Below are 576,716 nucleotides of genomic sequence, written 5' to 3' on the forward strand. Positions count from 1 at the left end.
GCTATGCTACATTTAATCTTTCAAAATTCATATCTTTATTTAAGTATGTGGGAATTTTGTTGCTTTGGCCCTGTTTTAGACAGATAAATATTTGATATTTTCCTAAGCTGATGTGGAGTACTTTGTGGTGTCTTCACTGTGTTATTGTAGGTGTACAAATACATTAAACATTGCCTTTAGGATATGCCTAACTGCTTGAGCCAAGCTACCAAGGGGGTTACCTTAGTTGTGTGACTCCCTTACCCTGCCAATCACTGCCAACTAGAGATCCCATTTATAACAATCTGAGAGAGAAAATTCGAAATGGTACTGGGTGAGTGTTTGCAATGAGCTGTGTGTAATAGATTGGTATGCAAATAGGATATATGAAAAATATAAGTGAGCTACAGAACCACCCCACATTCTGTTAAGGAGATGCTGCAATCTTGTTTATGGCATGGAAGAAAAGCTGTAACAACTGGGTGTCTTGCATGGGTGGGGAAATGTGAAACTAGAGTACATCATTGGAGAAAAGTGTCAAGTAAGGTGGAAGCAAATCAAGAATAAAAAAAACATGAATTTAATGAATGTACTTCTGCCTGAGATGGATAAGCAGTTTGTAGGAAGATGGCTGTGTATAAACTCAATCAAAATGAGAAACAGTGTGCACAGAGTCCAGGAATTCCCCAAAGGCTTGACAACCATTTAGTATTTTCACTGAGTAGTCAACAAAATCAACCCAGGTCTGGCTCAAGGTTTTGAGAGCCTCCCTGAACCTAATTCTATACTCCTCAGTAGTGAATCCAAAGCCCTCAATCAGGGTGACCTTCATGAGGTCAGAGGATTCTGTATCTTTACCAGAGACTGTGAGGGGCCTATCCCTACACTTAGCAGTGAACATTTCCCAAAGGAGAGCTCCCCAGTGCGATCTATTTAACTTTCTGGTTGCACAAGCCCTTTCAAAAGCTGTGAACCACTTGGTGATATAATCACCCTCTTCATATTTTGAGACAATCCCTTTGGGGATTTTTAGGATATCAGTATTCTCTCTGACCATATGTATGTTGCTGCCACCATTAGTGGGTGCTAAGCCCATTTCTGCTCTCTCCCTTTCTATAGCTAGGAGTTGTTGCTCCAAAGCTAACTTTTTGGCCATCCGTGCTAAAAGGATGTCCTCTTCATTGAGGCTGACCTCATAGCTCCCAGAGGAACTGGACTCCCTTGTGGTAGATCCAGGTCCAGTGAGTTCTATCCTTGGAACGCAAGGGTATGGGGACCCTGGTCTCCCTAGTTAGGTGTGGAGATCCTCCTCTTCTCTAACATCTTCCCTTTCTGAGTGGAGTTCTTCACCCTCAGCAAAGTGGTCCCTGGTGTACTCTGCCAAGAGCTCCTGGAACTTGACCTTGGTAGGGTTGGAACCAATTCTAATCTTTTTCAGCTTACGGAGGGACCTTTACTCTGCCATCCCTAGGAGAAGTTAAGGAGTGAGGTTAAGTTCCATCACTATTTCCTCTGAGCTGCTCATTATGCTACTAAAGTTGGGATTACTTTTTAGAAACGAAAAACTACTTCTAGTAACTAAATCCTAACTTTACAAAACCTTTTAAACTTAAAAAGAGATGCTAAAAGGGACTTAACCAAGGCCCTGGCAGGACATTAAAAAAATTAGAAAAAATAGTCAAATGCAAAAATCACTTTTCTAAAGGCAATTTTGCAATTTTAGTTGTGTGATCAGGTATTGGCTGAGTAGTCCAGCAAATGCAAAGTCGTAGACCCCACTGCTGATCCACCAATGTAAGAAGCTGATTCTGTATATACTGTATCAAAATTAGATATAGGGGGTCATTATGACCCCGGCGGTCGGAGATAATGTGGCCGTAGTACTGCCAACAGGCTGGTGATACTTACCGCCACATTATGACATTGGTGGGTTGGCTGAAGCCAACCCGCCAATGTACCACTCGACCGCCATGGCGGTAGCAGCTGCCGGGCTTGGAGATAAGAATCTCCAGCCCTGCTGTTGCTATTGTACCGCCGGTGGTATAATGACCCTGCCTACCGCCATGGTTTTCATGGCGTTCGTAATGCCACAAAAACCATGGCGATAGGCCCTATCAGTGAAAGGGAGTCCCTTCCCTGTCACTGAGAGGAGGCCCCCCTCCAACACTCCCCAGACGCCCCCCCCACCTCCTCTTCATCCATGCTCCCCCTCCCTTCCAACCTCCCCCATATTCAAACGCATACACACACACTCATTCACACAGACATACACGCATGCATCCATTCATTCACATACACATCCGTAACACACATTCACACTGACCAGCAGACACGCATTCACATTTCCATGCATCCACGCACTCACACACACATGCATACACGCACGCAAAACAACACTACACATACATTTGCATTTATGCTCACACTCACACACTCATGCACACACCCCCACACACACACACAACGCCCCTCACCCCCGCCTCTATCGGAAATCTGACTTACCTGAATCCAGGGGGTCTTCCGGCAGGGGACGGGACAGGGTGCTGCTACAACCAGCAGCGCCCACCAACAGAGCACTGCCAGGCTGTATTATTTTTCATAATACGGCTGGCGGCGGTGTACTGGCGTGGTGCTGCTGGTGGTAGCAGCGCCACCTTACCACCGTCCGCCAGTATGGCCCCAGCCGGATTACTGCCCTTCTTATGGCAGAAATCCAGCTGTGGTCATAATTTGGCGAACGGATGGTAGCCGCAGCGATGTTCTTTTCGAGGCTGTCGCCGCGGAGGTGAGCAGGTTTTACCACCAAAGACATAACCAGAGCCATAGTGTTCACAGAGTCCAGGGATTCCCCAGAGGCTTCACGGAGGCTGAAATAGATCATACTAATGCTCTACTTGTGGTAGTGTGGTCAAGCAGTTAGGATTATCAGATGATAGTGTTAAGCATTTGTTATACACACACAAGCAATAGAAGAAACACACACTCAATGACTTAACTCCAGACCAATTGGATTTTATATAGAAAAATATGTTTTGTTAATTTATTTCTACAACCACAAGATTCAGTTTACAAGTAAGTACATAAAATGAAAGGTACTTTGCATATATATGATCAGGACTTCGAATAGAATTGACAATGTAAAACTAGACACCGTGCATTTTTCAACAGTTCCTTGGGGAAGAAAATATAGTACAGTTTTACAGGCAAGTATTCAACTTACAGTTCTTATCTCTGGGGTTTAGGTAGACCCTCGTTGGGGGTTCAAGTTAACCCCAAACACCCACCACCAGCAACATGGGGCCGGTCGGGTGCAAAGGTCAAAGAGGAACCAAATTAACATGGGCTCCTATGGAGATAGGGGGTGTACTCTGAATCCGGTCAGCCAGCAGGTAAGTACCCGTGACTCAGAGGGCAGATCAGGGGGGTTCAAGAAAGCACTGGAGAGGCCTCAAGTAGGCACCAAACATTCACCCTCAGTGGCACTAGGGCACCAGGGTGAGGGTGCAAACAGGGCATCAGGTTTTCAATGTAACTCTATGAGGGGACTCTCTGGATCATTCTGAGGCTGCAGATGAGGTCCAGGGGGGCTTCTCGGGCAAGCCACTGGCAGGACAGGGAGGAAGACCGCCTGCTGGTGGATGCTGAACTGGAGGTCAGGTTCTCCAAGGCCTGGGGGCTGTAGGTGTAGTGTGTCCTTTAGGCATCGGATATTCTCATCCAGAGCTTGCGGTCAGGGGGTCCTCAGGATTCCCTCTGCAGGCGTTGTCGTGGAGGCTTGGAGGTTTGGAGGGGTCAGCCCAGAGTGGGCTCATGCTCCCAATCGCCCAATCGCCTGGAGAACCTTTCTTGCTGGGTGGACCACCTGGACACGGGCAATGGGTGCTGGGTGCACAGTGGTCAGGACTCACGCATCTGGAGTGAGGTGGTTGTCCTTAGTTGTAGGTTTCTTTTAGGCAGGGGTGTGGAATTTATTAAAATATCTACTTGTCCAGGGGACAGGTTGCTTCTCAAATCTACTTGTCCTGTAAAAAGATCTACTTGTCCCTTTGGTGCCATGTAGTGTGGCGACAAATTATGGCAGCAATTAATAGCCTCTCTGATTATGCCAGGGCTACTACCATAGTAGGGCTTGAATACTTGCAGTTTCAATCCCTACTGTAGCAATTTCCTTATTTTGCCACCTTTCTGCAGATCTGCATACTGGGGCTGGAGGAAGCAGTAAGCAATAGTTCCAGGGCTGGAATGCCTTTGAGTCTGCAAACCTACTAACCTGCATGTTTTAAAGATTTTTACCAGCTTCTCTCTAATATTTTCCCATAATAAGAAAGGTTGGACATTTACTCCAGACAATGGCAGAATTAGAACTTCTTCCAGAGTTGGGAAGAAAGTGGCTGGAGGGAAAATGAACTTGCAAATGCTCAATAGATTTTCACATGAGCAAATCTTCACATCGTATTTACCCATGCTTAAATACAGTTCACAAATATTTTACAGAGGTACGACATACAGTATACCATGGGTGCACTTTTGTGACTTTCTTTAAAAATTTGGGGCCACATGTAGGTAGGTTCAGATTTGTGACCTGCAAATTGCGAGTCGCAAATCCGAATGTAGGATGGTGTCCTTGACACCATCTGTGATTCACAAGGGCTTCGCAAATGCCCACCTCATGAATAATCATGAGGTGGGTCGCAATTTGCGACCCCCTCGCGAATGGTGGCCTGCTGGAGACAGAGCAGGACCACTGCCTGCTCTGAAAAAATGTTTACAGTGACATTCACAATAGGGAAGGGGTCCCATGGGGATCCCTTCCCTTTTGTGAAAGTGTTAGCACCCATTTGAAATGGGTGCAAACTGCGATTGGTTTGCGCCCGCGTTCGCGGTCACAAAACAATCCTACATTGCACTGCGAGTCGCAATTAGGAAGGGAACACCCCTCACTAATTGCGAGTCGCAAACCCGTTTTGTGATTCGGTAACCAGGTTACTGAATCGCAAAACTGGGTTTGTGCATCGCAATGTGCTTTTTGCACGTCGCAAACAGCGAAAGTCGCTGTTTGCGACATGCAAAAAGCTACCTACATGTGGGTCTTGGTCCCTAATTAGGTCTGGTGTTAACAAAGACATTTTGTTTTTATTAAACTTCTATTTCTCTCTCTTTCGGCTGGCTTTACTGTGAGTGATCGCATTCTGCTCTTCCACAAGGAGCATATTGCCACACAAAGTAGTTTTGTTCAGTGTCAGGAACTACAGTGGCAATCAGTGACGTAACGAAACTGGAGGGTGCCCCTTTGCAAAGAACATGGAGGAGCCCCCTCTCCAGACTCACTCAGGGCAGGTGCTGTGCTGAAGGGACTCCCTGGAGGGCAGCTGCGGGGCCTTTGTTATGCCGCTGGTGGCAACGTGTGCTTTTAGAGTTCAAAAACTTTTTGGGGGGGTTTTGCCAGTGTTTGTTACAATGTTGAGGGCCTGGTAGCTCCCACAACAATAAAGTGTTACAAAAGCCATGTCAAAACAAAACACGCATTGATGAAACTAAAAGACTTATAAAAATATGTCAGATCAGTTGGCTTTGTCAGTGTTTGTTTATTTTCATGCTTCCCATAATCGTGTTGAAAATGGTTACACTGATTTTCCATTAGAAATATTTTTGGGAAATACTAGCATGCATCAACACATTTTACTAAATGACACTTCATTTGCATATAATCAGAGAGCATTCTGGGAGCATTATACTTAGCCTCTTAGCCTAAACTTTTCAAACATGTGTGTACACGTTTTTTTTTTTTGTACTGGAACCAACGTCAGTAGTGAAGTGTGACCTTAAAACATTTATTTACAGCACTCACCCTAATAATGAAGGCTTTCAAATAATGAACCATAAATACAAGTTCGAACAGCATTATCTTTTGGAAACACATTACCTCAACTGCAGAGAGTTCCACTCTCTGTAAACAGGCAGCCAAAGGGTTTGTGCTGCAGGGGGTTGGGCCTAGTTGTCCCAAGGACAAAGTAAACATAAAAACTTGTTGCCTTTGACCCCAAACAAGATGTGTCGAGTGCAGAGGCGCTGTCCTTGGGGATCTTGGTCCTTTTGGGTACAGGGCAGTCCTCTGGAGTTGGCAGAGGTCACTGGGCCAGTTGGACATGCCGCTGATCGTTTTGCAGGATCTCAGATGCAGGAGGCAGGATGGTAGGGCTGGGACCAAAGTCTTCCATCTTCTCTGCTTGGGTTTCAGCTTAGTAGTCCTTCTTCTTGTAGGTCTCCAGGAATCTGGTGAGCTGGGTTCAGGGAGGCCCTTAAATCCTAGATTTAGGGTGGTGTTAGGGGTCAAAGGGCAGTAGCCAATGGCTACTGTCTCTGAGGTTAGCTACACCCTCCTTGTGCCCATTCCCTTTGGGGAGGGAGGCACATTCCTATCCCTATTGGTCCCTATCCTCCAAACCAAGATGGAGGATTCTGCAGGGAGGGGGTCACCCCGGCTCTGGACGCCTTAGGGGTGGTCCTGGCTGGGGTGGTCACTCCTCCCTGTTTTCCCTGATTTTTCCGCCGGACTTGCTGCAAAAAGTGGGGCTTGGTCCAGGGGGCAGGTATCTCCACTAGCTGGAATGCCCTGGGGCACTGTAACCCGAGGCTTTAGCCTTTGAGGCTCACCACCAGGTTACAGTTCCTGCAGGAGGAGGTTAGAAGCACCTCCAGCCAGGACAGGCTTTGTTTCTGACCACAGAGTGCACAAAGGCACTCACCCCATGTGGTCAGAAACTCGTCTGAAAGTGGCAGGCTAGCACAGACCTGTCAGTCCTACTCTAGCAATTGGGTAACATACAGGGGGCATCTCTAAGATGCCCTCTGAGTGCATTTTTCAATAAATCCCACACTGGCATCAGTGGGGGTTTATTGTGCTGAGAAGTTTGATACCAAACTTCCCAGTATTCAGTGAAGCCATTATGGTGCCGTGGAGTTCATAATGACAAACTCCCAGACCATATACTTAATATGGCTACACTGCACTTACAATGCCTAAGAATGGACTTAGACACTGTAGGGCATTTTACTCATGCAGCTATGCCCTCACCTGTGGTATAGTTACACTGCCTTAAGGCTTTAAAGCATGCTTGAGGGGTGACTTACCTATATCACAGACATTGGTTTGAGGGCATGGCACCCTGAGAGGGATGCCATGTCGACTTTGCCTTTTTCTCCCCACCAGCACACACAAGCTGCAAGGCAGTGTGCATGGGCTGGGTGAGGGGTCCCCCAGGGTGGCATAATACATGCTGCAGCCCTTAGAGACCTTCCTTGGCCACAGGGCCCTTGGTAGCATGGGTACCTTTTACAAGGTACTTAACTGTGCGCCAGGGCTGTGCCAATTGTGGAAACAAAGGTACAGTTTTAGGGAAAGAACACTGGTGTTGGGGTCTGGTTAGCAGGTTCCTAGCACACTTTCAATCAAAGTTGGCATCAACACTAGGCAAAAATTGGGGTTAACCATGCCAACAGTGGCCCTTTCCTATACAGTTCATATAAAAGATGTGTTAAATACATCTAAGAAAATCTCACTATGGAGCATTACAGCTCTACAGAAACTCACAGCTGTCATAATGAAGCCAGCTGGCAAAGAGGGAGGAAGTATATTATTACAAGATATACAAGATTACAACAAAGAAATCTATAAGCAGCTGTGAGAAATGCATCTGTTGGTTGAGGGGGTAAAACTTCACTCAAGCAACAGCCACAATTCTTGTCGGGGTGAACCACCATAATTCACAAAATTAACCTGTGCTTAACCCTCTTGTAGCTTGGCACAAAAGCAGCCGGGCTTAACTTGAAGTCAATGTTTAAAGTATTAATGCAGAACATAAACAGTAATAAGTACAAACACAACACAAGCAAAATCCCACCCTCTATAAATTACTTGACACTAAAATGACAAAAATGTAATCAATAGAACTGGAGATAAGGAATTTCAAAGATTTAAGGTAACTAAAACCATAAAGCGCCACTCACAGTTATCTAGTTGTGCAAGAATGGGTGAAAGTCAAATGATCAGGCTGACCACAATGGAACATAAGCTCAACTGATGCCACACCAAGGGTCCATGACCTGAGAGGCACCCTTTGTGGGATCAGCAACTCACCTCAGCAGAAGGCAGCAGGGCTCAGACAAGTCCAGTTGCAGCAGGTCAGCTGGAAGCTGCAGCTGGACCTCTGAAGTTTATTGTGTCCCTGTAGCTCAGAATAGAGGTCAGCCAACTGACCCTTGGAGCTCCGTCAGCCTGGGATGAAGGGAGCAGGTCCAGTCTTCCTTCTCAACAAGCATGGTACGCCTTAAGCAACTGGGCAGCAGGACATTCTTCTGTAGTATCCACAGGTCTAGGATTGTACTGAAGAGTGGGTCTAAGGTCCCTTTTTTAGGCTCGGTGCCCAACTTGAAGGGGGAGAAGCTTCTGGAGTATCCCCCTACAGAGGGGTCCGGAATTTCCTGACTCCCTGCTCTGGTCCCGGTCTGTCTGGGGGCACATTGGGCTAGTGCGAAGTCCTTTGTGTGTGAGCTGGTCCAGTGCCTTTGACTTGCAAGTGTGGGAGGTGACAGTTTTCCCCCATTAAGTCATGATGGCCCATCCTGCCAGTATCCTGACCCTCAATTGTGATGCTGTCTGGGAGAAACATACAAAGGCCAACTGCCAACTACATCCAGTAATGTGACATAGAAAGAGGCTACAGGCACCAAATGGTTAGGAAAAGAAACCGCCAATTTTCTAAAAGTAATATTTTCAGAATTGAGCCTTAAAATCCGACTTTATCATAAAGGAAGGGTTTACATTAGAATTCCTCAGACACCAAACATGACTTTCCTAACTCCTCCCAATCAAAAGGCATTGCGTGTTACATGTAATAAGGTTACCCAATGTTATCATAAGGGAGAGGTAGGCCTTGCAACAGTAAAGAAACTAAACTAGGAGTTTTTCCCTACCAGGACACGTAAAACTTAAAAGTACATGTTCAACCTTTTTGATACAACACACCCTTGTCCTATGGGCTGTGTAGGGCCTACCCCAGGAGTGACCTATATGTATTAACAAGGAAGGTTTAGGTCTAGCAAAAGGCTTATTCTGCCAGGGTCGAAAAGGCAGTTTAAAACTACACTCACAGGCAGCAAAACATGCTGTGAGTCCACTAGTAGGATTCAATGTACAGTATTGGGTAAGTGTAGTTCCAGTTTACAAGAGACTTACAAGTAAATTAAATGTGCCAATTGGGAGTAAGCCAATTTTACTATGTTTGAAGAGAGAGCGTCAGCACTTTAGCATGGATTAGCAGCAGTAAGGGGCACAAAGTCCTAAAGCCAACAAAAAAGGGTTCCAAAAACAGGAGGGGTGACGGCAAAAAGTTTGGGGTGACCCTGAGGAGTGAGCCAAGTCCAACAACAGCTAAACAATAAAGATAATTATCTGAAAATAGCAAGTGATCCCGTTAGTTCCAAAAGAAAATAGAGGCAGAACCAACTAAAAAGGCTTGGATGAATACTTGATGAGTGATAAATAATCTGAACATAAATAAATCTGACTATTTCATTCCTGCATTCTATACCTGTACCAAAGTACACAAAGACAGCAGTCAACCCCCTGGAAGACACAAAGTAGCTGGCCAGTTGATTCTTCGACTATTAGCAGAATATGCGGATTTGTTTTTAAAGAAATCCTGTATTCCACTAACCATATCTTACACATGTGACAGCATGTATTCCATTAATAGTATGGAGGATTTTGAATGTGACATTACCAATGATTTGTAAGCGAATATTGACATTAAAGGCTATGCACTGACATTTCTTAGAAAGAGGCTCTTAAAATCTTGAAGGTAGTGTTGGAGTCCAGGATTTGTACTGTCTTGCTTCATTATCGATTGTGCAGATATAGCCCTGATTAAAAATGATTTCATTTTTGATGGCTCCTTTTATGGCAGCCCAAGGGAGTTGCAGTGGTAGGAATGTTGTTCCTAATACAGCTAATTTATATGGAGCTACTTTTGAAGAGACAGTACTATATGACAGTAATCCATATAAACCTAATATTTTGAAAGGGATTTATTACATTGATGATGAACTAAGTATAATGAGAGGTTGTGCAGTAGAATTGGAAAAAAAATCTACGTTTGGCTTACTTCTAGAAGTACAGATTTACAATTAAAGTTATAATACTGTCATAAGACTATTAATGCTCTTGACCTTTACATTAAGGAAGGTGAGGGCATATTTTACCCTACTTTCTATACAAATGTCACGGCTCATAACACCCTGCTGAAATATTAGATTTAACCATAGTAAAAAAATCAGACTACTTCTGAGAAGCAAATATTCCGATATCTAAATTATAGATGAGAGATTCCATTACAGATTGATAAAACGATCACTCAAGAGAGGGTGGTACAATCATTTTTAACCTTTACCTAAGCATGTTCGCATTCATTACAGAGTCCAACAACAACTAAAAACTACTTCTGAAACACTGACATTTGCTAAACAATGGTGATTTTCAAATAGACGAAACCCTGCTTGCTTTTAAAAGAGGGAAAAGTGCATGGGACAGATTGATGTCTGCATACAAAGAGCCCCCCTAAAAAAAAACACGAACACAGTAATTGGGACTGAATCCTACTAATGATACTACATGCACTATTAAGTCCTTCAAAATCAAAAGACTAGTACCTTATATATTATTTAAACTGCTCCAGTAAGGATGCCACCTAATGCATTAAGTACCTAGGTAGTAGCTGGCTACAACATTGGTAAACCATGCAAAACGTCCACCGTTGTATTTTGCAACACCACTCGAAAATCAGATGTCAAATCCAAAATGCTTCTCTTTTGCAGTATTTCGGTCAAAAGCATCAATCCTGTGAAATGAAATGGTGGGTCATAGCTTAATTGTTTGAGACACAATGATGATAAGTTGGCAATCCATGAAAATAAATTAATTTGGAAAGCAAATACTGTCACAAAGCCTTAAAATATCGGTTAACTGGTTCTGTTAAATGGTATTTAAATAGACTATGGGCCTTCCCTGCATCTGTTTGGACTAAAGATCCTTTGAGTTTAATGTTGGGATAGCTTGGCACCTATGTCACTACATTTATTCCAGGATGTCTAAGTTAGAAGGGACTAGTTCGTCTCTGCAAGACTTGATCTCCTATGCTTTTTTGAGCCAGTATATCAATGCTTAGTATGACTGTTTAGAAACTTTATATAAGACAGCTCGTATTGGGTGCCACTTCCATATTTTATTCATGGGACACCATATTTTATTCAATGTCAATGTTTTTGTAGTGTTTCTCGGGGCATGAGTCAAGGATAGACATGGGTAGAGGGTGTCTACTCACTTTCACTGTCTACAATGCTAAGAGGTTGGGCCCCACAAAAATAGGTTAAACTTGTCCCGGTGTAATTTTTAGACACAGGTACACATTCAGCACCGCCTGCGCATTGTCTGCTTTCCTTACGAGCAGCAATGTTAAGACCGGGAGGCGGCTTATCAGATTTCAGCTGTACCCATAACAAAGGCCGAAGTTAAGGAGCCAATCAGGCATCCTTTTGTTAAAGTATCCTGGCTGGGAGCGATCAAGAGCCTCACATCTAAATGCAACGGAGGGGAAACAAAGGCACACAGCTTTTTACTTCACAAGTTGTTACGAGAGGCATACTTTTGACTTTGTTCGGTCCCTGTATATAAGACATATGGATGCACTTCAAGAATGTCAGATGTATTGGTCTGTCCCAATATTTACGCAAACAACAATTTAAATGCCAGTATTTTTTAGTTATATTTCTTTTATAGCGGTATAATGCTACTCATTCAAATGCAGGGTGTCAGAGCACTTTACATCACAGATGATTTACCGGGCACACAAATATCTCTGCAGCAGGTGTCTTAACCCCATAGGATATTTTAAAATGCAGACTTTGCAACCAATTAAGCAGAAAGATTTGTTGCCATGTGTTTCCTTGTTGCCAATTTTTTTGTGGCAGGGTTCTAAAAAATAAATGTATAAGTTGAGGCCTAGCTTTTGTGTCTGGGTTGCGTCACTTTTTCCACATCCCCGACACAAAATCTAATGTGTTATTGTAATGCGCTCAAATACACTCATGATAGACCTGTCAAACAGATGTATGGGTTCTTAAGATCTGATGTCACTTCTTGTGGTTTCACATCCTGTGATACAATGTGTGATGTTACGTGCCATGATGTCACACATTGACATGTCACATGCCATGATGTCACGTGAATACTGCCTAGCTTGGTAAGTTCCCTCACTTCTTTTTCAGGATTGGTGCACTGCTGTGTCTCGTTTCCTGGCAGATCGTTCAGTTTACTCACTAGTCCTTGCTGACTACATTCATCTCCCTCTATTTTAAAAAATGTTTGTGTGACTCGTTTCTTTACACTTGGCCCCTCCCTACACTATGCAGCTTAGATACCGACAGGGGTTTGTATGGCGAGTCTACATCTCTCTGGTTAATCTGGTGTGTCAATTATAGACCTGACATGTGACGTTATGCACACTAATATATTTTAGGCGGAATCCCATATATATTTATGTGAGTGTCCATCTATTTCACTGTGAGAGATCTTAGCTTATATAATCTGTATTAACATGAAATGTTTATGAACTAATGTATGATAATGCCGCATAGAAAATATATTAGCATGTTTTGCCAAAACGTGCATTTGAAATGTGACCACGGGGAGTGGCTGCCAATATATACGTGGACTAATGAAAATGACTAATGTCTATGAATTATTGCCTTTAAGTAGTTTTATACTAATTATTAATGATTATGTTATTAAAGTTTTGCTAATAAATCTTGTAGGCCTTAAGTTAGCATGAGCCGAAGCCTAGCTGCCTGGCTCTCATATTAAATGTATTTTTCCTAATGTGCAATGTGCTGACTTGCTAAAGGACATGACCTCTTGTTTTCTTCAAACTAGAAGCTGGATGTAACTATAGTAGGTCCGTTCTCTTGAAAATTCATATTGCTTGTAGAAATGTACTAGCTAAATGCAACAGTGTAGACAAATATTGAATACAAGATCGACCAAACCGGTACAGACAATGGAGCTACTGACCAAAGATGCGCAAAGAATTACAAAAGGATGAATCATACCGGACATTCTACCTCTGAAGACGTCAATCATATGGACCAATAAGCTGCCTGTGAACTAATGCGGGGTGAAAGATTTAATGACATAATATGTTTTTTAATTGGTTAAAGATAGTGAGGTGCAACCTTTGTCCAACCAGATTTTAGGGGAATATACAACGAAAAGGGGATAAAAACCCCTGTCACCAGGAAGTGGTTTATAATTAGGGAATAGGAGACTAGGTGAGGGGGAGATGCTGATGCTATATTTTTGATCCAGAAACTTTGTCACTTTTATAAGTGACTGGCTGACTTATCTAGAACCATAGTTGTCCTTAGATTGCCCATTCACACCTTACCTCCTTATGAGGGAAGTGCCCTTTGCCCTTCCTGCCTGAGCTGAATTCCTGACTGATGGCGAATCAACTGATGTCCTGAAGACGGAGACCGAACCTGAGTGCTGACCCAAACTTTGGAGGGTAACTATTGCTTTTACTTTCTAGGTACCAACTGCTTTTCTTTTGACAGAGACCATAGCTAGATGTTTTCCAAATTTGTGTTGCTAAATTGTTTTGCATGAAGCCCAACATGCCAATGCTAATTTGAGGTTAGTTGAGGGGTTCACTAGACTGATGCAAATAGACAAATGACTGAACCAATGCTTTGTTGACGATACTCTGCTAAAGATAGTTTATGTTCACGCCGTGCTATGTTCTGATGTTTGTTATTCTTGCTTTGATAAAGTCTTATCAGAGTTGCCATATCGTGACTATGCTATTGTGCTTATTGGTTTTGAGATTAATAAATCTGCTAGTAGTATTGTAACTAATAGGGAATTAATATTATGAAATTATACTAAACTGGTGTGGTTATTCATGACTGAAAAGTCATGGTGTTGTCTTGAATTAATTAAATGTCATTGACTAAAGTGAAATGCATGGCTGTGATAAATATTGATGACATTATTGACGTATTGATTGACAAGCTGATTAGCTATCTCGTCCTAAGGTGTCTCTAAACTGGGTCAAAAGATTAATTGGTCTAAAACGAGTCCTAATGTGTAATAAGTTATAGAGGGACGCGTTAACAACTGCAAGCCTCATAATACACTGATAGGTAAAAGTAAACCCACAGAACTGGAAAAGTTTTGCTCCAATGACACAGTCATCTTGTCTCACCCTAACTCTCTCCAGGTCTCCATTTCATCTCCCGTGTCAACGTTTCATTTTTGGCACGCTTTTTCTGTTTCGTGTTACCCAAAACGGTGTTTATTTACGATCCACAATTGAACAATACGGTCAACAGTGTCTCTAAAGACAAACACCAAAGTAAAAGGAGTCTAACACATTAACGGGGATTGATGAATTCTGCAGCGAGACGCATGCTATCGAGGCTCCGCCCATGTTGAGCAGTAGCCAATAGTTGCAAGCTTACTCTGAGCCAATCAGAGTCTGTGGCTCCTTGAGGGTGTACCTGATTTGCAAATAAAGCAAGGGTTTGACAGATCACGTGACTGATACATATATGCGGAAGCTCTTTAGCCAGGGAACATGGGATTATGCTTTCTCAACTCTTCTCTGGCCCCGTTTGCTACCGTTATAGTTTTGTCATTCTGTCTGGTTAACCTATGCCGAGGACACGATGTAGAGGTGAGACCTGTTAAAATGTAATTCTTAAAACTACGCTTCTGTCTTTATAATTGCCTCAAGCCTTGTCCATGAATTAAGTCTGCAGCCGGCGGCGGCCATATTACGTGAGTGTAGACGGATCAATGTGCTATGGGAGCGTAGGCATTCTTGGGTGCTGACCTGTCATTGTAGTAAATGTATTGCTACCCCACTATTTTCTCCGTCTTAGAACCGAAAACCTCCTGTGTCAGCAATAATGTCCTATTGCATAGCGTGCCAGTAGCGTACAGCGTCGGCGATCCCCAGGTTTATTTTTGTAATTTTTGAATAGCGCAGACATGGCTCAGAGGCATCACAGCACTTCACAATAAACCCAGAACATATCAATAACAAATGGAAAATATACATTAAAGATGGAGTGAACGCCGGGATAGCCTCTTCTGGAAAGTAGAGTGCGTCACACATAACCATATCACAGACATAGCAATGAAAAGTTGGAGATACTGTACCCCTTGATGATCATTAATAGATCCTGCAGGTTGATGTTGTGCGACTGGAGAGAGCGTGAGGAGGTGGAATCAGTTTTGATCACGAGTCGTTCAAAGAGAAGAGCTTTGATTCCTTTTTTGAACTGAGGTTTGGTGCTTCTGGGGACTGATTGGTTTATGTATCACTTGTGCTTAAAGGTGGGGTGATTTGAGGAAAAGCATTTCTTTAATCTTGATTGGTGTCTCCGATTTTTAGTTTATCGGAGAGGTATGCGGGTAAAGATGAGTTAAGAGCTTTATGAGTGCTACTGCCAGTTAAAAATGGGGCTTTCTCCTCTATGGGAAGCCACTGAAGAGAGGGTAGAATGGGAAGATGTGATCATATTTCTTGTGTCCTGTCATGAAATGGGCTGATGCATGTAGGACTGCTCTGAGTGGACCTAGGTGGAAACTGTGAATGCCAGAAAGGAGTGTAATTTGGTAGTTGGGTCTGGAAGCACATGCTCTTGGACAACATATTTAAGGTATTGTGCTGGGATGAGGTTCCTGATTTCTTAAAGCAGTCGTAGTTGGAATGGGCACTCTTAGCCATGGAGGAGATATGGCTCTGGAGGGCAAGATATGCTAAGGGGTAATCCAAGATATGTGACATTCTGAATGATGGAGGGGTCGCTGCAAATGTCTGTGAAAAAGGTCCATAGAACCTTGGATTGAAGTGTTGGCTTTCTTTGGAGAGCTAAGAATAAATTTTGATTTTACATCCATGGTTTAGATTGAGGTGGTTGTTTGCCACCCAAGCTTGAATTCTATTGAGGCAGTTACATGGGGGGGGGGGGGGGGGCTGTGAAATCTTCTGGGCATGGGACCTTCAGGTAGATTTTGGTATTGTTGGTGTGTAGGTGGAAGAGGACTCCTGAGGATCATGCAAAGAGATTCAAGGTAGAGGTTGAAGAGGGTTGCTGAGATAATTGAACTTTGGGGTGCCCCTTGTTGCAGGCTGACTTGGTCTGTGTGGTCGTTCCCAGTGCTTTAAATGGAAAAATAGAAGTGCAGGTACTCTGTATTAGAGTACCTGCTTGTTTCTGAGAAGTGCCGGTACTCTCCAATTAAAAGTATTACGTTTGTCTTGAGATATGCCGGTACTCTCCCTCTCAAAATAAAAAAGTGCCGGTACTCAGTACCGGAGAGTACCGGCCCATTTAAAGCACTGGTTGTTCCCAATTTGTATCTATTTAGGAGCTGTTTGCTAGATGTGAGGTTAAGGACCACACCATCAATACCCATTCGATGCTTCAGGGTGTCTAAACCAAGCCTGGTAGTTGACTGTGTCAAACCCAGAGGATAGGTATAGGAGCACAAGTAGAAAGTGTGTCGAGGATGCAGAGGGCTTTGTTCACAGTCTGTAGAACTGCAGACTCAGTGATGTGGGTCTGATTGATCCAGAGTCAAGGAGATTGTTGTCATGAATGTGAGTTGACAGTTGGGAGGCTATGCAACTTTCAGTCAACTTGCCTAGGAAAGGCAGGTTGGATACTGGGTGGATGCTGTTGAAGTCGTCAGGGACCAGAGAATTTTTTTTTTTTTAGAAGAGGAGAAATGTAACCTCTTTTTAGACATTCTGGGAACGTGCCCTGATACAGGGCTGAGTTAAACAGGGTTGGCCAAATGGGTAGAAGCAGATCAAGTAGGAATTTGCCTATGAATTCTGGAGTGGTGTAAAGATGGTTAGAGGGTTTCACCTTGGCTAGAGTTAGTAGTAGATCTGCCTCTGTGATTGGTGAGAAAGAGAATAAAGGCTGCAGTGCCTTAAAAGTCAGTTTCTTCTCTAAGCCAAGCAGCTTCCCAGGTACCAGTAATTGTGCACACATCATATCCTGCTCTGTGTCTGTGCATTGTCTCTCAGACAAGAACCATCAACAAAGATAATTTCTTCCAATTGGGTATCTCTAATTTCAGGTCTCGGTTTTGTGCACAAGTCAGTTACTTCAAGACAATCATGCTCAACATCTTCCACTCGTTCAATTTCAACATTATCATTTGGGAGTAAGGTTGCCGGGTTCAGCAGTGTACATCTTTTTAATGACACATTTGGTGACCCAAGAACACTCGTTTAATATCTGGTCAGCCTCGCACCAGTCGAATATTGGGTTTTCGTCCTTGTAAGTAGAGTGAGGGACCATTACAGTCCGGGGATGTCCCATCACAGTGCCTTCACACTGTGTAAGGCTTTGGCCAACTGCTGCAACGGCACGCAAACAACCTGGTAAGGCTGCTGCAACTGGGTCCAAAGTAGCTGAACAATATGCTACTAGGCGATTTACACCTCCATGGACCTGTGTCAAGACAGACAAAGAACATGCATCACGCTCATGACAAAACAATGTGAAAGATTTTGTGTAATCAGGCATACCCAAAGCTGGAGCCTTGCAAAGACTCTCTCTCAATTCAGTGAACGCTTTCATTCCAGCCTGGTCTAACACTACAGGGTCAGTGACTTCCTTATGAGTCAGCTTCTGCAATGGGTTAGAAATGACTGAACAATTTGGAATACAATTGCGACAATAGCCTAAAAACATCTCAAACATCCTGACATCTCTCTGTGTGGTCGGGGGATTTATCTGTAATATGGCTGTAATTCTTTCTCTGGATCTCTTTCTTGAACCCTTCTCAATCTGGTGACCCAAGTATTTCACTACTTTTTGACAGTAGTGCAATTTAAGTTTAAGCGGAGACACTTTGTGACCATTCATTCCCAAATGGTTCAGTAAGGCAATCATTTCATACTTGCACTTGTCCCTTGTTTTAGACACAATCAGCAAGTTATCAATGTACTGCACCAAGGTCGATTGTCAAGGCAATTCCGACGACTCCAAATTATTTTTCAGGATCTGATTGAATATGGAAGGTGACTCTGAAAACTCTTGAGGAATTCTGCCCCAGCAGTAAACTCATCCAGAAATTTGAAACAAAAGAGAAATTGACTATCCTCATGAAGAGGCACAGAAAAGAAGGATTGTGACAAATCAATGACAGTGAACCACTCGGCATCGCATGAAATCTGAAACATTATCACAGCTGGATTTTGCACCATGGGACAACATTTGACAACAATGTCATTTACTTTTCTCAAGTCCTGGACCATTCAAACTTTCTCACAGGGCTTTTGCAAACCCATTATTGGTGAATTATATGGACTGCTCAATACTTAATTCAAAACTCCTTGCTTTACAAAGTCTGCAATTATCTGGGCAACCTTCCTATGGACATCTTGCAGCATGTGGTACTGCGAAAGTTGAGGAAAAACTGCATTCGACTTCACAGTAACTTTAACTAGCTCAACTCCCTTTTATCGGACTTACTTCTGTTCCTGTCAAATCCCACACTTTCTCTTTAACCGTTCCCTGCAAATCCCGATGAAGCTCTTTCACTGTGAACATCAGGGGAAAAATTCAATCAGAGGGTACTCCTCATTTGTAGTTTCACCTTCTGTCTCTGGGGCTTGGTCATCTTCATCATCACTATTCATCTGAATCTCAATTCCATAATTTTAACAAGTAATCAAACATTTCGATTTACACAGCAAGTCTCTTCCCAGTAGGGATACCGGACATGAATCGCAGTCTACACATTTTTGCAATCCCTGACAGTTGCCAATTTTAACCTGAACTGGTTCTGTAATTGGGTTAGTCAAATACTGGTTCACTACCTCTACAATCTGAACTGGTCTACCTGAAAGGGGCAAGTTTGGAACTTCTGCGCTCCTCACTGTTGAACGTGTAGCTCCTGTGTCAACCAAGAATGAAACTCTGTAACCCATAACCTTTCCCTTCACAAAGGGACCTCTTAGATCTGCTTCTAAGGAAGTTGGAAGCACACACGGCTCCTCACCTGAACTGTCCTCATCAATAATCATTTATTCCATTCTGACTTTAGAACGGAAATTGGTGCACTGTGTTATTACTTTGGTTAAGCCTCTGACCTGTGACCTGTTGAGAAAGCATTATCTGTTGCTGTTCCTTTGGGGTATTTGAATTTGCTGTCTAGGTACCATGGGAATCTACTTTTGCATTGGCTGCAACGGTGTCATTTGTACACGTGGCATTTGCACCTGCTGGATGGGTTGAAAATTCTGCACTTGATTCACATTATTCTGAAAATTTGGATTAGGACCTCTCACTCTGGGCCCTCTCATGTTCTGAAATGAATTGATGTCATTACTTTGCTGAATGACACCTTCCTGCAGCATGATTGGACACTCCCATTTCCAATGTTCAACGGCTCCGCAAACGTGAGATGGCAATAATTTCTTCATTCCCTGCACATCATTCTAAACCCCTACAGTACCCAAGTCTGGACGACGATTCACATGACCTCTGGCTCGCATCTGGGGCTGAAACATCATGATTCCCTGCTGCTGCAGTAACTGTTGCGGAAAATGTCCTTTCATTCCTGTTTGAGCTGCCTTAATCTGCATCACCAACGCTTTCTCTTTCAACTTTTTCTGCTTCAACTCAATTTCATCACCACAGTGTTTTGCATACTGCAATACCTCATCAATCAGCTTTGCTTGCCAGCAAATCATATGACTCTTAATCGTCTGGCTGATTTCAGGTCTCGATCCTTCCACAAATCTGAACACAAAATGAATCATGTATTTTGCCTCAATTGTCTCTGGACCACTAATGCTTAAACGCCTGCAACTGTCTCTCATAATATGCATGTTTCGACTCCTTTGCCTCCTGAGCTGTCCTGTCAATCCTCTGCCAATCAATATTCTTGGGTGAAATTGTCGTTTTTCAAAAATTCAATCACCTTATAGTAATATTTCATTACCTCAGGAGATGGTTCACCTGTATTTTTGTCTCACTCTGGTTCGCTTGTTGGCCAATCTACACTCACTCCTCTTACACTCGATCCACAGATCAGCTGGAACCAGTATCTCAAGTAATGTGTTCAAGTCCTCCCACAGGCTCCTAGCAAGTTTCACAAACCTGTCTGTCTGGTGATACCATTCTTCTGGCTTCTCTCTCAATTTTGGATAATCCATTTGTAAACAATAGAATGTCACTTCTGCTCCAAAGGACATGAACAAAGTTCCCTCCTGGAATCTCCCTGATTGGTAAAATTGTGACTGGATCTTTATCCTGCTGCACATTTGTTGTCCGCGCCACAGAATCCCTTTTTCTTTTGTCTCTTTTCTTTACCCATCTGCCTTCCCATTTGTCTAATGCTCCCCAGGTCTTGGCACTTTGAAGCATTTCCTTAAGGTGTGCCTTCATTCCGGCAGATCTCATGTGTTCAAAATCTTTTGCCTCAAAATCTAATCTGTAACTCCTTTTCAAATGCTTTGTTTTCTCTATTTCTATGCCATACTTCTCTGCCAAGTCTGCTAGTTTCTGATGCACATTGCTCACTTCCCTCGTAATCTTCGGGCACAAATACCTTAACTCTGCCTCTGTGTAGGATTCTAACTGTTCACCCCCATAGTTTCCTCAATGAGTTCACCCGCTTCCATGCTTAACCTGGAATAATTCAAATACTCCTCTCCCTTAGGAGCACTCTGCGGGGTATTCAGCTTGTATAAACATTCAGTCAACTGCTGAGTTGTCAATCCTTGCAATGAAATGTTACTTGCTTCGACTGGCGGCACCTGCTGTGCAACTGCATTCGGGGTCTGCTGTGCCAACAACTTCAAACTCTAGCTAACGTTTGATCCTGCCATAGTATCTGGAAGTGCTACAAATGGACTAAGGTCTAACAATGATCGTGATCCATCAAAAGTCTGTCTTACAGGAGAGACTATTCAATCATCTTCATTATGACCTCCCCTCATTATACTCTGGGACATTGCTCCCTGTTCACCTACAGTAGATTGTTTCTATGAAGGTGGACCAACAGTAATAGGTAGTGATATAGCATCTGAGGTTGGTCTGGCACATACGCTTTGTGAGAGATTAATTCCCATATTCTGATTCATCATTGGAGTCATATCTGACTGTGACCCTCTCTGTTACTGGAGTGAATCCTGGCATTACCTGTGGCTGCGCTTGGGGCAGTAAAGGTGGAGCTGGTTCTGTCTGCAAAAAATATCGGTCTCTGGAAAACCTGTTCCGTAGGCACCATTAAGTTCAAAGTTGTTTCCATAATAGGCACATCAGGATAAATTCTCGGAACCTGTAGCGGATGCACCTGATTTTGCACTACAGAGTAGTAGGAACATTAAGATCACTCTGCATCGCATTTTGTGTCAGGGTAGCATTAACCTGCATCAGACTCCTTGTCCCATTAACTTGTGTCGGAGCAGTCTGATCAGCACTGGTACTTCGACCACTCTCATGTGCTGTATATGGTGGTGGGCAATTTCTCAATAGCTGTGTAATGAAATCATCATCATCTGATTCTTCCTCCACTGTACCTTCTATCTAGCCTCCCTACTCTCGGACGGACTTCTGTTAATCTTCCTAGTATCTTTCCTTCCTTCCTTCCTTCTCATTGTCCCGCGTAATTGCCGGAAACAACTTAATTCCGTGCAGTCTCCATCCTCCAGACTCTCTGATCATTGTCCCACCTAGCCTCTGCTAAAGTCTTTTCTGCCTTTCTCATTCTCCTCTAAAATTTCTGTTGCTGTTGCTGTCTGGCAACTAGCTCCCAAATCGCGAATGCCTCAAACTGTGCTGGTCTCGGAAGGGGCTTCGATTCATATAGCGCCATCCGTAAATGCTCCAAAACCCTCAAATTGAATGACCCATTTGTAGGAAATGCTAAGTTCCTACCCTTCTCCGTCAATTTGCACCATTGCTTTAGCCAAAGACATGACACAACACCCTTCTCTTCCATTACAATGTAAGCTGGTGTATTTTCTGGCAGTGTAGCCTCGCCTATACTCATAATATACAAATCTCCCCTTAAAGAACTCCTTTAAAGCTTTGAAAAATGTCATCTTTTCAACACTTTTGTTATTCAAAATCAAATCAAGAAGTGACTTTTAGTCCTAAGATTCCTTTCACCTACTTTCTCAACCATTTGCCTTTTGCGGATGGCTGCCAATCCGTGCACGACCCTTCTCACTAACCACCCTATTCCAGCCCAGCTCCAATTATGTCACACTCTCATATACTGCGGCTGACAAAGTCTTGCGGCTTGTCCTCCCAAACTCCGATTCACACAAACTAATGCAAAAATTGCAAGCACAGATCAAAAACCAAATCTGCTGGTTCACCACAGGAAAGTTAACCCAATCGCTTCAGAAACCTAACGGATTTTTCACTGAGGGCTGTCGCTCTAACAGCTACTCCTTCTTTCTCGGTCTCCCAGATTAGTAAACAAAACTATACCTGCAAATTTTCCTCCCAACTGATCAGTGGGTGGAGAAGTGTGGCACAATGGTTAGAGCGGCAGACCCTGATTCAGAGATCTGGCCCAGGACCAGCGTTCAATTCCCACCTCAGTGGGTCTTGGGCTCCATTCCCTTGGATCAGATAATTCTCACCTCAGTGCCTAATCTAATTAATGGGTCCCACTCTGCAACTCTGGGCAATAGCTTGCTTAATCTCCAAAACGGCCCTCACAGCGCTTGGATGCCTGGCTTCACCCTGGGGCTGTCCAGGAGTGGGCGCCTCACAGGGAAAGGCCAGGAGGGGTTCCACAGTGGTATGCGTACAGCACCTTGAGACCCTAACGGTGAGTAGTGCGCTCTACAAGTGCAAAGTTTACAGTTTTACAGTTTTTTTATCCTGGTGCACATAGGACTCGCCAAATCAGTAGAAATGTTCTTTCACTCACTTTGACTCACACTCTGACTTGTCGACCACACCTGATCAACCTACTAAAACCAAATTACAACATAAAAGCAAGTGTCTCATACACTTTTCAATATACTCCGGAGTCTTAGACGACACAGGGTCTGTACATCAACAACCACATGGACAATGTTTTAGCACAAAGCGCCACACACATATGAAGTTCGACTTCCCTACTCTCACACTGCGGAGTACGCACCCTCCTATAACTTCAGTTGGAGTAAGCAAACTCCCTAAACCCTCGCAAACCTCACAATTCACCTGCGATTTGCATAAGCTGGGCAAGCACTACTTCATTCACACTGTCACTAGAACGCCGAGAACATCCTCAAACAACCATGAGCAGGATCCAGGATTCTGGGAAAGTCATTTCTGGACTTAATGGAACATTTTCTCTCCAATTAGCATCATTGACAAGTAAAATCCAAATCTCAATAATAATGAACCTTTACCTCTGTTAATATCTCTGGACACCTATCATGGGCTCTTAAGGCGACAACCTTCCTCTCTTTACCAGACGTCTATGATAAGCTCTTAAGGAGACTAACCATTACCTCTGCTACCATCTCGCGTCTGACCTTAGTAAGGAAACTTATAAAGGGGACGCGAATAGGTTGATGAACCTTTTGACTCACAATTAAGATGTTCTTACCATAATTCCAGTACATGCAAATCAATAACCAATACACAACATCAATAATCAACAACAATCAATAACAGTAATAATCAAGGGAGTCAGTAATTGTCACGAACCATGACCTTTCAGTCATGAATAGCCACACCTTTTAGTAAAAGTTCGAATATTTTATTTCCCTTTATTAACAATGCTAAGGTTATGTAGATTAATCTCAAAATCAAAGAAACACATACAGAAACAATACTGGCTGTCCAAAACGGCGGTAGAAACGTAATCTAATCAAAGCTTGAACTACAACACATTCTAAGCTTATGGTGGAAATCAATAACAAAATCAACTGCGTTGAAGTGATTACATTCATTTGAGTTCAGCAGAGAAATTCATCAAGTAATTTTCCCTAGTAGCAGACTTCATTAGTGAGGATCCTCAACTAACATCAGATTAGAATCAGCATGTTGTGCTTCATGCAAAACAATTTAATAACAAAAACTTGGAAAAACATCTAACTATATCTCTATCAAAACAGTGCAGTTGGTACCTAGAAAGGAAAAGCAAATATGCATGATAATCAATCTTCTAATTCATAATACCTATCCTCAATATGGATCCGCAAGCAGAGTCAGTCTTCATCCTCAGGACATCAGTCGATCAGCAAGACATCAGGATTCAGCATCAAAGTTCAGAAAACGCAAAGTCTTTAAGCAGTAAAGTTAAGCTTCTCTCTTGTCAAGATGCAAGAATGAGCTATGGCAATGTTTAAGGCGAAAACGCTAAATGCTGCTTTCTTTTCAGTGCAGTGTTGTTAAATCAAAACCAGTTAACTATTTCCCAAATCTCTATTGGTCAATTAATTGCATGTTCACACTTTGTCCAATAAAATGAAAACGCCAATTCTATGAATTCTACCATTACTCCGTTCACATGTCGTTGATTGGTTGTCTTGCAATGTCCTCATCATCCTGGGTTGTCAGGTATCAATATTGTTGCAGCTTCTACTCCAGTCAGTATCTCCATTGTTCTCCTCCTGAGAAAGTCAGTCTCACACGCATTACACACAAAATGTTACATTAACAAGAACAGCATCTTCTAGCAGTCGGTTCTCATAAGAAACTTTCAGTTATGAGCACATTTAAACAATGCAATGGAAAATCACGGTTTAATTCTCTAGGACAGCCATTTATTAAACGCTAAGAAATACAGCTTTGACATGAGGCCTGGCAAGTTGGCCAAGACCTTCGCTAAGTTAAGACCTACAATTAATAAAGCTAGGAGATAATGCATAACCTTTAATATGACATACTACTACTTTAGACAAACATATTCAACTTTTCACAGTAGTAGAATATTAATAAGTACATCTTGTGAACATTGCCGGCCGCTCATCATAATCACATTTTGAAATGCGTGCATTATTTTTCTACGTTAATATTTTCTACACAAACCCATTATTCAGAATGCATGAACACTCATTAATAATTTTTATTAATACACCTGCGCTAGCAACACTGTCTGGTGGAACAATCTTTTACACTTCGTAACTCTGACATCTCAGGATTCAAATCTTCATTGTCACTTGAATCACAATGTTACCCTACCTTGTCAACAGGATAAATGTCTTCATTCATGCCAGAGAGTTCACTCCTGGTATCACTGTTCAAAATTCCATCCAAAACCCTGTCACCCAAAGATGCAGTACGGTTTGTGTTATGGTTTACATCACAGCTTCCACCCCTGCAGTTCTGCCATTGATCGCCTTGCTCTCAGCAATCCTATTAACTTTCTCAACCCTACTATCCTTAATCTGGATCAAAAAACTGCTCTAAGGCTTGGGCATTTTGCTGTTTTTTTTTTTTTTTTTTTAACCTGACCGACTTCCCAACCTGCATTGATAGAGAAACTGCACTATGTTTCAGAACATAGTACTGGTTTTATTTATCATGCAATTCCTTTATTATTTCACTTATAGTATCTACAGGCCAATGCCTGACATTAGCTTCACATAATCTCTCCGGAGTCTGTTTTGTTTTAGTTAATCAACCCCTCTTGATTTAAAAAGGAGGCAATCTAGTAATGTTGCTTTCCATGACTCAATACATCCCCATTGTCTTTGCAACTTGTACCTCCAATCTATGCAGTTTTTCAGTGTTAACTGTATTGCATCTTTCAGTACTTTCAATCATGCCCTCTCCACTAGGGTTGGAAAAATGTGGTTCTGTGTACAGTAGCCATTTTATTAAATAATCTTTCACCTTATTTGACAAAAATTGAACCCCATTGCTGCTCAACAATACAGCAGGTAAACCTTCTTCCAAAAAATAAATCGTCCATAAATGTTAACCACATGTTTGTATCAGCCTAGATAAAAAAAAAAAAAAAAAAAAAAAAATATGCCCTTTGCAGTCAGCTTCACCTGGCCCCTGCCCTGTATATGTGCTTTCAAACCAGACCCAGCTCTTTCAGGTTCAGCTACAGAGCTGTCAAAATGCTCACTGGCTCGATCTCTCTCTCTCTCTCTCGCGACACTTAAGCTTCACTCTCTTGTTCTCCTGTTCCCTCCTGATTTACCACTTTGTCTGCCTCTTTGCCCTTTGACCTCCTTTGCCACTTTATGTTTTTTTGTGTTTCCTTTCTCTTTTATTATCACTGCTTTCTTGCACAGTTCTCGCCCTTTCTATTTTCTGTGCATTTCTCAGTCTTTGCCGATTTGTTTTATTTTTTATTTATTTATTATTATTTCTTTTTCTTGTAGTGTATTTTTCATTATTACACTCTACCACTTTTCTATGCTTTTCTCATTTATTCTTTGCCAATTTTTGAGCATTTATCACTGAATCTTTGTCACTTTTGTGGGCATCATTTCTCGTTCATTCTGTACTGTTCTGGCATGCTTTGCAGTGCTTCTGCTGAACCTTGCTGGCTGTCAAACAAGGCTTCTCCTCCTTCTGCACCCTCCCTCACCATCATGCAACCCTGCTCATGCACTGCACACAACACACACCTCATGCATGACCTTGAGCACCCACCCCCACCTCTTCCCTCCCCACCACTCCCTTTCCTGCTTCCTCGACATCTGTTCCTTCACCAAACATGCCACCCAAATCTGGGACCTACTGCACAACCACAGACCAGATCTACTCTCCCCGTCAGAAACCTGGCTGGCTTCCACACCGGATCCCAACATTGACACAGCTACCTCCACCAACAGGAAGTTCATAAGACAGGGCAGGACTAACAGACCCAGATGATTACTCACCATCAACTTCAAAGAGCAGATCCAGTACTCCACTACCTCGGCTAGCACTAACATCAACATGGAACATCTGACCTACAAACTCCACATTACCGCCAACCACACCCTGAGTGGCAATATTGTCTTCCAACCTCCTCCTTTAACCCAGATCTAGCTTCGGAAGCGCAAACATGGACTTTGTCGCCTCTTGATAGTTGACTTCAGCACCTGCCTCCATCTCGGCAACCTCAACTCCCACCTGCATGACCTCACCAACTCCAACTCAGCCAACCTCCTAGAGGGCTTGACAAACTTTGGAAGGTCCCACTGACACAGCTGGGCACCTACTGGACCTCATCCTTACCAGCTTCAGCAAAATCACAATAGACCATCCCCCCTGGTTCTACCACCCTCTTGTTCATTTCAACATAGCCATCCCTCACCATTGCATAAATGGCAATCCCTTATGATGGGGTTGGAAAGAGATCTCTGAAGAATCCTGGACATCAGAGCTCTTACACCACTGACACCACAACGGCCATGACGCCTCAACCGCCTTCATAGATAAATCTCCACCTTCAACATATGGATCAACTCCTGTGCATACACCATTGCCCCATTCAAGAACACCAAAGGCACCAGAACCAGACCACCAGCACATTGGTACACAGAAGAGCTGAAACTCACCAAGCACCACTGCAAGCAGCTAGAACACAGATAGAGACAAAGCCAGGATGATACTGACGAGCAACTACATATAAGCTCTCAAACAATACTACCAAAAAAATCAGAGCCAACAAATGCTCCTCCTTCATTGAGTGCATCAAAAGCAGCACTAACAGGGCCAAGAAAATCTCCACCATACTGAAAGATTTCACCTCTCCTGAAGAAAGCTCCACCGGTGTCACTTCCTCACAAGACCTGTGCACCCAGTTGTCTTTTTTTCTGCAGCAGCAAGATCTCCATCATCTCTGACAACTTTAAGCTCCAAACAGACCCCTCATAGCTGTCAACCAATCACTTCCAGTGGACCACCCTGCCCACCCGGCCCACCATCACCATTCAAAACCACACTTTCCATGCAATCAAAAGCATCATTGGAACCCTGCTCTTATCAGATTTTCACAAAAGGGCTGGACCTTATCAGCTTAGCTCTTACACTGATCCTAAATGACTCTATAAACACAGCCACCTTCTCTGGTGCCTGTAAACACACCACAGTTCTCCTTCTCCTCATAAAGAAACTCTCATTGAAACCTAAAACACTTGCCAACTACCAGCCCATCTTCCTGCTACCATTCCAGCCAAAAGTCATGGAGAAGATCATAAACACTCATCTAGCTGCCCAATTCAACAACCACAACCTTCTCACACCACTTAATACGACTTCAGACCCAACAGCAGCACTGAAACAGCCCTTATTACTGCCTTGGCCTACATCCAACTGATCATTGACAAAGGAGATGCCACTGCCCTCATTCTTCTAAATCTATCTGCCGTCTTCTATACAGTTTCCAACCCCATTCTCATTTAATGCTTCCATGGTGGTGGCCTTCATAGACCAGCGCTCCGATGCATCTGCTCTTTCCCCAGGTACCCAGTCAGTCAGCCTACCTCCATTCACCTCTGCACATCCAAATTCATCTGAGGAGCACAAAAAGGATCATTGCTCAGTCCCATGCTGTACAATGCCTCAGTTGCCAGCTTCATTTGCACCCACAGACTCAACACTATATCCTACAGATGCGACACCCAGCTCATCCTGTCGCTTTCTGGAAAAATATCGCTTGCACGTCCAAAGTCACCAGATGAATGAAAACTATCTTCCTCAAGCTTAACACATATAAGACAGATGAATGCAGTCTTTGCCACCTGTTTATGCACTCTCAAGATCCTCAAGAAGGTTTTCAAATGGCTTCCCTTCAACACCCGCATAACTTTTTACCTGGGCTCTCATCCTCAGTAAGTTAAACTACTGCAACATACTCTATGTAGGAATCAACACACATCTTGCTAGACCACTCCAGTCATTACAGAACTCAGTTGCCAGACTGACATTCAGACTCCCCGCCCCTGCACCCACATCACCCCAAACCTCAAAGGCCTCTACTGGCTCCCTATCTACAAATGAGCACTCTTTCAACTCCTCATACACATATTCAAAGCCTTACACTTTGGCTCCACCTACCTCAACATTCGCATTGACTTCCTTTTGCCTACCAACACCTCTGCTCAGCCTAACCCCTACTCAAACACATCCCCTGAATACACAGAACCAGATCCGGCAGCCTTGCCTTTTCCTACCTCACCCAAAATCCTGGAAGGACTTACCTGCTCACATCAGAGGTTCTTGAATTTTGCAAGAAACTGAAGACATGGCTCTACTCCTAGCCTCGACCCTGACTTGATTCATGCAGCTACACCTTTTCAGTGCCAGGATACCTTCCGGGGTGAGTTGAGGGATCAACAAATTCACATGACATTACTTGACATCATTATCTTTGCTCTGCAAACACACATCTTTATAAGTAAAATCCTCAATTGTAAGGATAACCTGGCAGTTCTCGCAGAAGTTTTTTACAGTTCACTTAGTTGTTAGAATTTTGGTTAAACGTTTATGGTCTTATTGTAAATGCTTTCCCCAAACAAATGCTCTAACATGTTTGAGGGCCCAAACTCTGGAAAAGATCTCACAGTCTAGAGTATTTTTTTCTGAGAGTGTTACTGAACGTGAAGCATAAACCATGATACTATCCTTTCCATTCTTACAACTAGAGATAACACTGCCCCTAGTCTTATTGGTGTTGCTCACATCTCTTATGATATTCTCTGCTTCAAGATGAAACCTCTTCAGTGCAGTGGCATTTCTAAAAGTGGCAAAATTCCCCTGACACGCTTTAGACCAATTGAACACTGATCTGTTTTAAAAAAAAATGTAATAGTTGCTTTATATTGTAAGTTTTACTCACAAACCCAGGATTGTTCTGAGCATAAAATTCAGCCATTCAAATATTGACCCCACATCATCCTTTGACTCTGGGAAGGTGCCTTTTCAATAGCATCTACATAAGAGGGAGTTAGGTTCACCCTCGTCTTAACTGGTTGTATACCACTATTTTCTGAAAACTTACACTTGACACATCCAACTGTAAGGCCCTTCTTCTCTAACATGTTGAACATCATTTCCACTCTTGATCTTGTTTATCTTTTTTTCTGAACCAAAAACTATGTCATCCTAAAAGAAATGATTACGTTTTCTTTTCCCAAACTCTAACATGAGTCTTTTTAAAGCCGCAGAGGCAAAAGCCAACTTGAAAGACCTCCTTTTCAACTCAAAACACCCACCCAGAGTAATAAAAGCTGTATACTTCTTACTGCAAGAATGGTCTGGAACCATATGGTATGCAGACAACAAGTCAGTTGTTGAAAACCATTTTTCATCCTTCATCACAACATATCTGCAATTTTTGGTAACTGAAAACTATCAATGATAATATTATTGTTGAGATGTCGAAGAACGACGGAGGTCCTGATTACGACCTTGGCGGATGGGATACTGGGTCACAAATGTGACCGATATCCTGTCTGCGTATTACAAGTTCCATTATAGCCTATGGAACTTGTAAAACGGTGGGCAGGATATCCCATCCGCCAAGGTTGTAATCAGGCCCACAGTCTGAAATTTCTATTACTACCTCTGTCAGTAATCAAAGACGAAATCCATTCACACGCTTCAATCAGTTCGATATGGTCTGCCTCAGTCAACTTTTCCAATTCATCAGGCACCTTTTTATTTTTTATTATCTTAGGTACGTGTCTAACTTTGTGTACTTTTGGGTTAACATCTTTTTCAATTTCATTTCATGTTCAAATTTCTTTAACATAGTATTGCCAGTTTTGGCTCCCTCATCCACAATCAAAATTTGCTCCTTGCTGTTGTGGTCTAGAATCATGTGTAGGTTACCTTGATCATTCCAACCTAACACTGATCAACCTTTCTTTGCTACATACACCCATTGTACATCTATTCTTGAATTTTAAAGTCAGTTCTCAATACCCCACAACTTCAGTAGCTTCAACACTGTAACTTTCTGAACTTTGTCAGAAGTTTACAGTTTGCTACTAAATTTATTGACAAATTATTTTATCCCTATTTCTTCATGCACCATAGTATAGGGCGATTCTCTGAATGCAAAGGCTTTCACTTGAACACCCCTAGTATTCGTGGAGCACACAGGTTTGTTTTTCATAGATTCTTTGCAGCTCTCATTTAGCACAAAACTTTCCTTAACTCTATTGGCATCACATCAGAAGTTAAGTCTTTGTCACTCTCCTCACCCACTCTTATTTATACACACATTTAATTTTTCAATTCTTCCTCTTACTTACTGTAGCAAAATGCCCTTAACACCACACAAGCTCCACTTATGCATGCATGCAGGACAGCCCTTGCTATATGCTAAATGATCTTTGCTGTTATGCCTGTAACAACTAGGTTTATACTTAAATCTACCAATATCTTGTTTTATGGTGTATGTAGAACCTCTCCTTCTACTTTCATTCCTGGCATTCTTTGCTATGTTTTCTGACTGTGTCCTCATCGCCTTTCCCTTCCCTTTTCCTTCCCTCCACTTTGTTCTTGTGCATGTGCAACCTCGGACGCTGTTTAAAAAGGTTACATTGTAATGTTGGAGGAAGGGTAGCAGTTAGTCAAGTGCGAGACGTCAAATTGTACACAGCAAAGTCATCATGTTCCTTTTTTGGAAGCTCATGTCATTACAACACTGGTCATCCTGAAATAAACAGCAGAAGGGTAGTGAGTATGTAGCAGCACATATGAAAGCTGTAGAAACCCACGATAATGTAGAAACACAAGATGCAACAGAATGTAAAAGCAGCACAATATTCTGCCTAAGCTAAATACAATTATGAAATGCATGTGCCTTAATAAAGAGAAGAAAAAAATTCTAAGGCGCTGATAAATACATGCAAAAATAAAGCACTACATATTATGGAGTTGTAAGCAGTGCAATTGGACACCCCAGATTCTGGCATGTTTTCATCTATGGTATGTAAAAGGCACATAAAGGGATCGATCTTAACCAGGGATATGCTAACTTGCGCGTTAATAAATGCTCGTTCTTTAGGTAAGCATAAAATGAAAATTGAAGATTTAATTGGGCAGCACAAACTTGATTGCCTTTTTATTACGGAAACCTGGGCAAAAAATGACTCTAATCCTGATTTCATAGAGGCTACAGCTTTGGGATATTCATATTATAGACTGGACAGAACTACTGGTAGATGAGGAGGATTAGCAGTTATTTGTAAGTTACATCTTACATGCCAATTGAATGGAACTATTCCATCTTCTGAGATATGCGAAACAATGTATTTTAAAATATGCCAAAATAATTCCATATTATTGGAATTACGTTTAGTTTATCGGCCACCTGGCGCTTACTCCAACTTTTTGTAGCATTGGCCAAACTTAGTAGAACCTCTAACTTTGTCAACTATAGCCATAATTTTAGGGGATTTTAATCTTCACTCCGTCGACACCTAGAACCCACATATTGTGGAATTTTTAAGTTTTATGGCAGCTTTGGACTGGGCATTGACTGTTACTTCTGCCGCTCAAGTAGCAGGCCATCTGTTAGATGGGATATTTACTTGAGCCGAGGATCAGCTACTGCTGACTAATTCCCAACTTAGCTGGACAGATCATCATGTATTAACCTTTATATTTACTGAGGTGTACCTGTCGAAGCAATCTAGTTTCAAGCGTAAACTCGTCAGACACTGGAATCGTATTAAGAAGCAAGAGTTAGGATCAGCTTTGGAGGCAGGCTAGGTAGCCACTAATAGTCTGTCTCTGTCAGTCACAGACAGTTTAAATCAGGGAATATCTATTGCTATTAATCAACTGGCCCCACTTAAACCCTTTGTGTCACGTGTAACAAAAAAAAAGGCAGACATCCTTTGTTCACTAAGGACCTCAAGCTACTTCAAAGAAAATATCGTCAACAAGAACAGCGGTGGAGGTTAGATCCCAATTTGGTTGAGAAAGAAAAACTAACAGATGTTCTTAAAAATTATAAAGAGGCGACTACTAAAGCTAAAACTGAATATTTTACTGAAAATATTAAGGAGGCATTTAATGACCCCAGAGAACATTTCAAAGTTGTAAGTACCTTGGAAACCCCTATTCCTCCTCCGGAGTTGGAGAACTCACAAGAGTTTTGTAATAAGGTGGCTACCTTTTTTGAAAATAAAATTCTACAAATATACTCTAGCTTTAATCCCGCTGAAGACTTGGATGGTGTATTTGATATTGTCAATAGCACCTCAGATATTAACTATCCTCGGTTGACTAATTTTCAGCCACTACCTCCTGAGAGAATTTATAAAGTTAATGTTAGAAATCAAATCATGTTCTCCCAGAGATCCTTGTCCTCCTCATATTCTTCAACAGGTTCCTGCTCCTGTCTCAATTGCTCTAGTCTTAGTTTTTTGTGAAGTTTTAACCAAGGGAGCCTACCCTCCATCTTGGAGGGATGCAACTGTGGTTCCTCTGAAAAAGTAACCTGATGGAGCAAGATATGATCTGAGCAATCTGCGGCCCATTTCTTTACTTCCCTTTCAGGTGAAGATCTTTGAAAAACACATTAATAAAGAATTAGCCAATTTTCTAATTACCTCAGGAGGATTGGACTCCTCCCAACATGGTTTCAGGCAGGCACATAGCACTGAACCAGCACTAGTCACCACCTCTGATACGATTCTCAGGCTGGTGGATGAGGGACAAGGAGCCATATTAGTCCTATTGGACTTATCTGCAGCATCTCATAATATTTCTCCTCAGATTGATATCCCACCTCCATCAAGCAGGGATTAGGGAAATTGCTCTGAAGATTCTTCGATCTTTCTTGAAAGATCGATTTATCACGGTGAGTTGTGGAGACTTTAGGTCGCCAGCATATTCCGTACCATGTGGTGTTCCCCAGGGTTCCTCCCTCAGCCCCACATTATTCAATTTGTATGTCGCACCTCTAGCCAGACTAATTAGTACATTTGGTTTTACGCCTACTTCCTATGCTGAAGATACTCAATTGATCATTCTGGTCTCTAAGAACTGTGAGGAAGTGGCAGACCGCTTTAGCAACTGCATGTGAGAAGTCATTAGGTGGATGGGCATAAACTGGCTTAAACTAAATGGTGACAAAACCGAAATTCTGTGCTTCGGTTCAGGCAAAGAATTATGGAATTCACGCTGGTGGCCATCCGAGTGTGGAGTCCCTCCTGTGCCTATTGTGGCCACTAGAAATCTGGGTGTCATTTTTGATAATTGTCTCTCTTTTAAGTCGCATGTTAATCATGCTGTTAAAACCTGCTTCTGAACTTTGAGAATGTTGGAAAAGATCTTTCCTTATTTATCAAGGGAGTGGAGAGTCATAGTTATTTTGGCATTGGTAATATCTAAATTGGATTATTATAATGCCTTGATGCTCAATTTGGATAACGCATCACTTAAGAAGCTTCAGCTTATTCAGAACACAGCTGGCCCTTTTAAACTAAACCTCCCTTGCTCGGCTTCTGCCAGTGGCAGCTTGAAACAGTTGCATTGGCTACCAGTAGAAAAGCACATTAGGTTAAAAACTTTATGTCTGACCTATAAGGCTGTGCGTGGAAGGGGATCTGAATATCTATCCTCAAGATTACATTGGTATAGACCCAGCCGGCAACTTAGATCTACGGGAGCCTTCCGGATTCAGGTCCCTCGCACCTATAGGGCTAGATGGGGGGGGGGGCAAGGCTTTCACAGTAGCTGATGCCAAATGCTGGAACTCACTCCCCCTGTCTATAAGGGAGGAACAACATTTCTTGGCCTTTAGGAAGTTTGTCAAAACTTGGATCTTACTGAGTTAATCCAGTCTTCTACCTTTTTGGCTTGCGGTCAGTCACTTACTCCGTTCTTTTGAGCGCTTCGGCCGGAACACACTTTATAAATACTAAATAAATACATACATACATTATTTCCCTGCTTCGTACACAGAACACAAACTGTTGCATTCATGCTGAACCAATCCTGCTTTCATAAGCAAAAGATTATATTCAAACAACTCTCAATCCCTGACTCTCGCTGACAGTCTTTAAACCTGTACATTTTCCAGACATTCAATGTTACCTGCACCCCTTTCACCTACACCAGTAGTAACATGGGTATACATAGCAAAATACCCTCGTACCTCATCAGCACAGCTTTACTACAGGTTTTCCTCCCACTGGTACTATGCTGCCTGTCTGATTCATTTTCTGTGAATACCACAAAGCAACACAATTAGGACTGACTTTGTATTTGTCTGAAAACTTTGACATGACATTGTGTGGCCTACCTTTTGTTTAATTTTCACCCAGTCATTGTCACCTGTCCACTGATCACCTGCTGTGACTCTTCTCTTCTCTTCTCTTTCTCCTTTCCTCCATGCATTTGGGGAGACTTCTCTAACAGTAGAACAAACTATTGCCTGCCTTTCTATCATTAAGGAAAACAGAGGATCACTTGTGACATTATTGCACATTGTAAAAAGTACTTAAGTCAGTTTAACATGGGGCAATTACTTAGAAACAATGTCAGTAGTGCTTGACTACTATCCTCAGGCAGACAGAGAGCCTTAAGAGATTCTGTGAAGACCCAGAGATACTAAACATTAATTTGATGTGGACTGTCAAGAATTAAACTGACCTGTGATATTCGGAGGGAATATGGCCTACAGAAAAGATCCACCAAGTCTCAGCTGTTCATGCATTATTACAATAGAGACATGTGTATCATATAAATATCTTGGCAAATGTATTTGGTATTGTTGGCAAATTCCAGATAATTTCCTTGCAATTTTAAACAATTTCTGTGTGTAATTTGCAATTCTGTTTTTCAACAAATTAACTATGTGACTAAACAATGTCAATTGTTCTCGTAAGGTGAAGCACTTTACAAAACAGAAAAACCTACGTAAGTACGCCATAAATTATTATGGAATCAGCATGAACTGTTATGGCAATAAGAAGTATTGGGTGTCCATAAGGCCCCATTTATGCTCACTTCTAAAACATATTACATAATCCTTTCACTCAGATAGCATACTCAAAATTCATCAAAATTGCATGTGATCTTATTTATTGACACTTAGGCCCTCATTACAACCCTGGTGGTCAAAGACCGCCAGGGTTGAAGAGGCGATCGTACCGCCAACAGGCTGGTGGTACAATTCTCATATTTTGACCGCAGCGGTAGCGCTGCGGTCACACCACTGGGACCGGCGGGTTTCCGCCATGGTTGTCCCGGCGGTTTCAATCCACGAGGGCAGCGCTGCCCTGGGGATTTTGACTCCCCTTCCCGCCAGCCTGTCCATGGCAGTAGACACCGCCTTGGAAATGCTGGCGGGAAGGGGAGTCTGGAGGCCCCTGTACTGCCCATGCACTTAGCAGGGGCCCCCAGGCACAGCCCTGTTGCGATTTTCACTGTCTGCCAGGCAGACAGTGAAAATCGCGACGGGTGCTGCTGCACCCACCGAACCGCCACATTGTCGCCGGCACCATTAGGAGCTGGCTGCAATGTTACGGCCGGCCCAGCGGGGATGTCCAAATGCGGCCAGCGGGTTTCTGGCTGCATTGGCGGCCGTCTGGCGGTACAACCTTGGCGGTCGGCCTCGTGTGACCATCATGGTTGTAATGAGGGCCTTAATCTTTGTACATGTGGCAAAAGATGTTTCTTTTAAGTTCAGCACACATTGCTAAAAATATTTCACACAAATGTGCCACTTGGGAAAATACATTTCACGATTAATGCTATCACTTCTTCATGGCATTCATATTTTTGATGCATGGAAGACTTCTGTGCAGCATTATAGATCATTTCTGTGTATGTAATATGATTGTGACTGTCTTGAGGTTATTTAAGTATCATGACTACTCGGCCTTGAGGGTATAGAAGAATGATGACTAGGAGACCTGTAGTTAATTGAGTCAAAAGAACTATATTATAACCCTCAGGCTACAATGCTGCCCTGTGCTCCCGCGACAGAGCAGTACAGTCAGGGTGACACCAAATCACTTGTCCAAGGCACTTCTGTCCACAAGTGACATTGTCCTACAGATTCAAGACCTGCTCCAAATTTCATTTAGGCCCTGATTACGAATGGACAGTTAAACTCTGATGGGCTTCATAACACATAGTCCTGTAATTTGAATGCTAACTTAGCAATACATGGAAATGGCTTCTCTGAATCAACCTTCTCCTGCATACTCTCCAAAGGTTTGTCATCGGTTCTAACATGGAACGATTAATTGTACAAGAAACTGTTGAACTTTGCCACTGCCTAACACACACCAGAAGTTCTGGGTCTGTTTCAGAATCTTTTGTCTCAGAACCCTTCAGCTTGCGTGATTTAGAGGCTATTTAACCATCCTTCACCTGGTTTGACATGTCTTAAGTTTGTACCCATGCTTAGATGGTTATGTCCTCAGTCACCACAGATCTCAGAGTCTCATCGAATAACTTCAAGGAAGATGCATCCTGCATTTCTTGCAGGCATTTGTCACTGTTTTCTCCCAGTACAAATTCTGCATCCTTTTTGGTCCGTCTCCTCACATGTTCCATCTTTTCTGCATAGCTTTTTATGAACCTTGAGTAGAACTTATATAGTCCAAGAAAAGACACAGGTTTGTCTTTGTTGCGTGGTCTTGGTGACTTTGTGATGACAGACACAAAACTTGACTTGAGAAGGAGGACATCAGCACTGATGACATGTCTCAAATACTACACACTGGTGTATAAGAACCTGCATTTCGTCCTCATGAGTGTTAAACCTCTGTTCTGGAATCTTTGCAGCACCTCACACAACTTGGTAATATGTTCTTCCTTTTGGGTAGTGGAATAAATTACCACATCATCTTGGAAGGCATGCACATGCTCCATGCCTTCAAAGAGCTTGCTTATTATTTTCTGATTCTGGGCAGAGGCTGAATGTAAGCAGAAGGGCATTCAGCAGAATATGAATACCCCCTGGGGTGTGAGGAGCACAATGTGGTCTCTTGAATCAGTTTGCAAAATAACTCCGTGATCTGCAGCAGTGAAGCAGAGAATATAGAAAATCCTTGCATCACTAAGTGTTGGTTACAGTTTCTTGGATGAGGAGCTGAAGCTGGCATTCCACTGCCACTTTGTGGTTCAGCTGGCGAAGGCTAATGCAGTCTTAATTCTTCAGACTCTTTTCCTCTTCTTCTTTTTTTTTTTTTTTTTTTTTCCTTTAGCCACAGCTATGGGACTATTGGAAGTTGGTTTGTTTATGCAATTTGCTCAGTCTTTGTTATATGCAGTGCTGGAATCCCTTGAGTCCTCCCAGTTTGGGTCTAAAACATTGACATAGTCTTCTAGACTACCATCTAGAACTCTCAGCAATACCGGATACCTATGGTGCCTTGCATGGATTGATCATCATAGGTAGAGTTATTTGCTTTGTCCTTCCCTGGATATTTACACCTTGTTTGACCACAAACTCTGATAGTCTTTCTTGCTTCAAATCATAGTTCAGCTTTGAAAACAACTTTGATTTTGATTGTCTCTCCTTTATGCACCTGGCACCATACCACTACAGTGCAGTTCCTCTTTCATTATGGTTGTTGTTCGTTTCCATGGCAATAATGGTGATTCTTGATCCCGTGTCAATAAGGACCCTCTGCATCTGAGCGATTGACCTGTTCAGCACACCTGGATGGACATTCTCATCACTCTTGTCTAGGATTCCTACCAACAAGAAGTCTTCCATGTGCTCCTCGATATCCAGTGCATCTTCATTCTCTTGGTTGATGGTGAAGGCTCCCTTAGGTTGATTTACTACCTTTGCATACCTTGGAAAATGATCCTTCTTACCACATCTGCAACAGGCTTTGCCTGAAGCAGGACAATATCTATTGATTGCCAGTGGTTACTGGCTTTAGAACGGTAGCGTGCGTTTCTATTGAATTCCTCTGCATTAATTTTGTTTGCAGGGAACTTGCCTTAGCTTTGATAACCTTGTTTTTGTTTCTCACAAAGTTGACATCAGTAGCTTGAAAATCCAGCTTTCTCAGCGTTCTTCTTGCCTTGGCCCAGAGTTCCATTCTCTTGATAATGCTGATCATTCTATTCAGGCTTCAGTCTTTGTTACAAAGCATTTTCTCCTGTTCCTTAGTACATGTTGTTCTCATCACTATTAGAACAGGTTTTAGCTCATCTGTGTGCCCGAAAGCACACGTAGATTCCAACATGCACTGGGTTGCCATGTAGGCCTCTGTCAACTCTCCTGGGGCTGGATACCTGTAGTAGAGATTGTGTCTCTCTATAATTATGCTGAGAGAAATTCAGTTTCCTTGATTGCGACCAAGTGCATTTCAGAACTCTCAATCCACTACCCCTAGTGCTCTTTCAGCTCTCTACAGACTTCAAGCAGGGTATTAAGCATCATTACATCACTAATGACCCCAGCCAGGACTGCACAGAATAGTAGTTGAGGAAACTTTTGTGGTAGTAATGTCCCACCAAAAAACCTTATATTTCACTCGCTGCTAGGGTATAATTGGGCCCAGGCACTTTGTCTGAGTAAGCAGCAAAGAGGGCAAATACTGTACAAGTTCATTTGCATGGTTACAGAATTTAAGTTACAGTCGGCCAGATTACTGCCTTAAAATATAAGTAGATTCCCGCCAATGATGATATACAGGGACTGATGTTTGGACCCCACCGTAAAGAAGACTTTATTGAATGTGCAGACAGTAGCTGGTGTGTGCCATTAAAATTAGGGAAGCAAAGTGTTAACTGCAGAATGAGTGGCACTGACAGTTCTCCTGTAGGGGTGCAGTGTAGTGCAGAAACACCTGAAGGCAAAGGCACCAAGATAAGCTACTGCATTCAGAAGAAAAATCCAAGCAAATGTGAAAACCAGTGTGGAGCCATCACCATGTATAAGGACTACGTCTGTGCTACAGCCAGAAAACAAAACATGAAAGAAATAACAAAACACTGGTTCCTAGACTTTTAGACATTAGGACCATATCCACTTGTGTAGGAATAATGTATTAAAGCGAGAGCCAAACTTTCTCGCTTTATCCCAGTTCCAGGCCTAACTGACCAAGGACCTGGTTGCTATTCAGAGAATTCAGAAAGCTGTAGTGATCCATGATGGTATCACTGGTAGCCAGTCTCCCAGAGACCAAGTTAAGTCTGCATTTTGGTGGAGAACTGTTTGACTGCCTTAGCCATGGGAGCATGTCTGCCTCCTGAGAGGGGAGATAGAGCTACTTGTTGCACAGAAGCGGACTTCCTGAGTAGGAGAAACACACCCACCGAGTCCAAAGAGATGAATGGCCCCAGTAGACTGCTGTGGGAGTGTGACCATAATCGACCTGAGCATACCCGATGGTCACTCTGCAACCCTCTGTGCCAGAAATGAGCCAGTGTGAACATGTGACTCACCACTGTGCTCTCTCGCGACCGCCACAGAGTAATTCCGGAGGACATGGGCTGTGTCTGCATTTGCTGTACCCTGTGGACTGTCATCTTGCATCCTGAACTGCAGAAAAATATCCCCTGACCGCAAGTGATGGACCTGCCGGATCAGAGTGTTTTTACTCCTGCGGCTGTAGCCTTAATTGGCCCGAAGCAGACTGAAGTACATGGTATCTCAAAATACAAGCCCCTGCAACCGCGAGCACAATTGGTTGCAGTGCGTGGTTTGGGGGTCTTAAGTGTGCTTTACCTCAGGTGCCAGTATTGCCAGAGCAGGACATTGACTGAGAACTTGGCTAACAGATTTTGGCGGGATGATACAGTTGCAACCCTCTTAAGAGAACGATCTGATCAAAGCATACAGACTGACCTACGGCTCACAGAATACAGGAAAGCTGCTCCATTTCACCACAGTGAGCCTGCACCTATACTTATTTCTAAAGATTCTGTTTCTGTGTCATAAACTGTGTAGCATCCTTAGAATACCTTCTCTGTAGTGCTCATATTCCTTGTGTATAGTTTTGATTTATGGTGTGAATAAAGTATTTCTACTTTTATTAAAAGAAAAACGCTGGGCATTCATTTATTGTGCATATATGGCTGCCTGAGGTTTTGAATGTCTAGCTGGGTCCATTCTCCATTCTCCATTAGCATAACTCTCTTCCTAACATGTATTACCCCGCCCCACCCCCCCCCTCCCTTCATTGGCTTCAGCGGCATCAAGGTGAAGAGTCATTCTCCCAGCATTGGTTCACCAGAATTGACGCCAGCGACATCTCTATGCTATTACTCTACACGAATTCATTTCATGAACGTCCATCTTGCATGAAACGGTTCAACACTAGTGAATACAGGGATGTCAAACTCCTAATTATGTTTTATTCCCATTATATTCAACGGCGTTATGCTTGGGGCTCCCAGTTTAATTGTATTTATCTTTTAACATATTCATCTGTATTTATCCATATTTATTTTTTTACCAGATTTACTGGTATTTACCCATATTTATTTTATCTTTTAAGATGGAGTAGTAAAATGGTATATTTCCACATTTATTTAACTGAAAGACATGCAGTCGTACTTTGATGCCTGTTGTATTTTTGCAAATTAAACAACCAATATAGCACGGCACTACACCCACAGGTAAATAATAAAATTATATACAATTATTTGTTTAAATACGCCTGTATTCAAGGAAAATTAATTCTGTTTTTTTTTTTTTTTTTAACTCCCCATGCTATCTGCTCAGCTGTTGGCCTGAAATTAATGAAGGACAGCATGAAAAGTCACGCACAAGAAGCACAATTTTCTGAATTTTTCCACTTTTAGAAATAAGTACAGACAGGAAACTCGTATTTATCTGTGAAAATCGGTAAAAACGGGAAACTGGGAGCCCTAACTATGCTCTACCAGTCCATCACAGCCCTCCCAGCATTTTTCCAACTTTATTGACTTCTGAGGCATTAAACTTAAGCATCATACTCCCAACAGCGATGCACTTCAATTAACTACAACACCACATAAAAGTGGTATCACCCCAGCACTAGTTCACCTCTGATTTTAATACCATTACCATATAGAAAGCTTTCATCACCTTCGGAACTCTGGTTCACCTCTGCTGATGTTTACGACATTAACTTACAGTGGACGAGCACAGTCTTCCCAGCAATGGTTCACCTCTTTTCTACAATACACTTTCATCAGCAGTTCAGCTCCATTATGACAGTGTACCCATATCCCTGCTTATGCTTTTTCACTCAGTATTGGTGCTAGCAAGAATCCATCCACAGGCTTTTGCTCTGACCATTTGCTTTTAGTTACAGAGCCAGCTTATATCCTTCATGCTGCCACTGAGTAACTGCCTAGGGTGCATATGGCTCCACTGGGTCCCTTGAATTAACAGGTCTCTGAGCAGCTGGTGCTCGCCCACTGCACCTTTGCCACTCTGGATTTCAAAGGGCCAGCATGGATGACTTTTTTCCCATGGCGGTAATGCAGATTGGCATGGATACTAAAAGCAGGCCACTAATGCTCGTTGTGTGGCGCCACTAAAGTTGGTTATTTGTAATGCCTTTATATGGGTTGCTGGTGGTCTGATAAAAGCACCAATATTTCCCCAACCCTGGCGTTGGAGAGACAGGGGCTGCTTATATTGCTGTTGGTGGGAAATCTGTCCCAATATGATTTGGACCCTGATGGTCCAATAAGAAACGAGGAACCCTCAGTTAATGAGTAATTCATTTTACCCAGCAATTCCTTATTTTGCCCCAGACTTTCACCGAAAGAGTTTAGCTACTTTTTGGCAAGTGAAATCTCTAGGCGATACAGCACAGACACATGAGGAGTCAGCTGGTGTCTTAATTCCATCTGAATTAAGAGGTCACTCGTAATGAGAACTTGACTTCTGGCCATTCGTACTTTTTACTGAGTTGTGGTCATTAATGCTAATTGCTGACAGGGGTATTCGTGTACTATGTCACTAGTGCTCTTGTTTCCTGCCTTATACCGAAGACTGTAGAACCCTTCCTGGTGCTCCCGTGATTGGTGAGTGGATGGTTTGGGTCCACTAATGTCCCTGTTCCTGAACTCCTGTTACACAACTGGCGTCACTGGGTCTGCCTCCCTTTGAAAGGAAAACAGAGCCCCCTTCTTAAATCCATGATTACCATGGCTGATGTTGTTCACCTGCGGATTGTCCTCATCTCTACATATGGGAGGTCTTGGATCGCTGACACGAGGTTTGTCCCTGAACCTCAGGCACAGGTGCGATATGTACTCATTTGCTGCTCTAGTAGGAGGTAGGATGCCTTTCCAGATTGCGGATATGTTTGCAGTTTTTGTGTCTGGAGAGATCTTAGATTCAGAAGCCAACTTTTGACCTCCGATTCTCCCAAAAGAGACAACCCTACTAACTGCGCAGTCCACCATGTTATAAGGACTTAATATTTGTTCTTGTGGTAGAGATGCCCCTACATTTGTATTTTTGTTTTATAGTTGTAGTGAGGTGCCCATTAAAAACATCTACAGATGTCACCTGCCCACAGGTAGCATATTGAATGTCTCAAAGCTTGTGTTAATTAAAAGACTCTGCATCAGATTTTGCTTTACCATGCCCGATTTCTCTGTGGTTGCTCCTGGAACAGGTTGAGAGCCCAAGTTAGCAGCGGCCCCTAGCATTGGTGTTAAATCTTTTTGGGCAGTGCACTAATTTTATCCATTGACTCTTGCTATTTCCCCCAAATAAAATCGTGTTAAATTCTGAAAATAAAGTAAGTATACCTAAAAAAACAGATTATTCTTTTTACTGTAACAGCTCAAAAATCAACTCACCTGTATGTTAGTTTTGCTTTCATGCCAGTTTGTCACTTTGAGTAAATATGCTAGTTATGTTCCTACATCTCACTTTGTTGTTTGCATCAAGCATTTAATTGCCTCAAATTCCAGTGAACCACAATATTTTCGAAAAATTCGGCCTCCAGCTCAGTTTCACCTTCGTGTGTTCACACAACATGCCACTAATGCCTTTGTATACCACTTATGATCCGTGTATCCCAGAAGGGACCCCTTTGTGTGGTCACAATGCCAGAAGTATGTGAGAGGGAGCTCCTGTGAGCCAGGTAGGACTATGTTATGTCAAGGCGGCAGCCAGACACCGACTTTGCCAGCGGGGAGCTCCACGTGCAAAGAATGGCCAACCGATATCAAAGAAAAACATTGCGCCCAATGCATTAAAAGCCCTAAATACCCCTGGAATTATTTTTCTGAGGTCCTCTTGGAATGTTGGAGATTTGAGTAAGCAGGACAGGTATATTGAGTAAGTTATTCTCTTTAAGAGATCTTTAAGTTCACTTATTGTAGACTCATATTATGCAACTCACGACACTTGTCGACCATTTCTGAGACAAGCAAGACGTTTTCATCATCTCTGGGCCTTGAACATACTCCTGAGAAATATATCTGTTGTCTTAATCAAATGGGCAACATAGCAAATCTTTTATTATCTGCGCAGTCTCCTCCATGGCATATTATCAGGCTGCTAGACAAAGTACATCCTTCTCTCTGCTTACTTTTTGAAGGGTTTGGGGGGCGGAAGTGATTCTAAAACTCTACATCTTCTGTGGACTCCTTTTTTTTTTTTTGTTCAAGATACTAAAACTGAAAAAAAACATGGAAACAATAAGTCTCTTACGCAAGGCAAATGACAGATAATAAAGAGTACAGCATAGAATGTGAAGGTAGATGTGAGAACACAGAAAACAGGCGAAGGAGTGAATACATCGAAGTACAAAGAACATTTTAAGTTGGAAACAAAAGAAGTTAGCTCACAGCCTCCGTCCTTTTAAATAAGGGGAAATTTGTGAAGGAAATAGTAGATTAAATAGTAAATACATGTTTCCTGGATAGAGTTCACAAAACAATTATTTGCAAATCACTAGCATAGAAATTAGAATTAAAATGAAATTATTCAATATAAGAATACAGAGGATAATATACAATTGGAATAGCGTGAAGAACCAGAACAGACCATTTGGGAGCTTTGTTATGTAGAAGATTAAAAGGTGAATGAGAGTCTTTCCAAGAGGCAGGAAAAGTGCTATTTGAAAGATTAAAGAGAAAGCATTCCCATGCTGAACATGATGTTCCCAAAGATGAGAGGGAAGGAGTCGTATCAGGATGATATGATATGTTGAAATCCGTAGATATATCCTAATAAAGACAAAAACATTTCTGGCGATGGACCTGAAGAATATAGTTGGCAACAGAAAGTAGAGCAGTTTCCATTGAGTGACCAGGATAAAAAACACTATCCAGGATGAAAACCACAGCAAACAGATATGTTTAAAGCATTTGCCCTCAACCAGGAGGACTGCCTCTCAGCTTGCATTTTCCTAAAGTACTACTTCAAGACAAGAAGACGTTTATCGAATTTAAAATAGTAGTGCATTCTGGTTCCAGCCAAAACAGTTTTTTTTTGTGTTAGTGCCCCTTCATCCCTAATGCAAATCGTCACAAAGCCATAGGAAATTACCAAGCTAGCACATATAACGTTTTTCAGTTTTTCAAGTTTTTTGGGGTTGTTGTAGATGGGAAACTTTGGAGGCAGTTCAAGCCGTGAGTTTGGGATAGGCTTAATTAAATGCAGTTACTGCTCACGCCTATAGAAGAGTTTGCATCAACAAATAAGGGTAAGGCTTTCAGGTACTTTTGGGACCTGCAAATAAAGAGATCTGCAGCTCTAACTGGACATCCTTCCTCTTCTGGCTTTGAAATATTGCAGGAGCTAGAAGTCCAGTTATCTCGTTTTTTAGGAAATGGTGCAGTCCCCAAGTTTTGGTGATATGCTATCTCTAACATGAACTCTCCTCTGCCCTTAACAGAAATTTTACAGGCCTTTGTTGGTAAGACCACTGGAGCCTCTGATGATTATTCGACTGTGCTCACAGTTTGTGGTTAAGCAGTGAAATTGCATTTTCCCATTGGTATAGATTTCGAGCCACAAAACGGGCCAGTGGAAACTACCCTACTCTGGGCCTCCATCTCACTATTAAAACAAAAATAGAAGAAGGAAATCTCATCAGTTGCCTTCCTGCCATCAGAATCTCGTGCCTCTTGATGTGCCAGGAAAACATGACCATCGAGAGGCTCATTTTGGTAGATGCTATGTCATTTTTATTTTTTTGGTTGGGACAGCAAATCGATGGAACTTGTTTCAGAGCATAGGCACAGGAACCTACTTATGGGTTGATTCAGGTTCCTAACAAGTCTGTAAGAAACTGCTCCCTTTGCAAAGAAAAGGACCATTCTGTCAAATGTTTTAATTATTCTTGCAATGAGATAACAAAGGTTTAGCCATGTGGGAGAATCCCCAGCAGGCAGTCAGTGGGCCCTAACTATGTTCCCAGATCAGCAAATTAAAAAAGAAAATAATGGGAAGCTAGAGAGCATTTGAAAACAATTTAACTTTATTTATCATGCTGTTAGGAATGCACTATTCTAGTTGGCAATCAAACATGGCACAGCGGTAATGCTGCCAACTGCTATCTAATACAATAGAGTACTTTTTCAGTGTAATGTATCTTTATTGGCATAATCAGTAGAGTCAATCACAACTTTGTTGTATCTGTGCAGAAAAGGTTATTAACACTGAGGTAATTGATGTAACTTTTTGTTCCTTTCAAAATGATATTGTGATGTAGTAGATGCTGTACAAGCAGCCTCTTCACTTCAAAACATGCAGGTTGCAGTTATACTAATGTTATCAGATACGGGAGAGTGCTGTAGGATTCGATAAAAGTGCAAGTGGCCAAGCCCATACGTAGGTCCAAAGCAGAGGGCAGATGTGTTTGTGACACCAACATCCTACAGATACTTTTTAGATGTGTGGAAAAATGCCCAGATTCAACCAGATCCATTCTGCCACGTTACTTTTCAATCTCAAACCTTATCCTTGTAGATGAGAAGAGGGCCTTTTATCTCCTGAGGGGAAAATCTCCTATATGACAGATTATCTGCGTCATTCTATCAGATATTACAGACTGTCTGCTTGACCATATCATAGCTGAACTTGAAAGTTTCATTTTGATTGTTTTATAGTGTAGTAGTATTTGAGTGCTTCGTAACCCTGATGAGGCACCAATGTGCTTTAGCAGTCTGGTAGCATGCTATACCGTGGAGTAGTTCTTGGCTGGAAGAGGAGAGTTAGGCCTATGTGGAAAGTCATTTATGTGTATGATTGACCACAGTGGTACTGCTATTCTGACTTAGTGTGCCCTTATTGAACATGCATGAGAGGTAGAGCCCATGCCCTTAACATTATTGTATTATTGTGATCAGTTGGAATGGTGTGAGTTGTGAGTGACGTAAGTGAGAGGTGTTTTTATCTTGTATTTGAAAATTGGATAGATGCACCTCTGCATCACTGCAATCATCTACAGTAGATACATTTATACGCAGAGTGAAATGAAGCAGGGTGAAAGATAGGCACACATCCGCATTTGCCTTTTATCCCAGAGAGGATAGCATTGCAGTCCTTGGTTTGATTCGAGTGGCAGAGAGACAACCCACAGGAATGTTCTCACTAAAGCAGCGAAGCTAGTTGACCTAGAGAGTCCAGACTGGAGGAGCAATCAACATGAATATGTGGGATTTGAGACAGTTTTGTTAAATGCTCTTTAAAATCTACCCAGAACTGATGGGGAAGTAACTATATGCTCTTTAGAAACTACCCAAATAATGTACTTGCCTGGAGCCAAGAAAGATTACCCTGGGGCACAAAGAATCTGTAGGTAATTTTACTAGAGATAAGACTGCATACACATATTTCCAAATACTGTAGTCTGGGTGGTTCTCAGAACAGCCAAGCGTATGACCATGTGCATGATTTAGTATTTAAATGTGCTTAAGAATTTTTACTAAGAAGTCTTTCTCAACTTGCTCACTTGGAACCTGGTTTGAGCAACATACATACATCCTAGAAGGAGCTTGCTTGGAAGTCCGCTGCAATAGTTTGGAAAATGAGTTAATATGTATGTAAAGCTATGACCCTGCTATTCTTGGCTCATTAGCTTGTTACTGTTACCATGTACTCTGCATATTTCTTTACATCAACATCTGGGAAATCTGCATTTTCTAGTGGTTGTGTATGAGATATCTGGCTTTACCACAAAGAGGGGCATGCCTATGCAATATAAGCTCCCGCTGTACTTTAACTGGAAAATAAAAATACATTTTTGAAGGAGCACAATTCAGTCCCTCTCTGAGAGGCAGCATTTATGATACATTGATAAAATAGCGTTTGTAGAATGGAATAGTGGAGTCCCTTAGGCTAATCTCAGTCAGTCATGGCTCAACTCATTGCAGATTTAAAAAAAAAAAAAAAAAAAAAAATCAACTTTAGGAATCAACTTTTATGGAAAAAATCAACTTTGCTCAACTTATTTGTAGTGAGCAAATAAGCATTACAATCTCTCAGGTGTGTACGCCGGCTTTTATGGCTATTCCTCCTCTCTTAATTGCATGATGGGCCTTGTTGTTGTATATTTTAGAGTTCTCCTGTTAAATTTGCCTTCATTTCAGAAGCCCAAAATAAAATGTTTCAGTACCTTATAGTACTTGAAATGCAAAATTCAGCTCCTCCGATTACCAGTAAAGATGCTGAAATATGTCGGGAGTTTAGTCATTGATATTATCCACAATGACTTTGAGGAATGTGTGGAAATACAAGATAGAAGTCTACATGGACCAGAATAGATTGCGTGTCTCAATGCATGTAAACACACTGCAAACTTTTGAATCTTATGTGGGAGCACAACCAACCGCTAAGTAAATAGGCATTGAACAATCCTAAATTGGCTTTGGAGGAGGTTGGAATTGAGTTTTCATCATGCATCAGTGGGTTTGAGCCACATTTGATTATGAAACCTCATGATGACCTATGCTGAAAAAGGTACATTTTTGTTTCCTCTAATCAGTGATCTGGTGTTCCTGTTTGGACGACCTCCTGAGTAGTTTAGCAGTATTGGTTTTATACAGTTAAACAAGTGCACAGCCTAATATTTGAAATCTTGTTCAAATAATTTTTGTTATAGTGAAAAATTGCTCAGGCTGTGCCACCACTTGCCCCTTGTAAGGCAGTGGTTGAATTGAAAAACCTGTGTTGTGACCTCATTTCAACAAATTTGAAATCAATTTCGGGGATGCATCAAGGCTTTAAAAGCCTTCCTCTGTTTCTGACCTCCAGTTGCATTGTGAGCGTTGTAGGTTCATATTTCATAGATCACCTATTGTATCCGAATTTCAAGTTTCAGTTCCCGCTTACATTGCTTTACGATCTTTGTAGTTATTTGTAGGTTAAATCGTTCCTTCCAATTTTGCTTCACTGTAACTCTTAATACTCGTGGTTCTCTACAATGAGTATAGTTCAATAACTGGTGTTATTAACATTTCTGTTCTGCACCGGCCTTCTTCTTACAGGATTTCTACTTCTTTTCATATGTCTAGGTATATTTGTATTCGTAAGTGCTACGTCGTACTACTTTACCATGAAACACCCTCAGACTATTTTACTCAACTTGGGCTTTGATTTGCTTTTTTTTTTTATTTTTTTTATTTTTTTTAAGTGTTCATATTGTCCTTTTTTTAATTCAAATGCCATGCTATAAATGTGGCGTTTAACCCCTATAATAAAGACATATAAAGGTTATCACTTTCATTTATTTGGATCAGAGTACGTTTTCTTCTGAATAACCATATTTTTTTAGAACAATTACTAACCTATCAGTAATGTAATGATTCATTCTTGTTCCACTTTTTCCGTTTGCAGTATCGAACACAGCAGTTTTTCCGAAGTGGGCATACAAACAACTGGGCAGTTTTAGTAAGTATTCCATAGCACAGAAACTATTATAAAAACATATTTCACCCTGTTTTTCTAGGGAGCTGTTTGCCAGAGTTGCCAGTGGGACTGACTCATTGCATTGAGAAGTATATCTAGAGCACCTGTGACCAGCATGTTGGCGGCAGAGTGCCAGCTTGGCCAGAAGTTCTGTTCCTATTGGATGCACTTCTTCTAAGTTCTTACAATAGAGTGAAAAATAGGATAGCTAGTGGTAAATATTTTTGCTAGCAGTTAATGTCCATACCACACTAAAAGACTGAAAGCAAGTTCAGTGCGAACCTAGAGGGCAACAGACTTTCCATATATAAGTTTGGGGGCATTTCGCCATAGAGCTGCCTGAAGGTCTCATGTAAAGTGGGGGATACAGTGCAAAATGAAGACAGCATTGTGGTGTTCAAGCTTCCAAGGGTCTAGTAACATTGGCACATTGATTTAAGAAGTGGAGTCCACCAAAGTCAGCCTCCATTCATATGAGTTTCCTGATTTTCTACCCCATCCCAGTTTTGGGCTTCGTTTCACTACCTAACCCTCCTTGCTCCCCTACTGCATCCCTATCTCCCTTAGCAGGAATTTCCTTGCTTTACTGGCTGCCATGGTCTGTGATGCACAGTGACAGATATGGCTGGAGCTTGCTGTTGGTCCACTTTCCACGTTAGTGGAGTAGCAAGGGTGCCATGCTGCTTAATACCACTGGTTGTAAGACAATACACCTATTATTGCAGTGGTCCCCTTCAAACCTTCGGCAGTAGTACTCTGCACCTGATGAACTATATTAATAAATACACCCCTGTTCCCAACCCATTGCCTGTATCCCTTTCTATTCCATGTTTCATTCTGTTTCCTGCCTCCCCTACAGTATTTCCTGCCTGGACTTCATGTGTAAAGATTGGGTTATTATAATGCGTAGATGGGATGAATGGGGCTATCAGAAGATCGTTTGATGGAATATTTTGCCCTTTCTACTGAAAAGAGAAATTTCTTTTTTATTTGAAAATGTTTTATGAGAATCTGAAAATTAGTGCCTGCAAACGCAAGATTTGTAGATGAATACTACATACAGGAATCAGTTTAATGTACCAGCTCATTAAGGATGTTGATATGTAAGTAACCAGTAATTTAGAAAATATATCTGCCCAATAAACTTTTAATACAAAATAGTAATTTTGATGTTTAAAGTTCTTGTATGTATTATCCAGTGCTTAATTTGTAAATAAAAAGGTGCCGGTGCTCAAAGCCACCCTGTTAAACACAGGGTTGCTGCAATTAAATCTGCCAACACGGAATACTGAGGCAGCGTAATCCCGATGCCATCTCTGACCGTTTCAATCCATTTACAGCCACTCCCTGCCCCTCCATCTCACTCTTGCAGCTTTCTGCTTTCTCTCATCTGGACGCTTTTTCATTTTTCTCTTCCTCCGTCTTTCCCAAACGTGTCTTTTGCTCGCAGCAAATGCTTGAGGCAGAAGACTAAGCGCCGGCCCTCAAAAATAAGTGCCGGTGCTCAGCACCGGAAACAACAAGCACAAATTGAATACTGGTATTATCACTGTTAGTATCAGAATCTGTCTACCAGAATGCTTGAATTGAAGCAGTAGCTCTTTTTATCTGAGCAAGTGTAATTAACTTGAATCATAGCATACATGGTCTAGTGGCTAAATTGTGTATTTGTGGCTCCTGTATTTGATCAGTAATTGTGTGATTCTGGATAAACTTAGTCCCGCCCCTCCCCCCCCACCACCAGTGCTTCAAAAGGTATATATTTGTGCAATGCAAACATGTAGAAAGGCAAATGTACAGTGCTGCAACTCTCACTTCTCTAGCACATCTGGTTTCTTTTTATGCAATTTTTTTTTGGTTCAACCATATTTAATTAGAAAGTAATCTTTTGCAGCATAAATCGAGATCAGCGTATCAATTTACGTTTAGAAAACAAAAAGATCTTAGTCTAAAGTAAAATAGTAAAACATGACTTTCACAAATAAGAACACCAACATGACACAGCAGAATGGGATATTGTACACAAATATAAATAAAGCAATAGATAACACTGTAAGGGACGAACAGCCTGGTATTATTGTGGGGGTAACAATCACACGTGACCAGGAACTTACCCCACACTTGCTTGGCAATAAAAAGTATTTTCCTGATTCACTACAGTTAAAATATGTAGTGACCCATTGTTGATAGATCCTTTCTCTGTAGATTTTTAATTGTTGAGAAGCATCAATTTGAGTATCATCGGAGCTTTTACTAGCCAAAGTTTTGTAAAATGATTTCATGCTGAAGTTTTGTGCATATTAAAAGCGTTTGCATTAACACGACATTAACGCATAGACACGCTCATGCATTTTGAAGAGAGAAATTAAGTTTACTCACGTCTAGGATGATGTAGCTAATAATATAGGGCTGCCTTTCTAAATGTCTAATGTTGTTTGCCGTCTTGTTTGGCGACACATAAGCATTTTGTTTCTAAGAAAAGTGAAGTTTGAACGTGATGTTCTTTATCTTTCTTACCCATGTGAAGAAATGTTTTAATCGTGATTTTTTTGTAGAATGATCTCATGAATAACGCAGTGTGCAGGCGAGTCCATGTACCTTATCTGGCCACAGATAGTGTGTGTTTGAGGGATGCAGAGAGAAGCGTCTTAGTGATAAAACTCTGAGAACCTATCGAGTGTGTATGTACGGCTGTATCATATCTCTAGCTTGATTGGACAGTTTTCTTGAGAACTGCGTTAATGTACGTTTGCGATTCTCCTGCTCCATTGCAATTATTCTCTGCTAAAGCGCTCCCGTCTCCTTAAAGTGTGATTCACGCTAATTAAAAATAAATCGTCATTGTGCGCCCCACTGCTACGATGTGTTTTTTTTTTTTCTTGCGGCAGCGTGCTTTCTGTTGTTCTCACGACGAGTTCTGTTGACGGTGCGTGGTCCTTGTCTTTTCATATTTGACAATAGTTCACTTGACAACATGCTGTGAACGTGTTGTTTGCAGTTTGTTCTATATTATAAATCCAGGGCTTCCACTTTAAGTTTGCTTTTTTATTGTGTGCTTTCTGTTTGTACTTCACGCTGTTGTAACATATATGAGTAAACTATTTCACATGTAAATCTGTTTGTTCTTGTAGGTTTGCACATCGCGTTTCTGGTTCAATTACCGCCATGTGGCTAATACGCTATCGGTATACAGAAGTGTCAAGAGGCTGGGCATTCCTGATAGGTGAGAAGTCATTACAACACAATGCAGGCAAATGACATGCTTAAGAAAACTAAATCTAGTGTGAGTGCCCCTACAGCAAGGTGTTATTTGCATGTATAAAAAGAAAATGTAAACGTTTATCAGTGTAGATTTTATCGACTACTACGTTCCTGAATTTGACCTGCTTGCCAAGGGTGGCATTCTCATGATAGGTTTTTGTTCGCCAATGTAGGTGCCACTGGGGCAATCATAACTTGGGTGAATCAATCACAAGAGGGCAGCAGAGTGGATGAGCTCGATAAGTGACTTTCATAGTCGCAGAAAACATTGTGTTGGCGCGCCTGGTCCTTAGTAAGTAAACTTACAAGGGGACGCGTATAGGTCGATGAACCTTATGGATCGCATGGGATATCCCAATTATGCGGTAGACTATTGAACCATCGACATCACTATAAACAATATCAAACGTTAATGAAAACCTATCTAATAAGAAGCACCATCACTCTCAAGAGGTCAATCGTTTTTATTCCCTATTAGTTACAATTCTAATAAAAAAACTTTTATTCAACTTTATTGTTAATCAAGATTTATTAATCATCATAAAGCATTATTCAACCAAGAACGCATAATCAAACAACATTGACTAATGATTTCTCAATACATGACAAAGCAATTCAGCAAAGCAATTTCGTGAATTGTCACCGTCAAAGTCACCCTTGTCAGCCTACCTAACCCAGATTAGCATCATCATGTGGGTCTTCGTGCTAAAACACTTTGGAAAAACATTAATTTGGAAAAATCTATCTAAGAGAGTAAATATTTAAAACAGCGCAGTTGGTAGCTAGAATAAAAAGCACATATTAGTCAGTCACATTATTATAGCTACCTATCCAAGATGGGTCAGCAACAAGTCAGTCTCCGTCTCCAGGTCATCCGCAAGAATCAGGCTCAGAGAAGGTAAGCCCACATTATCAGCACTTCGGACAGCGTCTCCTGACGTCATCAGCTTTCTCCTCTCCGCTCGCCCTTTTCTCCCCTTCTCATGACTTTTTATTAGGGTCTCTCAGTCCGTCCCACTAATTGCTAATTGGTCAACCTTATCAGAAGTTGTGACTCTGAGCTATAGTTTTTGTTTACCACATATACACGCCAACTCACAATTCAAGTTCCATTAGTTTGATTGGTTCTTCTGTCGATGAGAACATCATCCGGCTCTTCAGGTAACAAAATTGTTGCACACAGTCTTTTAGTCAGAGCTTCCATTGTTCAAGTCCTGGGAAAGTGCGTTTAGCCTATACTACACATAATTGTAACAAATGGTCTTCATTATCTCCTGTCTACGGGTACATTTGCAGAATGTTCTATCAGAGCCTTCTGAACTCTGCACAGTTCAAGGTCCTTCCAGGGGTGTGGAATTTATTAAAATATCTACTTGTCCACGGGACAGGTTGCTTCTCAAATCTACTTGTCCTGTAAAAAGATCTACTTGTCCCTTTGGTGCCATGTAGTGTGGCGCCAAATTATAGCAGCAATCTCATTATGTAAGAGCTCTGATAATAGCCTCTCTGATTATGCCAAGGCTACTACCATAGTAGGGCTTGAATACTAGCAGTTTCAATCCCTACTGTAGCAATTTCCTTATTTTTCCACCTTTCTGCAGATCTGCATACTGGGGCTGGAGGAAGCAGTAAGCAATAGTTCCAGGGCTGGAATGCCTTTGAGTCTGCAAACCTACTAACCTGCATGTTTTAAAGATTTTCACCAGCTTCTCTCTAATATTTTCCCATAATAAGAAAGGTTGGACATTTACTCCTGACAATGGCAGAATTAGAACTTCTTCCAGGGTTGGGAAGAAAGTGGCTGGAGGGAAAATGAACTTGCAAATGCTCAATAGATTTTCACATGAGAAAATCTACACATGCGTATTTACCCATGCTAAAATACAGTTCACAAATATTTTATAGGTGTACGACATATACCATGGGTGCACTTTTGTGACTTTCTTTAAGAATTTGGGGCCACATGTAGGTAGGTTCAGATTTGTGACCCGCAAATTGCGAGTCGCAAATCCGAATGTAGGATGGTGTCCCTGACACCATCTGTGATTCGCAAGGGCTTCGCAAATGTTCACCTCATGAATAATCATGAGGTGGGTCGCAATTTGCGACCCCCTTGCGAATGGCGGCCTCACAGGGATGGTGGCCTGCTGGAGACAGCAGACCACCATGTCTGTGACTGCTTTTCAATAATGCATTTATTTTTTTATTTTTTGTAATGCAGCCCGTTTTCCTTAAAGGAAAACGAGATGCATTACAAAAACGAAAAATGAAACGTTTTCGTTTCATTTTTTCAGAGCACGCAGTGGTCCGCAGGACCACTGCCTGCTCTGAAATTTTTTTTACAGTGACATTCACAATGGGGAAGGGGTCCCAGAGGGACCCCTTCCCTTTTGTGAAAGTGTTAGCACCCATTTGAAATGGGTGCAAACTGAGATTGGTTTGCGCCCGCATTCGCAAAACAATCCTACATTGCACTGCGAGTCGCAATTAGGAAGGGAACACCCCTTCCTAATTGCGAGTCACAAACCCGTTTTGCGATTCGGTAACCAGGTTACCGAATCGCAAAACTGGGTTTGTGCATCGCAATGTGCTTTTTGCACGTCGCAAACAGCGAAAGTCGCTGTTTGCGACATGCAAAAAGCTACCTACATGTGGGTCTTGGTCCCGAATTAGGTCTGGTGTTAACAAAGACATTTTGTTTTTATTAAACTTCTATTTCTCTCTCTTTCGGCTGGCTTTACTGTGAGTGATCGCATTCTTCTCTTCCACAAGGAGCATATTGGCACACAAAGTAGTTTTGTTCAGTGTCAGGAACTACAGTGGCAATCAGTGACGTAATGAAACTGGAGGGTGCCCCTTTGCAAAGAACATGGAGGAGCCTCCTCTCCAGACTCACTCAGGGCAGGTGCTGTGCTGAAGGGGCCCCCTGGAGGGCGGCTGCGGGGCCTTTGTTATGCCACTGGTGGCAACATGTGCTTTTAGAGTTCAAAAACGTTTTGGGTTTTTTTTGCCAGTGTTTGTTACAATGTTGAGGACCTGGTAGCTCCCACAACAATAAAGTGTTAGAAAAGCCATGTCAAAACAAGACACGCATTGATGAAACTAAAAGACTTATAAAAATATGTCAGATCAGTTGGCTTTGTCAGTGTTTGTTTATTTTCATGCTTCCCATAATCGTGTTGAAAATGGTTACACTGATTTTCCATTAGAAATATTTTTGGGAAATACTAGCATGCATCAAAACATTTTACTAAATGACACTTCATTTGCATATAATCAGAGAGCATTCTGGGAGCATTATACTTAGCCTCATAGCCTAAACTTTTCAAACATGTGTATACACGTTTTTTTTTTTTTGTACTGGAACCAACGTCAGTAGTGAAGTGTGACATTAAAACATCTATTTACAGCACTCACCCTAATAATGAAGGTTTTCAAATAATGAACCATAAATACAAGTTCGAACAGCATTATCTCTTGGAAACACATTACCTCAACTGCAGAGAGTTCCACTCTCTGTAAACAAACAGCTAAAGGGTTTGTGCTGCAGAGGGTTGGGTCTACTTGTCCCAAGGACAAAGTAAACATAAAATCTTGTTGCCCTTGACCCCAAACAAGATGTCCCGGGCGTCGGGCGATAGGAATTCCACATCCCTGTCCTTCTCTCTAGTTCCTGTCCTCGGAATCCTTGTCGTATAAGGCCCAGCGAAAACCAGGCCCTTAGCATGGCTAAGTTAAGAATGCAAATTAACACAAAGCATAGGTTATACATCCAAATTTGACATATTAATAAGTTTTTCATGAATATTTTCCATTACTTAGCATCTTGTTAATACATATGGTGACCACTCCCTGTGGGCACATTTTGCCCACACACGTTATTTTAAAATATTAGTTTCTTTATCAAATTTTCTCATTAGTAAACATACGCAAATCATTAAAAGTTCTCATATTAGCATATCTGCTCCAACAGTTGCACTAAATGACACGTGTTCTAGATGATTAAAAATGTTACTAGAGTTCTAAATCTCATACACATTAACAAACTATTGCTGCTGTGTATTTCTTGATGAAATAACTGAAAAGCATGCTTTCTTGATTAATTGCTGAGTCTGAAAGTTTTACTACTACGTACTTAGTTAATTATATGAAAACAATACTATATAAGGGCACTGTAAGTGATTAGTCTTCATTGACATTATGCAAGGATCTGCATGATTGAAGCACCAACATTTTTCAAAAACCTATGGATACTGAGGCTTGTCCAGCAGGCCTCGCACCACAGCACAATCAAAACCAGTGTATCCACAGCATAAAAACAAACGTCTTTGGGTCATACCATCTGCAGATAGGCTTTTGTTACCCTATTAAATTGCTTTAGATTGGTCCTGCTGCCACAGTTTTTCAGTCTTGTACAAAAGTAAATAATGGGTGTTACTATTCCTCAGTTTAACCCCTTCGCTACCATGCCTCCCCCCCCCCACCCCTCCCCCAGGTGCCAGGCCTTTTTTTTTTGGCTATGTGGAGCAGTTTGCGCTTAGGCCCTCATAACTTTTTAACTTTTTGTCCACATAAGCTACCCGCGCCAAATTTTCATTCTTTTTCCCAACATCCTAGGGATTGTAGAGGTACCCAGATTTTGTGGGTTCCCCTGGAGGAGACCCAAAAATTTGCCAAAATACAGCAACATTTTTTTTTTTTTTTTTTTTTTTTAATGGGGAAAAAAGGGCTGCAGAAGGCGGCTTGTATTTTATTTTTATTTTTTTTCCCTGAAAATGGCATCAACAAAGTGTTAGTGGTGCTAAAATCACCATCTTCCCATCTTTCAGGAACAGGCAGACGTGAATCAGAAAACCAAATTTTTCAACACAATTTTGGTATTTTACTGGGACATTTTTACTATATTTTGTGCTTTTAGCCTCCTTCCAGTTAGTGACAGAAATGGTTGTGAAACCAATGCTGGATCCCGGAAAGCAAACCATTTCTGAAAAGTAGACAATATTCTGAATTCAGCAAGGGGTCACTTGTGTAGATCCTACAAGGTTTTCCTACAGAAAATAACAGCTGAAATAAATAAATATTGAAATTGAGGTGGAAAAAAAACTGCCTTTTTACTCTGTAACTTTTTCCTGCAGTGTCACATTTTTTAAACAATATACCGTTACATCTGTTGTACTCTTCTGGTTGCGGGGATATATTGTGCTTGTAGATTCATCAAGAACCCTAGGTACCCAGAACCAATAAATGAGCTGCACCTTGCAATGGGTTTTCATTCTGTACTGGGTAAACAGCAAGTCATTTGCTGAAATATGAAGAATAGGTATCAAGGAAACCTTTGTAGTTCCAAAATGGGCACAAGATACGGTGTTGAGAACCAGTGGTTATTTGCACATCTCTGAATTCCGGGGTGCCCATACTAGCATGTGAATTACAGGGCATTTCTCAAATAGATCTTTTTTTTACATATTGTCTTATATTTGGAAGGTCAAAATGTAGAGAAAGACAAGAGGCAATAACACTTGTTTTGCTATTCTGTGTTCCCCCAAGACTCCAGATAAAAATGGTACCTCACTTGCATGGGTTGGCCTAATGCCCGCGACAGGAAATGCAACATGGACACATACACATTTTCCTAAAGAAAACTGAGTGTTTTTTGCAAAGTGCCTAGCTGTGTATTTTGGCCTCTAGCTCAGCCGGCACCTAGGGAAACCTACCAAACCTGTGCATTTTTTAAAAGTAGACCCCTAGGGGAATCCAAGATTGGGTGACCTGTGGGGCTCTCACCAGGTTATGTTACCCAGAATCCTTTGCAAACCTCAAAATTTGGCCAATAAAACGCTTTCTCCTCACATTTCGGTGACAGAAAGTTCTGGAATAGGAGAGGAGCCACAAATTTCTTCCACCCAGCGTTCCCCAAAGTTTTCCAATAAAAATGGTAACTAACTTGTGTGGGTAGGCCTAGTGTCCACAACAGGAAATGCCCCAAAACACAATTTTGATGTGTCCAGATAATCAAATACAAAATTACCCTGCGGGGGGAGCACCTGCGTTTTTGGTCCTGGGCTGAGCAGCCATCTAGAGAAACCTACCAAACCCAAACATTTCTGAAAACTAGACACCCGAGGGAGTCCATGGAGGTGTGACTTGCGTGGATCCCCCAGTGTTTTCTCAGCAAAACTTAAATTTAGCACAAAAAAATATTTTCTTTTCTTTTGCCACATTTTGGTGTGGCATCACCGCACTAGGATAAAGTTCCCACCACCCAGGGTTCCCCTCTGTTTACCCGGTAAAAATTATTACCTCACTTGTGTAGGTGGCTCAAGTGCCTGTGACAGGGAAGAGCCAAAAACATGTTGAAATTGAGGGGGAACCAAAGCGGATCCAAAAGGGCAGTTTGAAAAAATATATTTTTAGGCTGACAAGTGGGGCAGAATTTGTATCGGAATAGATGTGACAATGCTGGGTGGTAGGAATTTTGTGGATTCCTGCAGATTCCGGAATGTTCCATCACAAAAATGGGGGAAAAATGTGTGATTTCCAGCAAAATTGAAGGTTTGCAGGGCATTGTGGGTAAGAAAATGGTGTGGGGTGCTTGTGAAGCACACCACCCTGGACTCACCCAGATGTTTAGTTTTCACATGTTTCTAGGTCTTGTGGATTTTTCTACATGGCAGCGTCCCAAAGTCCAAAAAGTGCAGCCCTCACCATTCCAAGTGGGACGATTTTGAGAGTTAGCCAAGCTCTCATTGCCCAAATGTAAAACCAAACCACAAAATAATAAAATGTCATCTTGCTTGCCGTGGGATAACATGTTCTAGTGTGCAGGGGAGAGCTGAAAGACTGTTACCCCCTTCAGTTGGGGTGGGGGTATAACCATGCCCATATTGGTTGGTAGCTACCAGCCCACTATTTTGTTTTTTTTAATTCCCTGGCATCTAGTAGGCTTTCTGCCCCCCCCCGAGGAGTGGTTAGGGTTAATTGCTCCATCTGCCTACCGGATTTGGGGGTGGAGGTATGGCCATACCACCACCCTCTTCTTCTTTTTATTTTTTATTTTTATTTTTTAAATTTTTTTTTTTAAAGAAAATCTTCTCTGATGGGCTTTCTGCCCCCCTTGCGGGGGAGGGGTAGATGAGCCTTACAAAAATAAGCCGATCTGACCCCAAGGGGGGCTGAAATGGCCTAAAAACAATTTGCCCTCCCCCCGCGGGGGAGCAACCCTTGCCTAAGGGGTCAGTCCCCTTATCAATGTAAACACATTTTAAAAAATTCCTGGTGTCTAGTACCTCCTGCCCCCCCTCCCCCCCTCAGGGGGGCAGAAATGGCCTTAAAATATTTTTTTTCCCCTGGGGAGCGGCCCTTGCCCAAGGGGCCGCTCCCCTTATGAGTAAGTAACCAAACTTCCTGGTGTCTAGTGGGCATTTATGAAGCCCAATCACATTGCGATAGGGCTGCAGAAATGCTTACAGAGACATGAAAAGAAAAGCCTTTCCTTTCCATTCATGCCTTTGCCAGCCCCCTCCTCTCGAGGGGAAGAGAAATGCTTAGATGGGAGGTGACTTCTGATGAGGGCAGCAAGCGATCGCGTGCTGATGTCATCAGAAGTCACTGGAGAGGGGTTTGGGGGGTGGAAGTGGAAGTGATTCCTCTTCCATCCCTGACGGGGGTGTGGGTGGGAGGCCCATGGGGGAGCGCTAGTGCTTCCCCCGTGGACTGGGTGCAGGATGATCTGGTCTCGTCCTCGGCACACTAGTGTCGTGGCCAAGAGCGAGACTAGCTCGTCCAAGGTACCCAAGGGGTTAATGGTACTCAGTTAAACAACATTCAGTCCCATCAGGGTTAAGCTGCAAGTGCAAGGTTTGATCTACCTGCAGTGGTTAATTTGAACTGGTGTTGCTTGACACAGGCACTTAATTATCAACACTGTCACTGGCAGACTGCCACATGGTGGCGCAGTTCATCTAATTTAGGAATGAGCATCACAATAGTTGTTTGTTAATGAAATAAAATTCATAATGACTACTCCCTGCCGCCCAAGCCATTGTTATGGCCTTGAGGGCCTGAAATAGTCTGAATTACACACTTGTAGGAGTGTGATGGTTAGTAGGTGTAACTTCAGTGTAGTGTCATTGGCAGTGCTGCCAGGGCAGTGGGTTGTGCAAACTGCAGTCTCTTCCTAACGAGGGCCCTGGAACTTATTTTTATTTATTTTTACAAATTAAGCACTGCACCTGCTAATAATAAGTTCGATCACCAGCAAGCAGAATTATGTCACTATAAAACCAATAATCAGAGCAAAGCTCCCTAATCCGGAGCTTTTCTCAAAGCCCTTAAAACACACTTGTTTTCTTCCCATCTCTACATTGGACCAGTTCCGGTTCCTGAGGTGCAAGCAGCCAACTTTCCCCATCTGCTCTTTTCTTCTAATTTGTTTTTCTGATTACTCTGTGGCCCTGATGTAACTTTGTCAAGTTCTGAAGCTCTTTGTATAGCACACTTTTTTTTCTGGTGGTTAGGTTTGCACTATACATAAATACCAACAACCACAAATACCTAGTGTAACATCTCTAGCACATTTTTCTGCCAAATTTTGCAGCGCATATTAATGTAATTATTGTACGAATACTGACCAATGAAGACTATGTTATTGTCTGCTCTCTAGTCTTGTTAGCTCCTTATAGTTCTTCCTTTTACTGTCTACGAAAAATATAACAATATGTACTGTATTTGTAATCAGACCCATACAATTTAGGACACAGAATTGTTTGTTAGGTGGTGTCTTTTTCAAGGTACTATTAACCCGAAACATTACATAAAACATACTTGCTGGATTGTTTGTTTTGGTGATACGCCTGTGCTATTTCTGTCCTATTCAAATGCATTGTAGCGAATTTCTGATTTCTAGGTTCTCACAAAAGAGCCCATAGAAAGTATGATAATAGTTTTTTGTCAACATATGTCATTTATTTGTGTTGCCATACTAATTTCTGAAATTGCAATAAGTTATAAGATGATTTCACCTTGTCCAGAATGCTAATCCTTCACTTGAATTTCATGAACTATATTTTGAGAGCAAATTGTTTGTTCCTTTGATTTTTCTCATGGGAATTATTGTTAATGCTCCAGAATCTAAGAGGAGGACACATTTTCTGTAAATTCACAAATACTTTCCTCATCAATTTGAGGAAAATATTTTGATTTGCAGAGTGAGATATTGGCTTCCAACAGCAGTATGTGACTTGATTATTGATATAACTAAAATGCTAAATCTCTAAACTCATGACAACTGAGAGGGATTCCTGAATTCCATGCTGATGGAAGAAGGGCTGTTGTATTTAAAGCCTTTGCTTTAGGGCAGGACGAAGTAAATGAGTACTGAGGGCGTATGGGTTTTTAGCAATTTGTGACATAATATATTTTAAAGGGCTAAAATAGTTAATGAGAGAGATGCCTACCTAATCCTGCATCCTCTTTCCATCTCTGTTATCTCAGAGTAGCTCTCCTCTCTGATACTTAATATTTCATTAATTTTAAAATAGGAAAAACTTGGGAGAGTAAAATAGGTTTTAATCTTCTGTTTCATTGCTTGGGAGTATATACTTTTGAGGTGCAGGAACGATTTGCAGGCAGATCTTCTATTTAAAAGGATTTGTGTTCCCATCAGTGGCAAAATTCTTCAGATGAGTTTGAATGTTCCATATTTAGGTCTCGCCTAGATAGCGCATGCACTCACTTCAAGACATTTTGTTTAGTACCAGTGACTTACGGCCCATCTATCACTTACCATTTGTTAACTGTACTGTTACTTGTATCCCTACTTGCATCTGTTAAGCTCGTAACAGCTTTCTCTGCTGACCCCTCCCATGGAGCATGGCCCAAGTACTTGTGTGCTTCCACTGTTTCTCCTGTGGGAGCTACTTTTTTCTTTAACTTTAACCAGTTTTTGCCAATGCACTTCAGCCATCCTGTTCCTCACGCTATACTGCTTTTTTATTCAGGACATGTGTATACTTAATATTTTGTCAATGTTCTTTTCACTAGTTCTTGTATGCATCATGGATATTAAATAAAGGCTGTTCTGCTCGCAAAATGTTTTGTTTAACCTTGGTAACCCTGATAAAGTTGTTCAAAGAAAGTGCCCGTTGACAGTGTCTTGTTCTTTGACTGCCTTGTGGCTGCAGTTATTAAATTACTGTGTTTGCTGTATTTCGTGGAAGCTGCTGCATCAACGTATGTCATGGCTTGTTGCTATACACACAGGGCAGTCACTTCTTTTGCGTGTAGCAGCAGGGTGTGCAGCGCCAAGCACTTCAAAGCTTGCAGGCTTCTCCAGTGCATGTTCATGTTCCTGAAGAAAGTCGTCTTTATTATTGGCAATACACAACTACTGGCAGCAGCAATGGTCACATACTTCCCTTTTACCGTGGAAACTTTGCAGGAGAGTCCCACTTTGATCCCTGGAGGACACATAACTGAGTGAGGAGGCACACATTTCTTTATTCTCAACAGGTGTGACTATGGGATAACTCAAGTGGGTGAATGCATCCGTTGCTGAAATCTGCATTCAGCCTACAGTGCATAGCTTTGAATATGGCAGGCCTAAAAGTATTATCACCCTTGTAGGTCAGTGCTACGAAGACCAGGCTTGCCATTGACAACAAGCTTTGGCAAAGGTCTCGCCTATGTGAGAGCTATTAGCTCTGTCAAAGTTTTTTTTTTTTTTTTAGATGTTAAAGATCCTGCCCAGTTTGTGTCCCGATGAAGTACGGTCCCGCCAAAAGCAGTTGCCAAAACCAACAGGTCCCAAAGGTGAGACCTGTTAGCTTTGTCATTGCTTGTTCTCTTTACGTTTCCTACTTCCTTTTGTCAGTAGGTGCACCCCCTGCATGAACATGTTCTGGTTTCAAGGTAATCCTCTAATGCATTGTGTCTAAGGCAGTATTAAATATAGATTGTATATATATTACCTAGTGGTGGTTGCCACTAGATAGCTATAGTTTGGACTGTATTTTCATAGAAAAGGTGTTTTTTGACTTGCCTATATCTTTGTCACTGTTTGACAAATCTTCATGAAATTTTTGAACGAAAAGTGCCCCTATAATAATTGTTGCTCACAGAAACTTTAGGGGTGGTCCATCAAGCGGGGGCTGAGAAAAAGGGGTGGGGGGGCGAAAAAGGTTGTTTTTCCCATGTTAATTCCCATAGGGCCTCTGAACAAGGCTACAGCCAGACCCACTGGACGGAATTACACCAACTTTGGCAGAAGGCTAGCTTTCGGTACACAGGTTATGCTTTTGCTTATTTGGTGTAAATATGTTCAGTAGTTTTTGAGAAATTTAAGGAAATCCAGATTTGTACATCTCTGTCCTCGAAGCCTTCACGAATAATGACAAACTAGTGCAGGGAAAAGCACAGCTCTGATTGGCTGCCAGCAATTCAACCAGGAAGGATTGGTATTGAAGGCGAGTTTATTTCAGGAATTTGTAGCATCAGAAATCGGAGCCATTTTATGTATATAGTCATCCTTCTGTCCAGGAGTGTGAATGATTCTAAAACTGTCTTTTCAAGCAGCGCATTCTCTGAAATAAGTGAACGATCTGGTTTTATATTAGATCTCTACGATTTTGCAGATATTGGTTAGGGGAATAAGATGCAGTAATATGTGAACTAATAATGCGTCTTGTCTCCTGTACTAGCTATGAATCTCTTGGTAGATATTGACTAGCTAGAGGCCAATAAGTATGCAACATTTTTGATGGTGTACAGCTTTCTGATTTGCAGTAATGGTTTAAACAGCCTCTTGGCTGTTTCACACATTGATGCTCCATTTATTTCATACTGCTCCATGGAAAAGACGTGAAATTCATCTGCTCCTATTCCAGCAAAATGGCGTACAGGAGTGCCTTATTTTGACGTACAGAATGTTAGCACTACAGTTAGAACTATTTGGTAGTAGAACATAGTGAAGTGAAACGACATACTTCCACAAGTTTTGGCAGGGCGTGATTCCCTCAGATTGTCATATTTTTTTCATGATATGGATTTGGAAGAGATTTCAGAATTGTTAGAGCCTCCTTTCTAGGGCCACAGGGCCAGCATTAGCTACTGGGCCCAAATGTGTGGCCCTTTACTCCTCTTTGGCACAGCCTGACCTACAATGCATCCTGACTAACCGGGTAAGCACTTGACTATCAGTAATGGTACAAGGAAAGCAGTTCAAGGCTCTTCAAGGGGGTAGTAGGCGTGATTATTCCCCATTCTGTACTGGATGCGACTTTCAGATGAGGCCTATGCTACTCCACACATGACAGATCAAGTATGGCTTTAAGAATCCATTTCAACAGCACTAATTGCCGGATTTGTGGACGTTCCTAATAGGCCTGGTGACCTCAAACAATTTTACCTGACCCGAAGGGAGTCGGCAAGTGCAGGAGGACTAGGGTGCATCTAAGCCGGCTCTGGTCTCCCAATGCTGAAGGTCTGTGATCTCTCGCTATCATCCAGATGGCCCGCATTGGTGTTGGACTTCCTTCTCTGAGGCTCCCCACCAATTGGTTAGTGTTTTTCACAGCACCCTGGGGAACCATGATCCAGGGCAATGACCCTATCTGCACAGTGGCTCCCTCCAGGCTCACAGGGGTTGCTGACTTGTTCTACGTTAGGGTGACAGCCCTTACTTCATGATGGCTCCCTCGTGGCACATGGGGGTCACTAAGATCTGCTGCACAATTGGGATTGCCCTTACTTCTAGGTGCCCCCCCTGCTGGCACATGGGGGTTAACGTCTTGTGTGCAGAGGTCCCTACCGGACATCCCACAGTTCGATTTCTGGCATCCACTCAGCAGGATCCCTGCTAAGTCTTGCTCCCTCCAGGCGCTTTCTTCCTCCTCCGAGTCTGCAGGTCTTGGCTGGCAAGCAGGCAGCTGGTGCCCCAGGCTCAGGGCAAGTGGTCTGGGTGATAGCCCCACATCCAGCAGGAATACTAGCATACCTTGGTCCCTAGTCCTGGTTCCAGCAACTAGAGGTCTTAGTGATCTTATCCTCTCCTCAGTCATGTTGTTGAGCAAAGCAAAGGACTGCTCCCACCTTTATACTCCAAATCCAGCCACAAATGTAATTTAGTTTCTGATCCCTTGGAAATTTGGGTTGTGGGTGTTGAGTCCCTTGAAGTACCCTCTCATCTACCCTGTCCTTTGTCAAGGGACTTTCTGCTATAGTAGACCCACAACACAGGACAAGGAAGTAATTGGGGTTCACACCTGTCACTCTCCACTGAAATTGGCCTCATTAAGCTTCAAAGGCCTATACCTTCCCCTCTTTCATGATTCCATGGTCCTACATTTTCAACCTTATGAGACTAACCATCTCACTGACAATGAGTGCCGGTCCCACTGACCAGTAAACCTTCCTAGAATTAAAGAGCCTTTTGATGTGCACATCAGATGCTCTTCTCCTTTTTGGGGATTTCAGACCTCCCTTACATTAGCTTTTTAATTCCATGAGCTTCCAAAGTGGGGCCCTCAGGCCTCCATGCTACAGACCAAGCACAGGCCTTCACCATGTAGGCCAATGGCGAGTTAGGGACGCAGCAGCTGAACTTTACATGAGTGGGCCATTAGGCACCACTCCAGTGACGCAAGTAAAAAGGCCAGTTTACGTAACAGCACTACTAAACACAAAATGCATATGCTGCCCCTTGTGTCAGTAAACTCCTTATAGGAGCAGTAGCCTTCTACCACTATGAGGGTTGCGCTTTGTGCGCCCCTCCTGATCTAACGAGACTGCATAAATGTCGGACAGGACTAGGTCATGGCATACACACATGATCCGTGTTAGCCCATGACCAAAACTCTGCACCAGGGAACCAGATATTCATGGAGCTGGACACTCAGAACAGGGGCGCATGTCTGCCATCAAGGACAGACTTTCCATCCCAACAAGAATTTATTTAAAAAAATGTTGCTTATTTAGCTTTCTGGACCATTAACCATAACTCTAGAACAAAACTAACTCCCTCATTTTATTCATTTAAAGCAGTGTCCGCCAAGGAAATGATTTCACTTGTAGAGTTTTTTTTTTTTCTTCAACAACATGGTGTTCAGAAGGGTCTCAGGTAGTCATGAACATAGAATGTTAGATTTTCAGCTGTTTGTTAGAACTCTTTAGTGAAGCACCTCAAAATGTAGGACATTTATCTTACATGGATAAAGAAGATATTTGTGAGATTGTGCTCTCATGTTAGCTTCTGAAGCACCTTCCATAATTTACATGAGAAATTCATGAGAGAATACGATTTGCTCTCAAACATGGGATATAGGGTTTCAGCAGCAGATCAGTATTTTTCACAGGTAAATAAATTCACAATTGATTTCACCACGATTTCTAATATGAGAATAATACCACCAACGCATTATTTATATTGCTACTAAAATTAATTTCTATGTTACCTCTTGTGATTTTAAAGCTAGGCATTCAGTACAGTACTTGTTTATGGGGTAATATTGCGCAGCCTCACCACCACTCATTTCTCGGGATTGGCACTTAATTTTCCTCATCAGTCATTTAGCGAGAGCAAGGGAGGGAAAATACACAAAGGGGAAAGGAGGAAGCGACAGCTTGTCACAGAGAAAGAAGGAACATTCAAGAGTGAGATAAAGATGTAATGAGTGTCCGATAGTGGATTAAATAAGCATGAGGTGGATTCAAGGCTAGACAGCCTTGATATTCGGTGCAGTGACATTCGGTGCACTGACATTTAATAACACCAACCGTGAGCTTCTGAGCAGAGCTTTAGATACCAGCGCTCATTCTTATACAAATAAATCACTGATTATGCTTCTTGTAACTTTTCATCGAATTAGCCCAATGAGAAATCCACCATCTGACAGTTTTGTGAATTTTCCTCCAAATTTTACTTATTCTTTTGGTTCAGACACTGACTCCACCCTGGTCAATGACTACCTTGGAATGCGCTCCCAGTTGGCTAATGTTGCTTAATTATTGGCTTGTGTACATGTTACGCTCCAGTATTCCAGTGCTTGGCTTTCTGTTGTTCCCTGTTTATTTTAAAACATTGTATCCTCAGTGGTTTCCATGTTCTGATAGTTCTGTTATAGTCCTTCTGGCTGACTATAAAGGTTGTAAAATACCTAGGGCCAGATGTAGCAAAGGTTTTTCCCCATTCTGTGTCTATGGGGAAAAAGTGTTTGTACATATGGCCCTTACTCCCTTTTTAGAGGCCCTTGACTGCGTCTCAGTCCTGTAACTTGGCATGAGGGAGTTTAACAACCATCAGCCCTTATCTGCTCACTGCAATGTTGTATTAATGCACGCTTACTTTCAAATGATAAGTGTTAAATTTTAGGGACTTAATGCAGCAAACAAGTCCAATAGCATGAATAAACACACTTAGCCTGCACTTATGAGAGGATTTGTAGAACAGTTAGTTTCCTCAGAAGCTGTGTAAAACATAATTCAATAAAGAAGTTAACAAAACAAAGGACAGCTGAGAAGTATTTGTTGTAGGAACATCTTTTTTAAGGGAACGGTTGGTTACCTTAAAGGAATCGAACTTAACAGACAGTTAGAATCAAAACGTTGACCAGAAGACATGCCAACAGCCAAGGCATACAAAAGATGTTGAAACAGAAGATTACGAGGCCTGATAAGTGAAAATGTTGCGTGGCATAGAAGATGAAGGTAGACTCGGAGCATGTTTTGTGCCTTTTTTCAATTGTGTGTGTTACTGCTTGGAGCCACCTTTCTCTGCAGGGGTCTTCATCATCCACCTCAGCATAAGCATGTGAAGAGATTCGGGTTGTTGCAGTTTGCTTTGTTTTACCCTGAACAGGATTTGTGGTAGCAAGGTTGAATTCTAGCACCACAGTGTTCACAGTTCATTCTGTTTTGAGTGCTTCCACTCTTGGGTCGGGCCCCAAATAAAAAAATGGTTGTTGGCATCTGATGGAGTTGAAGGGTTCAGATTTAATACGGCTTGTTTGGCTGCGTCTTAACTATCATCTTGGGTAAGGCAGACTCCATTTGTTGTGCTTGAACATTAGATTGTGTGATCTTTGCGGTATTCATATCAAATTAAGGGCCATCTTGGGTTGCACCAGGATCAGATGACAAAAAACAGAAGACCCTGCATATTCTAGGCTTGTACCTCTTTAACTGAATTATCGTCCATGCAGGTGCTTGTGAACTTTCACTGTGAAGCATACAAATAGTTAATGTTCTGTCACTCTCTTTGTTGGATGTATAGTTTGGCTCATGTCTCTTTAGCTGAATAATCGTCAATGCAGGTGCTTGTGGACTTTCACAATGAAGCATAAAAATTGTTAATGGACCCTCACTCTCTTTGTTCGGTGTGTCTCAGTTGGAAATGTTCGTAATCTGGGTTGACCCTGGGGTTTAAAATAAGCTTCCAATACAGCTCTGGTGCCCAGCAGAATTGAATTGAATGGTCAATTCCATGGGGAGATTTTGGAACCATTTTAAGACATTTTCACCTGCAGATTGTAGAAGTATGTTAGTATAATGGTATTTTCTCACTCTCTGGTTGCTCTGAAATACTTGTGGAACCCTCACATCCACCAGTGCCATCTTGAGGATGACTGCATCAGGCGCTGGTAAGTCACTAAAAGAAGACAGTGGGATTGCTGCTGTGCCAGAGAGTTGGATTGGGGCTCCCAGGTTCTCTACACTACCCACCTACAGGGCCAGTTGACTGATTTCATTTCCACCCTGGTTGTCCACACCTGTTGTTGCCTGGGTGTCTTAATACCATTGTCTAGCTTCAGACACACAGTTGTGTGGTGAAGGGTGTGTTCTGTTTGTAGTTGTGTGGGGGATATGTGATGAATTACGTGTGAGTTGATGTGGTCTAGAGAATACATCGAAGTGTCTTAACACCCCAAACAGATGTTGTGTGCTTCACTCAGTTCAGTTCTTCTGGAAGCTTGTGTTCTCTCGAGGTTCCCGATCCACTTGTACAGATGAGCGGAAAGACTTGATGCTATAACACAGATCTGTGCCAGTTTTCCTTGCATGACCCCCAGCACACCCCCCCCCCCCCCCCGGATCCGTGCAAGAACTGCTGTATGATCAAGGACACCCATGTGTGTGCGACAGTTGTGCAGTCACCTTTAACCTCTTACGGACACGTATGCTTCTGCTCAGGTGAACAGTAGAGTCGTGCTGCTCTGTTGAAAATGCATATTTAAAAGTAAGAACATTCCTTTATGTAACGTCAGATTAAAGAGAGATGTGGGCAATTTGAGAGTGAAAGCAAATTGCGTAGGCTTGTGTATCTCAGATGTACGCGCATAAAAGGTGTTTAGCATACAGTGATAGTTTGTGAATTAAATATTACTAATTGGGTTACATTTCTAGCACGCGTAACAAAATAGCTTCATTGTATTTAAATATTTCCATTTATGTTTTTAAATTACTGTTCTCGTAAATCTATTGTTTGAGACTCGTAACAGTTGCCCATCGATGCATGATGTTTAGTCGTTTTTAATTAAGTGTTGTATCACAGTCCTGTTCTGCTCGCATTGAGTGAGTGGCTTTTTGTACAGCCCGGCCTGCTGCTGCTTTGCCAGTAATGGTGGGTTTACAGGTTAACGGATCCCAGTATGCATTAAAATGACATCAGTGCCATGCTTTGGAAATGTTTAACAAGCGTCGGCTGTGTGCTCGTTCTCTTGTAGTCACATCGTGCTCATGCTAGCTGATGACATGGCGTGTAACCCTCGCAACCCCAAACCGGCAACAGTCTTCAGCCACAAGAACATGGAGCTCAACGTCTACGGGGATGACGTTGAAGTCGATTACAGAGGCTATGAGGTAATATTGTGGATCCATGAATGAGCATTTTGGCAACGTTAAAAAATATCATTGTAGGATTCCGCAACAGTAATTATCAGTGCTTTCACGTTTCTTTTCAGTCACTTCAACTATTCCAGGCGTTCGTTCACACTCAGTCATGTTTTTAGAGATAATAGAACGTCGAACTTGTACATATCTACTGCAGTACTAATATGTAGGTTTCGTTGCATACTGAGCATTTTTTAACATGACTACAAATTATCTTTTCATTTTTTCCCTCAAATGAAACAACAGTTGCTATTGTTTTGTAATATAAATCACTTAAAACTGCTCCATTGAGACCCTTTTTTAACGAGTGTTTTTTTTCGAGTAATGAGTTAAGTACCGTTAACCTGGTGCAAGGGCATGACCGTGAATGTTGATGATTTGTGCACCGATTACTCAGGTGCAGCGTATTTCCCAGGTGTTTTCACTCAGACAGTTTCTTCACAACCTGGTGAAATGTAGAAGGCAAAACGTGTGTGTGTGTGTGTGTGGGGGGGGGGGGATAATTACTAGGGGGAGTTTTGCCGCATGCAGTAATAATCCAGTGTAGTATTGTGGTGATCGGACTAGAACATAGCAAGGCCTTAATATAATGTAGATGGATTTAAAGAGCGGTTGGAGAACTTGGTGGGACAGGTGCACAGTTACGCCGTGTCTCAGTAAATAAATGTTAGCAATTGGGGTTTCTTGTTGGCAGATGTATGCACCCTGTCTAAGCAGGAACCACAATCCCAGTCAGGGTAAGTACGATACACACCATAAATTAACCTGTGCCCACCCTCTGGTAGCCTAGCACAGAGCAGGCAGACTTAATTTAGGAGGCAATGTGTAAAGTATTTGCGCAACACTTAAAACACCACACAAAAATAATTCACATTAGGTTAGAAACTGAGCGCTTAATCTAATGAACAAAAGAAGAACTAACAACAAAAATTTAATAAGTAGAAGTTGAGCTATGAATTTGTAAACAGTACTTGCCAATATAGTGCTCAAAAGCATAAAGCGCCAACTGGGGTTACCTGGTCGTGCAAAACCAGGTGAAATCTGAAAAGTTGGGCTGACCGCGATTGAGCACGGGTCTGATACAGGGACTAACCTTGTCCAGCTGAAATCAGCACCTTGGTTCGGGGTTTCGTTGAGGAGCATTGCGAGGTGCAGCAGTGTTGATGCAACATCTTTGATCCTGGCAGTGTAGGCGATGCATTGGTTCCAAGTAGCGCACTTGGAGATGCGTCGATGTTGAACCCCTTAGATGCATGTGATGCATTGTCATTGAGCTGCACAGCCTGTGATGTGTTGTCTCCTGTGGCGGGGATGTGCCCGTTCCAACCGGCGCAACAATGGCAATGCATGGATTGTGGCAGGAAACGGCTAGCAAGCCCACCTGCAAAGTCCCAGGACAGAATTGGCACAACTTTGCAGGGCAGGACTCACAGATGACAAAGTCCAGAAGCTGCAGAAGAGTTGTTGGAAGACTTTGATGTCCCTGAGACTTCGGAACAGGAAGCAAGCCCTTGCGACCTCTGACCCTGCATCCTTGCAGGCAGGTCGCTTCCTCCTAACCACTGCTCCGGTAAGTGCTGCCATTGTTTTGGGCTTGTTTGGGCTTCTTGGCTTCTCCTCTCCTGGAAGGCCCTGCTCCCCTCCCTCCTCCTTGGAGCTCTTACCGTTCCTGACTCCTGCTGCCCCCGGCCCCCCGCACTCCCATTGGAGGTTTCCCTCCCTCTTCCCAGCTGCCACTCCCTCCCACCTCCCCTCATATGCCGGCCGCAGCACGGAAGCGCCGCTGGCGCACCTTCGCCTGTCCGCGCCCGTCCATGCGAAGACCGCGCCCAGCGCCAGACCCCTTGGCCAACACGCCTCCTGCGCCACCGAACACCTTTACACTGCCAACGAACTCCACGCCCTTAATCCAGGACGCTCCTCCATCTGCTTCCAGTCCACACCGACACGCACCAAAGGACCCTTCTCCTGCAAAGCCTGCAATTTCACCTGCAACCTAACCTCCAAATCAAAACAGACAACCGCCTAAGATGCATCCTACATAACACCCGCTCCGTCCACAAACATGCAATTGAACTCTGGGACCTCCTGACCACATACTCGCCCGATGTCGCATTCCTCACCGAAACCTGGATGAATTCGGCCTCTGAACCAGATGTAGCCATAGCCATACCAGAAAACTGCAAGATCACCAGAAGAGAGCGAATCAACAGACCAGGAGGAGGAATCGCCATAGTCCACAAAAACACCATAAGAGTCTCCACCAACTCCCACGACACCATCAACTGCGCCGAGCACCTCCACTTAAAAATCCACATCAATGCCAACAACACACTCAGAGGAACACTGGTCTACAGACCCCCCCCCTGGACCCAGACCGCAGTTCTGCGACAACCTCGCCGACGCCATCAGCTGCCAAGCCCTCGCCTCAACAGACTACATCCCCATCGGTGACCTAAACTTCCACCTAGAAAATAACAACGATATCAACATCACCAACCTAATCGACAACCTTGCCAACTTCGGCCTCAAGCAACTCGTCAGTACACCCACCCACTCCGCAGGCCACCCACTCGACCCCATCTTCTCAGCCAGCAACCACGTCTCTTTCAGCCACACCACCAAACTCAGCTGGACAGACCACCGCTGCATCCACTTCTCCTACCAGAAACCAGTCACTCACCACCACCGCACACAACCCCCCCCCTGACGCAACTGGAGCAAAATATCAACGGATCAACTGATCTCCACTCTGGCCCAGGCCCCACCCCCTGGGACCTCAGACCCCAACACAGCCACCACCAACCTGCATCGCTGGATAGAAGATTGCGCCAACACCCTTGTACCGCTCAGAAAACCCCCAAAGACCTCCCACAGAATCCAGGCCAGCTGGTTCACCCCAGAACTACAGGAATCCAAATGGCTATGTCGCAGAATGGAAAAAACCTGGCACCTTGACCCTACCAACTCCAACCACATCGCTTTCAAGGATGCCCTACGGAAACATCACCAACTGATCCGCACCACCAAAAGGACCCACTTCAAAACCGCATCAACGCCAACGCTCACAACAGTAAAGAGCTCTTCGGTATCGTCAATGAGCTCTCCACCCCCAGGACCTGCTCCAATGAACCCCCGCCATCACAGGAGTTCTGCAACTCACTGGCAACCCACTTCCATAGAAAGATAGAAGAAATCCACAATAGCTTCAAACCCCAGACCCACCAGCAGACTACAAACACCCAAGAACCCAACGCTCCAAGCAACTCCCACCTCCTCCACACCTGGACCCCTGTCAACATAGAGGACACCGCCACCACCATGGCCTCCATCCACTCCGGATCACCATCGGACCCCTGCCCACACCATATCTTCAATAAGGCAAACATCATCATCATCGCCCCCCACCTCTGCAAAACCATCAACCTCTCCTTCGAGTCAGCCACCTTCCCAGAAAGATGAAAGCACGCAGAAATCAACACCCTGCTGAAGAAACCAAAGGCAGACCCAGATGACCCCAAGAACTACCGGCCGATCTCCCTCCTCCCCTTCCCAGCCAAGGTCCTCAAAAAAATCGTAAACAGCCAACTATCTCGGTTCCTGGAAGACAGCAAGGTACTCAACACCTCCCAATCCGGATTCCGCAGAAACCACAGCACCGAGACTGCACTCATTGCTGCCACAGACGACATTAGGACCATGCTCAATGAAGGAGAAACAGCAGCACTCATCCTCCTGGACCTCTCCTTAGCTTTCGACACGGTATGTCATCACACTCTCCGCACACGCCTCCACAACGCTGGAATCCGCGACAAGGCACTCAACTGGATCTCGTCATTTCTCTCAGGCAGAACCCAGAGAGTCCGCCTCCCACCGTTCCTGTCAGAAGCCTCCAGAATGATCTGTGGCATTCCCCAAGGATCTTCGCTCAGCCCCACGCTCTTCAACGTTTACATAGCCCCCCTCACCAACATCGCACGAACCCACCACATCAGCATAGTTTCCTACGCAGACGACACTCAGCTCATCCTCTCCCTCACGAAAGACCCTACAACTGCAAAGAACAACCTCCACAACGGACTTCACGCCATCGCCAGCTGGATGGAATCAAGCCACCTCAAGTTAAACACAGACAAGACAGAAATCCTCATCTTTGGAACCAACACCCAAACTTGGAATGACTCCTGGTGGCCCACCTCCCTAGGAACGGCACCCTCACCCACCACCCACGCACGCAACCACCTAGGCTTCATCTTGGACTCAGCAGGTCAATGCCATCTCCTCTTCCTGCTACAACACTCTCCGGATATTCCACTAAATCTTCAAGTGGATTCCCGTCGAAACCAGGAAAACTGTCACCCACGCCCTGGTCAGCAGCCGATTGGACTACAGAAACGCCCTATATGCAGGAATAACAACCAAGCTCCTAACAAAGCTGCAAAGAATCCAGAACGCATCCGCCCACCTCATTCTGGACATCCCACGCCACGATCACATTTCCCCCCACCTCAGACCTTCACTGGCTACCAGTATCAAAGAGGATCACCTTCAAACTCCTCACCCACGCACACAAGGCCCTCCACGACACAGGCCCAGCCTACCTCAACGACAGACTCACCTTCCACACCCCCACCCGCAACCTTCACTCCGCCACCCTCACCCTCGCCTCCATCCCGAGCATCCGCCGCACCACCGCTGGAGGAAGATCCTTCTCTCACCTAGCCGCCAAGACCTGGAACTCCCTACCGCTCCACCTTCGCCAGACCCAAGACCTCTTGACATTCAGGAAACGCCTCAAGATATGGCTCTACAACCAGTAGCTTCCCCCTCCTCCCCCAGCGCCTTGAGACCCTAACGGGTGATTAGTGCGCTCTATAAAACCATGATTGATTGATTGGAATCAATCTGGTTTTGGGGATGTAGAGTTGCAGGTCCAGTACTTCTTACTTCCAGACAAGGAGGGCAGCAGAGCATGCACAGCAAAGCAGGAGTCCAGCAAAGTTCAGCAGAGTGAGCCCTTTCAGGAGCACAGCAGTCCATCTTCCCGGCAGAATGTCCTCAGGTCCAGAAGTGTACTGATTTGGTGATGTATGAGGTCAAGTACTTATGTCCAGCTGTGCCATTGAATCAGTAGAGGCATCAGAGAGAGGCCTTTTAAAGCTCCTCCCTCTCAACCTGCTCAGGATGACCCATGAAGATGTTAATTGCCTATCAGGATGTGGATGGCCCATCAGGCACACCTAAGCTCCCACTTTGTGGCTGTCTAAATGGAATGCACACGGCCGAGTTATCACCCACCCTAGCTGTATATTCAGAGGCAGTCAGGAGGCACTAGGTGATTTAATGTAAGAAAATGCCAACTTTCAAAAAGTGGCATTTTCAGAATTCGAATTCAAAATCCGACTTTTACCATAAGTTATGATTTTGAATTGTGATTCCAGGCTCATCAAATTTGGGGGACCCATCTCTTTTCAATTAGAAATTACACATATAAAATGTAATAAGGCAATCCTAATGTTATCCTATGGGAGAGATAGGCTTTGCAGTAGTGAAAAACACATTTCTAAGTTTTCACTACCTAAGACATATAAAACCTAAGTACATGCCCAACATTTTAAATAAACTGCACCCTATGTTTGGGGCTGTACCCGGCCTACCTTAAGGGTGACTTATATGTATAAAAAAGGAAGGTTTGGGCCTGGCAAGAAGGTTAACTTGCCAGGATCGACATGGCAGTTTAACATTTCACACACAGGATCTGCAATGGCAGGCCTGAGTCATGTTTGAAGGGGTGGCACAATCAGGTTGCAAGCCCACCAGTAGCATTTAATTTACAGGCCCTGGGCACATGTAGTACACTTTTATTAGGGACTTATAAGTAAATTAAATATGCAGGTTGTGGATAAGCCAGTGTTATCATGTTTTTAGGGAAAGAACACGTGTACCTTAGCACTGGTTAGCAGTGATAAAGTGCCCAGAGTCGCAAAGTCAGCAAAACTAGGTCAGCAAAACCGGTCACAGGGCAAAAAGTTGGGGGACAATCATACGAAGGATGCCAGGTCTAACAGTATGGGATTATCACTTTTGCAAGTTAATATCAAGTTATTGCATGCATTTACAATTTGCATTAGTTACTTCCCACCTTGAAATCTTTATGTATGCAAACTTCAGTTTGTACACAAGATGTGATGTACTTCAGGACACTGAATGAAGGCCTTAGCATCCAGGAACTGAAGCCAGGTCTGTGATTTTTATCAATAGCCATGAGCAGTCAGAATATTGATCTAGAAAAGTAATTTTCAGTAATAATGTATAGATGTACAGACTAAAGATATTCAGAGTTAAGAATTTCCCCACTCTTTGTTACTGTTAAACCGCACCCCTTAGTTGCTTTCTTAGTTGCAAGCTGGCATACATTTTTAAAGCTCATACTGTTTAGTTTTAATCTTTGCTATGACATTATCACCATGTGATGTTTTCTATGGAGGCTTGTGGATTTGATGTCTGCAGCAGAACATTAGTAAATGGAATATGGGTGTCTTTCTTTTTTGAAAAGCTATACTATTTTGTCTTTTGGTCCTTAATCTAAGAGTTCCTGTTCCAAGCAGTATACATGTAGACTATCCCTATTTTAATGGCTCTCAGTCACTCACCTGAATTTCCCCATTCAGCAATGTGCGCAGAAGAGCCTCAAACGCTCCCTCCTTGCAGCAGTCAGAAGAAAAAGCAATGCCTTCTCCACTGTATCCAAACCCATAATCATTTAATAAAAAAAAGTGTCTGCATTGCCTCTGACTTCAGAAGAGGAACTGGTGCAAGATGCTAATAAGTCTTGTCGTCTTGAGCAAAGGGAACACTTTATACACGTAAGGTAACATCTCCATTTACCTGTTAATCAGACAAGGTCAAAAACAGCTGCAACTGGAGATTGTGCAACCTGTGTGGATCATCCAGTGACTTCACGCTCACCTTCTTAAAGTTTCTGCCAACTTTGCTCCATGAATTCCTTGATCAAACTTCTTTCACACCATTGTCAAATTTCTAGAGCCTGTTACTGTAAGCTTATGTTTTTTTTTTTCTTTTTCTTTTTTCAGTAGTCACCACATAACCTTGATATATCTATGTTAAGGAAGAAAGCTGTCAAATGTAGCAACAACTTGGACTTTATATCTGATACGATGTCCGCAGAAAATTCCAGAGGAGCAATCTCCATAAAAGATCTGCACGGATGTCAATGTTTTTATCATTGAACTTATTTAAGTCATTATCTCCAAATTAAGCTTTTGAAGGAGGTAAAAACACAAACTCCTTCATAGCCTGGCTTCTCAAGAGCAAACAATACATATCCTTCACTGCCCTCAGCTATTCGGATGACTTCTGTGAAAATTTGGTGTTTGGGTTCAGATTAAGACTCCTAGTTGTTAGAGGTGTGTGCCCTGATGCCGCCAAAGGCAATTTGGGATTGCAAAGCCAAGCTGTACATGCACGGCAGGAAGTCACTTAAGGCCTGCACATGCTTGAAATAGAGAACACAGACCTGTTCCTCTCGCTGCACTGTTCCTGCAACAGGTCATCATTGTGTCTAAGTCTTTGGGTAAGTCCAAATTTAAAAAAGAATCACAAGAACTCCTCCTCACAGCCTCGCCCCTCTGCCTGAGAAGTTGCAAGGATGTCAATGTGCCACTTCATCTCACTTCCGTTCCACTACTGAAAAGTCTTTTCCGCTACTGATCCAGACCCACCCCAAGTTCTCGGGTCCGTTAGCGATGCCAAAACAGATTTGAGGCATTTAAAGAGATCATGGCCTGCTTCATTGGCACCTTCCTGTCTACTTCTGGAGTGCCTTCAGGCTCCATGGATCTGCGGGTGCCTCCAGTTGGGTCACCTATGGTGGGAGTTGGAAATTGGGTCTCTAGGTGGCAAAGGTATACATCCTTGTCCAAGTCGGGACGACAATCTTAGTCAGGGTAAGTCACAACACAATCCAAATGATCCTGTGCTCGCCCTCTGGTAGCTTGGCACAGAGCAGCCAGGCTTAACTTAGAAAGCAATCTGTAAAGTATTTGTGCAATAACTCATACAGTAACACATTGAAAACACCACAAAAATACACCACACAGGTTTAGAAAAGTAGATGTTTATCTGAAGAAAAAAATAAGATAAAAATGACAAAAAATCCAATAGGCACAAGTTGAGATATCACTTTTAAAGGTTTAAATGAGTCTCAATCCTTCAGATTCAGTGGTTGTATCCTTGTAACACACAGCACCTGGGATGCGTAAAAAATAACGATGCACAGGGGCTGCAGAGAAGGAGATGCGTTGAAAAATAAGGCGCTCCCTTGGATTTTTCTGCATGGCACAGACTATGGGCCTCATTACGAGGCTGGCGGTCATCAAACCGCTGGCCTCGCCATGGCAATCTTACTGCTGGGAACCCGGCAGTAAAGACCACCACATCACGAGTTGTGGGGGCTTGGCAGATGCCAAACCTCCACAACGCTGCCTGGCCCGCCGGTGCAGTCGCACCACCATCGTGGCTGGCGGTGAGCACCTCCAACCCGGTGGCAGGCCTCCGCCTGCTGGGCGGATTACGAGTCTGCAGACCGCCAGGCTTTCCGTGGCGGTCACCCCGCCATGAAAACCCTGGCGGAAACGCACCTGGTGACAGGAATCCCCATTCCTGTCGCTGGCACACGCACCCCCACATGTCCATACACATACAAACACCCCCCCAACCCTTCATGCACGCACGCATGCTTTTACATACACACCCCTTGGCATACACATACATCCACACAGACACCCCCACTCACTCTGCAAACATGCAGACATGCACTCCCACTCGCTCGCACATATGCACTGACACCCCCATACACGAACACAAACATTCACATTCAATCGCATACAAGCATGCATTCACCACCCCCCTCCGCATACATGCACTCGCACTACACCCCACTCCGCATGCACACACACAGACACCCTCCCCCCTTCCTTTTGGACAACCAATTGCCTTTTCTGTCGGAGGTCATCTGAGAGGGGATGGATTCTGGCGGTCTTGCACCACCACGCCAGCAGGACTCCCGAAAGCCGTATTATGGCTTGTAATATGGCAGGCGGAGTCTTGCTGGCGTGGCAGTGCTGGCGATGCAACCGCCTCTTGGAAGATTCCTAATATGATGGGCAACGTGTTGCCTGCAGCGGCTTCAGCAGTCTTACAAAAAAGACTGCCAAATTCGTAATGAGCCCCTATGTGTTGTTTCTTTCCACGCTGCAAGGTGATGCGTTGATTTTCAGGACCGCAGCCTTGGTTCCTTGCTGCAATGCGGGGATATTTTGATGCCCAGGTATGATGCATTGAAAATCCTTGACACTCTGGTAGAAGGAGCAGGTGATGCGTCGATCTGGTAGGCGATGTGGCATAATTTCAGCCGCGAGGGAGGTGCTACGTTGATTTCTGCAGGCATTGCAGTGATTTTCTGACTCACTGGGATCTTCTTCTTTGGTGTGAAGTCTTTGTGGCCCTGAGACTTCAGGACAGGAGGCAAGCTCAACCCAAGCCCTTGGAGAGCACTTGTGGGGAAAGCAGAGTCTTTCCTGCAGTGTTAGAGGCCAGCAGGCAGCAGGGCAACAAGAGGGGCAGCAGTCTTTCTCAGCAAAGTAGTCCAGATGAGTCCTTTGGGCAGCCAGGATGTAAAGTAATAAGGTACACTGTTCCAAAGGGATAACCACAGGTCAGATAGGCACTACTTAAAGTAGAAGCTAAGGCCTTCACACACCCAATGGGTGTCATGCTTCATCATAGGGCCTGCTCCTTGTTGGGCTGGCACTGCAATGTCTGACAAGCCCCTCTAGGGGGCTCTTTGCTAGAAATCTTTTTGGTAAGTGCCGTGATCAGATGTAGGAGTAGACTCAGACCTCCGAGGAGAAGTGAAGAACTGGAGAAGGTGTATTAAAATTGGCTCTAGGCCCTACCGTCAATAAATTCATTATCAATAAGGGGTCTAGGTCAAAGTTAAAAACCGAGGGGCTGATGAAGGGAATAATGTTCCTCCACTCTACCAAGAAGAAGAAGAAGAAGAAGAGGAAGTAGAGAACGGAGAATTCATCTTTAGCCCTAATTAGTTGTCGAAATGTTTCACGCCTATATTGTCACTACAGATCAGTCGGCGTTTCTTCAGGACCATAAACTTATCCAAAAGGGGAAAACTCCTTGGCTTCACTTAGGGAACTAGGGTGAGTGTAACGTGCATGAAAAAATTATAATAAATGTAGAACTTACTTAAGAAGATAAGAAAAAAGCCTAAATAAGGTTTGAGCTGGGGAAGGAAAAGAGAAGGAAATAAAAAAAAAAACATAATTACATATATCAAAAACTTCGACATCCAAGTGGTGCCATGACACTCAGTGGTAGCATGCGCACACACACTGTGAGCCACTGCACTATTATGACCATTCACAGTCCTGCAACCTCAGTGTGCAAGTGACAATCCTGAGAGATAAAAACATGTAGGTGTGAATATAAGTGAGCTCAATGTCTTACCCTCCTATATTAAGGAACGGGCCCCTTGGGACAATGCAAGCCGAGGAACTACAATCACACTGGACTAAACAAAAGCTTGGTATTGAAATATGTGGAAGAGATAAAAAATCATGTGGTAACTGGACTTAGGAAGAAAGCAGACTATGAGTTAAAAGTACATGTATTGGAACAGTGTCCGATGGCATCAAAAGTCCATCCAAATATCAAGTGAAATATCTGTTTATTATCGTGAAGTAGGTTCAAGACGAAGGGAATGGAGATGTGACTGAGTCCTGTGTTTATAGCTGTCTGGGTGGAATGCACAAGGGGAACTGTCAACCGGCACAGACCAGATGTGGATTGGAGACTGGCTGTAAGGCACAGATGGCAGTAAGTGCAGAGAAATGCTCATTTTCAAAAAGTGGCATTCTAAAATAGTAAAATAGTATAATAATAGTAAATCCAACTTCACCAGTAAGCAGGATTTTCTATTACCATTCTGGCCATACTAAACATGACAGGGCTGTTCCTTCAAGATTAGAATCTACCACTTAAAAGTTTGAGTGCAGTTCTAATGCTAGTCTATGGGAGGAGCAGGCCTCACAGTAGTGGAAAACGAATTTGTAAGTTTTTCACTGCCAGGACATGTAAAACACATAAGCACATGTCCTGCCTTTTACTTACATAGCACTGTGCCCTCTGGGTTATCTAGGGCCTACCTTAGGGGTGACTTCTATGAAGAAAAAGGGGAGTTTAAGGCTTGGCAAGTACTTTTAAATGCCAAGTCGAAGTGGCAGTGAAACTGCACACACAGGCCTTGCAATGGCAGGCCTGAGACATGGCTAAGGGGCTACCTGTGTGGGTGGCACAACCAGTGCTGCAGGCCTACTTGTAGCATTTAATCTGCAGGCTCTGGGTACATGTAGTGCACTTTACTAGGGACTTATAGGTAAATTAAATATGCCAGTTGGGTAGAAACCAATGTTACCATGTTTAGGGGAGAGAGCACATGCTCTTTAGCAGTGGTAAAGTGCGCAGAGTCACAAAACGAGCAACAACAGTGTCCGAGAAATAGAGGGAGGCAGGCAAACAGTTGGGGGAGGACCACTCTAAGGCTGTCAGGTCTAACAGTGGGTATGCCCTTCCCTACCCTCCACTGCATCTGTGCCTTGTGAACCTGATTTGGGTTCAGCTCTTAATTCAGAGCTGACTCCTTTCCCAGCACATTGATCTATGTTGGTTCCTGCAGCACCTAGTTTTACCCTAGTGCTGGTGACGGATGTCGATCGCATTGTTCTGTCCGACTCTGCAGCAAATCAGTCTCAAGCTCAGGTGAAGAAGCGTTTTGATGTGGCCAGTCCCAGAAGAATTTCACACACACTTGGCACATACTATTCAAGATAGCCAGGATGGAGCCACGTATGTTATACTGTCTGGAATGGACACAACCAACTGTTTAATCGGGGTAGTCAGCATTAGTCTGGTGCTCTGCCAAACTCGGATGAGCTCCTCTGGCTTTTCAGCCAATATTCAAGCTTTGCACATGATTTTCCTTTTGCCTTTTTACGTTTTTCACCTTTTTGGCGAGAAGCTTGTCCCTGCCCTAAAATGCTTCAAAGAGAGTAGAACCACTGCATGCTCTCTTGTTCTCTCCACACATGCAAGGCAGTATCCACAAAAATGTCACCCCTTTCAAGACACTGCTAGGGATTTCGACTACAGGCAGCCCACCTCCCAAATAATAGACACCCTTTTATGGTTAGGGTAGGGGATCCAGCAGACAACATACTGCATCAGAGGGAAAGAAAACCTCCCAGTCTATAGCCCCCGCAGCTGTTTCAAAGCTGCTTTAGATAGCCCTTAGCAGTACATGACCACCCCATGGTAAGCAGGATCATTAATTTTCTCCAGGGTTGCCATCCAGTAGGCGAGTCCTGCAGATAATCCAACGGACTATGCTGTTCCATTCCTTTCCGCCTGCCACATCTTCCACCTGCATCAGAGCAGCTATCAGGGGACCATTTATCTTGTTTGATGCAGGTAATTCTGGCTTTTTGTAGAAAGGAGCCATAGAGAGGACCCCAGTCTCAGAAATCAGAACTGGGTGTTACTGTCCTTATTTCCTAGTGCCAAGAATTAGTGGAGGACTTTGTTCTACTTTTGTTCTTTGTCCTCTCAAATCCTGCCTCATGGTGGCCATAGATCCAGGAGACTTTGGACCTGCACTACTCCTATTTCTATATCAATGTCTTGCAGGCCCACAGGTTCTACCTGCAGTTGAATGTGGGCCACTAGTATTTTCTGTTTGCTGTACTGCCTTTTGCCATTACCAGCACCCCTCGAGTTCTCAGGAAGGTGATGGCAGTGGTCGTAGCGTACCTTTTGAGATTCAGGGTATTAGTCTTTCCCTCGATGATTTGTTGCTGAAAATTGTCTCACTGCGGTCACACGTGGACCACCTCCAGATGACTTTGAAACTCATTACATCTCTAGGGTTCACAATCAATGTACCAAAGTCACACCTAACTACTTTGCAGAGGTTCCCTTTCATAGGAACAATCCTGGATGCAGTTCACTTTTAGGACTTCCCTCTGGATTAGGAGGTTCAGGCTATGATCCCAATATTTCAGTCTCTGTCCTCGGTCTCAGAAAGGATGGCTCTGAAGATTCTTGACCTCCTACATCCTTCTCATCAGCCATGCCAGATGGCACATTCAGTCTCTGCCGTTGGACCTGAAGTTTCAGTGGACCCAGAACCAAGGGATCTTGTCAAATTCCATTTAGGTTTCATAGAAGACTGCAAAAGATCTACAGTGGTAGCTGGTCGAACACAGTTGGATCAGCAGCAGACCCCTCTCTCCACCCGAATGAGCAGACAGTGGTGACAGACGCGTCGCTGCTAAGATTGAGAGGCCATCAATGAGAGGTGGAGTTCAAAGGACTGCAGGAGTTGCAGGCCGTTCGCTTGTCGTTGAAAGTCTTGTTTCGTACCATCGAAGGTAGGCTGGTTCAAGTTCTTGCAGACAACACCACCACCATGTGGTATTGCAACAAGCAGGGTGGGATGGCATCATGGGCACTGAGCCAAAAGGCCCTGTGCTTCTGTACCTGGCTGAATTGTCTGGACAGCTCACTGATTGTACACTACCTGTTAAATTTGTAAACACCAGGGTGGATGAACTCATTCAGTGATGCCTCGCATATCACAAATGATAGCTAGGGTTAGAGGTGGCACATGTGTCTTCGTGCAGCCTTGGCTCAATCTCTACACCACAGTCGAAGGCAGAATCTCCACACTTATGTGCATTGAAGTTCCCTAGAAAGCTCTCTCTCTCTGAGACGCATTTCACCTACAAAGGAGCAGAGGACTACTGAATGCCTTCCTTTCGCTTTCTCTCCTACGCTAAGTTCTGAAGAAGATCAGGAGCAACCAAGTCATCCCAGTGGCTCTAGACCGAGCCAGAAGATTGTTGTACCCAGAACATTTGGGCATGAGCCCTCTGATTGGGGGCTCATCTGTCCTCTGATCAGGTTTTGGCTTTGGGAGCATTTTCTGTGACAGCAGCAAGGCAGGGTTCTACACCACAGCCTTCACAATCTACACCTCCATGTGTGGAGCTTGAGCAGCAATAGTTGACTGGATTTGCTATACCTTCTGAAGTAGTGGATGCCATCTTGGTGACCACACATCCTTGTCGAAAATGGTTTATGCTGGACACTGGGATAGATTTGTAGCTTGGTGTGGCACCCATCACCTGAACTCATTGCAGGCTTGGATGGATTAGTGTTTTTTTTTTTGTTTTGTTTTTTTGGCCTTCGGCCCAGCAAGGGCTTGAAATGGGCATTATGAAATGTTATCTGTTGGCCCTATCAACATTTTTATGTTTCTCGGACCAACTGTCTTTGTTCAAATCATCTGTTGTGATGTGTTTTCTTAAATATTTGGTCCACATGTTTCCTCCTAAACCTTTTGTGGTGCCACAGTAGGATCTTAATTTGGTCCTTATTTTCCTTAAGTGTACCCCTTTGGAGGTGTTCCGTGTGTCTCCTGACCCTGTCGACCGCATTTCTCTTAAAGACCACCTCAGCTTGTTGCATGAGTGAGCTTTTAAGCTTTGTCTGTCGAGCCACCCTACACCACCTTCTTTATGCACAAAATGGTGCTGAGGACTAGGGCAGCCTTCTAATGAAAGGTGTGACTCAGTTCACGTCCAACAATTCATCACTGTTGTGACGTTCTTTGCCCCTAGTCGAGAAAGTCTACTCTTTGTGGCAGTGGAGAGAAACTGTGTGTGACCTAACCTGAATTAATCTGCCAGATCACTGTGAAGGTGTATAATAGATCCCTATTGAGAAAGAGAAAAAGTATTTTTTAAAATAAGGCGTCACTGCTTTGAGTTTCCCATAACAAGTAATCCGTACCTAACCACATGCTGTATTCGCAAAAGAGAATGAGAGACTCCTTCGCCTCGACCCCAAAAGAGCACTCTGACTTTACATTGACCATACCAAAGACTACTAGTTAAAATACAAACTCTTTGTGGGGTTTTCTAGTAGGGGCAAAGAAAGGCAAAGCAGTGCAGAAGTGAACTCTATCCTGATGGATAGTCCTCTGCATCAAGATATGCTACATATTGGCCAAGAAGCAGCCTCCTGAAGGATTAAGAACCCACTCCGCCAAGGCTTGCTATGACTGCATTGACAAATATACAGGACAGGTACTTCACAAGCCAGTCTGCTACATGGTCATCAGTGCACACATTCATGAAGCATTATTGTTTTGGCAGCCAGGTCTGGCGGGGATGGCTATTGGGTCTTTTCACCAGCAGACATTTTGTTCTGAAAAGCAAGCTCTTTCTCATGGATGCTCTATCTAGCAACAGATTCCTCACCACCCTTCCACTTTCTGTGAAATGGACTTTTTTCCATTCAAAAAGGTCAGAAATCTGACACTGACACAAATTATTTGTTTGCCTACATGTGACTCCTGCCATTACTTCCATGGTGGAGCAGAGTTAATGGAGAGCCACATAATGCCACCTACTTGCACAAAGGGGCTATACTGAAAAACCTTTATTATCCAGCCGTGGCAGCTGAAGACATCATACAGATACAGAATCTGTGGTTTTAGTATCCGCTAGAAAAAGTGTTACCAAGGGTAAGTAGCATGTTCACTTGGAACAAAAAGTACCCAAGGGTAGTCTTACAAATTATTTTCTCATCTAAGGAAAGGGATGAGGTTGCTTTACCAAACATCAGGGTGTATTATTTGACTGCTTTTGTTAGTTATTGCAGTAGATGGTCCTTGTCCTATGAGCCTGGGAGTTTGACAATTCTCCATGTAATTTAATGTCAGCTGAAGTAATCCTAGGTTTACCATGCCCCTTAAGACCTTCCAAATGTCCAAAGCGAATTAGATATAACTCTTCATTATTTTATTTTTTTTCACTTTAAATGAAGTTAAAAGATGGGAAAACAAGGTTTGTTCTGATTTCAGATTTTTTTTTTATATTAACTAATGGAAACTAGTAGAATGTTTTTTAGAGCAATAAGTGAGACAAAAAGGCTGGCACTGGAGGGCATTAGCAAAGTTGAAAAGTGTGTTTGATATGGTGGTATTAGACAAACTAGATACAATGGCACATATTCATCAGCTACTATTCAAGCCCAGAAGCAGAGGAATTGGATTTTGGTATACATTGAGAAAATGTAAATTAATTACATTTTTGCATTTTAAGGGGGATTGAATTGTAGGCAGCTGCACTATTTTAGCAAATAGATGCTATATTTAACTCTTCCGCGATAAATTGGAGCCAGCATGTCCCAGATATAAGTACCAATTCAAGGGAGATTGGGTGCATATGATATGAACATGTCCATAATTACAGAAATATTCTGATTTTTTTGTAAAAAGCAGCAAGTCCTGAACCCTGCTGGGCAATTGTGAACTGTCTGCTTCATTTGGCCGAGCTCTCAACGGTACTTTAATTTCAGTGGCTGTGGCGTTGTCAAGATCAATAATAACAGGCATTTGGAAGTCCGTAAGCCACCTTTGTATGCAGAATGGGTAAAGCAGATGTCTAGAGTGGAAAGGTTAGAGTAGATTAATGCTGAGCGTATGGGGGCAATGAAGAAAATTAAGGGAAGCTGGAATTAATTAAGCGTATATAGAATTCCATTTGTTACAAATAATAATGTATTTACACCAAACTGTATGCATTTGTGCAAGAATTGTTTAAAATGATTTTCAACTCATTTATTGAGGTTAAATATATGATAAATATATATTCTTGTGCATATTATCATTATCCATGGAAGAAAAATCAAAAAAAAAAAAAAAAAGAATGCAAGTAGTAAATGTACTTGCATAAAGCCAGTATTAATAAAAGACTGGACAATTTGTGAACAAATGCAAGTCACTGGTTCTGAACATATCCCATGTTAGACATAATACTTCATTATGCTGCCTGAAGTTACAGAGCTTCTTGGTTGTCTGGTACGCAGCATAAGGTGTTAACAGCAAAAAAACTTTTCCTAAGTGTGGACAACCTTATGATTTTATAAAACATGTTCATGAATACTTGACATTTAGTTGAAAACTGACATTAGGAAATATCTGGTACACATTTGCTCAGCAGCTCTCTTTTCATTAAAGACCTCTCACAGCATATTCTACCATATTTCTGTTTATTTCTTCACATCTATTGATCTGATGTGTGCCTCAGATGACGCAGTTACTTAAAAGTTAGCCACTGATTGTAGAAATGCCACCCAAGAAGTGATCAGAAAATATTTTAGTCAAGACAGTCTACTCTTTGTGGCAGTGGAGAGCAACTTTGTGACTTAACTTGAATTTATCTAACCGATCACTGTAGAGGTGTATACCAAATACCTAGAGAGGAAGAGAAGGAAAATCTTTTTTTTAAAATAAGGGGTCGATGGGGAGTATCACACTTGTTTTAGTTTCCCATAATGAGTAATCTGTGTCTAACCGCATGTTGTAATTTAACAGCAATCTTTTAAAATAAATAAAAATAGGAGGTCTCTAGGGAGTGTCACGCTAGTTTTAGTTTCCCATGATAATCTGTATCTAATCGCTTGCTGTATTTTAACAGCAATCTTTGTTGCCTTTAGTTGGACCATCTTGAAATATTTGCCAGTGGAAAATGTATTAAAAAAAACCTTAAAAATAGTAATAGCATAGTGTCAAAAGTAAACTACAGGGGGATACGGCAGACAAGAAGTCCAAAACTAGGAAGTTTGTGATATTATCTTTGCATTTATTATTATAGTCCTCATGTTTAAAATTCTGTATTTAAAAAAAAAAAAAACAGAAACAAAAAAAACCTCATTCTTTGGACAGCATGTTTCACCGTATTTCAATTAAATCTTCTTCAGTGCTTCAAAAATAAATACAAAATTTATGGTATTTATAAATAATTGAGAAAAATCATACTTTTATATCACAGTGCTTCCATTGTAATTCCTTTGGAGTGAGCGACTTGACAAGTTTTTAAATCAGACAGTTGTAAAACAATATAGAGCAATAATAAAAGCAAGAAGATTGAAATTAATGACATATATTTTCTACTGTAAGACTCCCAAACATTTAACAGAATGTTGTCTCATTCCACTATAACCTTGTTATTAAAACAATTGTTATTAATACCTACATAATAGTAAGTGATCCCATCTGGTATTATTTATACAAACCTTAGGCTGCATCTATTTAAGTTTCCTATAGTAACCAAACATTAATGTTGTGGTGCGTCTATGCAGTTTACAGTGTTGTCCTAATCATAGCAATTAAAAATCAGCTAGCACAAGTCACTGGGGAAAATCCCAACGCACCATTATTCAATTTCTTAAAATACAAAATGATTTATCCAAAATTGTTTTACAGTTGGTAAGCAGGTACAGTAAATACTGTTTTGATTACCTGCAAATAGTACTCCGCAATACATATAGGACCTGATACACAAATTGGATTTTATAGTATATAAGGTAGTACTGCAGTATTACTGCTTATAGAAAATGCAGTTCACAAACCTACAGGCGGAAATCTCCAACTCTTCCATCTTTTCTACAGGGAGGTTCTCAAACATGTAACTTTAGTAAATGTGGGAGAGACCAAGTAGAGTGACAAGAAAATGGGGAATACTTACTAGAAAATGAAAGGAGTTTAGGGAGGAGTAAGGAAAAGTTTAGGGAGGGACAGACACCCACCTACAAATGCAATTCACAAACAGGACTACTAAATGTACTTCAGTCAAAAAAAGACACAAGAGCAGTTGTAAATGTACTCCAGTTCAGACCTAGCGTAAGTCTAGCACCACACATGGCCAATCACTGGTACTGCAACAACCTCCCCTAAGTAATAATGAAAGCTGGGACTTAAAATAGGACCTCATAGGAAATGATGGTAAAATACATTGATTTATTTAAACTTTTTAACAATATATGTAAAATGAATTTAATGGTAAATATAAAAACACATTTCTATGGTAAAATATTTTAAAAACCTGTTTTAATTTAAAAAAAAAACGTAATTTCTATAAATGAATCTAAATTAATTGTATGCATACTTTTTTGTAATTTTTACAACAAATGTGAACATTCAACTTTGTATATCTTGAAAAGTAATTTAATATGTTTAAGTTAATTGCATTCCAAATTAAGTATCAAGTTAAACCTAACATTATTTACAATAATAATTAATAATAAATATTGTTAATAATTTTAAAAAAATGTAATATCCTTTTTACATTTTCTGTATACTTTACCATGAGAAGATCTATACCCCTGAGGTGGACAACAGTCTTTACATGAAAAGTTACTAGCAGGTTTACACTCCACTTTACACTCAGTTGTGTATGATAAAGTGTATATTACCAGATGAACACATTGTTGGTAATTTATTAGTTTTTGTCATTTACCATTTCCGGGTGTAAATTTACTACAAAATGAAAGAGTCAATTTACACATGCAGATTTACTTGTGTGTAAATTTACTTGTGTGAATGCGCCCCAATGTTTTCAGCTATTTCATTACTATGTCAAATATACTATTACTCTGTTTTTTAAATAATTTCGCTGTCATATCAAAATTACTAAATCTACACAGTAATATTGTAAAGGTAAGAATACAAATAGAAAAACCAGTAGGAAAAACATGTAACATGGATAAAAATCTGTTTACATTTCTCTAACCTCCACTGAGTCATATAGCACCTGTATTGCTACTAAAGTCATAAAATGGATTGCATTACCGCTTATCCGGTCAGATCCACCTGAAGAAATTGGTATGAAGTACATGTTTTGGTTATTTGTTAATAATGTTAAACTATACACCTGACTACCATAGTGAGTCTCCCATTGTGCTCTGTCTGTTTTTTTACATTATGCAATTAATTCTATTCTTCCATTCCTTTCAGATAATACTGCCTTGGTAAGCCTAAAACAAAGTTTCACAAGAAGTGTGTTAGCCAAATGCCGAACAGATCACAGCCTAATATCTAAATATAACCTAATTGTTATAAATGGGGTTTCTTGTTGGCTAGGGTATGCACCTCAGCCAGTCAGTACTCCCCACTCTAGTCTGGGTTTGTCAGTAACATACCAAAGATAATCTGTGCTCAACCCTGGTAGTTTGGAACAGAGCAGTCAGGCTTATTCCCAGAGATCATGTGTAAAGTGTTTGTGCAACACACTCACACCAGTGACACAACAAATGCACCACAATAGAGTCTCCAAACAGGATTATTTAGAAAGTCTATGCCATATATTGCAAATATATCATTAGGCTACAAAACCTCATAGATCGTAAATATGATGCAGCTGTGCAGTTACGGAAAAGTTCCTAATATCCTTCTCACACATGCCATATCATGAAATGCAGTCAGATATAGTAAAAGAAGACACATAATATCCCCCACGTTACTGGACACCAGTAAACTGTTGCGGCATGATAAACAAGTTACACAAAGTATTGCATGAGGAAGAGTAATGCAACGTGGGTAGGGAAGACAAGCGCGTGCTATAGCTGGGCTCTAATACAACTCTCTATAGTACTTAGCGAATCCTATGTCCAATGTAGGTTTCGAGAGCAGAGAGAGTTGGCAACTGTTAGAAATGGTGTTTCTAGTTGGCAGAGGTATACACCCTTGTCCAAGTAGGGACCACAATCCTAGTCAGGGTAAGTCGCACACAATCCAAATTATCCTGTGCCCAGTGTCTGGTAGCTTAGCATTGAGCAGTCAGGCTTAACTTAGAAGGCAATGTGTAAAGTATTTGTGCAATAAATCATACAGTGAAAACACCACAAAAATACACCACTCAAGTTTAGAAAAATAGATATTTATCTGAATAAAATAAGGTAAAAACAACAAAGATCCAAAACATACAAGTTAAAATATCACTTTTAGAATGTTTAAAAGAGTCTTAATCCTTAGAAATAAACAGTTGTCTCTTTGTTACACACAATACCTGATATGTGTCAAAAATAACCGCCCATAGAGACCGTTGAGGTGGATATGTGTGGAAAAATAAGGTGTGCGTCAGATTTTCCGACGCAGCACAGACTATGTGTCATTTCTTTCCACAGTGCAAGGGGCTTGCGCAATTTTTCGGTGCGCAGTCTTGGTTCGTCATTGTGATGCAGCATTGATTTGATGCCCAGGGATGATGCGTGAGAATCCTTGATGTACTGAACGAAGGCAAGGCAGTTGCATCAATCTGGTATGCGAAGCGCCAGATTTTTCCATCATAAGGCAAGCGCTGTGTCTAATTTCTTCTCAAAGTCGGGCTACATCGTTCTGGTCTGCTGTGCAGTGATTTCTCGGTCACAAGGCAGTCTTTGCGTTGTTTTTGGCAGGCGTTGCGTCATTTTTTGATGCACAAGGCATTTCCTGAAGAGATGAAGTCTTTTTGGCCCTGAGACGTTAGAAAACAGGAAGCAAGTTCAATCCCAGCCCTTGGAGAGCACTTTTCATGAAGGCAGAGTCCTTCTTAGCAAATTCAGAGGCCAGCAGCGCAACAGTCCTTCTCAGGAAAGCAGTCCATATGAGTCCTTTGGGCAGCCAGGCAGTTCCTCTTGACAGGGTGCAGGTGTAGGTCCAGAAGTGTCTGAGTTGATGGGGTCAGAGACCCAGTTTATATCCCCAAAATGCCTTTTGAAATGAGGGAGACTTCAAAGAGTGGTTTTGATGTGTACAAGTTCCCCTTTCAGTTCAATCCCTTCTGCCAGGGTCCCAGTAGGGGGGGTGGGGTTGACAGTCCATTGTGTGAGGGCAGGCCACTATCCTATGAAATGTAAGTGTCAGGCCCTCCACACTTCCAGCCCAGGAAGACCTATTCAGTATGAAGATGAATGCAGATGAGACTGAGGGGGTCATTCTGACCCCCGCGGGCGGCAGGAGCCGCCCGCCTGGAGGGAGCCGCCATATGGCCGCTCTGCGGTCGAAAGACCGCGGAGGCCATTCTGGCTTTCCCGCTGGGCTGGCGGGCGACCGCCAGAAGGCTGCCCGCCAGCCCAGCGGGAAACCCCTCCCCACGAGGAAGCCGGCTCCGAATGGAGCCGGCGGAGTGGGTATGTGCGACGGGTGCAGTGGCACCCGTCGCGTATTTCAGTGTCTGCAAAGCAGACACTGAAATACAAAGTGGGGCCCTCTTACGGGGGCCCCTGCAGTGCCCATGCCATTGGCATGGGCACTGCAGGGGCCCCCAGGGGCCCCACGACACCCCTCACCGCCATCCTGTTCCTGGCGGTCGGAGCCGCCAGGAACAGGATGGCGGTGAGGGGGTCGGAATCCCCCATGGCGGCGCAGCAAGCTGCGCCGCCATGGGGGATTCCCAGGGCAGCGGAAAACCGGCGGGAGACCGCCGGTTTTCCTGGTCTGACCGCGGCCAAACCGCTGCGGTCAGAATGCCCTGCGGGGCACCGCCAGCCTGTTGGCGGTGCTCCCGCATCCCCGGACCGCCGGGGTCGGAATGACCCCCTGAGTGTCCTGTGTTTGTTGTTGGTGAAATGCACAATGGAGCTGTTAACCAGCCCAGCCAAGCTGTTGATTGGAGTCAGGGTGTAAGGCACAGATGCTTTAGAGTGCAGGGAAATGCCCACTTCATAAAAGTGGCATTTCTGAAAGGGTAATATAAAATCTAACCTCACCAGTAAGCAGGATTTTTTTATTACCATTCTGGCCATACTAAATATGACCTGGTTACCCCTTTCAGAGCAGAATCTACCACTGAAAAAGTATGACGGCAGTCCTAATGCACGTCTGTGAAAGGAGCAGGCCTCACAGTAGTGGAAAACAAACTTAGGAGTTTTTCATTGCCAGGACATATAAAACACATTGTAGTAGTTTGACTCTTGCTCTAGGCAAGACTGCTGGTTTAAGGATGACAGTACTTATGTTTGTAGGTGACTAGGCCAGTCCTACAACAAGTCACAACTGTCGTCCCAACCCTCCCGGCTCACAAGCAGCACCTCACCAGAAAACCAAACAGTAAAAGGTGATTTGTGGCAGCCTTTCCATATGGACTCGAGTGCGACATCTCAGGGAGTTTTGCGGTTAAATGGAGATTGCCCTCTTTCTCACAGTAACTTGTCTCAATCAAAAACAGGCAATGAAGAAGATGCAGTAAAGTTTCAGTAAGTTTTATTTAGCAAAACTGCAATCTGCGATAAGTTGCATGGGCTGCAATGATTAGGATAATGAACAGTGCAAGAAACAGAATGGTAAAGACAAGAGTCATTAATAGAAAGACCACCACCATCTTGCAATAGCATGTAATGACATAAAGTATGAGATGTCCTAATGAGACTAACCTCTAACCTAAAAGAGAGCTAGGTATGTTAAACCTAATCTGCCAATGCCATGTCCATGAGAAGAGCCCCCAACCCTTGTTACCTTGGAATGAGGTCTCTAGCTCAGAATCCGTAGGGACACGAAGACTGGATCAGTGTCAAGGTGACGTGCAGCATTGATAGCAGCGATGGCATCTGGCCGGAATCCCTCTGTGGACACCTACAGTTTGTTTATCTTTGTCGCTTGATATTGATGCCTAGCGCTGTGGCACTGATAACGCAAACTAAAACATGGGTCTAACTAAAAACAAGGCAGCCATCTTAAAAGATTTAATTAAATAAATATGCTAAAACAGAGCAAGCTAAGTAGGGTAAAAGTCACTAGATGACAGGGGCACGAGTCTGCAAGCCAAAGGCTAAGCTAACTCCTGTATCCCATTAAAACAAACTAGGATTCACTACAACCTATGTACATGTCCTGCCTTTTACCTACATAGCACCCTGCCCTATGGGTTACCTAGGGCCTACCTTAGGGGTGACTTATATGTAGGAAAAGGGGAGTTTTAGGCTTTGGCAAGTACTTTTAACTGCAAAGTCGAAGTGGCAGTGAAACTGCACACACAGGCCTTGAAGTGGCAGGTCTGAGGCATGGTTAAGGGGCTACTTATGTGTGTGGCACAATCAGTGCTGCAGGCCCACTTGTAGCATTTAATTTATACTCCCTGGGCACATGTAGTGCACTTTACTAGGGACTTACAAGTAAATTAAATATGCCATTTGAGATTAACCAATGTGACCATGTTTAAGGGAGAGAGCATATGCACTTTAGCACTGGTTTGCAGTGGTAAAGTGCGCAGGGTCCTAAAACCAGCAAAAACAGTGTCAGATAAGTGAAGGGAGGCAGGCATAAAGTTGGGGGGTGACCACCCTAAGGCTGTCACGTCTAACAGCAACAAACCTCCTGGCTCCTGATAGATGTTTCTCACGTTATACATCTCCTCAGTTAGTCCTCGTTCCCCTGACAATATTGCAACAGTAACACTGATCTACGTATTCTAGAAGGCATGTTAAGTTTAACAGCTGTCTAAATGAATGCCTAAAATAACCTTTGATACAGAAGTAGATCCGCTGCTATTAGAATTGCCATGGTAACTTCCTTTATCAGAACGGAGACAACATTCAATTTGAAAATGTGTAGGCCGATGCACTGGCCTTGCGGGTCTCACGAGCAGGTCTTACTACCTTTAGGAGGTTGGGACCTCATGGCTGATCTACGACCACACTCCACAGCACTTCACTGGCATTGCAGAAAAGTCTGCAGGCCTCTGCAGCCGGGCCCGTGTCTCTGAGCTCTGGATTTCCGGGGGGGGGTGGGGTGGGGTGGGGCAGAGCGGTGCTGCCATACCTCTGTTACCAGGGCTAGGTGTTTCCTGATGTGGTGCAGCTCAGAGACTCAATGTGCCCAGCCTGGGCAGCGCGGGTCACGGGTGGGGCGTAGGAGATTCCAGGACCACGCTGGTCCCCAAAACACACCTTAATAATACTCCAACACCTTTCCCATTTATACAGACGCTCTGGCAGGAGTCACCTTCCCGCGCTGCAGCATCAAGTTAACAAGTTGGGGCACTGGGTTAATAACCTCCGATCCCCAATCTATGCGCTGTTGGGGATGGAGAGAGAGTCTTCAGTGTAGATACCGGTTGGCCTCTGGGCTGAGCACGCCTTCCTAGTTTTCAGGTGGGTGTGGCTGCAGCAAGATGGTGTCTCCCAGGCACACACTGGCTCAGGGCACACTTTAGTTAAAGTTCCTGCATGCACAGACTGACGTGCCTACCACTGAGTGGAGGGTCAAAGAAGTGGAAAAGAAGCACTTGTACCGCGCTGGAATTATAACACACAAAACACTCCGCATACGCTTGGTGGGAAAAGCTGTTAGTGCAGGAACTGTGAGGGAGCGGGGTCCTCCAGTCAGCCCCTGGAGACCTCTAGGCGCGGGATACAGAGGGAGACTAGCAAGTAGAAGGCCAGCACATAGGGCAAACAGTCCTCTCAGCAAATAGCAGTCCTCTGGCACCCTAGAGTCTGGGAGCAGCTGGCAGCAGGGCACATACAGCAAAGCAATCCAGTGAGTCTTTTACGCCACCCAGTGGGCATTAGGGCAACAACAGAAGAGCAGTCCAGAGGAGTCCCTTGTGCAGTCCACCAGCCCTTCAGACAGACGTTCAGTCCCATTTCAAACAGTGCTTTAAAATCATGGGGTCAGAGCCCATGTACTTCTACTCAAAAACTGTCTCTGTTCAAGGGGTAACTACAAAGGGACCCTGTCAAGTGAAGCACAATGCCCCTTTCAACCCAGCCCTGTCTCCAGACATCTGTAGGTTTAATCACTCCATTGTGTGAGGACAGGGCACAGCCTATTCACATGTAAGGTATGAACAACCCTCACTGTCCCCAGCCCAGGATGACTATCATTATGCAGAATCCTCTCCTGTCACACCCAGCCCTCTGTGTTATGAGTGTCTGGAAACTATGCACCAAGTGGAGCTGTCACGTTGCCCCAGATGTGGATTGGAGTCAGGCTGCAAAGCAATAGAGTTATAAGCACAGAGAAATGCCCATTTTCTAAAAGTGGCATTTCTAAAATAGTAATGTAAAATCCAACTATACCAGTAAGCAGGATTTCTCATTTCCATTCCAAACCTACCAAACATGTACACACTACTCTTCGCAGATCAGAGTTACCACTTAGATATATATAGGGGAATTCCCAATGCAAACCTGTGAGAGGGGCAACCCACACAATAGTGAAAAATGAAATAGGCTGTTTGTAATGACTAGGACATGCAAAAACATAAAGGTACATGCCATACCTTTTATGTACACAGCACCCTGCCGTAGGGATATCTGTAGCCTACCTTAGGGGTGACTTCGGTGTAGTAAAAAGGGAGTTTAGGCTTGGCAAGTAGTTTGACTTGCCAAGTCAATGTGGCAGTAAACTGCGCACGCAGGCACTGCAGTGGCAGGCCTGAGATGGGTTTACAATGCTACTTATGTGGGTGGTGCAATAGGCGCTGCTGGCCCACTACTACCATTCAGTTTACAGGCCCTGGGTATATGGTATATCACTTTACAAGGGACTTATGGGTAACTGAAATAACCCAAACAGGTGTAAGCCAATTGTACCAAGTTCTAGGGGAGAGAGAGCGCATGCACTTTAGCACTGATTAGCAGTGGTAAAGTGTCCAGAGTCCTAAAGCCAACAAAAAGAGGGTCAGAAAAACAGGAGAAAGGCAAAATGTTTGGGGATAACCCTAGAGAAAGGTGCATTTCCTACACTAATTAAGGGTAGTACTAAATATTCTGCCAGAGTTCATATTCCTCTCAACTGCTACATATGAGCCCTGTCTCTTCCAGTCCATACCTCGTAGTAAAATGGTAGATCAATCTAATGTCTCCTGCTTCTGAGACAAATCATGCACTCTGAGCATCATGTCATGTATTCTTACGTTACGATATAGTTTCCCATTGCATAACTGGGGTAATTCTGTCAGCAGTGTATACTTGTCTGTTCCTAAATTTGATTCTAATTGTTGAACTAGATCCTATTCCAGAAAATATAGCAATAATCCCTGTTCTAAATCTACAACAAGCTGATGCCAGTATATATGCATAAAGACACATTCCTTGATGCATGTTAGCTGTACACTTTAATTAGCTTCCCTTCGCTACTCGTAAGGTATAAAGGGCAAAACGTCCACTGTGCCTCAGCCATGGGCCTGAGGTAGTTTGCCTCTGATGTCCTGAGGCCTGTTGTAGTATAGCTTTGCAACTGGGCCAAGTTAACCCCCTGTGCATTTGACTCTTAGTGGTAGTAATGACGAGCAGTCAGAATTTTAACTGAGAATTCTGCAGTCGTGCAGCAGCACAGTAATTGATGGTTTAGTCCAGTAGTTGCATTACTGTACTTTCTTTTTATGGAAAACAGTCAAAACTAAATGCTGCACACTTCAGTATGCTGGTATTGGTATCCACTGGTGCGAGGGGTTGGGGTTAAAGGTCCTCTTCTTCCCACCTTCTCCTAACTAAGGGATAAGATATTGTACCACTTCTGAGGATGACAGTCACATTTCCGAGAGGTCACAAAAAGGGCAAGATCCTCTGATCAAGGAACATCTGAAGAGAGCAGAAAGGCCTTGAAAACTCACCATCACAATAAGGACCCTCTGAAAAGGAGAGAACAGATGACACATCTCCACATAGAAGTCCTCTTCTCAGCCCACTAACCCATCTCTGAAATATGGGGAACCATCAGTGAAAAAAAATCTGAGATTGGACTAAAAACACCATCAACTGCAGTCTCATCGACCATGACGGTCATCACCGTCTCATCTACGAGGCCATCATCGGAAAGAACAATGACCGCCGCCGATGCTCCAATTTCATTGACAAGGATTCAACCACTGTGAACGCTCATGTCAACGTCTACACCATCGATTGCAGCAGCGTCGAAGATGCTACTGTTGACCGCAACACCAAGGATAACACGATAGATGGCAAAACACCACTCATTGATGCTGACAACTCCTGATCCAGTCATTGTGTTGATGATGACTTAGTCAGCGAAACAATCGTCGACAATGATAATAAAAGTTGCTACAAAATTGACTCCCTGCCTTAGCATCTCCAAGTAAGGTTTCACCTTTTTCTCCATCCCATCTCCTGGCTATGGAAGAGTCAGATGAAGATGGACCCTTCAGAACTGCACACAGTCCATCTGCATTATTGGTGAAGTGTCAAGATGATGACGATCTCCACGAAGAAGAGAAGCAATACTATCAACAATACCATGTTACCCACCAAAGAGACATTATGAACACCAGTGTTATCAACCACAACAAAGGCAGGATGAGGTTCAGTTGCCTATCTTATTGGTTCAAGAATTGCAAGCTACGTTGCAGGATTATAAGAAGAGATCTTCTGAACCAAAAGCGGAGCAGCAGATGATACCACATCAACCAGCTGCAAGCCAACTACACCACAAAATATCCCTCTGCCTATAACTCTCTGGATGATGCCCATGCCAAACATAGCACCACCACCAAGGGAATACCCATCTTTATCGGACACTGAACGAGATGAAAGATTCTGTAACACCCTGTTCCACAGAATGAGCGGGATGATTATCTCATTCCCACAATGTTGACTCCACCATTAATCTGCCATATTCTTCCCCAGAGGACATAGGGGGGTTTCAGAACTTGCTGGACAGAGCAGCAGCAAGGTTCCACCTCTCAACTTCCATCAAAAAGGCTGATTGCTTCCTTTATGATTTAAAGTAACTGGCAGAAAAATCAGTCAAGGCAATCCCCATCACTGACTACATCTGGGAGGAGAGAATAAAAATAATTACCAACCATGACTGTAGTGCCACCTCATATAGACAAGAAGTGTAAGGTTCTTGAAGATTCACCTTCTTGCCTTAAAGGTCACCAGAAGCCAGGCTCTGTAATATCACAAGCTGGGGAACATCGCTCCAAGAACTCTTCTGCTCACCATCTCTAAAGCACCAGTCATGGAGGGCAGATGTTTAGATAATGTGGGCAAGAGGGATTCCCTTATGTCTGCCATTGTGGTAAGAGCTGCAAATTATTTGGCCATCCTTGGCCACTACGATAGGCAGATGTGGTCTGATATCGGCGACCTCATAGACCTTGTCACTGACCATAAAACAATGTAAGCAGCAAAGATCCTGCAAGAAGGTGAGCACACCTACTCTGAGGTGATGGAATGCACATTGGACATCGCCTCTATAGGCTTCCATCTACTCGCTGGAGCAGTTTTCGTCGGTTGTAAAGGATGGCTTAAATCAACAGCATTCAGGCCGGAAGTCCAGTCTAAGGTTTTAGATATGACCTACAATGGGGACACCCTTTTTGGAAAGCACATAGATCATGCCCTACTTGCAATAAAGATGGACACTGATACAGATAGGTCCCTGGGCACCCTTCGGTATGAGAAAATTCCTTTTCAGGGAGCTTGTGGAAGGGATTTTTCCACTTACAAAGGGTTATGCCAATGCCATCAGCTGTTCCAGCCCTTTCAGACCCTATACAGACCAGCTTACCACTAGAAGTACCATTAACCACCTTCATCAGCCTATACCAAACCAGGCCCTTGCCAAAAGTAACCCTTCCAAAGTAGAGGCACAGGTCGTAAATGGTGACCTGCACCGGGTGGCGGCTACAGATGCCACATCCCTTCCTGTGGATGCAAAGATCTCCAACCATCAAGCACCAATTGAAAGAAATAACATCGGACACATGGGTTCTAGATCTGGTCACTTATGGCCATACCCTAAAATTTGTACAGAGACCGCCAAACAACCCCGAAGGGGAATGCACCTCTCATCTTCACTTATTGCAAAAAGAAGTCCTCACCATGCTTGCAAAGGGAGCAATTGAGAGAGTTCCATTTTTATCAATGGGCATTGGATTCTACTCCTGATTCTTCCTCATACGAAAGAAAACAGGGGAATGGACACCCATCCTGGACTTAAGAAAACGGAACAAATTATTATGCAAGCAGTCATTTCAGATGGTCATCCTCTCTGATATCCTGCACCTCAGTGGAGATTTTAGGATGACTCTCGACTTGCAGGATGCATATTTCCACATCCCTATACATCCCAAACACAGAAAATATATTTGCTTCACCCTAGCTGGTTCCAATTACCAATTCAAAGTCCTCCTACTCGGACTCAAGTTGGCACTTCACATATTCACCAAGTGCATGTCACCAATAGCAACTACTCTCAGAAACCAGGGCCACAAAGTGTTTCTCTTCTTGGATGATTGCCTATTCAAAGCCCCAACAGCGCATCAATCACTCAGAGCCACAAGCCTGTCTCAAACTGTTTCACAAAGTGGGTCTCTCTATCAATTTTCAAAAATCAGCAGCTATTCCAAAACAGACTATAATGTTCCTCGGATCCGTTCTGGATACAGTACAGAACAAGACATATTTATCTCAGGACAGACAACACAAGCTAAGAACTCTGGCAGTCAAAATATCAAGAAGAAGATCCTCTTGATTTTGCCTGTGCAAGTCTTTGCTAGGCATGGTGTTTTCTGCGCTCAGTCTAGTGCCTCTTGCACAACTGAAAATGAGACCATTGCAAGAAAAACTGCAAAAGCAGTGCATCCAGACTGGAGTATTGTTTAACTACATTGTGACTAACTCCAAGCATGATGGAGACCCTAGCATGGTGGTCCCAGGCTTCTCAATTGTCAAAGAGCCTCACTTTTTTCCATCTCGGATATCAGAGTTCGTCATAACAGATGCCTCTCTGCAAGGCTGGGGTGGTCACCTACAGGACTTGTAGATTCAGGGAAAGTGGTTGACACATGACTCCCCACGAGCACAAGTAGAACTGTCACCCAAGACTTCATCACAAGCAAAATGGACTAAAGGAACACCCAATATGGCAGAATCAGCACACAACTAACCAGGCATCTCCAGATCATACAGAACTCCACTGCCAGGATCACACTCAACCTACCACCCAGCACGCACATCACCCACACCTTCTGGAGCTCCACTGGTTTCTTCTGCTCCAACAAGCTCTAATCCAACTTCTCATACACATCTCTAAAGCCCTACGCAACACAGGCCTATTGTATCTCACCAGCCACATCACATTCTAAAACCCACTCGATACCTCCTCTAAGCCAGACTACTACTTGCACATATCCTACACATAGGCAGAACCAGATCTGGAGACAGGGCTTTCTCCTACATTGCTCCCAAGTCTGGAATTACCTGCCACCACACATCAGAGCCGCCTCTTCAATTCTTGAATTCCTCAAGAAGCAGAAAATATGGCTTAAATAAATAGAATTCTAGTAGCTTGTCCATGCCAGGATTGCTCCTGCTTCAGCTCCAGGATACCCTCCAGGGCAATAGAGTGCTCTACTAATACTCATACCCTAATATAATATGCCTTCACTCCAGTGACACAAGTAAGATTATCTGGACAGAACTACTAATTCAAGAAACACGGTACACTGCTACCACTGCTCCACATGCTTAACCCATGACAGGGATGGTAGTCCACTGTCAAACAAATTAGGACATGTTTTGGGTGCCCCTCCAAGTCGAGGATAGGCCCAGGACCTTACTTCTATCTGAATGGACAAGGACAGACCAAGGTTTTCAGCACATACTAAATTAGCATGAGGCTGGGACCAAAATCAAAAACCAGGATACTAGATACTGACAGTTGGACACTCAAAGCAGGGGAACACAACTGTACAAAATTCATGGAACATTACCATCCCCCAAAAATTCCCCAACTGAGATTTGTGTGCACTGTAAAGTGAACGTACTTTCCCTAGTTGTGTATGTCACATACAGCATGTATTTTCTATGACACAGCCACAGCCGAATCTCCTCCCACCTCGGAGACCTACACTGGCTCCCAGTCAACAAGCGCATCACATACAAACTCCTGGTCCACACCTTCAAGGCATGGCACAACGTAGGACCTGCATACCTCAACCACCGCCTCGCCTTCTACATACCCAACAGACGTCTCCGTTCTTCCCATCTCGCCCTTGCAGCTGTCCGTTCCTCCCAGCTCACCCTTGCAGCAGTCCGTTCCTCCCAGCTCACCCTTGCAGCAGTCCGTTCCTCCCAGCTCACCCTTGCAGCAGTCCGTTCCTCCCAGCTCACCCTTGCAGCTGTCCGTTCCTCCCAGCTCACCCTTGCAGCCGTCCCCAAGATCCGGAAAAGTACAGCAGGAGGAAGATCCTTCTCCTACCTAGCAGCCCGGACATGGAAAACACTTCCCCTCGAGCTCAGGCAGACCGCATCACTGAAGCAGTTCAGGAAGGACCTCAAGACCTGGCTCTTCAACTGAGCAGCACACCTACATTCAGCACCTTGAGACCCTATAGGTGATTAGCTCAGCTTTACAAATCCTTGATTGATTAGCACAAGAAACTGGTCTCAATAAATCTGCGTAAACATGCATATCTTGTGCATACTGCAACACAATGAAAGTGACCCTCGCAGTGCACACAATACTCTGTATCATAACAGATCCATCAGTAATCTCAATGACTCTCTCTAGACACCCTCTTGATATTTGTCCCTTATCTCCTCCCACCTGCCTATAGCCTGCACACCTTATATTATTCATAATTCCAAGTCTTTACATTTGAGAGGGGTATGGTATTATTTTGCATTAATTTAAATTACAGTGATAGGTTACAGCTTGGCTTATGTTAGCCCATTATTGATTATGCAAGTTGATAATCATTGTATTACTGCTAAGGTTTCACATAGTTATTTGTAATGCCAGTTTAATGCACAGTATTTGAATAAAGTTTCTGTTCAGCAAACGCTTTGTAACTCTGCTTTCATAGTTCTACAGCATGACAAACAACAATAGAGAGTAAGATTTCAATGGTATTTTTGAGAATGGTTTTATTTGTCTCTGGTGTTCGTGTTTGTGAAATCTATAAGTAGGAACCCGCTTGCCTCACCTTTTTTCCCAAGCTTTGTGTGCCAAATGTCCTGAAATGTATTTGTCTAGTCATTGAGTTGAAGTAACATCAGGGGGTATATGCCTTCCTTGTCATAATCTTTTTGAGTGATAACTTTTCTACGCAGTAATGTAATTCTACCTAATTCAAGTGACAATCATTATGATTTAAAAATACGTATGCAATTTGCAGGATAATATTATTTGACGATAAATTAAAAAAACATTTTGGTTACCATGGAAACCCTAACACCTAATTAGAGGAGACTGGAGATTAAAGAATGATGGAGCCAACTGTCTACATAATTGCTGTGAATGAAGCATACAAGTGATTCTCGTTGATTGAAACGTTAAATCTCAGCTAGAAGTCTGCAATTATTTTTTAACAGACCTCTACGGTGTTATTACATACTCTTGCTATATATGTTGGGAGTAGAGCGGATTAGAACACACAGGCAGTTCACAAAACTGGGTTCGATTAACTCCACAATAGATTAACAGTTGCTAAAAGCATCAACAATTGTGTCAAGAGAGGTCGCTAATGTAACAGAGTCAAGATCTACCTGTGTGCAATAGAAACTCTTAACGCAAGTTACTTGCCATGGAAAGAGGTACTTGTGGCTGAGGAGTTAAGGAATGTGCTATGTCAATATCCGTCAGTGAAACAGCATCATGTAGGGAGTGAGCATGTATCTGTGCAGGGTTGCTTAAATTCAGACAGCTTGAAGCAGGTTGAATTCTGCTGTGTTTGCTCCAAAGCACTATATGGCTGCACTATATAGTGCAGAAACCCATGCATGATCAAGAAGGGCAGGGAAATTGGGTGAACAGGTTCACTCCGGTATGTGTACAGGTAGGAACATGGGAACCCACGTCAGGGGTGTGGAATTTAATAAAATATCTACTTTTCCTTGGAACAGGTTGCTTTATAAATCAACTTGTCCTGTATAAAATCCACTTGTCCCTGTGGTGCCACATAGTATGTTGACAAATTACGGAAGCAATCTCATTATATAAGAGCTCTGGTAATAACCTCTCTAATTATGCCAGGGCTCACACTATATTCGAATACTAGCAATTCCCTCATTTTGCCACCTTTCTGTAGATCTACATACTGGGGCTGAAAGTAGCAGTAAGCAATAGTTTCAGGGTTAGAATGCCCTTTTGAGTCTGTGCAACCCCACTAACTTGCATTTTTAGGGGTTTTCATCAGCCCTTTGTTTGTCTTATCCCATACTGAGAAAGGTTGGAAATTTAGTCCTGACAAGGGCAGAAGTAAAACTTCTTCCAGGGTTGGGGAAAAAAACTGATGGGAGGGAAAGTGAACTTGTAAATGCTCAACATATTTTTGCATGACCAAATATACACATGCATGCATGTATGTTGATGAAAATGCAGTTAGCAAATATTGTCTAGGAGTACGATTTCCTGACCTTCTATAAATTTGAGTTCACGAAAGCTGTAAATCTGCAGTAATGCAAGGACATATACCATAGGTGCACTTTTGTGCCTTTCTTTAAGAATTGGGTCCCTAATTAGGTCTGGAATTAACCAAGACCTTTCGTTTTTTAAATTAAATTCTGTTTCTCTCTCAGCTGGCTTTACCGTGAGTGATGGCCTTCTGCTGTTTCACAAGGAGCATATCAGCGAACATAGTAGTTTTATTCAGCGCCAGGGCCTACTGTGGCAATGTGTGCTTTTTGAAAGCAAAACATATTTTTGCTTTTGCCAATGTTCATTGTAACGATGAGAGCCCACAAAAACAAAAAATTTTTTTACAAAAACATGTCAAAACAAGATATGCACTGACAAAAACAAAAGGCACCCCACCAATATCAGACCTGTTGGCTTTGCTAATGCTTGTTTATTTTCATGTTTCCCATAATATTGTTAAAACCTTTACTGATTTTTCCATTATCTATATTTTTTTGAAAAAAGCTAGCATCCATTCAACACATCATGTTATAAACTGTTTCTAAAATTTCACAGTAGTTTAGCAAAATGTTTTTTCCTAGTTGCATGTTTTGTGAACATTTTATTTGACAAGGACTCATCAGTCTTGCTTTCAAGCTTCTGCAAATATTTACATCTAATTAGAGAGCATTCTGGGAGCATTATTGGTGGCCTTATATTGATAAACTTTGCAATTGTGTGTACACATTTTTATACTGGAACCACTGTCAGTAGTGCAGTCCTACCTTACAACATTTCCTTGGAGTGGTCACCCTAATAATAAAGGCTTTGCCTTAATGAATCATAAAAACAAGCTTGAACAGCATTAACGTTTGGAGACAATATAATATTACCTTAACTGCAGACAGCGCCTTTAACCGATCCTTAATGTGATACTGTAAACTGGTAGCCAAAGGGGTTGTGCTTCCAGGTTTAGGCTTACTTGTCCCAACAACAAAATAAACAAACTTGTTGTCTTTGACCCCAAACAATATTCCCTGGCCATTGAGCTATAGGAATTACAGACCTGCCGCCTAAAACACAGGGCTGTGAACCCCCAACAAAGCTTTGGGATCCAAGTGAAGATATGTCATGCCACATCTAATCAAAAATGCTGTATGAAAAGCAAATAAAAGAAAAAGAGCATAACTCTCCCAATCTGATGGACACTTCTGACAACCAATCCCTCACCATAGAATACCCCTTAGGGGCCAGATTGGATCCAAAGATTTCTTTGTAGCAGTGCTCCTGCTCGCAGCTCGACGGTGTTGAGCGGCTCTGGGCTAACTTCGTACAGTCCCAGAAGTAATGGAGAGGAGACAAATATATGTGCCACCCATGTGCTCGGCCGTCTTTTCCTTTCTTTACACACCTTCTGATGCAGATCATGAGTTTGCTCCTGAGTACGTTAGTTTTGTGATCACTTTAAACTTTTTCACATTGCACTCGTGAACGGTGTCCTCACTGAAAACGAGCGGATTCAAGCCGTGTCTTGACTGCAGAAAGCAGATGTCACTCACAGACCTGCATGTGCTTTGGTGCCTTGCCACATGACAACTTCGAGTCATGTGATGTGCACTCTCATACACCTAATGGTGATTTGATTTGATACTGGGAGGGGAAGTTGCCTCTCTTCACGACTTGAGGTCATGTGATAAGTGTGCTCTCATGCACCCCAATGCGGAATAAAGTACGGGTTTGCCCTGTGCTCCTTAGAACCTGGGTTAAGTACAGTGTAATGATTCTGTCAGATCAATTTATACACATCATACTCAATTAGGGAATACAAAGACTTAGACCCGTCCGTGTCAAAAGATCCCAATAGTCACATGTACATATAGGTAGGAAATAGAGTAAATACAAACATATTAGCTTGGCAAAATTCATTACATCATAAGAAATATTATTGCTCAACATCCAGTTTCGATGGTACAGAATAACCATAATCGTTGAGGTTTAAACCCCCAAATAGCCTGCTTGTGTCTGAAAACATTCTCAGGAGTCTTCTTCAGGATTAAAGAGATGTATTACCACATGGAGCCAACCTAAGATTCCGAAGAAATCTAATAACTCTTATGTGTATTGGTAAACAAATTATTCCGCTGTCTGCATTAAATCAGTTACCTCAGCATAACAGTGTGTGTTCGAGAGGTTTCAGTGGGTCACCTTAGTGTTCTGCTCTAGTGACTTTACCTCAGATTCAAAAGCAAAGCTTCAACATAAAATAAAAAAAACCAACATTTTAACTCTACAACTTCCCCATATAATGTAGCCTGAATTTCAGGAAAAGGTATATGTGCACTAGTCTTTCTCCGAAATATATGTGGTTCGTATCACATCCACTCAAACGGCAGCTCTTACATAGTCTGAAAAATATAAACATTTGAAAATGCAAAATAAAAATAAACAATCGGACTGCAGTGAAGGCATTACCAAATCTGCATACCGTTATGCAAATCATCATCAATGACCTTGAATGTACCACGAGCGACTGTGCATCAAAAATTTTAAGCAATATTAATCACATCCACCCGAACAATCCTAGTTAATGGAATACCACCTGTCTATTAAATGAAGGACCATTGACGATTATTTAATGTAAAAGACTGCGATGTACAGCTATTGAAAGCCACGCAGGTGAAGAATAAACAGAACACACCTGTACGCTTGCATCTAGCCAGAGAAATATACAGAGGATGCTGTGGGGATGAGTCAGGACATAACGACATCAGCGAGCACGAGGAAAGCGGGCTGCTTCTTTCCCTCCGAATATGGCCGCTTTAAGTGGCATGTTCTTTGTTCAGCTATCCTTGAGATCCGCGATCTCTTGTCTATACATGTAATTACTGGTATGGATTACGACAATAGAGAACAAAGAATGCAGGTATATCACAGGCCACCTGTTATTGTTAAAGAACATCATAGTTATGCTAGGCTGTGTAATACAACCATAAAAACGTCACAAATGCATTATATTCTTTCGGGCTAAGTCTCTTGAATGAATAAACATACAGGCAATGATTGTTTGAGATATGGTCGTGTTTCCAAGAAACTCACAAGGAAACATAGGTACTTAAGAAAAACATAAAAGCCATGCAACAAAACTGGCCTAAAAATGTGGACAGTATTTTATAGAACTGCCAATGGGAATGTGAGACAATTCCAATATTCAATACATATAAGTTCCTAAGTTTACACATGGTAGTGCATTCTAGAGATGGTAATGAAAAATACAGTATGTGGAAACTGTCCAGGGCTATTTTGATCATTTAATGTGGTGTTTCACCACAACGTATATTAAGAAATGTCTTGGTACAACATGTGTTCTTAAGTATTGTATTAACAAATATTTGCAAATAAAAGAATGATGCAATGTGTTCAACAAGCCCTAGGTCATAACAATGCTATTAGCCCTTATTAAACACTATTAAAACGAAGCAACTGAGTTGTGTTGATCTATCCCTCCCCCCCCCCCCCAAGCAATCTTGTGTCGCTAATTTGGTGATTTGCATTTCTGAACTGTTTGACTAGTGGGACTCCCTGAGTTTCGCATTACACTTTACTGCAGTGTTGCAGTATTTTGGCTTTACCTTGCTGTCTGTTGTAGTTTAAACACATCACATGGGCATTTCACCAAGTAGATCACATCTGTCATATGACAGTTTGTAAAACCATTAAGGAGGAAATTCCTGCCTTTATGCGTAAATTCTTTCATATTTTATGTCATGTCCCAGGCTTTGCAACTTCCTGTTTGAAGTGTCCTACAATGAGGGAGGCGAGGGGGGGACAAATTTATCCGAGTACATGTCCGGTAGATCCGGGGATGATATTAGTGCCCTAACAACCTAGGGCCACATGTAGGCGAGGGGCAAATCTGAATGTAGGATGGTGTCCCTGACACCATCTGTGAGACGCAAGGGGGTCACAAAGGCCCACCTCATGAATAATCATGAGGTGGGTCGCAATTTGCGACCCCCTTGTGAATGGCGGCCCTCACAGGGATGGTGGCCTGCTGCGGACAGCAGACCACCATATCTGTGACTGCTTTTCAATAAAGCAGTTTTTTTTTGTTGTTTTTTTTTTTGTAATGCAGCCCGTTTTCCTTAAAGGAAAACGAGATGCATTACAAAAACAAAAACTGAAACGCTTTCGTTTCAGTTTTTCAGAGCAGGCAGGACCACTGCCTGCTCTGAATTTTTTTTTTCAGTGACATTCACAACGAGGAAGGGGTCCCATGGTAACATTGACTCATATCCAATTGGCATATTAAATATACTTGTAAGTCCCTAGTAAAGTGCACTGCATGTGCCCAGGGTTTGTAATTTAAATGCTTCTAGTGGGCCTGCAGCACTGATTGTTCCACCCACTTAAGTGGCCCGTAACCATGTCTCAGGCCTGCCATTGCAAAGCCTGGGTGTGCAGTTTCACTGCCAATTTGACTTGGCGTTTAAAAGTACTTGCCGAGCCTTAAACTCCCATTTTTCTTCATATAAGTCACCCCTAAGGTAGGCCCCAGGTAACCCATAGGGTAGGGTACAATGTAGGTAAAAGGCAGGACCTATACCTGGGTGTTTTATATGTCATGGTAGTGAAAAACTTTAGGTCTACCCTCATACACTGTTTGAGTGGTAGATTCTGATCAGAAAGGGGTAGACAGGTCATATTTAGTATGGCCAGAATGGAAATACAAAATCCTGCTTACTGGTGAGGTTGAATTTTGTATTACTATTTTAGAACTGCCACTTTTAGAAAGTGAGCATTTCTCTGCACTTAAATCCTTCTGTGCTTTACAATCCACGTCTGGGCTGGGCTGGTTGACAGCCCCCTTGTGCATTTCACCCAGACAACCACAAACATGAGATGCTCAGTCACACCTGCACACGTCTGCATACTGAATGGGTCTTCCTGGGATGGAAGGGTGGAGGGCCTGACACTTACATTTCAAAGGACAGTGGCCTGCCCTCACACAATGGACTGCCAAACCCCCTACTGGGACCCTGGCAGACAGAGTTGTACTGAAAGGGGACCTTGTGCACTTCAAAACCACTCTTTGAAGTCTTCCCCACTTCAAAGGCACTTTTGGGTATATAAGTTGGTTCTCTGACCCTACCAATTTAGACACTTCTGGACACTTCATGGTACTCCTTGGGACAGACCCAGGACCTGCAGCCTGCCAAAAGGAACTGCCTGGCTGCCCAAAGGGCTCACCCGGACTGCTTTTCTGCCTTGCTTTTGCCCTGCTGCCTTGCTTGTCTCTGGATCTGCTGTGAAGTGCTCTCCAAGGGCTTGAATTGAGCTTGCCTCCTGTTTCCTGAAGTCTCAGGGCCAAAAAGACTTAGGGGGTGATTCTGACTATGGCGGACGGCAGAGGCCGTCCGCCATAGTACCGCCGCCAAATGACCGCACCGCGGTCAAAAGACCGCGGCGGCCATTCAGACATTTCCTCTGGGCCGGCGGGCGCTCTCCAAAAGAGCGCCCGCCGGCCCAGAGGAAATGCCCCTGCAACGAGGACGCCGGCTCAGAATTGAGCCGGCGTAGTTGCAGGGGTGCGACGGGTGCAGTTGCACCCGTCGCGTATTTCAGTGTCTGCAAGGCAGACACTGAAATACTTTGCGGGCCCTCTTACGGGGGCCCCTGCCGTGCCCATGCCATTGGCATGGGCACGGCAGGGGCCCCCAGGGGCCCCGCGGCACCCCCTACCGCCATCCTGTTCATGGCGGGTTTCCCGCCATGAACAGGATGGCGGTAGGGGCTGTCAGAATCCTCATGGCGGCGGAGCGCGCTCCGCCCCCATGAAGGATTCCCCCGAGCAGCGGTAAGTCGGCGGGAGCCCGCTGACTTGCCGCTTCTGACCGCGGCTGAACCGCCGCGGTCAGAATGCTCGTGGGAGCACCACCAGCCTGTTGGCGGGCCACCGCCCAGAATGACCCCCTTAATCTCTGCAAAGAACTCTTTGTGCGCTGAAACATCGACGCACAGCCTGGCAGAAACGACTCACATCCTGCTTAGCGGGGAAAGAATATCTTCATCCCCGAACCAGAATGGCGCAGCAAGACTCCCCGAGTGGAGATTGACGCATCGCCAGCATTGCAACCGGAACTTCAACGCACAGCCCACTGGGTTGACTCATCACCAAACCAGAATGACGCAGTCCGACTTCCTGCGTGAGGAATCGACACAGCGCCTGCTGTGCAACAGAAACTCCGACGCATCATCAACCGAATCGACGCAGCCCCTGTGACTTCATCCTGGGCGCCCAGGATTTCTCTGTGTCATCACTGGGCATCAAAAGACCACGCATCGCAAAGAGGATTCAAGCCTGCGCCAGAATTAAACGCAAAGCCCTTGCCGCGTGGAAAAGAATCAACGCATTGCATGTCCCGCAAATCTGACGCACACCCTTTGTTTTCCCATGCATCTCCTCTTCTGTGGTCTACGTGCGTATAATTTGGACGCAAACCAGGTACTTTGTGCTTGCAAGAGACAATTGTTGCTTTAAAGAACTTAAGACTATTCTCATTGATATCAAAATTGATATTTTCAATTTGAGATTATCCAATCTTGCTTGTTTTTTACTGTAAATTAATCTGATAAATATCATATATTTTTCTCAATCTGTGTGGTGTCTTTTTCGTGGTGTTTCCACTCTGTTATTGCATGATTTATTGCACAAATACTTTACACATTGCCTTCTAAGTTAAGCTGCCAAGCTACCTGAGGGAGGGCACAGGATAATTTGGATTGTGTGTGACTTACCCTGATTAGAGTGAGGGTCCTTGCTTGGACAGGGGGTAACATGACTGCCAACCAAAGACCCCATTTCTGACATACACAAACTATTTTATAAGTACATCAATGTGTTAGCAAAGGAATTCCAAGCGTGAACCACACTCTGACATGATGAGAAGGCCTGGACGTTTCTGTAAATGTTTGTCTATTTTGGGCAAAGCATAAATAGTCTGTGTGCGTGTGAATTTCGTGTTCTGAAAAGCACATTTATGTTTGCTAAGATATCCTTCAGACAGACCATTGCCTGTTAAGGGTTTAATGATAGTGCTGACTTCAAGCGGAATTGCACCAATCCTAGTGTAATGTTCTTTCACATCCAGTTGGAGCAGAATCTCTTGTCTATAATCCTCAGCATCCTGGATGACAATAGCCCCTCCTTTATCAGCTGGCTTTACAACTATAATAGAATCTAAGGTCAGAGCCTTTTCTCTCTTAATATTGTATCTCACATACTGTTTTACTGAGCTATTCAGTGATATCTCTCAGCACAATCTACTCAAAAGCCAGAACCTTGTTAGACATTTTATGCGAAGGAGGCGTGAATGTAGATTGAGGCCTAAGGCCAGTAGCATCCAGTTTGGCTTCAAATTAATCTTATTGAAACAGAGTCTCATTCTAACCTTCCTAAAGAATTGTTGGGCAGAGTAGTAGGGACAAAGGAGAGGCATTTGCTCAGTACATCACATTAAGAAGAGCTAAGATTGTATTTAGATAAATTAACAATAGGCATATTCATAGCAGTAATGAGTGTTACCAGAGCCAGTCCTGTTGTCTGGCCTGCCTTCTCCATGATTCTCCTGCTGATAGAATCTGCCTCTCTGACTCCTCCCTTTCTGATTCTTAGGTTGTCTTCAAATGGTGTACTTCTCTTGTTGTCCTAAAGAAGACACCTGTTGATGTGTTAAGACACATTTTGGATATTTGGGGTTCACACTTCGATTATGCTTATGTTGTACTATTGAAACTGGCTGTTAGTGGAGGACTGCATTTGTGAGCGTACAGCCACACCCTTAAAAAAAATAATCATGCAATAGATAGTTTATTATGAAATGGTCCAATCAATTGTACATGACTGATTGCTACAGCACAACCACTTTACTTGCACAAGCACTTTACATTAACATTTTACGGAGCACACCTTGTCTTCTCTTTTATATTTTAATGTTTTGATCAGTAATGTTACTAACAGTGCATTGGATTTTGCCAAATTAATATAATTCCATTTACTTAATTTCTGGCCTATTTGTCCATATGATGATTATTGGGATTTTTTGACTCAGAGGGAGGATCTGCTTCTTTAAACTCTCTAATTGAATATGAAGTATATAAATTGATCTGAGAGAACCCTTATCTGGTGTACTCATGCGCCCAAAGGCAATTTGAAATTGGGAGGCCAAGTTGTATGTTGCTGAACACAAGAAGAAATTGTGGACTTCTCCTAGTTCCTGCACCTACTCGTGGGGCCAGTCTTGTTCCCAGTCATGGGGACGCTCCCACAACCATTCCATTTCTTTGTCCAACCGAACCCAAGCATAAAAAAGCAAAGCATGACTGCAACATCGTGCCATCCTCACTTTAAAGAGTAGGTGCAAGTGTGTCAAACTATCAGTTGTACTTCCTCAGGGTACCCGGCCAAAGCCTATCCCTCAATTAATCCCAGCACATCTCAAATTTCCTGGGCTGCTGTTGATCCCGAAGCATATTGAAGGCTTGAAAAGGCAATGGCACACATTTTTAGAGAACTGCTCTCCCCTTATGTCACACTTTTGAGCCCCACAGGACAGCTGGGGCCTTCCGTTGAGTAACTACGGACAGGCTCTGCTACAATGCAGTCTGACCCCTCCATTACTAGGCCCATACTGACTCGGACACAGATGGCTGGTTTGGTCCCAAGATCCAAACCGGTTTCTGCTGCCATGACGCTGGTGCCGGCATCACTTGCACCAGTGCATCACCTGGTATTGATGCCTGTATCAGATCCTGAGCATACATTGGCTCAAGCTCATACGATGTCTTACTACAAGTTTAAAGAAAACACATCTTGTTGTCATACACCCTTACCCCACCCATATACTTATATTGTGTCATAGGTAGCCTCAGACTGGCAACATCGGAGCCCTTGTTTCCATTTATTGATGCCCCTACAGATTATCTGGAGGCTACCTGATCTAAGTCATGGTCTGGCCTGCCTGTGGTAGGTGGCCAAATGTCCTAGACTGCCGCCCAGTGACCCAGTTTTTGTTACCATGTACACCACGACCGGGAGTTTTGGTTTACAGGCCTTAACAAGTAAGAGGAACCCTTACACATTTCTAACCAATCCTTTGAAGTGAGAGAATCCAGAAGGATTGATGCATTTGGCAAGCACATGTTTTGCTCTGCTACCTTGGAATTGCGATCCATAAACTTGGTTTGACACACACATCCTTTGGTACATGCTCAGCAGGATTTTGCCGACAGTCCCAGAGGATCTCAGATCCTGTCTGGCTTGGCTGATAAATGACGCACAAGACAAGGCAAAGTGTGTTGTCCTCGCTGGTTTGGATGCCAATAATTGCTTTGGCATGGCATTTGGTACTGGTGCTGTCCTCTGTAGTAATGCCTGAAGAAGGTCCATTGTTTTATCCAGTGATGCACAGGTTTTGCAAATAGATATGCCTTTGATGGACCTTGACTTTTTGAGGAGAAGGCTTTGGGTTTCTCTTTTGACTCCACTTTGGATTGCTTTAAAGACAGTAGCACTACAATGCATTTCTTGGTAATTTTGACCTCTGCTAAACAATTTCTGCACTGGTTCTGGAAATTTAGGGTCTTCCCCGGCAATGATGGCGCAGACATGCTAGTCGTTTTTCAGTCTTGGACATGGAACCAGTAGACAACGTGCATCACGAGCATCAATCCTTTAATTCGTCTTCACCTGTTACAGCAGCTACCAAGCCACCTTAATTTGCCTAGTGGGATGCAGTATCTGACACTTCCTCCCGAGCTGGTAATCAATTAAATCTGGCAAATGGTAGAGGTGGATTATGTTTTTCTTTTTTCTCTTCTCTCCTCCCAGTTTTCCTCCTTGATTGGTTTAAATCTCAGCAGAACATCTGCATTCCTGCTACAAGAAATGTCTGTTGCAGGACTTGTTACTCATGTATTAATCCTGCTCCCTCGTGAGACTTTTTCATCATGTGGGATGTGCTCAGAAGTTTAATCCACAAGGTTGATGAGAAGTGCGTTCAGCTGTCAAAAATGTCTCACTGGATTTTAATGACAATAATAAAGTATGCAGTCCCAAGGAGGGGGGAAATTCTCACATCACCCAGAATAGAATGTAGCCTTTAGACAACTCCTCTCATTCAATAGTTATGATTATAGGCAACATGGTTGTGGCGCACAGGCCCTCTCCCACCAAGCAGTGGCCTGCTTCATCATCAGGCTGTGCTCCTCCTTGGGCTGGCGCTGTAATACCATATGGGCCCCACAGGAGGGCTCTTTGCCGGAGATCTTCTTCCAAACAGCCAACAGAGGTGAGGTCTATCTAGCCTCAGTATTGTCAAGTAGATTGACCAACAGAAGTGTGAAATGAGCTTCAAATTAACAAACTATACCCTAGGAAAATCCTCTTTGTTCCAGAAATTAAAGTGAAACCTTTATGGATATCGACGTTCCTAAAGATCTGAAATTGGTTTACGGGTTTCTTGCCTCAAGCTGTCCCCAAAAGGGTCAATGGCAATTAATCAGGATCGAGTAAAAATGCCTAATCTACATAAGGGTTCCCTGAATTACAAAATGTAAGGGGAACTAAGTGAGTAGTGTATTATATGTATACATCATACGAGATCACAGTTGGTTGCCACCCCCATTCAGGAGACTGCCATATAAAGCCTATAAGAAAACAGGTATGTAGACAGAAAATGAAAAAAAATAATATACAAAAACTGAACATTCATTATCTGTGACACACCAGTTTTGGTGTTCATCTCTAGTTGTGCTATTCACTTTACGTTTTGTATATATTGATGTAAAGTTTGTTGTTGTGAGACATTGTGCTCATCAAGAAATATGCTTATGAAATACAACAATCCTTCCCCTCCGAGTGACACCCTTTGTTTCTTACAAGAAAGTCTCACCGAGTTGTTTTTGGAAATAGACCCCATGGGAACCCCTGGATTGTTAAACCCTAGTTGCTGTTCGCAGGGGGCACACGTTCGGATAAAGAGTTAGTAATTAAAAATAATGACACCATATCGCAGTTACTGTAGCCAAAATCACACTTAGTTGTAGTGTTGGGAGATTTAGCCTACCCATATTCCGTGGTCCCAGAGGCAATGAGCTCCATGCAACACTCTCTTTTTAAGTAGAGTAATCTGGGGTGGGACACTTGATATCATCGCATCGACGTGCAAGATGTCCTGAAAGCAGGAAAACTAGACTTGAACCCACTTGGTTAAACAGCGCCATATTCCTTATGTACCACTCAAACATTGTTTTAAAACCCTGCTTCATTTTTAACTAATGAATCCCCTCTAGTAATCAGGGAGGAGGAAAAATCTTCACATAGAAATGGATTGAATTTCATGTAGAGCGGTAAATAATTGAAGTAAACATCACTGTCAAACCAGTGCTCCTCCCAGGTCATAATAATCAGTATTACAGAAGTATAAAGGAATTGCCAGACAAAATCTATACTTTTCAATCAGAAAGGGTGCAGGTTCCTCTAGCTGTATGTATGTAATGGAAAATATGGGTTATACAGGATATGGAATTCATCACCTGGTGATACCACTATCAATATGTTAATATGAAAGGAACTGCATAAAAAAGCCATAATAATTAATTGGTTTGCAAAGAGGGCCCGTGGTATCTCATTATTCAGTCTCACAATATTTTTCTGCAGTCGAAAAGCGCACCTCTGTTCCTTTAAAAAAAAATTTGCTCTTTAACGTTGTCATTGCTGTTCAAGGTTTAAAATATCACAAGATATTGTTTCAGGAGTGTTGGAATCCCATAAAAGGTATACATAACTTTGTGGGGGCCCATCTACATCAAATATCGCTTCTATGCTCATTGATCCTTATCTTGACAGGTCTGGTTGTCATTCCCAATTAAGAGTGAGCATAGGCATGTGATTAGGTAGATACAATTTTTTATGTTAAAGTTTTTTTTTTTTTTTAATATACCTGGTTAGATGCCATTTCTCATGTAAACCAATAGTGCCCTCTTTCATTTGTGTTGTAAGGGTGCATGCATTACACTGGCCACAAGGATAATGGCCCTGGATAGGGGACTGTCCGTGACCTCTTTACAGTTCTTTTGTGAACCAAAATGCTGTGCAGGTTGCAAGATCTTTTGAAAGAAAAAGGGGGGGAGGGTTCTGTCTAGATAGCTTCCCAGAATTAAGAACACCCCACCTTTTCCTAATGGTTTTTGTGATCTGGTTGGATTTGGGGTGACGGTTGTGTTGCAAGTTAGTTTTGGTTGTGATTTGCTATGTATATTCTCAAGTAAAGCATCCCTGGTATTATTCTTAGCCATCATTTACACCCTTTGAATAATCTTCTCAGAGTAGTTTTGATTCCGTAATTTGTCAGATTCACTGATTGAGCTTCAAAATCACTCAGATTAGTGCAGTCCTTCCAAAGGTGAATGAACTGACCTTAAGATAAATTCATACATAAGGCCCTTTGGTGATGGCACTCGTATAGTAGAAGGCTATTATGATCTGTCTTTTTCTGAAAAGTTCTTGTTTTTACGATACAATTGTAGCAAGGTGTGAAGGTATTACATGATCTGACTAGGTAGTCTTACAATGGAATACCAAAACAAAACCAGAGTAGTGGACCTCGGATTCACTCTCAGCAAACCCTAGCTCAGTCCTACTAGGGTGGCAAAGAGCAGTGAGTCTACTTAGCGGAACATCTGTAAAGCATTTCACATTACCAACATGGACGATGAGTAAATGACACAACTAGACAAAAATTTGACACCAATCTAGAAAAATAGATTAGATTTTAATCTTAATTTAGACACCAAAAAGAACGTTGTAGCTTTTCTACAACCAAAGTTGTGGATTTTTAAGTCTTTAGAAAATACAGTACTTTGTAGATTTAAAGGGTTTCCATTGAAGTCAATGAGGAAATTAGCAAGGTTCACTCGGGCACTTGTAGGGTGAGTTCTACGGGAACTTAAGGTTCTGCAGGAACCTAGACCAAATTCAACAGTTAGACTTTTGTTACCGTGCCCACAGAGTCAGGTTGCAGAGGTGACTTGGCTGTCCTTGTTGCTGAACGGTCCACAGTGGCTGGTGTGTTTTGTACTGTGTTGCAAAACTAGAGTTGGGGGGTGGACTCACACTCTACCCTTCAGATGTGGAGTTCTTTGGGGGGAGGGGGAGGGTCAGGACCAGGAATAGATGTGTGGATCTTCACCACCTCGTCCGGTGACTCCGGGTGCAGATTTGGCTCCTAGCTGTCAATCACCAGGCTGGTCGTGCCAAAGATGCTTTTGCTGCTTCAGTCAGTCACATCCTTCAGGCTGCAGTCCCAGAGGAGCGGGGTGCTGGCAACGTCGATCTCTATGCTCTCTAGTGATCTTTATTGCACGTTTAAGAGAATTCTCAGCAATCTGAATCTTTACTAATAGAGTATCTAAGAGCTTTTTAACTGTGTGTTTTTTTTAGTATAAGCCACACATGCATTTCCATGCGATCTGTGACCAATCTCTATTGAAAGCCATATCTTCCAGGAAAATTTGAAGTGTGTTAGTTACCAATAAGCCATTAGAAGCTATGTGGACCTGTAAATATTCCTTAATGTTGCCCCTTGCAGGGCAGTTTTGGCAGTTCTTCAGAACTGACAATGATTCCCAATCTTGCTTATGACATTCTGTGGGGTACTTCCATCATCCCCCAGTAGGGATGGAGTTTTTAAAATGGTGATCACCATGTCATCATTGTAACTCAATTCTTGCAGTTTAATCATGCTCTAAATATGGACTATAACAGCGTTCAATCAAAATAAGAATAGAATGTTGATCCATTAAGTGACAGAATTGGCTATCCCTGGTTCTCTTCTTTTCAAATTCTTCAACAGAAATCTCTGCAGGTGATTTTCTGTGCTGATGACATCGAGCCATAGGACCTGTCTTCCCCTCCTATGGATTGATAACACTGGATTATAAATCAGCACCTTACGATAGTCTGCAGCATTACAGGCACAGCTTCCCGAATGAAGACAGACACCCAAAGTACCCAAATTAGGTTTAACATGGGTGTAATTGGATACATAGCAAGTAAAAATGCCCCTCCATCTGTATGCAAACAGCACAAAAAGCTTTATGTACAATCCCTCTAGCACTCCACAACTTCTTATAAGTCTGTCTCAATTTCAAGTTTCAAGGCTATGCAGAGCAAGAACTGCAACCCCGTTAGGAAATACAACACAATTTCAAATGTTACAGGAGTTTATTCCCAGAATTCCATAATTGTTTCTGTTTTGTCGTCCTGTTTTCAAGAAACGTTACTGCCCAGTCATCCAGGAGTATGTGTTCATGCAAAGTCTGTGTTCTTGTCAAATCTATGGCTTCAAGTTGGGGAGGGTAAGTGTATTTACAGACTGCCTAGGTTTCAACCAGGAGCAGCTGACCTGACTAATTTACCTGGTGACCTTCTGCAGTGTCTGGAAAAGGTTTCCAATACCATTCAGGTCTCTGAGGAGAAAACAAAGGATCACTTGTTAGAAAAGGCATTCTGGCTGAAATGGAACAAGGGACTTTTGTAAACTTTCCCACCATTACTTCTTTTGCCCTGCGTTCTGAAAAAGGTCAAGAACAATCCGGTTTAATTCATTCATGTGGCTGAGGATTGAGAGAGGATAGTGTTTCACCCGAAGCTGTTGAGCATGAGCATCTATCCTTCGATCAAGATCCCACTTCGACTGGACTCATATCTCAGCAGAGATCCTCCATCCAAATTTGCACAGTTTACATCTCCGTGCATGGATACTCACTGCCAGGTGCCCCTCCACAAAATCAATTGATGCTGGTTGTTGCAACATTGTAGTTGATCGTCAGGAATGACTCTATACACTCAACACTTCAATATTTTTTAGTATGTTTCCTTTAATGATTGTTAAAATATATTTCTATGTGTAAAAAGATAATCTTTTACTGTAAACAGAGGAACTGTGACCTGCTGGGTGGTTTTATGATGCCAAGACAACCAAGTCAGTTGTGTTAGTAATGTAGTATTGTTGCACATCTGTGCTCATACCTGTTATTCACTACACCTAGTACTTTGAATGGACTTTGCCATTATCCCGTATGAGACTGATAAGGACCCACTAAATTCTTCTTAAGGCAAGAGATCCTGAGCGTTATATTTTGCGAGTTGCTGACACCTCTTTGTAGCCTCTGCTGGTCCACCAAGAGGAGCATGCATGCAGTAAATCTCCATGTTTTGTTGGAAAGCTCAATACCAAGCATTTGATCCAGGGTGCAGTTCCCTTCTGTTACAGGATCCACCCAAGATGGCTGCCAGTTAGACAGCTGTGAGTTGTAGTTCAATCTCACCTTCATTAATATTGAGTCCCAAAATGTTAAAGTGGTGTTGGTAGAAGTCTTGAAACTGCTTTGAAGAACAAAGTTTAACAGCAAGTAATCCTTTGTTGGCACCAATATACTTTCTTTGGATCAACACTCTTTCATAGTTTAAGATGGTTAGGCCACTGGGACAAGTTGTAGGCCGTGTGGTGCCTAAAACACAGGCTTTCTACAAGCAAAGCTTGAGAACATCCTTTTGTTTCATTTGTCTTAAGGCCCAGCAAGGCCTTACAGTGGGTACTTTAAAATGCGATTTGCTATGTGTTGGCCCTTTTAGCCATCCTTGATGTGATGAGGTTTATAAAAGGCTTGACACACGTTACTCCCAAATCGTTTGTAATGCCACACTTATACCTTTAGACTTAACAGTCTTCATGTGTACACCTTTCTAGCTTTACTGTAACTGCTCAAAATGTCTCCTGACCATGACAACTGTTTTCCTCATTGTGATTCCATCAGTTCAACACGATTGAACTGCAGACACTGTCAGTGCAACCCCTCTAAACCCCTTCTTTTCTGGACAAATTAGTACTGAGGACTTGGGAGACCTATTTACCAAAAGTTGTTGTAGGAAAGTACCATCTTGCCTGGCATGTTACCCCCATATTTCACTGTATATATGTTGTTTTAGTTGTATGTGTCACTGGGACCCTGCCAGCCAGGGCCCCAGTGCTCATAAGTGTGCCCTGTATGTGTTACCTGTGTGATGACTAACTGTCTCACTGAGGCTCTGCTAACCAGAACCTCAGTGGTTATGCTCTCTCATTTCTTTCCAAATTGTCACTAACAGGCTAGTGACCAATTTTACCAATTTACATTGGCTTACTGGAACACCCTTATAATTCCCTAGTATATGGTACTTAGGTACCCAGGGTATTGGGGTTCCAGGAGATCCCTATGGGCTGCAGCATTTCTTTTGCCACCCATAGGGAGCTCTGACAATTCTTACACAGGCCTGCCACTGCAGCCTGAGTGAAATAACGTCCACGTTTTTTCACAGCCATTTACCACTGCACTTAAGTAACTTATAAGTCACCTATATGTGTAACCTTTACCTGGTAAAGGTTGGGTGCTAAGTTACTTAGTGTGAGGGCACCCTGGCACTAGCCAAGGTGCCCCATATTGTTCAGGGCCAATTCCCCGGACTTTGTGAGTGCGGGGACACCATTACACGCGTGCACTACATATAGGTCACTACCTATATGTAGCTTCACAATGGTAACTCCGAATATGGCCATGTAACATGTCTATGATCATGGAATTGCCCCCTCTATACCATCCTGGCATAGTTGGCACAATCCCATGATTCCAGTGGTCTGTAGCACAGACCCTGGTACTGCCAAACTGCCCTTCCTGGGGTTTCACTGCAGCTGCTGCTGCTGCCAACCCCTCAGACAGGCATCTGCCCTCCTGGGGTCCAGCCAGGCCTGGCCCAGGATGGCAGAACAAAGGACTTCCTCTGAGAGAGGGTGTTACACCCTCTCCCTTTGGAAAATGGTGTGAAGGCAGGGGAGGAGTAGCCTCCCCCAGCCTCTGGAAATGCTTTCTTGGGCACAGATGTGCCCAATTCTGCATAAGCCAGTCTACACCGGTTCAGGGGACCCCTTAGCCCTGCTCTGGCGCGAAACTGGACAAAGGAAAGGGGAGTGACCACTCCCCTGACCTGCACCTCCCCTGGGAGGTGTCCAGAGCTCCTCCAGTGTGCTCCAGACCTCTGCCATCTTGGAAACAGAGGTGCTGCTGGCACACTGGACTGCTCTGAGTGGCCAGTGCCACCAGGTGACGTCAGAGACTCCTTGTGATAGGCTCCTTCAGGTGTTGCTAGCCTATCCTCTCTCCTAAGTAGCCAAACCCTCTTTTCTGGCTATTTAGGGTCTCTGTCTCTGGGGAAACTTTAGATAACGAATGCAAGAGCTCATCCGAGTTCCTCTGCATCTCTCTCTTCACCTTCTGCCAAGGAATCGACTGCTGACCGCGCTGGAAGCCTGCAAACCTGCAACATAGTAGCAAAGACGACTACTGCAACTCTGTAACGCTGATCCTGCCGCCTTCTCGACTGTTTTCCTGGTGGTGCATGCTGTGGGGGTAGTCTGCCTCCTCTCTGCACTAGAAGCTCTGAAGAAATCTCCCGTGGGTCGACGGAATCTTCCCCCTGCAACCGCAGGCACCAAAAAGCTGCATTACCGGTCCCTTGGGTCTCCTCTCAGCACGACGAGCGAGGTCCCTCGAATCCAGCAACTCTGTCCAAGTGGCCCCCACAGTCCAGTGACTCTTCAGTCCAGGTTTGGTGGAGGTAAGTCCTTGCCTCACCTCGCTAGACTGCATTGCTGGGAACCGTGACTTTTGCAGCTACTCCGGCCTCCGTGCACTTCTGGCGGAAATTCTTTGTGCACAGCCCAACCTGGGTCCACGGCACTCTAACCTGCATTGCACGACCTCCTAAGTTGTTCTCCGGCGACGTGGGACTTCTTTGTGCGACTTCGGGTGAGCACCATTTCACGCATCCTCGTAGTGCCTGTTTCTGGCCCTTCTCCGGGTGCTACCTGCTGCTAAGAGGGCTCCTTGTCTTGCTCGACGTCCCCTCTACCTCCTGGTACAATTTGGAAAGAAATGAGAGAGCATAACCACTGAGGTTCTGATTAGCAGAGCCTCAGTGAGACAGTTAGTCACTACACAGGTAACACATTTAGGCACACTTATGAGCACTGGGGCCCTGGGTTACCAGGGTCCCAGTGACACATACAACTAAAACAACATATATACAGTGAAAAATGGGGGTAACATGCCAGGCAAGATGGTACTTTCCTACACGCCCCCCCCACCCCCCCCAAACGAAGGACAATAAGACTAGCCATGACCTGATGAGTCTTCATTGTCTAAGTGGAAATATCTGGAGAGTCCATCTGCATTGGAGTGGCTACTCCCAGGTCTATGTTCCACTGTATAGTCCATTCCCTGTAGGGTTATGGACCACCTCAACAATTTAGGATTTTCACCTTTCATTTGTTTTAGCCAAAGTAGAGGTTTGTGGTCTGTCTGAACAATGAAGTGAGTGCCAAACAGGTATGGCCTCAACTTCTTCAGAGCCCAGACCACAGCAAAGGCCTCCCTCTCTATGGCAGACCAACACTTTTCTCTAGGGGTCAACCTTCTACTAATAAAAGCAACAGGTTGATCCTGGCCCTCAGAATTAAGTTGTGATAGGACTGCCCCTACTCCTAATTTAGATGCATCAGTTTGGACATAGAATTTTTTAGAGTAACAAGGGCTTTTCAGGACCGGTGCAGAGCACATGGCCTGCTTTAGCTCCTCAAAAGCTTTCTGACAGTTTGCTGTCCATAATACCTTTTTAGGCATTTTCTTGGATGTGAGGTCATTAAGAGGGGCTGCAATGGAGCCATAGTTCTTAATGAACCTCCTGTAATACCCAGTGAGGCCTAGGAAGGCTCTCACCTGAGTCTGAGTGGTAGGGGGAATCCAATCAATAATTGTTTGGATTTTCCCCTGAAGTGGTGCAATCTGTTCCCCACCAACAAGGTGTCCCAGATAAACCACCTTCCCCTGCCCTATATGGCACTTTGAAGCCTTGATAGTGAGGCCTGCCTTTTGCAGGGCCTCCAAAACTTTCCATAGGTGGACCAGGTGATCATCCCAGCTGGAGCTAAAGACAGCTATATCGTCCAAATATGCTGCACTGAAAGCTTCCAGCCCTTGCAGGACTGTGTTCACCAACCTTTGAAAAGTGGCAGGTGCATTTTTCAAACCAAAAGGCATTACAGTAAACTGGTAATGTCCTCCAATGGTTGAAAATGCAGTTTTAGGTTTAGCATCTTCTGACAATTTGATCTGCCAATACCCTGCAGTCAAATCAAAAGTGCTTAGATACTTGGCAGATGCCAGTGTATCTATGAGCTCATCTGCCCTGGGTATAGGGTGAGCATCAGTTTTGGTTACCAAGTTGAGACCTCTATAGTCTACACAAAACCGCATTTCCTTCTTTCCATCTTTGGAATGGGGTTTTGGTACAAGTACCACAGGAGAAGCCCATGGACTTTCAGAGTGCTCAACCACTCCTAGTTCTAACATTTTCTGGACCTCTTGCTTTATGCAGTCCCTGACATGGTCAGGCTGCCTATAGATCTTACTTTTGACAGGTAAACTGTCTCCAGTATCTATAGTGTGCTCACACCAAGAAGTGGTACCTGGCACAGTAGAGAAGAGTTCAGAGAATTGATCTAGGAGATTTATGCAATGGTCTTTCTGCTCAGCAGTAAGACAATCAGCCAAAACTACACCTTCCACAAGAGCATCTTGTTCTGTGGAAGAGAAGAGATCAGGTAGAGGATCACTGTCTTCTTCCTGTCCCTCATCAGTTGCCATGAGCAGGGTGAGATCAGCCCTGTCATAGTAGGGTTTCAGGCGGTTGACATGGAGCACCCTAAGGGGACTCCTGGCAGTGCCTAAGTCAACTAAATAGGTGACTTCTCCCTTCTTTTCAACAATTGTGTGGGGTCCACTCCATTTATCTTGGAGTGCTCTTGGGGCCACAGGCTCCAAGACCCACACTTTCTGCCCTGGTTGGTACTGAACCAAAACAGCCTTCTGATCATGCCATTGCTTCTGGAGCTCTTGGCTGGCCTGAAGGTTTTTGCTGGCCTTTTTCATGTACTCAGCCATCCTTGATCTGAGGCCAAGTACATAATCCACAATATCCTGCTTAGGAGCTTTTAAAGGTTGTTCCCAACCCTCCTTTACAAGTGTGAGTGGACCCCTAACAGGGTGTCCAAAAAGAAGTTCAAAGGGGCTGAAGCCCACTCCTTTCTGGGGTACCTCCCTGTAGGCAAAAAGGAGGCATGGTAGAAGGATATCCCATCTCCTGCGGAGTTTTTCAGGGAGACCCATAATCATGCCTTTGAGAGTTTTATTCAATCTCTCCACCAGTCCATTTGTTTGTGGATGATAGGGTGTTGTGAACTTGTAAGTTACACCACACTCCTTCCACATGGCCTTTAAGTATGCAGACATGAAATTGCTTCCCCTGTCTGATACTACTTGCTTTGGGAAGCCCACCCTAGAAAATATTCCCAGGAGGGCCTTTGCCACTGCAGGTGCTGTAGTGGTCCTTAAATGAATTGCTTCAGGGTATCTTGTGGCATGGTCCACTACCACCAAGATAAACCTATTGCCTGAAGCAGTAGGAGGGTCAAGGGGGCCAACTATGTCAACCCCTACCCTTTCAAAGGGAACCCCAACCAGTGGAATAAGGGGTGCCTTTGGTGTGCCACCTGTTTTGCCACTGGCTTGACAGGTTTCACAGGACTTACAAAAATCTTTTGTGTCCTCAGACATCCTAGGCCAATGAAACAAGGGAACAAGTCTGTCCCAAGTTTTCATTTGTCCCAGATGCCCAGCTAGGGGAATGTCGTGGGCAAGAGTTAGGAGGAACTTTCTGTACTCCTGAGGAATCACTAATCCCCCTGGCAGCTCCAGGTTTAGGATCCCTATGCTCAGTGTACAAGAGGTTGTCCTCCCAGTAAACTCTGTGAGAGTCACTGACATCCCCATTAGCCTGTTTGACAGCTTACTGTCTTAAACCCTCTAATGTGGGACAGGTTTGCTGTGCCACACTCAGCTCCTCCCTGGCAGGCCCCCCTTCACCCAAAAGCTCAGCAGTGTCTGCTTCCAGCTCCTCTGGTGTAGGTTCTGCACAGGGAGGGAATTCTTCTTCCTCAGAAGTTGAATCCACTGTAGAGGGAGGGATAGTAGGAAGTGGTTTGCTTCTACTAGCCCTAGCTTTAGGGAGCACTTGGTTCATTGTTCCAGGATCCAAGCTTCCGTGTCCTTTTTGCTTTTTGGCCTGAGCCCTTGTCAAAGCAAAAATATGCCCTGGGATGCCCAGCATTGCTGCATGGGCCTCCAACTCCACATCTGACCAAGCTGATGTCTCCAAATCATTTCCTAGTAGACAGTCTACAGGTAAATCTGTGGCTACCACAACTTTCTTTGGACCAGTAACCCCCCCCCCAGTTGAGATTAACAACAGCCATGGGGTGGCTAAGTGTGTTGTTGTGAGCATCGGTTACTTGGTAGGTGTTGTTCAGGGTGGACCAGTTTCTCTATGACCATAGTCACACTGGCTCCAGTGTCCCTGTAGGCCTGAACCTCAACACCATTTATTAGGGGTAGCTGCTTGTACTTATCCATATTAAGGGGACAAGCAACTAAGGTGGCTAAATCAATAGCCCCCTCAGAGACTAACACAGCCTCTATGGCCTCCCTAACAAGGCCAACCCCAACTAAGTTACCGATAGTGAGCCCAGCTACTCCCTTGGATTGGCTATTAGTAGGTTTGCTCCCACCACCACTGCTATTAGTAGGGACACTAGGTGTAGCAGTAGGGGTTGTAGTGGTAGGAGGCTTGGTGCTTTTCTTTGGACAACTGAGATCTGTTGTCCAATGGCCTTTTACTTTACATAAATAGCACCATGGTTTCTTTTCTTTGTTTTGATTAAAGGAGGATTTGGACCCACCACCCCCACCAGAGTGTTTTTGTGGGCCTGATGAAGACTCATTTTTAGATTTGTCCCCACCCTTGTCAAAAGACTTACCATCCTTCTTTTTGTTGCCATCTTTGTCACCCCCTGTATGAACTTTTCTGGTTACCCTTGTTCTGACCCATTTGTCTGCCTTCTTTCCCAATTCTTGGGGAGAGGTCAGATCAGAGTCCACCAAGTACTGGTGCAACAAGTCAGATACACAATTATTAAGAATATGCTCTCTCAGGATCAAGTTATACAGGCTTTCAAAGTCAGTCACTTTACTGCCATTTAACCACCCCTCCAAGGCCTTCACTGGATGGTCAATGAAATCAACCCAGTCTTGTGAAGACTCCTTTTTGGTTTCTCTGAACTTTATCCTGTATTGTTCAGTGGTTAAGCCATAACCATCCAGGAGTGCATTCTTAAGAACTGTAAAATTATTGGCATCACTTTCTTTCACAGTAAGGAGCCTATCCCTACCTTTTCCACTAAATGATAGCCATAGGATAGCAGCCCACTGCCTTTGAGGGACATCCTGTACAACACAGGCCCTCTCAAGTGCAGCAAACCACTTGTTAATGTCATCCCCCTCCTTATAAGGGGGAACTATCTTGTGCAGATTCCTGGAATCATGCTCTTTTGCAGGATGACTATGGGGAATACTGCTGCTGCCACCATGGGTTTCTAAACCCAACTTCTGTCTTTCCTTCTCTAATTCTAAAGACTGTCTATCCAAATCCAGCTGTTGCTTTATAAGCTTCAGTCTGGTTTGTTCCACCCTCAACTTATTGAGTTCCCTTTCTAACAATCTGTCATCAGGGTTGGTGGGAGGGACATTTCTAGATACAGAGGTATGATGGGAATGAACAGAAGGAGACCTGTCCCTTACAGAGGGCACCCTAACAGCTTGGCTGACAGTGTAATGTGAGAGCACATCATCTGTATGATGTGACTCCACCTCAGTACCAACTATGCTAGACTGTCTTGTAATGGGAAGGCTAAGAAGTTTCTTTCCTGAACCTTTACCTGGGGGAGTCCCTGGATCAGATTGAGAACCATTAGCTACTTTTTCAACAGATGGGGCACTTTTAGCCTTATCTTGTTCTCTAAGCATGTTAAGTAACAGTTCCAAGGAAGGATTCTTCCCTACACTCAAACCTCTCTCTATGCAGAGACTCCTTGCTCCTTTCCAGCTAAGGTGATCATATGCAATTTTAGACAGGTCAACATTTTGGCCTGTGCCAGACATTTTTAGAGAGAGTTAAAGTGATAGAAAAAGAGAAAAAAGTTTGTCAGAGCTTTTAGAAAGACAGAGAAAAAAAACTTTTAAAACTTTTTAGAACTTTTTAGAAAGTTTAGAAGTACTTTTCAGCACTTTGAAAAGAGTGAAAAGAGGAAATGCAAAACTTTTTGGCTATGTGTATATACACTGACCTTGTTTTGTATATTTTTCTCTTATGAAAAGTACAATGACAAGAGTGGTAAGTAGTCTCAAAGCACTTATCCCACCGCTGCACAACCAATGTAGGAGGCTGGACTGGCTTGTAGTGAGTACCAAGGGGTACTTGCACCTTGCACCAGGCCCAGTTTTCCCTTATTAGTGTATAGGGTGTCTAGCAGCTTAGGCTGATAGATTATGGTAGCTTAGCAGAGCAGCTTAGGCTGAACTAGGAGACGTGTGAAGCTACTACAGTACCACTTAGTGTCATATGCACAATATCATAAGAAAACACAATACACAGTTATACTAAAAATAAAGGTACTTTATTTTTATGACAATATGCCAAAGTATCTTAAAGTGTACCCTCAGTGAGAGGATAGGAAATATACACAAGATATATATACACAATAGCAAAAATATGCAGTATAGTCTTAGAAAACAGTGCAAACAATGTATAGTTACAATAGGATGCAATGGGGAAACATAGGGATAGGGACAACACAAACCATATACTCCAAAAGTGGAATGCGAACCACGAATGGACCCCAAACCTATGTGACCTTGTAGAGGGTCGCTGGGACTATTAGAAAATAGTGAGAGTTAGAAAAATAACCCTCCCCAAGACCCTGAAAAGTGAGTGCAAAGTGCACTAAAGTTCCCCTAAGGACAAAGAAGTCGTGTTAGAGGAATAATGCAGGAAAGACACAAACCAACAATGCAACAACGCTGGATTTCCAATCTGGGGTACCTGTGGAACAAGGGGACCAAGTCCAAAAGTCACAAGCAAGTCGGAGATGGGCAGATGCCCAGGAAATGCCAGCTGCGGGTGCAAAGAAGCTTCTACTGGACAGAAGAAGCTGCGGTTTCTACAGGAACGCAAAGGGCTAGAGACTTCCCCTTTGGAGGACGGATCCCTCTCGCCTTGTAGAGTCGTGCAGAAGTGTTTTCCCGCCAAAAGAACGCCAACAAGCCTTGCTAGCTGCAAATCGTGTGGCTAGCGTTTTTGGATGCTGCTGTGGCCCAGGAGGGACCAGGAGGTCGCAAATTGGACCAGGAGGTAGAGGGGACGTCGAGCAAGACAAGGAGCCCTCTTAGCAGCAGGTAGCACCCGGAGAAGTGCCAGAAACAGGCACTACGAGGATGCGTGAAACGGTGCTCACCCGAAGTCGCACAAAGAAGTCCCACGTCGCCGGAGAACAACTTAGGAGGTCGTGCAATGCAGGTTAGAGTGCCGTGGACCCAGGCTGGACTGTGCACAAAGGATTTCCGCCGGAAGTGCACGGAGGCCGGAGTAGCTGCAAAAGTCGCGGTTCCCAGCAATGCAGTCTAGCGAGGTGAGGCAAGGACTTACCTCCACCAAACTTGGACTGAAGAGTCACTGGACTGTGGGGGCCACTTGGACAGAGTTGCTGGATTCGAGGGACCTCGCTCGTCGTGCTGAGAGGAGACCCAAGGGACCGGTAATGCAGCTTTTTGGTGCCTGCGGTTGCAGGGGGAAGATTCCGTCGACCCACGGGAGATTTCTTCGGAGCTTCTAGTGCAGAGAGGAGGCAGACTACCCCCACAGCATGCACCACCAGGAAAACAGTCGAGAAGGCGGCAGGATCAGCGTTACAGAGTTGCAGTAGTCGTCTTTGCTACTATGTTGCAGGTTTGCAGGCTTCCAGCGCGGTCAGCAGTCGATTCCTTGGCAGAAGGTGAAGAGAGAGATGCAGAGGAACTCGGATGAGCTCTTGCATTCGTTATCTAAAGTTTCCCCAGAGACAGAGACCCTAAATAGCCAGAAAAGAGGGTTTGGCTACTTAGGAGAGAGGATAGGCTAGCAACACCTGAAGGAGCCTATCGCAAGGAGTCTCTGACGTCACCTGGTGGCACTGGCCACTCAGAGCAGTCCAGTGTGCCAGCAGCACCTCTGTTTCCTAGATGGCAGAGGTCTGGAGCACACTGGAGGAGCTCTGGACACCTCCCAGGGGAGGTGCAGGTCAGGGGAGTGGTCACTCCCCTTTCCTTTGTCCAGTTTCGCGCCAGAGCAGGGCTAAGGGGTCCCCTGAACCGGTGTAGACTGGCTTATGCAGAATTGGGCACATCTGTGCCCAAGAAAGCATTTCCAGAGGCTGGGGGAGGCTACTCCTCCCCTGCCTTCACACCATTTTCCAAAGGGAGAGGGTGTAACACCCTCTCTCAGAGGAAGTCCTTTGTTCTGCCATCCTGGGCCAGGCCTGGCTGGACCCCAGGAGGGCATATGCCTGTCTGAGGGGTTGGCAGCAGCAGCAGCTGCAGTGAAACCCCAGGAAGGGCAGTTTGGCAGTTCCAGGGTCTGTGCTACAGACCACTGGGATCATGGGATTGTGCCAACTATGCCAGGATGGTATAGAGGGGGCAATTCCATGATCATAGACATGTTACATGGCCTTATTCGGAGTTACCATTGTGAAGCTACATATAGGTAGTGACCTATATGTAGTGCACGCGTGTAATGGTGTCCCCGCACTCACAAAGTCCGGGGGATTGGCCCTGAACAATGTGGGGGCACCTTGGCTAGTGCCAGGGTGCCCTCACACTAAGTAACTTTGCACCTAACCTTTACCAGGTAAAGGTTAGACATATAGGTGACTTATAAGTTACTTAAGTGCAGTGTAAAAATGGCTGTGAAATAACGTGGACGTTATTTCACTCAGGCTGCAGTGGCAGGCCTGTGTAAGAATTGTCAGAGCTCCCTATGGGTGGCAAAAGAAATGCTGCAGCCCATAGGGATCTCCTGGAACCCCAATACCCTGGGTACCTCAGTACCATATACTAGGGAATTATAAGGGTGTTCCAGTAAGCCAATGTAAATTGGTGAAATTGGTCACTAGCCTGTTAGTGACAATTTGGAAAGAAATGAGAGAGCATAACCACTGAGGTTCTGATTAGCAGAGCCTTAGTGAGACAGTTAGTCACTACACAGGTAACACATTCAGGCACACTTATGAGCACTGGGGCCCTGGGTTACCAGGGTCCCAGTGACACATACAACTAAAACAACATATATACAGTGAAAAATGGGGGTAACATGCCAGGCAAGATGGTACTTTCCTACAGTGGGCACCCTGGCACTAGCCAAGGTACCCCCACATTGTTCAGGGCAAATTCCCCGGACTTTGTGAGTGCGGGGTCACCATTACACACGTGCACTATACATATGTCCCTACATATGTATAGCGTCACTATGGTAACTCCGAACATGGCCATGTAACATGTCTAAGATCATGGAATTGGAGACAATTCCATGATCCCCCGAGTCTCTAGCACAGACCCGGGTACTGCCAAACTACCTTTCCCGGGGTTTCACTGCAGCTGCTGCTGCCGCCAACCCCTCAGACAGGTTTCTGCCCTCCTGGGGTCCAGCCAGGCTTGGCCCAGGAAGGCAGAACAAAGGACTTCCTCAGAGAGAGGGTGTTACACCCTCTCCCTTTGGAAAAAGGTGTCAGGGCTGGGGAGGAGTAGCCTCCCCCAGCCTCTGGAAATGCTTTGATGGGCACAGATGGTGCCCATCTCTGCATAAGCCAGTCTACACCGGTTCAGGGATCCCCCAGCCCTGCTCTGGCGCGAAACTGGACAAAGGAAAGGGGAGTGACCACTCCCCTGACCTGCACCTCCCCTGGGAGGTGCCCCAGAGCTCCTCCAGAGTGTTCCAGACCTCTGCCATCTTGGAAACAGAGGTGCTGCTGGCACACTGGACTGCTCTGAGTGGCCAGGGCCAGCAGGTGACGTCAGAGACTCCTTCTGATAGGCTCTTACCTGTGTTGCTAGCCTATCCTCCTTCCTAAGTAGCCAAACCTCCTTTTCTGGCTATTTAGGGTCTCTGCTTTAGGGAATTCTTTAGATAACGAATGCAAGAGCTCATCAGAGTTCCTCTGCATCTCTCTCTTCACCTTCTGCCAAGGAATCGACCGCTGACTGCTCTGGAAGCCTGCAAAACCGCAACAAAGTAGCAAAGACGACTACTGCAACCTTGTATCGCTGATCCGGCTGCCTTCTTGACTGTTTTCCTGGTGGTGCATGCTGTGGGGGTAGTCTGCCTCCTCTCTGCACTAGAAGCTCCGAAGAAATCTCCTGTGGGTTGACGGAATCTTCCCCCTGCAACCGCAGGCACCAAAAGACTGCATCACCGGTCCTCTGGGTCCCCTCTCAGCACGACGAGCGTGGTCCCTGGAACTCAGCAACTCTGTCCAAGTGACTCCCACAGTCCAGTGACTCTTCAGTCCAAGTTTGGTGGAGGTAAGTCCTTGCCTCCCCACGCTAGACTGCATTGCTGGGTACCACGTGATTTGCAGCTGCTCCGGCTCCTGTGCACTCTTCCAGGATTTCCTTGGTGCACAGCCAAGCCTGGGTCCCCGACACTCTAACCTGCAGTGCACGACCTCCTGAGTTGTCCTCTGGCGTCGTGGGACCTTCTTTTGTGACTTCGGGTGAGCTCCGGTTCACTCTTCTTCGTAGTGCCTGTTCCGGCACATCTGCGGGTGCTGCTTGCTTCTGAGTGGGCTCCTTGTCTTGATGGGTGCCCCCTCTGTCTCCTCACGCAATTGGCGACATCCTGGTCCCTCCTGGGCCACGGCAGCATCCAAAAACCCTAACCGCGACCCTTGCAGCTAGCAAGGCTTGTTTGTGGTCTTTTTGCACGGAAACACCTCTGCAAGCTTCTTCATGACGTGTGACATCCATCCTCCAAAGGGGAAGTTCCTAGTCCTCTTCGTTCTTGCAGAATCCACAGCTTCTACCATCCGATGGCAGCTTCTTTGCACCCTCAGCTGGCATTTCTTGGGCATCTGCCCACTCACGACTTGAGTGTGACTCTTGGACTTGGTCCCCTTGTTCCACAGGTTCTCTCGTCTGGAACTCCATTGTTGTTGCATTGCTGGTGTTGGTCTTCCTTGCAGAATTCCCCTATCGCAACTTCTGTGCTCTCTGGGGAACTTAGGTGCACTTTGCACCCACTTTTCAGGGTCTTGGGGTGGGCTATTTTTCTAACCCTCACTGTTTTCTTACAGTCCCAGCGACCCTCTACAAGGTCACATAGGTTTGGGGTCCATTCGTGATTCGCATTCCACTTTTGGAGTATATGGTTTGTGTTGCCCCTATACCTATAAGCTCTCATTGCAATGTATTGTGACTGTACATTGCTTGCATTGCTTTCTATTGCTATTACTGCATATTTTTGGTATTGTGTACATATATCTTGTGTATATTTGCTATCCTCATACTGAGGGTACTCACTGAGATACTTTTGGCATATTGTCATAAAAATAAAGTACCTTTATTTTTAGTATATCTGTGTATTGTGTTTTCTTATGATATTGTGCATATGACACCAGTGGTATAGTAGGAGCTTTACACGTCTCCTAGTTCAGCCTAAGCTGCTCTGCTAAGCTACCTTTTCTATCAGCCTAAGCTGCTAGACACCTCTTCTACACTAATAAGGGATAACTGGACCTGGTGCAGAGTGTAAGTACCCCTTGGTACCACTACAAACCAGGCCAGCCTCCTACAGTTGTGACTCCTTCCACTTGGAGAGATCCATTATTTTAACAGTGTTCTTTGTTAATTTTTATCCTTCGAAAGAGGAGGAGAGGCTCAATCGGTTGGATCCCAAAAAGGCTTTAAACTTTTCTGTAGATTGTACCAAAGAACATTGAGTGGACAAACAACTTACTGTGGAGTTCTTTGAAGCAAAGAAACAAAAGGCTGTGTGGAAGAGGTCTTTGTCAAGGTGGATAGTCCTCTGTATTAAGATCTGCTACACATTGGTCAAGAAGCAGTCCCTGGTAGGTACATGAGTTTATTCCACTAGGGCCACGGCTGCTGCTACTGCATTGGTATGAGGGGTTCTGTCCTTGACATCTGCTAGGCTGGAATGTGGGGATCGGTCCATACATTCACAGAGCACTACTATATTAACAGTCGCGTCTGACGGAAAGGTCACATTGATTGCTCTATTCTGCACGACTTTTTGGTCTTTCCCCAATCTACAGGCCCTCCACCTTGGAGTGGTACTGCTTTTGAATCTATTTGGATGTGAGGAACCTGTAGTTTGAAGTGTCCATCAGATTAACAAGTTAATTACCTTTGGTAATGCTCTGTCTGATGGACACACTAACCACTGATTTTTCACTGCCATCCTGCCTCCCTGTTCTGTAGAGTGGACTCTTTTTAACAGTTTGTAAAGGTCCCATATTCTCTTTCAGCACACTATAACCAACATTTATTCACACTCTGTTTGCGGGTGCAGGAGGGAAAAGACAAGAAAGTGATAACGTCGTGCAGGCAAGGTATTTAAAAGCGACTCCATCCATCACTTTTGGGGCAGTATGGAGTCCGTGGAGAACCACCCAGCCCCACCCAGCGATACATAGGATCACTGCTACAAACAAATGTTCTTAACCAGTCTTGTTTCCAGTCGAACAAAGGTCAGGAATCTGTCTATTAAGAGTATCCACCCAAAAGAGTAATACAGTAGATAACGATCTTGTTTGTCTGTTTCTTGTAATTAGCCGTTGAAAAGCAGTACCCACCGCAAACTCCTCTGTAGTCTGCAGTCTAGCCTTGATCATGAGGAGGCTGATTGAGTGCTTATTATCTTTCTTTCGAGTGAGCCCACACCCATTCAGCTGGTGAATGTCTTAATCCTCTGTTGTGCTAGAATGTTGAGTGTCCAGTTATCTTTGTTGCAAGTACCCCAGCAACAATTTTCTGTGTTTTAATCAGTGCAAGAAAAAACATTCTTGCGGATGTTACTAGAAAACTCATGAAGGCGATCTGTAGTGAAGATAAAGGTGCAGTATACATGTCATTCCCACCTGCCCCTGACATCTTCCACATGTTCCCACTGCATGCTTTAAACCTTGATTCAGGTTCTTCCTTTTGCTAGTTCTGTCGATTGCATTTAGTTTTTATGGCCGTGTACATAAGCAGGTGAAGTTGTTTCTGGTTAATTTGCAAGCAGTACAAATTCATAACATCCATAACCAGTTAATGGTAGACATACGGAACTTTTAAATATTTAGGAGTCCGGATGTCTGAAGTGCATAGGATGGGTGCCTTCTCTGTTTCATAGCTCAAATCCTTCGGGCTAGTGTTACTGTGTTACTTGGGAGTGTGTCCTGCCACAGTTGGAACAGTCAATAACTTGCTGGTCGGTTCCTGTCTGGGAATAAAATCTCAGGTCAGTGGTGTTGTTTTAATCCTCGATACTGATAAACATTTTAACCCTTGAAAGTGCAAGTCGGTTTTACATTATCTGTATTGCTCGAGACTGACAACTTTTATATGCCTGCTGTTTTCCAGGCCAGCGATAGTAGAGTGCTGTTTATGTACTTTTCCTTTTTGGGGAGCCATTGGGGTGGTGGGGGATGGGGGACACTGTGTGGACCAGTGGAGACCGGGAGCTGGTGGTCCCAGGAATACCTGAGTCTCCATATCAACTGAGATAGCGGGGGCCTTTGCGATTTGTTCTGTCTCCCCGCAAGGCAAGCTGTTGCATCCTGTTACGCATGGACATATCGGCAGTTCGCATATTGGTGGTGGCGGAATACATTACGGGACATTACAATTTAGTGACAGTCTGGAACTCTTGTTTCTTGAGAGATGGCAGTAATTGGAAACTCAATCAGCCAGTGTTTCACAGTCTGGAGAGATGGTGAGGCAAGTGCTTGATAGATTTTTTTTGCGTCAGCTTCCACTATTTTACAGTTGGAGGCTGGATACCCAAGCTGCGGGTCGGATGCTTTCCTTCAAGAATGGACCATAGGTCTCCCCTATGCCTTACTTCCATTTTCCATGATTCAGAGAGTACTCTTTCAGGTGAGGAGATGGAGAGCGGAGATTATTTTTGTGACCCCTGTCTGGAAAGCTCAGTTGTGGTTTCCAGTAGCAATGTCACTGTTGTATGCTCCTCCATTTCCAATTCCCTCCTATCCATCCCTGCTCCTGGATCCGTTGGGTCTTCCTCATCCATTGATAATAGCGGGACACTTGTCACGCATGGCCTGGAGACTTTCTGGCTACGTTGGCAAGTGCTGGGAGTTTCGGAGGACACAACGTTCTTCTTATCCAAATCTTGGGCTACCTCCACACAAATGCTATGAGGCTTACTGGAGGAAATGGGTGGGCTTTTTGTGATGAGCGACATGTTGATCCTTTGGGGGAAAGCATCAGTGTGATTGTCAATTTTCTTTCCTATTTGGCATCCCAAAGTTTGGCATACAGGACCATTAATAATTTCAGGTCCGCTGTTTCTGTGAGTCACCCTCTTCTGGAGGGCAAGCCACATGGGGAACACCCTCTGATTTGTAAACTCCTATGAGGCATCAGAATGGTCAGGCCCCTCAGCCCAAATATTCAGCTTCATAGGATGTGGATGTCGTGTTTTTTTGTTTGTTTTTGTTTTTTGCAAGCCTGGCCATGTAACGAGGAAGTTTCCCTCAAACAATTGTTGACGAAACTCACCCTTCTCCTTTGTCTGATACAATGTCAACGTGTTTCTGATGTACATGTTCTGGATTTAACAGGTAGAGTATTTACGCCTTCTGCAGTTTTTTTCATCATTACTAGATGTACAAAGACTGCGTCTCGTTGCATTTCATATCCAGCCATTCCCCATAATCACAAGTTATGTGTTGTTAAATGTTGAATGGCTTATGAGGATTGTACTCTTGAGATTCGTAGAGATGCCCAGGGACAGTTGCTCATTTCCCTGCAGTGTCTTTGGACTGGTGTCGGCAGCCACCTTGGCTAGGTGGGTCAAGTGGCTGATGGGGGAGGCTGAAATAGATACCACTAGGTTTGGTACACACTGTTCGTTGGACCACGGCGTCTAAAACCTTTTGGGCAGGTTTTTGTTTGGAGGACATCATGACTGCAGCAGATTGGTCTTCAGACTCTACTTTCAAGGTGTTCTATCATAAACCAATTGTTGATGTTGTGTCTACAGTGGTGGCTCACTTTTAAACTACCACAAATCCGAAGCCTCCGGTCCTGACATAGAATAAAACATTTTCTAGCTATCAAGTCAAGAATTTTCAGTTCTATGAAGGACATTGAGGAAAGGATTATTCCACCCATAAAATGATTTATCTTTACATATTTTGATAAAAAATGTTGATATATATATATGTATAATGTGGTTAGGATATGGTTTAATATACCCACCCGTTTGATTTTTTTTGTCAAGACCAATATTATTTGCATGTTTATTAGCTCTTAGGATCGGACAGTAAAGGAACGTGAATGATCCTGAGGTTAAGGGAAGGAGGACATCATGTAGTCGCTTCAGGTTTGACAGGAGGTTGCGGTTCAGAATTCTTCATTTTGGGGCTTCATGGAGATTCCATTTTCGTTGAGATTCAGGTTGTTGTGTTCTAGGTTGTTGCAAAGAAAGAGGAAGGACCATGGTCACTGGGACATATATACAAGGAGCAGACCTATGATTGTACAAAGTACGGACTTCTGAGGATCTTGGGAAAAGTCGTTTTTTGTGGTGAAAAGTTTGATTGGCTGCTGTGTATTTCTCAGTAAGGAAAGAGAAGCATAATCCTCGCATCCGGGTCCTTAATAGAATTGATCATTTTTGACGCGATAGCTAGAATTATTTTTTATATCACTGTGATTTAAGGGCCATGTGTGTGTTGGTTTAGTCTCCTGCATCTGTTCATTTCATTTTATGTTGTTTTTTATTTAAATATTTACATCTGACACGAAGCATAGTATGAAGCATCTGAAAACATTAAATGCTAACCTGTGATCATTGTATCACACAAATGCAACTGGACAGTGTCACTGAATTTCTTTTGAAGCATGTGGCTAGGAATGGCTTCAGTGACTAATTTTCAAATAGCATACAACATTACAATTTATCAGATCATATTTAATTGCAAATATATAATTAATGATGTGGCCGCCTTAATGTGTTGGTGAATAATTTAGTTCTGCTGAGGTAATATGTGCTAAATAGCCAGGGTTTTGGCTTTCTATTGGATACCCTAAATTATGGCGTTTCAAATTTGCATGCATTTTTCCATTGACATTTTGAGAACATTATGTAAAATAATGCATATTGTGGTTTGCTGGTGTCAAGATGAACATTTCACTTAAGATGTAAGAAAAAAAAACTATGCAAGATACTAAAAGGACATTGTTTCGAACACTAAATGCCTCTTGAGCAACATATTTTCTTCACAAACCTAATTCCCTCATGAACAAATTACACAATACCAGCACAAGGCAATAGCTTGTGAATTTATTGTAACACAAAATTCACAAATGTGCCAGTCTTTTTTGTGTTTTGTTTTTATTTTGCCCAGCTCTTCTCCAAAGTCATTTGAACGTCTGCAATCTGCGGATTGTTCATTCCACAGTGGCTCATCTATTAGTGCACAAAAGGCGAAAAGTCCCACATTGCAGAAAGCTCCAGTGTAGGTGTAGGATGCTCAAATTCATACTATACTTTCAAAATATCTTATGAGACTAATTTGTGTATGACAACGCTAAATGGAAATTTATTACACCATAGCTTGCTAAAATTCTGTCATGAATATGAACATTCTAGAGTTGTATTTAACTCATTTGCTCTACAATGACTAGATGGGGCATAGTTGTGACACCATTAATTAATGTTCACGTTTTGGTGGTGCATATCTGAGAAGGCCAATATAGAATGCAAAAAGGAACTCAAACGTCACGCATTATGTTTACCATGCATGCACAATGACTGCAATTATCACGTATTCTTATTCACCACAATGTTCCTTACCATTACATTGCAAACCTTAACAACACATTACAATAGAATGCATTATTATATGATATGTGTACACACATGTAAGCATGTGCACATATACACAAACTTATGCATTTGTATTAAAATAATCAAAACTACTCCTGAACATTACACATACCTGAACCTTAAAATACTACTCCTCAACTTTACCCTTTCCTAAACAGAATAAAGTCTTTACTGCCCTCAGTGCTAGCATCCCTGAGCTCTAAAAATACCGGTTTACCCTGACTCTAACTATCCATGTATACTCCTCATCCCTGATCCATAAAAAACAAAAGCATAGGCTCTACCCACCCCTGAACCCTAAAAACCCTTAGTTCCCCAATACACTGCCAATCCCTGAACCCTAAGAACTACTACAACCCTACTATACTACACAAACCTGTAACCCTAAAAACTCATTACTACGACCCTATACACTAGCCATCCCTAAACCCTGAAAACAACTTGGACTACCTTAAATTTCAACATATCCCTAACCCACTTGCTGCCCCTAAGACCAACCAACCACCTATCCACATACCCATCCTTACACCCTAAAATGCATTGTAACTTACCTTGTTGTAGTGGTGATTTGTGTTATTGTAAATGCATTTTAGTGGTCTCTCATTGAAGTGGATTCTTTGCAATGGTATAAAACCAGTGTGGTGTTATTCATGGCTTCAATTTTTTTTTGTACTGTAAACAAATGAAAGTAGCTATTTATCCTGTGTACAAATTGGTGAAAATCATATTGGTATAGTCCATCATTTGAAATTGATCCTAGTCCAGCCCAAGTTTCAAATCTTAAATGCTCCTTTGTGAAGTAGAAAAAAACAGATGATCCATCTAGTGGGCAACAAAGTGAGAATATAATTGAGTCAACAGTTTCTGACATGAAGTGAAAGTTGGTTACTGGGCCACAGAAAGCAAAAGTATGAAGACACAATGTGTATACACATCATTAAAAAAAAAACATTTATAAGTTACTAGACTGGGCTCTCAAAAACTAATTTTAGTTAAATAATTGAATTGAATGTTTGTAAGAAGTGCACAATATTTTTTTTAAGAAATATTCCTACTGCATTGTTGAATAGAAAGACCATGCACTGAATTCAAACTTACATTTCTCAAGTGTTAATTTGTACCAAGTGGCTTTGCTCTCCCAAATCCGATGTAAGAAGTTAACTCCTTGACTTGCAACATGTCAATCTTTAAACAAACTCTATATACTGTGGGAATAAATCCATACCCCAATATTCAGGACACCCCGAAAATACCCCATATTCTACTGCTGACAGTTTTCTCACTGTAAAAAAAGCATGAAAAGGCACCCTCCCAACATCAGTTTAGCAGAATAGAAAAAACAAGTAACTGGGACCCCTCAATAATGAAGTTCTAGGTCAGAGAAAAGTTAAAGATTATTATTACAAAAATCTCAGAATTAGGTAGTACAGAATAATTGCCATGAAAGCTTCAATGCAGAGTTATACAGAGTGGACAAAACCTTAAAACGTTATACGTCCCAAATGAGCAGCAACATTCTAAAATTATAGTAGAACAGAAACATCTTTAAAAATTTCTGTGCAATTGTGGTTCATCCCCAGAATCAAGTGGTTCTTGCGCACAATTCTTACATAACAAATTAGTAAAACAGAAATATCATCTTGGTACTGTTGTAACAAATCTTTAGCAAGTCAGAAGTTTAAACACAATTACCTTAATACATTAGCACTGTCACATTTTAAGAAAGCATCTTCCGTGCTGCTGGCATCTGGAGATGTTTTGAACAAAAAATGGACCATTTCAACAATATAATTGTTTCAGACTAATGAATAAGGCTGGTCTCCACAGTCCAACAACAACAGAAGAGCCTTGAAGTCGCACTAAGTTTAGGAACACTGGAAAGGTCATTCCGAACTCTGTATTCATAACAATAAACCATCACATCAGCTGTCTTTGCTCTGCGGACCTCGTAATCATAGCAAATGTGCAGGAGGACAGGGTGTGAGGGAGAAGAAAAGGAGTGATTGAATTACATAGATCACGTCAACTTTGGGCAAGATGAAGTTTTCACATAAATGTGGCATAACTAAAATATATTATTAAACACTTGTATACATCATATTAAACTTGTTTCAACTGTAACCACATTTGCTCACCATTTGTGTATTAGATCCAATATAAAAGTTATTATTCATTTTTATTTATTGCATAAAATATAGACTTCACAAAAACACTATCTCATTACCCATTCTTAAATTTGGCTCAAAAACTTCTTTTAAGCACCCTCCTTCTTGGTATGAACATCCAACCTGATTTAGAGTTTGGCGGATGGGATTTCTCCGTCACAGATGTGACAGACGTCTCCTGCGCAGTATTACAATTCCACTTTATCCAATGGAAATTGTAATACGGTGGGCAGGATATCCATTGTGTTTGTGATGCAGTAACCCGTCCACCAAACTCTAAATCAGGCTCATAGTCTCCTGTTAGTACTCAGTGAAATAAACCCAATCTTTATTTTCAGCAGAGTTACAAGCACTGTCAGTAGTGCTAATTTTCAATTCCATTAAGCAGGGGATAAGCTATATTAGTCACCTGTAAATTTGACTATCTGGGTTATTACTTCTTAGTTCTTGGGTTATAATCATAGCACAACTAAATATTAAGGATGAATCCTAATCCTATATATGGCTTGCAATATGCCCCTTTTGATATGCTTAATGAACGATCTACAACATCCTTCTCGGGAGACCTCACACAGTTGACCTTGTGCCAACGCTTCTAAGCCTACCAAAATATCCCTCTTATATGCTCCAAGAAATTGTTCCAATCAGGTTGACCATCAATAGTTCCATCCATATTTTATGTTTGCCAATAGGCAATGACCCTATTGCTTCTTTTCTTGTACTTTTTTCCATATATCTTCTGAAGCTATTTCTCGTTCGATTACACAATCGAAATTAGATGCTAAGACAGCTATTTTCTTCACACTGTTCTTCTTGTCATACCTTACACTGTGGTATAGTAAAGGCCTGTATCAAGCCCTTATTCATAAATTAATACTGATTAATAAAATTCTTAAGCTATTTTTCAACCTATTTTACATAATTAAAACCTAGCAAGGCATGTATTGACATGAAACATTGGGCAACCTTCAGTTTTTATCAAATTTAGTTGGCAAAAACTGACCCTGAGTAGAGATTTGCAGTTATATTTTGTGTGTATAGTGCTTTTCTCGTCTACAGTGAAAATGTAATTTCTCGAGGTTTATGTTTAATAGGATCTTTAAACTATCTACCTCTTTCCCTTTCCACGTTAAAGCATTTTTGCATTAAAGGAAACCAACTAAATGTGCATAATACTATACTTTTAAAAATCGAACATTTTTGTTTTCTTTGATTTTGTTTTGAAATCGTCAAAATAGTAAGCACTAATTGCATCACATGATTCTACTGACCTAAAAGTGTTTATCTATAGACTGTAGCACAGAAAATAAACTTCATTTACAGAATGCTTCGATTGATGAACCTCATTTCTGATAGTAAATGCAAGTAATTCTGGATTCTTTGAATCAGAAATATCAATCTGCCGTTAGACTTTTATTTATACACCTTTCTTTGAGTCTGTTTCTAAAATCGTTTAAGAATCCAGCTCTTATAGGGTTTTGGCGTCGTAAGATGATAGGAAACGTTGAATAAATATTTGCAGTTTAGGAATGCTTCTTGTAGCATGTAGCTCAGAAGATATATTTAAGTGTTTTGTAGTGCTACTACTGTAAAGGAACTAATGTAATAGTTTAGTACTATTTAGAAAAGAGCGGTAATTTTGAGACTGCTGCAAGGAATGTGTATTTTGATTTATTTTTTACTGTCCAGCCCAGTCAATAAAGTCACTTCTATAATATGCTAGCTATTGTCTTTGCACAATGAAAATGTTTTACCTTCTTACGTTTATTTAATTTTCTGTGCAGGTGACTGTGGAGAATTTCTTGAGAGTTTTAACTGGAAGAATCCCACCAAGCACACCTCGATCCAAGCGCCTGCTTTCAGATGACCGCAGCAATATTCTTATTTATATGACAGGTAATTGCTGTTGCTTGTTAGTTATTTTTAGTTTTGTTCTCTGCTGTTAAATAAACAGCAAGCAAATTATAGTTGTCATAATAATATTTAGCATTTTTCCTATTACGTGCTTTGAAAACTATCTAAGTGTTATAATATTGATTTATTCATGAAGAGTTTGCTATTCTTGCATTGTATTCAATATCTTCGAAAGTTAAAATTAGGGTTAAATATATAAAATCGCCATGTAGTGGGCCTGAGGTAACATTGGTTTCCCGAAGCAGGCAATCTAGAACTATTCTCATTGTGTGGTCTGGAATACAGCCACATCTTAATTAATCTGTCTCTGCATGCCTGCAAACATTTACCTACCTGTCCCCTTCTTGAGAATGAGAGGTAAATTGCATCTACTCAAAAGCCTTTTACTGGGCCTCTGATGCAACACTAATTTGTCTGAGTGCTATCTAAGTCATAATTGCCAAATGAAAGTATGTTCAGAAAAATATTGAACCCTTGGAGTAAGTGTGAGCCCTTTTCATCCTCCCTGCCGAGGAAGACTTATCAGTATGCAGAAGAATGCAGATGCAGTTGAGTGTCCTGTGTTGTGACTGTCTGGAGGGAATGCACAAATGTAGATGTCACCCAGTCCAGTCCAGATGTGTATTGGAGACAGTCTGTCAGGCACACTGGGCAGTGAGAACAGAGAAATGGACACTTTCTAAAAGTGGTATTTCTAGAACAGTAAGAATAAATCCAACTTTACCCTTACAGAGGATTGTCATTACCATTTTAGTGATATGAAAAAACATGATGCTATATATATATATATGTGTATATTATGGAATTCCCAATGCTGGCCTATGAGAGGAGTAGGCCTTGCAGTAATTTATAAAAATAAAAAAATCTTTGGGAGTTTTTCCGTACCAGGACATGTAAAACTTAAACGTACATGTCCTGCCTTTAAGTTGCATATCACCCTCCCCTGTGGGCTATCTAGGGCCTACCTTAGGGGTGACCTATATGTAATACAAGGGTAGTTTAAGGCTTGGCAAGAGGTTTCAAATGCCAAGTAGATGTGGCAGTGACACTGCACACACAGGCTCTGCAAAGGCAGGCCTGAGACATGTTTACAGGGCTACTTGAGTGGGTGGCACAATCAGTGCTGCCGGCCTACTAGTAGCATTTAATCTATAGGCCCTGGGTATATGGAATACCACTTTACAAGGGACTTACAAATAAATTAAATATGCCAAATGTGACTACATCAATGTTATCAGATACAGCAAAAACAGGAGGCCAAAGGCAAAATGTCTGCGGTGGGACCACCCTAAGGATGCAAGACCTAACACCCATATTCACGAAAGCAAGAGAAAGCCTGCATTTATTCAAATTAAATCACAACGTATGTAAACTGATGGGGTCATTACTCTGGATCGGGAAGAAGATCAAGGCCAGAAGAAGTTCTCCTCGTCCATTTGGAGATTTGGGAGCCATTAAAATTACCAGTCAGCCTGCAGTTAAGCCACAGTATCTGCATGCGAGTTAATATTTGGTTAGACACCGGTCAAGCCTAGGCCATCCAGACATGCCTCCTTCTCCAGTCACCTGCTCAGGGGCAGGTCCACGTGTCCTGATCTACAGGCTTCTAGAGCCAGAAGGGACTTCTCCCTGACATTTAAGGTACTAACTTATAGCCAATTATGAAAAAAGGGGACTTCACCCTAATTCCTCTGAAACTCTGTGTCAATTGTTGTAGCCATAACCAACTAAACTCGTGATAGTATAAGTAGTCACGTTTATGTTAAATGCTGAAAAGAAATTTGGAAACTTGGGAAAGGAGAAGAATATTTAGTAGAGAGTGCCACAGGAGAAAAGAATGGAATAGTAGAGGAAAAACATTTCAACGAAGTATGGTAAAAGTGGAGTAGCAGGGTCTGCACATTAATCAAAAAGTGCAGTTTTTCAAATCTTTGTAATTTGAATGGAAGTGAGCAATTTCAAACAATTTGAATTCAAAATGTTTGATTTGCAGAAGTTGCTTCTCAACCTAGAATTTTGACCTGTTGATTGATTTATTTCAAGGGCCTAACACAAGGCTATTCAGTCCCTATGGGCTAGGGGGGCCCCAACACACACACGGGCCCCCAAACTTTCAAGAAGGCTATATTAAACCAAAGGTTAATGAATATCTGTGAGATGTGGGAGACTCAGGGAGGCCTCATTGTTTTATGTTACGCTACTGGTTTGTCCTACAGATCTTGTTAAATCATGACGCTATCAATTACCAATTCTCATCATGGCATTTCTTAGTCAGTGCACTGACATGATAAAAAGAGAAAGTGCTTTATTTTCAAGCAACTATTCAAAATGGCACAAAAATATTGTCAAGGGACACAGAGCCCTCTAAAGTGAATTTACAGGCAAGGCAATGTTAAGCTGCTACGTAGGGAAAACTAGAAAGGGATAAAATCAGTGTGAGGAGTGACAAGCTTCTTGTTTCGGGGTCCATTTCTTAGTCTTTAGTGCATGTATCCAGATCTCATGTGCAGGATAATGAGTGCAGCTTCTTTAGGACTGTTAAGTCACTATTTTACCTGCATTGAGACTCCAATCACAATGTCTTTTCCATTAAGTTCAAGTTTTGTATAGCTATTTTAGCCCTGTTTTAGACACATTGGTTTCAAGCTAACTAGGCCTGCTGCAGTGCACTTTAACCCTGTTACATTTTATTCAGCATTGCTTTATTTTTCTAGCAATAACAATATTTGTGGTGCTGTATTTTCTTTATCTCATTGAACTTTTGCCCAGGAAAGCATTATGTTCCTTGTAGGACATTTATTTCACACTGTGCTTTCTCCAAGACTGCAGTCAGATAGGGTTGCCGAAAAATGTGGTATGCTGTGTCCAACATTCACTGAAAACACACACTCATACGTGGGGACCTTTTCTAAGAATGTCAGCTGTTTTATTATAAAAACACCACCTTGTCCCAGACATGGTAGAGCGACATTCCAGCCAGATGACCACAACTGTATGCTGATTGCTGATTGCTTCGCTGCAGCTACTTGCCTAGACGGCCGGGCCCCTGATCCACATGGGGGACGGTGTCTCTCTAGACCACAGGCTTCTTACTCCAGGTATGAGGGGTGGTGTACCCCCATGGGGAAAACCCAAAGGCAGATTAGGCTTATTACGCTGTGCTCTGACATAGTGTAGGTAGGAGAAACATATGCATCACTCCTAGTGACAGTATGGTAGTATTATTCTTGTGTTTTACTATGTTAGTTACCTGTTTGCGTTTATGGTGTTTCATCATCCTAGTTATTGCAATACATGCCGTTTTATCTAAGATGCAGTTACTTCAATACAGTCTTATTGAACTGTATGCTGCCTCTGTTGTTTTTGCCTGCATGAGACTTTTGGTAACTGAGAGAAAGGGATGGGATCTGATTGTCCACGATTCCCCTGAGGAGTCATCTTGTCATGCGCCTAGTTGCCACAATCATCTTGGCTCGAGATGAGGCGCTGGTAGTTAGCCGGAGAACCCGGATTCAGCTGACAGGCATCATGTGATGTGGAATTCTACTTAGTAGCCACAATCTATGTGATTCTGTTTCCCAAATCCAGTAGCCTCATTTGCATAATGAGAACCTACGCGACATGGTGCCACAAACATTTGGTCAGGCACAAATATTCGGTTCTTCCTAAGTATCTCTGTCTTATTTAAGGTTAAAGACACCTCAATACTTTGTACAGAGACTTCCGTGGTATTGAGGATTTCCTCCTCTGCTATATAGGTAGTACCTATGTTGAGCTGTAGGTTGTTCAAGCTTTAACCTTTAAAAGGACCAATCCCCACTAGGTATCCTTATCTCTGAACATACATCTACCATTAAAATGGCAAACCCACAACAGATAGCAATAGCAGTATATATGCGACCACCCCTCACTTGCACATTTATTGGCAAGTGGCCTAACGGCCCAGGGGGGTCCAGTTACATTTGTTGTTGAGGCTCGTCCAGCCTATAGAACAGAAATGTTTTATTCTTGGGCCACCTTTCCAGCAGTAATTGGAAACACAAATACATTTCACCACTATACACCTGCAAACATACCAGCACAATACAGAGCTTATGCATATTTGGAAATACCTTTATCTTATCAAAACCACAACAATTTTACATGTTAGGTTAGGTCAGGTCCTCTGAGCAATGAATGGCCCGACCTGGCCTTTATTGGCCACATATATACCACACCCTGATGCAACGACCTTAGTGGTAGCTGAGGTTTGCCTCTTATACATAGAGCGCACAACAATATACAGATTATTAGTACACTTTGTCATACAAACATTAAATACTAAACCAGCACATGCTGCCCCAGTGCAGCAACATGCAGTCACCCCAGACATTAACCCTGCAACTGTACATTTGATCATGGTTAAGGACCCCACCAACTGGGAGGAAATTCTGTTTTGGTTAGCTCAAAAACATAAATGCACTGGAAGCAGTTTTTCCTCATACAGGACCTCAGGATAAACATTGAATTCTCACTATGTGCTTGCTATTCAGGATGGTTCTCACAGTTGATAACTGCAACACATGGGGCATGGTATTTGCCACGCTCTATACTACCGTACATGGTACACCAACACTTGCCGATCTTCTGGAGGTGTTAAAACAGATTCAAGATGCATACAGGGCTGCCCCAGCCCTGGATTTGGGGATGCAATTAATGGGCAATTTTGCTATGATATCTTAAATTATATTAAGTAATCTGAAAGGGCAAGCAGTTGCACTAGCAGTGCGAATGCAGCTCTGTAGTGTTCCTTGACAGGATCAAGAACGGGAGCTACCAAAGATTATCGCAGAGACCTATTCTAGTATTGGTCAAGATAGTCTGGTTGCCAGACCGATTAAACCACAATTTTAAGGCATATCTAATAAAGATACTACCAAAACGTTGGGATAGGAAACAACACCTAAAAAAGAAAGGGGAGAATCTCTGCATGCGGAGACCCAACAAAATAGGTACAACCTTAGAAATAGGGATAATCTAAAAATGCCTGACAGATATCAATATACTGATACACGCCAATCTTGTTCCTTTCAGGACTCACCGGAAAAACAGTGAGAGGTGGGCGGTCCGAACTGCGAACTGAGTACGAGAAAATGGAGAACGCTCTTCTTTGTATACTGATTGTACAGCCCAACCAACAATGAGAACAAAACATCAATACTCCACTGCTTGTGCAGTCGTGAGTGGTTACATGAAGGGTGCCAAGTTCCATCCACAAAATACTTACATGCAGACAATACGAGATTGCACTGCACAACTTGCAGAGTTCAAGGCTCTTGTGATGGCACTGGAACATACGGATCATGAGCAGATAACGTTGATTGTCTGTGATTCGTACTATTGTGTCCAGTCCTTCAATGAATATCTGCATTACTGGCGCCAAAATGGGTTCAGAGATTCAAAAGGCAACACCGTTAAACACAGACTTCTGGGGGGCAAGTAGCGGATCTGAAGGAAATGCTGCCTAACATCCATGTTGTACATATCTTTAGGACATCAGCGTGTTGGAATACACATTGAAGGCAATACTCTGGCTGATGAAGCAGCCAAATCAGCAGTAGCTATGGCTTCTATTGCTGCAGTAACTCATTCCAAGCTAAAAGTGGATGATGAAACACTGGCAGCCGTAGCCGCTTTGGCTGAGGGCACACCTTTTCCTAAAGCATATTGTGATAAGTATTCCTATCGGATGGCAGGCTTGTTTGATGCACAAGTAAAAACATCAGGTGTGGAAGTTCGGATAATTCCTAATAATGAACTAAGACCTGCGTTAGTAAAAGCAGTGCATGAGGGTGTTGCTTCTGCCCATGCAGGTGTGGCAGCTACAATTTCAATATTACAATCACGATATTGGTGGCCAGGTCTATACAAAGAGACCAAGCAGTATGTCCTTTGTTGTGACATCTGCCAGCAAATAAGAGTCCACTGTGAAACGCCCACCGCAGACACCCCTCCTTATTTCCAACAAACCATTACAATGTGCGTACTTGGACCATTGTGGTCCCCTGACACCAGATAGTGCTTACAAATGCATCCTAGTCACTGATTCATGCTCCAGATTTCTGTGGGTTTGGCCACAACGCTCGGCTGACAGTTAAACTGTTATTAAAGATTTGCAAGCCTTTATCTGTACATATGCTGTTGTGGCTTTCCATTCTGATTAGGGGCCCTGCTTTTGCCTCAAGGGCTTACAGGGAAGCCATGGCTTTGTTAGGGGTCCAGGTGCAATACTCGTCTGCATTTCATCCAGAGAGAAATAGTGTTGTGGAGCGACGAAACCGAGATGTAAAGCAATCCTTAACATCTAGAGTATTAGGCACAGGTCGTAGCTGGCTCACACACCTGTATGGAGTCCAGAGAGCACTTAACAATCTGGCTAGAAGGTCCCTGAGGGGGAATGTACATCATACAAATACCTTTTTGGAACTTGAATGTATGTTCCAGATCTTGATGGTCCTGGTGTGGAGGCAGCTTATACACCCTATGATATAAATGAACGTGTCGCTGTCTTGCAAGACTTACAACAGTTCTGTGATGACAACGCAACTGCTAATGCTGCCTCCCTTGGAATCCGGGACGTACCAGTAACATCCACCGGCTGGTTTACTAAACTTGAGGATCTAATGCGTGAAAAGATTGCGTGAAAAAGGAATTTGGTCCCTCTTACCATGCACCGGTTCCAGTCCTGGGAATACACGGTACCAGAACTGTGATTCTACCCTCGCTGCCTGGCTCTCGAAAAACGCTTTGTCTCCATTGACAATGTCAAATTACACCGTGTGGCCGATCCTGCACAGCAGACCTAGAGGACTCCTGAGTAGTGCCCGAATCCCTCCAACTACAGACCAGGAAGTTCCCCTAGAAGTTTTCATCAGCGACGCTGATTCCTCTCCAAGCTTGGGGAGAGTGGAAAATGAGCTTTCATTGGTTCCACTGACAACCACTTCCACATTGATTTCCGCTAATACGGAGCAATGTTCTACAAATTCTACACAAACGGATGTAGTAACTTACTATACACCACAGAGGGAATCTTCAGCAGCTTCACCTCTTCAAAATACACCTCTATTATTTGTGCAGATGATTACTTCGTCGATGGTGATGTATTTTCTTCAGAATCATCTGCCTCTACTGCAGCAGCACTTCCAAGAGCACTTTTAAGCTGATACATTGGCTTAAAATTAACTATTTAATTTGTCCATGGATTTATCTATGGGTCTTATTGACTGTACTTGCCTTTCTCCTTTGGATTGGGTTTGTTAAAGTTTTCTTTCTTTTGATGCATGGTCATTTTCTTCCTGAACCCCATACAGTTGAACTGGTGGATGAGGTCCTAGAACCACATTTGTCATCACACAAAATTTGCAGAGACTTGTCTCTAGTGAACATTACAGCCATACTAATCCCCAATGGGATTGGTTGTGACAAAGTATTATTATTTGATATATATGGGCCTTCTGAGGTCATTCAAATACCATGTATCCTTAAACAGCATCCAAAGATCAGCTCAATGAATGGGTCCAGAATGGTACATTTAACTCATCATTTTCACGACCTGGAGGATGGTTATGGCCTGTTGACACCAATGTGTGCCATAGTCATTTTGTTAACTCCCCGGGGGGGGGGGGGTTAGAATGAATAGGCTGGACCCACGCTATGTGTCCTCAGAACACTCTGGTACAGTGACAACATATAGTGTAGGGAAACTATGCCAGCAATGGATGAAGGCCTCCTCACTACATGCTGTCAAAGAACATCTAAGTCTCCTGTCCAATAACACAGATTTCCGGTTAGGCCCCAGAAGACAACGCAGAAAAATCTTATTATATGCTGCATATAATGAAATATGGAAGCCTTCCCAACAAGAGGCGGCTGCCCGGTTAAGGCAAATAGATCAGGAAAACTTACAGAACGCATAAACCGTTGTAGATATGGGATTAACACCTTGTCCGACCTAATTTTACACCTTAAATAATATTGTATCATCTGCAACAGATATAGTACAGAGTGATGAATCTTTTTTACAACTTGGACAAAGTCAGCTAAGTTCCATTACACATGTAAACCTGGACACTACAAATATTGAAAGCAGGTCGCGTTCCCTGGCAACACGCGAGTGCAAAGGAGATTTTTACACATTTAATTTAACGCGACAACAACAAATAATGGCTAAGAAGGATGCAATATATGTCATGTTGAATATTGAAAATTTAGAAAAGTTGCCTTTTACTGTGGCTGAAATACCATCTGCTGAATGGCTAATACATGGGGTTATAAATCTGCCAATTTCAACACTTCGATTTACATCCGGTTTGAAACACATTCCAGTGTGCAGATATGAAAGGCTGGGAGATAGTTACCTACACGAAGTGTGGGAGCTTTCTTTCTCGTACAAATGTTTCAATGACATGAATGGTCTTTCTTAGCAGTAGTGAATGCCAGACTTCTGTGGGTCATTCAATGGTTTGTAAACCGCTGTCCTTGCACGGGGCGTGTAATGCGCCCGTGGCAAACTTGGCTTGTTATCTGAAGGGAGTCCCAGTCCCCTTGATTAGACATATGTTCCAGGTGCTCTCCAATGGCAGCTATGTGCTCCTTAATAGTGAGAGCTGTTGTGGGATGCGAGCCGGAATAGCTTAAGTCGTTTCCGTCTCCCAAGTTGTTACGTGCTGCAGGAATGTCCTCCCCCCCACCCCCCCTCCCCCAATATTGTTACTTCTGATGTGAATTTTGACAAATTGAGCAGACTAAAGGCTTTGTTTAAAAAACATGTGGCGCTTACATCTGCACGCGAGACCTATGCGCTTCAGGTTGTGAGGTCATCAGCGGAGATTCAGTCCCTTTTAACCAGAACTTTTCTGTGACACTTTGAACTTGTGGGACAAATCTTTAATGCGTCCAGTACTACTGGAATCGCCCACTTTTTTAAGGTTGTTGGTTCTGGTTTTGTTCACACCTTCTCTTCTGTTTTCGGTATAATACCATCAGCCATACATTCTATATTTTTGAGTATTTTCAGGGGATTTCCGATTACTTTGGCTATAATAGTTGTCATTTTGCTGTTGCTACTTTTTCTGCGCAACGGCTGACCCGTCACAGCAAGGAGTACTGAAAATGCTACCGCCAGCACAACTGTATTGTAAACGCATGATGCAGTATTTCGGAGCCCCACTCCTGGAACAACTGGAGTGTGACTGGTCTTTGACATTCCGACCGGTTTTGGATTGTGTGCAGCTGGTGTTTCCATGCCTCTAGTGCCTGTTTGAATGTGCACTGAATGTCTCTTTTTCTATGCAGCGCTTATTTTCATTGGATGCTGATCTGTTGATGTTGTTGATGAAGGCCCATTATCAGACAAACGCGTTGAGGGTGCATTTTTTTATGGGAAGCCGCTTACGAGTTGCCTTTTATGGACTCTGCGACTCTTAACACTATGGCGGGCACAACACAGAATGCTGCTGCCTCAGCTGGAGCTTAGGCTTTGGAACATGAGTGCTCTGTGGCTCTTCTTGGATATTTTACCGCCTGCTGAAGTAGAATATCTCAGGACTTCAGTTGTCCCGAATGTAATTGCCGATTTCGAAAGTGATACTGACTATTGAATTTGGCTTGTTCGAAATGCCCTTTTTTCTTCCTCTGAGTCTCTTGACTTGTCACTATTGACATATTAGTTTTTTAACGTAAGAGTTCTTACATTTTTTTTTCTTTTTCTTAAGCTTTTAAACCTCCTTTGACCGGCACGGGGAGGGTGTTGAATAACTGTTTTAGCCATGTTTTAGACACATTGGTTTTAAGCTAACTAGGCCTGCCGCTGTGCACTTTAACTCTGTTACATTTTATTCAGGTGGAGAAGTGTGACACAATGGTTAGAGCAGCAGACTCTGATGCAGAGATCTGGCCCGGGACCAGGGTTCATATCCCGCCTCGGCAGGTCTTGGGCTCAATTCCCTTGAACCAGATCATTCTCGCCTCAGTACCTAATCTAATTAATTGGTCCCACTCTGTAACTCTGGGCAATAGCTCGCTTAATCTGCACAACGGCCCGACAGCGCTTGGATGCCTGGCTTCACCCTGAGGGTGCCCAGGAGTGGGCACCTCACAAGGAAAAGTCAGGAGGGGTTCCATAGCGATATGCGTACAGCGCCTTGAGACCCTAACAGGTGAGTAGTGCGCTATACAAGTGGGAAGTTTTCAGCATTGCTTTATTTTTCTAGCAATAGTTGTGGTGCTGTTTTATTTTCTTTATCTCAGTGTACATTCATTTCACTCTGTGCTTTCTCCAAGGCTACAGTCAAGTAGGGTTGCCGACAAACGAGGAATGCTGTGTCTCCAACATTCACAGAAAAGCAACACTCGTATGTGGGGACCTTTTCTTAGAATGTCAGCTGTTTTATTATAAAAGCACTCCCTTGCCCTAGACAAGGTAGAGGGAGATTCCAGCCAGATGACCACGACTGTATGCGGATTGCTTTGCTGCAGCAACTTGCCTACGTGGCCGGACCCCCGATCCACATGGGGGACAGTGTCTCTCTAGACCACAGGCTTCTTACTCCAGGTATGAGGGATGGTCTACGCCCAGGGGGAAAACCCAAAGGGCAGATTAGGCTTATTACGTTTGCCCAGACTTAGTGTAGGTAGGAGAAAAATATGACAGTATTGTAGGATTATTCTTGTGTTTTACTCTGTTAGTTACCTGTTTGCTTTTATGGTGTTTCATCATCCTTGTTACTGCAATACATGCTGTTTTATCTAAGATGCAGTTACTTCAATAAATTCTTATTGAACTATATTCTGCCTCTGTTGTCTTTGCCTGCACAAGCCTTTTGGTAACTGAGAGAAAGGGATGGGATCTGATTGACCACAATTCCCCTGAGAAGTCATCTTGTCATGCGCCTGGTTGCCACAATCATCTCGGCTCGAGATGAGGTGCTGCTAGTTAGCCGGAGAACCTGGATTCGGCCGACAGGTGTCATGTGGTGTGGAATTCTACTTAGTAGCCACAGTCCATGTGATCCTGTTTCCCAAATCCAGCAGCCTCATTAGCATAATGAGAACCTACGCGACACACGTCTGTGTCTAGCCTGCTTTCTTTCATGCACGAGCAGCGGTTACAGAGAAACAGAGGTCTTAGAGAGGAGACTTTGCAGTTCACCATGTGGTTCAGACTCAAAGAAAATCCCTTTTACGAACAAAAGTAGTTCGTAAGGGGGCCGAGAGGTGGCCCCAGGCACCTTAAATATTGGATCCCTTTTGGAACGGACATCCAAGTGCCAGCTCAGTCAGGTTACAGTAACAATTGCTGACATCCGTTTGATTTTTTTGAATTTGTAGAGCACATGTCTACCACAGGGCCTCCCAGCACCAGGTTAGGGGAGGATCAACTGAAGTGTGCCCCTGTCAGACTGAGATAAAAATAGAGGGTTGTGGAAGAGCCATGTTTTTATCATTTTCCTAAATCTTGGCTCCTCACTTGTCGATCTGATCTCTACTGGCAGAGTTCCAGAGTTGAAGGGCTAGATAGGCAAAGGCTCTCCCACCTCATTTACATTTCCTAATTCTTTAACCTTCAGGAAATGCCCCGGAGCTGACCTGAGGGATCTCTACTGTGCCAGTATGCCTCTTAGTTGCTGCGGGCCTCTGTCATGAATTAATTTGTGCTCTAGGCTTACGGTTTTGAACTTGATTCTTGCTTCGATTTGCAGCCAATGCAGTGTTTTCAGTGCCTCCTTTGTTGATTGTGTTTTGGGAATCTTCAGTAATTTTGTACTACCTCCTGCTTTTTTGTGACATTTTTCAGGGAGCCTAAATACAGAGATTTACTGTAGTCTAAACACAAGATTACCAAGGTCTGTACCACTATTCTTCTTGAGTTTTCTGGGAGTAATTTGATCATTTTCCAGATTATCCTTAATACACCAAAACAGCTACGGGCCAATATTGTTGCCTAGGAGTCCACTGTGAGGGCATTATCCAAACACATGCCAAGGTTATGTATGAGGGGTTTAGGAGTGGGAGGGTTACCCAGACAATCTGGCCATCCTCAATCAATATTTGCATGTGGATTATTTCCCAGAAATATCACTTCTGTCTTCTTACATTAAATTTCATACAGCAATTTACCATCCACTTGGCCACATCCTCTTAGCATTTGGCTAGTTGTCAGCTGCCCATGCCTTTCCCGTTTGCAATTGATACCACAAATTGGGTATCATCTGCATAAAATACAATAGATAGCCCATGCTTGATCACAATATTTGCTAAAGATCTTAAATATATATTAAAGGCAAGGCTAAGGGAAGAACCCTGAGGCACTCCACATTTAGAGGCCATAATTTCTGAGGAACATGAGTTTTCCATCACTTGAAAAGTTTGGTCTTCAATAAAGGATTGCATCCATTTCATGGCCTTATCTTTTGCCCCTAACTCTTTTAATCTCTGGATCATAATCTTATGATCCACAGTATCAAATGCTGCACTTATGTCCAGAAAGATAATGGTAGTTGCTCCTCCCTGATCCAAACTCCCTTTAAGTTCCTCTGTGACTGCCAGCAAGGCTGATTCTCTAATATGCTGGGCGCTGAAGCCCATCTGCGAAGAGCGCAGAAGTTGATTATCTTCCAGATGGTTGGATAAAGTCTTATTAACATGTTTCTCCAAAATCTTACCCATGTCTGGAAGAAGTGATATAGGGTGGTAGCTCGTATCTAGAGGACCTAATTAGATTTTTTCAGCAATGGTCTGATGATGGCTTGTTTCCATCCTCTGGGTACTGTCCCCCCTCTAAAGATCTATTTAAAAATTTTATTATGCTTGCGGAGAGACTCCGAGGCCTCATTGTTTTGTGTTATGCCACTGGTTTGTCCAACAGATCTTGTGCATCTATGACACTATCAATTACCAATTACCATCATGATATTTGTTAGTCAATGCACCGATATCATAAAAAGAGAAAGTACTTTATTTCACCAACTACTCAAAACAGCAAAAAAATATGGTCAAGGGACACAAGGCTCTCTGAAGTGATTTTACAGTCAAGGCAATGTTAAGCTGCTAGGTAGGAAAGTAAAAAGGGACAACCTCAGTGTGAGGAGTGAATAGCTTCTTGTTTCGGGGCTGTTTCTCAGTCTTTAGTTTGCTATATTCTTTTTCTGCCACACGCTTCTTGAGCACAATTAATTTCTTGACTGTGATAATGGGACGTAGCCATACTTCTAGGTTAAGTGTGCGCAAGCAGAGGGACATGGCGTGACCAGGTTCAACATTGTGACCCTGTTCAACAATGTTAAAGTCAGCACCTGCAGTGCTCTTCCACTGGTCCAAACCAGCCACCACTCTGCTTGTTCCCAGGAGAGGGGGGGCGGTGAAAAAATATCTTGAGGAGCCTAATGAGGGTGACAAGGGGCACACACTACTGAGTACATCACTGGTCTGGGCTGTACCTTTCAATTGCTTGACGAGAGGTGGCAATTTCTTTATTGGGTCTGTGTGCTCTTCTGGGGTCATTCCTCCATTAGTCAGCTGCTGCTGGACTTCTTCCATTTAACTGACCACAACAGTAGGGGTGCTTCAAGCACCTCTCTTAGCAGGCCAGAAACACTCCTTTACCAAAGCAAACCCATAGCTTCTTCCATTAGATATGTGTAGGCTTCTGTAGGCGATGTCCTTTCAGTTATGGGATGCTAGAACAGATTGTCTTTGGCGAATGGGAGAACAAAATCTAATACCCAGCAACAATTTAGGAACCAACCAGAGTTCAACATTGGGTTTATCTGACATGGGGATATTGCCCGTAGAACTAGCTGAGTGATAGGAGTTCACTGTCATATAAGCCACACCAGCAGCCAGAGATTCTAAAAGAATCCCCACAGAGGGTACATCTGCTGCTGCAGGCTCCAATTCCATAGACTAACTTTAACATCTACACCAGGCTGATCGGTACATTTTTTTTGTAAGTGTAGAATCTGTAATATCTGAAGGGCACAGTAGTGTAAAGAACCTGGGAAGATCGCTTGAATGGAGGAGACTAGCATTAGTGTGGCTGCCTAATGGAGAGTAATCTTGTCGTTCACAAGAACTCTGCAAATCTCTATCTTGATGATGCAAATCTTTTGGAAAGGTGAGGAAAGAGAAGCTGAGATGGAATCTATCGAAAAGAGAAAAAGGACCACTGATTTGAAGGATGAAAGTCTGATTTGTTCTGATTGATTACAAACCCAAGTCTCTGAAGAAGGGCAATTGTTGTACTTAGTTGTTGTTTCAGGATGAGGGGATCCTGGGACATAAGCAGAATAATGTCTAAATGTTTGATTAGACGAATCCTGCAAGCTTGCCATCTCCACAGCCAGCTTCAGTAACTTCATGAAGCGCCAAGGAGCTGAAGAGAATCCATGTGGAAGCACAAAAAACTATTGTTACCTGTCTCCATTGAAAATGAAAGAAGCAGCAATGAGGAGGGTGAATTGGTTCTGCTTGGTAAGCATCCTTGACTTCCACCCATACCATTAAGTTGCCTTTTTTTAAGAGGTCCCCCAGATGATGTATTCCCTCTTTCTTGAAGTGTCTGTGGATTCAAGAGCTGAATTCCTTGAGATTTATCACTAAACAGAAGCTTACCCTTTTTTGTCCATAAGGAAAGTATTGCTGAGGAAACCATTGGGATTAAGATCACTTGGGTTAGAGGCTCTGGTTCTCAATTTAGGAACAAATGTTTTGGTCTATAACATTTTGTTCTATGCTTAAAATAGTATATGTTTGAATGGTTTGGTCTGGATGAGAGTGGAATAAAAGTTGAGCTGAAACCCTAAAACTGTTGAAAAATCGACCCATGCATCTCGCTTTTCTGCCAGCTTTGAAAATAATGGCAAATCTTTCCTTGTAGCTGTAGAGATGAAGATTGTTAGGTTGCCGTGAAAGTAAGAATTAGCTGAACTCCGACTGAGGCCTCTGCATGCATCCTCATCCTCTGAATGGGCAGGAAGGGATGCCCTTTGGTTGTGATTTTAGTAACCACTCTGTAGAAGCTTTCCTCTAAATGCAGCCTTGTAGGATAAATGGCAGGAAGAGCGGCTCCTATGTCTGACAGCCCTGGTGAAAAGTTGTGACTAAACTTTTTTAAGAATTGTTCGGTCCATGTTGAGAAATGTAAGTGTACTAACCAATTTAGCCACCTCTTTCAAAAAAGCGTGCTCAAACGATAATCTCCCAGCAGACATTTGTTGTCAGCTTGCACAGCTTGGGATGGATTCATAGAAGAATGGACCTACAGTATTCTGAAAACAGGGCGTAATGGCATTGCCCAGGAGACAAATGACACTGATGACCCAAGCTGGTGGAACATCTGGGTTAATAGGGGTGTCCTGTTTCATGACTTTCAAGGCCAAATTGAAAAGCTTGGAAAGTGAGCTTGACAAATCAAGAAGTGTCTTCCAGTGCCTTCTAAGACCTATCAATGCCCTTTTTAGAGTCCTTTATAAACTTGCCCAAAATGGTGGTCAGTGCCCAGGATTGGTGTCACTTGCCCTTTAAGGGTAGGTCTTGGGCATTCAGCACTATGGGCCATATGTACGAACGCTTTTTCCCATAGACACAGAATGGGGAAAAACCTTTGCTACATCTGGCCCAAAGTCTTTTGCAGACTTGTTTCTGGATTTTTTTCTGAAGTCTACTTTGGTGAATGTGGCTGTCTTTTGTGCAAGAAGTCTTCTCTGAAGAACAAGATTTGACACTTTCTTCTGGATCAAAAGTATCTTAAGAAGAGAGGGAGTAACCTTGAAGTTGTGGATGTTTCCTCTCCTGCATCAGAATCCTCGTGCCTTCTGTTTTTTTGGCATGGGCCACCAGAATCGATCATTATCCTCGCTGAACGCATGAGAATCTAAATCCTCGTCAAAGTTGTCTGGAGTAGAGAACACACTGCCTGCCGTTTCCTCCTTCTTCTTCTCCCCAGGAGCATTAAGAAACATATCTAAATATGCTGGCTAACGGCCAGATGTACAAAGCATTTTTTTCAAATGTACAAAAGGCAAAATGTGATTTGGTAGCTTGTTACCGAATCACAGTTTGTTTTTGTGATTCCGTATTTTGAAGGGGCGGGTTCGGGGCGTTCCTTCCAAATACCGAATTGGTATGATATGTATTACTGTTTTGCGACTAAATTCTGGTCGCAATTCAGTAATACCTTGCCACCAGTTTCAGACTGGTGATAACCTATTCGCAAAGTGGAAGGATACCCCAACGGACCGCTTTCCCTTTGAGAATGTAAATAATATTTTTAAGAGCAGGCAGTGGTCCCTTGGTCTCTTAAATAACAAAACTGCAAAGTTAAATTGTTTCTATTTTTAAATGCACTCCATTTTCCTTTAGGGAATATAGGCTACATAAAAAAAAAAAAGATTGCTTTATTAAAAAGCAGTCACAGACATGGTGGACTGCTGAGCCCAGCAGGCCACCATCCCTGTGATAGCTGCAATTCCTAATGGGTAGCAGATTGCGACCTACCTCATTAATATGCATGAGGTAGGTCTATTTGCGACCCACTAGGAATTGTTAATGAAACTCAAAGGAGTTTAATACATTAGGAATTCGGTATTTCTAATGTTAGTACATCTGGCCCCAAGTTCTCCAGGGCTTCAATTTTTGACAGGTATTTTTTGGTCATCTGGGGTATGGTCCCTGAAATCCCAGCACGTAATTTGGGAAACAATTCAGGAAGGAAGTATAGCTCAAGGATGCCAAGATGGTCTTCTGATCGTAATGTTGTAAAATCTGGTGCAAAGTGGGTCTCTCAGGAAGAATAAATAAGTCAACAGCATTATCAGCAGTCAAATGATCCAGAATGTTTGAGAGATTATCCTATGGCACATTATTGGTAGTGATTACCTGATCTGGCAGAATCAACTTAAGTCCCCAAATGTGACAATATAATTAACTCACCCTTTTTCATGTACATAGGCAACTCACTACCGCCTCAGACACAGCTGTATAAAGAAGGGGAGCACCTCTGAACGAGACAGATAAATATTGCTTCTACAGCTAAAGCTGTAAAATGAATCTGTGTTTGCAACCCTGGTTTATTTTAAGTAGGGTGACTCCTTGGTGCATAGTGGAGCCTTGTGGAAAGGTTTAATGTGGTTGTTAAAAATGGAGAGAACCACTGAAGGTCTTACACAAGAGGCTGGATTAGCCCCCATAAAGGCGGGCAGAGAAGTCATGACTAAGCCTTTCTGTATAAGTTGGAGAGAAAAAGGACAGAGAGCAGGCAGAGGATCATGTTGAAACGGTTTGTTTGGGGTCGAGGTCTGCTGCTGGCTAATTAGGAGAGCAAAGCAGAACGTATGCAGGAGAAATGGGCTAGCATTTAAACAGAGACACACTGCTGGAGAGGATGGGTACTGTGTGACCATATGTCTGAGGAGAGGTCAAATTGGCGTGGGCACTCAGTGAAGTTAGAGTTCACTTCCACAAGACCTCACCAGTGAGGACAAAATTAGAAAAAGCAAAACGTAGGTCTGCATGCTGCACAATCAGCTTCTAAAATCCGGAAATGAAGAGGTATAAGTAAAGCCTTTTATTAATTAATTAATTAATATTTAAAATAACGTAATGGAAAAATGTATTTAACATGCCTGGCAGAAAAGAAGTAACAGTTCTTATGTGTCAAATGCATTTACAGGTACATATAAGTTCTTGGATCTCATGGGACACAATGTTTTCTTTTTGATTGCCACTGTGCTGTGAAATAGTTTACAGTATCATGACTGCTGAAAATAAAAGTAGAGAAGAGACTACATAATCTGAAGCCTCTGGTCCTATAGTCTAATTTCCAACCTCAGCAGGGCATTAGCTTTTGAATTCCATATGGGATGCTGCTCTGTAAAAGAAAAGGATGAGTTTTATTTTGCAAGCTGCACCTTTTCTAGAATATCATCCATTCCATGGCACTGCCTGTTTACTCCTTTTTAGGCTGCAGACTGGTCTCATTGCAGAAAAGAGTCTCCATGTTCAGATGGTAATTTTAACGAGCCAAACATGGATTCCATTGACCCCACTGTATATCATGATAGTTATTCTTCTATAGCTTGAACTGGTATCACGCTTGCAGCTAAGTGTTGCTAGAGTTGTTTGATGAGTAATGCAAGTGCATTGAGATGTACTGGGATTTTTGCTGTTGCTTGACTCTGGGTAAATGTGCCAGGCAAATTACGAACAAGATAACTTGATACAATATATGAAGTGCTTTCTCACTGTAAATTTGGGTTCAAAGGTACTTGCCTTATGAAAGGAATCCCAGATCTTGCTGATACACAAACCTAGCAGTAGAGGAAGCATCATGGCCACTCTTCATCCCATGATACAGTGTAGAACCCCACACACCTTAAAACCCTTAAAGCTGTCATAGTACAAATTTAAGAGGCTAGAAGATTAGGATCAAGAAAATACATTCAGTCAATCTCTTGGTTTATTCCTTCGCTCATTCTTCCATCTGTCTTTACTTCCAGTTAATTTGCCATGGTGAGTATTTAAAACTTCCAGCCAATTTAAAAAGCTCACCTCAAATGATTTATAGGCCGTGAAAAATCTGAGAGTACAAAAAATAACCACCAACAAGGTACTGTTGCGTAGGTTCTCATTATCCTAATGAGGCTACTGGATTTGGGCAGCAGAATTGCATAGATTGTGGAGTACTAAGTACAACCATGTGATGCCTGTCGGCCTAAACCGGGTTTTCTGGCTAACTAGCAGTGCCTCATCTCTGCCCAAGAACAAAGATGATTGTGGCAACTGGGCACATGACAAGAAAGACTCCTCAGGGGGATCGTGGTCGATCAAATCTTGTTCCTTTCTCTGTTACATTAGTTTCACATAGGCAAAGACAACAGAGGCAGAGTATAGTTCAATAAGGGGTTTATTGAAGAAACTGCATCTTAGATAAAATGGCATATATTGCAATAACTAGGATGATAAAACACACTAAAAGCAAAAGGGGGACAAGGAGTGTGAAACCAAAAAACAGTCCCCCTATACTATCATTAGGAGTGAAATATATTTTTCCTACCTAAGCTATGGTAGAGCACACCAGAATAAGCTCGAATCTGTCCTTCGTGTTTTCACCCTGGGAAGACATCATCCCTCATACCTGAGCAAGGAAGCCTATAGTCGAGAGAGACACCGTCCCCATATAGGCCAGGGATTTGGTAGGCTAAGGAAACAGCTGTAGCAAAGGTAATCAGCAACAGCGTGCAGCTGTGGTCCTCTGGCTGGAATCTCCCTCTAACGTGTATTGGACAATAGAGTGTTCTTATAATAAAACAGTCGACAATCTAGAAAGGATTCCCATGTAGGAACATGTATGTTTCTGTGAATGTAGGAGACACAGCGTACCACTTTTGCTGGCAACCCTAACTGACTGTAGCCTGAGGAAAGCACAAAGTGAAATGCTAAGAACTTGATGCTTTCGTAGGCGGAGGAACAAATAGATAGAGAAAATAAAACACTGCAAAAGTGCCTAATGCTAGAAAAAATAAGCGATGCTGAATAAAATGTGCCTGGGCTACAGTGCACAACGGCAGGCCTAGTTTGCTAAAATAGCATATCTAAAATATGGCTAGTAATAGCTATACAACAGTACAACCTAGATTCAGTATTGTGGAAACCATGTTAACAGGGTTAAATCCTACTACACAGGCCAAGTATGTGTGTCTGAGCTGTATGTAAATGCCAATGAGAAAGAAGTAGCAGAACGAGTGCAGAAAACAAGTACATCTCACAAGATATATATTTAATAAGAAATTGTACACTTATTAATCATTACAGTCAAGGTGAATGTTTTTTTTTTGTAAATATGTTTATTAATTTTCATCCATTATTTTACAGTGAGGTATTCATATCAGCAAATTATTATAATATCAGATCGCCTTGTATCTAGTACATCTCTTCTGTCCACAAGATACATCAACAGGTCTCTTATACAGCATTCTAAAAGAAAAAATTAACGGTGATACGCCATTTGGAAGTAAAATTGTTCATGAATGATCTCAACATGTGTCTGATCGATTGAGGGGGGAGTATCCAGAAGGGGTTGGAACGGAAGGGAAGGCATAGGGGGGGTACAGGGGGAGAAGGGAAGAGGCTGTCAACCGCAGGGAGAGGAAGCAGGGGAAGCAAGAGGTTATACACAGAATGAGGGGGGAGACCGGCTATTCATTATATTGAAATCTTAGGAGTGACAGTGCTTGACATGGGAACATACATGTTGGTAATATATTCACGGTTCAAGGGGGTCTCATGTCATCTTTTTGTTCAAGCTGCTCTATGAGGTAGTCCCATATGTCCGTCCCCTTGATCTTCACTCCACTGTTGTGTACTGTGTGTAGTACCTGTGTTTCTGCCTTAGCCCAGTGTAGCATCTCTGACGTCCATCGGTGTATGTCTGGGGCGCTGGGCGATTTCCACTGTATTGCTATTAAGCGTTTAAGTAAGATAAACAGAGACACAGATGCACTGACCTTGCGTTTGTCTTTTCCTCGTCTTGAGCGCACCCCTAATAAGCAGGACTCTGGGGTAGGGAGCAGGGGTAGTCCCGACCAGGTAGCCGTCTGCGTCGTCACCTCTTGCCATATACGGAACACCGGAGGGCAGCTCCACATCATATGTAGAAAACCAGCCTCCAGCGTCCTGCATCTTGGGCAGTCTGGGGTGGATTGTGGGAACATACATTTTAACCTGACTGGAGTCAGATATGTCTGGTGTAAGTAATTAAATTGTGTGTACCGGAAACGGGCATTGCGTGACACCTCTTGTGTAGTTGCCAGTGCTGTGTTCCACTTCTGTATAGGTAGAGGTGACAGCAAGGCCGCCTCCCACCTGGTTTTTGCCTGTGTCTGAACTTCTTCTGGGTAATCCTGCAGTATCTTGTATATCCAGGAGATATCTGATTGCTCACCGGCCCCCAGCAATAACTCGTGGAGTATCGTCGAGGTGTTAGGCTCGCTATTGTTGTTCCACCAAGTATTGCGCACTACTTGCTGTAGTGCCCTATGCGCTAGAAATGTGCCCCTGCCTAAATCGAACGTGTTGGCTAGTGTCTCATACGACAGTAAATGGCCCTCCTCGAATATATTTCCGATTGTGTGTACGCTTTTAGTGACCCAGGTACCTAATTTGAACTGTCCTTTTATGCTGTTTAATCCCGGAGTTGCTAGTAATGGTATTCTAGGTGAGTACGGCGGTGTACGTCCCTTCGTCATCACATATCGGCGCCATATCCATTCCGCCACTTCCATCAGCGTATTACTGCGTTGCAGTGAATTTTCTCGGCCGATGAGCCAATTTAATACGTTTGATTGTCCTAACAAAGTGCTCACCATTCGCCCCTCTGAGTCATGTGGGTTACGCATCCAGTCCATGATCCAGTGTATTTGTGCTGCTGCATAGTACAGCTCAAACTGAGGCGGGCCCATCCCCCCCCTTCTCTAGTGGCCTATAGGTTTTAGTGATGGCCACTTGACGACGTCCTGTGTTCCGCGTAAGGTCCGTTAGTAGGCTAGTTAGGGACGCTTGATCGGCAAGGCCGAAAAATAATACAAGATTCAGGGTAATATTATCATTTTACCTACTGCCACTCTCCCCATGGGTGAGAGTGGGAGTGAACACACAAAGGGCATCGAGCCTTTTATGGATCTGATCGTTCGGTCTAGATTCCCCTCTCTGAGGTCCAGTTCGTCGTGATATATTTGTACCCCTAAGTATTTGAAGGTAGTATAACACCATTGTAAATTGTGTGTGGATATTGTTTCTCTCTGGGGATGCAGAGTTGATTGCATCGGAAACAGACATGATTTTGCCCTGTTTACTCGCAGGCCTGATATGTCTCCGAATGTATCTAATAGTTGTAATAGGTCCGGTAAGGATTCCGATCGGTTACGCAGGTATATTAGTGCGTCATCCGCATATAGGGAGACGACCTTATGTTCATTCCCATTTGGGATTCCCCAGTTCGGCGCCTCATGTTGTAGTCGCGCTGCGAGTGGTTCAATAGCCAGTGCGAACAAGAGTGGCGATAAGGGGCATCCCTGTCTAGTTCCTCTGCCTATCGTGAACCTTTCAGAAATTGTGCTGCCTGTCTTCACTCTGGCTTTCGGGTCCGCATATAACGTTGTAACCCAGCGTATGAATGTGGTTCTAAAGCCCATGTGTTTTAGGGCTTCCATCAGGTATGGCCGGCCTAGTGTATCACTTGCCTTTTCTACATCTAGGGAAACCGCTGTTCGTGAGTGATCTAATTTCGGGGTTTCAGCTATTAATCTTAACAGGCATCTTATGTTTGTGTGAGTACTGTGGCCGGGTATGAAGCCGGATTGATCCGGGTGGATTAGTGTTGGCATCAATGGGAGAAGACGATTTGCTAGCACTTTTCCTAACAATTTACAGTCGGAATTCAATAAAGACAGGGGTCGGTAGGACCGAACATCCAGTGGGTCACGTCCTTTTTTGTGGAGGACTACTATAATTGCTTCCCGTTGTGATTCTGGGAGGTGGCCACGCTCATATGCTTCTTTCAGCATTTCCAGATATGGTGTTATCGTTTGCGTTGCGAAGACCTGATAATACTCTGCCGGGAGCCCGTCCCCCCCTGAGGATTTATTATGGGACATTTGTTTCAAAGCTTGCTGGATCTCATCCAGCTCTATAGGCTTCTCCAGATCTTGCAATTGTGGCTCCGTCAGCTGGGTTAATTGAATTGTCTGAAAGAACTCCCTCATCTGCTCTTTGGGTGGGTGGGGGTCCCGACCTGTACAAAGTGGCATAATATTTCCTAAAGGCCTCGTTGATCTCCTGTTGTGTATTGACGATGTTTCCTTCATCTAACCAGATAGCGTTTATGGTGTATTGTTGTTGTCCTCCTTTCACCAACTAGGACAACAACCTGCTGGAGCGATCTCCCTCGCATGTTAACGTGCCGTTTAGTGTCGGTAATCAAATTTACGCAAACGCGTATCAGTTTCGACCCATTGTTTTTTCAGTTCACTCATATTCCTCCAGTCCCCTCTGTCCCTCTCCATCACCCTCTCTGCCTCCTGTAGTCTCTTCTTGATATTACTCAGTTCTACATTTAGTGTTCGACGAACTCCGCCAGACGCCGCCATACACATACCTCTTATCACTGCCTTGTGTCCATCCTACTCCACTGCCCTTGATGTTTCCGAATTTGTATTTATTTTAAAATATGAATCTATTCCCTCTGCTATCTCAGTTCGGAAGGGGGGGTCACTCAGCAGGGACGTCTGTAACTGCCAGGCAGGAGTGCGTGTGGGCAACCTGCCCCATTGCACTGTTGCCACCAATGGGCAATGGTCTGATATAGTTTTAGCTGGCTATGATGCCTTGACTAAGAATTGAGTGAGTTTGCTCTAGCACAGTAGCAAATCTATCCGAGTGTGGAGTTGGTGTACTGGGAGAAGAAGGAGTACTCCTTATCTGCGGGTGCAAGATCCTCCAAACATCCTGTTATCTCCTTTCTATCAGCCCAATTTGCAGCGCTTGTGAGTCTCCGACTCTGGGCACCCTCGAGTGGAAGGTGAGATCGATCCATACATACGTCTGGTACGCAATTGAAATCTCCCCCCCATATGTTGGGTATTGATGGATCCCATGATAGAGCTGCATAAGTAGACAGCAGGAAATCTCCCTGTTGGGTGCATATATTCCTGTTATAGACAATTGTTTCCCGTCTAATTCTCCTCTAAAATGGACATACCTCCCGTCCTTATCTCTTTGCTTGTGTTGAACTGTGTATGGAACCCTGGGGGCTATCCATATTAGTACTCCCCTTGCATATGCCGATGTTTCCGTGCCATATATTGTACCCGCCCACTGTCTGCCTATTCTGCCCAGTTCGTCAGTCAGGAGATGGGTTTCTTGAAGTATTGCTATGTCTATTGTATGGCATTTAAGGTGATTATATATTCTGCAACATTTGGAGGTATTAGCCATCCCTCTTACATTCCAGGTTAGAAAGTTATATATAGCCATGACATTGAGTTAATCTCCCACCACGGTCCCCTCCTCCCAGTCGACAGTCCCCGTCGGCACAGTGCCCCCCCCCCCCCCCCCAAGTCACCTCCCCCTTTCGAGCACATATTACATGGCATGTGTTGAGGAAAGCATAATGGCGTAGTAAAATTAACAATAACCAAAACCATAACCAACTGTGCGGCACAACCGGAGCCTTCAATACGTTACTCAGTTTAAGGTCCATTCGGTAACCCATGTGGGTGTGGAGGCGTGGTCGAGGAGATTCTTGGTGTCAGAGTAGTCTTGGCCCCCGTAGAAAAACAAATTTCCCTGACAGTTCGGTCGTCCGGACTCCCGACCTCATCCGGCTTTAGAATTAAGGCTGATCCAATGTGTAGTTCCGTGTCCCTGTCTGCTGTCCTTCCAGCCAGGGGGGGGCGTAGTGTATCTGAGTCACTGAACCTTGGTGTCCTTGTCTGCACTGGAGTTCTGGGTCCTTTTGTGTCTCTTGTCCTTCTTTTATGTCTCTGTGTACATCAGAATTTGGCGTATCTGAGTCCACTTTCTGTGTTTCATATGTCATCAGCCGTGCAAGGTGTTAGATCGGGGCCAAATATTAGTGGTGACAAAGGGGGACTTAGATGGCCACGTGAAGAGTTCGAGTATGTTTCTCTGTTTTCATTTCTGATCAGTGTTTGTGTTGTTGCAAATATATTTGCCTCTTAGAGGGCTTGTGCCTGCGCATCCGCAGCCTGTAGCTTTGAGGGGCGTGTTTTTATCCCGATGTTAGTTTTCTTCTTCCGACGGGGACGCTGTACCAGCCATTCTTCATTGCCATCAGGTTCACCTACGGGATCGACCAGTCCCTTGGCGTGCAGCCAAGTCCACACATCCTCCACCAATGAAAAGAAGAGGGTCCTGTCACAGTCTATCACTCTCATTCGGGCTGGGAACAAGAGAGAGTATGTGATGTTCTTGTCTCGGAGCACCTGCTTCACTTTTAAAAAAATGCCCCGTTTACGCTGGACTTCCATTTTGTAGTCCGGGCATGCTGTAATCTCTGTGTTCTCCATGCGGACAGGGCATTGAGCCCGGAAGCCTTGCAGCGCTTGATCTCGGTCTCAATAGTTTAGGAATCTTGCTATCAGCGGGCGGGGCAGAGCGCCCGACCTTGGCGGTCCGCCCGGGACTCGGTGTGCTCGCTCTTTTACTAGCATCGATGGTGCGGTCTGGTGTAGCACCGTGTCTTTGAGCCATTGCTCCAGGAAATGTTCAGCATTAGGAAGCTCTGAACGTTCCGGGATTCCGAGGAATCTAACATTATTTCTACGTGAGCGGCCCTTAGCATCCTCGGCTCCTCGTTGTAGCAGTGTTATTTCGTTTTCCATTTGTTTAATTTGAGCCTTCATTTCAGTTATTGCTGGTTGGGTCGTTTCAAGTTTCGATTCAGTGATGGTGACTCTGTCTGCTAGTTTCCGATGATCCGTGCAGAGGAGATTAACTTCCAGGACCACTGAGTCTATTTTCCCTTCCAGTGAGGTCTTGGTATCCAGTACTGCCTGCAGCACTTTATCGAATTGCGCTGAGTGGGTGGTCAGGGTTTCGGACATCCTTTGCAAAGCATTTGCTTGATTCCCCGGTTCTCCTTCACAGAGGGGGGTCCCTGCCTCTGCATTAGTGTGTACTCTCTGTGGTTTTGGTTTAGCCATGTTTGCCCGTGGTTACACTTCCTATTAAGCAACTCACCAGCTGCACGGATCTCGTCGTATGTTGTGTCGCTTTAAAGTGCCACGACAAAGTCCAGATACTTTTTGTGTCCTGCCATCCTACTTCGTTCCTGCGTTGTCTGATCGCCACTTATTTCATGTACCAGTAGGGTACCTTGTGTGTTGGTCAGTAGTGTTGTTGACCGTTTAGGGAGGCCGTGGTTGGTTAAACCTGCATCATCGGGTGGCAATTTTCAAGAAGTTTGCCTTGTTTGTCTTGGCTTGGTGTTGGGGCCCTTAAGTCAGCGTGGTGTGAGTGCGTCACCCCTCCTCAAAGATGGGCAGTTCAGGATTAGGCAAACATCCGAGTACCAATGTCTTTGAGTCTTGCAGTGTTTCCTACTGTTATATTAAAGTTTTGGAGGGGGGAGAGAGGTGGAGGGAGACCGGTGTCTCTGTTTGCAGCCTCTGATCCGCCTCTGTATTAATCTCAGTACGAATAGGGGGGAGAAGGTCTCAGTTCCCCTTCTTTAGCAGCAAGAGAGACTTATATAATCCTCCTGGAAGGGGGGGGGGCATCCCCTTCCTCTCTGAGACTGTATTTTTTCAGATTCCCCCAATGTAGTCTGTGCCTCGTAGTCGTTTTATTTATTATTATTATTATTATTTTTTTTTTAATTTTTATTCTGTACTTATTTCCTTTCAGTAATATTGGGGGTAAGTATCAACAGGGCTCCCCTTCAGCGTGGCCGCCCGGCTTCCCCTCCTCTCCTGCGCTCGTTGAGGTGATGCAGCCGCCTGTCGTGTTTGCCCCGCAACACCGATGCGCAAGGGCCGTCCCGGTACCTTGCTATTCCCCCCGGGGGCCTAGACTTTCTTTGGCAGCCGTCCGTCCCGTTATTTATCGCCCAGTGCGGCGTCCTGGGGCCCGGCTCTCTTTATTGTCGTGAGCTTCGTGTCTTCAGGCGTAGGGGGAAGGCCTCCTTCTCCGCATTCGGCTCGCGGTCTCAGCACAGCCATGGTGTTTTCCGATCAGGGCGTCTTGTGCGTCAATTTCTGTGTTGCTGGAAATCGGAGACCTCGGAGGCTCTGCGTCGTCAGTGTGGGAGTCTGGCTACCCTGTGGGACAGGAATATTTGCCAATTAGTGGTTGGCCATGAGCGGAGCTCGTCCTAAGCGTCCGCTCTGGCCGCCATCTTGGCCACGCCCCCAAGGTGAAAGTAAAAAAAAAATATTGACATTTACCGAGAGGCAGATTCATAGTAGATAAAATTGAACAAGCATATTCACCTACAAAAGTTAAAAGTGGACCTTCTCTGCTTGTTACACCTATAAACAGATAGGAATGTGTTCAGATCCACTGGCCCCAGGAAATTCATATAGCTGCATTCTGCACCTTCCAAAGACTGAACTTGTATAAAATCAACTACGAGGTGTAAAAATACAGTACAGTTTCAATCAAGGGGGAAAGAGCCTGCCAAGAAAAGGCTAAAATGTTTTAAAGTGCTATATGTTAAGTCCACTGTAAAAGAGGGTAACATTGCTAATCATGGCACTGCTGCGACGGGAAGAGGTTCGGGCCCACCAATGAGTCTACATTGAAAATGCTGGTTAAAGTGCTTTGAGTCTCAACTCTGTACCAGTGGACTAGTTGAGTGATCAAACAAGGCTTCTGCCTCTGGATGTAGGTGACTTTTAAAACCTGCCTATTCCCCTCCCTGTGTCAAACCTTCTCGAAATAAATCAGGGGCACAGACAATTACAGGGTACCTGATGAGCTTGGTTCCCCTGTTGGAGCCAGAAGGGCTGAGAAGGCAACTTTTAGCTGGGTGGATTTTCTCACTAAGCAGCATTCAGTTGCCTCATTACATGCATGTATAAGTGTTGACCTAAACATTGGACACAGACAAAATTTCTAGGGGGATAATAGCTTTGTACAAATTTAAACCAAATGGATGAGCAATGCAGACTCCATATGACATTTTCTGCACACATTATCCATATCACTGCCCCTCCTGTCGTACCAGTATGCTTTCAGCCCTAATCCTGATCCTAATGATTTGTTTCTTTTGATCCTTAAGGAGAAGCTGAGATAAGTACTTTGACAGTGACCATTGGACAATATCCATGAAACTTCTCCTTCAGCAACTTCCTGTTGAGGCCTGCTAAGGTTATTGTGGCCTGCTTTTATAACAGTTTTGAGATCTGATTAATTGGAAGATTGGCAGACCATATACCATGCGCTTCTAAACAGCCTTCTACTGTATTATTACCAACCACAGAAGGTATTTTAAAGTTAGAGTTGTGGCCCTTTCCAATTTTAATCAAAAAGACAGGAACTTTGCATTAAGTACTAGGTGCTGTGTTGTCAGATTGAACTCTAATCGTATTTGGACTTGTGTGGTGCAGTCTTGAAGAGAAGTGTTTACTGAAGCAGTTGAATTGAACTTTGCCCAGCCTATTTGCTAGCTCATTTTCAAAAGCCAGCTTGCCCTAGGCCACTGATGACATTAACTTACTTACTTTGAACCACCTTCATAAGGGCTCTTAAGTCTGAACACAACAAGGTTCTATCCAGTTTGACGAAAACTCATGTTAAGGAATTATTAAACATCAGTTGAGCCTTGATGTGTGATGTAGTCCAGCTTCTTTCATCCAGCCAGATATTTGTAGGATGATACCTTCTTGATCTTTGTTGTATATGGGCCAAGAATCATTTTGATCAGTTTGTGGCCAAAGATTATAAACTTGGTCTTGGTTAGAATAATGAACAAGGTGCTTAACTCACAATAATAGGCCAGTGCACCCAGCGATCTATGCAGGCCGACATGGGTCTAGTCAACTAACACTGTCCTCCACATATTACAGCGCTTGAATTTTCTGATGGGCTAAATTGGGGAGGGGGACACTCTAGCTTTGTTCAAATGTTAGTTTAGGCCAGCCAGGTACAGGCTAAATGACAATTGGGCAATGATGCACCCTTTAACAATTTATTAGCGGGAATACACATCAAAAGAAGTTCACATCTGTTAGAAAAACCTCTTTATTACTGTTTTGATAGCTGAATGTGACTAAATAGCAGTGCAGAGAGAAAGTGGTACAGGGAAGTTTAGGAAATAATGGAATGCACAAGGATAAAGCAAAAAAATCCAATTTGCAGAGAGCATATATAACAGTAATTGTTCAGAAAAATCCTGTAAAAGAAAAAGGATACAAATTTACCAAGGAAAAAATGTATACAGATAAAAATGCTACGTAAAGAAAGATATCCGGATAAAGAAATGTTTTAATAAAATAAATGTCAACAAACCTTGTGCGATGACTACATTTTTCAAGACAAAAATACCAAAATATTTTGCATATTTGAAGAAATACTAGTATTTGTTTTTTTTTAAAACAAACAGTAGATATAAAGAATACGTATGTAAGTAGTACAAAATAAAACAAGACAAATATACACGGCAAAGTTGGAGGAATGCATAGAGAGAAGCATATGATCATTGCCCTGTTACTAGTGTTCTGCCTATCCCCTCTATTTGGTAGATGTGGTCTTGCCCCTTCCCGATAAGCTCTGCACTATTTGCCCCATAGTAATATACTCTCCATTGCTTTGTGGCTGGGTCGATGTACAGAGATCCCACACGTTCATACAAACAAACATATGCATATTGTATAGAAAGTGTGCAAAGAGAAAAATATGCTTAGGGAAAAAAGGGCCAGAATGGAATTTATGAAAGCTACATTTTGCCCTATTGTGTTGTAATGTGTGTTACAATAACAATTTTAAAAGATTATGCTTTATGACTGTACTTTGAGTAAAAAATTGTGTTTCTTGCTAGTTACAAACCCCTACTATTAAAGCAATTACTATTGTTTGACATTGCCATTTTATTACCCATGCGCAGCACTGAACACAAACTTAAAAATATACACTGTTACAACAAAAAGTACATGAAATTGCTTTACACCGAGTAGTGGCCTGCGCCAGAACTATGACAACCTTATTGGTTTATGCATTCACAAAATATTACCTCTATTTTTTTTTTATAAAATTGCCATTTTAAAAGACACTGCTCAGCTGCTATCTTTTGGGCATTTCTTCCAGGTCATGGTGGAAATGGCTTCTTGAAATTTCAGGACTCGGAAGAAATCACCAATGTGGAACTTGCTGATGCTTTTGAGCAAATGTGGCAGAAAAGAAGGTACTGGGGAAAACTACCAATTTCATTCGGTTATAAAATGTGATCTTTGATTCTGTTCATTTTATTATCTCTAATCAGTAAAAGTAGCTATTTTATATCACTTTCTAGCTGAGGCAATCTCAGTTAACAAATTCTTAAACGTATATAATCTGAAGGCATTTTTGGAATGTATACAGCACATAATGCATATTCATATAACTAAATATATATAGATTATCCAAATGTGATCTAGGTGGTAAGTTTCAGGTGTTTTGATTTCCAACCCAAGTGTTCCAATATTGTATTCTTTATTTGAAAATTAAGTGGATTATGCTCAATGCCCTACCTTTTCACCCAAAAGTGCTTCTTATGAGTGGTTAGATATGTGCATTAGTTTTGTGTTACATACGCCCCACTTATCAATTTTGGGTAAATTACTGGATGCAACGTTAACAGTAGACTGCATTCCCTATTTCCAGCAAACGGGACAGCCACCAAAAAAGTCAACTTTTACCAGGAGTGACTTCACTCAGATCAGTTCTGCTTATAAAGCACTGTACCACCCAGAGGGGTTCAAAGAAAGAAGAGGGGCCTATGGTACTGTGTCCGTAGCCACAGTGTTTTATTTTTGTTTTTGCTTTAAAATCATAACTTGTCCTTCACTGTGTTTTTTTCTCCCAGTGCATTCATAGCCCTTCAATGTCTTACAAAGATAACCATAACATATCTTTACAAAGATTTTTAGACATGAATTTTCAAAGTTGTATGTATGATATGTTGCATAAGCAATTATATTGTGTGAAATGTATGTTACAGAGACCTCAGCCATGAACAGCAGGCTCTGGGCACAGACTGTGGTCTTTGGCTATGTCTTACGTCAAATGCAAAAAAGAACAGATAATGGACAGAATGCTGAACATTGTCAAACATTCACCCCGTCACAGATCTTGGCCTAAATCCATCACTTTTTTGCTTGCCACACCATTCTAGTTTTGACCCAGCCATGTGCAAATTAGCCTTGACCCTGCTCCACATGGGGACAAAGATTCCCCAAAACCGGTCCCAGAATGCTTGTTTCCGGTCCAAGAAGGACATGCCTGGCAGGTCTAGCCGGACTACTCCCATGGGGAGCAGGGTCAAGACTGATTTGCATATGGCTGGGTCCAAACTGGGGTGGCATAGTGAGCAACAAACAATAGATTTATCCCAGATCTGTGACTAGGAGTGAATGTTTGACAATGTTCACGATTTCGTCCATCATCTTTGTGTTGCATGACTTACGTCTGCCATAAAGCCATTAATTCTGCTGTACATGATCTTCAGTGATCGGCTGTGGACGTAGTGTCTGAGAACTGCAGCAACCACTTCTCCACTGGGTTCACTGTTCATTGACTTTGACTGCGCATAGCCAGCTTCGGGCCCTCATCCAATTAGTAGAACCGAAGATATGCTGGTTTAAATTTTCAAATGAAAATAGTGCCAAAAAGCCCCAACTGTGGCTCTCTGGTTGTGCTGGACCAGGACAAAGTCACAAGTTCAGGCCGACTGCAATTGAGCACGGGCCGGCTACAGGGACCCAGATAGGCCCGCTGAACAAGAATACCTTTATCCTGGTTGCAGAGCATTGCAAGGTCCTGTATTGAGGATGTGTCGTGCAGATGAGGCAGTGCATTGGTTCCGAAGAGCTGCAAGACTGATGCAACATTGTTGTAGAGTAAGCCGTTGATGAGGGAGACTAGTGATGCTTACTCTGGTGTTGAGAATGCATAGCACAGCCCAGGCGATGCACTGTTTCTGAGGAACTGACATCAGTCCTTCCTGCCAGAGACCTCCACATATCTAGAAGTGTACTGAAGACTTTGTGTCTGAGGTCTAATACTTATACCTGATGCCTCCTTTGATGTGGGAGAAGCATATAGAGATTTCCCTTTGACTTTCACAAGTTTCCTGCCTCACCTGGCTCTAGACTCACTACAGGGGGTATGCAGGCCTTTGTCTGTAGGCAGGACATAGCCTGTTCAGGTGTAAGTAGGGCTGTGCCTAACTCGGCCCTCCCATCCTGCCAGTGGTGGCCCATCCAAGCACACCTAGGCTCTCAGCTGTGTGTGATTGTCTAGAAGTAATGCACAAAGACCAACTACACACAGACATGTGCCCCAGAGACTGGCTGCAGGCACTAAATGGCCAAGGCAGGAAAATGCCAACTTTCTAAAAGTGGCATTTTTCAAAATTGTAACCAAAAATCCAACTTCAGCATTGTTAAACTTGTCATCCTTGGCGTGGTCTCCCTTAACTTTTTGCCTCTGTTCTCCAGTTTGTTGGTGTGTGCTGGACTCTGATGTTACTGTTTTTGTTACTCTGGGCACTTTAACACTGCTAACCAGTGCTAAAGTGCAAGTGCTCCTTTACAAAATGTGTATGTAATTGGCGAATCCATGATTGGCATATTTGATTCACTAATAAGTCCCTAGTAAAGTGCACTAGAGCTGCCAGGGCCTGTAAATCAAATGCTACTAGTGGACCTGCAGTACTGGCTGTGCCACCCACATAAGTAGCTATGTAATCATGTCTCAGACCTGCCATTGCAGTGTCTGTGTGTGCAGTTGTAAGGGTATACGAAGGGTCCAATTCGAAAAAACTTCCTGTATCAAATGCCTATTCATGCAATTGATGTGGGAACTCAGACCGGAGGAAATGGACCCTTATCCTCCAAACTTAGCATTACCTAACAGATATGTGGTAGGTTCCACTTGTAGCAATATCATTAAAGCAACCAGTAGCCAAGTGTTAAGATTCCTTGAAATATTCAAAACTTTTCTCCAAGAGATATCCAAATTAAAGTTTATTCAAACAAGAGAGAGCAAATCTAAATAATGCTTGATTAATTAGATCATAGAACAGGGTAAACATTCGACCAGCCGACATGTGTTTCGCCCAACGAGGTGCATTCACCTGGGCTTTCTAAAGGCTGTTGAGAATAAAAGAAATTACAGATAAGTCTAGGAAGCTAAGAGACCAAAATATTGGATTCAAAGACCACCAGGATGTGAGAGCCCAAGAGTCATTCGGGAAGCATAGTCCTGCATGCTGATCATATCTATCCATGAACAAGAATAAAAACATGGGTGACATTAGAAATCCATGCAATGGGGTGTCAGGATAAAGAGCAATCCCGATTGGAGGATAAAAAAAGTGATAAGGATGTTAATCAGATAGAAGTGCCTAAAATGAACGTGAAGAGTTAAGACCACAAATTGTGAGACAGGTAGTGAGAGAAAATATAGTATACTGAATAATTAAAATCTGTGACTAGTTAATGGTGCCAGCACCGCAGATTATACCAAGTGATCCATCATCCTAAAGTAGGATAATGTAAGAGGTTTAGCACTAGAGTAACTGACATGAAAGGGTAGCATACCAGAAAAATACATATTAAGTCTCTTAAGAGTGTCGTGAAACAACCAATAGCATAACAATTATTCTGAAAACGAAAGCATAAAGAAAGGAACAAATATCATTTGTAAGGCCAATATCAGAGCCTGACAATTCTAAGCAGACAGCAGTGTAAGTACAAAAATATAATAGTGCAAGAACAGCCTTACTTCAGTTATCGTTAATGCGAACAGAAAAAATGCAAATTTATCATTTTAAAACACTACCACAAATAAAGGAGATAACTCAAAATAGTGACACACATAAAAAGGTAGCATTCCATTATTTGAGTACATTTATGACCACTGTTAACATCAAAAGTTACTTACACTGCAGTTACGCTAACAGTGAAGCCCAGGGGAGAGGACATGTATCTGTGAGTGTGCAGACACCTGTATGCACATTTTTAAACAAAATTTATTATTCTCGATAGTGGTAATTAAAGCAAAGCATATTCGTAATGAAAAATGGGGCTATTAAATATCTTAAAAGTCAACCCAAATGCAGGAGAGTTAATCGCAAAATAGATTGTGGAAAAGAGTCGATGTATCAGGGCAAGAAACCTAATCTACGTGTAACTACAGAAATGTTTCTTACCCATGTGGCTAGTATGGGCCGCAAAATACGTGGAGAAGCAGTCAGACGCGTCCATCGCCATTAGTAGGGACGCGCTGACTGCACAAGTCTATGGCCATCTTGGAGGTAGCGCCTGTCAAGTAGTTAAAGGGAGACATGTAATCCTAGAAAATTGATATAAAAAACGGACTAAATACGGGCCCGCCATCTTAGAGGTAGCGTCCGTCTTCTTTTCATACAATATGATGGCCTGCCGGGAAAAGGAAAAAAGGGGAAAGAATGTACTAGGAATGACACCATTTTTAAAGAAAATAATAATAATTGTAAAGAGATAAAAACAGAGGAGGAAAATAAGAAAAAAAGAAGAACAAAAAAAACGAGAAAAGAAGTGGAAAAGCAAACACCATCCACATAGGGCTTCTGTACCAAGGTGCTGATGCCTGTACACAGACTAAAGATACTGTTCCCATAGGTATCAGATACGATGCAGACATCGGGCCCTAAAAAAGAGCCTAACCAAACATAACAAGGCAATTTGTTATGGGAGCTACAAATATATCTAAAGGAAAAAACTAAATATGGTTTAAAGAGCTTAATCCGCCCAAACTCTGCCATTCTAGCTAGAAAGAAAGTGTACAAGGGATACCATACAATATGGAAACATAAACAGAACATTACATCAGCCAGTAGTGCCATTCTGGGTCCTTATTGAGTCCGTTATCAACTGTATCATAAAGGATAATTAACCGACTTTCTTCCTGACAAAGTCGTAGTGGTAGATTGCCCCCTCTAGGATGCGGCTTGATGCGTCTAAGACCACAAAAGGTGAAGGTGCGATCTTCTGGGTGAGCTTCATTAAAGTGATCCACTAGTGGTGCCCTAAGATCAGGTTTTTGTATATTTTGAAAGTGTTCTTATATTCTTGTTTTGAGTGATCGGATGGTACTTCCTATGTAAACCTGTTGACATGGACACTTGATAAGGTAGACCACATTGGTACTTGCACAGTTTATGAATTCATTTATTTTCTGTTGATGATCATTGATAAGAATTGTTTTGGATTTGGAAAGGCCAAGTTTGCAGATAGAACATTTGCTGCAAGTAAAAAAAACCTGGGGTCTCAGAAACAATCGTGTATACGAGGGTGTGACCTGGAGAAACAATGGGCTCGTCTGAAGCTTAATTGTGGATTTTTTGGTAGGTATTGATTGATAGATAAGTTATTTTGTAGAAGATGCCAGTGTTTCTTGAGGAGTTTACGAATTGAGTGATGACCATTATGAAACTCTGTTATGAAACAAATCGTTGAGTTCTCCTTGGGAAAATGAGGTTTGTTAAGCATTTTACTTTGGTCCATTTCACTTACTTTAACCTTTGTTGTCTTCAGAAGGTGCTGATTGTACCCCCTGGTTGCAAGTCTCTGTCATTTGAGTGGAAGTGATTTCATAATCAGAGATACTAGTACAGTTAAGTCTGGCTCTCCTGAATTCTCCTTACGGAATGTTGCGGATGGTACTCGGGGTGACAGCTTGAGGCATGGAGAATTGAGTTTGCTGCCGTCGTTTTCCTAAAAAATCTGGTCTGTAATTTATCATTTTCAATAAAAATCAGAAGGTCAAGATCTTCCACTGCAGAGTTGGATATTTGGTATGTGATGTCAATACCCCAATGATTAGGTACCAGGGACTGCAAGAACTGATTAAATGAATTTTTCTGACCTTGCCAGATAACCAAAATGTCATCGATATAGCGTCCCCAGAATATTATATGTTGGGAAAGGTGTTCATTTTTCTCATTCCAAAGCCAAAAGTTCGCAATTGCACCCATCAAAATGCATATGGTGGTGCAAATTTGCCCCCCATCGCTGTCCCCTGGGTTTGCAAATAGAATTCTCCATCAAACAAAAAATAATTATTTTCTAGGCAAAATCTTAGCATGTCCAAGATCATTAGGTTACGTTCTGTGTACTTAACTGATTTAGTGGAAAGAAATGTTTTCACAGCTTCTAAGCCATCATTATGCTGGATGGATGTATACAGGCTGACCACATCAATAGTAACAAGAAAATAGTCTGGTGACCAATCAATATTCTGTAACTTTTGTAATACATCTTGGGTATCTCTGACAAACGATGGTAAGTTACTCATAAATGGTTGGAGTTCTTGATCAATCAGGGTACCCAATTTGGAACAAACTGAGTTAATACCCGAAATCATAGGTCTCCCCTTAGGTGGGTGACCTTTTTATGGATTTTGGGAAGTAAGTATAGGGTCGGAATGGTGGGAAAAGGTAGGTAAAGGGCAGTTTTTTCTTTACTAGAGATAGTGTGACGAGAGTGCCAATACTCTAACAGGTCAGACAGTCTGCGTTAAATTTCAATTGTGGGATTAGAAGTCAGTTTTTTATAACATCATGTATCATTAAGTTGTCTGTGTGCTTCTTGTAAATAGTAATTAGTGTTAAGTATAACAATGTTACCGCCCTTATCCGCTTCTTTGATGATCATTTTGTTATTATTTCTCAGTTGTGAAAGGGCGGTTACTTGGTGTCTGTTAATATTAGTTGGTAGATATTTCCGTTTTTTACAATAGCGTCTATATTCTTTGTCAAGGTCCCTGGACATAGCTATTGAAAAAAGATCAATTGAATTTCCAGCCGGAAGATTTTGAGTAAAAGTAGATTTGGACCGTATATCAGACGGATGGTACTGATTAGTCTCTATATCTAGCTCTTGTGCTAAAGAAGCGCAGTCAAGTCAGGTTCATTGGTATTGTAGAGGTTACGTAATAGGCAAATTCCTTCCAAATCTTGGACAGTCAAGTCAAACTAGGAGATGGTAAGGATGGTAAAGTGGGAAATGTAGAGAAGAAAGATTTTCGTTTTAGATGACGAGTAAATTTAAAGAGATCTATTTTGGTTTGGACAATATTCCAGAAGTTGGTAGGGCAGAAAGAAAGGCCTCTGTTAAGAATCTCATTGTCAACTGGGGCAAGGTCATAGTCAGAAAGATTAACAATCAGTTGTTCGTCAAGTTTCAAGGTCTCGTAGTTTTGCTGCGTTCTCTGGTTTGTATACCGGATGTACTTGGTGCTTCTGTTGAGATATCTTGTGGTTTTATACGGGTATCTTTCAAAGTTCCAAGGCGATGTCGCCTTGCTTCCTCAGAAAAATTTACCGTTGATCTGGGTTGTGGGCGTGTTACAGTTTCATCTTCAGATTCTACTTCAGATGACGGTAAAGTATCAGAACAGCTATGAGTTTCCAAAGAAAGATTTGAATCTTTGTTATCATACTGTTTACCAAATGTATACACTCTCCCCTGTTGATAATCATTTAGATCTCGTCTAAACTTGCGATTCTTTCTTTGAATAATATCTTCCTCATATTGATCAATTATATTATTAAGAATGACATAGTTCTTAGTCGTGATATCTCCCCAGTTTGCTTCTTCTATACGTTGAGTAAGATTATCAACTTCCTGTCGATTTTTGTCATACTCTTCCTGGGATATCTCAATGAGTTGTTTAATCATATTTGTGGATGCCATCTGTAAGTTAGCTTCCCATTTCTGTAGGTGCTCCGCCGAGGTGGTGTCCATTGGTGGAAAAATAAGTATTCTAAGTCCCGAGGCATCCGATCATGTTCAAGTTATTTCTTTAGAGAAGCTACTTCCCACCATTTTGAAGTTTCTTTCTTTAGTGATCTTTCCAGTGCTAGGAACGTGCTTTTAGCTGAAAGTAAATTGGTAGTTTGGGAATTTTTGATGCCAGCACCAGTCGTATTAAACACTTGATCCAGTTTAGAATTGCGTTGTTCTCGCCTATTTGCTTGGTAAGACATCATCGAGACTGAAAACATTAAAGGCTTAGACGGGAAGTAAGATTCTGGCAAAGCCACAAGGTAAGGGTATATGAAGTGTCCAATTGAAAAACTTCCCGTATCAAATGCCTATTCATGCAATGGATGTGGGAACTCAGACCGGAGGGAATGGACCGTTATCCTCCAAACTTAGCATTACCTAACAGATATGTGGTAGGTTCCCACTTGTAGCAATATCATTAAAGCAACCAATTGCCAATTGTTCTTAAGATTCCTTGAAATATTCAAAACTTTTCCCCAAGAGAAATCCAAATTAAAGTTTATTCAAACAAGAGAGATCAAATCCAAATAATGCTTGATTAATTTGATCATAGAACAGGGTAAACATTCGACCAGCCGACATGTGTTTCGCCCAACGAGGTGCATTCACCTGGGCTTTCTCAAGGCTATTGAGAATAAAAGAAATTACAGATGAGTCTAGGAAGCTAAGAGACCAAAATATTGGATTCAAAGACCACCAGGATGTGAGAGCCCAAGAGTCACTCAGGAAGCATAGGCCTGCATGCTGAACCTACCACATATCTGTTAGGTTCTGTGTGTGCAGTTGTAACTGTAAATTTGACTTGACAAGTGTACCCACTTGCCAGGTCTGAACGTTCCCTTTCTTACATGTAAGGTACCACTAAGGTACGCCCTAGGTAGCCCCAAGGGCAGGGTGCAGTGTATGGTTAAGGTAGGACATATAGTAATGTGTTTTATATGTCCTGACAGTGAAATATTGCTAAATTTGTTTTTCACTGTTGCAAGGCCTGTCCCTCTCGTAGGTTAACATAGGGGCTACCTTTAAATCTGATTAAAGTGTAGATTCCCCTTGGGAGCGGATGGACATGTGGAGTTTGGGGTCTCTGAGCTCACAATTTAAAAATACATCTTTTAGTAAAGTTGATTTAGAGATTGTGTGTTTGAAAATGCCACTTTTAGAAAGTGAGCATTTTCTTGCATATACCATTTCTGTGACTCTGCTTGTTTGTGGATTCCCTGTCTGGGTCAGTTTGACAGTTGGGCTGGTTGCACCTCACACTAGACAGTGACAGAAAGGGAGCTGGGGTGTAGTCTGCATTTCCTAATGAGCCATCTGTGCTAGGAGGGAGAGGAGCAGTGCTCACTTACACCTGAAAGGGCTGTGCCTGTCCTCACACAATGCAGTCTCCAACACCCTGGTGAGTGTCTGGGACCTGGCCTGGGTAAGTCAGGATTCCACATTCAAGAGGGACTTTGCTTTGAAGTAGGCCTACCTCAAATGAGAAATTGGGTATAAGAAGGGTACCCAAAACCACAGACTTTAGATCACTTCTGGAAACAAGAGGAACCTCTGCCTGGAGAAGAGCTGAGGAAGAAGAGCTGCCATGCCTTTGACTGTGCTTTGTAGAGCTATCATGCAGTTGATGTTTCTGCCAGAGTAAGAGGGCAAAGACTGGACTTTGTGTGCCTTCCATCTTGTGACGATCTCCTAGGGCTTGATTTAGAGCTTGCCTCCTGCTGTTTGATGTCTCAGGGACAACAAAGACTTCTCTCTGCTAGCTCCTGGAGTCTCTGGAGAGACTCCTACTGTGCCCTGTGGTGCCCATCTAGTTCCTGGGACCCTGAAAGGATAACCTGGCAGCCTAAGAGGAGGAAATCCACGCACAGAGCGCCCTGCGGGAAAAAGATTGACGCAACTCCGATCTGCAGCTGAAGAAACTATGCACCACCGGCTCTGCGGCTGAAAATCGACGCTCGCCAGAAACGCGACTGAAGAATCGACACATGGAGCTGGAGAAACGATGTGAAGCATCGCTGACGGAGGCTGGGAGATCGCAACCCGCGCAGCGTGGTTTTCGGATAATCGTGCAGCTGGATTTCCGATGCAAGCACCTCTGAGCATGTAAAAACAATGCAAGGCCTGCCCGGACCGGAGAGTGCTGACCGGATCAATGCATCGCTCTCCTGTGGAGAGAAGGAACAACGCGCCCTGACGCAACGAAAGGAGAAACGACACAAGGTCCCAGTCGTGAGTGGAATTGGCGCATCGCAAGTCCTTTTTGACGCACACTCGCCGGTGCAGGTTTTTTTTTTTGACGCAACCAACGTACATTTTCACGCTAACGGTGTTAGTGTGTGTTTTAAACTACATAAAGACTCTTTTTGCTTTTTAATTGATAATTTGACTTGTGTATTGTGGATTTTAGTTTTTTGGTTTTGTTTAGATAAATATTTCCTATTTTTCTAAACCTGTGTTGAGTCATTTTGTAGTTTTTTCATTAAGTTACTGTGTGTGTTGGTACAAATACTTTACACCTAGCATTCTGAAGTTAAGCCTACTGCTCTATCAAGCTACCAAGGGGGTAAGCAGGGGTTAGTTGAGGGTGATTCTCTTTTACCTGACAAGAGTGAGGGTCCTTGCTTGAACAGGGGGTAACCTGACTGTCAACCAAAGACCCCATTTCTTACAACCATGAAAGAGTATTTCTGATTATCGTTCCAAAGACGCCAAACATGAACTATATACCTGAGAGGTAGGCCTTGCAATAGTGACATTTTAAGGTTGTTCAATATCTGGACATGTAAAACTTAAAAGAATATGTCCAGCTTTTTAAATATGTTGCACCCTGCCATGTGGGCTGTTTATGGCCTACCATAGGGGTGACATATGTATTAAAATGGAAAGTTTGGCCTAGCCAAAGGTTTATTTTGCCAGGTTGAACTGACAGTTAAAACTGCACACACAGGCTGCAATGGCAGGCCTGAGACATGTTTAAAGGGCTACTTAATTGGATGGCACAATATGTGCGGCAGGCCTACTAGCAGCATTTAATTTACTGGCCCTGGGTACATGTAGTATCACTTAACTAAGGACTTACAAGTAAATTAAATATGCGGATTGGGGACAAGCCAGTGTTAACCTGTTTTAAGGAGTGAGCACATACCTTTAACATTGGTTAGCAATGGTAAAGTGTACAGAGTCCTAAGGTCAGCAAAAACGAGATCAACAAAAATGGAGGAGTAAGGGAAACATTTGGGGGAAGGCCACCCTAATGCTGACAGGTCTAACACTTTGGCAATTCCTAGTTTGGCTTTGTGCATAAAGAGTGCATGTAGCTAGGCCTTCACAGCTCCCATGCTACTGAGACAGTTATGCACTGCCTCTTGCCATGAGAAAAAAGTATCTCTGCATCACTGCCATGTCAATCTTCACTTACAACAGGCTCTTTCTCACCAAAGTAGCAGTCTTTACAAGATAGAAGAACAAGAGTCAACTCTCACCCATCTTCATAGATTTCCTTCATATCGTTGTCTGTAGTATGTTTTCTCTCCATTCCGCTGCTTGCAAAGCCACCATCAGTTTATCACCTGATGATTTGTTATTCTTTGGTTTCCTAATGGAGAGCCTATAAGCGTATTCCACCAGCTGTAATTCACATTGTGAGCCTCCGTAGCACCGCCCAACAGTTCTCGTCCTCAGATTGACAAGAAGTTCCGTCCTCGCATCAAGCTTTGAAATGCTCTCAACTGCAGAGACTTTGAAAGTGACCTTTTCTTTCCATCACAATTTAGGTTTCAAATGTTTGGTTTTGAAATGTAGGAAACTTGGATGCAGTCTGATTGTTCCTGCTTCACTCTTTGCACCCTGAAGGATATACCTTCTAACTTCTGTTCCACTGCCTTCATGGCATTTTCAATATTTGCAGTCTTTTTATTAAATCTGCATGTAGCATGTTAATGAAGCATATTAGCGTTTTCTCACTAATTATGAAAACTCTATCTTCTGACGATTCCTCGGATGTGCTGTTCATCTAGGTTTTAAAAAGTGCTTCCTTAAGTTTCCTCCTGATAACGCTGCTTAAACTGAAGTTGAAAGGTATTGTGGTACATGGATAGACATGTTCCAGCAGTGACTTCCAAATTTCAGTGCCACAGACCAGCAGACTTTTGTAGATTCTCAATTCCTTTGGTCAGAACCCTCCAAGGGCAACACAAACAGGGTAGGAGTCCTGATTGATGAAGGTCAAACCTGCATGCAGGGCTGCTACATTGTTACCTTGTTTAGAGGTCAAAAGCTTCTTTGTAACACTGGAGTGGGAGCTTGCAGATCAGGAGAGTAATCCCCAGCCGAATTACATCCATTAGCGCCCTGCAAACTGGTGAATCATTATGCATTCTCTGATGGTCATCCCCGCTTGCCTGGAGCAGATTTGTCGCCATGCCTGACTTAAACTTCATGATTGGCAGGGCGAAGTGGGAGACTGAGTTATGGTCTGCAGGTTTGTAATATTGCTTGTATTGTCTCCTGACTCTACCCTAAGGCCGATGTTGGAGCTGAGCTGCTGCCACCTCCCCTTCCCCGACCCACTACCCCCCAGGTGTGCGCCCAGGTAAGGACTAAATGCAGCTGAAGACGCCAAAAAGAGATCAGGCTGCCACATGAGCCAAAATCTTAAACCTACCACATCCAAGCTTCCTTGTTCAGCTATGCCTTTCTCGCACGCTAAAATCTGCTTCTATCAGTAGGTAACCGGCTGCGGTGGTGAGAGAGGTGGACACCAGGATAGAGTGTGCTCACATCCGCATACTATCTAAAGCCTGCCCTTCTTGAATACTGAATTCTGATAGCGGTCATTCTTCTGATTTTTCTAGCATAAGAATCATGTAGAACTGGCAGCACTTAATGATAGTAGCCTTCCTTTGCTTAATAGCGGTCAGCCTTCTATTTCTTGTGGCACATTCATACACCGATCTGCCACTCTGGATGCAGAAACAGTCTTCCCTGTCAAGACATGGCACTCTGGTTATGCTATTCCTCTCCCTCGTTAAGTTTGGCTTCTCTCCATGGTCCCCAGCCACTCATGACTCTCACAATGGGAGAAGATCTTCCTTTGGGGCCACAACTACCAGCTCCAGTGGTCTCCATGCACATTGTGCTCCACTGCAGTCCAGTAAGAGAAAGTGGATGATTTTCACCAAATTAGAGCCCCAGCTTTTAGACCATCAGGAGTGCACCAGTTTCCCAACTATCAAACCACCCCAGAGAAGACCAGGCAGATACCAGGCATGCCAAAAGGATGAGGAATTGATCTCTGTATAGGTGCTCCAAGAGTTTGCAGCCATCTTGTGCTCTGGTTGTCCCTACCACTTGTTTTTTACCTTTGTAGAATTGAAAAAAAAATCTGCATGTTATGTTCTCTTAAGCAACACACTTCAAATGTCCTACTCAGTGTGATTGAACAATACAATACAATACAAATGGGATGATTAGCACAGGTGCAACGCAGCACTACTGTTTCAGCCTCCCCGTTTTTACCTTTCTGTGTGTTATGGAAACTATTGTACAGCGACATGTGTGAATGTATTGGTGTCAGTTGTGGGTTTAGCAGCTACCTGTACAGAATGCACAATTCTCCCAGAGAAAATGTTCCAAGTATGCAAGGGAGGAATTTTGGAAATGTCACTGGAGATAATGGACTTCTTCATTAAATACTTTTCATTCACAGTCTTCCAGTTTCCGACTCATTCTTTCCTTTGGGGAGCTAAGGTGGCATTTTATAGGCCACCTCTTTGGACATCTTGTGCATATGTATTTTAAAAATAAAGTAGAAGAACTTCGGCCATGTTCCCTGTTAAAAGTTCTATCATCCAGTATTTCTCCTTTCTTAATTCTCTCCTCTCAGTTGTTTTTTAAATAAGTAAGAAAATGAGTCATCAGGAGAAGACAAAGGACAACATCAAGATGCAGAACTGTTGCTTTATTTTGAAGTCTTCGCCCTAATCGGGTGATAGTGCTTAATGAGTGCCTACTTTACCTGCCACCTGGTAATGTTCACTTATCCCAATGCCATTGACGTGTTTCAAATATCTATAGCAGTAAGATGCCGATGGAGCAATATTAGCATAGCAGGAGTCTGCCATGTTCAACTTTACCTTATGACTAGTGGGTTTTAGAGACCTCAGGTAGTGGTTGCTCTTGCATCTTAATGTCAAAACATTGCTTGTTCCAGAGGCCTTGAAACACAACACTACATTGAATGTTACCTTACCACCCTGGGACAAAAAACTGCATTAGGTCATGGCTGCTCCGATGCCATCATCACTTATTGTCAATCTAGCTCCGTTGTAGTCTTTTATTACATTCTGCAAAACCCTCAGATTGATATGTAAGCAATTATTCTGTCTATGTTCAGTAGGAAGATCAAACAGAAATGTGTTTTACTGGTACAAGAGCCCGGGAACATTTGCATTTGTGGATCTTCAGTCCCTAGTATGTCACTGGAATTTATTTTTGCAGTGTCAGAGACACTCTTCTTAGATTATCCTCAACCTTGATTCTTTTGCCTTTATTTGAATGTCATATGGCAAACACGCTTTGGTTGATGACAAACCTTATATTTACAATTAAATAAAATATTACTATCACGTTAAAAATGGTAGTCTAGCATTGCTGAGGTAGTAGTTGCATATGACCTATAGTCACTTAACCCTTTGTCGTGCAAAGAAAACAGAATTTCTCTCCTGCTAACCGTCAGGTATTTAGAGCATTGCAGTGGCCATGGACATGGACTGTAGGAACTCTCTTCTAAGTTGTGTGCCAAGAGCATTATCAAAAAATGTGCACGTCTGGAGATAGCTTTTTAGCCTTTGGTAATCTTAATTTTCACTAAACCTATAAAGTTTAACTTGGCATCTGTTTTGCGTAATTTTATTCGATTGGTTTGGACTTAGTCTTATGAAGACTCTGCTAGTCTTGATATTATATACCGACCCTCTTAATTATTTTAATTAGAGCATCATCAGTGACTTGGAGGACAAGCACGAACTAATCTCGTCCTATCGAGCACAAATAATTTAATACAGTTTCTTGCTTAGCCAATGCCCGAAGAAGATTTCCTTTCACTAATTGGCAATGATAAGAGGTATGCTGTAGAACGTATTTACTTGTTGTGTGATCCAGAGATGTGCTATTTTGTGGAAATAGAAAGTATTAGCTTATAATTTCAGCCCTGAACCAGGATCATAAAGTCAAAGTTCGGAACCTTTCCCTTGATGAGAATGACATTGTCTTTCTAATAACAAAGAAGGTATTTAATTAGCGCAATACAGGGGAAATATCAGCCAATGCAGTTTCATTCTGTAACCTATTTCCTTTGATTTAAGCCCAAAGTATGTAAGAACTGATGTCTGTACGCAGCCTTTTCTGCTTACTATAGCGGTGATTAGTTGCAATTTCTCTTAACATAAATTTGAGTTGCTGGTCATAGACTCCCCAATACAGTATTGTTATTGTATCTTTATGTATTAAAACCAATATTATCAGGGTCATCAGAACTGAAGGTCAATACATTTGGTTATCTGCATGGCAGTGACCTTGCCTTTTATCCATATATTGTGAAAATGTGACTTTGTTCAGACCAGGTGCACATTTATTTGGCTCTTGTTAGGTCACGGTGAGAAGTAAACACTCACTGCCAGTGAAATGTGTACATGTTTTGTTTTTTTCCTCTTTCCCTTTAGACCTCCTGTAATTTACACACTAGAATATGTTCCTAGTGAATACAATGTGAAAGAAGAATGCCTCGGTCAGCAAAACTCCATTGGGAATCACAATATGGTTACAAACCAAAATTTGAACCCATATTATGAATTTGAGAAGAACATCGCAGGGTTTTTCATACCTCGGAATGGGGTAAAATATGTTGTATTATCAGGCTATGCCACAATCTGAGGTGCGGAACACAGAAAGATGTGGTAGTAAAGCACACAGTAAATATTGTCCCTTATATTGCTATTTCCTTGCTGCAATATTACTGTACCAAAAGGCTGTTGAAATGTTTTTTTTAATTTATTTATTTATAGTTTTATGTAAACAAGATAACTAAAATGCCACCTTGGTCCTTACAGTAATAGATCAGTCAGCTACTTTAATCTATCTTCGGATCTCCAAGCTCCCCACATCTCAGTAACTCTTATGAATCAGGCAGAGGGAGACCAAAAAACAGTGCCGCATGTCTGTATAGTAGTATGCCCCTGCCTGAAGGACCTACCTGGTCATCGAGTCCAAGGGCAGGACCAAACAGTTGTGGCAGAACAGAGGAAAAAAAGGAAAGCAAAACTTCAAAAATAAAGGGAGAGAGCAGGCCGGGAGGAGAAAGCACAATTCTCAGCAACCATTCTGTACAACCTTTTCCCATTGTAGAGTGAACAGCACTCATTACCTCAACATACCCATCCGCAGCAGGTTCTTCAGACAGACGCAGATTCAAGATAGGATCAAAGCGGTGCCCAGATGTCTCGTGGCCTGGAGCCAACCGGAGTCAACTCCCAGTAATTTGTTAATTGTTCCTGGCAAAAAGCGGCATCTCGCAGCCAATCCGATATCTGGGGAGACCGGTCCCGGCCCCAGCAGATTGCCACCCTGCGCTTAGCTAACAAGAACATCATGCCAACCAGGCGTCGCACTGTAGTCTGAAACTCATTCACCCCTCCCAGCAGCGCCATCAAGGGAGACGGAGGAATCTCCAGCCCAATCATCTCAGAGAGTACACGAAAGACCCTTCCCCAATAGGCACATACTGACGGACAGGTCCATGCCTAGTGCATAAAATCAGCAGCAGCATCTTAAACAGGTATCATCCGTTCGCAGCCCCATAGCACATAAACTTCTGGGGGTGTAGTACAGACGGTGCAAAAACTTAAAATGTATGAGGCGTAATCTATAGTTTGGTGACAACTCCTTCATATGCGTACAGCACATCCTCCAAACATCTTCTGCGATGTTCTCACCCACATCTTCTGCCCATTTCATCCTTACAGACAGCCCCGTCCCCTCTCCCTGCCCCTGCGTACTGCCATACAGCTTAGTGATTAGCCTCTCAGGCATCCGCACACTCCACAACACCTCCAGTGCGCAGAAAGAAGTTAGGGTCGCGGGCAAGCAGGGGTATCGAGCGCGCAGCATAGCACATATCCTCAACACGTAGAACCGGTGGAGAGCAGTGGCCGGTCTATCCCCCAGGATCTCCTCCAGGGACATCAATCTGTCATCAACAAACCAATCATCGAGGGTTATCAGATCAAAGTCCCGTAGGAAGCTCTGCAGCCGCTAGTCCTGAAACATCACCTTATCTCCGCCGCCATCACATGCATAGACGGTGCAAACGGCACATCTATCCCAGAACGCTTCAGCAAACCCGACCAAGCCCGGACCGTGGAGGCCACCGTATTAATGCCCCGAGGACGAGCCCTGTCCAAATTGCCCAACACTCGCTCGAGCCCATCCGCCACACCGCATCACTTTCAGGAGCCAGGTGTGGCAGATAACGTATCTGGTTGATCCAGTGATAGGCAAACCGAGCCTGCGCGCAGAGATAATAGAGCTCCAGATCAGGGGCCTCAAGACCACCCAGCTCAAATGGCAGCACTAGTGTTTTCCAGGCTATGCGAGGCTGACCACCCGCCCACACCAATCGGATCAGTGCGGAGCAAATGCGTTGCAAAAAACTAGCCGTAAGCACCAGCGGAAGGTTGAGAAACAGATACAAAAACTTGGGCAGCTCAAGCATCTTAGCCACCGCAATCCGTCCAGTCAGGGACAATGGCAAGGATCGCCATGCCGTGACTCTGTCGTCCAGCCAGGCCATGGCCCTACCATGGCCCTACCATAGTTGGCAAGCCAGAGTCAGCATCACAGCTCAACCAGATGCCCAGATATTTAACAGGACTGTCCGCCCACACAATAGGGTAGCGGGACCGACACTCTGCCATTCCAGACGTCAGAGGCAGCACAACCGACTTAGACCAATTTATCGCCACTCCAGATATGTCTCCGAACCTGACGATTTCGTCCAGCAACACATCCAGGTTTCGCACAGGATCCCGTACATACAGTGCCACGTCATCAGCGTACATGGAAATCAGAATCGCTCTCTGGTGGAACGGCAGTCCCCGTTCGTTGTGGTGCTGTCTCATAAAGGCTGCCAGAGGCTCAATCGCAAAAAGCAATGGTGACAGGGGGCAACCCTGCCTAGTTCCACGCGCCACCTTGAAAGGCTCTGACACGCATCCGTTCACCCTCAAGCGAGCCACTGGCTGCGACTATAGCAAACGTATCCAGTTCACAAAGCGACTACTCATCCCCACTCTCTCCAGGAGCGCAAACCGATATTGCCACAGCAATGAGTCGAACGCCTTAGTAGCGTCCAAAAACACCGCCACAGCTCCATCATCGACGGGCACTGAGCCAGCAACAGCAAAGAATGTACGTACGTTTTGTGCCGTGGACCGCCACGGTATGAACCCCGACTGTTCCGGGAGCACCAGTTTCGTCATAAGAGGCCGCAGTCGCGCCACGATCATTTTAGCTAATATCTTATTATCAATGTTAATCATCGACCGGGGCCGGTACGAATCACAGCTAGCTGCAGCCTTCCCAGGCTTTTAGAATCGTGACAATAAGCATCTCGCGCAAAGAGGCCGGGAGCACTCCATTCCGCAATGCCTCGCCATAAAACTCCAGCAGATAGGGCACCAAAATGTCTGCAAACTCTTTATAAAATGCCGAAGTCAATCCATCCAACCCAGGGGCCTTGTCTCCAGGGATGCTCTGAATAGCAGCCTTCACCTCTTCTATAGTAAAAGGAGCATCAAAGTACTCCCTGTGTACCCTGTCAAACCAGAGGAGGCTAATGTCAGAGAAATTTCCCTGAATCACCTCCACAGGCACCGCAGAGGGAGCAGAATAAAGATCCTGGAAAAAGGTGGTAAAGACCCTCAGAACCTCAGACGTACCGCCACTCGCTCCCCACTCGAATCCTCCATTTCAGTCACATAGCCACTAGCCCACAGCCTGCGGAATAGATACGCCAAAGTGCGTCCGGCTCTATCACCCTCTCCGTATCGCCTGGCCCATGCAAATCTCCCCAAAAAATGCACTTCTCACAAAGAAGCCTCTACATACGCGGAGACCGCAGCCCTCAAGGCCGCCAATGTGGCTCCGGACCAGTCCAACACCAGTCGAGCCTCCAGATCCGCAATCCGGCCCTCTAACTCAGCCAGCTCACAACGCAACGCCCACAGCACGCCGTGCTGCTTCGAAATGCATATCCCGTGTACAACCACCTTAAAGGCTTCCCACAGCGTACCAACCGACCTCACCGTGCCCACATTCTGTTCAAAGTAACAATTGATTTATATCGCGACGCAGTTCCTCACAGAACAACTCGTCTCTAAGTGCCTCAGACGGCAACCTCCACATATAGGCCTGAGCAGGTCCGCTGGGTATTTCCAGCTCTACGCGCACCGGGGCGTGGTCAGACAGCGTGCGCGCCATGTGATCAACTGAGCGGGTCCATAAATCCACATGGCGAGAGCCTATCCAACAGTCAAGACGCAACCAGCTATTGTGTACAAAATTAACACAAGTGCCTTCCCGTACCGCAGGGTGTTTCATCCACCACAAATCTACCAATGACGCATCATCCATAACCGCAGATAAAACGCGAGCAGCAGAAGTACGCTGTGTCCGGGCCGAACTTTCTCTTTCCAAAAAGCGATCAAGGATCACATTGAAGTCTCCTCCCCAAAGCACAGTTCCTCCCCCCAGAGACTCGATCAGTCGCCAGACCTCACTAAAGAACTCAGGATCATCCGAATTAGTCCCGTACACCGACGCGAGGCGACATGGCCAATCCATCAGCACTCCGCTAAGCAGAACATACCGCCCCAATGGGTCAACAATCACCCTGCGAGTGCGCCACTGCAATCCCTTGCGTAACAAAATCGCCACGCCTCTAGCATAACTCGAATATACAGACCTGTGCCATTCCCCAATCCATCCCGCCTTTAAATAATGTAAGGTACTCTCCACCAGGTGTGTCTCCTGTAGCATGCATATATCTATATTCTGCCTCTTGACGTATGCCGACATAAGGCGCACCTTCCGTCTATCATTCAAGCCACGCACATTCTATGTTAAGCAGCGAATCAGAGACTCTCATCTGTGTCATCTGTTCTCCTCAGCGAACATACAGTGCAATTCCATCACTCCTCCATCTCGGCCAATCTCCCAAAACCACAGAACATAAAATGAGAAACAAAAAAACACACAATACAACAACCCCAAAGCCCCCCCCCCCCACCCACACAGACCCCCCCCTCAAACGGGTCAAAGGCATATCCCTCCCTCCAAAAACCACAATTACCCAAATATGCAAATAATGGGGACTCATCCAGAGGGAGGAAGCTAACCGCCCAACCCGCCTAGTATCAGGCAGGGAGGGCAGGCGGGGGCCCAGCACAAAAGGAGTGTCTTCAGGACAAGCGGCACAAAAAAGAAGTGCCTCTCACAACTAGTTGCAGCGGCGTCTTCTCTGCTGAAAAACAAAAATAATCAGTGACGATCAGTCAGTATCACTCAGCGACTCTCGTTCCGCGGCACTCCCAGCTTCCGGCATCGCTTCAGGCTTCCGAGGAAGAGACTTGGCATACCTCACCGCCAGCTTCGGGTCCGTAAAGAATTGTAGAGACCTACCATGTTGCACCTTTTAGTTTCGCCGGGTGTATGAGCGAGAACCTAGCAGCAGTTTGGGCCAGTGAGCGCTTCGCCGGTAAGAACGCCCTGCGCGCCGCCTGCACTCCAGGGGTGTAATCTGGAAAAAAGTTCAATTCAGTGTTTTTATATATCACTGGGCGGCGCTCCCTGGCCAGTCGCAGAATCGTTCAGCAGCCGAATAATGATAGGACGCGGGGGAGCTCCAGACGGGGGCCGCGGCCCCAGTGATCTATGCGCCCTCTCCACTACCAGCAAGCGGGACAGCTGGTCGGGGAACAGATCAAGGCTGTTGAAATTCTTATTAGCTATGAGTCACAGCAAACGTTTCCTTGATGATATTTCTGACCCTTGTACATCTATTCACCACTTTTGGATTAAGCCTGGATTGGGTCATTTTCATCTTCTGCGAACCTAAAATTTGATTAGTAGCAGTGCATTTGGAGCAGACTATGGGGGTTATTATAACTTTGGAGGAGGTGTTAATCCGTCCCAAAAGTGACGGTAAAGTGACGGATATACCACCAGCCGTATTACGAGTCCATTATATCCTATGGAACTCGTAATACGGCTGGTGGTATATCCATCACTTTACCGTCACTTTTGGGACGGATTAACACCTCCTCCAAAGTTGTAATAACCCCCTATGTCTCTAATGCTTAATAGCTTTTTGTCTAGTGTATGCTGTGTTTGCCTACTTTTCATAAGGATTTCGACCCTGCAATAGGGGTGTCAGTACAATCATGACTTTGGCTCCATGGGCAGTACCTCTTGAAAACAATTCAGTGGTGAAGGAACTTAAGAGTCGTCTTTCCATTCCTTTGCTCTTATTTGGTTCAATTTATTGAGCTTAGTAAGATAGAGAACCACCGAAGAAGGCCAACACATCCATTACCAATGGATACAGTTGCACAACATGCACGTTTTGCTTTAATTGCTCACGGACCTCCAAAACTCAAGTATTTTGATTACTATTCCAGTCCAAAGTGTTCACTGAGATTGTATGCTCTGCACAGCATATCTGGCTTAACACAGTTGGTGCTATCCTACTGAACATTGTCGAAGGATTTGGAAAGGAGTGTCCCTCAAACTAAAAATGCTGAAACTGGCTAGCGTTTTTGAGCATTCTGCAAGTTTTATTTCTGTCTTTGGGCTTCCCTTGAACACATTATGTTTGACTTAATTTGATTTTAAACGAACATTAATTTGTATCTTGATTCTGATTTAGTTGTTTCTTGGAGCCTGATCAATGCTTTATAAAGCAGGTGTGTTTTTTCATCAAACAAATTAATTTATAAAGACTTGTTTCTATTTTTCAGGTACAATGAATTGTTGTTTATCATTGATACGTGTCAAGGAGCTTCCATGTATGAACGTTTCTACTCTCCTAATCTTATGGCTCTTGCCAGTAGCCAAGTTGGAGAAGATTCTCTTTCGGTAAGCACAATAATTTGTCCCTCTAAATCTTTAGTAGGTCTGACGGCATGGGAATCGGTGAGTTACTTAACCACCAGTGATTCCTAGTTCTCAAGTGCCATTACTGGTTGTATGTGATTTCAGGGGAAAAACTATTTAAATGAACCATTTCTTTGAAATCTTTTCACCCAAATTGTTTAACACCAATTTTCATGATGAAGATTACTTCATAGCAAGCAACTTGTAGCATGGCTTTTATTAATTATTTGCTATCTGTCAGTAATATCTTTTTAGTTTTTTTTTCTATAGATCTGCTTCACCAAGTGGTATTAAAGTAGTATATCGACACAGAAACACAGACACACACACCCCAGTGCTCCATCTCCCTCCTAGCCCAAAATGCTAAGGTCCCCTCTGGGGAACTTTATTGGGTCCTATTAGTATTCCATCTTGGTCCTTCATTACTGGGCTTGCATTGGTCCCTTTCAGGTGCCTTCAAGGATAAATCCTGGAGGACTCCTTTTTGGATAGTCAACCATGACTCTGTCCCTCCATCAAGACTTCATTCCAGGTTTCTTTCCACTGAATGGCTGTTCCACCAACAGATATTGATTACCTCTGGTAGGCAACACATCCAGTGTAACCCCCTAGCGGTCTTGTGCAGCTTGCCTACTCTTCTAGATGGTCATTCATGTGACTTTCTAACCAGACGATGCATTTTCCTGCAGACCTAATTTAAGGGAACATTGGTACCCATTACTTAGTCTCTCAGAGAACCCTTTGTCAGATTAAGGTTTCTTAATGGCAAACCTTTTAGGATGTAGAGTACTAGGATGGCCAATTCCAGGGGCACTGTTGGTTGCATAACTGTAAGCTCTAAGCTCTGTCCCATGTTGAGAACTTGTGGATTTTCCTCTGGCCTCATTTTTGGTAGTACTTAGACCTGCTGAATTCTGTCAGTTGTATGCAATTGTATGCAGACTCCTTCAAAAGGATTCTGTAAAGGGTTCAATATTACTTTTCTTTCAGACAGTTCACTGAACAGTGAAACATAGATTTGTCTGCCCTTATTTTTAATGTTATATTCTCCGATAGAGCCTCCAGGAGTAACTTCGTAGTCCTATCCTTCTACATATTGTCCCTGGTGAGTCTTTTACATTTGATCAGTTTCCCATGTAGAGAGGCTACCTCTATAGGTAGAGAAGTGAAGGATACCCCTTCTCAGGAGAATGATTGCAAAGAGGATTGGGATATCTGGAAGAGTGTTTATGAAGGTCCTATTGGGAATGACCAGGTGGGTTGTGTGTTCACCTACATGAAAAGTCCTTTACCTGGCTCAGGGCTTGTGGATGAGGTATCCTCAATGACTCCTCACATGACAAGGGCCACCACATCTTGAGATTGTTTGGCTATTGAGGAGTAGGACCACATCACCTGTGTGACTCCTTAATTTTTTTTAAACAAAATGAACTTTATTGATTTTAGAAGAAGTGCAGTGCACATCTGTACAACATTGGCATACTAAGAAAAAATTGAGTCACCTTAGTTTAACAGGTTCTGTGCACTTGATAGAACAAACATTCCAGTATAATAAATAAACCTCTATCCTGTCAATAAGACAAGAGCATTACCTAGAATATTTATTAAGATACATTGCTATATGTATCCTAGGTACAACTTTTTGCACTCATACAATAACTGATAGAGTGCAGCTGAATGAGAGAACACCTGAAATAACAATACCAAATCATTACCTTAGTCAGATGCAATAATGTGTCAGGATTCAACTACTCATGTCACTTGCAGTTCATACTGACCTTGCATTCCAGTGGTCCTTCCACCGCCAGGCCAAAATCAGTTATGGTATATGGAAAGCTTTCAACTGATTGCAGTAAAGAAGGACATTGTAGTACCATTGTGGAAGCACGTCATTAGTGCAGAAAATAGGCAAATGCGTGATCTTGGGAGGCAGCTAGCTTACATCTGCAAAGTGAATGCTGCATATATAACAAACTTCACCCACATACACAGCAGTTCGGTTCCCGCCAGACCACATGCGACCCCAAGAACATAGAGATCTGGGAACATGTGACTCATAGCAATATATAGTTCCAGACCATGTCCAGTTTATATGTAGATGAACGTGTCAGGCTTGCTTGACTAATGAGTAATTAAATGCTGTGCACCCCTGCGACGTTTATACGTTACGCCTTGAAAAAGCCCCAGGCTTCCAAGCCAGTATGGGGCGAAACACGTGTTGACTGATCATCACTAGGAGTATTTCACTGATCTGATTTGAGAATTTAACTGTATCCTAATATATGCACCTCAATCTTGCACATCGGAAAGCTGTCATGATTTTCTCAAGAATTGGGATTACCCTGTGAACTGTCAACCATAGAATGCAGTCTTGTCCTAATCATTTTCAAATATACGTGTGTGAATGGATTATTGGTCTCCCATTCTAAAGGATGGACTGACTTATTGACTGTACCACAATACGCTGGTGTGGCCACACCAGGGGTCTTAACCCCCTGATTCCTGATAATAATAAGGGTCCCTGGCCACAAAATATAGCCTGTAGATTCAATCCTTCTCAGCCCTTGGCAAATGTGATCGTATGAGGGGCACCAACAAGAAATACATTTAATCTTCAATGCAATGAGATATGAAACTACTCAGGGTGGAGGAATTCCCAACCAGTTGCCAAACCTGATGAAGTATATATGAGTCCCATATATAAGGAATAAATGCAAGTGGCGTGATAAAATTTACATCAGTTTAATTAAATTTGCCACTTGTTACTCAAACATTGTTTAGATTTCAACTTCTAAGTTTCAATTTTGGTATATGTTTGCTATTGGTTATCATGTCTGAGTCCTACAACCTTATGATTATTCATTTACATGTATCGTAACATATGGCACAGGCCATTTGTTTCAGTACTGAAAAGGAAGAGAACCCGCAATTCAGTCTTCTATAAATGCATCCACAGTTTGGAAGTAACCAGTGGCAGGTGGTCAGACCTCAGACTTTTTAAAGAAGGTGTGGTGTCTTCATCCACTGACTGTGAGTCAAAGCCAACTGCTGGAATGTTGTGTGATGAAGTAAGTATACACACACTGTGGCAACAAGCTCGGTCCTTCTATCTTGTCATTCTGCAGCAAGGTGGTGGCACTCGGCCCAGACCGCCGCCTCACAGGGTGCTTTTGTCCTTCACTCAGGTGATAGCAAATGGAGGGCAGGGCAGAAGAACCAGTCCCCACAACAGAGTATTGTTCAGACTAGTTCTTGGCATCCTAATAAAAACAGCATTTGCAATAATTTTGAGCTTTGCAAGGAACAGTAGGGCATGTCCTAGGCCTAGTTCTCTTACCCCACTGTTGACACTCATCACTGATGCTTGGCAAATCAGCGCCCCCAAAGTTTATATCGGTGTCTACTTTATTTCACACTGTAGTGTCCGGCCTTTGTTGTGACTTTCAATATTTGACCTTTGTCACAGAAATTGAGGACTTTGGCTATTATTGGTCCTGGCTGTTCACCAAAGGAAGGCACTCAGTGGGGAAACAATGTGGCCCTTTTTGCCCCCGTTGTAAACCTTCAACTAATTTTTGACTGTGCTAGTCATGAGCAGCCAATGTTCACGAGGGAGCCGTCATATCCATGAACGCAGGGGACATACATTAGAGGGGGCAACTTGCGTGCATTTAACAGGTAAATAGGGCCCACTCCTATAAGGCCATTAAGGCACTAGGTGAGATACGATGCCACAGCATAGCCATGGCCAGGGGGCACAAAGCATCCCACCAGTGCATCACTTCTGCCTCTATGTAGTTGGAACAGTCATCTAAAATCCGTAAGTTTGACACTGGGACAACCTTTAAGCTACAACTGTATCCCAACTCCGAATCACAGTCAGATGGTAAGGAAAAGGAGCAATCTGGGTGCCCTGTTTAATAAGACTGAAATGGGATATCCTGCCCAGGCATAATTCAGCAATAAATACCTGCTGCCCAGATGAAAGTAAATTGAGCTCTCTAATATACTGAGATGTGGGTTGCCACTATGGACAGATTGAGGGTACTGTTAGGAGCTGTTGGGCCCACTTTCTCCCTTCAGTGATTGTAGAAATCAGTGGAGGCCTGATGTGGGCAAGGATTGAAGGACAGTGCATCAGTCAACCATATCACCCACTGGGTCCAGTGGTGCTGTTCTGGTCACTTCTCTTGTCACCAAGTGTACAGAAGCTCTGTGGCAGGCCCAAGGGAAGAAATCAAATTGGACTAGGTGGCCAGTCAACTGACTCTCCTCCCAGTCTACCCCCGCTACTCCTGGAGCCAGCCATTCCCAAAATGGCACAGACCATGCTCTTTTGTACTGGCACAGTGGGTGATCTGTAACAAGCATCAAGACTGGGCAGGAGGGAGATCCCCTTGTAACACCGCCACTGTGCTACGAACTCCCTGTGTGGCAGCCATGCATCATTTAGTGCTCCATGCGGCCTAGGCCTGGTATCCACTTTGGAATCCCCTCAAACCAGTCAGGCAGCCTCCATGGAGGTGGCAGGGACCAGGAACAGCCAACAGCTTCCTACCACGGTCACAGGATTATGATAGATGAGGCTGTCAAGGTAGAGCATACTACTCTTTCACGTCTGCCATTTTAAGCAGTCCAGCTATTCCCCATTCATCTGGGTGCCTCCTATTGTGTATTTTGATTGAACACAGCGAGCACGAGATTTTTCAAGCTGTGTGTTTCCATTTACTATATCATTTGTGCCCTCGAGGCCTCGTATTTCAGGTTGGTGTGATTCATTTCCATCCTTTTCCTAAGGCTTGCTACTATGGGTATGTTCATAACCATTCCTTTGGAGGATGGAAATGATTTGACCCTCCACTAACCTGGTCATAATGATGTAGGGGTCACAGCTGATGTTCTGAGAATGCCCTTCTTTAGAAATGGGACACAAGAGTCTGGGATGCAAGATGTTCTTTTCTCTGGAAAGCATTTCTTGTGTTTTTCTCTCTCAACGCTAATTGGGCCCATGCAACAAAACAGAAAGGCCCTCGTTATGACCGTGGATGTCCGAAGACCGCCAGGGCCATGGTGGCGGCCTTACCGCCAGCGGTGAAGTCTGCCACATTATGAGTGTGGTGGGTTAGCCTCTGCAAACCCGCCACATCCCCACCTGTAGCGCCAGAGCGGTAGGCCAGCCGGGCCGGAGATTAGCATCTCTGACCCGGCGGTCCAATGAAGACTGCCGGTGGTATCAAGACCCTGGTGGAAAGTGTCTCCGCGGTGGTAGCACCGCCATGAAAACCCTGGCGGAAAAGGCTGCCAGTGACAGGAAATTTCTTTCCTAACACTGGTAGACGACCCCCCCCTTCCAAACCAGAACCCCCCATACCACCACCCTGTTCCCTACCAGATTCCCCTCCTGCCCCCCTTCCATAGGCTCCCCTCCCTGCCCCTTCCATACCCCGCATTCATGCACACACACACACACACTTACCCACATGCACCTCGCATACACTCAACACTGACATACACACATTCACTCACATACATACACACATATGCATCCATATACACATTCACACACATTCCAGCATGCATTCACACAGACATTCCAACACGCATGCATTCACTTCAACAATCATACATGCATTCAAACACCCATACACACATGCATACACGCACATACACACCTACATTCACACACTCAGACAACACCCACTCACATACGCACACATTCCCCACCATCACACCCCCTCCCCTGACGGACAATCAAGTTACCTTGTCCGGCAAGGAGGTCATCCGGCAGGGAACAGGAACAGGCGCTTCTACCGCCTGCAGCGCCTCGCGATCAGGACACCACCAGGCCATATTAAAGGTCGTAATACAGCTGGTAGAGTCCTTTTGGCGGGGCAGGGCTGGTGTGGAACCGCCCATGTGCCTCCGACTGCCAGCACGACTACTGGAGGATTTCCGCTCAAATTGTGGTGGAAATCCTTCAGTACTCGTAATATGGTGGTTGGAAGACCACCAGCAATGGTGCTCTTCTGGCGCCCATGACTTCGGCAGTCTGCTGAAAAGACTGCTGAAGTCATAATGAGGGCCAAAGTCTCTTCCAAAATAGTCTTATCTATTTCTGTGGAAGGCTGTCCCTTTGAGGGGTTTTGTTGTGCTTTATTTTTTTGGGCAGAAGTTCTGGCATTGTGGTTCATTGCAAGACTGTGTGTAGATTGTCCTTCAGCATTCTGTGCCTTTTTTGTGATTTTTGACTGCTGCATGTTCCTTTTGCAGTTACTTTTCGAGTCTTGTTCTCTAAAGCTTTTGGGTTCATCCCACTCTATGGCTCCTCCCATCAGCACTGTGGCGTCTCTTGACTTGTGGGGCATCTTATCTACTTGGTTTTATTATCTTTCTCCCTTTATGGTTATGGGTAGTTTTCTTTTTTGACATTCAGCATTTTTGGACGACGGTCTTTGATTAGACTCTGAATTCCTCCTTTGGCTGGAGTTTTTATTTTGCTAGATTCATCTTTACTTAAAGTGGCTACAAATTGAAGAATGCAGGCATCACATGTCAAATGAATGTTTGATCACAATCTGGGTACAAGGCCTTCCAAGAGCGATAACTCAAGTTGAACATGCTTCAGTGAGATAGTCAATTCTTACAGCTGCACCATGCATTTAGACCCCTGACCCTGGATCTTTAATTTTTTGACTCAAGAGATTTTTGGTTTTCATAAGCCTATGATCAAGTTACTTGCAAGTGAGTAAAACTGATGAAGGAAAGTAAGAGAAATGGGTGAAGTGGGTGAGTTAGGATGCCTTGGCACTTTCAAAGAAGGAGCGGTGTGACTTAGTTCAAGTATTTGAACTGAGTTCATAGAACATGCAGAAGACTATACAAAATGTATAAAACCCATTTTCTTTTGTCTTTTGCTATTAACAAGCAGATGAGAATTTGTCATTTATAAAATAGAGATTTGCTGATATTGAAACATTTTGTAATGCCATATGAACATTGAATTGCTCTCACATGGTACCTCTTCATATTCCTGTTAATTGATTCCTCCTGAATGTTTGATGTTTTTGATTCATGCTTTACAGTCTGATCTTTAGCCACTAAAAATGTTGTTTGCGTTTAGCACCAACCTGATCTTGGAATTGGAGTCCACCTCATGGATAGATACACGTTTTATGTCTTGGAATTTTTAGAAGAAATAAATCCTGCTAGCCAGGCTAATATGAATGACCTGGTAAGATATGCATTTTATCTGTATGCCCTTCGTTTATGCTGTGGATAAAATGTGAACTATATTTTTGATGAGTATGGAAATTTCTAAGGAGTTAGTTAATATTAGTGCTTATTATTATTTATTAGGGATTCATTATTGGACGTTCAAGTCAGACATACATGCATACTTTTAAAACTCTTAATGATTTTTTTCTGACATGCACAAGATAAATAATGCAGGCTTGCATGCGGTTGTTTTCTACATGTGTTATGGATTTTATCTACACAGATCCAATGTTAATTAATGTTTTGGTGAGGGTGTGTATTCTCTAGAATGTCAGCACTGCAAGGCTTAGGAAAAGATCACCTTTACCTCATAGTTTTGATTCAGAGAGTTAAAGTAAGTTGATTATATAATGTGTTAGCAAACCTATGTCATTCTCTTAAATTTCCTTTAAACCTAAGTTTCTTTAAAGGCCCAGATAACTGCCAATTGATCTCTTTGGATTGAAGATTCCATCCCTAACTGAATACTGTCCTTGAGGAAGTGCAAGATGTCTCTCAGTGCCAGTGATAAAGACCTTTTTTCTCCACTAAACTCTTCAGAATACCTAAAGTAAGCTATATGCCATGAGGGCCCCAGAATGTTTAGAGGCCTGAATAGCAATGATGAATTCCCTGAACTAGCACCATCATTGGAAACCAAACCTTTCTTCTTCCAGGTTTATTGTTGGTACACTGAAATGCCTACACAAAGTCGAGAGAGAACCACTGAAGGGGGGAATGCTCTGCTCATTTTCTCCACAGGGTATTATTTCTATTACGATGTAGAGTAGTGAAAGCAGGCTCTCTCCTGCCTCAAAGCAGATCAGCACTACAAGATTACCCTGGACCAAGTACCTCCATGTTTGTTTACATATGACTTTGGGACCATATTATACATCTTAATGGCTGCTGACTGGTTGTAACCTGACAGCACAAATATCATGAAGGCCAAAAGGTTGTCATAGCTTCTCTCTATATTGAAGCCTTTTGGGTTCATCTGCAGATCATTAGTCTTGTGTAGTCTGCACCTAGAGTGACACCCTCCCCCAATCCCAGAGCCATGACATCAGAGGTCACAATCACTGGAGATGCAAGAGCTAGTATGCTGCCTTTAACAAGGTTATCCTCTACCATCAGCCACTACATATCCCTGTGCAACAGCAGAATTGGACACTGCGAAAGAGTAGAATTCAGATCCCAGTTCCTGGTAATGGTACTTCAGATACATACTTAGTCTGTAAAAAGACAAGGGAGACAAAATTGAAATCTTTGCATACCTAGTAACGATTTGGCTATCTCTTGTGTCAAAACTAAGAACCAATACTATGTTCCTTTGTAATGGGATAATCACAGTGGGGATCATAATCCTCAGATGCAAGCTCAATCATGCAGCTTTTGTGCACCCTCATTACTCTTTCATAGATACAAATCTGACTTGACCCAAACCTTTTCACCGTTCCTGATCCAATAAAAACAGTAAGGCTTTGGTGGCTTGGCTGGATATGTTATACTTGTTTTTCCAAAACTTGCCCTATAAATGGGTCCTTGGATTACCACACGTGCCCATGGTAAGATGAATTAGAATCTTTCTGGCAAACACATGAGAAACCTGTAGAGAAGGAAGAAGCATAGCATAGCTTGGAAAGCTAGCCAATATAGTCAAATCTTTAAGACAAAGAAAATATTATCCATGGTCTAGCCGAAGAGCATGGTACTCTTGAGCAGAAGCTCGATGATGTGCTTCAGTACTTCTTCTCCCTTCCATTCGCTGACTCAAACGGGCTAACATGCTACACTAGAGGATCCAGCTGTCAGCATTGTTGAGCTGAGGCCATCAATGTCTATATAAGAGTGTACTAGAAAATGAATTGGCCAATCTGACGGCAGGGCTTCAATCATGAACATATTAAAGTTCAAACCTTTTTATGAAATGTGTTAAAGGGTCCAACCATATTTTTTATATTTTTCTGTGGTATATCTTACTTTATGTTCTGTGCAGCCTGTCTTGTACTGTTCCTTAAAAAGAATAAAAACTGAATTACATTTCTGTACTTTTGACAATTGATGTAACTAATTGAAGAGCCATGTTCTGAATAAACTTTATAACTTAACGTGTATTTGTGAAGCGCATGTTCACATGTGGACATCTTGGCGCAGAATAACAGATGTTTATTTTCACTCAACTCCATGGTACTCATTTTATCGACTTCGGAAGGATGAAAGGCTGGGTGGACCCACCAGGATTTGAACCTGTGACCATGAGGCGAAATGCAGGCCCCTATAGTGGATGCATTAGTCCACTCTGCCACCAGACCCTTTTACCTTATCTACCCTTTGCTTTGACTACATCAGATCGGATAGTAATAATAATTGTTCTCATTCAGTTAAAACAAGTCCATCCAGGGTCTGCTTTCTTGTTGGTATTTAAGGCCATAAGCTGTCCTAGACTTCTACCTCTAGATTATACAAACATACATACCCTTGAGAGGAGACCCCCGCCATATTCTATCTAGCTCTTAATTCCTCCCGTTACTTTTTCAGGGCCTGTCGTCTTTTTTTGTATCCTATCCACTTGCAACTCCATGACCCTCCCAACACAATTCCACACACTTACGAACAGACACTTAACAAAGCTTTACTTGCACCTACCAGCGAGCATCTACCAAAGCATCCCGATCCAAAAAGAAAATGGTGAACACCTGCATAGCCGCATTACAGCCCTCATCTGCAAACACACATGTGTTGTAATGCATGATTTAATTTCCCCTTTGACCACGGCTGGTGAGCGTTGGGTGCAGTGGCTGGCTTTCACCAAGGCCCTACATGTAAAAGCGCTATTTCGAGAGGTTACTAGACACAGACTTCAGTCACACCCACTGTACTCTGAGCACTGATTGCAGGACCTACACTCATTACTCCAGTCCCAGTATCCCGGCATGCTCTCAATGCAGAGTCTGATGTTTGAACAGGTCCTTCATTCAACACCCCTGCCCGATATTGCATTTGACATGGCCTATCGTTGCAGGCCTTGAGCTCAAAATCATTTTAATGGTTACAGTGAAAGTCCAGATTCACTTCTGCATGAACATTCATAAACACTCAATATCACCGTCAATGTGCCTGATCCAGTAACCCTTAACACAAAACTTTTTTTATCTCCAACTAAGGTAAAAAAGGCCTATGTAAATGCAACTTTGTATTTCTATGTTTTTATCTACAGATACATTTAAATAAAAAAGACAGACCGCAGACTTGCTCAGTTACATGAAACAAATAAAAGAAATCGCTTACACGTACATGAATTTGTAACTAAGATTCTCAGTGATAGAGAGAAATTGCTGCCAGTAAGCAGTGGTTAAGGTGTGCGTGTGTTTTGGGAGATCCCTACTATGTTGTCTTTTGGGAAACTCATAGCACTAATGACATACCAAAATCGAACACGTTCACACATGGTGAGCTGTTACTTTGTATAGTGCAATCATTAGGGCTTGCAGATTCTTCCTGTTGCACGTTTGGCACATCGCACCTGCATTTTAGCCCAGTTGAGTCATGATCTGACGTTGAAGTGGTTTGTGTTGTTGAAAGCACTGTTTATTGTCAGCTTAAATTCCACTGAAAACGATATTTTTCAAGTGGAGTATATGTTTAAAGCATTAGATTATATGTTTAACACCTTAGGCTGGGTTTTATTCATATGGTTAAATCATTCATGTGTTATGCATGGATAAGTCTATTTATTTGACTGTTTTTAAGTCCTGCTTACATACCGCTTTTAGCTATTGTTTTTGAAGGTGCTATAATGTACTGCACCAAAAAACTGAACTTTGGGACAGCCCATTACGTACCATTGGTTGGCTCTCAAGTTGGTGTCATTTGCCTGCTTCTTCTTCCATGACTCTTTTTCTCTTCTTTTGTTTTTCCTTCGTTAAAGCGCATCTTCTTTACCATCCTTTTGCTTGGATGACTTGTATCCTTTCAGGGTGCCTCATCGCTGGTCAATAGTTTTTGCTACTTCTCCTCCCATCCTGCCACCTTCTCAGTTGCTCCCCTCACGTGCATATGTTTTTTGCCCATCCTCATCCTACTCAGCTTTTTTGGTTGCTTTTTTACTGAAAGTCTGCTCCAGCTACTCCATAGCTGTCCTCCACCTCCCTGTCCCTTTTGCTTCAGCATTTTCTTGCAATATTGATACCTATTGACTTTGCCAATGTAGAATATATTTGACAAGGATTGGTACTGTAGGATATAGGTTTGGGTTTTTGGCCCATTGACCCTCAGCTGTTAATCTTGAGCATAGGTTTTCAGGTTTGAATTATAGGCACTCGCGCTCTTCAGGTTTGAATTATTTGCACTCCCGCTCTTCAAGGTAGTATGTTACATATGATGTAGTAGAAGGTACTGGCTGATTAGTATGTACAGTTGCTGGGTTTGCCACTGGTTGAGTGAGAGTGGAATGTGCATGTCATACCTCAGGAGTTTAGCTTTCCCATTGTATATATTTTCATTCTTTTAACATCGGTTCGAAGCTCAGTCCATGAAGAGAGCATTTTGCATTGCGCATTTGCTGTGAACGCTGGGTAATCTATGTTCTGTGACTGCTGTCTGACAGTAATATATCTTTGATTCCAAATTAGAGTTCTCTGTTATATCCCTGTTAGACTTCTCAGCTTTAGGGTGATCTTTCCCCAAACTTTTTGCCTTCCTCCAATTTTGCTGATGTTATTTCTGCTGGCCTTAGGACTGTTCACACTTAAAGTGCATGTGCTCACGCCACAAAACATGGTAACATTGGCGTATCCTAATTTGGCAAGTTTAATTAACTTAAAAGTCCCTAGTGAAGTAGTTCTGCATGTGCCAGGGCCTGTAAATTAAATTCTACAAGTGGGCCTGCTACAATTCTTGTGCATCCATTAAAGAGCCCTTTATACATGTCTTGGGCCTGCCATTGCAGCCTGTGTGCAGTTTTAGCTGCCATTTCCCCCGGCAAAATAAACATTTTGCCAGGACCAAGCCTTCCTTTTTAATATATATAAGCCACCCCTAGAGTAGGCCCGGGACAACTCAGAAGGCAGGTGCTGTTATTTAAAAAGTAGGACATATACTTAAAAGTTTTATATGTCCTGGTAGTGAAAAACTTTTAAATTAGTTTTTCCCTACTGCAAGGTCTACCTCTCCCTTAGGATAACATTGGAGTTACTTTATTGTTATTATTATCGTTGTTGTTATTATTTATTATTATTATTATTATTATCAGTGTTTTGTAAAGCGTGCAGTTACCCTCAATGGGTTTCCCGGTGCTAAGCCTTCACTTGGTACTTTCTCAGAGAGTGATAGGATAATTTACTCAAACAGCCAGGTTTTTATTTGTTTTCGAAAAATGGAAAGAGACTGACAGGATCTCAGTCACTGTGGAGTTATGTTCCGTAGTTTGGAACCTAGATAGGAGAACGCATTGCCTCCCTGGCGTGTTCTTCTTACTCTAGGAATTGAGGAAAGATTGGAGTTGCTAGATCATAGAGAGCAATGTGGTTTGGAGGGTGACACCAGGTGAGCCTGTGTTTGATAGTAGTTTCTACTTGTACTATAATGCTTTGAAATTAATTATTTTTTCTACAGGCAGCCAAGTGCAGCTTGTGGAAAAACTTAGGTGTGAAAGTGAATTTTGGCGCTTTAAGAATCAGCCTCATGGCAGCATTTTGGATTAGTTGCAGTCGCTTAGGAGCACCACAAGTAACACCCAGATACTGAATCTTGCCAAAATCTAATCAGGAGAAGATTGACACGTGTATCGCAGTTTTTAATGCTGAGGATGGAAGGCAGCCAAGAACCTTTCTTAGCCATCTAAGCATTCCGAAGCAGAAAGCCGCTTCCTTAGTGATCTAAGTGTTCATTGAAAAATTGCTCCCTAGCCAGATGCCCAAATTAATAACAGCTGGCAGTGGAGCTGTGGCAAGTCTCAAGAGCCTTTGGCCACAAATGGGAGCCCCACAACTGGGGTTGATTTCCTATCACCAAGATTTCGGTCTTGTCACTGTTCAATTCGAGGTGGTTAGTATTTATCCAAGCACTTTTGATAACCAGGTATTTAAGGCACCTGCATTCTGATTTTCTTGGGCTGCCAAAGAGACAACCATCTGGGTGTCATTGGCCTATGAAAAGAGTCAAACCATAGCTCTCTACCACACCTGACAAAGGAATACATAGATATTAAACATAGTTGGGCTGAGGGTCGAGCCCTGTGATACCCCAAGGGGTAGTGAGTAGATCTGTGAACAATGCTGTTTTGTGTGAATTTGAAAACAACAGACTTGCAGAAAAGGACTTGAACCATCACGAGGCAGTGCCACGCACTCTTGTGTCTTCTAATCTTTTCAGCAGAAGGTTATGACTAACCGTGTCAAATGCAGCACTTAGGTATAATAAAATCAGAGCAGTGGTGCTGCTTCTGACCAATTGAGCTGTAAGATATTCGGACTGCCAGTAGGACTGCCTCTGTACCATGTCTGGCTCTAAAGCCTGATTGGCACTGATGGAGAAGATCACTGAAATCAACTTACATTGTAAGCTGCTTATTTATGTTTTTTTCAGAGATCTTTGCCAGTATCCGGAGATGGGAGATAGGTCTGTAGTTTGGTCAGGCTGTTGCTGAAAAAGCCAAACCTAGACATCTTCAACTGGGCAAAGTGTGCTTCCATGCCTTGGGAACATACCCTTCCATTACAGAGGCATTCAGATGCTGTGCTAGAAGTCCCAGCACTTGTAGGTCTAACTTACCCAGATACATGGGAGGGGAATGGGTCTAGAGGGGAGCCTGAATTTATGGCATTTAAGAACTTTGTAAATGTCCAGGGTCCAGAGGTGCAAATTTGTTCAACGCACAGGGGAGGGCAGGACTCGTGGGTTGATCTCCATTATTCAGCATCTGAAGATGTCCTTATAGGTTCTGGGTCGTAATTTCTCATAAACAATCCAGAAAGCTATCTGACATTGAACCCTCTTTCCCCCACCATAAAGTATCTGCTGCCTTTTCCACCTTCCTAGAGCTGTCTGTGGTATCACCTGGAATGAAAGAGGCTTGAATATCAGCCAATTTATTCTTCTTTGTTTTCTTTATAGGCTTTTAACCACCTGGAAAGGGTTTTTGGGGCTGTTTTGAGCTTTATAAACTTTATCTGAGAAAAAGAAGCTCTGGAGGTATGACAGTTTTTGTGATATCCTTTCAGAGCTTGTTTATAAAAAGTATTATCACTTTCAGCATAGGATTTTTGCCAAATTCTTTCTAGGTGTTTGCATTTCCACTTGTCTTCATGCAGCGTCTCACTAAACCCTAGTGATGGAGGAAGTATTCTGTGATGTGTGATTGGGGTCAGAGGTAGTACAACATCAAGTGATGATCGGAGCCACTTATGAATGGTGGTCGATTCCGCCTCCACTGCACGACTCATAGTTGAGCTACTGGACCTTTAGCCTGAAGTTCAAGGCAGACACATCAATTTTGGACCAGTCCCTCACTGTCGAGGATACGTCATGGTTCTAGTTACTGGGTGTGGATGAGGTATTGAAGGAGGAGAATGGCACTTCAAGGTAGCCTGACCACAGCAGCGGAATTGGGAAGTTATGTGAATGCTCTTCAGTTTTGAAAACATTGAGTCGAGCAGATGTTTTGCCCTGTGTGTAGGCACAATATTGATGAGCTTAATGCCTAAGGGTTCAAGATCCTCTGTAATGGTTTTTGGCTATATTACATTCTTTATGATCAATTACAATTAATGAGCTGTAATTCCTAAATGGGAGCAGGTAACTGGTTCATGTTTGGAAGTGTAATAAAAAATCCTCTTTCATGGTAAAGCTAGATTTTAAATTACAATTTTGAAAATGACATTTTTAGAAAATTTGTATTTTCCTGCTTAGTTACTTAGTGCCTGTACCCTGTGTCTGGGCCACATGACTAGATGGATGGGGCATAACTGACAGGATGGGTGGGTGGAGCTGGGCCCAGCAGTACTTACCCTTGAATAGGCTGTTTCCTTCCTCCACACAGAGGCCTGCATATCCCATGTAGTTAGTCTAGAAACAGTCCAGGGAAGGCAAAATCCCTGGGGACATCATAGGGAAAACTCTAGAAGCTTCTCCGCTACTTCAAAGACACAACTGGATATAAATGTTATACCTCAAACACCACCTTCTCAGTGCACTTCTGGATCTGTCGGTACTCTGCCAGGAAGAAAAGCTGCTGTGCTGATGAAAGGAATGCTGCTATACTGGACTTCAGCCCGGAAGGACTACTTCTCTGCTGTTCTGACCTGCTGTCTGCTGCTCTTTCCTTTGTGAGAAGCACTGGACCTGCATCTTTTGAGCCCTGGACCCTAGATCGACTCTGTGACAAAAGGCTCCAACAACCTCAAACCCAGCACTTGGTCTCTTTCATCTGTGAGTATACCCTGCCAACTGGTGCCACCCCATTCCTGGACCCTTGGAAATGGACCTAAGGTGCTCTCACAGACTTAGCATCATAATCCCTTGTCAATGGGATCCTAGACGATGATGAAGTACCTCGCACAACAGCCTCTCTGCATCTGAGAAATAACACATTTCTTCGGCTGTGCATTGCATCTTCGACGGAAGTCCCTGCAACACTTTGTTAACCAGGATTTATTGTACTATGTTTATCGGGCCTAACTGGGTCCCTGTAGCTGGCCCACACTCCCTTGTAGTCGACCTGAACTTGTGACTTTGTCCCGATCCGGTGCCACCAGACATCCACAGTTGGCCCTTGGTGCTTTTGACGCTGTTTTTACTAAAATCTTTAAACCAACATTTCTTTGGTTCTACTGATTTGATTTTTGTCATTTTGGTCCTGTTTCATTTATTAGTAATTACTCTGTGTTTCTAAATTGGTTTGGAATCCTTTTGTGGTGTGTTTTCACTGTTTTATTGTTTGAAGTGTTGCACAAATACTTTAGACATTGCCTCTGAGATAAGCCTGACTGCTTGGTGCCAAACTACCCATGGGTTGAGTACAGGTTAATTTAAGGTTTACTTGTGACTTAGGCCTGAGAAACATTATGGTTGATACTTGAAATGTTTCACCCCCTCGACCAGTAACCCAGTTTCTGTAATCCCTCTCTGAGTTATTGGCCAGCAAGCACATGTAATTATTTGCTGTAACCGACCACAGTAAAAATTTGAAAGAGTGTACTGTTAGCTTTTGGCTCTGTCTTGCAACCAAATGCTAAGGACCAAATAATATCTTTAAAAGCAGAAATATAAAAAGTCAACGTCCTAAAGAAAAAGTATGTGTTATGTAAAATGCTGTAAAGCATGTCTAAAGAAAACAGATGAAAGAAAAGGCTGTATGATGTTGCAACCATGTTATTTTGTATGTGTACATACCTCATGTTTGCGCCCTTACAATTTAACAGGAGGTGTTTTTTTTTTTTTTTTTTTTTTTTTTTTTACAGCGTTGGATCGGTAAATAGAAAATCAAATAAGTAGTGTGAAACTGTTTTTGAAGCATGGGTGCTTGGAAGCATCTCAGAGGAGAAAGTTGGGGGGGGTGGAGAAGCATCATAATGGATGCAGAAATGAGGAAACATGAAGGGCGTGATTGGCAGGAAGCAACACTGAGGGCGGGTGAAGCAAGCAATGTTGAGGACTGGAGAAGCAACATGGAGGTTGTTGGGGACAGAAGCAAAATGGACGCCAGTACTAAGAGGGACAAGCAACGGGCAAGAGAGAGAGCAATGTGGAGTGGGCGAGGGATAAGGAAGCAGGCAAGAAAGAAACCCCAGGTGGTGGAGAAGTACACAAGGGCGAGCACAACATTGAGGTAGCAGAGGAGAAGGATTTTGTGACCTAAAACAGAACGGAGAGCGACTGGGGCAGAGAACTACATGAGTAATGTACTGTTATTGACTAGAACTGATATAATTACATCTATCTGTAGGGAAGATGGAAGATAATCCCAAGTCAATACACACTTTGATAAATACGTTGAAGTACGTCTCAAATTCAATACTTATGGGTGGTGTTTTTAATTTTCTTTAACCCCTTAGCTGCTGGGCCTTTCCCCCCCCCACTGCTGAGCCCTTTTTTGGCTATTTGGGGTAGTTCGCGCTTAGGGCTTCATAACTTTTTGTCCACATAAGCTAACCACGCCAAATTTGCGTCCTTTTTTTCCAACATCCTAGGGATTCTAATGGTACCCAGAGTTTGTGGTTTACCCTGGAGGAGACCAAGAAAATAGCCAAAATACAGTGAAAATTTAGTTTTTTCCAAAAAAATGGGAAAAAAGGGCCGCCGAAGAAGGCTTGTGGTTTTTTCCCTGAAAATGCCATCAACAAAGGGTTTCTGGTGCTGAAATCACTATCTTCCCACCTTTCAGGAACGGGCAGACTTGAATCAGAAAACCACATTTTCCAACACAAATTTGGCATTTTACTGGGACATACCCCATTTTTACTATTTTTGGTGCTTTCAACCTCCTTCCAGTTAGTGACAGGAATGGGTGTGAAACCAATGCTGGATCCCGGAAAGCTAAACATTTCTGAAAACTAGACAAAATTCTGAATTCAGCAAGGGGTCATTTGTGTAGATCCTACAAGGTTTTCCTACAGAAAATAACAGCTGAAATAAAAAAATATTGAAATTGAGCTGAAAACAACAGCCATTTTTCTTTATGTTTTACTCTGTAACTTTTTCCTGCGATGTCAGATTTCTGAAAGCAATATACCGTTTTGTCTGCTGGACTCTTCTGGTTGCGGGGATATAAAGGGCTTATAGGTTCATCAAGAACCCTAGGTACCCAGAGCCAATAAATGAGGTGCACCCTGCAGTTGGTTTTCATTCTATACTGGGTATACAGCAATTCATTTGCTGAAATATGAGGAGTGAAAAAGAGGTATCAAGAAAACCTTTGCATTTCCAAAATGGGATCAAGATAAGGTTTTGAGGAGCAGTGGTTATTTGCACATCTTTGAATTCCGAGGTGCCCATACTAGCATGTGAATTGCAGGGCATTTCTCAAATAGACGTCTTTTTTACACACTCTCTTATATTTGGAAGGAAAAAATGTAGAGAAAGATAAGGGGCAATAACACTTGTTTTGCTATTCTATGTTCCCCCAAGTCTCCCGATAAAAATGATACCTCACTTGTGTGGGTAGGCCTAGCGCCCGCGACAGGAAATGCCCCAAAACACAACGTGGACACATCCCATTTTTTCACAAAATACAGAGCTGTTTTTTTGCAAAGTGCCTACCTGTAGATTATGGCCTCTAGCTCAGCCGGCACCTAGGGAAACCTACCAAACCTGTACATTTTTGAAAACTAGAGACCTAGGGGAATCCAAGATGGGGTGACTCGCGGGGCTCTGACCAGGTTCTGTTACCCAGAATCCTTTGCAAACCTCAAAAAGTGGCTAAAAAAACAAGTTTTCCTCACATTTCGGTGACAGAAAGTTCTGGAATCTGAGAGGAGCCTAGCGCCCCTGACAGGAAATGCCCCAAAACACAACGTGGACATGGACACATCACAGAAAACAGAGCTGTTTTTTGCAAAGTGCCTACCTGTAGATTTTGGCCTCTAGCTCAGCCGGCACCTAGGGAAACCTACCAAACCTGTGCATTTCTGAAAACTAGAGACCTAGGGGAATCCAAGGAGGGGTGACTTGCGGGGCTCGGACCAGGTTCTGTTACCCAGAATCCTTTGCAAGCCTCAAAAAGTGGCTAAAAAAACAAGTTTTCCTCACATTTCGGTGACAGAAAGTTCTGGAATCTGAGAGGAGCCACAAATTTCCTTCCACCCAGCGTTCCCCCAAGCCTCCCGATAAAAATGATACCTCACTTGTGTGGTTAGGCCTGGTGCCTGCGACAGGAATAGATCACACAACGGTCAATGTTGGTCCTTACGTGAGGCAGCTGTTGACCCTGGGCTGATCCATTCCTGACACAGACACTAGGTGTAGGCACTCAAGTGGGGTAGTGTTTTTATCAGGACAGGTGAGGAGTCACTGGGTGGTAGGAATATTGTGGATCCCAGCATATTCCTGTAGTTTGTGTGACAGAAATGCGAGAAAAATTGAGTTTTTTTTCAACATTTCAGCTTTGCAGGGTATTCTGGGTAAGAAAACTTTGGGGAAGCCCCACAAGTCACACCTCTGTGGACTCCCCCGAATGTCTAGTTTCCAGAAATGTTTGGGTTTAGTGTGTTTCTCTATATGGCCGCCGAATCCAGGACCAAAAACACAGGTGCCTGCCTTACAAAACCAGTTTGTTTTGCCATGGATAATTTTGATGTCTCCACAATATGATTTGGGTGGTGGAATTTGGGGCTGAACTAAATTGGGGAGCTCCCAAGAGAGCACTCTCTCTCTGCTTGCCGCCGCATTCACCTGCTCTCTGGGTTGGCCTAACCCACTATTACCCAGTTGCACAAACAGCTTGCGAAGGGACAGCAGGACTGTCCTCATCACCTCCCTCATAATGTACTGGAAGAGGAGTTATCGAATGGGACTCCTCTGACTGAAAAATCACTCCCAGAGTCTGCGCCATTGTCCTATCCCTCAGATGCTGTCTCAGTATCTGATGTCTCAGTCTCTGATCCTATGTCAGAGCGGTCCTCTATAACCCGAGTGCAGGCAGCAGTCATCCATCAAGATGCCATCTCTGCTATTGGCTAAACTGTTGCTCTAAAACACTAGCCTACGTAGACAGTCACAAAATCGATGGTGTGTGAGATACGTGCAACAGTAGAGGCCACCTTACCTGCGCTTCTTCCCTCAATCAGCACGTACTTTCAAGACACTCAAAAAACACCTTGTCACATACCATTCGTCACAGTCTTTAGCACCTCCTGCGCCCAGTCCAACAATCATTATTGGTGCTCCCACTCCCTCCTCCTCGGATTCCCTCATTACCACCCAGCAAAAGTGCCCTTCATCTCTCCATAGACTTTGCTAATGTACTCAGCTATTTACATAAAATACAGATTTGCTCTTTGCAGTAGGCATATAAACCTTCTGCGCTTCTTTATGGCACTAAAACTGCCACTAGACAAGTCGGACCCTTTTCCCCCCAGGGAAACCACACACATATTGACAAAAGTGATATATATATGACAGCCAATCACCTGAAACTCAACTCAAGCAAAACCAAAATAATCCTCTTTGGCCCACACAAAAACACCTTGGACCCCTCATGGTGGCCCACCACGCTAGGCCCTGCACCCACCCCCGCCAACCACGCACGCAACCTCAGCATCATCCTAGACTCCTCCCTCTCGATGACCCAACAAATCAACGCTCTCACCTCCTCATGCTTCAACACACTCCGTATACTGAAAAACATTCAAATGGATCCCCACAGAGACCAGAAAAACTGTCACTCACGCACACATCAGCAGCAGGCTTGATTACGGAAACGCCCTCTACGCCGGCACCACTCTAAAACTCAAGCGCAAACTACATGCATCTAGAACTCAGCAGCACGACTCATCCTCGACCTCCGCCGACACGAACACATCTCTCCACACCTCAAATCCCTCCACTGGCTCCCCATTGACAAAAGGATCACCTTCAAGATCCTCATCCTCGCACACAAATCACTCCACAACACAGGCCCTGCCTACCTCAACGAGAGTCACCTTCCACACCCCCACACGAAACGTCCGCTCAGCTGACCTCTCTCTCGCCTCTGTCCCCCGCATCAAACACACCACCACCGGGGGCAGATCCTTCTCCTACCTTGCACCCAAAACCTGGAACGCCCTCACAACCCACCTTCGCAAGACCCAAAACCTACTTCTTTTCAGGAAGGGCCTCAAAACCTGGCTTTTCGAACAGTGAACCTCCCAGCCCCTTTCCCTCCTCCCGCCCCCCCCCCCCCAAGCGCCTTGAGACCCTCACAGGTGAGTAGCACACTTTATAAATCTCTTTGGTATATATAGATCTACCTCTATATATATATATATATATATATCTATGTACATAGATATATCTATAGATATATCCATGTACATAGATATATCTATCTACATAGATATATAAATATAGATCTATATATAGATCTATTTTTTTTAGTTGTTGTATGGTTTCCTTGGGGGCCAAAATGGCCCCCAGGGAAACCCTACAACATCTAAAAAAAAAATTGCCCCCACAGGGGGTCACCTTCAGGGGGTCACCCTGCCCACGGGCGACCCCTGTCATTTTATTTATTTTTTATTTTTATTTTTTTGGAGAAAAAAAACAATCCCCCGAACGTGGGAAAGGCCGTTTTCCCCATCAAAGCAGGAAGCGGCCGCAAGGCTGCTTCCTGCTTTGATGGGGAAAACACCTTTGCAACGTCAGCGCGCCACGAGGCGCGCTGACGTCACAAAGGGGCGGGTGGGGGGGCGGGGGGAGACACGGAAGCTTCCGTGTCTCCCGGGGGGGGGTTTAAAAAAAAAAACAAATCCTCGGGTGCGACGCACCCGAGGATTTATTGATACCCTTCCTGGTGTCGGCCACTGGTCGTGACCCGCACCAGGGAGGGTGTGTGGGCGTCGGCCAGTGGCCGACGCCCGCAACGAAGAGGTTAATAAACAGGTCTAGATTCTCCAGAGCTGTGATATGAGCTAAGACTTGTTGATCTGCGTAGAGCCAAAGCGCCTCTTGTTCACCTATTTTTCGAGATATTTTCAGTCCTTTTTACTTCCGGGTTATTTTTAATTATGTACTTCACTAAATACAAAGTGATTACATTTCTACCAAACTGTTTTTCAGACCTACAGCTCATGTAATGATTAGACTCCAGGTACCACATAAAATACTTGTTGGATGTAGACTGAGTAAAACTGTTAACAGACCAGTAACTGATATAAAACATAAAAAAATAATTAAATAAAAGTCTGGGTCCACATTAGTGGAAAGATTAGACTCAAGATTATTATATGGATTAAGAAAAGATGAGCCCTCATTATATTGTGCAGCGATTTAAGAAGAGTTGCTCGATACCAAAAGGCTTTTGACCTTATGAGTTGGAATTTCTTTTCAGAATTCTGCAATGTATAGGTTTTTCTCTCCAGCTTATTGAGGCAGTTGACTCTTAACATTAGGAAACTATTGACTCATTTGTATTGAATGGCAGATCAGCTCAGGAAATTGAGGTTAAACGTGGGACTAGTCAGGGCTGTTCTATGTTGCCTATAGTATTTGTAATTTTTATTGAACTTTTATCTATCGCTTTAAGATCAAATTATTCAATTAAATCAGTTGTGCCTAGTGCTTCCCTGCTACAAACTTTATGGTGACTATCTGGTGCTACCTATACAGACAAAAAAGCAAAATAAAGGTAAAGTTTTTCAGTTGATTTCCTCTGTATTTGGGGATTATAAAGTAAAAACTGAGGTATTACTTTTTAATGCCAGGCTACAAGTTTTTCTTAATTCTTTGAATATGGATTATAATAAAAACCCAAACAAAATTTAGAGATTTAAGCCTCAGAAATTTAGAAATATTTAACTTTGTTCCATTATTGAGCAAAATCAGGTCATTACTAGAGAGGGAATTCATTCTGTTCATCACTACTGGAAGAGTTTCACTCTCAAAAATGAATATCCTCCCTCTCCTCATTTTCCTTTTGCCCGTGCCACTCTGTATTTAAAAATTGAGGCTTTAATAAGCGGCTTTATATGGAATGGATGAATCCCAGAATCACTCTGAAAAAATCATCCTTGCCACACAAAACAGGAGGATTGGCTTGGGTATTATTTTTAGCTGCCTATTTATCAATGCACATGAGGCTTGTAAAGCAACACACTTCAAACATTTTTGTTAATTTCACTCTTGCTTTGATATTTGGTGATATATCTATTTCCAAACAATATATATGTATTGTGACCCAAAATGTGTACACTATTGCACATTTAAAACAAATGCCACATAACAATATCAACTATTCCAATCCCTGCATAAACCTTATTTGCATGATGAAACGCAGCTGGGTGTAGCATGCAGAGAACTGGCTCTGTATGTGGTTAACTGTTGGGTGGTGAGGCTTGGTTTGGGTGGAACTGTGGACTGGTTTACTACTGGGCAAATAATAACATAAGATTACATCAGAAACAAAATACATGAACCTGCTGGTTGGTTTCAGTTCTCATTCTTGCAAGTTGACAGTGGTCTACCGAGTTGTGTTTCACAGGATATTTAAAATTCTAGATCATTGGTAGTTAATATTTTATTGCAAGCTCCAGCTAGGTATGGAGTGATCAGTGGGCCAGATATGTGAGATACATGAATAATGTTTCAATTCTTATTATTGATAATATCTTAAGTGAAAAGGACACAGGGCTGTTAATAAACCCTACAATATGGAAGCAAGTGTTTGAATATTGCTTACTCACCCTCCTTTGAGCAGATTGTAGGAGAGTGCAGCTGTTTATTATACTCTGCCCATATTCATACATTTAGATAACAAATAATTTTTCAGTGTCGCATGTCAGTAATTGGATCGTTTGATTTGGCACTACCCTTCTTTATAGATTTTTTTTTGTCAGAAAATCTTCTAGCGTATAGCTAATGCGCTAGAAATAGAGTTTATACAGGATATTATCTCAGGTGTACTGCATGATTCTTGACAGCTAGTGATCCCACCCCACCCAAACAGGCATGCAGATGATGGTTCATAGCAATATTAATTGCTAGATTGTTGATTACCACCTGGTGGAAAGCAAAAGAACCTCCTGAATTCAAATAATGGGAAAACAATTGCAAATTATATTATTGAGAACAAATGTATATGTGAAACAAATTGATGCTGTATGTACATAGGTTTAATGAAACATAGAACTGCTACAATAATTGCACCCAAAATGACTATGTAGGATCCATATCTTGGAATTTAAAAAAAAGTCTTATCTTCTTGTAGGTAAAGGTAGTGAGGGCATAAATGGTACAGATGTAGTGGTTATCTTCAGCAGCATTCAGTAAAATAAGGACTAGACAGATGCAGGAAAAATACCTGCATGTTCAGAGTTCTTTGGGAAATATCCTAGACAGAAATCGGAGGAAGAGGGAAGAAAAGCAGAATTCTGCTTCAGTAGCCATGTTTTTCTCCATCTCAAAACTACATATATTTCCCACTGTTTACAAAGTATTGCAAAGCTTTTTGAAGTTGTGTTAGAAATGGGGTTTTTGGTTGACAGTCAGGTTACCCTCTGTTCAAGCAAGGATCCTCACTCTAGTCAGGGTAAAAGAGAATCACCCTCAGCTATTCCCTGCTTACCCCCTTGGTAGCTTGTCAGAGCAGTAGGCTTAACTTCAGAGCGCTAGGTGTAAAGAATTTGTACCAACACACACAGTAACTTCATGTTAACACTACAAAATGACACAACACCGGTTTAAAAAAATAGGAAATATTTATCTAAACAAGACCGAAACGACAAAAATCCGACATACACAAGTCAAGTTATGAATTTTTAGAGATTAAACTCAGAAATAGCGCTTAGAAACAAAAATGCTTCGATGAGATGTTAACACGGCGTCGTGACGGAGTCATTCCCAACAAGCCGACACCAGCGGCACCGGACACGGAGTCGTTTAGACCCCCAACTACAGTACCTTTGGTGAAAAGTGAAAACAAGCCGATGCGCAAAGTCGGGGATCGCGACGTCTGTGCGAAACGTTGAATCCACGTGCTTCGAGCGGCGTCGTTCACGACGGGGTGCGGCGACTTCCACGGAGCCACGGACTTCAGCGGGCCTGCAGCGGCGTCGGGCCTGCGAAGAGCGTCGCGTTCCAGCGAAGGTCATGGCGTCAGGTGCAGTCGGCATTACCGGATTCAGCAGCGCCGTCGGTCCGGAGTCGTCCGAAGTCGATTTTCTTGGATTTCTACCAGCTTTCCTTTCAAGGGCCCAGGGACTGGATAGGGCACCACTTGTCGGGGCAGGAGTCTCTCCAGAGACTCCAGGTGCTGGCAGAGAGAAGTCTTTGCTGTCCCTGAGACTTCAAACAACAGGAGGCAAGCTCTAAATCAAGCCCTTGGAGATTTCTTCACAAGATGGAAGGCACACAAAGTCCAGTCTTTGCCCTCTTACTCTGGCAGAAGCAGCACTGCAGGAAAGCTCCACAAAGCACAGTCACAGGCAGGGCAGCACTTCTTCCTCAGCTATCAGCTCTTCTCGAGGCAGAGGTTCCTATTGGTTCCAGAAGTGTTTCTAAAGTCTGTAGATTTGGGTGCCCTTCTTATACCCATTTTAGTCTTTGAAGTCACCTTTCTTCAAAGGGGACTCACACCTACTTGTGAAATCCTGCCTTACCCAGGCAAGGCCTCAGACACACACCAAGGGGTTGGAGCCGGCATTGTCAGAGGCAGGCACAGTCCTTTCAGATGAGAGTGACCACTCCACCCCTCCCTCCTAGCAGAGATGGCTAATCAGGAAATACAGGTTACACCCCAGCCCCCTTTGTGTCACTGTCAAGTGCGAGGTGAAAAACAACCCAACTGTCAAACTGACCCAGACAGGGAATCCACAAACAAGGCAGAGTCACAGAATGGTTTAAGCAAGAAAATGCTCACTTTCTAAAAGTGGCATTTTCAAACGCACAATGTTAAAATCAACTTTACTAAAAGATGTATTTTTAAATTGTGAGTTCAGGGACCCCAAACTCCACATGTCCATCTACTCTCTAGGGGAATCTACACTTTAATCATATTTAAAGGTAGCCCCCATATTATCCTATGAGAGAGACAGGCCTTGCAACAGTGAAAAACGAAATTGGCAGTATTTCACTGTCAGGACATATAAACCACATTACTATATGTCCTACCTTATCCATGCACTGCACCCTGCCCTTGGGGCTACCTAGGGCCTACCTTAGGGGTGCCTTACATGTAAGAAAAGGGAAGGTTTAGGCCTGGCAAGTGGGTACACTTGCCAAGTCGAATTTACAGTGTAAAAATACACACACACACACACAGACACTGCAGTGGCAGGTCTGAGACATGATTACAGGGTTACTTGTGTGGGTGGCACAACCAGTGCTGCAGGCCCACTAGTAGCATTTGATTTACAGGCACCTTACTAGGGATTTACTAGTAAATCAAATATGCCAATCATGGAAAAACCAATTACATACAATTTACACGGAGAGCATATGCACTTTAGCACTGGTTAGCAGTGGTAAAGTGCTCCGAGTTGAAAAGCCAACAGCAACAGGTCAGAAAAAAATAGGAGGAAGGAGGCAAAAAGACTGGGGATGACCCTGCATAAGCAAAAGTCCAACAAGTTGTATTTCAGTACGCTGTATATTCATCATACCCCTTGATGCACAGAAGGGGTTCAAAACATATTTGACCCCAAGACTTGTTCAGGAAAAGCTTGAGGGTAATGATTTGCACTTCCTTTAGATCTAACACAGTACTATTTTAGGGCTGATTTGACAGTTTGCTGTCTTCTAGATCTCATATGAGAACAAAATCTAACATACAACAGAGGGGTTTGTTTAAGCCTCCTTCCACTCACTTAATGGAGTGAGTCCTTTCCAGGCATTGGCTTTTCAAATGTCTGTCAGGTTCTGGTATCAGTCTACTGTATTTAGAGGATCTTGACAGTTACTGTTGCTACATTTTACAATGTTGAGAGGGACACCTAATAGTACCCTGCTCTGCAAGGTGAGAGGGGCAAGGCTTGGGATGCAGCAGTTATACCCTATTATATTGTAGCTAACCCAAAGTCCCACATTTTGGTGATGCTTCAGGTGACAAGAGCCACCCAGCAATACTTTCAGCTAGCCAAATACTAAGGGTTACCACTTCTGCATGAGTCACAGGTGATTTCAGCCAAAGCCTGATGTGCTTGAGGCTAGGCTCTGACAGTTCATGTGACATCATCACATGTTGTCTGAAACAACAGGGTGTCAATGCTGCTGGTTGCCAGCCTCTTATTGGAGGCTGACCTGCTCTGCCTGCGTTTGTGGTAACAGACCCTTACTCTCACGCAGCACTGGCTGTGCACCTCCAGCAATGAGTTGAGCTCTGGCAGGTGTGATCTGCAGCCAAGGGTCTGGCTGAGCCTTCTGATTGGGTAGAATGTAACGCTTGGTTATTTTGGCAAATTTGCATCCAAAACCTTTATAATAGTCATATATCCCAGTGCCACCATTAGGGACCCCTGCATCCCAGTAGTACCAGTACACTGTGAGCTCCTTCAACTATGCACTGGCCAATAGTAGGCTAGATAAACCACAATTGCAGACTCATGACCTTTGTGGGTTTTTATATCTTCAAAACTATTTAGTGATGTTTGTTTGAATTGTTTTCCCTGCCACTCTGAATACTTAAGCAGCTTTTGTGCCATGATAAGGTTTTCATACATTGCAGATTTTCAGAGCGGAGAAGTCAAGACATAAGGTATTAATGAAAAACACAAGTTGTCATCAGTACCGCCACCTGAAGTAGCCATCCATGTTCTCTGAATGCACCTCCTGGATATTCATGTGTAGAAGATAAGTCCTAGACTGTTTACTTCAAAGTACATATACGACCTACTGATAGGTACTGGATCTGCTGTTGATTTTTATGAACCAGCGGTTCTGCCATTTTACGTCAATGTGGAGGCTTAAGTGTTGGACTGGATACAGAGGATTTTGATCAGGCATCCCACACACAGACTTTATGTTAATGAATATCGCTGTAATGTCCATACATGTCTAGATCTCACACATGTCCCTTTAATATTTTTTTTCAATGTTCAATTTTAGAAAATAAACATTGATATACATCCCTAGACATTCTTAACAGTGTGCACAGACTTATCTTGGTTAGCCTTTGATGGCCTGCGGAAATTGCTATGAAACCTGTGGACCTGTGTTGGCTCCCCTGCTATAGTCCAAGGACGCAAACTGTTGCCACCAATTTGCATGTGTCTAGTCCCCAGTTTTGAAAAATACTCTTGGGTCTACTAACAAATTTAGATGCTGGTAAACGTTTTTAAAAAGTGATAAATCACTTCAAAAGAATCTTTACTTAGGCGTGGACTGACATTAAAGTGGCTTTTGGGTAGATCATTGTGAACTCAACTTTTTATGCAAAAGCGGTGGACGTAACATGCATAGGAAGGATGACTGGGCTTTCTGTTTAGTTCACAGTTTATTTTACAGGTTCTTATTGACTGAAAGTGTAAATATGCTTCCACCACATGTAAAGTTGTCTTTTCTTTGGCATCAGGAGGCACATCCATTTTGTGAAGGGCAGGAGACCTGAATAGGTGAAACTGTTGCTTACATCTCCATTGTCAACAAATGTGTTTTGCTCTAGTTAGACCTCATCAGATAGGTTTACCTTTGTCAGGACACAAGGGAGCACCCAATAGGTCAAGACAATACCCTTTTCAGCTTAGAGTGCTATATAAATTATGCAAAAAGTAATGCAGGTAACTCTGGGTAGTTCCCAAGTTTAGGTGGAGAGTAGCTTCTTTATATTGAGCAACTACAACACCACCAATTCTCTGAATCTGCTGACCTTAAATGTCTTTCTCTAGCAGAGCTTTTAAGCATAAAATTAGCACAGTGCCATCACTTCTGAGCTAAAATGTGACACAGCCATTTATCATTTATACAGCAAAGGTTTTAAACATAAGGAGGGGCATAGCCTGACACAGATGGAGTGAGCATCATTTTGTGTAAGCTCCCAGGGACTCACCGCCAACCGGCACCATCCTGTAATATAAATTAACCCCCCTCCCCCCACCCACAGACACAACCACTTGCCCCAGCGAAGCTTTTTTCTCCAGACCCCAGACATTGTAAAAATGACTGCTTATCTCCTAGAGTGAGAGCAACTCAAAATGGCTGTCAACACCGGAATATTGCAGCGCTGACCAAGCAGGCTGAGGTGGTTCTGATGGGAGCTCGGGGTGGCCCTGTCGGCTCCTACATCTACCGAACAAACTGCCCCCCCCCAAACAGAAAACAGCCTCTCCGGCTAAAGGCAACCTTGTCGCAATAACAGGGAATTACGGAGCCAAACAGTTAACTGAGGGTGGCTCGGTCCTGGCCAGGCTGCTGTGGGACTTTCAGCAATATACTCCTTCACCTGTGACAAAGGGAAGTGCTGCGGTGGCAAACTAGATGTGATCCTGCTGTCAGAGCAGTGCCCAGGTAGAGGCATTGGGGGGAATTTCTTTGTGGGCTGCTATTGGATCTACGATCGTGCTTGTTTGAAGGGGCGCAGGTGCGTCGGCCTGCCATGCTAGTCCCTGCTGGGCAGCTGCCAGATTGCAAGAGTGAAGGCTCTCCTGCTGTGTTTCATGACCTGCAACCTACATTACCTTGTTCCTGTTTCCGCCAGCCCTGACCTCTGCTGGCGTAGGGAGTGCAGCAGGGAAAAATGAAGGATTGGCAGGGTTGCTGCAGTGCAGGGAGTAAATGTTGTGCATGGACTTTGACACCCTCCTCACCCTCCTCCCACCCTGGAGAACACAATAGAACAGACCTCCCACCCCCAAGCCTATCATACACAAAGACGCTATAGCCCTGCTTACTGGACAAGAGGTCCCCTTGCCTATACGAATAAGGGGAAAGCTATGTAGAGCTGCTGTTGGGGCATCATGGGCAGAAATTCTAATTGAAGGGCACAGAGATGAAAGCCCAGACAACAGTCCACTCACAAAGTGATGTGGAGGAACAGGCAGCTCATACTCTTCCAGATGCCACTGACACCTCAGGGACCACTCTGGACTCCATATTGATGGCTGTCAGGGATACCAGAGAGGCTCTGGTGTAAAAAATGGATAGCCGCATTCTGCACGATGGTCATTTCAAACTGACAGAGAGAATAATAGCGACTGAACAAAATATAGATGAAGTACAAGCAGCAGTGAGAAATCTTAAAGGCCTGGTGACGGAAATAATGGAGGGGATCAAGACCCTGGGATATAGAGTGGAGGTTGCAGAGGGGAGAGCTCATAGAAATAATATCTGCCGACTGCTGAATTATTTTTATTTATTTATATATATATATATATATATATATATATATCATTTGTAGACGAGGTGAATCTGTTTCTTACTGCATCCAAAATAATCACACTGGGTATGATAAAAATAACAAGAAGGCAGGTTGCAAACAACGAAAATTAAATTGACATTTGTTAAAATGTCATCTAAAAGCCTAATGCCCTAAACCTACTTCTAAGCACTACCCAACTGATCATGTCATAGAGCAACCTGTGGACTAGAGTTTCTTGGGAAAAGCGGTACACTGCATACCTTGGTGACAACTTGGACTGTTGTTATTTGAAGAGCCATGGCGGAAGTGTTCCCTGCGAAAGGCAAACAAGTGCTGGGGTACTCATGTACTTGGCTTCTTATCAGCTTCAGGCAGGATGCATCGGCTTCTCTAAATGCCAGCAATTACCAATTATGTCTTCAGACGGTATCTTGCAGGATAATCCGTGATGAAGGACTTCACTACGTAGGGGGACATATGGTGTTCCTTAATGCTAAAACATCATCAGGGATGGAGAACTTTGACATCATTTGAGGAATGTGGTGTAAAGATAATAGGTGCCTGTTAGATTTGCCATCATTAGGGGGGGGTCTTTCTCTAGACTTTTTGTCTTTTCCTCCTGTTTTATTCCTCTATCTTTTTGTTAGCCTTAGGACTCTGAGCTCTTTACCACTGCTACCCACTGCTAAAGTGCATGTGCTTTATCCCTAAACATGGTTGCATTCGTTTATCCACAATGTAAATATTTAATTTACATGCAGTCCCTAGTAAAGTGGTGTTCCATATACCAAGGGCCTGGAAATTAAATGCTACTACTAGGCCTGCAACACTGATTGTGCCACCCACTCAAGTAGCCCTGTAAACAAGTCTCAGGCATTCCACTGCAGAGCCTGTGTGTGCAGTGTGTCACTTCTACCCCGACTGGCCATCTAAACCCTCTTGCCAAGACCTTAACTTCCTTTTTCTTTCGCATACGTCACCCCTAAGGTAGGCCCTAAGTAGCCCATAGGGCAGGGTGCCATGTAAGCAAAACGCAGGACATGCACTCTGATGTTTTTCATGTCCTGTAATGAAAAACTCCCCAAATCGTTTTTCATTACTGCGAGGCCAGCCTTGGGGATTCCTTAAAATACTTTAAAGCTGTAAATCCTGATCTGAGAGGAGTGGCTACATCCTGTTTAGTATCATTGGAATGACCATGATAATTCCTCTTTACTGGTGAAGTTGTATTTATTATTACTATCCTAGAAATGCCTCTTTCAGAAAATGAGCATTTCTCTGCCCTCACTGCCCTGTGTGCCTACAGCCTCTTTAGTACTCGTCTGCCCTAGGCTAGGTGACAGCCACCCTTGTGCATTCCCTCCAGACACCCATAACATAGGATACTCAACTGCATCTGCATTCATCTGCATGCTAATGGGTCTTTTTGGGGCAGAGGCTGGGAAGGGTTCACATTGACATCGAAGGGTAGTGACCAGAGTCCACACAAAGGGTCTGATTACCTCCCACTGAGTCTGAGCCGAGGTGAAAGGGGAGCTGTGCACTTCACAGAAACTGTTTGAACTCCCATCAAAGATACTTTCTAGCATAAGTTCTGGGACTCTGACCCACTCAAATCAGTACACTTCTGGACTCAAGGAACCTCTACAGGAGTAAAGACTGCTGTGTGCCAGGATCACCACTCTGCCAGATCTGACTGTTTCCAGGGACTGCTGCCCTACCCTGTTGTGCTGCCCTGATGCCTGTTGATATCCGCCCTGCTCAAGGACTACAGAACCATCTCAAACTAGAGAGTGGCTCCAAGGGCTTGTTGGCTTGCCCTGTGTTCTTTGAAAGGTCACAGGGACAGCAAAGACCTTGCCCTGTGCACCTCATCAGCTGTGGTCCACAAGCTCATCCTGAACGACAAGCATCTCCTTGTTGGAGCGCGCTAGACTGCAGTGGGCCTTCCTGTAATCAGTGCGGTGTCTGCTTCTGAAGCCTTCCTCCAACCGAGAAGAGGAAAACTTCTCTGCACCAACCGAGATTAGCTCTACGTCTGCCCCACAGTGTATTCAACCAAGGACCACCTCCAGGCCGCTAACTTGGCAGGAGGACAAGGCGCAACGTGCAGTGGACTTGGCGTGAGCAGCTGCCTTCCTGCAGGTACGGAGGGATACGGGGCAGATCATTGTACAAGAGCATACTGCGTTGCTGTCAGTCATCGCTTCACTGCATCCTTCACCGCCTTTTCCCTCCCTGTTGTAGCCAGATCAACACCCAAAGCCCAAAACCCAAAGTTTCACTCATCAAGCTCTGACTGTAGTAACAGCCCCCTACTAGACAGCCTTTCTTTGTGCAGCACCTTTTCTGGATACAAAGGGTCGGCGAGGGTGTTTCATCCCTGCAACCCGAAGTGGCATTTCTCCGCTCCCATTCAAATCATCAACACCCGTCCGCTCTCCGGAGCGATGCACAACTGAGTATTTTACCATATTATTTCTAAAAGATGTGCAAGCTTATCCCAGTCCCTTTGGTATTACTCTAATTCAATAACATACTGCAAAAGAGTGAATACTTCTTTTACCAATTAGATTTGAATCCTTTTAGCTATACTTTTAGCAGATAAAAACAACTTCATTTTCTAAATCCATGTGAAGTCCTTTTGTGATATCATTGCGTTGCTGCATGTGAGTGTTGCACAAATACTTTACACATTGTCTTCTAAGTTAAGCCTGCCTACTCTGTGCCAAGGTACGTGAGGGTGAGCACAGGTGAATTTAGGTTGTGTATCTGACTTACAATGACTAGGATTGTGGTCCCTAACTGGACAGGGTGCATACCTCGGCCAACCAACAGTACCAGAGAAGGGGTCTTAGACATATCTTTAAGGAAAGTGGGAGGTGATGGGGGGTCAATTTGAACTGCACTTCTTTGATGAATTATCTAAGGATGTTTCTTGATGGCTTTGACAAGTAATAAAGAAACACTTGTCCCAGACTAAATGTCTCATGAGATGTTCCATCTGGTTCATTATCAGAATGTCTTAACACTTTCTGACCCTTTCGCAGGTCAATGAATGATAAGGGCTGACCACATTAATGGTAATATTGTTTATAACCAATATGACAGGTTTTGGAAAGAGTGTGATCGGAGATACACTTGGGGGTCTGACCAGAATGGAGTAGGACCTTAAGAACTTTACATCAAAGTTTGCTGTGGAGTCGAGGCTGTATTTACTTTTTTTAGGAGGTGATGAGGTGACAGAAGGTTTATCTAGGAGTACATCACTTGGATCTTTGTTCACTACTGCTTGAGTTTTAATTGTCTTCCTTTCTTTCTTGATTATAAGTGGGGTGCAGTGGAATTATCTCTCCTTGCATATTCTTCTGTATTTCCTTTGTTAAAAGTAGTGGAACTTGTGTCTGTTTTTCATCCTTCATACATTTCTTCAGTTTTTGCTTATTTTCTCTTTAAAGAATGTTTTCCGAAGGGGTGCTTCATTTTGTCAGTGTTTACTCTAGTGTTCCCAGGCTGTTGGGTTAAAATGCAATCTTGGAAAGTCGCTGTGTGCCCTCTGCTGTTGATTAATTCTCCACCCACAGATTATTCTCTTTGTTAGTTTGCAGTTGTTGGACTGTGCTCTTCACTTCCTCTTTTAGATTTTTGGCAGTAGATGGTTTCTTTTTCATGAAGTCATTACAACCAGATAGATTTTCTGTCAGTTGCACTTTGAATTATTTTCCTGTTGTTCTTGTTCAATTCTGCAGCAGTTCTCTGAAGAAAGTTTAGCATCTCTTCTGTAGTTTTCACTGGGGAACTCATAAGTCCAGCAAGAGATATGTGATTCTTATCCTTCTATTGTCCGGCTCCTTCATACTAGTGGCAGGCATGTACTGAGCACCAGGGTTATCACAATGTACAAGGTATTCGTTTTCAAAATTGTGTTTAAGATTCCATTGAACCCTATGCCTACTCAGTCTGAAATGCTTTTGTTACCAAGTTGATGGTCTGTACTGTCTACCTCTGTTCCCTCTTCAAAGGGGTCCACTGAGTTGGTTCCAATATCTATAACAAGAAATACAGCATTATTTACTCCTTGACACCCTGTGTTATGTGCTTAGAATTCTAATGTTCATGTTGATAAAATAAGGTGGGTTTAGCTTGATAGGTCTTAAGAGTTGTGATTTCATCATTTGCGGATACATGATAATTCTTGAACCTTTGTTGCAAAAGCTCCGCTACTCCATTGTTGCTGTTGATGTTGTAAGAGTTTACTGAGGTCAGGGAGGTGGTTGCATGAAGCAGACTGGTAGTTACTGAATTTACACTATTCATGCTCTCTACTTGTGTGTAGACACTTACTCTTAGCCTGCTTGGTTATCAGAGGAGGGAGGACCCTTGCTGACACTTCTCTGATCCCTTGGGGCTGATAGCCCTTTATTTTAAACTACTTAGTTATTAAACAGGTTTATCTTCTTTTTGTAGACTCCTGGAACTCATAGAGTTGACAGTGTAAAGTAAATGTGATGCTCGATTCAATCTTAATCTTTTATTCCATTGTTCCTGTATGAATTTAAGCAATGCTGTGTTAGCCTGTGTGTTCCTAAGCTGTCATTATGCAGATCGAGTTGCTGTTACTACTTGTACCTGAGTGATAGCAAGTGAAATTTTGTCAGTGTTCACAGTGGTTTTTCCTGTGCTTACTGAAGCCTGCTTGTCCTTTGGTTGCTGAAAATAATTACTGGTTGCTGCTAGTAGTTAGCCTATTAGTAGTGAAAAACAAATATGTGAGTTTTTCACTACCAGGACATGTAAAAGTTGAAAGTAAAAGTCCAACTTTTTAATTACAATTTATCCTGCCCTATAAGCTGTCTACGGCCTAGTTTAAGAGTGAGTTATATGTAATGAAAAGGGAGTTTAAGGCTTGGCAGGGGGGGTTATTTTGCCTAGTCGAATTGTCCGTTTAAAACTGTCAACTGGCTGCAATGGCAGGCTTGGGACATATTTAGGGCTACTTACATTAGTGGCATAATAACTGCTGCAGGCCACTAGTAGCATTCAATTTACCAGCCTTGATACATGGTACACCACATTACGAGGGATTTAAAAGCAAATTAAAAATGCCAATCATGTGTCGGCCAATTTTACTATGTGTCTTCGGAGTAAGCACAAGCACTGGTTATCAGTGTAATAGTGCACAGAGTCCTAAGGCCGACAAAAACAAATTCAGGAAAATAGAAGGGTTAAAGGCAATGGATTTGGGGGAAGACCACCCTAAGATTGTCCGGCCTAACAAAGGGTACCCAGGACTTCATGCTATGTTCTCCCTAAAGGACGGAGTTATGAGAAGGAGTGTAGCTGTAGAGTTGCTCCTTGTTATTTAACCTGGAAGAATAGTTCAGCAAGTTGCTCCATCAGATTGAACGATCTTAAGACTTGAATCAACTGGATTTATAGCTCAAATGGAAATTAACCAACAGATTTAGTAATAAACTTAAGACACTCATCCTGGAATTTGGATGTCATGTGCATAAGCTAAATGTATCATCTTGTACTTTTAGCTCCAGATAATGATTAGCCACAATTCATGCCTTTGTAGGTCAACTGTGCCTAACCACGTCACAAAAAGCAGTTATGTGATTGTTGGAAATGGCTCTTTCTGCAGAGTTCTCCCCAAACGTTTTGCCTTTCTCCTCCTATTTTTCTGACCCTCTTTTTGTTGGCTTTAGGACTCTGGGCACTTTACCATTGCTAAAGTGCATGTGATGTCTCCCCTAAAACTTGGCCTGATCGACTTACACAATTTTGGCATAGTTGATTTACCTGTAAGTCCCTTGTAAAGTTGTATACCATAAACCCAGGGCCTGTAAATTAAATGCTACTAGTGGACCTGCAGTGCTGATTGCACCACCCACAGAAGTAGCATTTCAAACTTGTCTCAGGCCTGCCACTGCAGGGCCTGCATGGGGCAGTTTACTACCACATTGACTTGCCAAGTAAAACTACTTGCCAAGGCCTAAACTCCCTTTTTCCTACACCTAAGTCACCCCTAAAGAAGGCCCTATATAGTTCTGTGGGCTGGGTGCTGTGCATGTAAAAAGTAGGATATGTGCTTATGTTTTACATGTCCTAGTAGTGACAAACAGCCTGTTTTGTTTTTCACTACTGTGAGGGCTGTTCCTCTCATAGGTTAGCATTGGGAAGTCTAAGTGGTAATTTTTCATCTGTGAGGAGTAGCGTGTGAATGTTTGTATGTTTGGAATGGTAGTGAGAAATCCTGCTTACTGGTGTAGTTGGAGTTTACATTACTATTTAAGAAATGCCACTTTTAGAAATTGGGCATTTCTCAGTGACTATACCTCTAAGTGCTTTGCAGCCTGACTCCAATCCATGTCTGGAGCACAGTGACAGCTCCACTTTGCGCATACTTTCAAGATACCCTCAACACTGGAGGGGCTGGGTGTGACAGAAGAGATGTCTGCATCAGCTGCATGCTGATAGTCATCCTGGGCTGGGGAGAGGGAGGGTCGTTCACACCTTGCATGTCAATAGGCTGCATACTGCCCTCACACAAAGGGCTGATTTACCCCCTACTGATGTCTGGAGCCAGTGCTGGGTTGAAAGGGGTTGTGTTATACTTGCAAGGGTTCCTTTGAAGTCACCCCTTGCACAAAGACAGGGCTTTTACCCCATGATTTTAGAGCACTTTTGGAACTGGGACTGAACCTCTGTCAGAAGAACTGCTGATCTGCACAAAAGGACTCATCTAAAACTGCTCTTCTGTTATTGCCCTTCTATCTGCTACTGGCTAAGTGGCATAAAGAACTGTTTTTTGCCCTGCTGCCAGCTGCCCCGACTCTCTTCTTCCAAGACACTGGGGTGCTCACAGGTGGAACCGCCAATTGAGCTACTTGTTTTTTTGTGTCTGCTGGCCTACCCGCCTGCGAAGCTGCTGGAGAGACTCCCACCCTGCAAATAAGTCTCTTGTGCTGGCCTGCTTGCTGAATCTTTTGTGCCTAACCTGTTTTTCTCCCAGGCTTTGTGGCCTTACCTGTGCCTTTAAAAACTAGTGCATGGGGAGCGCTGTGTATGGCTCCTTGTCTCTCTAAGCCCATCAAGTGGTGAGCTTGTTATTCCTCCTTAGCACAGGGAAGTGCTTCTGCCCTGGTTACTGTTTAAAGTGTGTTAGGGCTGACTTGGATGATCGCTCCGCATTTTAGGGTAAAGTAGTGCCATCTCAGGTGCACCTCATGCCGTGATGAGTGTCGCAGAGAGGAGGACACTCACACTACCCTTCAGAGCCACGCCCCAGCACAGCTCTCTTGTGACAACACAGGCCCCATACGCAAGGCCCACCGATCTTACGCAGCTCCCGGCACCACCTTACCAGCTGTTCAAGAACTCCCCTCAGTTTGGGTCCCTTCTGTGAGGAAGCTTCTGTGCTGGGAAAGGATCACCCTCGTTGTGACCTCCTGCTTCTGCCACTTCTGTTAGCCCAGATAAAGCGGTTTCCCAGTGAAGCGAGGATCACTCATCATGCCAGGAGTGCCGAGGGTGAGCTGGGCTCAGGAGTGTTTGGCAGCCGACTTTCCATTACTACACAGGTGGCTCTGTTTTGCACTGTTTCTGTTGCTGCTGCAGCAGTCCGAGAAACCTCAGAGGGCTTCCAACACGCTGTATTTGAGAGCACAAGTGTCCCTGCTGACATCGTGGGTCGAGACCTCAACGAAGGCCCACTAAATCTCCTGAATGCTAGGAACTTATTACTGGCTACCAGGTTATTAGCAGGGTGCAGGAGCGCCACAACAAAGGAATTACCGCACCTAACCTAATAGGAGCGTGGATGTGCGATAGCCATGGGCTATCAGAGTTATATGTCAACATCATGTGTTTGTCCCTACACAAATCAGCCTTGTCTATGCCTTTCACAGAAACTGGTGACCCATGTGTTTCCCAAACCACATGACACTTCTCACACTAAGGTTTTGATTTATGTAAGTGACTTTTTTTTATATAATATGATGTAATCCCAGTCTAATGTATTTACTAATATTGGGCTACTCTTTTGTTTTGCATTATCTGAATACTGAGCCCTATCACAAGAGATTACATGTCTTACTTTATATTTATGAGGTATGTTGTTTTGGTCCTATGACAGTAAAGGTTATTTTCATTTAATCCTGTGTGTAGTCTCTTTTGTGGTCTGATCATTGTGTCACTGGTGTGAGTGTGTTGCATATGTGCTTTACACATGTCCTCTAGGAATTAGCCCGACTGCTCTGGTCCAAGCTACCAGGGGGATGAACACAGGTTATCTTTGGTGTGTAACTTACTCACCCTGAGTAGAGTGGTTGGTTCTGCCTGGGCGAGGTACATACCCCCTAGCCCATTTGAAACCCCATTTCTAACAGTGATGCATGGCCTATTTTCCTACTCTGTAGTAAAACACATTTAAGTACGGTTGTTAAATGACATGCAAGTGCTTCTTATGCTTCTGTTGCCAAGGAACAAACCGTTTCAGATAAAAGCTTCCGGTGTTAAGAGCCGTAGCTGTTAACATAAAAGGGAATTGGTAAGCATCGTGCGGTCTTTGAAGCCATTTGCAGTGGAGCTGGCATGCATGCAGAAATCTTTGTTTTCTTTGTCGTTGTGCTGGGCGGTTGCAGGACCAATGTGAAACAGACCGCTTTGAAGAGTTTGGACATGTAGTAGAACTGTTGATTTATACCCTTGCTGTGGTGGCAGGATTCCGATAGATGTTTTTCTATATTATAATATGATGTTAATTTTCTCTCTTACAATTAATGGGCAAACTCCCCTCTCAGCTGCTAGTGAGCAGCTGAATTAAAGGTTATATAATGCCTGCAAGTACTAGTTTATGAAGAAATGCTTTTAGTCTAATGCAGTTTAAAACCCACAAAAATAAATATAAATAGTCAATTGATCTCATTCTGTGCATTGTGATTTGTCACCTAAAAGCAGTAAACACACAATCATTATCACTGTATAGGAAAATCATTCTTTCTAAAATGGAACCTTTCTGCTCTAGAAATGGCACAAGGCCAATGTGTATAACTGGAATAGCTGAAATAAACAAACCACTCTGCCCACTTTTCAAATGGGACACCTTTGGCAATACCCTTCATAATTTGAAAATGCTGTATTTTACGCCTCTTCTAAGCTAAACGTAGCATCGAAATGTGCAAATACTGTTCGCTCAGTAGAAGAAAATCAGAAATGTGATCGCCGTGCAACTAACCTACCCATTGCATTAATAATTATTTTTCAAAAAGACGGAATTCTTTGTAATTTGAGATTCTCAGTTCCTTGTCATTTTATGCATCCATGTGTTCTCTTTAAAGTCTGTTTTTAATCCCAGTTAAATTGTCTAAACTCCCCAAATGAATCGCACAAGGCGTCTAAACCACAATCCTGAGATTAAGGCCCTGATTACAATTTGGTTGGAATAGGTGGGTTATTTTTCACCAGGGGTAAATACCATTCTCCCAAGGTCCGGTAATTGAAGTGAATATCTCCTTTTCTGAGATGTTAACGTGAAAATGAGGAATAACCTGCAGAATCGGTAAACACACCCAATTCCACACGCCTTGCCTTTTTCTGGGTCTTGTCCACAGACCTTCCGGAAATTATCAGGAGAAATACGGGTGGATGTGATAATAATTTAACGACTCGTAATTCTGATCCCTTTGCAAGCTTGTGTTTGCACACGGATCAGGATTTAACTGTGTAATTTCACTAAACAGCTTTAGAAGTGATATTTAATGCTCTATGATCTTCTCTCAACACCAGTTTAAACATACCGCGTAATAATATCAGGTTATGTTAGATCTCTGACGGTAGATTTTAAGCTGCTTTTTTAAGTGTTGGTGTCGTGAATCCTAGTTTGTTTTAATGGGATAACAGGAGTTAGCTTAGCCTTTGGCTTGCAGACTCGTGCTCCGTCACCTGGTGACTTTTAACCTACTTAGCTTGCTCTGTCTTATCCCATTTATTTAATTAATTCTTTTAAGATGGCTACCTTGTTTATAGTTAGGCCATTTGTTTAAGTTTATGTTATCAGTGCCACCGCGCTAAGGCGTTAAATCAAGCGACAAAGACAAACAAACTGTTAGTTCACATTAGGTACTTTCCCTCTTCACGCTTTTGAGGGAATTGTTTATATTAATTACCGCCCCAACCATGCTGTGTTATCTATTGTTTGGGAACAACCTACGTCAGGGGTCCAAGTAGATATGTAGAAATACACCTCACCTTAAACAGATAACCAGAGGGATTCCGACCAGATACCATTGCTGCTATCGATGCTGCACGTCGCCTTGACGCTGACCAGGACTTCGTGTTCCTACGGAGTCTGAGCTAGAGTCCTCATTCCAAGGTAACAAGGGTTGGGGGCCTCTTCTCAAGGACATGGCATTGGCAGATTGGGTTTAACCCAGCTCTCCTTTAGGTAGAAGGTTAGACCTATCAGAATAGGGTAATAGGACATATTATACACTCTGTCTTTCTATGTTACTACAAGATGGTGGGGGTCTTTATAATCATGACTCTTGTTTTTACAATTCTGTCTCTTGCACTGTTCGTTATCCTAATCATAGCAGCTCATGCAATTTACCGCAGATTGCAGATTGTGTTGAATAAAAACTATTGAAACCTTACTGCATCTTCGTTATCGCCTGTGTTTGGTTGAGACATGATGTATCTGTGAGAAAAGGGTAATCTCCGTTTAACCACGACGCTCCCTGAGATGTCATACTCTTGAGTCCATGCGTAAAGGCTGCCACAAATCACCTTTAACTGTTTGGGTTTTGGTGAGGTACTGCTAGTGAGCTGGAAGGGTTGGGCCTACAGTTGCGACTTGTTGTAGGATAGGCATAGTGTTAGAAATTGGTTTTTTGGTTGGCAGTCAGGTTACCCTCTGTCCAAGCAAGAACCCTCACTCTAGTCAGGGCAAGTCACACACAATCCAAATTATCCTGTGCCCACCCTCTGGTAGCTTGGCACGAGCAGTCAGGCTTAACTTAGAAGGCAATGTGTAGTGTTTGTGCAAAAAATCATACAATAACACCATAAAGCACCACAAAAATACACCACACAGTGTTTAGAAAAATATATAATATTTATCTGGGTATTAGCAGGTCAAAACGATCAAAGATGCAATATGAATTTGTAAAGATATCACTAAAAAGTGATATAAGGTGTCTTAAGTCTTTAAAAAGTAAACAAAGTCTCTTTCAAGCACAAAGTACCTGGTTTAAAGTGGAAAATCTCCGCAGAGGGCGGCAGAAGAGGAGATGCGTGGAAAAATGGTGTGTGTGTCGGTTAAGCCCCTTCCCACACGGACTTGCATCGTTATTTTTCACTCGGGGAAGACGTGCGTCGTTTTCCGGCACACGGACCGTCTCCTTCTATGGATCGCGGGATTACCAGATGTCCCAGGGTCTGTGCATGGATTCCTCAGCTTGTTATCCGGCTGCGCGTCGTTCCGGGAGGCTGTGCGTGGAATTTTCTTTCTCATGGCAGGCGTCGCGTCGATTTCCTTTCTGGAAGTCGGGCGGCGTTGTCCATGCGAGGCCGTGCGTCGAAGTTCCGGTCGCACCGCAGGCGTCGCGTCGAGCGCCGTTTTTCCGGATCGCCGTGCGGTGAATTTTTCACCGCGGAGCAAGCGGCGTCCAGTTGAAAAAGATAAGTCTTTTTGGTCCTGAGACTTCAGGGAACAGGAGGCAAGCTCTATCCATGCCCTTGGAGAGCACTTTTGCAGCCAGAGAAGAGTTCAGCAAGGCAGCAGGCCAACAGCAAGGTAGCAGTCCTTTTTAGAAAGCAGCCAGGTGAGTCCTTTGAGCAGCCAGGCAGTTCTTCTTGGCAGGATGCAGGTTCTGGTTCAGGTTTCTTCTCCAGCAAGTGTCTGAGGTGGTAGGGCAGAGGCCCTGTTTTATACTAAAATGTGCCTTTGAAGTGGGGGTGACTTCAAAGAGTGGCTAAGAAGTGCACCAGGTCCCCTTTCAGTTCAATCTTGTCTGCCAGGGTCCCAGTAGGGGGTGTGGCAGTCCTTTGTGTGAGGGCAGGCCCTCCACCCTCCCAGCCCAGTAAGACCCATTCAAAATGCAGATGTATGCAAGTGAGGCTGAGTACCCTGTGTTTGGGGTGTGTCTGAGTGAATGCACAAGGAGCTGTCAACTAAACCTAGCCAGAAGTGGATTGTAAGGCACAGAAAGATTTAAGTGCAAAGAAATGCTCACTTTCTAAAAGTGGCATTTCTAGAATAGTAATATTAAATCCGACTTCACCAGTCAGCAGGATTTTGTATTACCATTCTGGCCATACTAAATATGACCTTCCTGCTCCTTTCAGATCAGCAGCTGCCACTTCAACAATGTATGAGGGCAGCCCCAATGTTAGCCTATGAAGGGAGCAGGCCTCACAGTAGTGTAAAAACGAATTTAGGAGCTTTACACTACCAGGACATATAAACTACACAGGTACATGTCCTGCCTTTTACCCACACAGCACCTTCTCTAGGGGTTACCTAGGGCACACATTAGGGGTGACTTATATGTAGAAAAAGGGGAGTTTTAGGCTTGGCAAGTACTTTTAAATGCCACGTCGAAGTGGCAGTGAAACTGCACACACAGGCCTTGCAATGGCAGGCCTGAGACAAGGTTAGGGGGCTACTGGAGTGGGTGGCACAACCAGTGCTGCAGGCCCACTAGTAGCATTTAATCTACAGGCCCTAGGCACACATAGTGCACTCTACTAGGGTCTTACAAGTAAATCAAATAGCCAATCATGGATAAACCAATCAGCAGTACAATTTATACAGAAAGCATATGCACTTTAGCGCTGGTTAGCAGTGGTAAAGTGCCCAGAGTTCAAAAGCCAACAACAACAGGTCAGAAAAAATAGGAGGAAGGAGGCAAAAGGTTTGGGGATGACCCTGTCAAAAAGTCAGGTCCAACACATAGTCACCTACAAACATAAGTACTGTCATCCTTAAACCAGCAGCCTTGCCTAGAGCAAGAGTCCAACTACGACATGGTGCCACCAACGATGGTGTTTAGGCCTTAATTTACAGGCACCCCGACTATCACTGTCTCACAGACAACAGGTACCCTAAGCACCATTACACGGAGACGTCTGTGGTCTTTGGGAAGATCCTCCTCAGTTGAACAGGGAACACCTAATTAAGCTGTAGGTTGTTTGGGCTCAAACTCATAAAAAGGACTGTACTCCCCATTTGGTGTTCCATCTCTTACCCATCTTTTCAAATATGGCAAACACCATAGAAATTCCTGAGAATGCTAGACAAGCATTAATATTACATTTAGTAGCGCATGGGGTTACAGAACAGGGCTGGGGATGTCACTTTCATAGTAGAAGCTAATGAAGCGTACCAAACTGAAACATTTTACTCTTGGGTCGCCTTTCCGGAGGAAGACCGCAGAACAGTCACATTTCACACATATAAAATTGCTAATGTACCTCAGAGGTACCAAGCATACCAGTATCATGAAATACTGCTCACTTATCAAGAGCATCAGAGCTGGTTTGAAGGCGGCCTACCACATGTAATACAACGTGTGAGATTAGGTCCTTTAGGTAATGATGAACCAAAGTGGCCCATGTTTGCCACATACACACCTCACCCAGGTATACAAATATGCAAGCAGCAGATCTGCAAAATTTATACGATGAGATAGTAACACTCTACAGATGGCTTGTTCTGTTCGTAATGAGGACTTTGAACACAACACCAGTGCGTCCAGCACCACCAGCACCTGCTGGATACCAACTGGCTACTGGGATTAATCCACAAACAGTGCATACTATTATGGGTAAAGTACCCCCAGAACGGGAGAAAATACCATACTGGTTAGCCCAGAAAACAAATCTGCTGGAAGCTGTTTACCTGTACGGGACCACAGGTGAAACATAAAATTCTCACAATGTGCTTGCCCTTCGGGATGGTTCCCTCGGTAGATGACTGCGCCACATGGGGTACAGTCTGTGCTGCAATTTATACCACCACACATAATACCGCTTGCCAATTTACCGGAAGTGTTTAAAAAAAATACAGAATGTGCCTTGGGCAGCACCTGCCTTAGATTTGGGGATGAAATTAATGCGTAACTTTGACGCAGTTTCCTCAGTAATACTCATTAACATTAAAGGGGAAGCGGTAGCACTGGCTATATGCCAGCGTCTCTGAGAAACTCCACTTTTGGAACAGGAGAGACAGCTACCGAAAATTATTTCCTATACCTATACTAGTATAGGACAGGATAGTCTGGGACCTAAGCCGAAAAAGTTAGAATTACAGAGTACCACCCCTAAGGAAGGAACAAAACAGGTGCAGGAGGGTTATAAAAAGCGCTGGGATAAACCAAGACAATTTAAAGATAGACAGAAGCAGAGAGCAGACTTTCCCCATCTGGAGAACTCCAAAAGGAGGTACACTCTCAGAAATAGGAAGAATATAAAAACTCCTGCAGATATACTGATTCACGTCCCTCTCGTTCCTTTCAGGACGCACCTGATAGATATAGCGACAGAGGGGGCCGTTCTGACTAACGTCCTAAATACGTGAAACAAAAGAAAGACTCAATACAGGCTACTGTCCGAAAAGAAGAAACGACTTCACAACAAAAGCCACAGTTTAAAAAGGAAAAGGTGGTAGCACTGTCAGTTAAAAATGCCAATACACTTAAGAACCTTGCTGAAGAACATGACGTGGGCAGTGACGCTGTTAGACAGCGCAGCAGAGGTCATGATATGTCGCCAGAGTCTGAAAGATCATCTGGATGCGACAGCAACTAGCGATTATATTGCAGTTGAAACAGCGGACGGGTGCGTACTCCCACCCGATAAAGTTTATGATTTGAAGATTCAAATTGAGGGAGACTTAGAGCGCATCATCGGTGTGATATTTTGGGATGAACTTAATTGTGATATCCTATTGGCCGAACGAGACTGGTCACCCGAACATATCCGCAAGCTCCCACATGGGGAAGATGTAATTTTGCCTTCTTTCTCTACTCTTGTTCCAGAAGCAGAATAAGAAGCCTACGTTGTTAAATATGCTTTAGCGCAGGCCCCTGCGTTATACCGCAATCATGTAGTTTGGGACAAGAACTCTCCATGTCATGTAATAACCAACAGGTCTACACCCCAACCTCAGACACAGTATCCTGTTAAACATGAAGCAAAAGCTCCGGTGAGGGAGATCCTCACTCAGCTAGAGTATCAGGGAGTAATTGAGCCCTTTGCCTCTGCAATGAGTAACCCGTTATTTCCGGTTGCGAAGCCAGACCATTCCAATAGAATAGTCTTGGATTACAGACATTTAAACAGCCATACGTGTATGTATGCTATACAAAATTCACATACCACGGCACTAATAAACAATATAGCCTGCACAAAATATAAAACAACGTTGGATATATCCAATGGTTTTTTTTATGCCAGAATTTAGTAGAAGAAAGTCTGGACCTAAGAGCATTCTCATTTGGCTCACGAAAACGCTTTTGCCGTCTACCCTAGGGCTGTAAGAATAGCCCAGGGCTGTTTTCAGCCCGAGTAACATCAATATTACATGATATTGATCTATGTTGGATGACATTTATCTCACAGACAGTGGCCTCAACATTCATCTTGTTAGGGTTGATCGAATAATATTGTGGTTTGCAGAGATCGGTTATAAATTAAACTTCAAGAAAAGTAGGATTGCCTTTCTCAGTGTATTGTTCCTGGGATACGAGCTATCGAACGAAGGGAAGAGTCTGGCCCCGCACTTCCTGGAGATGTGTGCACATCTGCACCCACCAAACACTCTAAAAAAAAAACTACAGTCATTACTTGGTTTCTTCAATTTTGGCAGAGCATACGTTCCTGGATATGTACAACGTATCAAGCCACTTTATGACTTAATACGTCCAGATTTTCCTAGCAGACACGTATCCTTAGGGAATTGAAACAGGACATGCTGGAAGCTAAACACTTACACACATGTGACAATAAAACAAATTTGGTCATCAGAATAATTGCTGGTGCCATTGGGTTTACTTATGTCACCTTCAATGAAGATGACACAGTGCCCCTAGCATGGAGTATGGAGGCATAGTCCACTTAATAAAGTGATAGATAAGAGAAAGCCACATGTGTTTTCAGGAGCAACATAGAGCTCCATGCTCTATGGTCATAGTTAGCAGGCATGCTGTGCTCGGTTTCTGGGCGAGATCTGTTGGGACCCAGCCTACAAAAGATCCTGTGACACTGGATTCTTGTGAAGTCTTTTAATTCCTACTCTCAATTCAGTGGCTCAACTTAAAGACATTTTTCATATGAAAAAGGATCTCAGGAGAGATTGAAAGGAAAATAGAATTATTTATTTACTGAGGTCATGCTAAAGATAATGCAGGCTTAGTATCTATAGTTGTCGTTCTCACATTTGAAGCACTTCACAGATCCCCCAACATTCCCTTGGTGAGCACTATATTGCAGCTTGCATAAGCGTCCCTTACTGCCACCTTCAAAGCTCTCTGCAGCCACTGTAATGGCTAACTCATGGCCCAGGTGGCTCTTCCATCCAGCTTCTTTTAAATGCCTCTCGTAGCCCCATCTAAGCAGTTTTCTGCTGTTGCATATGTTTCATATGTCCCAACTCTCCATGATGCCTTCCCAGAGTTCCATATGTATGCATCCTCCAGGTCCCCTTTTCACCTGTAACTGCTATTATTTCTTCACAATTCCCTAAAATGGAAGATATGGCTATAACCCTTCACTTCTAAAAACAAATCATACTGCTACCTCCTCACTATCGAGTTCTCTCATAGCAACGTCCCTGTGAGAAAACAGGGCTGATTGAAGAGGCCCCCTAACTTTTTCCCCCCATTTTCCACTTTTTGCTGGTGTTTTCCTGACTCTGATGGTGCCCTGGGTACTGCTAACCAGTTCCAGGGCCTGTGCTCTGTGTAAAATCAATATGCAAATTAGGCTAATTATAATTGGCTAGGTTAACCTACCTATAAGTCCCTAGTATATGGTAGGGCATGTAGGTTTAGGGACCACAGAATAGGTAGTGCACCCATAGGTGCACTGCTGAGGTGCCCAGTGTAATTTTAAAGGCAGACCTGCCTTGCTGGCTGCTTTTAAATTAAAGTTATATGCAAATTCGACTTTGGAATTAAAAGTAGTTCCAAAGTCTTAAACTACCTTATTTTTAAAGAAGTCAAACGTAAGGTGTGCCCTATGTGCCCCTAGGGCTGGGTGCCATGTAACTATATGCAGGGACATTATAAAAGTAGTTTTATTAGCCCTGGTGAGGTAAAAACAGCCAAATTCGTTTTTCCCTCATTGTAGTGAATGGCCTTCATAGGATAGAATGGGGAGACTTTATTTTAATTTTAAAAGTCCCCTTAAATGACAGATACAAAGAGTTTGGAATCAAATTGTTATAATAAATCCCACAACTTCCAGTTGTGGGATTTAATATAACTTGTTCAGGTAAAAAGTTCTAAACTTTACCTGAAAAGTTGCCAATTTCAGCCCTGCATTGTTTTTGCTGCTGTGGTCTGATTGTCCAGCCTCTGGCATCCTGGCCAGGCTGCCTTGATGAAGTGTGAAGTGGCCTGGCTTCAAACAAAGAGATGTGCCTGTGGGATGGAATCTCCCCTCAGCAGATGGTGAGGCAGGAAGGGGGAGGGCTGCCAAACTGTTCTTCAAAGGCAGCAAAGGACATTTGGAGCAACCCAGCAACACCCCCACATCCTGCAACCCCAGACAACTAGGTGCCCCCTTGATTAGATAAGGAGAGGGCAGGAGAGGGGTGTGTTTATGATTTTTAGCCACACCAGTGGGTGGACTCAGCCAGATGTAACCTCCAAAAATCATTTTCAGCCATGATGGATATTTGAAGAATGTTGCCTCCTGGGACTGATTTTTGCCACACTTCCCAGGAAGTGGTCATCACAGGGGGAAGGACCCTGCACCTGATTGGAGAATCAGGACCCCCCTGTTTTTCACCCAGGAGCAAGGATAAAACTGGCAGACCTGCACCCACACCTCAGTTCCCCACCACATCCCTACCAAGAAGAACTACAGAAGAAGAAGGACTGCCCTTCTGGACCCCTGGCCTGCACCTGGAGCCTGCACTCAGAAGGACTGCACCAGCTGCACACTGGGGCTTCACCACAAGAAGGACTTTGCCTGGCTTCAACTGGTTCAAGGAGGGACTCCCTGTTTGCTACAAGTTAAAAAATGCTAACTAGAGTCCCCTGCACCAACTCCTGAAGAAAATGACCAGCTGACCACTGTCCAGTGGCCAAAAAGGAGTTTGCGCCAGGTGCTTTCGGGGAGTTGTAGTCCGCACCCCCAAGGATCATCTCAGAGCTTCTGGACCCTTGGGGTGAGCTGTGGACCCCAAATTAACCTTAAAAGAACATCTGGGAGAAGCCCCAGAAGTTTGGAGAACTTTTGAAAAAACGCTCCATAAAGGGACAGACCCGCCACAGCAACTCTAGCCGGTTGCCTCAACCGCGACCAGGCCTGATTTGTAGGTTCGTCCCGCTGAAGAAAATCTCCGAAAAAGAGACTAAGTCAGAAGATAAAAAGTTGACCGTGACCTCCCAGCCAGCGTATCCGAGAAGGGCTCCAGGGACGTCGGATCAAGATCCAGGTTTGCCCCGGTCGAAGGATTTTCACCTAAAAAAAAAACGATTAAGTATGAAGGTAAAAATCTCCACCGAGGGCTCCCGCGACACGTATCCGGAGAAGAGTTCCAGGAGGTCGGATTGGACTGGCAGGTTCGTCCCGCTGAAGAAAATTTTCCGAAAAGAGACTAAGTCCGAAGGTAAACTTTTGACCGAGGCCTCCCGCGAGCTGTAGCCGAGCAGGGCTCCATTGTGGTCGGCCTTAAACTTTGACTTTGCCCCGGTCAAGGTGCAACCAGATGACCCGATTGGCGCTTTTTGTTTCTAGGCGCTAAAAAACAATAATTCTTTAAAAATTCATATCTCTGGTTCCCCTTATCCGATTTTATTCGTTTTTGTGTAATTTTAAAGTTAATAATATAATCTATTTTTATAAATTGGTTTTGGATTTTTAAACTGTTTCCTGTGTTTTATTTAATTACTGTTTTGTGATATTTGAATGCTTTACACACTGTCTCCTAAGTTAAGCCTTGTCGCTCGTTGCCAAGCTATCAAGGGTTGTGCTGGGTTTAATTTACTGAGTCCTAACTGGACCTAAGTGTAGGTTAGTGGCCTATTGCTAAGTGTAGGTACCTACCTGCCCTTACCAATATCCCATTTTCCAACAGTCCCTTTTAAGAAAAAGAAATTTGTGACACCTATGTGTCCACAAACAAAAAATATATTGTCAGAATCTGTCTTGGCATGGTCATGAGCATGTTCTAGGCACGTTGGGCTTGTTTAGTAGCTCAAGGATGTGGATATTCTGTGCTATTGTGCAATATTATACCCTCCAACCTCTAGAAAACACAGTTGTCATTTTCACATAGTCCGTTGTCTGCTGCATAGTGTGCATATTTTAAAATGTTTATAGTTCAGTTAGATGAAAGGTTATGAAAACTGCTGCTTATTGGCACTAAATGCGTTTCTGACAATTTGCAAAATGTAATGGTAATCATTTAGAATCTATATTTAGCCATTCAAGTTGGTAGCAGTTCCAAACATATGCTCTGTACATCCCCATATGATCATCTGAGAGAAGAACTGTGTGTGGCCATTCACATGTAAGAAACAAAGTAAGTTTATTTTCCTTCATTTTAATAAATCATGAATATGTTGACAGGGCCCCCAAACCAAAAAAAGCTTTATTACCAATAAAGTTAGGGAATGAGCCGCTGTGCTGATTCGGTCGGTGAAATAGAAAGGAAGGGCTCTCTGGATTTGTCAATACCTCCCAAGGCCCAACCCTGTGCTGGCTTGGTAGGTCTCTTTTCGGCCTGTTGATATCCTAGCCTTCTTCCTCTTTCCATCTCTCTCCTTCTGCAGGATAGGGTATAACTCCGATCTCAGGTGGGTTGTCCAATTCTCAATGGAGGATCCATTGTGGACATTTCAGGTCACTGTCCCTTAACCAGAACCTGTGGAGTGAATCCTGACCCTTCTTTTGTGGTCACTGTTTCCCTATTGTTAGACAGCCCTTGCGTTCCTCTTGTGTAATCTTGCCTCAGGGTAAATGCAATGGGGCTGTAATACGGGGAGATTCAGCCTTGAGGCTCTGTTAACTATTAAAAAGCAGCCCTAGTGTTTCATAGCAGTCCACGCTAACAGTGATAATAGTCTTCGAGCTCTGTGCACAGATAAAGTTTTACGCGCCCCTGCCCAGGACGGTTCAAAAATCCAATTAGATATTGATGAGAAACGTCTGACATACGGTGCCTTGTGTGATCTCTATGGTGCGGTCCTGGGTGGTGCACTTTTGTTGATTGGACCTGACACCTAACCTAAGGGCTTGGACTCCAGGGCTGCCGAGGTATCAGTCCCAGCACATGAGCTTTTGATCTCCTTCTGACCTCCTTTAGCCCACAGTCTACAGAAAGAAAAACAAACCTTAATTACAAGCCATTGAAACAGGCTGGAAAAACACGAAACCTTCTTTGCATTGAAGATGTTTGACTTCTCCATTCAAAGATGCATGCTGACCTCGAAGACACAAATCTCAAAGCACCACGTGTGTCAGGCAGCCACTTAGACTTTAGAAGAATCTGACAGATGGTACTTCTCTTTCTAAGGTCGTGTGTTGTGAATCCTGAAGTTCCTGCTAGTGAGCCACTTGAAGAATAAATATGAATGCTAAGCACTGTTCTGTAGTGTTGTTTCTTATGGGACTGAGGTTTGTTTTCTGTGTATCTACAATTTGAACACATGGCTATCTGTAAACTGAAGACATATTTTGGAACACATGCAGTGAACAAATGAGGCACGACTGTTCTGCAGAAACTGTGTCCATGTAGGCCCGTTTTCTACTGAATGCAGCAATGTACACCTTTAACCAATCTATTTCATATCAGGAAACGGTAAGGGAAGCGTTATTGAGATGCCATTTTCTGCTTCATGCAAGCAAATGATTAATGTTACAAGCAATCAATTTACTAATTGGTGATTTACAGGATCTGCTGAATGTGTAATGTTTTAGTTCTAAATGATGTATTTTTATGGCACTTCGATCCCTTTTGTAACTGTGTGTTGGAATGCCAGAATAGCTACGCCGTGATGCGTCAGAACTGTTTGTCTTAGATATGACACGGTTACACGTGGGCTGTTACATTATTTGCTAAATATTAATATTTACACCAACAGAACACTCAGGATAAGAACAATACCCGACTGCATTTTCACTATCGATTCAAGACACTTAAATAGTTCTTTGAATTTCAATTCGTTAAAAAATTACATTCATGCTATAAACATTGATGTATTTATTTTCAGTTCCAAAATGTCCTTTTTTTGTTGTAGAGTCTATCATATGTTCCTATATTTACTCTGGGGGGTGGTAGGTGGGTGAGGGGGGTTAGCAGTAAACCCTCCCATGCCCCCCTCTCCTTCATTAAAGTAATGTAAACCCCTACTCCTTCGGGGTACTTCGCCCTACACACTACTGTGGATATTCAGCTGTTAAAACTGAAGAGGGTTTTTCACTTTTGCAGTAGATTTAGGATCTGCATGGTTGTCCACTTACCTTGTTAGAAGGCAGCCATTTACTAGCGAATCCAAGGCATGAACTAGTTGCCCAGATTAGTTTTTACCAAAGCTTTGTTTCAATTCATGTGCCTCCACTTCGCCCTGTCATACATCGGGGTCAGGAGCAGACGGCGTCATTCCTGTACCGCTCAGTGGCCCTTCTGGATCTCTTTTCTGAAATCATTTGACCAGAGAATAACGCCCTACAATCTGATTGGGTGTATATGGAACTATGGAACTTAAGTAGCGTTCACAGGCCTCTATCTTAATTTGGACGTGTACATTTGACTAATTCGCTATAATTCATTAATGTATTACATTTCGGTTCTTTTTGCATGGCGTATGCCTAGCTTGGTGTGACTTTTTTTCTCTATGGTTTCCTCGACCGTACAGAGTTTGACTCTGTCGGGATCTCTCGGGCATGAAGTCTGCTGTTACTGTTCTCTGTTTTATTTATTTACTCTAACGTTATCTACAGTTTATTTACTTCTATTTTATTTACTCTTCAGTCCCATTGGGGCATTGAAATCTCACGGAAACTTCTGCAAAAAAAAATGCTGACATTCTATTTAGAGGAATGCTCAGCATAAAACATTATTGATACATGGGCCAGATGCATTCCTTATTCCTATCAAACTGGTTCTTTAGGTCTTTGTAAACAGGGTTGTCCTTACTATACTTCCGAACCTCTCCTCCCTGACTTTAACCCGGTGAAGTAGCTATATACACAGTTGGGATGCAGTGGACTTTATTCACATCCAACCTTTAAGTCCCACCAATCCCCCCCAGACGCTCTGGGGTTCACAGTCAACACACACTTTTCAGTGGAGTTGTAGGCTCCTCCATGATCTTTCCTTGCTCCCCGCACCTCCTCTCAGCTTTAGTTTTCTGAGGATGGCAAAGGTTTCTCCACTCTGAGCTTCTGACATAACTTCAGTGCATCTCAGTTGTTGGTCAGAAAATCCTCCTCACCAACACCATGTGAGCCAAAGGTACCCTCAACTGTACCATAGTGCACTCTGTTGCCATTCACTGACATGAATCCCTCCTACCTTACTGTCCTCAGTCAGCAGCTGGAAACACATCAAAGCAGTGTAACCCCTTGGATCCAAGGCATCTCAGAGGGACCTTGGAATCCAAGGGCCCCCCTCAGATGCCTAGGTGACTGGGTTCCCTCTCACTATTCGTGATTCACTGCCTCAGGGATTGGCTTACCTGAATTGTCGATGACTCTGGGATCCTGCATCCCACCACCCATGCTAACCCTGCGAGTGGCTTGGACAGCACTTCTGTGGAACTCTGTGTTCTATGTGATGGGCTCACTCGGTACTCGTAACAGGACAGACAGCCTTGTCACTCTTCTTTCCCCAGCTGTTAACACCAACTCTTCTACTAATCATGATGAATCACTGATTGCCTTGTGAAGGTAGGTCACCGGGTCACATTCACTTTAAGATCCTCTCGGTCATATGCAAGAAAAAAATAATAAAATGCACCCGGTTCTGGTTGAAACCCTGCAGATAAAGTATTAACACCTAACTGAGGTTTAAAGTATCATTCCATGCCTTCCCACTTTTGTGTTTGTGGTTTAGCACACATCTGTCCTTAGTAAACATCTGCCGTATATTCAAATGGAAAACCCTCATTGACTTAAACTATGTGCAGTACACCCAGCATCTAGACACACCACAACACCAGTGCAGGGGCATTTCTGGCACCCCACATCCACTTTCTCAACTTTTAGTGGCATGTCTCACTGTGTCAGATAAAATAATCAGATTTTTCCATGAACCAGCCCCTTCTGTCAGCACACTTGTTACCCTCTTTATTGTGATACTGTCAGCCTTTGTTAACCTGGCACGCCTTCAGTTTCTATGGTTGAAGTGGTATATCAGGAACCCTCTTGAGCCACCAAACTTAGCAGCTTAAAAGATGGTTTCCTAAATGCAAGATCCACCTTCAGAAATGTCACAAATATACATTACTTGACCTCTGACTACACCCTAAATATTAGCTCGGGCCCTGAGTCTTAAATTCAATAACTCCTTAGCACATATATCACTGACCTCTGCCCAATTAATTGTAGTAACCTAAAGAGGAATAGGGATAAGGAACTCTGAAAGTAGCTTTCATGCTTTGAGTAGCTGCCCTGTGCAGACGTTCAAAGGCTGATTTATGAATCCCCTTATTATTTGTAGGCAAATTGTCACAAAGTCAGTACGGTAGACTGCATGTACAACAGTACACTAACCCTCAATAAATAACATACCTCCTTCACAGATTCATTAATGATCAGCATATACGCTCTGTATTGACTCAAAGTACTCTTGTGATGACTTGGTATGTTAAAATTTCCGGGACATAGACCCAAGGAGTTGTTGAAGACCTTAATTACTTGTGCATCTTCCAGCTAGTAGACCACCCAACCCCTGTTTGTGGTTACAGTCCTGACGTTCTATTCTTCATAACCCACATCTGAAATAAACTTTGAATATACATATGTGACGAACAGGTCATGTTTTGCCTAATCACTCCATCAGTAAAGAACTTGGAACCAAACAAAAAGACAGCATGTTCTCTGCTGGGCCCTCCTCAAGGGAAGTGAAAACTGTGTGCTGGAGATGTTTGCACAGATCTATGAATTGGACAGCCAGACACATAAACAAAGAAAGCAACAATTTCACAAATTATTCTGTTTTTGGCAATGGCCCTTTTTGCATGGTTGTTACCAAACGTTTTCCTCTGTCCTCCTGTTTTTCACTGCATGCTGCATTTCGTTTTTGCTGGTTCTAGGACTCTTGGTATTCTATCACTGCTGACAAGTGCTAAAGTGCAAGTGCTCCCTGTGTAAATTGCATTGGTGATTGGTTTCTCTGTGATTGGCATAGCTGATTTACTAGTAAGTCCCTAGTAAAGTTCACTATGTGTGCCCAGGGCCTGTAAATCAAATGCTAGTGGGCATGCAGCACTGATTGTGTCAACCACACGAATAGCCCTATAAGCATGTCTCAGACCTGCCACTGCAGTGTCTGTGTGTGCAGTTTTAAACTGCCATTTCAATCTGGCAAGTGCATCCACTTGCCAGGCCCAAACCTCCCCTTTTATTGCATATAACTCACCTCTAAGGTAGGCTCAAGGCAGTCCTCTGGGCAGGGAGCAGTGTGTTTAAAAGGAAGGACATTTACTGGTGTGTTTTACATGTCCTGATAGTGAAGTACTGCTAAAGTAAATTTTTACTATTGCAAGGACTGTCTCTTCCATAGGGTAACATAGGGACTGCCTTTAAATATCTTCTAAGTGCAATTTCCCATTGAGCGCAGGTAGAGATGTGGAGTTTGGGGTCTCTGAAATCACAATTTAACAATACATCTTTTGGTGAAGTTGTTTTTTATATTGTAAGTTTGAAAATGCCTCTTTTAGAAAGTGGGTATTTTCTTGCTTAGCCATTCTGTACCTCTGTCTGTCTGTGGAATACACTTCTTGGTCAGTATGGCAGTTGGGCTGTTTGTGTATTCACTTTAGACAGTCACACAAAGGGAGCTGAGGTGTGCCCTGCATATCCTGCTGGGTCTTCCTGAGCTAGAGTGGTGGGAAGAGCAGACACTTGTGCCTGAATAGGGCTGTGCTTGTCCTTACCCAAAGCAGTTTCCAACCCCCTGGAGTGTGTATGGGGCAAGGGTAGAAAAGGCATGGGCAGGTACACTACAAACCATTTTCTTTGAAGTTTGCCTACTTAAAAAACAGAAATGGGTATAAGTACTGGACCTCTGAACCCACAAAGTTAGAACACTTCTGAACTGAGGACATTTTGCCACGAAGAAGAGCTGGATGCTGTAGGAGGGACTGCCATTCTGCCTGCTGTTCTGTTGTGCTGGTGTGCTGCTTGCTGCTTCTGTCCCGGGAGTGAAAGTACTGGACTTTGCATTCTGCATCCTGCTTTCCAAGGTACGCCAAGGGCTTGAATTGAGCTTGCCTCCTATTAAGAAGTCTCAGGCACATCGAAGACCTCATCTACCAGTGCCTGGGCTCTTCTGCTGAGAGTCCTAACTTGCCAAGTGGTGCCAAACCAAGTACCTGGGCCTCTGAAAATGGAAACTGGTGTCCTGAGTAAGAAAGTCCACGCATCGATACACCGTGGCTGAAAATCAACGCCTGCAGAACCGACACAATGCCTGCCTTGCAGTTGAAAAAATGAACGCAGCACCTGTCTTGCAGTGAAAGAATCGTCGCAGCGCCTTTGGGACTGATGCAGCACCTGTTCCACCGGGTGGCAGCTCCACCGTCACAGCGCATCGAGGGGCATATTTATACTCCGTTTGCGCCGAATTTTTCGACGCAAATTCGACGCAAAACTAACTCCATATTTATACTTTGGCGATAGACGCGTCTAGCGCCAAAGTTCATGGAGTTAGCGTCATTTTTTGGCGTGAACACCTTCCTTGCGTTAATGAGATGCAACGTAGGCGTTCCCGTCTTAAAAAATTACTCCCAGGCATGTGCGTGGTATTTATACTCCCGGGCAAAAATGACGCCCGGGAGTGGGCGGGGCAAAAAAACCCGCATTTGCGCCTCTTTTTAACGCCTGGGTCAGGGCAGGCGTTAAGGGACCTGTGGGCTCAGAATGAGCCCAGGGGTGCCCTCCCCTGCCCCCAGAGACACCCCCTGCCACCCTAGCCCACCCCAGGAGGACACCCAAGGATGGAGGGACCCATCCCAGGGAAGAAAAGGTAAGTTGTGGTAAGTATTTTTTTTAATTTTTTTTGTGGCATAGGGGGGCCTGATTTGTGCCCCCCTACATGCCACTATGCCCAATGACCATGCCCAGGGGACATAAGTCACCTGGGCATGGCCATTGGGCAAGGGGGCATGACTCCTGTCTTTGCTAAGACAGGAGTCATGTTAATGGCGTCTGGGCGCCCACAAAAAATGGCGCAAATCAGGTTAAGACGATTTTTTTTGCCTCAGCCTGACTTGCCCCATTTTGGGACGCCCAAACGCCATTTTTCCCTACGCCGGCGCTGCCTGGTGTACGTCGTTTTTTTTCACGCACACCTGGCAGCGCCGGTTGGCTAACGCCGGCTAACGCCATTCAATAAATACGGCGCCCGCATGGTGCTTCAGAATGGCGTTAGCCGGCGCTAATTTTTTTGGCGCAAAACTGCGTTAGCGCAGTTTTGCGTCAAAAAGTATAAATATGGCCCCTAGATTTTCCACTCATCGTCCTAGGGCATCACTTTCTCACGCATTTGTACAAATACTTTACACATTGCCTCTGAGATGAGCCTGACTGCTTGAGCCAAGCCACCAAGGGGGTGAGCAGGGTTTGTCTGAGCTGTGACTCCCTTACCCTGACTAGAGTGAGAGTCCCTGCTAGGGCAGGGAGTAAACCACTGCCAACTGGAGAACCTACAGGGAGTGCAGAATTATTAGGCAAATGAGTATTTTGACCACATCATCCTCTTTATGCATGTTGTCTTACTCCAAGCTGTATAGGCTCGAAAGCCTACTACCAATTAAGCATATTAGGTGATGTGCATCTCTGTAATGAGAAGGGGTGTGGTCTAATGACATCAACACCCTATATCAGGTGTGCATAATTATTAGGCAACTTCCTTTCCTTTGGCAAAATGGGTCAAAAGAAGGACTTGACAGGCTCAGAAAAGTCAAAAATAGTGAGATATCTTGCAGAGGGATGCAGCACTCTTAAAATTGCAAAGCTTCTGAAGCGTGATCATCGAACAATCAAGCGTTTCATTCAAAATAGTCAACAGGGTCGCAAGAAGCGTGTGGAAAAACCAAGGCGCAAAATAACTGCCCATGAACTGAGAAAAGTCAAGCGTGCAGCTGCCACGATGCCACTTGCCACCAGTTTGGCCATATTTCAGAGCTGCAACATCACTGGAGTGCCCAAAAGCACAAGGTGTGCAATACTCAGAGACATGGCCAAGGTAAGAAAGGCTGAAAGACGACCACCACTGAACAAGACACACAAGCTGAAAAATCAAGACTGGGCCAAGAAATATCTCAAGACTGATTTTTCTAAGGTTTTATGGACTGATGAAATGAGAGTGAGTCTTGATGGGCCAGATGGATGGGCCCGTGGCTGGATTGGTAAAGGGCAGAGAGCTCCAGTCCGACTCAGACGCCAGCAAGGTGGAGGTGGAGTACTGGTTTGGGCTGGTATCATCAAAGATGAGCTTGTGGGGCCTTTTCGGGTTGAGGATGGAGTCAAGCTCAACTCCCAGTCCTACTGCCAGTTCCTGGAAGACACCTTCTTCAAGCAGTGGTACAGGAAGAAGTCTGCATCCTTCAAGAAAAACATGATTTTCATGCAGGACAATGCTCCATCACACGCGTCCAAGTACTCCACAGCGTGGCTGGCAAGAAAGGGTATAAAAGAAGGAAATCTAATGACATGGCCTCCTTGTTCACCTGATCTGAACCCCATTGAGAACCTGTGGTCCATCATCAAATGTGAGATTTACAAGGAGGGAAAACAGTACACCTCTCTGAACAGTGTCTGGGAGGCTGTGGTTGCTGCTGCACGCAATGTTGATGGTGAACAGATCAAAACACTGACAGAATCCATGGATGGCAGGCTTTTGAGTGTCCTTGCAAAGAAAGGTGGCTATATTGGTCACTGATTTGTTTTTGTTTTGTTTTTGAATGTCAGAAATGTATATTTGTGAATGTTGAGATGTTATATTGGTTTCACTGGTAATGATAAATAATTGAAATGGGTATATATTTTTTTTTGTTAAGTTGCCTAATAATTATGCACAGTGATAGTCACCTGCACACACAGATATCCCCCTAACATAGCTAAAACTAAAAACAAACTAAAAACTACTTCCAAAAATATTCAGTTTTGATATTAATGAGTTTTTTGGGTTCATTGAGAACATGGTTGTTGTTCAATAATAAAATTAATCCTCAAAAATACAACTTGCCTAATAATTCTGCACTCCCTGTATTTCTAACATGTCAAACAAGACTAGAATAATTGGTTGAAATCGAGAGAAATTCAATCTGCTAGTTTACTATACTCTGTGTCAGGCTCATTTGTGCAGAGAAAAGTTAATCTGACTAAAAGTATAAATTCCTACTTCTAAATGTGCATTTTTACAGATTTGCCTCTAAAATCTACTGAGAACAGGCACAGGCTCACCAGGCACAATCTGCCTTTAACTGCTGTTTTTTTCCCTGGCAATATTGACAAGCTAATGACAAATGCTACTCAACCCACCATCTAGTCACTTTAATCAACACACAAAGCCTTTGTGCCATACACCTATTCTCAAAGCTGCACAAGTATTTGAAAGCATATCATCTTTCAAATTGTCATGAATCCCATTTGAGATCTGTAACATAAAGATTGCAATTAAGGTCTACCTGTCTTGTTTCTCCCCATCACCAGACTTACAAATGCTCTATAACAACTGGCGACACCCGTTGTGAAGCTCAGATACACTACTCTCAGTCCTCTACATGATATCTAATTATGGGTCTGTAAATATTATTTTTCATGGTTTTCACTTGGTATGTTTAATGCAAACCACCCCATTAAACATCAGAGAAGAGCATCTAACATCCAATGATTGTGCACTGATTCTACTCATCAGCATTTGGTATCATTAACCGCATCATTCAAGAGGGTTGTGGAAATCTGCAGAACAGCCCAAACCTTGACCACTTCCTTCTAAAAATCCATGTTCAATGAATTAAACTAGACTTATTACTATCTGGATCTTTCAGCTGCACCTGGAGCACACCTATCCTGAGCTGTTGACAGTTTTCTTCTACAGTCACCTGGGCTCATAGACCTAACTCTCTAACACCATCTATTACATGTATGTGAGTAATGCCCAACACCACCCCTACCTGCTGGAGGGATCCGAGGTTAACACCAAGTAGAGATCTATGTGCTATATTGGTGAACCATAAATACAGCTTCCTTAGTGGTTAGAAGACTGAAATATTGCTGAGACCCAGTGAAAACTCCTCTTTCTTTTGGATAAGCTAATTAGCTGATACACTGAGTCAATAGACAGTACCTCAAAAGAAGGTAATCACACTGTGGTTACTATCTTGGTGCAACCTCTTATGGCACCATACATGAATTCAGTCACCAAAATGCCCCAAAGGCATTGTGTGAGCATCCTGTTTAGGTGATGAAGTTGAGGGGAGAATCCTCCTTTTACCACAGTCTTTTCACAAGATTGTCCTAAACCTTACTGTGACAGTTGCCTGCTTGGATTACTGTTGTGCTGCTTGCAGAGTACATAGAACTTCAAACAAAGTCATATCCATGTTCAATGAGTGTCAAGAACCACGCTGTCTGGCTCACTTTCATATTGTTGTACTCGGCCCCAATGGTATAGCCATAGCACTGAAAAACATTCCCTGGCTGTTGGTTAAAAAAATCAACTGCTTTTCAAAACTTTGCCACAGTACATAAGACTCCTGGCATGACAGCCTATCTGACCTATGGTTTCCGTCTTGGCCAACCAGCTCTAATGCTGGGATCGTCTTGACACCTCTCGCTATCTGAATGCCAAAATACAGATCATCATTTGGAATCAGATCACCCCCTTGTACATTTCCCTTCTGAAGGATCTGAAACTGATTTTCTGAAATCTTTGACCTCATTAAAGAGACCCCTTTTCCTGACATACTATTGATCTGATGTTGCCAAAATCTGAATTCACGCAGGACTAAGGATCCACATCTGCAACTCTCCCAAGATGATCGGTGTTAAAATCTGCCCTCCCTGTACCTTCACTCTGCATGTGCACAGACTGGTTGGGTCTTTTCATCTCCTAAAACATCAAGACCGTTCCAACTAGAACTCACAATATTTTCGTTGCAGGACCTTTAGTTTCTTGAACGTTCAAAGCATTTGAAACCTTCTTTTGGTACTGGCTAAAAAAAAGTCTCTCTTTGTTTTTAAATGTAACCTATACAGTCAAAACTACTTATGGTTTAATGCAGTTTATGATATTTCAGTTCCAGGTATGTCCAAAAAGCTTGTGTGTTTCCACTCCTGGACATCGAACCGACCTGTTTCAGAGAGACCCGCAGCACGTACTCATTACAGATTTCTTTGGGAGTGTTCGAAAAGTGGAACTTACTGTGGACACTATTACTCTGGATCCTAAATTAGAGCGCATAGAAAAAAGGTATTTGATCTTCTCGCATATAAAATGTTATTTTTGCTTGTACAGCATGCTAATCTGTGCAGCTAGTATTGCATTGTAAATGTATTGATGTAGTGCTTACTAACCCCGATGAAGCTTTGAAGCTCCTATGTTGAGGATATCAATGTAAATTAAAGAGATTAAAATATTGTGCAAGCGGGTGAGTGTATGCCGACAACTTATCCTTTTGGGGTTTGGCTACAGTGAGAAGGCTGTCACTTGCTTGATGCATTTTATTTACTCCTTTGCTTTGTTCCTTCATGATACATGCATCAATGCCTGCCTCTGTGGCGCAGCAGTGTTATCTGTAAAGTACGAACAGAAACCCTTAAAGGGTAGAGCGCAATAGTGTATGGGGAAGCCTTTTCCCACTGGGCATTCGTGCATCATGCAGGTGAACATCAATTACATACAAGCTATGGTTGAAATGCATAACAAGCATTTGCAATGCAATGGGTCTCGCATTTGCTCGAGTTAGAGATATTGGCGTTGTTAATTCCTAACTGGACTTTTCTTGCCACTTAAATTGAGAATGAAAAGTAAAACAGTTGGCATAAGTGAGCCAATTCAAAGTGCCATGGCCGCCATAAACGCGAAGGAGAAAAAGTTTGCTAGCAGTCAAACGTGTCTGCCCCTGTTACATAATTGCACGATTGCAGCCTGCAAGGCGGTAACAAAACCACCCCAAGTGCAAAGCATTTTCTAACGATAAAGGACTTTTGAAAGGCAGTGAAAATGATGGGCATGAGGTGGGCGTGGTTAAAAGTATATAATACTTACAACAGGTCAAAACACTTGCGCTCGACCTAAAAAGCATAGGGCGCTGTGATCCCGAGTGCAGTGGGGGTGGGGGGTCAGAGACGTGGCTAAAAAAAATGACAAATTATTTTGTAACCGTCTTGTTAGTCTCTTCTGGTAATTGCATAGAAAACAATGCGTACACCTTCAATAAAAAATAAATGCATACTGAACTAATGGGTGGGAAAGGCCTTTTTAACATTATGGAACCAAAGTTGGTTAATGCACGACTGAATCCTGGTTGGCACGGCGGTAGATAGTGACTTCTGTACACGTGGCCCCATCCTGTGATAGAACGCACTGTGAATATGTACGTTAATATTTTAAAATTGTTGCACACAATATAACATGGGTTACTCGAAATGCGCAAATAGATTTCATGTTTGAAATAAAGTAAATGCTTTCAAAATATATAATGTATTAATAGTACACTGACTGTACCTAGTGCAAACATGTTCTATGTGTCCATTTAAAGGTAAAGGACATACTCTAAAAGTCAGCTCGCAATTCCCATATATTACCTCTAAAAAAAAGAATACATAATTTTCCCCTCGAAGCTTCAAGTAACTCGATCAATTGAATCTTAAACTAGCTCCTAAGCAGCCCTTACATTTTCTAATTAACCAGTCACACACATTGACATTTCTTTCAGGTAGCCGGCGCCCCGACGATAAAGATTGTTTAATCCTCAGTTCTCTATCCCGTCCTACGCCTCACTACACAGGAGACCCTCTTTCCGTTTAACCGGAGATAAACCTCAGTGTCTTCGTTAACTCTCCAGGGACGGCTCTTGTGTAACAAAAAATATAGGAACTCGTTTTGGAAAATTAAAAAATGGGCAGCAACTCCATACATTCCGCTCACTACGAAGTAGTTAATTGTTACGATTAATGTATCCTTTGCGCTCATCTTTTTACTGACCCAGAGTAATCGCTGCGTAGTATCCATTTCACTGTTGATTCATAAATTCGTCCTGCGTCTCGAGCCATTCAGTTAAATACTTCTCTTTTAACGCTCTGCTGCCATCTTGTGTATGTTGCGATATTCGCATACAGTGTAGAACAGTTATTTTATCTGCATAAAAACATGAACGAAGCTAGAGAATTCAATACACCAGACATGTTAACTGAATTGAAGAGAAGTGATGAAAGTCGAGAGTAGTTGTTAGTAGACTTGCTTTGTCCATGAGACTGTTTATAATTTAGTTTGATAATCTTCTGTAGCCTCGTATGCTGGGTGGCATTCTGGTACAGCCACACAGATCAGTGTCCTATAGCAAATACAACAAGTATTTGCAATGCAATATGTCTCGCATTTGTGAGAGCTAGAGCTATTGGCGTTGTAAATGACAATGGCCCTCATTATTGCCAGGGCTGCTGTGGCGGTCTCTCCACCGCGGAACCGGCGGTGCAGACTGCCATATTACGACCGCTGCAGTTTAGCCACTGCCAAACCACAGCGTCCCCGCCCATCCTGCCTATTTACTGCGGTCTGCCGGGCTTGAGGTTTCCACCTGCAGCCCTGCGGGAGTCGGATAACCTCCGAGGATATTCCGACTAGTGACACAGCCAGCATTTTCCTAGCGGTCTCCCCGCCACAAAATGCTGGCGGAAAGGTATCCTGACAACAGGAACTTGCATTCTCATCGCTGGGATGCCCCCCCCCCCAACCACCTCTGCATGCACCCCCCCCCCACACACACAACACTCACGCGCATACATACGCATACACTCACCATATACACATACAAACATACACGCACCTGCAAGCCCTCACTCCCATCCCCCTTACTCCTTACACGTTCACCCATGCACACACACACCCACCCCCATCCACATGCATATATACAAACACGCACACAAACACACACACAATCACTCCCCCACCTTACATTCATGACATGCAGACACACCCACACACCCATCGTGCACAACACTTACCTTGTCTGACGAGGTGCTCCTCCATGAGTGAACAGGATCCAGCGCTCCCACCGCCATGCCAGGAAAAGACCGCCACCCAGAATCACTGGTTGTAATTCTGTGGGCGGTCTTTTTATGGCGTGGCTGTGTCGGCAGTGGAACCGGCTCAGCGCTGCTGATCGCCATAGTGAATGCCACCGGATTTGCGACTGCTGGCATTGCGGGTATTTGGTGGCCGTCATAATATGGCTGTCGGAAGACCGCAAGCACTGGCGGTCGTCCGGCGGCTGCAGCAGTCTTGGGAAAAGACCGCCGCAGTCAAAATGAGGGCCAATGTCTTATCTTTTATCTATGTGTTTTGGTTTGAAGCATAGTGGATGTATGTAGTGTAGAGTGGAATTATGTGAGTTGTATTGGAATTGTGTGGGGTGAAATTGTGTGGTGTTGAATGTATTTATGTAGTGGGATTATGTGGCATGGTGAATAGATGGGGCTTGAGAGCTGCATAGACTAGATAGAAAGGAAGAAAGAGAAGGATAGGTAGTTTGTTTAGGAAGAGGTGGATGAACTTGAGACAGAGGAGCAGAAAGAGTGTATTTAGCCAGAGCTATTGGCTTTGCCAATGTCTTTAAGCTATGCTGTTGAGCATTGTGGCTGCTGTGCAGCATGATGAAAAGTTATATTAGGTGATAAAAGAATTGTGTGGTTAATTTCTGTAACTAACAATACATAGTCCAAATTGTTCTCTTGCTAAATCTTCACTCGAAAGGTCACACACACAAATAGCAAAACAGCGCTGTGCAACTCTCCACAGCAAAACATGAAAAACTGAAACCAGAGAGTTTCCTATTTAGCAGTACTAGTGTGCAAGTAACAGGCAGTTGTAGTACACTAACATTGCACTTGTTTACTCAGTAGTCCTTTGTGGTTGGATACATAAATATTTAACAATAATCAACTATGGTCCTTTAGCACAACATGTGAAAAAAACCGCAACCGTGACATGTCCAGGTAGTGTAGTTACAGCTAAGAGACAAATACTAACCGCAAGATCCATAAAAGCAGTCTCGCAGGACCTGATCATTACCAACTGGAAGGCTTTGCCCTGCCCTCTGAGAGGCCTTTAGTGATACCAGCCACGCCAAATCTCACGTTTGGAGAGAAGGTGATGTGGTATGGATCCTGAAGGAAGTCCCCATCTGCAGGTTAGTCATTGACCGCATTCGTAGCCCCAGGCAGCGGCAGGGAATCGGGGCTGGAGGTTAGAAGAGTAGAGAACAGAATGTCCAGTTGGCAGCTCAAGAGGTTGAGCCCTATGCACACAATGTGCGATCAATAAAGGCACGAGTAACAACCAAAGGCTCAACCAGTATGAAGAACTGAGATCCTCAGACACAGGGACAGGAAGGGACGCCGAGAAAGCGTAGAAAGTGACGCACCAAACAATGATGTATGGTCTGGGTGACTAGCGGAAGTAAACTTAGCTATGGAACTTGCTGCGGAGAGGAGTCCGGTCAGACTAAACCTGCCCATGGGAAAGCCATTGTGCCAACAGAGACCCAATTCACAGAGTTCCCAGTGGCCCTGCCACAAAGGAATCACACAAAATATATGTGGCCTAAGGCCAGAGCAGCTGACTTTAGAACTGTGGAACCAGGTTTGAGTGCTGACATTAACTCAACATCCTGTGATTAGTAGCAAACCACATAATTGTCCTGTTATTAAAAAAATGAATCTAAACTTGTGTAATGTCATTGGGTGCTCTTGCAAAGAGCTCTAATGTTCTGCCAAAAAAACATAAGACAAAAAAACCCTGATGAGGGAGCAGCGGAAGGGTGAAAGAAATAGTACCTCAGTCACATCTGGAGCAGCAGACGGTCACTAAATAAGTTAAATTAATCAGTGCTCGGTCCCTGCTCCACAGACAGGATCAGAAATGATGCCAGACCTGAAGTGGACAAATTGCAAGGCTGTATAGAAGAGATCCACGCAAGACAACAAATGGTGAGCACCAGGTGGGTTCCTAGCCCTTTTCTAACTACAACAGCATCTCCAAGCGATACACATGGGCTAGCACATGCTATACCAGGCTCGAACCTAATGACGAAAAAAAAATCATGTAATACCGTAATCACATTACACAACATAATTTGCCTTTTCTTGCCTCATAATTTATTCAACCTTGTTGCATAATTTTGCCCTCCCCTGCCACATAATTCCAGTGCCGCTGACCATAGAGGGCAAAACATTTGTTGGATGGTCATACAATGCATAATGTTTGCATACAAATGTAATAGATTTTTCAGGAATAATGAAGCTAGTTTGTAACACAACACATTGATATATTTATGTTGTTTGAACCTTAAGCAATATGCTACAATACTGAATCAACATGATTAAAGCATTAGCTTTGATTGCAGCAAATAGTTATATGTTCATACAAATTAATATAGTCAGCTGTGAAAACTATTTGCACTTGTTGTGGATATCTGCAGATTTGTTAACTGTCATTTGCAAACTCCAGGTGCTAACTCTTCACTCTGCCTGTCCAAAGTGCCAGTGCCACACTTCCAAGCTCTCCAGACTGCATTTGCAACATTGAGAACCAGAGATGCACAAACTAAACACTGTATGTGCGAGCTGCATGCTCATGACACCACACACAAAAGACCCTCCTAGGACACCTAACACCCTCAACCATTTCTTCAAAGCGCTGTTCAAAATATATAGCACTATTTGTTTTCCAGCATTGGGCATCTCTATGCTACTCCTTTCTCAGAAGGATGAAAGTTAAAATTGGCCATGCCAGAATTATAACCCTTTACTCAAGATGAGTGTTGTTTGCAGCAGACTCAGAATCCACTTTGCTGCCCTACCTGTCACTTGGACTAGACGTGCGTTGATGTATAATTCCAGTGCAGGGCATAATGCCCTTGTAAATCCAGTTTTCCCAACTTGCTGGGCACTCACACAATAGATATCATTCTTAGCTATTCTTAAAGGGCGCATGCTGCTTATTTCATCAACCGTGGGTGGATGAATAGCTAATGTATATATTGATATTTGGAGTTAGGGCCTGCCGCGAGCTTCTGATGTCAGCAGGTGCCATATTTTCTCCAGTTGCTTCCACAGCTGTCAGATTGTGTTTCCATGTACCTACTGCTGCAATTGTATTATTTATCCGCTGCGCAAGGATAAGTCCAAAACCCACATGTGACGGTGGGCCTCGTCCAAAGCGTTAGAGCTCAGAGAGACTTTAGATCAGCAGCCGAATCTCAGCAACAGAGTTTGAACACATCATGTAGTGCTGAACAAATAAATGTATCTCTTCATATCTTAGTCCCTTCAGCAACCACAAATTTGGCAGAACATGCGAGGGTTTACTTGGCAGTGTGCAAGAAAATTAATTCACTCACTGGTGGTCATCCTGGTTTTAGGAGCAGGTGCAAGACCTACTGAGCGGTGTTGCAAGCAGCAGTTACATCTGAAAGAATTATCATCATTACCTTTGTCCAGCTGTAATTTCACAATTCCGGAGCCATTAGTGGCAGCCCCTCCCAGAAGCAGGTCCACCCATTCTGAGGACATGTTGCTGGGCAGCAGGTGTGCGGGCAGCAGACCGAGCAAGTCCTCAGCCTCCCATGCAGTACATGCCTTTCAGTACCGAGGAGGAACGGTGGCCCCAGCCCCTGGTCTTTGAGGCTCACCTTTCACCCAGGAAGCCCCTCCCCGCATTTTTCTTCTTACCCAAGGCAGACATTGCTGCGCGGATAGCCAGTCACTGTTTTCCGCCACAAACAATTACCGAGGCAGGTTGGTGGGTCGACACACCTGCTGCTTACATATGTGCGTGCATCTGTGAGCATCATGCACGCCCTGGGCTGCTGTACTCCAGTCCGATTTGTTCAGCTATTGATCAGTGTGATGCTAAGATGAGTATTAGATACGTATTAAGTAAGACCTGTGCTACTAGCGTTAAGAGGTATACCGCCTTCAAAGGAGGATACTTTAAATATGCAATACTGTGCTTTCCGAAACATGAGCATCCGGCAACTTATTAAAGTCTGGCGAGTCGGCTAAAGGCGCACGAACAACTTTACAGTAAAGTGTAAATAATGTTAACAGGCAGCGGCAGGGGTAGGGTGGTATAAATAAGTACCTCAATCACATCGGGAGCAGCGGTCAATGAAGGATACTTTACATTTTCAATACTGTGTTTCCTGAAACATGAATCTGACAACTTATTAAAGTCCAACATGTCTGCTAAAGTAGAACAGACACTTTCAAGTAAAGAGTTGATAATGTCAGCAGGCAGCGGGAGGGGGAAGGTGGAAGAAAATAACGTCGGGAGCAGAGGACGGGCACTGATTGATTTAACTAGTGCACCGCGACAGGACCGGAAATGACGCCAGGCCTGAAGTGGAGAAATTACACGGCTGTAAAGAAGAGTGCCATGCAAGCCAACCAGTGGTGAGCGACAGGCGGGCTTCAAGCTTTTTCTAACTATAACAGTGCCTTGCAAGCAATAGCTATTGCAAGGCTCGACCCTAAAAATGGCTATTAGATACTTAAACTTTTGTAGAGATTTTCCTCCATGTCGTCAGCACAATTTTTAAAAGTAAAGAGAACAGGAAAGCTCTGGTTGAAGCAGGAATGTAGGTTCCTATGGTTGTTTTGCTAAATTAAAATTAAAATTCTTATGCTATGGAATTTCACACGTTTGCTCACAGTAAGGCCTTCTGTGGGTGATTTAGGAAATGGATCCAGCAGGGCATGTGCTTAAAGCGAACATCTTTTGAAAACGTATATTTGAAACGTTAAAGACCCAGAAGGTAAAGGACCGTGCTGTCTCCCCATCATGGCGGACACTGGCTGTAAAAATCCCAATGCTGTTCTTAGCAGTGGCACTTGGTAACAGCGACTTCTTAAATTGTACAAGACAGAACGTTACTGTAGCGGATTTAGCAACCAGGACTACGAGACAGACGTTTCGGCACACAACAGAAGGAAACTGTCATTCCCCCTCCTGAACCTGCCTCTCGCAACAGGTGTCATGTCATTTCCGTGGGAGAAGAGCAATACCCCAATATCCAGGACACCCCAAAATTTCATTTACCTTAAAAGGTTCCACCCTCTGTTAATCATGCACGAAAAAACACCCTCCCCAACATCAATTTAGCAGAGTAGCAAAATAAATCCTAAAGACCACTCAATGGAGTTCTAAGTCGGTGGGGGGGAGAGGGGAAGTTAAAGGGTTTCATTACAGACACTTTTTAAAAATCTAGCTTTACAGAGTACATGCCAGGAAGGCTCAAATACAAAGTCATACAGACAGTCAAAATCAGAAACATTCTATTTCCCCACTGGGCACTAAAATCATAACTAAATTGAGCAGTATCCCTAGTAGCATCCCCATTAGCATACGAACGTCTTATGGCTCTCCCTCAAACCAAGGGATTCTTACACACAAGTCTTACGTAGCAAATTCGGGGGAAAAAAGCATGTTCATCGAGGCATGATCACAAGCTACAACTTTATTGGCACATAAGAAAAATATTAGTAACACAAAAAAAATCCCGAAACCGGTCCCAGGATGCTTGTTTCCAGTCCAGGTAAGACCTGGCCTAGCAGTTCGGGCTGGACTGTTCCCATGGGGAACAGGGTCAAGACTGATTTGCATATGGCTGGGTCCGAACTGGAATGGCATGGGCAGCAAAAAAAACAATGGATTTAGGCCCAGATCACTGTACTGGGGGTCTTTTTAAAGCACAACCGTAAAAAATCTATTAAATGTGCATAAGGACCAGATGGAGGCGATTAATACGGGAGTAAGTGACAGAGCAACACCAGAATAGCATTCCTTTTATCCAAGATGGAGTTTTCATGTGTAAATGTGGCACAATGAAACACACTTCTATACTCATATTAAACTTGTTTCAACTATAATCTTATTAAATTAGCATTTTCGTATGGAATCTAAAAAAATGATCATTATTAGATTTCGACAAAAATATAGTACCAGAAAAAACGCTACTACACCTCCATTCTTTCAGATAGTCCCTGGTTTTCGGCTGGAGCGTATTTCTGTCTGTCTCTTCTTTTGAGGTGGACTTGTGCGTGCTTTAGAGTGACATCTTACTACATTGCTCAGCTAACCTTAAAGGGAAGCCAGGGATCTGCTTTATTAAAATGAACAGTAAATGGTTTTATGAATGGTCATCCCTTTGTCGCCTGCATTACCGGGGGTAAAAGTACATTCTGAATTTCAGTTTTGAGGTAAAAACTACATTATTTGTTTCAAACTAAGCCGTGTGACATATCTGCTTTAAAGACGCTGCTTAAGGTTGAGCACTACTTTTGATGTTGGTATGTTTACGATTCTACTCTTTACTCCATAGTTCTGCCTATATATTTTTTTTAGGAGAATCGTCACGAAAGAATATTCTGCTAACTTTTTTTTCTATTTATTTTACTGCTAAAGTCACTTGTACCTCTTTCCATTTAAGCACTTTCTTTAAAAGCTTTTCCACGTCAAATGCAGGTTCACGGCCTTCAATTTCCTCTGAGTGCCCCGGCAAATCTCATACTATTATTTTCCTGATGTTATTATTGACACTTAGTGTTCTTTTTAGTATCAATTTGTTCTGTTTAGATCTCTGTCCCTGTTGTGCTTAACTATTGCATCACCTTCAACAGGAGTCATTCAAGTCCAGTTGTGGGCAATGACATTTTCGTTTCAAAATCGCTTACTTTAGTTCTAGTGTTAAACGCCATTCTTTAACTACCATTGTTCGCCTTTTTTGTGCTCTACTTTCATTACGCCTTGAGACCTCATATTGTCTTCCTTTAATTGCTTCCAAAATGTCGGGGTGGGGGGAAGGGGGAGGGGCTGAATGAATCCTTTGTTGGCACAAGAGACCTTGTTTTGAAGGAAATTGTGGTGGTGGTGGTGGTAAATATTCACTTAGTTAACGTTACCACCCAGTGAAGTCGTAACCTCATTGACATTGGCACTGCATATTACTGGCAGCATCAGGGCTTTGCCTGAAGCAGAGCATGGTAACTAGATGTGCCAAAGGCAAGCTCATCTGCACCTGGCGCCAGGAACTCTGGTCCTCCACTGGCCCCCTCCTGTCGCTACTCTGCCTTGACCCTGAATGCCCACAACCCCGGCTGCCGCTCCCTATGCTGCTGCCTCTCCATACTACAAAACACCAAGGGAGCATCCTCCTGAGCTTTCTGCACGTTTTCATGCACATACCCACACCCAACACTCCCCTCAATGTGCACAGACGAATCCAACACAACCCTTTCTCACACAGTCCAGCAGTTATCCACATAACACTCAACACTTGTGCTTGGAGCTCTACACCCTCTCACTCACTAAGCACGCCACAAAGATCTGGGACCTGCTGTATGAAAATGCCCTGGATCTACTTTTACTCACAGAAATCTGTCTGAACCCCGAACCTGCACCTAACTTCGCCACAGTCGCCCCCCATCTACAAGATCTCCAGGCAGGACAGACTTCAGAGGCCTAGAAGTGGAATCACCATCATCCACAAGACCACCATTAGCTGCACCACCTCCATGTACACGTCATCCTCCAGCTTTGGACATCTATTGTTCAAGCTCCACGTCATAGCCAATTTCACACTAAGCAGCACTCTCGTCTACAGGCCACCTGGACCTCACACCATCTTCACCAACACCTGCACAGACTTCTTCACACCACTCACCCTTGAAGTTAGCAATTACATCCTACTTGGAGACTGAATTTTCACACTGGAAAATTACTCTGCCCCCAATTCTAAAGCACTCCACAAAGAAAAGACATTGAAGCCTAGGCCTCACCCATCAAATAAAGAGAACCGCCCACATCGCCAGACACCTTCTGAACCCTTTTTTCACTACCTTCTGCAACCTATGATTCAAAGACCCACACCAGTCTCCTGGACAGTCCACACCCTCATTAAGTTCAGCATCTCCGTCTTGGTCCAGTGCACACACAACACTGCCAGATCAGCCAACTAAAATTGAAGCAGTGTCACTGATAAGGACTGGAACACCGCTCTCAACACCAACCGAACACAGCAACAGCCCCCCCCAAAGCCATCAAAAATTTCAGCAATTGATTCACTTCCTGGCCCGACTTCATGGCCCCCTCAAACACAGCAATACAAGAAGATTTAGGCCCCAGACAATTTGGTACCCTGGGGAACTCAGACTGATGAAACTCCACTGCAAAAAACTGGAGCGCAACTGGAAAATTAGCCAGAACAATGCAAACAGGAGCACTATCAAATCTGCCTTGAGACCCTAACTTCAAATGATTCGGCCACCAAACTTGCTGTTCTGGAGGACCACATTGATGGCAACCCCAACAGAAGCAAAAAAGTTGTTGTGGGCGTGAAGGATTTCACCTTTCCAGCGACTGCCTCCAACTTGATCACCCCATTACAGGACCTCTGTAACAATCTCGCTTATTTCTTCAGAAATAAAATCACCCCCATTTACAGCAACTTCATCCACAACCGACCCAACAGACTTTGTAAAACACCTCCCATTCTTATCCATAAAACAGTGTTAACCATATGGTCCATTATCATCCCATTAGAAACAATCTCCACATTGGAGCCCATCCGCCTCATCGGACACCTGCCCTACCCACACCTACTCCATAGGAGTGCAACCCGTCAGTGCCATGCTCACACTTATTCTGAATGCCTACACCTCGTTTGCGACTTTCATAGAAACTTGGAAACACCCAACCATCCTCCCATTGCTGCAGCGTTTGGAATGGTCTACCACCTCATCCAACACCTACACAACATCAGAATCCAAGGATGCGCACTCCGATAGATCTGTTCCTTCCTGACTGGAAGTACCCAGTCAGTTAGAAATGCCTCACACACCTCTGAATGCACAAGAATCTTTTTTGAGCCCAACCCTCTTCCACGCAAATATGATCCCTCTATCAAGCATCATATGCTCTCAAGATATCGTCCTTTCCTACACTGACAACTTGCATCTTATCCATTCTCTTCCTCACAGACAGGACTCCTGGTACCCAGATCAACTTCAACGTCTGCATGACTGAAATTGCCCGCTGGATGAAGACCAGCTTTTTGAAACTGAACACCGACCAGAATGAAATCTTGATCTTCTGGAAGAGCACTTCACTGTGGGACTCCACCTGGTGGCCATCTGAGCTATGACGGGCACCCAGCCATGTGGGTAATCATCAACAGCAAACTTGACATGACTTCCCAAATCAGTGCCGTCACCACCTCATGCTTCCATACTTTGAAGATGCCAAACAAGGTTTTCAAATGGTTCCTAATGAGGAACCAGGAAATCATCACGCACACCCGCTTCACAAGCAAGCTGGACTGCAGGAACAACCTCTATGCCGGGATCAACAAAAAACTCACCTGAACACTGCAGACCATCCAGAACTTGGTGGCCCAGAATCCCTCTGAACCTCCCATGCCACACTCGCATCACATCACACCTGAAGGAGTGCCACTGGCTCCAAGTACACAAAAGAACACAATTGAAACTTACTCACACTTTAAAGGCACCACATAAAACTGGTGCAGCATACTTCAACAGTTGCATCTCTTTTTACTAACCTTCCAGACACCTCCCCTCATACAGGCTGCTACTTGCACATGTCTCACACATACAGAAACCCAGATCCAGCAGTCGAGGCTTCTCATTCATCACTCCTAAAGCGTGGAACAACCTTCTTCTACACTTAAGAGCCTTCTTCTCACGTCTTGAATACCTCAAGAAACTGAACACCTGACTTTTTGAGTAGTGCCACTTGGCCATAGTTAGTTAGAATAACACCTGCTTAGCTCCAATGTACCTTCCCTGCTGATAGTGTGCTCTACAAATCTGCATAGCATAACTGTCTGTTCGGGGAAGAATGCATCTAAAAGCTAGCAAGTGTAGAAGAGCCCCATATGGATCAGAGCGATTTACTTATGATCAGCAAATCTGTTTCAAAACAATCTGAGCCTCATCTAATGTAATCAGTGTCATGTAATTCACATATTATACATGCTTACAGGCCGGATGTTCATTGTTGACTAATTTAAGAGATTGAGTTGGGTTGTGAAAATATTTGACTCCAGTTTTGAAGTTAACCTTTAAAAGTGGAGTGTCAAATGGAGTGTACGCTATCCCCTACTGTCTCAAGGTTTTCCTGACTTTTCCAGTCTCTGAGAAGAAATTTGGGTAATAAATCATCACGGAATTTCACCTGTATCCCTCACCACAATCGGCCATCTAGTAACCATTTGTGTTAGAATCTCAGTGGCTACAGTATCACTTGTGGAGGACTACCACTACTTGACAGCTGCTGGCCAAGTGTCTACACACTCTAGGGCTATGTCGTTCATAAACTGCTTCTTAATAAACTACTCAAGGGATCCTTTCATCTTGGTACCGCCCAGGAGGACACAGAGTGTTGTCATGCCAAGAGCATCTCCTCCAAGTCCCTTATTTTATGTTTGCATCTCTCAACACCGGTCACCAGCCTCAAGATGTTCTCGATATTCATAGTGTTATCATTTTCCAGTCCTAAATCCGTTCTCTTAAGGACCAGAGTATACGTTTCACCTAATACATTTTGACTGTTCATCGTTTCTTCTGTTGTTCTGGTGCCTTCTAATGTAATTGACCCTAGACCTGCAATGAAGTTTGAAGTTGAGGCCAGATCTTCTAGGGTGGCTGCTGTTGGTTAGAGTCCAGACTTTGAGTATCCTGCCAATATCCCCCCCTTTTCAAAACTGGCTTAGAAAGTGTGCCCAGTTTAAGGCAGTCTAGATCTCTTTGAAGCCATAAGGGACAGTCTTCCATCGCATTCGATACAGATGCACTACTTCACTGTGAAGTTTTAGGTCCACGCACACCTACGTGCCTGTGAGAAATGTATACTCCTGTATGGGGTTGATTTAAATGTACATAGATAGAATAACAACTCCAGTTTGACAAAACTGCATGCCATAATTTATCCTTCTTTTCAGTTTACTTACTATCACAGTAACAGAAAATGTTCAGAACAAGGAAATATTGTTGAATAAAACAGACCAGACCTTTCTAAAACCACAACCTCTTTCTGTGTTCACGTTTTATAATATAATCATACCATTTCTAGTTGGGAAGAAGACTGAAGTTGTATTGGTCGGCAATCAACTCCATTTATGGGGTCGTCATTGTTGACCAAATGAACTGGGGTCGTTTCCTAATCCCAGCCAGGTGATTAAGGATTTGGTCTTCTGGCTCAAGATTACATTTATCACGGACCAGCAAATCACTAAGGCGTCAGCCTGTTGCTTCGGTATCATTAGGCGTCTGAGCAAAATACAATAGCTTCCTCCTGTTGCCTCACAAAGCATGATCGTGTGGGCCTCGATTACTTCAAGGCTCGGTTATGGTAATATTAACTTACTTGGGTGCGACACATACTGTAATAAAGAGATACAGGGTGTACAGAATGCGCAGCATGTCTTGTTTACCATCTGTCAAAACATGGCTGCGTTTCCACCATCTTTGGAACTTGCTTGGGCTCAGTATTGGCAGACGTGTTCAGTACAAGGCACTTCATTACATGTACAAAGCCATGACGAACTCAGGGCCGCTTTATTTTAGGGCACTGGTGCAACCCTATCTTCCCGATCGGGCTCTAGACTCCAGTAATCTTCATTTTGCAGTCATTCCCGAATACATAAGGCTAGGCTGAGTGGTCATTTCTTTGACCACTTAGGCCCAAAATTGTGGCGCTTATGCAGCTTCTCCGTAAAGGGTAGAAAGAAGTTGGAGACTTTGCGTTTCTAACTGCTAATCTTCTGTCCTTTCTGTTTATGGCCAGCGGGGGAAGCACCTCCGGGACAGCCATGCGTGTTATGAATCTGAATAATAATGATGATTGCAAATCTGAACAATCAGGAGATACTGTAAAGCCCAGTGAAAAGCGTAAAGGATTTCCACAAAAATACCTTTTACCAGCTATAAGCACGTTTCAATAGCCCTTGTAAGGAAATAAAGTCTTGCAGGCATCCATTAGTTTATTTACAGGGCTGCTCTGAGTTCCAGCCGACGTGTGGTGTTGCTGTTTCATTGTCACCTTTCCTAGCAATAAATAAACCTTTTAGGCCATTTGGCACATACATCACAATCTGGTGAATCTTGTGGCCTCTTATTATAGCACCACAAAGCAGCAGACTTAAATGAGCTTCGTGTAACAACTAGTAACAGGGCAACAGCCATTTTGTGTGCATACCCTACCTGCTGCATAGGAATGTGAAGGGTTCTAACACTGCTTTGTCAAGAACCCCTTGACACAGTACTGGCATATTCACTGAGTAGATTGGTACTTGAATATTCAGGGAGTAGATTGGTACATGCATATTCAGGGAGTAGATTGGTGCTGGCATATTCAGGGAGTAGATTGGTGCTGGCATATTCAGGGAGTAGATTGGTACTTGCATATTCAGGGTGTAGATTGGTGCTGGCATATTCAGGGTGTAGATTTGTACTGGCATATTCACTGAGTATACTGGTGCTGACATATTCACTGAGTATACTGGTGCTGGCATATTCACTGAGTATACTGGTGCTGGCATATTCACTGAGTATGCTGGTGCTGACATAGTCACTGAGTATACTGGTGCTGGCATAGTCACTGAGTATACTGGTGCTGGCATAGTCACTGAGTATACTGGTGCTGGCATAGTCACTGAGTAGATTTGTACTGGTGTATTCGGGGCGTAGACTGGTTCCCCATACGGTGGATTAGAACTCTGTGGTTGACTTGCCGTTCCTGCCCTGTAGTATGTCTTTTGTGTCGTTGCTTATTTTGGACGTAGAAGTTGCCTATATTAGCATTAGGAGCAGTTGCAGTCAGTGGAATCCAGCGTCGCTCGCCACGGGGAGTCAAAGCAACTGTTCTTGGAAGCAGCACAGATGGGGCCACCATTTCATTCTCCTGAGCTGCCAACATGCCTATCCAGGCAACAAGGCTGTATTTGCTGCTACAGCGTTTGTAGTAAGCCAGTTATTTATTGGAAGTCTTAAACTCCCCTATATGTCACCACCTGGAGGTTCACTCCTGTTACTGCGAACTCATAGATTGGGTATAGTTGAAAATACTTGCTGCTCGTAGTAGAACTGCCCTGTTATCCTGATTAGTGACTGTCGAGTTACAATCGTTCATCACAAGTCACCGCTCTCTATTGACAATGCCTCGACAGTGCATTCCCATTCAATTCGGTACGTCATTGACCACCTAAGTGACCACCACTGTGGCAATTCCTTGGCCGCCTGGTGGCGCATTCAGTGGGCGCACTTAGAACTCCAGAGAAACCTGTAGGCTGCACTCGGGCGAACCACTCCCAATGGACAGTGGTTTTGGGCACTGGTATTGAAAATGCTCTCATCTTTAAAACGCTCTTGACCAGCGGTCATCGCGCTTTAATATCAGGTGTGTCCCGTGAGGCCTTGGCCTTGCCAGAGTTTCGGGCTATCAACATAGAATAAATACACAGAGTGAATCTAAGGAGCTCACTTACACAGATAGCGATCTTTGCTGGTCTGCTTTGGGCCGAACTGCTTTAAATCAGAATACAGCAGGCGTTTGATGGCCCGGCCGTTCGGCGGAGATCCACAGCTTTCTGCGTATGTGATGCACCAACTGCAGATGACGCAAAATGCAGCTGCTTGCCTCGTTCGGAAGCATCCAATATGGAAGCTGTGAGCCCTCTTGTAAGTACATTTTTCTAAGTCGCATCGTCTCTGTCTAAAGCTTTACTTTACTGAGAGAGAATCTTCCACACTGCATTCCCACGAGTTAATACCCGATAAGCAGTGAGCAGTGGTTAGAATCCTGACCTCTAGAAACTTTACTGCACGCCTTGAAATTCTGATGTGTGTGCAATCACTGCACTCGCCTCCATTTTCTCCTGACACATTTGCCTAGCAAAAAAACGTTTTTCTGCGACAAATTGCTAGAACGTCGCTTTTTTGCATAATGTTGTGCTGTAAGTAAAGACCCCATCTGCTTAATTTCCAGTGAAGCCTCTGATTAGGAGTTACTTACCACGCCCAGTACCACTGCCCTTTGACCTTCTACCCTCCCCAGCCTTCCGGGTCTCCCGCCAGGACGGTCCTGTGTATCAGTATCATTCATTTGCCAGAAAATGTATTTTTATCTAGTAGTTCTCCCAGCATCGCATTTCCATTGTTCTTTCTATTAGCTTCCTTGGATGGCTACTAATTTTTGAATTTGGGATGTTTTTCCACAATTGTGATGGGTAGATAATCAGCCATCGGTGCTGCGTTTTCATAAATGCGGGCACTTCCACAAATAATCATGCTCTGTGTAAGATCCTAAAATTGCAAAAATGGACAATTAATAGGCCATATATTTTCGAAACGTCTGTAAAAGCCAAAAGACTTCAACGAAAACCAGATCCTCGAAGCTGCTTTGCATTAACGTAGACTTCTTTGGTTTGATGATGGAAACCATAACCGATTAAAGATCGATAGTAATTTTTATTTCGAAACGGATTCAAATTTGAAGAATAAACATCACTAGAAAATTAAGGAGCTAGACCATTAGATGGCAGTACACACTAACATTTTGAGACCGTGCTGCTTATTTTCTTATATTCTTTTTTCTGTAAAGTGTTATTGTGTGGGTCAGTTCAGTGATCTTCAACTTGTCACCGACCCTTTTTAGGGAGCGCAAAGGGATGTACACGAGTAACCAGGCTCTGACAAGGCGGCAGACTGAGGCTGTACCTTACACCTCACGAGCAGATGTTTTTGACTTCAGTCTCATTTACTAAAGTACACAGCAAGCGGCGCTTTAAAGACTAAAACGGAGTTTCACGTCAATATGTCTGAGATGTCAATATGTTAGTGTGAGGAAAACTACATGCTAGCTGTGAAATACATTTTTGACAAAAATATAGTAAGCCATGCATTCTCGCTTCTGGATAAAGTATCAGGAACGGCGAAACAGCATTAACCCCTTCCAGACGTGCAGACAGGCTCGCTCCCAGCCCCAAGCATACACCAGAGACCCTGCTGGAATTATAACAGCCGCAGTTTATTAAACAACCCAATATCATCACATGGTTCATAACACATCCCACATATGGTCATATATATGCCCCATGTTGTTTAGACATTCCTTCTCTATTAACTAATCAGTCCCGTCCTTCTTCCTGTTCAGCTGTTCATCCATTGAGATGTTATGTAACCTGACCTGCCGGGAATTTCAATGTATGCCAGCAGCTAGGCTTCCCTTGCTGCCAAGTCCTTTTGGGCGACGTCTGGCGTTGCCCGGGTTGCTAGTGCCACGCCCACCCGCCGCTGCCCCTTTTTCTAGTCCTTGTTACTCTCCTTAGGTCCTTTCTGTTAGGCATCCCAAGGGCACTGACAGAATAACTGTTTTTCTTGATTTGTGCTTTTTTTATGGGCTGACTGTCTTTCCCACCCCGTTTTTGTCACGGCTGAGATACATGCTTTAGGTATGGTCTCGTTCTGTTGTTCTGTGTGGTCGTGGCCACTGCCACCTTTTAACTTGGTCGGCGGGCTGCAGTTGTCCAAATTTTAAAAGGTGCCATCCAGTCCCAGCAGCTCCCGTTCCGGGCTTTTCCTCCTGCCTCGCTCCCTGGGAGGCGTTTGGTCGCAGGCCCCTATTGGTCCGGCTCTGCCTTCCCGGCCCACGCACTAACCCCTCCCAGCTGTGCGAGAGACCGCTCGCTCCCAGCCGCAAACATACACCAGAGACCTTGCTGGAGTTATAACTGCAGCGGTTTATTACACAACTCAATGTCATCACATGGTTTAGAACACATCGCACACATGGTCATACATAGGACATGTTGTTTAGACATTCCTTTTCTATTTACGTATCAGTTCCATCCTTCTTCCTGTTCAGCTGTTCATCCATTGAGTTGCGCAGCTTGTTATGTAACCTGACCTGCTGGGAGTTTCAGCATATGCTGGCGGCTAGGCTTCCCTTGCTGCCAAGTCCTTTTGGGCACCCTCTGGCTTTGCCCGGGCTGCAAGAGCCATGCCCACCCACCGCTGCCCCTTTTACTGGCCCTTGTTACTCTCCTTGTGCCCCTGTTATTAGACATCCGAAGGGCACTGACAGGAGTGACTGTTCCTCTTGATTTGTGGTTTTTTATGGGCTGTCTTTCCGACCACGCTGCTTCCTGGTTCCCTGACCGCATGCAGCTCCTCCCTTCCTGAGACCGAACAGAAAACGAGCAAATCCACCTCCCGTACTATGCTAAGCAGGATCTTGTCCATGCCCACCTCTGTCAGGTGTACTCCGTCAGTTGCTTGATTCCCTGGTATTCTCAAGTTAATAAGCCCGTGCCAGACGAATTGAAATGTTCAGTTTTCTCCTGGATCACTCTACCGCCCCGTTATCCCTAGCTTCTAGCCAGTCTGCTCTGGCACAAAATCTCAGACCATAATATGTCTGCTGGGCATTAGAGTCTTGCCACAACCCCTGATGCCACGGTTCATAGGAGATCCTTACTTCCTAGGCAGGCCAGATCATTCCCTCCGAGGTGTATGACTACGCATCAGGTCTGTGTTTTTTGGTCAGCACACTTTGCAGCGTTGCGAGCAGTTCACCCCATCTCATGCCTAGGGGCCCAGCCACATCACTTCCGTGTTGCGCAGCCATGTGCCCCCATAGTCCCTCTTGGCTTCTGCCCACTGCTTCGCTCTGGATATGTAAGAGTGGCCTAGGATCCAAACCATGCAGTGTAGTCCATTTGGGCCTGGCGTAGGAAGAAATGACACTTAGGTGCTCGTAGATCTTTTGTAGCTCTTGAATGGTCCAGGCTCCCAATACCCTATGCTCTTAATGCGCCTTTTGCTCAAACAGCATGCTGCTATGGTGCATGCTGCCCCTATTGGGAACGAGTGGAATACAAAAATTTGTAGGGGGGGAAAGCACACCTTCTGCAGAGCCAGCCTCAATTCTGCGATGAATTGAATGTGACTCCAAATGAGCCATTCTCATGCCTGAACAGGGGCAGCCCCTTTTTGAATCCCTGCTCAATGTATGTGCGCAGCTGGCAGACTAGGCAGATGTCCCTGCGTTCCCTACAGTTCTGCTGTGTCACCTTTCCCTTTCCTTCCTGATCAGTCTGTGACCTCCGGAGAAGAATTACCACATGCCCTTTGCCCAGGGTTATATTCCCGCACCCCCGTTGGGTTCCCTAGACCGTGATGGTGACTATGATCGAGAAGAGTTCCAGGATTGTGATGTTGCATGTTAGGACTTTTTTGTGCCAGCTGGGAAACAAGCACGCTGCTGCCCGTGCAGTGGCCACTATTGCCTCAAAGCCCTCACCTCTTGCTGCTTCATCACTGTAGCCCCAATCTTTGTCTCTACTGTTCCAAGCTGCTAGTGCCGTACTGCGTCTGTCCCTTCTTCGGCTTGTCCAGACTTTGTCCCTTTGTGTCACCTTGCTGCACCATGACCCAGTGGCACAATGCTTTGTGTCTTGCTGCCGTTCTGGCTACATGCCCCTTGGACATTGGGCGGGGGCTCCGCTCTCCTGTATTAGCTCTTTGGTGGGTTGCTTAGCTTTTGTTGCTCTCTTCCTTTTCTGTTGGCCCTCCTGCTCCGATGGGGCTATGACCTGGGCATTCACACATTCTTTTCCTTGCCTGACCACTAGCCGCCTTTCTGTTTCTAATATCCTCTGTAGGTCCTTGTCGAGTTCAGGGGGTGAAGTTGCTTGTGTCCTGGTTTTTGCTAGTCGCTTGCCCACTTGCTCCTCTTCTGAATCCCTAAAATGTGTGGGGCGCTTCCTTTCACGCCCTCTCTCAGTGCTTGGCTCCTGTTCTGCCATATATTGCCTTCTTGCACCAGTAACACCCTTCACAGCCCGACCAAATAAGTATATTAAATAATTTTGGCTTCTCATTTGCCTCTTGCGTTTTTTTTTTTTTTTTTTTTACAAGAACTCCTTATTTAAGAATAAAGGTCAGCTCTCCCTTCTGCTCGGGCAGTGCTGATTCGCTTGCAGTCACCTTCTTCCATAAACCCCCAGTTCTTATTGACCCTGTTTGCTGCGCCGCCCTGCCTGCTTCAGAGAAGGGGAAATAACAACAGACTCACTTGGAGGAGAACCTTCAACTCCCCTTGTGAGAGCCAGTACTTTAACCGTTAGGCTTGAGTGACTTCTGTTAGAGAACAAGACTTTCATACTGGCTTTTCGAGCGCAACTTTGCGACTGCGTCTGAGGAAGCTGCAAGGCCCCACCCTCCTTGGGATGCGTCTCCACAGCACTGTGGGACGGGCTCCTGCTGCAATGCTGCAAGTTCCACCCTCCTTGGGGACTTGGGACTCCACAGTGCTCAGGGAAGGCAGGAGGTCTCCCCCCACCAGCACTGCTCACCTCCTCCTCTTTGGACTCTGGGCAGGGCAGAGTTGCGTCTCTGCACTCCAATGGTTCTCTGCCTGCACACCCCCGCTGGATTAGACTTCATGTCCTGCTCTTCACGCCGCACCCTCTCAAAGATCCCCGTGGTCCGTGGGCCATGCAGAGTTGCGTCACTATAGGCCAGTGGTCCCCTGTCGGCTCGATGATCCTGGTGTTCCTGAAGGTGGCGTCTCTCAACAGGTCAGTCGAAGTCCAGCTGTTTGCAGTCTGAGTCTCGTTCTGTGGTCCTGTGTGGCAACGGCCACTGCCCACTTTTAACTTGGTCCGCCACTCTGCGGTTGGCTAAATTTAAAAAGATGCTGGTCAATCTCCGCAGCGCCTGTTTCCCGGCTTTCCTTTCTGCCTCGCTGGCCCCTGCCCCTATCGGGTCCAGCTCTGCGTTCCCAGCCCCGCGCTTCCTCATTGATGTAGAGGGCATTGCTGGATTACAGTTTAGCATCTGCAAAGGTAAAGTGGAAATTCCCTCATTTGCACGAGAGTGTGGCCCAAACCAGTGAGGGAATGCATTTGCCCCCTGACCTGTCCTTCCTTCCATCAACTTTTGGAAAAAAACAGTATTCCAGAGACCCTCCATTGATACCATCATGAACGTGTGTCGTTGCTCACTGTATCCCCCTTTTTGGTGGTACAGAGTCCATGGCGCTGATCTAAAGACTTGTCATGGGCGCTCCTTCAGAGACATACAGAAGGCGTTCTGTCAGTGTCTCTTTAGGTGCAGTGAGGTTCCATTCAAAGGATGGGAGGAGCACTTAAAGGTGAACGGTGAGTGAACCTCTCCTCTGTTTTTCTTCTGCACCATCTCTAAAACATGCCCTAAGTCAATTCAAACAGAGGTAATTTGCCCACTGTTTGACTGGTTCCCAGTAGTCACACTACAAATAACTCACACTGTTGTTTAAAAAAAAAAAAAAAAAAAGCCAGTTCGTTTGGACCATTTTTGCTCCTTGCATAAAAGGGGAAGGACTAAAAATGATGTCCTTACTAAAGTTTTGCACTAGGGCAAAACACGGAGCAAACTCATTTAACACGATTTTACCTGAGTAAATGTATTTTGTAAACGTTTCCCATGTGAACAATTGAACTACATTGGGGCAAAATCTGTTGTTCCATTGTGTATCATGTATGTAGCAAATTTTGTGCAACGTCATGTTGCCTCCAAAGTTACTCTTTGGTAAAGATTTATGTATTGTAAAGTGTATACTTGTTTAAACTGCATCTGCATCTGCAATAAATTGGTTATTTTTCTTTAGCAAGACGCATCAACTAGCTGAGAAAATGCGTGAACTATATTTGAAAAATTACCTTTGGAGAGAGACTGAGTCGCCTTCTACCCTTGTTAAGAAATTGTTGCTGGTTGGTAGAAAGCACCCCCCAAAACTGCCAACCACACTAGTGGTAATTTCTGGATTCCAGATCAGGCTGTAGGGATAGGAACTTCTTGGAATAAAAACCCACCAACGTCTAAATCATACTGGCAACCACCATGATCCTGTAATTCTGTCCATTTTGCTAAACCCCACAACCTGATTGTTTAACCACTTACTTTCACATCCAAATATTAACCAATTTGACAGGTTCGCATTATTATCCAGAATTTTGCAGTGGTACATTTCTAATCCGTGTTGTGTAAGACTACGTGGAGCCAGCACATTTTCTACAGTGAATGTCACTGTAAAATGCACCACGGAGAAAACAGGTTAATTAATTGCTTATCTATCAAAGTTTAGTGATTACAAGGTTGCAGATGGAGTCAACAGTTTTTCTATGTCCATGGCGTGATTGGTACATGTTTTAACCAGCAACCCCCCCCCCCCCTGTCTCCCTCTCTCCCCCCCCCCCCCCCCCCTTCCCCCTCCATCGATCGTTGGCGTTCCTCTGTGAAAGTGGAGTGTCTTCCACTCCAAATTGCTACCGCAAAGCAAATAAACTGCCTAGCCCAAAAGGACTGCTTGGTTTATTGAGGGCAAAATCTACAAGATATGTTTTCTTGATAAGGTTCAAACATGCCTATTGAATACGACATAGGTGAGATGTTGGCATTATGGAAAAGATCGAAGATATAGCCTGTGTTTTTGTGAAGTACAGTGTCTGTTTTCCAATATTTAAACAAATTCTGAAAGTCAGAATAAATGTTGATGTATTTCGGCACCTGAAAATTGCTAGGGTCTCTTTAAAAAGTACATTCAGTTATTACATTATTGTTATGTACATAGAAGCTTTCACATACTTTTGATGAGGTATATTATAGTATTTCCCTTGGCATATTGTTTTTTATTAGATACTTTTTGTGGAACACCTGCTGTTGACTGGCTGACAGTACATGAAGCAGCGGATCGTGGTGCTCTTGTGTGGGGATGGGGTGGGGAATAGTCCATCTTCTGTCTTTATTGCCCTCAACATCACTGATTAAACATCTGATAACCATGCAGTTCATTCCCTACACATTCTCTGTTTTTGGACAAACTGCCTCTCTCTTAGGAACAGGCAGCAAGTGTGTTTAAAAAAAAAAAAAAAAAAAACACAGGCTTAACCCACCCCATCACAAAAGCATATGCTCCACCTCCATCACAACAGGATGGCCGCCCATGTGTGGAGTGCTTGACCTTCACGTTTGTCCATGCACAGTGGAGAAAAGGTAGACCTGTCCTGTGCTATTTTTTTGCAATAGGCATCTAGCACACAGAAAAGCAATATGTTATGGAGCCATACATTCTAAGTCACTGATAAATTCTAATTTATCCTTTGGGTAGATTCCAGAGTGTTAACCACAAAAGTTAGCAGATTTCTCAGTCTAGCAATGTTAGAAAAGAAAAAAGAATCTACAGACAATCCACACTGATTGAATTAGCCTTAGCTTGACCACACTCATGGACCCAATGCAAAGCACCTAACAACACAGATATAGCATGTGGAAAGGGTAGTAAAAGGTTATTCACTTGCATCCAAGAAGATGACTTTAAACAGCAGAAGATGCTGTGAAATTGACAGTCAATAGTAAAAGAATGCCATGTTCGCTGCCCCCCCATGTTCTGCACTGTTTTAGTAAATGTTTGTCCCTGCGCTTCACTGTCTCACAACCAATCTCATTTCATTTTGCACTTTGGGAGACAGTGGATAATTTAATGGCACCTTAAAATAATGATTAATCAATTAATCAGGATTTACAAAGTGCAGCTAATCACCAGATAGGGTAAGCAGACCCCAGAGGTTTATTTGAACAGCTAGGTCTTGTGGGCCATTTGGAATTCCAGAAGTGAGGTGATGGTCCGGTAACGGGTGGTGAGGCTCTTCCAGGTTTTTGCTGTGATGTGAGAGAAGGACCGTCCTCCACTTCTGCTTTGGTAGTTGCGGGGAGTGTGGGCAATCAAAAGGGAGGCAGAACTTAGTCTTCTCGACGGTTGGTTGAAGTTCAGGTGGTGGTTAATGTTCTTGGGTTCTTGGTTGTGTAGAGTCTTATGTGCCTGGGTAAGCAGCTTGAAGTGGCATCTCTTCTGTATGTGGAGCCAGTGGAGTTGCCTGAGGTGGAGTGTGATGTGGACCCTCCAAGACTGGGCCCAAGAACATAACCATTGCCAGGAAAACCAGTCCTGTCACTTGACCAGGAAGTCATGGATTATTTGCATAACGTCTCGTGTAGAGGAAACAATTTTAGCATGCATTGCTTCCTCACTCACCTTATGAATATCCTAATACAGTTCCTTTGGGTTTATTTTCTTTATTTGTAGGAAGCAATGTCCACCCAGTTGGTATCCTTCTTCTACTCCTTTCCCCCATCTTCTCTGGATTTAATTTTTTTTATGCAAACGTCCAAAAAGCTGAATTAAAATAAATATTAAATTTAATGTGCTTCATGTGAGAATTTTTGAAGATTATATCGGAACTGCTTCACCTAAATGGATCAGAAATACCTGGTACTCCAAAGCTTTACCACTTAACTGGCTTCCTCACTAGGCACAACTACGAAACACATCATTTCGATCAGAAACCATGAGATATTTAGCTCTGAACCATCATACAGGTTCCAGGCCAAAGGCATGACTATTTCTGAAAGATACTTCTAACTGCACATTTCTCAGTTTAGAATATCCCCAGGTTCCAAACTGGGTCCAGATGAAGGTGCCGCATATAAGCATCACCTCTTCTTTTTCGTGGCTTCCATTGTGGGTTTGAAGATCCACTCCTAACTTGGTTTATCTTCAGCAGCTCCAAAACTTTTTCACAGTGTGGAGTCAATGTTCCCATTGGCAGGATTCAAGCCATGCCAAACTGCAGAAAGGAAGGGATTGCCACCAATTGTCATGAGGGGTGCCTTTAGTGCCTGGGCTCTGGACTTATGTGATAAGTACACCCTAATACACCTAAAGGCAATTCAAGGCCAGGAGGCGAAGTTGTGCATCATCGAACACAAAAAGTCTTGGTCTTTATGCAGATCCTGCTTCAAGTGATGTCCCAGTCCCCCCCTATGGGAGATGTCCGAGACTCCTCCTCTTTCTGCTTGCAATCCTCGGGTAAGTCGAAGTCCAAGTACAAGCATACGAAAGCGAAGTGGGACCTGACCCCATCACCACTCTGACTTCAGAGAGAACGGGTGAGGGTGTGATGATGTAAGTCGTACTACCTCGAGATCACCGGCCACAGAACATATTCCTTGCTTGGTCTTGACACATAAAGTGTTCACTGGGCTGTCGTCCACCCTGCAGTAGAGCGAGGTCTTCAAAAAGGCAATGCTGCAATTTTTCAGTGCACTTTCAGCTCCTTTTTTTGTGCCCTATGGCTTCACAGAAATACATGAGTCTCCAGTTGAATTACCACCAATCCCATTGTGCCATGTAGCCTCTTACGTCACAATACTGGACCTGTACCTACTCTGGTACAGACTTCCATTCCAGCCCCGACATCCACTTTAGGTCCTGCTGTACCAACACAGGTGCCAATGCCATCAGCAATGGTGGCTGATCTAGTACTGACACCCTTGTTACAACCTGAACCAATGTTGACTAAGCTCGATCAATGTTGTACTAGTAAATTAGAAAAGCACAATCAGTTGTAATTCAGCCTATCTCTAACCCAGTGCCTCTACCATGTCTCAGCTGTCCGCAGAGGCTCCATTATCTCGTCAGTGATGAGCTGATCTAATCGCAATGGGGAAGACAGTCTTTAGGGTTGAGAAGCACTAAGCAGTTGTGCATAGGCTGAAAAGCCATATACATGAGGAAAGTCAAGACCAGGTTAAGGTCCCACTGTGACATCACAAAAGTCTTGGGAGGGACTATATATGTCAAGTCTTTAATTCGTCCATCATAACAGGTGATTTAAAGAAGAGTGGGGTGTCCAGCATATATAGAATGGCCGAAAGGCCCAACAAACAACCTTTTACAGCACCCACTATAAGGCCTTGCTAGGCTACAAATTGGGTGGATTTCGTGGAGGGGCGCTTGCTGTGAGGGATGACATTGACCACCTCAGGAGGCAAACCAAAAGTAGTCAATTCCCACCGCTCAATTTGCATACATAGAGGTGTAAGTTTTATATAGATTTGGGTGGAGTACCTTGCCCTGCTGTTGAGACAAGAGGTCTATTCAAAGTGGTAGCCTGATAGGAGGTCAGATGCTCATTCTCAAGAGTTTTGGGTACCACATTTTCCTAGCCCAACATGGGGCTACTAGGATGACTTGGGCCTAGTTGTTTTTGATCTTGGGGCAGGTGAGGTATAACTAGGGAGGCATACAGGAGTACCTTCTTCCATTCCAGCTGTAAGGAGTACCCTAACTCTGATGCATAAAATTGTGGACACTCTGTTCTTGATGCTGGTGAAAAGATCTTGCCAGGGCTCTCCCCACTAGTTTAAGGCACTCTCTGCCACCTTGGGATGTAAATTCCACTAGTGATTTGCCTGACGACATCTGCTCACTTCATCTTTTCTGGCATTCAGAGACTCTGACAGGTGGGTAGTGACCAGGAAGATGTCTGGGATCTCTAGCCACTTTCAGAGGTGCAAAGACTCTTGCACAGGTCCCCACACCACCCTGCTTGTTGAAATACCTCATGACAGTGGTGTTGTCTGTGACCTCTTGCCCCAAACTCCATTTAATTCATTGCGGGAAAGCCTTCCGGGCCAGTTGAATGGTCCATAGCTCCAAAAGGTTGATGTGGAGCCTGCCTTCCACTGTAGACCAGAGGCCTCTGATCTACCCCCTCCCCAAGATGACACCCAACCTAGCAGCAATGTATCCGTCACCATTGCGAACTCTGAGTGGGAAAGGGAGGGTGGTGTGCCCAAGGACAGACTGTGACAGTCAGCTACTACTGCAGATTGTGGACGGTCATCTCTGAGACCTGGATAGTGTCGGAAAGTCAGCCTTGATGCTGAGCCCAGTGGGACTTTATAAGTTCCACTATGTGGCTCACATGTGTCACTAGGCTTAGTTGACAAGGTGGATGCACCAAGCTTAGAGGCCAAGACACCTCAGACCCATCCACACCTAGATCTAGGATCGAACCAGAATGTCCAAGACTTGTTGTGGTGCAGAAAAGACGTTGGACTCCACTGTGTCCAAAATTGTCTTATTGAATGGAAGCCTCTGTAGTGGAATCACGAGGAAGGGACTTCAGCTGTTTATGTTAATGTCCAATGATAGGAATTCTGCCACTGTCTGGAGGTGGTCCACAACTGATTAAAGCAAGTCCACCTTCAGCATCCAGTTATCAAGGTACAGGAATATAGAAATTCCTGACATTTGGTGACAGGCACCATCACTTTCGTGAAAGCCTGAGGGGCTCTGGTGAGGCTGAAGGGGAGATCATCAAACTGGAAATATTCCTAGCCCACCTAATACCAGTGGGACTGAAGGATGGGAATATGAAAATATGCAACCTGCAGTTCCAAGGACACTATAAAGTCTTGCGTGTCCAGTTCAGAAGGAACTGACCCAATGTGAGCTTTGTAAATTTGTCTTTCAGGGGTCGGAGGTCCAAGAAAGGCCTGAGGCCCCCTGTCTTTTCGGGACAGAGAAGTAGCAGTAACAACAGAAAACAACCTTCTCTGAGGCCACTATCGTCTTTATGGCACCCTTGGACAGCAACATGCATGCCTCCTGTAGCAGGATGGACAGAAAATTGTTCTGGTGTGGGAGGGCTATGGAGTGGGGGGAGGAGAAAAAAGGTACAACATAGTTGTTATGAACATTTTGCAAGTGTAAGGCCCATCTGTTGGACGTGATGGATCGCCCACCTCGGGGGAAGTGCTGGATCCTGACCAACACTCCCCCAACCCACCCCGGCAGCACATTTTCCACTGAGGACAAAACAGTGTTTGTTGGCCAGTGTAGTAGGGAAAGAGGAGATAGAAGATTGATGCCCTGCTGTCCAGTGCAGTGCCTGCTGATTATACATCCGCAGCCCAAAAAGGACTACTTTGTCTGGCTGGGAATTCTGCCTCTGCCTATTCGCCAGCCCGCTGGAGTAGCCCCTAAATCTTTTAAACCGGTTGGGAGTTATTTTGCAGGGGTAAAAAGTCCTAAGACATGCTGTAGTTCTGCTATCTTTAAAGTGTATCAAGGCAGAGTCCACCTTCTCTCCGAAGAGGCAAGACCCATTAAAGAGTGTATCCATTAGCAAAGACTGTGCATCACTGGAAAATCCAGAAAACTTCATCCATACATGTCTGCAAAGAACAACACTTGTGACGATTGCCTTGCCGATGCAGTCTGTAGTATACAAGCCAGCATGGATAGCATTCTCTGCCACATCCTACCTATCTTGGATCATCTAAGCCAGAGAGCCCCTAAAGTCCACAGGACCTGCCAACAAGATGACGTTGCTCATGTCCCAAAGCGCATGTACATATCAACCTAATAGACAGGCTCCGGTTAATGATCCCAGTGCCAGGCTGTTGAAGAATCCTTTTGGCTTTTCTATCTGTGGGACTGGTTAGAAATATATTGGGGTTTACCATACCGGTCAATGCCTGAACAATGAGACTCTCAGGAGTAGGGTGCTTAGTGAGAAAATTCAGGTCACCAGGTGCCAGCCTATCTACCTGCCATCCGAAAAGCATGCAAGAACATGCTTTAAACCAGGTAGCTATCACAGTTGGTGATCCATGTTGCAAATTGAGCTGTCTTAGGGAAAGTATCAAGCTGACTGGTGTTCTGTAAACTGAGGAATCAGTTTCAGTGCTTGTCCTTAACATCTGCCAGACTGCCACTTGGGCATCTCTTTGTGTTCACTCTCACAAAGCACTACTCCCTTGACACCCATTTCTGGAGGGAAGGACTCTTCGTCCTTTCAGTTCTGCCAAATGTTTTGGTGTGAACCAACTCCACATACCCACCACCTTTTAAATGTTATGAAGTTGGCATTTTTTCTAAGTTGAAGAGTTTATGGTTAGAAGTACTGGTTATATGTCTTCGATGATGCTCTTTCTAGTGGATATTCATTCTAACTGCAGATTCCTCATTGCCTTCCCACCTCCCCATTCTGTGATACTTTTTAACATCTAAAGAGGTCCCAAAGTAGTAATAAGCACACTTTTATCAATAATTGTTCCTGCTCTGCACCGGAGGGGGCAGAAAGAGAAGAGACCAGAAACTGACATCACTATTCAGGGTGGCACTTAAGTGTTTCTGATCCCTCACTTCCAAGGCCATACAGACTTACCGTGAAACCACACATCACCACTTGTTGGTCAACAGGAGCACTACTGAAGAATTCTCCTATCCAGACTGGTGCCTGGAGGTATTCTAAAGGGGAGAAATCTGAAGTTAGATAAAGTATACATCACAGCATTACCTACGGCAAGTAACTTGTTTGTTGGGTTCATGTTTTAACGTGAACCCAGCAGGATTACACTCCTTTCCAACAACTGCAGCTCTTTCCAATTATCTGCAAGCTGTTTCTTTAACATGTATCTCTCCACTTTGGTCTGGTTAGTTCTCTTTTGTATTCCAGGATCTCTTTTTCAGTGAAGCTCAGCACAATCTCTCTGCCCCCAAGATTGCACAGTAGATCCATTATAGATCTTTTTCCAAGACCTTTTTTTTCAACAAAATGTATTGGTTTTACATTTCACCATAACATAGGCACAGAAATATAGTACAAGTCAGTCAAATAACATAAAAAGTATCACAGTCTTTGGAATACCCTGAAACATTAATATTGTGCTTGGCCCTTTCTGCAGGGTCATCTCCAAACCTTTTGCCTTCACCCTTCTATTTGCCAAACCCATTTTTGTTGACTTTTTCTGACTGCGCACTGTGCCACTGCTAACCAGTACTAAAATGCCTGTGCTCTCTACCTAATACATAGTAGACTTGGCTTAAACCTAATTGGCCTATTTAATTTACTTGGAAGTCCCAAGTAAAATGGCACTACATGTGCCCAGGGCCTGTAAAGTAAATGTCCCTAGTGGGCCTGCAATCCTGATTGTGCCACCCATGTCAGTAGCACTTTAAACATGTCTCAAGCCTGCCATTGCAGCCTTTGTGTGTATTTTTCAAAAGCCATTTCAACCTTTTTTTTTTATATATTTTTTTTTATTGAAGATGCACAGTGTACAAATACCAAAACAGAAAGAAGGCTGAATAAATACAATGAATACATTAAATAAATACACATCCTTACACAAATTAATTTCATCAATCTACAGCAGACATCAAGACCACTGAGAGGGGGCGTATGAAATAGCCTGTTCATGACCATTAGAATACAAATAAAGTGCCAAAGTTGAGCATAATTAAATAAATAAATGAATAGATCCCCTGCGAGCCTGATTCAATTATTGCCTAGCCACTGTGCAAACGGGGCCCAGATAGCTTCACCCAACCGTCTACGCCCGCGGCCCTTACACGCATAAGCGCCCATCTCTAAATAAAACAATGAGCACATCCGAGCCAGCCAATGGTTAAAAGTTGGTGGAGTTGACTCCAACCAATCAGATGCAATACAGCAGCGGGCCACAGACATGGCTAGAAACAAAAACCTCTGTGAATATTCTGGGGATACCACTCCATCAGTTCCAAGTAATACTAATTGCGGTGAAATTACCACCTCCCGATGGGTTAGCCTAGTTAAAAAGTTAGCCATATCAGTAAAAAATTCATGTAGCCTGCTGCACTTAAAAAACATATGTACCAGGTCGGCCGATACACTCTTACATCTGGGACACACCACCCCCCTTGAGCTGCCCCAATTAAATAGCTTAGCGGGAGTATACTATAAGTGAAAAATAGTCTTATAATGTTGGGCTTGTGGCCCAGCAGATAATATAAAACGCAGTGCCATGTCTAAAGAAGTACGTACTGCCACTTCAGAAGCTCCAATATTCCGAGTCCACCTCTCCGCCTGTTTACTCAAGTCATCTGGCATTGAGTTCAAGAAGAGCGGATAAAGCGAACAAACCCGCCATCTAGTGGAGTTATGAAGAACCTCCATAACTGGGATTCTATCCCCCACCTGGCCAGATGCTGATCTAAAATTTACCCCCAAAAAATGTCTAATTTGCAAATATTTAAAAAAATCCTTGGTGTTTAATGAAAATTCACTTGTCAGTTCTTCAAAAGATTTAAGGTGGGTATTCCCATAGAAATCACCAATACACCGAACACCAAGCTGTGCCCACCTGGTACAGTATTCATCCTTAAAAATGTCAGGAAGTACCGACGAATTCAAAATTGGGGTGTAAAAATTGATCCGGCCGATTCCAATTTTTTTTTTTAACATTGGTCCAGACCTTAAATGCAGCCCAGACAGTCTTGAACTTAACTTTTTTAAAGTAACTAGGCTCCACTGTTCTCAAGAAAGCTGCATTGGCATGACTTCCCCAAATCATATTATATATAGTAGGACAAATTTCGCCAAAATCTCGATTATCAGCCTGTCGATTAATTAATGGTTGGATATATTGCAGTGCAGATACCCAGTAATAAAAAAGAAAATGAGGGGCCGCCCACCCCCCCCCTCTCTCTGGGTAGCACTAAATACTTATATGCCCGCCGTACTTTTTTAAAAGACCAGATAAAACTAGTCGCTAAACTCTCCATATGCTTAAACCATTCTTTGTTAAATTCCAGCGGGATAGTGCGGAAAAAATATAGGACCCTAGGTAAAAAAAACATTTTAATAAGATTGCATCTACCAATAATTGTTAAATGCAGATTGTTCATATGATGCAACTCTTTTCAGGTTTTAGCTAAGACAGGAGCAAGATTGCTCTCTACTATCAAGTCCAAATTAACCGACAATCTGACACCTAGATAGGTCACTTGATTGGCCCTCCTGTTGTCTTCAATAATGGCCCACTCATTGCTCAATATTTGGCATTTACTCCTATTTAATGCATAGCCTGAGATTTGCCCAAACTCCGCAGCTAGTTTCTCTATTTGTTCGATCGCCTTCCCTGGTCCAGGAGTAGTGACGGCTATGTCATCAGCATATGCCAAAATTTTAAACCTGCCCTCCGCCATTACCATAGGCGAGATCAATGTACTTTGCAATAACTTCTGAATCAAGGGGTCTATATAGAGTGCAAACAATAAAGGGGAGCAGGGGCAGCCCTGCCTAGTTCCTCTTGTAATATAGAAGGGTTCTGAAATTGCCCCGGCTAATTGAATTCGAGCAAGGGGCTTCTGATATAAACCTTGTATAGCCTTAATAAAACCAGCCCCTATATTAACTTTACTGAGCACTGTCCATAAGTATTTCCAATTGACCCGGTCAAAAGCCTTTTCGGCATCTAATAATATTAATGCCATAGGGGCCGCCATAGCCTGAGATGCATCTAACATGGTGATAACACGCCTAACATGATCGGCGGTCCCCCGCCCGGGAATAAACCCATGTTGCCAAGGGGAAACAAGCCCACCAATAACTCGGCTAAGCCTAACCGCAAGGATTTTGGCATACCATTTGGCATCCGCGTTTATCAATGAGATAGGTCGGTAGGAGCCTGGTAAAAGTGGGTTCTTCTCTTTTTTTTTAAATATAACAATGTTAGCCTCCAGCCATGAGCCCGGCGCCCGCTCTCCAGCCTGTACTGACATAAAGAGTGCCATGATATCATCCTTCAATTCCTCAAAAAACGTTTTAAAGAATTCTATTGGGATCATATCAGGGCCAGTGGCTTTCCCATTAGATGTAGCAGTTAGAGCCGAGATAATCGCATCCAACTCAATGGGGGCAGTCAACTGACAGCCCTCCTCTTGCGATAACTTTGGGCACGACATATCACTCAAATACTGAGCAATCTTTTCATCTCTCTCATCCGAGAAGAGATTTTCCTGCTGGTACAATGCGGAATAATATTCTTTAAACACCTGTAATACTAACGTATCTCCATACACAATCTGCCCCAGCCTATCTTTAATTGCCAAAATGGCACTCCGAGCTGCCTTTTGTCTAGTCTTATATGCAAGCACCTTGCCCACCCTCTCACTAAACTCATAACATTCCTGCGTACAAATCTGGGCTTTAATGATGTCTTGGTCTAAATACAACTGAATGATCTTGGCCTTCATGACCGTCATCTTATCCAAAGTATCTTGTATTGGAGCATTATTCCTTGCAAGCACCACTATCTGACTCTCCAAAGAAGCCAATTCAGTCTGGGCCGCAGATATAGCTAGGTGCTGTTGTTTCTCCCGCCTAAGGGCGTAGCTCAGAGTTTCCCCGCGGATAGCAGCCTTTAAAGCATCCCATAACATCCCCGGTGGAGCCGTACCCCTGTTAAAACCCAAAAACTCAGTTAGCCAAACTTTCATCCGTGACACATAAACTGAGTCAAGCAGCAAGACTCGGTCAAAAGACCAGGGTCTCAGATGTCGCTCCTTACGCACGTCCCTGAGTTGTACTACCAAGGGATTATGGTCAGATATGACCCTAGGGAATTTTTCCACCAGAATTCCTTCGCATAACGAAGACAGAAAAAAGTAGTCTAACCGGACAGACTTTCGGTGGGGGTATGAAAAGAAAGTGTAACCAGGATCCAGAGGCATACAATGCTGCCATGCATCCACAAGACCATGAGTCTGCAGCAGCATTTGTAAGGCACGAAACACCTTCGGCTTTCGTCCGACGTATGAACCCTGATTCTGTAAGGGGATATTAGTCTCAGTATGTATATTAAAATCCCCACATACAATAAGCGGTAAGGCCCAGAGCGCAAGTTCAGTATTCAACATATTAATACCAGCCGGATCATCAACATTAGAGCCATAGATAGAACACACAGTAAAATTCAATTGTCCCATAGCACACTCTATTATCACCCATCGGCCCATGTTATCAACCTTTTTCTTGACCACCTTAAGAAGATCTCGCCGTGTAAGTACTGCAACCCCTCTAGTGTTCGTATTTTGGGTGGTGTATGCGACTAATTGGAAACCAGGAAAATCCAACAAATACTTTTTAGCCGGGGTAACATGCGTTTCTTGCAAACAAATTATATCTGCCCTTAATGTTCTAAGCTCATGAGTGGCAAGACGTCTTTTCTTAGAATCATTTAGCCCACATATATTTAAGGTGGCTACCCGTAAAACATTACGGTCCCCCATTGAAAACTGTAACAAATACACCCAAACTTACATCTTGTTTCATCATACACCTAATAATCTCCTGTGCCTTCAAATACATATTTCTGTGCATCTCCCATGCAAAACCTACCCAACCCCAACCCACCCTACCAATCACCTCCCCACCCACAAAAGGAAACCCTACCTCCCACCCACCCCCCACCCAACCAAATGAGGCTTCCAGACTGTAGTCTGGGAGATGTACAAGCAGCCCTCCCCCCTTGAAGGGCTCCTGCAGCTACTCCTAGATTAAGCAAATTGACTAACCAAAGAAGAATTGTTTCCCCTAAAAGACTAGACCCCCACAAACCAACCATTTGAATAAGAGCACCCCTCCTCCTCTTCTGCTCTCCCCAGGTTACCCACCTCTATCACCCGCCCCTTTCATTTTTCCTTTTCTTTTTTTAAATAAGCCCTGCTTTTTTTTTTTTTAACCATGTATCAACAGTTAAGTCAAAGACTGCAAGTACTCCTTGGCTTTGATCTCGGATGCAAACACTCGTATCATCCCATTATATATAGTCTTAAGTCAAGCCGGGGACAGTAGATAGGCTTCCGCTCCCTTCTCCTGGAAGGGGCTAATCAGTTGTCTCAAACGCCATCGTCTCTCTACCGTAGCATGGCAGAAGTCGGGGCGGGAGAAGAATGTACAGCCCTCACAGCTAATCCTAGCATCAGGGCGGGCTTTCTCAAAAACTATTTGGCGCAACAGATAATTGCCAAAATAGACTATAAAGGCCCTAGGCTGTTGCTGGGCTGTTCCACTTGCTCCTGTTAATTGTTGATTCCTCAGATGTAGTGGAAACCGATGTGCTCTCTGTATTTCTTTCTCCCAGTCCCATCCCGTCTGCTCCGGGAGTGCTGCTTTAAGCAATCTAATTATAAAGGCTCTTGAGTCCTGCCCTTCTACACCTTCTTGTATCCCAATTAAGCGCAAGTTGTTACGACGTTGCCGGTTTTCAAAGTCCTCTACTTTCCACTGAATATCAGAGAGTTGACTCTCATGCATAGCGGCTTGTTTTGTCACTGCACCCAAATCTGATTCCAGTGCGTCCGCCCGGCACTCAATAGCAACAATCCGCTCCACAATTTCAGAGCATGTCTTCGCAACCTTACTGATTGCCACTTGTAGTTGCTCCGTGGCCACCCTGGCTTTCTTGCTGTCCCTCTGCGTTTGCTTATGCTGTGACGTGATGGTCTGATAAATAAGGTGCAGAGAAGGGGAAGGGGGCACAGACTCTTCATTCAGAACATTAACCTCTGTTTGAGCTGGAGCCACTGAAAGATCACCCATACTATGCAGCAGTTGCTGTGTTTCTGTGTAGTCCCAGGACATAGCTCTCGTCCTAGACACCTTCTTCTTTTTTTTTTTCCCCTCTTCTCACTGGACTCACCAGCTTTGTCTAGTCCTGTTATCTCAGTCTGCTTTGATTGGCGTTTGACTGTGGTGCCCCTCAACACAGAAATAGGGGTTAAAGGCGCTGTAGAACTATCAAAAGTCTCTGAGTCTATGGAGGGGCAGGTGCTGTCCTCATCCGAATCTTGAGATTGATCCGACAGGGAAAATAAATTCTCCCCAACTTCACCCTGAGCCGATAAGTCCACTCTACCCTGCCGGTAATCACGGATCGCCTCCAGAGTACAAGCCGGAGCTGACGGGTCAGTGCTTGGCAATAAGCATACTGCTGCTGCTGCTACTTGCTCGCAGTACCCTGCCCCTGACACTACTTCTTGCACCAGCCCTACATTGCTTTGAGACCCAGGGGCATATAACGGCAGGTCAATTTCCCCCTCAGATGCAGCTGCAAGCCCATTACCCCCTACACAAAAAACAGAAGCCTGTGGGGATCCCCCAGCACTGCAACTTACAGTTTGATGTACATCCAGAAAGCGGCTACCAACATTGGTTTTCACCTGAAGCGACCCTCCACTATCTGAGGAAGCCAGACATCCGGGACCAGTGCTGTCGCCATCCCCAGCCAATTCTGCTGCACCTCGTATAGGTCCAGTATCCGAGTCCTTTATAGTAGTACTGCCCCCCGTTGGGGCAGAGTTATGAAGGGCTTTAAACATCCGGGGTATAGTCACCACTTCCTCCTTTTCTCCAGTCTGTTTTGCGCCATTCGTCTGCTCCAAAGCCGCAGTGTTCCCTGGGGCTGGCTGCCTGCCCTCAGGCACATTCTCACCACTGCCGGTGTTTCCAAAGCCGCTGTTCCTGGTGATCCCCCCCGAACGAGGGGCTGGTCGTCCAGAGGTCGTCGTTCCTGCGACCCTGGTTTTAACCGGATGCCGCGTGCAGCTTTCGGGGCCATCCGCCGCTGTTTGCCGCGAGGGGGTAAGAAAATAGCAAATGTCCAAATGAGGAAGCCACGGCCGTTATGGCCGAAATCACCCAGGGAGCTCCTAATAAATCCGCCGATTCCGCGCGCAATACTGCTCGGCAGGTGATTACCGTAGATGTAAGCGGGAATGCCTTCATCTGAAGCCGCCCGCATAATCCTCCCCGCGGGGGAAACAAAAACGCCGCACAGGAGCCGGGGGGAAGGAGAGCTTTCTGACCGCTAGCAACTCGCGGCCGCCATCTTGCCTCGCCGACACCACCAAAAGCCATTTCAACCTGATGAGGTAAGCCTCTAGACAGGCCCAAACCTCCATATTTAATAGATATGTTATGCCTAGGGTAGGCCCTGCACACCCCAGAGGGCAGGGTGCTATGTTTTTAAAAGGTTTGAAATGTACTTTTAAGTTTTACATGTCCTGTTAGTGGAAAACTCTTAAATTATTTTTTTAGTACTGCAAGGCCTAACACTCCTATAGGGTAATATTGGGTTACCTGATTACATTTAGCAAGTGATAACTTACATTTTTGAGCGGGTAGACAGCTTGAGTTTGGTATCTAAGGACTTGTAATTAAAACCCCTCTTTAATGGTAAAGTCGGATTTTTAATCACAATTCTGAAAATGCCCCTTTTAGAAAGTTGTCATTTTCTTGCCGTGACCATTTGGTGCCTGCATCCTGATCTTGAGCCGCATGACAAGGTGCAGCTAGCTGTTGGTCTTTGTGCATTGCTCCCCTTTCAGAGAGACAAAGGGAAGGTGGATGTTGGCAGGATGGGCCGCACTGAATTAACCAGGGAGAAGAACAGTCAACTACCACACTTACACATTGCAAAAATCATACAGGAGCACCTTCACAAAATGTTTGACACTGGTCTTTTGGGACCCCAGTCAAGCTGGGGCAAGGACAGGATAGAAGGGGATACCTTACATCCCTTCGGGTGGAAACGTCTACAAGATGCCTCCACTTCAACATGGGCACCAGGTATAAATATTGTACCATTAGACCCAACTCTTCAGTGCACTTCTGGACCTGTGGACTCTTCCAGGAAGCAGGAGTGTTGTGCTGCTGAAATGACTGCCATTCTGCTGGACTGCTGCTTTGACAGACTGTTGCCCTGCTGTCCTCTTGCCTGGCAGACTGGGCATGCATCTCTAAACCCTGGATCCCAGAGTGACTCCAGTGGCTAGTAGGCTGGCAGCCTGATCAGAAGCCTTAGGGACATAACAGGCTTCCAACAACCTTGAACCCAGCACCAAGACTCTGCTATCTGTGAGTCCTGCCCTCCCAAGTTGTGCCACCCAAGTCCTGGGCCCTTGGAAGTGGACCTGAAGGTGCAGTGCCATCAATCTGTGGATCCAGTGGAATCAATGTGTCTCCGAAGTGTGGAGCATCTCCTGCAAAACCTATGTATCACCTTTGCTGCTTGATGCATTGCCCTTGGACTCAAAACATCGCCTCTTCTGCTCGGACGTCCCAGATGCAGGGACCTCGCATCACCCATCACAGCCCAAAGGAGCTGATTCATCTCCATGCAAGGACATTGCCTCGCCCAGCGCAGCTCATCGGAACCATCACTGTGAGATGCATGTCATCCCCCAAACCTCTTATTATCTGTGCTGCCCAACACATCTTTTACACAAGACTTTGCATCTCTTTGCAACCAGGATTAAGGTACTCTGTATGGCTGGCATAACTGGGTCCCTGTGGCTCCGTTCTAGTTGGCTTGAATGTTTGACTTCATCCTGGTCTGGCACGACCAGATAATAATATTTGGAACTTTGTGCTCTTTGGCTCTATTTTCACTTAAATCTTTAAAACTGCATATCTCCGGTTCTACTTATTGGATTCTTGTTGTTTTGGTCTTGATTTATTTATTAAAATGCACTCTATTTTTTAAATTGGTGTGGCATTTTTGTTGTGTTGTGTTTTCACTTTATTACTGTTTGAAGTGCTACTTAAATACTTTACACATAGCTTAAGCCTACTGCTCTGTGGCAAGCTTCCAGAAGTTGAACACAGGTTGATTTTGGGTTTGCTAGAGACTTCACCCTGACAACGATTGTGTTTGCTGCTTGAGTAAGGTTTCAGCCCTCTCACCCAGTTTCCTACAGTTAATTATTGATGGGTTCTGGTTTTGATGAGGGAGAAGGTTAAACATCTGCATACAGCCTGTTTGCTGTGGGGTTGTGGCATGTGTGTGAGTTCAGTGGCCATGAATGTTGGTGTCTGTGCTTTACCTGCTCAGCATCACATGGGTGTTCTGGAGAGGCCCTCAGCTTAAATGGTTACACTCTTCAGCCTTATGTGTGTTTGCAGCCATTTGCCTGTTACTAGAAAATATTATATACTCACCTCTGTCATTCACTCTCTAGGTGTTTCTGATGCCTTTTCACCGTCTTGAATGTGCATGTATGTTTTCCCTAACTGCTCTGGTCAGTGGGGAGTTTGGGGAAGCCTTTATTCAGACTTTTGAGCGAATTGCTCCAGGACTGATACCCACTTCTATAGAGTAAGGTGTTTGTTTCCATTGCAATCATATCAATGCCTTTTCGGCTGCTTCTCAGCGCAGTATTTGTTACTCTGTGCATTGTGGTTTTCCAGCCACATTGATTCTGCGCATAACAATCAGCAACACCAGATCAGTAAAGCTACTTTTATATTCTGTGCCTAGCATAGTTCCAGGTGAATCTTGCCAGTCTACCATTTGCCCTCTAAAGATGACCCTAGGAAAGATGGCTGGTGTATTTGACAAAACACCACAGTATAGGGAGCAGCACCATTTTGTTTATAGACACTCTCACCAAGACTGATAGGTGTAGACTACTAAAATAATTTATGGATTTTCAACCATTGCCCATGATCATGACAGAGTCTGTCTAGTATTAAATTTCCAGATAGTTGAGTGTATGCATCGCCCATTTCAGCGGGGATGGATTCCTTTTCTGCAGCGGGAAGAGGCCGAACTTACCCGCGTTAAAACTGAGGGCAAAGATTTTCCCCAAACCAATTTAATATTGTCATAAAGTTTTTACGCTGGATCGAAGGGTCCCAAACATATAGCGAAATGTTGTCCATGTATGAGGCGATCATATAATTGATGGCAGAGATTTCAAGCCTCCTTCCCACCCCCCTCCCCCATACTATCTGAAGCAGTACAGGCCAGTGGCTCCATGGTCAGTAGTACTGAAATCAGAGAAGGGGCAGCCTTGTCTGGTTCCCTGTTCTAAACTTTGTTGTCTGTGCTGAATAAAGGAAGTTGAACCAGTGTATTGTATGTTGGCCAAATTTAATCTTTTTCATGATGGTGAACATGTATGCCTATCCTGGTGAATTTAAAAGTATTCTGATATGATCATGGCTGGTTCTGTGCCAACATTGGCAATGCTAGACATGCTATTGAGGAGGCATCTTACATTCTGCATTGTCGTCAGTCAAGGGACAATTCTTATCTGATCTAGATGTATGTTAGAAATGGGGTTTCTGGTTGGCTAGGGTATGCACCTCAGCCAGGCAGAACTTACCCACTCTAGTCAGGGCAAGGGAGTTACACGTCCAAGATAAACCCTGCTCACCCCCTTGGTAGCTTGGCACGGGCAGTCAGGCTTATCCCAGAGGCAATGTGTAAAGCGTTTTCACAACACACACAACATACGTGAAGCAATATCCCCACCACAAAGGAAACACAACACCAGATTATATGAAAATATACTGTATTGTACACAACTTAATTATTAGACTAAACATCACATATCAGTACTATCCTGCTACCTTAGCAGTTGTCAGAATGTTACACATTAGTTACTCTAGCAGTAGTCACACATAACACACAGGTTACTCCGTATTCTGCAACATAAGCAGTAGTCAGGCAAACACGTTATTACACCAAGGCACTTGTCATAAGAATATCATAAATATGCCCATAGTAGAAACATTATAAAATATATGGCAAGTTAGAAAAACATATTAGCAAGCATGTCCATAAAAGGAACATTTGCACACATGTATAAAAACATCATAAAACAGGTAGGCAACATATAATAATTATCCAAGTCTTTAGAAAGAACTTTAGATTATATATTGTCCCTTTAAAAGTACCTGGTCTGATGATGAAGGCACCTCCAGTGCCTAGAAGACAAAGAAGAAAGGGGCCCCCGGTACTTCTCTGCGCAGTGTGGTGGCCTCCTTAAAATTCTGGGGAAGAGGGGGGCGGCACGCACCCCCTCTGCACTATGGACTGGCCCCTCCTGGGGCCCGCGATCACTGGGGGCCCCTGGGCCTCCACCGGCCCTCACGTGGGGGGCCAAGGTCACCTAATACTTTGATGGAGGGGGGGGGCGCCACACACCCCCTCCGATTCAAGGGCGGGCCCCTCCTGGGACCCACGAACCTTGTAGCCCCCTCCCCCGCCCTTGACTGGCCCTCCACGAAGGGGGAGCCAAAAGATCCCAAACTGGCCCACACAAGGGCCGAATCCGAGGACCAGCGGTGCAGGGGGCCTCTGGTGAGGCTTCGTCCTGCCCGCAGTCCAAGAAGGAGCAAGACGGCCTTGTTGGGGCCGGAGGGAACCTCCAATGAGGTTTCCTTCCCCCCGCCCGGCGTCCAGTTTTTGTGTGCGGCCCGCCTGGCCGTAGAAGAGGCAGGCACCAAAGTCAGTGCCTGCCAATGCCCCGGGGGCGCTTCACGGAGCGCGCTTCTCCCCGGGGGCACGACAGGAGCACTCGTGCTCCTTGTTGGTAAATGAGGATTCTTTGGGTGCCCCGGGGCACGAGGAGCAGCGCCCCGGCTCCCCTCTTTCTCAGCCAGTGTCCTGGGGCTGAAGATACAGCGCGCTCCGACGTGCTCTAGTGATTCGTGAGGCCCGGCTGCGGCGGTGATTTCCAGCGCTGGGAAAGCGCTATATAAAAAGAAAATGACTCCACAGCCCTCACTAGGCACTAGGCGTCTCAAGAAAAAGAGCTCCTCACGTGCTTTGAAAGCAGGTGGTTGCAGGGGTCAGGGGCCACAGCACCCTGCCCCTGGGGAGCAAAGGTTCAGGAAAAGGCCCACAGGTGGAGGGGCCCTAGCAACAGGCCAGCACAAGGGAAAGGCAGCAAGTGGCAAGTCCTTTACAGTGACCAAGCAGGTCACAAGTCAGCACATCAGCAGCAGTCCCTGGTAAGTCCTTCCAGAATTTCTCTGTCTAGTCCCATGATGTTCAAAGAATCTCCAAATTGTGGGGAAAATTCCCCTATACTTATACTCAGTCCTTACAATGTTTTGCAATTGTAGGGAGAGGAGGTTCCAGCCAGTTAAAACTGGTTCTGGGAGTGCCCCCTCTCTCATTTCAGCACAGGGTCCAAACATCAGTGGGGGGTTAACAACCCTATTGTGTGAGGCCAGGGCACAGCCTTTACAAATGTAGGTATGCCCCGCCTCTCCCTTCTTTCAGCCCAGGAAGACTATTCAGTATGCAGATGCACCTCTGTGACACCTCCACCCTCCCTGTGTTCAGGCTGTCTGAAAAGTATGTACAAAGCCCCTACTGTCACTCTGCCCAGATGTGGATTGGAGTCAAGCTGCAAAACACCAGAGTCATAAGCACAGATAAATGCGCACTTTCTAGAAGTGGCATTTCTGTGATAGTAGTAGAAAATACACCTACACCAGTAAGTAACATTTATTATCACCATCACAATCATACCAAACACGCCTACGCTACCCCTCAAAAATCAGACAATACCCCTTACACATAAGGCAGGGCATTTCTAATGCGATCCTATGAGAAGGCAGCACTCATGCAGTGAGACACCAAGTTAGGCTGTTTGTCACTACCAGGACAGGCCACGCAACCTGGCACATGTCCTGCCTTTCTACATACATGGCACCCTGCCCGTAGGGCTAACTAGGCCGTACCTTTGGGGTGACCTACATGTAGTAAACTGGGAGTTCTGGGCCTGGCAAGTAAATTTAGATGCCAGGGCCCTGTGGCATAAAACTGCACTCATAGGCCCTGTGCTCGCAGGCCTGAGACAGGTTTGAAAGTCTACTTCAGTGGGTGGCGCAAGCAGCGCTGCAGGCCCACTAGTAGTATTTAATTTACAGGCCCTGGGTTTAGAGATACCACTGTACAAGGGACTTATAGGTAAATTAAATATGCCAATCAGGTATAAGCCAATCATACCAACTTTAGATGGGAGAGCACCTGCACTTTAGCAGTGGTCAGCAGTGATAAAGTGCTCAGAGTCCTAGAGCCAACAGCGAGAGGTCAGAAAAACCAGGAGGAAGGAGGCAAAAAGACTGGGGATGACCCTGCGTAAGGAAAAAAGTCCAACAATGTATAAGCGTGATTAGTATATTTATTAATCTATTAGAACTTATTTTGTACAGTATCTTCTAATCTAAAACATCACCCTTAGTGGATCGCTCCATTCTTTTTGAATGAGTACTACTGATATCACTTCTATGTGATGTCCAACACACTTTTGACCTCCTGTGCCTCGTAATACAAAGACAGTAGTTTGGCCCCAACTCCAGGACATGTTTTCCATAAAATCTAGTAGTAAACTATCCAATCCTGGGGTGCCATTTCGTGAACTGTCATTGGTTGATCTAATTGTTTTCCCTGTTTACCTGTCATTGGGACGATACGTGTCTAAGCCAGCTCTGAGCTGGTCGGCCTGTAGCTGAGATTAGTGTAGATATAGCGTTGTTTGGTATTTATGGAACATGCTATTTATTCCTGCATGTGGTCTAACTATCTTGCCATTTTGGTTCCTTGGAATATTTAACTATGCTCACAAGACAGGACAGAAGCAAGGATTTTCGCAGCTTTGTTCCCTTCAGCATGTATTTTGTTGTTGTATGTGGTGTAGTCATAATGTTAAGTGTTTCATCGTTGGAGCAAATACAGTTCAGTTTCTGCTCAGTCTTTGCCTGGTGCCATTTTTTTCTCCAGTGCTCATAGTTTACCTTTCAGATTCTTCTGAATTGTGTCTTTCACACCTTTGCAAATATTTATATGAATACCTCTTTGAAAACAACATTAAAGGCTTCCTACTGTCTTAAGCTGTACTAAACCTTTATTGGTGAAGTAATATTTAGTGGTATAAAACAGAACGTTGTATCTTGAACAGTTTTAGACTGTAGACAACAATCGGGGATTGATACTAATGGCTTGCCTCATTATATCATCAGCACTAGTCGATTCTGGTTTCATAGTGTTCTTCATAGATATAATATATTTTCGATGCTTCCCCCTAACCCTGCGGTAACCAGAAATGTCAGTGCAGGTTCTACAGCTTATGTGGAATAATAATAAGACTGCTCATGAGATTCAGGTTATAAATCTCTCTAGACATCTCTCATTTTCCCCGGTCAGCCAGAATTGCATAGCTGTTGCATTGATTGCACTCACAGTAGTGGGCAGTGGTGGCAATATCTGATCGAGACTTCTAGTTGCAGATTCCTTACCTTAGAGTTTCCCCCAGGCGTCAGACAGGATCTGGAGATTTTTCTTTGAGCAGTACCCTTGCATGCCGTCAGGTGGCGTCAGTCTACTCCGCATCCGCGTCGTTCGCATCGTGGTCTCTGTGATGATGCTACAGTCATATATTGGTGCCACACCAGCGAGCTGATGTCAGTTCTTTTCTTTCCACGCCAGCCTACATGCAGATCCAGAGAAGAGCTACCCTCAGTTGTTTTGTGACAGACTTTTTGACCTTATGTCAAAGTGTTTGACCTACCTAGTGAATCGAGATGTCTTCCTGCGAGACCGGATTCAAGCTGTGTTTCTCCTACCACTACATGACATATGTGACGGATCTGCACCTTTTGTGCTTGTGGTGCCTGGAGCACAAACACGACCCAAAGTCGTGCTCCGAGTGCTGGGCCATGAACCCAAACGCTTTGAGGGAGCGATTCCTAAAGCTTATGGCTCCCGGCGCTCAGCTCCTGGTCTCGATTGAGAGGAAGGTCACGAGACTGCTCGCGAAGCCATCACCATTCGTTCTTGTCCACTCCGAATCGTCGGGGCATTCGAGTCACAAAAAGAAGAAATGGAAGAAGAACAAACATTCTTCAACTTCACTCCGTCGCTCAGACAATGCGATGCGGGAGGAGCATCGATGCGCTAGGTCTCTGTCCTCAGAGCCTGTACTGGGTTGGCTCCGAGCCAACCCTGTCCAACTCAGTTTTACAAGGCTAGTGCCTCATTTTTGGGCAGTCTGACCCTCCTGTGATGCCTCCGTGCACAGTTGGGTCGGAGGGACCTCCCTTGGGTTGCGCACCTGTGGCCTCAGCCTCTGATCCGGAGGGCAACTAAGGATCCGTTACCGGATCCGTGCCGATGCCGGTCGTGTCATTGCAACATTCCTTGGCGCCGGTATGGACGTCGATGCTTCTAAAGCCGGTCGGGCCCACGATCGTTGTCCTACTGATTCCCAACTCTGATTCAGAGCTGGAACAACTTTTCTCGACACCAGTTCCATCTTCAAACTGGGACTTTGTTCCCCAGTTATGATCCTGACCCATATGGGTATGGGTACAGTGAGAGTATGGAGGGGTTGCTGGGCCCTTTAGAAATCCAGCTAGAAGATCCTGAAATGGACTGGTCTCAGGAATTGGGCAAGGCCAGTGGTCTAGACACCTCTCCTGATGCACGCATGCTTTCTCCCCCTACCTTGGCTACAAAGGAGGAAGCCTCCTATTCAGTGGTGGTGAGAGGAGCAGCCGAGGTCTTGGGCTGCGAGCTGCCTTCGGTGGCTGTCGGGACTAACCTCCTGACTGAGGGGCTTCAGCCGAGGACTTCTACATCAGAACCCTTTTTACCATTCATTGAAGCCCTCACTGATGCCCTGCTGGGGATGTGGTCTAAACCAAGCACAGGGGCTCCTGTCAACAGGACAATCGCTCACCGCCATAGGCCTGTGCCTAACAACCCTAAATTCTTGACCCATGATCCTGCACCTGAGAGTTTGGTCATTCAGGCTTCTTCCTCTTCTGGCACATTCCTATCCTCACCCCCGGATAGGGAATCAAAAAGAATGGACCAACTTGGGAAGAAATTATTCTCTTCCTCCACTTTGGCGTTGAGGTCCATGAGCACCGTATGTCTTTTGAGCCTCTATTCCCATACTTTATGGGATACGGTTCCGCATGTGCTGACACATGTCCCAGAGGAAGCCTGGGCCATACTTTCCCAAGCTGTTGATGGGAGACATACAGCCAAGTTCACGATTCATTGTGGGCTGGATGCAACTGTCTCTCTAGGTAGATCAGTTGCGTTGATGGTGACCTTAAAGCGCCATGCTTGGTTGAGGACGTTTTGCTTTTTGGTGGATGTCCAGCAATCGCTTTTGGACATGCTCTTCGAGGGTGCCCGACTCTTCGGAGACAAAGCAGACTTGGCGCTCGAGCTCTTTAAGGAGTTTTGGGCTACGGCTCTGTCCCTTTGCCTGACAGCTGATCCTTGCCCCCTTCAGTCCACTTTTTGGCTCTTTTGGGTCTAAGGAAGAGGCGTCCAACTGCATCCATTTTCCTCCAGCCACCATGCTGCGCATGATGTCCAGCCTCTGCATGGGTGAGGTTGGAGGATCCAACATTCCCGTGGATCAGGGAGCCAGCGGTCAGCCCAGTCCCCCACCCCCTCCCCACAGCCTCCAAACCTTCCTAATTCATTGCTCCATCACGGACCAGTTGGAGGCAGGATTTCGTGCGCTGGAGTTTCCAAGACAGCACTCGCTTGTTGCTGCTTTTCCTCCTGAGTGGGACTCAGGCCTCCTATACACCTTTCCGCCAAGACCATTTCTGCCCAGAGTTCTGAAGAAGATCAAGAGCTAAAGGGCCCAAGTAATTCTTATGGCTTTGGACTGGGCTCGAAGAGTATGGTATCCCAAGCTTTTCAGCATGACCGTCGATCCTCCCCTCGGTCTGCCTTTTTGGGAGGATCTTATGTTGCAGGTACAGGGGGCAGTTCTCCACCCGAATGTGTCCAGTCTCTGCCTTCTTGCATGGAGATTGAGCAGTGGCAGTTGACATCTTTTGACCTTCCGCCCTAAGTCTGTAATGTTATCTTGGCAGCCAGGCCCTCCTCCACCAAAACAGTATACGCCTGTCATTGGAACAAATTTGTGGCATGGTGTAGCAACAGGTCTGTTGATCCCCTTTCTGCACCTCTGTCTGAGCTGAGGTTGCTCAGCAGGGCTCTGCTTTGGGCACCATTAAGGTTATCTGTCTGCCATCACTGCTTTCCTCAGACTATCTGATCAACCCTCCTTGTTACATCTCCCATTGTTGGGAGATTCCTTAAGGGTCTTACCCACATGTTTTACCCCTACCCCGTTCATAATGTCCCTGTGGGATTTGAACTTTGTATTCACCTTCCTCGTGTGTGCTCATTTTGAACCTCTTCATAATTGTCCTCTTCGGCTCCTCACCTTGTAAACAATCTTCCTTGTGGCCATCACCTCTGCACAGAGTGAGCTACAACCTTTCTTCAAAGCCACCCTTCATCTCTGTCCATGTAGTGCTTCATTCTAGGGCCTCTTTACTACCTAAAGGGATCACTCCCTTTCATGTAGGCCAATCCATCACCTTGCCTGCTTTTTACACATCCCCACATCCTTCTTGTGAAGGGGAGAGACTCCACCATCTGGATCCAAAAAGAGTGTTGGCGTCCTACCTTAAGCATACCAAAGACTTCCGGGTGGACAATCAACTCTTTGTAAGTTATGTGGGTGCAAAGAAAGGACTGGTGGTCAGGAGAAAAGCACCATCTCTCGATTGTTTTTTATCTGCATCCAAATGTGCTACTCTTTGGCTAAAAAGCAATCCCCTGTGGGTTTGCGTGCTCACTCTACCAGAGCAACTGCAGCAACCACCACTTTAGCATGCGGAGTTCCAGTCATGGATATCTGCCAGGCAGCAACATGGGTGTCAATGCACATGCTCACAAAATGCTACGCCCGGACAATCAGGTCCGCAGAGACGGGTTCTTTGGCCGGCTGGCCCTGCAGGACTTCTCAGTATGATCTTGGTTCGCAGACCCACCTCCAGGGATGGTATTGCTTGGGTATCTATTCTAAGGTAAGGAGTCTGCAACTAGAAGTCTCTATCAGATGAATAGGTTACTTACCTTAGGTAACAAGTTATCTGGTACACACAAATTCTAGTTGCAGATTTCTTACCAACCTACCTATTTTCCCTGCTCTGCGAACTGATTTCTAAAGACATTGACTTCCCTTTCAGGGCCCTTGTTCTGGTGCACCAGTCTTAGTGTTCGCCTTTGGTGTGGAAAGTCGTGAAAAGAAACTGATGTCAACATGCTGGGGTGGCACCTATCCGCAACTGTGATGTCATCATGGCGACCTCGATGCCAGCGACAGACATGGAGTCGACTAGTGCCACCTGAGGGTTCGCAAGGGTACTGCTCAAAGAAAGTCTCCAGATCTTATCTGATACCTGGGTGAAATTCTAAGGTAAGGAATCTGCAACTAGAATATGTCTCTACCAGATAATTTGTCACTGAAGGTTGGTAACTTGTTCACTGTTTCTAAAAGTACATCATTTACACACATAAAATCTGCACCTCATAAAACACTTGTGATCTCGGGCTCAAGAATATATTGCATCACGGTTTGTAGTAGTCCAACAGACTAAGAACCTGATTACAACTTTGGCGGAGGGGGTTAATCCGTCCCAAATGTACGGGGGTATTACGAGTTCCATAGGATATAATGGACTCGTAATACGGCGGGCAGTATATCCGTCACATTTGGGATGGATTAACCCCCTCCACCAAAGTTGTAATCAGGCCCTATATGTTGGGTGCACATATGTTACCTAACAGTATGAGAATCCCATCTAGTGTCCCTTTAACAGGCATATAATGTTGTCCTGTAACCACCAATAACTTTCTAATGAAACCCTCAGCTTTGCCCAATCACCCAAATCAGCTCTCCTCTACGCAAGCAGAGTACTTTGACATAAACTCTCCCTCAGCATCCTCTTGTACCTTCACAATTTTGTGTGAGTGAGCTTCCTTCAGGAAACAAGGAGGTTGCTCCTCTTAGTTCTGACAATATGAGCTGTACTTTCTACAAGCTCCCATCTCTACTGCCTCTTTATCCAATGAATGGTCTTTCTGTGTTTTTGTATTGCATCATGACCCAATTGTTTATACACATATCTAGTCTCCCTGTTAATGTGCTCCTTCATGTTTATTTCCTCAGCTACCACCTCTGGGATCAACTTGTGGTTCCCTCATATGTGCACATAGAAACATCATGTATCAAGCTATGCATTGTATGTGCTGTCATGTAAACACCTCTCCAAGGGTTATGCTTAGGAACAACAAAGCCTACTCCAGCTGTAATCATGAAACAGAACTGTCGATCTGGGGCAAGTTTCAGAGGCCTCGGTGTGTTAGGACAAGACAGTAAGTAGGCATGTCGCCACCTGTTGACAGTTAGCCACTAAGGATTCTGCAGGGTGAAGCACCAAGTGTGTCTTTCTGTGTTTTGGAAGATGATCTCATTATTAACCATATGGAATAAGAAGAGGGTGGAAAACCTCTATCATAAAGTACCTACCATGTAGAGGTAAGAAAAGGGAGGGCAGGAGGGAGGTTTTGAAAGACTGTTTTGTTATCGCTGCCACAACACATTCCCCCTGCGAGTATCTACTTACTATATCCTTATAGCAACTCATGGCCTCACTTGTACTTGTTTCATGTCAGGTCAGTTATCATCTAGATAAAACCGTAAGTGGAATAAAGCTATGTTACTGTGAATGCTGTGGAGTAATTCTGAGACAGCTTTGAAAGTCAGTCATGGCGACAACTGGACCCATTTGTATATTGGTTGCAGATTAGTCTAATACATCAGCAGTTGAAGAAGCCATGTTGAGGGAGTCGTGAAACCTCTCCTGTGAGGTAGGGCTTCTCAGAAATTCTGCTGCTGGCACAGTCAAGGCCTGGTCCATCAACATCTGCCTGAATGACATCTCATTGCGTACATTGGTGGGGTATGCTGTGCATTCCAGCCTTTCCAGTACCACATTACCATTTCTGATAAAGTGTGTTTTCTCATCTGAGAGTACTTCAAGCTTTCCCAGGAACTACAGCATGTAGGTGTTTTGTAATTCATTCAGTGCTGCTTTACTGCTGTTGTGAATCTTTTGTGGGTCATGACTTTGGGTGTTATGCAGTGCATTTTCTGAAACCTGGTAATTTAGAAGCTTGGGTATGATCAGTCTAAGGGGACCTTGCGCCGCAGAGGTGAGCGGGGCCCTGGTGGCACTCTCTGCTGCAAACAATTTAATCTTATCATTGGGTGCCACAGGTCTCCCAAGGAATTCTACTAAAAATGGTCAGCCTTAGTGCCTTCGACCTCTGTGGTCTCATTATCCTAATATTGCTTCTGCTGGATGTTTTCTCTGCATTTTCTTTTTACCCTGAATTCCAAATATCTTAGTCTATTGTAGAATGGTGGCTTAGTTGTTGACTCCAGATACAGCCTCAGAAGGGGAGTTTCCACAGCACCTAATCTATAGGACAGTTTGTCCTGGTCTGCATGAAATACATTGCCATCCACTGCCACTGTTTCTGTTTTGTCCTCCAAGGCGTTATAGGATTCCTCTATGGCAAGCAAGATGAGGTCAAGGCAGTCAGCGGACTCAATAAACCAGGCCATGAGTATTGCCTCAGAATGTCTAACATACTGATTTTGACTTTCCAGTGGCTCGCTTTGAGGTATGTATCTTAGTTTATCTTCCCAGGTTACTCTCTGGGTGGCAAGAAGGGGGGCAGTAGCCACTATTAGTAGTACCTGGAAATTCCAATGGCAAGCCGCACATCATTGCCAGCTATTTAATCTGTTTTGGCGGTATGTTGGAAGGAGACCGGCATTGATATTATAATGCTAGGTCACTTTCACATTTTGTGGAGCCTTAGGAGTGAAGGAAGAGTGAGTCTGACTCACATCTGCACCACTTCTAAACACTTATTTCCAGATTTGTGGTTGATGTCTCATTCATTGCTCTCTTTGTTTAGTAGGTGACTAAACGCCAACCCCATGTAGAGGAAAGGTAGAATATAAGTGATTTCAGTCCTCTGGGGTGAGTCACAGCTTCAGCAGCAAGCAAGGCTCTGGGTTGTCTCTCTCTCTTCTCTTGTTAGTCAGGGAAGAGGTCTTATTGTCAGCATACTATTTGCACCACTTCTGCTAACTTTAGCCCTATTTCAGAAGGGATTTTCGACCCCAAGTGCTCCCTCCATTCCAATTTGGCAGCTTCTCGCTGCATCTGACGCCTTAACTTGACTTCGGCTATTTCGAGTCTATGGAACCACCTCAGTCATAAGATCTTCTCCCCTAATTTCAGTCCGCTACCTATTTTGGAATCCCAGGGAAAGTGGCACCTCTCACCAGATAGTCCGATGACTTGGGGCCCGACCTAATCCCATTCACACCCGCAAATGTTTAACATAGGCGGTGGGAAACAAAACTTGGGGGCAGAGGTGTGCATAACTATTACTGTGACAGTCAGACAGAGGGGGGCCTCCCCCTCTGTCTTTCTGCTCCGGCTTAGTTGACTTCACAACTACAAGGTGGCCATGTCTGGTAATATTTTGTGCAGCTCAAGGACCTTTCCTGCTGGGTCCCAGACCACTTCCATTACTTTTATCCTAAATCTCAGGACTCCACAGTTAGTCAGTCTTCCGGGGCATCTACAAATATACATCACTGTTTATCACTGGATGATCATGTAGTATGCAGGTGTTCTTTGTATTATGGAAATACCTGTGTTGTAGCCGTCCTACCAGCCATACTGCCGGCCACAAACACACCTCCCCTTTTTCCTAGATTTTTTTTACTTTTTGGGGATCTAGGAAATAGGTGGTATGCATTTCTCAGTATCACTGACTGCGATGGGTCTAGAGAACCAACATTGCCATCAAAAACTCCTTTTAAGATTTTTGTGAGGCTGCTCTTAAAATGGAGGAAAACTTAGTGCTCACACATTTGCTTCTTTATGAGTATTTTAAAATCTGCCCTACTTATAATGTAAGAGAACATGACCAGAAGATACACCATCAGCTAAGAGTATACAGGGTCTGAATAACATTCATTGGTGTCTCGCATGTTGCAGTACTGCCCTTCTACTCCCACCACCTGTGACTCCATTTTCTAGAGCTGGGATTCCATTTCCCTTTTGCTTTCTCTATTTTGAGGACTTTTTCCATAATAGTGTCCAGTTTTACCATTGCTCTCCCTTGGCTACATTGTTACTTACCTACTTTCTCCCAAGAACGTGTTACCTGTGTGCCTAGTGGTTAAAACATTTTCGCTCTTTTGGATGTTTATTTTCTTTTTTCGTCACTCTTATGCCTATGACACTTTAAGTGTTCTTTTCTCTCAGGCCTCATAGAAGGTTGCAATCAACATCCTGTGCCTAGGGCCTGATGGAGCTTGGCACTCCACTTTCTTGCCTGCCCCTCACCTAGCTGCCTATAAATTCGTCCACTTCCAGTCACCCTGGTGCCTGCAGTAGGTGAAATTTGACTTGCACCTTGGCTACTCGTTGATAGGTCTGCCTAGCAGTCTCTGAGCTGCTGGCAAACGTATACATCAGTTTTTTTTGCATTCTTCACTTTCTCTTGCAATTCTTTCGACCCTGTGCCCGAAGGATCTCTCTCGACCCTGAATTTACTACCTCCCCAAGGATTGAAACCTTTCAGGTAATATGCTTTACCTAACCATGCAGTCTGTCTTAGTATCAGCCACCAGGATAAGAGCACAACTGTGACAGTGGGAGAAAGGCTAGCGAGTCTTTCAAAAACAGCCTCCTTGTCTGCCACTTGCTGCCTCACGTCGTCAGTGTTTGAATTCGGACCCCAGTGGATGAGCATTCATGGACTGGTATGAGTGATTGCTGGTAGCTGAGGTTACTTCAAGTGTTCTTTGCATCACTCTTTTCTTGTTGCACTTGTTGCATCAGACACCCTAAGTGCGAAAGGTATGCACAAAGGTGGGTTCTGTGCCTACTGTACCACAGGATTCAAGCTATACCTCACTGACGTACGTTGAAACAGGTCTGAAGGTGCTTGTGTTCCCCTCTGGAGAGGACTTGCTCTGGACATTGTGACCCCCCTGTTCCTATTAAAGGAGGAACAAGACTTATTTGCCTATATAAATGGTTTACATCTAGAATGGCATAATGGGTGTCAAACAGTGGATTAGCTTGCGGCCCAAGCAATTGCCAGTTAATGATATTATTGCAAGCAATCCAGCCATCAGTTTGTTTCTGTTTCCATTGGAAAGAGGCACAGGATTTTATGGTCCACAAGAATGGCAAAGATCTACCACTCCTGCTGTATCTTCGACTTCTAAACTTGTTCATTTCACAGGACAAAGTCAAGGTGCTGTCCAATGGCTAAGTTCTGTTGGCCCTAAATGCTGGGCCTGGTTGGCTTCTTTCAGTCTTCAGTGTGAAGGTGGATGCTGTCTACCTTCTCTCTCTGGAGAACCATAAATAGGTGGGAACTAGATCCTGAAGTGACTGAGATGATCTTCTCTTGTTTTTGAGACTTCTGTATGTGTAGCTCTTAACCCTTGCCCAGAACAGACTGTGTTCCCAGTTTTGTGCCATAAAACTCCCTCCAAAAGCTTCCCTTGTGGATGCCTTTGGGTTCAACTTATATGTACGTATTTCCATAGATTTAACTCCTGTAAAATGTAGTGTGGAAAGTTTGAGAGGATGATGCACAGCTAATAGTGATTGCCCCTAACTGGATGTGGAGGAGTTGGTATACTGATCTGTTGGTACCCAGCATTTGCCCCCCTTTTCCTCTTCTGTACAGAGCAGACCTGCTGTTCTAGCAAAAAAAAAAAAAAAACATGTACTCCATCTTAATCCCCAGACTCTGCGGCTGCACGTTGGAGACTGAGCGGTATCGGTTCGAGTTCTACCAAATCTATCTATGCAGGCTGCTGCTGAAATGTGTTCAGTGTTGTGTGGGTAACCATCAACCTCTTTAAGTCTCGCCATTCTGATGTCTTGAATTTGTGTTGTCTCTTGCAAAGCAAGGCTTGGCAATGGCTATAGTTGAGTCATATGGTGGCCCCAGTCTGATCAAATGTGCCTTTTAGACAAGCCTTTGATGTCCCTCACCACTAGCTTTCTGCTTTCTAAAGGGTTTGCTTTACTTGTTTCTTCCCACTCCATTTATTTTTCCTTTGTGATATTTGAATCTTGTATTATTTTTCTTAATGGAATCTCATAGGGATTGAAAATTTCATGCTCTTTCGGTGTGACCAACTTGAACAACTTTATCCCTGGATAAGTTGATCCTCTGCACATCCTTCTTACACAAGGTGTTATCTGCGGTGGTATCTACATTTTTTATGGTTCAGTTTATTACCCTTCCATGTTTCTTCCCTCCTGCTCACCAGACCAACGAGGAGAGGCGGTACATATCCATGCCCATTTCACTAGGGCCCTGGCAGTGCCCATGACTGACTCTCTCAAGACGCATGCTTTTGCCATGCACTGCTTCTTGATATCTCAGGCATGGAATAAAAGGTACTTTGCCTGTGCTGTTTTGCCCCACTTCCAAGTATTTCTGAATAATAAATAATCTTCTCTTAGATTCCTCACTGCCTTCTTTAATCCCTTAAGGCTCAAAGGTGTGCAAATACCTTGTGTGCTTTGTGTTGCTGTCATTGCTTTGCTTTTTTGTTTCCTCTCTGCTTGCGACGGGGCACGGAAAAAGTAACATGAACTTTAAGCGCAGTGGTCAGTCATCAAATATATTTCAGTGTAGTCAGATGTGGTGGAAACGTGCTGATGCTGCTTTACGCCACCTTGCGGCCAGGTGAGGAATCTTTGCAAAGATTTTGTGTACACCAGAAATATCGTTACCAAATTAACTTTTTTGTTTTATCTCTCAAAGATCAATTGTAACCGTTGGAAGCCCAGTAATGGAAATAATTTTACTAACAATTTTTTTTCCAAAAGTCTAAAAAAAACAGGATAAAACAAATTTACCACCACCCCACCGTTGAACTATCAGTTATATCCTCTGTCATTTCCCCACATGCTCAGTGCCACAGTTTATATTTTTACACAGATAACAGATCTGCTAGCCTGCTATAGGAGTTCGGCAGTACCTGTCGAAAAATGCATGTTACATTTTTGGTGAAAATGTGTGTATTGATCCAGTGCACGCCGGCAAAGGTGAGACGAATAAATGAATTTGAAGCTACGCAGCTGCGATAGATGAGCCTCATGGTCCAGCCATTCCCCTTTGATATTTTGCACAGTAAAAGGTGCGTTACTATTTACTGCATGTTTGCAAAATCGGCATTAAACAGGTTGCCGTAATTCACTGTTGTCTTCATTTGCCCTTCTAACAGCCTGCTGAGCTCTAAACACTTTTTGGAGAGTTCCACTTATTCCATCGGCCGGATTTCCTTTTACTGGCCGCTGATGCCACTGTTTTGATCCGTGGTTTCCAGGCGTGTTAGCATGTACTGTATATCATTACACACCACACAATGGATCCCAATAGGCCATCAGATATCCCTCATGGATCGTGTTTTGATGATTTCCTGATTTATTGCATGTACAAACCTGAGAAAACTGATTTTGTGGACTCGAAGAAAATTCCTCCTTACTACATTAGGTGTGTACCTACACACGTGGATATCATTGCCTTGTGCAGTACTGCTGTCCTGCCACATGCAGCAACACTATACTTTTCAATAAAGTTATGTTTAAAAGTTGACAATGTCCGTATTTACAGGTTAGGGGCAGTTTCAGGCGGTACACTTCGTGGCTACAGGTCATTTCGTCACGGTCCTTTTTTCATGGTACTAAAAACCTAAGCACATTCAACAACTAGATGAAGTAGTGGAAATATAAGGAGCTTGAAAATGGTTTGTACTGTGAGGAGATTAGAGTCATGACCGCCACCGTCCGAGGTTATAACAGTTTGATTACTGTTCTCAGCCTGTAAAGAATTGCTTTTTGAATTATTCCAATGGATTATTTAATCCCATCAACACAGAAAAATGAATCATAATACCTCCCATATTCATTAATGGAAAAAATTAAGTTTCCAGTAAATTGTTGGCTTCATTGTAAAGAGTTTTTCCTACTAATTTATATTTACATGATTCGTTGAAATGTGAAAATAGTTGCAGGTGATCTGAAGCTATCATTTTCATTCACTTCATTGTAAATAGGAAGCATTTTAACAGCTTTGAAGGAATGTGTTACATTTTGTAGGCGTTAAGTACTTTTTGCTTTTTGGATAGTTTTCCTGATCAAACTATTTCTATTGGCAAATACTTTATTTATCTCGGACATTTGTTACCATTTGCAGTTGCTTTAATATTTTCTCAGCCTGATAATCAGTCTCAGGGTACGGGTAACAGAGAAGTAATGTATGACTGGGACCCAAGTGCTACAAGGACCAGAGCATATTATGCGTCCTTCACCCCAGGGATGGAGGTAAAGTATGAATCGTATGCTGTGTAGAGCGATTATCATCCTTGTAGTAGTGGCAAAGAGACACCTCTGGAAAGCATGACCTCATAATACATGGAATAAGTAGGTGACTGTGAGCATTTTCACTCCTGGTGGGGGTGCTTTTGTAAACTCATACTCAATTAGATGTGTAAAAAATCACTGAACCTAGAATGTTTTACTCGGAGTTCTCCATCTCCTTATTTTGTTCTTGCTTCATTTCCTGGCCTAATCCCTCCATATGGTAGTAGGTCTCTCCACTCATATAGGTTCATTAAGTGTTATAAAAGTGTCCTTCTCTTTTTGGCATGCAGCACTCTGTTTCTTAATTCCTGCATTTTGCCCATGACTTCAAATAGCTAATGATACTTCTATTTATTTTACTTGTGACAAACCCTTCATTTATTAAGACTTCGTTTGACACCAAGGTCCTAATTACGAGTTTGGTGGGTGGAAAAGGCCGCCTGCCGAACTCCCGCGGTCAGGAGACCCTATTATGAGTTTCCCACTGGGTCAGGGGTGGAAACGCAGTTTCTGCCCACTGGCCCAGCAGGAAACGCACAACAACATTGACTCCAGCTTATAATAGAGCCTGCATCAATGCTGTTGTGTGTCAGGTGCACCCGTCACGTAAATCACTGTCTGCAAAGCAGTGATTTAAGTGACAGGTCTGGCCGTGGGGGGGGGGGTTGGCCCGCACTGCCAATGTCAATTGCATGGGCAATGACGGGGCCCTCCTGGAGCCCCCGGCACCCAGTCTCCACCAGCCTTTCCATGGAGGTGAAACCGCCATGTAAACCCCGGCGGAGAGAGGGGTCATAATCCCAAAGGCGGATTGGGACCGCCGGGACTGCCAGGGCATTGGGCGGCTGAAAAGTGCCATTGCCAGCAGTCCGACAATGGTGGTAACGCCACAGTTGGAATGTCACGCACGGTCAGACTGCCGCTTTGGCGATGGTCCGACTGCGATCATGACACACCGCCAGGGTCATAATGAGGGCCTAACTGCTCAAGTAATACTTATAATGTTACTTGACTCCCTGTATCAAGATGTTTCTGAAACCTGGCATCCTCTAGTTGAGTTGCTTGGAGCTGCTTACTTACAGACTCCTCCTTCAGTTGCACTCTCACTTTTAGTTCTGTACATGCAGTAACTGAGTTGTACATTTTTCGCCAGTGCATGTGCTTCAGTGAAGAGGTGTCAATTGCTGTATTTGTTTAAAGATCTTATTAGGTCTAGTCTTCGAGACCGCTCTAGCTGTCTTGCCAGACTACTGCTTTTCAGGAAAAAAAAGAAATACATATAGAGCATATACTTTTGGTCAGCAGACGTTATCCACTGATCAGTTAAACGGTCATTCATAGTTTGCTTCCATCCATCACAGAATAACGCATGGGATAATGCGTCAGCCCACTTAACAAATTGGCTCACTTCACTTTGAGTGCACGACGCCTGTGCACATTGTTCACATCCACCTAAAAAGCTCGTTTCTCTTCAATGGCATAGCTGGTTCAAAATGTGTGTGTATTTTCTTTTTTAATGTAATTCTAAATACCAACTATTTATTTTGCTTGCACATCATCTTCCTTGTTGGATGCGGATTTATTTTTGGTCTTTTTGTTTTTAATTGTTGTTATAACGTTTTTAAGTAACATTGTAGCTGCTTGCTGTTTGGGGGCTTGGCTAGGCTTTGACTTATTCTCATCTTCCTCTCAACAATACTCCTACTGGAAGGCTTGTTATTTAAAATGCATCACTTCTAAAACCACATCCCTTTTTTTAAATTTAATATTTTTATCAAAAGCATAGTGGCCATATTTATTTTCTATTTTCCCCTTTTTATTGTAATGGCATATGCTTGCAATAAAATTAATAAAATAATTTAACCATTGCACCAGCCTGCCAAGGCTAGACCTAATGGATTTGCCAATGCTTGTTTTTACTATAGTTGTTGTTGTTAATTATCATTTTTGCAGCACTCATTTGGCCATTAGTATGGCACCGCAGTGCACTGCACAATCCTAATTGGGGAAATGAGGCAACCGTGCATTACCTTGCTTAGTAATAAGGTTTTTTCTTTTTCTGGTGTCCTAGGTAAAGGTCTCTATGTAGTGCTACCCTATTACCCTATGATTTCACATAGACTCTAGCTTCTGCAGAATATGGCTGTCCTAAAACTAAAACGTGCTTCTTGCTTTATTAATTAATTATATGCATTTTAGAAAGAATAAGAGCCTTAATCCTTAGAAAACACTGAGAATGTAACTGGTTAGCGTAAAAAATAAAGCTGCACGGATGGGCATGCATTGGAAAAAGGTAGCGATGCGTCTTGTCCTTCTCCGGGGGGTCAGCGATGCGTCGTTTTTCTCCAGCGCAAGAGAGCGATGTGCCGATTTCCGGGCGGGGTATCACAGATCCGCACAGAGTCGGATTGACATCGACACCCAAGGACAATGCGTGGAAAATCTGGTCGCACGGTATCAGAAAACCATGCTGCGTGGGGTTTGCGTTGTTATCAGCCTCTGTAAGCGGGTGTTACTCGTTGTTTCTCCAGTCGCAGTGCAGGTGGAGCGTCGATTTCAGCCGCGAAGCTGGGGGCACATCGTTTATCAGCCACGTTGCGGAAGGTGAGTCAAATTTCCCCGCACAGCGTTCTGTCCGTGGAGTTTCAGTTCTTGTCTGCCAACTTCACCTTTCAAGGCCCCATGGACTGGATAGGGCACCACTTGGCAGGGCAGGATTCTCAGCAAAGAGTTCAGGTGCCAGCAGAGGAAGTCTTTGATGGCCCTGAGACTTCAGCAACAGAAGGCAAGCTCAGTTCAAGCCCATGGAGATTCTTCTCAAGCAGGAATTCAAAACAAAGTCCAGTCTTGTCCCCTTTCACAGGCAGAAGCCACAACTGCAGGATAGCCCAACAAAGCACAGTCACAGGCAGGGGCAGAACTTCTCCTGAGCTCTTCAGCTCTTCTCCTTGGCACAGGTTCCCCTCGATTCCAGAAGTGATTTAATTTTAAGGGGGTTTGGGTCCAATACTTATACCCCTTCCTGCCTTCGAAGTAGACCTACTTAAAAGGGAAGTCTCTGTTGTTCACAAGCTCCTGCCTTGCCCAGGCAGGCCCCAGACACACACCTGGGGGTTGGAGACAGCATTGTGAGAGGACAGGCCCAGCCCATTCAGGTGTAAGTGACCACTCCTTCCTCCACTCTAGCGCAGATGGCTCATCGGTATATGCCGGCTACACCCCAGCTCCCTTTGTTTCACTGTCTAGAGGAGAGGTGCAACCAGCCCAACTGTCAAACTGACCCAGACAGGGAATCAACAAACAAGCAGGGTCACAGAATGGTTTAAGCAAGAAAATGCCTACTTTCGAGAAGTGGTGTTTTCAAACACACAATCTAAAAATAACTTTTACCAAAATATGTATTTTTAAATTGTGAGTTCAGAGACCCTAAATTCCATATTTCTATCTGCTCCCAAAGGGAATCCGCACTTTAATAATATTTAAAGGCAGCTCCCCTGTTAACCTATGAGAGAGATAGGCCTTGCACAGTGAAAATCGAATTTGGCAGGATTTCACTGTTAGGACATATAAAACACTTTAGTAAATGTCCTACCTTAAAAATACACTGCACCCTACCCTTGTGGCTACCTAGGGGCCTACCTTAGGGGTACCCTACATCTATGAAAAGATGGCAAGTGGGTACACTTGCCAAGTTGAATTACAGGACTACTAAGGTGGGTGGCACAACCGATGCTACAGAGTATGAAACTCACTCCCTTCTGAAATTAGATATGCCTCAGATGACCATAAGTTCAGAACAAGCAGCATTGGCACGGCCAATAGGTCTCGCTTTACAATGCCAATCTATGTAACAAAGGCATTCACAAGTGCTTTATGGCTGTAGCATGCATAAATGCTGTTCATCACAGGAAAATCGGTCCTCTTGTCTTTGCCAAGGCGTGGGACAAAGTAGCAAAAAGGGGATGTTTTCTATATTGAATGCATGTAAGAGAGAAAGAATTGAATGTGACAACAGTATGATAGTTGAGTTTATTTTTCAGAGGTAAAGTGGTCCCTCATGTATTCAAAGAGAAGGACTTCCTGGAAGGCGAAATGATACATCAGAATAGCCATATGTATGTGGTGGAAGGGTAATACTGTTCTAGGTGTAGCAAAGACCACTGTGTGTATATTTAAAAGAACTAACAACAATATATTCTATACAGTTGGGATGTCATGCCAGATCTAAAAAAAAAAAAAAAAACCACAGCCCATTTATTTCATCCTGCCTTGCCCAATTAGAACATATATTTTTCTTTCGATTTGTGTAATGTCGCCATTGTTACCATTTTGGGAAGTGATGTAACTATTTCTCTGGTCATGGAGCACAATATTTCCTACAATATCTTCTAACTGAAAGTAATCTAATGACTGTCATGAAGAGACCTTGTAAATCAATATAACCAGTAAGCAGACCGGACATCTTGATGAGGCGTCTGTGCTGGAAAATGCTTTAAGTGCACATTGTTTTCTATTCCTGTATGTTATTAGTTCAACATATAATGTGCTTAATTGTCTGTCCAGAAAACACTGCACCTTTCACATTGTCAAATTAATCATATGAGAATGGAGGCAGCACACTGCAGCACTTAATCATACCCGGACAGTAGCAATTAACCCAGTGTATCTGGTGAACGGGAAGTCTCACGTTTTACTACAAAGAAAACGCCACAAAAAACAGGAGCCCTATCATGTTCGGATTCTGTGACACAACGCAGAGCCGAGATCCTGTTTTTATTCGCCTGAAGTGCGCAAAGTGGATTGTCTGAAAATCACGCTATATCCTTGAGAAATGTGTGTCAAGTGAATTCGTTTTAAAAGCTGCGGGCGCATAAAAACAGATCAGCTCTGCGCTGAGCCAGTTCAGCCCCGCACGATACAGCTCCCATTTGCTAAACTCAGATAGCGCTTTATGGCTAATAAAGGGGAACATTGCTCTGACACAGCAGTGCCTCTCTGGTTATTTATAAAAGCATTAGCAAAATTGTAAAGTAAATGCTAGTTTACGCAGGCACTCTGGCAACGCAAGCAGAGGCATTAGACCTGCAACCCCAGATCCTGAATCCTCATCCGAGACAATGCCAATCGATATTTGAATCCTGTCACGGCCTTCACAGCCTTTTCCAAATCAGAGTTTGGTTAAAAAAAAAAAAAAAAAGCATTTGCAATGCAATGATGGATCTCACATTTGCTATTGGCGTTGTAAATGGCAATGTCTTTTACCCATGTGTTTTGGTTTGGCCTGGTGTGGAGTGTAATTATGTGGGTTGTGTTGGAATTGTTAGTTGATGAATTGTGTGTTGTGGTGTGGAGTGCATTGTGTAGTGGAATTAAGTGGCATGGTGTGCAGTGGAATTATGTTGATAGTAAATATGTGGTATTGCGTGTACTGGAGTGTGATTGTGTGTCATAGAGTGCAATTATATGGACTGGTGTTTGTGTTGTGGAGTGGAATGTAGTGGAGTTTAAGTATGTGTTGTGATGAATTTTGTGGCATGATGTGGACTTCTCTAGTGTGGATTGGATGCATGTGGTGTGTTGTGCAATTGTGTTGAGTTGAAATTATGTTTGTTGTTGAATTAAGTGGTGTGGAATGAAAATGTGTAGAGTTGAATTGTGTGGCATGGAAGTGTATGGTGTTGAGAGAAAGTATGCTGATTGGAGTGATGTGGCATGTCGTGAAGTGTATTTTTGTGGCTTGTGTTACTAAGTTTAAACCTGAACAAATTCACATACTTAGAACACGTTGCAGAAACGCACAAATGTCTCTTCGAATCCAGACCCAAGCTGCAAACAAAATATACACGTTCAACATGAACAGAAAAAAAAAAATAGTTCCAAGACCAAACACTTCAACATACCTGTGAAAACTTACAGTGGTTAGGCACTGAACTTTGGGCATTATTACACAACAACAAGCATTGGCAAAGCTAATAAGTATCAGCCTCTCCTGATCTGTCCTTTATGAGTAATGTTTCCGATTGTGGCCAGAGTAATATCGTGCATTGTAATGCACCAAAATGCTGGTGGATTTCAATTTAAAGAGCACCAATTATCAGTATGACTGATATTCCCGTCCTAAACTTTAGGGTTGAGAACATATAAAAATGTTATCAGCTACACATTTCATTAAAAACCTGTTTAAAGTCTTGGTGGAAACAGATGCTACTAGAGTTGGGCAAAATTTGTGAGATCCTGGGTGTATACTCTCTTGTTAAGAATATTATCAGACTTTACACTAAGATTAGATAAGAAAGTAAAAGAAACAAGTAAGCCCGCTCGTACTGTGATTGCTGACAGCCACAAGCAACCTGCTACTAAATTCTGCATGATATAAGGGCATATTAAAGCATGTGTGCACTGTGGAGAAACATAAATCTTGTAACTTCAAAGATCATAATAACAACGCTGTATAGTGTTGATCAGAGTAAGATTTTCGAATGAAAGATAACTGTAGAATGAAGGTGCATTTGCAGAACCACTGGTGCTTATGACTTACTAAACTAGTGGCACAGTCTGCAAAACAATAATATGAAACTATTAAGAAAAGGGTAGCATCTACAGGAAAAATACAGACAATTGTTGAAGCTTAACCTCTACTCTCAATAAAGAAAATGGGTCAGTACATCATTGAGCACTATGCACGAATCTTCATTTCTTCTCCACATGAGCAAAAACCTCACACGTTCAATAAATTAAACAAGAAAATGCAGATTATGTGGCATAATGCGGCACTTTTTGTGATAGCATTGCTTCATCTTTTTTATTTTTACTCGTGTCAACACTGTCTGGACAAAGGTTTCATCTTATTAGTACCAGTGTAACACCCAAACACAATAAGCAACTGACAAGAGATCAGGCAAACTTTGTGAAGTACCTTCCACTGCGCAGCAACACGTTTCCCTGCGTTTTTAGTAACTTTTCATTCGTTTGAGCTAGAAGCAAGAGCTTTTGTTAAAAATTGTAGATTATGCAATGTATGATGGATTATGTGGCAAATCCATAATTATCCAGAAATGCTACAGCGCAAAACTTCATAATTCCAATGGTCCTGCCTACAGTTGATTTAGGTGGATATATTTAAAAAAATGTAATGCTGATAAAACGTTCTGTAATGGTGAACAGCACAGTTACACCGTCATGTATTTGTGTCATGGGAATGAGACCGATGTGTCCGGGAGTACACAAACACTGCATGGTTGTATCTCTTTAAAAACATAATATATAGGAAAGTTAAAGGGATATGTTTATTATAACTCATTAAATGAGTCAGAAAAACAGCTCCACAAAGGCCAAACACAGCATTCAGTCTAAAAGTAGTCCGTCTGCCTCAATCCGAGCCATCCATCTCGCTAGTGCATTCCCCTATAGAGTTCTCTTTATCAGTGTTGTTTATGAAAGCTTTCATTTTTGCTGAGAAGTTTTAAAACAAGGTTTCCGTTAAAAGCTCAGAATAAAGAAAATGGACAATTACTATAAACTGAGTAGCTACTGAGTCAACTGCCAGAAAGCTCTCTGGGCCTTGCAGCGGGTTGGCAAACACTCACCAAATGCCAAGACCACACGTCATCAGCCATACAGAGCTCTATTGCGGGCTTCCTGATGCAGCCTGGGAACGGGAGTTGAAGATCACCACATTTAGAACAAGTAACATGGTGTGGGTTGGTGAAGGACGAGGATGGGAGCACCAAGCACAAGGGAGAAGAGGCATGCATTGACATGAGAGGATGTGGAGGGGCATTAAAATGCAAGCAAATATGGTAGTATGTCGGAGGGGTGAAGGACGGGGACCCTGCCTACAGTCGATTTAGCTTAATATATAATAACAAGTTGTATGGCAATGACAGGAGTAACGTACCGTATTCAGCTTTTTAAATTGAAATAATGGCACAGCCGAGTCTTGCGCAGAGCACTGAGACGGCAGACCATCTGTGGAGTGAAGAGATTGCTTGTGGCTCAGCTCCGCCATGTGGGTGTGGCAGTGGTGTAGTAGGTGGCGCTGAGAACTTGGAAGTTCTTTGGTATTAAATAAACAAGAACCCAACGCTGCCTCTGTTTGCCACGCTGTGACGTCGCTGCACAGCCTTGCCCTGTGTGCATGAGGAGAAGCCTTTCCTTGTAACGTTGTCTTGCTTGACGCAGAGCTGGAGTGGGCACCCATAAACACTGATGAGCACCTCAGTGTGCGCTTCCCTCCGTAACAGGAGTATAAGTGAGGACTTTAACTGCTGTTTTGTTCTGTGAATTCCTACAGTCTGCGGGAGAGGAGTAAACCTTGAGATGAAGCGCGAGAAGGGAAGAAACAGTACCTCAGTTCATGTTGGGAGACTGGTAATGGTTGTAATTCAATTTGAGCTTTGTGTCTGCCTTGCACAGCACACACTATCTGTAAGGGGAGGCAACATTCAACTGGTACATGATGTGGAGACGCATGCTTGGGCTTACTATGCTTTTAAGCTGCCACAACAGAAAAGAAAGGAAAAAAATAGTCCGAGACAGAAAAGCAATATGCTTCAAAGCGGAATGATAGCAGTAGTTAGAAGCTGCACTGTCGGAGGAAACAAATGAGCACAAGGCAGGACAAACAGGAACAATTACCCAGTAGCAAGCACTGCTTTTTAAAGGACAAGTAAAGGGACAAATACAAATGCAATGGGTGGGCTGCAAGGCCACTAACTGATTACAGCACATCTCGAAGAGACAGCACATGTGCTGCCTAGGCTTGACCTAAAAATACATTTGAGGTTGAGAAGATCTCCTGTTTAACTTCCTAGAGGCAATTCTATCTGGTGTATGGTCAACGGAAATAGTTATTCTTATCATTTTAACAACAACTTGTTTAATACGAAGTGAATCAAATCAAATCAAATACTAAACATTTATAAAGTGCGCTACTCACCCGTGCGGGTCTCAAGGCGCTAGGGGGAAGGGGTTACTGCTGCTCGAAAAGCCAGGTCTTGAGTAGTCTCCGGAATGCGGAGTGGTCCTGAGGATGGTGGGGAGGGTGTTCCAAGTCTTGGGCGCAAGGTAGGAGAAGGACCTCCCACCCGGCGTGGAGCGGCAGATTCGAGGGACGGCGGCGAGAGCGAGGCTGGTGGAGCGGAGAAGACGGGTGGGAGCGTAGAAGCTGAGGCGGCGGTTGAGGTATTCTGGTCCCTTGTTGTGGAGGGCTTTGTGTGCGTGGGTGAGGAGTCGGAAGGTGATCCTTTTGCTGACGGGAAGCCAGTGCAGGTGTCTCAGGTGTGCGGAGATGTGGCTGTTGCGGGGTATGTTGAGGATGAGGCGGGCGGAGGCGTTTTGAATTCGTTGCAGACGTTTCTGGAGTTTAGCGGTGGTTCCTGCGTATAGGGTGTTGCCGTAGTCCAGGCGGCTCGTGACGCGGGCGTGGGTCACGGTCTTTCTGGTGTCGGCGGGGATCCAACGGAAGATCTTCCGGAGCATGCGGAGGGTGAGGAAGCAGGAGGATGATACGGCATTGACTTGTTTGGTCATGGTGAGAAGTGGGTCCAGGATGAAACCGAGGTTGCGTGCGTGGTCTGAGGGGGTCGGTGTGGTGCCAAGGGCCGTGGGCCACCAGGAGTCGTCCCAGGAGGTCGGGGTGTTTCCGAGGATGAGGACTTCCGTTTTGTCTGAGTTCAGTTTCAGACGGCTTAGTTTCATCCAGTCTGCGACGTCTTTCATTCCGTCTTGCAGGTTGGTCTTGGCGCTGGTGGGGTCCTTGGTGAGGGAAAGTATCAGCTGGGTGTCATCGGCGTAGGAGGTGATGATGATGCTGTGTTTGCGTACGATGTCGGCGAGGGGGCTCATGTAGACATTGAAGAGAGTCGGGCTGAGCGAGGAGCCTTGTGGGACGCCGCAGATGATCTCGGTGGGGTTAGAGCGGAAAGGTCGGAGGTAGACTCTTTGGGAGCGGTTGGAAAGGAAGGAGGTGATCCAGTCTAGGGCCTGTCCTTGGATCCCGGTGTAGCGGAGGCGGGTTATTAGGGTGCGGTGGCAGACGGTGTCGAAGGCAGCCGAGAGGTCGAGGAGGATGAGGGCGACTGTTTCTCCGTTGTCCATCAGGGTTCTGATGTCGTCTGTGACTGAGATGAGGGCGGTTTCTGTGCTGTGGTTGGCTCGGAATCCGGACTGAGAGGGGTCGAGAAGGTTGTTGTCTTCGAGGAAGTTGGTAAGCTGCTTGTTGACGGTCTTCTCTATGACTTTGGCAGGGAAGGGGAGGAGCGAGATGGGGCGTAAGTTCTTCAGGTCGCTTGTGTCAGCCGTAGGTTTCTTTAGTAGGGCGTTGACTTCAGCGTGTTTCCAGCTCTCGGGGAAGGTAGCAGATGAAAAGGAGCTGTTGATGATGGTCTGGAGGTGCGGGGCGATGATGTCGTCGGCTTTGTTGAAGATAAAGTGTGGGCAGGGGTCCGAGGGGGCACCGGAGTGGATGGAGTTCATGGTGGCTTTGGTCTCTTCTGTGTTGATGTGGGTCCAGGGGTTGAGGGTGATGGCTGGGGTTGTGGGTTCTGTGGTGGTCGGCTGGGTCTGGTGTCCGAAGCTGTCGTGTAGGTCGGTGATCTTACGATGGAAGAAGGTGGCGAGGGAGTTGCAAAGGTCTTGTGAGGGTGTGATGGCATTGGCGTTGGGGTTGGAGAGCTCTTTTACGATGTTGAAGAGTTCTCTGCTGTTGTGGCTGTTTTTGTCCAGTCTGTCTGTGAAGAAATTCCTTTTGGCGGCGCGGATCAGGTGGTGGTGTTCGCGGGTAGCGTTCTTGAGGGCAGTCATGTTATCTGCGGTGTGGTCCTTATGCCAGGCTTTCTTGAGAGTGCGGCAGGTTTTCTTTGATTCCTTCAGGGTGTCAGTGAACCAGAGAGGTTTTTTGGTGTTGGTCTGTCTTGGGAGGCGTCTGAGGGGAGTGAGGTTGTCTGCGCAGTTGGTGATCCAGTTCGTGAGGCTGAGGGCTGCGTCGTTGGGGTCGGAGGAGAAGGTGGGTTGGTTGTCGATGAGAGTGAATAGTACCCATTCATATACCATTTTCCAGCACTTCAGCGAACACAAATTACTATAGACTATTTCAGTAATACTCAATTTACCAACTACAGAAGGATGTAAACTGGCCTTGTTTAATTTTGAACTTCTAACTTGCAGATCAAAGCAGATGCAAAAGACGAGCATTATCTCAGTTCGTCATCTTGATTTTTTTAACAAACTGATATCCCAGTGGCCATGTTGCTGATCTTAATACTTGAATTTGTGAATATTCATCACATTTTAGGTCTTGTGATAAGCTCCCTACAGTAGTTCGTTAGTGGTGTTATTTATAGTTTGCCATAGCCTGGACGAGGAGTTAATCAAGGTCATGTCATTTTATAGATGGTTCCGTTATCCATTTGTGTTCCTATTAGGTTTTAAAGATTGCACTTAAGAAGTGTTTTTTGTTAGACCAGGGTCTGTGTCTCCTTTTTGAAAAACAAATACTATGTTGACACAATGACATTTAAGAGCTGGTTTAAGTTTTTCTCCATTAAGTACATACTGTATCTACCTGTTTTATGCAAATCCTAATAAAAGATCTACTATTAAAGTGCTGTTTTAAGACTTTTCTGTTGCATAAGTGTTTGCTGTTTCGATGCCTTAGCCAGGTATCAAGACACCGTGCTAGTGCCTAAACGTCGTTATGTGTTCGATTGGTTTACTTTTCTGCCTTGATATCATGTGTTGAATTCATGGCTTCTTTTGTTCACAAAGTGAAGATGAACATGCACATGAGCTTTCGTAAAGACATGAGTACATTTATGAAAGTATCTATTATGCAATATTTTGTTTTGTACGTCTTCTAAGTTCACCACTTTCAACACTAGCATTACCTTTTGACTTTTTTCATAACACCTTTCCTTGAGGGTACATCCTAAGTCTGTTAATGCCGTCTGTTTAGCAAAGAGACTCTATTTCCAGCATCCTTATTGTTGTAGCCAAGACATGACTTCATTGTGGATTTTTCTTTCTGAGACAGCAGTGGCCACCACAAATAACCAGGCATCTAACTATTACCAAACACTTTCTCTAACAAAAAGGCAGACTTATTGGTTTTGGCAGTGCTTATTTCATGATCACTCTCCATGCCCCTTGCATCCCTGCTACCTGAGAAGCCTCACTTAGAGTGTCCTGTGTATATGTAATACTTGCTGTGCCTTAAATTAAATCTTGGTTTCAGTGGGTGTGTTACAGACTGACCATCCATGCAAAGTTCTGTGGAATTCAGTGGCCGATTTAGGGGTTGGCAGAGAGGGTACTCCATCACAACCTTGACGGAGTATCCCCTCCGCCAACCTGAAGATCCAGCCACCTGATTTACTGATAGGCAAAAGTATGTCAATGACATGAGACTACTCCAACTCTGTTGCTGACATAATCCTGATGGAGTAAGGGCCATAAGAGGTTTATCCTTTCAACCCCCTGCGTGATTTAGATTTGGTGGTCGAATTGCCAATTTTACTCTTCCTTTCCTCCATGAAAAACATAACGGTAAGGGACAACAAAAACCTGTAAATGACCCCACTGCATGGGAGACAACTCCCATGGTACTGAAGTCATTAGTTTGTGTATTCAAAAACTAAATCCTGCTTTGAGATTTTGTTTTTGATTAAAAACAAAAATATGTTAAACATTTGACAGACAGTACTGTTATTTTGAGGGTGCTGTCATTCAAAATTTTAATATATTCACAGGAACTTCCATGATACCGCTTCCTGCCAATGTTTAGAATTGTCTATAGTGCTGGCGGACAGCTCTGTATTTGACATGCAAATGATCCTATGTATTGCGTGAGTGAAGTACTCATACCAATGGACTTAACCCTCCTCCGGCCAAACTCAAAATCAGCCCCTTAGTGTCTCCATGTTGAGTTCGGTTTAACTTATATGCACTATCTAGAATGAACCTGTTTTTTTCTTTTCAAAGCCGGGATAATGGTTTCCATAATTGATACGAGATCATTGAATTTTGCATAATTCCTAAATCTTGTACAGCATGGTGCACCTTTTTTAAAATGTATGCTTTAATATCAGTCTGCTGTCAAATGACCTCTTCATGTTTGTCAGGTGACGAAAGCATGTACCTAAAAATGTGCTGGAAATTGTTTTTAGCTGAACACTAATTTAGTGAACATGGCCTGTTTTAATAATTATGTTTTATAACTTTTTACAACTGCATCTTTAACTTGCGAATTGTGTATATTAAGGTTCTGTTAGCTTTGGTTATTTACGAATGCGCCCCGTCACAGCTCTGATGGCCATGAAATGGAATGCAGGTAGCATGCTGCAAAGCAACATTTTATCTCGGGAAGTGGAGCAGAACAGGCACTAACTGAAACGGCTTTGAATAGTAGCAGTCGAGGACATAACCTCTGTTTCTACTCAGCCGTCGAATGGGTGGTTATGAATTCTCGTATCTGTGAATCTGTCTGTCTTCCTCATTGAACTATCTTTCAGATATGGACAAGTTCCTCCATTGTGCGTGTTGGCCATTAAACACTTAAAAAATACCTCCGTGAAGCCAGAGAATACGTGATGAAAAATATTGATGTGCAGTCTGTGCGGAAAGAGAATTTTTTAATAGATTCTAATACCTTGCAAACTCTGCACTTTTTGAACCATCCTCAAGTCTTCGATTGAGGCTTTGGAAAATTGTATTCATCGTGGGATACTAGGTGTGCCAGAGATAACAAGACAGACACAGTCATGGTGTGCACTTTCTTTCTTCATATCAGAATATTTTGGGCCCAATTCACCGGGCACATACATTTATTCTCATACCTAAGCGTAGATCTCTGACAATGCAGTCCAAGCACTCAGGTAGAATTTATGCCTACTAGTAGGCATACGTGTTCCCACCAAATACGTTTTCCCACCTATACAATCATACATTTTCTACTAGTAAATTTGCAGCCATGTTTTATGTGTAAGTTATCTTCATAAAGTTTTCAGTCTACACTTTGAGGTGATACAAATTGAAATTAATGTAGAAACAGGCATTACCAGAGGAAAATAACACATAGCCGACAATCATCAGAATTGGAAGCACATAAAAAAAATCTACGCACTAGGTTCTTCCATCTTTCATTTGTGCTAAAAGATATTTTAGAACCTGACATCAGCAACAGTTGTGTTTTGTGTCATGGGGTATGTATGGGTGTTTTTGTGACTTGCAGTGTTATGATTTTTTTAACACTCTACCTACTTTTAATTTTCTAAGTATATACATCTGCTATGTTGACATAATTACAATATGGCTGTGTAAAGAAGCCAAAAACATGTAAAGTAATATGACAATTCTTTTTTTTTTTTTACATTATTTTCTTTCTTTTCAATATGTTTTAATATTTCTAACAATAAATGTATCTTATAACTTTAGGCATTCCAAACAATATGATCATTTTATATTTTATTTAGTTTGGTTAATATGTAGCTGTAGCTCCTTTTGTGTGTAGTGTTATTTCTTGTCTCCACTGACAATAGTTAGGAAATGTAGATTTTGGTTGAGGGGCATGTGAACCCCTCTCAAACAACAACCGCCATTCCTGTCATGGTGAACCACAAAAGTCACTAAATGAACCATTGTTTAACCATCTGGTATCTTGACACACAAATAGTAAGGCTTAACTTAGAGCCAATGTGTAAAGTATTTATGCAGCACACAAACAATAATAAACTGAAAACACAACACAAGAAAAATCCCACACTAATTTAGAAAAATAAAGTAAAATGTAATTTAAAAAAATGAGACCAAAATAACAAAAATCCAATCAGTATAACTGGAGACATGCAGTTTCCAAGGATTAGGTCACCATTTTGCCTAAAAGCACAAATCGTCACTTGTGGCCCTCTGGTTGTGCTAAACCAGGGAAAGTCATACGGTCAGACCAACTGCGATGAAACGAGGACTGGATACAGGGACCAAGTAAGCCTCACTGAAAGAGTTACCTTCCCAAAGTTGTGTGCAAAGTGTCCAGTTTGCAGTGAAGGAGGCCGCGAGGAGAGCATTGTGGATGGTCCTCATTGTATCCCAAAGAACAGGCCTGGTGTTAAGGATGGTCATTACTGTAGCGCAAAGATCCTGTCGGGCTTCCAGATCGTTGTTGCTGGAGATTCGCATTAGTGGTTACCTCAGGCTGTCATCACTGTTGCTCAAAGTGCAGATCTTGTGTTTCTGGTCGTCACTGGCAGTCACTGTAGTGTGAAGAGTCAGGTTCACCAGAGCTTCGCATTAGTGTCCATTATGGGTGGCAAGATCTTGGCATGCACGGGCCCGTTCATGGTCGGAAAGGGCCCAGAAATTCAGGATTTCACCTTTTCTTCACAGGAGTTCAACTAATGCCACCCAAGGGTTCAGGACCTGGAGAGGCACCTCTTGGGGATTAGGGACTCACACCAGCAGAGGCCAGCAGGGCTGAGGCAGGTCCATTTGCAGATCTGGCGCAGCAGATCAGCTAGGCAGTTGCAGGGAGGCCTTCAGAGCTTGTTGTTTCTCTGTAGCTCAGAACAAGAGGTCAGCCACCTGACCCTTGGAGTCACTTTGCCTGGGATGAAGGGAGCAGGTCCAGTCTTCCTTCTCAGAGAGAAGGACAGACCAAAAGCAGCAGGGCAGTCCTCCTTCTGTAGCACCCGCAGGTCCAGGAGTGTTCTGAAGAGTTGGTCTGAGGGTCCTCTATTTATCTCTGGTGCCAGATTTAAAGTGGAAAAACGTCTAGACCTCCCCCAAGATTTGACTCTGGATTGTCCTTCCCTCCATTGACCATCCGCCAAGGGGCCTGGGTTGACAAAAGGCTGTTGTCACATTCTTTATAAGTATGCTGGAGGCAGCTCTTTGAAAAGTAATTGGGGTAGGGAACAGGTCTGTCCTCCCATCCTGGCAGGATGGCCCATCCTACCAACATCTAGTTCTCTTTTGTCTTTCTGTCTGGGAGAAATACATAAAGGCCAACTAAAAACTACACATGGTTAGGACAAGAAAATGCCTACTGTTTAAAAGTGACATTTCAGAATTGTGACTTGAAATCCGACTTTACCATGATATCGTTTTTTTTAATTATAATTCATTAGAGGCCAAACATGACTTTGCTACCAGTTCCGAAACAAACGTTATCACTTATTAAATGTAATACGGTAACCTAATGTATCCTATGGGAGAGGTAAGCCTTGCAGCAGTGAAAAACAATTTAAAGAGTTTTTATGTACCAGGACACGCAACACTTAAAAGTAAATTTTCAACGTTTTAAATGTACTGCACCCTGCCCCATTTGCTGTTTAGGGCCTACGCTCGGGTGGACCTTTATGTATTAGAGAGGTAGATTTAAGCCTGGTCAAAGGTTTATTTGGCCAGATCAAAATGGTAGCTCAAAACTGCGTGCAGTCTGCAGTGGCAGGCCTGGGACATGTTTTAAAAGGCTAGTTAAGTGGGTGGCACAATAAGTGCTGGTGACCCACTTATAGCATTTAATTTATAGGCTTTGGGTATGTGTAGTACCACTTTACTAAGGACTTAGAAGTCAATTAAATGTGCCAGTTGGTTGTAAGCCAATTTTGCCATGTTTAAAGGAGTGAGCACATGCTTAGCATTAGTGAAGTGCAGAGTCCTAAAGCCACAAATACAGGTTTCTGTGAGCAGGAGGGGATGCAGCAGAACATTTTAGGGGAATGACCACACAAAAGGCTGGCTGGTCTACCATTCGTGTGAATGTTTTGCAATACATTTTAGTGACCATGTGTCGTGTGATGTACGCCAAGGCTTGGCTGGAGTGGATTTCAGTTCGTTTTGGCTGTAGCACTAACCTTTTAACCTTGTGTGGGTGTGTTTTGTATTTGCTTGTGTCTCCCTTTGCCCCTCCTTCATTTTCCATTTCCTCCTCCCATTTTGTGGTAGATATTCCTAACTTGTCAGCCACACACCCTTTGTACTCCAACGTTTACATCTAAAACTTAGTACCACAGAAGTTCTACTAAACATATTCAGAAATACCTTTATGAATTGCCCTGTTTGTCAGACAAGCCAAGATGAGACACCTTTATAATCAGCCCTTACATTAAGGCTGTCTCAGGTAAGCTACCAGTTATGTAATGTCAAAGGCAGGAGAACAGAGTCAACTAGAGGTTCGAAAACCCAGGGATTCTTGTCTAAAATAAGCTTGGTGCTTGGGAACCATTCCTGGTGTACAGCGCTCTGTTGCTTTCCAAATAGGTTTGCAGGTGTAAATACACACTTTCAAACATACTTACAGCATAATCACATAGATTATGATGTTACAACCTGGAAGGTCACAAAGCCATAAATACATACAATGTGGACACTAGAATTTTGTTTAATTGTGGAGCTGTTTTAAGATGGAAATGAAGTAAAATTTGTAGTTTATCGGGAAAATTGTATTTGCTTTTAGCATGAAAGGCTATACTAGCAGACAATAAAAATAATAATGGAAAGCTAATCTGTGGGGGCCAGTCTAGCTACGTTCTTGCGTTTTTACTTTCATAAACTCCTTGCATTACGGCAATAGTCTATATGCCTTAATCAAAGATCCGTTTTTTCCTTTAAATTCTGTCCCCTCATGAACTCTATTGATTTCCCTTTCATCAGGCTATAGGGAAGTAGCGAAGAAATGAGCAGTTTATGCATTGGTTACTTTCTGTTCCAAATCACTAGTCAAATCATTTCAGTGTTCCCTATACAGCCACATTATTTTTGCTCGTTATCCTCTCTCGTTAAAATTTATGACTACAAAAAATATGAATAACAGATTAATTATACCTTATTAAAATTAGTGGATCCCTCTAAACACTTAGGAATTAGAGGAACTATTAAATATCGAGTGTGCATTAGCAATTAGTCCACTTAAATGTAATGTACACGTGCTCCGAAAGCACTCCATGTCCACAGGGATGGCAGCAGGGCTGGCTTTTCTGGTTGTGCCTGGTGCGGCAATTATTATTGGCATCCCTCCCCCCAACCTCGTTCTCAGTTTGCCTCATTACCACCCGGCAAATGTGCCCCGCGCCCCTCTAAAGCTTCTCCGTCAATTAATTTAATTGAAACCGCTTTTAAAGTCTGACTTTACTGATCCACTCAGCTATCTGCATAAAACACAGATCTGTTATTTGCAGCAGGCATATTAACCCACTGTACTATTTTATGTGAATCAAAACTGCCACTTGACAAAACTCCATCTCTTTCTAGCAGGAACATTAATCACCGGAGTTATCTTGACATTTGTATTGCTGCCTGCAAGTTGGAGGTGTTTTCAAATGTAAGTTATTGCTAAACACAGTGCCACACCTCCAGGTCAGCTCTCAGTGCGGCCACCCCAGTCGCACCGCCCTAAAGCCTGCACTGGAAGGCAGTCTGTGTATTCTGTAAGCTTTCCCTTGTGGAGTACTGTGCCCGATTTTGCTTTCGAACACCTATTCCTTATGATAAACACAGAAGAGTGTGGAAGAAGCGTACACTTCAAATGTAACAGCACACTTTTATTCCATTATTTCAGAATGCAATTATGACTTGTGGGTATTTTATTAGAGCATACTGCCTTTGTACCCTGCTGTTCATATGCGATTTAAAACTAGCATTGGCAAAGCTAACAAATCTGGCTTTATGTTACGCGAGGTGTTCAGTAATAATTGGTTCGCTTTGTGGGTGTTGCTTCCTCCTGTTCTGCAGCGAAAATTGCTTAATTAAGCCTGGCATCTTGGAATTCCTGAAAAAATACCAGCTTCCGTGGCTAATATACCTACAGATGTCTGAATAGTGAATGGCTCACTGTGCATCAGTATGTAGGGTATATCCTAATTTCACCTGTCATACTGATTGTTAGACTTTTTATCCTTGGCTTGGTCTCCCTTAATTTTTTGCCTCTGTTCCCCAGGTTGTTGATGTGTGCTGGACTCTGATTTTACTGTTTTTGTTACTCTGGGCACTTTACCACTGCTAATCAGTGCTAAAGTGCAGGTGCTCCCTTTCAAAATGTATATATAATTGGCTTATCCATGATGACATATTTGATTCACTAGTAAGTCCTTAGTCAAGTGCACCAGAGGTCCTAGGTCCTGTAAATCAAATGCTACTAGTGGGCCTTCAGCACTGGTTGTGCCACCCACATAAGTAGCTCTGTAATCATGTCTCAGACCTGCCACTGAAGTGTGTGTGCAGTTTTAACTGTGAATTCGACTTGGCAAGAGTACCCACTTGCCAGGTCTAAACCTTCCCTTTTCATACGTATAAGACACCCCTAATGTAGGCCCTAGGGAGCCCCAAGGGCCGGGTGCAGTGTATGGTTAAGGTAGGACATACAGTAATGTGTTTTATATGTCCTGACATTGAAATATTGCTACATTTGTTTTTTCACTGTTGCAAGGCCTGTCCCTCTCATAGGTTAACATGGGGGCTACCCTTAAATCTGATTAAAGTGTAGATTCCCTTTGGGAGCGGATGGACATGTGGAGATTGGGGTCTCTGAGCTCACAATTTAAAAATACATCTTTTAGTAAAGTTGATTTTAAGATTGTGTGTTTGAAAATGCCACTTTTAGAAAGTGAGCATTTTCTTGCTTATACCATTTCTGTGACTCTGCCTGTTTGTGGATTCCCTGTCTGGGTCAGTTTGACAGTTGGGCTGGTTGCACCTCACACTAGATAGTGACACAAAGCAAAGGGAGCTGGGGTGTAGTCTGCATTTCCTGATGAGCCATCTGTGCTAGGAGGGAAGAGAGGAGTGGTCACTTACACCTGAAAGGGCTGTGCCTGTCCTCACACAATGCAGTCTCCAACCCCCTGGTGACTCTGGGGCCTGGCCTGGGCAAGGCAGGATTTCACATTCAAGAGAGACTTTGCTTTGAAGTAGGCCTACTTCAAAGGAGAATTTGGGTATAAGAAGGGCACCCAAAACAACAGACTTTAGAACACTGCTGGAACAAGAGGAACCTCTGCCTGGAGAAGAGCTGAAGAGCTGAGGAAGAAGAGCTGCCTTGCCTGTGACGATGCTTTGTGGAGCTGTCCTGCCGTTGCTGCTTCTGCCAGAGTAAGAGGGCAAAGACTGGACTTTGTGTGCCTTCCATCTTGAGAAGAAATCTCCAAGGGCTTGATTTAGAGCTTGCCTCCTGTTGTTTGAAGTCTCAGGGACAGCAAAGACTTCTCCTGCCAGCATCTGGAGTCTCTGGAGAGACTCCTACTCTACCCTGTGGTGCCCATCCAGTTCCTGGGACCCTGAAAGGAGAGGCTGGCAGCCTAAGAAGAGGAAATCCACGCATGGAGCGCCGCGCAAGGAAAAGATTGACGCAACTCTGATCTGCGGCTGAAGAAGCGACGCACCGCAGGCTCCATGGCTGAAAATCGATGCTCGCCGGAAACTCGACCGAAGAATCGACGCACGGAGCTGGAGAAAGGACACGCAGCATCGCTGACGGTGGCTGGGAGATCGCAACCCGCTCTGCGCGGTTTTCAGATCATCGTGCAGCTGGATTTCCGGCACAAACACCGCTGGGTGTGTAAAAACAACGCAAGGCCTGCCCGGACCCGAGAGTGCTGACCGGATCGACTCATCGCTGTCCTGCGGAGAGAAGAAATGACGCGCCCCTATGAAAAGAAAAACGGCGCAAGGTCTCGCTTGTGAGTGAAATCGACGCATCGCAAGCCTTTTTTGATGCACACTCGCCCATGCAGGGTTATTTTTGACGCACCCAAGGTATATTTTTCACGCTTACCAGTGTTAGTGTGTGTTTTAATCTACATAAAGACTCTTTTTGCTTTTTAATTGATAACTGGACTTGTGTATTATGGATTTTTGTCGTTTTGGTCTTGTTTTGTTTAGATAAATATTTCCTATTTATCTAAACCTGTGTTGTCATTTTGTAGTGTTTTCATTAAGTTACTGTATGTGTTGGTAAAAATACTTTACACCTAGCATTCTGAAGTTAAGTCTACTGATCTGCCAAGCTACCAAGGGGTAAGCAGGAGTTAGCTGAGGGTGATTATCTTTTACCCTGACTAGAGAGGGTGCTTGCTTGAACAGGGGGTAACCTGACTGTCAACCAAAGACCCCTTTTCTAACACTGATGTTCCATGCAAGAGGTTAATGAGTGACCAATAAGAAACCCTTGGTGTTCGTCTAATTCTGTGGTACTCAGACTATGGCCCATGGGCTGCCAGCGGCACAGGAGGCCCAGATGGGAAGCCCTGCACAGCTGCTCCATAGTGGGCTCGTCAATGCCCAATGCTTTCAGCTCGCACAAAAGAGGGTTGCTGGAAAATGCGCCATAATAACTTCAGTGGGTGTGCTCCAGCGGTCTTCTTTTGTGTTTACTGAAAGTATGGGGAAGTCCCCATGGGTGCAGTTGTACACCTGGCAGTAGAGGGAAGCAAAGGCCTTGTAAAAGTCAGCTGTTGCTCATTCACAGCTGACTTTTAAGTATCCTTTTTGCAAGCTAGTCCCTATGTTGGCTGTTAGGCACATGAATAGCTTATGACAGAGCGACATCTGTGGTGTTACAAATACAAATGTGAAAGAAATAGTTTGAAAAATTATGTTCTGTGGTTTTACAATTCTTTGTTACAAGTGCACACAAAGCAACTACGATAGAACCAATGCTGATAAATAGAAAATGTGTCCCATCTTTATAGCACCACAGACTACCCACACTTAGTCACCCAGACGACCAGGTAGTCGGGGAGGACATAGACTGATAGAGGCAAGGTCCTGAAAAATTGCCCTTGATGCTGTTGGGGGGAACAGAGGCAAAAATCATATTGATAGCATGGACATGAAAGGTCATAATCAACCTTGTTGTTTTTATTCTTACTGAAGGAAGATGCTAATGAAAGAGGTGGTAGTCTACCTTAAGGCAATTTTAGCACTGATTCCCACCCATACCGTTAAATAAAAAAACTGAGCCTGTATTTGGTGCTTTACTTCACAGCAAGAACTCCAGATGAATGGGGGGCTATCCCAAAACACATCACTGGGTAGAAATGAATTGTAGAAACAAGATGATGAAGCATGCCATGGCTGAGGGTCCTTTTAAATAAAATGTGTTCCTCAGAACTGCAGGTTGAGCGAAATCAGCTTTGATTCCCCATTAATGGATACATCTGGTCCACCTTGTTGATTGTAGAGTAGATAATAGTTATCTGTATTTCTTCAAAGTCACTGTGACAAAACTGCATCCTTTTGCATGGTAGTCCTGTTTTATATGGACTGATGCTGCTGGTTTTTGAACTCTGCACATTGTCCAGTCCCCATTGTATGTACTCTGATCCCTAAATGTGGTAACATATGCTAACTCCTAATTGGCATTTTTAACTTCCTAATAAGGCCATAGTAAGTGATGCAGGAAATACACCAGTGGCCTGTAAAGTTAACAGTTACATGTTCACTGCAGCATATGATGTGCCATCCACTAGGCTGACAATGAAAAGCTGGCATTACGTATACCTGTAGAGCCTGACTCCTGCAGCTTTTAAACCTGCAGACAAGCCTGTCAAAATAACCCATTTTGACAGAAAAGAACTCTACTGTTAAATATTAGGTAAGTGTTCACACATTACCTACTTTGACTAGCCCTCAAAAGCTATTTTCACTGTAGAAGGCTACTAGCTGTCCTCTGAGAAAAACTAAAGTTCTGCATAATATCTTAACTCTGTCTTTGGTTTGGAACTAGCTGCCACAATAATTCAACCTCTATTTTTGATGCTTAATAAAAGTCCAATTCAGTGGTGGAGTTTTACTTTTTAATATATATGTGGGAAAAGGGACTTTTAAAAAGTTAGACTTCGCCTGAACCTTCAGTAGCCTAATTAATATTAACCTGCCAACAGCACACCACTCTGTGTGTCTGCTTACTGAGGTGTGAAACCTGCTCCTAGAGCAGAAAACATTCCCCACATCTTTTGTAAAAAGACCTGAGTGTGAGGCATCAGCCCAGAAAGAGCACCTGGTGGAGGGTTCAGTTACATAAGTGACTTGAAAGGAACCGGGGTGGGACATGCCCATTCATAATTAAGTGTGAAGGGAGATGTGGGCTGGAGAAGCCTTTGTTCCCCAGGCCCTCTGTATCCAGCCTGGCTTCAGCTCAGCAGTAGGAGGGAGCTGGTCCCAAAACTATATTAGTGTAGTTTAAAAGTAGGGGACTGCTTGTTTCCCTAAACACATTCTGGTTGACACAGCAGCAGTTTTTAATGGAAAAAAGGTGCTGCCATGTTGGATTTGCCTTCCAATAGTACACTGATGGATAGTTTTCAGTAAGGCAAACATGATGTGCTCAAAAAGTGGGAAGGGTTGCTCCTGAGAATTGTTTTCTAATTGGTCAGTAAGTGTCTTGGAGTCACCTCCTCCCACCGGATAGTGAAACCTACACAAATGGTACCACAGCTCATATGAAAACATTCTCTTTACCCGTGGATGCACAGAAGAAGGACCTACTGTTAAAGAGCTGTGTGGAAACATGATGGGCTGTACCTGCTCCCCAAGCCTAAGAAGTGGACTCCAAGGGACTGTTGGCCGATTCCCTTTGTGGCTACAGGGACATAACAAGCTGCAAGAGGTCTTTTTCTGAAAGTGCCTAGCTGACCTTTAGTAACTGGATCATACTGTTGGTTTATGCTGGAGTGAGTTCTTTCTCCTAACTGCTGTCCCTGAGATTCTAGAAGCCTTAAAAGTGACCAAAAGGAGCTGCTCCAGAAAGTCTGAAAACTTGCTACTTGGAAAGTTTTTGGACTTCCAAGATGTCCAGAGCTTCAGTGGGACCTTGAGGGAAAGTTGTGAAACTTCTTGAGATTACTTAATCAGAAACAGCTTTCAGGTTTACCACGCTGGATAATTTTGAGCTCCAAAAAGAGACTAGGTCTGAAGTTAGAAATCTTGATCAGGTGAATATGCAAAAAGTATGCGCTCAACAAGAGGACTTAGCCGGCCACACATTTTTTGTTTTCCTGCTCAGAGTGTTTCCTGCCAAAACCAATGGCTTCAGCGAAACTTCCTCCATTGACTATCTGACTTCGAGAGGACTTTGCCACGAACAGGCTGCAGCTTTGCTCCACCAACGGATTTTGCTTCCATTTTACACACAAAGACAAACAATAAAATGGTTGACCGGTATGACCAATTTGGACATCCAACTTATGCTTCATCGGGTTTGGCTTGAAATCGCGGTAACTTTTGATTGACAGTTTAGTTTTTTTTCCCCCTTTTTGCCTTAATGTTTAAAAAATTCATATCTCTGAGTCCCCTTATTGGATTATTTTCATTTTGGTGTAAATGTGCTCATTGAAGTTTCCTGTATTTTTAGTTTCACATGAACTTCAAATCTAGCACCCTAGATGTAGCAGTGCTAAGGTCGCAAAGTATTTGCATTATTAACACTGTTACTAGTTTGCGCCCTGAGAATATTTTTGCACAGCGACAGATGTACATAACTGTCACAGTGCAAAAATAACCATTCAGTAGCAGTAGATAGCAGACCTTCATCCTGCATTCGCCAAATGCTGACATTAGTGCCCTTATCCCTAAAAAACACTGCAGCTGGAATATTGTCTGCTCCCCTCAGCTGGCAGCTGACATTCTCAAATTGGAAGCTGTCCGTCACAGACAACTTTCTCTTTGCAAGTGGAATACCACCCACATTGTGTAGCAGATATATCGTCAGTGGTTTGCAGCTTCAATTGCAGTTGCAAGTAATGATATATTGCATTGCGATTTGTAAGGGGTGGATCACTACTTTCATGGCATTCTTCCATACGAATCGCAAGGACATGCATTGTGTACTTTACAAGCTCTCAGTTTTGTGAATCTAGGGTTAGTACTTTAGAATATATCGTCCTTTTTTTGTTAGTTCTGTGTTGCCAGAATATGGCATGGCAACCTCTCCATTTGAAGGTTGATGGGCCTTCTTTTTGCTTTAACACTAAGTGAGAACACTGTTGCATTCGAAATAACATTTTACATGCATTAGTACCACCAGGGCACAACACTAATGTCATGTTATGTATCTGTCCAGGCTCAAATACAAAGTTAAAAATGCCCCCTCCTCGGATATCATGAGGATGAAATATATGTTATAAAATGCAAACAGCTCTGCAAAATTAAATATATATATATATATATATATATATATATATATATATATATATATATATATATATATATATATATATTCTCTGGTTTTCTTTGATTGCATCCTATTTTCAGTGAATACTTGTGTGGATTCTAAAATAACGTTTTCCAAAGATACCAACTTATAAAATGCTTCAGTGCTTTCCGAGAGCTAGTGCACTCAGAGAGCCATGTTTTTGTCTACTTGTGACACTGGGACTTTGTATGTGAGATACTCGGAATACAAATTTGACCTATACAGCGATCTTCAGATAACAGCCAAATACGAGGGCGGAGAAGTAAAACACCAATCGATTCGTTTTTTATTTGAGGACTGTTAGAAATGGGGTTTTTGGTTGGCAGTCAGGTTACCCCCTGTCCAAGCAAGAACCCTCACTCTAGTCAGGGTAAGTCACACACAATCCAAATTATCCTGTGCCCACCCTCTGGTAGCTTGGCACTGAGCAGTCAGGCTTAACTTAGAAGGCAATGTGTAAAGTATTTGTGCAATAAATCATACACTAACACAATATAGCACCACAAAAATACACCACACAGTATTTAGAAAAATATTTAATATTTATCTGGATATTTGTAGATCAAAACGATAAAAGATGCAATATGAAATTGTATAGATATCACTGAAAAGTGATATAAAGTGTCTTAAGTCTTTAAAAAGCAAACAAAGGGGGTCATTACGACCATGGCGGCCGGCGGTATGTTGGCAGTAACACCGCCAACAGGCTGGCAGTTTTCTGCCAGCAATTATGACCGTGGCGGAATTGCCACGGCCATACCGCCGGTCCCTCCATTTTCCCACCAGGATTCCGCCTGGCGGTCATAATCCCCGCTGCACATCAGCATTGCCGCCGGCTCTATTACGAGCCGGCTGCAATGTTGATGTGACATTTCTGCTGGGCCAGCGGACGGTAACACTGTTACCGTCCACTGGCCCAGTAGAAATGTCATAATAGGGAGACAGGAATACCGCCGGCAATGGCGGTATTCTGTCTCCCGCGGCCTCGGCGGTCTTTTCAAAAGACCGCCGAGGTCGTAATGACCCCCAAAGTCTCTTTCAAGCACAAAGTACCTGGTTTGGAGTGGAAAATCTCTGCAGAGGGCCGCAGAGGAGAAGATGCGTAGAAAAATGGTGTGTGCGTCGGTTTCGCCCCTTCACACACGGACTTGCGTCGTTATTTTCCACGCGGGGAGATGTGCGTCGTTCTACGGGAAGAAAAATGGTGTGTGCGTCGGTTTCGCCCCTTCACACGCGGACTTGCTTCGTTATTTTTCACTCGGGGAAGACGTGTGTCATTTTCCGGCACGCAGCTGTCAGATTACCAGATGTCCCAGGGTCTGTGCGTGGAATCCTAGGCTTGTTATCCGGCTGCGTGTCGTTTCGGTGGGCTATGCGTGGAATTTTCGTCCTCACGGCAGGCGTTGCGTCGATTTTCCTCTCTGGAAGTCGGGCGGTGCTGTCCAGACGGGCCGTGCGTTCAAGTTCACTGCGGAGCAAGCTGTGTGTCGAATTGTTCGGCGCACGAGGAGTCCAGTTGAAAAAAAAGAAGTCTTTTTGGTCCTGAGACTTCAGGGAACAAGGGGCAAGCTCTACCCAAGCCCTTGGAGAGCACTTTTGCAGCAAGACAAGAGTTCAGCAAGGCAGCAGGCCAACAGCAAGGCAGCAGTCCTTTGTAGAAAGCAGTCAGGTGAGTCCTTTGAGCAGCCAGGCAGTTCTTCTTGGCAGGATGTAGTTTCTGGTTCAGGTTTCTTCTCCAGCAAGTGTCTGATGTGATAAGGCAGAGGCCCTGTTTTATACCAAAATGTGCCTTTGAAGTGGGGGAGACTTCAAAGAGTGGCTTAGAAGTGCACCAGGTCCCCTTTCAGCTCAATCCTGTCTGCCAGAGACCCAGTAGGGGGTGTGGCAGTCCTTTGTGTCAGAGCAGGCCCTCCACCCTCCCAGCCCAGGAAGACCCATTCAAAATGCAGATGTATGCAAGTGAGACTGAGTACTCTGTGTTTGGGGTGTGTCTGAGTGAATGCACAAGGAGCTGTCAACTAAACCTAGCCAGACGTGGATTGTAAGGCACAGAAAGATTTAAGTGCAAAGAAATGCACACTTTCTAAAAGTGACATTTCTAGAATAGTAATATTAAATCCAACTTCACCAGTCAGCAGGATTTTGTATTACCATTCTGGCCATACTAAATATGACCTTCCTGCTCCCTTATGATCAGCAGCTACCACTTCAATAATGTATGAGGGCAGCCCCAATTGTAGCCTATGAAGGGAGCAGGCCTCACAGTAGTGTAAAAACGAATTTAGGAGTTTTACACTACCAGGACATGTAAACTACACAGGTACATGTCCTGCCTTTTACCCACACAGCACCCTGCTCTAGGGGTTACCTAGGGCACACATTAGAGGTGACTTATGTGTAGAAAAAGGGGAGTTTTAGGCTAGGCAAGTACTTTTAAATGCCAAGTCGAATTGGCAGTGAAACTGCACACATAGGCCTTGCAATGGCAGGCCTGGGACAAGGTAAAGGGGCTACTTGAGTGGGTGGCACAACCAGTGCTGCGGGCCTACTAGTAGCATTTAATCTACAGGCCCTAGGTTCATACAGTGCACATTACTAGGGACTTATAAGTATATTAAATAGTCCAATTGGGTATGATCCAAAGTTACCATGTTTAAAGGGAGAGAGCATATGCACTTTAGCACTGGTTAGCAGTGGTAAATTGTGCAGAGTCTAAAAGCCAGCAAAAACAGAGTCCAAAAAGTGGAGGGAGGCAGGCAAAAAGTTAGGGGTGACCACCCTAAGGCATGTCAGGTCTAACAAGGTTTTTTTTCTGTGTAAGTGCCTACCGTGCTGTATAGCTTAATTCTCGAAAAACTTCCTAATGTGTGCTCCGATGCCTGCAGCACATGCGTGGTCCTCGTCCTCTCTAAGTGCGTACATATGGCGTACTTTTAATGCAGGAATCTCTTGATCACGTAAATAAGTCTGGGGCAACATCTGAGCTTGTTTACACCACCATAGGAAGTACACCAAAATATAGTGGTACATTCTACTCGTTCTTTTATATATTCAGAGCATGACCAGATGTGCTCACGGTGGCTACCTCACGTCATGCTCTTTTTGTTCCACGAAAAACAATATAGCCTGCCATGTCAAACCAACCTACAGGGAAGACAAACATGTTTGAAAAACTTCATTTGGAAAAAAATAAACGTCCTATTTCGGACTTCACCAGCTCAGTAGAGACTGGTGAACTTTAAAAGTGGTGGGGCAGACATCCTGCATCAAGGCGCCCAAGGGAGCATAGCAAACGAGCCTGAGACACTCTCGCTTCCAAAGGCTAGGTCTGTATGACGGGCGGGTTGGTAGGGGTTTCTGGGGTAATGGCAGCAGGCTCTGGCGAGTTTGGTCCACGAAAATATATTTTTTTAAATGATACGTTTTCTAGAATGTCTTGTTCTTTAGAAACTTTAACAAAGAAGAATGTATTATTTTTTTTCTCAAGAGAATTAGCTTGACCACTAAGGCTGATCCTGTTCAGAGGTGTAGATGTCAGCCAGGAGAGGTTGGTGGGCATAGTTTGAAAATAGAACCAAATGGTGCTTGTGTTAAGCAAGTGTTCCAAACCATCGCATGTGTAATTAAGAGCGTGGCTTAAACATGTAAGCTAAAATTTAGCGTCTACCATAGTGCGCTGCCTGTTTTGCTGCCTCTTTCTGTTATTTCATTCAGATATATAACAAAATAACTGGCGTTACATCTAAAACAATCGAGGTCTATTGGCTTTCTCAGTGGATGTTAGCTGCATAAGTAAGATAAATGAGTAACAAAATGCATTTGTTGCAAGTAATATTGAAAATGCTTTTGTTATGAAATTATGAGATTGAAATAATAAATTCTCCATTAGGAACGTTAAATCAAACTCTTTGTAAAATATTAACTTTTGTATATTGTGGGCGTGAAAATTGTATATAAGCTGCTAATGCTGGACAGCAGCAGCTATATCAGTCTCCACCAGGTTATGACTGTATAGGTGTTACATTTAGAGCCTGAGCTGTGCCCTCCACCCTTCCTGCCCTGCCGCAGATACCCAGGACATGCTCTTTCAGATCACTGAGTGGGAACACTGTTGCATTTGATATCTCATTTTATATGTATGTGTATCTGTAACTCCTGGTTGTGGCAGCATGCATAACAAAGGAGTCTCTTCGAAGCCTAGTGATGGATAGTACTGCCTGAAAGTTATTTTTTTCCACTCTGAGGGTCAGGGCAAAAATGAATAGCCCGTTTGGGGCCTGTCTCACAACCTGAACTGCCAGTGCTGATGACCGAGCAGACCTGGCCCATTTAAGACCTTGGTTGCAGGTCTTACCTTCAGAAACATATTTGTTGGAGGTATATATTTTGGTCCTTTTACTTCTAAAAACATTATTTCAAATTTATATTGTTTACTTTTTCAAACAATTACGCCATATGCTTTTGATTTTCTGACCCCTTACACTCCAAACACCATCCATTCTTGCCCACTAAAAACCACTCATCATGTCTATACGCAATTCATCCCGGAGCCCTAAATACCACCTATCCATGCCCCCTCAAAAATACTCACTACCACTAAACAACACTCGTTCTATATCCCTGGAAATTTTTCACCACTCTTAAAAACATCCATGACAGACCCCTCAAAACTACTCATCACTCATAAACTCCACCCATCCCTGAACACTAAAAAAAAAAACATAACCCTATAATCCACCCATCCCTGTACCCTGACTAAAAAGTCCTTTCAAAAGCAAAACGCCAGCCATTCCTGAACACATAGGAAAAGTTTCTTACCTTTGGTAACGCCTTAACTGGTAGAGACAATATCTAGTTGCAGATTTCTTGCCTTAGAATTTCCGCCTAGGAGTCAGTCTGGATCCAGAGATTTTTCTCAAGCAGTACCCCTGCACACTGTTAGTTGGTGTTGATCGGCTCCACATTGGTAGTCTCCATTGTTGCACCAGATAGGACATCACAGGTTTTCTATAGACCCCACACCAGCTGGCTGACATCAATTTATTTTCACGACATTCCACACCAGAAGTGCAGAGCCATGAAGAACACTGACCACTGGTGCCTGAAAAACGAAGGCAGTGAAAGGGAGTCTCTGTCCCTAGAAATCAGTTTGTAAAGCAGGGAGGATGGGCGGGTCAGTAAGGAATCTGCAACTAGATATTGTCTACCAGATAAGGCACTACTTAAGGTAAGTAACTTGTCCATCTGATAGACACAACTAGTTGCAGATTCATTACCTTAGAATAGATACCCAAGCAATATCACCCCCAGAGTTAGGTCTCCAAACTAAGATTATACTAGGAAGTCCTGCAGGACCAAACAGGCAAAGTGCCCATCGCTATGGACCTGACTGTCCAGGCAGAAGTGTTTGGTAAACGTGTGCAGAGAAGCCTAAGTTGCCACCTGACGGATGTCAAGGACTGAAACTCCATGTGCTAACACAGTGGTTGCAGCTTTAGCTCTGGTAGAATGAGCATACAACCCCTCAAGGCGCTGCTTCTTAGCCAGTGCATAGCACATTTTCATGCAGACCACAACCCATCTGGAGATGGCTTGTCTTCTGCACTGCCAGCCTTTCTTCACACCCACATAACCAGCAGAGTTGGTCATCCACCTGGATCCCATTGCCCTTCTTCCTATATTGGCAAAAATTCTGGAGAAGCACGTGAACCTGCAATTGACCAGGCATCTTGAGAGCCACGATCATTTACATCCTTCTCAAATGGGTTTCAGAACCCATCACAGTACAGAATAGGCACTCCTCACTGTAACTGAATCTGCTCGCCAACTTCTAGATCAAGGTGGTCATGCTGATATTGTCCTTCTTGATCTTAGTGCAGCATTTGACACTGTCGATCATACTCTTCTCCTTGATAGACTTTCCAAGATAGGGCTAGGAGGTCCAGCCCTTGCCTGGCTCTCCTCCTTCCTCACGGGAAGATCCTTTCAAGTTTTGGATCGCTCTTTTTTGTCTGACGTCAGGTCTCTATCTTGTGGAGTCCCGCAGGGTTCATCTTTAAGCCCCACCTTGTTTAACATCTATCTGTCATCCTTGGCCACAGTAGTCGCTCCTTATAACCACTCTATGGTCACTTATGCTGATGACACGCAATTGGTGGTTTCCCTCTCTAGTAGTAGGGACTCCCCCTCTGCCAACCTGGCAGACTGCATGAAAGATATTGGGGACTGGATGACCCTGTCAAAACTGAAATTTAATGACAGCAAATCAGAGGTAATGATTATATGTAATGGCGCCCCTACCGCCCCTCTGGCTATGTACTCTGAGGCTTTTAACAGCCTGCCTCCTCCAATAACACAAGTAAAAAGCCTCGGCTTTCTGCTTGACCCACGCTTAACTATGGAGCCACAAGCCAAAAGAATCTCCTCGATCTGCTTTGGCTTAATTAGAAGTGTCAGGAAGATTCTTGGACTTCTGCCATTCTCTGCCAGAAGAATACTTGTACAAGCCCTAGTTCTCTCCCGCCTGGACTACGGGAACTCTCTATATCTTAGTTCTCCAGATTATGTAATAAAGAGGCTGCAGGTTACGCAGAACGCGGCAGCTAGACTTCTCATGAATACCCAAAAGGCATCTGTCCGCTAAACCAGCACTTGCAGCTCTTCATTGGCTCCCGATTAAGCAGCGCATTCAGTTTAAAGCTCTGTGTCTTGTTCACAGAGCCTTACACAATAAGGGTCCCCTTTCCCTTAGAAAACGGATCTTTCTTTACTCGCCCCTTAGACCTCTTAGATCTCGTTCTTCTCGACAGGTTTACATCCCTTCGGTCAAGAGATCATGGGGAGGTAATTTGTTCTCCATCAGGGCTGCTCGGCTCTGGAATGCCCTGCCCTTTGAATGCCGTCAGGAATCCTCTGAACTTCTCTTTAGGAGGAAGTTGAAAACCATTCTCTTTCCCAGTTAATCTGCTTTCCCTGGCTCTTCCGACATTCATGGTGTACTTTAGCGCTGGGATGCCCCCGGGTAACCATGCGCTCTACAAATCTATAAATAAATAAACTCTTTGGTATGATCAAGGTAGAGTGCCAACGCTCTTTTTGGGTCCAAGTGGTGTAGTTTCCCCTCTTCCTTAGAAAGATGCAGGGGTATGTAAATAGTAGACTAAGTGATGGAGTGGCCTACATGATAGGGCGAAACAACCTATGGCAAAAAGGAAGCCATTGTGCGACACACTACTTTGTCAGGATAGATGGAAAGGTAGGGCGGCTTAGATGATAATGCCTGCATCTCACTCACCCTGTGACGAAGGCTGTTTTCAAATTGAGAAGCCTGAGAAGACAATTGTAGAGAGGATCGAAGGGACTGCACATCACAAATGTCAAAAATTAATTCAAATCCCATTGGGGCATAATGAATAGAGATAGAGGAAACATATGATAAGGCCTTCAAAGAACCTGTTTACAATTGGAGACTTAAACAGTAAAGGTTGATCAGGCAACAGCAAAAAAGCAGAAGTGGCATACAGATAACCTTTGAGAGTGCCCCTAGCCAAGCCCTGCAGGGCCAGAGAAATGATCAACAACAAAAACCTCAGAAAGAGGGTAGAAAGGGGGGTCAATAGACTTGTGCACCATGCACAAATTTCTTCCAACAGGCATATAAAGTTTTGGTGGAGGAACACCTGGCTGCCAAGATTACATTACAGACTTCGGGTAGAGATTCAAATGCTGTCAACTGCCACTGCTCAATATCCATGCAAGAAGGCAGAGACTGAACAACAGAAAATCCTCCCGAAGAGCCAGTCTGATCGGAGGATCGATGGCCATGCTCAATAGCTTGGGATACCAGATTCTTCGTGCCCAGTCCAGAGCCACAAGGATTACTTGGGCCTGGTCATTCTTCATCTTCTTGAGAACTGTGGGCCGAAGTGGTACGGGCAGAAAGGAGTAAAGAAGGCTTGAGTTCCACTCAAGATGAATCACTGAGCGATTGCCACCTTGGAAACTCCAATGCGCAATACTGCTGACATTGCACGCAGAGGTGAACAGATCTAACCAAGGCTCTCCCCACTGCTGAAAGAGACCTTGCTCCACCTCTGGATGCAGACGCCATTTGTGATAGACAAAGCACTGTAGGCTGAGATTGTCTGGTCTGACTTTCAGAGAGTCGCCAGATGTTGAACCACCAGGGATATATTGTCCTGTTTCTGCCATGTCCAGAGGTGCAGTGCCTCTTGACGAAGGGTCCACAACCCCACACCGCCCTGCTTGTTATAGTAGCACATGGCAGTGGTGTTGTCCGCGAACACCTGCAGTACTCTCTTTGAGAGAGGGAAGAAATGCTTTCAGTGCTAGTCTGATCACCTGGAGCTCCAACAGGTTGATCTCCCACCCTCCCATGAGGCTGCCCCATCTCAGGAGTGATGCATCTGTGACTACTGTTGGATCTGGTTGGGAAAGGGAGAGAGATTTGCCTCTGACCCAAACACTGTTCATTAGCAAAACCAGAAAGGGAGCACCCTGTCTCACACTCCAGCATGCAGTCAGCCCCAGTGCATCATGGTAAATGCAGTACAAGTTTGTTTTTTATCCATAAAGTAAACTCATGTTTTTCACCTTAGTAGGTGCAGCAAGTGCTGTAAATCTCTGGACACGTGTTTCTGGGTAAGCCCTTCACCAGCAGAGAGCAGCTTTGTCTGTGGGGTTGCTAGAAATGCTGCCAAAAGTCCTCTCAGGTTTGTGTACCTCTCACTGGCACACGGGTGCCTCAACCAGAGCGTGTCAGCTCATTAGCTCAAGGGAGCCTTCTTAAACAGAAAAACCAGAAAGGGAGCACTCTGCCACCCACTCCAACATGCAGTCCGCCCCAGTGCATCAGTCCCAGTAATCCTCATATGTTAACTCCCTCACCTACGGCATTGAGCTGCTGAACGAAAGTAAGCTCTGCGCCAGTAACGTGACATGCGCAGTTCACTGCTTAAAGGGCATGGTCTCCTGATCTTTGCTTGCAGCAAGGGTGGAGATAATAGTATTTCAAGGCAAAAGGGTGACCATGAGAATAAAATCTTTCTAGAGGGAGCGGGGAAGGTGGTGTGGAGCCCCTAAACCCGAACGTAAAATAAAACAAAAAAACGCAACTGCACACGTGCGTTTTTAGGATGTGTATATATTTCTCTAAGAACCCTATGCCCATTTGAGAGAGTTTGAAATGGATTTCCCCATTCCTGAAATTACCTCCGCTTACTAGAAGTAATGTTTGCTGTGGAACCATCAGAACCCCAGTTTCTATCCTGTTTAGCTGTGGCATCTTTTGCAAATCATTCACCTACATGCTATGAGTTTCCTTATACGCAATAAAGCAGAACCAACATTTGTCTTCATAAGTAGCCAGGCAGTGAGAGTAGCAGGACAAATAGCAAACAAATGAAGAGTCACAGAAGCTGTTAGTTTTGAAATAGTTTAGTTCGAAACTTGAGCCAGAGGTCATTAAAGATATCAGAAAGGATTACAGATGTAACATAATTAATGTTCTCTGATCTTTGCAGCTTTCGAGTTATGTATCTCAGCTGACTTAATATATTATGTTCTGAATTAACATTATATTTTATGAATGATTATAGATGTCCTTTCTGCTCTTCGAGGCACGTAAAACATGCATTGTTGCTGTCCGAAAGCTATAAAGTTGTTGCCCCCTTAAAGAAGTTTATCAGATTGATTACAGTGGGCGGGAGTGGCAATATAAGGGCTTACTAGCATGCAACAGTTGTAACCTTCACCAAAGAATGAGGACTTGCTCGAAACGAGTCGGGTGCTTTGTGTTTTTTCCCAGTCTGAGAAAGGATGCCACTTTTTTGATGATGATCCTAATTAATGTAGAATATATATCGAGATTTCTTGGGGAAATAATTCGTACCTTCTTGATTGATTGGCAACACTGTTGGCTTTTGAGTGCACGTGTCTCACTTACAACATCATTGTGAAGAGAGTTGGTGAGCCAAAGATAATGTTTGCATTTACATAGGAGGAAATGATGGGCTGTGTTTAGTCAGAGAGAACTGAAAGGGCTTTGGGGCTAAGAGTGGTCTTACAAAATAGTTCCACATGGTTGGTAATGTGAGAAACGTATGCAGCAAAAGCCATGCATCTCCACACGTCTGGAATCTACGCTTCTAGGGAGAACTCTTAAACAATGACAACTGGGAACAACACAGCACAACATTTGAGTAGAAAAGAAAGAGCAGGCAGCCAAAAGTACCCAGCCACCTGACGTAGACAAACGAATCAACGTCTATCTGAATGAACACCTGTGTCCTGTGTCTCTTGCAAAGGTTTGATCAGTTTTCATCAAAAGGTGCTCCCACCTTCAAATTCGAAGAGTTCTGGTTTAAGAAGTGGTTCCTGTGCCTATCTTGTTGTTGGAAAGTGGGTTATTGGTAAGGGCAGGTAGGTACCTACACCTAGCAACAAGCCACTAACCTCCACCTAGGTCCAGTTAGGTCTCAGTAAATTAACCCCAGCTCAACCCTTGGTAGCTTGGCAACGAGCGTCAAGGCTTAACTTAGGAGACAGAGTGTAAAGCATTCAAATATCACAAAACAGTAATTAAATAAAACACAGGAAACAGTTTAAAAATCCAAAACCAATTCATAAAAATAGTTTATATTTTTGTCTTTAAAATGACACCAAAACGAATAAAATCGGATAAGGGGACCCGGAGATATGAATTTTTAAAGAATTATTATTTTTCTAGCGCTTAGAAACAAAAAGTGCCAATCGGGTCATCTGGTTGCACCTCGACCGGGGCAAAGTCAAAGTTTCAGGCCGACCGCGATGGAGCCCTGCTCGGCTACAGGTCGCGGGAGGCCTCGGTTAAAAAGTTACCTTCTGACTTAGTCTTTATTTTGAAGATTTTCTTCAGCAGGACGAACCTGCCAGTCCAATCCGACCTCCTGGAGCCCTTCTCCGGATACGCAATGCTGGATTCCTCGGTGGAGATTTTTACCTTCAGACTTAGTCGTTTTTTCGAGGTGAAAATCCTTCGACCGGGGTAAACTTGGATCTTGATCCGACGTCCATGGAGCCCTTCTCGGATACGATGGCTGGAAGGTCCCGGTCAACTTTTTACCTTCGGACTTAGTCTCTTTTTCAGAGATTTTTCTTTACCGGGACGAACCACCAAATCAGGCCGGGTCGCGGTTGAGGCAAGCCGGCTAGAATTGCCGCGGCGGGTCAGTCCCTCTATGGAGCTTTTTTACAAAAATTCTCAAATCTTCTCCAAACTTCTGGGGCTTCACCCAGATGTTCTTTTAAGGTTCTTTTGGGGTCCACAGCTCACCCCAAGGGTCCAGAAGTTCTGAGATGGTCCTTGGGGGGTGCGGACTACAACTCCCAGAATGCACCTGGCGCAAACTCCTTTTTGGCCACTGGGCAGTGGTCAGCTGGTCGCTTTCTTCAGGAGTTGGTGCAGGGGACTCTGGTTAGCAATTTTTCACCTGTAGCAAACAGGGAGTCCCTCCTTGAACCAGTTGAAGCCAGGCAAAGTCCTTCTTGTGGTGAAGCCCAAGTGTGCAGCTGGTGAAGTCCTTCTGAGTGCAGGTTCCAGGTGCAGGCCAGGGGTCCAGCAGGGCAGTCCTTCTTCTCCTTTAGTTCTTTTCTTGTTGAAATTTGGTGGGGATCTGAGGTGTGGGTGCAGGTCTGCCAGTTTTATCCTTGCTCCTGGGTGAAAAGCAGGGGGGATTCTGGTTCTCCAATCAGGTACAGGGTTGTCCCCCTGTGATGACCACTTCCTGGGAAGTGTGGCAAAAATCCATCCCAGAAGGCAACATTCTCTAAAAATCCATCATGGCTGAATCTGATTTTGGGAGGTTACATCTGGCTGAGCCCACCCACTGGTGTGGCTAAAAATCATAAACACACCCCTCTCCTGCCCTCTCCTAATCTAATCAAGGGGGCACCTAGTTGTCTGGGGTTGCAGGATGTGGGGGTGTTGCTGGGTGCTCCAAATGTCCTTCTCTGCCTTTGAAGACCAGTTTGGCAGCCCTCCCCCTTCCTGCCTCACCATCTGCTGAGGGGAGATTCAATCCCACAGGCACATTCCTTTGTGTGAAGCCAGGCCACTTCACACCTCATCAAGGCAGCTTGGCTAAGCTGCTACAGGCTGGCCAATCAGAGCGCAGCAGCAAAAACAATGCAGGGCTGAAATTGGCAACTTTTTAGGTAAAGTCTAAAACTCTTTACCTGAACAAGTTATATTAAATCCCACAACTGGAAGTTGTGGGATTTATTACAACAATTAATTTGATACCAAATTCTTGGTATGCATCATTTAAGGAGACTTTAAAATTTAAAACAAAGTCTCCCCATTCTAGCCTATGAAGGCCATTTACTACAATGAGGGAAAAACGAATTTGGCTGTTTTTACCTCACCAGGGCTTATAAAACTATTTTTATAAAGTCCCTGCTTATAGTTACATGGCACCCAGCCCTAGGGGCACATAGGGCACACCTTAGGGGTGACTTATATGTAAAAATAAGGTAGTTTAAGACTTTGGAACTACTTTTAATTCCAAAGTCGAATTTGCATATAAAACTTTAATTTAAAAGCAGCCAGCAAGGCAGGCCTGCCTTTAAAATGACACTGGGCACCTCAGCAGTGCACCTATGGGTGCACCACCTATGCTGTGGTCCCTAAACCTACATGCCCTACCATATACTAGGGACTTATAGGTAGGTTAACTTAGCCAATTATAATTAGCCTAATTTGCATATCCATTTTACACAGAGCACAGGCCCTGGGACTGGTTAGCAGTACCCAGGGCACCATCAGAGTCAGGAAAACACCAGCAAAAAGTGGAAAATGGGGGCAAAAAGTTAGGGGGCCTCTGCGATCAGCCCTGTTTTCTCACACAAGCCGCCCCCAGCCCACACGCCCAGGAGACTCAGCCCAACCCTGGGAGAGTCTTCCTGGCTTGTTAGGCGAGGAAGACAGTGAAGAAAACTGGCTGTCCCTTTGCAGGGCCTACTCTGCCTTACATCCTCCTGTCAGGGTCACTCCCTCTGGGTAGTGAACCCACCCCAACAGTGAAAGGACCCATCTCAAACTGAAACTTCCCTCTAGGGGGGTCTTCCTCCTCTCTGCCAACTTGGGTAGTGAGGTGCCCACCTCCCCTACTCCTAACTTTGCTAGGGCAACACCTAGCTTACCCAAAGAGGTCACCCAACACTTGAGCAACCCCACCATGACCAACAGGGTCAGGGGGCCCACTTTGCTATTGGCCCTGGGGTCTGCCTCCCAGGCCAAGTACAGTGCTGCCAGGAAGGCTAGCACCCAGCAGAGGCTACTGACAGCTGTCAGTACCCAGAACCACACCCTAAGCTCTCCACTGACAGGTGGCTGAGCTGCTTTAGGGGCAACTTTGGGGTCCTTGGACCCCTCTTGCTGTCTAGAGTGGGGGGCTACCACCTCCTGTGGCAGACACCCTCCTTCCACTCTCCCTTCTGTCAGTGCAGGGGCAACACCCTGCATCTGGACAGCTGCCTGACTACTCAGGACTTCCTTGGGGTCAGGGGAGGCCTCACCAGTGCCAACTCTGGGCTCCTCCCCTACTGGGGCAGAAGGCCTTTGGCTCCCTGGAACTCTCTTTAAGAGTGGCCTACCCTTCCTTTTCTTGGGGACCCCTGTCTCCTAACTGTAGGGACTGGCTCCCCAGGACTTTGGTTTGGGGGGCGCCCTGGGCGACTGCCCCATCTGGGACCAGACCCACCTCTGGGAGGTCATTGCCCAGGATACAATCTAGGGGGAGGTCAGCACGGACTACCACCCTAAACCAGTCAAGGATACCCTCCCTCTCTAGGGGCACTATGGCTACAGGTTTGGTGGTGACCTCCCCTGTGGCTATCCTGACTTTCCTTGTCTCTCCTGGGACATACATGTCTGGGGTCACTAACCGGTCACTAACTATAGTGTGACTGGCACAGGTGTCTCTCAGGCCAGTGGTGGGGATCCCATTCACCTGAATGGGGTGGAAGTGCCTACTTCCACCCTCAGGGATCACCAGCTTACCATCTGGTCCTGTCTCCCAGCTCAATGCTAGGAGGACTTCATCATCTGAGGAGTCCTCCTCCATGGCTACACTGGACAGCCCAGTGCTAACCACCTTCTTTGGACAGGCTGCATCTCCTCTGAAGTGACCTGTCTGCTGACAGTCAAAGCAAGCCCTACTGTCCAAGAGCTTTTTTAACCCTGGGTCTCCCTGTCTCTGCTTGTCAGAGTGGGAGTGGGATTTACTCTCCTCCTTCTTAGGGTTCTGGGGTACAGAGGGAGTCTCTGTGGTGGGCTTACCACCTCCCTCCTTAGGTTTTTCGGGACCTGACCCCCCCCCCCTTCTTGGAGTCTCCCCCCTGGGACTTGACAACCACCCTGGTTCTCAACCACTCATCAGCTGCCTCCCCTAGCTCTCTAGGGTTGGTCTGCTTAGAGTCCACTAGATGCTGGCGTAACCTTTCTTGGGTACAATTGGTCAAGATGTGATCTCTCATGATCAGATTGTATAACCCCTCATAAGTATTTACTTTGTTACCAATAATCCAGCCCTCCAGTGCCTTTAGTGAGGTGTCTACAAAGTCAACCCAAGACTGGGTACTGACCTTCTGGGTGTCCCTGAACTTCATTCTATACTGCTCTGGGGTCAGACCAAACTTCTTGGTTAAGCACCTCTTCATATTAGGGTACGAATCTGCCTCCTCCCCCCTTAAGGTCAGAAGCCTATCCCTCCCTGAGTTGGGGACCAACTCCCACAAAAGGGAACCCCAGTATTGAGGCCTAACCCTTCTCATTTGGAGTGCCCTCTCAAAGGCCTCCAACCATTTGTCTATATCATCCCCCTCTACATAAGCAGGAACCACCCCCTTGGGTAATCTGGGGCAAACTCCCCCACCCATGGACACCTCAACTTCTCTGTCGCTGCCACCATCTCTTTTCTCTTTCTTTGCCCACTTTTTCTTTTCTAGGGCCAGCTTGTCTGCTTCCAAAGCTATGTACGCTAGCTGGGCCTCCAGCTCTCTTTCTCTGATGGATGGGTTCTCTCCACCTGAAGGGACCCCCTTCCCACCACTAGCTTTGGGTCTGCCCCTAGTGACTGTATGTACTGAGGACCGGTCTTCCTCATCCTCACTTAGGCTCAGATGCCCTCCCTACCCTGAGTGGTTAGAGCTAGCATACTCCCCTGTTTATCCCTCCTCTGGAGCTTCCCCTGGGTCTACCTCTTGGGCCTCAGCCCATGCTGTTAGGGATTTGATCAGGACTTGCTTCCTGAGGTCAGTGGTTGCAGGCAACCCTCTTTCAGTACACAACCCCCTAAGCTGGACTACTGTCAGTGTGGGTTGGCTAGCCAGATCAAGCTCCATGGTTCCCTAGTTTTGTGTCAACAAAAACTTTTTGCAAAAATTGGAAACAATAATTTAGAAAAATTACAAAAATTCAATAATAGAAATTAATCCAAATTAAAAATATATATATATATTTTTTTTAAACAATTTTTGCACTAAGACAATTTAAAGGATTTTTAATTTGTTTTACTTAAAACTGTAACGTGATACTGAACACAAGTACAGGATCCCACTGCTGCCACCAAAAATGTTGGAAAGTGGGTTATTGGTAAGGGCAGGTAGGTACCTACACCTAGCAACAAGCCACTAACCTCCACCTAGGTCCAGTTAGGTCTCAGTAAATTAACCCCAGCTCAACCCTTGGTACCTTGGCAACGAGCGTCAAGGCTTAACTTAGGAGACAGAGTGTAAAGCATTCAAATATCACAAAACAGTAATTAAATAAAACACAGGAAACAGTTCAAAAATCCAAAACCAATTTATAAAAATAGTTTATATTTTTATCTTTAAAATGACACCAAAACGAATAAAATCGGATAAGGGGACCCGGAGATATGATTTTTTAAAGAATTATAATTTTTCTAGCGCTTAGAAACAAAAAGCGCCAATCGGGTCATCTGGTTGCACCTCGACCGGGGCAAAGTCAAAGTTTCAGGCCGACCGCGATGGAGCCCTGCTCGGCTACAGGTCGCGGGAAGCCTGGGTTAAAAAGTTACCTTCTGACTTAGTCTTTATTTTGAAGATTTTCTTCAGCGGGACGAACCTGCCAGTCCAATCCGACCTCCTACAGCCCTTCTCCGGATACGCGATGCTGGATTCCTCGGTGGAGATTTTTACCTTCGGACTTAGTCGTTTTTTCGAGGTGAAAATCCTTCGACCGGGGTAAACCTGGATCTTGATCCGACGTCCATGGAGCCCTTCTCGGATACGATGGCTGGAAGGTCCCGGTCAACTTTTTACCTTCGGACTTAGTCTCTTTTTCGGAGATTTTTCTTTACCGGGACGAACCACCAAATCAGGCTGGGTCGCGGTTGAGGCAAGCCGGCTAGAATTGCCGCGGCGGGTCGGTCCCTCTATGGAGCTTTTTTACAAAAATTCTCAAATCTTCTCCAAACTTCTGGGGCTTCACCCAGATGTTCTTTTAAGGTTCTTTTGGGGTCCACAGCTCACCCCAAGGGTCCAGAAGTTCTGAGATGGTCCTTGGGGGGTGCGGACTACAACTCCCAGAATGCACCTGGCGCAAACTCCTTTTTGGCCACTGGGCAGTGGTCAGCTGGTCGCTTTCTTCAGGAGTTGGTGCAGGGGACTCTGGTTAGCAATTTTTCACCTGTAGCAAACAGGGAGTCCCTCCTTGAACCAGTTGAAGCCAGGCAAAGTCCTTCTTGTGGTGAAGCCCAAGTGTGCAGCTGGTGCAGTCTTTCTGAGTGCAGGTTCCAGGTGCAGGCCAGGGGTCCAGCAGGGCAGTCCTTCTCCTTTAGTTCTTTTCTTGTTGAAATCTGGTGGAGATCTGAGGTGTGGGTGCAGGTCTGCCAGTTTTATCCTTGCTCCTGGGTGAAAAGCAGGGGGGTCCTGGTTCTCCAATCAGGTACAGGGTCATCCCCCTGTGATGACCACTTCCTGGGAAGTGTGGCAAAAATCCATCCCAGAAGGCAACATTCTCTAAAAATCCATCATGGCTGAATCTGATTTTTGGAGGTTACATCTGGCTGAGCCCACCCACTGGTGTGGCTAAAAATCATAAACACACCCCTCTCCTGCCCTCTCCTAATCTAATCAAGGGGGCACCTAGTTGTCTGGGGTTGCAGGATGTGGGGGTGTTGCTGGGTGCTCCAAATGTCCTTCTCTGCCTTTGAAGACCAGTTTGGCAGCCCTCCCCCTTCCTGCCTCACCATCTGCTGAGGGGAGATTCTCTCCCACAGGCACATTCCTTTGTGTGAAGCCAGGCCACTTCACACCTCATCAAGGCAGCTTGGCTAAGCTGCTACAGGCTGGCCAATCCGAGCGCAGCAGCAAAAACAATGCAGGGCTGAAATTGGCAACTGTTTAGGTAAAGTCTAAAACTCTTTACCTGAACAAGTTATATTAAATCCAACAACTGGAAGTTGTGGGATTTATTACAACAATTAATTTGATACCAAATTCTTGGTATGCATCATTTAAGGAGACTTTAAAATTTAAATCAAAGTCTCCCCATTCTAGCCTATGAAGGCTATTTACTACAATGAGGGAAAAACGAATTTGGCTGTTTTTACCTCACCAGGGCTTATAAAACTATTTTTAGAAAGTCCCTGCTTATACAGTAGTTACATGGCACCCAGCCCTAGGGGCACATAGGGCACACCTTAGGGGTGACTTATATGTAAAAATAAGGTAGTTTCAGACTTTGGAACTACTTTTAATTCCAAAGTCGAATTTGCATATAACTTTAATTTAAAAGCAGCCAGCAAGGCAGGCCTGCCTTTAAAATGACACTGGGCACCTCAGCAGTGCACCTATGGGTGCACCACCTATGCTGTGGTCCCTAAACCTACATGCCCTACCATATACTAGGGACTTATAGGTAGGTTAACTTATCCAATTATAATTAGCCTAATTTGCATATCCATTTTACACAGAGCACAGGCCCTGGGACTGGTGAGCAGTGTCCAGGGCACCATCAGAGTCAGGAAAACACCAGCAAAAAGTGGAAAATGGGGGCAAAAAGTTAGGGGGCCTCTGCAATCAGCCCTGTTTTCTCACACTTGTCATTCTCCCATTGGGAGGTAAAGCTATGCTTAGATCAAAAAGTGTCATTTTATGACAGATATATAAGCAGCGCAGTGTTGTATCACTCTGACAATGTTCTATCCAAAACAGGGGCATACTGAAAAAGAAACCTTTGGATACTTTCTAAAGCTATGCATTTTTTTAATTTTTAGTATAATTATGAATAGAATTATTTGAATAATAAAATAATGTATTATGAATAGTATTACCATTGGTGTTCTATTTTCATTATTATAGAGGGGGAAAGTATTGTATTAATATAGTAATGAAATAAATAGGTAATATCACCATTCTTTTTTTCTTTGTAGATCTCCCATTGATAAAGCCGCAGAACAACCTCTGCGATACGCAGAGCAACTTCCAGTGGCTGAAATAATACACCAGGTTTGGCATTCTTTTTTTATTTTGAAACGAACTAGCAGTTCTGCTCTAGCTTTGTTTTGGGAAAATCCCTTTAGCATGGCATTGGAGCAGGTATGTGGATCTATGTTTTATTGTTTCAATGTACCCCTTTTTTAGTACAGGTTTAGAAGCAAAACAACCTGCCTTTATCCAGGTGTGTACTTTATTCATGTTAATACTTTACTTTTCTCTGTACTGTTGCTCTACCGCAAGGCTAACTTGGCTCCAGTAGACACATCTCTGCGCATCATCGACAGCCTAATTTTATAATAACAATATATGATTATGTAGGTCTTCATTCTGCCCTTTCTAACCATCTGGGCTGTAGAACTGCTATAGCTCATCTCCCAGGGCATAATGTTTAGCGTCATGGACAAACAGTTTTCATGTTTTATTTTGTCCTTGGGACAAGTAGGCCCAACCCCCTGTAGCACAAACCCTTTGACTGGTACTTTACTGTACCACATAATGGATTGTGAAAAGGTGATTGTCTGTAGTTAAGGTAATATTTGTGTACATATATTATTGCTGTTCAAACTTCTATTTATGGTTCATTGATGCCAAGCCTTTATTATTAGATTGAGTGCTGTGAGGAAATATTGGAAGCTTGGACTGCACTTCTGACAGTGGACCCAGTATAAAACTGTGTACATATGTTTGCAAAGTTTAGCAATATGAGGCTACGTATAATTCTCCCAGAATGATCTCTAATTAGATGCAGATATTCACAGAAGCTTGAAAGCAAGATTGATGAGTCATTGATTTCAAATTAAATATTCACAAACATTTAACTAAGAAAAATGTTTTGATAAACTACTGTGAAAGTTTAGGTACTGTTTCTTTGAAGCAACTTCTAAAATGTGATGATGCGTGCTAGTACTCCCCAAAAAGATCTGTAAAGGAAACTCAATGCAACAAGTTTCAACAAGATTATGGGAAACATAAAAATAATCAACTACTGGCAAAGTCAATTGGTCTGACATTGGTGGTCGGCCTTTTGGTTTTGTCAATGTGGATCTTATTTTGACATGGTTTTTGTGAAGCTTTATTGTTGTGGGAGCTGCCCTCACCATTGTAGCAAACGTTGGCCAAAACCAATAATATTTGTTGTCTCAAAACACACACATTTCTGCAGTAGTCTCTGGCATTGAACAAAACTACTTTGTGTGCTGATTTGCTTCTTGTGAAAGAGCAGAATCATGTTGCTCAGAGTGAAGACAGTTTATAGATGGAGAGAGAAACAGAATTTTAATAAATTCAAAAGGTCTTGGTAACTCCAGACCTGATTTAGGGGCCCAATTCTTAAATAAAGTCACAAATGTGCACCTATGATTTATGCCCTGGCATCAGTGTAGATTTACAGCTTTCATGAATTCATAATATTTTACAGTAGTAGGCCAGGAAATCGTACTCCTAGAAAATATTTGTGGGTTGCACTCTAGCATGAGCAAATATGCATGTGTAGATTTGTTCATGTGAAAATCTGTTGAACGTTTACAAGTTCACTTTCTCTCTAACCACTTTCTTTGTAAGCCTTTGAAGTTTTATTTCTGCCCTTTTCAGGAGTAAACTTCCAACATTTCTCAGTATGGGAACATATTAGAGACGAGCTTGTGAAAGCCCCTGCAACATGCAATTTACTAGGTTTACACAGACTCCAAAGCATATTCCAACCCTGAAACTATTGCATAACGGTACGTCCAGTCCCGGGCTACAACTCCATGCACCAAACCACTATCCCCTTACCAATATAGGAACACTCTGAGTAAAAAAATGTGTGCACACATTCAAACACCTGCTGCGTAGGTGCAATCCTGAAACAGGGAGTATAAACAAATCAATTGTTGACGGTGCACCACCATAAACAATATTCAAAGAGTCCAATTCATTAATATCAGTCCATTTTAAATATTCTCTTTATTCTTCTTATCTTTCTTTAACATAAGCCACACATCACAATAAAAGACCACCACAGCCAATGCCTTTAGTCCATACAAAGGACTTCTTCAGGACCATAAATTCAATGCATATTAAGCAGTCATGTTCTCATTCATATAACGGACAGAGCATCCAATACATTGTACATCAAGACCTGTTCAGAGGCGTCGTTGCCACTGGAAACCCTTGCAGTCTGTCTCCTCAGACGAATGCTGTTGCTCTGTGCTTCGACATGCATGTGCCCCCTGAGTCCACATAGAAGTTGTACTCTGTGATGACCGATGATCACTCCTTGACTGCAAGACACCCAGGCCCAGATTTACAAAGACTTTGCATTATTATTTTAATGCAAACCCAACGCAGACTCTTGTGTTAGTATTTACATGATTTGCATTGGATTGTAACCAAAAGTAGCAAAGAGCTGAGAAATACTCAGCCTTATTTTACTTTGTGTCAAGAGGGATTTCCGTGAGTGGTACATGTGCATTCGTATGCAACCACTCATGGGTTGTAACACAAATTCCTATCTACAAAGAATTGTAGACTGAGATTTGCTTCAAAATCCTGGTCCTGCCTGAGACAGGCTTAACAAGGAGAAATTACTTTAATTTCCCTTTGTTTTTCCCTCTTTGCACGTGTGTGGCACTCTACAGTGCGAATACAAAGGGGTAAGTGCCATCAAGCATAGATTTTGTACAGCAAGGGACTCCTTCCTGAACAAAAACTATGCTTACCACAACGCAGACACCCTTGCACTTTTGCACAAGGGTGTTTGCATTGCCCCATAGCAATTTAAAGTGTGCCAGCATGGGAAGAGAGCTGGACCATAGTAGATATGGTACTGTTGTGCTCTCTCCCGGTCACACAACACAGTGCAGCAATTGTATTGCTGCGCTGCTTTGGGTGATTTGTTGCAAATCTGGACCCAGGTGCATGGGGATCTTACACAGCTCCATAAGCATTATTCCAGAAGACGAAAGGTGGCTTCTTCTGACCCCGCTTCCTGACAGTGCCCCCACCACGCCCACCACTATCACTTGTTCATGGGCTGCCTTTACAAAATCCTTTGCTATCATTGGTAAATGCTTTAAGTTTTTCCCTCCTTGGGGCAGTTTTGTTACCACCTTGGCCATCGACCCTGTTATATGGATAATGGCACGTTAGCCGATACATTTGACTGCGAGCAAAACTCGTTTTCTTTTTCCGTCTCTCCTTTGCGCTCATGGCGGGCATGGTGCTTTGAATTGGATTGCTTCTGTCAATTGTTTTACTTTTCATTTTCAATTTATGTGGCAAGAAAAGTCCAGTTAGGAATTTCCAACGCTAATAGCTCTATCTCGAGCAAACGTGAGACCCATTACAATACAAATGCTTGTTCAAAGATGTCTTCTATACAAGCCTTGCAATAATTATGAAGCATGACGATTAGAAGCATGTTCCCATGATCGCTCCTCAGGACCAAACACCAAATGATGCTTCCTTACACTTCTAAGCCTTCCATTTTTGATATTATGTACCTCATATTCTTTTTCTGAAATTACTACCACTGGCACAGGATGTGACACAAGGCGTGTCTTCTCAGAGCAAGGTTTAAATAAAGAAACATGACATACTGGGTGGACTGCAATTGTATGTTCAACCTGTTACAGTACAAATAGATCAGCAAAATTGGATTGTAGTTGAGAGTATTTTTTCAAATGCATTTTTTTGCAAGTAACCACACTCCTCGACTTCAACTAATGAGATGCAGGACGACTTTCACGATCAGCATTAAATTTATACCTCCAACCCGCTTTCTTGCACAGGTCTGTGAAAGACAATTTATTTACACACGTGAGTCCTATTTTCATACAGCAACAATCATACCTTAAAGTGTGGTAACAGGACAGTGTGAACAATCTGCTTATCTAAACTCCATTCCCTGTAAATACTTTTACTTTTACTGTCATGTCATCGACTCTGAATTCATATGATTTTTTTTTTATCCTTTGCACCCTTTAATAGTACTGTTCAAAATACCTGTTAACCCTCTAAAATCTTCAGTACTCAATTATTAATTACTAAATAGTTGAAAATTCTCTTTCCTCTAAAATATATTACTCTGCGAATCATGCTTCTATGCTGTTTGGCCTAATAAATGAGGTAAACATATGCAGTGTGTTTATTTATGGCAACGTATTTTACATAAATAAGAAGTCGTTTTAGCGCCCGGGAGCTGGCATGATGTAGAATATTATAATATGCTTCACAATACCCTTAAATGGACACTATGGCAACAGTCTAAAAAGTGAGACTTAACAGACATCCGTCAACTGGCATAGCTTTAGATGATGTTTGGGCGCATTTTGTGTACTGGTAATCCCGCTCTGGCACGTCGAGGTGTTGTGCTGGCTTCAAAGTAGACAGCGGTATGAATATGAGGGATTAGCATGGCGGGTTGTTGCTATGGGAAGTATTCTGCTTAATGCCTTGGGATAGTAAATATTCAAGATGAGTGATGGATTAATTGCAAGTTCAGTTGTGAGCTGTCTGAAACAGCTATAAAAACTATTGTCTGCAGGCCTGAGGCAGAGAGCGGTAGAAGAGCGTGGGGGCGCTACCACAGGCGCAGACCGGCAACGAACAGAGCCTTTTACACCTAATGAAAACGGCACTAAAGCCGCTGAAGTGCCATCTATCCTGCTGTATAGCAAGTCACAGGAAGTAGCATTCTTTTTGCATTTGGAAGTAAAACAACCGAAGCACATTGAAGCTTGTTGTGGGCTGAGTTTTCAGGTAGCGGAAACTGTTGTGGCAGTCACATGCAAAAAATGCGAGTATGATTCTAGTAACTGAGCATTCACTGGAAAGCAGAGTGGTCATGCGGCAAGTTATGTATCTATGAGTGTTAACTTGATGCAGTTTTTCCGATGGTGAGCCTATTGGATGTTTCAGAATTGGGAATACTGCCTCTAAAAAGGTCTGAAATATGCACAGGAGATCTTTCTTGAGTTTTTTTATTTTAGGGCATATGTCCTGTAGTTGCCCTACTTTAAATCAGACCCCAAGTAATGTCTGGTTAAGACAGTTTTGTTGCTTTTTAAATATGTTTGTCTAAAGATTAAAGACCAGATGTACAAAAGAGTTTTGTGATCGCAAATTCTAAGATTCACAAAAACACAAGGTTTGCAACTGCAAAGCACCTCTTCACAGTAAAGCCTTTTGCAAGTTGAAAAAGTATTTCCAGCTTGCAAATGGGCTTTTGTGATCGTTTCCAAATCAAGGTTGGGAGTGGGCATGAAAAGAGGTGACCTCTCATCTTTTGAGTCACAAATCTATAAATGAATGGTTTGCAACCAGTGTGGTAGTCGTAATGCATTGATCTGTTAGCAAATACTGAGTTGGGCTAATTCCTGGTTCGGAAAAAAGGGGAGCTTTCCCTTTGGGAATGATGACTGTCGGCTTTTGAGGAATACAGGTGTGCTGTGCCATTCAGGCCACTATCTCTTTATGCACAGAGGGCTGCAGAATGTCTCCTGCCTAATTAGTATTCATTGGCTACAATGTTTTGCAACCTCCTTTAAATCCACCGTTTGCAGTTTAACTGTTTACTACAAAATTAAGACCAGGTTGCAGTCCAGATGCACTGACATCATTGCACATAGACTTTAGTACATGGGGCTTTAAGGTTTTGAGTAGTGTTTCTTTTCCATTGATTCCTCCGTCGTCTTCTGCAGTTTGTAATCCTTGAGCAACATACAATTAACATGCTTATGCCCTCTTTATGCAGCTCACTGAATAACTTTGGTGATGTCTTGCTGGAGTGTTGGTTAAGCAAACCATCTTTACTCTTACGCACTTCTACCAGGCCTGTCTGAAGCTTTTGTGGTGCAAAAGTCAGCTGTAAACTAAAAAATCCCAACAAACTCTATTTTGGTAGTGTCTTCTAACCCCATATTTCTCACCTTACAACATTCCCGGATCTGGACAATCTTGAGCAGTACCTCTGTGCAGCAGTAGGTGGTGTTGGCGGCTCTGCGTCAGTGTCGTCTACATTGGAAATGTTGTGCACAGTGCCTTTATAGGTGCCAACCTGGTGCGCTGACTAGCCCTACAAATATCCTGTTTAATTATACCTATCCAGCCCCATCAACTTCAACTTGCTGCCTGACCTCCCCATCTGTAATAAGCCAACCCTCCTGAGTGCGATGATGAGACCGACCCTCTCTAAATGTGAAGAAGCAACACCTACGAGCAGCACCGCATCTGCCCTTCAGCACCTGGAGGCCACCCTACATACACATTCCACCCAGTTTGAGAGGGTCGTCCTGCAGGCTATCTTGGAAACCAAGATATCGCTAGAAAGTAAAATTGATGCAGTGTCACAAGATGTAAATCAACTGAAAGCTGATCATTGTAAGTTAACTGATAGAGTGGAGGAGACCGAGTTGTACCTCGTCACACTGCGTCTTACTGTTCAGGAACTACAAGCACAGATTAAGTGATTGAATGCAGAGGTGACTTCCCCACACTGTAGGGTGGAAGGACGCTCAAGGCGAAATAATATCCACTTTCTGGGCTTTCCTAAATGGTTGGAGGGCCCAAACACAGAACTCCTTCTTGAACCATGGTTGATAGAGACAGTTCTGATGGACAAAGTTCCCAAATTCTTCTCGATCGAAAGGGTGCACAGGATCCCAGGCAGCCCATCCCCTCCGGGGGCTTCACCCCAGCCTCTCATTGCCTGTTTTCTCAATTACTGAGACCAGGATTGAATATTTTAATGTTTTCGATCCCAAAGGCCCTGTAGTTTTGAGAATGCCACCATTACTGCCTATCCAGATTTTACAGTGGAGGTACAACGGCTGCAGAACTCCTACGCCAAGGGCAAGCGTCATCTCCGTGATAACAATATGAGGTACGCTCCGCTATTCACTCCAAAACTACAGGTGATTGATGGCGAGAAGACCCATATTTCTACTACACTGGAGGACGTCTAGATGTGGCTTCATACCAAGGGTATGGCCCAAACTCAACAAGAAGATGCTGCAGTGGGTGAGTGGCTAACTCTTCGTCCCTGATGGTGTAGACATAATTCGTCCAGTGCTTAACCCACCAGATCTCAGGCAGCAGAGGAACAAGCTAAGGCTGCTCCTAGTAGGAAGCATATTGGCCTCCAGCTCTGATGCTGAGAACTCCTGTGCCTCTTCTGCAGACCTCACAAGGGGTTCAGTGATTACCCTGCATACAGCAGACGATCTTTCAAGAGGCACTTCCTACCCACTCACCACTGGGTTCACTCCACTACACCTGAACCACATCTGGCATGCTGGGCCGTACCACTCAGGGACCGAAGCGTTGCGGTGCTGGGCTCCGCCTCACTCCCTGGAATCCCTTTTAGAGTCTGGATCGAATACAAGCATCCTGGCCTCAATCTAGATTATTTTAGACAGATGAATAATTCACAGCGGACAACGAATTTAAGTGGTGAGCCCTCCTGACTGCTGGGTGCATATGCCGGCAAGATGGGTGCCTTGCTGGGATGATGTCCACTACAGAGGTAAACAGCATAAACTGAGGGGACAGGATGAAACATTATTGTACTTGAAAGTTACCACTGACACATTGAATAGGAGCACCTTAACAGATCTTGTGGCCTCACTTGGCCTGTCCCAGACTGAATATTCTGTATGGGCACGACACTGTTAAGGGCATGTACTGCATGCCAGTTTTTTACTTGAAGGGGGTAATGGCATGGAATCGGAAGGCATTCAGGCCTGGGGCATAGGTTTTGTTATACATACTTGTTTGATTGCTCTTTTTATTGTGGCTGGCTGGACAGGTGACCAGAACTGTGGGGGGGGTAGGGCGATGTAGGGTAGGGCAACATAATCTAGGGAGGCAGGTGGCAGGATATAAGTTTTGTCACATGACTGTTTTAAATTGGAACATACATGGTATGGCGATGCCGGCAAAGAGCCATAAGGTATACAGTTATCTTAGACTTGGACATATTCATTTTGCCTGCTAGCAAGAGACTCACTTGACCACGGGGGAACCTAACAAAGTGGCTAAAAAATGGAGTGGACAAGTTTATGGCACTCCTTATTCGGCCTGCGCCCGAGGAGTCCTAATCTGGGTCGCCCCGGAGGTACCGTTTTCCAAAACTTGAGTCTTAGCTGACAAGGAGGAGGGACACTATGTAATTCTGGAAGGGAACCTGTATGGGCGTCCCTTATCAATTGTGTCCCTCTACGACCCCAACACTTCACAGGGCACATTCCTAGACACACTCTCCCTGACAATGTTGCTGGATCAGCAGGACTTGGGGGGACTTTAACTTCATACATGACGCTGGCCTTGATAGATCTGTGCCGCCGCTCCCAGCTACTCTAGGAATTAAAGCAACAAAATGTATCCAAAGATGGTCTAGGTTATCCAATCTACTTGATGTCTGATGTGTAGATCACCCTTGGGAGGTAGGCTACTCTTATTACACCCCTGGACATCAGGTTCATACTCAATGGATTACTTATTTTGTAATTCAGACTGTTGGCCCCTTATTCACCAGCAGTTTCCATCCTTCAGTCACTGCCATTCTGGACTTGACTCCCTCTCTCTCCTATAGGAAGGGCGGCAGTGACGAAGATTCTGGTCCTCTCAAGGCTATTACATTTCTTTGCTGCTGTTTCAGTGATTCTGACCAGATCTTTTTTCCGGACTCTGAAGCGCCATGAGTCTGATCTCCTTTGGGGTCCGGCACGGAAATGAGTCAGTTTCCATGCTTCAGCGTCCTATACTAGAGGGGGGGCTAGGGGTCGCATATTTAGAATTATACTTTGCAGCAGCACAACTTCAGTGGCCTATGTGCTGGCTGGTGGGCACTGGGGTGGTGGAGAGTGGAGTAAAAAGGGCTGAGCTGGAAGGCACAGATGTGCTAGAATGGCTGCTCTCCCCTACAGGCCTGCCAGAGCTCAGGTAGACTTGCGCAAGTGGCCAAGCTAGTCTGGCTCCGCTACCTGCAGCCCAAACACACACTAATACCATGTGCACCACAGTTGCCTATGCGGAGTGTGCCAGCCTGAAGATCTTGCAAGGAGTGCACGACCTTACACTATGGTGAGATGCTGGGCGTACCCACCTAGGTGACTTGTACAGTGACGGCGCTCTGCTCTCCTTTCAGACACTACAGGAGCTCTATGAGCTAGGAGTGAGTCTCTTTCTGGCGTATAACAAAATTGTGGCAGCCATTGGGGAATACATGGCAACTGAGCTGACCGAGCTCCCACAACATCGAGGCCTCAAGTGTCTCTTGACACGGAATGGGTCGGAAGGAAATTTTGATGCTACATACAGCACTTCAAGGTGGATGTAAAGACTGTAGCCCGAAGTAAGCATAAATGGGAAGACTCTTTTGGTATGGAATTAGCTACCAAACAGTGGACCATTGCCCTGGAGCAGGTGAAGTGTGTGTCACATAATGCCAGACTAAAATTCACACATTTTAACTACCTACACCAAACTTATCTCACACCACACTGCCTACACAAAATGTTTCCAGTGCTGTCCCGGTTATATCCACTTTATGGCCACACAATTGCCATTCATACCCATGGTATGGGAATGCCCCCTATTACTGCGTGGATGAGGGGGATGGAACATATTTCACAAGTGGTAGATGTCCAGTTAATACCTGACCCACTACAATGTTTATTGGGGATCACAAGCCGTACCAAACGTACTAAGTGCTACTTAAAATTGGTGGACCTGGCCCTAGTCCTTTTTAAAAGGCTGATCACCATGAACTGGAAGGCTCCTCATCCGCCATTGATTAAACTCTGGCTCCAAGTAACTCACAAATGGGCCTTGGTGGAGACAGAGGCCATGGTTTATGACCGCAGATCAAGAGGTGGGAAGGAGCTCCTACTGTATGGGACACTTACACTCTCAGATTGTTTGATAGCCTGAACCCACTCCCCTCCTAAGCTAATTGACATCTCCAACCGTGTGAAGCTTTCTTGCTGACACTGATTTGCTCCTGATGTTTCTACAAGAGACTCTATGCCCCTCAGAGTGAATCTAGCAGGGACTGTCTCTCTCTCATCCCTCCGGATTAGCCCACATATACACCTAAATCTTCGTTGTACATGGGAAGTACATATGTTCTAATATCACTGTTACTCCAATTAGCTGCCCTTAGCAACACCAGCCAAACAGTTACAAATGTCATTGTTTTCTCTGGTTTCATTTTGCATAGGTTAACTAGTCTTCTGCAGACCGGATACACTGTCATTCTAGTTAATCACCCTATAACCTATTCCCGGCTGCCCCTTTCCATGCTACTATATGCTCCGCTTTCTATAACATTACTGTCAGACTGCTGAGATGCGATAATGTGTCCTTTCCATGAACAAGTGGCATCACTGTACCTTGTATATTCTCTAATTTCTCTTGTGGAGATATTGTTAACCAAATGGCAATAAAAATATTCCAAAAAAAAAAAAAATCTGGTGCACTGATATCTGTTCTCTTATTTCAGTGCCTGTAGCTCTTATCTGGCGAGCTACCTCAGTTGTCTTTTGACCACCTTTACTACCTTTTTATCAACCCTTTTATGACGTGTTACTCTCAGTGTGCTGATGGACATGTCCTCCAACAAACCTATGGGCTTCAAGTCTTGTGAGGAATATTGCAGACAGGTGTCTGTTTCTGATCCTCACTTGGTCTGTTCTTTGTGCCTAGGATTAGGCCACGACTCCAGAGCAATCTTTTAATCCGGGAGAGAGCCATGAAACTCCTTGCTGTGCAGCAAAAGCAGACTCTGTGTTATTACTAGTTCTGATCCGAAGGATGGTCTAGGAACCTAGTCACCAGCGGCAGCCCCTCCGGAGAAGCGTTGTGCCCCCTACCCCCCCCCCGCCAGCAGCAGAAGCTGCAAAACCTTTGACAAATGAAACCATAATAAACCATGTTAATTATCATTTTGTTTGCTAAGGGGTGGAGCTACGGGAGTGACCAGCAGTGAGGGGGGTGCACAGTGCCCTCCCCTCAGTGGGCATGTATCTTTGGCCAGCCATCTCGGGATGGCCAAACACACATGCGCAGTAGGCTCTCTCCAGCCCAGCAACACACAACACAGTTGCCGCGCTGGAGAGAGCATGCACAGGCTCCCAGTCTGCCTGGGAGTGCTCTGGCTGGGTGCTCCCTACCAGTCATGATGCTGCTCTGAGCAGTGTCAGGATTGGCCGCAGGGCTTGTGCCTGCCTGCAGTGACAGGAGAAAGAATGTTTCGGTGGATGGGGTAAGTTTAAAAAAATAAATAAATTAAAAAAATAAAAAATTACCCCCTCCCCCACCCTAACCCCCCACCTCCATGTGCCGCACCCGCCCCTTGTGAGCGAAGTGAGCTGCGACTGCTAGTCACACAGTCAATCTCGTGATCAGTCCTCTTCAAAGTTGGGTAAGTCAAAGAAGCACATGTAGAAGTGGAAGCGCACTTCACCTTTCCCCATCAACCTTGTGCTTCTAGGACTCAGAGATTGACTCGAAGAGGGTGGTGTTCGACATCCACCATTTGGTTCAGACAAGCTGCTCCTGTCTTTTGACAGGTCTAGTGTGGAATATGATTTTGGAGGTGGTGAAGATGAGGTCTGTCAGTTTCTTGACTCTTCCAATGAGTTGACCGACTCCTACTAGGGGGAGCTAGGAAATGCCAGTAAATTGAACACTTCTCCAGATTCTGGCCTGGTCCCCCAGGACCTGCTATGAAGGAGGGAGCTTCCTTCACCATGGTGGTGAGATGGGCAGCAGATGTCCTTGACATGCAGATACCTTCTGATACCTTCTGTCCAGGTCAAGACCAATGTCTAGACCACGGTGCTGCAACTAGGACTAACTCTCTATGACTGCTTCGTTAAAGAGAAGCAGGGGCTCCACAGACATTCTCCTGGGAGCATGCACTAATGCCTGCACAGCTGTTCCAGTGCGCAGGATGACTGACCCTCTCCATGGAGACCCGGATTTCCTCACCCAGCATCTGACACCCGAGAGCCTGGTGGTGCAGGCCTCGACCGCCAAAGTCAATCCCTTTGTGTTCCTTACCACTCCTCCAAAAAGAGAATCTAGGAAGTGGACACCCCTCAGAAAAAATATTTTTTTCTTCCAACAGCTTTGCATTGCAGTTGCTGAATGCCACATACCTCTTGGAGTGGTACACCTACACCTTCTGGGAAACGGTTGCATGAGTGCTACCATTGGTCCCAGAGGAGCCCCAAGACATAATGCAACAGGCCATCCTGGATGGTCAATGCCAGGTCATTTGGATCCTCCCAGGCATCACGCCAACCACATTCCTCCTTTCGCCCCCTTCTGTGGCTCCAGTAGGGGCATCTGCAGTACCATCCCTATCCCTAAGCTTCCCCAGCCCTTTTCGTGGCCATGGATGCAGCTCCCTTGGAGGACGTGGAACCCATAACCAGTGTACTCTCCAGTCACCAGCCCTTCCAGCAGCCGCAGCCTCTAAGCCCCTTTAGCATGCCCTCTACGCAGCAAAATCATGCTGCTGGCGGGAGGATCAGGCACCATCTGCCCTAATGATGAGCAATAACGTCAAGTGGTATCTCCAAATCGTCCAGTGAGGTTATACCCTTCCATGCCTGGGCACCCTGCCTCTCCTGCTGCCTGTTTCAGATCGGCTGACAGTGGGCCATTTCACCTTGCTCTGGCAGGAAGTGAAAGGTTCTTTCAACCAAAGGGGCAGTGATCGGGTACTTCCTTTAGAAGCAGGTCGTTTTTGCTATTCCTGCTACATTCCAATGCCAAAAAATGACAGAGTCCTCTGTTCTATCCTAGATCTGAGCCCTCTCAATGCTTACCTATGTAAGGAGAGAGTCAAAATGCTCACCCTGCCCCAGGTCTTCTCTGTGCTTCATCCTGGAGACTCAATAGAAGCTTTGGATCTCCAGGAAGCGTTTTTCCACATTGCTATCTGACAGGCCCACAGGAGTTACCTGCGGTTCACTGTGGGCCAGGAGCATTTCCAGTTCGCTGTGCACCCTTTTGGCCTCACCAGTGCCACTAGGGTGTACACAAACGTGATGGTGCTGGTTGCAGCACATCTTTGGAGATCTGGCATTCCAGTCTTCCCCCTACGACTGGCTGCTGAAGACATATTTGCCCTCAGGCAGTCATCACCCACCTCTATACTACGCCAAACTTCCTACATTCACTGGGGTTCACCATCACCATGCCAAAGTCACACCTGAGTCCTTGTCAAATGGCCCCTTTCGTCTGAGCAATTCTGGATACGGTGCAATTCCGCGCCTGCTCTACGGAACAGAGTTTGGGACATTCGGGCTTTGATCCTGATGTTTCAGCCTCTCTCTTGTATCTCAGTGAGACTGACTCTGAGGCTGCTGGGTCTAATGGCCTTGTGTATGCTGCTGGTGAAACATGCCATATCACACGTGGGCTCTGCAGCAGGACCTGAAGTCCCCATGGGGATGGCACCAGGGGAATCTTTCCAACCTGGTGCAGATTTTGGAGGAGACTGCAATGATCAGCTGCAGACTTCTCTCGTCACTACTCATAACTGGCAGTGGTGACCGATTGGGGTGGCCACCAGGGGAAGATGGAGATTAGAGGACTCTGGTCTCTGGCGGACTTTCAGCTCCATATCAGTTTTCTGTAGCTGAGGATGATCAGCGTGGCATTGTAAGCTTCCTTTTATCCATCAAAGGAAGGCTGGCTGAGGTGTTCACTGACAATACCACCAGTATGTGGTTTTGCAACAAACATGGCTGAGTGGGGTCATGGACCGTATGTCCGGAGACCCTGGGTCTGTGGGCATGGCTGGACCTCCAGGACATCTTCCTGGTCATGCACCACCTGGCAGGATCTCTGAACGCCACATCAGACAACCTCAGCCATTGGATAACAAATGGCATCTGTATCGGGATGTGGTGCAAGGTCTCTTTCAGGAATCAGGATTGATCTGCTTGCTACTGCAGAGAACAAGCAATGTCAGCAGATTTGAAGTTTCCAAACTGGCTCCCGCTTATAGAAGCTTTCGGTTTATAGTGGAACTCTGGACTCCTATAAACCTTTCTGTCGATACCACTCCTGCCCAGAGTTCTCAAGAAATCAGGGTCCGCCAGGCACAAGCTATACTTGTGGCTCTGGACTGGCCATGGATATTGTGGTGTCCAAAACTCCTGGGCATTAGGGTTTGTCCCGGATCAGGCTCATCAGTAGGATCTCCTGTTGCAGCAAGTGGGCAGGGTCTTGTGCCTGAACCTGTGCATTCTCCACCTTCATAACTGGAGATTGAGTGTTGATAGTTAAGTGTCTGTATTCGTCCCTCTGAAATCTGTGATGTTATGCTGTCAGCCAAGTGTCCCTCAATAAATAGCACAAGCGCCTGCAATTGGGACACATTTGTGGCTTGGTGCTCCTCACAACAGATGGACACACTTGCCTTTTCCCTGTTCGAAGTGCAATATTTGTATAGCCTGGCAGGACCCTACCCTGGACACCTCTAAAAGCTACCTATCTGCTATTTTGACTTTTTTTGTGGTTGCCAGATCAGCCCACTCGTTTCAGTCACCCGTTGGGGCACGTTCTCTTGAGGGTTTCACCATCTGTTCCCACTTACCCCTTTTATTATGCCCCAGTGGGAACCTAATTTGTTCTTAACTTTTCTTATGTGTTTCCCTTTTGAACCCATGCACAGCTGCGCTCTGTGGTTTCTGACACAGTCCAGCTTTTCTAGTGGCAGTTACGTAAGCCAGGAGGGTGAGCAAGCTTCAAGCTCTTTCGTTCAATGTCTCTACACCAGCTTCTACCCAGACAAACTGTTTCTTCTGACCTGGGCCTCCTTCCTGCTGAAGGTGGTGAGGTCCTTCCATGTCAGCCCAAAAAAATATGTTGCCAACATTTTTCCCCACCACCTCATCCTTCCGAGGAGGAGAAGCTTTATCGTTTGACCCCCCAATCAAGCTCCCTTATTACATTGATCACACCATAAAAACACTGGGTTGATTTTCCATTGGATTGTGTCTGCATAAAATTCTGCTACGTGTTGGCTCAGAAAGCATCCTTTTGAAGGTCTGCTGGCTCATTCCACCAGACCAGAAGTGGCCACCATTGTGTTAACGTGTGGGGTACCTGTCCTGGACACCTGTCAGGCTGCCACGTGGGTGTGATTCCCCATGTTCACAAAACACTACATCCTGGTCGGTCGGGATGGCCATTTTGTTCATTCCATCCTCCAGGACCTTTTGGTTTAAGCCAGTTTGCAGACCCATTTCATGGGAAATATTGCATTGTATTCTCTTCTAGTGTTGTAGTCTAAGGCGAAGAATCTGTGGTTAGAAGTCTTTATCAAAAGAACAAGTTACTTACCTTTGGTAGTTCTGGTTAAAACTTAATTTAAGGGCAGATTCTGTACCAATCTGCTCATCCTCCAATCTCTGTGAGATGGGCTCTTGACCCAAAATACTGTCTTATATCATTCCTATTGGTCACACAACATTCATTTGTGGCTGTGCGTTTGTGGCGCAGAAAAAGCCATGAAAGAAACTGATGTCAAGTCTGCCATGGTGGTGCCTACATGGGCACTGCACATATCACTTCTGACACAGAGCTGCCGACTCCACCTTCCCTCACACAGAGGTACTACTTAAGATTTTCCAGATTCAGTCTGAGGCCTGGGGAAATCTGTGGTTAGTTAGAGAGTCTACCAGAAATGCATTACCAAAATATAAGTAACGTGTTCCTTACTGCCATAAAAAGCTAGCTATAAGTGGCCAGATCTGCCCACTTATAGACTTCATTTGTCTTTTCTGGAATACAGACGAATATGTGATAGCTACAACAAGAGGCTTCGGAGAGATTCTAGCTTTTTAGCAATCATATTTTTAATTAGTTATGCCTACTTCTGGTGTCTTGAAGTAATGTAGTACATACAACTGTGCAATAGCAGTTTAAAGTAAACCAGAGGGAGATGGAAAATGTAGAATCCAGTCTGATTGACAGAAACGCGTTTGCTGCTTGAACACAACATATCAGCTTCGAAGGAGACAGGCCTAATGACGTTTTTGCACTTAAATTATTGATATCTTATTGACATTTATAAATCAGATATATAGATGTGAATTTTAATTGGAAAACTGCTTCTACCTTGGCGGTCTTAGCCATTGTGTCTGGAAAACTGTGAAATGCAAAGGAGGACAAGAAATCTAGTCCAGATGTATGCAAGGAACTGCATGCGGTTAGTAGAGCTTAACATGCCCCAAAGCCTGTAAGTCAATTTACGATTATACAGTTTTTCAAGCTAGTAAATGTACAATCATCTTCTGCTGTCATAACAGGAATGTTATGCCTGCTTCACATATTAAATTTTTTCTCAAGGAATACAGTGCATGGAATAAGAATGACCTGGCTCTGTCACTCTTTGTATTTTGTTTATGTGATGCTTGTGAAGAACATGTGCTGTGCCCTGGAATGTGCCTTGTGATTTTATGGTCGCAAAGGTCTTTCCACAAACATTTCCTCATTTTTGTTAATTGACCCATAATGCTACAAACGCCTCCTCGAAAAACAAGTCAATTTCCTTTAACTTTTGTACTTCATATAACTGGTCCAAGTCACGTCCTCTAACCTGTGTGCTTACAGAAAATCAATCCAACTTTTGTACATGACATTTTTGAAAAGCATCTAAATAAAATCCAGGTTGATACAGAAACCGTGCGCTCACCCTTGGAGTCCATTGTGCTCCTCCTCTGGTCGGACCCTTTGTAGTGAAAAAGAGAGTCTAGATTGAAGTGTGGAATTGAATAGACCGCATAAGGTGTCGTCTTCCTTTGTTCACCTTTCAATTACTTTGGAGCATCAGGACTGAAACAAATCTTTAAAATGTTGTCAGACCTTCAGGTCAAGTAACTACAAATTATCCAACAAACCCAACAGTAATGCAAGTGGCAAATGCAAAATGTTTTTTAAATATCCGCAGTTTAAACTTTAAACTCTTACCCAGATTAGCCTGCTTTGGGATCACCTGGGAAGCCCCTTGGAGAAAAAAATAATCACATTATGGTCTAAATGCCCTATTCCTAGAGTGTGAAACTTAAGATATCCCAAAAGAAAGTTAGTTTAGGACCTCAATAGTTGGGAGACGCCCTCATTAAAACTGTGGTAGTCAAACAGTGTATTAACATCCCTGTTGATGCAAGTCCATCCTAAGGTTACCAGATGAATCTGAATGCTTAAAGACTCATTGTCTTGTTTTGGACTTTACTTTTACTAAACGTTTTTTTTCAATTGTTACTTAAGTTTTACTACCTTAAGTGAACTAGGACCTCAGCTTCCTGATAGTAGTAGTTGGTCAGTTGAAAAACCTGGACTGGAGCGCTGCTTTCAGAGTGACTTAAGTAAATGGCAATCTTTAAATCGCTTTTACCACCCTGAAAAGGTCTCTTGGACGATGTCTAAAAAACTGCCTATCCAAACAGATAAAACTTGAGCTTTTCCTGTAGCATACGAGTGTGGGAGTGCGCTTGGCCCCTGACGCTAGTCAGTTCAAAGCAGAGGTGCTTGAACTGAAAAAGAGTGACCTCTGCCTGAGACAAGTTAGTGTTTTGGATTCGTTACCCTTACCATATGTGTTCTGATTGGCTCACAGATTGTGAATTGAAAGGTAATTTTAGAGCTCAGATAAACAGCAGTCTGCTGCTGTAAACATTTGTATATTATGCTCATAATATTAAATGCAGTACAATTCTGGAAGTAAGTGCGGGACTCTGTAGGCACCAGACACATGATGCCATCTCTTTTCAGCCTAAAGATGAAATAAGCAGCCACATTCTGAGCTCTTTTAAGTCTGTCTAAAAGGTTGTTATGGAGACCAGTATAAAAGGCATTACAAAAATCACAATAGGGGGTTAGCAAAGCCCCATCATCCCTGCACTGTTCTTAAGATATGGGTGATAATATTGATTTAAGTCAGTTGGTTATTTAATTTTTAGTTCAGAAAGATATTTTATTCTTTTATATTTAAATGTAAAAAGAAAACAAAAAGAGAAGAGCACAGGTGGATAGTGTTACAGAATTACATACATAATTTGCTTGTCTTAAACTACTATATAATAGTAAATAGTGAAAACAAGGCACAGTAAACCTAGATGGGCGACACTTTATATGTTGAATAATTAAGTGCAAGGAAGGAGTAACTTAGAAAGAAAAAAGAAAAATAAGTGAAAAATAGATATAGATCTATCTTGCTATGAGGAGTAGATAGTTTGATGTGTTGGATGGGTTGAGGTTTGGCCCTAGGTGTTAGGACTACAGCCTAAAGTAGAAATTGTTCATGGAGGTTAGTTGGAAGCAAAAAAGTTATCCAAGGTGTCCCATATATTACATGAGTGGTTTTCCATGGAAAGTGTTGAAGAGCAGTATTGTCCGCACCATGTATTTGAGTTATCCAATTTAGCCAAGTCTTAAAGCTGGTTTTGTATGTGTAGCTTTCTAATTTGCCGTAACAGACTTGATTGCTGCAGTAAGCATAAGGTCAAGAAGGAGACAATCGGATTCTGACTTGATTTTGGTATCTAGGAAGCCAGTAATTATGTGTGAGAAATTGTTTCTCGGTTTAATATGGAACAGTTTGGAGATAAAAAGGAAGACTTCAGACCAACATTTTTGCACTTATTTACAGGAAAAGAGCGGATAAGAGAGGTCTCCAATCTCTCCCTGACAATTCCAACAAATGGGAGTATCTGATATGTGTACTGTGTATAGATGAGAAGGTGTCCAAAAAATATTATGTAATGTCCAGAATTTGGTTTGTGATAGAATAGGGGTGACTTTGTGTAAGGTCACTGATCTCCTACTTTTTGTCCCTTCTGAGTCTGTAATCCCCAAGTCAGATTGGTTATTCCAGAAATCAAAGGTCTTCCTCAGAAAATTGTTATTTGATGGTTGAAGGAAATTGTATATTCTAGAAACCTGGTGGCCGTACTTGGATAATTTCAAGAGTAATGAGAGGATTGAAGGGCCCTCGTAGAGAGGGAGAGTTTTTGACCGTGCTACTTTAAGTTTAAGGAAGTTATAGAATTCCTTGTCTTCAATACGGTATACATTTTGTAAATTCGCAAAGGTAAGAGGATTAGAGGGTGTACCCAGTTTTTTGGGGTATTAAATGCCCTTGTTTATCCATGGTTGCTAATGAAGAGTCTGGCCTTCATACTTGATATTTGGGTTGTACCAAAGGGTGGTGATATTAGAGGGTTTCAATATAACTTTTAGTTTATTGTTAATGGAAAGTAGTGCACATTTAGTGTTTCTGAATATATATTTAGAGTATGATATATGTTTCTCACTTGAAGTGAGAAGGGTTGCCAGATCTAGGTTCCCAAATATTGCTTTTTCTACTTCATGCCAAAGTGGAGTATAGTTTCAGAATGGTGAGAGCCAGTAAGAGCCTTGTTTGGCAAGAAATGCTGATTGGTAGTTTTTAAAGTTAGGTAGATTAAGGCCACTAAGAGTTTTGGGGAGTCTTAGTTTATGTAAGGCTATTCTAAGTTTCTTACCTGCCCATATAAAGTTATTGATTATTTTATGGTGGAAGTCATTAGTGAGATATAAGGGAAGCATGCTTATTAAGTAGTTAACTATGGGGGATATCATAATTTGTATTGTTTCGATGCGACCCCAACAGGTGACAAACCTTGGAGACCAACCATCTAACAGCTATTTGACTTTTTGACAAGTTAGGTGTTCATTATGAAGTAGGGTGTCAATTAAATCCGAGCCAAATTCTACACCTAAGTATTTAATGTAATTCGGTTGCCAAATAAGTCTTGAATCCCCAATAAAGTTTGGGGACCTAAAACTGGTTTAATGATTTAACTTCTGATTTATCTCTATTTAATTTGTAACCAGATACATAGGAATATTGTTCAATTGTGTCCATTAGAGCCTGAATGGATGATTGAGGGTCATCGGATAGGATTAAAATATCATCAGCGTAGGCTAGCAATTTGATTATTTTATTTTGAAAGTCTATACCGGATATCTGTGGGTTATTGTTAATATGTGAGATTAGTCATTCGAGGGCTAACATTAAAAAGGAGGGTGAAAGTGGACACCCCGTCTCGTGCCTTTTTCGAGGTTAAGAGGTGTAGAAACCATGCCATTTATAGAGATAGCAGCCCTAGGGTTACTGTATAGTGCCATGAAAATTTTTATAAAGACATTTCCAAAGTTAAAGTATTTAAGAGATTGTTCTAGGAATGTCCAAGAGACCCTGTCAAAAGCCTTCTCTGCATCTAAGGCTATGGCCACTGATGGCATTGATAAGTTCTTGGCTCGCTCTATTGCATGGCAAAGAAGTCATGTATTATCGTTGGCCATCCTATTTTTTAAGAATCCTACTTGTGAGTTGCTAATTAGCTGAGGTAGGTAGGGATTGAGTCTTTTGACCAGAATTTTTGCATACATTTTACAGTCAAGATTTATTAGCGAGATTGGTCTATAATTCTTTGGTAATAAGAGATCTTTACCCTCTTTAGGAATAACAATTATATTTGCCTCACCGGATGTGCCGTAAATTTCCCCAGAGGAGGCATATGTGTTCAATAGCTTTAATAGAGTGGGGTAAAGGGATTTTGTAAATGTTTTATATAATTTGGCATTGAAGCCATCTGGTCCTGGAGCTTTATTGTCTATTAGTGTGTTAATGGCTTCAGTGGTTTCGTTTGCAGAGAATGGTTTGGCTAGTATCTCTTTATCATCCTCTGAGAGTTTTGGTAGGTTTAATTTATGTAAGTATTCCATACATTGTTCGGGTGTAGCCTGTTTATCTTCAGAGTATAATTCCATATAGAATTGTCTGAAAGTGTCTATGATTTTTTGAGGATTGGTGTGAACAGAGTTTAGCGTATCTTTGATTGCAGGTATGTTCTTTTGATTTTGTTTATGTTTTAAATATGATGCTAGCATTTTCCCTGCTTTGTTGGATTCACATAATTTAAGGTCTTTACATTTATTAATCCAAACGCCTACACGTTCACTGAGTATTCTATTGTATTCATATTTCTTTGCGGTGAGTTTATGTAGGATCTGTTTAGCTAGCGTTTTGATATGAGAGGCTTCTAAGAGGCCAATTTCACGTTCCTGCTCCAAAGGGCATTGTTTTTGGTTTTATTAATTCTGGTTTTCATCTCTATTAAAGTGCCTCTTAGGGTTGCTTTAAGAGCATCCCAACAGGTTTGTATGTGGACTTCCGGGGTAGAATTATTTGTGTAAAAGTCAGCAATAGCCCATTCAGTTCTCTTTATAGTCTTTTGGTCTTTTAAAATCTCGTTGTTGAAACGCCATCTTTTAGTTTGGTTTCTGGGTTGGATCCAGCTAGTATCGTGTTAATGCATTCGTGGTCCGAAATCAGTAATGATGAAATATTTGTTTGATCTATGAGGTGAATATGGGAGCCCGAGACGAGGATATAGTCTATTCTTGTGTTCGAATCGTGAGGATAAGAATAGAATGTGTAGGCTCTCATATCAGGGTGTTGGAGTCTTCATGTGTCTTTAAGGTCATATTTAGAGCAAGTGTCTTTTATGTACTTTAGGAGGACGGTAATTGCAGTTGGATTGTCTATCGTGATATCTAGGGGAAGGTTGAAGTCACCTGCAACTATTATGAGGTTATTATTTGGCAATTGAGCTAGTTTTCCTGAAATCCTATTCCAGAAGTCTGTCGTCAGTATTCGGGCCATATATATTAACTACATGAATTCTGGTTTTACCATTCCTTAGGGTTGATATGAACCACCTACCTTCTGTATCTGTGCTGTAGGACTCAGTATTCAAGTGGGCTTTTCTGGAGATCAGTGTAATTACACCTTTTTTAATGAATTGCCGTAGAACAGTGAATATCAACAATCCAATTATTTTGGAGTTTGAGTGCTTCTGATTCAGTGATTCTTGTTTCTTGAAGGAGGATGATATCACCTTTGGATTTATATAGATGGTTCATTATTTTCTTGCGTTTTATTGGATGGTTCATGCCCTTCACATTCTAAGATATGATATTTTCTGTGCTATGAGAACTAGTCATCGTAACATGGGAGATGGTGGAGGAGTAAGTTAGTATATATTGAAGAATCTCCTATAGAAGGAGAGCGACTATGTAGAGGTGGAATCACCTTGATATGCAGCAGATAGGTATATGTAAGTATGATGTTCATGTGTCTGATTAGAATGTTCCAATAATTGTTGTGTGCTGGACTCATGCTATATATGATAGTATGGGGTGGAGTCCTAAATGTGTTTGTATCAACCCTATAATGTTCAATAGTTACATTCAAATGAGGAGTAGGAGAAAAAGGAAGAAAGAAGAAAAAAGTCAAAAAAAGGAAAAATGGAACCCGCCCCCTACCCACCCTTATAGCCCACCCCCAGCTATCTGATAGAGCCATGGAGATGGCGACAGAAGAAGAGCAGACATCTCTTGTGGCAACGCAGTACAAACATCATTGTATGCCACACTCATACTGCCATGCAGCTGTTTCTTCAGAAGGGGTCAGTAAAAACTATCTGAAAACTGTATCCTGGGATGTGATCTAGCTTTGCAGAAAACTGGCAGGATTTAAGTATCTTCATGAGAGTTGTATAACAGAATCCTCACACTCTTTTAGGTAAAACTGCTATAAAATGTGGTAACGTAATTGTCAAACAATATGAGTATACCAAGGATGAACATTGAGGAGTCTGGTCTGACTCTGGCAGGTATTGTGGTGTGAGGGTCTGTAAGTGATTTGGTAACACTATGAAACACAGGTGTCATTATGTTATCACAGTTAAATCCTAATAGTTAGGACAGAACTCTCTACCATGATATTTCTAAGCGTACAAAATCTTCAGTATGGAAATGAGTGATAACATTCAATGTAACAGAAACTATGTTTTCCTTTTGTTCGACAAAGATCTATTAACGTCCATGTCTTGTTCATTCAGGTTGTCTAAGTAAGATTTTAGTTCATTATGATCATCTAAGATTTGGTGTTTCCTGTCTATTGTAATCCTGAATTTCACTGGCCCTGCAAAAGAAAATTGGATTTTCATGTCTGAGTCTATTGCGTAAAGCCAAGAACCCTTTCCTTGTATCAACCGTTGTTTTGGAGTAGTCCTGCAAAATATAAATTGTAGAACAATTCCAGTTGATATGGTTATTTTTGTGCATGTAGAGCAAGATTAATTCAGTGTGTTGAAACCGCAGAGGTTTGCAGACTATTGGTCTGGGTTTCGTCAGAGATCTATATGGCTGTTTGAAAGATTGAACCCTGTGTGCTCTTTCCAGTTCGAATTTATTGGTAAATTGAAGTCCAGTAACCATGGGTAGCCAAGGCTCAAGAAAGGAGATGCATTGGTTGGGTGAGTCTTCTTTAGTTTCAGAATCTTCCGGGAGGCCAAAAATTCTCAGGTAACCTCATCTGTTATGGTCTTCCAATTCTGCAATGTTTTTTTCTCATGGAAGTCATTGAATTATGAAATAAGAGAAGTTCCTTGTCCGATTTAATCCTAGCATCTTCCAGGTCGCTGATTCTTTGTTCCGCCTTGGAAATTTTATTATTGATAGTTTTAATATCCGCCCTGATGGCAGTCAGCTCAAGTTGCATGAAGTCAGTGTTTATTTTGGTAGATTTGGCTAGGTCGTGCACATCCGATAACTTTTTCAGGATCATGTCCATCGTACTGTTAATATCGGCCTTGCTTTTGATCGGTGAGTCCGGAAAGGTTGGTTCTGCCTTTGAACTTTTAACATGCGGCTTATTGTCTTTCTCAGCCATTTTGAGTGATGCGGTATGCAGGGAGAGGTACAGTTGGTGTTCTTGTGTAGCGTGGGTAACGTTATAGGATCAGTTGTGAACAAATAGAACGGTTTCTTCACACTTACAACAGTGAAATTGTATTTGACTTTTACTCTGTGTGTACAGGATTAATGCGCGCATTGTATTGTGGGTGTCTTAACATCAGGCATAGTCGGCCTGGTACATGGTGGACTTGCAGTTCTGATCCTGGGCTGATTCTGAGGTTATTTCTTAATTGTCTCCAGTCGCCCAAACCGAGATAGCGGTGTGAAAAAGGCCTTAGACGGTAATTCGTTGTATCATGGGTGCCATTTTAGGTCAGGCAAACCGAGAATGCGCATTAAATTGAAAAAATTGTATGATTGCTGACCTTAGATCAAATATCGTTTAAACAGTCAATTCTGGTATAGTGAAAATTGTGTGGAACCAGGGTGGCGTTTGTTGCATTTCAGGCCGCACCTCGCATTGGTTAGGGTCGGAACACCGCCATTTAGTGTTGCGTGCGATGGTATCGGTGAAAGGAGACAAAACTTGAATTAAAACACTATGGCTGGATCTGACCTTGTTCAGATTGTAGCGTATGAGGCCGGAAACTTTCCCAGGATGGAATCTAGTGGTTCTCCGCAGAATGTTGTTCTCAATGAGGCTAAAATACTCGATTATATCCCTGCATCGCCAGGAGAGACGGAGTCACACACCCATGCGCCTTCTCGTGCTAGCCACGCCCCCTAGTCAGTTGATGTTATAAAAGCAATTTTTCACAACCAACTCTATATAAGTTAATAGGGAGGCTTCTCGATCAAAGAATACAAAACTATTTTTTTTACTTTATGATCTGGATTATGTTCTAGTCCTAAAATGTTGGGATCCCAAAGGACCGCAAAGAGCTATCCCTAAAGAGGATTTTTTGTTTTTGATTTAATAGAAATAGATGGACGTCCTCCAGTTTTGTATGACCTGAAGCAAGAGAGATGTCTATGTAAGGTTGTGGGTGTTCTGTGAATTTGATATATATTTGGATATAATCTGTGTACTATTGTAAAGCAATTTTGCAATCTGAGTCCGGATGAAATAAAGGGTGATGGGATTTTTTTTAATTACATTGGGTAAAGACCAGAGCACTGCAGAACTCCATACAATATGTGTGAAAGTCGATATCACTTTGTATCACCTTATCAAGCAGGAATTCATCAATTTGACAGCCGCCTGCACAGTGATTGTGCATGACCCACCATGGCGAACACTGAAGAACTTTCTAGCATATCTAGCAGGGAAGATGTCAGTGGACCTTAAACAATTGTCCCAATCAGCAGCAGGACCAGTTGAGTCCTTTGTGCTGACCTAAATCTGCTGTAAACGGGTATTAGGACTCCGTTGATGTCAAGGAAAGAAAGTATTTGGAAAACGATAGCCTTCTATAATATTTTGGCCAATGATGGTAGTGTGGCCATTGGCCCAAAAAACTATAGGATAGATTATCTATGAAGAGGTTAGATTTAGCGTTTCACCACGACTTATTTGAAGGACTTAGGGATGTGGTATTCTCTGATCAATAGTTTTACCACCTGTTGAATCGCAGAGCGAATACTTTCGGATTCAGGTAAGAGGCAGGTGTCTTATATAGAATGTAGTTTTGAGACTGACAAAAGTCATATGATAACATCTAAGGCAACTGCGTTAAGGTTAATAGAGTTAGCCTGGAATGATTAAACAGGTTTTGTTTAAGCAAGAAGGCTTTCAGTGAGCTTTTATCAGTTGCAGCAAGTGATTGCTTTATTTCTTTGAATTTTATCTCGAAAAAATGATTTCGTTTATTTCCTCGAACTTGAGAGGATCACTGGCCAGCAAGTACCAGAGTTAGCTACAGTAGAATTAACTAGTCTAAAGAGAGAGAATGAATGATTGAAGGCTTTCTCAGTTCCCCCCTTTCAGTATTCTTAACGTATATAACATTTTATTCTTTTTTAAGGAATGATGTAATATTCCTTAAGTAAGGATTTTTTTCTCCATTTATATTCATGAGTTATTTGGTAACCTCTACACTCTGCCCAGTTTGAAAACAAAACATGTGTACACAATACAATGCCGTAAACATTTACCAAGTGTATCGGCGTGAAAGGTTCATTGCGATGCAGTCATTTTTCACAATGCACAGTGTGTACCATGTGCCATAGTGTCAGAAGCCCTGGATAAACAGGAAAGCTTGGAAAATGCTGAAATAGGTAAAGAAAGAAATGGAAGATTACAAAAATATTTCTGTCATCTGGCCCTGGACGGTGACTTTGATAACGTGATCCATATGCATTTAGGAGCAGGCAGGGTCACAGCAGTGCAGAAGTACAAACTATAAGGTTGCATCCAGTGATCCCATGCGAAGCCCAGTTAAAGCGCATAACTGGAGCCCAAAACACTAATCATGAGAGAATCCTACGTCAACGGCGTCCTGCTGCACTAGATCACTCTTTGATCATGGAGCCCACTTCTTATCATTGCGTTCGTAGAACTACAGATGGGGTATAAAATGGGACCTGGCCCAAGTCAGCAACTTCAAAGACATTATACAGCATCAAAGGTCTGCGTAGCCCACTGCTGAACAACACGACGTAAGAAGTCAGTAAGTCACATGCCAACACAGCAACCATACTGCACATATCACAGCCATGTTCACAGTCCTGGCATTTTGCCAAGCAGCGCAATGCGTCCTGGGACCTGTAGTTTTGCTTTTAAAACCAAGATCGGGCTCTCGCAGTGCTTTCATATAGATTCTGATCAAGCAGGCGATAACAAAGACCTAATCCCAACTATAACTTCGCAAACGCAGAACTAGCCCCGAGAAGGCACTCGCCACACTGGAAAAACATGTCGACAGAATGTACAGATGTGTGTTTTTTCCAATCCTTTACATACGGACACATAACTTGAGGCCGTTGATAAAGTTTTAACTCTACATGTTCCCATTTTCCATACTACAGTCGGTTACTACGTGTACCACTATTAGTAGTGGGTGGAATTCCCGTAAAGAAATTGAAATGCCGGAATTTCTCCTGTTTTCTTTCTGCCCCAGAGCAGAAATAAATAGGATTCACTGCTCCTTGAGAGAAAACAAAAATACAGTTGCTGTTTGAAGCAAGATGAGGAGCAGGTGATATGTTTATCTTAATGCTGACTACTTTAAAGAAACACTTTGTCAAGGCCCTTGCAGTGCACTTCAAAGCAACTTCTTCAGTAGGTTAGTCTGTTTCTAGCGCTTGCATACACGATCCTCTTGGAAGCAAGTGCCACATTCAAGCTTCCCTGCTTGGGAAGATACCAGGAAGAGCACTGTTAGCGAGGGCACAGTCACTGTGATTAACTTACTGTAGTTGCAATTAATTTAATTACAGTGGCCGGCACCTGATAGTGCTGGGCGGTACTATATTTCCTTCTTTCGAGCATTCCACAGTGTCTGGAATGAGGATTTCTAGTTTTGCAGACCATTCCTCTGTCTTGCCATGTCACAAGATGCTTAAATGGCGAAATTGCCGTCAGTTTAACATCTAATGCGAAAAAGAGCACTTTGCTCATTCCTTTTCGCTATCCTGGACTGCCATTACTAATCCTCTTCTCTCTGTCAAATCGTATGAACACAACCTGTGGTAAATTTACGATTCACATTGAATTGCTGGTGCAGGAGGAAAACATAGTGTCTCAGAAGTGTCCCTACAAGATCATACAGGGTTATGGGGAGATACCTATACCACTTATGTTTCTCGTTTCGGAGATTAATGAGTGCAAGGCATGTTCCAATAGAAGGCAAGACTAAAAAAGATGTGTCCAGCTGCTGAAGGCATTATGTAAGTGAGCACCTATATCCAAGTACTTATTAAATAATTCACTTGTGTGCTGGGTTTGCAGTACAATTGAACATTGAAAACTTGTATCCTTCTGAAATGTGAACTTGCTCTGATGTGAATTAATGTTCCCATTAATTCAAAGCCAGACTTGTTTGGTAAGAACTAACCAGATATTAATACTCATGCCAACGTTCATGAGAATATTCAGCTGCCCATAAACCCAAGTAAAGTGACCATTTCATACACAGATGAAGTGCCCCTTTTAACAATCCTTTTCTTCATTGGATCTATTTAAAAACATCCCGAAGTTGCCCATACTCCTCTTCCACTTCTGCAGACTGTTTAATCCATTCAGAACCTCAAAGCTGCAGAACCTCCCGTAATTTCACATTCTTCAGTGCTAGTTTTGTGAGAGGATGATTTACCCCCGTTCACCAGTTGACTTAAGCTTCGACAAAGATCATAATTCCGACACCGCACCTGCATAATATAAACTTTTATGTGGTTATGCAAATGAAACTAGTGCATTTTAGAAGCAAAATCAAACACTCAGGCAGGATTGTCACAAAGAATTGATGACTCATGTCTGGAATGACCACACCTTGGAAAGTCCGAGAGATTGAGGCTGGGTTATATTTCTGAATTTAAGGAGGCCCTTGTCCAGCCTTCTAGTTTGGCATAGAGAGTTAAGTGGAACTTAAGATGTGTGATCATTATCACAATATGTTTGTGCTCCACTAGCAAGTGAAACGTGTCCCCATTAAAAAAATAAAATTAAAAAACATCATGCTAGTATAACCCCACCTCTGTAGCCAAGGAGAACACTTATTCCCAAAAATCTGATTGGTAGAGGGTGACTAACCTGACCTCACAAATCTATGAACAGCATTTAATCTGAAGCATGGGAAAGTAATACTTCTATCTCACATTTATTTATATGAGATCCTGGAAAATTGTATATCAAATTACATACAAATTTATTGTTCTGAGCTTGGAACTCTGAAAGTAGGGCAGTATCACTGACATGAAAACACATATTTGAAGTGCTTGGAATGCTAGGACTGACACTGTATCACCCTGTTTCCAAATGTGGGCAATGAGAGGTTCCAGAAAGGTGGCATGTAATACGAGCAAAAGGGGGTAGCCTTTCTGGTTCCCTTCTGTATCCTTATTGAACCAACTCATTCATTCGTTAATGAATAGCCAGATGGTGACCCCGTTATAGAGTGACATAATCAGCTTAGAGAACTGACCTGAAAAAGGAATTTCTGTTAAAACAACTTTCAAAACTACCCAGGGAACCAGATCAAAAGCTTTTCCTGCATCAAGGAAGAGATCCCAAAAAGGTGCAAATACAGTACTAGCTCAAGAGCCTGTACATGATAGTCTTTAATCGATATTGAAAAGTATTCCGGTAAGAATCCAGTTTACTCAAGATGATTAAGTCCAGGTATCATAGTGGGCCAACCATGTCGATGAGATCGCCATGAAAATGTTATAATCTGTTGTCAACATGGACTGAAATTTGAGTAGTTCGAAATTGCATTATTTTGTCCTGCTTGAAAGGTTCTGGCATATCTTCATTCTTCTTGATGACGTTAGAAAGAGAAACTAGCTTTTTCCTAAGCTCCAAAAGGAGTAGTTTCTATACTTCAATGAGGAGGATACCTTCTCCAGGCGACTTGGGTGAAGGTAGTAATGTAATGGCAAAATGCACTTCTGTTATAGGCAGTGCTCCATTAAGATGAGTTGCAGTTGGCTAATTAATTCCTCATAGTCATATGAAGTCTATAAGTATCAACTGCTTCTGCGATCAATGTTTCTTTATTTTAGTCACATTTTTCAAGCCATTTTGTTTCATTAAAATTTTGTTGACTTTTTGTTGCATTTTATATCTTCATTTCCAAGGTGAGAGCTGACCTGCATTGTTCAATTTCTCAAACAATCTTTGTTAAACTATGTCTTATTTCACTTGCATGTTAATCTAGATCTTTCCCTCAGTAAACTTAATTCATTCGTTTCTTTCTTGGGGGAGATGCTCATGACTTCCACCTGTACAATAACCAGTTTCCTTTGAAGCTATTAAATTATCTCTTGCTCTCACATCCTTTAATTTACAGGCTGAGATACAAAAACGGCCCCTTGTGAAAGCTTTCAGTGTGTCCCAGACTACTGCTGAAGCAGAAAGCTCTTTATTTCTACACTGCCCCTAGCTGAGAAGCTCAACACTTCTTGGCTGTCTGGATCATTTTGTCATTATAAATGAGTTTTCCACCCTGATGTGTTCAGCATGAATTTGTCGTTATGTTGGGGGACATCTGTCCTATCATGTAGATAAAGGGGTTTTCCAAAATAACTGTTGGTAACATGCTTGACTCCGTACATCCATATGTTTGCTCACCTTTTGTTTAGGTATCCGGCATTGTTACTCGGACCCCAATTGTCAACATGGATGCTTCCTGCCAAGACTCCCTCGTTACAGAGGCCTTCATAGTGAAGTAATTCGTAATCCCAAATATCGAGGCATTGTTCAAGATGAGTACCGTTCTGAAAACAGTTGTGTTTTAGTGAAAAAATAGAGCATCACTGAGCCACTCTGCAGTGGGCCCTCAGTAACATCTTTTGTCATTCATGTCCAGGCTGGGAATCGGTGCCAAAGGGAAGGTGCTCAAAATAACCCTCAATTTCCTCCTACCCTCATTTCCATTAAAGGTCCACAATTCAAATGATTTTGTACTTTAGGTAGATCAGACTGCCTAAAACATTTTGACAATCATGTATTTGATTGAATTGTCAAAAGGAACATCGGAACACAAATGTATTGTTTGAAGCATGTTTCTAGCTGCCAACTTTATAGAATAATTGTGAAAACGTGTTTGTCACTGGCCATTGCTTTACAGAATCTATCCAGAGCAAATTATACAGCATTTGTATCCCCACCAATAATTGAAGGGGACAGAGGTCCAGCGAATTCCAACATTAGTTCTTCTAATTGCGGTCTTCATCTACATACCAGTGTGCAGACTTGACCTTGGATTGAGATATAAAAATCTCTGATACCATCCTGTATACTACCCTCTTGGCTGTAATGCTCCTTTTTTCTTATAATGCAGATGACTTCCCCCACCCCCAAAAACAGGGGTGGAAGCTTTAAAGTAAAGCACTACTTGCATCCACCCATGTACTGTGGAGCTGGGAAACCAATGCCACCAAAATCAACATGATAATTGCAGTGTTATCAATAACAATCCTGTACTTTATGACTACAAGCCAGCCCCTCGTAGTGGTTACAATACAGAAGCAACAATGCAAAATTATAGTGGTTTAAGCTGATCAGATGTTTGAGAAGTGGGAAGCTTGCGCACTGATCCTTTCGATCCTATTTGCAGAGTTTTTATATCGTTGAGCATGACATCCTAATAAACACTCTTTCAGTGAGATTCAGATTTTGAGGGTTACTCCTGCAGTACTTTTAATAATATCTAACAGAGACACCATATAGCTGAAATCAACAACTCACTATCATCGTGCACTTCTATTTCATTTAGCATCATTTAATCATAGATATTAGTTCCCATGATTTTGAATCTATTTCGTGAGCTAATGGAACTCCTAAGGAAGCTGTGAATCTGCTTTCATCAGTACACTGACAATATTTAATTTTATTTAAGGATAAACAAAGGCAGTTTAATTAACCATATCTATAAATACCTCGCACAAATACACAAGTGGATAACACAACACCAACTGAAATAAAATAGAGGTCCTCATTATTATCTCGAACCCCAATTGTCAACATGGATGCTTCCTGCCAAGACTCCCTCGTTACAGAGGCCTTCATAGTGCAGTAATTCATAATGCCAAATATCAAGGTTTTACTTAGACAATAAACCAAACTTGTAACCACATGTCTATTCCATTGCTGAAACACCACCAATAGAAACTTCTCATATCTATCAAACCTGCTGTTCCAAGATTCCAAACGACTTAAGCAAAAGGTCCAGGCAGTGGTCGTTTCTTGCCTAGACTATAGGATTTCTAGTCTTGCAGGTTTCTCTGTGAACCAATATAAAGTATTAAGTACACTGTTCCAAAAAGAAAAACAGACACAGCACAGGGAAACACTGTTATCAGGAGCAGAATGTGCCCTCATACACCCTCAATAGGATGTCAAGCATAATCACTGGGAAAGCTCCACGCCAGGCCGGCACTGCAATGCCTGGTAGGCTCCCCTTTTGAAAGGGGTGCTCTTAACCGGAAATTTTTTTCTCAGTGGCAGAAAAAATGCCAAGAGTGAATATAACGGTGTAATAAGGAGAGAAGAAAACAAGAAGGTAAAATTGGCTCTAAACCTTAGCCACCAAATATTTAATGAATCAGAAAAAGGCTCAGGCCAAGATTAAAAATAAATACCAAGACTGCTCATAGAGACAATGATCATATGCACTCTACTATAGGGGGAACTGGACACTATCCTAACTCCTCTCAATACTAGGTCGACATGTTTCGCGTCTGCGTGGTCACAAAGGATCCAGTGAAAACATAAACCCAACTTCTCCTATGGACTAAACATGGATCTACATGGAATTAAGATACAGTTTGCACTTCAGTCACTTACTAGTATCAACTGCACGTCTGGTCAGTCAATTTCAAACAAGGTCGCCCTGTGAAATGCAGACATAAGCAAATAATGTATATACACCACATGTACAATTGTCAAGTGGCATGTATGCAGCACTGTGAAAATCATGTGCTCGTGAATGTTTTGTGAAACAAACAAAGAAAAAGAATATCGCCTTACCGTCCCACATTAAGGATAAGGCGCCTTAGGAATGCACAAGCACACCAACAGATTCGCACAACTGAATATTATAAGGATACACAAGTTGTATTAAGTTTGGGTAAAGTATATGGCCAAATCAACTGTTATGCCGTGAAGTATATGCATCAGCTGGGTGCCAGCTGTATTGTATACTCCCCCTAAAGTAGAGGAGTAAATCGTCAGCCATCATTCACACGCTGGATGTGAAACTAGCAATATGTCACATTGCATCAAACAAACATCAAAAAAGTCCTTATATATAGGGGGTTGTCAGATACTGCAGACGGGATTGCAACTTAGCGTAGTGCGATTTGGATAGTCATAACATGTAAGGCTATACAGTAATAATACATTGCAGCGATAGCAAGGGATCATATGCAAAAGGTTAGCACTACGGGGAAAAGTACAGGAAAACCCATCAAACAAGCCCACTTACTTGTATGCTTATGGTCGGTATCCGGGAACCTACCCAGGCTTTCGTTCCTGGAGTTGGAAGGTAAACACGTTCAATGCGTTTAAATCGGGAAACACGAGGCCCGGAAGTGGCAGTAAGCGTTCTAATTGGATGAACGCTATCAGATGACCGTCAGTACTAAAAATACAAAACGGACGATCATCTGGGGTAACAAACACAAACAAAGGACTATGGTGCCGGTCCAAACTAGGAAACACAACACAACCCCGATCTGAACAGCTTGTTATGGGTATTTCGATATCAAGTAGCGGACCTCGAAATATTCATATTCATGAGAAGTTAAAGGTCGTAGGTAGTGGTCCAACATGGAAAGGCCAGTGGGCACCTATCACGAGTACAAGGCCAAAAGGTGTAAAACGAATAAGTCAGTAAACTGGAGGTCAGTCACTAAAAACAGAATGAAGCCAACAAATGTCAGTAAAGCACGCAAGATAGATATTGTGAAAAGAGTTTGAGCCAACTCACAGGGTTAAGCTAAACCATGGGATGTCGTCGTTCAACCCCTTAACATGTGTCTTAAGTTTAAACACCTAGCGCTGTTCAGTCTTAAATAGGTGCCTGGAGTCAATGCATGAGTGCCTAGGAGCCTCCAAACCACCCACCAAAGGTCATCAGGACCATGTTTTGCTTCCATAAAGTGTATGCTAAGTTTAGTGGTGGCTCTTATGCAACGTATATTACTGCGGTGCTCGTTGATCCTGTTTTTAACTGATCTAGTGGTCATCCCCACATACCGTAACCCACAGGGGCAAGTGATCATGTATACGCAATTACGCGTATTACAGTTAGTGTGTCGCTTGAGGTGCCAAATACCTATGGGATCAAGAGCTAGTAGTTCTAGATGTTTAGTCAGCGAGCAGACATTGCATGAACCGCATGGGAAGTGGCCAATGACAGGTGGAAGATTCCACAGAGTAATTTGGTTGGATACTTCGTGGCTACTTCGAGGGCGGGTATGTACTACCATGTCTCTGATGTTTGTAGTTTTCTTGAATGCAAATACAGGCTTATGGATGTCAATACCGCAACTCACTAAAATCAGCCATCTGTTGATCAGTTTTTTGATTGTATTGGACAATGGAGTATATGTAGAGACAAATGTAAGACGGCCTCTGGTTCCTTCACAATAGATGTCAAGAGCGCATCTCTATGGTTGTTTCGTGCCCTCTTGGATGCAGTTTTAACAGTATGTGGCAGATAATGTCTCTCAAACAATTTGACCTTGAGGTCATCTGCTTGTGTCTCAAACGACTGTATAGAACTGCAATTCCGACGTAGTCTAAGAAATTGCCCAAAGGGTAAGTTGTCACGTAAAGCCTTTGAATGGGGACTGTCATAGAGTCACAGACTATTACGGTCTCTGCTCTTATGAAATGTACAAGTAGTCAGTCTGCCATTGTCAATACGGATCAGAAGGTCCAAAAAAGAGACCTGTGTCGTGGGGACATGGGCAGTAAAATTAGGTAAGGGTCAAGGGTGTTTACCCACCCTATAGAGGTATTGACATCATCCAATGAACCTTGCCAGACAATCAGGATATCATCAATATATCTTCGCCCCAGTTTGATCATGTCATGGAAAGGATTGATAGTGGGTAGTATGAATTGCTTCTTAAAATCATACATGTATAGACAGGCCAGACTATGTAGAAGTACACCGGATCCGATCCTCAAATTGAAAGAAATTCCTTGTCATAGCTAATGAGGCACACTGCATGATAAAATGTACTAGGGTGGTGGGGTGCACAGAGCATCCTAAGAGGGCATCCTCCACTACTTGTAAGGTAGCATCTTGGGGTATGCTGGTGTAAAGGGCCTCTACATCTAGGGTGATCAAAGCATGTACATCCACTGTAGAGTTAATGGTTTTGATCAAGTTGAGAACATCCTTAGTGTCTTTCAAGAATGTGCTTGATTCCCTCACCAGTGTTTGGAGGAAGTGGTCACAAAATACAGAGAGTGGTTCCAAAACAGACCCAATACCAGACACTATTGGGCGTCTGTGAGGGGGAAACCTAACATTGTGTATTTTTGGAAGGCAGTAAAAATATGGTATCCGTGGTTGAACCGTGTCTAAGAACTCAGCTTCTTTTTGTGAGATCCAGAAGTTACTACGAGCTTCCTCAATCATGCTCCTTATCTGAGTCTGTAGTGTAGAGTCATTTGGAATTAAAGCATAGAAAGAGGTATCACTCAAACGGCGAATACATTCCTGTCTATAGTTGTCTTAATTCATAACGACTATAGCTCCACCTTTGTCAGCTGGTTTGATTACTATTGAAAGATCTGCTGCCAGGGTGTTTAAGGCATGTTTTTCAGCTGTAGGAATATTAACAATGAGTGTTTAGGACGTATTTGATTGAGATTGGCCAAAACCGCCTTCTCGAAGGCAAGAACTTCACAAGGTGTACTCGATGGAGGAGGAACAAAAGAGGAGGGTTTCTTTAAACCGGAATCCTGAGACTGAGGAACAGATGGTTTGTCCGTAAAGAAAAATTGCAAACACATTTTCCTAAAGAATTGTAAGAGTTCACATTTTAAACAAAAAGGATCTTCAGTGGGTGTAAGTACGAAACCTAGGCCTTTAAGGGCTTTGGTCTCATCAGAGGAAAGGTGTCTCCTAGACAAATTGACCACTAAGTTCTCTGTGGCGGGTTTTGTCTTTGACTCCGGGTTACCATATGAGGCTCCTCTTTGTCCAAGTGAACCCTTCTGCCTCTTCCTCTGTCCCAGCTGCGGCCTGAAAAAGGCATGTAAGGCATCATAGGGCTTGGTTGGAAAAGGGGATATGGGGGTTGCCATGTCATGGGCTGATCCATAGGGTATTGGGGATAGTTGTAATAAGTTTGTGCTGTGTTATCATCGGTACTCCACCCATCGGAGGAGGATCTACTGCTGTAGTTCTGTGGTTTTTTGAGGTAAGAGCTCGAGTCGTCTGAGGAACGATATTGAGCATCAATCTCATAATCCTCTTTTATGTAAGGATAAACCTTCTCCTTCTCAAACTTCTTTATGTCCTTCTGAAGTTTGGAAATCTTTTGTTGTGTTAAGAATTCTTTAGTCTCGAGTTCAGAATTGATTTCGGACAGACGACTCTTAAATGCTGCCAATGTGATGGTTGTTTTAAGTATACTTTCGATCAAAGTAATCTGAACAGTGATAGATTCCGCTAACCGTTTTGATGTGTTGATGATTAGGACTAACCAGTCCCTTGTACATTTCCAGGCAATCTCTGTGAACCATACACCTGACATTAGGGCCAAATTGACTTCCTGCGACAGAAATTACTTCACTGTATCATCAGTACTAGCACAAAAATGGCTTCCTTTAAAGTATGCTGCATTGTCAGACTAACACGTTTCTCAAGGCTTTGAGTGCATGCCAATAAACATACATTTCATTTCTGGTGGCAATAGAAAGTTACATAATTTATGTATACTCTGCCTACAAATCCAATGTTTCATCTGATCTTCCATCTTATCACAGTGTTTCTCAGGATTTGCACTCAGGGTCTGGAAAACATTCCTGAAAACATCTATAAGACCCATTGTTCTCTTCTTTGAAAAATAGAATGAAAAATCCTCTGCTCCTGAAACACATAAATACCAAGCATTGTTTCCACTGTCTCCATGAATTGTGTGAGTTAAAGATTTTGCCTTGTCCTTTTTCTAGAATTCTTCACTTATAAGAGTATACAGTATCCCTCTCTCATTTTTGGCCTACTAACCTTATCTCTCCCCACTACCCCTTCACTTCTTTTTTCGCCATTCTACCCCCAATCCTGCCCTAGAATAACTGAAGCCCTTCTTCCACGGTCTCTACTTCGTTCTTCAATTCTGTCTAAAAACTGCTAAGAGATTCTTATAGCTCTATCCCTCTCTTTCTTGCCATCTGAAACCTCAAACACCTGTGATCAACGATGACTTCTTATTTTTCACTTTGTTGTCTCCCTTTGTGTTGCTGTCTTTTTAAATAGGGGTTACACTTTTCTTTCTTTAACCAGGGACAAATCTTCTAGTATAACTCGCTGACATACTGATTAATTTGAATAGTCTGTTTTGACAGTTTTACTGTTGAAGTGTTTGCATACCTCTTTGTCATACTTTGTTTAAAAAAAATGGTGTTATGTAGTTCAAGCACATGTGCCTCTTTGGCCTCCTTGTGCAATCATACAAATAATGTTTTTCTTTTGGCTTCATATTGGTACCAACCCTTCATGAATATTTTATTACAGCCTCAAGATATAATGAAAAATATGGAGATATTCTATTTACTCAATATTTTGTTGCTTTTCTGAATGGGCAAACATTACTCCCAGAATGCAAACCAAATAAATGTTGCCCTTAATGTCTGGAGTCTATCAATGCCAAATATGTATTGGTTTTTGCCAAGGAATTAGCACAGAATCATTGTCTATGGTGCACTATTGATTTGACAACACATATAAAATGTGGGTCTGTATAGAAAGTATTAAAACCAGCATTGCATTCACCTTTGCAAGATCTATTGGCAATGTGTTTTTACATGTTGCAGAGCAGCTTGAGCTGCTGTGCAGCATGACTTAAGCAGTCATTGTTGACTGTGTCACAATGCTTTTTTAGCCCACTAAGCCATGTACTTGTTCCGTGCTCCATAGCAGGGACACACAAGAAGCCAGAAAGGAATCCAGAGTCGAGTAGGAGGTGCTGACTAATTAGAAACAAGGAAACTAGAGTGACATAGAAGCCAACCAATGGTCTGTAGGCCCATTTTAAGAATGTTTTTTAAAATAATTTTGCAAGCACAACGCAAGTGTTGTGCAGGCGCAACCTAATTATATATGTTCTAATTCAGTGAGACTTAAGTGATCTATTGGTGCATGCTAGACCTCTTTTTTTCCCCTGACTTGCTGGCCAGTAAAATACTCTGAACTTGGTGTGTGTCAGATTTATAGATATTTTTTCCGGCAGTCTCCCTCATGCAGGAACTTATCATCACTGCTAAGTGGTGTTCCAGGTATGTATGGGTTCCTATGGGTTCAGGGTTTTCAGAGGTGATGAACCATTTGGAACATTTGCATTCTAGCTCCAAGCAAACTGATGGTTTAAGATACCCATCTTTTAGTCTCACACATCACCTCTAGACTATATTAAAAAATATGGCAATTCTATATTATTAAGGTATGTGCATTGTAAGGTTTCTATTGTTGTGTGCCAGACCTTTTTCACCCTAAGTGGCAGGTTGGTAGATTACAGTGCCCAATTTTTAGCATTGTTTACCAAAACATGATACTTTCTCCCTACTTCCTTGCTCAGGAACATGTCCCTGCCAATACTTGACCCTCATCTTTTTTTCTATGGGTCTTCTGAATCTGAGAGTATCAACATAGATGAGTTTTCTACGAGTTCACGGTGCTCACCGGAAATAAATCGGATGTGATGTTTAGATATTTGGAAAGCAGCTACAAGGAAATTCTGGTTTAAGATACTTGTTTGGTCACACATCATCAGTGGGTTGTATGGAAACATAACACAACTATATATTTTACCATGTACATATTCTAAGGTTTTCAGTGCCGGGTGCCTGACTGCCCTCAAGCTGGTTGGCTGAATAAGAGGTGTTAATGAATAGAACGTTTAGCTGACTTTTTGCGTTTTTCCCAAAATATAGTAATTTCCTGTAGTCTCCCTAATACATTAACAAATCCCTGCCAAGACTTGACCCATATCTGTGTCCGCTTAGGGCTTCGGAGTGTGAGGTAATCAAATATGGGTAGGATCCCTATCCGTTTGGGCAGGGATCCACACACTAAACACTACAGAATGTTTCTGATGAGTATGTTACATGGAAACGTCTGCATTTTTTGGACCCAGTGCATTCCGGCAACCATGGGAATCTCCCAACCCCAAGCATTTTCTCAAAACTGGAGATAAGGAGAATTCACATTAATGTGCCTCAGATGAAACCTGGTACATTTTATTACCCAGAAGCCCTCACAAATGTAAAAGTATTGGTAAAAAAAAAAAAAAAAACTAAAACCAGTTTCTTCCCTTTTCTGTGACTGAATACTCCAGAACTTCATGCAAATGGACTCCTGCCATCCAGTGTTCCCACACTCTTCGCAATAAAAGCAGTAAACCACTTGAGTGGGTAGAAATTTTTCCCGGGCAGGAACTGGCTACAATTGTGACCATGTGAAGACCATGTTGATACTACATTGGCTTCATATGATCTGTTGCTGTCTCTTACTGTAGGCCCACCCACACATGTGAGGTAATGTTGTTAATAGTACAAGTGTGAGAACACTAGGTGCTGCAAGTCTTGCTGTTCCCAACAGATTGTACAACTCTCCATGATAGAAATATCTGATCCATGAAGGGAATTCTCAGTAAGAAAAAGAGGTGCTATCCACGTGGGCCATGCCACACTGGACTCTTCCAGATATTCAATGTTCAGAAATGTCCATATTTGGTAGATTTCCTTAGGTGCGAGATACACAATGCCTAGACTTGTGTGTCTGTGCTTCAGCATGGAGCGAGGTGCTTTGAGGATTTTTTTTGTGTGCCTCAGAAGATATCCAGACAGCGTCCAGGCTCCTCAATAGAGTGTGAATGTGTGTGTCTGCACCCGGCAAGGAGCCAGGCGCCATGTGGATTTGTTTTGGAACAAAATAAAATATCTAAACAAGATCCAGGCTCCTCAATGGAGTGCAGACATACAACTTGGAGACCAGCAAGAACTAGGCCATGTATGAATGTTTTCTAAGGCTGCATCTGCACATCTCATTGGAGCACATGCACGTATGTTTGTGCCACAGCAAAAAGTCAGTTTCAGTGCTTCTGAGGCTAACAAAAAAATCCAAACGGTTCCCCCCTCCTTGCTGGGGCACATAACTTTGCTTATTCCCTAGAAAGGAGTCAGACACTGTTTAGATTTATCTTAAGCAAATTCAAACCGTTTCTGACACCTTCCCTGGGCACAAACACACATCTCCTTCCTCTCCCAGTGCTTCTCTTATAAATAAAAAAGGCCTTGGAAAATAAAGGTGCTGCCTGAAACTGAATCAGGAAGCGATAATTATTAGAAGCCAGTCCAGGAACAATCCTAATGTATCTCCTTCCAGTCCCCACCTCATGGTTAATTTCTTCTGTTGGTGGAGGGGCAGGGGTTTAGTAAGAGGAAAGGTGGGAGAACCTGGGGTGCTCCTTCTGCACTCTTTGCCACCTCCTTGCTAACACCCACAGAAAATAGTGAAATAAAAGTGGCTCGAGCTGGGGAGCATGGCAGGATCCAGGGACAGTAATAGCTTCTATTGGCTCCTCTTGTTGCCCCACCCTCTAGGCCTATCTTTGGATGGAGCTGCTTATTATTGATGCAGTCAAGAAGTAGATATTGGGCTTCCTCATTCTGACAACCTCCTTGCCGTCACCTCTTGGTCAAGGAGGAGTTTGTCCCCCATTTGGGGGCGAGGGGTTTCCAGCAAACATACTCTGCTTTCCATCATTGTTGAATATATGCGTCACGAGCATGTTCTCCGGACATTCTTTCATGGCAATTGTATACGTTCCTGGGGCAAAGAAGGGGGTTAAAACTTGTTTGCGTTCTGTTACTCTTAGAATTATGTAGGCTGTATGATCTGCTCTATTTGTTTAAAGCACACTTTCATCGTTTTTGACTATGTTCACTTTATTAAAATACTGAAACTAAAATTTGATTCTTAACTTTGTTCTGAAAGCTATCGCTGTGGATAGCCATAACTCTTAAGATACGAGCCTAACTCAAACATCCTGGAGAACTTTGCGAACACTTTGTGTCATTGGAACCATTGTACATATGGGCCCATATCTCCCGAAGAGTGAATTAAAAAAAAAATCAAGGCAGAGAAAGCCAAAGCTTTTCAAATAAACAACTGATTAAAGTGCAAGACCGATAGGGGGCAGGAATGAGGAATGAAACTGTTGCACACATGAAGAAATTGAAGGAAAAGAAGAGTAGAGAAATATTATTAAGAAGTTCGGCATCCTCAGAAACGTACTTATAGATGTCAAGGTAATTGACTTAAGAAGAGTATTGGTCATGGCTGAAAATTTACAGATATCCCGTCCATAGTATTGCAAGTGCCATAGGATGTAGTGCACTGGTAATACTGCTGACGCGATGTCCGTATCCCTCTGCCAAACTCTAATCAGGCCATAAAAGGTTAAAGAACAAGAGACCGTGACACCTCCAACTATAATTTGAAACAGTAAAAAAAGCAAACCGAGTTGACATTTCAAAAAGAGACATAATGTTCGTAACAGAAGTGCCTCCATTTACAAAATTACTATCACCTCAGAAAGTCTTGAAGCTTTTTATTTTCGCTTCCAATTATTGTGTTAAAGTACTTAACTTTAATTCTTTGTAGAAAATGTACTGTGAAAACGAAACTTCCTCAAACAGCAGGTGGTTGTTTTACCACCCTTTGTGTATGATACAACTCACAAACGAAGATTTTGCACATTGAAAGTGCAGTGTCGTAAACTTAGTCACAAGTACAGTCAGTAGCCTACAATGTGGATAATTACTCGTATAAATAAATGGTAATGGAAAAAATGCCAGCTGCAGCACTCCTGAACCAAGATTTTACAGTAACCTGCGAGAATACATTGACAACTGTGCGTTTAGTTACTTAACTGTATTTACATGGCCAGAATGTTGTGCAAGTCTAAAACTGACAAAGCGTACCAGACAAATTGCATCGAACAGTAACGTTTTCATGCCCATCTAAAATTGAACTGATTTTAAAGATGGAACTTAACAAAGGTGCAGTTTAGCTTCACTGGGTCTGTTGACGTCAGTTACTGCTGGCTATGGGTTTGACATGGAGTGCGCCTGCCCCCAAGACACAGCATAGGGTGGGTGGGGCACGCCACCGACTCCGCAGCGAACTTCTGTTTGGTCCTAGGAGAGTAATCTTTCTGTTGAGCCCCAGGAGATGAGATCCTTGGAGCCATAGGTCTGCTCAGGGAGGGGACACTACGCAGGTCCCTCCCTATTAGGTTAAAGTAAAACTATGATGTGCAAAGCCCCAGGCCTTGGCCTACTCTGAGATTTTTCCGTTTTTTTGAGTGCTTGGTGCTCAGTTGCTTGCCCTGCCTCCCTCACTATCACTTTGGGGGATCAAGCTTCTTTAGTTGATTTTTCTAGCCCTCGTTTCGCTGATCTTGTTCTTGTTTTGCTACTGGGAACAAACTGTAGTCCCCAGGAGTATTTTCTTCAGCTTCCTGGCCACTAATCCTGCTTTTTGTAGGGGGGCTTTATTTTTGTGCTCCCTTGCAAGACATGTTTGATGCCTGGTCTCCTTAAGTTACCTCCTGACTCTATCACAGAACCCCAACAGTCCACAAACAGGAAACCCTCCCTACTACACTCCCTGATTCCCACAACCTCCTCGCTATTTGAAGGACACCTGTGTGTCAAGGGAGACCAGGGCCAGTCTGCTGAAGTTCCAAGGGCACCATGCAGGGTCCCCCATCAGGTCCATTCCTCCTGCTATTCCTCAGCGGGCACAAGGACAGCGCCACTGGCATTGGAGAGATGTATCCTAGTCCTCGGTGTGCCAGTTGGTGTTAAATTTCTTCAGTCTAGCATCTCATTGGGGTCAGGTGGCTTTGTCTTCCAGCTGGGGATTCTTTCACCGTTGTTGCTCCCAGGTCCAATGTCTTTTTAAGTATCTCTCTGTTGTGCCAGAGTTTTTAAGTGAACTTGTAAAGTTCCGGAAGGCAGGCACATCTGCCTATTCCAAGAATGCACATCATCACTCTACTACTGCCTCAGTATTCCTTTGCAGCATTGAGGAACATTTAAAGATGGCAACTTCAAGTGGTTGATGGAAAGACCTTGCTTAAGAGCCTCAACCTCTCCCACAACTGACACAGCTGCCTGATCCAGTCTCACCAAAACCTCATAGGGAAGTCCCTCTGGTGTTTGGCTGCAGAGGTTTGGCCTTCCTCCTTTCTGTTGGTGTGGGCTGGCCCAGGCCATTTGCCCTATGAAGAGTTGATTAGAGGGTTCAGATTACCTCCCCAACCCTTCCTTTCGAAAGAACCAGGACAAGCACTATTAATGGCTCTTTTGTCCTCTTTGGTCCTCTTGCTGGCCAGCAGACTAATTAATTTTCCCCGGTAGTGGGGACTACATCCTGGAATCTGATTATGCCTGAATCAGGGAAATGTAAAAATTGTTAAAGTGCCATAAAGAGTACTGTTATCACAAAAGGGACAGTAGATCTGCACGTGGTGTACATGTTTACCCTAAAATTGATACCTGACGGGTATCTCTATCCCTACTTATTGTGAAACTGCAGAGGTACATATTCTGCCAATAACTGTTCATGCAGTAAGCACACAGCCTTTTCAGTGAGCACTACAGACCTGCAGTTTTAATTCACACTCCTGTTTTAAGGCCTACTTCAGGCCTCTTCTGCAGTACGCTGCCTGTGCGCAGATAAAGAGCTAAGCTGTACAGCAGTCTCACATGCAGAGCCTGAACAGTTAAGTGGTTTCTTGTTAGGGTGAGAGGCTCAGGGCTGGTTACACCCAAACTGCTTAGCAGTGGTCTTATCTTAAAAGGTAGACACTGGCCGCTTGCACTGTCAGTCCATTTCCATAGATGAAACTCACAATAAACGTCAGAAACCAAGTAGTCAAAAAGTGAAAATCTGTGGTGATTAAATGGGCGCACTCTCTTTGCAAAAATAAATTTTGCATTTGCAAACCCAGTGATTTGCTAATCATAGGGTTTGAACTTCAAAATCCTTTTGTTCATCTATCCCATGATACTCTAAACTGAACACAGTTCAAAAAATTTGGCCTCACAATTGAGATGCACGGGATTTTAGTTTAAAATGAATGGTGGGTAAGATTACTACACCACTGATACGTTACCATGGTACTGTAGACTTGGCAGTGATGTAAAACGGGGCACTGCATACAACGCAATGCAGGGACATGTGTTTGAACCATAAGCCACCTGTTCGCTTCCTCAGAAAGTCTGTCTTCCCCTCCACATACTTCACAGGTGGGAGCTCTGAGATTTTGCCACGACCCTTGAGAGAATATAATGTTGCTGCGGATTACATCTCTCTCTCTCTGGCCAAGGATTTCTTATACCTCTGTCCTTTGCATGGTTACTTACATAAACCATCGCAACAATCTGTCTCTTACAATTATCAACATTCATATATCTTAAATACGTCACTGTGTTACAGATCAGTAGTTATCTTTTAGAGTACTCTATCTTGCATTTTGTCTCTCTTTCGGTGAAGTAGCAGAGCTAGGTAAGATGAAATGAATCTGCTTAAATCAATGCATTAGTTTCTAGTTTATTTGTTGGTGACATTTTTTTCTGTGCAATCTGCTTGTTCCTTAGGCGCTATTTAACCCGCCCTGCCTCCCAGATTTTTTATCCCAGTTATGGGTTTGCAGAAACTATTTATAGATCAATTTTACGAGATGAATACAAATCATATTTTAAAGACTTGAGATAATAGAACCAGTCATAGATATTGTAGCCTTCCAGATTGTGGTGATTGGGCCAGGTACACCAAGCCATTTTGCGGTCATAAAACCAGCGATACCGAAAAGCTCAGTGTTTGCAGTTGCAAAATGGCACTGCTAAATGACATTTTGCTCTGTACTAAACTCATTTTATGGGGCGAAAGAGTAGTTGCAGCTTCCAAAATGAATCAGAATTAGCTAGTTTTTATTTCTGCTAGCACAGAACAACTAGGAGGCCCTCATTTAGTGACTGCTGAGCACAAGAAGGCCTTCAACCAACAAGATGTTTTTGTTAATGAAATAAGTTGCGCTATAGTAGATGACTTTGTGTCCTGCTTAGAGCACTGTAACAAAACCTTGAGCCTCTGTAGATCATAGGTGGCATGGCAGAAACAGAGGTATTCGGATGAGCAGAGAGGTAAAATGGCTAAACCATTGGGATCTAATATCAGTTTATAGTGGTAAAAGATTTATCGCAAGTGTCCGAAGTCATCATAAACACTTATTTATGTTATAACCTTTCATTTCCTACGTTTTGGTGGCATGAAGTTTAAATACTGACTACTTATTATTCTCTCAAACTATCAAATTTTCCATAAGAGAGTAGGTTTCTCATGGTCTAAGGTCCCAGGTGGCTGAAAAACATTGGATTCCTCAGATTCATTTTGATGGTCTTCTGCAATCGATACAAGAATGTGAGAGGTGCACTTTATAGATTGAATGGAACTACGATGGTAATACACTTTTTAGTTCTTTGTTAAAACAGAAAATAGTAGTTTATGCCTACTGTTCATCAACGTTTCAGTTGTAAATAAGGGGAAAGCACATGAGTAAATATTATGAAGGTTTTTCAGGGTGCAAGTTTATCTTGCAGCTGACCTTATTTTCTTTTTCCTTTGTTTTTAGTTCTGTTAGTTGTGTTTTTTGGGCAGAATTGATCACTTCCTGGCTGTATTAATTGATCTTTGTCAGACCATCAATTTTATCTGTTTTTAGTGTGCTAATTAAATCTTGGTATATTAACATTGCGCTTTCTCTAAATTATATTAAGGATTTGCCTAAGGGTCAGAATTCATCACTAATCTCGTGTCCTTTCACGTTTTGGCCTAATTGCAGATCGTTTCCCTATAGTAGCAATTCCATCTGTACCGGGTGCTCCTTGCAGGAAGCTTAAAGGGGCCCTGTGCCGGGCGGTGGGCACTTACTGAGAGATGGATCATTAAAATCACTCAGAAGCGCAAGTCTATCTCTCGGCTCATTGCACTTTCTGTAAATATACCCAAGAACTGTAAATATACCTAATAATCGTAATTCAGCCCTAGCCTCTCCTCCTCCTTCATTTGGGGTAACTGCAGAGCGCAGACAGGTGGTATTCTTTCCATCTCTACCTGACACCATCTTGGGCAAAGCTCTGACTCAAGCAGTGAGGTCTAGTTGTGAGAACTTGTGCTGCATCGCTAAGACCGCTCCCAACTGTGTTGGTTTGTGTTGGTCCTGATTGAATGTTGTCCCTTTATTTTTGTTTCTGTTCGTTTTTCTGAACACAAATGCATGATCTGCGGCAGGCAATCAATTTTATCTATTTTGTGTTCTAATTAAACTTTGCTGTGTTACCCTTACAGGTCTGAATGCAGATCGTGTCTGGGTGCTATTTCTTCCTTCTTTCCTGGGAGCAACCTTGAGGGAAGCTCTAATCCACACTTTGGGGTTTAGTTGTTGGGACCATATGTCGGGCAGCGAGTGCGTATTTCGAGGCAGCCAAACAGCTGCATGCCAATGGCAAACCTGTATGTGCCCGACTGTGTAGCCCAGCAGAGTAGGCTGCCAGTTTCCCTACAAACCCAATTTAGTGTACAAGATGAGGTATGCTTGTTGGCCTTCTTCATATCAGCCATATTGAAAAAGGTCAAACTAGGGACGTATGTTAATGCCACACCAAGAGACCGAACGCTATTACTTTGCTTCCCAAACATAGAGGAGATTTATTTTTTGGTTCAAGAAATTAATTTAAATATACTATTTATGATGGAAACTTAGTTGCATGAAGTTTTTGGGTCTGATATTTCCGATATACTCCCTAATGGTTATAGCTTACTTGACTGTGACAAAAAGAGCGACTTGGTGGGGGAGACAAAATAGCTTTCAATTAAAATTTTTTATCCAACTTCTTGCTTAGCTAATGATTCAAGAAAGTCAAAGCCTACTGATTATCGTTATCTGCAACTTATACTACTTATATCGTAATATATACCATTTTCTATCGGCACCTGCAAGCTTTCTTTAAAAAACTATCTGAGATACTCCGGTCGTTAGCCACTCCTTCTAAAACACAGGAGTGCTAGGTTGCCTTGTTTTAGTATGTATGACCCTATGCCAACAAGCACGGTTGTGACTTCTTTAGATTTCACCTGAAACATTGGCTTTAACAGGATGTAATGATGTCAACGTCTCTGAGTGGGCATATTATAGACTTAGTTTTTGCTTCTCTTAAATTAGTAAAGCTCATCTCCATTCTCCCTCTTCTGTGAACCCACCATGGCCTGGTTCAGTTTGAAATCAGTAATTCCAATAAATCCACTTCTCTGGTTCCTAAAAAGTAATCATTTTCATGCTCAGCCATGGCCTAAAATCGAAAACCACTGAAGCCTCTTACAACAATTTTGTGCAGCAATTTCTAACACTGGCTGCCCTGAAGAGCTTGCCTCAGCATTTCTCAGCTGCCTATCCATAGCTTTTGATCAAACAATTCTTCTAGTCATAAAAAAAAGACTTCTGTGTAACCATCTAATTGCCTAGTGTACTGTCGAATCAAGGACAGAAAGACCCCAAACGTGACAGACAGAGAGAAAGCGTTGAAAAAACTATCAATCATATGCTCTTCAGACTTACAAAGCCCACCTCAGGCACCATACTGTATGACACCAGCAAGCTAAAGTATCCCATTACACTGAACTGATTCATAGATAACTCCTCTTGAGCAAGTTTAAGATCTTCAAGTACCTTGCAGTGCAGCCATCCTGTCCTGTACTAGCCCACCCTCTCAAGAGATATGTGACAGACCTACCTTTTTATCTTGTGGTGATTCATCTTATTTATAATATCCAGGTGGATGAAATCCATCTTGATTACGAGGAAATAGCATGACATAATCCTCAGCAGAGCAATTTAGTGAAAGACTTTCCCCTCATTGAAGGTTCCTGGACTCACCAGCCGTTTTCTGATGGCTGCTTCTACCTGCAGATTCCTCACCTTTTGAATATCTCTGATGCGAGAGTGGATCCAGAAACTTTTCAGTAGTTCTCCTCACCTGGTAGGGGGGTGCTGAGTTCATATCTGTGCTGGAAACATTGTCAATGTCATGTCACTGGAACCATATAGCAGGCCCACTGCATCCTAATGTCCATTCCTTTTTTTTCTGCACTATTGACGCGGTTCCAGCTTGCTGTCCTCGTATTCTTATTCAGCTGTTTTTTGATGAATTTTCACGAGATTCTGTAAAGTATTTCGGTGCAGTGTAGGAATGTTGCCTCAAAAATTGTCAGGCTTCACAGATGCACATGATGATATATGTCTTTATTGCCTGGGTCTGAGCAGGGCAGGAGATCATGCAGGAGCATGCATCCAAAGGTCATCCAAGAGAAGGGACTCCAAGCTTTTTATGGCATGGACCAGGGACGCCTGTTTGGTGGGTGAGGAGGAAGTCTTGCCCCAGGGGCGCCATCATCGAGGTCCTCTGGACGCAAGCACAGGTTCCTTAATGCCACTTGTTTATAGGGCCATTACTTCAAAGCTCAGGGGGGTGTGGCCCACATGTTTATTCAAAATATACCAGACCCCCTGCAGGAACATTTTTGAGAATTTGTGCAGGATGGTCATGCTGCAGCCAAACAGGTGATTGCCAGGCTTTGACATAGCTGATTCTGTAGCATGTTATGGACATTTCCATGGCATTAAGGTGTCTTACCTGGTTGTTTAACTTAGGTTTATGTAGGGATGTCAAGCAGCCCTGGTGGACCTCCCTTTTATGGTTCAAGGTTGTTTGTGAAAAAGCAGATTCAGCCCATTAGAATTTCAAGGACAGTAGATCCCCTGCTAGATCTCCAGGACTCAAAATCCAGCAGCGTACAACAGGCAATTTCAAACATTTTGGGGATTTTCCCTAGGTTTCTCCATTCATGGTCGACAGCAAAAGTTGTCCACAACAGAGCCCCTTGTTTAAGTGGTACCAGGGCAGTGCAAGGGTACTGCTGAGCCTTAACTCCCCCCTCCCTCCTCTTCTTCCTTTCCTCCCGTGACATGGAAGCAGCCCTACTTCCTTCTTGTTGGGGCACATGGAACCTGTTGAAGGACTGGCATCCTCATTTCCACAAGTCTGAAACACTATGACTTTAGACCAGTGAATCTTGTAGATCATGGAAAGAGGGTATGCTGTCCCCTCGCATCAAGCCCCTCCACCGATTCTCCCTCATCGTCCCTCCCTCCTGCATACTACCTATGCATCCTTTAGCAGGAGGTTGACATCTTATTACAGAAAAGGGCAGTGGTATTGAATGGTTTCTGTTGATCTGTAGAATGTGTATTTTTACATACTGATTCTGCATTCAAGACATACTTATGCTTCACGGATCTGTGCACTAAAGGTTTTCAGTCCTCCTGTCCTGTTCAACTTCTGCTACACAAGTCTTCATTAAGGTGATGGCAGTGGTCGCCACCCATAACAGAAGATCTGGAATCTGTCTTTCCATTCTTGGATATCTGGCTCCTCAGGGCCAAGTGTCAAGAGACTGTTCCACACCTGCAGTCTACAGTGTCATTCCTGTATGACCTGTGCTTTTTCATCAACATGGACAAGTCTTACCTAGAATCCTCTCAGCGCATCCGGCTCATAGGGATAGTTCTCGATATTACATCAAGTCCAGCCTTTCCCTCTCCTCAGAGATAAGTGATAGTAGGGCTATGACTGATATTTCAGAATGGAGTCTGCTGGGCTGCTAGCTTCCTGCATCTTCCTGGTCACGCATGCAAACTGGCATATGAGGACCCCTGTAGTGGTGCCTCTGAAGACACTAGTCCCAACATGACAAAACCCATGCAAACACCATGGTGATTTCTGGGAACACTAATATTGATTTGATGTGGTGGTATACACAGGAGAACCTAGATCAATAATGAGTGGCCCTTCACTCAGAAGTGGTCCAGAACATCTTCGCCCTCTGGCACACCTCAGGCGGACCTACTTGCTACTTGTAGCAATGCACATTGTCCTTCGTTCTTTACACTCCAGTGTATGTTGCAGGGAGCTTTAGGAAATACATTTAATTTGAAGTGCAGCTTTCCACTTCACTGCATGTTTCCTCCCATACCCTCGATTCCATAGAGGCTGAGAAAGATTAAGCTAGACTTGGCCTAAATCACCCTAGTGTCCCCAGACTATCCAAAACGGGTATGTTATGTGGACTTGGTGCTCCTTTCTCTGTGCGCCCTGCTGCATCTCCCTCAACGTGTACACCACCTCTCTCAACCAGAGGGGCAGGTGCTGCACCCTAACCCCCAGAATCTCCATCTTCAAGCCTAGCAATGGACCATGGACTCATCTATGGGTTTCATCTGCCTCGTGAAGTGCAGAATGTTATTTTATGTACCCACAGACATTCTACCAAAATGGTGTACTCTGAAAAATGGAGTAGGTTTGTCAAGTGGTTTTCAGACAATTCTGTAGGCCCTCTAAATGCCCACTTATTGGATATCTTACCATTTGCTGTATCATTGGCTCAGCAGGGTTGTACAGTGAGTGTGGTAAAGGTCTAATCACCTTTGTGTACGAAACTCGATTGTTAGTTGAGTAGAGTAGAACCCTCAATCAAATAAAAAACACAATCCTTATCAGGGTGAACCTCAACAGTTAGTAAATAAACATGTGCTTAATCCTTTGGTACATTGGCACAAAGCAATCCGGCTTAACTTAGAGGCAATGTGTAAAGTATTTATGGAGCTCTTCTGAAGTGAAAAAACAACACAACAAAAATCCCAAACCAATGTAGACAAATACAGTAGAATGTAAAAAATAAAATGACACCAAAATGACAGATGTCCAATCAGTAGAACCAGAGTTATGAGTGTTTACAATTTAAGGTGAAAATAGCACCAACCTACCATAAAACCAATCATGGTGGAGTGTGTGTTGGATATAGAGAAAAGGTTTGCCTTGGTGAGGAGTTTACCTACTCAAAGTCCATAAAATGAGCCTCGGCTGAAGTGTCACATTGGTGGGAGATTAGAGCAGGTCAATGTATGCGCATCTTGCAGGTCACCGCGTGAGTTTTGCATTGACAGTCATCAACAGGGTGATTGCTGTTTGGTGCGAAGAGCAGGCCTGAGCTTCAGCTTCACATTGGCTAGAGAAGTGGCAGGCGTTATGCTTGCCACTGTAGGAAGCTGGCCTGGTGTGGTGGGTACCTATGGTACTAACACCTTATACCCGGTCCAGATATCCCCTCAGTAAAGTGTAGGCAGTGTCTAGAAGCCAGGCTTTCTAGACGTAGCTGTGGATGAGTTGGCTAGAGAAGTGCAGGCGTTATGCTTGCCACTGTAGGAAGCTGGCCTATTGTGGTGGGTACCTATGGTACTAACACCTTATACCAGGTCCAGATATCCCCTCAGTAAAGTGTAGGCAGTGTCTAGAAGCCAGGCTTTCTATACATAGCTGTGGATGAGTAGCCAAGGCTTATCTAGGAGACATGCAAAGTTCTTGCAATACCACTATAGTCACACAGTCCTTACACACAAGAAAGAAAACACTTGGTGTACAAAATTAAAGGTACTTTATTTTTGGAACACTGTATCCGGAAAATACTAGAGAGGCAACCCTCCAATAGGAGGTAAGTAAATACACTATATATAATTATATATATGTACAGACTAATAAACAGTAAGAGGCATAAAAAGGTTAGAAAACTGTGTAAAATAGCAATATGCAATAGTGACGCTAGGGGAGCCCAACCATGTGCTAAGAAAATGGAATGTGAACACAGGGCCCCCATCTAGGTAAGTAAGTCATGTAGAGGGGAGCTGGGAGTACTAGGAAACCATACAGTACTGTAGTATCCCCCCCTCCCCCCAGCGACCAGGAATGCAGGGGTAAAACACTGGATGAAAAGAAGAAAAAGAAGACACACAGAGACAGCCTGCAAGAAATCGGCAATGGATTACTGAGGATGGATACCTGTGGAGAGAGGGGACCAAGTCCAGAAGTGTCTGTGGAGTCTAGGGGGAGTAGGAGATACTACCCACCCAGAGGTACCTTTTGGAGTTGGCAGGTCAGCACTGCAGCACAGAATCTGGAGAAGAGTTCCTGATGAGTGAAAAAGGTGAACCATGCTAGAAGTTGGATTGCAGATGGGTGTCAGTGAAGGATTTCCACCAACAAGCGAGGCAAATTCGAGGTTGGAGGAAAAGAGGTGTTGCCGGGGACCAGCAAGGTCCAGGAGGACTCTACGCAGGAGGGGGAGTCACAGGGGACCCTTGCGTCGCAGAATACCCACAGGAGCAGAGGCAGCACCCACAGGTGTCCCACAGAACAGGGACACAGAAGTCACTGAAGCAGCCCTTGCTGGCAACATGAAAGCAGCATTAGGATTGGATGGAGCACCCAGCCAGGGCACTCCAAGGCAGAGTGAGAGTCTCTGCCTGCTCTATCCTACCCGGCAACACAGTGCCGGGTTGGAGAGAGCCTAGTGCGCATGTATGTTTCTGGCCTAACATACATGCGCACTGAGGGGGGAGTGCTGTGTACTCCCCCTAGGTCTCCACCACACCCGATGGCCCTGCCCCTTTTCCAGTAAAACCATAATAAGCATAGTTTATTATGGTTTTACTGTAAAAGTTTTGCAGCTGCTGGCGGGAGGTGGGGGGGGCAATGCTCCTTTGCCGTAGTGGAGGAGCCGCCCATGATAAATGTGCCATAGTGATTCATAGGCACGTTTGTATGGTATTAACGGCTCCACCCCTCGGGTTGCGTGAAGCCACCTAAGAATAGTCTTATGCTACCCAATTATTGTTTCCATTTCTATCATTATTTTTGTATTGTGGATCCAGTCAATAGTTTAGGTAGTGTAAATCTTTGGGTTAGTCATCATACAATGGCGCTTACAAAGGAGCTACCGGCACAACCCTCAGGTACTCAGAAGGACTCAAAGAAAAATCTTCAGCAACTCGAGGAGGAATTTACAACGCTATATCTTAAAAGGGCTATAGAGTTGGTCCCACTACATGAAAAAAATGCAATTAGTCTAGATAGTTTCTGATGCAGAAAAGAAGTGCCAGAGGTCAGTCATAAACTTAACATTTGTCAACACATTTATAGGGAAGCATTTATTCAGTACTGTAACTGTTTCGTACATAATACTTTTGCCCTCAATGAGCAGAATATGTGTGTTCTTCGGGCCTAGTGGTGTTGTATTTTCAACTCCACATTCACAACAAACCCTGAAAATCTTTAATTTCAATTATGAACTATTTAATTGCTGTTTCTCTTTGGGCTCTGGCTAGTTTGAAAAGCGATTGAAAAGTGCCTACTTCTTGTGCCAAACAATCTTACCATACATATTACACTTGACTACAAGACAAAGTGGCTGTGCATAAGGTTCGCACCTTCCATACATAAGTATATTGTAATCAAGCAAACAGTGTCCATATGTTGCAAAACGTACTGTAAAGGGTGCCAAACTGGTAAGCACCCAACCACTAAGGATGCAGTAGTGTCAGTTGAAAAATCAAATGACACTTGCAAATTCCATTTTGTTATACCAAGGCACACTACAAAAGTCAATTTCTTCTTGTTGTAACAGTCAAAAGTTCCGGTTTTGCATTCCTCGTATTTTAATTGATTAATATTGTAATAAGTTGTAATACTCAATAAGTATAAGAATGGATACAATTGATGATAACAGGGACACTTTACTGCAGCATTTTGTAATACTAGCACACAAGAGGTAGCTTCAAAAAGTACCAATATTCCTCACAGAGAGGGATTAAAAATGAAACTTGTGAGATTAGAACGACTAAAGAAACAGGAGTTTGGCTGTTGTATCTCTGGACTCATGATGGCTGTTACCTTTATTGATTACTTGGATGAATAAAATCACTACCATATGCTCACATTGAAACGGAATGTTTGACTGTTACAACAACAAGAAATTGACTTTTGTGGTGTGCCTTGGTATACATATTACACTTGTGAGTGTTAATTTCTGGCGTACAAAGGTACATCACACTTTGAGACCAGCAAAGCAGTGTAAAGTTGTGTAAATCTGTTCTGAAATCTTCAGTTGGCAGTGAACATTCAGAAATCCCTCATGTAATCCTCATAAGAAATGTTATTCTTAGGTTTCCCAGACTCTAAATCTTGCAGAATAACACCAGCAGGAATTTAAGTCCAAGTTCCTTCCACTTGTTGATTGAGGTTTGATTACTGAATGCAGTTATAATGAAGACAGATATTTGTGTACCTCCTGTGTCTCTTTGCACCTCCGTTATCATTGTCCCATTGTGCAAGCTTACAGTAAAGATTCTTCTAGAGTAACTACGTGCCCATTGGACACAAGCCAAGAGGAAATGTCTTGATTGCATTTGCACCAAAAACAGAATGAAGCCATCTCTGACCTTGTGGCTGCAACATCCTTCCTAACAAGGAGTACATACTTTCATCCACGCCAGCCACCGATATCGGCTACAGTGGTGCTTTAAGCATATTGGCTTCATCCAGCCATATGTCGTGCCTCAGCCTCACCCTTTACTGGACGCCTGTGATAGATATCAAATATAAACAGAATTTGTTTGTGTTTTCTTTCACAGGGAAACCCACCAAAATCAAAATAAAACATAGAACTAAAGGGTAGATTTTTTTCGGTACTTGCTCTTGATGGAATCAATTACCTCTACCCTGTCACGCCATCGAAAACTATGCTTGCTTTCTCAAATCTGTAAAGGCTTGCCTATGTTGTTAATGTTCTGTCTCTTATTCAGTGGACATCAGTCCTGATGCCGTGATACCTCTTGAGATATGAGTAAAGACTCTCAAATTCTAAATTGACTGACCTCTCATTCAAGACCTTTGTGGCAAAGGGGGCACTTGAGAATATTTTGAAAAATGAACTTTGTTTTCTGTCCCCAGTACTCTTTAACTTGTGCTTCAGGGACTCTTGGATGTCAATAAAGAATACTCAGTGGGCCAGTTACTGATTAGAAAATGAAATGTTATTGTTGGAAATTGCAGGGTTATCCCCAAAGTTTTTGCTTCTGACCTTCGGTTTTTGACTGTGTACTGAAGTTCGTTTTTTGCTGGCTTTAGGACTCTGGGCACTTTACCACTGCTGACCAGTGCTAAAGTACAAGTGCTTCCTGTGTAAATTGTATTGGTGATTGGTTTCTCCATGATTGGCATATTTGATTTACTAGTAAGTCCGCAGTAAAGTGCACTATGTGTGACCAGGGCCTGTAAATCAAATGCTACTAGTGAGCCTGCATCACTGATTGTGCCATCCACATGAGTAGCCCTGTAAACATGTCTAAGACCTGCCATTGCCATATCTCTGTGTGCAGTTTTAAAACTGCTATTTGGACCTGGCAGGTGCACCCACTTGCCAGGCCCAAACCTTCCCTTTTATAACATGTACATCACCCCTAAAGCAGGCCCATGGTAGCCCCAAGGGCAGGTTGCAGTGTATTTAAAATGTAGGGCATGTACTGCTGTGTTTGACATGTCCTGATAGTGAAATACTGCCACATTCTGGCTTCACTGTTGTAATGCCTATCTCTCCCATAGGTTAACATGGTGATTGCCTTGAAATATCTTTTATTTGTCATTTCCCATTGGGAGCAGATGGAGATTTGGAGTTTGGGGTCTCTGAACTCACAATTTAGAAATACAACTTTTGGTGAATTTGGTTTTTGAATTGCAAGTTTGAAAATGCCACTTTTAGAAAGTGGACATTTTCTTGCTTAACCATTCTGTGCCTCCGCCTGTCTGCTGGAAGACATGTCTGAGTCATGGTAACAGTTAGGCTGTTTGTGAATTCACTCCAGACAGGAACACAAAGGGGGCTGAGGTGTGCCCTGCATATCCTGATGGGTCTCCCTGGGCTAGAATGGTGGGAGGAGCTGACACACTTGAATAGGGCTGGGCCTGCCCTCACACAAACCAGTCTCCAACCCCTTGGAGTGTGTCTAGGGCCAGGACAGGGAACGGCAGGGTCTTGTGCACAACAAAGACTTCTCTTTGAAGTTTGCCTACTTCAAAGACAGAAATGGATATAATTACTGGGCCTCTGCCCCCATTCTGCCAGGAAGAAGAGCTGGATGCTGTAGGAGAGACGTCCACCCTGCCTGTTGCTTTTTTGTGCTAGCCTGTTTCTTGCTGCTGCTGTCCTGGGAGAGAAAGGACTGGACTTTGCTTTCTTCATCCTGCTTTCCAAGGTTCTCTAATGGCTTGAACTGAGCTTGCCTCCTGTTAAGAAGTCTCAGGGACATCATAGGCTTCACCTACCAGTGCCTGGGCTCTCCTGCTGAGAGTCCTGACTTGCCAAGTGGTGCCAACTCCAGTCCCTGGCCCCTTGGAAGTGGAAGCTTGTGATCTGAAGGAGAAAATCACACATGACACACCACAGCAGAAAAATCAATACATTGCGTGTCCCGGAGCTGAAGAATCGACGCAACACTGGTCTCGCTGCAGAATCGAAGCAGTACCTGTTTGAGCGATTCCATCTACTCACCAAGTCTGGATTTTCCTCACATCGTCCATGGGTGTCAATTTCTCATCGACCTCTGCACCGCAGTAAGGAACCAAAGCTGCGTGTCCGAAAATAGATGCAATGCCTTTCGTGCATGGAAAGAATTGATACATCACCTCCCGTGCGCAGTAAGGAACTGATGCATTGCTTTGTTTTTCCAGCACCTAACTTCGCTTGCGGCCCACATCCTCTTTGTTTTGACGTGTCCCAGGTATTGTGTGATACAACTGTGTGATACAACCATTGATACCTATGGATTAAGACTCATCTAAACCTCCAAAAAGTGATATCTTTAATTGCATATATTGGATTATTGTTGTTTTGGTCTTGTTTTATGCAGATAAATATTTGCTGTTTGTCTAAACTGGTGTGGAGTACTTCTGTGATGTTTTCACTGTATTACTGTGTGTGCCTGTGCACATTTTCTACACATTGCCTCTGAGATTAGCTTTAAACAAGCTTCCAAGGGGGTGAGCAGGGGTTGTTTTAGCTATGGTGACTCCCTTACTCTGACTAGAGTGAGGGTCCCTACTTTGACAAGGTGCAAATCGATGCCAACTAGAGTCCCCTTTTCTAACAATTATTAACAGATTAATAAAGTGTATATAGGTAAGCAAAAAATACAGTTGAAACATGTAACGTTCTGTAAATGTGAAGGAATTTGAAATTGGAGGCTAAAAATGAAGTTAATATCCTCAGATTAGTTTATGGGAGCAGTGCGAGTGCATCAAACAGAATATGCTATGGATGATCTGTTTCCTTAATTGAATTTAGAAAAGCTCCAACCTTCCTAATGTTTTATATTTGTGAGTTCAATAAAAAATGTCATTTGTGTATTTGAATACTTGTTTCTGTATGTTTTTTGTATATTGTTTTCGCATTTCAAATTATTAGACTTTTTTTTATTCAGAAGTCTTTGGCTTCCATTAATGACTTGGTGGGGGGGAGGGGTTGAGTGGAGGGCGTGCCTGGATTTTGGAGATTTCCCGGTTCCAGTAATGATTAAGCAGCGGCTGCAGAAGTCAAAAGGTTAACAATCACTGCTGTAGCCTAACTTTGCACTATTGTTTATGCGCTGATGCTCTCACGCAGATGAAATGAACTCTGTTGAGCAGTATGTGTAGCACCACTCAACACTATGCCACCTGCCTAACCACTGCTTGCAGAAAGTGTGTTTACACCACTGATTGCCACTGGTTCTCCCTGCCTAAGTGAAGAACAATGTCCTGTATCATCTGTACAGACTTCAAGACAAGTTAACAGAATTAGCTTGCCATCATATTTGCCATCCCCAAAGTAGAAATCCAGAAATCTAATGAGGGCTTCTATAGCCATTTTTCTGCTATAAGTCCAAAATCTGGAATACCTTCCCTAAGTGCACAAGTCTGTCAAATCATAATTTTATGATAATGTTTACTGCTCACACAACCTGCTAAGAACTTCCATCAGTAGAGCCCCTTAATGATTGTAACTTGCCACCATTCACACATTGATCGATCTTGAACATTAATCCCTGAATAAATAAAATGTGTATCCTGTAAACATAGAAAAATGATTTAATCTTGCCTCCCTTTAGAAATGTACAATGCTGAATAATTGAATTATAACCACGTGACCAATGTAACCCTCTATCAACATGTAACATGATTACCTCAGTCCTATATATCTTTTTTGTTACATAGGACAAGGTTTGTGCTATCTCGTTTGTCTTTCGGTAGCTTTTATGTGTATGTTTGACATAAATGTCGACAGTTTACTGCTTTACCGAGGGGACATCAGCCTTCAAATTCTAGTGCTGTCATGCTTTCCTTGACATTAGAAAATGTTGTTACTTATAAATGTTGCTGATTGTAGCCACGCGTTATGCAGAGAGCAAAGATGGATCATATGTGTCTTTTGCCGACTAGACTGTGACTGAACATTCTGTATGTCCGGATGGCTGTATGTTTTACACTATGGACCTGACTCCCCCAGTGAGTTGCATTGCAGCTGATCCTACAATGCTTCACTGTGGTTCTCCTGTCGCCATTCTCATCCCTCAAGGAACTTGCCTTCTTTCTATTACTCCCGTCACACATTAGTCCCTTTTTGTGCCGTTATAGGAGACCTCTTGGCAGCTGGAGCACACTGACCATTTCAAGAGCACAGCGGACTTTCCTCTGATTCTTGGTACTTGTGGACAAATGTTTTTTATATTCTGGCCACATGTTGGTTACAAACCGGTTAGGGTGTAGATTACTCTGTGGGCAGTCTCCCAATGGTCGTAATATTTGTATTGAGAGTTCCTTGGAGTTTTGATCCAGATGTTTAAGAAGGTTGAAGGCAGTAAAGAGTTATGGTACAATGAGACAAGTGTGCACCCTGTAAGCTGTGTTAAGACAGAATGCAGCGGTTATAGATGATTAAAATGCTTCACCGTAAGGTGATTTCACTATCTTTTAGGGAAGTTGGGTGATTTGCTCATGTCGGTTTATGAACTGGTGAAAAGGTTGATGGTAAAGGAGGTGGCTACAGGGAAGAACAAGACTCCTCTATTGTCCTCAGACAGCCTACTACAAAACCAGGATCAAGATGTGCGGTATTACTAAGAAAACTTACTTTACAAATAGGGTCATTATGGACTCTGCAGACAGTAGAAGTCATGAGTTCCTTCATTCTGGATGGCAGGCAAACATGACAAGGAAGGTTTCATTCTGATCCTAGTTTTCCAGGTCTGGGCAATAAAACCCTTTTTCAAAGCTACATTATTTGACCCTTGGGAGTAATGTTTTCCTAACTGCAATTTCGTTGTCAAGGATTTTTCCAGCTCTTTGAACTCCTAGGTGCCATTTAGCAATATCTAGATTGTGAGCGTCTCTTACAATGCAAGGACACTAGGTAGTCGGTCGGCAAAAGAAAGTTGGCCTCTGAGTCCTGGTCACCCATTCAAGGCCTAGATCAAAGGAGGTGATGTGAAGGTCGAGGCTAGCAACATATTTGCAATTCAGCTAAAAGGTCAAATTAGATAATAAAATTACTAACACTATAGCAGCTCTCTTCATTGTGTAGATACGTATACAACAAAAACCCAACAGAGTAACAATATATGGTAAATTAAATACAGTTGGACGAATGCAAACAGAATCAAGATAATGTTCTTAATCATTAACATTCATTAAAAAATAACATAGGAATGAAAGGGTGGTCCTGTTTACCAGATGTCACTAGTCTTAATTTACCCAGTGGGCCGTTAAGCATTATTCCCGTTTCCTAGATTTGCATCCCAAAGTTACCAGAACAATTCTCTTTTTGTTCTCAATAAGCTACAAAAAATGTTGGCCGTAGAAAACTTGTCTTTCTCCTAATAGTCAGTGATCAATCTGTAACCACACAACATGAGTTAAACATAATTTTCCTGGACAATTAATGTAGTGTGCTACTACAAATTGAATCGGATGACAAGTCATTAAGGTTTTTAGATTCCGCCTAGGAAATTATTTGGATGAACCCTGCTTGTGGTTTCAGCTATGCTACAGCAAGTTCAGCAAAAACCTGAAAACCAAAATCGAGAGTTAAGGGCCACAAAATCATAACACCACAAACTTTTCTCCTATGCTTCCCTCCTCCCATTGCTCATTCGAAGTTCCATCGAAGATATATTTCATGCAGAGTTTGAAGGGCAATTGTATTATCAGTGACATTGGCACATTTTTCAAACATCTTACAGCTTTGAAGTTGCTACAAGGAAGCAAACATTGGTAATATACATACGCTGTATAAAACAGAAACATTCATTTTGATATTCCAGTAAAATTGAGGTGATAAAAAAATATAACTTTTGGAGAAGGAGGTAGAGGCATGCGTGATACTCAGAGCCCTTCCCTCAAAATGTTGAGTGCTTAGTATTAGAATCCCACATAATTGCAATACATAGAGTAATTTGTATACTAGGCTACACATGAGAGAATTTTGTCCATTCCTCAAGAGGTCTGTTTTTTTGTTCAGAAAATTATTTTTGTCAGACAGAAGTCGAAAAAAGAATTTTCAGTTGCTTGTATTGCTTGACCTTCAAGTAATGATTGACACCATGGTCATCCAATAATACTGCATCGTTTATAACAGGGAATAGGTACCTCAGTTATGCTCAATGCTGTTTCCCGAAATATTTCTCTGAGAAAGATAGTCGGGAAGAGCCACAGGAGGTTTATCTTTCACCCACCAAGTTACTTTGTGTAGTATAATTTTGCTTATTTCTTTGAAAAAATAGTGCCTCTTTGTAGGCTGATACTATGCATATGTTTTTGCCTGTCGAAGCCATGATTGATTCTCTGCTCTAGAGCAGCGGTTCCCAACCTTTTGACGTCTCCCACGTTATCATTACTGGAATCCGGGGACCCCCTCCCCCCGCATCATTATTGGAATCTGGGGATCCCCCCAATGAGTCATTACTGAAAGCTGGGGACCTAATCTATTAATGATATTAAATTTTCTAAGTAGTCACGGACCCCATGAGGAGGCTTTGAGGACCCCCAGGGGTCCCCAGGCCACAGGTTGGGAACCACTGCTCTAGAGCATTGTTTGAATCATCTTAATGGATGGTAATGCCAGAGATGGCTGATGCTCACTGACTCAAAGCTGAGCCACAAAATATGAAGATATTCTGGATGCTTCCATGACATAAGCAGAACATTTAACACATCAGTTTCAAATATAAGGTTTCAAGGCTTTACAGCTTGACAGAAAACATTCCAAGGAAGACATTATTCAAACATATTCTTTCACATTTTTATCACGCTTAATAATTTATCTTGCATAGTGCTCAACCTTATTACCTTATTACCGTCTGTCTCTCCCGCACTTATTATTCCACTATAATTTGTTCCCGCAGTTAAACTTCTACATGGTTTGTAGCACTGTTTAACCTACATCGCTGTCAAAATCTGGATGTTTTGGACCCAGAGGTTTCTTAACATAATAATATAACATAGTTGTTTACCGTTCTAAAACTAATAGAACATTCTGAAATTACAATAAAATATTCATGCTAATTTCAATACTCTGTCGATAGTTACTTATTTAGCGAGCATGATTTTAACGAATGTCTCTCAAGGGGCAAGCAGACTTTTTGAAGACTTGAGCGCATTTTATTTTTCGCATTTCATATTCTTGTGTGCAATAAAAAGACTAATCAACCTGAGAGTTGTCTGTCATTTTCTGCCTTACACTTCCATCTTGTGCCTATTTTACTCATAAGATTATAACCACTTACCATGAAACCGCACCCCAAACTATAAAAGGAGTCCAAGTAAAAGTACCGAGGGTGTAATTTAAAATCTGGTGCAGCGGAAACACCGCCGTAAGTGTGCCAAACATGCGGGTCCGCTACAATGTTTTAGAGCTGATGGAAGCTGTGGTTTTAAACTGGCAGAGCCTCCCCTGGTGGAGTCTGTGTAAATCTCGAACCTGATGTCCCCTTCGCCACAAGGCAGTCAGGTGAAGGTGACAGTCGCCCTGTCCTATTTAGAGCAGGGAGACCAGCACTCGTTTCCCCCTACCCGCGACAACCACGTGAGGCGTCGTGGTCCTGGATAGGAGAAATGCACAGTGACCCCATACCTGCAGACGGAGAGCTCATGCATGTCAGGACCTTTGCACAGGTACGCGTAGCAGTTGTACAGAACAGAGTCGTAAAGCCAGGAAAAAAGGGGTCCAAAAACCCCAAACATCTGGGGTTGCCATGCACAAAAGTGGACATGCTGCAGTCTTTATTTGCTTGTGTTTTTTACCGCCCCCTCATTATTGATATTCTGTGTTATCTTTATAACGGTCAGCATGGAGTATGATTATGCATATTTTTTTACATTGCTTCCTTTGTTCAGAACCTTGAACATGTTCCTTTCCAAAGAGCTTTATTATTCCAGATAATAATGTTTTATGCCAAAGTTGTATTTCTCTTATTTCAACTCCTATTTTCATTGAGAATGATGAAGGATTCTCAAAGGGAGGTGCATTGATTTGGTCTTCGATGAAATAAACCACATAATTAGAGCGAGGGGATGCCAAGCAGCATACTGCTGTTTCTGTAAGTATTGCCTTTTCTCCTATTGGGAACTCTAGATTAGAACAATTCTTAATCCTTTAGTTTTGCAGAAGAATAGAGAAGTAGAATTATTGATTTACACATTAATGGAAAAGCGAGAAACAACATTTGTTAATTATTCTTTGTTCTCAACTAGTCTCCGGTTTTAAATCGTTTTACAGTTGAAAACGTAAAACAAGAAGAAATTGAATCTGAATATGAAATTGGAAGTCTTGTTAAAGTTGTTCTCTTTATATAAGGTATTTGTCATTGATTGAATGAAAGGGCAATTTAAAGCTGAGTTCAGAGAGCGTGTGATTAAATAAATTTCACGTTTGAGTGTTTGCCTGTTTCTGTACAAATCTCATAATGAACTTTATTGAACCTTCACTTTAGGATTCAAATTTATTTTTTCTATGCATATGACAAGTGTATTTTCTCGTGCTAATTAGAATGCAGCTTTACATTTTTTAGTCAGTAGCACTATGCATTAAAGAATAGGTTATACATATGCGTACATGTAAAGCAATTTACCTCAAAACAATTATTTTTACATTCCAGTCTATTATTCAAAAAATACTGCAATAGCTCATACATGCCACGTGAGCCATTGCATTGTAAATTTAAAGTTCGTCAAGTGATAACACTATAACTGCCATGTACCTATCTTTGATGCATGCTGACCGTTTTAGTTGCTCTAAGAAATTGGCTTATTACTTGAGGGATGGACACCTCACTTAAATAAGAAGCACAATCCATGACCGGGTGAACTACAAAAGTCACTAAATAAATCTGTGCTTAACCCTTTGGTAGCTTGACACAAACACAGTCAGGCTCAACCTAGAGACAATGTGTAAAGTATTTATGCATCACTCGAACAGTAATAAAGTGAAAACACAACCCACGAAATATACCAAACCAACTCAAAAAAACTAGGGTTAATTTTAATAAGCAAATTGACACCAACAACAAAAATCCAATCAGAAAAGCCGTAGAAATTAGTTTCTAGTTGTAGGTGAAAAAAGCACAAAGTGCTACTTGCCGTCGTCTGGGGGCGCTGGACTCTGTTAAAGTCACAAGTTCAGGCCGACCGCGATGAAGTGTGGGTCGATACAGAAATCAGGTTCATCCTGCTGAAGATTTACCATCCCAAGTCAGCGCCAGTAGCTGCGTTTCATGTTGGCCGGGGCTGCGAAGAGGTAGTCTGCATGAGGAACAGCTCAAGGATTGTGTATTGTCACTGATTTGGTGTGAAGAGCCAGTCGTCGCAGGATGTTTCTGTTAGTGCAAAGTGTAGGTCTTGCAGGAACCTTCATTGTCTGTCTGTGTGGGAGGTGGCTGTGTATGCAGCGGGTAGGTTTCAAAGGAACTTCACGTTGGTTGTCTTTGTCCATTGTGAAGTTTCCACCTTGTGGTCGCGAGGAGCTCAAACGTCCTTTATTTTTCACCTAGAGTTGAGGATGGGTACACCTTGATGCCAGCCAAGGGCCCAGGACCTGGGGGCACATCTTGGATCAGCTTTTACTCCCTCCCTAGCTCTCCTTTAAACCCTCCTTACTTCTGCTAAAACCGCTCCCCTTTAGTAGTTTACATTCCTAATTTTCCAGCCATTTCCTTAATCTGTCTATCACTTACGGTTAAAACATATGCCTACATGCGCAGAGATCTTGGCACGTAAGATAAGAGGCGGAGACCGCTGCACGTAGGTTTGTGAATAGTGTTTTGTAGTATGTCTAGTACTATTAAACATACTACAAAATACAGTTTGTGAACTGTACTCTTTAGTTTCAGTACTTCATATTGTGGTATAGCAGACTGCACACCACCTCTGTGGACTTCGGATCAAGTCTATGATTTATACGAGGGTCAGAATTCATGCTTAAATGCCAGAGCAATTTGTAGTGAGTTTTCTTTTGCTTGAGTATTTTTTTGTATTACAGTTTAGCATAAACAACGTTAATAGAAGTGTTGTCCCTTGTTCTTCTGGAGCACTTTTACAACCACAGCGATTTTAAGGCCAGCGTCTATCATAATACCCTAGCTAGTGGCAACCTTGTCTTGTCTCCATGTACCCTTTAAATGTCATTTTGGATTGAAATGAATTTTCAGTTTGAGGCCAAGTTGTCCTGCTGAATGCATTAGCCCAGTAAGCACATCCCTCTCCATTTGGACCTCCCTTAGCATTCCAACATCTATCTGATGTGTCTTTGAACTGAAGGTTCAATAGAACTTGGTTTTTAAGTGCCTCTATTAACCATTTTATGTAATAAGTCTTCTCTAACCTGCACATTTTAAATGGCACCACATCTGATGAAAGGAGAGAGCACTTACGGCCTGATTATGATCTTGGCGTATAGAATATGCTGTCACAAACCTGACGGATATTCTGTCCACCGTATTATGATCTCCATAGGATATAATGCGATCGTAATACGACAGACAGGATATCCGTCACATTTGTGATGGGGTAACCCCATCTGCCAAGATCATAATCAGGCCCTTAGATAAGCCACATAGAATATTCCTCAGACTTCAATACGTCTGAGTACTAGAGATTGTCACCAAAACTGCATCAACAGAGGTGTGATCTCAGAGATGCAGCTATTATTAATGCAGCTGGTGCAGTGAAACTGGGCACAGGCCTAGGAGGGGCCCATTGCTTTTCTATACCAAAGTGAGATGGGAGCTCATTTTCCTTGGTTACAATAGTACCAGTGGCACCTTGACCTCACCACTGTGGTCTGCAGCTAGGAATTCCAGTAAATTCACGCAGACAGTCCTGCGGTGATAAATGTACAATCTGACAAATCCCGCAGAGATATCAAGTAACCCTTTTTGCTAACCAAAGAACATTTCTTTGCAACTTTTTCCACATTTAGCAAGATATGGCCAGTTGTCATTACAAGTTCTCTCCTAAATAATCAAGGCTCCATAGCACAGAAGAATATTTGCACAACTTCCGATGGCGACGGACAACTACAGCACACCCATCTGCAAGACATGATGAAGATGGCAAACTTACATTGTATGCGGATCAGATAATAACCAGAATAAATATATATTCCTGCAACAGAATCCAATCTAAAACATATCTAAATTTGTGCACAAGCATTATCCTGAAACCACCTCAGAATAAAATAATAAGTTTACTGGCATGATTCAGTTGGAAAACAAGTAACGCACCTCGTTAAAAAGCGAGATAGCGCTCTGCATACTGTTTTTAGAAATATTATGCCAACTTTTATCTGCAAGCACGAGAAGCCATTTTGAGATGTATTATATACCAAAAGAGTGTTCTATTGGGCATGGGAATACTTTGAAATCTGCTCAAGCCCTTTTCTTAACTGAACATTTCCAATCTTTTATTCCACAAAGATAAATCAAATACTTCCCTTTAAGATGCCTAAAGCCTAACTTCCTCCCCTGTGAGTTGAAATATTTGCCATTATAAGCCCAGTGATTGCCTGGACTCTTTCATCTTTTTGCTTTTAATTGCGAAAACTCTTGAATGCAGAAGAACAAAAAAGTCTGAATGTGTCAAGTCAGCTTTTTGCGCCTTTAATCAGCCTCCCTGAGAGACTGCAAGCAAGCCAACCCTTCATACAAGTCATTAATAAAACTTGTTATCAAACTACAGGACATTGTGTTGTGAGTGTTTCGTATCTACCGCAGTGTGTGCACATGAAAAATGTTTTAAGCTTAGAGGGTTGGAAGGATTAGTTAATTACTGATCGCCTGAAAGTAGGCGCTGTGCCCCCTGATTTGCCATTCGATATTGATGGCACCGCCCTTGCTACCCTTGGTGTCAGGTTTATGGGGGCAGAGAAGTGATGCACCTTCTCCTTCCCAATACCCCTCTGCAGTACATTCAAAGCTGTTGAGTCAAGGGTGGTGTCAAAGTGTATATAAGGATAATACTTAGTGGCAATCGCCAGTTGGTAATTATAGTTGTGAACCGTTTTCCACAGTTTCCAAACTTTTTTTAAATTTAGTTTGGTAATAACTTTGGGCCAGTTCGACGAATCTTCACAAAAGTTTCAAAACTAGTTTGCCACTCACTTCAGCTGCTGTCTGGAAATTTCTGAGGTGGTAAGTCAAGCAGGGGCAGAGAAAAAGGGGGGGTCCCAAAATGTGTTTTCCCCATGTAATTTCCCACAGGGATTTTAGACACAACTACAGCCCTAACTCCTAAACGTAATTACACCAAATTTGGCAAAAAGACACATATTGGTCCTGAACGTGGTATACATCAGTTCAGTAGTTTTGGAATCATTAAAGAAAAAAGATTTATGTATGTCTAGGGATTCATGGTGGATCTGGGGATCCACACGCCAACAGAGATGCCATGATTGGCTGACCACAACCTGATAGAAAAGTTACAATCACCATTCTGTGTATCAGCACTCAGTCCTTGGGGGCACGGTGAGAAATAAAATTTAAAACTGATAGAAGGTATCAGTGTAGATGTATCCTGGCCTCAGGGGACTGATGGGGGGGTCTTTGAGGGATCCCTCCTGGGCAAGGATTTGCCTGAAAACGTTTTTTGGGGTGCACGCAAGGACCTGTGGATCCTCTGCAGCACTAAGTGGATCAAGACCCCAATCAAAAAAACATGAACCCACTCACAGACCCACACACACACTCCCTCATACACCCATTCACACACTCAAACACCGACTCACAGACCCCCAAGACCACTACCCCACCCAGTCACAGACCTACACAGCCACTCTCACACCAACCCGCTCACATTCCCACAAAATCACTTGCACACCCACTCACAGATCTACATAGCCACTCATACACCCACTCACACACCTACTCACAGACCCACAAACCCACTACCACACCTAGTCACAGACCCACACAGCCACTCACGCACCCACTCACCCCCCGCAATTACACAACCACTCATGCACCCACTCACAGATCTTTACAGCAACTCTAACCCTCAAAGCAGCTCATACACACAGCCACTCACACACCCATCCAGCCCCGTTATAGTTAGGAAATAGAATTTAAAAAATCAATAACATTTTTTACTAAAAAACCAAAGGTTACAGGCATGTTGTAGTTATATTCAGATTTTATACACACAAACCATAGAAATTCTTGTGCTCTCGCCATGCACTGCTAATTGCACTATATATTACCTCAGTCATGACATCTTCTATGAATCATTGAAAATATCACTGCAACATTTGCAATAAAACTATTGATGGCAAAAACGGTGCAGCAGAGCGCGAGTTATAGTTGTCTTAGGGCACAAGTTATAGTTTCTTGAGATAAGTATAACTGCTGAATTTCTATGGTTTTGTGTGTGTAAAGTCTGAACCTTACTATGACGTCCCTCTAACCTTAGGTTTTTAGTGAATTTCTAAGGTATTTTCAATTTTATTTCCTATTTATAACGTTCCTCTAACCTTTGTTTTTTTTTTCAACAAATCAACACTAGCCTTGGTATTTTTTGTGATTAGACGACCATGGTAGGAATGTGTATTTTGTTTTTCATATTCAGTCCCTGGGTCCATTAACTTTAGCTTAGGACCAGGACCATTTGTCAGCGTGGCATATCACAAAGGCTCTATCGACCCCAAGTCATTAAGATTATCTGCAGGTTGCATAGAACCATCACCTCTTCATCCAACAAATGAAAGAAAAATTGGAATTACATTTGTGAAGCTTTTCATTTCAGTACTTTTATAAATCTGTGTGGGAATCCAACCTCTCAGTCCACGTGAGATGTACGTCCTTCCATACTGATGTGATGCAGCATGTACAGTCTCCCTTATTTGAAAATCGTTACAAAACACAGATTCAAAATATACGGCAAATTACAAATCGAGCCACATAAGGTCCACCAAAATCTCTATGTAGGAGGATAGGTGATTTGACAAATTTTGCCTTTTGTCGTTTAGATAACCTTTCAACAACCTAAAGCAGGGCATATCCCAGCACACAGGTCATAGCTACTGCTACTGAGCCGTTTTTCATGCAAGAGTGTCAATTATTTAAAATACCCTGATGTCTTCTTACGAGACAAACTGTTTCACTGTAATTTCCACTTGTATTTACTACGTACTTAACGTGTATTTGGTGTTCTCTACGGATAACAGAATAACCTCTAATAAATATTCTGAACTATTTGAACATTATGTGAAGCACCCTGCATGTAAATAAATGACAGAGTTGATTACATCTTCAGAAATGTTGTTTACGCTTTCCGTTTTTTGTTGCATGCCTCTGTGAGAGGGAGAGAGAGGGTGAAAGATATTCTTGAGTGATTTCAATCTAAAGGTTGGGAAAATTAATAATCTTAAGGACAGAAGTATCTCATTTTCAGTGTTGATTTTTGGTTTGCAGCTGTGAAGGTAAACTCATCAAATCATTATTTGTACTATATTTTCTTCACATGCTGAAATATCTACTCTTTACTTTAACATATGCAATTGTAACGTTAATTTTATGAAATAGCTAGCTGCCCTTATGTTCGTAAATCACATCCGAGCAGGATGGTTGATGTGTGTTAACTGGAATAGTTATTTAAACTGATTATGAGCAGTGAGGTTGATTTTCTGCAATATGAGTTGATCATAAAGAAAAAGCTTCCAAGCCATTCTAAATCCCATGTTAACTTAACCTTTCTGATTACCTACCTATGGATTAAACAGGACAATGATAAAATATTGGAAGCATATGTTTTTACCCGCATCCAAACCACAATGCAATTGATCCACAATTAGAAACTTTCCTGTTTGATCTTTCTCCGATTTAAACAGTTTAAACCCTAAGGACATGTGACTAAATACTAATGTTTCTTTAGAGTATGTTGAAAATAAATTTGAAAAAATTGTGTCCTTTTGGGCCCTGTTTTCTAACAAATTAGAGAATTGCTGTGGTCTACCTTTTATTCATGTAAATATCTTCATTATACACTTATAAATGTGAAGTAGGAAGTAAACTGATATTTAGATAGATCACATAAAAACTAAAACGTTCTTATTGATTTAAAAAACACAGGCTGCATTTGCACCCAACCCCTAGACGAATTTAAAGTTTTGTGCATGAATTGCTTATACACAATTCAGTGTTACAAACTCAAGTATACCTTATTTCTCTATGAAGTAGGATGCCAAAATATTCAGTTTTCACAAGGTAGTCTTTAAATAAAGTATAATGCAAATCTTTCCAAGCTCAAGAGAACTGCTAGTAAACATTTTGCTGTTTCTGTTTGAGAAAGTGCTATTTATAGTTTTTCAAACTGCATAGATCACTATGCTCAATATACATTCGTAGTAGGTATCAGTCTGCACAGTAAGAATGAAACAAGGCAGCTAAATGAATAAGCAATGGAAATGCCAATAGGTCTGGCTTCAAATGAATTTTGTTTGGTAATGTGTAGTATTACCAGTAAATAGCATAGGAATGGATCTGTATGTGTATAGAAGCAAAGACCTGTAGACTAATATTGTTGTAGGTTAAAAGGTCTGGTGAAAGTTGCACTGTCAAGTCAAAGGTAATCATCCATGTAGGGTAATGATTGTCCAGAGAAAAACACCATAGATAATCTAGTTAGCCAACTCACTGAAATAGCATCACATTGTCATGTGTGTGCCCCTGAAAGTTCAACTAAGGCAGCTGGATAAATAAACAAAATGATTACAGCTGTGTGGAGGGCAAGCATGTTTCTTGAGCAAGCATTCAACTTCTGCCCAACCAAAACGTCTACTCCCAGCTCCTACCATGCTGGTGGAGCCAACTCCCCACCCTCACAAAGTGATGCTCACCTAATTATTTGGCGACAGCTGAGCTGTCAAGCCTGACCATAGAAAGGGCTGTAAACAAATAAAAGTTGCTAATAAGAACTTTTTTTAATTACATGTGCCTGATGGATTCTCCTATCATTTATGAACATTTGCTTTTAACTTCCCCTGTGCCTTGGGGTCTGCTGAACAGGTCCATGACCTTATGCTTTGATAGGGAATTTTGCTTTTCTGTACCCCCATTGCAGTGCCCCCAGCTGCATTACATACTATACTGGTATTAGGCCACAGGGCTGACAATGTGGGGTATAAAATGTTCATAACTGACACCATATCTAACTATAACAGTACTGTGGCCACTCTTGTCCAGGCACATGTGTATAGCTTGTAGGTTGAGTGGTTGGTTGTCCATGCGCCCCATGAAAATGTTTCCTTTCTCTGTGGCCATAAACAAACTTTAAGAAGACTATTAGAAATTGGGTCTCTAGTTGGTAGAGGAAAGCACCCTGTTCAAGTATGGACCACTTTCCTAGTCAGGGCAAGTCGAATGCACAAACTAAATTAACCTGTGCTCACCCTCTGGTAGCTTGGTACAGAGAAGGCAGGCTTAACTCAAAGGCAATGTGTAAAGTATTTGTGCTACCAATCCCCACAATAACACAGTGGAAACACCCCAAACACTCCACACAGGTTTTAGAGAAATAGATGAGGTTTATCTAATATAAAACTAAGGCAAATCGGATCAAAGTCAAGTAAGTTGTTTAGGGATTTGGTATCAAAATAATCTTGCTCCAATCAGTATTAAGTCGGGGCAATAATTATGGTACTATGACAAATTCACGCAGTGATCCAAAAAGAACTTATTCAAAAAAAGAGGACTGAGCAAGTCTCATGGGAGCGGGGCTCATCTTAGTCTTTACGGTAAGGTTGAGGAAGACACTTTGGACAGTGATTACTTGAAAGTTGTTACACTACTCATCAGCCTAGCAGGTCCCACTGACCATTTACTAGGCAAAGTACAGTTTTTACTCTCCCGGCGAGGGGCGCTGAGTGATCCCTCCAAGACTGCTTGGGTCACAATGACAAAATATTTCCGGGACGACTAGCTGGGAGATTACCTGTTTGCCAGCAAGAGAGCGGAGACAGGTAGGAGTTAGTGGTGCCCCTAGGACAGGGCTGGGCTGTCAGGCAGTTTGTGCTTCCTACCGCTGGGGCGCCAGCAGGCTCTCTCTCGCGGCACGCATGTTGCTGGTCAGACGTGCTGTTTGGCAGCAGGCGGGCCTGGGGATGAGCGGCACTTTGAGGTGCCGGCAGCAGCACAGCTCACCCCTAAAAGGGTGTCGCCCACCGGGTGCTTCTTACAGGAAGACATTGTCCTTTTTCGCCCGAGTGCTGCAGTTACTGTTGTTGAGGGGGGCTGTCCTGAACTCACAAGAGTCTCTGCAGTCACATCCCTTAAGACGCTTAACCCACAGCACTCAGGCAGCTCTGATCGAGAGTAAGATTCTCAGGTAGTAATGTTGGGTGTCCTTGAGGCCTCAGATCGGTGTAAGGGGAGCCAACCAACAAGCCCAGGGGGACACTGGAGTTTCTTGTAGGTTCGGGGTGCTGCCTGCAAAACATGGCAGGTCAGCAGTTTCTAAGATCAGTCAGTCCCAGCAGAGTAACAATCCTCCTGGCACAGCAGCCTTTACTCCAGCAGAATTTCTTCTTAGTCCAGTAGTGTACTGATTTCTTGGGCCAAGAGACCCCGCATTTATACTAGATGGTACCTTTGATGTTGGGGGGGACTACAACGGATTTCTGTGAAGTGCACAGGTCCCCCTTTCAGTGCAGCCTAGACTCCAGACTAGTAATGGGGGGGGTTAATCAGCCCCTTTGTTTGGGTTCTGGTCACTACCTTCTGAGATGTAAATGTGAGCCCTTCACATCCTCCTTCCTGGGAAGACCCATAAGTATACAGAAGAATGCAGATGTAGCTGAGTAGCCTGTATTGTGGGCGTCTGAAGGGAATGCATAATTGTAACTGTCACCTAGCCCCAGCCGGACATGAATTGGAGATAGTCTGTAGGCACACAGAGCAGAGTGCAGAGAAATGTCCACTTTCTAAAAGTGGCATTTTTAAAGTAGTATTAATAAATCCGACTTTACCAGCAAAGAGTATTTATTATTGCCATTCCAATGGTACTAAACATGATGCAGCTACTCCTCTCAGATCAGGAACTAAATCTTAAAGATAGTATAAGGAATTCCCAATGCTGGCCTATGAGAGGGACAGGTCTCACGGTAATGAAAAATTACTTTAGGGGTTTTTCATTACTAGGACATGAAAACCTTAAAGGTACACATCGAGCCTTTTTGCTTATATGGCACCCCGCCCTTTGGGCTACCTAGGGCCTACCTTAGAGGTGACTTTTATATGTGAGAAAAGGGGAGTTCTGGGCTTGGAAAGAGGTTTTAGATGCCAAGTTGGGATTGCAGTGAGACTGAACACACAGGCGCTGCAGTGGCAGGCCTGAGACATGTTTAAAGAGCTACCTAAATTGGTGGCACAATCAGTGCTGCAGACCCACTAGTAGCATTCAATGTACAGGCCCTGAGTATATGGTATACCACTTTACAAGGGAATTGCAGGTAAATTAAATATAGCAGTTGTGGCTACACCAAAGTTAGTATGCTTAAGGGAGAAGCACATGCACTTTAGCACTGGTTAGCAGTGGTAATACACCCTGGGGATGCCAGGTCTAACGGACTTATAGCCCAAATCCTATACAGATCATTTTTAATTGCACCCTAAATCAAATTCTAGAGTTTTTTTTTTGTTGTTGTTTTTTTTTTTTTTTTATTATTTTTTTTTTATAGTATATACCATAGTCAAAATCATTCTGTAATCGAATTGGACTATGGTGATTGTGGAATCCAAAGACAGATGTTGGGGATAACATGGCCTTCTTCATTATGGCAAAATTTCAGCTGTGGGGAGAGGAGAAAGGTCTTTCTGGGCTAACAGGAGCTGACTGATCGGTTTAAGGTTGTATCTATTACATGTGAGAAACCATTCAAAAGGGGTGAGACTTCTGGTCATGATAGGCCTATTTCCACAATCTTTGGAATTATCGGAATACCCTTCCGAGACTTTCATTATCAGCTATCACACTGCTCAGAACGTTGTAGCAAAAAGTGTGATAACTGGCAAAGGGATTGGATCTGCAATACCTGCTAATGAATTTGAAGCTTGTTCACTTGAAAAGACCATGCGGAAGCCCAGCTTTCTTCAGAGCCTGCTTCAAAAATGAAATAGAAAGAAGCCCTGCTGTGCTGAACAATATACTGGACCTTACTCTTGCAGACACACATCTTGTCTGAGAAGCCTGATCATCCTAGTCAAACTTCAGTTTTGTGGCCCAACAGTGCACAGCTGGGGACTGATATCAAGGCTAACACTAGAAGAGAGTTGACCAATGTCAATGGATTTCGTCCTCATGATTTGAATATAACCTCTCTGACTGAAAAAGTGGGAAAAAGGTGCCAAAAGAATCCAATACCTATTATCAACACTCTAAAACTTCCCGGTTTCTTGCCAGGTTTTGTGGTACAATGGAGCCATTAGATCAGAGTATCAGTCTTCCTGGAGCCCTCTTCTGATACAGTTTCCAGGTTTGCCCTGCTAGAGATATATTTCCTCCTAAAAATAATTCTCTGTGTCCAAATGTAAAGTTGCGTGGGATACACCATCATGTTCAGGATAACTGTGTGCACATGCATCCTAGTTGCTGGTTTAACCATCCAATATACTTGCATTCAGTTTAAGGTTTCCATTATTTCCTATAGCCGGATCATAACTTCAGTTTTTTCTCTTAACATTTGATTTGTATATCCTAATTTCTTCAGTGGTTTTGCGCTATTGTACATATTACATTGTGTATCTTTTTACATATTTTGCTGTGGACCATTATTTGTTAATTTCAATAATGTTATTTTTAACTCACAACACTTAATTTGTTTTTTTCTGGGGACTGTGCCTGCTCAGGTCATTGCTTCCAAAGTTGAGAGTAGGACACATTTACTGAAACCTATTTTCCTTTGTTGGTCCTTCGAATTGTACAGAGTGGGTCCTAGTTACTGCTTTCGTCGGCACTATTGCACCTGTCCCAAATAGACCTGTCACTTGATTCCAAATAGAATTTATAACGTCAAATATTTGTTTAGAGACTAATTGATTAGGAGCATTGTTCTTGAAACCTGATTCATTCTGGCTTTATTGACATCTGTTAAGTTTCTATTTGTATTCTCAGAAGTCTCTTATCTGACACTACTGCCATCTGTTCATAATGATACTTGCATTGCTTAGCGGACATGCTCAAGCTTGTTTAGTGCTTCATAACTTCATGAGCAGGGGGACGATGATGATGATGACGACGTACAGCCCCATGGATCAGTTCAAAGAACAAATTTTTTTTCAACATCACGTACCATGTACTACTCATCCTGAACCATGCATTTCCAGTTCCTAGCAGATGAAAACCGGCATCTATCATCAGAAGCCACCCTCTAGTGCAGAGGTCTTCAAACTTTTTGATGCCGGGACCCCCTCTTAAAACAATTTAGGTGTAAGGACCCCCTCCTGATAAAAAATTCTAGAACCTGGTACTCCTCATCATCGACAATAATAAACATCCCCATTTCGCACAGCAAATCATTTTTACTGTGAGGAAATAATATTAAACAGTGTTTAGCAAATCAAAGATCGGTGAGTGTGGGGGCATGGTCAAGGGTGTGGCTAAAAACAAAGGTCCTCATTTATTAGGAATTGACATGGGGCAGAGCTGCAAGTCTTCTTGCTACACTTCCACACTCTCAATACAAAAGGGCAGGAATGGACCGTATTTATGAAATACAGTACATTTCTGTCCTTTCCCCCTGTGCTGGCGCACAATTGCTGCCTAGTGCCAACATAAGCAGGATTGTATTTGTGCAGGAAGGGGCACCTTCCTGCACAAAAACAATCCAGAAAGGCATTGTACCTCTTTCTAAATGTGTGGCAGATAGCAGCACATATGGAAAGACAAAAAAACAAGGAGAAATTAAAACATTTCTCCTCATTATGCCTGCTCTAGGGAGGCGTAAGGTTTTGGCACTGCCCCAGTTCACGTGATTTTGTAAATCTGGGGCAGTGTCAAAATCCATCTGTGTTGCATAGGAACACCCACCACTACGCCTGTGGAACGCCTCCTTGACGCAAAGTAAGGCAATGCAGCGACTTGCACTGCCTTGCCTTACTCCATATCTACAAGGCCATTCAATCCGCTCAGGGTGGCTTTGAGTCAGCTCATAAGTACGATTGAGAGGCTTGTGATGCTGGAGCATCAAAAAAAGTGATGCTCCAGCAGCGCAAGCCTCTCATAAATAAACCCAAAATATTATCTACATTTTTTTAAGTCTTTCACCGCCAGGTAGCTACATATAAAATAATAGCCAGCTGAAATGAAAAATAAATAAAATAAAGTTGTTACTCATTGGGAAATGCGCTGTAGTGCATTATGAAACCTCTATTAGTTAATGCACTGCAGAGGTCTGTGTTTAACCGGAGAGCAACAGAACTAAATCTTTGTTAGTACAGTTAAGAATAGTGACTTGTGTATTTTTAGTGCCATGAGGTCACAGCCTGTGACAGAAAGCACTGTGAATATATAAAAAGGCATTATTTTATACTTGCATTGCACACAGTATAATATAGGCCACTACAAAAAGGTTTATTATAAAACTGTGCTTCCAAAATGTGGATTTAAGTAATATTAGAGCATATGCAATACCACTTTTTTTAATAGCTGTCCCTTCAACACCTCCAGGTGAAGTGAGCACTGTTGAAATACAATTACATTTAAAAGCATGCACTTCACAGCTCAGTTGTTAACTCTTCGCACTACCCCTAAAAAAACAAATGTTTGTCCTCACAAAGCTTTGATCATTTAAAGCTGCTCCCATGCACCCTTTACATTTGCAGATCAGCTCTTAGAGCACATTTGCTTTTCATCCAGGAAGCAGAAGCCCTGGGCTGAAAGTCTCCTTAGCTGTCTGTGTGGCTTTCACAGCACAGGAGACTCAAATTAAAGTTCAGCTGAGGCATTTTAAGGATCAGCTGGGGGAATGTGCGACCCCCTTTCCAGGTCTCCATGGCCCCCCTGGGGGTCCCGACCCCCAGATTGAAGAACTCTGCTCTAGTGGGACATGTAGAAGCTGAGCTTCATAACACCGTAAATATAGGTGCTGTTTTACAGTAAAAACATTTATGCCAACGGCTCATACTCCCTGGGAGATTGTGGTTCATACAGTTAAATGTAGACTGGCTTATCCAGGATCCTGGCTGCCACTACATAAATTCTGGTTGACATACTGGGTATCTTAGTTAGAACAGTGGATATATTATCTGGGTTCTGAAATTTTGACTGGCATATTTGACACCATTTGTAGCACATCTGGTATTTTAAGACACAACCATGGTTAAAATGATCTACATGCATTTTCCATGCCTGCAATGATAGAAATTGCAATCTACTTTTGTCATTATTTATTTTGGATAATACAGTTGCGGGTTCAGGTGCTGTGCCCGGGCTGGCATAATTAAGATTGCAACATATGTGAATATCGGTTAACAAATTAAGAGTTTTTAGGAATTTGGCTGTCAGCTGGTGCTATCTCAGTTTAAAAAGTAATCATTTGGGGTGTCAAGAATGGTGTCCGGCACTTTAATTCTCAGTATACTGGTACCCAACCACTGTAAATAAGTAAAGTATAACAAAAAATCAGATACTGCGAAAATAGCAGTGCCCATCAGTTGAATCTTGTCTGTGGACTTCTTTTATTTCCAAATGAAATGCTTTCCGCAGTGAAACTCTGCTAAACAGCTGTTATGATTTCCAAATTAACACATAGCCAAGCAGCCAACATGTGTTTTACGCTCTGCGCTTCTTCATGGCTGTTATTAATGTAAAATGATACATTTAGATACCATCATATTGTATATGTTTACACATTGGCACAAAATTGCATCACATAATACATCACAGAATACTGTAATAAACAGAAATCCGCTTATCATAGTTGTTAAAAGACATACACATGCAAAGATGTCCTAGAACATAATTTCAAAATACAAATATATCCAATTTACAAAATAATTTCTCTAGTTTCCAGACATAACTCAATGGGTTGAGCCTTATTTCAAACAGACTCCTAAATAGGACTATAATCTATATTCACTGAATGCAAATTACCCCAATTTCATCACCCTGAAAACTGCATTCAAGGTTAGAAAAACCATGCCCTGCACCTCCCATACCCAGGTTCAAGCATATCAAAACGACATATCTACAATACTTATTGTATCCCATGAGAATAATGAATGAGGAAAAAATGAAAATGCAATACCTTAATTTACAATTGTTACACTCCTCCACAATTTCATATTACATGGACCACACCAATTACTTTACAACACCCAATAACTGTGTCTCGATTCCTCAACAGATGTGGGAACCTGCAAATTATATAGATGTGCCCGAAACTCCCTCAAAATTCTTCTATTCTACTACTGAATTCTAATCATTAAATAAAACAATGTTTACTTACTTCAAGTCATAAATGTTGGAGTTCTATAACATATACTCTTTTGCTCTCATAAGGCTTTTCATTATCAGTGTGCTACAAACCACTTTCACTGCTAATTCATGGATAAATCTGTAAAACATGTATTTCCGATATCACTTAATGCAGTGGTTCCCAACCTGTGGTCCGGGACCACACGGGGTCTGCAAAGCCTCCTCATGGGGTCCGTGACTGCTTAGAAAATTAAATAATATTAACAGATTAGATCCCCAGCTTTTAATAATGGCTCAGTGGAGGGTCTTTGGGTTCCAGTAATGATAAAGTGGGGGTCTACAGAACTCAAAAGGTTGGGAACCGCTGACTTAATAAGTTAAAGAAGCTCCTCTTCTTCATGGCAATGGAAACTAGCAGGAGCTACAGTGATACGCAGGCATGGCTGGCTCAAGGCTGCAACATTCAGGCTTAAAGTCCAAAGCAAGATCCTGGACATGCCATATAATGAGGAGGGCCTCTTTGGCAAGCATGTTAATGATACGCTCAAAAACCATCAAATCGGATATGGACACCTCCAAGTCCCTGGGCACCCTGCAAATGCGTAGACAGCCCTTTTAAGGAGCAAGAAGAATGGGTTCTTTTTTGTTTCGAGGAGAATATCAACCTTTGAAACATCAATCTTTTCAAGGCCGATATCATCCACAATACACACAACAGTATCATCAGCCACCTACAGAGGCATATAAACAGCCTACAAGAGGAAAACCATCCTCAAGAGGCAAAGTCTCTGCTTGGAAACAGTGACATTTTCATAGTGTCAGTTAATTCCCCCCCAGCTCAAAAATTAACTTGGAGGCAGCATAACCCATTTTCTTCCTCAGTGGTCCAAAATAACTATGGACAGATGGGTCCTGGATGTCGTGGCTCAAGGACACACCCTCGAGGTTATCACCAAGCCCCTGAATGTTTCAACAAATGGGGCACTACCTCCTCATTTCAAGCAACGTCTGCTGGAAATTTCAACCATGCTAATGAAGGGTGCAATAGTAGAGGGGGCCCAGTTTCTTCTCCTATTTCTTCCTGGTATGGAAAAGTTCAGGAGACTGGCACCCTATCTTAGATCTTCTGAAGCTCTACTAATATCTAAGAAAACAGTCCTTTTGCATGCTCACCCTACAGAATATTTTATAACTCAACTGTCACAGAGATCATATGACCTCCTTATGCCTTTTGAACACATACTTCCACATCTCAATTTACCAAAAGCAACGAAAATACCTGAGATTCAAAGTGGCCAGTAACCACTACTAATTCAGTCTTCCCCTTTGAACTCATATCACCTTCCCTTATATTCACCAAGTGTTCGGCTCCAAATGGCTGCTTATTTGTGGCAGAAAGGAGTCCAGGCATTCCTGTACCTGGATATCTGATATAGACTTCTAGTTGCAGATTCCTTACCTTAGATTTCCCCCAGGCGTCAGACTGGATCCGGAGACTTTTCTTTGAGCAGTACACTTGCGCACCATCAGGTGACGTTGGTCGGCTCCGCCTCTGTCGTTGGCATTGTGGGCACCCTGATGTTGGGGTTGAATATAGGCGCCGGCACGGTGAGGTCTGTTCTTTACTTTCGGCGCTACGCGCTGATCCAGAGAAGAGCTACCCCAGTCACTTTAAGACCGGCCTCGATGCTTTTGTCGAATTTTGTGGTGACTGTTGGTGTGTCTAAGGATGTCCCCGAAGACCGGGTTCAAGCCTTGTGAGGATTGTCACCAAATGATGTCGATGATCGATCTGCATCGGGTCTGTTTGTGGTGTCTTGAGCACGACTCGAATTCGTGCTCCGAGTGCCGGGCCATGCACCCGAAGACTTTGATGGAGCGGTCCTTAAAGCTTATGGTGGCCCGGCGCTCGACTCCGCATCACTCCCGGTTTCGTTCAAGAGGACGGTCTCAAGACTGGCCGCAGAGTGACCACTTCTCTTCGTCCTCGAAGTCATCGGGACATTCGGGTAAGAAAAAGAAATCGTCGAAGAAGTCCAGGCATTCTTCGACTTCACCCCATCGCTCGGACAATGTGACACAGGAAGAGCGTAGACACTCTAGGCCTCCGTCCACAGAGCCCACTACTATGTCCGCTCTGCGCCTCCCTAACTTTCCAGGAGCCGTAGCGCCCCCAGCCCAACTAAAAGAATTTTATGTGGCTATGTGCCTCATTTTTGGACAGTCTGACTGCCCTGTGGCACCTTTGGGCCTACGGAGCTAGAAAAGGGCCCTCCGGGTTCCATGGTGGCAGCTCCGGCCACCGCTAGTTCCTCAAATCCTTGTCCGGATCCGTGCCGGTGCCATTCGCACCACACCTTCCCTGGCACCGGCAAAGTCATCGACTCCAGACGTCGGTTGGGCCCACAGTCTACGTCGACCCATTCTTGATCCTCGATGAGCTAGAACGGCGTCGGCCGACGCAGCTTCCTACTTCGATGGGGCCTAGCTGCACCAAGTTGGATTCAGACCCTTTTTTCTATGGGTATGAATGCGAGGAAGGGCTGGAGGGGTCACTGGACCCTTATGGACATCAGCAAGAACACCCAAACATGGACTGGGCTCAGGAATTGAACGAGGCCACTGGTCTTGATACCTCCCCAGACACTGGCATGCTGTCTCCTCCAACCGTGGCTACGGCGGAGGGAACTTCTTACTCCTTGGTTGTTAGTAGGGCAGCCAATTTCCTTGGCTTTGAACTGCCTACTGTTGCGGTCAGGACTAATTTCCTGATGGAGTTGCTTCAGCCCGGGGCATCTGCTTCAGAGCCTCTCCTTCCTTTCAGTGAAGCTCTCACCAATGTCCTTCTGGGTACCTGGTCCAAACCCAGCACAGGGGCTCCTGTGAATAGGGCAATCGCTTGCCGCCATTGGCCCGCTGTGAATGACCCCAAATTTCTGACCAGTCACCCCACCCCTGAGAGCTTGGTCATTCAGGCATCTTCGTCATCTGCTGCATTCCTTTCCGCTCCCCCAGATAGGGAATCAAAAGGACTGGACCACCTTGGTAAAGAGATGTTTTCTTCCTCCTGTCTTGCATTGCGGTCGGTGAACACTGCATGCCTCTTGAGCTGTTAGACCCCCTCTTTGTGGGACACGGTTGCGCAAGTTCTGCCGCAGATCCTGGAGGAGGCCTGGGCGATCGTGTCCCAGGTTTTTCCTGATAGGAGAGATGCGGCCAAGTTCACCATTTGATGTGGGCTGGACACTACTGACTCTCTAAGTAGATTGCAGCATTACGATGCCATGCCTGGCTGAGAAGTTCTGTTTTTTGGGGGGATGTCATGCAGACCCTCGGACATGCCCTTTGATGGCTCTCATCTCTTCGGCGATAAGGCAGACTCGGAAATGGAGAGACTTAAAGACTACCAGGATACGGCTCGGTCCCTTGGACTTTCCACTGCCCCTCGTCCATAACAGTCTGCCTTTTGCCCCTTTTGTGGCCACGGGAGAGGCTCCCTGCAATGTCTCTTCCTCAGCCACTGAGCCACGCATGCCATTCAGCCTCTACGTGGACGGGGACATGGAATCCCACGGGCTTGTGGGACAGGTAACCAGAGGTCTGCCCAGTCCACCCCCATCCCGCTGCAGCCTGCAAACCTTCCTACTCTGTCCCCCCCACCTCCGCCCAGTTGGCGGCAGGATATGCCATCACCTGCCACACTGGGAATCCAATTATACCGCACAGGTGGGTTTTGCAGATGGTCCGAAGGGGCTACTCCCTCACCTTCAAAACTTCCCCTCTGGCCATGCCTTCATTTTTTGGCCAACTGACGGAGGATCACTTGCCACTTCTCCGCTAGGAAGTTGCGACTCTCTTGGCCAAGGGGGCCATAAAGAGGACCCCTGTGCCAGAAGTAGGCTGTTGTTATTCCTGCTACTTTCTAGTGTCTAAAAGGACAAGGGCTTACGTCCTATCCTCAATCTCTTCCTCAGGAAGGAGAAGTTCAAAATGCTCACCTTGGCTCAGGTCCTTTCTGCCTTGGACCCAGGAGACTGGATGGTGGATTTGCAGTATGCTTATTTTCATATTCCTGACTTGCCTGCCCACAGGTGTTACCTACGATTCGTGGTAGGTCACGAGCACTTTCAATTTACCGTGCTACCCTTCGGCCTTACCAGCACCCCTTAGGTGTCCACAAAAGGGATAGCGGTGGTTGCAGCTCATCTGCGCAAGTCGGGTTTCAGTCTTCCCCTACCTCGATGACCGGCGGTTGAAGGCAGATACATCCCAGCAAGTTGTCTCCCTCCTTCAGATGACAGCAAACCTCCTGCACACGCTGGGGTTCACTATAAACATGCCAAAGCCACACCTGACACTCTCTCAGACATTCCCTTTCATCGAAGCTGTTATGGACACAGCGCGGTTTTGGGCCTATCCTCCCGATCAGTGAGTCTGGGATATTCAGGCTATGATTCCGATGTTTCAGCCCCTATCCTGGGTTTCCGTGGGAGTGGCTCTGAGCCTACTGTGCCTCAGGGTCTCCTGCATCCTTCTAGTGACACATGCCAGATGGCGTATGCAGGCTCTGCAGTGGGACATGAAGTTCCAGAGGGCGCAACATCAGGGGAATTTTTCCGACATGGTCCAGATCTTGGAGGGGACTGCGAAAGACCAGCAGTGGTGACTTTCGAATCAGGATTAGGTCAAAGGCAAATCCTTCTCCTTTCCTGAACCAGAATTTACAATAGTGACAGCCGGGTCACTTCTGGGATGGGGCGGCCACATGGGAGAGGTGTAGATCAGAGGCCTCTGATCTCCGGCGGAGTCCGGACTTTCCATCAGTCTGCTGGAACTCCGGGCGGTCAGACTGCGTTGAAAGCATTCCTTTGCTCTGTCAAATGGAAAGTGGTACGGGTGTTCACAGACAACACCACTGCCATGTGGTACTGCAACAAAAAGGGAAGTGTGGAGTCCTGGACCCCTTGTCAAGAGGCTCTGCGCCTCTAGACATGGGTGGCACATCAGGGCATTTCTCTGGAAGTTCAACATCTGGCAGGCTCTTTGAAAGACAGAGCTGACAAACTGAGCCATCAATGCATAGTCAATCATGAATGGCACAAGGCCTCGTTCAGCAGTGGGAAGAGCTTTGATTAGATCTGTTCGCCTCAGCAGAGAATGTGCAATGTTGGCAGTTTTGCTCATTGGAGTTTCCAAGATAGTTATTTTTCTGCGATGCTCTTCGTCTCGAGTGGGACACTCTTCGTCTCGAGTGGAGCTCAGGTCTCCTGTATGCCTTTCCACCAATGCCACTTCTTCCCAGCGTTCTAAAGAAGATCACGAATGACCGGGCCCAAGTCATTCTTGTGGCTCAGGACTGGGCATGAAGAGTATGATATCCAGAGCTATTGAGCATGGCCACTGATCCTCCAATCAGACTGTCCCTTCGGGAGGATCTTCTGTTGCAGCAGAATGGGACGGTTCTTCACTCGAACCTGTCCAGTCTCCACCTTCTTGCATGGAGATTGAGTGGCGGCAGTTGACAGCTTTTGATCTTCCACCCGAAGTCTGCGATCTTATCTTACCAGCCAGGCGTCCCTCCACCAAAACTGTATACGCCTGTTGTTGACATAAATTTGTGGCATGGTGCACCGACAAGTCTGTTGATCCTCTCTCTGCTCCTCTTTCTGAGGTCCTTTTGTTCATTCTTTCCTTAACCCGTCAGAGTTCTGCCTTGGGCACTCTTAATGATTACTTATCGGCTATCTCAGCTTTTCTTAGATTGCCAGATCAACCTTCTCTTTTCAAATCCCCTATTGTGGGGTGATTCCATAAAGGTCTTACTCATTTGTATCCTTCCACTCCATTTATTATGCCTCAGTGGAACCTCAGTCATGTCCTCACTTACCTAATGTGTGTTCCATTTGCCCCGTTACACAATTGTCCTCTATGGCTCCTTACCCTCAAGACTATCTTTCTGGTGGCTATCACCTCTGCTCACAGAGTGAGTGAGCTTCAGGCTTGAAGCCTCCATTTTTGTCTGTACATCTTGACAAAGTAGTGATACGCACGAGGGCCTCCTTCCTTCCCAAGGTTGTCACCCGGGCCAATCCATCACTTTACCTCCTTTTTATGCACCCCACATCTTTTTCATGAGGAAGAGAAACTCTGCTGCCTGGATCCAAAAAGAGCGTTTGTGTTCTATCTTAATCGCACTAAATATTTCCGGGTGGACGATCAACTCTCTATTGGGTATGTGGGTGCGAAGAAAGGGAGGAGGGTGCAGAAGCGTACCATCTCACTATGGGTACGTCTCTGCATCAAAATGTGCTACGCTTTGGCAAAGAAGCAACTTCCAGAGGGTTTGCCTGCTCACTCAACCAGAACAACTGCTGCTAGCACAGCATTAGCACGCAGAGTTCCTGTCCTGGACATCAGTCAGGCAGCAACGTGGGTGTTCTTGCACACGTTTACTAAACATGAGTGCCTGGACAGTCAGGTCCGCAGAGACGACTACTTTGGTTGTTAGGGCCTGCAGACATTTCTGGTATGATTTTGGTTTGCAGCCCGCCTCCGAGGTTGGTGTTGCTTGGGTATCTATTCTAAGGTAAGGAATCTGCAACCAGAAGTCTCTATCAGATGAACAAGTTACTTACCTTCGTTAACGATTTATCTGGTAGAGACATATTCTAGTTGCATATTCCTTACCAACCCACCCATCCTCCCCACTTGCGAACTGATTTCTAAGGAAAAATATTTCCCTTTTGAGGGCCTTAGCTCTGGCGCACCAATTCAGTGTTCTTCATGGATCTGTGCTTTGGCGTGGACAGTCGTGAAAAGAAACTGACGTCACCGCACCAAGGCAGCACCTATATTAGACCCAGACACCATCCCGGCAACCACAACGCCAACGACAGACACAGAGTCGACCAACGCCACCTAACAGCGCCCAAGAGTACTGCTTGAAGAAAATTCTCCAGATTCAGTCTGATGCCTGGGGGAAATTCTAAGGTAGGGAATCTGCAACTAGAATATGTCTCTACCAGGTAAATCGTTAACGAAGGTAAGTAACTTGTTTGACTGGTTGATAAAGGCGGCCACATCTCAACAAGGCACAAACCATACTTCCCTTTCCCTCTCACTTTTCAAGTCACTGGGTCTTAGTCAAAATAAAGAAATCTTGTCTCACTCCTACAACTTTGACTTTCCGGGAAGCTTCCCTGGACACCATTCAAAACAAAGGTTTCGCATCCTAAGAACGCCAAAACAGAATACAGCAACTGGCTCAACCACTGAGCTGAAGAAAGTGTGTTTCAGTGAGACTGTACAAGTCGCTCGTGGGAATGCTGTCCTCTTTTATTCCTCTGATGCCCAGTAGCCGACTTCACATGCGTCTTCTTTAGAAGGAGCTGGACAAGCGGTGGGAACAGGTGAAAGGGTCCTTCGACAATGTCATTCATATTACTTCAAACATGATAAAGTTGATGAAATGGCAAAATTGGTCAAGGTCTCACATTTCAAGTCACTGGGTCTTAGTCAAAATAAAGAAATCTTGTCTCACTCCTACAACTTTGACTTTCCGGGAAGCTTCCCTGGACACTATTCAAAACAAAGTATTCGCATCCTAAGAACGCCAAAACAGAATACAGCAACTGGCTCAACCACTGAGCTGAAGAAAGTGTGTTTCAGTGAGACTGTACAAGTCGCTCGTGGGAATGCTGTCCTCTTTTATTCCTCTGATGCCCAGTAGCCGACTTCACATGCGTCTTCTTTAGAAGGAGCTGGACAAGCGGTGGGAACAGGTGAAAGGGTCCTTCGACAATGTCATTCATATTACTTCAAACATGATAAAGTTGATGAAATGGCAAAATTGGTCAAGGTCTCACATTCCTTCCCAGGTATCAAACTTGGTGTTTACAACAGACGCATCCTTATAGGATTGGGGTGCTCACCTTCAGGACTTCACCATCAGCGGAAGATGGAACAGCATAGAAAAGGAGATGCACATAAACCTGCTGGAGCTCAAGGCCATAGCAATAGCCATAACATCATTGCTCCCCAGGATTGCATGCTCATCAGTGCTCATCCACACCAACACCACCACCAGCAATGTTTACATAAGCAAGCAGGGATGAGCAGCAGCATTAGCTTTTGTGACAGCAAGCGCAAAAAATTTGGTAATGGGCCTTGTGCAGCCATATAACATAGAATGGAGAGCATGTGCCCTGAATGACCAACATATTAGCACATACACTCAGCCGGACAACCACCAGCTGCCATTAGTGGGAGCTCATTCAACAGAAGTTGGACACCATTTTCGGCCTTTGGGACAAACTGAACATTGCCCTGTTTGCGACCAAGATCAGTTGGAAATGCCAATACTTCACAGGGGGGCATCACCAAGCAGGGTTGTGTGGGAAGGCATTTTTGATGAGATGGTGGATAATCTTTGCATATGCTTTTCCCCCTATCCCATTGATTCCCAGGCTCCTCCCCAAGGTAAAGAGTGAACCTCATTGAATACTTCTCATTGCTCCCAGGTTGCCCAGGCAGCTCGGGTTCACAGAACTCTTTCTCTTTTCAGAACAGGACTACATACATTAACACCAATACCAACTTTACTTACAAATGGAAGCGTTTCTGTCTCTGGTGTCAAGACAAGGACGTTTATCACATTACTTCGGCCCCAGAGCAGATCTTACCATATCTACTTCAACTGGCTACGTCTGGACTAACTCACTCATCCATCAAAGTGCATTTAGCAGAGATCTTGATTCCGTAGGTCGTCAGATACCCTCTTTACGCTCAGCTAGGGTAATCAAACAATTCCTCAAAAGACTTTTCAGGGTGTTTCTTCCTTTCCAGGAACCTCCTCCTGCTTGGCATCTTAATGTTGTACTGAGCCAATTATTAAAGCTCAGGTTGAGGCAATCCATAAAACAGATTTGAAATACCTTACGTGGAAGACAGCAGTTCTATTGGCATTGACCTCCGCGAGATGTGCAAGTGACATCCAAGCATTCACGATCACAGAACCGTTCTTGCAGTTTGCACAAAATACGGTAATTCTACGAACTAGCCCAAGGTTCATACCAGAAGTCCTGTCAGACTTCCACCTAAAGTAACCTATCGTACTGAGGAAATTTTTTCCCGATCTGCGGACTTCAGCAGAGCTCTTAGCATACACTGGATAAAAAAAGATGCATTAAATTCTATTTACATAGAAGAAAACATTTGTGCAAAACAAACTAACTGCTTATGGCTCATAGGACACCACGGAGAGGTTTTCCAGTATCAAAACAGACCATAGCCAGATGATTCACCACAACCATCCAGTTCTGTCCCAGATAAGGAGGAAAACTTTTGCCACACAAGGTGAAGGTGCATTCTGCTGGAGCTGTTTCCACCACTACGGCTCTCTTCGATGGTGTGCCTGTCCAACAGATCTGCCTGACTGCAACATACTCCAGTAAACACATCTTTACACAACATTACTGCCTCGAATCCTCTGACAGAGCAATGAGGCGATGGGACAAGTAGTACTTTGTAATCTATTCCAATAAGATGAGCCACTTTTACTTAATCCTATCCCACCATTCTCTGTAATATTGTAATGCTTTTATTTGAAAACGCTAATTATTCTGATTCAAGTATGTGAAGCTATGAAAGATCCAGTACTGAAGAAGAAAATAACTTACTTACCTGTAACTGTAGTTCTCCAGTATTGATATCTTTCATAGATTCTCATGTGAACCACCTTCCTCCCAATAGATGCTCCTCTTATAGCTAGATTATATGTACATCTCACTTGTGCTAGAAAATCTGAGGGACTGCAGCCTCTGTGGTTGGGGTTCTAAAGGGTGCTGTTGCCTGATTGGCTGTACGTTGGTTCTTTTCAAATGATATTAATAAGCTGGTAAAGTGAAGCCCTTTAACATTAACCTCTATGTAAGTTTCCTTCTCTGTTGTTCCCTGTTCGATAACTGGGAATGATTCAAGCATGTGAATACATTAAAGATACAATACTGGAGAACTGCAGTTACAGGCAAGTAACTTCTTTTCTTCCTGACTTTTGCTTCTCATTATGACCAAAGTTGAATGGTTAGATTTCCATATTTCTTTAATGTTATGGGAACCTACAAAAGAATAATAATTTGCTGTTGGCAAAAGCCAAATTACCTCATTCTATACTGATATGCTCCCTGTGTGCCTATTGTTACCATGTCCCTATTTGATACTGATAAAATGTCATAGTTGGTATGTCAGCATACTATCCCGTCCATCAGCCACTTACAAACACACACTCCACCTCAATAACTAAGTTTTAAAGCTTGTGACTTAATGTACCTGCTGAACTCAATATAAAGTGTCTTTACATGATAGGCTAAGCCCATACAATCTTTCACTCTCTCACACCACCGCTTTCACTGATATAGAAACTCCCACTCGTTACAAAGTGTCATTATTTATTAGGCAAAGCCCATTTGATATTTCACTCTCTCACGCTGCCGCTTTCTCTGATACTGAAATTCACTCTTGACATAAAGTTTCTTTACATAATAGCAAAGCCCATGAAATCTTTCACTCTCTCACACTACTGCTTTCATAGTTACTGAAATTCCCACTTGCATGGAAATTGCCTCTTGAATACAGTCAACATGTATCCACTCATCTTGCTACAAAGTCTCTTTACCCAGTCTGATGAGCCCATATGATAAACTGATGTGCTGCCACATTCACTAATACTGAAATTCCCACGCGCATTTAGATGGACGCATGCAGCAATTAACATGTATCCACTCATCTTACAACAGTTTCTTTGGCCAGTCTGATAAGCCCATATGATCTTTAACTTTCCTGCACTACCACTTTCATACATACTAGAAACTTACGCTCAAACAAGAATCTCAATAGTAAGTAGATCAATAACTTTGTCTTTAATATCTGTTATATCTCACTCTTTTGTTGTGTCACTTGTTAGTCTCCTGCTCTTCACGTCCTCTACTCCCTCGCACATCAGCCTGCATGTAAACTACTCGTATTTTTATTCCCGAACTATAACTAATGAGTCACACCTGTGCCTAATTTATGATTTCACATTTTTTTTACTTACTATTTAATAAACAAATGCTTTAAAAAAATTGCCAATTGGAGAAAAAAGTATATAGAACTTGAATGAAAGTCTACAAAAGTCTCAAAAGAATGTTAAACCATTGTCTGAATAATACAAGCTTAACTCCACTAATGGTCCCCATAACATTATAGATTCAACAGCAAAGACATGGTGTCTGCAGATTCAACCCCCCAAAGTATGATAGCCCATACCGCTCTAGTATTACTCTTATGCTCCCTCTTTTCCTGTTCGGCACTCAAAATCATAGTAAACTATTAACTGACCAGTCACCCCTGCGCCTAATAGCACTTTGGAAGGTCGGAGCTTTCCATCTTGTAGACTAGCACAATTAAGTAATCGTAAATAGAATCTAAAAATAAAACCAAAAAAGAAAATCTGCTGAATCTCCCCCAAAAATGTATGAACCATGATTGGATAATAAAAGCTTCATTCCAATACTGCTCCCCATAAGTACATTTTAAGTGCAAAAGCATAACAGATTTGAACCCCCACATTGTGATACTGCATACCTCTCTGTAAGTATCATTAAGCTACCTGTTCTGCTCTAAAGACAATAGTTACCTGGTATATAAACTGTTAGATACTTATTAAAATTACTTTTCTCTGCAAATTCTACCCCGATAAGAATATAAAAAGCTATAAACATTCTAACATTTTACTGGCCGGTTTTTGCTAGCAACAACCTAAAACTTAGTCACATAAATCCACCTCGCTCTAACAGCACATCTCATATAATTCTCATGTCAACCTCGTAATTTCTATTAGTGTCCTCTAATTTGTAATAAGAAGCCACAAACCTGTTCATAGACCTTTATGCTAAATTCCAATAGCTCCATTTCTAACCTCCAAAAGGGAGTATTCAATTTCAATTTCTCACCCTCCTATTGAAAATCTATTGACTTATCACTTTACTATTTACTTGTCCTTAAAGAAACTGTAGACCAATCATTGCTACACCCTTGTGAGCTGTTCCTTTCTAATGCCCTTATGTCCTGAATTATTTAAGGACATTATAATAGTGTATACGGTTCTCACTCCATGTTCAAACCAGTGTACTGTATGTAGCTTATTAATCAAGAACGTTTCCCTAACTCCAATCTTTTTTCCCCAATTCCCCAACCATCTCCTGTCTAATTTGACATGTTCAATGCCCATTAAATGTATACCTTCAAGATCAGATATTTTATGCATATCTCGAAAGTGTATTGCCACAGAATATTTCTTGTCACGATTCTTTATTGCTCTTATATGTTCCATCTACCTTTTTTTATTTTCTTCATTGTGGAGCCAACATACTGATTACCACATGCACTGTTGTATAGCTATTTTTAATTCTCCCTATCACGTAATACCAATAAAATCCCAATCCCAACCTCAATACCCAATAAAGTATGATGCAAGAGCCCCTGTGAGGGAAATCCTCAATCAATTAGAGTACCAGGGTGTCATTGAATGCTCAGACTCATCTTTGAATAATCCATTATTCCCAGTCGCTAAACCCGACCACTCATATAGAATAGTCTTAGATTACAGACATTGAAACAGTCACACAAAAACATTTGCTAGACAAAATGCGCACAGCACTAAAGAACAACTTTGTGTGTAAAAAATACAAAACGACCTTGTATATATCTAACGGGTTTTTCTGCCAAAACATAGTCCCTCATTACAACTGTGGCGGTAAATACCACCTACCGCCGTGCTGACGGGTGCCAACATACCGTGACCGCGGCGGTATTCCGCCACAGGCATTATGACCCACACTGAGAATTCCACCACTATACAGACACCCACACAAGTCCGCCAGACCAAAGGTCAGTGATGAACTGGCGGTACCAAAACCCACACCATTACGCCAACAGGAATACGCCCACAGTATCACGACCCACGAATCACTGCAGCGGTCTTTCAATTGCGGTAAACCACTGGCGGTACACACCGCCGCGCTCAAAACTACACCACATTGGACATTTCAAACTACACACACCTGAAACACATACACACACCACATCCACACACCCACAACACTATTAAACACACACCCACATTACCCACAACCCCTTACAGCGAAAAGAAAAGATAGCAAGTAGAGAGGGACAAACCAGGAGCACCCACTCAATCAGAGGCACAAAACACCATCACCCATACACCATTCATGCACATCACAGCATACACCACAACACATCACCCCACACATCCTCACACATATCACTCACACCACATCCATGGCACCCCAAAGACACCCCAGGTTTTCAGAAGAGGAGCTAAGGGTAATGGTGGAGGAAATCATCCGGGTAGAGCCACAGCTATTCGGATCACAGGCGCAGCAGACGTCCATTGCAAGGAAGATGGAGCTATGGCTGAGGATCGTGGACAGGGTCAACGCCGTGGGACAGAACCCAAGAACCAAGGATGACATCAGGAAGAGGTGGAACGACCTACGGGGGAAAGGTGCGTCCCGTGGTTGCAAGACACCAGATAGCAGTACAGAGGACTGGCGGTGGACCCCCACCTCCTCCCCCACAACTAACAACATGGGAGGAGCAAGTCTCGGCAATAATGCATCCTGAGGGCCTGGCCGGAGTAGGAGGAGGACTGGACTCTGGTAAGTCAAATCTTCACTACTTTATCCCCCCCACCCTACCTGCATGCCATCAAAAACTCATACCCCCATCACTCCACCACCTCACATACACCCCACCATCCTGACCCACCCATCCAAATACCAAGCCCTGCATGCAACAGCAATGCATGGACACCCATCATCACAGCATGCCCAGTAGAGAGACTGAGCCAGCCCACAAAATCACCACTCACACAAGCTGACATGGAAATCACAATCATAGAGGGAAACACACCGATGCACAATATGTCCCACGCAGTTACATTAACAATGCATTTGCATCCCAACAGGACCCATACTCAATGTCACCAGAGAGGAGGTGCCACCCACATCCAGTCCCCCCTCTGAAGAGGCCCACAGTGACGACAGCAGCTATGCACTCCTGGATCAGGATGACCAACCTGGCCCATCAGGGACCTGTGGACAGTTGGTTACCCAGGCACAGTCCCAACCCACCACACATCCTCCCCCCTCAGGAAACACCACCACAGCACCCACCCAGCGGGCCCATGCCACTGTCAATCAGCAGTGTGTCCACCACTACAGGCACCCCAGGCAACCCCACAAACCCAGGACGATCAGAGACCTGGGGTCAGTGGCAGTGGGCACACTGTTCAGGGGACAGAGGCACAGGACAACAGGGAAGCTGGGAGGACTGCTGTGCGACAGGGGGAGGACAGGCCCAGGGAACCTACTCTCCACGAGGCACTATCCAACATCCTGGGAGCATACCACCATTCCCAGGAGACGATGGGCCAGATACTGACCAAGTTGCAGAAGACCCAGCGGCTGCAGAAGGGACAGTTCCCGGGGATCAGGGATGACCTAACAAAAATATACACCATCCTGGTCACCATTGCAGGGGTGCTGGCAGACATGGCCAGCACCATGAGAGAGAGTGTCACAACAACGGGTGCCTGACAATAGCCAAACCGATGAACAGCCTTCCACCTCCGCCGGCGCTAGTGGACAGGAGGCCCCGCCACTGGAACAGGCCACCAGCACCCCACCCCCTGCAGAAGGAGAACCACCCCACAAAAGGTCCCTGTGATCCAGGCAGAAGCCAGAGAACATTGCCAAGACCCACGCCAGGAATTAGGACTCTCCTGATAGTCACCCTTCTGTCCCACTTTGTTACCCTGTCCACCTTGAACTGCCATTGCTCCCCTTCCTATGCCCCCTTGGACAATGCACCTGTGATACCAAGAGACTGGACTCTACCCTGGACTTTACTCCACCATCACCCCAGCCCCTTGCACATACCTCTATACTTATGAGCACCTAAATAAACACCCTTGAAACAAATACCAATCTGGAGTCAGTCTAATGATTCACAAATGTATTAGTACAACATTATCAAAGCAGTGCAACGCAAATGTACAGTGAAATATACTTCAGGATGACCTTTAGTGGGCAGCAGTACATACAGCAGGAACCAGAATGGGGCACGGATATCTGAAAATAGAGATTCAAAAGGGAACAGTCAGTGGCCATAGACATAGGGAAAGAGGCTGCCTTGTACAATGTCCAACAGATAACTGAAATGTAAAGTGGAGTTACAGTGTCTTACCTGTGTGTCACTCGAAGTACTGCTGTATTATATTTGTTCTGTTGTCCACATCTTCTTCCTCTGACTCCTCTTCCTCACTGTCAACAGGCTCCACCGCTGCCACAAGACCATCTCCACGCACATCCTCCTGCAGAAAAGGCACCTGCCGTCTCACGGCCAGGTTGTGCGACATGCAATGATGATCTGGCACACCTTCTTAGGTGAGTAGTACAGGGATCCACCTGTCAGATGGAGGCACCAGAACCTGGCCTTCAGGAGGCCAAAGGTCCTTAAAATGATCCTCTTTGTATGCCCATGTGCCTCATTGTAACATTCCTCTGCCCTTGTCCTGGCATTCCTCACTGGGGTCAGTAGTCATGAGAGGTTGGGGTAAGCAGAGTCACCTGCAAATATCGAGGGACAACTGTTAGACCACACTAACCCTTAGGGACAATCCCATACCCAGACACCAACATATACAGGGTGGTGACCTTTGGCTCCTCTATTAGCCACACCCGGTGCGTCTGGAGTTGGCCCTTCACATATGGGATGCTGCTATTCCTCAAGATAAAGGCATCATGCACAGAGCCAGGATATTTGGCATTCACATGGGAGATGTACTGGTCTGCCAAACACACCATCTGCATGTTCATAGAGTGATAGCTTTTTCTATTCCTGTAAACCTGTTCATTTCTCCGTGGGGGGATGGTGGGGGGGGGGACAAATGCCACATGTGTGCCATGAATGGCACCAATGATGTTGGGGATATGTACCAGCATATAAAAGTCAGCCTTCACTGTGGCCAAATCCTCCACCTGGGGGAACACGATGTAGCTGCCCATGTGTTTCAGCAGGGCAGACAACACTCTGGTCAACACGTTAGAGAACATTGGCTGAGACATCTGTGATGCCATGGCCACTGTTTGGAAGGAACCACTTGCCAGGAAATGGAGCACTGACAGGACCTGCACTACTAGTCTGTAGGTAATGATAATGTGTCTGTCCTCTGTTGTCGCAAGGTCCTCCAGGGGTCTGTACAATGGAGGATGCCGCCATCTCATATTCTGCCTCAGCGGATGAAGCCTATGGATGAGAACGGTGAGCAGAGGGTCATATTCACACATCTATTGCACTAATGATGATTCATTTACTTTACAGAAACAGTAGGTGAACTCGAGAGTCAGTTGATGTGCCAATGTCTGCTGTGACGCAGTTGGGTGCAATGCCCTGTGCCCCCCTGAAATGGCGGCTGCCTGACCTGTGAGAAGGGACAAGTGGAAATGAGGCAATTGCGCTGGCATTGCATGCCGTCGCGGTAGGCTGTCGATGACCGCAGCGCAACTTCGCATTGAATTATTATTGGGCCCTATGGGTTTCAGGAGCCAATGGCGATGTACGCCGGCAGTGACGGTATGCACCGCCGCGGACGTGACCGCCATTTTCTATTTATTCACTCACTTGCTACCTGACCTTCAACAGGAGAGGACTTACACTGCAAGTGCTGCTGTGACCTGTGTCTGGAAGTGACAATGGCTCATGTGTCTGGGGAAAGGGCCACTGCCTTCACTGCGGAGGAGTTGGAGAAACTGGTGGATGGGGTCCTACCCCAGTACACATTACTCTACGGTCCTCCAGACGAACACACTGTGAGCATGATGCGTGGGCCATGAATGTATGGAGTGCTGTGGATGTAAGCCACATGTTGGGGGGTGCTGAGGCGTCCTGGCCAGAGTGCAGCATGTAAGGTGGTCAGTGTATGTGAGTCAGGGGATGGGTGGGAACTGGTGGGCAATGAGTCTGCCGGTCTGGACGGGTGAATAATTCCCCTTTCTGCTGTCTTTTCCCTCCAGGTCAGCACCCACCAGACCATGACCCCCATGATGTTCTGCATCCTGGCGGTGGCCTATCCGGAGTTGGATGGGCGCTTGAGGGCATCACAGCAGCCGCGAGGGGGTGAGTACAGATTCTGCAAGCTGACTTTGTGCGCATTAGGAGGTACCTGGGTGGGGGGTGTGGGCTGTGGGTGCCCCTAGGCCAGGGCGATCATGGCAGGGTAGGTCCCTTGTTGGGCAGACTCTGGAGCACTCCTACCCCAATAGTGTAAGTGGCCATCTACTACTGGGCAGGATCCTGTGGGTTTCTGGTGTGCAGATGCTGGAGTTAGGCATTGTACCCCATAGGCTGGTCTTAGTAAATGGTTGGGCATGGCCTAGTGCATAGGGCTGATCCCTGTGTGTTGTGTACGCCAACGGTAGTGGTGTTGCTGGCATTGACCAAGTGTATCCTCTGTCTCTCCCCCCCCTTTTTGTTTTGGTAACCTGTCTTTGTGTACATTAGCATTATCTGGCGGAGGAGCAGAGGCACCGGCGATGGAGGGAGCTGCATACCACATTCTCCTGGAGGCCGAATTCACTGAGGGTGAGGGCACCAGTGGGACGGAGGGTGAGGGGATCACCACAACAGGGACAGGAGGGGACACCACAGGCAACGGCGACTCCTCCGATGGAAGCTCCCTGGCGGTGGTGGACACCTCTGTGCCCACCCCAACAACAGGTACAGCCGCCACCCCCCTACCAGCACCGCCCTCCCAGCAGCCCCTCATTGTGATTCCCGTGCCCGATCACCGAGGAGGGTGGGCATCTCCTTCGCCCCAGGCACCTCAGGCCCTGCCCCAGTCAGCCCTGCTGCCTTCAGTGAGGAGGCTATTGACCTCCTGAGATCCCCCTCTGTTGGGCAATCAACCATACTGAATGCCATCCAGGGTGTCGAGAGGCATTTGCAACAAACAAATGCATACCTGGAGGGCATTCACTCTGGCGTGGAGGCCCAACAGAGAGCATTTCAGGCTCTGGCCTCTGCACTGATGGCAGCCCTTGTCCCGGGGTCTAGCCTTCCCCCTCCAACTTCCTCTACCCAGACCCAATCCCCTCAACCCCAGCCTATCCCAAGCACATCTTCAGACCATCATTCACCCAAATCACCACGCAAAAGTGGCTCAGGCAAACGTAAGCACCGCACTTCATCTCACAGGCACTCACACAAGCACCATACCCATGCAAAAACACCAACATCCACTGCCTCCACTGTGCCCCCTCCTCATTGTCAACCTCCCTCCCAGTAGTGTCTCCACTCACACCTGCATGCACTACATTTTCATCCACTACCTCCATCACCAGCACACCCATCACAACACACCCCTCACGAGCAGTCACTACCCCCACAACCATGCACACGTCCCCTCTGTCCTCTCCCAGTGTGTCTGTGACCCCTCCTCCCAAAGTACACAAACGCAAACACCCACCCACCCAAAAGCCATCCACCTCACAACAGCATCCAGCCCATGCACATTCACCGAAACTCAGCAGACAGACACCTCCTACAACCACTCCCTCTTCCTCCACTCCCAAACCCTCTCCATCTTCCCATCCCAGTGTGTCTAAAGATCTTTTCCTGGCAAACATTGACCTGTTCCCTAGCCCTCCCCCTCAAGTCCCCCTTCCTTTCCCTCAGGCCAGGGTGTCCAGATCCCAGGCCAGCACCTCAGCCACCAAGTCAGCATCCGCTGTGGTACTGCTACTCCCAGAGGATCAAAGGGGGCACCCGTCAGGCCAGGCAGTGTGCCACTGACCCTTGCAAAGGACCAAACCATTCCGCCACCTGCCAAGGTGAAGAAGGAGCCAGCATGCAGAAAGGCCAAGGAGCACGACCCACCCAGCAAGGCCTCTTCCAAAACTCCAGCTGCCAGAGCCAAGGTCCCAGCAGCATCTGGCAAGGTGAGGAAGGGGCAGACAAGCCCAGCCAAGGCACTTCAGGCCTCGGAGGCTCCAGGTGAGGGCCTGGTGCCCACCATCAGAACAGACAGCCCGCCACCTGTACCGCGGCCAGCACCGCCACAAGCACCGCCACCACTGCTGTCAGCAGCAGCATCCCCAGTGGGCAGCCGTCCGAGGCTGCAGGAGACGGGCTGGTGCCTCCCTCCACCACTGGCAGCACCAGCACCTGCACCACGGCCAGCACTGCCAGCATCCCTGCGGCAAGCACTGCCACCTGCACCGCTGACAGTAGGACCACTACCAGCAGCAGCAGCCCCAGTGTGTGTCCGTCCCAGGCTGCAGGAGACGACCTGGAGCCTCCCACCACCAATGGAAGCACCCCTACCAGCACTGGCACTACTACCAGTTTGCAGCCTTAGTCGCCGCAGGATGGAGTTAGGCCTTGCCTCCATGGAGTATCATGCTACCTCGTCCATGCAAATCTCGTGCCTCAGACACCCAGGTGAGGGAATGTCAACTGCCACACCCCAAGTGCTGCATCACTGGCCACAAAGGCCCCTCCAGAACCAGTGGAGAACTGCATCCACTCACCCTATCCTTGGCAGGATGAAGCACACTGGGCACAAAGCCCCCTCCAGAACCAGTGGAGAACTGCATCCACTCCCCCCATCCTTGGCAGGATGAAGCACACTGGGCACAAAGCCCCCTCCAGAACCAGAGGAGAACTGCATCCACTCACCCCCTCCTTGGCAGGATGAAGCACACTGGGCACAAGGCTCCCTCCAGAACCAGTGGAGAAGCCATCCACTTGATGGAGTGGCTCAAGTGGGGCTTTGCACTCCCCAGGACCAAGCAGTGGGCAAACCACCCACTTGGGAGACTTGAGAGACTGTGGCTTTGCATTCCCCAGGACCAAGCAGTGAGCAAACCACCCACTTGAGAGACTGTGGCTTTGCACTCTCCAGGACCAGGTAGTGGGCAAACCACCCACTTGAGAGACTGTGGCTTTGCACTCCCCAGGAGCAAGCAGTGGGCAAACCACCCACTTGAGAGACTGTGGCTTTGCACTCCCCAGGACCAAGCAGTGGGCATGGAGCCCCCTCGAGGAGCAGTGGCGTTCTTCCATCTTCCGGCTGAGGTGCCCCCCCTTTCCTCAACCCCCTGAGGTGCCTGTATGCTTTCGACTGGATGCCCCTGCAGTGTTCTCTGTGTATTGAGGCAGGAGTCAAGTATGGGCTTGGCCCATGATTTTTGGCCCAGTGGGCCACGGACATTTGCAAAGGACAATGTATGACCTTCTGTACAATTTGTAAATATCTGTATATACTTTTTTACTATTCGTTACATATATCTGCCTATTTAAAAAAATCACTTATTTCACCCAAGTCCTTTTGTCCTTGCGTTGTTCCAGGGGGTAACAGGGTGTAAATGTGCTGTTGTTGCATGTGTTCGTGTGTATGGTGTTGTGGGTGAGGGTGGGGGTGGGTGTGTTGCGTGTGTGTGTAACTCTTTTTCCTACCCCCCTCCTCTGTGGGCTAGGTGCACTACTCACCGCCGCCTTTGATATTCCTCGTGTATGAGGAGGTAGACCAGCATGTGCAGGAACTGCAGCTTGGGCTCCATGGCGTCCTGGTTCTTCGTTGAGTGGTGAGTGGTTTCCCTTCCAGAGACTGTTTCTGCCATGCTTTTAATGGCATTGGTACCGCCCCGGAAAAGCTGGCGGATTGGCAGGTTGTAATGGGGTGGGCGGTACATTGTCTTCTGCCTGTCTGTTGGCGGTGACCGCCGCGGTGTTAGTTGCTACCGCTGTGGCGGTCGGAGTGTTAAAGTGGCTGTCTGTGTTGGCGGTTTCCGGCGTGGTCGTGATTCCATTTTTTTTTTACCTCCGGTCTGTTGGCGGTATTACCACTGCTTTAACACCGACCGCCAGGGTTGTAATGAGGACCATAGTGCCTGAAAGTAGGGACTTAAAAGTTTCAGCTCCCTAGGCTCCCAGAAAATATTTTGCCAACTCCCACAAGGCTACAAGAACAGTCCAGGTCTGTTCTCGGCTCGTGTGACATCAGTTTTACACGACATAGAGCCTGAGGCGTTGTCTTATGTGGATGATATCTACCTCACTGATGACGACCTCATGCAAAATTTAAGATGGGTAGCACGTGTTTTTGTAGCATTTGCCGAAACCTACTACAAATTCAACTTCAAAAAAATTAAAATAACCTTTCTCAGTGTCCTGTTTCTGGGATACGAGTTGTTGGATAAAGGCAAGAGCCCTGCGCCCCAATTTTTAGAAAAAAGCGCTCCGCTACAACCACAAATACAATAAAAAAAAGCTCCAATTAGTATTGGGCTTTCAAAATGTTGGCAGAACTTAAATTCCAGACTATGCACAACGCATCAAACCCTTATGACTTAATACATCCTGATTTTACCAGTAAACACTGGACAGTCGAACACATGCATTCTCAGAGCATTACAGAAATAAATGATTGAAGCAAAACACTTACATACAAGTGACAATAAAACACATTTGGTCATCAGAGTAATTTCTGGTGCCATTGGTTTCACCTATGTGACTTTCAATGAGGGTGAGACAATCCCAATTGCATATAAATCACACTTATACTCCACAATGCTTTGCTCCCACTGAGAAAATTCTCACTGCTGTACAGATGGCAGTTCTTAAAGAGAGACCTCTGGCCCAAGGGAAACGCATCATTGTCCCACCCATTCCAGCCCTTGAGGCTGTCACCAAAGCAAGCGTTCCTAACACTAAAGCATTACATCCACGTTTGATTCAATGGGCAACGTCTCTAAATGCCACTGATATTGATTGTGTTTTTGACTCTAAATGACAGACCCAAGAATTCCTACAATATAAGCTTAAGCATCCAGTCCCAGCAAATACATTACCTATTGAACAATAACAGACCATCTTGTATACCGATGGTTCAGCTCAACCAGCTATAGGCACCAAATACCAGTACTCAGCTGCTTGTGCAGTCGTGAGTGGATAGATGAAGGATGGCAAGTTCCATCCACAAAATACATACACACTGACTTTAGGGGACTGTACTGCACAACTTTCAGAGCTCAAGGCTCTGGTGATGGCACTGGAACATATGGATCCTGAACAGATGACATTGATTGTCTGTGATTCGTGCTACTATGTCTAGTCCTTCAATGAATATCTGCATTACTAGCGACAAAATGGGTTCAGAGATTCAAAAGAAAATACCATTAAACACAGACTTCTGTGGGGGAAAGTAGCGGACCTGAAAGAAACGCTACCGAACGTCCATGTTGTACATACACTAGGACACCAACGTGTTGGAGTACACATGGAAGGCAACACTTTGGCTGATGAAGCAGCAAAGTCGGCGGTTGCTTTAGTATCTGTCGCAGCAGTACCACGTTCTAAATTGAAAGCGGATGATAAAACAGTAGCAGCTGTGAAAGCTTTGGCTGAAGTCGCACCCTTTCCTAAAGCATATTGTGCTAAATATTCCTACCGGATGGCAGGCTTGTTTGATGCACAAGTAACAATACCAGGTGTGGGAGTCCGAGTGATTCCCAATAAAGACCTAAGACCTGAATTTATAAAAGCAGCACATGAGGGAGTTGCTTCTGCTCATACAGGTGTGGCGGCTACAATTTCCATATTACATTCACGCTATTGGGGACCAGGTCTTTACAAAAAGACCAGGCAGTATGTCCTTTGTTGCAACATCTGCCAACAAATTAAAGGTTCCAGCGTTAAGCGCCCACCACAAACACCCCTCTTAATTTCCAACAAACCTTTACAATGTCTGTACTGGGACCATTGCGGTCCTCTGACATCAGACAGTGCATACAAATACAGTTTAGTCACTGTTGGCTCATGCTCCAGATTTCTGTGGGTTTGGCCACAATGGTCGGCTGACGCTCAAACTGTTATTAAACATTTGCAAGTCTTTATCAGTAAATATGCTGTTGTGGCTTTCCACTCAGACCGGGGCCCTGCTTTTGCCTCAAGGGCTTACAGGGACAACATGGCTTCGTTAGGGGTCCAACTGCATTACTCATCTCCATTTCATCCTGAGGGAACTGGTTGCGTCGCTCCACAAAAGTGAGATTTAAAGCAATTCTTAACAGCTAGAGTATTAGGCATGGGCCGTAGTTGGCTTACACACCGGTATGGAGTTCAGAGAGCACTTAATAATCTGCCCAGAAGGTCCCTGGGGGGTGTACTTAATACAAATGCCAATTTGGAACTCAAATGTATGTTCCAGATCTTGATGGTCCTGGCATGGAGGTGGCAGAAACACTCTTTGAAATAAATGAACATGTCACTATCTTGCAGGAGTTACAACAATTCTGTGATGACAACGAATCTGCCAATGCTGCCTCCTCTGGAATTAGGGATGTATCAGTAACATCTACTGGCAGGATTCTGAATCTAGGGATCTAGTACATGAAACAGATTGCTGTGAAAAATGAGTTTGGTCCTATCGTGCACCGGTTCCAGTCCTGGGAATACACGGTACCAGAACTCTTATTCTACCACCGCTGCCTGGTTCAAAATAGAATTGCTTTGTGTCTATTGACAATGTCAAGTTACACCATGTGGCTGATCCTGCACAGCAGACCTAAAGGACTCCGGGGTAGTGCCTGAATCCTTCCCACTACAGGCCAGGATGTTCCCCTACAAGTCTTCAGCAGCAATGCTGCCACCTCACCAAGCTTGGGGAGGGTGGAAAATGAGCTTTCATTAGTTCCACTAACAACTACTTCTACAATGATTTCTGTTGATACTGAGAAATATTCTTCACATCCTACACAACGGATAGCATAGTCTACTATGAACCACCAAGGGAGTCTTCGGCAACTCCCCCTCTTCAAAACACAGTTTCAATATTTGCAAAAACAGATTATGATTATTGACTCATCTGCCTCAATTGCAACAGAACTGTCAAGAGCACGTAAGCTGATACATTGCCTACAAAAAAAACTATTTCATTCTTCCATGGAACTATATATGGTTTGCATTTACTGTATTTTCTTTCCTTCTTCGGATTGGGCTTGTTACTGTTGTCTTTCTTCTAATACATGGTCATTACCTTCCTGAAAGTTCTACAGTTAAACTGGTGGGTGAGGTTCTGAAACCACATTTTTCATCACACAAAATTCGGAGAGACTTGTCCCTATTGAACATTACAGCTATACCGATTCCTGATGGGATTGTTTGTGATAAAGTATTAGTCAATATATATGGGCCCACAGAGGTCATTCAAATTCCATATGTATTCAAACTTTTATTGAATGATGTAATTATACCTGGGGTGGTTTTTGATGATTGGGATGTGAAAACAGTTGATACTATGATGTCTGATCTACAATATTATACAGTTTCAAAAATGATGATGTGTACCAGTTTAAAGAAAATTATGGAGATATGTTCTGTTATAATTATTATGGACATTGTTTCATTCACAGAGCTAGCACCCCAAAGACTATTGTTAAATATAAAAAGTGTCAACACTGCCCGATTCCACCAGTAGGCAGTTCTAAAATGTATACTGAAAAGTTTGCATATTTTTCTGGGCACAATGTCAAAAATACGGAGTCATATTATTTCAAACTACCAGTAATGGGAAATTTGCATATCTTATTGACAGACGTGAAGTTCATCTATTCTGATTCCTTTGTTTCCCGGTTGGCAATAGAAGGTTATGAACATTGGGTGAAATCGATTGATTTAAAAAAGTGTGTAAAGAACAAAAAATTGGCAAATTGGAGGAATAGAAGCTTTATTTAGAGCCTGTATATTCCTGTTAAATTTTTTTTTTTAAATGAAACAGTGCAACAAACAAGTTGTTTAGGCTTAGCAAACATCAAGAAATTGAATCCACCCAGTATACCTGCCCCTGCAAAATTTTAAAAATGGCAAGAGTATATAATTGCACCTAAAGATCAGCTCAATGAACGGGTCCAGAATTGGACATTTTACACGTCCTTGTCACGTCCTGGTGAGTGGTTACTGTGGCCTGTAGACATCAATGGGTACCATACATGTTTTGTAAACTCCTCTGGGTTATTTAGAACAAATAGGCCAGACCCTAGCTATGTGTCCTCTGAACACTCAGGCATAATGACAACATATAGTGTAGGAAAACTGTGCCAGCAATGACAGCATCCAGTGAGGAGCCCTTCAACCAAAGATGTATTGCATTATTGTACTTCTTCTTTACATGTTATCACAGGAAGAGGTTAAACCTATTCTGGTAGGTGCTCCTAATTCAAAAACAAAGTGAAACCTCTTCCTGTGATAACATGTAAAGAAGAAGCACAATAATGCAATAAATCACTATTGTTGCTACACAGATTGTATATTTATAATTATTTTAGCTACCAGATCACCGTGGAAGTATAGGTATACTTTCTTAAAGTGGCATTTTCAAACACACAATCTAAAAACCCACTTCACTAAAAGATGCATTTTTAGATTTTTAGATCAGAGACCCTAAACTCCAAATGTCTATCTGCTCCCTAAGGGAATCTGTACTTTAATAATTTTTTAAGGCAAGCCCCCGTGTTAACCTATGAGAGAGATAGGCCTTGTGAGAGTGAAAAATTAATTTGGCAGTATTTTACTGTTGGGACATGTAAAACAAATAAGTACATGTCCCAGCTTTTACATACACTACAACTCTTAGAACAAGGATGGGTACTACATCGAATGCTGCTGCCTCAGCTGAAGCTCAGGCTTTGGAACACAAGTGTTCTGTGGTTTTCCTTGGACATGATTTGGATATGTTATCACCTGCCGAAGTGGAACGTCTCCTGGCTTCAATTGTCCAGGATGTAATTGGCGGTTTTTGAAATGACACTGACTATTAAATTTGGTCTTTGCACCACTTTGTAGCTATTCAAAATTTCCCCTTTCATTGTTCATGTCTCTTAACTTGTCCTCATTAACACAGCTGTTATTTGCTTTTAATTAGGGTTTTTAATAGCTTACTTTAGTTTTGGCTTTGAACCACCTTTGACCTGCAAGGGGAAGGTGTTGTATAGCTATTTTAGCCATATTTTATGCACCTTATTTTAGTGCACAGCTGCAGGCCTAGTTAACTTTCACCTAGGTACATTTTCGTCAGTAGGGTTTTGTTTTTCTAGCAGAAAGCCACTTTCCCTGTGCTGTTTTATTATTACTATCACACTGTCCTTTAGCCTAGGAAAACAGTACACTCTTAGCAGACACTTTGTTCTTCCTGCAAGGCTACAGTCAGAAAGGATTGCCGACAAACGTGGCATGCCTTGTCTCCAACATTCACAGAAAAACATGCATTCATACCGGGGGCTATTTATTAGAATGTCAGCAGTTTTATTATAAAAATGCTCCCTTGTCCCAAACACGTTAGAGGGAGGTTCCAGCCAGATGATCATGACTGTATGCTGATTGCTTCGATACAGCTGCTTGATTAGACAGCCGAACCCCTGATACACATGGGGATGGTGTCTCTCTAGACTACAGGCTTCTTCTCCAGGTATGAGGGATGATGTTCTCCCGGGGAAAAACATGAAGTGCAGATTAGATTTAGTATGCTGTGCTCATACATAGCGTAGGCCGGAGAACTATAGATCTCTCCAATTGTGCCACTATGGTAATACTGTTTTTATGTTTTACCCTTTTAGTCACATGCTTGCTTATATTGTGTTTTACCATCCTAGTTATTGCTATACATGCCACTTTATCTAAGATGCAGTTATTTCAATAAATGTTTATTGAATTATAATCTGCCTCTGTTGTCTCTGCCCGTGTGAGACTGTTTGGTAACTGAGAGAAAGAGATGAGATCTGACCACCACGATTCTCTGAGGAATCTTTCTTGCCATGCGCCCGGTTGCCACAATCATCTAGGCCAGATATGAGGCGCTGCTAGTTACCCGGAGACCCCGGATTAGGCCGACAGGTGTCACTTGGTTTGGAATTGTGCTCAGTATCCACAATCCATGTGATCCTTCTGCCCAAATCCAGTAGCCTCATTAGCATTATGAGAACCTACGTGACAGACACTATGTTAAACTGCAAAGTCCTATTGCTTTTCATAAATCTGTGTTATCCATCGCATATTTACAGCAAATGCTAGTACCACTTTTATGTGAGCCTCTCGAAGCGTAAATAACCACTTTCGTTCTGGTTTGTCACCCTTCTTCAGATCACTATATAGAGCAGTGTAACTGGGGCTCGAAAGAGTTCTAAGTGTGGGCTCCCTCATATACACTATGACTGGTTCTGGGGGGTAAAATGTCCTTCATGTCTGTGTCCAGACTTAAAATACTGCATTGTTTATTTAAGGCTATTATATACTTTCTTATTGCCATTGCTGGATGTAGTAATAAATCTTAAAATGTAATTCTCTGTACTTGCCATCTTAATTTTGTCATTGAGGAGATGCTCCCTATTAATATTTTGTACTTCCCTTGCTTTAGTTACGACCTGTGCCCCATAAAGTTGAACACTGGTCTTGTGAGATTTGTGGTCTTGTTCAGGGCTTGTTTTCCCAAGGGCTGTGACTCCTAAAGTAGTTTGCTATTATGGGCTAATTTTAGTCTTGAAGGGGCAACGAAAATGGGTGTTGGACGCGCACGTAGTGTTTTTTTCTTTCGTACTGTAAAGAATGGTTATTCTTCCACGACGACTGTGCCGGATATGTTGTGAACGAATGTCAACTTAAATTTTGAAAGCAATGCATCCCACCGTGCAGGATTGAAATGTCAAACGCGGCTTCAATTGGTGTAAACCATATTTTCTTCCCATTGTTTTCCACAGGAGTCATAATTTGTATTTATATTCAGAAGTTTAAAAAATGCGCTGCTCCCTAATGTGGCCCTCTCAAAACCAGGGTTTACGTTTTTTTAAAGTAACGCTCTAAAGGTACAATTGAGAAACTTCAGCCAGCGAGCTCCTCGCGCGCGGTCACGCTGTTTAGACATCGCTCATCCTTTCTACCGCCTCCCGGCCTTACCCCAGAGCCTAAACAGGCCTCTTCCCTCAGCTGTGCCACTGATTTTCTAATGCAGGGTGAGGCACGGATCCTGTTTTTATGCACCATGTCAGCTCAGTATTTTACTCCATTTCAACCCAATCTTATGTTGGAAGTCAGTTTAAAAAAGTTGTATTAGAAATATTCAGTAAGCCCGACTTTGATGAGACATCTAGTACATTTCACGCATTCCAAGCACAGATTTATTTTCCTATGGTTTTATCTTGGTGCAATCTTTGAGCTAGTTTGTTGAATTCGTTTTGCGCTTTTGTCCATTACGTTTCTGCTCATTCTTACGGAGGTGCTGCTGGCTTTCATAAAATTGCACTTTTAACTAGAATCGCTGTTTTAAAAGAATGTATTTAAACGTGCAAATCCCATTAAATGCAGTTTGTCGAAAGATTGAAAACGGAAATTGGTCCTTGGTGTATTTGAAACCTATAAATATTTGTTTACGAGGAAAGAAGAAACCAAGTGCTATGTTGTGCGGACAGAAAGAGAGGCCGTAAAAGTCTGCCTGAAAATTGAAGTCATTTGTCTTGAAGGGATGGATGCCAATTTGCTGCGAAGACTTGATCCCATTCAAGAGAATAAAGATGGAAACGGCAAAAAGATTGATGTAGTAAATTGTGCAGTATGCATGGGAAGTTAGAGGTTAATTAGAAGAATTTCCAATCAACAGTTCTATCATCTGAAAACATTTGAAGGAGTTTCTCCACTATTCATTCTTATCCAGTGCATGGTTTGAGCACAGATAGATGGATTTGAATATCAGTGATGTTAGTTCATTAAAGGATTCAAATTTGTGTAAAATGTATTTTATTTCAAGGCTTTCGTGTGAATGTCAAAGGAGATTTACTGAATGGAAATCACAGTATTGTTTCTCTTTAGCAAAGTCTCCTGTATTGCGAACAAGCCTTATGTGACTCATCATTTGGCTGCTTTTAAAGAACTAACAGGCCCTTTATGCATGAGCGTAAGACCACTAATGTCCAAGTCAACAATCCATTATGACACTAAAATAAGGAGAGGTAAGCTTAAGGCCTGAAGTATACCTCTCCTTATTTTCATGTCATTATGCATTGTTTATTTGGACATTAATTAGGTTTACTATTTATTCCTATATCCTTGCATACCCAGGGCCCATTGTTTCTTTAAATGTAATGTTACCCTAGGTCTCAGATTACCGATGGATACACCTATATGTAATATATATTATCCTTTGATTAATCACTCAAAAAGAAGCATCAGCCTCAATGAAGTTCTTTGAAGATGGGGCCAAATATGATGTGCTCTCAAACAGTCACATGGGCTCCCCATTAAGTATCGGCCACAGTTAAGATATCTCTGTACCATACACAAAGTGCTACACACACGAAAAGATGCCTTTCTCAAGTTCACCCTGCTAGCCTGAACTGATTCCTCGCTGCCACCACACTCCTGACTGAGCTACCAGCCTGCTCACCGTACACAGAAGTGTAGTCATTCAGGAATAGACTGCTCCACACACGCAGATGCACCACTGACTTCTAATATTGAAGAAATTAATGAAAGCACAGCTTTTCTCACAACTCCAATCTTGATCTCCTTGGTCCATCACAGCTGTGACGATATCACTCACGCAGATCACCCACTGCGATACTGTTCCCACTCTTTGTCCAATTCCTGTGCTACCCTTAAGCCTTCTGCTTCAACTCATGCACATTGTTCCACAACTGCTGTCCCCTCACTGCCTCTTCTCATAGTAAAAAGTAGAATTACATGAGCTCCTTTATTATAAGCCGATCCAAAACTGGCCTACTTTGGTCCTCAGATCTCCCCCACCTGTTGCCAATGTAAGAACGCTTCTGTGACTTTTCTGAAAGGGCAATTATACGAGTATGAATTTAAAGAGAACGTTTATATATGGGTAAAGTGAATACATTCATAATATTGTCTTTTCTCCAGTGGAGCACAAACCCCTCCAGGTCTCATGTGATTCATTTATTACTTTCTCGTCAAAATGTTATCCACCCTGAATACTTTTTTGCATTTATTGGCGTTTGCAGGTCACACCAGGACCTCTATATAGATTCTGTCTGACGCATTTGTTTGCTCTGTAGCTTTCAGCCCAACCCTTTTGCTCTTTATCTCATTTTGTGGCTTTATGCCTAACATGTTTTTTTGCAGTTAATTCTATGCTGACGCTTTTGCGCCCCCTTTGTGACTATTTGGTCCACTTTTACGTATTCCCTTTCTCCCTGTAACTATTTCTCTCTCTCTGTCTACCCAACTTTCTTGTCTCTCTTTTTAATCTTCAACAGCTTTCTCTAGTCCTTATCGGTTATGTTTTTTGATCTTGCTACTTCTTTTGATCTTATCCTGTTTCCACTTAGCCACCTTAAATGGATATCTTGTGGCTTCCCATTTCACAGTTGTGTAATTTTTCTCTCCATTATGCTCCTTATTTCTCTACTTCCCTGTCTATATTTCCATATCACGAGCTCTGAAAGTAAATTTGAAAGAACTTAGTCAAGTGTTTTTTTCTTTTTCTAAGGCTTGTTAATAACACTGCTCCTTCAGTTGTGTAACATAAAGTGAAAAATGGAAAAAAATACTAAAGAGAATATGAACAATTCCACTTATTTAATACCTTGTTAATATTTTATGAGCTTGTCCATTTGATATTTTGTCTTTGTTTCTCTGCGATGAAAGTACACTGAATTTTCGAAAAAAGTGAGCGTTGAAACATTAGCCCATTCTGTTGGACATCATATATTTTTACACCTTGAAACCAGTTTAAGCTATATATATATATATATATATATATATGTTTATATATATATATATACTTATATATTGCTTAAAAAGAATTTTTATTGGAGTTTGCACCCGCTGATTAAATAAAATAAGATGAGTTTGGGTTGTGAACGTATTGATACAGTTATTGCTCGTCATGTTTTGAATTTTAACGTTAACAATGACGTGGATATTCTTTTGTTTTTCTAGAAACCAAAGCAGAAAGATTGGCATCCTCCAAGCGGTTTTATTCTGGGACTTTGGACATTGATTCTTATGATTTTTTTCAAAACATATGGAATAAAGCACATGAAACATGTATTTTAGTTTCCCTGAGGGATTACGTTTGCAGTGTCTACACCTTACAGCAGAATGAACCATATGGCGTCCATGTTAGGCTTTGTTGTAAAGAGACACCTATTTTTGAAAACTTAATTGTGCATGTTTTTTTTTTTTTTGCTGAGACCCACATTACTAAATAGTCGTGTATTTTGGTGTAGCTGTTTTATATGTAGAAAAACATGCTTTCCATCAACTCAAAATAAATCTCAGTTTGTGAAATGCATAGGTACTATGAAATGTATTCCGTGCTGTCAGCATTTTTTTATTTTGCTAGCCTGGTTTAAATTTTGGCCAAAGGAACATGAGCCGGGTGGGTACGCGATTTGCCGGATATGTGCTGCAAAAAATATTGTCAAATATATGGTTTATTTGCATGCTCTTAACATTTTATAAATGTTTTTCCTTTCGAGTCCTAACAAGAGTGCAAATCAACAGCTTAAAGGTTCAATCCAGGCAGTTTGACCTTTTCAGTTCAATAATTTATGGAGTACCTTATTTTTTTTACTTGAACCCCGTTTGTATACGTAGTTTGCTTTCAACATTTGCTTCCTCTCTCCAGAGTATAACATTTTGTGTTTTCATGGAATCCTTTTAGTCATAACTGTTTCTGTAAACACCGCTATTTCTCATACTTGGTTTTTATTTATGAAACTAATAATTGTATACCAATTATAAGTTAAACTATTTATGTTGAATGTCAGATTATGTCGCACCATATTGGCCAGGTCTCCCTACTCAAATTGGTAAACTTTATTTTCCCATAATTCATGAGCCACAAATGGTGAACTGCATTGTTAATGTTGTAGCCTGTTTTTCTAAATAGGGACTTCTGATCCTACTATAACCTTAAATTTTGATAAGCACGTACCAGTCTTTTCAAGGAAGTGATTCATGTTTCCAAACGCTTTAACAATTAAAGAAAAACTGGTGTCAAGAACCCTTTGTTTTCCGTTTGTCACGTTGTAGAAAGTACAATATTTTGGAAAGAAATTTGATACAGGTGCATTTTGAATGGGTATTTTGAAAATATGAAGAAAAAAAATGAAGAAACCCATTAGTAAGGAAACAAAACCGTGACAAGTGAGTGAATAGTTTTTGCTTTGAATGATAAATACAATTACTTTAGCATTGCAAACATCTTTCTTTATTTCCAAATTGTCGGGCCAGAGTTAGGTCTGAGGGTGTACAAACATGTCTGGGTGCACTCTGTGTTTCTGGTAGCCCTTGGCATGCGTAATGGATCCAGGCAGGCCTCGTGGGCATGTACTTTGATGGAGGTAAAAAAACTTTTTATTGGCTCTATTGTTAGGCAGGATAAAGTTGTGCCCAACCAAACACATCATTTTTAATTGAGTCACTCTTTGCATTAAAATGTAGATTTTCCAAATAATTTATGATGGAAAGTCTTAATTTTATTAAAAACACGGAGGCGAGTATTATGCTTACTTTTCCTGCTTTAATTTCAATAGCAGCAGCAGTCAAGAATATTAAGCAATCCCAGATGGCTAGCAGAACAAGCTACCAATGGGAAATAAAGAGTTACAATAGGCTAATCAGAACGCGATGCACATAAAGAAATACCAAATTTGACTGCAAGCAGCCCTCTTTTCTTCTGCGAGAAAGCCATTAGTAAGATTTAAACCTTGGAAAAATACAAGCAATTATACAAATAGCTACAATTAGAGAAAACACTTCTTGGAACCAATCCAAATCAAATGCAGAGTCCAACTTGTGGAGAGGAAGACGGTAATGATCCATAGTTAGCACTGGAGGAGAGAATTTCTGACCCATGAAGGAAGATGAGCACAGGGTTCTATCCTGAGGTAGTCGCTGAACCGTTTGTAGAGACTAAAGGGAGGGAAGAAGAAACAAAATTACAGTAGATGAGTGGTGGGATAATACTCGCCTCCGTGTCTTTAATAAAATTAAGACTTTCCATCATAAATTATTTGGAAAATCAACATTTTATGTCAAGACCAGAGGCTCCTATTATGCTTGTTTAAAGCATATCAATTACCACTGAAGATGCAGTATTAATAGGTTTACATTAAAAAGCACGAAAGGTAGTATCATTTGACCAATTTGCTGATCTCAGAATGTCATCCAAGCGAGAACCAGCCCAAAAGGCTTTGGACTCCATTGCACCCCGGGAAGAATGGGCTCCAAATTTGGAGATATCAATTCCCGCAAGGGACATAATCCATTTGACCCAACGAGCCAAGGTGGGGGAAGAAACTGGTTTAAAGGGTTTCCTTAAGGAAATTAAAAGTTGGGTGGCCAAAGACGTTCTGAGATCAAAAGTCTTGTGTTCATACATTTTTAAACAGTTACCCACACATAGTTTAGGATGATTGGGAAAGAAAGGGTAAAACACAGAGGAGATATTGGTTTTTGTACCTCTAGAAACATTAAAAAGAACACCAGTAGAGGTAAAATGGCGAGCAGAAACATCCAGAGCTCTGACATCAGAAAGACGTTTAAAAGAGATTTAACACAATAACATTGTCAACTTAGCAGAAAGCATTTTGAGAGACAACAGCTCATTATCTTGCCAAGATAAAAACATTTGTAAAACAAGGTTATCATCCCACAAAACAGTATATTTGGATAGAGGAGGATTTGAAAATGTTACTCCCTTTAACAGCTGGCAAATGAGGATGTTCTCCAACAGGTTTACCGTTAATGAAGGGATGATGAAGAGAGCTAGCTGAACGATAAAGGTTGATAGTCCTGTAGGATTTACCAGAGCTAGCTTGAGAAGCGAGAAAGTTAGCTATTAAGCTTAAATCTGCTGAAAAGGGATAACAAGATTTTTCCATACACCAGCTGGACCAGATTGACCAAGCGGACTTGTAAGCTTTAGATGTACCTGGGGCCCAGGAACTGTTGATATAGGCTGAAGCTTCGAACGAAATTCCTGGATAGGAGGAAGAAGACCTGACACCTTCCAGGCTGAGAGAAGAAGGGAGTGGTTGAGGATTAGGCCGTGGGGAAGGCCTTGGGGGTTTGAGAAGTATCGATGGAAATGAGGGTAGAAGAACTGGGAAGTCTATTGATAATTCGCGAAGGGGAGGGAACCAGACTTGGGACTGTCAAAAAGGGACTATTAAAACTACCGTGGCCCTTTGGTGACGTACTTGGGCAAGCACTCTGTTGATCATGATGAAAGGAGGGAAGGCATAATTTGTTGAGTTTGACCAGTCTTGGAGGCAAGCATCCATTGCTGGAGCTTGGGGATCCGATCTCCAACTGAAGAATTGATGAAGTTGAGTATTTAGGCGAGACGCAGAGAGATCTATCTGGAAGAGCCCCCATTTGGGGTAGATCAGATTGAAGATGGAAGAATGAAGTTTCCAGTTGCTTTTGGCTAATTCGGCTAGAGGTTTGGATCTGGTAACGCCGAGATGATTTATGTATCTGACAGCTGTGAGGTTGACCATGCAGAGAAGGACCGAGCATTGGACTTTGTTCTTGGTGAAACTTCTGATTGCAAAGTAGTCTTCAATCATCTCTAAACAATTGATGTGCAATGAAGACTCCTGAGGGAACCATGTGCCTCCAGTCGATATTTGACCACATCTTGCGCCCCAACATGGTAGGCTTGCATTGGATTCTAATACAAGATCTGGGGCTGATGCAAAGATAGTCCTTCCGTTCCAGGCTTCCAGATGGTCTAACCACCATTGAAGTTCTGTACGGGATTCTTGATTGAGGAGGATGGAATCTGAATAAGCAAGACCCTTGCACAAGTGTTGAATTTTTTGTCTTCGGAGAGCTCGATAATGAAGAGGACCCGGGACGATCGCTTGAATCGAGGAAGAAAGAAGACCTACAATCCTTGCAAGAGACCGTAGGGAGAGAGAAGTCTGCCGTAAAGATTTGATTATTTCTGATTTGATGGATTTTATTTTTGAATCTGGGAGTTGAAGGGTGCCTTGAGAGGAATTTAATAGAAATCCTAGAAATTCTGTGGTTTTGGGATGGAGTTAGAACAGATTTGTCGATGTTGATTAGGAAACCCAGTTCCGATAGAAGAGAAGTAGTGTAAGAGCGAATCGTGATCACATTTTGATGCATGAGAAGGATGTCGTCCAGATAAATGTTTAATCGGAAACCCTGTGCTCTGAGATGAGCTACCACTGGTTTCATTAACTTGGTGAAGCACCAAGGAGCTGAGGAAAGTCCAAATGGGACACAAGAAAATTGATAGGTTTGGTGCTGCCATTGAAACTGAAGAAACTTCCTGTGAGCGTGATGAATGGGTACAGTTAGATAGGGGTCTTGAAGGTCTAGACGAACCATCCAACCGTTCAAAAGGAGAGAGTCTCTGAGATGCAAAATCGTCTCTTTATTGAAGTGGAGATAAACCACAAATTGATTAAAATGTTTGAGATTTATAACTAGTCTGATGTTTTTGTTTTTCCTTATTACTAGGAAAATGGAACTTAGAAAATCTGACTGGTGAGGCTGAACTGGTTGAATAGCATGTTTGAGAAGAAGGGATTGGATTTCTGAAGAGACCAGGTCTGTCATGTCTGTGGAAAATTTTAGAGGAGGAGGGCAAAACAATTGACAAGGGGTGCTGTAAAACTCTATTGAATAACCTCTGACCATATCAAGGACCCAAGTGTTGGAAGTAAGCTCTTTCCACCTGTGGAGAAAGAATTTTAGACCACCCCCTATGGAAAGATGGCCAGAAAAAGGGCTTACCTGTGGGAGGATAGGTTTTGGAATTACGTTGGTTTCTGCCCCGGAAGCCTCTGGATCTTTGAGGGTAGAAATGTGGCTGGAAATCTTGTTGTTGAGAGTTAAAGGAGCCTCTGTAGCCTTGAAATCTGGCGTAACGGCCGGTAAAGCGACTCCTTCCTCTACTGGCCCTGGCAAAAACACAAGCATTAAAAACCTTTTTGAGCGACTGTTGAGCTTTATCAAGGGACGCAAATGTTGTAACATATTTACTTAATTCCTTGATAAAGGAATCGCCAAACAGGTCGTCAGCTTTCGGGCCTGGGTCCATAACAGCAAGTTTAGCTAACTTAGGGTCCACTATGAGAAGAAGCTCCGTTTGACGTTTGTGAGTCATAGCGGAGTTTGCATTCCCCAGGAGACAGAAAGTTAGTTGAATCCACAGAAAGAGATCTTCAGGATCAACTGAATCATTATGTAATCTGGCGGTTTCCGCCATGTCAAAAATGAGGGCTAAAGGACCCATGATATCTAAAACTTTGTCCTGACAGACTGACCAAGCTTTATCAACTCCTTTGCATGGGTCTTTTCCAAACTTGGAGAAAAAGGTTATCATGGAGGTATTGATGGAAGGGGAAGAAGTAATGTGGAGAGGGAGAGAAGGTCTAGGGCATTCGGATCTAAGTTTAGCACACAGTTGTTTATCAAGAGGGAGGCGTAGTTTGGCTGTAATGTAATTTGCAACGTGGTCTGATGGCAGCCACTCAGTGGAATTAGGATGGTGAATTAATTGGGGACCGAACATAGGCATCCCATCAGCATCCAGAAGAAGAGTAGAGGAATTAGGGTCTCCTGACGTTGATTTAACCTTTTTGGTAGGAGGACCAATCCAAAAATCAAATTACTGGTTTTATCCAAGTCTTTATCAGAATCTAAATCATCCATGTCGTCATCGGTATCTTTTATGTTATTAATCACAATCTTGTGAGTTGAGAGTATGTGTTTTGATTTAGCTTTACTCTTAGTACCCATAGAGCTTTTCCCCTCCTTGTTAGGAGGCCTGTGAGGAACGTCATCCTCCGTCCTGTGTGAGGTAGACTCACTGTCCAAAAGTTCAGAAAAATTAGTCTGGATGTCATTAGAAGCCTCCGTGGCTTTGCGCTTTCTGCTTTCCCCCGCAGACAGGGCCATTTGTGATTGTGACAGACAGGATGAAACAGTATTTTGTAATTGTTTAGAAATTTTTGACATGGAGGCAGAAACAGCCTTTGCAACCGAGGATTGTATAAATTCATTCAGGTTTTCTGAGAAAACTTCATTATTATCATTATCTTCCTCAAAAAACAAGGAAAAATCCACTTTAAAGGAAGAGAAAAATTTTAACTGGTAAAAACAGGGTTAATTTTGTAGCGGGAGGAACCCAGGTAAAAGGGGCGTGTACAAAACAATCCTCCTTGCCAACCAGAAACGTTAGGCAGAGCAAGGCCACGCCTCCAGGAAGTTCCAGTGACGTGAGGAAGAGAGAAAAATATCTCTGAGTGCAGGGGAAGGCTAAAAATAGCCACGCACTGGAGCGACATGAGTAATTAATTAACGGAAGCCAAAGCGCTGTAAGCGCGGAGAGAAAAGAAGCATCGGTTGAAATGGAGCGCACTGGAGCGTTGTGAGGAGAATTACAGAAAACAGCACAAAAGGTGCGGTAAGCGCGAGACAAACAGTTGCGTCGACCATAGTGGAGAAAGGGGGGGGAGGGGCAATATACAACTGAAGAAGAAATCCCCAAGAACACTCAAAAAGCGTAATAAAATGATTCAAATATTAGACAATTAAACAGTCAAAATGTTATCAATGTAAGGAACGCAATAAAGATATACTTATCTTGACTGCAAGCAGCAAGAAAAGAGGGCTGCTTGCAGTCAAGTTTGGTATTTCTTTATGTGCGTCTCGTTCTGATTGGCCTGTTGTAACTCTATTTCCCAGTGGTAGCTTGTTCTGCTAGCCATCTGCGATTGGTTAATATTCTTGACTGCTGCTGCTATTGAAATTAAAGCGGGAAAAGTAAGCATAATAGGAGCCTCCGGTCTTGACATAAAATGTGTTATGCCTTGACAAGGATAGAACTGCTTGAAAGTATTAGACCTCATCCCACCAGGCCCATAGCTGTTTCCACTCTGGTGGCCTGAATCGTTCCAGAGGGTTACATTTGCCAGGTGGCAATCTGTTCTTGACTTCATATGTTTGTTTCCCTTCATATCTTCGGCTCCCCTTGTTTGGACCAATGGTGATTTTGCCAGTCCAGTACTGCATGATTTTCTGATACGATTGGCACTGCTTAGCCCTGCTTTCCTTGGGTACTACTCTGGGACTTTTTATAATGTATGGCATCTCCAGGAAGAAGTATCTATCCGAACAAAATGGTAATGCTTTCTCTGGTGGATACTATGGCCCTCATTACAACCCTGGTGGTCAAAGACCGCCAGGGCTGTTTTGGAGTTTGTAACGCCAACAGGCTGGCGGTACAAACTCGGGCATTACGACCGTGGTGGAAGTGCTGCGGTCGCACCGCCGGGACCGGCGGTTTCCTGCCACTTTTGTCCTGGCGGTTGTAATCCCCCAGGGCAGCGCTGCTTGCAGCGCTCCCCAGGGGATTACGAGTCCCCTTCCCGCCAGCCTTTTCATGGCAGTATGAACCGCCATGAAAGGCTGGCAGAAAGAGGAGTCGCGGGGACACTGTGGGCCCCTGCACCGCCCATGCCATTGGCATGGGCAGTGCAAGGGCCCTCTGCCACGGCCCCATGGAGCTTTTCACTGTCTGCATAGCAGACAGTGAAAAGCGCGACGGGTGCAACTGCACCCGTCACACAGCCGCAACACCGCCGGCTCCATTTGGAGCCAGCTCCCGTGTAGCGGCCGAGATCCCCGCCGGCCCAGCGGGGATTTCAAAATAGACACCGCAGTAGTGCGGGTGCATTGGCGGCAGCGCTGCGGTTTCAACACCGCCCGCCAATGTTGAAATGAGGGCCTATATCTTCATACTTCCTTAACCACCTTCCCATTTCTTCTCTTCTCTAGTTAATCACCCAGTGGCGTATGTTGGATGTGACTCCAGCACACCAGTGGCACCACATATATTCTAGTGTCATCAAATTGGGCAGCCGTCAGAGCTTGAGTTCCATAGCATCACTTAGTCAAGCTGGGACGTGTTTCCTGTATCCATTTCGGCACCTGCATATTTTCATAGCATAAGAAATGTGTGGGAAGCAAGAAAACCCACCAGATGTACTAAAACTGAAGGTAACTAATGTGTTTTCCAGTCACTTGCCACTCTACTGGCAGCCAAGAGGACTCCGAGTCTTACTCCCTAGACAGGGGCAGCTATAAGGAATGGGCCAATTGGGGTTTGGAAAAAAATGAGAACAAAGCTTATAACTGGTGTCAGTATATTTCAACGGTCTATGCTAGGAGAATCCTCACTGCTCTCTCTTTTCCACTTCTGAGGTTGTGGTGGTCCTGAAAGGTTCAATGGTCATCATTTTTTCTGTTCTATTTTTTTGCCTGCTGATAGGTTGGGCAGGGAAAAAAATTGAAGGAATAGACATCAGCCTATCATATATATATCTAGTCTGATGCTCTCATGTCTGTTGACAGCTAGAGTTGTGACTGGAACTGTGTGGTATCACCAGGGGGTGCTGAGTAGATACTGCTCGAAGAAGTTTCCCCAATCCACTCTGGCTCCTGGATTTATTCATGAGCTGATGAATCTGCGGGAAGACAAAGTATCCACCTGAAAAAATAATTACCTAAGGAAACTTGTTCTTCTGTTACAAGCTACTCTACTGACAGCCAGTAGGCTACAGAGTCTTACCCTAAAGACTGGGTCTGCTGTTAGGGAATGTCTTTTGTAAGCAAGCGTTGTGATGCATGCAAAGTTTTCATGACAAGATCTTCTAAGGACATTATTTATGTTATTTTATGGAAGTGGGTTTTGTGATGGCCTCTAAAGGCATCCATGTGATTTTGACCATATTGATTGTGAATAACATGAATGCCCTATGCTTTCTATATGTCCCTCACATCCCAGTAGCATATTTCTTGACCAAATTAGTGCATATGTGTGAGATACTTGCAGTAGTCCATGCCATCTGATTTCCTCTGAGGTGTTATTTATATTGTAAAATGTGTTTTACAGAGATTGCAAGTGGACCAAATTGTGTACCACAACAAAATGAAAATGTCATGCTCTTTAACTGGAAATTGTCATTGGGGTCAGACATGTTTTGTCGTAAAAGTTTTTGTCAGAATGATATATCTGTTTCTGGATGTAATAAAAATTAATTACCTTTTTTGTATTGGAGATTAGATTCCATATTTGATCTCCCATGCAAGCTAGTTTGCGATGTTGTTCTGCTGATAGAATTAAATTGTCTTTCTTTGGACTGCATATGAATCTACTTTTCTACTTGTTTACACTTTGAAAGCTTTTGATATTATATGAACGAGAATTTAATTGAAGTGGGAATCAGTTCCAGTCATCCAGGTTCCTCCCATCTAAATTTTTGATTTAAAAGGTATAGAGATGCCTTACGGGGCAGGATTTAAACTCTGTTTCTTACTTTTTTTGCTTGAAAGTATTGATGGAACTGAAGTTTCGAGTGAAAATGAATCAGTATTTTGTTGTCAGGATATTGATCGGGGAGCGATAGGGTTCCAGCAATAACCCACAGTTCGCCCTCTAGGGGTTTTCAGAAGGCTAGGGAACAAGAGACATAGGGAAAAGGAGTAGTGAGGAAAAAACATTTCAGCAAGCAGACTTGAGGACACTTTCAATAAGGGAAAGCTCAGTTCATCCACTCTTATGACAGAAGGACTAACACCAAGCAATGGGAAAATACCAGCTTTGTCAAAATATATGTAAGCTCTTAGGTGGCTACCTCGAGTAGTCACCAGCCACAAGTAGAATGTGGAAACCCTCTCCGATCCCAGAAGCAAAGAGAACAGCTCGCAGATGGAAGAATGAATAAATTGTTTAACTGGCTGCCTCCACTTCAAGCTTTCAGAAACCAGCTGGGATTATGACCACACACACCAGGATGCTGACATAATCCTGCCCACGTTTACCCCAGCCACCGATGATGAGTTCACATCCTCTAAGGGCTACTGATGATGTGGCGCCCCACACTAACTTGTTTTCTTTTAATAAAAAGTGAACCAAAGAGGAACCCTAACATTTAGGGAAGTTGGCAGTCTGTTACTTGTGTTGTTATGAATGTGATTGCTGTCCTTCTGTTTTATTGCTTCAGTTTAAAAGAAATCAGAATTCATATGCACTCGTTATTGCATTTTATGAAAGTTTTGCAGTTTGTGTATTTTTGTGTTAGGGTTTAAAGGGCCATCTTTGGAGCAATGTCAAACCCCTGTTCTAAGTAATGTCTCATGACGAACCTTGACATTTGTATTTTTATATTTTAGTTTTATGCTTATCTCATTACAGCACTTAAATACATATAAACATCACATGTATATAAGGTTTGGCAAGGTGGAGACTCTTGCAGTTATTCCTGTTACATAACCATGCAAATAATTCCAGGAGAAATAAAATTACCTACATTTATCACTATAGGTGAATATATATATATATATATATATATATAATAATATGCAGCGATTCTATGCAGTACCTGTCATATCCATCTCATCAGTTATGTTGCCTGCAGTGTAGGCCATATATGTCTGGCATGGGACCCAATTGTTTCTGGGTCTTTTCACTGACATCAGCTTACTGTAGGTGTCTGATCCATCATTCCAAAATGTTAAATCTCTATGCCACTCTTCTAACGCTGGTAGTGTTGACGCAGAGAAATCCCAGCTATTATTTTAGACTGAATAGTGAATTTCACACACTAGGTCAATGAACCAAATTTGTTTCTGACCGGGGAAAGTTACTTTAGGCATCTAGCAAATCATTTTATCAAATTTGAATAACATCTTCAAAAATTAATAATCAACACACACTCATTTTCACAATTTATTACGCAAACAATGACATCATCAGAAAAATACTTAACCGAACTCTGCTATCAAAACTGTTGAAATGGAGAAATCCTAATTATTATTTTAGACTGAATAGCGGATTTCACACACTAGGTTGATGAACCAAACCAAATTTATTCTGGGGGGATGTCATTCGAAATACGTCATAAACATCAAAAATAACATATGTAAAACAGTTCAACCTCAATAACCACACCAGTTTATTAAGAAATTAACAATGTATTTCCCTATATTAACAATGCTAAGGTCATGAAAATAATTCTCAAACACAAATGATACATATAGAGAAACAACAAAGGCTGATTCATGCACCGTATATATCTGAGTTTATTCCAAGCAAATAGACAAATTATCTTAACTGTTCTAACACAAAAATATAGCAATGGAATCTGAGCAAGAGAAATTGAATACATCTGAATAATGATAAACCAAAGAAACATCACAAACAATTCATGAGCATGTAAGAAAGGCCTCCCTCCCTCACTAACCACTAATTAGCATTGACATGTTGGACTTCACACAAAAAGTTTTAGTAACACAAATTTAGAAAACATCTAGCTTATGTTCTACCAAAAATACATAAATAATCAGCAGTCTATAAACCCTTGCAGCTGGTACCTGAAAAACAAAAGACAAATAACAATTCACGTTATATACATTACCCAGTGCTACAGAAATCCGCAACAACATCTACTTCATCGGTGGGTCAGCATCAGGTATCAGTTTCAGGATAAAACAGATTAAGGACAGGGGTAATGGTTTAGAATTTGGACTATAAGATACACTAAACCATTCAAGCAATAAGCTTCTCATAAAGCAATAGAAAGAATCACTTCAAGAAAAGAACGGAATACAGAGAAAATAAATGAGCAAATTCACCCCTGAACAATAGTGACTGACCATTAAGTTAAACTTGTTAGATGAAAATGATTGGTCATAACTTTCTCAGATTATGCTTTAACCAATCAGAACATTAACATATATCAAAATTATACAGTTAGTTTACTCCAAGTTTTCTATTTGCTGTTATTCCATTGACGAAATCTAAACGAATACATTTTATATTCTGGACTTCCTTTTCTTCCGCCTCATCTGCAGATCCTTTGTTTCCACTCCACCCAAAAATACAAAGTCACAGCAAGAAGAATTACAAAATTGTGTTTTCCACAACGCCTTTTTTCCCTCAAGGAAAAACATACAAGTTAGTTACAAGTTAATAACCTATCCCTAAACAATGAAGTCAGTCAGATTACGGAACACATTAGAAACATTTTATACAGCTTGCAGTGACCTTGCATCTGCTTCTACTGCAGTCCAGCAGAGGTCACTGAATACACATTTATTTCTATTATTTGCTTTAGTCAAGAAACACACTCTCTTGTAAAAGGCAGAATGATTTTATTAGCTTAAGGTAGCATGAGCAAGATATAGGCCTTAAATAAGATGGTGGCCATTCAATTAGTCACATTTTCATCAGCATAATATTTTCAAATTAATCCATACATAAGTCTGTAAATATGATTATGTAAAGACTCAACATTTTATCAATAACATCTCTGCTTCCACAATCCCTCCTCTGATGACTGTCTTCACATAAGCACTAAAATAAATTTATTTCATTTCGAAATGTAAAATTTTGATTCCTTCATCCTTTTATAAATTTTCTTTCTCCTTGAATTTCTCCCATAAACTCTCTCCATTTAAACATCTACCCTCCTCTGATTCTTTTTAAATCTTTTTTTTTGATTACGTGAAATATTTTATATATTCCCCAAATTCCAATTAGACAAAACACAATAATTGAAATCCATTTGACTAATTTTAATATAATACCTTCTCCTACGTTGCCAAGCCAGTTCCCCACTGAAGCAATTCCTTTGCCAACCTTTTCCCAGAAAGTAGTTTCAGGTAATTATTTTAGTTCTGGTCTATCTTTTGTTAAATTGTTAATCAAACCTCTAACTAAATTACAATTGTCTGGTATGTATGAGCAACAGTGACGCGGACCAAGTAATTTGCAAACTCCGCCCTCTTTTGTTAAGAGAATATCTAAGACGTGGCAGTTCTGAAGAGCCATAGCTCTTGTAGCAGCCATTTCAGTATCTAAGAGAAAAATAGCTCCTGAATAATCCGTTAACATGTTATCCACAACTGCAGACAACTTCTTTATTTTCATTGAATTCATAACAACTCCTGCTGAAGGAATTATTGCTCCCAATATGTCTCCCACAATGCCAGAAACTGATTCTCGTTTGTGTCTCATTTGAATTTCAGTAAATTTAGGAAACTTACTTAAGTCTTCCAACTGATACATTTTCGCAAAGCTATTCCTAAATAACATCTTTCATACCATCCTCTAGGAAGACAATAATAAGCATTCTTTCCACAAATATATAGTACACACCGGGCACTGGAGGGTCCTGACCATTTAGCGTAAAATTCCATTTATTCTGGAACAAAAACCCATGTCTACTTTCACTCGTACCCACATATATTCTATCCAAGAAATTTTGCGGCCTATATATACAAAGCTTCCCTACAAGTGGTGCATCTAATGCTAACTTACCTTGTTTAGTGATATCAGTGTAAGAATTATCAATCTCAGGTCTATGATTAATTATTCTGTTGTCTATTGTAGCGGTGCTTACTCTTCTCCTGTCTTCTGTGTTATCTAGAAACGTCTTCTCTACTGATGAACGTAAACAGGTGAGATTATTCCTGTGAGCAAAAGCAGCGCCAAATGTTAATGTAGGTTCAAAGAACCCCTTCACTAACTCTATGTTGTGAGCCCTAGCTATCTTACTTAGAACCTTAATAATAGGTACAAAGAAAAACACAAGATCCCTATTAGAATAAAAATATTGAATATATTCTTGGTTATAGAATCGTGTTAGTAAAAGACTACAATTTATAGCATAAGTAAGCGGTAAACTATGATAAGCAATTCCCTCCTCAACAGAGGCTGGAATCTGTGTACAAACATAACAATCTCTGACATTTATTATATCAACATACTCACGCAATAAGCAATAGAAGACATTAGAAGAAAGTTCTTTCTCTTCGTGTAAGTATTTATCATCTATTTTAAACCTATCCATTGCTGAAGGAATGGTAGTCGACTCTAAAGAAATAACAGTTGTGAGTGTCTCTACTGTACGGTTGGCTCCATTCGTCCCAAGAACAATCACACTCAGAATCAATAACAAACATACTATTACACAAACAATTGCCAAACCAATACCTATACATTTACAACAACTATTTTTTAGTGTGTTGCTTGCTAAAGTTTCCCATGGTCTATAAAGAACCAAAAACAAAAAAAAGACAAACATTTCCAAATTCAAAAATCTTCATCTTTCAACTTCCATCTTCAATCCCTGCTAATTTTGTATTTTTATTTATTATTTTTTTCTTTAAAAGTTAATTTACACTATCAGGATCCCCCTTGTCCAAAGTCTGCAAAAGAATGTCAAAACCAGTTTAGCAGCTTGTCTAGTCAGGTTATCAAAGTTTCTTTAGGTACGACTTCATCAAAATCCTTTCATTTGTTTTCTCAAAAACTCAGCATCAGATTTCCCTTTTTCTTCATGTACCAAAATATAAATTCGGAATGTCTCTATCAAAACAAAAATTCAAAAACTCTTTTTGCCATTCGTTTGTAATTACATATGCCCAATTCAGACCAGAATATTTCCTGTTTGCAACTCTTTCTTTTCACTCTTTGACTTCTACCAGCTTCTTCTTCACTGAGATTTTCTCCTTTGTTTATCTCATTTTCTTCTTGAATTGGCAGAACCACGTTTATCTTCCCTGCTTCTAAGCTTTTCTCTGGCCAGTTATCACCTTTCAAAAGGCCTTCTTGTTGAGACCCTTTTCAGAATTGAACTACTTGAACTCTTCTCCTTTGACGTTCCTGCAACTGGCTCAGGAGGAGTCAAACCCTCTTGGCGTGGATCTGTCTCAACTCCCTCTTCTTTGGGGGTCAGTCACTTGTTCAGTCTGGTGTATCAGACCATCTGCTTCTGATGACACCCTCCTCTGAACTGTGTCTCTTTCGACCGGTACTCTCTCTTGTTCTCCTTGGATCGGTTCTATCGCCACTTCATTCGTAGGTGAATAACACTCTTCCTCCAGGATTTTCTCCACTTTGTCTGACACTAGAGTAGGGAAATCAATTGGAACGTTTCCAGGTACAACCTCCAGTTCCTCTCTTTCTCTCTCTTGTCCTGGAATACGCTTAGCTGCAGGTAATCTCAACAGCTCTTGTTCTGTTGGATTGTTCACCTTCCAAATGTGGCTTGCATGCACCAGTTCGGTAGACCTGTACGCTTCACAGCTGTTGTCTATCAATATCACCTGGTAGGGTCCTTTCCACCTTGGCTCCAAGCACGACTTCCTTACATGCTTACGAATGGCGACCCAATCACCAGCTTTCAGGTTGTGTCCTTGGCCTTGAGAGTTTTGAAGTGTGGTTGCTTCCACCCGATGAGAAAAAGATCGAACCACATCAGCTAGGCGTTTGCAGTAATCTAACACCATGTCATCTGTAATATTTACAAAAGCATTTGCAGGTACTGCTGGTAGTCTTATGGCTCTACCCATGAGGATCTCATGGGATGACAATCCTGTCTTCTTGTCTGGAGTACTTCTCATTGACATTAGAACCAACGGTAAAGCATCTGGCCATTTCAAGTTTGTAGACGCACACATCTTTGCAAGTCTGGACTTTAGAGTTCCATTCATCTGCTCTACGAGTCCTGAAGTTTCTGGGTGGTAACTACAATGGAGTTTCTGCTCAATATTTAAAGTTGAACATAGCAACTTTATCACTTCATTGTTGAAGTGGCTTCCTCTATCTGATTCTAAAGAGACCAGGAAATCGAAACGTGGAATTAAATCTCTAAGTAGTAACTTAGCTTCTGTGAGACTATAATTTCTCCTTGTAGGGTAAGCCTCAATCCAGTGACTGAAAATGCACACAATCACTAACACATATTTCAAATCAGCACATGCAGGCATCTCACTGACATCAATTTACATTCTGGTCCTCCTGCCATGCCAATGTGTCCCATGCTGACCACTGTCCCTTTACCAACATTCATCTGTTAGCAGACAATGCAGCTATGGCAAACTGCTTCGGCAACCTGTCTAAATTTTGGATTAAACCAATGTTGCTTAAAAGTCCGAACCATTGCATCTCTCCCTATGTGTGCTTGACCATTGTAGCATCTAGCCATTTTAGTCAGTAGACTATTTGGTAAAACTACCTTCCCTTCTGCTGTCACCCAGACATCATCCTCCCTCTGGACGCATTTAAGATTAATCCAATCCCTGAACTTCTCTTTTGAAACATTGTCTTGTAGAGCCTTCAGCTCTTCCAAAGTATCAACAATCTGCATAGCAAACTTGTATACACTTCATCATTTTTAGGTAACAATTTCCTTTCAAAGATATGCCATTCAGGGTGCAATATTTTGCAACTTGATCCGCATAAGCATTTCCCAGTGACACGTAATTTTGTGACCTCTGATGGGCACTGCATTTCACCACAACAATTTTCTCAGGCTTTTGAACAGCTTGTAACAACTCATGAATTTTCTCACCATTCCTCACAGGTGAACCAGAAGAAGTTAGGAAACCTCTCTGTGACCATATCTGGCCAAATCATGCACAGTGCCAAATCCATATTGACTATCTGTAAAGATTGTCACTTTCATCTGACTTGAAATCTGGCATGCTCCATTAAGAGCCACTAATTCTGCTACTTGTGCAGAAAACACTCCCCGAAGTCATGAAGCTTCCAGTATGCCAGTGATAGTACATACTGCATATCCTGCCCTCAAAGTACCCACAATATCTCTAAAGCAGGAACCATCAACAAAGATAATTTGATCATTGTCTTCCAGGCAGGTGTCTCTAATATCTGCTCTGGGTTTTTTGTGCATAACTCTGTAATCTCCAAACAATCGTGTTCAGTATCATCCAATTTATCTGAACCAACATTTTCAACCAGAAGTAAAGCTGCTAGGTTAAGCATTGTACATATTTTGATCGCCAAATTTGGAGATCCCAAGATTGCAGTTCCATACCTAGTCAATCTTGCACTGGTCAAATACTGTGTCTTTGAATGAGTCAAAATAATTTCTATTGACTGGGGCACCATCACAGTAAGAGGGTATCCCATTACATTAGCCTCACTTTGAGCAATGCTCTGCTCTACCGCTGCAACAGATCGCAAACATCCTGGTAAGGCTGCTGCGACTGGATCCAAAGTAGCTGCAAAATATCCTACTGGATGATTGACACCACTATGTGTCTGAGTGAAAACAGACAAAGAATATGCATCACATTCATGACAAAACAACAGAAAACTATTAGTGTAATCAGGCATACCTAAAGCTGGAGGTTAACACAATCTCTCCTTCAGTTCAGTGAATGCTTTCATACACTCTGCATCCATCATTATAGGATCGGAAACATCTTTGAGTCAATCTCTGTAAGGGCCTTGAAATAACTGAGAAATTAGGAATCCACTGATGTCAATATCCAACCATTCCCAGAAATATCCTCACATCCTTTTGTGTACTTGGTATTTTCATCTGCAAGATTGTTGCAACTCTTTCTCTTGAAATTCTCCTAGCTCCTTTCTCAACCAGACAATTCAAATATTTCACCCCTCTGTGACAATACTGCAATTTAGTAGGGGGCACTTTATGACTATTGTCTCCCAGGAAATTCAACAACACAATTGTATCGTATTTACATTCTTCTTTTGTCTTTGATGCAATTAGTAAATCATCTGTGTATTGCACCAATGTCGATTTGCAAGGCATCACGAATGACTCTAGATTATTTTTCAAAATTTGATTGAAAATTGATGGTGACTCTGAAAACCCCTGTGGAATTCTACACCAACAGTAGACTTTGCCTAATAATTTAAAACAAAAGAGATATTTACTGTCCTCATGAAGAGGCACTGGGAAAAATGCTTGACACAAATCTAACACAGTAAACCACTCAGCATCACATGGAATGTGAAACATAATCACAGCTGGATTTGGCACAATTGGACAACACTTAGGCCCTCATTACAACCTCGGCTGTCTTCTCAGAATACTGCTGAGGCAGCAGGTGCCAGAATACTGCCAGTGCTGGCGGTATTTCTGGCTCCCTATTTCGACTTTTCTGCTGGGCCAGCTGACGGTAACAGTGTCCCAGCGGAAAAGTCATATCAACATTGCTGCCGGCTCGTAATAGAGCCGGCGGCAATGCTGATGTGCAGTGGGTGCAGTAGCACCTGTCGTGCATTTCACTGCCCGAAATTCAGGCAGTGAAATGCGCGATGGGGCTATGCCTGGGGGTCCCTGCACTGCCCATGCCAAGTACATGGGCAGTGCAGGGGCCCCAAGGGGCACACCAAGTCCCCCTTACCGCCAGCCTTTCCATGGCAGTGTTTACTGCTGTGGCCAGGCTGGCGGTCGCTGCCCTGGGGATTATGACCGCCAGACAAAAGCAAGGGTCGTAATGAGGCCCTTAATCACAATGTCATATATTTTCCTCAGATCCTGTACAAGACAAATTTTTCCACATGGTTTTCTCAAAGTCATTATTGGTGAATTGCAGGAGCTACTCAACACCTCTTTCAAAATTCTTTCTCCACAAACTGCTCTATCAAAGGTCTTACACATTTGATTTCCTCAATTGTCATTGGATACTGTGGAGTCTGAGGAAACGCAACATTTGGATTCACTGCAACTCTAACTGGCTCTACTCCTTTGATCAATCCAATATCCTTCCCTGGAAGATACCAAACCCTAGACTTAACAGTCCTCTGCAAATCAACCGGAAGATTTTCAATTTAAAAAACTGTAAATAAATTAATCAAAGGTGTTTCTTCAACTTCTGGCTCCTCAAAACTAATCAAAGGAAACTCTCCAGACACTGACTCATTGTTAACAGTAAGTGTCAAGTCTTCACCATCACTATTTGTCTGAATCTCAATTTCCTCATTTGTACAAGTAATTGAGCATCTTGTTTAGCAAAACAGATCTCTACCCAGGAGTGACAGAAGACTTGAGTCACAAACCACAAACTTATGCAAACCCTTAAAATTACCAATTTTACCAATAACTGGTTCTGTAATAGGATATGTCAAATGTTTGTTTGCAACTCCCACAATCTGAACTGTACTCCCTGACAGAGGTAAATCTGGAACCGCTACAGATCTAACTGTTGAAAGTGTAGCTCCAGTATCAACCAGGAAAGAGACTTTATGACCATGCACTTTTCCCTTAACACAAGGAACTTTCTGATCCACTTCTAATGATGTAGCCATCACATACCCCTCCTCATCTGAACTATCTGTGAGCCATACATTGTTTATTTCATTCTCACTATGTAAAGAAAATTGATTCACTGTATTGCCACTCTGATTCAATCTCTGATTTGTGACCACCTGAGAAAGCATCACCTGTTACTGATCCATTGGACTCTGTGGCACCAGTAATTGTCCAGGTATTTGAATTTGTTGTGCAGGCACCATCTGCACGTGTGGCTGTAACTGCTGTGCCTGGGGCATTTGTACTTGTTGTACCTGCGGTTGTACAGTTTTTCATTTGCTTCATTGGCTGTAAGGGTTGGAAACCCTGCACAGGATTTATATCATTCTGGAAATTTAGGATTCGACCTCTTATGCTTGGTCCTCTCATGCTCTGAAAAGTATTGATACGCTTTGTTTGTTTAACAATACCCCCTTGATTCAGCATTGGACACTGCTGTTTCCAATGTCCAATTGCCCGCAAACATGACAAGGTAACATTCTTTTTCCCTGCTTCTCCCCTTGCATCATCACAGAATTCAAATCTACACTTTGATTAACTACTGGAAGTGGCATTCCACCTCGTCCTCTACCTCTGCCTTGATTCTGAAACATACCATTTCCCTGAGGCTGCTCCCGAAAATTCCCTTGAATCGCTGTCTGTGCAGTTTTAATTTGCATCACCATTGCTTTCTCTTTCAACTATCTCTGCTTCAATTCAATCTCATCTCTACAGTATTTCGCATATGTAACACCTCATCAATCGGTTTTGTTTGCCAACAAATCAAATGACTCCTAATCATCTGGCCAATATTTGGTCTCAATCCTTCAACAAATCTGAACACAAATGAATCATGTCTTTCGGCTCAAATGTTTCTGTTCCACTGTAATGTTTAAACGCTTTTAACAACCTTTCATAGTACGCATGAATTGGTTCTTTCCCTTCCTGTGCTGTTGTATCTATGCATTGCCAATCAATTTTTTTTGGCACAATTCTCATCTTTGGGAACTTAAACGCAACCACTTCTTCAAAACCAAAAGAAAACTAATTTGTCTATTTCCTATAGGTAGGGTAACACAATCGCTTCAGGACCCTTGCAAATTTCACTATTGGCTTTCGCTCTTGCAGCTATTTTTTTCACTGTTCCCCAGATTCGCAAGCAAAATTCGACTTGAAAATGTCATCCTCATCTGATCAATGGATACTGTCCTGGTGCACATAGAACTCGCCAAATCTCAGTCGAAAATTTCGAACACACAATTTAACTTGCAAACCTGACTTATCAACCACACCCAATTGGTCTACTACATAGACAAATTATAACATATACCAAGGATCTCATTACACTTTTCAATATACTCCGGAGTCTTCGACCTCTAATATTAGGTCCGTCTTATCAACAACCACATGGACAATTTTTCCAAACACCAAGCACCACACACGTGAAGTTCGCCGACTTCCCTACTCACATACATCAGAGTACGCCAACTCTCTTTTAACACTATTTCTTCTTTTGGAGTACACCAACTCCCTAAAAACTCGCAATCAACTCAATCATCTGCAAATTAGCTAAAGCTGTGCAAGCGCATATTCTACCCATATTCAATCCAACAACAGAACGCTAAGAACACTCCCTACCAATCCAGGGAACCTCCAAGGACCGGGGAAAGTTACTTTAGGCATCTAGCAAATCATTTTATCAAATTTGAATAACATCTTCAAAAATTAATAATCAACACACACTCATTTTCACAATTTATTACGCAAACAATGACATCATCAGAAAAATACTTAACCGAACTCTGCTACCAAAACTGTTGAAGTGGAGAAATCCTAATTATTATTTTAGACTGAATAGCGGATTTCACACACTAGGTTGATGAACCAAACCAAATTTATTCTGGGGGGATGTCATTCGAAATACGTCATAAACATCAAAAATAACATATGCAAAACAGTTCAACCTCAATAACCACACTAGTTTATTGAGAAATTAAAAATGTATTTCCCTATATTAACAACGCTAAGGTCACGAATATAATTCTCAAACACAAATGATACATATAGAGAAATTGAATACATCTGACTAATAATAAACCAAAGAAACATCAAAAACAATTCATGAGCATGTGAGAAGCGCCTCCCTCACTAACCACTAATTAGCACTGACATGTTGGACTTCATGCAAAAAGTTTTAGTAAGACAAATTTAGAAAACATCTAGCTTAAGTTATACCAAAAATACATAAATAAGCAGCAGGATATAAACCCTTGCAGCTGGTACCTGAAAAACAAAAGACAAATAACAGTTCATGTTATATACATTACCCAGTGCTACAGAAATCAGCAACAATGTCTGCTTCATCAGTGGGACAGCATCAGGTATCAGTATCAGGATAAAACAGATTAAGGACAGGGCTAATGGTTTAGGATTTGGACATTTAAGCAATAAGCATCTCATAAAGCAATAGAAATGAACTGAACTCAGGGAAAATAAATGAGCAAATTCACCCCTGAACAGTAGTGACTGAACATTAAATTAAAGTTGTTAAATGAAATTCATTGGTTAAAGCATAAGGTGAGAAAGCTATGACCAATTAGAACATTCACAGATATCAAAAGTATACCACTAGTTTACTATTTGCTGTTATTCTATTGATGAAATCTAAAGTAATACATTTTATATTCTGAACTTCCTTTTCTTCCACCTCATCCGTGGATCCTTTGTTTCCACTCCACCCAAAAATACGAAGTCACAGGAAGAACGATTACAAAATTGTTTTTCCCCAATGCCTCTTTTCTCTCAAGGAAAAACATACAAGTTAGTAGCATATCCCTAAACAAGTCAGTCAGACTACGGAAGACATTAGAAACATTTTAAACAGCTTGCATTACACAATTACATTGCATTTGCTTCTGCTTCAATCCAGCAGAGGTCACTAAATACACATTTATGTCTATTATTTGCTGTAGCCAAGAAACACACTCTCTTGTAAAAGACAGAATAATTTCATTTCCTTAAGTTAGCATGAGCAAGATATAGGCCTTAAATAGGATGGTGGCCATTCAGTTTGTCACATTTTCATCAGCATATTATTATCAAACTAATCCAGCCATTAGTCTGTAAATATGATTACGCAAAGACTCATCATTTTATCAACAAAATCTCTGCTTTCACAGTAGTGGGTACTTGCACCATTGCATTTGCTGTGCACTATTTGGCCAGCAACAGGGCCATGCTAATAAGTTTTCTCACCACTTTAGGCAATGTCCGTTACATATCCGAGTAATACGAGCTTTGGATTGAGTGTTACGTGAGTTTTTGTAATTTTACTGTGTTGGGCAAACATTAGTGAGCTTTTTGTGTTGGAAATACTAAAATCGTGCACAATGAAGGAGCTCAACCCCAGTTCTCAACCATCTTCTGTGAAAATTTTTGATGTTAATATTTCTGTAACAGAAATTAATGGCTGATGTGAAATATCATCAGTTTGTTTATCCTGTAAGAAAGTGGCTTATTAATTGGGATGGATTGTTTTTCACGCAGGTTACAAAGTCACTATTCTTTTATGTTCAGTCAAAAGTTTCAGTATTTTAAACCTGAACTCAACCCATGGTAGGTGTGGCTCAGGGCAGACAGGCTTAAGGTGGAGAAAATGTTTAAAGCCTTCAGAAGTATCCAAACAGATAAAACGTTTAAAAAAAATACAACTCAATAAAAATTCCCCTCCAAACCTGAGAAACAACTGGTGAACAAAATTACATCAAAATGACAAAAACTCAATAAGGGGAATTTAAGTGCTAAAGATTTAAGTGAGGATAGTGCCAAAAAGCACAAAGCGCCAATGGTAGTACATGTTGACGGTAGACCGGGACCTATGAGAAATTTGAGGCAGACTGTGATGGAATATGGGTTAGATACACTGAGTAGATAGGACCTTCTAGAGCCTGGAAGTAGGGAAATTTGAAAAAGTTGTGTGGTATAGGCTTTGGCTTCTTAACTTCAACCGGTGAACCACCTATAAAGTGGTCAAAGTGGAAAAAATCATTTTTGCAGGAGTATGTGGAACAAATCTATCCACTGAAAGGAAAACAGCACTTCTAATGCATTGCTTGGGTTGTGAAGGCCAAGAGATATTTGAAAATTTGCCAGACCCTAGTGAAGATGTCACAGATCTCAATGAGTTTGAAATGTGTTTAAGAAAACTTGATCTGCATTTTCTACCTAAAATAAGTACCATTTTGGAGGGTTTTCATTTTGGCATGAGGGAGCAAAGACGTGGTGAAAATATTGAAGAATATGTTACTGCGCTTAGGAAACTTGCATCGACATGTAAATTTGGGAGCACGATGGAAGAAAGGATCCGTGATCAATTCATGTTGAAATGTTCAAGTGATAAGATCAGGCAAGAATTATGGAGCAAAGATGATCCAACTTTACAAGAGGTTATTGTTCTAGCTAAAAGTGTGGAGCATACTATGGCGTGTGTTGATGAACTAGAGAAAGAAAAAAGGGCGGAAAAAGCTGATGTGAACAAAATCTCAACAAAAAAAGAAACAAATGCCACTAAAAATTACAGCTTAGAATATGAGGAGGGCAAAAGAGATCTTACTATGGTGACACGATACAAGGATACTAAATGTTTCCGTTGTGGGAACACTGGACATTATGCATCTTATAAAAAGTGTCCTGCTGTGAACTCAATTTGCAGATTATGCAACAAAAAAGGGCATTTTGCCAAATGTTGCAGATCTCCTAAGAGTCAGGCTTCGGTGAAGGTAGTTGAAGACTGTATATTGACGGTCTCCATGGGTTTTGAAAAGAAAAAACATCCCAAGGACGTCGTGACCATTCTTTGAGTGTCAAATGAAATGTTATTTGACTCGGGGCCTGGTTAACTCTTATATCAAACAAAGTTTTTGATGAACAACTTAGTCACAAAGTTACGCTAAAAGATCCAGATATTTTTCCAAGTGGCTATGGTGGTCAGACCATTGATCACAGAGGTTATTTTGAGGCTGAGATCACCTTCCAGACGAACACCATCTGTGGAAAAGTCTATGTTCCTGTGAAGGGCGATAGTGTTTTGAGCTGGCCTCATCAGACATACTGGATCCAAATTCATCTTTGCCTGTCATTATTAAGGAAGATTATGTTAATTATCAACATCGTATTGATGAGTTGCAGGTACAGAAGGATTTGCTTTTACCACAGTTGATTGAAGAGTTCAAGGAAGTTTTTATTGGGAAGTTAGGATGTCTAAATAAGTATTCTCATCAAATAAAATTAAAAAAGGGCTCCATTCCTGTAGCTTTGAAAGTTCATCCTATTCCCATCTCCTTAAAAGAAGATGTGGAGAAAGAGATTAAAAGACTTTGTGATGAAGGTATCATTGAGCCGGTCAAGTCAGCTGAATGGATTTCTCTGATTGTAGTAGCAAGGAAGCCGTCAGGAGAGTTAAGGTTATGCATAGATTTGAGGAACCTCAATAAATGTGTGGTCAGCGATCAATTTCCCTTACCTAACATCACGGAGATGGTCACGATGTTGTCAGGTTCAAAATATTTTAGTAAAATTGACTTAACCTCTGCGTACCATCAAATCAAATTGCATCCAGATTCGCGTAATTACACCACCTTCATCACTCCGTTTGGAACATTCAGGTTCATAAGAATGCCATCTGGGCTAGTCTCAGCGGCTGCTGTGTTTCAACGTCTCATGTATAATTTATTTGGTTCAGAACCTGGTGTAAAGTGTTATCAAGATGACATTTTGATACATGGAAGGAGTGAAGATGAACATAACTTGAGAGTTAAAAGAGTTTTAAGTATACTCAGAGAGCATGGTCTGACCATAAAGCCAAAAAAATGTTCGTTTGGAAAAACAGAAGTTGAATATCTTGGACATAAGATCACTGCAGAAGGATTGTGTCCCAAGGCAGAATTAGTGAAGAGCATACTGAACCTGCGTGCTCCAGAAAAAAAGAAGAATTGTTATCATTTTTTGGAACGTTAGAATTTCATGCTAAATTTCTTCCTAGCTTAGCATCTAAGACACTCTGCATGCGGAAACTGGTTAAGAAAAATTCTGAGTTTGTGTGGGACAATGAATGTCAGAGAGAGTATGATGGGATCAAAGCAGAGTTGTCTTCAATTGGGTCATTGAAATCTTTTAATCCTAACAAGAAATGTGTAATTATGACTGATGCTTGTGAGACTGGATTGGGGGCAATGTTGTTACAGGATGTGGATGATGGAATTCTTAAGCCCATAGTGTTCTGTTCACGGACTTTAAGAGGAGCAGAGATCAACTACTCCACTATAGAAAAAGAGGCGTTATGTGTGTTTTGGGCGATTAATAAGTTAAGAAATTTTGTGTGGGGTAAAAAGTTTGAAATACTTGCCGACCACAAACCTCTGGTAGAGGTGCTTATGAAAAAAGGTCTAGATTTGATCTCCAGTAGAATTAGCAGATGGGTGGTCATTCTTCAGGATTATGATTATACAGTACACTACGTTCCTGGGTCATATAATAAAGTTGCAGACTGCCTTTCCAGACTGAGTTCGGAAGTAGAAGAGCTACCTGAGAAAGAAATACAGCGGAATATTTCTGTGTGCATGGTTACTGGGAGTGTGATAAAACAAGATGAGTGGGTAAGAGTTGTAGGTGAGGATAAGATTTTGCAACGTGTGTGTGAACAGATCAAATGTGGTTGGAGGTTTGAGGTTAAACAGGACAAGGATCTGGTGAGTTTCTGGAAAGTGAAAGATGAATTGTCAATGGAAGATGGTATCCTCTTACGTGGTCTGAGGTTAGTTGTCCCTACAGAATTAAGGAACAAAATTATTGAGCTAGGACATGAGGGACACCAAGGTATGAGCAGGACGAAGGCAAGGATTCGCTTAGATTATTGGTGGCCGGGAATGGATTTGATGGTTGAGAGATTTTTGAGGGAGTGCACAGACTGTTGTTGCAGTGACAACATTTATAAGACTAGAGTTCCTCCTATGTGCATAAGGGATATGCCGCGAAAACCTTGGGAAGTAGTGGCGGTTGATATTGTTGGACCTATAGGGAGAAGTGGTTCGAATTATTTGATAATTTTGATTGATCAATTCTCAAGGTGGGCTGAAACTGGTATATGTGGTTCCACTGAGTCTAGAAAAATTATTGACTTCTTTAAGGATGTTTTGGTCGTGAAGGTATCCCTGAAGCTATAGTGACTGACAATGGACCACAGTTTGCATCAAAAGAAATGGAAGAATTTCTACAAAAATGCGTGATTAAGCATAGAAAGTGTTCTCTGTATCATCCAGAAGGAAATGGTACCGTAGAGAGATTCAACAGGTGTGTGAAGGAGTGTATTCAGTTGGAGGTTGCGTCAAACAGAGACTGGAAAGAAGGTTTGAAAAAGTTTCTTTATGAGTACAGAGTCACACCTCATTCCACTACGGGGAAGGTCCCCTTTGACCTTTTTAGAGGTCGGAAAGCTAATACCTCTCTCTCGCCTGCCTGGGTGTATTGGAGTAAGGATGCTGTAGAATGTAAGAGTCTCATGGGTGAAAACCCCTAGACACCTGGGATTATTATTTTTTTTTTTATGTGTGGGGAGCGACCCCTTAGGTAAGGGTCGCTCCCTGGGGGGCCAAATTGTTTTTAGGCTTAGACACCAGGGATATTTTTTTTTATTGGTTTTTTAAATTTATTTTTTTTATATGTGGGAGCGATCCCTTAGGCAGGGGTCGCTCCCCGGGGGGAGAGGGGGCAAATTATTTTAGGCTATTTCTGCCCTCCCTGTGGGTAGAAAACCCCTAGACAGCAGGGATATATACATATATATATATATTTTTTTAAATATAGGTAGGGAGCGACCCCTTAGGCAAGGGTCGCTCCCCGGGGGCCAAATTCTTTTTAGGCCATTTCTGCCCCATTAGGCCAATCTGCCCCCACCAGGGATTTTGTTTTTAATACTAACTCGTAAGGGGAGTGGCCCCCTTGGGCAAGGGCGTCTCCCCGGGGGGGGGGGGCAAAATATTTTAGGCCTTTTCTGCCCCCTCCTCACCCCCCACCCGGAGGCAGATCTATTTTACTTTGTTTTTATGCATGGGGAGCGACCCCCTTAGGCTAGGGTCGCTCCCCTGGGGGGCAAATTGTATTTAGGCCATTTCTGCCCCCCTTGGGGGCAGATCGTCTATTTTTGTTATGCCAATCTGCCTCCAAGGGGGGCGGAAACCACTAGACACCAGGGATTGGTCTGTGTGTATGTGTGTGTTTTGTTTGGGGGGCAGCCCCTTGGGCAAGGGTCACTCCCCATGGGGGCACATTACTGTTGGCGCGGATCCGTCAATGTTTTTGAAGGCCCATCTGCCCCAAAGGGGTCAGAAAGCCCACTAGATACCAGGGAGGATTTTATTTTTCAAATGGCCATACCCCACCCCAAATAAATGGGGCCAAAGTTGTTCTGCCCATCAGTTGGCAGATTGGGCAATTACCCCTGATCCACACCTGGGCCGGGCAGAAAGTCTACTAGATGCCAGGGAATAAAAAATAAATAGTGGGGTGATGGCTACCAACCAGTATCGGCCTGGTTATGCCCCCACTCCAGCTGAAGGGGAACAGTCTTTCAGCTCTCCCCCCGCACACTAAAACATCTTATCCCACAGTAAGCAAGAGGACATTTGATTATTTTGGGTTTTGGTTTTACATTTGGGCCATGAGAGCTTGGTAACTCAAAATCATCCCACTTGGAACGGTGAGGGCTGCACTTTTTTGACTTTGGAACTCTGCCATGTAGAAAAATCCACAAGACCTAGACGCATCTGAAAACTAAACATCTGGTTGATTCGAGAGTGGTGTGCTTCACATGCACCCGCACCATTTTTTTACCCACAATGTCCTGCAAACCTCCAACTTTGCTGGAAATCACACATTTTCCCTACATTTTGGTGATGGAACCTTCCGGAATCTTCAGGAATCCACAAAATTCCTACCACCCAACATTGTCTCATCTATACCGATAACAATTAAGCTGCACTTGTCACCCTAAAAATGTTTTTTTTTTCAAACTGCCCTTTTGGACACGCTTTGGTTCCCCCTCAATTTTGACTTGTTTTTGGTTCTTTCCTGTCACAGGCACTCTGCCCACCTACACAAGAGCGGTATCATTTTTACCAGGACACTGAGGGGAACGTTGGGTGGTAGGAAATTTGCCCTGGTGCGGTGATTCGACATTGAAATGTGGGAAAAATGGGATTTGTTTTAGCTAAATTTGAGGTTTGCTGAGGATTCTGGGTAAGAAAACATTAGGGGATCCATGCAAGTCACACCTCCCTGGACTCCATCGGGTGTCTAGTTTTCAGAACCAAAAATGCAGGTGCCTCCCCCTGCAAAAACAGGTAGTTTTTTATTTGATAATTTTGATGTGTCCAGATAGTGTTTTGGGGCATTTCCTTTTGCGAGCACTAGGCCTACCCACACAAGTGAGGTACCATATTTATCGGGAGACTTGGGGTAATGCTGGGTGGAAGGACATTTGTGGCTCCTCTCAGAATCCAGGACTTTCTGTCACCAAAATGAGAGGAAAAAGTATTTTTTTGCCAAATTTTGAGGTTTGCAAAGGATTCTGGGTAACGGAACCTCGTGAGAGCCCCACAAGTCACCCCATCTTGGATTCCCCTAGGTGTCTAGTTTTTAAAAATTTGCAGGTTTGCTAGGTTTCCCTAGGTGTCGGATGAGCTAGAGGCCAAAATCCACAGCTAGGCACTTTGCAAAAACCTGCTCTGTTTTCTTTGGGAAAATGTGATGTGTCCACGTTGTATTTTGGGGCCTTTCCTGTCGCGGGCGCTAGGCCTACCCACACAAGTGAGGTACCATTTTTATTGGGAGACTTGGGGGAACGCTGGTGGGAGGAAATTTGTGGCTCCTCTCAGATTCCAGAACTTTCTGTCATCGAAATGAGAGGAAAAGGTTTTTTGTTTTTGTTTGGTCAAATTATGAGGTTTGCAAAGGATTCTGGGTAACAGAAACTGGTGAGAGCCCCACAAGCCACCCCATCTTGGAATCCCGTAGGTGTCTAGTTTTAAAAAATGTGCAGGTTTGCTAGGTTTCTCTAGGTGCCGGCTGAGCTAGAGGCCAAAATCTATAGCTAGGCACTTTGCAAAAAACATGTCAGACTTCAATGTAAAAATTTGATGTGTCCGTGTTGTGTTTCCTGTTGTGAGCATTAAGCCTACCCACGCAAGTGAGGTACCATTTTTATCGGGAGACTTGGGGGAAACACACAATAGCAGAGCAAGTGTTATTGCCCCTTGCCTTTCTCTACATTTCTTCCTTCCAAATGTAAGACAGTGTGTAAAAAAGACGTCTATTTGAGAAATGCTCTGTAATTCACATGCTAGTATGGGCACCCTGGAATTCAGAGATGTGCAAATAACCACTGCTTCTTAACACCTTATTATGTGCCCATTTTGGAAATACAAAGGTTTTCTTGATACCTATTTCTCACTTTTTATATTTCAGCAAATGAATTGCTGTATACCCGGTATAGAATGAAAACCCATTGCAGGGTGCAGCTCATTTATTGGCTCTGGGTACCTAGGGTTCTTGATGAACCTACAAGCCCTTTATATCCCCGCAACCAGAAGAGTCTAGCAGACATAACGGTATATTGCTTTAAAAAATCTGACATCACAGGAAAAAGTTACAGAGTAAAACGTGGAGAAAATGGCTGCTTTTTCCCTTCAATTTCAATATTTGTTTAATCAGCTGTTATTTTCTGTAGTAAACACTTGTAGGATCTACACAAATTACCCCTTGCTGAATTCAGAATTTTGTCTACTGTTCAGAAATGTTTAGCTAGCTTTCGGGGATACAGCACTGGGTTCACACCCATTTCTGTCACTAATTAGAAGGAGACTGAATGCACAGAAAATAGTCAAACTGGGGTATGTCCCAGTAAAATGCCAAAATTGTTTTGAAAAATTGAGTTTTCTGATTCAAGTCTGCCTGTTCCTGAAAGCTGGGAAGATGGTGATTTTAGCACCATAAACCGTTTGTTGATGCCACTTTCAGGGAAAAGACCACAAGCCTTCTTCTACAGCCTTTTTTCCCATTTTAAAAACAAAAAAAATGAAGTTTTCGCTCTATTTTGGCTAATTTCTTGGTCTCCTTCAGGGGAACCTACAAAGTCTGGATACCTCTAGAATCCCTAGGATGTGGGAAAAAAAGGACGCAAATTTGGCGTGGCTAGCTTATGTGGACAAAAAGTTATGAGGGCCTAAGTGCGAACTGCCCCAAATAGCCAAAAAAAGGCTTGCCACCTGAGGGGGAAAAGGCCTGGCAGAGAAGGGGTTAAACACGAATGGAAACAAGTTCCACTACCTTCCATAAGTGGGTTTTGTTGTAAACCTAGTTATCAGATATAGACATATCCATTTTAAAATGTAACTATTTCCAAATGTGCCACACAAGTCCTAATGTCGACTGAGCCGCCAGTGGTCAAATTGTTTTCTCATTTAAGCTATTTACATCTCTCCATGTATATAGCTTTTATTTTTAATGAGATTAAAGTGTCTTTTGTAGCAGGCACATTCTCTCGTAAAAGCTACTGAAATCCTACAGTTTGTCTAATCAAACTGGAAAAGTCTGCGGATTAGGGGTGAGACATGTTTTGTGAAAGCTTTTGTTGGAGCGATGCCTGTTTGTGGATGTACTCTTATATAAGAGGTTAAAGTCTTTGTGTTTTCAATAAAAATGAATGCCCTTTTTCGTATTGGGGATTAGATTCCATATGTGAATGATCTCCCATGGAAGCTAGTTCGCGATGTTGTTCTGCCTATAGAATTTAACTGTCTGGAATGCGTGTAAATCTACTTTTTTTTTACTTGTTTCCACTTTAAAAGCTTTTGATATTACATGAACAAGAACGTAATTGAAGTGGTAATCAGTTTCAGCCATCCAGGCTGTCCCCATCTACATTTTTGTATTAAAAGGTATAGGGACGCTTTGCGGGGCAGGATATAAACTCCTTTTCTTCCTTTCCTTTCTTGAAAGTATTGCTGGAACGGAAGTTTCGAGTGAAAATGAATCAATATTTTGTTGTCAGCATATTGATGGTGGAGGGATAGGGTTCTAGCAATAACCCACAGTTCGCCCTCAAAGGGTTGTCTGAGGACTGGAGAAAAAGAGCCATAGGAAAAAGAGGTAGTGAGGAGAAAGCATTTCAGCAAGCAGACTTGAGGACACTTGCAATAAGGGAAGGCTAAGTTCATCCACTCTTAGGACAGAAGGCCTAACATCAAGCAATGGGGAAAATATCAGCTTTGTCAAAAAAAATATGCAAGCTCTTAGTTGGCTACTTCTTGTAGTTACCAGCCACAAGAAGATTGAGGAAATCCTCCCTGAACCCACCAAAACAGCCTGCAGATGGAAGAATGAATAAATTGCGAACACCCCAAAACTGATGACTCGTGAGGAAACTGGAGACTAAAGAGAACATCAGACATTTAGAAAGAACAAAAACAATAAAGATGGGCATTGCAACACAAAGATGCGCACTCGTCTGCCAGCTAGAGCCCTGCAACTAGCTCAAGTTGTGAGGCTCCGGGTAACTGGCTGCCTCCACTTCAAGCTCTCAGAAAGCAGCTGTGATCATCACCACACACACCAGGACGCTGACATAATCCTGCCCACGTTTACCCCAGCCACCGCTGATGTGTTCACATCCTCTAAGGACTACCGATGGTCTGGCGCCCCACACTAACTTGTTTTCTTTTAAGAAAAAGTGCAACAAAGGTGAACCCTACCATTTAGTGAAGTTGGCAGCCTCTGTTACTTGTTTTGTCATGAATTTTATTGTTGTCCTTGTGTTTTATTGCTTCAGTTTAAAAGGAATCAGAGTGCATATGCACTCGTTATTTCATTTTATGAAAGTTTTGCAGTTTGTGTATTTCTGTGCTAGGATTTAAAGGACCATCTTTTGTCAAACCCCTGTTCTAACTAATGTCGAACCTTGACATTTGTATTTTTACTGTATATTTTAGTTTTAGGCTTTTCTCATTACAGCACGTAAACACATATAAACATTAAATGTATATAAGGTTTGCAAGACGGAGACTCTTGCATTTACATTCCTGTTACATAACCATGCAAATAATTGCAGGAGAAAAAAAATTACCTACATTTATCACTATAGGTGAATATATACGCAGCGATTCTACGCAGTACCTGTCATATCAGTCTCATCAGTTATTTCTCCTGCAGTATAGATCCTATATGTCTGGCATGGGGCCCATATGCTTCTGTGTCTTTTCACTTGCTTCAGCTTACTATAAGTGTCTGATGCATCGTTCCAAAATGTTAAACCTCTCTGCCACTCCTATAGTGTTGGTAGTAAGCTATTTCACCACAGCATTTATGTGCCATTTGGCCAGCAGCAGTGCCATAGTAGTAAACTTTCTCACTGGTTTAGACACTTGCTTTACATATTCAAGTAATACTCGGCATCTGATGTAGACTTATAGTTGCAGATTCCTTACCTTAGAATTTCCCCCAGGCATCAGACTGGATCTGGAGATTTTTTTTTGAGCAGTACCCTTGCGCCAGTCAGGTGGCATTGGTCAACTCCACATCCGTCGTTGGCGACATGGTCACCGTGATGATGTCAGGGTCGTATATAGGTGCCACCTCGGCGCAGTAACGTCAGTTCTTTCTGCTCTGTGCTCTGGTCTGGAGACAGCTACCGTGGTAATTTTTTGACCAATTTTGACACTTTTGTTGAATGTTTTTGGTGACATTTTGGTGCGTCGAGGATGTCCCCGAAGACCGGGTTCAGACCATGCGAGGATTTTCACTGCATGATGTTGGTGCTAGATCTGCACCGGGTCTGTTTGTGGTGCCAGGCCATGCACCCGAAGGCTTTGAGGGAGCGGTCCCTAAAGCTCATGACGACCCATCACTTGATTCCGCATTGCTCCCGATCTCGCGCGAGAGGAATAGTCTTGAGACCGCTCGTCGTCCTCCAAGTCTTCGGGTCATTCGAATAAGAAGAAGAGGTCGAAGAAGGCTAGGCATTCTTCGACTTCATCCTGTTGCTCGGCTGATGCGATGCAGGAGGCGCGCCGATGCTCCAGGCCTCGATCCACAGAGCCTACTTCTGCGTGCGCTCTGCACCTCCTCGAGTATCCAGGAGCTGGAGTGACCTCTGCCCAATTAAGAGTTTTATGAGGCCATGCATCTCATGTTTGGGCAGTCCAACCACCTTGTGGTGCCTTCAGGGCTTGGGGTTCGGATAGGGGCCCTTTGGGTTCCCACTACCAGCAGCCTCGGCCTCTGGGGTCCCCTCGGATCTACTACCGGATCCGTGCTGATGCCGGTTGTACCATCGCAACCTTTGCTGGCGCCGGCTAGGTCGTTGACGCTCCCGACGTCGGTTATGCTAATGATTGATGTTGACCCAATCCTGATCCCCAATGACCCGGAGCGGGAACGGCATCGGCCGACACCGCTTTTGTCTACAATGGGGCCTACACACCCCAGGTCGTATTCTAACCCTTTTTCCTATAGATACGAATACGAGGAAGGATTGGAGGGGTCGATGGACCCTTAAGAATACCAGCTGAATGACCCTAACATGGACTGGGCACAGGAATTGGGTGAGGCCAGTACTTCTCCAAATGCTGGAATGCTTTCTCCTCCTACCGTGACTATGGCAGAGGGAGCCTCCTATTCAATGGTGGTCAGTAGGATGGCTGAGGTCCTTGGCCTCGAGCTGCCCACTGTAGCAATCAGCACTAATCTCCTGATGGAGGTGCTTCAGCCTGAGGCTTCCCCTTCGAAGCCTCTCCTTCCTTTCAATGAAGCCCTCACTGATGTCCTTCTGAGTACCTGGTCCAACCCCAGCACAGGGGCTCCTGTGAATAGGACAATTGCTCACCGCCATTGGCCTGCCCAGAAATATTTGAAATTCCTGTCCCAACACCCCACGCCTGAGAGCCTTGTTATCCTGGCATCCTCATCATCTGGCACATTCCCATCCACTCCCCTGGATAGGGAATCACAGAGGTTGGACCAACTTGGGAAAAATATGTTTTCTTCCTCCAGTCTGGCTCTGCAGTCAGTGAACACCCCATGCCTTTGGGTCCATTATACCCTCTCCTTGTGGGTCACGGTCGCGCAAGTCTTACTGCAGATCCCGGAGGAGGCCCGGGCAATCGTCTCCCAAGCTGTTGCTGATGGGAGAGACGCAGCGCAGTTCACTATTCGATGTGAGCTGGACACGACCGACTCTGGGTAGACCGGTTGCATCGACAGTGGCCTTGAGGTGCCATGCCTGGTTGAAGACATCTGGTTTTTCGGTGGATGTCCAACAGACTCTTATGGACATGCCCTTTAATGGCACCCATCTCTTCGGAGACAAGGCAGACTGGGCACTTAAGAGGTTCTAGGAGTCCTGGGCTATAGGTTCGGTCCCTCGGCCTTTTGACTGCCCCTCTTCCCCAACAGTCTGCCTTTCACCACTTTCATGGCCACAAAATGGGCATCCTGTTGCATCCTTGCCCAGCCACTGTGCCACCCACGCTACTCAGTCCCTGCGTGGCCAGGGATGCAGAATCCCACAGGCACGTGGGACAGGGAACCAGAGGTCTTCCCAATTCAACCCAAACCCTGCTGTAGCCTCCAAGCCCTCCTAGTCCGTCCCCCCATCTCAGACCAGTTGGCGGCAGGATTCACCATCACCTACCCCAATGGGAATCGATCACTACGCATAGGTGGGTTTTGCAGAACGTCTGAAGGGGCTACTCCCTCCCCTTCAAGACTGCTTCTCAGGCTGTGCCTCAGTCCTACTGTAGGATCATCTTGCACTTCTCCATGAGGAAGTCATAGCTCTTTTGGCCAAGGGAGCAATAGAGTGGGTCCCTGTGCCAGAAGTAGATTGTGGTTGTTATTCCCGTTACTTTCTGGTGCCCAAAAAGGACACAATCTCTTCCTCAAGAAGGAGAAGTTCAAAATGCTCACTCTGGCTCAGGTCATGTCTGCTTTGGTCCTAGGAGACTGGATGGTAGCGTTGGACTCCCAGGACACTTATTTCCATATCCCTGTCTTGCCTGCCCACAGACACTACCTGCTATTAGTGATAGGTCACAATCACTTTCATTTTACTGTGCTTCCCTTCGGCCTTACCAGCGCCCCTCAGGTGTTCACAAAAGTGATGGCAGTGGTTGCAATTCATCTGCACAGTTTAGGGGTTCCAGTCTTTCCCCAGCTTGACGACTGGATGTTGAAGGCGGACACGCCCCAGAAAGTCGTCTCCCACCTTCAGACTACGGCAAACCTTTTGCACAAGCTGGGGTTCACTATAAAAATGCCGAAGTCATACCTGACTCCCTCTCAGATGCTTTCATCTGAGCTGTTCTGGACACAGTGCAATTTTGGGCCTATCCTCCTGAAAAGCGAGTCCAGGATATTCAGGCTGTTATTCCAATGTTTCAGCCTTTATCCTGGATTTCAGTGAGAATGACTCGCAGGCTGCTGGGCCTCGTGGCCTTCTGCATCCTGCTAGTGACACATGCCAGATGGCATATGCAGGCTCTGCAGTGGAACTTGAAGTTCCAGTGGGCGCAGCATCAGGGGAATCTCTCCTACATAGTCCAGATCTCGGAGGGGACTGCAAAAGATCTGCAGTGGTGGCTTTCAAATCAGGATTGGGTCAGCGGCAGATCGCTCTCCCTACCCCAACCGGATCTTACAGTAGTGACAGACAGGTCACTCCTGGGACAGGGCAGCCACATGGGAGAGGCGGAGATCAGAAGTCTCTGGTCTCCAGCGGAGTCTGGACTCCACATCAGTCTTCTGGAGCTCCTGGCAATCATGCTTGCATTGAAAGCATTCCTTCCCTCTCTTAAAGGGAAAGTGGTTCAGGTGTTTGCAGACAACACTACCATCATGTGGTACTGCAACAAACAGGGTTGAGTAGGGTCCTGGACCCTTTGTCAAGAGGCTCTGCACCTCCGGACATGACTGGCACATCAGGGCTTACCCTGGTGGTTCAACATCTGGCGGGCTCTCTGAACCCCAGAGCAGACAAACTCCGCTGTCGATGCATAGTCCATCACGAATGGCATGTCAATCCGGAGGAGGCGCAAGGTCTCTTTTAACAGTGGGAAGAGCCTTGGTTAGATTTGTTCACCTTTGCAGAGAACGCGCAATGTCTGCTGTTTTTCGCATTGGCGTTCCAAGGTGGCACTCGCTTGGCAATGCTTTTCGTCTCATGTGGAACTCAGGCCTTCTTTATGTCTTCCTGCCTATACCGCTTCTGTCCAGAGTTTTATAGAAGACCAATAATGACGGGGCCCAATTAAGTTTTGTAGCTCCAGACTTGCATAGAGTATGGTATCCAGAGCTACTGAGCATGGCCACAAATCCTCCAGTAAGACTGCCCCTTTGGGAGGATCTTCTGACACAGCAACAGGGGACGGACCTTCACCCAACCGAACCTGTCCAATCTTCGCCTTCATACATGGAGATTGAGCAGCGGCAGTTGACAGCTTTTGACCTTCCGCCCAAAGTCTGTGATGTTACCTTGGCAGCCAGGAATCCCTCTGCCAAAATGGTATACGCCTGTCATTATTATAAAATTGTGGCATGGTTTACCAACAAGTCTATTGATCCCCTCTCTGCTCCTCTCTCTGAGGTTCTTTTGTTCATCCTTTCTTTTGCCCAGCAGGGCTCTGCTTTGGGCACCCTTAAAGGTTACTTATTGGCTATCTCAGCCTTTCTTAGATTGTAAGACCAACCTTCACTTTTTAAGTCTCCTATTGATGGATTCCTTAAGGGACTCGCCCATTTGTTTCCTCCCACTTAGTTTATCATGCCTCAGTGGACCTCAATCTGGTCCTTACTTAATGAATGTGTGCTCCTTTTGAGCTGTTACACAACTGTCCTTTACTGCTCCTAACTCTTAAAACTGTATTTCTTGTTGCCATCACCTCTGCCTGCAGAGTGAGTGAGCTTCAGGCTCTTTCTTCAATACCCCCATTTTTATCTGTTCACCCTGACAAAGTAGTGATATGCGTGAGGGCCTCCTTCCCTCCCAAAGTAGTTACACCTTTTCATGTTCTAGATGGACTATCAACTCTTTGTTGGAAATGTGGGTGCAAAGACAAGGGAAGGCGGTGCAAAAACGTACCATCTCACGATGAGTAATACTTTGTATCAAATGTGCTACACTTTGGCAAAGAAGCAAGCCTCTGAGGGCTTGTGCACTCACTCCAAGAGAGCAACTGCTGCTACTACAGCGTTAGTATGCAGAGTTCATGTCCTGGATATCTGCCAGGCAGCAACCTGGGCATCCCTGCACACTTTCACAAAACATTACTGCCTGGACAGTCAGGCCCACAGAGGCGGCTACTTTGGTCGTTCGGTCCTGTAGGACTTCTTAGCATGATCTTAGTTTGCAACCTACCACTGAGGATGGTATTGCTTGGGTATCTATTCTAAGGTAAGGAATCTGCAACTAGAAGTCTCTATCAGATGAACAAGTTACTTACACTTGGTAACAATTTATCTGGTAGAGACATATTCTAGTAGCAGATTCCTTACTGACCCACCCATCCCGCTTGTGAATTGATTTCTAGGGACAGGGATTCCCTTTTCTGGGCCTTAGCTCTGGCACATCACTTTGTGTTCATCGCTCTATGTTTTGGCGTGGAATGTCGTGAAAAGAAACTCACTTCACTGTGCCGAGGTGGCGGCAATGTCCAACCCCGACGTCATCACGGCGACCACAACGCGAACGACGGACACGGAGTCGACCGAAGAAAAATCTCCGGATCCAGTCTGACACCTGGGGGAAATTCTAAGGTAAGGAATTTGCAACTAGAATATGTGTCTACCATATAAATCGTTACCGAAGGTAAGTAACTTGTTCTTTGGATCAAGTGTTATGGAAGTTTCTGTAAATTTACTGTGTTTGTCAAACACAGTAAATTTACAGAAACACCCAACACTTGTGGGTTTTTTTGTGATGGAAAAACGAAAATAATGCAAAATGAAGGAGTCCAACCCCAGTTTCAAAACCCTCTAATGTTAACATTTTTGGTTTTAATATTTCTGTCACAGAAATTAATGGCTGTTGTGAAACATCATCAGTTTGTTTACCCTGTGAGAAAGTGGCTTATTAATTGGGGTGAACTGGTTTTCACACAGGTTACAGTCACTATCTTTTTGGGTTCAGTCAAAAGTTTCAGTATTTTAAATCTGAGCTCGACCCCTGGTAGGTGTGGCTCAGGGCAGACAGGCTTAAGGTAGAGAAAATGTGTAAAGACTTTAGAAGTATCCAAAGAGATAAAAAGTCAAAAATACAACTCAATAAATATTCCCCTCCAAAACTGGAAAACAATTAATGAACAAAATGATAAAAACTCAATAAGGGGAACCGAAGTGTTAAAGATTTACGTGAAGATAGTAAAAAAAAAAAAAAAAGCGCCAATGGTAGTCCATGATTACGGTGGACCAGGACCTATCAGATATTTGAGGCAGACTGTGATATAGCATGGGTTAGGTACACTGAGTAGATTGGACCGTCTAGAGCCTCAATCTGAAAAGGGATTAAGAAAAAGTTATTCGCTATGCTGGACAAACCTGAAGTTCAATCCAATGTAGTGGAATTGCCGGCTGGATACTTTTTGTGGTCGATCCTCATGAAGCTATGGAGCAAAAGTGTTGAAAAAGTTCCAAAACTTATTTTGATGCTCAAAACAAAGCCCCCAAGACCTCAGGAAAACACTTAGAGACTCTCAGGGTGTCAGAGGGCAACAGGAAAGTCCAGTCCAGATCCATTTGCCACTGACCAGCTGAGAATCTTCATAGGAATATCCTCGTCTGTTTTTCATGTTCCTGCAGCCACCCATGGGATCAGAGTTATTATCCTTGGAGGTCTTACTGTCCTTGGGTTTCAAGTGGAAGGGGTCCAAGAGTGTTCTAAGGACGGAAGGATAAGGGTCCAGCTTTGTTGCGTTCAACAGCTGTGGCTGTTGGTCACTCTAACACACTCCTAGTTCCTCTCTGACCAATGGAGTGATGATTCTGAGGCCCTGACCAACCTACCTTTGCAGTAGTTTCTGTTTACATTGCATTGCTTTACAGGTCCACAATGGGATGTGTCAGGGCAAATCCAAGATGGTGAAGGTATTGAGCCACACTAAACCTGGGCCTTGAGACTCTGGGTGTGATTGGGGAGCATACTGTAGTAATTTTACACCTGATGTCCTTGGTTTGGTTTTCCACAACGTTTCACCTTCAATCCTGTTTTTGCTGACTGTGTTTTGCTGACCTTACTCTGCATGCTTTACCGCTACTAGCCAGTGCTAAAGCGCTTATGCTGTTTCCCTAAAACATGGTAAGATTGCCTTCCATCCAACTGGCACATTTAACTTACTTCCCTAGTAGAGTGGTACTAGATGTACCTAGGGCCTGTAAATTAAAAGCTGTCTGTGGGCCAGCAGCACCCACTGTGCTAGCCACTTAAGCAGTCCTTTAAACATATCTCAGGTCTGCCTTTGCAGCCTCTGTGCAGTTTAAGTTGCCCCTTCAACCTGGCAAAATAAATCTTTTGTCAGGCCTTAACTCCATTTTAATACATAAAAGTCACCACTAGGGTAGGCCCTAAACATCCAACAGGGCAAGGTGCAAAAAAAATGGACTGGTACATTTAGGTTTCACATGTCCCAGTGGAAAACAACTCCTAAAGTCATTTTTCACTACTGTGAAGCCTCCCTCTCCCATGGGCTAACTTTGGGTTATCTTATAATCTTTAATAAGTGATGATTTGCAATTGGGAGCATGTAGGAATGTCGGTTGGTCTCTAGAGAACTGTAATTTAAAACTATCTTTAATGGTAACATTGGTTTTTAAAGTCACATTTTTGAAAATGCCACATTTAGAAAGTTGGCATTTTCTTGTCCCAACCATTTGGTGTCTGTAGCCTGTGTCCTGGGTAACATGACGAGGTGTCACTGGCAGCGAGCCTTTGTGTACTGCTTCCAGACAGTGAAACAAAGAGGAAATAGGTGTTGGCAGAGTGGGCCTTCTCTGACTTGATAGGGGAGCTGAGCTGTCACCTACCACACTTGCACATCACAAAGACTCTGCCTCGCTACTCACAAGGGTTTCATGCTAGTCTATAGTGTCTCGATTCAAACTAGAGCCAGGGAAGGGAGGGAGGAAATTCCAGACACTTCAGTAGAGGGAGGACTCTAGAAGCTTCTCCCACTTCAAAGCTGGCATGAAGTATAAATATATGACCCTCAGACCTAATTCTTTAGTACACTTCTGGACCTGTGGAAGACTCAGAAGAGCTGCTATGCTGTTCTGCTGAAAGGAGGACTGCTACTGTGTTGTTTGAGAAGGACTGGACCATCATAATAAACCAAGGACCACCAGAGTGATTCCAAGGGCTAGTTGGCTGACCTCATGGTCAGAGCCTTAAGGACAGAAAAGTCTCCATCCACCTTGAACGCTGCACCTGGACTCTGCCTGCTCTGCATCCTGCCCCCCTCAAACCATTGGAAGTGGATCTGAAGGTGCTCTGCCAGCCCCAGCCTGTGGTCCTAGCAGAACCAATGCTGAACGACGCATTGCCCTGCAGCCCCTTATTGGAATCATTGCTTTGTAACGCATTCCCAATGCAGGCCCTTGCAGCTCATATCAACAGCCACTTTGTGATGCTTCCTCGTGGCAGGACCACTCATCACAGCCCTGCAGCTCCTCAAAACTGTTGCTACATGACACATTCTTGATGCAGAACCTGCATTGCAGCATTGCAGCTCCTTTGAACTGCCACTGTGTAATGCATCCTCAGCACATGACCTCACAATGCTTTGCAACCATAATTTAGGGTACTTTGTTCAGCGGTCCTAACTTGGTCACCATAACTGACCCGCGCACCATTGCTTGTTGGCCTAAACTTGTGACTCTGTCCCAGTCTATCATGAGCAGATAACTACGGCTGGCGCTTTATGCTTTTAAGCACCATTTTGAACAAAATCTTTGAAATTGCTTAACTCTACTGGTAGTTGGATTTTTGTTGTTTTGGTATCAAATAATTCAGAGGAATGCAACAATCCACAAATGTGTCTAGGTGAATTCCCCTGTCTCCTCATGCTCATCCAGTCGGACTTGGGTCTCCATAAAAGGATCCCAGATTCTTCGAGGTATTGTACCATTTACACACAGACATGCACTGTACAGTACTACATTTACCGTGTATGGTACAATTTGTGCAGATACATACACCCAGCACATGCTTATAACACACATGCACTGCACAGCACTACATCTCCCATGTACTGTACCACTGAGAGGCACACATACACCAAGCAGATGCATACAACACACACACACCGCACCGCACAGCACTGCATAATAACCAGATGTAGGCAAAGGGTGAGTTAAGCACACAGCAGTGTAACTTTACTTTAGTGAGCCTGTAGTCCTACCTCCAATGACACAGGTAAAAATGCCTGTTCACTTCTATTGATCACTCCATGGTATGCCACCACTGGTGCTCATGCTACTTAACTCCTGACAAAGGCAGTAGCCTTTCCTCAGTGTTGGTATCACTTTGGATGTACCTCCTAGTCTAAAAGACAACAATCTGTGAGACAAGGCTATGTCATGGAGCCCGCACATGATCTGTGATTGCCCAGGGATCCAGATATCATTGCAGTTGGGGACACTCAGGCAGGGGTACATGTACATCACATCCATGTGAATTGATTTTCCATCCTAACATCAGGCAATATTTATTTTACAGTATTCTGGTACCATACCACATAATAGATTGAAGTGGAAAGACATGGCTAGTTTCAAAGAAAAGCAAGCACATGGTGCTGTATGCTTCCCCGAAAGGAAATAAAGAAGCATTACCTCATTTTCCAATTTTGTTAGGCTGAACAGATTACCAGTTTTAGAGAAAAGTAGCCAAACTAATCTTTAATCCCTGTGTAGAAATAGGTATGTCATAAGCAGAGATCTGGTGCTGGGTTAATGCTTCTATCATTACTTGAGCCACTTTTTGTAAGTTCTATACTTGTTTTCGTAAATAATAAAACCCATTTGTCACCACAATAGCTGGCACAGAATATTGAATACTGGGGCCCATCTTATACAGGGACTTGAACCCAATAAAACAAAATTATATAAGACCCAATGTTAGGGGTCATCCTGAAAAAAATTACCAAAGCCCCACAGCATCAAGCTGACATGCGTCATCATTACCCCCTCCTCACAGTGGTGACAAACAGTTACACATGGCAGGCTTCACAATGAGCTATTTTGAGAAATGTGGTAAATATGAGATATTTGAACCTAGGGCTGTCCAACATCGACCATCGACTGAGCTTCTATGTCCCAGCAAGACAATTACGCTCTGCCTCGCTAAACCTCTCACACACACACCCCCAATCCATTGCAGCCACAACGGAGGCCACTCCTTCTCCTACACAGCAGCCAAGTCCTGGAAGCCTGCCCTTCCACCTCTGAACAGCTCTATCCCTGGCAGACTTCAAAAGGAGACTCAAACATGGCTTTTTAATGGAGACACAGCACTCTCAGCACCCAGTTACTCTTAGGGGTGATACTACTGAGCTTTACAAAAGATATGATTGATTTATATGATACACGTGCCTGAAGTAAGGAAGAGGACCAGACTAAAAATGTGTATGGGAATGAAAAATACTTAGGTCCCTCTCTATCACAAGGTTAAAAGCAATCTACTCAGGGAAATGTATAATGCAGGTGCCACTGTTTGTATCATCAACATGTTTCTACCCACTGTGGAAAGCCTGATTAGGTCTGAGGCATTCGTCACAATGAAAAAAATGGTCTGCGACTTTCCTTAGCACTGCTTCTATTTCCTAGTCAGTCTTGTTTGTCAGTCGAGGTAAAAAAAAAAAAAAAAAGGCCTAACACCTTGCTAATTGGTGTATCCCAAAGTTGGTCCTTTTCACTTGAAAAGAAATGAAAAGAAACACATTTAAGGTTTTGTTATAGTATTAGTGTACATTGTCTCACTAAAGAATAGTAGTTTTATTGTTTCCATGCAGTACTAACTTAAATGAAATGTGGCCACCTGTGTCACTGCATACATCGCACAAAGCACACATTCATGATCTTGCCCATATTTTGAGCCACCTGGTTTTCCCAGAGCGGTGTAGCAATTGCTTATGTTGGATAACAGCAAAAAATAAAACCTTAAGTCAATGATCTTGCATACTTGCAATCTTTGCAGTCCACTCACTTATTTTAAAACGTTCTAACCCCTATCAAGGTATTCACTCGTTTCTGAAGTCGTCACTGGTATGTCCAAATGGAAAAGGGGGAAAAGCTGTGGCTTTGATAAAAAGAGCCCAGTCATGTTTATAAGAATGGCTAACAAAATAGCAGAGAGTCTCCACTGTGGGCTTCATTATAAGTAAGCTGGAAGTAGATACTGGACCCAAGGATATCAATTCTGGCAGTATCTTCATCCTAGTTCCTAGCCATTATCAGTGCTTAGGCCTGGGTTATGGGAAAGCATGCGTGGTCCAATTTACCAGATGCTATGGAGCATGTTATACCAATTTCATTGCCTGTTTCCATGCTTTATTGCTTTCAGCCACAGTAAAATGTGCATGGAAACTCAATAGAGTTTGTCAAGTGCAAGAATGCCTCCTGTGAAAATTGTAATCTGATGGATTTCTGCACCCACTCCCCCCGCAGATACCTTTCCGTCTGCCTTGATGGGGACCTAAAATAATTATTTGTAGGTTTTCTTCCGCTATATTTAGTGTGCATAACCTGAAAAACATGTTTATATATTTTTTTTGTAGTATACGTTCTTTGGCTTAAAACCATAAAAGCATAAAACGTAAGTAGACTATACAATGGCTCATAGAATTAATCTGTTACATGGTGTATACCTGCACAGTGTTCTTAAATCATAGCATTTCATATTTACAATGCCCTCCTAATGTGGATCAGTATTATTTTACTAACCCCATATTCAAGTTTAATTTGCCTGCTATTTTACAAAGTGCATTGTGCATACCAGCTTAACCTGATTATGTTTCAAATAAAACAAAAGTTCTTATAATTTACACATGGTGCAAGTCTAGATAAAGTGGCAGTGCTTTTACTTTAAACCTACATGTTATAATAAAATAGTTGGCCTATATTGCTCAGGGGGATAACAACTATAAGTTATAAAAATTTTACAATAATTCGGTGTAAATATAAAAGCAGTCAATTTGTAATCTTTTCATTTATCTAAAGGAGTGCCATCTCTAGTTCAAAACTTCCTATACTACATTCTTACATTTTCCAGGGGCCCTGTAAGCCCCACTAGACACCTCGTACTTCAATTAAAAATCGGCCTAGTGCACAAGTCACATTAAAAAATCTCATATCTATAGTAATTTAGGCACTTGATCCCAATTTATGATATTATATTCCTTAAAAATCGGTTTAAAAAACTTCTTACACACTTCTAAAAAATAAAAAACAAGCCAATAAAATATGTTTGCACTACATTTTTGTTGTAGGCCACATGTACATAGGGTTTTGCTTTTGGGTCCGTGTAGCTGGGGTTTAACCAGACTTTGAACTTTAACACAGCGTCTCTAAGTTTTGGGTTGGGTTGGTCCTCTATATAAGAAAACTTTGCGGCATTCCTCCACCTACCTACCATAAACTGGGAGGAAATTCTTTTCTCCAGGTACTCTAAATGCTTCTCCTGCACTTTTATTTGCCATGGTACGCAGCTCCTACTTTGGAATTTGTTTTCTGCGCCACTGGTTTACGGTTAAGCCTAAGAGGACACAAATCTTTCCTACCCGTCCTCTCACTTGTGATACCCAGTTTAACTCACTTGTTTTTGTTTCTGTTTTACATAATCTTGTGATCTTAGAAATTCCCTCATCTGTCATGCTTAACCAAAATTTCAATGGGGCTTGCATTTCCTGGTAACTCCATGCCATCATTTGACACTTTGCCCTTATAGCGTGTATCATACTTGAGGGAGGCAGCAATAGCATGTGTTTTGCTCATTTACTTTCTCCTACCTCCCAACTTAACTTCCCAGAAAGTGTTAGGACTTCTACCCGATATTGAAATTGAGGACATACCATAGCATTAAAAGCAGAAACAACAGGACGAATGGACGGTCCCCCATATTTCCTGCTAAACTGTTTTAAACCCCATACAAATGTTAAAGCTCTGATTTTTAGAGTTTCAATATGTTCTTTCCATCCTAATTCAGAGTCAAACCACATGCCTAATTATTTGTATTTTTCAACCTTTTCTACTTTTTCTCCTCCAGAAACCAGGAAAATACACTCTTCTTTTTCCCTATTACCATTACTTTAGTTTTCTCCATATTTACCACAAGTTTTTTCCTTTGACAGTAAAAATTAAAAGCATCTAATTTTCTTCATAGACCCAACTCCGTCATATCGACTATCACCAGGTCATCCACATATAATCGACAAGAAATATGAACCCTGTCCATTTTTGCGCACAGGCCTTTTGCCTCCTTTAGTAAACCTGGTAAGTCTGACAGAAATATAGCAAATAATAATGGGGCCAGAACACATCCTTGGCGCAATCCATTCCTGATAGGGATCTTCTCTGAGAGCGAACCACTCGTATCTAAAATTACTTGGGCCCAATTTTGTGAATGCAGACCCTGAAGGAGAAAAAGTAGGTCCGGATCGATTGTTAGCTGTTTTAACCACTTTGGTTAGTTTACGCGCTACAATTGTTTCTTTTATCTTTTGCAGGGAAAAAGCTGATCTTACACCTCTACCTCTCTTCATATTAACTCCACATTCTCCCTCTGCATCGTTTCCTCTATATACATTACTCAGATGGTTATTGCAGTCATCTTCACCAACCGGGCACCGCATAGTTCCTGTGGCTTTTCCCTCCCTCACTAACTGCCAAAAACCCCTAATGTTTTGTGTTCTTATCACATCTACCATTACTTCTCAGTTCCTATTTACATACCCCAATTTCCTCAGCCTTAAGATTGTTTTATAACCTTGCTTTGCTAGGCGGAGCTTCTGTTCTACTTTAATAATGCGTCTTTTCCTAAGTTCCCATTCTAGTTTCTGCACCTTCCGCTTCTGGCTCCTACACTCCTGATTATACCAGGTTTTTTTTTATTGGACCTGCTTACTTCTCCCTTCGTCTTTTTCTCCTGTGTTGTTTTTAACTTTACTTACAGACAATCTACTATTAGCTCAATTAACCTATTGTATCCCCTAAAAATGTCATTTGGGTCTTCTTCCAAATTGAGATCTCTATAACTTACTGTCAATTCATTAAGAGCTTATAGGCTACTTTCTGTAATTCGGGTAGTTATCCTACGTGGGTAGTCTACCTGCAGTGTCAACACTTTTTCTCTTTCTCTTTGGCTGTTATTTACTGACACAATTGTTAGCCGTAGGGGCCAATGATCGCTGCCCTCTAGGTGCTTGATTCCGAAGTCTAATACTTCTCCAAAATGCCAAGTGTTTATGAAGGCATAATCAATAGGACATGCCTGATTGCCTATTTGAAAGGTGTGCTTTGCGGGCGATCTGTATTTATGCATCCATTAATGCAGAACAGACCTAGAGATCCTAAGGTTCTTACTAGGGACATGTCCCGGGCAGTACATTCTGTATTTATACTATGCGGAATCCGTGCAGCTGTTAGCAGCTCCTTATACAATTTATCACTACTAATGGGGTCAAGTTTATGGTTAAAATATCCCAGCATTCAGATCAAGTGTTCCGCTTTACCTATACATATCGCTTTCAGATCTTCCTCAAATAAACCTCACTGAATATCATAATTGTGTGTCATTCCTGGTTGTATATATACATTAATTATCATGAGCTGTCTAGACCCTCCAATATTATTATAGAGGTCTTCTTGGCCCGCAAGTAACCAGAGACATTTCGTTTTTTACCTCTAAGTCTGTTGGCTATTATAGACAAGGTCAGAGTAATTAGACCTCCCCGAGGGACGGCCTGACCCTTGCAGAGTTCAACCCCTAAACAGCCTCATAAAGCCATCTACTGGTTCTGGTTCTTCGCACAACCAGGTTTTCAGGAAGCAAACTATATCACCATTTTCCAGCCTTCCTCTAAATTGAACTTGTTTTAAGTGTTTTTTATAGCCTCCTAAGTTCCAGGAAAAAATCAGATGGTTGTGCGAAGCGCTTAATTCCTAGTCCAAATCACTTAGCTCCCCGCTGTAGTTATCAAGAGGGTTTACAAGGGGCTCAAAGCGGTTCCTCAGCTTTAGGTCTTTTATACTCTGCAGGTATGGTTACACTTAGTCTGCCCTTGTTTCCATCCATACACATTCTATTGATTTTTAGAACCTACTAAGTTGTACTGCACTTGGTTGGGGAGCAGGCCTGCATGGCACTTAATGGCTCTACTATTTCTTTCCCCAAGCTGTGGTTCTCTTATTTGGACCAATCTTATACCCTCCTTCACTAACTTCATCTATGCTGCAATACCAATTGTCTGACACATTTGGAGTAAAAGAGAGCCTTTGTCACCTCCGCCCCTTCCAAGTTTAAGGTAAACCCTATTTGCTTTATGTCCTTCAGTCCAATGTCGTATAAACTTGGGCACAGGTCCAATAACTTCTAAAAGGTGTGAGCGATTCAAGGGCTTAGGCTTTCTCCGCCGTTTTCTCCCAGTCTCCCTTACCCAGGGTTCCAAATATACCCACCTACTCTTGCTTCCATTTACACAATCCATCTTCCTCTTATTTCTGGGGCCCTTTGGTGGTGGTAAGGGCCTACCCTTCTCCTGGCAATTGGAATGATCTACTTCTCCACTTTTCCCACTTGTTACCAACCTTCTAGTATCACTCTCTTCCTTTTTCCCCCTACTTTCCCTTCTTTCTTCCATTACAGTCCTTAGGGGACACTTCTTCCCTTTTACTAGCTGGGTGTCTTCTATATATGGTGTGCTAATTACATTTTGCTGCATGCGCCCCCTATTTGGGGAAGCTGCTTCTAGTCCTTGTCCTAGGATTGTTCTTGGTTTCTTATACCGGACTGCCCTCCCCCCCTCTCTCCATGGGCCTTTGTCTTCCAGTATTCCTTGGCTTACTTCTTAAGGAATTGTAGTATGATTTGTAGGGTCTGGCACCTCTCATTCCCATCCTGGATTCCTTTTTATCACCAGCATTTTTTGTTTAGAAACATATACTAACGGGAGCTCTGTTAATTTTATTGCATCTCTTCGCTCTCCTTCTCTACTTTCATCTGGGGTACCTGTCTCTTGATCGCTTTTTCCAGGTGCAGGTCGTACCAGTAGTGGCATACAACTGTTAATTTGTTTCAATTCATCCGGTATCCCTTGTTATTGATTTTATGTACTTTACCCAAGCTACTGTTTGCTGTCAGTACTTCTAGAATAGCCTGTAGGGTTTTCTGAATTAGGAACCTTACATTTAGTAAGGATTCAACAGGTACGGCAGTGGTCTCTAAAGCAAGAGCGGACTGCCTACCTAAGGGAGAAGAAGGTGAGGGTGTACCCATTTTGCTTGCTCCTCTGTTGCCCCCTCCAAAACTCTCCTTCTCTTCCTTTTTCTCTAACGCAGAACAAAATGGGAATCTTTCCTCTAGAATAATACTACCCCTTACTTGGGGGTGAGAAACATGGTGCTGAGGATTGCCTAGGTTTCAACGGGAGCCTCCCCCCAATAGTCTCATCTGGCCCTTCCCTAGGAATAAATCCTCAATCTGCAGCGAATCTAAGGTCTGAAAGTCATTTGTTATGCACCGTTCAATTTCACTCTGATTAGAATCAAGTGTATTTTTCCCTTTTGTCACCTGTGACAAATTAGGAGTCTTTTTAAACTATTTCCCTGCAAATTCTTTAATTGATGCCGCCAGTGGTGTTACAGCAGATCTTTCCCCATTGTCTTTCAGGGCTTCCTCCTGTTGTAATGTTTGGAGTATATTCCCTCCTTCTTGGCTGATAGCTGTTACCCCTGGAAACTGACTCTCAGTTGGGACCTCCTTCATCCTAGAAACTTCCTTCGGTCCCTTCTTTGTGCAACATGTTCTGCGTGACCGAACTTTGCTTGCCGGCATGCTGTAAACCTTCCTCCTGGGGTGGATGGTCTATATATATTTATTAGGGAATTTTTCTCCGGCTTCCCACTTCTGGTGCCACTACAGCCGCCACCACACGCCTTGTAACTTAACCCCCCACGGCTTCAGCAGTCTTCAATAGACTTCGAATAGGGTTCAAATAGAGCTCATCCTATGTGTTTCTCACTGTTTTCCTAAATTACTAGCATTGTTGCACGGGGATACACACACAGGTGGCGGGCACGAGCATGGTATCTGCAATCTGAAAAAACAATTTATGCTTTCTTCCACTCGACAATTCATCAGTCACACCCGTCTCACCATAAGACACTAGTCACAAGCTTCTCGCAGGTACATGTGAACAACTCCGGCTTTGGCCAGGACTTTCAGGTGATGGCACTCACCAATACGGTCACGGCTCTGGGAGGAACTTTCTCTTCCTCTCTAGCCAGTTACTCATCCTGACTGCAGTCTTTGTTGTTCCCAGCGAGGGTCTGGTGTGCCCTGGTATGCCTTAGTGTGCAGGCGTGGTGCGCGGCTAGATTCCTTGCTGCCCCCTGCCAATTGCCAAGTCTCTAAAAAGTGTCTAAAACTCCTAGCCTCCCTGAGGGTCCCAAGAGCCCTGCGGGTGCGCCTGAGGCAGCTAGAGGCGGGGGCTCCAAGACAGCCGTGGCAGGCCAAGAAAGGGTGGGCTCCAGCCTAATAACAGTGAGGCGGCAGGAGCCCCGCAGCATCAGGGCAGCTGTGGGGGCCAGCTGATGACCGCAAGACGGCAGGCCCAGAAACAGTGGGCCCGCTTGAAAAGGTTGCAGGGAGCTGCGAGGAAGCCGGAGACCATGGGCCGCTAAGTATAGGCACTGGGGTCCGGAGGCGAGGGTGGCAAAACCGCCTCAGCAGGCCAATTACGGTGAGGCCACGGGAGCTTCAGGGCGGCTGTGATGACGGCTGTGGGGGCCACGTGGTACAGGCACTTCGGCCTGAAGACTGCTAGCAGCCTGCCGGCTGAGCCAACCGCATCCAGCAGCATCTGCGATGCCACGTGCCTCTCAGCATCAGATTCTCCTCTCGGTCTCCTATTCTTGTTCTGTTTATATTTTTCTGTTTGATGGGTGACATCGCCCTAGTGATTTGACCTGAAAAACCTCAATATATTGGAAGAAATTCAGAGATGGCCCTTGGATCTATAATGCGGTTGCTTTCTCTGCCTGGAAGTATCAATATACACTGACAAATACGAAAAGCAAAGTGCAAAATGTGTTGTGTAGGAATGTCTGCTGTCCTATTTATACGTGGTTGATGAATCATAAAATAACACAAAATGTAGCATAAAGGCAGATGAAAAGCAACCCACATTAATACAAGTATTTTTCAAAGTGCTAAAATACAGAGTAAGAGTACAGTGACAGGTAGTTTTCCCCGATGGAAATTAACATTTTCTGCTTTTATGCCCTATTAAGGATATTTATTGCTTTCTCCTGCACCTAGGACATGAGGAAAGTAACAGGCTGCAAATAGCAGTGTAGGCTTGGCACTTGGATATAAAAACCTTTTATTCCCTGGGTGGCATAGCAGGAAGGGTAGTATTTCATTTGCAGTCCTGTCACTGGTTGGGATGCAAATTTTGCAAGCTAAAATTTATTTTCCTAAGAGCTTTATTTTTTCCCTTTATTTTTTCCATCGAATTAAGAATGCCATTAAATGTAAATTGCATTCGGAAGGATTCATGGAACACTTGAGCTTTCATCTAATAGCTGGATACAGCCAGTAATGTTTGTCAACAGAGGAAGATAAGTGTACATTTTCCCCCGTGTTCGCCATATCATGTATTTAATCAGTAAATCCATCTAAATCGTGGCTCTGTTTTGTTGCAGACTTTCAGGCTGGATTAGTCACACAATAACATTTCCAAGGCGTTCGCAATTTAATTTTATGTCACTTCCTTTTTTAGGTAAATTGACTGCTAGTAATAAAGTTCGCCACAAAATTGTTCATCTTGGGGATAATGAGCACACTCAAAACATCCTGTGACATGGGACAGGATTTCAAGGCCGCACAGTGAGCCAAACTGACACAATTTGAAGCAATCTGGTCACAGCCTAGCAGGCAGCATGCACATTTTGCAGAACTATTGATTTAAAAATGAACACGCGGAAGATTCATTAGTAGATGGAGCAACATTTAAGTTCTTGAACCTGTGACAGCTTAATTTCAGTTTTGAGAGTAAAGCGCCAAATGATAGCTAGCTCCAAGTGGGCAATTGATTTAATTATTTTACATGTGCTCTTTCTCTACTGTTTGAAATGCTAATGCACACGTTTTTCCTCACGGGGTTTGGAAATACATGAAGGGAAACACATGAAATCAAAGCTGTAAAAAAAAATGGAAATGCTTATTAGCACGTGTTGTTTGCAGTGCGTAGAGACTGCATTACAAAGCACTATTATTAATAATGTTATGGTAAGGACCCTGGCGTACATTATGTTTTTATCACTTTCAGTCTCAACTGATAGGGTTGATTATTGCTACCCTGTCAGTACTAAGGCCGTACACCAATAACCATGGACACGTAATGGAGTTTGTCAATGAGAATAAGTGCCGGTGATTTTTCAAGGGAGGAATGAGCGGTGCGGTGGGCTCAGTACTTAATTTGTAGATGAAAATGTGCCTGTGCCCAAAGCCCTCCTCTTAAACACGGGGCTGCAGCAATTAAACGTGGGAACACGGAATACTGAGGCAGCCTAACCCTGAAGCCATCTCGGGCCTTTTCAGTCCATTTAAAGCCACTCCCTGCCACTTCAGGTAGCTCTTGCAGCATTCTGCTTTCTCCCACTGTGACGCTTTTTCGTTTTTCGCTTTCTCCGTCTTTCCTAAATGTGTCTTTTGTTTGCAGCAAATGCTTCAGGCAGAATAATGAGCGCCGGTCTTCAAAAATAAGTACCGGTGCTCAGCACCGGAAACAACAAGTACAAATTAAGCACTGGTTGGGCGCCAGTGCTTGAGAGCACCCGATTGTCGTTCCGTACATGCTTCCAGTCAAGTAGTAGGACAGCTGAATAAAATATTGCCCAAGGCAACGAATATTCTTGCTCAGACCAGCAAGTATCCTTGCCACCGTGTTATAGCACTAGCTTGTGAGGTGGTTGCTTCACAAACAAACCTGTGAAGGATTTAAGTTTTCCAAGCATGAATCAAACTGCCATATCCATCTGCAACATGGCTTGATTTAAAAATTGTTGCAGCAACTTCTAGAGCACCTGTGTAAATGCAGGTAACGAAATATAAACATACCTGATCTTTTGCACCCTACATAGTGCTTAGCCAGCAATATGTATTTGTTTGCGCTAAAACGCCATACACTTATTTAAAAAGTCAACGCATCGTTCAAAATCAATGAAAACATTAAAAGTCGGGACATACATACGTGACACTCTTTTTGATGTAAAAGGTCATTTATTTTAGAACAGGGTTTAAAACACAAACGTTACTTAAACTTTTAACTGTATATCTTCTTTTAAAAGCAGATCTTAACTTTTACAATTCTTTTGCTTTCATTCCTTCCTCAAATATCTTCAATATTCCTTCAATTCTCCTACCGTATATGCTCCCCTATTCCTCCCATGCCTTCCCTGCTTGTAGCCTACCCCTCCCCGCTCTGATCCTTCACCTCCTTGTTTTTCCCCCTGGAAGGGTGGACAAGCCCGCATCTGGCTCTCCACCCTCCCCCATCTCCTGCCACCTCTCTCAAATCACCTGTCCTAAATGACTGTTACCCGCCCCTGCCTGCCTACCTTCCTGCCTAAATAACTTCTCCTCCCCCCTGCCTTCCTATGCTGGGTGGGTGGGTGGTCACTTAAACAAACCCTCCCTCCTAACTGTCGGCGCAGAGAAAGAGGCCGACCCCACCCCACCCTCCACCCCCCTTATAAACCCTTAACCCAAGACCCCACCCCTACTTACCTTAGACCAATGAGGTGCCTTCCGCACCACTTCCCCCATCCCGAATACACCCTCGGAGAGACTAGACTGCGTTTCTCTCTCCGCGGGCCCCTTCATCGGGACATACATACGTGACACTCTTTTTGGTGTAAAAGGTCATTTATTTTAGAACAGGGTTTAAAACACAAACGTTACTTAAACTTTTAACTGTATATTTCTTTTAAAAGCAGATCCTAACTTTTACAATTCTTTTGCCTTCATTCCTTCCTCAAATATCTCCCTTCAATTCTTCTACCGTATATGCTCCCCTATTCCTCCCATGCCTTCCCTGCTTGTAGCCTACCCCTCCCCGCTCTGATCCTTCACCTCCTTGTTTTTCCCTCTGGAAGGGTGGACAAGCCCGCATCTGGCTCTCCACCCTCCCCCATCTCCTGCCATCCAGAAAAACCCACGAGGCGTTTTGCTGCCCCACCCTCTTTTTATTTTTGGATACACAAATTCGTCCCCCATGCACTTTCTAGCATTAACCTCAGTTCTGTTATATAATACGCGTTACTGTGATAAATGAACCCCGTCATCACGAAACAAAACTTTTTCCTGTTCTTTTATGTCCCCGTGTCTTAAAACCTTGATCCCTTGAGCCCAACAAAAAACTCTCATGGCTCTGTTCAACTTTTTCAGAGCCCGCTCAATGGATCCATGATTGATAGCCCCTCTCCATGCCCTTCTTGGCACAAATTCAGTCCATATCAGGCATGTCCTGCATAGTTTTTGTTTCAAAAGTTCCAAGTCCCTCTGCATCAGTTGTATCAAAATGAGCCCCAATAGCTCCACTAAATCGTTTTCCCCAAGATGGATCAACAACAGATCTGGACATCCCCACTGAGGCAAGTTACCCGTGATAAATGGGAGCAGGCTCCCCCACCTCATACCACTCTTGCCCCACCAACGCACTTCATGGTGTCTGCTGGGCAGTCCCAATGATCTGCCGTAAATTTGCTTCTCTGCTAATTTTGCCGCCCAATGAACGAACGAATGGCCGACCAAGCACGTCGTCATCTTTCCCTTCTCCGGCCCAGCCACACAGCCTGTAAAGAAAAAACGTTGTAAAAAACTGTATTGATGAGCTAACAACCACCCCCCGATCCCCTTCCATTTTGTTCTCTTCAAGGTCTAACATACCGCTCGCAGCACCTAGACTTCCATCTCCCTATGGACTTGATCTTGGCCCAATCCCAACCTAAATGAGCTGCCTCCGTCGCCGCGCCAATTATAAATGAGTGCGTTCCATAGTCGCCTGCGCGCCGTCCTATCCTTTCCGAGGGCCATTCTCATAACTTGCAACAGTTGATAACTAGTTAGCTTCTTCCCTGATGCATGCATAAAAACCCCTGACTCACCTGCCCCTGTCCACCTAGCTTTGAAAGTGACCCATTCCGCTACCGGGCAAGCTACTTCTACGCCCCCTTTTTCCAACCATATCCACTTGCCCTTTCCCAGCTGGTCAGTTTTTGACCGTCTCAGCCATATCCCTAACCTGTCCCTATGCATGCATACCTCTTTTCTCTTTACCCGATTTCTTTCCCCACCCCCAACAACTCTGATACTCTAAATGCGCCAAAAAACATCCACAACATACATAAACGAAATAAACCCACCTCGTATTCATCCCTACAACAAACTGGTAACACCTGTACCATCTCTATCAACATTTCAAACGTAATGGGTTCTCTTGCTGGTTTGTCTCCCGCTCGCTCCAATCCTGCTCCATCCTTTCAGCATTTTGCCCAATAAATCATTGTGCGCTGGGTCATAATCAAAGAACAGTTTCCCGTAAAAGGAAATGCCAGCCAGTTTCCCCCCAATTGTAGCTGGAGATAAACCTTCCCTGATCAGAAAAAGCACGAAACGTCTGGTCCGTGCCTCAAGCGTTAGCAGGCTTTGTGCCCAAAAATTGCCCCCAAACTGTTCAAAAGATTGAAACTCCAACCATGCCAGTCTGTAATTATGCCGCGTGGATACTGCTAATAACATCTCCACCAGCCCCGTGATCGTCATGCCCCCCATTCCCAGATGTCTGCCGGGACCACAGTCTTGTTCTGCTCCGCTCCAGGTGCCAATTCGCGAAAGCGCCGGCACTGTGAACAAGATAGGGAGTCTGCAATCTCGTTGTGAACCCCCGGTATATGTGCAGCTTTAAATATAACATTCAAAGATAAACATAAAAGCATGAACTGCCGCAACAAGCGCAAAACTCTGAGGTCCCTTGCTCTCTGTCTGTTTACCAGCTCTACCACAGCCATGTTATCTATTTGAAAAATCACTGTCCTGCTGGCTAACTCCTGTCCCCACACTGCCAACGCCACTAAGAGGGGAAAAAACTCCAGAAACGCGATGCTTCTCCCTTTCTGCATCCAAGATGCAGGCCATGTCTCCGCACACCACCTCCCATCCCAATATAAGCCAAATCCCGATGCTCCTGGCGCGTCCGAGAAAATTTGGACGTGCCATACCGTGTCCGACTCACCAAAAGACACCAGTACTCCATTGAAGTTTCTCAAAAAGATCTCCCATATTCTAATGTCTTCTCGTAATGTCAAGGACACTCGTATCCTATGGTGCGGAAGCACGGCACCTGACATGGAAAGTCCCAAGCGCCTACAAAAAGTCCGACCTCCCCTCACTACCCTGCAAGCAAAGTTAAGGTAACCTAAAAGCTTCTGAGCCGTCCGCAGATCCATCTTACGCAAGGTGCGCACCACTGCTAAGAATTCTAGTATCTCCCCCACTTTTGCCGCTGGCAATCTAGCAACCAACTCTCTTGCATCTAATTCGATGCCCAAAAAGGTTAAAATTGGCTTGGGGCCTTCCGTTTTCTCCGGGGCCAAAGGCACCCCGCTTGTTGCGCCAGCTTCTGGAATGTGTCCAGAGCCCGCCCACACGCCCCAGATGCCGCTGTTCCTACGAATAAGAAATCGTCCAAGTAATGTGTCACCCACTTATGCCCGCTTGTTTTCACAAAAACCCACTGCAAAAAGGTGCTGAACGTCTCAAAAAGCGCACATGATATCGAGCAACCCATGGGCAGCACCCTGTCCACATAAATGTTACCGTCCAGCTGCATGCCCAAGAGGTCAAAATCCGCTGGGTGAATGAGGAGCAGTCTAAAAGCTGATTGAACATCGCATTTTGCCATTTCCACCATCCTACCGCACCTTAGGACTAACTTGATTGCATCATCGACTGACGCGTAAATTACTTTGGAGTCCTCTTGGGCAATAAAATCATTGACTGACGTACCCTCAGGCCATGACAAATGGTGAATCAACCGAAATTCTCCTTGCACTTTTTTGGGTACCACTCCCAAAGGGGATATCATCAAAGCATCGCTTGGCCACCTGTAATATGGGCCTGCTATTCTGCCTAGGCCTACCTCCTTTGCTAGTTTGTCACGCACTATCTGTGGATGCTCTTTGGCTGACCGCAAATTGTCAGCCCATCTCCTTTGTCGAGGGCCTTGATAACCTATTCTAAAACCTTCTCTAAAACCCCATTCCAATAGACGCGCTTTATCCGTATCTGGGTATATGTGTAACCAGGGCAGCAGAAATTCCAGCCTAACTGGTGTAGGACCCTTTTGGCGCAGGAGCGCCATGTGCCCCTCTCCCTCTAGCGGCCCTCCACTGTTCAGCCGGGCTGGACAGGGAGAAACATTGGGTGACTAGATGACGGCCCCCGCACTTGGAGCAGTCATGTTTGAACTTGCATTGTGCTCTGGAACAAAAGCCCTTGTTAAAGTTCCAACAGGCCCCCGAAGTTGCCCCCGTCGCTTTTGTGCTGATGCCCGCCCCTCCCTGGGCGGGGCGAGCCTGAAAGGGCTTATAAGTCACTGGCAGGCCACTCGCTGTGTGAGTGGACGCCGCTGTCTGTGCCGATGCCATCCATTGCATCCATAATTCGGGATCCACGTCACCCCACGGTTTCTCCGGGTTGACACTCACCCGAGCCCTAAATTCCTCGTCATAGCTGAGCCATGCGAAACCCCCAAAATGCATTTGTGCTTTCCTAATTATGTCCATGTACTTAAACAGTGCAATGGCCCTGTCTGGGTATTTCTCGCAGTATATACTGGCGAATATCAAAAAGGCTGATGTCCAGTTGTCCATTGTGATAGGTACCTGTGGCCTGCGCGCTAGCTCCCATTCCTCCTCCTTGGAACCTTCCTTCCCCTGTATGTCCCTATGTAATAGTTTAAAAACATCTACATATTCGTGTTTCCATATTCTGGCTTTTGTCTTTTCCGCTACGTGTGAACCTAGTGGCATACCTAAGCCCATGTACGGCAGCCTCTTCTTGTGACCTCCCCCTTCCTTGTCCTCTACTGTCTTTTCACCCGTATCTGCCTTCCCCGCTGCGGCTGTGTCTGACGTAGCAGTGCTCTCCTTATCCTTGTTCTCTGCCGTCTTCTGCATGGCGCTATTGCCTGTTACATCTAAAACTGATCCATCTCCTACCCCAATGGACCTACTTGTGGTAGCCTCCCTTGTTGTCTCTTCCCCTTCGCCCCACACTGACCACCATTTCTTACCTCCGACGCTGTCTCCCAAGCTCCTTGGCACTCTCCTCAGGCTTCTGCTGTGTGGCATGACTTGCCGACCACGTGTAGGCCTTTCCAATGGAGCTGCAACCTGTAATACAGAGCACGGAGAAGAGGTTGCGCCGCTCTTGCGCCCTCGCCCGCCACCTTTTTTCACAGCGCTCACCTCCCAATCACGTATTTCACCATCTTCTCATTCCTCCCCTTCTTCCTCGTAGCCCAGTTCCAACTCATCCCCGCCTTCCCACTGGCCCTTGTGTTGGCCAAAATCTCTTACATTGGTTGACATACTCTCGCTCGCTTCTGTGCCCGCATGACGCGTGTCATCAGGACGGTATCCGTGGTCCCCCGTTGTGGAGAAGGCCGCCGCAGACCCCTCCATTGCTTCGTACCAACGCGTTTGAGCCGTGTTGCGCCCAGTCGGCGTATTCCGTCTCTTGCCAACCTCTGCCGCTGGCATTGCTGCTTTTTTCCCCACGTGACCGTCTGCGTCACCGGGCTTTCCCGCACTTACTGACCCTTCGGCCGCACAAGCCTCTTGTCTCTGCTTTCCCCTTGCCTGTGGGACCCATACCCAGGTTCCGCTTCCTGGCCCTGGCTGTTGCGTTCCTACTTGCCCTCTGGCCTCTCTGGTTCTTGGGGATGTTGCGCTGTGAGCGTTCGCCTCTTCCTTGTCTTTACACAGCTGTGCCCACCTGGCCTCTGTCTCTAGGACGACCCTACGCTGTTCCCGGATCCTGGCCTCCAAGTCCCAGGTGTCTGCCCTGTCCCAGCCCCCTTGTGTGTGTGGGGTCTGGTCCCTATTAGGCCCTGATTCCTGTGCGGACCTGACTCCCCCCCCTGGCCTGACGGGGCGTTGTCTTGGCCCTCCCCGACCCCCCCTGTGTTTTCCCGCGTACTTCCCTCTTTTCTTTGCCGGCGCCCCGAAAAACCCTGGGTTGTGGCCTTCACCTCTATGGTATGACAGATCTAGCAGGGCAAAATCTCCACTCGTCCCCGGTAGGGGCTGGTCTGCCTCTCCGCCTTGCCCTGCGGGCCCCCCATTCCCCGACACCTGGCCCACTGCGTCTGCGGGATCCCCCCCTGCCTCCACATTATCTGCTCCCACTTCCTGAGTGCCTTGTGTCTCCCTGTCAAACATCAGCGGGCTCTGCGCCCTGTGCCCACCCTGTTGCGCCCTTGCGCTTTGCCCAGTGGCCACAGGCCCCTCGTCCTTCTCTCCGTCGGAGTCCTGTGACTCGCATGCAGCTATTGCCGTCGCAACCCGCCCCGATGCCGCCCTAGTAGGGCGCGCCATCCCCACCCAGGCCTGCTCTAGTACTCCTGGTCTTAATAGATCCGCCCTGCCTGCTTCGGCCAGCACACGGAGGGCGGCCCTCACAGCATCTGCGTCGTGGCTTACCGCCATGTTGCGAGCCTATTAACTATGGGGGGCTGTTCTTGTGTAGCTTTTTTTTTTTTTTTTTTTGTATCGATACCTGTATACACGTATGTAGAATTATTATTTTTTTTTTTGGGGTGCCCTGGCCTGCCAGCTTGTTGGGGGGGTGAGGAGGGACGGCTTAATGCCTGTCCTCAATGATGCCTAGAAATTGTTATCTGTCTCCCCCCCCTTTTTTAATTTTTTTTTATTATATATATATTATTTTGTTTTTTTACATATTTTTTCCCCTTTTTAGGGGTGCCGAGGGGCCCTCCCGGCCTCTCCCGCGTTACTGCGGTGTTCTAGGGCTCCCCGCGGGGGTGTAATGACGCCTGGCCGCACTTAGGCCTGCCCGCGTTGCCGTGCTGACAAGCGCGGTCTCCGTGTGTAATAAACAATGCCCTGAGGGCCGACTTGGCCCGCCGCGCGGTCTCCGCGCATAGTGATAATTGCCCAAGGGGCCGGCCTCCCCTACGGCACGGTGCCCGTATTCCCCTCTGGCTCTAACGCCGGGGGAAACTTCTGAAAATACCCCCCTTCGCTTCCTGGCCTGCCCTGGGGGTCCCTGCCTCCTTACCTCGACTGCTAACTCGCTCCTCACTTAAACAAACCCTCCCTCCTAACTGTCGGCGCGGCTGAAAGAGGCCGACCCCACCCTCCACCCCCCTTATAAACCCTTAACCCAAGACCCCACCCCTACTTACCTTAGACTAATGAGGCGTCTTCCGCGCCACTTCCCCCGTCCCGAATACACCCGCGGAGAGACTAGACTGCGTCTCTCTCTCCGCGGGCCCCTTCATAGTATCTCGTTAGTTTCCATGAAGACAAAATGTAGGATGCAACCGAAAAATATATACTTTGTATGCCACTTGTTAGGCTGATGGCCAGGGCCTCTGCAGGATCCTGTGTTATGCTTCCATAATGAAAGGTTGAAAGAATTACTTTCTTGCCAACAGAAATTTAGAACAGAGCAACATAACAAGCATTAGCAAAGCCAATAGGTCTCACCTGTATAAAAGGTATTGGCTTTGCCAATGTGTTTTGCCATGTTGTACACCAGTGTGGCTGCAGTTCAGCAGGGTTAAAAGTTAACGGAGTGGAGTGGGGGAGTAGAGTGTTATAGAATGGATTTGTTAGAATGTCGTACAGTGGAGTAGGAGTAGTCATACAGTTGAGGAGAGGGGAGTAGACTTCAGTGGTTCAGTGGCAAAGAGTGTCATAGACTGGAATAGGGCAGAATAGGGTGGAGTGGATTGAGGTAGTGGGGTGGATTGGAGTGGATTGGATTGGGGTAGAGTGGGGCAAATCGAGTTGAGTAGGTGGATTGGTGTGTGGTCAGTTGAAATGGGTGACGATGATGGGATTAGGGTGAATTTGAGTGGGGTGGATTGGATTGGGGTGGGTGGTTGGGATTGGAGTGTTAGGGCTGAGGTAGATTAGAATGGAGTGGGACAGATTGGATTGGAGTAGAATGCTTTGGATTCACTGGATTAAAGTGGGGTGGGGTGGATAGCATTGGTGTGGATTGGGTTGGTGTGGGGTGGATTCGATTGGAATTCGGTGGGGTGGACTGGAATGGGGTAGGCTGGATGGATTGGAGTTGGCTGGATAGAATGGAGTGGGGTGGGTCGGATAGATTAGAGTGAGGTGGACTGAACAGGGATGGAGTTGGGTGGTTTGGAATGGGATAGAGTGGATGGATTGGAGTAGGGTGTGGTGTATTGCAGTGAGTTGGGTGGATTGGAGTGAGTGAGTGAGGTGGGGTGGATTGGATTGGAGTAGGATGGGTTGTAATGTGGAAGGGAGGATTGGACTGGGGTGTGGTGGGATGGATTGGAGGGGGGTAGGGTGGACTGGATTGGGGTGGGGTTTGTTGAACTGGATTGAGTGGATTGGATTGGAATGGGGTGCATTGCATTGAGGTGAGGGATTGGAATGCATTGTGGGTGGATGGATTAGATTGGAGTGGGGTGACTGATTTGGGTTGGTGTGGACTGGATTGGTGTGTAGTGAATTGGATTGGAGTTAGATGGATTGGTGTGAGGTAGGCTGGATGGATTGGATTAGAGTATAGTGAACTGACCTTGAATGGGGTGGCGGTAGCTTGCGGTGTATTGGAGTAGTGTGGTGTGGATTGGAGTGGTGTGGGGCAGATTGGATTGGGGTGGGGTGGATTGGGGTTGATTGGATTGGACTGGGATGGATTGCACTGAGGTGAGATGGATTTGACTGGCGTGGGGGGAATTGGACTGGAGTGGGGTGAACTGGAGTGGGGTGGATCAGATTAGAGTGTATCGGATTGGGGTGGAGTGGAGTGGATTTGAGTGAGGTATATTGGATTGAGTGGGGTGAATTGGATTGAGTGGGATGGATTATGGGGGTTCATTAGGGTAGGGTGGATTGTATTGAGTGTGGTGGATTGGATTGAGTGTGGGGAATTGGAGTGGGTTGGACTGGATTGTGGTGGATTGAATTAGGTTGGGTGGATTGGAGTGGGTTGGATTGGAGTGGGGTAGATTGGGATTAAAGTGGGGTTCATAAAGGTGGTTTGGAGTGGGGTGGACTAATGTGGACTGGAGTGGGTGGATTGAAGGGGATTGTATTGGAGTGGTATGGACTTGGGTGGTGTGCGTGGCTTGAATTGGAGTGAAGTGGATTGCCAAGCAGTGAACTTGATTGGAGTGGGGTAAATTGTATTGTATTGGAGTGGGTGGGATAGATTTGAGTATGGTGGGTTGGAGTGAGGTGGTTTGCATTGGAGTGGGGTTGGTCGGGCTGCAGTGGAGAGGGTCGGACTGCAATGGGGTGGATCGGACTGCAGTGGGGTGGATCAGACTGAAGTGCGGTGGATTCGATTGTGGGGTGGATTGTGGTGGACTGGAGTGGGGGATGTGGGATGGAGCGTGTGGATTGGATTGGGGTAAAGTGAGGTGAATTGGATTAGAGTGGGGCAGATTGTTTTGGATTGGAGTGGGGCAGATTTGAGAGGGGCACATTGGAGTGGGACAGATTGTTCTGGATTGTAATGGGGTAGATTGTAATAGGGTGGATTGGGGTGGGGTGGACTGGGTTGGTGTGGATTGGATGGGAGTGGAGTAGATTGGAGTGGGGTGAATTGGGATGGAGTGGGGTGGATTGGAATGGGGTGAGGTGAGGTGAATTGCATTGGAATGGGGCGTATTATTTTGGATTGGCCGGGTTGGAGTGGGACAGATTGTTTTGGATTGGAGTGGGGCAGATTGGAGTGGGACAGATTTTTTTGGATTGCCTTTAAAACAGTGTCATATTAAGGATTTTGGGGGCCCTTGGCGAGACATGCTTTAGTGGGCCCTGTCAGGAACAGCTTTGTATTTTATTACTCATTTTTGGTTAATTTAAGCCCCATAATGCCAAATAATATTGAATAATACATTAAAGGTTAAGCTGGAAAAATAGACAGATATGAGACAGAGAAAAAGTTCACTTTACCAGTGGAGGGCCTTGGATGTGGAATCCCTGGGTGATTTACCCACTTTACAGATGCCTTAAACTTTGTCATGTAAAAGTAAGTTTACTATGACACAGCCGTTCTGTTCTTGATGAGTATTTGTTTTCCTGAACATCAGAAATGTTTTTAGATAACTTTGGGCTTCGGGATTTGTCCACAATCTAAACCAATAAAGTATAGAATGTAAGTGAACCACCAACTCAATGCTAGGTGTATCAAATTCTAATCTTAGTGCTTCCATCAGAATATCCGGTTTAGAAACAGCATTCATCGTAAAGCACGGTTGTCATTTTTTTGTAGCTCAGGCTTTGGTCTTTAGCCCCCACATTTCCTCTACATAGAGGTTGCAGCTATTGCATTCATTTTGTATGCTTGCAGTATGGATTTTATTACTCAGTGCCAAAATTATTCTTGCAACGCAAGAGGGTTCCTGAATTCTGGCTAATTTCTGTTGCTTTCTTCTTCAGTTGATTCAAACATCAAAATTTGTGGTAAAACTGAATACCTAAATCTGTCAAGGAATGCTCCCTTCAATGGAGCATTCAGGTTTATAGCCAGAATTTTTTTTTTTGTCAGCATTGTTGTTGTTTTTTTATGTCACCAAATAGGATGAAATACTTCTGTAGGCAACCCATAGATAGCTCAGTTTGTGCCATCACTACTGCATCATCAGCAAATAGAAGGAGGGGACTTTTTGTTTTAACCTTCAATTACTGGGACATCTCAGTTCAATTCCAAAAGAAACCTTCCCAAGTTGTTTACTTACAAATCAAATAGAGACAGTGCTAATATGCAACCATGACAGGCTCTGAATTTTATTGGAAAATCTTCTGTACATTCCCTCTGTGGAACATAAATAACCCTAGCAGTAGTTTTGTGATGGAGATGTTGTAAAACGGAGACAGTTATTCTAGATCCTCATGTTCACACAAAGTGGACCACAGAGGAGTCCTATTGACTGAGTCAAATGCCCTTTTGAAGTCTATCAATACCAGATAAAGGGTGGCTTTCCTCTGCTTTGGTTATTTAATAGCCATAAACTAGAGTCTCATGGCTTGGTCTATACGTCCAACTCCTTTTCTGAAACCACCTTGAAAATTTGAGAAAATCAAATCACTTTCAACCCAGCCCTCAACAGGATTCAAAATAATGTTTCCATACACTTTCCCAACTCTGCCTAATAGCAGAATAGGACGACAATTCACAGGATCTATGCATAAACCTTTTTGTAAATGGTGATTATGGTGGCTGTTCTGCAAGACCTAGGAACCTTCCTTAGTTTCAGTGGGGCTTCACAGTAGAATATTCAATTGTAAAACAAAAGAGGAAATTTTCCCCGCAACTGAGGTTTTGTGAACTTTTCCGGTATAGGTTACCTTAATAACTTCATTTTAGTAAATTCTAGATCCATGACTGTACTTAAGGGTTTTTTCCTTTAAAACACTATGGGGGTTATTACAACTTTGGAGGAGGTGTTAATCCGTCCCAAAAGTGACGGTAAAATGACGGATATACCACCAGCCGTATTACGAGTTCCATAGGATATAATGGACTCGTAATACGGCTGGTGGTATATCTGTCACTTTAACATCACTTTTGGGACGGATTAACACCTCCTCCAAAGTTGTAATAACCCCCTTTATCATTTACTGATTCATGAGAACTTTAGTTCCTGTATAAAGAAATAAAATGTTTCAGCCATTGCTCAGGGATTCATATTTTATAAAATATTAAGATTTTCAATAAGATCAGCAACAAAACCACATAAACTCTTCAGCACTCAATACATTTGAAAAGTGAAAGAAATATTTTGCATTTTGCCTCACCACTATTGATGTCATCGCTCATTTTATCTCTTAATACATATTTAAGAAGGAATCAAAAATGTAAAGAAGCACATCAGTTCTTTATTGGATAATACAATAGCTGAATCACTGCTTTTGTTGTTTTGGCCCACTTCTTTTTAAAAAGTGATTTAAACAAATATGTTGGGGAGATTTTGGGGCAGAACAAGCAAATGAAACACGATCTAGTGTTTGGCTTCATTACATAAAATACATAATATGTTCTCCCATTTTACGTGCCAATTATCTATTTTTACTGTCTCTATAGAATATAGCAGGGTTGGGGGAATTTTCATGTTATAACCTATTAAAAGATGGTCAAAATGCCTACCCGTTACTCCATAAACTGCTTTAACTGCATTTGCGTGGGCCTTCGCCTTGTTCATCAAGTGTGGGATATGCTCACTATCAGTTAAATTGGTTGTAAAGATTTTCCCTAGGTAGCGTACGATCTAACTGCTTTCAGTACAATACTACCTAGACACCACTTGTATTTCATGGTAGCACGACAACCCCTTGCACGAAAATGCATTTTATTACTTTTAATTATATATTCACCTTTGAAAAATGAGATTCGTCATAAGAAGAGAGAAAAAAAATCAGACGATTCTTTAATCCTTTTGGTGTCACATCTACTAAATCAATATTATTTGCATATAATAACGTGCCAAAAGGATGTGACCCCAGTTTAGGAGCATCACCACCTATCTGGCCCACTTATTCGGGCAGGTCAACAATATATAACGAAAAAAGAAGAGGAGCTATTATGCATCCTTGTTTTAGGGCATTCCCAAGGTCAATTTTTTTGTAATGCCATGCTTGCCTCAAAGCATGACGTGGCACCAAGTAGAAGTGTGTAGGGCAATGATAAACTTCAGTAGATCCCCAGGATGCCAAAAGGTCTAAGTTTCCTCTACAAGGTGGGCCTGTCCACGCAGTCAAAACTGGTAGAAATAGCAAAAATCCATACAGGCCGCGTAGACAGGCATACCATTCCTCTGAGCATAGTTTTCCGAGATTAGTTGCTGTGGAGTTATATTATCCAATTGGGAGCAATTCTTTCTGAATCTCGCTTGCTTCCAAGGCACTGTTTTCTTTTTTTCTACCTAACACTGTAAATTATTTAGGGTACACTTAGCAAAGATTTTCCCAGTGGCATCCAACAGCTTAATTTGCCTATAATTACTAGGACAGTGTTGGAACCTTTTTATGTAACGGTGATGATACACCCTCTCCAAGAGTCAGATATTACTCCAATTAGGAAGCAGTATTTAAAATAATGCTGTAAAATAGGTAGGCAATAAATCTACCTCTAACTTTATGATAGTAATCGGCAATTGGTCAGGGCCTTTTGCACCTGTGCCTCTAGAATTACTAAGTAAATCTTTCACCTGTGACCTCGTTGGACAACAGATGGTAAGATCTTCCATATCCCCATGCCCAATATCAGAAGAAGTACCCATGAACTTATTTTCCAGGTTATTTGGGGCATAAGCAGCGGAAATGTAGGTGCACCATTCAAGCAAGGAATATTATTAATTTTAGGTTTAGAGGTGCTGTAACTATATTTCTCAATGATCTTCCAAAACAGTCTACTTTTTTAGTTTCACTGCTTCTGTTAAGTTAACCCAGGTTCTATCTACCTGATGTTCCTTTCGTACTAACTTCCACCTAGCTCTCCTTTTTTTATTAGGCTTATTAACTTATTTAATTCTCTAGAATAGTATATGAATTGCTGTCTTTGCAATTTATTTGTTTATTAAAAATGAAGGCTTTATTAAAATGTTTCACCTGCTTCTTAGTTTCATCCCTTGTGTTTTCTGGATAAGTCTGGGTTTTTATTACAAATCTTCCCATGTCTTCTACATAAGTATTTACAGATATCCACCAAAACTTGGAATTTTCCTCTATAGCTAATCTTAACTCTACCGATACATGTCCCAGGATACCCTTCCATAAACAGAATTAAGGTAAACCTCATCCTCTGCACTTATCTTCCAGGAATGAATAATCTCTGGTTTGCCATTAACAAAGAGTAATAGAATATTATAGTCACTCCAGATATTATTAATTACCTTAATTTCCATTAAACAAGGGAAGAGCACATATGAACCTATAACATAATCAATTATCATAGTAGAGGAACCTGCAATATGAGTAGAGTGGGCCAGAATATCACAGTGTAGTCTGCCATTAACTACAATAACCTTGTATTCTTTACATGCCTCCAACAATAATGCCCCTCTTTTATTTACCCTGGTGCCTGCCAGAAAACTTGTGGTAGGTCTATTCAGTGCCTCTTCCTGTTCTCTACCAGAAAAAAAGTGCTGTAGAATAATTAGAGATCGCAGCATTGAAGTCTCCTATGATTAAAATATTCTCCATTCACTCTTACTCAGCAATAGCCTTTTTATATTGGAAAAGTTAATTTACATGATAATTATTCTCTTGGTGAGGGGATATATATAAATTAGCCAGAAAAAGAGGGATCATAGGGCGGTGTCCTGACTTCTGGTTTGGAGATACTATACAATGCATCAGCTTTGATGAGTGATAGTGTACCAGACATAGCCATGAGTAGTTTGTACAAAAAAATGTAGCTCTCCTGGTCTTAGTGGCTAGACTACTTATAACATAAGAATCATCAACTTCAAGTGGCCCAGTTGACAAAGTGTCCTGCAGACATATAATTTCTGGATTCAGGAAATTCAAGTTCTTGATTTTCTCTACATTTTTCATACTGCCAGCTGAATTCCAGGAGAGGATTTTGGTTAAACAGGCCACCTCAACGATTTTGGTCTAAAGCCTTTCTCATTATTCAATACCCCTGCTAGCCATTGCCATTGTGATACCTCGCCTTCACTTATAACAGGGACTACAGTTTGACCTATAAAGGATAACATTCTAGTACCAGCATTAAAGGAGACTTCCGTTAGTTTTGCATTAAGCACCATTTCCTCTTGCAGAACTATGTAGTCTTCTATAGTGCTTAAATTATTCAGATCCCTGTACCTATTCAAATTAGGCGCATATCCATTTGGGAAAAATAGTACAGTATCAATCCCTCTAGCAATAAAAAAAGTCAGTTATTCATAATTAGATTGCAATTGCAGGGGAATTAAAAGCAACCCTACATTTTTGTTCACACCATATGTTTAACAGTTCCACTAACTTTATATCAATACCCCTTACTAACTTAAGCTGACATACTTGTGCTTCAAGGTGCAGCCAATTTAGGAAGCAAGCATCTTCATCAAATAACATAAAATCAAGGATTGTCGATCCCTCAACCATTTCATTGCTATATTGATAGCCCAAGGAGCAACTGTGCTGATCAAATGCAATATCCATTACTCCAGTCACCATAGGAGGCACATATGGAGGTACAGTTAGAATTAATACTATAGAGGAAGAAACAATGCCTCTCCTGTCCTCCACGGAAGTGAAGTCATAAGAAAATAGAGTATGGGTAAGAACGGTATCCTGATCAATCTTTCTAATTAACGTAAGATTTCAGTTATTATTATTCACCATTGTGGTTGACATTACATCTACTGTTGCATGTGTGCTTAAAGAGTCTATTGGGAGCTCCACCGGAGAAGCCGTCATAGGGAATTTAACGTTTCTCTCTCCTTTCTTGCTCAACTTTCGCATCTTCCTTTCTGCCTTTTTCTAATCTTTCTTTCAAGGCATGGATGCCAACTCCTTTGACGACACCTGCGATTTAGTCAACTCTTTTACCTTTTTACTCTGTTTTTTTTTAATTTGGAAAATTTAACTACTTACAGGTGGAACAATGAGAGAAGTGATGCTATCCATCCCTTTATTGACAGCCTCCTGCGCAATTAACCTCTCCTCCTTGAACAGATCTGCTAATGTAGTTAATTAAACTAATGAATCAGTTTTTTTTGTGGTTCACTGACTCCTTATTATGGACGATGGCCGCTTGTTTGCTTTTACACTTTTTTCTCATAAATTGACCGCCTGATTTAAATGGAAGTTCTTTAAGTATTACCATTAAAATACCCAAGATGTGATCAGTCTGTCGATTTTTTTTTTTAATGGATTCATAAAACATGACAGCATTGTAGTGTCTTAGAAAAGCAAATATAGTGCAACAAAAGATGAACCGGTGGATTACGCAGCAATTCGATAGGTACTAATATGTTTGGCATTGAGGGTCAATTATTATTTGGTGTACTACAGAATAGTGGCAGCTCCTCCGCTATGTTGGAGGAGCATCACCCCCGCCAGCAGTAGAACCTGCAAACCTTTCACAACGAAAGGATAATAAACATAGTTTCAAAGGGGGTGGCATTGGGAGTGATGAGCAGTGAGGGGAGTACACTGTGCACTCCCCTCAGAGCGCATGTGTGGTAGGCCGGCGGTCTCAGGCCAGCCAAACACAAATGTGCAGTGTGCTCTCTCCAGCCCGGCACTGTGTTGCCGAGCTGGAGAGAGTAGGCACAGGCTCCCAGCCTGCCTGGGAGCACCGTGGCTGCACACTCCCAGCCATCCTAATGCTGCTTCGATCAGCGTCATGATTGGCCACAGGGCAGGCTGGGAGCCTGTGCCTGCCTGCTGAGGAGATGACGGAGGATCAGCAGTGCACGGTACGTTTAAAAAAAATAAATCATTATATTAATCCCCCCCTGGCGTGCCACCCTGCCTACCTGTAACTTCTGTGAGCCACGACTGCTACAGAATAAGTCCATTGGCTTTCTTTAAGTCATAGGTGCCATTATCTTTGAAGCTGAGTCCTTACTAGAAAATCAGGGATACCGATTTTAGATTTGAAATATCTGGCAATGTATAATCTTATTTCAATTTTTTAAATTATCTATATGAAGGTTCAGATATATATGCCCTTATGACAAGTTGAGGAAGCAAACCTTTTTTGATAACTTTTGATGGTTGATACGGTTGTAAATTTCACTGACATTACTTTCACTCATAATGAAAGGACTGTCGTGAGGAGTGAAATATTTGGACAAACTGCACTGGCTAGCAAAATTACTTCATCCCACAACTCACAACCATCCTTTCCCCAGCTTATCCATTAGTCCACGGTGGATGCTTGTCTGAGTGGACTAGCTATAGATACATTTAGCCACTCTAGCTGCCACAGTTGTACCACAAAGCCCTTTTAAATGTTTACTGTGAGTCCTAAAATGCCCTAAATGCAGTATACAGACCTAAATCTATAATACATCTATAATCAACAACATAAAACAAATTCTTATTTGCGGTTCTCAGGAATATCTTACAGCAGCAAAGCAGCAGCCAACCCTCAATACAGGTCTTTATGTCTGTGTTCTGAGAGCCATAGGCACCCACGTCACGTCAGTCCATTTGATACAAATACTGGATAACACTTCTTGAATAGGGTGTGTGGCATTTCACTGCTCAAACCCTCTGGGAATTCTGAGATAAAGCTCTCACAAGTAAACCCTGAAAAAGTGGTACAGACAATGATAGGAGAAGAAGGAGGTGAACGATTAAACCTACATGGTAGAGCTTGTCATGATGTAAGAAGAATGTTATGGTCCCTAATGCAAGCAGGGACAATAACCCTCTTAATGGGCAGTAAAAGCAAGTCATAACTGAGGTGCAGTGGGCAGGGCACAGCTCTGAGCCCTGGTGCCACTGCACTTGCTGCACTGGTGATAGCTATGGGCCAGAGATCATAGGTCCTAGTTTGCTAAAGAGAAAAGCACAAACCCCTGCCATCTACACTGTAAAAGCAATTTTGTCTACATCACTTGTCAGCTGTAACTGCGCCTTGACTCCATGGAAGGAATAAACTTTATGAAAGTAAGGTGAATGGTAGGGGAAGGACAGAGGGACATCCCACTTGGAAGGACCCTTCCCACTCATGGTGCAGATAGAAAGAAAAATGTATTAAGGGGCAACATATGACCAGTGGCAGCTAGCTTGTATTTACAATGGAGGGGGGGAAGAGGGCAATACAATAAAAATAAAATTTTAAAAATGTGCTTACTTGTCGATGATCTCTCTTTGCGTCAGCTCTCCCAGCTGCTAAGTGCAATGGTCACGGGACCCAGGAAACTGCACAAGCCAATTCTGACACTGGTTTCATGCTGGTAACCAGCTTGGAACCAGCATTAGGTTTGGTGGGTGCGGGCTCTCTCAGGCCTCACAAGAGTGCTGGAGGCCTGTGCTTTCTCTAACCCAGCTGTTTTAAGACAGCTCGATTAGAGATGTTTAAAGTGCGCATGTCAGGCTGGCTGACACAAGACGGCCGGCCAAAGGGGCATACGCACTTCAAACAAATGCACAGCTCCCTGCTGCCACTAGGCAGAAATTGCCATGCCTGTCCTCACACTCTGTTCAGACCGGGGAAGCTGAAAAACAAAATGGTAATAAACAAAGTTTATTACCATTTTATTTTTTTGTTATGGGAGCCATTGTTTTGGCGGGCGACACCCCTCTGCCCACGCGGAGGGGCCACCCCTACATATGACTGGTCTGCAACGTTTGCCCGGCAAAACGAGCTCCATTAAGGGAGTAATACAAGTTACATAATAATTTAAGACTGTAGTTTAGAGTAAAACCGAAGTGGGCATTCAAGAGCTTTACATAACTGGAAAGGGTCTACTTTTGTTTTTAGATACCGGTGATGATTTTCTGCCCAATCATCCATCTTGAGTTATAGCACAGTGAAGGAGATATGCTAATTTCTATAGCAATAGATGGGTAAAAATGACACAGGTTGCAGGGGTGACCGATTTCGTCCAATGGGGTGGGAATGTAGGTTTACATACTGGCCAGCTAATGGACAGTCGTGTGGATTTCTGGTTTAGGTAACCTGGGCCATCTTTTTAATACCTGAATATTTAAATATAGTTTAATTGACATGTTAATCGTGCCTATTTTGTAATTGTTTCTGCATCCTCCTTATTTCTGATCTGAATTGCATCGTGTAATTTAGATATATGTTGTAATCTAGGGCCTATTGGCGTTAGTATATATATTTCTATGTACTGATAATTCATATCCTTAATTGTTACACATTCTATATGTACCTGATTAATAAAGATTATTTCGTAGTCATCCCTCTTTCAAAGCTCACTGGGCTTGGTTCACTCTATAAGTAAGCATTCTGAAAGCCAGTAACTTTGGTGTTTGTACTCAAGTCTTGTAAAAAAAACAATTTAAAAAAATGGATTGTTGCAGTGCAAAACAATTAAAACTCGGATTACTTTGCCTAAACAACGCCTGCATACAATAAAGAATTAAATATGTGATTAGATGTAAAATCGTCCCTCGTTAATTCGATCATAGCGAAAGGATACACCTAAAACAGCCGGCTGTTTGGGCGATCCAAGATATGATTGATCGTATATCAAGCCAATGGCTGAATCTTTCTTAGCCAAAAAGTCAATAGTTAAAGGAGGCTGAACCAAAGACCCTTAGATCATTTGTAGAATAGAAAATGCATGCAGAGAATTTTTCAATATGCCAAACCTAAAAAGAAACAAAGAATATATAAAATAAGGCAACTTCGGAGGTGTATACCTATTACATGCAAAACGAGAACTTACTGTAATTGGCTCCGGGTTTCAGCACGTCATTTATTTAGTATAGTAGCTAATACAAGAGAAGAGCATCAGTTATGGCCAAAAACAATGTATTGGGGCATGCAAAGAGCTGTTCAAGCGGGAAAAGCGGGAGTTCGCGTGTTGATGAGTGTGCGCAAATATTTATTTTCCTTATTTATCCTCTGGGTACAGTATGAACATAGGCAGGTACGTGCTCTTTTGTGCGCCAGTGTAGCTTTTTAACTCTCCAATGTGGTTTCCCTTTAATGTGATGAGATTTCGCTGTCAAAAACAAACAACTGTGCCATGATGTGAGTGTATTTGCGGAGGAACCACTTTCACAAGAGTGAGTTATATAAGAACTGTATAGGAACCTTAGCTCTTTTCGTTTTTTCTTTTTCTTAAAGCTTTTGTTTACTCTGCAAATCATGTCAGTGTCTGGCAAAAAAAAAAGTATACGCAGGACTCGCAGACAGCTACTGCCAGCTTGTCATCTCACTTTCTGTTAGTTAGGGACAAAGCAAAACAAAGCTGTAAGGCTGGGCTTCAGAATCACTCCTCAACCGTAATACTTAATTACAGGCGGCTAGTGACATCTGTTATTAATAGAAGAAAGTTGTGATGTCAAACTTGCTCTTCGCCTGAAAATAAGACATGACTATCTGGGGATATTACTTTGCATCATGTACAATATTCAACATTATTAAATTGACACTTTCCTGTTGTTGTTACTTTTAAAACCTTATGACGACTGCAAATCGCGTTTGAAGGAAGCTGGCAACGAATTCAAATAATTTTTCTACTGAAAATATTCAAAGTGGAGAAATCACTTTCTGCTGATGCAATTTTTAAAACTTTTCATCTGGCTCACATTGTCCTGGGATCATATTTTATACCTTTCTCCCTGGACCACATACTGGTTTTAGGGTTTCACCCTTCGTCAGCCAAGCTAGCTTGAGTCTGGTGGCATAGCGAGCACTAAACCACGTCTGGGCACAGCGTTCCCATTTAGGGCGAGAAATGCAAAAAGAACAGTTGATGGATGAAATGTGTAACAGATAATACATTCACCCCCAGTCCCAGATCGGGGTTTAATCCATCAATAGTTTGCACGCTATGTAATTCCAGTTTGGACCCAGCCATATCAGTCTTGAACCTGCTCCTCATGAGAACAGTCCAGGCCCTTCCTTCTCCAGAAACAAGAATCCTGGGGCCGATTTCAGGGTACGACCCTTCATCAGCCAGGCTAGTTTTAGTCTGGTGGCATAGCAAGCACAGAACCCACATCTGGGCATATCATTCCCACTTAGGGTGACAAATGTAAAAAAAACAGATAATGGACGTAATGTGGAACAAATCAAACATTCACCCCCAGACACACATCTGGGTTTAATCCATCAGTTGTTTTGCTCACTATGCCATTCCAATTTGGACTCAGCCATATGCAAATAAGTCGACCTTGCTGCTCATGGGAACAGTCAAGTCCGAACTGCCAAACCAGGTCCTCCATGACCAGAAACAAGCATCCTGGGACCGGTTTCAGGATATCACCCTTTCTAACTTTAACCATTCTGTGCCTCTGCCTGCCTCTGAATGCATGTCTGGGTTGGGTGAAAGCTGGGCTTTGTGCATTCCCTCTAGACAGCCACATACAATGGAAGTTTATGTGTGACTTAATGGTCCTTAATGGGCCATTAACTGGCTTGATGGGGGCTGAGCTTAGCACTGCCTAACTTACATCTGAATATACTTGTCCTGTCCACCCACAACAGGGCTTAAAAACCCTGTATTGACAATCCAGCCAGCTTGGAGCTAGGACAGGGGAGGCAGGGCATCTGCACATTTCAAAGGAACACCTGCCTGGATGTTTATCCCAACTTCCTGGACCAGAGCACCAAAGTAGAAGTACTGGACCCCAAACCCCACCAATTCAGATCTCTACTGGAACCAAGGACACTCTGCCCAAAAGAAGGACTGCAGTGCTGTGTTGGTCTACTGCTGCTGTGTGCTGTAGGAGGGACTGCCACTTTGCTGTCTGCTTTGCTGTGTTAGCCTGCTGCTTCTGTCCTGAAGTGAGAGGTACTATACTTGCTCGCTACATCCTTGAACCCAAAAGTCTCCAAGGGCTTGTCCCCTGTTCTTCTGCAGTCTCAGGGACATCAAAGACTGCTTGAAACTCTCCTGGAGCTGGTGGACTCGGTCATCTGTGAGTTCTACCCTTGCGTTAGGTACCCCCTCCAGTCCTGGGCCTCAGAAGTGGGTTCTGCAGCTACAAACTTCAAAAAGCGTTGCATCATCCAAGTGCAGCAGAAATATCGACACATTGTGTCCTTGCCATCAACGCATTGCTCCATCAAAGGTACTGTTCAGCAGTCCCTGCTTAGGTTCTGTAACTGGCCTACTCTCCATTGCAATTGGCCTGGATATTGTATTTGCACCAGTCCCTTGTGACCTCAAGTAACCTTTTGACCTCTATAGACTTCTAAGCACTGTTTTCATGTTTAATCTTTAAAAATTATTTTATCGACTTCTACTGATTGGATTTTTGCCATTTTGGTCTTGTTTCACTCAGAGGAATTTTCTCTATTCTTCTAACCTGGTATGAAGTCTTTTTTGTGTCTTTCACTGTGTTACTGTAAGTAAGAGTTTCACACATATGTAACACATTGCCTCTTAAGTTAAGCCTGACCTTGTGTAGCTGTTTTAGCTGTGTTCTGAGCACGTTGTTTTAACGAACTATACCTGCAGCTGTGCACTTTCACCCGTCTACATTTTATTCAGCATTGCTTTATTTTTCTAGCAATAGCTTTATTTGTGGTGCTGTTTTAATTCTTTCTATCTTGTTGGTCTTTCGCCTAGGAAAGCATTGTGTTCTTAGTAGGACATATAGTTCACTTTGTGCTTCCCAAGGCTACAGCTAGATAGGGTTGCCGACAAACGTGGTATGCTGTGTCTCCTGCATTCACAGAAAACAACACACTCATACGTGGGGACCATTTCTTAGAATGTCAGCTGGTTTACTATAGAATACCTCTTAGTCACTGACACGTTAGATGCAGATTCCAGCCAGATGTCCATGGCTGTATGCTGATTGCTGCAAGCTTCGCTACAGCTACCTGCTTAGACGACCGAGCCCTGATCCAGATGGGGACTGTGTCTCCGTAGACCTCAGGCATCTTCTTCAGGTGTGAGGGATGAAGTTCTTCCAGGAGAAAACCCGATGGGCAGATTAGGGTTAGTATGCTGTGCTCATACTCAGCATAGGTGAGGGGTTATAGATCCACTCCCCTATTTAGACAGTATGGTAGGACTGTTCTTGTGTTTTACATTCCTAGTCACATGCCTGCTCCTATTGTCTTTCATTATCCTCCTCATCGCTATGCACCTGCTTTTATCTAAGATGCAGTTATTTTAATAAATGCTTATTTACATATATTCTGCCTCTGTTGTCTTTGCCTGAGTGAGATCTTGATAACTGAGAGAACGGGAAGCGATCTGATGTAACATGATTCCCTGGGGAGTCTATCTTACCATGAGCTCGGTTGCCACAATCATCTCTGTCAGAGATGGGGTGCTGCTAGTTAGCTGGAAACCCCAGATTAGGCCGACAGGTGTCACCAGGTGTGGAATTGTACAAAAGTAAACATGAAAAAACATTTTGAGCTTGCTTCAGTGAAAAGAATGCCCTTGTAGAGGGCATTGCAGTTTAGATGGGAGCTGACCAGGCCTCTGACTACTGGGTTGTGACATTTAATGTGATGAAAGTTAATGTCTTTATGAGCATCTTGCATTAGCGAAAAGAGGACTTGACCGCTGCCCTCAACCTAGGCAATCCTACTGCCCAAATCCAGTAGCCTCATTACCCTAATAAGAACCTACGCAACAACCTCTCTGTGCCAAACTACCAGGGTGTGAGCACAGGTTAATTTAGGGTGTATATCTGACTTGCCCTGACTAGGATTGTGGTTCCTACTTGGACAGGGTGCAAACCATTGCTAACTGGAGACCCAATTTCTTACATTTGTGTTAAAAGATGAATGTCTAAATATCTTGAGGTCGAACTTCCTCTTATTCTGGAGGATAATTTTACAACAAGTTTAAATTTGTATTTCACGTAATTATATCCGCAATTCTCATTTATAAATGTTGTGAAAGAGTATAGACCTAATCTAGCATGGGACATATCATGTGCAAAAACACTTTTTTCTGCCATAGTTGATAAGTCAGTCAGAAATAGCTTCTGTAATATCCTTTATCCAGAAGATGATTAATACATATTTTGTAATTTGTCTATAAACTCTGTTGATAAAAGTTCTCATTGAGATGCAAACAACTGCACCTTAAAGGGCTAATGATTCAACTTATGCTCTTAGTGCATCTCATATTTCGGTAATAGCTCTACCCCAACAGATAGCCTTAACACTTCAAGGAAACAACCACACTCCATGATCATTTAATCAGTGATTTGTGATGGCTTCACTAGTACAACTTCCTGCCCACTAAATATTCCCCATGCAGTAGCAGTTCATTTGTTCTCATTGGGCCTTAAAATATGTTTCGAGCTGGTTGAGAATGTTGATGTCATTTCGTTGGAGAAATCTGGGGGAATGGAGTTGAAGAAGAAATCTTTTTAGTTCCTTAGGTATTTGATGGTGAGGTAAACTATTTTGAAGGTGATTGTCATTCACTGACAACCAGTGGAGAGTTCTGTGGTACTGGGTGTTGTTTTCAGATTTGTTCAGCCACAAAATTAAACATGAAAAAACATTTTGAGCTTGCTTCAGTGGAAAGAATGCTCTTGTAGAGGACATTGTAGTTTAGGTGGGAGCTGACCAGGCCTCTGACTACTGGGTTGTGACATTTAATGTGATGAAAGTTAATGTCTTTATGAGCATCTTGCATTAACGGAAAGAGGATTTGACCGCTGCCCTAATTTGTGGTATAGCATTTTCTTTTTTAATGGATATTCTGTGAGAGCTTTAGGCTTCTTTCACTCACCCAGGTCAAGGCCATTAAAGCTGTTTGCGAATTTCTCTACCCTGCCTTTAACTTAGTGGTAAGTTTGTGTATCAGTGGCATGGAAATCTAATAGGAGGTGTGCGATCTTAGGATTTCCAAAAGACCAAAAGAGTTTTAAAGTTTTTGTTGAACAATTAGGTTCATGCTTACATCACTACATGGAAAGCCCCAACAGCACATAGGGCTGAATGCTCACTATGTAAAATGTAGTACATTTATGTTCTATGTTTTACATGCTTTAACAGTGGAAAAAAAGGCAACATTGAAACATCAGTAGAAATGCTGTCCATGTTTGGAAGGATCTGGGAAGAGGAAACAGTACCTTCAGATTGGAAGATCTCCAAGAATTGATTAACTACACAAACTATATGGGGTAATTCTTCTATCAACTTCAGGCAAAGTGTTGAACAGAATCATCATGAACAGACTGAAGAAACAACTCGACACTCAGTTGCGAGAACAGCAAGCTGGGTTCCACAAAGATAGATCCTATACAGGCCAGATTGCAACACTGCGCATCATTGAGCAGTCAATACAATGGAACTCACCCCTGTATGTCAACTTTATCAACTACGGTAAGGCATTCAGCAGTGTGGACAGAAAGGCCTTGTGGAAACTACTCCGCCACTACGGTGTGCCAGATACACTCATAATAATTATCAGGAGCTCTTACGAGGGAATGACCTGCAAGATAGTCCATGGAGGAAAACTCACAGAAGCCTTCCAAGTGAGGATCGTAGTCCACCAGGGCTGTTAGCTCTTGCCTTTTCTCTTCCTGCTGGCCAAAAGACTGAATTATGAAGACATCCACAGCAAGGAGGAGAAATGCAATCCAGTGGACACATTAGATTCAGCTCACCAACCTGGGCTTTGCAAATGACTGTGGCAAGGCTGACTATCCTATAGGAATCAGGGGGTTATATTACAACACCTTATAATGATTAATTTCAGTTCAGGAGTAGCCCCATCATTGATTCAAGGGCTCATTGTAATAGTAACGTATAATCTACTAGTGGCCAAGTCAGATTTTATGTTATTATTTAGAAAATGACACTTCTAGTTGTAAGTTTCCTGCCTTATCCAAATGTGCCTTTCTGCTAGTGTTCAGTGTCACCTTAACTTCAGAGGATGCCTACTGTGTCACTTTTATTGTACTGCTAGCCAGATGGGCACCATTCCAAGTGAGAGAGGAGTTTCCTCCAGAACTTGGATTAACATAAGGGTGGGGTGTGCCTAGTATGATAGCCACATCTCTGGCTGAGCACAGGGAGCTCTGCACATTGAAAGAAAAGTTCTGCCATGTTGATTTTAAGGAGAGAGGGGCACTGTGGGGGTACTGTGGGGTTATTGACTGTAAAACATAGGACGTTCTGAAGAAATGCTTAGGGTCATCACCTGCAACCTTTAAGCCATTGATTAGGGAGTGGGCAGGAGTTCCCCCCCACTTTCAGGCTGGCACTAGGCATAAATACGGCATCCCTATTACCCATATCAGAACACTGTTGTTGTAACCTGTGAATAGAACTTCAAGGACTGGACCAGCTGCCACTTGTTCTCAGGACCAAGAAGTATACTCCAAGGGTTAGTTGGCTGACCTCCTCTTAAGCTTCAGGGACACAGAAACTGAAAGAACCCCACTTTCCTAAAGAACCCAGCTGACCAGTTTCCTCTGCATCTGCGCTGGACCATGCTGGTGGCTTCTACTGGCGTACGCCATGATCTATAAATGGTGTCCCACGGTCCTGGGCCCTTAGTTAAATATCAGAATGTATCCATCTGACTTAAAATGCAAAAACTGGGACTTTGAAATTGCAGATATTGCAAATCTTTCTCTAAAGAACCAGTGGGAGAGTGGTACCTCTGGCGAGCTGAAGCCGTCCATATCAAATTGCGAGTCTAAATCAATTTGCGTCACAGCCCCACAGACGAACATCTGAATTCTAAAAAGGTTTCTAAGTCCGAACATAGAGGGCTTCATCCAGAGCGACAGAGAGCCGAAGAATGTAAAAATCTTCCTGAGAGCGGATGCCGGACTTCACCTGCTCAGAGGTTTCCTGCTTTTGTTAAGGACCACATCAGGACCTTGTATTTCAGCAACCTGCCGTCTTTGAACCCAACTCAAACCCAGCTTGCAGCTTGCCTCTCCAACTAATCATTTACATCCACATTTGCTTCTGCAAAATGTTTAAGGACTGATTTAGATTTTAGCGGATGGGTTACCCCATCACAACGGTGACGGATATCCAGGCCGCCAAAATATAAATCCCATAGGAAAAAAATGTGATTTATATTTCATCGGACAGGAAATCCATCACCGTTGTGAGGCAGTAACCAGTTTGTCAAAATCTAAATTGGGCCCTAAGTCTGAAGGTAAGTCTTTTACCGGGACCTACCTGTGCCTTGTATCTGACCTCTGCTCCATTGCGCTTGGCCTGAAACCTTACCCTTGGTCTGGTCTAGTGTGACTAGTTGCTGGTAGTTGGTGCTTTGTGCTTTTTGGTGTTAATTTTCATCAAGCTTCAGAAATTCATATCTCTGGTTCCCCTCATTGGATATTTGATGTTTAGATGTCACTTTCTCTATTTTCATAAACTGGCAAGGTATTTTTATTGCATTGTGTTCTCAACTTTTAACTGTCTAGTACTCCTAAATGCGATACACAATTTCTTAAGTCATACCTTTTTGCTCTGGGCTATACCTACCAGGGGTTGAGCTCGGGTTTAAATTTCTGAAACTTTTACTGAGCCTAACAGCAATAGTGACCTTATTACTTCTTGTGGACTACCATTCACCTCAACTAATAATCAACTTTCTCACACTTATTTTCATTTTACAGTACTTTGACGGCTGCTTTAAACTTGTTTGTGCACTGGAGTTTCTTAAAATCAGGACTAGTCATTGAAATAGTTGCACAGAACTTTCTCAGGGCTAGTTTACAAATTGAGGCCATTACGACTTTGGCAGTTTTCGGGCAAGACCAACATATGAAATGCTGCCACCATACCGCCAGTTGTGGCAGAACAGCGACCGTCGTATTACAAGTCAAAGACCAAACAAAACTAACACCACCAGACTGCCCGACGATGAAATGGTGACTGATCTTCTGCCCGGCCTGCTCCGCCGACCGCATTCCGACCGCCCTATTATGAGTCAGTTTTCAGCACAACAGAACATGCACGGCGGTAAACCAACTGTGGCCTGCACTGCGGCGGTACATAAAGGCACCGCCGATAGTAGCCAACACCACATTGGACAGTTAGAATTCCCCACACCTGAAACACATACAAACATTACACACAACTGCTCATGGTACCTTATAACAACCCGCCCCCCACAATCCCTTGTGACTACCTCGACCAGCCAAAGAGCCACGAGCCACGAAGCACACCCCATACCCATTGCAGACTTTGCACACACCACCACCACCACAACCCACCAGCACCCACATCAAACACCCCCACACCACCAATCACCCCGCACTGCACCCTACCCGCACAGCATCCCCCCACAACATGTCACGCCAGAAGTGCCCACACTTCACAGACAATGAGTTATGGGTCATGGTGGACAAGATCGTCAAGAGTAGAGCCACAACTGATGGGAGTCCAGATCCAGCAAACATCATTGGCCTGGCCAGGAAAACGGAATTACAGCAGAGGATCCTCAACAGGGTCAATTCAGTCGGCACCTATCCACACACAAGAGAGGATAACAGGAAGAGGTGAATGACCTCTGGGGGAAGGTCTGTTCCATTCCGTCCAGGCACCAGATTGCCCTCAACAAGACTGATGGTGGGCCCCGCCTCCTCCCCTTCACTTAACATCCTGGGAGGAGAAGGTCTTGGAAATCATGCATCCGGAGGGCCTCACTGGTATCAATGGAGGACTCTACACTGGTAAGTCAACACTACCCCCCTAGGCACCAACCACTCCTACCCAGCATGCCTACCCACAACTCGCCTATCCCCCACATCCAGCAATACTGCAACTCCACAATCACCCCACGCCCCTCGCTTTCATGCCACATCACCCCTCTCCCACCATCCCCACACACTCCCCCCAATGCAGGGAAAACAATCATAACGTGAAGCACCACGACTCCCACAATGCATCACGCCCCACACAGCCAAAATCACTTCACAGTGGAACACCTGCCTGGAAAACTATGTCACAGCCCACACCTACTGGTTGCTATAACCCCTAACACATGGCAATGACAGCAATGCCAACCACCATCCACAACCCACCATGGCACATGGAAACCATGGCACAGTCCCCCATACCCAAATCAATGTCTGCAGTGCTGCAGCTGTCATTGCCATCATTGGGAAGCAAATCGAGCAACTACATGCACCCACCATGAAAATGGCAACTACACATCCACATACAAACTCTCCCTCTTTCCATCCACAGGTAACCCTGCCACCCAGCATAGGATGCCAGGGCCAGACAGCCCTCCACGGGATGAAGGCCCCAGTGGATGTCTGGATGGGAACAAGTTGCCTGGGCCATCTGGGGCCCCTTCTCCCCAAACCTGTGCCACAGGGACCTCACAGTCAGAAGTGTGCCCCACAGTACAGGGGCCAGAGGTAAGGGTACATACCCTACACAATGAAGGGCCAGGTGCTACTGGGAGTAGGCACATTGTGCCAAGGGCACAGGGGGCTGGGGCAGTGGGAGGGTAGCAGTGGTCCAAGGGTCGGGCAGCCACAACAACTGACTGCCCAGGAGGCCCTCATCCAAATCCTGGGTGCATACCACCAAACCCAGGACACTTTAAGCTGTATCCTCACCACTGTGCAAGAGACCCAGAGGCTGCAGAGTGAATACCATCAGGAGGCCATGCAGCAGTGGCAGATGCACACAATGGTACTATGGCCTCCATGCTAGGGGTGCTGAAGGAACTCACCACCATCCTGTGTGAGTCCATCTCCCACCATCAGGCCCCTTCCAATAGCCATATCCAATCTGAGCCCTCACGTCCACAGCAGTTAGCGGAATGGAGGACCTGCCACAGGACCCACAGGACACCAGCACCCCTACCCCTGTAGCTGACCAGCCCCCACACAAGAGAGGACATCCAACCAGGCATCCTGCCGGTACTGATACCAAGACCAAGACAACCACTAGGAAGGGACCCTCTCCTGAACATTCACCCTTGTGTGTCACTGAGGCACCCTGTTGACTGTTCACTGTCATCTCTCCGTTCCCCCATGGCCACCATACTGGACCTCAACTACCCACAGCTGGGCCAAGTACTCCTATGATCCCACCTGCCATGACGCCATTCATCGCCCCTTGCACTTGTACCTCCCAAATAAACACCATTGAGCACAGTTACTGCCTACGTCTTTATTGTCATGAGTACTACAGATACTGCCATCACATGTGCAACAGTTAACCGAATGTCCTGCAACTGTATGTGTGAGTGACAGAGATGGAAAAATATATAGCAAGGACAACAGTGGAGCAGGCAGTGGCTGTAGAGATGGGTCAAGGGAGGCAAAAGGTGAGGCAGGGACCAGAGTGCACCACAACAATGTCCTGAAAGTAGAAGAAGATAGGGACATCAATTACTATAGCCGTCACATATGCCAAATCAGCACACATGTACCGTAACTACAAGAATCCAAGGCTGAGATAGTAAGTCTAGTAAAAAAACATATGACCATAACAAACCCACATTCCCAAGACAAACAATCCACATTGTCCCTCCCTTACAGCAAACAGAGCCACACAATAAGCAGTGCAAACTGCCACCAAGAGTGATGCTGCACCGCCTCCCAATGTCAAATCCCAGGACAGGATGCAATACTGAGGAAACCACCTAGCGTAGCACACATATTGTACTGGTTCTGGCAGTTCTGGGAACAATGGTCCTGCACATAGATGTCACAAGTGCAGCAACACAACAACTGGATGAGATTAGCACTGACCTGTGCCCAGTAAGTACCCAACTCATGGCCACATGTAACCCCCCAACCCACCCAGAATCAGAGCTCCAATATCTCTTGTTATTAGGACAGCAGGTGGTAGCATCGCACAAGACAGACGGTAGAACAGGACGCATACCACACATATAACACCTACCTGTATCACGGTGGAAGTATTGTAGTATCTGCTCTGCCCTGAAGGCAGCTGCATCCTCATCATCTTCCTCATCATCACTCTCCATGTCCCCTTCATCAGCCACTGGTACTGCTGTCACCTCATCTGCATCTAGCAGTGGGATGTGACATCTTAGGGCCAGATTGTGTAGCACGCAGCAAGCAACAATGATCTGGCACACTTTCTGTGGTGTGTAGAGTAGGGCACCTCCGAAGATGTGCAGACACCAGAATCTGGCCTTCAGCAGGCCAATGGTCTGCTCAACCTCCCGTCTTGTCCTACCGTGTGCCTCATTATAATTGCATTCCGCAGCTGTAGTCTGATGCCTCACGGGTGTCAGTACCCAGGGAAGGTTGGGATAGCCAGGGTCACCTGTGTGCACAGAGGTAAGACCCATATCAAGACCAGGAGGGTGTAGCACAGGTTGTGAAGAGTGTAGAGAGCAGAGGAACATACATGTGTAGGGATACATACCGATGAGCCAGGCCCGGTCTCTCTGGAGTGGTGCTATCATGTGTGAGACAGTGCTGCTCTGTAGAATGTAGGAGTCATGCACAGACCAAGGATACCTGGCCGTCACTTGTGTGATATATTGGTCAGCCAGACACACCACCTGCAAATTGGTGGAATAGAAGTTCTTACAGTTTCAAGACACTTGTTCACTCGTCCTGGGTGGCACCAGGGTAATGTGGGTGCCATCTATAGCCACTATCACATGAGGGACATGTGCCAGATCATAGAAGGCAGCTTTTACAGTGACCAAATCAGCACAATTTGGAAACCTGATGTAGCTGTGCATATGTAGTAGCAGGCCACACATGATGTCCCTCAGCACGTTGCTGAACATGGGCTGTGACATCCATGCTGCCAAACCCACTGTCATCTGGAAGGACACTGAGGCAAGGAAGTGGAGGACTGACAACACCTGTACTGTGGGAGGGATGGCATTGGGATGACGAATGGCAGGCAATAGATCCGGCTCCAACTGTGTCACCAGCTCCTTGATGGTCTGACGGTTCAGACGATAGGTCTGCATGACGTGTCGCTCTTCCAGGGTGGCATGGTGGACTAGGGGCCTGTACACTGGAGCATTCTTCATCCTCAGCCTTCCACCGTACCTGCAAATAGGGGGGAGTTGAAATCATGATGTACAGCATTGACTGTGTGGATGGAGTGGAGCTGCGCACAGTTCACAAAATGGCACCCATGACGCACCTGAAATGCACCCTCAATACACATTGGACATGTAAAATGGCAGCTGCCTGACCTGCATGCACTGGACGGGTGCAAGTGATCTCATCCCGCTGGCATAACACATCATGGCGGTAGGCGGTCTAAACCGCCGTGTAACTCCTCATTGGTTAACATGGTTGCCTATGGAAGAAAGGAGCTAACGGTGATCGCCACTGGCATTGACGGTGATGTCTGCGGCAGCCGTGATCGCCATTGTAGGTGCTCTTGCTCACTTGACTCCTGACAGTCATGCACAGAAGATCTCCACTGAGTGTGTTGCTGTGTTCTGACTCTGAAAGCCAAGATGCCACGTCCTGCAGGAGATAGGGCCCCAGCCATCACCCAGGAGGAATTGGAGGAGCTTGTGGAGGGGGTCCTGCCCCTGTATGGACAGTTGTATAGGGCACTAGAGCAGCAGGTGAGGCCAATGTGACTGTCATGTTTGTGGGTGGTGCGTATGGGGATGGGGGCCTTGGGACGAGGCAGAGTGACTGGAGTGTGAACATGGGTGAGGAGTCTGAGCCTACGTGGATTGATGACATGCGAGTGTGGACGTGAGATGTGTGCTGTCCACTGCTGTCCCTGTGATGCCACTCTATATGACTTTTTCCTTCTGTCTGTGTCACCCATGCAGGTCAGCGTCCATCAGAAGAAAGGGATATGGCATGCCATCGCCAAGCAAGTGCATACCCTGGGGGTCCATGCCTGGTGGACCACCCACTGCAGGAATAGGTGGGAGGACCTGAGATGCTGGGCCCGAAAGACCGGGGAGGCCTAGCTGGGGATGTTCTCCCAATGTGGGAGGGGTGCCCGTCGGACCATGACACCCGATGGCCCCCATTTTGGCGGTGGCCTACCGTGAGGTGGATGGGTGCTTGACGGCAGTACAGCAGCCGCGAGAGGGTGAGTACACACTCTCACTTACGATATGTCTTTCCATAGTGGCTCTGGGTGTATACTGTTGGGTAGCTGAAGCATGGGCACTAGCTGGATTCATGTCCACTATGATTATTAGACAGCCGGGCAGGATTGGCATCATAGATGTGTGGCCATGCAGTCAGTGAATGGAGGGGCAGTTAGTTCTCATGTGGTAACTGTGTTGTTAGCTACTCCCAAGATGTGCTAGGCAGCACATGCCAACTGGACCAAAACATCTGTGGTGTCAGGCCATTGTAGTCAGTTGATGCAAACCACTGTGCCAGGGATGAATGTTGGGTCCTCAGTCTGTTGCCAGGTACTCTGTGTAGTGAGGCAAGGTGGGCCAAGATGTCAATTTGACTATTGCCTAGTTGGCATGCCAAGTAGCCTTGCTAGATTCTGTTGGTTCTGTAGTCCAGGAATAGTGTTTCTCTATGGTCATGTGAAGAGGGCAGGTCCTGGGCAGGTGTGGCGGGTATGCCTCTCATCATGTACATGAATGCATCTGTATCAGCTTCACCAGGATACATGTGTATTGCTGTGGTGACCCCCATGGTGTTTCATTGTTGTAGCATGTGTAGGTGAGGGCATGGTGTGTCATAGCATGGCATCAGAAGATGATGTAGTTACTCTGTGTGACTGTTGTGCTGGTATTGACTGCTTGCACCATGTTTCTCTTGACCACCCACCCCCCGTCCTCCTCTGTTTTTGTGTGCATCAGCATCATCTGACAAAGGTGAAGGGACATTGGCGAGTGGGGATGGTGCAGCCCATGGGACTCAGAAGGCTGATACAAGTGGAGCTGAGGGGACCATGGGACAGAGGGCGAGGGGAGTGCCACAGGGGAGACAGGATCGAGAACAACATCTTTGGATTCCTCCTCCAATAGATGCTCCCTGGCAGTGGCGGACCCATCTGGGACCATTCCAGCACCATCCTTGTCCACCAACCCCCCTTACCAGCACTGCCCTCCTTGTAGTTCCTCACCCAGTTGCCTGTGCCCGCTCACCCAGGAGAGTGGACGTCTCCTGCCACAGTCAGCCCCGCTGCCCTTAATGAGGGGGCTTTTGACCTCCTGAGGCCCATCTCTGTGGGGCAGACAACCATTGCGAATGCCATCCAGGGACTGTCATTCCAGATGCAGCAGACCAATGCGTTCCTGGAAGGCATTCATGGTGCCCTGTCTGGCCTGCAGAGATTGTTTCAGGCTCTGGACTCCTCCTTGATGGCAGCCACTGTCCCTTCTTCCATCCCCCCTCCAGATACCTGTTCCCAAACCCACATCCCTCTCCCCTCACCCATCCAAGGCACACTTACTGACCCTTAAGCTCCCTGCAACGCTTCCCAGACCCCTGCCTTCCACCTTCCAGACCTCACTTGGTCATCACCATGCCCCTCCCCCACCTAGTACTTCCACCCCCACCAAGTCCACAGTTGCCCCTCCCAAGCCCAAGACCAAGCCCACTTCATCCACTTCCAAGGCCAAGCCCACTCCCTCCACTTCCAAAGCCAAGCCCAACCCCCCCTCCCGGCTAAACCAGCACTATCCAGGGGCAAGCAGAAAGTGACCCCTTCCAAGCCCAAACCACCACCTCAACCCCCACCACTCACCTCTAAGGTGCCTGCATGCCCCATTGATGCCTCTTCCCTGTGGAGGCCAGCACATTCCAGTCAGGAGTCAAGTTGGGGCGTGCTACTGTGCCACGTGTGCTCGGGGCATGCTGGACATTTGGACTGGCCCTTGGACCCCTTTGTATATAGTTTGTTGTTCATTGTAATTGTATTTTTAATATATCTGGACCACTGCACCGTTGGTGTTGATGGTAACAACCTTGTTGTGGCTTTCGTTCAATGTGTATTTGTGGTGAATGTGCTATTTTGCGTGAATGTGTGTGTTGTGTGTGTGAACTAATGTTCTTCCCTTTAGTGCGTGCTAGGCTGGCATACTTACAGTTGGTGTCTTGGTCAGTGTCACTGGTCCTGGAGGTCAATGGCCAACAGGGGCATTGGCAAGACTTTCAATTTGCATGCCATGGTGCCTGCGGAGGTGCCTCTGTTCCGAAAGGTGAGTGTTCCCTTTTATGTTGTTTCTTTCTGACATGCTTTTCGGGGTGGTGAGACCACCCGGAAATCCTGGTGGTGTGCAACCATGTAATACAGTCGTGGGAAACTGCCTGATTGCTGGACTGCAGATGCCTGCTGCTGGCTGCAGCGGTCCGTCCACACTGGCAGTTCAGACGGAAACCTGGCTGTGTTTTGCAGTTGCCTTCCCCCTACTCGTAATGTGGCGGTCTTCACCAACAGGCCCGCAACGGTGCGACCACCACCTCCATTGCGGCGGTCCACAGACCACCATACTCGTAATGAGGGCCTAAGTGTTATAGCAATACATATCGCTGCAGCATGCCACCACATTGGGCTGTCCAAAAACCTTGCCCGAGAAAATTTAAGACAGCGAAGTAACAACCTTTACTACATCATACGTAGCTTTGAAATATAAACCCACATATTGCAGATTTTGGTATCCATATATAATCTTATAAAGTTTAATTTCTGAAGAACCATTCATGACAAAAATACAAGAGTTCCAGCAAACAAACTGAGAGATGTATTGGTAAAATAATTCATTGGTAAACTAACTCTGAAGAAGTTCAGTTGTAACAAAATATGCTGACTGCTCTTATTGATTAAAATTTGTGCTACAAGCAAGTTTATCAAATTATAAAAATGTGATCTTCAAACAAAGCAATCTTTAAAGCATCACAACTGATCATCAGATAAATTGGTTTATCCCTGATTTGATTTAATTGGCATACTTTATTTTTAAATGAATATATTGTAACTTTACATTCTGTAATCCTGACTTTCAAACCTGAAGGCGCCCCCGCAAATCTTCTCTAATGAACTAAAGTAGAAGTGCTTTCAAAGGGATATTTCATAGGTATAGACTCATTACAATCATATCTCTCTGAGTTAGAAAGGGAAGGCAAGGAAGCTTAAAAGAAGGAAGGAGAGATAATAGACAATTATGTCTAGCTATTAAAACTTAATTGCCTCTTAGTTGCGTTTCTTTTTTGCTCCTTCTTTTGCCTCTCTTTCCTCTCTCCATGTTTTATACCATACCCTTTTTGTCATATTCACAAGTAGCTAGGATGCAATGCACAGTGAGGGGGCCTAAGTAATATGCAAAGTTGTTCACTTGTTCGTATTCATGTAGTATGGCAGGGCAGTGATATATATATATATATATATATATATATATATATATATATATATATATATAACTTTTTGTACATATAGAAGAATTTGTTGTGGGTCTCTTCTTATGAAGGCTTTGGTAACAAAAGAATGAGCAGAGGGTATGGAAGCAGTCTGCATACTCTCATGGTGCAAGCCAATGCACCACAATTGGGAAAGGAGGTTCTCTGTTGAATGAAGGGTGGGAACCCATGAGGGAGGGGAAGCATGGGGTAGTCGGGCAGGGTGGTAGGGTTTTTAATCTGAAGGAACAACACAGAAACAATCTTATGTTCCAATATGAAGGCACTAGCTTTATAGCATGGAGGATGAGTGATTACAGACAGGTGTTGCAATTACTATGACATAGGTAATATGACACAGCTTAAAATAATCTTAGTGAATTTTAATGACTTGAAAAATAGGAGGAAAAATATAGCATTTTTAAGTTGGATTAGCAATCAAAAATGCTATGTTATTCTATTGCAAGAAACCAATACTCTGAAATCTCATTGAAAAAATTACTCCTGGCTACGTTTCACCCCTTTATCATGTTCATATGCTTCAGTTGCCCATAGAGGGGTCACGCTACTGAATTCAAATTGGATCTGTGGGTCTCTAAGAAAGCACAATGCAACACTGGGAGGAGGGCAGCAGTGACCATGCAGCTCAATCAACAAAATTTGACACAAGTATTCCACTATGCCCCTCTGGAAAACGATCCCAGATTAATATATATGAACTAGCAACAGTTTTAGCAGACTTTCCACCATTGCTGATAATGAATGGAGTCTTTAACTTTTTGCAGTCCACGACACTGAACTCTACTAAAATAGATAATACTCTGAGAAAGCCTAGATTTACTAAAACTTTGCTTATATTAAAAATGGAATTGGGTTTGCTGGACCAGTGAAGAGCTGTCTATCCACCCAAAAGACCTTTAACATTTTTCAGGTAGATGTCAAACTGCATCTCATAGAATCTCAAAGAAGTCCTAGATCTCAAAGGAATCTCAAAGAACACATCTCCAAAAACTTCTGAAGATACCCTTCACGTATTCTTCTTCTTTCTTGGATCACTCCGCTATCCACGTAACTTAAGCCTTACAACCAAGATTTAAGGCTGTCCTATATTGGAGATTAGATTAGATTAGATACTAACCACTAAACATGCATTTATTAACAAAATAAAAGAGTAAACTAAAACGTTCTTTTGGGAGAATATATAAATCCTGTTCATATAAGCATATATGGGAAGCCTATTAGACAAACACTTACAAGAGAAATGATAGACTTCTCAGCGCAGTTGAAGGCAATGAAGGCTGATATTACAAACTACTCTAATGCACACAGAGAAGAAACTAAATATTACGAATAATAGAGTGAATTAACAGAATTGGTTAGAGGTCAGATATAAACTCAGAGCATGGTATCTGGAAAGACAAATAGTGAACACACGATCAGTAGGATAGTAGCAGGTATACAAAGAAAGGGAACATATGGAGAGATTATTACCTAGGCAAATCAGGCATCTCCACTGAGGCCAACAAAGTAACCTGACCAACAGAACCTAATAATCTAGCATGTATCGAACTTGATAAGATAGAGAATCTTTTAGCAGATTTGTTCTCAAATACATATACTTATAAAGAATAATATTAATTCTCAGATGCAAATATCCTGCTATTTCTAAATCACCTTTAAATACCCTCCCCAAATGCATCATAGGAATCCAAATCCTTAAATCACTTTCAACAAGAAGAGATTGAATCGATAATCCAGAATCTCACAATAGATAAAACTTCTGGGGAAGGTGGCTATCTATTACCCAGTGTTGATTTAACATCCATCTTACAAAATATATTAAGTTATGTTTGATTTGGGCAAAAGTGATACAACCCTTTCTTAAATAGTTAATAATTAGTCCCCTAAAAAAGAGGAAAATCCTCTTTTCTTAATTTCTATTGCCCTATCACTTTTTAAACACCAACTATAACATATTGCTAAGGCAACCACTAATTGGTTATCTGCAGTGGTACTACAATTAATAAGTACTAACCCCACTTCTTAATAGAAGTAACAGATTTTTGTAGTGTTTCCAAATTAGACACTGTCACTAATTATATTTATGCTAAAAAGTGTTTGGCCTGGTCAAGTGGAAATCTCTGGGTCATGTTCTAGAAATAATGAGATTGCCCACTCCACTGAGTAAAGTTTTAGCTTCAGTATATAAAGGTGCCTCAGCATCAGCCACAGTGAACAGCAAATCAGTTCAACAAACTGTCCATGGGGGGACCAGAGAGAGCTACCTCTTCTCCCTCTCACTCTTCACTATTTACACTGAGTCTCTTGCTGCAGCAAGAAAATCAGTGGCAGTGCGCAAACAAACATCTTTCGGGGAATCAGGGTTGAAGCTTTTTGCAGATGATAGGATTCTGCATCTAGACCCTCAGCAATCGTCATTCGATTTATTGTTCAGCAATCGTCATTCGATTTATTGTCCCAAGTCAACACAGATTATTCTATAGTTGGAATTTATATATTAAATAAATCTAAAGTCAAGATTCTTCTGTTCAAAGTCTCACCTCAAACAATACCTACACTTCTAGTGAAAAATTATGATACAACAACAAAAAATACTTAGAAGTCTGGATATTGGAAAATATAGAAGATTTACTTGAATTACATTTTAAACCCTTATAACTAAAGATACAGAAAATAATGAAGAATTGGAGTAACCTCCCACTGTCAATTTTATAGGGAGAGTTGCAAATATTAAGATGAGTATTTTGCTAGTATTTTTATTCCCCATTACTCCTCGTGTAATCTGTGAAAAGTGCTTTAACTAAATAGATGATTTTCTATGGCACACTAGTCCATCTTAAAATTATTACAATCTTCCAAGCAAGAATGAAGTCTCTCTTTGCCGGATGTTAGAAACTATTGAAGGCCCATACATATTGCTTCTTCCTTGCTGACATATCGCTCATAAATCATGATTTTGAATAACTTATTTTTTTAAGTTAATAGAACCTTGGTTTCACCCCACTCTAAAGAAGCTGCAATTCTGTAATCTAAATTAGTAAGCTTTCAAATTCTGGTTATTTACAACAAAACACAAAAACAGCTGTTCTGCTATTTGATATTACTCAATATTCATGCTGCATAGCATCCACTCCGACATGTCCCATCAAGAGTTAAGATGCTAGAAAGAAATGGGCTTAATAAAAGTCAGGAACTAGGTAATTGTCAGTAGAACTATTGCATGACAAGCGGTAATGGAAAATCAATTGGAATGAAGGACGACAACGGTTGCCTATAGACAAATACATGGTCTAACATCTAAGTTAAATAATATTAGATATGTAAAATGATAGAGAGATTAGAATTATTTTGAAAGAGAAATAGGAAAGGGACCTATTATCCTATCTCCATCTGAAATGTTCATTTCCACCCACCCCCAGGGGTGGATTGAGGGTGCTTACCCAAAATATGCCTCCCAGAAAGGCCACTAGACACCAGAGGAAAAATACTCCCAAAATGAAAAAAGGAGGTGAGGCAGCTCACCAATGCATCATGCCATTTTCCCACCTAAGAACAGGTGCATCAGTGTTTCTGTTCCCTGGGCTGGATCGAAGGTGTTAATGCAACGTCTACCCTCAGAAGATTGAAAGGCCACTAGACACCAAAAATTTCAACATGGCAGCAAAACAAACAAAAAGCTAGGGTGGCACACTCTGGCATTGAGCCAAAACTCCTTCCTCAGAATGGGCAATAGTATTTCTGACTAAAGCATCCTCAATCCCTATGGCAAGAGGGGAAATGTTGAATATTTTGGATTTTTCTGGGTAGCATAATTGAGGGTAGGTCCCAATATTGTTCTACTTCTATAATGAATGCCTGCACTTTTTGGACTTGGGTCAGCTGCCCCACAAGACTCGTACCAACCTTGATTTGATGCGTGCCTGTCACAGGAATTAGGCCCAGCGACACAATTGGAGTAGCATTTTATCAGGACAAATGGGGGAACTCTGGGTGGTAGGAATTTTGTGTATCCCTGTGGTTACTAGCAGTTTACATCACAGAAATGCAAGTATAATGCACAATTGTATGCAAAGTTTGAGGTTTGCTGGACATTGAGGGTAAGAAATCACCATGTGTCTATTTTTCAGAAATGTCTAGGTTTGGTAGGTTTTCCTGGGTGGCAGCAGAGCAAGGGCCCAAATACTGCAACTACCCCATTGCAAAATCAGGTCATTTTTTGACAGGAAATGTTGATGTGTCCACGTTGTGTTTTGAGCCATTTCGTGTTGCATGCCTTATGTCCATCCACACAAGTGCAGTACCATTTTTATCTGGAATCTGGGGGGAATGTTGGGTGGTAGGAAGTTTGTGGCTACCCACAGATTCCAGAACTTTCCATCATAGAAATATGAGGTAATGTATTCCTTAGTCTAAGTTTGAGATTTGCAAGGGCTTCCGAATAGGAAAATCTGGTGATAGCCACACAGGTCACCCAACCATAGATTCCCATGCTTGTTTAATTTTCAGAAATGTGCAGGTTTGCTAGGTTTCCCATGTGCAGGCAGAGCCACGGCCATAAACATTCAGTAGTACCCACATTGTAAAAAAAGGATCAGTTTTCAGTGATAGCAAATAATGTTACCCTGTTGCATTATGGGCCCTTTCCTTTCATGGGCACTAGGCCTACCACACAGGTGAGGTACCATTTGTATTGTGAGACATGTGGAAAGATAGAATGGTAGAACATTTGTTATTATCACTTGGATTTCTCTGCATTTGTGCATTCCAAATGTTGGTTAGAGTGTATAAAAGAAGACATTTTGAAAAATATCGTCTGAATCACATGCCAGTATGGGTATCCACAACTTCAGAGTTTTAGCCTCTGCTCCTAAACTCAGTATATGGTGTACATTTCAGAAATGCATAGTTTTCCTTCTCATACACTTTTCGCTCTTTATTTGTTTTCATATGAATTGCTGCTTCTTTGGTACACAGTGAAAACAAATTGTAAGGTGCAGCTCAGTTGTTATCACTAGATATATCCCCATGGCGCAAAGGGTCTAGCAGGCATAACTGTATATTGCTTTTGTATATCGCCCATCATGGCAAGAAGGTACATATGAAAACATTGTCAGAAATGGCTGTTTTCCCTACTCATTTGCAATACATATTTTTTTATTTTAACAGTTTCTTGCTGAATTCAGAATGTTGTCTACTGTTCAGAAATCTATAGCTTTCCAGGATCACCAATGGGTTTCACAATGGTTTCCACCACAAACTGGAAGGAAGTTGAAAGCACAAAAATGAGGAAAAATTGTCTGCCTCTTAAAAAATGCAAGCACTTTGGTTAAAAATGTTTTTGATTCAGCTCTGCTTGTTCCTGAAAGCTGGATAGATGGTGACTTTAACACAGCACATGTTTAATTGATGCAATTTTTAGGGAAAAACAGACACTTTTGAGGGGTTTCCCCCTATTTTACTCAAAAAACAAAATGTAGAATTTTTTTATATAATGGAAATCTAAGCACAAACTACATCCAGTAGCCAAAAAAAAGATTAGCCGTTGGAAGTCGAAAGTCCCACAATATTCTTCTGGTTGGTTAGACAAACTGCAGAAAGTGTACAGCAGGGAAAAGATATGCATATGGATTGGCACAACTAAGAAATTTTACAGGATATGGATGTAATAGGAGAGGTATTTTTAGAAGGAGATTAATTTCTATTTCTTTCTCTCTCTCTCTTCTAAATATATAATTCACACTTTGTCCACAGGACAAACATGAAAATGAAATTGTATCAATAATATGAATTGTGATGATAATAGATGAAGTATTGTTATATCTATGATAGTGATGGTTTGTGTGTGGAACCTAGGATGATAAATAACAAATAAAAAAATTAATTTTCATTCCCATGAAATTTATAGGACAGTGAGGCAGGATTCCTATTGGATGACCTTAGAAAGGACACTGTTCTGATTTTGATTTGCATGCTGATATGTCATATGTCATTTATGAAAACTCAGTTTTTCGAAACGCCTTTAAATTAAACTAAAACAAATCAGCATGATGTAATTTAATATATATGGAGAAATATGTCTGTGTACAATCATAAAATAGAAAGAGCCTGTATAACCAAATCTGACAAAATGCACAAATTCACTGATCTATTATAAAACATAAAATTGTTTTGGCAACAGCTGACAAACATCCATGCATAGATACCTACTAAGTGTGTTGCCCTGATTCACAATTAGCCAAAAGAAATCCTAGAATTGTACATCATGCTGATTTTCTGTTGTGCATTTTTCAGAATAAGAGATGCTATTTCCGACTGATACCATACTGGTATTGTAGCTGGGGGACACAGTTAATGGTTAACATGCCATTCCATCTACCCAGTACCTACAAGGGCAGGCAACATTCATAACATCTGGGGCCAGATGTATCAAGCTCCCAGTTTGCATTTCTTAAATAGCGAATTTTAAGAAATCGCTATTTTAGAAATGGAAAATGGGATGTATGAACACTGTGAGTCGGAAATAGCGATTTCTTAAAATTCGCAAACGCAATTTGTGAGTTGTAAACACAGAATCGCAAAAAATAGCGAATCAGTATTAGCAAATCACGAATTGTGAAAACGGCAACCCGGAACAGCCTGATGACATCACAATCAGGAAATGAGCCAGCCTATGCTGTTTCCAGAAGCCATACCCACAGGAGCAGGCAGAGAGACACATCCCAGCACAAGGGAGGCAGCCTTGTGAGCCATCCAGGACCAAACAGGAACATGGCTACTGATGGGAATGGGAAGGAGAAAGGTGACAGGAAGCGCAAGCAAAAATTCAGTGAGCAGGAATTGGAGGTGCTCACCGAGGAGGTGGTCAGGAACCACAATAAACTTTTTGGGAAGATCTCACTCCTGGTACCTGAAAGTGAGAAGAGGAAACTGTGGTCAGACATCCAGATCAAAATATGCACAGTGGGTGTTGCACAGTGCTCCGTTGAGGAGATATGCAAGCGATGGTATGACTTGCGTTCCCGTGCCAAAGAGATGGTGGCCAGCAGGCTAAAGGAGGCAAGAAGCACCAGAGGAGGACCACCCACCCAGACACCGTCCACACCAATAGAAGACATGGTGGAGTCGACACTGCTTCTTGAAGCTGTCAGTGGTGTTACTGACATTGACACCTCAAGCACACCCAGCACCAGCAAAGGTTAGGGCAGTAATGTTGTGTTTCTACAGATGTGCATGTACAAATGCCCCTTAGAAAATAGCTATTGGCACTATGCAGTGTGAGAAGTAGGCCATGCCACATCTTACATACAACACAACAACGTCTTATGGGGGTGATAGTCCACACCCCTAAAGTGCAAATACCACAGAAATAGCAAGATAGTGTTAAGCCAAATTGAGAAAAAACACAAAAGACTCTTAGTGATACTATGGCAGTGTACATTTAATACTATTATGCAACTATTTGAGTACTAATCAAAAATGACATGCTGCACATTATTGTTGCAGGTGATCCGGGCCCTGATGCAGCAGAAGGTGGAAATGTGGGGGATAACAAAACTCAGCCACAGTCCGACTCAAACACCAGTGAGTTCTTCATACATGCACCAACTAGATGCAGGGCAAGAGTGCTACCTCTTCCAGAGTATAACCTGTACTCCGATGAAATGCCAGATGAAGAACCCACACCACCCCAAGAGGCTAGAAGGACAGTAAGACAGCAGCCCCTGCCCAAGTATCACTCCACTCCCCTCAGGAGGCATCACGAAGCAGGCAGACAGTGCACAGAGGAAGGTGAGGGCACATCACTCTTTGGCCGCCTTAGGCTTCCATGCTGAAAGTGCAGCGCCTGCAATGTAAACACATGAGGTCAATGCACAGGCAGTTGGTGTCAATTGATCATAACATGGGCAGTTTGAGTCTCACAATGACAACATGGGATCAATGCACAAGCTGGTGGATGCACTCAATGAAAACATGGGAGCAATGCACAAGCAGGTGGATGCACTCAATGACAACATGGGAGCAATGCACAAGCATGAAAACATGTGCAAGCTGCATGAGGGACAGCAAACAGCAGCAGAAAACGCAAAGGAGATGACAAACGCCATTAGGTAACGCTGCACTGTGGTGCAGCAGGAGCATGTCAGCCACCGTAGACACCATCACCAATTGATGGGCAGGTTGGATGGGTTCTGTAGATCTGTCAATCCGCTCACTACCACAGCTGTCTTGATATCACGACGTGCTGTGGGCATACAAGTGGAGATGGCACATTGCAGTTGGGACATTGAACAAGGATTGGTGCAAATCACCAATGTTTTGGAGACAATGCAGACAGCACGGAGTGCTACAAACAGTGAACTGGGTGTTGGGGATAGCGAGGAGCTCTCTAGTCCCAGCAGTCTCACAGCCCCTGTGATGGATCCTAGGCGTTGTAGTACCAGACACAGTACTGTCTTTGAACCCGCTACAAGAGGTGCAACCGAGGCCACTGAGCACTCATGTGGAGCACGTGGACGTAGGAAGTAATGCTGAGGGGTAAAGCGGACTAGCTTAACATGTAGCAAAACAGTTATACTATGATGCTAATAGTGTGACACTGTTACTCGCACCTGTTTGTCTACAGAGCATAGCTATGTCCTAATCACACATACATTACCTGAAGTCAAGGCAATAAAAATGCTTCCTACAGCAATACATAAAATATACGCGATAATGTTGCTACTTACATCAGAAATAGTTGCACGTGATGTCAGCACGTCTTTGCGTGCCCTCTTCTGCAATGCTTCTGTCTGCTGGTTGAAGGGGTAGCAAGGGATCATCATCCTCATCTCAGTCCGGCTCGGTGGGGTCCACAGGTATGCTCTTTGTTGTCACAATGTTGTGCAACATAGCACATGTAGCCACGATTTTGCATGTTGTTTCAGGCCTGTATTGTAGTGTACCACCACTCTTGTGTATGCAGCTGAAGCAGCTCTTCAGTAGGCCAATGGTCCTCTCCACAATGCTGCGGGTTGTCCTGTGAGCAGCATTATACCTCCTTTTGGCTGGCGTTGCAGGACTCCGGAAGGGCGTCAATATGAATGACCGCATGGCGTAGGCACTGTCTCCTGGAATGACAGGAGAGTAAAATGAGTAATTGTTATCCATGACATCACATATTACATCAATGTGACATTGTGAACTATTGCATTACCCAGTAGGTATCCTTCACTAAACTCCCAAGCAAGCAGTCTTGTGTAAATTCCACTGTGCCGAAAGATGTAGGAGTCATGTGTGCTACCTGGGTATCTGGCCACAAGATCGGTTTTATGTTGGAGGCATTGCTAATTACGTGTATGTTCATGGAATGCAAACTTTTACGGTTCTGATAAACATACTCTGTGGCCGATGGTGGACAGATAGCTACATGTGTCCCATCGACGGCGCGTATTACATGTGGAAATTGTGCAATCTGGTAGAAATCGAATTTTGTCTGTAGTAATTCCTGTGGGGTGTTGGGGAATCTTATGTGCTGTTGTATTTTGCTCAGCATGGCATTGAGAAATGCATTGAAAAATCTTGAGAGAGCACTCTGTGAGACCCCTCCAGCTGCTGCTATGACCCCTTGATAGCTCCCGGAGGCTTATAGGTGCAGGGAGCATAATACCTTCACATGGGTGGGTATACTATTGGTCCTGTGTGTGTTGCACTGCAGTATGGGTTGTAGATCAGCTATCAGGGCAAGTATCATGGCGGAGCTTAACCTGTACTTACCATATATCTCCTCCTCTGTCTGGTCAAAAAGGATAGTGCGCTCTCTAAAAATGCACTCCTGTCTCCTCCTCCCTCTCCTCAAACCTGCCAGGTTCCTCATCCTCCTCGCCATCACGTAGATTGCAGCCATTGTGGAAAAGATGCTGAGTCATTCTGGGCCTCTTTATATAGGTTGCACCTGCTTACCACCTGATTTCACTTTGTGGTAAATTGCACGTGCAAAAGGCCATTCTGCGAATCTTCGCTATTAGCGAATTGTTGATGCATTGCATTGCGAGAATGATTTTGCGAATCGCATTCTGTGTATCGCAAATAGCAATATGATTTTGAAAATCGCATTCTGCAATTCTCAAATCTAGGTTGCAATTTGCAGAATGCGATTCGCAAAATTATGTTGCTATTTGTGATACCCAGAATGCGACCCACAAATTCATGTCGCAGTTGCAATTCCTTACATTTGCACTGCGATTGCCTTTCATACATTGTGAAAGGCGATTTTGCATTCGCAAACAGTGAAATTTACCGATTCGCACCTTTTGCGAATGAAAAATCCTTTTATACATCTGGCCCCTGGTTCCTGCAGGCATGATTGTGGGCAAAAGGCGTGCCTCATGAGCAACACCTGTTGTACTGTGGGCATGGCCAATACCTATCCCCTCTTCCTGCAAAGCATGGCCACACAATAACACAGCTGTTATTGCCTGCATGGAACTGACCAAATGTCATGCCCCGTGCACAGTACCCCCAAAACATGGGTACAGAGCATGAACTGTTAATAACAGAAGTCACCTGTCCTCAGACACGGCTTGTCTAGAGCCCTGCATTGTGTGTATTTAGGATTAGATTTGACTCTTCCATGAATAGGTGTCAATATAGAAATGGTGGCAAAACCATGCTTTAATTCTAAATGCATGGATATGTACGTACGTCCCAACTTAACAGTTTGTGAAGCTCTAGGCAAGTTGCAAAACCCATTGTGGCTTAAAAAATATGTATGTCCCAGGGAGTCCACTTTTGCAGAACTGTGCAGTGGGACAGCCGAATTTCAGAATGCAGGGGCTGTGCCACGTCTGCCAATTCAGTACTGTTGCACCAAAATACCTCACAGTGCCTTACTTGCCCTCCTAACCTCACAGAGTGACAAGTAATTGTGCAACCGAAGAGGCATGACACTCTAGCCCCCCTCTCAGGTAACAGTGGAAAACAGGTCAGTTCTTTTCATACGTTATCTCAGTCATACATTCCATAGCAACAGTAAAAAAAGGCACAATGAAAGTGCGCAATATATTTATTGCAACTACCATACTGGCAATAATTATGAATATCAGAATAGCAGTTAGAAATCTGTGTAACACAAATAGTGCCACCATAATGCAAATCTGGTCGCCTGATCCTACCCTATAATCGTATGCACAGGAATGCTTTATATTCTTATTTATGATCTCTGCGCGTGGAGAACTTCCTACCTCTGTTTGCGTAGTCAAGTGGTCCTCATATGAAAGCGTACACCCAGTTTACACAGGCTGCATGCCCCTGAGGGCATTGGTTCCCCAGATGTGTCAGCTCTGCTTGAATTCTCCTCTCTAAAAATAAACACTATGGGACCTCACTTATAACGTTAGCTTGATACACTGAAAAGCTACTGGTTATGTCTTTAGGATCCTGGGAATGGTTGCTGAGTGGCCAGAAAACAATACCTGGCACTTGTTGTGCTCACTGAGCAGTCAGAGTGCGCACTGAGCCGACAGAATTCCAGGAAAGTGGCTGCGCAGCAAGTGAAATTACATTGTGTTTCAAAACAATAGCATGTAAATAAAAATGTGCAATTTACAACAATGCAAGTCAAAGACATTGTGATTTCTAGAGTGCTAAAAAATGAGGCATAACTATAGTGAGTCCATGCACAGACCTCATGACACCCACCCTATGGATGGGACAGCAATCTAATATACAAATGAAATAGAAATACATTTATAAGCAAGCAAACTCAACGCAATGATAAAAGTGTAATATAAAAATTTTTATAAAAACTATTTACAAAGGGCCAGTGAGAATTTTGAAAAAGGGGCCAAATAAGTCTGGGCTGGAGGCACCTAAGAGCTTTTCCACCAAGTCAATGGTTAGTGAAGCCAGGACTGAATCCATCTCTGCAGATGATTGCTGAACAGCCCTATTCAGTAGCTCAAGAGAACACACATGATCCTCATTATCAGCAGATGCTGAGGAAATGGCTGGTTGTGCTGCCTCCATGTTATGTAAATCGGAGCTGAGTAATCCTGATGCCCCGGCACCCATCTCCCTGGTGGGAGGAAACTCATACCAAGCATCTTAAAGCAAGCACAAGTTCATTGGACAACTTTGGAAATGGGTCAAGCAATTTATGTACATAGGAACAGGAGGTTGCAGAGCAAGTCAGATATCTGGTGCCCATTTAAAGGGATACCACAGACAGCTGAAGACAACCCAGTTAAACTGGAGTAACTGGGCTCCAAGCCTCTGGATCATGCGCTTATGGCACTGCTCGATTGTTGGCAGGTCCAGCATTAGCGGGCTCTGGAGAGACGCATCCATTGGGGAGTAAGAAAAATAGGACCAACATGCCAAAGATGAGGAATAATACCAAGGGGATGCCTGCCAAAGTATTGGAAAATAATGAATAAATGAAAGCTGTTATATTTCCAAAAATATCCTGGAAGGTACTGACCAAGCCACCACCTAGGATTTTAAAGAAATTGTTTATGTCAGCAGTATTGGAAGCATTAAAGAGGCATTTTACTAATTTGCCTATATGTAACAGGAGGTTCATAGATAAGAGTGATTGTATTACACTAGAAGTCCTTGTGACTTGACGTTCAAATGTTTTTCTAGCGGAAGTTAACACTACCTATTTTTGAAACAATAAGGCTTTGCGTCTGGTTAGCTTACTGAAATCTGCCTTTAAAGTTGGAATGGAAGGCCTTAACGAACTATAAAGAACTAGATTTGTGGGAGGAAAAAATATGTTACAACATTTCACTAGTTGGGAATCCGAAACAATATAGAGGATCCCAGCTTTCATTCCGCAACAGTCCTGATTATTTAAAACTAAAAAACTTCCCTTTGAAAGAACAATAAGAGTCGGCGAAATTGCGGAAACTGGAATTCCTTTTAAAAAACAGGGCAAATTTGGAACAGATGCATTACAGGAGCTGTGAATGGTAACATGTTTGCACACAAGTGAGTGGCCAACAGAAGAGTCACACTCCTTTCCAGTAAGGAACACTTCAAGACCCAACGATATTCAAAGGGGAGTGACCATATCTCAGGGATAAAGCTTCCTCCCAGGGCCTCATTATCTACCCACGAGAAATGTTTCATGCAAAAAGTGAACTGGAATGTTGAAATATAGTGCAATATGACTCCATGTATTAGCCAAAGTGCGGACGATATTTCTGCAGTAGTGAAGGGGAGCTTGTCTAACTTCTCGATATGTAATAGTGCATATGTAGCATTTTTTTGAGCCATGAGTCGTTGCTTATGGGTCAGATTAAATGGCAGAAATTGGTGACTCAAATTAAGGTATTGATAAGGCACACAACTATTTATAAGGACCTGTAATGCCCAGCTAAATTGTATAATTGATCTAAGCTGACTTTGCCCATGGTACAATACAGGCATATCATTTTGTGTTATATCAATGACAGATGACAACATTATTCGGACTGTAATTTCCGAGAAGACAATGTGCTAATGCTATTATTAACAAGAGCAAGTACTTAATCCAAATTATCTTGATCACTTTGTCTTAAATAGGCAGTGGCTTCTATTTGCGACAATTTCCAATTTATAGGTTGCATAAACAAATCTTTTTGAACATAGTGACCTAGGACCCATCAAGAAATCAGAGAGGTCTATGTCCTCCGATAGGAAAGAAAGATGTTGTTTTACTGCAGACAGTGTGGAATGTTCTAATCATTGCAGCAATAACTTCCCCGCTGAATATGTGGTGACTATGTCTGAGTGATGAGATGGAGCATAGCCAGGGTCTGGCCTGCTTCCATTGAACCCATGTGAGGAATTTAACAAATGAACATGACAACCATTTGTCTCCTGTGGCCACAATAGCCATCCATTTGGACTTGCAAGTGAAGAGTTAAATGTGCCATTTTGGACCATTTCATTGAGCTGTTCTGCAGTGTAATTTAATATATTCTGCAATTGTCTAAGAGGGCAATCAAGGGAATATTGGGGCTATGTATGTCCTTAATCTTCGCTAATCCTCAATATGTAGTCTGTTGAACTGTATCATTCAGAAAAATAATTTGTGTAGGGATTAAACAGGTTCTTAAAAAGTATCTGTTCCCTGAATCTGCTAGGGTTTGCTTTCCCAGTAGATTTCATATCAATGGTTTCTTTCCAATACTCATAGCCTTGTAAAACTAATGTGTTAACAAAGAAGTCTGTATATATGAGTTTGGTTTGTGTCAGCATGTATTTTTTTGCTGGTGCAGGGACTAATTTAAAATAGAAGGATGTGTGGTCAGTTATATTGTGACTGGAAAAATATGTAAATTTAGCTTGGTATTTTTAAGAACTGCCCTGTGGGGGAGTTGGATAATATTCCAACTGAGTATAATTGAAAATTGTACGCTTAATGTTAGCTCAATGTAAACAGTGATGTCAATAATGATGGAAACGGAGCATGTCTCCGTAATTAGCTGAATTTAAACTAAAGATCCTCATCTCTGAAGACAGCATAGTATTGTAACACAGACAACATTGCATTAACAGTATCAATATCTCAATCATTGGAATGTAACCCAGGTACAATGACGTCACCCATGGCTATTTTGAATACATATGGAATCTGCAGAATCTCATTGGGGCCAAAGACATCTAAGGCAACTTTATCCCAAATAATTCCATCCGTTACCAGCAAAGTTGAAATGTTCACACGGGACAAGTCTCCTGTCAGTCCATGGGAAGAAGAATGAGGCGTCAGCATCTCCTCGACCAGTTCTGTGGCTGAACATTCTTGGAGATAGTGGTGTTGTTAAACAAGAAAAATACAGTCACAAATTCAATCCAAAGAAAAAATGACCAAGACTAGGATAATCCAAATGTATATCCAAGGTGGAACTACATAAGTAAGTTTTAGCCAAGAAAAGAAAACACAAACATTTGTGGGTGGAGTCTCTGAGACAGTGGAAGAGTCGAAATAGTGTGATGAAAAGTCATCCATACCACAAAATAACTAGAACCAGTCTATCAAAAAGTGGGAGCCACAGGTGTAATAGAGGACTGGTAGAGGGGTTGATCTGTAAAAACCAAATTTACAACATAACATGTTGCAGAAAGTACAGTACTCATGATTGTATTGTGGCTGGTATTTGTTGAGGAAATGGGAAATAACAAATGTGATTCCGGGATCCTCCCACAGCTGGGGAGAAACAGCTTCGGTGGTGCTCACATGCTGCAGAGGAATTTCCTGCATGTTAGACAGAGGAGTTGGGGAACTACCAAGGACTCCTTGTGGCCTCCTACTTAGTATTGGCCACATAATAACATTTGACATGGTCAATGGAGACAAAATGATTGTCTTTAGAAACCACAAGTGGCAGCAAAATTACAGTTCTTGTACCTTGTGTGCCAAGGACCGGCAGAGGAGAACGATATGAAGGCCAAACTCCTTCTTCACTGTGACCTTCTCTATGGCGATGTCCCAGATTTGTGGGATCCAGCTGGAAGGCTCTGGTTTATCCTTGATTCCAGCTGAGCCAAACGTCTTCAACCAGTCGCTTGCGTGTGAGTCATGAAAGTGTTGCAAATCTTGTAAAACAGCACAATGACCAATTATGACAAAGGGTGTGGAATTCGCCACATTGTCTAGACCATCAAGGTCTGGAAAATGCATGTTTATGCCAAAGAGTACCTGGTATGGAGTCCACGACTGGAGATTGTTTAGGGAGATTATTAAGTGTGTGTTGGACCCCATAGAGGTGGTGGATCCAACTACGGTCTGAGCCTAATAGTCTTGCTGTCAGGGACTGCTTTCATTCACGGTTTATTCTTTCCACAACAGAGTGGCCTCTATGGTGCAGAATAATGCACTTCTACCCCCTAATAAAGCCATGGAGTCTCTGTACCCTTTGGAAGCAAAACCAGGGCCCTGGTCTGAGTGGAAAATACTGCATGCAGAAGTCCCAATAAAAACTTGCAAATCTTGAATGATAGTTCGAGCATCAGCCAAACGCTGTGGCCACACCCAGAGGAATCTAAAGCAAGAATCGACTACAAGAAGCATACATTTTAATGGCCCTTCTGAATTAAGAGGACCTGCACGGTCTAAATTAACGCGGCCAAAAGCTTTGTTCGATATGCTGTGGAACACTTAATCTGTTGACAAATGTCACAACAAAAGACATATTTCTTGGACTGATTGTATAAGCCATGCCACCAATAACGGTGCTGCAGCAGCGAACTTGTAGCTACCACACCAGCATGAGCATAAACAACACCTTCATGCACAGCTTTTACTAAAATTAGCCTGCGGCCGAAGATGGGAATAGACCGATCTCCAACTCCAGGGAGTATAAAACAGGGTATATTATGTTCACTTATATGGTATGTATATTTAGCTGGAAAGCCCTTAGGTAAGGTAATGCCATTACTCGTAGCATTTACGAAGGCCAGTATATCTTTGTCAATGCATGTTTGCAAATGTGTAATCGCAGCTAAAATAGCAGTTGCAACTGCCAATTTAGTCCCTTCGTCAGCCAATGAATTCCCTACAGCGGGGTTCCCACACGATGACCCAATGTATGTACAACAAAAGTCTGTGACAATCTGTCTTTGAGGTCTGCCACCTTCACCCAAAGCATTTTATGCTTTATAGTGTTACCTTTAGAGTTTTTGAAACCAGTCTGATGCCAATAATTTAGATTGGCATTAAAGCACTGGACCCAATCATATGAGAACAGTACAATCCCGTAGGGATTGTGTGTGACTTTTCTGGGGTTGGAGCTTACTGTCCCACATACCACCATGAACAGAGGAGTACGCCGCCAAATATTGGTGTTTGGTCACTACATCAGGTTGAGCCGAACCATCAGTATAAAGGCAAAATGTCAGTGGGCATGGGGTAAACATGCTCATATTGCAAAAACGGGTGAAAGATAAACTGGCACCCTTGAGAAATCTACGTGGGTGGCACCCTTGAAAATCCCTCTTCGAGCTCATAAATGAAGACACACCTATGGCCAGGGCCTTCTCTGATTGGTTGGAAGCTGCTATTCAAATTCACATCTCTGTAAAAATCATTACGTGCTTCAGGAGCAGACCTTCTGCTCCTTGGTATTCATTACAGCCCAGGGAACTAAAACGCAAATGTTGGCGGTAGGAGAAAGTGTGGAGAAAGTAATATGCCACTGAGGAGAAAGTTAAATTTAATAAGCTACTTGAAGAATATAAAAGTTTGATCGTTTTAGAAAAAAAACAAAATATTTAACTGATAAGATTTCTGCAGTCATATATTCTACCAGAGAATTGTTTAAAACTGTGAAGGTATTATCTGCACCACCGAATTGCTGTAGTAGTCCATCTTCTCAGGTTTTTTGCAATCAGCTTGCAGTTTTAAAAAAAAAGTTGAAGAAATTGTCACTAAATGTATCACTTAGAACAGTTTCTCTGATAATCCTTTAGACCATCCTAATATTGCCCCGTTTTAATATTTTGGAGAAGTTTACTGCACTTTCGAAAATAGAGTGGCCGAACTAGTGGGCCAAACAAAATCTGGAGCCCCTTCACACTCATGCCCTCCCAATTTATTACACAGGATTATCAATACAATAGTGCCCTTTCTAGCACAGCTTTTTAACTTTATCCTGGAAGCCGGAATATTTCCGTTAGAATGGAAAATAGCCTCTATTCTTCCTTTGCTGAAAAAGCCTACATTAGACCCTAAGATGGTGAAAAATTAATGCCCTATATCTCGGGTACCATTTCCAGCTAAGGTTTTAGAAAAACATCTGAACATATCGCTGTCTAATTTTATTGAGGAGAATAATGTGCTGGATTCAGCCCAATTTGGTTTTAGACCAAATCACAGCACCGAATCCGCCTCTGTAGTAGCTGCAGTCCAAGTGAGGGTCATTTTGGACAGTGGTGGAAAGGCTGCAAAGATTTTGTTGGATTTATCTGCAGCTTTCACTGTCAATCATGAGATCTTGATTGCACCCTTGGTAGGTACTGGCATTAGGGGGCTCAGCTTTAGAGCTGCTTCTCTCTTTTGTGTCCAAAAGAGACCACTCAGTGGCCATGGGGAAATTGGTTTTCAAACCTTTTTCGCTACAATATAGGGTGCCTCAAGGATCAGCATTGAGCCCCACATTGTTCAACATTTATTTGTCTCCCCTGACAAAGCTAATTCGATCTTTTGTTTTGCCCTGGTAGCATATGCAGATGACACTCAGCTTCTTGTGTCTATCTCGTGTAATGTGGAAGAGACAGCCCTCTCTTAATAGCTACATGAGTGCTATATGAAAGTGGATGAACACCAACGGTCTTATGCTTAATTCTGCAAAGACTGAAGTTCTCTTCTATGTAAATAAATCCTCATTCTTGGACCAATCATGGTGGTCTCAAGAGTTGGGTCCTATATCCCTATCCCAATAACCACTGTAAAGCATTTGGGAGTAATCTTTGACTCTAGCCTGACTTTCATTTAATCGGGTAAATAAACAACCTTATCTTGCTTTTTCTTATTGTGCATGATTAGAAAGATTTTCCATAATATATGGTTTGACCTGCAAAAAGAGTTGATAACAGCCTTGGTGATATCTAGGCTTGATTATTGCAGTGCTCTTTATGTTACCTGTCATCAGCGCTCTCTGCAAAAACTGCAGTATCTTCAAAATGTGGCAGCGAGACTCTTGAATAAAATTCTCAAGATCCAATCAATTTTAGTTTCTATGGGACAGTTACATTGGCTACCAATAAAGAACCGAGTCAGATTTAAAACTCTTTGCATTGCTCATAAAGCTCTATATGGAGCGGATCCAATTTTTGTGAAGGAAAATCTCACCTGGTATGTCCCCAGAATGCAGCTACTTCTATTAATGCCAGCCCAATAAATGTGTGAAAAATCAAGAGATCTAATTTTGGGGGCAGAAGTTTTATCTACACTACTGCTCGACTGTGGAATAGCCTACCAATTAAACTGAGAAGCACATCCAATTATCTATCTTTTAGAAGACCCCTCAAAACCTGGCTTTTGATGGTGTAGAAAATTCACTGTAATTCTGTTTTCTGGGGCAGGTTCAGGTTCTTAATGGGCCTGGTAACATAGCGCCAATGCGCCTTTGGCATTCACACACTCTAAAAGATGTTATCAATATCAATAAAGTCTACAACCGTGGCTGTTAAGGATGTTGCCTACTGAATCCACACAAGATGCAGGGCTTTAGCATTTGGAACGCTAGCTTTTGTAACAGCCTCTAAGGCTGGAATTGGCATAACAACAATTATGTGTTTTTCTTGTGCAAGAGGTAGTTCTTTTAGGATGGCCATCAGCACTGCAGTCAATATTTTCTCAGTAGATGCAAATCCCATTTCCACATTGGAATATAAATGTGATTTATATGCAATCAGCACTGTTTCATCCTCATTGAAGGAAATGTAGGTAAACCCTATGGCACCCGCACTTATATGATGACAAGGTTTGTGATATTTACAAGTGTTTGTAAATATGGTGTAGCAAGTAACTCAGATTGTAGTGATCTGAGTATGTCAGTGTGGTCAGATGTCCAATGTGAACTAGAAAAATGTGGATGTGTTATTTCATGCAAAGGTTTTATGTGTTGAGCATAGTCAGGAATGTATGCTCTGCCAAACTTAAGGAAACCCAAAAGTGATTGAAGCTTTCGAAGAGTATTAGGTGATTGTAGGAGTGCACACTTCTCTAGGATTGAGATGAAAGACTTTTTCCTTTGATTGTGAATTTATATCCTAAGAATATGACACTGAAAAATGCAATGTGAGATTTCTTAAAATTAAATTTGTAGCTAATGGCCGCAAATCTCAAAATTATGTGATCTACTCTGGCTAAGTGTGCATTTAACTTATTGTCTGTAAGGTCAATATAATCTACATAAGACAATGCACCAGGGTCAATATCATGAAGAATTGACAATGTAAAGGCAAGAAAAAGTCCTGGAACGTTCTTGTACCCTGTGGCCAGTCATGCAAAGTGATGCTGGAAGCCAAGCACCGAGAAGGCAGTTACATCCCTGCTCTCGGGGCTAATTTTGACTGAAAAAAACTTTGGAAATATCCAAGGTTGCTTTGTATTTTTTACAGACAATATTATTAATAAGTGCCATACTGTGTGTGTTTTGTATTGCGTAAGTTAATTTATGACTATTTCAAATGTATGTAGTTTAAAACAATTCTGTAGGAATTAATCTAGTTTCAAAATAGGAAAAAAGTATATTTTTCATTTGGGAGATACAGGGCTCAATTACTCCCTGGTACTCCAACTGGGATAGGATGTCTCTAACGGGTGCTTTAGCATCCCAATGACTAGATATTGTGGTTGTGCTTGCGGGCTGGACCTTAAGGGTGTTATGTAATAAGGAGAGTCCTTATCCCAGCCTACATGATTGTGGTATAATGCTTGGGTTTGAGCAAGGGCCCATTTTCCTGCATAAGCTTGTTGATTTCCTCAGGGACAAGGGAAGAGAAATAGGGAAGGATTACTACTTCACCTTGCGGGGAAGAGCAGACAAACTATGGTGGCCAATCAACCTCCTCTAAGATAATGTCATGGGATAATGTTAAATTGTCCCAAAAAAAATACACAAATAGTGCATGGTATGTCACCCTCGATTTGGATGTCTAAATCATAGAACTTATCTGGAGGGGCCACACGCCTCTCAGCGATCTCAACTGTCACATATTGATCAGTTGCTTTTACTGCCAGAAAATCCTGGAGAGTACGGTGGACTATGGTGACCTCTGCCGCGCTGTTGAGGAGAGTCACCCCTAATTTCTCATTCAGTAGAAGGGTCCTCAGGATTTGAGGCATGTTTGGCAGTTATGGCCGCAACCTTTTTCATTTGAAATTGGGGTTTGAACTGAGGAGGTTTATCCTGCTGCTTGATCTTCACATCAGACGAGTGAGTCCTTTCTCGGTTTCACGTACTCTTCTTGTCTGCGTTCAGAACACCCTCTTCTCCTGTATTGTCCATCAGGTGAGTCCTGTAAGGAAAGAGAAGGACAAGTATCAGAAGCTGATATCTCTCAGTTGGTTTAAGTTGTGTGTGATCATACAAATTATATTTTCTCTCAGAGGTCTTGAGTGGAGGAGAGCCGCTTAGAGATTTAGCCTTTCCTTTAAACTTAGATTTGTCCCACTGTTTTATTTAACAAACTCTGGGTTCTGCTTGGCAGTGTCCTTGCTTGTGCTATGTTTGCCAAACTGTTGATTAGGTGGTCTGGTCCCCAAATTATTGCTACCAAGTGAAGTATAAACCTCAGCTATAATGGTTGGTGGCTCAAGCTCCCGGTCGGCAGCAGCGACCGCTGTGAGCCCCTGACACATAGCCAAAGATGCAGCTTCACCACTGATGTGAGAGAGAATCATTTCAGAAACAACAGGAAATTCTCCCATTAATTTAATACCCAAATCTAGGGCCGGGCTGGCCCCATACTCATCTTGCACTTGCTTCAGTACATCCAGTAACACCACCAAAGACGGTGTGCTGTGAGTCAGGGTATAGATAGCTGCAAAAACTGTACCCTATGGGTTACAGTCCACTATCGGGGGTACCATCCCATGTGGTAAACACATAGTTAATATTCTATGTGCTAAAAATTGGATCTCTAGTTGGCAGAGGTATGCACCCTGTCCAAGTAAGGACCACAATTCTAGTCAGGGTAAGTCTCCACACAACCTAAATTATCCTGTTCTCACACTCCGGTAGCTTGGCACTGAGCAGGCAGGCTTAACTTACAAGGCAATGTGTAAAGTATTTGTGCAATTACTCATACAGTAACACAGTGAAAATACCACAACATACCACAAAAAGTACCACACCAGTTTAGGAAAATAGATAATATTTATCTGAATAAAATAAGACCAAAACGACAAACATCCAACATGCACAAGTCAAGATATCCCTTTTTAAAGGTTTGAATGAGTCTCAATCCTTATGAATCAGCGGTTGTATACTTGCAATATGCAGTACCTGGGATGTGTCAGAAATAATGATGCAGAGGAGGCGATGCATTGAAAGTAAAGTGATGCATCGTTTTTTCTGGTGCAGCAAAGCCAATGCGTAATTTCTTTCCATGCTGCAAAGTGATGCGTCGGTTGCCAGGAGCACAGCCTTGGTTCCTCACTGCGATGTGAGGAGTACTTTGGGCAGCCAGGCAGTCCCTCTGACAGAGTTCAGTTGTAGGCCCAGAGTTATCTGGTTCGGTGGGGTCACAGACCCAGTACATATACCCAAAAGTGTCTTTGAAATGGATGAAAACTCAAAGAGTGGTTTTGAAGAGCACAAATTCCCCTTTCAACCCAGCCCTGTCTGCCTGGAGCCCTGTGGGTGGCTAGCAGTCCTTTGTGTGAGGGCAGGCCACTGGCCTTTGAAGTGTAAGAGAGAGTACCTCCACCCATCCTGCCCA

The 576,716-nt window shown here is 43.5% G+C and overlaps 1 protein-coding gene across 1 annotated transcript; it reads left to right on the forward strand.

The window, feature by feature from the left end:
• The first annotated feature begins 14,615 nt into the window (after positions 1 to 14,615).
• On the forward strand, positions 14,616 to 466,639 carry PIGK (phosphatidylinositol glycan anchor biosynthesis class K). The gene is made up of 11 exons (XM_069232253.1): positions 14,616 to 14,765; positions 49,766 to 49,819; positions 52,969 to 53,060; positions 70,813 to 70,948; positions 143,432 to 143,543; positions 173,424 to 173,520; positions 195,220 to 195,337; positions 202,476 to 202,586; positions 256,301 to 256,473; positions 356,774 to 356,849; positions 465,571 to 466,639. Exons 1-11 carry the CDS (start codon positions 14,667 to 14,669, stop codon positions 465,685 to 465,687), a joined length of 1,185 nt encoding a protein of 394 aa, XP_069088354.1. The 5' UTR covers positions 14,616 to 14,666; the 3' UTR covers positions 465,688 to 466,639.
• Positions 466,640 to 576,716: the final 110,077 nt, after the last annotated feature.

This window comes from Pleurodeles waltl, chromosome 4_2, assembly GCF_031143425.1.
Source record: "Pleurodeles waltl isolate 20211129_DDA chromosome 4_2, aPleWal1.hap1.20221129, whole genome shotgun sequence".
Classification (NCBI taxonomy): Eukaryota; Metazoa; Chordata; class Amphibia; order Caudata; family Salamandridae; genus Pleurodeles; species Pleurodeles waltl.

What these genes read in the sequence shown, in the direction of transcription:
- PIGK (XM_069232253.1), top strand. Translation starts at nt 14,667, where the DNA reads ATGGGATTATGCTTTCTCAACTCTTCTCTGGCCCCGTTTGCTACCGTT. An exon ending in TATTCTTATTTATATGACAG is followed by an intron (nt 143,544 to 173,423) that starts GTAATTGCTGTT and finishes CATTTCTTCCAG; the next exon opens with GTCATGGTGGAAATGGCTTC. An exon ending in CAAATGTGGCAGAAAAGAAG is followed by an intron (nt 173,521 to 195,219) that starts GTACTGGGGAAA and finishes TCTATTTTTCAG; the next exon opens with GTACAATGAATTGTTGTTTA.